This window comes from Schistocerca cancellata, chromosome 7 (genome assembly GCF_023864275.1).
Source record: "Schistocerca cancellata isolate TAMUIC-IGC-003103 chromosome 7, iqSchCanc2.1, whole genome shotgun sequence".
In the NCBI taxonomy this organism is placed as follows: Eukaryota; Metazoa; Arthropoda; class Insecta; order Orthoptera; family Acrididae; genus Schistocerca; species Schistocerca cancellata.
The window spans coordinates 468,358,279-468,934,994 of NC_064632.1; the positions used below are offsets into that span (position 1 = coordinate 468,358,279).

The window sequence follows — 576,716 nt, forward strand, 5'->3', positions numbered from 1 at the left end:
GTCAATGGTGACCGAGCAACTGTCTCGTCACAATACGCCAGTCACTACTCTTGATGAACTGTGGTATCGTGTTGAAGCTGCATGGGCAGCTGTACCTGTACACGCCATCCAAGCTCTGTTTGAGTCGATGCCCAGGCGTATCAAGGCCGTTATTACGGCCAGAGGTGGTTGTTCTGGGTACTGATTTCTCAGGATCTATGCACCCAAACTGCGTGAAAATGTAATCACATGTCAGTTCTAGTATAATATATTTGTCCAATGACTACCTGTTTATCATCTGCATTTCTTCTTAGTAAAGCAATGTTAATGGCCAGTAGTGTATATTACAAAATCTGGCTCCACTTACAAGTGGATCCCTCACAAACTGAAACAATTAATCATAATCTGGTACTTTTCACCGATGATACAAGTATAGCTATCACACCCAACAGTCAAGAATTAACTGGTGAAATTGTAAATGATGTTTTTCAGAAAATCATTAAGTGGTTCTCTGGAAATGGGCTGTCATTAAACTTTGACAAAACACAGTATATACAGTTCCACACAGTAAATGGAATGACACCATTAATAAATATAGACTTCGATCAGAAATCGGTAGCTAAGGTAGAATATTCAAAATTTCTAGGTGTATGCACTGATGAGGGGTTGAACTGGAAAAAAACACACTGAGGATCTGCTGAAACGTTTGAGTTCAGCTACTTACGCTATTAGGGTCATTGCAAATTTTGGCGATATACATCTGAGTAAATTAACTTACCACGCCTATTTTCATTCTCTGCTTTCGCATGGCATCATATTCTGGGGTAACTCATCATTGAGTAAAAGAGTGTTCATTGCACAAAAGCGTGTAATGGGAATAATTGCTGGAGCTCATCCACGACCATCCTGCAGACACTGATTTAAAGAGCTAGAAATCTTCACTGTAGCCTCACAATATATATGTTCACTTATGAAATTTGTTGTTAACAATCCGAACGACTTAAAAAGTGATAGCAGTGTACATGGCTACAACATTAGGAGAAAGGATGATCTTCACTACTCAAGGTTAAATCTAACTTTAGCTCAGAAGGGTGTAAATTTTGCTGTCACAAAAGTCTTTGGTCACTTACCTAATAGCATCAAAAGTCTGACAGATAGCCTTATAGCATTTAAAAGGAAATTGAAATAATTTCTTAATGGCAACCCCTTCTATTGATTAGATGAACTGTTGGATATAGTAAGTGGGTAATTTCCCAACCCCCACAAAAAAAATTAAAAATATTGAGTGGCATGTATTATTTTGTGTAATGTAATATCTTATACAGGGTGTTACAAAAAGGTACGGCCAGACTTTCAGGAAACATTCCTCACACACAAAGAAATAAAATATGTTATGTGGACATGTGTCCGGAAACGCTTACTTTCCATGTTAGAGCTCATTTTATTACTTCTCTTCAAATTACATTAATCATGGAATGGAAAACCACAGCAACAGAACGTACCAGCGTGACTTGAAACACTTTGTTACAGGAAATGTTCAAAATGTCCTCCGTTAGCGAGGATAGATGCATCCACCCTCCGTCGCATGGAATCCCTGATGCGCTGATGCAGCCCTGGAGAATGGCGTGTTGTATCACAGCCGTCCACAATACGACCACAAAGAGTCTCTACATTTGGTACCGGGGTTGTGTAGACAAGAGCTTTCAAATGCCCCCATAAATGAAAGTCAACAGGTTGAGGTCAGGAGAGCGTGGAGGCCACGGAATTGGTCCGTCTCTACCAATCCATCGGTCACCGAATCTGTTGTTGAGAAGCGTACGAACACTTCGACTGAAATGTGCACGAGCTCCATCGTGCATGAACCACATGCTGTGTCGTACTTGTAAAGGCACATGTTCTAGCAGCACAGGTAGAGTATCATGTATCAAATCATGATAACGTGCTCCATTGAGCGTAGGTGGATGAGCTCTAACATGGAAATTAAGCGTTTACGGACACATGTCCACATAACATCTTTTCTTTATTTGTGTGTGAGGAATGTTTCCTGAAAGTTTGGCCGTACCTTTTTGTAACACCCTGTATATATATATATATATATATATATATATATATATATATATATATATATTGAGTGATATCTTCAAACGTCCCCTTAGAACAATTATACAAGACTGTGCTTAAACTGACACACAATATTTTTAGCGCAACGCAATCTGACTATCAAAGATCCCTGCAAAAGAATGGCCCTGAGTAACATTAAACTATACCTTTCAGAAATCACTTACCTCACAAAAATCTTCGTTACTCGAACTACTGCAATACAGCGAGCGCCACTACTGCCAGCTAAATAAAAGATTCAAACTACGGAAGGCACTAACTACTGATAGGGATAGTTAGCAAATGAAAGATATTAATAGAGAACAAACAATGTATTTACCTTAATAGTCGTAATATATATAGCAGTTCATGACAAATTACAAAGCTCCGCCATCTCTCTCCCCACATCCACCACTGCTGGCGGCTCACCTCCAACTGCGCAACGCTACGCGCTGTTCACATCCAGCTGCCGCTGCCCAACACTACAATGGCAGACAACAATGCAAACTAGCCACAGACTGCACACAGCACAGCCAGTGATTTTCATATAGAGCGCTACGTAACGTTGCCAATAAGAAAACATAAACAGCCTACTTACATAAAGAAAACATAAACAGCCTACTTACAATCTTATATAGACACCTTTTATTAACCTGACTCGTTCCACATCATTACGAAGTGTCGTATTCATGACCTATGGAACAAGTATTAATCTAAGCTAATCTAATTATCGGATAATGGAAGCAATATAGGTATGCTTGTAATCGATTGCCGTAAAAAGTAGAATTAATCGATTAATTGCAGTTATTCGCCCAACCCTGTTCCTCGACTGCTACGGAGCCGGTTGGGTCGCGGTCCGCCGGCTGGCGCGCGCGGCTGCCTACCTGCCGGAACCGCCACTGTGCGTTCTGCGCCTGCGCCCGCCAGCCCGCTGTACGTAGCGTCTGCGGCGCCTCTGCGGCCAGCGCGACCTTGGACACGGCGCGGCGCGTGGGGGAGGCCCGCCAGCGGCGCGCCGCCGCAGCCACCGCCAGTGCTCCATCGCCCAGCGAGCCGGACGGCAGCTGACACTCCGCGCCGCCCGCCCGCACAGTGCCGTGTCGTGCCGCGCTGCGTCTTGCTTCCGCGACCCCCGCGCCGACCAGACACTCCGCGACCACCATGAAGACGCACCGCGCCGTCCTGGTCCATCTGCCGCGCAACAAATCCATCGACATAGGCTTCTCCGACATCACCTACAGCGTACGCGTCGGCGTCACCGGCAAAGGTACGCGCGCCCTGCGGGGGATCGATTCTTCGATTCTACACCTCTGGAGTGAGGGACCGAATCTCTCGTGCCACGAGCTCGTAAACTTCGACAGTCGACCGTACTCCCCAACAAAGGTGCACTACCTCTTAACTAACCACGTTCAGGTGTGGCCTATCTAAGATGTCCAATGGCAGTGTTACTACTTTGTAGACGGAGTTAGTGTGTTCGAATCCCAAGTATCGTTGCTCAGCATCTGCACTACAGTGATCGAATTAAATAATACGTGTGTCTAGGTATCGTGCTAGTTCGATCAAAGTAGACATTGTCAGATCGTGGCTTCTTGAAAACAGGTTAATTCCTACAAAAATATAATTACGAAAATTTTTCGCAGAAAAACGGTCAAATACCTCGTGAACTGTTTTGTCTAAAACTAAGAAATAAAACAGATTGGAGAAACATTTGACGCACGATAATATATAAACAAATGAGGTGCCGATTGAGAATTTAAACTTAGAATTTTGAAGAGTACTACAGGATAGGCCGGCCGGTGTGGCCGAGCGGTTCAAGGCGCTTCAGTCCGGAACCGCACGACCGCTAGGTCGCAGGTTCGAATCCTGCCTCGGGCATGGATGTGTGTGATGTCCTTAGGTTAGTTAGGTTTAACTAGTTCTAAGTTCTAGGGGACTGATGACCTCAGATGTTAAGTCCCATAGTGCTCAGAGCCATTTGAACCATTCTACAGGATATTTATTTCTCTGGTGTGTTAGGTAGACCGTGCGCTCTAGTGTTCTGTGGCCTTAGATACTATTGGCATATAAACCTAAGAACTGGCAAATATTTCTCCAATCTGTTTTACCTCGTACTTTTAAGCAAATCATTTCACAAAACATATGACCGTTTTCTTTCTTCAGAATTGTTTCTATTTTCAGCTTTTGTTCAGATGTCATGAAATATATTCAAACTTCGGCCGGTATTCTTTCTTTATTAAGAACATGTAGATCAAGATTTGGTATTTATTTTATTTTTTCCGCGTGAAATAACTCGTCCGCCCAAGTAGGCCCCCTAAAGCAATTTAATCTTTGTATGCAATACTAGACTTTACTCTTAGTTTGGATCTCAAATCGCTATTTAGGTTTTTCTTGATTTCTCTGGATGCTTCCAACCAATTAAGCTTTTCTTTTCTTTTTTGCTAAACTGACCTCAGGCTAGTCGATTTGATACTCCATTTATTTACATTTATTCATTTCTCACTATTCGTTTGCCTATGAAAATTCGGACAAAAATTCATTGTGTAATTTCTTGGGAGTCTTGTTTTCTCTCCGCCAAAATATTTCACAAAAATACGAATAACCTATGCACCCGTGTATCAGTGGATGAACGTATAATCTGACTTCCGAAATCACTAATAAACTGGTCACTTGGCTGACGGAGATGAACTACGGCTGCAGCATGAATACATTTGCTTCATTTGAACCAATGAGTTACCGGTGCAGGCAATGGTCCGTAAAAAATTCTAATACAAATCCTTGTCGTCAGCACTGAAGCGCTTCCAGCCACTTACTCATAGATTTATGGGCAATGAGAAAGAAAACCGGGACCAGTATCTCCTGTTCCTCAACACCGAGACGGTCGATGCAACGTACGATAGCAAACGAGGTGGCATGGTAATTAAGACTCTGTACCTACATGACTGTTTGATGTGTACAAGCATATGTTGAAAGTTTTCTCAGCGCATTTACTTGTCAAATGAAGGTTACAAATCGAAATAGTTGCAACGCTGAAAACCGTCATTTAAATCTGTGTTACTGTTCCGCAACTCGTTGGACATGAAGAGAAAAAAAAGATATTGCAGCTGGACACAGTATATTACTACCAAAACTATCCCTAACTTATTAATATTTGATTTTGCTATACATCATGTAAGATATATACATTTGGGATGGATGGCCTCACTATGCTAAAAATAATTTTCTCCGCTGAATGTTGTTCAAACAAATTCACAAACTTCTCACTTTTCATTGTCGTGAGACAGCCAATATCACCTCCCTTTTCGAAGTTCAAGTGTTTTTACGCTGAATGAGACCGTTAACGATGATAAGGTCAGTGCTGATAAATTTTATCTTTGTTTTCTTGCGATTCACTATCAAACTTCCTTATTGAAAGGCAGATAAGATATCCTCGTAGGCTTTCCCTAACGTGCCTAAAAAATATCGCACTTTTCGCAGATGGCAAACTCATCGCCTTTTGCAGTTTCGACATGTGTGCACCGCCTAGAAATTGTCAGCTTATGAGACTGGCCCTTTAAAGAGTTTACGTGCTTTGTTTAGCTTCACGCCTCTTACGAAATACTTTCCACGTAGGTTGAGACGGTCAAAACAAGCCTCCAGAGACAAATAAACAGGAAAATAAATCCTGGTTGTAATCATAGCACGGGATGACAACGACTCGTGCGAGAGCCAGTTTCTGCATACGTTCATGTAAGCCATCACATACCACCAGTGACGCCGATCGCAGAACACGTGTCAGTACTGTTGTTTATTTACCTTCCCTAATGACCTTACTGGAGCAGCACCGTGCAGCCAACGATATTTGTTCTCTATTGTGAAGCCATCAGTCACATGGAGAGGATACTTTTTCTCTTATTCATTTTGTCATACTAATATTCCTTACTTGAGTTGTGCTGTATATGTGTCACGCTTTACTCATTGTACTTGCGAGGGACGTTGTCGCCTACGCCAAATTTCCAAACTCTAAATCAGCCTGAGTGAAAGTCTAGTTGTAGGGGACAGTAACAATGGGAATAGAAAATCTTTTGAGTCATGTCAGGGACTTCAGATTATTACTTGTGACAAGGACACTAATTCAGCATACAAAAAACATTATTAACGAAATTTTTATCGTGGCGTATTAGTGCTTGATTTCGATTTTGAAATGCGTTAATTTCGTGCAAATCTGTCAAATAAATGGCAGTGACCGAGCTATTTACTATTATGTGTTCTAGCGATCTTGATGTCCACTATGGGGAAAGAGACAATGAGAGAATCTGACGCTTCAAATTTGTGCGTCCAGTTGGTGATAGATACCTTCAAAAGAGGAGCTATACGAGGCGACACGCGTCTACATTTGTCCCTTCAGCTGTTCGAAAAATTTTTGCATCCTGTTTTTCTTGAGATTCCACTGTAGCTCCGTCTCTTTTGCTTTCTGATACTCAGAAGCGAGTCTGTACTACAGTGTTCGCCCAGTGCATCTGAACTGATTGATTGTAATGAAACTTGCCACTGTGTAAGGACACACTTGAAAATCGGAAAACACGCAGGTGTTAATATGCCATGACGGTCAGTTCCCTGGTACAGCCAACATAGTTAATACAAAGACAATGGTGCTGAAGACTGTCTAATTTCTAAATTACACTACTGGCCATTAAATTTGCTTTACTAAGAAGAAATGCAGATGATGAAATTGATTCATTGGACAAATATATTATACTACAACTGACATGCGATTACATTTTTACGCTATTTGGAGAATGTGCTGGCCAGGGCAGTAGTCGAACATTTTCTGTATCCAGAAATGCCCGTACAGGACCTGCAACATGCGGTTGTGCATTATCCTGCTGAAATGTAGGGTTTCGCAGGGATCGAATGAAGGGTAGAACCGCGGGTCGTAACGCATCTGAAATGTAAAGTCCACTGTTCAAAGTGCCGTCAATGTGAACAAGAGGTGACCGAGACGTGTAACCAATGGCACTCCCTACCATTACCCCAGGTGATATGCCAGTATGGCGATGACGAATACACGCTTCCAATGTGCGTTCACCGCGATGTCGCCAAACACGGATGCGACTATCATGACGCTGTAAACAGAGCCTGGATTCATCCGGAAAAATGACGTTTTCCCATACGTGCACCCAGGTTCGTCGTTGAGTACACACCATCTCAGGCGCTCCTGTCTGTGATGCAGTGTCAAGGGTAACCGCAACCACGGTCTCCGAACTGATAGTCCGTGCTGCTGCAAATATCGTCGAACTGTTCGTGCAGATGGTTGTTGTCTTGCAAACGTCCCCATCTGTTGACTCAGGGATCGAGACGTGGCTGCACGATCCGTTACAGCCATGCGGATAAGATGCCTGTCATCTCGACTGATAGTGATACGAGGCCGTTGGGATCCAGCACGGCGTTCCGTATTACCCTCCTGAACCCACCGATTCCATATTCTGCTAACAGTCATTGGATCTCGACCAACGCGAGCAGCAATGTCGCGATACGATAAACCGCAATCGCGATAGGCTACAATCCGACCTTTATCAAAGTCGGAAACGTGATGGTACGCATTTCTCCTCCTTACACGAGGCATCACAACAACTTTTCACCAGGCAACACCGGTCAAGTGCTGTTTATGTATGAGAAATCGGTTGGAAACTTTCCTCGTGTCAGCACGTTGTAGTTGTCGCCACCGGCGCCAACTTTGTGTGAATGCTCTGAAAAGCTATTCATTTGCATATCACAGCATCTTCTCCCTCTCGGTTAAATTCCGCGTCCGTAGGACGTCATCTTCTTCGTGTAGCAATTTCAATGGCCAGTGATGTATGTCATATATCCATAAAAACTAAATCAAGACATACGGAAATGTTGAAAATAATAATGTTATAACAGAAAACGACTATAAAAATAAATTCATTGCTAGTCAAGAGCTTTTCGTATACCTGACGTATGTAATTACTCCAGCTAGCGGGATCAGGGATATCACGTGATACAAAAAAGGTTAGTCTAGTTTTCACATCAACGGCTAGGTGCTTCTCACAAGCTGCTCACCTAGCGGGGTGATGCAGTGGTTAGCACACTGGACTCGCATTCGGGATGACGACGGTTGAAACCCGCGTCCGGCCATCCTGATTAAGGTTTTCCTCGATTTCTCTGAGTCGCTTCAGGCGAATTCCGGGATGGTTCCTTTGAAAGGGCACAGCCGACTTCCTTCCCCCTCCTAACCGAATCCGATGGGACCGATGACCTTGCCGTTTGGTCCCCTCCCACAAATCAACCGACCAACCAATAAACTGCTCGCTGTGAGACTCCGCGACTGAGTCGGTACATCGTATTACTCTGGTGTAGAATTGGAAAGTAGATGCGAAGATTTTTAGCGGTGTTACCAGCCATTCGTCGTGAAGGTCATGGGGGAGGGGGGCGGGGGGAAGATGTCTTTGTGTCGCTGGAAGGAACTTTACGACTCCGTGTCTCATCCTTTGGTTTACTTTTATTTGCATTGTAATATACAACGACAGTGTCATACCCGCATCTCGTGGTGTATTGGTTAGCGTCGTTGCCTATAGATCACAGGGGCCGTGGTTCTGTCCCCGAGCGGGTCAGAGATTTTCTTCGGTCGGGATGGGATGATCGTGTTGTCCTAATGATTTCAGCGCGTTTTCATCGACGACTAAGTTGCCCAAGTGGTGTTAGAAAGATTTTCTCTGGGCCGCTGAACAACCCCTAAAGAGGATCATCATTTCATTTGATTTTTACGAGAATGTAACGAGTAACTCCACTCTCCTTCTTACAGGATTAGTTTGTGCGCTGTAAGAACATTGAGCAAGTCGTGAGTGCCGGAAAATGCAATATTTACACGTAACTAGTTATGTGTCATTTGTGGTTATCACATTTTAGGTACAGAATGTAGCCATGCAAGAACTTATTTACGTAGGCCTTTGCCCTCAGTGAAATAGTTCATAGTGGCATTGCTATAAATGTAACTATATTGCTATTAAGAGGGTACCTTAGAAAATTCCATATATATTATAAAAGTGGATGTATGTATATGTGTCTGTATGCCGTATCACATATTCTCCTAAACCATTTGTCCGATTTCAGTCAGACTTGGTACACATATCCCTTACTGTTAGGTAACAATCGATGAGGAGGTAAGACCCACCTTCTTATCATAGGTAATGACATATGACGTCATAAACAATTATATGCATGGAAAAATGCTGCATCATGCATGACGTTTAAATTTATTACTTCTCTGCTACGAACTCTATTTCCAATCAATTTTGCTGACAGTATCCACATATGCCGCTAAAGATACCTACAACATTATATCATGGTACCAAACATAGTTCAGGAGATATGATGTCATGAACACTGAAGTACTTGAAAAAAATGCTGCATTGTGAATGACGTTTAAATTGATAACTTACTTGCTACAGACTCTATTCCCAACACATTTCGCAGACGGTATCCGCATGTTCCATTGAATCTACCTAGAAAATTATGTCATTGTATAAGATATAGATTAGGAGACGTGAGGACGTAAACATTGAAATGCGTGGAACACCGCCGCATCATGTATAAAGTTTAAATTTATTACTTATTTGATGCTAACTGTATTCTAAACATAGTTCGCGGATAGTATCCACATGTGCCGCTGAATGTACCCGCACAAGTATATCATAGTACGACACAGTTCAAGGGATATGGCATCATATACACAGAGATGTATTAAAAAATACCAATCATGCATAAGTTTTGATACGTTCTTTATTATTAAGACAGTCCTACAGTCGAGTCAACTAAATGAAATCCCTGATAGTTGGCAGCGATTTTGACAGCTTTCACCGACGAAGCGCAAACGGTCTGTAGACGAAAACAACAGCCTTCTAGCCGGCCGTTATGGCCGAGCGGTTCTAGGCGCTTCAGTTTGGAACCGCGCGACCGCTACGGTCGCAGGTTCGAATCCTGCCTCGGACATGGATGTATGTGATGTCCTTAGGTTAGTTAGGTTCAAGTAGTCTAAGTTCTAGGGGACTGATGACCTCAGAAGTTAAGTCCCATAGTGCTCAGAGCTATTTGAACCATTTGAACAGCCTTCTTTAGAGCTATGAAGAGGCGTTTCCGTAGAGATGTTTACGAAATCTTGCTGTAAAGACGCGAAGCAGCTGCGCCCAATTTGGAGGAACTGTCCGGGATCACCTCAAAATTATGGTAAGGTGTTATGGGACCAAACTGCTGAGTTCAGCGACCCCTAAGTTTACGCACTACGTAATCTAACTTAAACTAACCTACGCTAAGGACAACACACACACACACAGCCGCGACCGAGGGAGGACTCGAACCTCCGACGAGGGGAGCCGCGCGGACCGTGACAAGGCGCCCTGGACCGCACTGCTACCCATGGCGGCGATCATCTCACACCGAGTATGCTACAAAATTTCAGATGTGTTTTCACGAATTCATGGAAATGATTTATTTTTCGATATTGCAGTACAAGCACAGTTCATTTCTTGTTTTCGTTTCTAACAGAAAATTGTAAAAATGAATACGCAGACAATGCCGGGTTTGTCAGGCAATAGTGAATAAAAGAGAAAATGATGACTGAAATCGTTCTACAAGATAACAACTTTCCTCAGAGAGTTGTCTGCACTTTTGAACGAGCTCAACTTTTACTAATATCTGACCCGTTTTTTTTCACTTTTCTGTTTGTTTCCATTTGTAGCAGCAGACATTCTTCAATACTTTTATCTCCTTCCTAAAGTTTAGGCTGCGTCAACGAAGAGAGTTACTATTCAGAGTATTAAAAAAAGTGAAGAATACTTTCAGAGGTGGTCGTACTCATAGAAACAGGAAAAATACTTCCAACAGACATTGTTAAAAAAAAATGTTCAAATGTGTGTGAAAGCTTATGGGACTCAACTGCTAAGGTCATCAGTCCCTAAGCTTACACACTACTTAACCTAAATTATCCTAAGGACAAACACACACACCCATGCCCGAGGGAGGACTCGAACCTCCGCCGGGACCAGACGCACAGTCCATGACTGCAGCGCCATAGACCGCTCGGCTAATCCCGCGCGGCCAAACATGTTTCCGAAGATGCATACTTTCTGCGTTAAACACGTGTTCACAGATGGTGTTCAAAAATGGCTCTGAGCACTATGGGACTCAACTGCTGAGGTCATTAGTCCCCTAGAACTTAGAACTAGTTAAACCTAACTAACCTAAGGACATCACAAACATCCATGCCCGAGGCAGGATTCGAACCTGCGACCGGAGCGGTCTTGCGGTTCCAGACTGCAGCGCCTTTAACCACACGGCCACTTCGGCCGGCGAAGGTGTTCAACGTGGCGTCCATTCATGTTAGTGCACCCCTTTTCCCTCTGCCGTAAGGAATTACGCACCTTTTGAAGTATACCCGGTTGTCGTATCTGCTGGCACGCACTGAAGATGCTACCCTGTATTGTCCGCACATCGCTGATTGGCCTGTCATAGACCAATTCCTTCAAGTGTCCCCGTAACCAAAAGTCTAGGAGATTGACATCTGGACAACGAGTAGGCCAAGGTGTGCAGTCTCCCCCCCCCCCCCCCCCCCCCACCACACACCAATCCCCATCAACCCGACCATTCCAGCGGTACTGAAATGTCTGCGTCAGATACTCGCGCACATTATGACGAAAGTGTGTTGGTGCGACATCATGCATGAACTACATTTGTATTCGTTGTTGCTGCAATGGCCCAGCCTCCAGCGACCTTAATGAGAAAGTCCAGATAATGCGTAGCATTAGCACATACGGCCTTATTAGTCTGTCAAGAAGTACGGCTGCCCATATGTTGCTTGAGAATCGGTGTTGATGCACGCTTTCCTGACTTGCTTGCGGTTTACACCTCCCTATACAAGCTGGTTGTGGAAATTCACAACACCATCTCTTTTGAACCTGCTTCATCGGTAAATAAAATCATGAATGTGAAGAATGGATCTGCGGCACATTTCTGCAACAGCCATTGACAAAAACGCCGTCTGCCTTGATGATCCTTGACCTTGGGGCCTGGACGCGCTGTAGATGGTATGGATACAGCAATTGTTCATGAAGTACCCTCCCAGGTAAGAGAGTGCGATACGCAATCTGCTGCTGATAATCGTCGCATACTGGTACCAAGAGTTTCTTCTACGGAACGTAGCAGACGCTCCTCCATGTCGGACGTGCGGACTGTGCGCGGCCTCTACTGTCTCTCTTCCCAGGTGCTAGAGCACCTCCGCATCGCAAGCACTGGAGAAGTCCGTCCAACAGCTTATCAGAGGACACTGCGCTGTGGATATGTTTTAGCGTAGAGGGCACGGGCTCGGAGGCTACGTCTATTTGATAAATCATAGCAGAACGTCATATCCGCCATTTCACTTGTCTAGTAGTAGGCTTCCATTGCTAGCAAGTGGTGGAAGAGATGGTTCAAATGGCTCTGAGCACTATGGGACTTTATATATGAGGTCATCAGTCCCCTAGAACTTAGAACTACTTAAACCTAACTAACCTAAGGACATCACACACATCCATGCCCGAGGCAGGATTCGAACCTGCGACAGTAGCAGTCGCGCGGTTCCGGACTGAAGCACCTAGAACCGCTCGGCCACAACGGCCGGCGGTGGAAGAGAGAAAATGTAAATGTACTACACCATTTGTACATACAAATAGCGCAATAATAGTAAACACATAAATGAATCCACGTTTGGTAGAAGGTAAAACGCCGTGACCAGGATTGACAGGACTGTACAGTAAGTTACACAAGCACGACGAAAACTAAAGTACCCTAAAACACGACTCGAACTACACTACTGACTGCAGACCCCTAATAGTAAGACGAGAACTATGAATAATATATCACAATACCCTGCCAACACGTTTGGTGGAGCGCCGATGCAACCACTGTGCTAAAATCCGCAACCATGCTTGCGGAGCCATTCCTATAAACACGAGTTTATCTCGGAAAGTATGCGTTTCCGGACCAATTTTTATTGGACTTATTTTTCTAGTTTCGATGAATACCACCACCTGTCAGAGTATTCGACGCTTTTTTTGACACCCTGTATACACCCATTCATTGTAGTACGAACGTTTACCACTTCTGTGTTTCAAAAGCACACTAACCCTGGGTTCTGTGTGGGGCAGCGGTGAGGTGGGTGGACTGCTGTAGCCTGTTGTGGGGTTGTGAACCACTGAAGGCGGGGACGAAGCCTCCCCGTCGTTTCTTGGTCCCCAGTTCAATACAATACATCTACATCTACTTTCTACATTTATACTCCGCAAGCCACCCAACGGTGTGTGGCGGAGGGCACTTTACGTGCCACCATCATTACTTCCCTTTCCTGTTCCAGTCGCGTATGGTTCGCGGGAAGAACGACTGCCGGAAAGCCTCCGTGCGCGCTCGAATCTCTCTAATTTTACATTCGTGATCTCCTCGGGAGGTATAAGTAGGGGGAAGCAATATATTTGATATCTCATCCAGAAACGCACCCTCTCAAATTCTGGACATCAAACTACACCGCGATGCAGAGCGCCTCTCTTGCAGAGTCTGCCACTTGAATTTGCTAAACATCTCCATAACGCTATCACGCTTACCAAATAACCTTCTTTGGATCTTTTCTATCTCCTCTGTCAACCCGACCTGGTACGGATCCCACACTGATGAGCAATACTCAAGTATAGGTCGAACGAGTGTTTTGTAAGCCACCTCCTTTGTTGATCGACTACATTTTCTAAAGACTCTCCCAATAAACCTCAACCTGGCACCCGCCTTACCAACAATTAATTTTATATGATCATTACATTTCAAATCGCTCCGTACACATACTCCCAGATATTTTACAGAAGTAGCTGCTACCAGTGTTTGTTCTGCTATCATATAATCATACAATAAAGGATCCTTCTTTCTATGTATTCGCAGTACATTACATTTGTCTATGTTAAGGGTCAGTTGCCACTCCCTGCACCAAGTGTCTATCCGCTGCAGATCTTCCTGTATTTCGCTGTAATTTTCTAATGCTGCAACTTCTCTGTATACTACGGCATCATCCGCGAAAAGCCGCATGGAACTTCCGACACTATCTACTAGGTCAGTTATATATATTGTGAAAGGCAATGGTCCCATAACACTCCCCTGTGGCACGCCAGAAGTTAGTTTAATGTCTGTAGACGTCTCTCCATTAAAGAATAACATGCTGTGTGCTGTTTGCTAAAAACTCTTCAATCGAGCCACACAGCTGGTCTGATATTCCGTAGGTTCTTACTTTATCAGGCGACAGTGCGGAACTGTATCGAACGCCTTCCGGAAGTCAAGGAAAATGGCATCTACCTGGGAGCCTGTATATAATATTTTCTGGGTCTCATGAACAAATAAAACGAGTTGGGTCTCACACGATCGCTGTTTCCGGAATCCATGTTGATTCCTACAGAGCAGATTCTGGGTTTCCAGAAATTACATGATAAGCGAGCAAAAAACATGTTCTAAAATTCTACAACAGATCAATGTCAGAGATATAGGCCTATAGTTTTGCGCATCTGCATGACGACCCTTCTTGAAAATTGGAACTACCTGTGCTCTTTTCCAATCATTTGGAACCTTCTGTTCCTCTGGAGACTTGCGGTACACGGCCGATAGAAGGGGGGCAAGTTCTTTCGCGTCCTCTGTGTAGAATCGAATTGGTATCCCGTCAGGTCCTGTGGACTTTCCTCTGTTGAGTGATCTCAGTTGATTTTCTATTCCTTGGGCACTTATTTCAATGTCAGCCATTTTTTCGTTTGTGGGAGGATTTAGAGAAGGAACTGCAGTGCGGTCTTCCTCTGTGAAACAGCTTTGGAAAAAGGTGTTTAGTATTTCAGCTTTACGCTGAAACTGAAAAAAATTAAACGAATAGAAATGACATTTTTATTCAAAGACAATAATTACACCGAAGCTACCGCGATTTTGGATGGTCCTTTGGGTATTACAGAAAGCGGAACACCACAGACGACAGTGCATTCTCTTCAACGTGCTCTCATTTGGCCACAACGTTGGCGAGGAGATCTTGTGGCAGGAAGTCCCATTCCTGTACAGGTGAGGTTGAGAACTGCTGGATAGTCATTGGCAGATGGATGTGACGCAATAGTCTTCCTAAGGCATCCCAGGCGTGTTCGTTGGGATTTAAGTCGGGGCAACGGGCAGGCCAGTCTATTCGCCGAATATCCTCTCGTTCCAAGAGCTTCGATGCGGTCGCGTAGTGTCACTCGTAAAAACCAACAAGTGCGAGTAGGAGTCACGCTCTGTTTCCGTACAAATTTAATTATGTGTATAGATATTTCATCTATGGGTTACGGTGAGAGATTGCGAGTATCTAGGAATGTGATATAGAACGTCGTATCTTTTCATTCCATTGTCTTAGCAACTTAAAATTTTAAATATTAATATGGCATTTCAGTTTTTTATCACTATTTTTTTTATTTTCAGTAATCGGTTTCAGGCTAGCTGCCCATCTTCAGATCATATATTGCAGTTACAGAGTAACCTGTTAGTCAATACAATACCGACAGGTGATTCCGTAACTGCAATATATGATCTGAAGTTCGGCAGCTAGCCTGAAACCGGTTAGTGAAAATAAAAGAAATAGCGATCAAAGACTGAAATGCCATATTTTTATTCAAAGAACGATCGCAGCTATCCCAGTAAGACAATCATGTCTAGTTTTGTTAAATTTTTTACATCGCCAAGAGGCTGTAGTCCTCAATATGTGACGTAAATTTCAAATTGATACCTCTAAGAGCTCCTGACAAAAAGCGATCTTAATAGACAAAGAGGCAGAGTGAAGGATGGACAACAAAGTGATCTTGTAAGGGTTTTGGTCTTACGAAATGAGATACAGAACTTCAAACGGCAGGGCAAAATGCACCCCTGAAAAGATGCACATGGAGAAAGAGTATTGCGTCATAGTTGTGATGACCGGTGACCATATTCAAAGATTCGGAGGTCAGTCCGTCCATGAAACACCATACCTCCTAGCATCGGACGCTTGGACCACCAAAACGATCACTTTAGGCACTGTTCCTGAAATATCCTCGTCGCCACTGCAGAGTCTTGTATCAAGGAAGAAAGGGAGAGGATGTTGTTATGGGTGGCCGGTATTCTCTTTCTACAACACAAACGCACATGTAGTTTAATACGGTTCTTTACTTACATGAAGCTGCTACTTAACTTGAATAGAGTGTTATTTTACAAGCTCATCAGTAATAGTCCTCTTGCAGACAGTACTGGTTATCTTGCTATTGTCACAAATCTGGTCACTATGTACTGACGTAACCTGCGATGTGAACTGAGGCCGCTCTGTGATTGAACTGACATTTGCCAAACTGCAGTGTGAGTCGAGTGAGGCCCTCCGGTCAGTGGCGGCGGCCTAAATACTTGCTGTCGAGAGGGCGTTGGCGGCTTGTTGCTTGTTGGCGTGTCTCTGGCCTCTCTCGCGATAGGTGTGCTTGATCCAGCACCTAATATCAATCTTGGCGCTACATCTTTGCCGACCGTTGTGCTGGCAACAGCTTATGCCAACACAATTCCTGGGTGCATCGTGTGTTCCCACCTCTCGCCATAAGGGAGTACTTTGAGAATCACTTCAGACTTAGTTTTCTCTCATCTGATACGAGCATGCGACACCACTCCTCGTTGATCCAGTCCCTATGCTCCAGGCACTATCGCAAACGATACCGCTAATGGGCGGGTGTCAACAGAACATCACGTATTGTAGTCAGGCAAAGACAGCACACCCAAGCAATCTCCATTCCACTATTGTGTGGGAGACTGTGTGCCTTTCAGTCCTCTTAAATGTGGTTGCAATTGTTGTGGCGTGGGTTCCTTCTTGCCTGTTGCACACTGTAGCGGTCATCTGCTACCGTAATTGACCGTGAACGACAGCAGTGCCTGTGGTTTGGTACACTCCCCGTGCTCCTGAAATAAAGCTGTGATCAATACCAGACTCCTGGTCTACGTTCGTCACACTTAGTCCTTGTTCCAGTTTCACATGATTCTTCCCCATGCCAGTTCATGAAGATGTTTTAGTCATACCATGTTGCAATGCACTGTAACTATTCCCTGATCGACACACACATTGTCTTTTCCCATTCCTTCAGCTGCCTCGTGTTGTGGGACCACCCCCATTTGGAGGGATAGTCACACTGACGTCAAATAATATGACGTTCAGCGTTCTGTGCATGACTGAGAGACCTGTGGTAAACATATTCCCACAGTTTCATTCATTTCCACAGAGTAGTTAATGCGTTGTTACTTTATGTAGTTCGTCTTAGGTTTTGCGCTGCCATGTATTTAAAAATGAGGTCACTTAGCTTAAACATAATTTCAGACCATTTCGAAACTTTTCTTGCCGACACTCCACACAAAATTATGAAAGGGAATAGTTTATCACTTATTACATTCTTCGCTATCCATGCACTAGACCTCAGCATCACGAATGAAGTTTCAATTTATTACTTCTTTATTACTAGCTATATTTGCAATATATTTTGCAGAAAGCTTCTACATGTAGCACCGCGGAACATTGTTATTGTACGACACAAAGTTAAGCTGATAAGACGTCACAAAGATTGAGATACGTGAAAAACTAGCTGTTCTTATACGTAGAGGTTCGATTGTTTATAGAATCTGGGATGGTATTACCCAATCTGGTAGTTCATGCAGTGACCACACAGACTAAAGCAATCATCACTATTTAAACAGAAGGCCACGGTGCCCTCGTAAGACGTCACGCACTGCGCGCGAGCGTCGGCGAGGCGCTGCGCTGACAGAATCGAGGCGCACGTCTTGCAGTCAGTCTTTCTCAAACGATTTTACAGAAGCTATTCAATAAAAAAATATATTTCAACGTTGCTTATAGCTTTACATGTCAGCTGAAGTGCCCAACATTTCGGTAATCATCATACTCATTGTGATAATTCACATGTAAGTAACATACTGGATGGAATTCGAAAGCATTGCAATGAAAAATATGGTAAGCTACGAATTTTCGTTTGACTTGTATCAGACCAAATATTGTGAAGCTGACGTATAAACTTACACACTGTGCTTTATATCATACGAGGGCACTGCGGCCTTCTCTGTAGGCGATGGTGAAATAACCGCAGAATTGTCCGCCATATAATTTTACCGATATAACTCTTTGCAGGTGATCGCTTGTTTTTACATAAGAAATGAAGCAGTAGTGTTTTTTGAACTGTCAGTCATATCAAAAACACTATCCTTTCCTGCTTGATAGCGTTCATCCAGCGACACAAGCATAATACCATATTTACAGCTTTTCATGACCGCCATTCTCAGTAGACGACAAGCCCACGCAGGACTAGAAACTACTGACGCAAGGACACACCAAGGACGAGGTAGCAAAGAGCTAGCGGTAATGAGCACTATCAGAGGCAGGATTTTTCGAGGGTACGGCAGCCAATTATTGACCGGGCGCTCTGTGTACGCAAAGCCTCGAGGCTAAGGCCATGAGACCACTCCTTCTCCAGCTGCACACACACACACACACACACACTTACAAGCTAGAAGCCCATTAGGACGGGCAGCTCGAAGAATATTTTGCAGACTACCTCCATAGGACCCTATCAGAACTGGAATAACGAAATCATTTCCGGAGTATTAAGCAGTTCTCAGACTCCCGCTACACTTTACCTCTTTGTCTGAAGAGACACGTGCCTCTTCCACTAGACTACAAACAGTACGGAGTTCATTCGGTCGTACTCTCTTTATCAAGGCTACACTATGAAGTACAAACTGCTAATCTTGTGTCTTTTGCTCAATATCTTTCCACACGTTACAAGTGAAGGTGGACTTTTTTTAACATTCTAGACGACAAGCGATGTGTCTCAGTGGTTAAGGAGATGAAATCTCATTCGGAAAGTGCATCACTCAAATCCACGTAAGCTTCTTCATATTTAGCTTTTATATGGTTTCTTCTGTAAAATCTTCCGGCCTAAAACCTCGTTCCATCCTCTTCTGCAGGGGACATCATCAGAGACGGCGAAAACCAGGTTACATCACCGAAAATTGGTCCCACAGGCGTGTACTAAACATTCGTAAATCCGATTAGTGTTTATTCATAGGCCACGGCCTCTAAGCTCAGAAGAGTTAAGAGAAGTAAACATCAAGCCGTGAAAGGCTTCACTCCGTTATTTTAGGAGATTTCCGTAATTGCTTCTAGTGAACGCCAAAATGATTTCTTTGGAAAGGACTCCGGCGATTCCGTTGCCCTTAATAGTTCGATCAGTGCTCTATCTCCAGTTACCTCTTCGTTCGTGGGTCGTTCGCATAATCTTCTGTCCACCCTTAGTTCAACCATACCAGTATGCTCAAATGGTTCATAAAATAGTGACCTGTAGGCACTCATAACTTTACTAACCTCTGACGAAGATAGAACCCCTATTATTGGGAATGACACTCTGCTGTTTTTTTTTTCCTTCCTTTACACCTCCCATTACATTATTTTTCGTATTTCTTTTGTTTGTTAGAAAAACAGTAGGCTTCCCTCCCTAATTAAGAAAATATCTCAGGAGGATCGAAGGAGGTTAGTATTACTCATCATAATTCACGGAAAAACTAATTGCCCCTACATTTTGTTACATGATTAATCACTCACTGTATTACTTTAGAGGTATGCGTGACTAATGATGGTTATAGTTATCTGTTTATGTAGTTAGCAGTGTACTACACAGTTTGGTTTTCCAGCAGAAAATATCGTTTCAACGAGGTTTACGTTTAAGTTTGTTTGGCAAAAATAAGTAATGTCTGGCTCTTGCACCATGATCATTGTTGGACCTGTTTCTGTAACATTTATAAATTTTTTCCTAACGAGGGCAATGGATAAATAGATGTAATCAGACGCTGCATTTAAAATTCCCAGATTGTTCAACAAATTTTTACTTTCAGCCCTCCACTCAATTTTTGTAATTCCAAAACTGTGTTCGAATTCCGTTCATTTGATCTCTAAGAAAGGCTTCCATAGCTATCGTTTTAGTGTAATTAAGAACATTACGAATCTTAGAGACACGTGCTGTTTCACAGAGAACATGTCAGTACTCTATTAATGGCTTGACAGTGGCATCACGCGACGACATTCATTGAGCTGGCAAAACAACAGAAAGTCGCAAATCAAATGCATATTTAGTCCATAATATCTTGTCGGATATATGAAATAGTCGTATTGCTGAATCTGTCTCACTGAGAGCTGCTACGGTGCAGCCATAAACCAAAACATTTTCATTTGAAAAACTGAGTCGATATCTTAATTTAAGCGCTAAACGAGGTTAAAAAAATAAATTGGTCGTTATTTTCGGTCGTACTGCATCAATCTGTGAAAACACATCACCAATATCTTGAATATGTTGAAAGATGTTATAAGCTAACACTCTGCCGTCCGGCGACACCACAGTGGTGTCGTGAGCATGGTATCGCGCAGTGGCCGGCGACAGCACTTCAGTATCTTTTGCATTCTGTGTGTGTTTTGTTTAGGTAATAATAAGTTACACACGTCAACAAGTTTTTTGTTTTTATAAGTACTTGTGCCCTTTCATCATGGCAAACGAAAGAGACAATACGATTATTTACGATAAACACGCGGAACAAATCTTGGAGGTTGCCACTACATCACGTACGTCTCATCATGATCCGATTGACAGACTTTCCGGTCACATAAAACAACACCAATTTATTGGCTTACGTATTTCCGAAACGAATAAACTAAAAGGAAGACACTGCCATGTACGTTCCAAAAAAACAAAAACAAAAAAAGAACAACAAACTTAATGTGCAAGTCTTGTGGAGTTGCGTTACATCTTGGAGACCATTTTGCTGCGTATCATATGAAAGAAAAATACTAAGTACCAAAGACAATGCAGATAAACAAATCTATGAAACAAATAAATTTTGTATTTATTTACGTATGTATATCTTTGAAATTTCATGAAAGTAGGGAAACAGGGTTGAGAACTTATGAGAACGATGAGAGTAATAAAACTAATAATTTATAATCTTCAGATAATGTCAAGAATGGCCGGTGATAAGCCAAGTAATCCGAATTAGCGCTGCCGGCGCCAATCGAATAAATTTGTACGAGACGTGGGGACGGCGATGTGTTAAAATAAGGGGAACTTCATTTATATTGTTTGCATGTATGCTTCTGAAGACAGGTTTCAATCTATATGATGATGCTATTCCTTAAAAGCTAAGACGATTTTACGAGAGCGTGTTGCATTTTTAATATGAAAATCCTTAAAAATATTTCAATAAAACAAACTTTATTAACATTTTACATCTTTGTTCTTCCTGTCTACATATACCTGTAGTCCTCCGCCCCTAGAGAGCTCCGAATTGTGCAGTGTAACATGACGTTGTGTAACGTAACTATGTCGGTGCTCGAGAAACTGCCTGCTGCTATAATCTAATTCCGAATTCGAAACATTCTTCCTCGCGTGGACACCATCTCGTTCAGTATGACAATTCCAGACCACACGTGAACGCTGCGACATCTGCTACAATGAGACGCCTTGGGTTCACCGCCATTGATCATTCTCTATGCAGTCCCGAATTGGTCTCATGCGATTTTCATCTTTTTACAAAACAGACATCATCTTCGACGACTTCACTTCGATAGCGACGAAGCGTTGCAAGCAGATGTATGGCTGTGGCTTCGTCACCAAAGTAAAGCATTCTATAGTGACGCTATCAACAAACTGGTCTCTCGTTGTGTTCGTCACCAGGGTGAATGCGACGGGAAATAAACATGTAAACATGAAGAATAAAGAAGTAGAATTTTAATAAAATTTGTTTTATTTAGAAAATTTTAAGAGTTTTCACCTTAAAAATTCGGAGGCATTACTCTTCAGCACGCCCTCGTATTTTTTCCCGGTAATTAACAAGTGCCGGCCGGGGTGGCCGAGCGCTTAAAGGCGCTACAGTCTGGAACCGCGCGACCGCTACGGTCGCAGGTTCTAATCCTGCCTCGGGCATGGATGTGTGTGTTGTCCTTAGGTTAGTTAGGTTTAAGTAGTTCTAAGTTCTAGGGGACTGATGACCTGAGAAGTTAAGTCCCATAGTGCTCAGAGCCATCTGAACCATTTGAAGTAACAAGTCCTTGCATTTAAAATCATACAACATACGAAAAGCATTGTTCTTCGAAAAGACCTCTTTTTCCTTTTTTCTTAGAAAATTTTTATAATCACACAATGAGAAAGATCAGTCGCTCAAGATGGAGGCTAGAAAGGTTCAATAAAAAAGTGAAACATTCCAATAACCTCCGTAATGTCATTTTCCCTTCAATATCACTACTGCACCAAAAAGTAGCGTTCTCTCTATATTCAGTCTCTTTGTGACTTATTAAAACGATGTAATAGGGTAGCTTAGCAATATGTCATTCTAGTCTTTGTTAGTTACACTATTGTCAACTTCACGGAACTAGTTCGTGTATTTATTATTTATACCACATCACATGAATACTATGTGAAGCAAAGCTTCAGTGCCCTAACGTAATCTCTGCAAGTAAGCCTTGAAAATTCTGTTGCTGCCGATACTTCACTACTATAGCCTCTAAATTATCTTATGCACGTTAGTACCGATATCTAAATTGAATTGAAAATCCTTAAAGAGGAGTGCAATCATTATCACAGTAATTAGGAAGCAGACTTTGAAAATGCTGTAAGGTTGCTCAAAAATAAATTCACAATAAACCTAGCGATTATTTTTGAGCAACCTTACGGCATTTTTAAAGTCCATTTCATAATTGCATTAGTACTTCCACATTAAAATGTTTGTAATAATCATTTCATTAATGTATAAACTGAAATGTATATTGTTTTTACATTTCCACATCTTTAAGGATAATCTCTCTTAGGACCTAAGGTCCTACCTAAGGAAGGAACATTAGCGTATGAGTCCTACCTAAGGAAAGAACATTAGCGTATGAGTTCTTTTGTACATAATGCTTTATTGAGATTTTGTTTTTCTGACGTCTTCCACATTCTCGAGGATCTGTCCATCATGGGTCTATGGAACAAACAGTTTATCTAATCTCATCTAATCTGTGCTGGCTGACACCGTCGGCCTAAGATTATTTCGCCGAATTACTATCTGATCTGATAGCTCGCAGAATAACATATTTTCCTCAGCCCTCTCTTACCAAGTAGCAAAGTCATATGTGTTACGATGATGTGGTCTCATACTACGAGGAGCATAGAGGACGATGCGGGAGAGCCGCACCGCCGTACTAGGCAAGGTCCTAGCCAAGGTGGTTTGCCATTGCCTTCCTCCGACTGTAATGGGGATGAATGATGATGATGAAGTCGACACTACAACACCTAGTCATCTCGAGGCAGGAAAAATCCCTGACCCCGCCGGGAATCGAACTCGGGACCCCGTCCGCCGGAAGAGAGAACGCTACCGCAAGACCACGAGCTGCGGACATGTGTTACGAAACTGTCCTCAGTATCACATACACTTCTGCAGCAGAAACAGAAAAATAGCTTGGTAAGCGAGTGCTGAGAGCTGATTTAGAAAGACGTCATATTCAGTACACATAGGCAGTGTTCTATGCCAAAATGTTAAAAAAAAATGCAGCGATAACATTACGTTCCTTAATCCACTGGCTAAGCCTTTGCAGTTGTGAAGTTAATCTTCGTCTCCTCTTCGACCACAGTACGCGGAACGGCTCTACCGCTTGATAACAACAGAAAACTTGAAAGGCAGCGAGTGGATCGATAGCGGCTTTCGACAGGACGTGCACCTGCTAATTCACTTCAAGCAATGCCTGGCAGATGACGAATATTCTTTGTCTGCAACAACTGCGTTGGCTGTTCTGCCGATCACACGTGACCACTACTTCCGCGACAAATAAATACAAGAAGAACAAAAAATAGTTGAAAGCGTATATCTGACATAAGTGAATTATCACCATCATCATCATCGTCATAATCATCATCATCTTCATTGGCCCAACGGCTCTCTGAGGGCCTTGGCTCTCTGTAGAAGATTATTCCATTGTTCACTGTTTAGTGCCGAAACCCTCGACTTTTGTATTCAAATTTCCTTTACGTACTCTCTGACAGCTTCCTCCCACATTACCTTCTGCCCTCCTACTCTTGTGGTTCCTTCAGGCACTACACTGAATATCGTCTTAATCATTCTGTTGTTTACTCTCAGTACATCTCCTGGCTGTTCCAGCTTTGATGCAGCTCACAATGCCTGGCTCAGTATGCAGATTATGTAATTCATAGTTGGATCTCTTCTCCCAGACACCATTTTCTTCCACTAACCCAAGAGTTTGTCTCAAGATCTTTTTTTCAACACGTCCAGTTGCTTTTCATCAAATTTTGCTTATGTCCATGTTTCAGCACCATCTGTTAACATCGGCCTTACTAAAACTTTATACATTATAAGTTTAGTTTTCCTGAAAGGAAACTTAGATTTCAGATATATTTTGAGGCCACGGGAGCACTTGTTGGAGGACAGTATTCCTTTATGGATTTCAGAGCTGACAATGTTCTTACAGTTTATTTCTGATCCAAGGTAAGTGAAAGTACGCAAACCTCAAACTTACATGAAGTAACTTCTATGGATGGAGCTCATTTGGATAATATTTTCTTGTTACGGGCGTATACTTCATTTATCTGTAGGTTCGTCTTTCTAGCAGTTCTTTCAAGAGATATATAAAGGCTTCTTTAATTGCTGTTGGCGTTCTTGAAATTGTATCAATATCATCTGCATATACCAGCACCTGAACTGATTTATACAAGATAGTCGCTCTTGTACTGATATCCACATCTCTTATAACCTTTTCCAAGGCTATATTAAACAGAAGGCTGGATAATGCTGTCTTACTCCATTTTTGTGACCACTGCACTTGATAAAATACTCTGTATTTTAATTTGACTTCGGGTGTTTTCCATAGCAGCTCCCATAAAGCAATCAACTTATCAGGAACGACTAACTGTTCTATTGCTGTGTACAGCTCCCTTCTGTCACTACTGTCATAGGCTGATCTGAAGTTTATACAGACGCGACGTGTATCAGTCCCAAATTCTTTTCATTTTTATAGATTTGCCGTATTGTGAAGACCTGATCAACAGTAGATTTTCCCTGACGAAATCCACATTCATAGTCACCAACTGGATTTTAAACATAGGGTGTAAGACTATTAAAAAACTGTTGAAGAATATATTGTAAGTTGTAGGTAATAGGTAAATTCCCCTGTAGTTAGAGCACACCAAAGTATCACCTTCCTTGTGTGTTTGTGTGTTAGGCATACGATACCTATGCCGCGTAGGGTAGCCACACAGTCTGAGGCGTCTTGTCACGGTTCGCGCGGCTCCCGCCCCGTCGGAGGTTCGAGTCCTCCCTCTGGCATCGGTGTGTATGTTGTACTTAGTGTAAATTAGTTTCAGTTAGATTACGTAGTGTGTAAGCTTAGGGACCGATGACCTCAGCAGTTTGGTCCCATAGGAATTCACACACATTTGAACATTTTTTGATACCTATGTTCCAATCATCAGGGATACTTTCATCTATCCAAATCTTAACTACAATCTTCTAGAAATGTTTCATAAAGTCCTTTCCTGCATTTTTAATGAGTTCTTCTAGTATTAGATCCATTTTGGAGCCTACTCACCAAACCATGGTAAAGGAGTTCACTGTATTATGAAATTAAAGAAGACGTCAATAAAGTGAGCTTATTACACTAAAGAATGCTTATCTGGATAAAATATTTATGTTTGTGGAAACCATACTGTGACAGCCGAATATTAGCGTACAAAGACAGAAAACACTGAAGAAGAATATGCGTTTGCATCTGTGTCCGGAGATGACAACATGCTGAAACCCTAACTGCAAACTCGTCTTTAAGAATGAAGATTGAAATTACTACAATCGCTAAAGTTGATTCGACTTTCCCAACATTTCAGGTCTCTGTTGCGGCTGGATCTCACCACACTCACAATCTGCAACTGGCGGTTACAGTGGCTGCAAAATCAGTCTTTGGCCCTGTACCCATAACTTGCGTCTATGTTCAGCTCAAACTGAGGAGAGCCCCTCGTCTCTGAAATAAAGTCCGCCTGTGGAGAACCTGCCAGAAAAGTTTATCTATCAAGACGCTGAAATCTGACGTAAATTTCTGCAGTGCTCTTCCGACAAGTAAGACTCGGATCTCTGTATTTTCTGCGGTCACACAATATTGACTGGCCGAGTGATAAACATCGCGCGTGCCGACTAGTAAGAAGTTCGATTACCTCACATAGCCAGCCTTGTAGGAGGCGATCTGTAATTTTAATGGCCGAGCGGTTCTAACCGCTTCAGTCTGGAACCGCGCGACAGTTACGGTCGCAGGTTCGAATCCTGCCTCGTGCATGGATGTGTGTGATGTCCTTAGGTTAGTTACGTTTAAGTAGTTCTAAGTTCTAGGGGACTGATGGCCTCAGATGTTAAGTCTCATAGTGCTCAGAGCCATTTGAACCATTTTTTAATATTAAATGTTGAAGTCTTCTTATACGAACACCTTATTTGCCACGATCGCAATTGTTCGTACACTGACGAATCGTTTCGGCACTTTTCAATTGCCATTCCTACGTTGTGAGTAACATTATTATCGATTAGCACAAAGTGTCTACCTATAATTGTTGATGTAGACGCAACTGCTTGTACTAATGTGACGTGAAAATCGTAATTCACTTTTGCCGAAACTAGTCATCACCGTACAAACAACTGCGATCTTGGCAAATGAAGTGTTCATATGAGAGACTTCAGTTTTTACACTTAGGAGATGCCTTAAAAGATGTTGGTCTTCCTCCCTTACTCTCATTTCAGATGGTTAACCAGTCACAAAATTCGTTATGTTTGGCGCTTCAAAACTGTGTCCTCCTCTCTCCCCCTCCTCCCCCCACACTTCTCTCCCTCTCTCTCACACACTATTTCTCTGTCTGTCTGTCTGTCTATAGCACAGCTCTGCAACCAAAAAATGGTCCAAATGGCTCTGAGCACTATGGGACTTAACTTCCGAGGTCATCAGTCCCCTGGAACTTAGAACTACTTAAACCTAACTAACCTACGGACACCACACACATCCATGTCCGAGGCAGGATTCGAACCTGCGACCGCAACGGTCTCGCGGTTCCAGACTGTAGCGCCTAGAACCGCACGGCCACTCTGGCCGGCCTCTGCAACCACACCAGCGTTTTTTCACTCCTACTTCTGAAGTATATGTGTTAACCAGTACTAGGTATTTTTGCATTTCGTTAAACATTCTTGATTTTAGGGGCCTGAGTGCGTTGTTGGTGTCACTTCCAAAACTTTTTTGTGTATCATTCAAGTAAGGTGTTGTCTTAACAGTCCACGTGATTTCGACGAATTCTGACTTCCTGCAGTTCATGCCACTGTAACTGCTCTTTCAGAATTCTACCAAAACCTCCACGCATCCCCTGACCACACATAGCCTCCATTCTTACACTGATTGGAGACATAATGTGCATTGTGACTTTGGGTCGCTTGTTGCCAAGGCGGCTTCTTTGAAAGCTCTGTCCGGTTTTACCAGCTGGCATGGTCCACTGCAAATGCGAGCGAACCTTCCGCTTATTCAGCTGGAGCTTGTTTCCCTTCCGGTTTATGGCCCACGGCGCGTACCCTCGCCTACAGTCAAGCGCTACTTTCTTTTATAGAGTCTTTCTATTTACGTATACATGCATCTCAGTACAGAAAATTATAATCTACATAGTTAAATACTGGCAACCACTGGTACTGATACATATTTCATTTTCTGGTAGATGTTAATTTATTCCATTTTGATTTGTCTTTGTCTTTCGTGTTTCACATCAGTTACGGGAAATTTCGGAAAAAATTGTTGGGTAACAACGCCCACAACAAATAGTTACAAACACAAACCTTTTTGTGTAAGACATGTCTGTAAGATAAAACAATTCCATAAGTATAGTTTGTAGTATGCGACAAATACATGTTGACTGAATTAATAGATTGGCGATTTTGTACAAAAAAAGAAATACTCCATAGTACCTGTCAGTAGTAATTGCAATATAAGAATGGAATCATCAAAGAATCTAAACGTAAGGAGATTTGTGCATAGTTACCGTAATATAAGTAGTTTGACCATGATGAGATTTTGTTCATCTGTAGAAAGGAGTATCACAGATAAAATAGTGTTTAGAAAGCTCGTACAGTTTTTGAGCTTTGAAAGTTAGAGGACATTAGTTTCTCGTGCGCTGATGGAGCTATACTGGAACACCTTATCGAGAAAACTAAGAGTGATTTTTTGTACGCCCATCTTTTTGAATGGAGGTCTGGGGGACCACGGCCGTTCACTAATTGTAAGGAAATTATTTTATTGCGTAGTCACCAGTTTCGGCGCTTCAGTGTAGCGTCTTCAGGCCTTAGTTGATGCTGAAGGGGCTATCACGACCCATATACACTATGCATCAGTGGCCAACATAACTGGTTTACACAGACTGTCTGTAACTGTGATGTCGTTCTCTCCAACCATCAACTGTTGACTTGAACAGGTGTTTCATTTTCTTCCAATAAAAGTGATTCTGTGGATATACACTGGTACATTATTAGTTAACACCTACCTAGTTTAACTTTTAAATCTAAAGGGAGTGGAAGGGCTGACTCAATAAAGTGAACATTTCTATTCCAATGTGTTTATTAGCTACCAGAAACAATCTCACATAAAAACTGACAGACGCCACTCAGGCAAGATAATTTACGAAACACCCATTACCCAAAATCATAAGCAATTTAATAAATCATTAGCCAACGCTCTCCCATAAACATTGAGAAACGCCACTCAGTCAAAATATTTAAAAAACTCTTATTGAATAAAATCATTAATAAACTAATAAAGCATTAGCAACGATAACATATAAAAACTGTCACAAGCCACTAAAGCTGAAATTGACCATAACTTTAACAAAATAACTCTAGTTAAGACCCGTTATTTAAGACCCTTTCAATTCCAATACTTTAACATTACGTGTAAAATAACAGTGGACACACCGCCTCAATTTTATCACGAATACTTAGAACATATTTATTAAAACGTAACTTGGGCAATCTTGCAAATTACTAGACTAGAGAACCTCGCGGAGTGAACCCCGAAATTATTCAAATGGCCATTGGCTTGTAAGATGGGCTTTTAGGGCATAGAAAGTTACAACTTTGTACAATCATAAATGTGTAACAACACAAGTAAGGCCCAAGCTTGTAAGGTCGAAGTTTAACCACGAACGGTGGAACCGACTGAGGGAAGTAATACTTTCCTTCGAACCAAGACGTGGCTCCGTTTGCAACCCCACGTCGAGTAGGCCACCGAAATGTGAACCAAGCAAACTTTACCGAAAGAGAACACCCGAGCTCAGGCGAAGTCCACCGCCCGTAAGCCAAACTTGTAATTAAAGGGAAGCTCTGCGCTTCGGTTTTTCGCTGCCTCAGCTCACTGAAACACAGACCTCACCCAATAACAGGAGGCCAAAAAACTTTTCGTAACTTTAACATTCAAAATTGATCAGTAAATTAACACTATAAAATCAAGAGTCAACAACAACTAATTTCACTCGCAAGTCCTTTGTTTAAGTGAAACAGTACCTGATAACGAATGCTAAGAGTGGGAAATGAACTGGCTCACGAGAACCGACACTCACTAGAACTTAACGACGCACGTATTGGCCACCTTAAGTGGGCCTGAAAAGCTCAACGCGGTAACCGTTAGGAATAATAACTCAGATTGCCCGCAGAGGACATATTGACATGGATTAACCGATATCGTAAGCAAATTAAACGCCTACTGATAATAGCTAATGAACTAAAATTCTGCAAATACATCAATATTATGCAAAGCAGGGCACAGGCTTAATAAGAGGCATCACATGAAATCGAACACACAAAACATCACACGTCCTGCAACGTCTTACTGTACCAAGAGCAATCACAATCACAGTTAACTCTGCGCTCTTAGTAATTAGAGTACTTAACTGGGTGTCTTGATGCTGGTGCGATTTTGCGAAGACGTCAGACCATCACTTCGCAAGACCTTAACAGCGTGTCCCTGCAAGGAAGCGGGCACATCCACAGCTCACGACTCACGAGGTTGCCAGAGAATGCACAGCGTCGGCCAAATCCCGCCGCCTCCAGTATAACCACGCGATAACCGCCGCCCAGCCTCGGGCACGCCGTCTTCGCTTCTACGTGCCAGCCATTCGCCGACTCGCGCACCGCCGCCTTCCGTTTTCAAAGCGTTGTTCCTGTTACTAGAGGTCGGCAATCACTTATATCCCGAGCCGGCCCGAGCCCCGAGACAAACCTCCGTACTAGGACATCGATCGGTCTCATGTCAGAGATATTACTGGCGCCGGTGCCACCACGGCTCATACACTACAAGTCAGTACTCGTAGTGTGTCTGGCCTGAATCGCAACAAATAAGACGATTTCTGATTTGCCCACTGCGATGTAAATGAATCATTCTCACGAGCTCCGAGATTAATGATTCATTGCTCTCGGAGCTCGTGAGAATGTCGTTGATAAATTCAGAGCTCGAAGGGTACAGTATAGAGAAGGCATGCAGGAGCCAGCAGCTAGTCACAGAATATTATGTTTCAGAGCCTCCACACCCAATGTGTAAGAGTAGCGTCAATGAATTACACTGCCTGACAAAAGAAGGGAAGCATCCATAAGATGTGGTCGAATGTCAATGTCACTTCATAAATGTACACATCATCGGCGGCTGTGTAAGTGATCGGACTTGCATTCCTCTGTGCAGGTAGAACATCCACCAGGGTGCAGTAGTGTTGTTCGTCTTTAGTCTTGTTACCAGGTATACAACGAGCAACAGTAGTGTCAGATGTTGAGTGTTCAGTGTCAAGGACACAGAATTTCCCCATACTCTTGGTAGAAAGCGTTACCAGCACTTCCCAGACACTGAAAGGGGCTTCAGAGTGAGTCTCCATTTATCTAGATTTGTGGCTCCTTTGGATATGACAGTGACAACATGTTGGGCTGTAGGTGAAACGTTCTCGTCGTCAAGGTTCTGGTTCACAAATGTTCAAATGTGTGTGAACTCCTAAGGGACCAAACTGCTTAGGTCATCGGTCCCTAGTCTTACAACCTACTTAAACTAACTTATGCTAAGAACAACACACACACCCGAGGACACGAATCTCCGGCGGAAGGCGCCGCGCAATCCGTGATATGGCGCCTCTAACCGCGCGGCCACTCCGCGCGGCGGTTCTGTTTCACCACGTCTGACAACCACAAGGTAGGACAGCCGTATTGTACGTTAATCACATCATAACCACTTCACATGTGCGCCTGGTGCCTGAGAACAAGTTCCCTCTAACATTGTCATCCCGCGACATTGGTCGAAGTGTAGCAGCAGTCGGACTATGGAATTATCATCTCCCGCCTAGGCTGCTAACACCACGACACAGTTGGGTTTGGGATGATGCCATGGCCGGAACGCATATACGGCTGATGAATGTCGTAACACTGTTTTCAGCGAAGAGTCATCGTTCTGCACTAGCACGGACGACCTTCGTCGGTCAGTATTACAGTGGTCTGGGGGTGATGTCCCTTTCTTCCAAAGTTTTGGAGAGACGCAGCAGTGACTGAGGACAACAACGCTACGTCACCGACATCCTGTTTCTGTATGTGTTACCTCTCATCCGACAGTAACAGGACAATGCTCGTCCAATACATGGAATGTGTCTGTCCGATCCGTCTCCATGATGTTGAGGTTCTCCAGTGGCCAGCAAGATCGCCAAATCTGTATGTGGGACCAGCTCGGACGTCAACTCCAGCCCCCCCCCCCCCCCAGTCTTAGTATGCAGGAAATCAAGGGCCCGTTACGACATTTGTGGACCAGCAACCAGCAACCAGGCCAGAAAAGGTGCGAAGCCATGCTGAAAAGTGAGCTCATACAGCCAAGTTCTTTCTAAATTTGTCTCCTTTTTGTAATCTCCGAAATAAGATCACACACCCTCTCAATTTTTCTTTCGTTTCCTCCTCCAGTTGGGGTGCTTTTTTCTTTTTGTTAGGCCCTTTATATCAATGTCGAGTGAGATCTTGAAATTACAATATTCAGTTACAGAATTTCACTTGTTCATTACGTATCATATAACGGGAGACGAAAGTATTTCGCCTATGTCACGAGTTTTTCTGTTTCCGCTCTGAACTTTGACAGATTAGTTCTGGAAAAAACAATTCGCAACTTCAATTAACCGAACATAATTAATTGTTAGCCTTCAGTAAAACTTAGTCTATATTACTCTTTTCTGCGGGCACAACTGTTTCTTACAGACTCGTCATTAAATTTTCCATACAGTTTCTCTGAGACTGTGAACGCTGAACAGCTTTAAACAACTTCAACACAAGTCTTTTTTAAAATGTTTTACTGAATTACGGGCACATTTCACATGAATCTTCGTTTCGAAGTATAGTAATAGCCCCATCCGAAATTACCAGTCAGCATTTCAAATTTAAGTTACATGACGAGGTTACATCAAGACGCTGTGAAAACAGTCAAAGGTGAAAGAATATAGGTAAGCCAACTCTGAGCAGCCGACGGAGCAAGAAATGATGTAATATATTCAGCGTATTACGAAAATTACCAACCGTGCTCTCGCAGAAAGTAATAACAAGAGAGCATAAAAAATGCTAATGTTGAGAGCGTCGATCTTCAGCTTTTTCAAACTTCAGACATATACTGCGTCGTATTTTTCATCATCGTATACATTGTCGACTCTTCGTGTAGGAAAGCGTATAGCAAAGTAGGGGCGTACAATCAGGATTGTGGTGAGAACATGTATCTATATTTCATATAAGGCGCATATACGCCTCTCATTTTTGTCAACGTAGTGGGAGAGCGGCTGTTTTCATACGCTATACTTCGCCTTCTAGTGCTGGCCAAGTAGTCATTTGTAGCCAGAAGCGCTAATCCGCCCGCAGATAGTACTTAATCGATGAACTGGCTGCGCCTGCACAAGTTACAAGGACTCCAGTTCATGGCTGTCAACTTCCGATGAGTAATCATACAGAATACGGGAAAATACAGCTCCATGTTGCTCACCTGAAGTCGCTTCGAAGATACTTAAAAACACCTGTATTTCAAGAAAATTTACGAAGTTACCTTCTGGATTCCATTCGGTACATGTGCCCTTGCGGTTAACGTCTCTGATTACAACTTTTTTTTCTTTCCTAGTGCGTGTTACTCAAGGTCTCCTTTGAAGATGACGAAACGAGAGGCAACAGAAAAGGAAGTAAACGTTTTGCAGCGTAGTTAATGCTCAGAACTTTTTATCAGCAAGGTTCTATTTTTTTTTTTTCATTTATTCCTGTGAGGGAAGGAACTGACGGCACTGAAAGCTTGCCTTTCTGCTCATGCATTTTATTGATATCCTTTATTGCAGATAACAGTGCTGAGCATAAACATATAAAAAAAGTTTTGCATCACCCCGGTTCCCAGCACTCCTGAAGGTAGCTGTTGACTGTGGATATTGTATCACAGACACAGTCCCTTTGTCTGTACAAAGATGTCACTAAACCCGCCCAAAGATGTAAACAACCAAGCATGAACAGCGCCTATCAGACGGAGGCGGTCAGATAGCCAATCAGTTCCAGTCGTTCCATCAGGAATGAGGCACACGGCTCCTGTTGTCTTAGTTCAGTCATGCTTAGACGGTCAATACCGTGGTTCGATCGCGTCCGCATTGCTACTTTGTGGCAGGAAGGGCTCTCAACAACGGAAGTATCCATGCTCTGAGTGAACCAAAGCAATGTTGTTCGGACATGGAGGAGATACAGAGAGACAGGAACTGTTGATGAAATGCCTCGCTCAGGGCGCCCAAGGGCTACTACTGCAGTTGATGACCACTATTTACGGATTATGGCTTGGAGGAACCCAGACAGCAAAGCCACTACGTAGAATGATGCTTTTCGTGCAGCCACAGGATGTCGTGTTACGACTCAAACTGGGCGCAATAGGCTACATGATCCGCAACTTCACTCCCGACGCCCATGGCGATTCCATCTTTGCAACCACGATACCATGCAGCGCAGTACGGATGGGGAGAACAACATGCCGAATGGACCGCTCAGGATTGGCATCACGTTCGCTTCACCGATGAGTGTCGCATATGTCTTCAACCGGACAATCGTCGGCGACGTGTTTAGAGGCAACCCGGTCAGGCTGAAAGCCTTAGACACACTGTCCAGCGAGTGCAGCAAGCTGGATGTTCCATGCTGTTTTGGTGTGGCATTACGTGGGGCCGACTACGCCGCTGACGGTCATGGAAGGCGCTGTACGATACGTGAATGCCATCCGCCGACCGATAGTGCAACCATATCGACAGCGTATTGGCGAGGCTTTCGTCTTCATGCACGACGATTCGTGCCCCCATCGTGGACATCTTGTAAATGAATGTAGCCAGCATGTTCACCAGACTTGAACCCTATCGAACATTCGTGGGATAGATTGAAAAGGGCTGGTTATGGACGACGTGACCCACCAACCACTCTGAGGGATCTACGCCGAATCGCCGTTGAGGAGTGGAACAATCTGGACCAACAGTGCCTTGATGATCTAGTGGATAGTATGCAACGACGAATACAGGCATGCATCAATGCAAAAAGGACGTGCTACTGGGTATTAGAGGTACCGGTGTGTACAGAAATCTGGACCACCAATTCGGAAGGTCTCGCTGTATGGTGGTACAACATGCAATGTGTGGTTTTCATGAGCAATAAAAAGGGCGGAAATGATGTTTACGTTGATCTCTATTCCAATTTTCTGTACAGGTTACGGAACTCTCGGAACCGAGGTGATGCAAAACTTTATTTGATGTGTGTATATGCAGTATTTACCAAGTAATAATTTAATAAACTGAAAATGACACCACTATATAAACATGAACTCAATGAAGTCATTTTGTCTACTCGCATAAGAGAAATGGGCAGGAAATGCTGGGTAGGTATAGTCTGCCTGTAAACTGAAAAGCGAGCTGTGCTCTTGGTGGGGGTGAAGTAGCCTTCCGCGGAAGAACGCTTCAGTTCCCGTGTAGGAGGACAAAGAATCAAGTTCCTCTCTAGCGGTGTAGGACAGTGTGCAGAGATTTATGTAGATTCTGTCCATATGCGTTCCTTGCGTTAGCTCGTACCTGTTTTTCATTTAGTTCAAAATGGTTCAAATGGCTCTGAGCACTATGGGGCTTAACTTCTGAGGTCATCAGTCCCCTAGAACTTAGAACTACTTAAACCTAACTAACCTAAGGACATCACACACATCCATGCCCGAGGCAGGATTCAAACCTGCGACGGTAGCGGTCGCGCGGTTCCAGACTGTAGCGCCTAGAACCGCTCGGCCATCCCGGCCGGCTTTTCATTTAGTGTTAACGCACTTTGTGGAAAATAAAAACCCCTCGGGCATGTCAGTGCACTGGGGCGCCAGCGATTCGTAAGGCGCACTGCGGAGGGTGGGTATAACTTAGTGAAACATTCTCTAGTTGCTTCTCGTGGCATAGTGGGGTAGACATAGTGGGTAATCGCAGGTTCGAATCCTGCTTCGGGCATGGATGTGTGTGATGTCCTTAGGTTAGTTAGGTTTAAGTAGTTCTAAGTTCTAGGGGACTGATGACCTCAGATGTTAAGTCCCATAGTGCTCAGAACCATTTGAACCATAGTGGGTAATCACCTGCTCTTTTCTCTTCAATTCTCATACCTCTGAAGGAATGAAGTGCATGACCACAATCAGACGAATTGTCTTCCCTCGTACTTCTATACTCCACCCTCCCCCCCTTTCACCCTGTTACGCGCCCAGAACACATTTTTTCTCCTTAATGCAGTTCTTCTGCAATTGGATGTAGTACACGAATTTAATAGTTGTTCTTAACCCACCTCATTTAAAGATGAACATTAATTTTATGTCGTTAAAGCATTATTTTTAACAATGTGTGACTTTTTGATCCGCTGCACAGCGGGAAGTATTAGCCCCAGAGAACATTTTTTGTAAGAATTGTAATGTAGTTAAATTTTGTACTGGGTAGCATTTTCGCCAGAAGCCGCAGTTTTCAAATTATTCAAGAAAACATAAAAAAGTTACTTTTTACCACTATCTCACCGCCCTCACCCTCAAGCTCACAACCCAACGGTCGCAATTTTTAATACGTTTTTCAGGCCGCTCTCCCTGCCATTGTACAAAAATTTGCAGCTACACGAATATTCCCCCTAGTAGACGTTTCTCGGGTGTCATTGACCAGGCCATGCCGCATCGATGGTGTGTCGTTCCTTACACTAATCGAACCGAAGCGACTCACGTGAACGGTCCAACATAGCTGTTATTTTAAGTACAAATTTTCAGTACCACGTTTCTAGCGTAAAAAGTATAACGCATTCAGAAACGAATCCGGAATGTAGTTAACATGTTTACACTCGTTAGCTTGCATTTTTTTAAAAGTTGTAGTGAAGAGAAATTTTTTATCACTTCAGTTTTACTCTGAAGTACACGACCATGTTACACACACTCACACACACACACACACACACACACACACACACTACCGCCACCACCACCAAAGAATACATATTCATATCCCTTATTCCCAGTCAACATTTTCATACGTTTTTATTGAGCTTTCAGGCTTTATATTTTATAATCTTGGTTGTACACACACACACGCAGTGAGTTTCTCCTGTTATTCGTGAATCATCATTAAGCAGAGGTGTAATGTCTGGTATTTCATCGCGATATGCCAGTCACTTCATTAATGTCGGTGAAAATAAAATTTGACTGGCATCTTCTCTTGCGTAAACCGCACAGTAACGTTTTAACCAGCTCAAATTCAACACAGTTAACCTTTACCTTTACGTCATTTACCACATCTTGTGAAACCATGAAGTCCCAAAGAGCAGTTTCAGCGTTCTGCTATCAAACCAAGGCGCTCGTACCTGCCACTTGATCGTTAGCTAGATATTTCTTCTTAAATCGTGTGAGTTTGCGTGCTGCTAAAAGCTTTGATCTGCATAGGGTTCAAAAATCTCCACCTGACTTCCTGATTTATGTTTCCCCGATCACCGACGAATACAATAACGGTTTCTTTCGAATGGCCGCCGCTTCTCGCTCCATTTTGGTCCATCCGAGCCGGTGACCGGTCTCTAAGACATTTCACAGGCGATAAGTGAGAGCTAAACTTTCTTCCTTCCAGCTTCTTCTACGTACGGAGATAAATGCTTACTTTTGTAGTAAATATATGAATTTCACCTTATCTTCAACTTTTTTGCTCACACTTTCTTAGGACACTCCATAACTTGGCTCATTTTAAGATTTGCGGCTGTTGTTTGAGACGAGATGATCAGTTCCTTCAAAATTAGAAGCTGCTGCTCTCAGCAAATTATCCCCTGACTCTTGCTGCCACAGTAAGTGACATACACATCGGTAAAAGACAACTTGTATAGAAACCAGAAGGCAGCTACAAGATTCGACGGGTGTAAATTGAGAAGGAAATGAGCAAAGTTGTAACGTATCCCCGATGTTATCCAATCTGCACATTGATCAAGCATTAAAGGAAACAAAAGAAAAATTTGAAGTAGGAATTAAAGCTTAGGGAGAAGAAACAAAAACCTTGAGGTTTGCCGATGACAATGTAATTCTGCCAGAGAATGCAAAAGACTTGGAAGAGAAGTTGAAAGGAATGGGCGGTGTGCTGAGAGGAGGATATACGACAAACATCAACAAAAAAAAAAAACGATAATGGAATGTAGTCGAATTAAATCAGATGATGCAGAGCGAATTAGAGAAGGACACGAGGCACTTAATGTAGTAATGCTATTTGTGCAGATGGTGGTGGTGGTAAGTGGTGGTAAGTTCCTATGGGTCTAAACAGCGAAGGTCATCGGTCCCTAGGCTTACACACTACTTAATTTAACTTCAACTAACATTCGCTAAGGACAACACACATACCACCGCCCTAGCGAGGAGTCGAACTTCAACGGGTGGAGCCGTGCGATCAGTGGCAAGGGGCCTCAGACGGCTTGGCTACCCCATGCAGCTATTTGTGCAGAAAAATAACTGATGATGGTCTAATGGTCTAAGTAGAGAATATATAAAATATAGGGTGGCAATAGGAAGAAAAGCGTTTCTGACGAAGAACAATTTGTTAACATCGAATATAGGTATGTATCACGAAGTTTTTTCATAAGAGTGTTTGTAAGGAATGTAGCCATATGTGGAAGCGAAACATGGACAGTAAACAGTTTACACGAGAAGAGAATAAATGCTTTTCTAATGTAGTGCTACACAAGAATACTGAGGATTATCTGGGTAGATCGCACAACTAATGACGAAGTACTGAATAGAACTGGCGAGATAAGAAATTTGTGGCACAACTTAACTAAAAGAAGAGATCGGTTGATATGACACATTCTCAGAGATAACGGATCACCAGTTTAGCATTGGCGGGAAGCGTGCGCGTAAAATGTGAAGCGGAAGACCAAGAGATAAATACAGTAAGCAGATTCTGTAAGATGTAGGTTGCAGTAGTTATTTGGAGGTGAAGAGGCTTGCACAGGATAGAGTTGCATGGAGAACTGCGTCAAACCAGTCTTTGGACTGAAAACCACAACAACAATAATATGTTTTATCTAAAATTGAAGTAAAAGATGCTAACTTATGGGATCGCTGTATTGTATGGAAACATTTACATTTCATAATACTTTGAAACAATAGTTTTATTTTTGATTTTGAAAGACTTTATTTATTGTATACATTCCATTTGTTTTATCTGGCCGTAAGTGGCATGTATTTCTAAAGTATACAACATGATTCAGCTGCCCCTACCTGTGAGCTTTACGCAGTCCACAGTGTCTTCTAAAAACACGCGCCACGTTTCACATTTTGTGGCTCGCTACGCGTGAGCTATTAGTCCTACAGGATATTTTTGTAAGAAATTTAAGTTATCTTTTATACTAGGATACGTTTCCGCTGGAGACCATGGTCTTGGAGTTAAAAAAAAGGCGCGTTTAAAGGTCACTTTAGTACGTTTTTCTTGAATAGTTCGGAAACATCACCCAGTACAAAACTGAACTAGATTAAATTTCCTACAAAATTTCACTGCTCATTTTTTCTTTAGGGCTAACATTTGCACTTAGCGACTGAGAGTACTAAAAAGTTGTACGTGGTTTTGAAGATGTTTGGGATGCATAAAACCCATAGGTAGGGCAACTGAATCACTCTGTATATTATGAAATTTCCCAAAACATTTTATTATCTATTAAATCAAGAACTGTTATCATCTTTCGGAAGCAATCTTAGTTTTTCACAAGAAAAACTGTCATATCAAAGAAAACATGAAATGTTTATTACTTTGGCGATGTGGCATACAATGTAATTTTTAAAAAACTCTATTTCAAAACAATGTTCAGTTTATATGTACTTATTTTTATAAATTTTGCTACCTCAAGAGACATGTTTTCTTCATAACTGTGCACTCGTGTATGCAGAAACTATGTACAAAAGTTAATTTGACACGTTGGCGGTTCTAAAACAATCTAGATCTTCTTGCTGTAATATATCGTTTGTCATAAGCGCCAAAAGTACCTAATCTTTGTCACGGGCAGGAGTGATACAGTTTTTGTCTAGACGCGGAGTTGTAAGTTAGTCTCTGTGCTGTAGACAGAATGTGTGTGAAGTAAGACTTAAAAATGTTTTTTTCCCTTTTTTTTAAGGCTGCTGTCTCTTGACCTGTATAACTACGCATTTACATAGATATATGACTAGATTCAAAAAGGCAGTTAATTATTATCAAATTCCGGAACAATGACTTTTAAATGGGCTTATGGAGCACCAGTGGTAGGCAATGGAATTTTCAGTTCAACCAATGATTTTTAATCAATACGGCAGCCATCAGAAGGTAGGCACTACTCTTTTAATCTGGTACTACTGGGACCTTTCTCTCAATTATGGACACTAATTTTCATTTATCTGAATTTAAAAATTGCTGCCTCTCAATGTAAGTATAAACACTTTCTAGGTCTGCATTTCCTTTAATCATCCTCCAATATATTTTACCGTTGACAACCACGTCAACAACAAAAGGGTGCTGCTGACTCTGATAAATCATGTTTACGTGAGCGAGAGTTTCACTCCATAGCGTAGTGTGCGCTGAAATGAGACTTCCTGACCAATGCTCTATGTGCTCTATCAACTGAGAACTAGCCCACCAAAGGCAAACGTCCCAGATTCCAGTCTTGGCCCGGCACACAGTTTTAATGCGCCAGGAAGTTTCGTTTTGTACCTTTTAACCATGGGTCTTTATAACGTTTCCTTATGGCACACGCGGCGTTAGTTTCGCTTTTGTTAATCGTTTGTCGTGTAGTGCAATATACTACGCTGTACCTGTATTCATCGAGCTGTAACTGTGTTCTTCAAGCTAGTCAAGAATTTGTAACGACACCCGCAAGATAGTTTGACCATTCCACTTGACGATGCGGTACAATGTTAAACACTTTTCAGAAATATGGTGAAACGGACTCTACCTGTTCACCCGTGAGGTATCTTACGTGAAAAAAAGGGAGCTGCCTTTCCTTCCTAAGGAACGTACCTTAGAGAAATTGTTCTCCAGTTCTTTTCATCCGTTTATTTCGCATTTTTATAAAGAGCTGTCAGACATACTTGCGTAAATAAGGAGACAGCAAGTGGCTAATTTCACACCGTGTTAAATGTTAAATTTAATATGATCTGCCGCTTTGTTCGCTGTAAGTGATCTCAGTTCCTTTATTAGTGTTCTCTTGTTTCCTCAATGACGTAATTGGTTATGAGAAGTGCTAGTAGAGTGTAATATTGTTTACGTATGTAAACGGAAGCGAAAGAAGTCTTGAGGAAAGAGGGTAGGGACTAAATCGGTGTCGAAGTGGAATTTATTCCTCTTGAATATCACTGCGAGTCGCCATACGACCAAATAATCGTCTATGTTGTCGCCTGCCTGAACTCCACAGACCCCCATCCGACTAGTCAGTTTTTGGTTCAAATGGCTCTGAGCACTATGGGACTTAACATCTGAGGTCATCAGTCCCCTAGAACTTAGAACTACTTAAACCTAACTAACCTAAGGACATCACACACATCCATGCCCGAGGCAGGATTCGAACCTGCGACCGTAGCGGTCGCGCGGTTCCAGACTGAAGCGCCTAGGACCGCTCGGCCACATCGGCCGGCCAGTTTTCGGTTTTCCAGTTCATGCATAAACAATTTCGGACGCGTTAACAAATGATTCCATTGTGAAGGAGAGGCTGGTTTCCCGTCCCATATTTGAATATTCCGAAGTGTCGCTCCACTTCTAATGAAGTCAAGGTTGGCAGCACTTCATACTGTTGCCTGAGAGAGATTTAAGTTTCATGCTAGTATTATAAAAAATCTAGTGATCATATCTGTACTACCTGCAACCTCTCCCAGGTCAAATACTCTTGGAGAAAGTCTCCTGCAGCAGTAGCGTTCGGACCGTCTGCCTAAGGCTGCGACGCCACTTAGTATCGTGTGTCAGCTAACTCAACAGGCAGATTAAGTGCTGCATGTCGCTCTTGAAACAGTGTCTTATCGATCAGCAGTTATCACGAGAACAATAGCGTTAAGATACTAGTCCTAGCAGTGTCTCATTTTACAGAAGAAATGTAAGAAATCTGTTCGACCTTGGCCTGTTAATTCGCTTCTGCCAGGTGACTAAACAGCTGAGTGTTTGCACTTGCAGTAGTAGGTAATGTCCCCGTATTACCGTTGTTTGTAGTACACGTCCGGATAGCCGAGCGTGTTATCGCGCCGCTTCCGGGGACGGGGAGACGAGTCTGACCACCACCACCTAAAGAGAAGGCCGCGGCGCGCTCTTGTGACGTCACCCAGAGCGGGCCAGGGTTGGCTTTGCGCTGCGCTTAAGGATTCGAGACGCACGGCCTGCAAATCTTTGTCAAACGGTTTTACAGAAACTGTTCCGTAGAAAATAATTAATTTCTGAAATACTTCTAGCTTTATATGGCAGCTTCATGATGAAGTGCCAATCATTTCGATAATGGTCATAACTATTGTGGTATTTCACAGATGAGTATCAAATTTGAGAACGTTGCCATCAAAAATAGGGGGCGCTATGAATTTGTGTTTGATGCATATTATATATTCTATTGCTGAGTGTGAAATACAGATGAGGTTTGGAAATTTTCGTAAGACTTTGGGTCAATATCTGCTTCCAATCTAGAAATATTTGAGCATCTGCAGCAACTTCACTTCCGATCGCAACGCGCGGGAATGAAATATTCATAACGCTTCTCATATCTCGTAAACCGCTGGTGATAACGTAACGAGATCTTGGCAAATGATACCACGCAAAGAGGAGAGTACTTTGCCGTATGGTTAAAATACGTAACTTTATCAATCGCGATATAGCAGAAGCTATAGTTTATAATTCTTTTTTACCGGTAATGTAATTGCTTAAGACTTACCAATAGCCAGTGAAAACGTACGAGTGCGGGATGTAAATAATATTGCGATATACATGATAAAACAAGGTACATTTGTGAAAAATGCACTGTGATTTTCTGGACCAGACGACTATTATTTACACTCACTTGAAAAATTCTGCACTAATACAGTGTATAATATTAAATTCCTCTGCCTTCAGTATCCTAAATAAATATTCTGTAACTGTTTATAGAGCGCCCTCAGGAAAGCTGAGTACATTCCCCAAGCAAACAATCCCTAACTCACCTTTTCTCAGAAACAAAAACAATTATGTGTTGTTATTGTAATGTAAATTTTCTTTCCTGTAAAAATATGGCAGATTTTGAGCATGTAATGGGCCGTCTGCAGGTGTTGACTTTCTCACAAGAGTTGCAAAGAACTTTACGAGCCTGATTGACAATACTCTGCAGATAAAAGAATTAGCAACATATGTTTAAGTGAAATGTTAGATGTATTCCTGACCATAATGGTCAGCTGTTCAAAATGCATGCTGTGAGCCCTGCAAACAACAGTAGTTTTATCAACAGGACCTTTATATAAGTCAACAGTGAAAATCTACAAACCTTCAGCAGACATTTGCAGCAGTTGGAATGAGAATGTGTCACGCTAAAAATGTCAATAATAAATTTAACCTACTTCTAGAGTAATTTGTTCCATTGTTTGAAGCTGTATTTCGTAACAGAATTTCATTAAGTGTCTACCTACGTGACTGCAGGAGACAGTGACTCATTAAGGGAATCAAGCGATCCTGAAAGAAAAAAAAAGGGAATTCTGTATACAATACTAAGAATTTTATTAAACTTCAGAACAAGGGACACTACAATTCACATTTGCACTTTAGTAACTCCAGGGATAGATCAGAAATCACTGCTGGTGACTACAGCTCAAGCTAAATTCTTTGTAATATGTAGACAGATTACTGTAACATGAGAAAGGTAGTACTCAGCATGCTTAAAATAATGTAATTATTAATAGTTTATGTTAATGTAGAATTATAAAACACTGGAAGTAATGAACTATAATTTATTTAAGTCAGCTATATGTACATCTACTTCCTGAAAATGCTGATACAACATCCAGGGCACAGCATGGTTCCATTACAGAAATAGATCATGATTTCCATCTTAAAAGACAGCAAGCCTTATCTACTTTCAGAATGATTGATTAGTTGTACACATTTGATATATTGTATTTTGTGAAAAATGACAGTTGCAAAACATGTCAGATGCGTATAACAGGTTACATTACCAGTCTTACTGTCTATAAAATTTAATAATTGTGACTAACAATTACTTATGTTGCTGTCAAAAGTATTAACTCAGAGAGAGTAGTAGAGCAACAAACATTTGTTGGCATGTATGCAACATGATATAAAGGTGTATTGGGATGAGGCACTACTGAAGGACATTCAGTAATACTGAGTACGACAACATATCAGACCAACCTCACATTACAGTTGAATACCTGATACAAAACTGAAAGAACTCTTTTATACTGTTACTGTACAGCTATGCAACATTTGTTGAAAAACCTGCCACAAGCTAGAAGTAGGCCAATTTCCTTGTAATGAACTTAAGTGTAAACAAAATAAATCAGAGGAACTAACTCTGGGATTAACGAAAGATGTACAACATAAATCAAAACTGTAACAATTTTACACTGATTCCAAATTAAACTGAATGGTGTAGGATATAATGTCCTACACATTCAAATAAAATGCAGTATCATGACACTCCTTAATGTTGTAAGGATACTCTCCCTCTATATAGGTGGGAAGAACTTTTCCTTAATTAAGATATAAACACCACCTTTCACATTATTCCTTTTAGAATAAACTATTTCAATTAAACTGACAGTATGGAACATCGAAGCTGTATTTTAATGCTGTGAAGTGGTTTTCTGTAACAGAAGATTCTACAGCTACTGGCACAAACAGTTCAAGAACACACTTTTGACTCAATACCAAAGTGTGTGCTGTTATGAAATTTTCTAGCATATTAAACACATGTGCGGTCCAAGTCTGACACACAGCGTCACACTACCAAGGGAACACAATAAGATTAGTAACAAATTAAGGATCACAGTCTGGATGAGATGCAAATTTCGGAATGGAGACCAACTACTGTGTCTGATATTAAACTATTCCAAGCTGTGAGTGGAATAAGCAACTACTGGAATGTAACTATGTCTCAGTAAAATAATATATGCAAAGCAATAACTAATTGTTACCCATATGCAACAATACTGACAGCTTGTATCAAAATTTAGATGAACAGCTGTTATGAGAAGTAACTATATTAGGAAACACCCTGGTGTCATTCTGATTCAGGAAAATGGGAGAAATCCATTTTTGGCTTTCCCTTTTGTATTATTGTAATATTCTACTGTAAGTTTTATATGTCTGCATGCCAAAATAATAGCCTCTAATTACATACATAGTTATAATGAATTACATGAGGTTTAATACAGAATTATTTTAACAGATTTCTTCTTGTTGGGCAGCACAGGCTCAACAAATTGAAAGGAAGATGTAAATATTTCTGCACAGAATAGCTGAAAGACATAAAAACTTTACTAGGAAAAACTGGCCCAGTTTCAGCTTTAGGCCAGTATCAGGTGCACAGATGGATGTGTACACAAACTGATAAAAGTTTACAATGATGAGATTGAAACTAGCCATTAGTGCTGGACAAAGTATTTACTTCAGCTGAATAGCCTGCATGGAAACAGTTGTGACCATCTGACATTTGAAACTGTTGGAAGCAAATTATCCAAAACTTACAGGCTATATGGACCAAATGACAATTAGTGTGCATTCAGTTGAAGGTACTACACCAATATGGATAATGGAACCTGCCTCTGCTTTCAGTGGACCAAATACAGTGGAACTGAATGTGTGAGACATAATAGAAATTTCCTGTGACACCTGATAAATGTCCTAACATGTAAACTGTATGCAAATTAAAATGTGCTAAGCTTCCATTTCTTAAAAGAAGCAGTAAAGGTGTCATTCTTTTTGTTAATGTAATTATTTAATAATGCGTTGGTGGATGCTTTGACTAACAACTTCAGTATTTTATCTGCCAAATGACCATTACTGCAAATAAAGTCTGTTAAGAAGAAACTTTTCTTCTGAACAGCATTTATGGTTACATTTTGAACAAGCACCCTTTGACTGTTGGATGACAAAAACTTTTTTTCATTAGGGGCAGATATTAACTTCTGTACAGTAATGTAATTGTACATAACAACATTCACAGCATCAGGCTGAGGGAAAAACAGACCACCCCTGTCCAAATTTTTGATTAAACTAAGATGTTGTTCACCATGCAGACACATTTCTTTGTCTAAGAGAAGGTATTTGCTGCACACCTCACACTGCTGTTTCTTCAGTACACTGCGAACACAATACCCTGCTAAATATGTTAATACTGGAAGGTATGTTTCTGCCTGCCTGAAATCTTCCTCCAAATACATAATGTCAACCAGAAACTCAGAGTCTGTTTGTACAGTCTCTTTTGTGTCATCATTACAATTAAAGATGAACCCTTCTGCAACAGGCAGTTTACCAAAAGTACTTGAATTCAACATGAGTGGTAACATGTTCTGCATCCTCATCTTCGCTTCCACTTCAAAAATCTGTCTCACAGATATGAGATACTGAGAGCCAGCCATTGATCGGTAACTGCTAAACCTTGCTTCCAGAGAATCAGTTTGAATTTTTCCAGGCAAAAACTAAGTGAAACCGAGCTCTTTAGTACAGTACCTTGCCATCTCAATCAAACCATAGGTTGTGTGTGTCAGAGCTATATGTGTATCTTTTGAAAGGGTATTATTTTTTAGGCCTAAGTCCTTCCATTTATCGAGCCACACAAGAAACTTTTCCAAAAAAACTAATTTTTCATCATTATTACTTAAAGACAGAGGGCACTGGAAGAGATCATTCAGTCGAACACCTTTGTGAACTGTCTTAACATTTACAATTTTCCACCATGTAAGTATAATTTTAATAAATTCTGCAGTGGTCTGGTAATGTAACAAGTTTTTCTGTTCTCCTACAGTTGAAACGGCTTCAGCTGTATATTCATTGAATACCTGCAAAACAAGGCTCACATTCTGTTTCTCAAGTGAAGATGGATAAAGAGACTTCAAAGGAAGACCATAAGAGTGCTTAAGTAGACCATTACACTCAATCTTATGAAGCTGCCTCAATGCTTCAAAAGATGCCATTAACACCTGACAATCATCACTGCTTCCATCAAATTGTGGATATTTGAGCAAAACTTGAGAGTCCTTTTGATTAACCCAATTATTACGTATACACTTAAGGATGTGGACAGAATCAATTATAAAAAATAGTGGCTGAGTTGGATTAGCTGGATGTGGGTAAACTATACTGAGTTTCGGAGGTGAGCTAAAAAGTGCCATAGATTTCCTATTTATAGCATTGTTGTCACTAACTACACAAATAACTTTGAAACCAATGTCATAAAGGCCACATAATATTTTCTTAACATACAAAAATAACTGTTCAGCTACAAGGTTTCTCACTGGAAGGACATGCACTACTTCTTTAAAAGAAGACAGCAATGATTGTATCATAAAGACATATGCTGTAGTAGCAGCCTCGTCACTATCAAATGCTGCCCCCACAATGTTTCCTCCCTTGTAATCAAAATAAGGTTTAATATGAATTTCATCCATCATTAAAGAAATGGTACAATCACTTTCCTGCAAAGATTTAAATCTTTCCTTAATATACAGCAGCATAGCACCTTCATTTTGTTCATTATGAGGACCATTAGTATATGAGGAACATATTTTCTGTAAAGTTCTTGGATGAGGAAGAATAAGATTGCCAGATGACCTCAAAAATTTATAGGCATGAGGGGAGATAGAATGCAGGATACAACAAAATACAGAAAAGTGAGGATTAAACCTATAGTTTGCCTCACAGCTACATAGCAACTTAACTTGCTCACTTAAGAATTGAATTTTTTTCTGTTTTTCTTCATCTACAGAACTGCACATGTCATTTAAAATGTCCTGTATAAGAAGGCACTGGCTTTTTAGTGTATTTTCTTTGGCACTGACTAATTCTTTCACTTTGTCTAATACTGTAAACAAATCATTCATATTTGAAAGTTTGTGTGATATTTTTCTACTGCCTATCTTTCTTATCTCAGTGTTACTTCGATAGGCAGACAACTGCAAATCATTTGTCACTACAACAGATACAGATACAGATGGAGCAGGCAATACAGTAAGCAATAGAAATAGGACACAGTCACTTCTCCTAACAATGGTCCATTCACTGGGAATAGTTTCTCTTTCTAGGCACTGCAGAAATGCTTCAAAAGTAGAAAATAACTTCCTCGAATCATACTCTGCTTTGGTTACTATACTGTCTTTAATTGCTTGTAGAAGATGTTCATTGTCCAATCTAGCTCTTCTTTCATCTGCACTTTCTCGAGAGCTGGTGGATGGAGTAGACAAATAGCTTGGGCAGCCTGGTAACACTGATGGGACAGCACCCTCTCTAAGCCTTGGTCTTGAAAGCTTGACGGTAAGCTTTGTGCCTTTCACTTCATCATAACATTCCGTATGCCGGCAGATGTCAGATTCAGTGAAGTGAAGTTCACAAACCTAAAACAAAGTAGTGTGAGTCAGTACAACATACAGCAAGATCTAGAGATGTGTGTCTTTATGTGAAAGTAAAAAACACTGGATACTCATTCATTTTCCACCAATATCAGCTTGACAGGTCACACCTTAGTGGACGTACACAAATTATTTAGGTCTAACAGCAATATACCATGTTCTACAACAACATGCATATTCCATTTTAATATTCTTTTATTAATTAGTACTATAAGCACTAGGAGCATACCTCACCAGGCATCAGTATATGATGAATATACCTGTGAACTGCTTGTGTTACAGCAGTACTGTGATATTTATGGAACTATAAGAGTGCAGTTCCTGTTATGGATTAAGTGGCACCAAATTTCAGTAATCTGTTGGATTCTGCATGTTAACATAGCAATTATTTTATAATTTTGACTTTACAGTTTCTTCATTGTCATGGTAGAAGAGATATCAACAGCTGCAGAATACTATTTCACTGTGGGTGTTTTTATGCCAGCACATATTGAAACTGTGTCATTGCAGGTAACACTGAATGAGGGTCTTGATATATGCCTAGCACAAATTTCATGTTTGGATAGAACAACAACTCCAAAGCAAACGCATGCCAAACACAAAATAAAGTTGAACAGATGCCAACATAAATGACACACCTCAGTAAGACAGTCATGAACATCCAACTGGAAGTATGTTAAGAAGATATCAACTAAACATTCCGTGCCAAGCTGTGCTGTATGAACTAAATGACACTTGTCATTTCAATTAACCATCTGAAACATTTAAAATACCGGACAGATTAAGTAACTGGATGCGTTATTAACGAGAATGCCGTTATATGAGGCGGCTCAAGTGATACAGAACGCCATTGAAATCTGTTTGTGAAGACACCTATTCTGCATCGTAACCTGAAGTTAGGTTAGGTTGAAAGATAATTATTTGATCGTGGGTTGACGAATGTCTAACAGGAAAAAGTAACATACATAAAAACAACGCAGATATACTTCATACAGAGAGATCGCTTTTTAAACATGAAAACAGCAGTTTCAACATTCGTTAGTACTCATGCTAACTAATGCGAGAGTGAAAAACATTACCCACTCACAAATAGAGAATAAAACGTATCGGTAATGCGTAACAAAATACGAACTGCAGAGAAATTTAAACACAAATAAAAGGTAACACGAGCCACAAATTTATATTTCGTTTCTCAAAATCAAAATAATGCCACATGAAAACGAATACTAGGCTTATTTACTGCGAACTTTTGCTCACAATTTTAGTCAAATGTATCCAAAATGCAAGATACTCCACCAGAAAAATAATAATTGTACTAGGTATATAGTTTTTACATACCTTCGTGTGCTCAGTGGGTTGAAAATTGTCTCGATGGATCGCTGAAAGCCATTTCCAACGCAGATTCGCATCTTTCGGAAACGAAAACAACATTACTTTCGGTCCAGTTCCGTGATTCCCACGACACCTTGGCACACAACATTTATAAACCATGTTCACAGTAGCTTCACTACACGTAAACTCTGCAATTGCTAGTTTAAAGCACGAATATAGCACTCGATCCAACAAACATGTTAACAAACGCTGCGAAACACAACATGGTGGCCCGCTTGGAGTGACGTCACGACCTGCTATGAATTTCGCGCCGCGGCCTTGTCTCTAGGTGGTGGTGGTCTGACCCGGCTGGATTACGCCTTGCTGATCGCATCCGCCTCGGGGATTATCGCTAGCCGGCCAGCGTGGGATTGGTTTCTGGACGGTTTCCCACGTGCTACTAAGTAAATACCCGGCTGGTACCCATGTCACGTCTCAGATAACATGCTACGCAAACACTTAGAAAACGTCCACTCTTGCATTTGAGATTTACCCTGGAAGCAGGCAGATAGCTTACACAGATTTCATCCTTGAGGGTGTACAGGTGGATGGTGACCACAGATATTTAGTTTCCTTAAACCCATGACAATAATAATAGTAATAATAATCATATTTGAGCGCAGGATTAGCGATTACCAGCTGTGGTCTGGAGACTGAAATAAGTAAGTTACGGTGAAGAAATTTACATGACAAGTCAAGTGCAGTAATAGAAAGATTTAAAAAAAGCGACGCTACCCACATACTCTCCACTGTAAGTTTGACGAAACAGGTTAGTTACAAAGCAGCCATAGGCGGAAGTAATGTGCCTTAGTGTAAATAGTGGAGCCGCATGTTGACGAGGGCAATTCCCAAGCGTAGAGAAAAAAATGGCTCTGAGCACTATGGGACTTAACTTCTGAGGTCATCAGTCCCATAGAAATTTAGAACTACTTAAACCTAACTAACCTAAGGACATCACACACATCCATGCCCGAGGCAGGATTCGAACCTGCGACCGTAGTGGTCGCGCGGTTCCAGACAGTAGCGCCTAGAACCGCTCGGCCACCACGGCCGGCTCCCAAGCGTAGAGAAATCATCCGACTCTGCTTGGTACCTTTCCAATAGAGTTGCGCCTGTGTGAGAGTTACCTGACCTCACTAAGTTTCTGAATATCGTGCTTCACTTGCACTCCCAGGTTGAAAAAATAGATCTTTATGTATGCCACAATCTGGGGAAATGGTGAATATGAGCGTGACACTAGTTCGTTCGTCATCTTAGCTTTTAAACCATGCGACACATTCCGATCTAAAATATTTATTTATAATAAAAAAATGATACCCCTATGTCAAGATGAAAAAGGAAACGAAGCTTTCGACATGAAGCATCACAAAGTAGAAAATTAGGATCCGTGTCTTTTTAATAAGTACGGGTTTGAAAAAAAAATTGACTTTTCTTAGCAGTTTTATTTGCATATCAGAGCCTGTCTTTAATTTACTTTTCTACGTCATTCCCACCAAAATTATGGTACCTATCGCATCGTACGGTTTTGAAATAACATCCTCGTAGAAATCTGCCACCTGATTAGGCAACAATTGCACAAAGCATACTTCTTGACACTTGGAGAAATTCATCGGGTAACGTCGAAATCGAAAAGCGCCTATTCCCCCTCACTTTTCATCAACTTTCCTCACAAAAGCTCCAGTAATGACTGATGATCGCTCTCTCCCTTCCCGATCACGTACGTTTGTACGGCCGTCTTTAAATGCTCTTACTTATTTCCGTACCATCCCACTGCTCATAATGATTCCTCCATAAACTATACTGATCTGACGACGAATTTCAGGCGCTTTCACGCCTTTAGCGCTAAGAAAACGAATCACACAGCGTTTCTGACAGTTGGCGGGATTCTCAGTCGGAGGAGCCATTTTAGGTACTCACAAACAAACATAAGGACTCCAAATACTGTTGGGAATTATGTAGGAAAGTAGATTCAATCAAACGATACTTACTTAAAGAATACGCCTCGTATATGACCAAAAATTTCCGGTTGAATGCTCTTTTTGTTGTAAAAGTATCTAAGCCGCATTAAACCAGTCAGATTGTTGACTAAAAAAAAAAAAAAAAAGAAGTGTCTAAGTCGTTTTCTCTTAGAATTGGTGAACAGAGGGTACTGAGTGAGTTCAATCGCGGTATTGTAGTAAGAACATATGAACTGTGACAATCCGCCAGACACTCTTTACAGAAGTTACATATGACCAAGGTCATTGTTAGGGAAGTGCGAAACGGAAACATCAAGGAGTGCAAGACCCAATAGTCGCTCAGACAGACTTAACGATGTGGCTAATAACACAACATTATACTGTACTACCTGGCCAAGTGTGTGCCAAACTGTTGGGAGACAGTCGTGCGTTGTGCTGTGGTGCGCACTGGAGAGAGAGAGAGAGAGAGAGAGAGAGAGAGGGGGGGGGGGGGGAGACCCGTCCTTTGCTCAGGGCAAGTGAGAAACATATTACAAAGTCAAACAGTTTTCAGGCCGTAGTACTCTGCAGAAAATAAATGAGTGAAGAGGCACAATCTTAAGACGATGGACTCGATTTTGCGAGGACCCAGGTTCAAATATAAGACATTCCAGATTTACACAGATGAGTCAAAACATTATGACGATCAGGTTAACACCACGTTGGTCTATCTTTGGAACTCAATACAGCAATGATTCTCCGTGGCATTGATTCGAAAAGTCCTCGGCAGTCTTTGTCGATCCATTGTCGACGTGGGACAGCGGCTGGCCAAATATTTAACATTGAAATTCGCCAAAGGCGCGTGCAATTCAAATGTTATTTTATTTCATTTTCACTACCAGTTTCACATTTCATTGTGCCATCTTCAGGGCGCATATGCACCTGCACATATGCACAGCTGTTTGGTGAATTTCATTGCTAAAAAGTCCTTGTTAGATTTTCGGAGGCATGTGGCACCATATGTCTAAGCACAGATCATTCAGTTCACTTGTTTACTGGACAGAGTGTTGTAAAACATGGTTCAAATGGCTCTTGAGCACTATGGGACTCGACGTCTGAGGTCATCAGTCCCCTAGAACTTAGAACTACTAGAACCTAACTAACCTAAGGACATCACACACATACATGTCCGAGGCAAGATTCCAACCTGCGACCGTAGCGGTCGCACGGTTCCAGACTGTAGCGCCTAGAACCGCTCGGCCACCCGGCAAGCAGAGTGTTGTAAAGCTGCGCGAAAGGAAAGAGGGTGAGGGTGAGGGTGAGGGAGGCGGTCAAATGTTCACCTTACTAAGTATCGAATAGGATGAGAATAGCCTGTTTCGAAATCCACGCTAAATCCCCACATTAATTTTTCCTTCGCTTACCCTCCTTCCTGTTACCACGAATAACATACAACTCTCTCCATTTGTAGTGAAAAAGCAGGACATGCGTGGGACCTAGTAGCGTTCTTCAGGATTCAAGGTGGAACATAGAAATTCTGCTACAGTTCGCTAACTTGATATCTCGTGTAGGTGACGTTGTCCCAGCGCAAAAAGGGGAGCTCAGGTCGCGAGTTTTTTGTTCTCAGAGAGGGCGTAAAACAGCTAGTGAGGTGCCTAAGGCTCTCGAGTCTATTAAACGATCTGGCAAGTTCTAATTAGGAATGCCAATAGCTCTTCTGTTTTACGAGGTGCATTCAAGTTCTAAGGCCTCCGATTTTTTTTCTCCGGACTGGAAAGAGATAGAAACATGCGCATTGTTTTAAAATGAGGCTGCGTTCATTGTCAATACGTCCCAGAGATGGCAGCACCGTACGGCAGATGGAATTTTACCGCCAGTGGCGAGAATGAGAATTGTTTTAAATACTTAAAATGGCGACGTTTTCCTTACTTGAACAGCGTACAATCATTCGTTTACTGAATTTGCGTGGTGTGAAACCAATTAAAATTCATCGACAGTTGAAGGAGACATGTGGTGATGGAGTTATGGATGTGTCGAAAGTGCGTTCGTGGGTGCGACAGTTTAATGAAGGCAGAACATCGTGTGACAACAAACCGAAACAACCTCGGGCTCGCACAAGCCGGTCTGATGACATGATCGAGAAAGTGGAGAGAATTGTTTTGGGGGATCGCCGAATGACTGTTGAACAGATCGCCTCCAGAGTTGGGCATTTCTGTGGGTTCTGTGCACAAAATCCTGCATGACGACCTGAAAATGCGAAAAGTGTCATCGAGGTGGGTGCCACGAATGCTGACGGACGACCACATGGCTGCCCGTGTGGCAGGTTGCCAAGCAATGTTGACGCGCAACGACAGCATGAATGGGACTTTCTTTTCGTCGGTTGTGACAATGGATGAGACGTGGATGCCATTTTTCAATCCAGAAACAAAGCGCCAGTCAGCTCAATGGAAGCACACAGATTCACTGCCACCAAAAAAATTTCGGGAACCGCCAGTGCTGAAAAAATGATGGTGTCCATGTTCTGGGATAGCGAGGGCGTAATCTTTACCCATCGCGTTCCAAACGGCACTACGGTAACAGGTGCATCCTACAAAAATTCCAAAGGGCACTCCGGTAACAGGTGCATCCTACGAAAATTCCTTCCTGCACTGCAACAAAAACGTCCGGGAAGGGCTGCGCGTGTGCTGTTTCACCAAGACAATGCACCCGCAAATCGAGCTAACGTTACGCAACAATTTCTTCGTGATAACTTTGAAGTGATTCCTCATGCTCCCTGCTCACCTGACCTGGCTCCTAGTGACTTTTGGCTTTTTCCAACAATGAAAGACACTCTCCGTGGCCGCACATTCACCAGCCGTGCTGCTATTGCCTCAGCGATTTTCCAGTGGTCAAAACAGACTCCTAAAGAAGCCTTCGTCGCCGCCATGGAATCATGGCGTCAGCGTTGTGAAAAATGTGTACGTCTGCAGGGCGATTATGTCGAGAAGTAACGCCAGTTTCATCGATTTCGGGTGAGTAGTTAATTAGAAAAAAAATCGGAGGCCTCAGAACTTAATGCACCTCGTATTCACGACACACGGAACAGATAAAGCTATAAACCGCCAACAAGACGCTTTGCTTACGCCCGATTACAAGGTCACACGTTTCACAGTTCGTGTTAGAATCAGTCACTATTCTTCACATTAAGTCACGTAAAAAATATAGTAACAACAGGTATACACTGTTACCCTAGTCGTCTCTGCTTTGCATGCAGAGTCGCGTTATTATGCTCCGCACATCACAGATCTTAATTGTGCGAGTAGTACCGAGAATTACTTCGCTTCCTTTGGGTGCGCTCTTTCGGCGGGTGCCGAAGATGCACAAAGTGCTTCGTCTAAATATCGTTCTTCTGATGTTAATAAAAACTGTAATAAAAATGAGATATGAAGTAAGTGGATTAAAGCCTGCTATTGAGAGCGTTTCACTGTGACAAACAATAAAATCCGAACTATACTTTATCAAGTATTATGAATCTAACAAATTTGGTTCGCTGGCTTCTCTGTCGGTAGCCAATCAGGTTATCCTCCTACTTAACTGGCGCATTCTTTCACGGAACTGGTACTCACTGTACCACCTGTTGTCCTCTTCTCACCCCATCTCTTACGCTATGCCTCAATCTATTGTAATCTCAGGCAAATGACTGAGTGAAACTCGGGAGTGAATCTCATGGCTCCACAGACAGATATGTCACATATTTCCTCCCCTGTGAAATTTTCAAAACTGGATAGTCCTTGTAGACGACAAAAAATTATGGTAAAGTTTATCCTCACAAAACTATGAACAAAATAAACAAAACCGAACAAGGGTTTCTCAGTAGCAGTAGCATCACATTGATATTCTGTTTTGGTACCATCTCCAATCTTAATTTGTACCACTGAGTCTAATAAACAGTATCATAAAATATTAATGAAGTAGATAACGTACCATAATCAGTTTGAACTTTTTTATTTTAATTATTTGTTGAATTGTGCATATGTTATTGCTGAAAGCAATATCTCTTAAAGTTAAACTTTTCTGAGCGTTTGATAAGAATTATATTACTATTTCTGATGCACAACATCTTAATTTTTAATAGAAGAAACTCTGGCGGGTTCACGTCATAAACCAGTTCGTTTATTTTGCAAACTCTCAAACTAAACTTTTTGGTATGTTTTTCTGTTAGAGTAATTCAGTAGCAGTCCCGTTGTTACGTTGCACAAATAACCACAAAGTCATTATTACAACGGGCCGGCCGGTGTGGCTGAGCGGTTCTAGGCGCTTCAGTTCGGAAACGCGCGACCGCTACGGTCGCAGGTTCGAATCCTGCATCGGGCATGGATGTGTGTGATGTCCTTAGGTTAGTTAAGTTTAAGTAGTTCTAAGTTCTAGGGGACTGATGACCTCAGATGTTAAGTCCCATAGTGCTCAGAGCCAGAGCCATTATTAAAAACCACTTTTCTATTAGCACTTGTGTGGCTAAGCCATGTCTTCGCAGTATCCTTTCTTTCAGGAGAGCTTCTGTAAAGTTTGGAAGGTAGGAGGCGAGGTACTGGCGGAAGTAAAGCTGTGAGGACGGGGCGTGAGTCGTGCTTGGGTAGCTCAGTTGGTAGAGCACTTGCCCGCGAAAGGCAAAGGTCCCGAGTTCGAGTCTCGGTCCGGCACACAGTTTTAATCTGCCAGGAAATTTCATATCCGTTTTCGAAATGCCGCCACCCTTGGCGCGAAAGCCAGCCATCATGCCCTTTTGGACGCAAGATAAATCGCTCCGTTTTCGCATTACAACAACGACTGCTCTGATTTTTCCATTCGCTTTCTTCCCCCCCCCCCCCACCCTTTTCCCGCTTTCTATACGCTGAACAGCTAGTGCTGCCATCTATGAGTGATTATTGCACGTTCACGTCGAACATAGGAAGTGATCACATTAATGTGACTCGACCGTGTAAATCGTTACACGGACACATCCAAACGATACAGTCTGCATTTTCATATACTGAAGCAAAACCGAAGTGCTGACCTGTGTGAAGAATATAAGCAACAGAATTGAAGACGACGCAAGCGAAATACAATGCACGACAAAGACGGAGAAAATAAAATTCCTAGACAACATTTTGAAGTTCTGGTGTTTATCGTCTGCATTAACTAAACGCATGGAAGGGTGTCATCAAACGACTAGAGTATTTGCTATACTTCGGCAATTTAAGTTTCTTCACAAGAGAAAAGAACTTGAAAAGAACTCCAATTGCCGTCAGTGCTTACTTAGACGATTTGCAAGAAAGCCTACGTGACGAACTGATGCAGTTTACCGAGCTGCTCAAAACGTATCTGGTGATGCTTTTGAGAGCAAAAACCAGGAACTTCCGGAAGCGTTATTATATAAAGTTTTGTTTAATATTCATTAGAATCGTAAGTGACTTCGAGGATGATACATGGCATCAGTTGTCTGGTCGCTCAAAGAACAATCTATATCAGATTTAAAGGAAACATGCTCGGTCCGTTCCCTGTCTTCAGAGACTGTCCCAGGGTGCAGTTCTAAGCCCCCTCTTGTGTACTCTGTATACTTACGATTTAGAAGGAATAATCACTCTCCCGACAAAAAATTTACAATATGCAGACGATGTTTGTGTTCACTGAACTGCAGACTCATATACTCCGGCTAAAATGAGTTACTCATTGCTGTAGAACACATCGATGAATGGCTGACCAACAATGGGTTGGAGACCTCGGATGAAAAATCGGTGATCGTACCTTTTCATAAATCGAACACTGCTTGCATTGTTGATAACGCCACATGCGGAAAATATACTTTCCATATAAAATTTCATGCTCAATTCCTCGGTATGATATTTGACTTTAGGCTCAGCTGGGCGCCTCACATACAGTCTATTGTTAATAAATACGAGAAATGATTAAGTGTAATTCGCTTTCTCGCTCCAGTATGGTGCTGAGCACATCAAAGTACTCTGTTTATGACCTATTGAGGGATTTTTCGATCTAGACTGGACCATGGTTGTATGCTGAATCACAATGCGCTTAAGATCTAGCTCTCCAAATTCGATACTCTTCAGTTCGGAAACATTCTTACCTGCCTTGGTGCCATACGTTGGACGCCAAAATGCCCTTTTGGTGGAGGCAGTAGATACGCCCTTGAGCACTAGACTTCAAATGCTATCAGATAAATTTTTCATTCAAGGAATGGCCTTCGTGGAAAGTCCTGTCTATAAAGTAGAGACAGCATTTACCAATTACGGAATGCCACCAAGAGAAGAACTAAAATTTCGGCCTTGCTATCCTGTCATACTTTCTATGCGATGTTCTTCACATTTGCCTTTATCTAAATATGATTTTGACACTCCCAGCTGCCATATTCCAGTCTATTATTACAATAGGACAACCTCATCTTTTGAAAATTTATGATTTAATTGTCTCATTGAAACTCAGTGCCCTTGTTATATCTGTATATATACTGATCGATCCAAAACCCCACAAGAGGAGTATACTGGATGTGCTTTTCTATGCCCTCAGATCCAAATTAGTAACGCCTACAACAGTCTAAAGGTGCTTCAACTTTTACGGCGAAGACTGTGGAAATTTTGGAATTAATTAAGTTTGTATCTTCTGCTTGATTTTTGAAAAAACGCGTCAGACTCCCAGAGTGTTATTAAAAGTATTCAACTCCGAAGATGGAATAAAACTACCTACCATTATATTTTGGATGTTTACTGGAATATATTCGCAGCCAATCATTCTCTTGTGGGTGTAGTAACAGGCTGGCAGCCGCTATAAAGTGGAAGTTGACATCTTAGCTAAGCAAGTTACATCTACAGGAACTGTTCTCGATGTGAAATCGACATATACAGACTACTTACTAGAAGTCAAGAGCCACGCAAAACAACAATAGCAAGAGATGAGGTACATCTTCCAAATAAACGAAACGTGGATATTATGCGGCATTACAACCTCAAATTATTACAAGGCCGTGGTTTACGAAAACGCATTTGGACCGACCTGTGATTTCCACCATCTTTCGACTCCGCTTTAACCATGCCTCGTTTCCTTCAGATCTGTATAGACTCAACATTTACGATTCCCCTGCACGTGAGTGTGATGCCGAGTCAGAAGCTGATGTAAACCACATCTTCTTTTTGTTCCAAATTTGACAATGAACGATCGAAACTTCTGAGAACTTTGGTGAGTATGGGCTACCTTCTCCCTCAAAAAGCATCTTCTCTTCTGGTTTGTGTATAAAGTATATGTAAATTTTCTTAAGAATATAGTGAAAATGTTTACAATTCATAGTTTCAAAATGGTTCAAATGGTTCTGAACACTATGGGACTTAACTTCTGCGGTCATCAGTCCCCTAGAACTCAGAGCTACTTAAACCTAACTAACCTAAGGACATCACACACATCCATGCCCGAGGCAGGATTCGAAACTGCGACCGTAGCAGTCGCGCGGTTGCAGACTGAAGCACCTAGAATCGCTCGGCCACACCGGTCGGCTCATATTTTCATTTAACTGTATCACTTATTTAAGAAGTAATGTGAATTGATTAAGTCAGTATGTCTCGATGGTTAAATAGAGTACTAACTCCGGAGGCCAAATACACGGGTGCCTAAAATTAAAGCAACAAAAGTACATTTCCCCGTTCTGTGCTTAATTCGCGATACAATTATACAAATTGTCAACGGATGTCGTTACGAGCGTGTTCTGCACGGAAGATGGCATTCGGATCAACGGACAACCAGGCCAGCAATGACGTCAGGCCACCTATCAGCGGGGTAGTGTTTGCAGGGTAGTCCCACATGCACATTCCTTGTGCAGTACGGCACAGAGAAGACGCCTCCTCAGCTGTGGAGGGCCCTTTGAACAATGGAAGCTGGAGAGTCGCAAACTGATGTCGCCCGATGGCTTAATGTAAATCGTTCTGTTTTTTCTCGGATGAGGCGAAAGTTTATAGAGACTGAAAAAAATGGTTCAAATGGCTCTGAGCACTATGGGACTCATCATCTGAGGTCATCCGTCCCCTAGAACTTAGAACTACTTAAACCTAACTAAGGACATCACACACATCCATGCCCGAGGCAGGATTGGAACCTGCGACCGTAGCGATAGAGACTGAAACTGTAGCCCGGAGACCAGGACAGGCCCGACTACGTGCAACATCAGGAAGGGTGGGCTGTTATTTGGCTGTAAGGGCAAGACGGTACCACCTAATTACTCCACTGCAACTGACATCTGACCTCGCAGCATCCCCTGGACGTGTTGTATCGAGGTAACCGTGTACGGAAGGCTTCATCAGAGTTGTTGGAGACCTGCTGTCTCTTTAACTCTGGCATGTGTTCACAGAAGAGAACGTCTAGAGTGGAGCCGTCAGCTTGCCACCTGGCCGGCCGAATGGAGGACCAATGTTCTTGATCTGGACAGCGATTCTCAAGGGATTGGCATCTTCATGGCACATGGAACACGACTACGGGACAAAAACTGTGGATCCTGCCCACTCGTCTCTTATAGGGTGCCTAAAGGATGCTGCTTTCTCGGATAGCTATACAACAATTCAAGCAAATCACGTTACTGGCTTTTATTACAATAAAGTAGATGGGCAATACTTAACTTTGGTTTACAAGAACGTGCCGCAAGCGATTGGCGAAATGCAAACAGTGTCCTTCGCGATATTCAATATCCATACAAGCAATTAATGCAAGGCACAAGACTCAGCCTAACAGTTAGGATGACGGCTCTTCTTGTATGCTCTTCTAGTCCGGGTCTGCCAGTGCCAGTTTACTGCTGTCCGACCGAGGTTGGCAGGAGCGGCGCTTACATTCTCTTCGGCTAGAGGCCGCTCCTGTCACGGTGCGGTCCTAGTTAGCTTACTATTGGCTGACGTCGTGTCAGAGCCTTCTCTGCTCTTGCGTTCCTCTTCGTGCCGGCGCTTGTCGCTACGCCGGAACACAAACATTGTGAAAGGAGACCGACATCGAGGAGGATTCCAAATGGTGTGGGGGGATTATGTTGACCACTCGAACAGCTCTTCATGAAATTATACGGGAGAATCAGTAAGATTTAACATTTGTCAGGTACCGTGGGGAGATCCTGGGCTCTCAAGCGCGGTTGTTGCGAGGTGCAGTGGGGCAGCAGCGGACGGGAGCACTCTAGTATGGCCTAGTGCTCCCGTCCGGGATAACGCGCTGCTGGCACTGTGAAAATATTCTAACGCGCTGCTGGCACTGTGAAAATATTCTAAGTCCGAGAAATTTTCAAAGTCCCCGCTGCCTATATAAGCGAGTGAGCTCCGCGCAGCGGATCACTCGCGCTGCTGCTGCTGCACAGGCAACTGCATTGAACGCCGCCACGATGCCCTACAGACGATACCGTCGTCGTTCCAAACAAACAATTTATAAAACAATTGAGAACATTGAATTCGCCACAACAGCTGCAGACAAGAAGAACCGCATACCAGTCAAGAGTGTTGCTGCTCAGGCACTTGTCGACGGACCCTGTGTTTTCTGTGGTTGTAGACTTAATTTTAGTATTGACATTAATGATTCTTTTTCACATGGTAATGGTTGGCTTACTGTAGCTATTGTACGTGGAGGTACAGGAGTACCTAGTGTTGGTGGACTTGAAAATTTTGTTGATAGAGACATTATTGCATATCGTATCTATCACATGGCTGAACTTGCAAATAAAGATTTTGGTAAATCAGCTTATGTCTGCTTCAGCATTGTCTTTGTATACTCGTAATAAGAGAAAAATATCTGTTAATGAGTCTGTGTTCATTTGGTTTAAAGGTAAAGGAGTATGTGATGGGTGATAATGCTCGATGCCCGACCTCATAGAGCACGCGTGGTTGATATATATATATATATATATATATATATATATATATATATAGGGTGAGTCACCTAACGTTACCGCTGGATATATTTCGTAAACCACATCAAATAATGACGAACCGATTCCACAGACCGAACGTGAGGAAAGGGGCTAGTGTAATTGGTTAATACCAACCATACAAAAATGCACGGAAGTATGTTTTTTAACACAAACCTACGTTTTTTAAAATGGAACCACGTTAGTTTTTTTTAGCACATCTGAACATATAAACAAATACGTAATCAGTGCCGTTTGGTGCATTGTAAAATGTTAATTACATCCGGAGATATTGTAACCTAAAGTTGACGCTTGAGTACCACTCCTCCGCTGTTCGATCGTGCGTATCGGAGAGCACTGCAACATACATCGCGTTTCTACAGAATGATCTGCCAACGATGCTCGAAAACGTCCCACTCGAAACGCGTCGACGTATGTGGTATCAGCATGATGGTGAACCTGCACATTCCGCAATTAACACTAGGCTGACCCTTGACAGGATGTTCGACGGGCGTTTCATAGGACGTGGAGGACGCATAAATTGGCCAGCCCGTTCTCCTGATCTTACACCTCTGGACTTCTTTCTGTGGGGTACGTTGAAGGAAAATGTGTACCGTGATGTCCCTACAACCCCAGAGGATATGAAACAACGTATTGTGGCAGCCTCCGGCGACATTACACCAGATGTATTGCGGCTTGTACAACATTCATTACGCCAGAGATTGAAATTGTGCAGCAAATGATGGCCACCACATTCAACATCTATTGGCCTGACATGTCGGGACACACTCTATTCCACTCCGTAATTGAAAACGGAAACCACGTGTGTACGTGTACCTCACCCCTCATGGTAATGTACATGTGCGTCAGTGAAAAAAACCAATAAAAAGGTGTTAGCATGTGGACGTAATGTGCTGTTCCAGTCTCTTCTGTACCTAAGGTCCATCACCGTTCCCTTTGGATCCCTACGTAATTCGGTGCTCTCCGATACACACGATCGAACAGTGGAGGAGTAGTACTCAAGCGTCAACTTTAGGTTACAATATCTCCGGATGTAATTAACATTTTACATTGCAACAAATGGCACTGATTACGTATTTGTTCATATGTTCACATGTGCTAACAAAACTAACAGGGTTCCATTTAAAAAAAAACGTAGGTTTGTGTTAAAAAACGTACTTCCGTGCATTTCTTATGGTTTGTATTACAATTACACTAGCCCCTTTCCTCACGTTCGGTCTGTGGAATCGATTCGTCAGTATTTGATGTGGTTTACGAAATATATCCAGAGGTAATGTTAGGTGACTCATCCTGTATATATATATATATATATATATATATATATATATATATATATATATATATATATCAATGAACGGGAGATACTGCACGCGTGGCTTGCATACAGCACGTCTGGGATACACTAGTAACATGGGTTGCACATCACATCATCATCCACTAACCAAGATTCCGAGTAGCTCTGCAGGAAGAATGGGCGTTATTGCGTCAACACGAGATTGATAACGTCATTCACAGCATGCTCAGTCGTTGTCAGGCCTATATTGGTGGCAGAAGTCGTGGCGCCCCATTCTGAGCACATTAACCAGTTATCAGAATGTGTGTGCAAATCCATTAAGTTGGAAAAAACGAAGAGCATTTTTGTCTACTGTTATTCATGTTGCAATTGATTACGTTCTGTAGTCTTTACATTGTTTCTACATCACTATCACCCGTTTATACTGTTTTGTGGCACAATAAATGCAGCCTTGCAAAATTTCCGTTTGCTGCTTTAACTTTGGTCTCCAGTAAAACAAGTGACTGCTACAATGCACTACAGTCATAGACGTAGCACTAAATGTGTATGTCTTACAATAGCATGGATGGTTTTACAAAAAAGTTAATACAATTGTGGTTTTAGGCAGAAACCGTTGGTATTCCGAGGGTTAATCTGGCACTACCCGTGTCCACTTCAATTGTAACTGACGATGTCGTTGCGCCAACAAAGGAAAATGCAGGAGTCGTCCGCCGTGGAGCCGAACATTCAACAATGTGCGCTGAGCAGTGTTCTTACAGCACTGTTTTTTGTCGTCACATCTGCCACATACCGCCGCAAGCAGTGTTTCGACTTTTAGGGATTTCGCCCTTTTTTAGGGCAAAACGAGTTATATGTGGTTTAGAGTTATTTTATTTTGACCGAGATTTAGGGAAATTTGGGGAAAAATCGAACTTAGGTTGTAGACGTAATATATCTAATAGGCGGTACTGGCTGTATTACTTTACTCTATGAGCCCACAGATTTATTAAAGTAGATTCTTTCGAACTCTGGTTAATGCAATCCATATAATTTTAACTTGCTATATTTGTGCTATTCTCATTGAATGGGTGACTTCGGAACTTAGTTGTATTATACCTGTAGTACTCTCACGAAAAGTAGACAGATTAGACCGAGGTGTGTGAGGTACAGAGGAAAATCAGATATTCTTTCGTGTGGTATCGGGACGCGAGAAGGGAATATTTCCGTCTTTGTCATACAGACTGACAACTTACGGCCATTCCTTCCGTAAGCAGTTTTTGAGGATATATCTAATACTAAGGATTCTCTCTCGAACAATCTTAATGAACCATTTAATAAAGCACTGTTACTGTTCACGAGTTTTATCCCCTCTGTAACCAATGATTTTAATACGTTCTATAACTCAAAATCATCACAGTTATACATACTGCCTGAGATGGTTCGGAAGATGGTGCAAACTTTTCTTGACAACGTCGTAATAAAACAGAAGACATGGGCGCCATATCTTATTTAAATAGCCTCATGAAACTGGATGTCACTAAAACAAAAATTCACCTAAATAAGGACGTATTTATGTTGGACTGGAAGAATTAAAGATAAAAGCACCAACAGAAGAAATGCTGAAATGAACAAATTTTATGCAAAATGTCTGGATCTTTATCTGGAAATAACATTACAGATGCAAAAGTGTTTCAGTTTTTATGCGAAACTTTTCTATTTATTGAAATATGTATATCCTCCTCGGATAGCACGAAACGTGGAGAAACAGTCTGTGGAAGATGTGATTGGCCATTTAAATTTTTTGTTGACAAAAAAGCAGCATGCATAAAGCAGACGATAACTCGAGACATCCAACTCTCATCAAAGCCAGACATTTTGGGGTTGAAGGAGAGGAAGAAATTTAAAAATTGCCATCTGAAATTTATTGGTATAAGGTAATGCCCTTGAAAGGTCATCATGCCAATTTTATTTACGAAAACCTCGAAGTGGTCATTTTATCTAGCAGTTTGATTTCAAAATACCGAGGTAGAAAGATTATTCAGCGTTCTCAAAACACAAAAACAGGCAAAAGAAATAGCTTTAACAAACTCGTAACGGGTTGCTTCACACAAAACTGGGAATGCTAGCAAACCCAATTGCTCAATTTTAGAACAAACCGTGCCACGCTAAAAGCAGCGAACAAATAATGCTTGAGCTTCTGATTCTGTAAATCTTTAATGTTTTTTATAGTGAACTGTAGGTATTTTATGTTATTAAATACGTTAAATAATATGTTGTTCTTTATTATAATTATACCCCTAAATATACGCGTTTTTAAGATTTTGTAGGGCATTTTAGGGGTAATTCCGAGAGGAACTAGCACAGAACAAACACTGCCCCCTAGCCTGCTTCACAGCATGGGAAAGCCACCGACCTCAACGTTTCGTGCTGTGGTCCTCCAACACCTTGTCGCTAACTCTTGGTTTATCGTCCTTCACTTTCCATGTATGCTTCGGACAGTAGCAGCTCCACTGTTTCCGAGATGCTCGTTCCCGAGCGCCAGACCGTAATGATTTGCCAAAGTGCTTATATTAGTGGATTTCCCGAATTGCTGCCCGTATCTTCACAAAAACGATTTTCCGTTATATAATTTCGTTACACTCGTATTTGGCTGAATCGCCACCAGGCCATGTTCAGTATCTCGGCGGGCAAAGGTCATCATAATACAGAGTAGTATTTGTTTTGGACTGACAGTCTCGCAGAAATTTTTGAAAGACTTCATATTTGCCACTATCTGTACTTTTATTATAATATCCACTATTGCGATTTCTCCTTTACGACACTTTCAGGTGGTTACAGCTGCTGAGAACATAGCAATGTGTTGACCACTACTGTATTTTCAGCACCTGTAACCACGTGAAAATGACTCGAAGACAGAAACTGCAGCTGTGGATACTTTAGTAGATTTACAGTCAGTGGCGAATATGAAGTACTTTAAATACTGTTTTGTTTTGGCTATTAGTGTAGCTCTGTATGGGAGGGACGGGACGAGCGGAGGAGATGTCAGACAGGATTTGTATGAAAAATGAAAAGTTATGGACTCACGAACTACGTGATACTGTGTAAAGGCCGAGAAACATGGTACTTACTTCGGCATACAACTCGCTTAAAAACCATGGTAAACGTGTAGGACGTCGTGCTTACACTGTGGTGAGAAAAGGCACGAGATAGGGACGTGCACATTTACAGATGGCGGTAGCATCGGGTACACAAGGTATAAAAGGGCAGTGCACCGGCGTAGATGTCATTTGTACTCGGGTGATATATGTGAAAAGGTTTTCAATGTGATTATGGTCGCACGACGCATGGGACATTTCATTTCGGAATTCGTTAGGCAATTTTATATTCGGAGATCCACAGCGTCAAGGGTTTGTCGAGAATAATTTCAGGCATTAACTCTCACCAGGGAAAACGCAGTGTCCGACAGCCTTCGGTTAACAACCGACATGTGTAGAGTTGTCAGACGTAACAGACAAATAAAACGGCGTGAAGTAACCGCAGAAATCAATTTGGGACGTACATGAACGTGTATGTTGGGACAGCGCGGCGAAATTTGACGTTAATGGGCTATGGCAAGTGACGAACGACGCGAGTGCCTTTGCTAACAGCACGACAGCGCCTCTCCGGGTCTCATGACTCTATCGACTGCACCACAGACGACCGAAAAACCGTGGCCTGATCAGATTAGTCCCAGTTTCAGTTGGCAATATCTGATGGTAGGGTCCGAGTGTGGTGCAGATTCCACGAAGCCATGGACATAGGCTGCGAAGAAGGCACTGTGCACACTTGACTCGCATTCGGGATGACGACGGTTCAATCCCGCGTCCGGCCATCCTGATTTAGGTTTTCTGTGATTTCCCTAAATCGCTCCAGGTAAATGCCGGGATGGTTCCTTTGAAAGGGCACGGCTGACTTCCTTCCCCGTCCTTCCTTGATCCGACGAGACCGATGACCTCGCAGTTTGGTCTCTTCCCACAAACAACCCCACCCAAGGCCCTGTGCAAAACTTGTGGAGGCTCCATAACGGTGTGGGGTCTGTTTACATGGAATAGGCTGGGTTCTGTGGTGCAACTGAGCCGATCGTTGACTGGAAATGGTAATGTTCGGATACTTTGCAGCTACTCATGGATGTTCCCAAACAAGGATGGAATTTTTATAGTTGACAACGAGCCGCGTGAATAGGCGTGAACAATTCGAGAGAATGACTTGGTCACCCAGATCGGCCGACGTGAATCCCTTCGAACATTTGTGGGACATGATCCAGAGGTCAGTTCGTGCACAAAATCCTTAGCCGACAACACTTCCGCAATTATAGAATGCTATAGAGGCAGCATTGTTCATTATTTCTGTAGGGGACTTCCGAATTGTTGAGTCCAAGCAATGTGGAGTTGCTGCATTACGCCGGGCAGAAGATGGTCCGACACAATACTGATGTGACACGACTTCCGTCCTCTGTGTATTTAGAGGGGCACGTGCCGTCGTTTCTCAGGTGTTGTATCCCTGAATGGAACAGGAGTGGTGGAAAACAAATGCGATGCGCTAAGCTCACACCTCCGCGTGTGAAACTGTGGTATGCGCAACACAACTGTAGGCGAATGTGTAGACGCGTGGCAACCTGTGTCGTCGGGATAAGGTGGCTGCCAAAAGATAACACTCTGCAGTTCTCTTCCTGGGCGGCTCGCAGCGGCCGGCGAACCTCGCAGATAGCCGAGCGCAAGGCGACTCGTTCACCGCGAGACGCGCGACCTCCGTTATCGACACGTGCAAACAAAAACAAGAAGCCCGCCGGCTGCAGTGGCGGCGGCGGCGGCGGCCTTCCGCCACGCGGCGTTCGAGAGTGTCCCAGTTACCGCAGTCACGTGCATCGGACGCTTGCGACTAGGCCGCCTCGGAAGGTCTGTGTCTACCTGTTACACGGGTCCCCAACCTCACAGCATTAAAATTGCAACCTTTCGCTGAGTACAGTTCGTAAGCTATACGTCTTGTAATAAATGTTTAATTAAAATGAGTTCTTAATATAACACGTTTTTAAATCAGACTAAAAAGTACAAAATAATTTCTTCTAGCCCCACACACATTCGTAACCCATCTACGTCTACGTGATTACTCTGCTATTCACAATAAAGTGCCTGGCAGAGGGTTCAATGAACCACCTTCGTGCTGTCTCTCTACCGTTCCACTCTCGACCGGTACGCGGGAAAAACGAGGACTGAAATTTTTCCGTGCGAGCCCTGATTTCTCTTATTTTATCGTGATGATCATGTTTTCGCAATCGGGGGAGAAAACTGGTGATTGAAATTTCATGAGACGATCCCGTCGCAACGAAAAACGCCTTTGTTTTAATGATTGCCACTCCAGTTCACGTATCATATCCGTGACACTATCTCCCTTATTTCGGTATAATACAAAACGAGCTGCCCTTCTTCGTACTTTTTCGATGTCATCCGTCAGTCCCACCTGATGCGGATCCCACACCGCACAGCAATACTCCAGAATGGTGCGGACAAGCGTAGAGTAAGCAGTCTCTTTGGTAGACCTGTTGCACCTTCTAAGTGTTCTGCCAATGAATCGCAGTCTTTGGTTTGCTCTACGCACAATATTATCTATGTGATCGTTCCAATTTAGGTTATTTGTAATTGTAATCCCTAAGTATTTAGTTGAATTTACAGTCCTCAGATTTGTGTGAGTTATCGCGTAATTGAAGTTTAGCTGATTTGTTTTACTACTCATGTGAATAACTTCGCACTTTTCTTTATTCAGGGTCAATTGCCACTTTTCGCACCATATAGATATCTTATCTAAATCATTTTGCAAGTCGCTTTGATTATCTGATGACATTACAAGACGGTAAATGACAACATCATCTACAAACAATCTAAGAGGGCTACTCAGATTGTCTCCTATGTCGTTAATATAGATCAGGAACAATAGAGGGCCTGCAACACTTCCTCGGGGAACGCCGGATATTACTTCTGTTTTACTCGATGACTTTCCGTCTATTACTACGAACTGTGACCTTTCTGACAGGAAATCACGAATCCAATCGTACAACTGAGACGATACTCCGTAGGCACGCAGTTTGATTAGAAGACGCTTGTGAGGAACGGTGTCGAAAGCCTTCTGGAAATCTAAAAATATGGAATCAATTTGACATCCCCTGTCGATAGTACTTATTACTTCATGAGTATAAAGAGCTAGTTGTGTTTCACAAGAACGATATTTTCTGAATCCGTGCTGACTATGTGTCAATAAATCGTTTTATTCGAGGTACTTTATAATGTTCGAATACAGTATATGTTCTAAAAACCTACTGCAAATCGACGTTAGTGATATAGGCCTGTAATTCAGCGGATTACTCCTACTTCCCTTTTTGGGTATTGGTGTGATTTGAGAAATTTCCCAGTCTTTAGGTGAGCGAGTGGTTGTATATAATTACTAAATATGGAGCTATTTTATCTGCATACTCTGAGAGGAACCTGACTGGTATACAATCTGGACTGGAGGCCTTGGCTTTATTAAGTGATTTAAGCTGCTTTGTTACACCGAGTATATCTACTTCTATGTTTCTCATCTTGGCAGTTTTTCTTGATTGGAATTCAGGAATATTTACTTCGTCTTCTGTGGTGAAGGAGTTTCAGAAAACCGTGTTTAATAACTCTGCTTTAGTGGCACTGTCATCTGTGACATCACCGTTGTTATCCCGCAGTGAAGGTATTGATTGTGTCTTGCCACTGGTGTGCTTTATGTATGACCAGAATCTCTTTGGGTTTTCTGCCAGATTTCGAGACAGAATTTCGTTGTGGAAATTCTTAAAAGCATCTCGTATTGAATTACGCGCCATATTTCGAACTTCTGTAAAACTTTGCCAATCTTGGGGATTTTGCGTTCTTTTAAATTTGGCATGCTTTTCTTCGTTGCTTCTGCAACAACGACCCGTTTTGTGTACCATGGGGGATCAATACCATCACTTATTAATTTATGTGGTGTATATCTCAGTTGCTGTTGATATTACCTCTTTGAAAACATTCCATAACTTTTCTACACTTAAATGATCAGATCGGAAGGACTGAAGATTGTCTCTTAAAAAGGCGTTAAGAGCATTTTTTTTAAATAGATATACTTTGCGTTTCTTTTTGATGGTTGTAGGTGTTACGGTATTCAGCCTATCAGCAACTGCCTTGTGGTCGCTAATCCCTGTATTCGTCACAACACTCACTATTTGTCCAGGATTATTTGTTGCTAAAATGTCAAGTATACTTTTGCAACCATTTACGCTTCGAGTGGGCTCATGAACTATAGTTCTGGAACTTTGTGAATTTGTAATAACTATGAAAATTATGTGTTCTATCTTCTGTGACACAGAGAAACGGGAACATTTCCACAATCCAATAAAACTAGAAGTGATGAAGGAAATAAATTGCATTCATAGAAATTGAAACGTTACAACTTTACCATTTACGAAACATTGATGGCATTTATCCTTTTTTTAAAATTACATCCTTTAAATGGCGTCCTCCTGTACGAATACATTCTTGAAATCTGCTGTTGAGATTCCTCATTAACTGCTGCAACATCTCAGCTGGGACACTGTGAACTGCATCCAGAATTCTTTTTTTTTAACTCATCCAGGGTTCTTGGTCGAGTCGTGTAGACTTGGCTCTTGAGGTAGCCAAACAATAAAAAATCATAAACGGATAATAAACGGGAATGTTACCGAATCGTGAGATCTAACAGTTGCCAAACAATTGTTGCACATACGCCGTTGATTGCCGTGCAGTGTGTGATGTCGCTCTGTCCTGCTGAATCCAGGCTTCTTGAACGTTTATTAAGTTGGTCAATGCAGATGTAACGAAAGTTCGTAACATCTCCAGGTAACGGTCGGCATTGATGGTTATTGTGCTTCCCTGTTCATTTGCGATAAGATACGGTCCGACAATCCTATTTGATGAAACACCACACCATACTGTCACTTTACTAGCGTGTAAAAGGAGCTCATGAACGTCATTAGGATTTGTGTTTGCCCAGTAAAGGTAGTTCTGTTTACTCGCGTAAACTGTGAGATGAAAATGTGCTTCATCTGACATCCACAACTTCTTTAGAAATTCATTATTATTCTTTTCTTATCATTTGTTGACAGAATCCTAATTGTAACCGGTAATCGTTGTCCTTCAATTGTTGCACCATCTGTAGTTTGTACGGATGAAAATTTAAATCAAGGTGAAGAATTCTGCGAACACTCTACTGGGACATTCCAACCACTGCCGGCCGGAGTGGCCGAGCGGTTAAAGGCGCTACAGTCTGGAACCGCACGACCGCTACGGTCGCAGGTTCGAATCCTGCCTCGGGCATGGATGTGTGTGATGTCCTTAGGTTAGTTAGGTTTAAGTAGTTCTAAGTTCTAGGGGACTTATGACCACAGCAGTTGAGTCCCATAGTGCTCAGAGCCATTCCAACCACTGCTGTTGTTTACGAATTGAACGCCGTGGGCTCCGTAAGACAGACTCCCGTACAACATCAATGTTCACTGGAGGAAGCACACCTCTTGGTAGTCCTGTTGGTTTCTTCTTGAGGGCAGATCCAGTCTCTTCAAAGTTATTAATCCAACAGTTTATCACGTGTTTCGACGGAACGGCATCATGGCGTACTAAATTATAAAATCGTCGAAACTACTTCTGCGCCGCTACCAAACTATCACTGTTTTTATAACACATTTTCATGGCTAACGCACACGTTTGTCCGTTCCACTGATCCATGATTACTGAAATGTCGGACTGTTTACTCGCTAACTTTCACGAACTCACAGTGCTGCCACCTGCCCATGGCTGCCACTGCTCGTTTCAAAAATTCCCGTTACTCTGTGTCACTCTGTACTACAGTTGGTTAACCATACGTACACTACTTGGTTACGACAAACATTGATCGATTTGATTGCATCTGGAACCTACGGTATTATTTCGTCCTAATGTCCAGTATTACGAATTTATGCTTTTTGATCAACAATATTGTTATATTTTCGGCGTATTTAAAATAATCTACTGTCTCCAATCGTACCTTTGGACGTAATTTCCTGACATTCTTTTTTTTTTATTACACCGGTGTCCAAAATTAAAGCAACAAACGGAAATTTTGCAAGGTTGCGTTATTTTGCTACAAAACTGTATAATCAGGTGATAGCAAGGTAGAAACAGTGTAAAGGAAACATGATGTAAACAAATGCAACAAGCAGAACAGTAGACGAAAATGTTCTTCGTTTTTTCCAGCTTAACAGATTTGCACACACACACACACGTTCCAACAACTGGTTAATGTGCTCACTATGGAGTGTGACCACCTCTGGCAGCAATACAGGTCTGACAACGACGGAGTATGCTGTGAATAACGTTGAGTGAATAACGCCCATTCTACCTGCAGAGCTGCTCGCAAGTCTTGGAGAGTGCTTTGTGGCTGTTGACGTGATGCAACGTGCTCTATGAGGTGGAGCATAATCGTCCATCAATACGAAGTTGAAACGTCCCCTTAGAACAAATTATACACGACTGTGCTTAAACTGACACAATATTTTTTAGCGCAACGCAATCTGACTTTCAATAATCCCTACAAAACAATGGCCCTGACTAACATTAACCTATACCTTTCACAAATCACTTACCTCACAAAAATCTTCGTTACTCGAACTACTGCAATAGAGCGAGCGCCACTACTGCCAGCTAAATAAAAGATTCAAACTACGGAAGTCACTAACTACTGATAGGGATAGTTAGCAAATGAAAGATTTTGATAGAGAACAAACAATGTATTTACCTTAATAGTGTTGAAAAATCATAATATACATAGCAGTTCAAAATATCCAGTATTACAAATTTCAAACCTCCGCCATCTCTCTCCCCACATCCACCACTGCTGGCGGCTCACCTCCAACTGTGCAACGCTACGCTACATGCAACACTACAATGGCAGACAACAATGCAAACTAGCACACAGACTGCACACAGCACAGCCAGTGATTATCATACAGAGCGCTACGTAACGTTGCCAATAAAAAAACATAAACAGCCTACTTACAAAGTATGGGCGCACCAACCGTACGTGAGATCCCAAGACCTCGTCACGATACCTGGCAGCAGTTAAACCTTTCCGATTCACCCGCAGAATTTCATGAAGAGGTTTCAGAGTGGTCAACATAATTCCTGCCCACACCATTAGCGATCCTCCTCGATATTGGTCTCTTTCCACAACGTTCGCATCTCGAAATGGTGTTCCACATTCCCTTCATATCCGAATCCGTCGACAATAACTCCTCAGACCAAATCAGGGTTCATCTGTGAAAAGGACGTTCCTTTACAGCTAAATAACGGTTCTCTCTTTGGTATCACACGTGGTCGGCCCTGCCCTGGTCTCCGTGGTGCAATTTCGGTCTCTATAAACTATCGCCACATCCGAGAAACAACAGAACGATTCACGTTAAGCCATCGGGCCACATCAATTTGCGGCTGTCTTCGTATAGCCCTCCACCGCAGAGAGTCTGGTAGGTGTCATTTCTATGCCATACTGCACCCTCTGTGTGCACAGCGATTGTGAATGTGGGACTACCCGATAAACACTACTCCGTTTGATAGATGTCCTGACGTCATAGCTGGCGTGGTTTTCCGTTGACCGAAATGCCATCTTCCGCGGAGAACACAATCGTACGGACTACTGTTGACAGTTTGTATGATTGTATCGTAATTAGACACAGAATGGGGAAATACCCGTTTGTCGCTTGAATTTTGGACACCAGTGTATTTAACGGACAGATAAGACTCATTGTTTATCTACTACAAGTGTACTGATATTAATACAATTCCTCGCATTTAATTAATGTAAATTTATAAAAAAATATTATATTAATATCCTTTGTCTTATTAAAGTCATGACCGGCCGGAGTGCCTGAGCGGTTCTCGGCGCTACAGTCGGGAACCGCGCGACAGCTACGGTCGCAGGTTCGAATCCTGCCTCGGGCATGGATGTGTGTGATGTCCTTAGGTGAGTTAGGTTTAAGTAGTTCTAAGTTCTAGGGGACTGATGACCTCGGCAGTTAAGTCCCATAGTGCTCCGAGCCATTTGAACCATTAAAGTCATGAGTGAATTAAATTAGGTGGATGATAGCGCCATCTGGCAGTCAGTGTTTTCGTGTAGCCATAACACTACGTCTCAGCCAGTTGCTTGTCTTGATTTGACTGCCCCTTGTAGAAAATACTTCATTTTTTCCCTGTGTATGCTGTTTAAACAGCATCTAAGACTTGGATATATAAGTAGAAGAAGCAGTGTGTTAAAAGCACGTTGTTAGCGTGAACACGAAACAAGCTTTGGTTAAGAAACAATGAGTGATCCTTCATTAACCCTGTCACGCACTACCATTACACAGTAGACAAGCTTTATTTAATCCAAGGCACGAACGCTACTAGATAGCGCAGATTACCTTTCTCAATAACACTGTCAAAACAAGCGAAAAAACATTGTTTAAAACGTACAACAAGAAGGTGGTTGCAAACTTCCTAAGCGTTGACGGTATACATTCAGCCCTATGCCCTATGGAGGAGAATGTCGAGGAATTGTGAGATAAATTGAAATGTACGTACAGTAAGCCACGTCGCAGTAAGTCTGTGTAGTGGAAGACAGTGTGACGTTGTTGAAAAGATCACTAAAATTGTGGTAGTAGCCACTGCATGATACATAGACTGGCACTTGATGCAAAAACTTATCCGCCAATTATAAGAATTGTCGAGGTGAGTTAATCAAGCCTACCGAATTCATAAAATGTCGGCCACAAAATAGCTTATTGAAAATATCACATGGTGACGTCGAAACCGTAAATACTTCTTTTACATACTGAGCTCGGATGGTTATCTCGAGGAAAGCCATTAATCCGTATTTTTGAGCTGAGGAACGTGCTGCGTGCTTTCTTTTTGGTGATATGTTTGAGCGGAGCGACCACAAGACTCCCTAGAAATTACACAATGGATTTTTGTCGAATTTTCATAGCCATGCAAACAGTGTCAAATGGACATAAGGGACGTAAAACTGACCAGGATGAGCTCCAATTTCGCAAAAAAGCTTCAAATGCCACAAAGCAACAAGTGTAATTAAGAAAATATTAGTTATTTGCGGGAAAATTTAAATTTTCACTAAGAGCTACTGCTAGTTACGTAAATAAAATGTCAAAAAATTTGAAAAGAAAAAAAAATTGAAAAAATACAACCTAATTTTTTGTGAAATGATTTGTCTAAAATTAAGAAACATTTGACACGCTTTTGAATCATTTTAGAAATAAAGTGCAGCAAATAAGGGGTCGACTGAGAATTTTAATTTCAATGTTTAACTTTGTTTTAAATAGTTCTAGAGGATATTTATCTAGTGGATTATGTAGACCGTACAGTCTCAATAATTTTGAGCATTATTGAAAGGCGCGTCAGATGTATTTTGATCTGTTTTACTTCTTATTTTTAGGCAAATGATTTCAAGAAACATTTGACCGTTTCCTTTTCTTCAAAAATCTTAGAGAAAATTTCGAAATGTAAGTTCACTTTTTGTTAGAAATCGGCTGGCTATGGAAGCGACATTTTTACTAAGATCAAAGAATTTATTTTAACCCTTCGAGTCAAACAAATGGACGTACTTACTGCTCACGAAAAATTATTGCTGTATGCGTTCCAGCTTCTCAACAATAAAAGCGTTTTAGAAGAGGAAGACGTTCAGATAGGAGAGACATTTCTTGAAGAAGTTATTCAGGCGCTTTGAATGACGCTTTCAATTGGTGTTTTCCAAATGCTGTTTATTATTGTAAGTAATTGTGGACTGAAAAACTACGTATTCCCAGTGTAGTAGCCTCGAGCAAAAATACAAGACTTTTATTGAACTGCCATATGATTCTTCCTTAGAAGAATATTTTGAATAACTTATGTTAGCGGAATTCTGATGCAGTTTAAAAGATCAATACACTGGATCATCGCAACAGGTCGTGTGGTAATTTTACCATTTGCTACTATATAATATATGTCCGAAACAGGTTTTCGAGTTTTTGTGGCGACGGAAAATACCTCAATTGTCTTAATGCCGAACTCGTCTTCAGAATACAATTTTCATCCATAAATCCCAATATTAATTATATCTGCAAAAATAAGAACCAGTACCACTCATCTAACACAAAATTAAATTTAAAACTCCTTGTTGATCAGGTTCTTTAAATTTCTTCAAGAACTTTTCGGTGAAACTTCTAGTTAATTTTGAAGTAAATAAATATTAGAAAATTGTAAGTAGCCAGTTTATGGAATGTTGCACTAAAAACGTAGAAACAAACGACGGATTCCCAATGGAAGTGGACATTAACAGTGGAAAGATCCGTGCTGCTGCTTTAGAGAAAAAGGGACAAGAGAACATGTACTTCTAGAATGCAGCAATAAAGTTTTCACTGGGTTCAAATGGCTCTGAGCACTATGGGACTTAACATCTATGGTCATCAGTCCCCTAGAACTTAGAACTACTTAAACCTAACTAACCTAAGGACAGCACACAACACCCAGCCATCACGAGGCAGAGAAAATCCCTGAGCCCGCCGGGAATCGAACCCGGGAACCCGGGCGTGGGAAGCGAGAACGCTACCGCACGACCACGAGATGCGGGCTTTTCACTGGGTAATCACTACCACATATTACAGATATATATACACTCCATCACCAGACTGCTATATGAAGTGAAAGAAATATAATCCTCTATAAGATATGGCAAGTAAGTATAGTCTACTGTCAGCGCTGCAGTTGCACTGTGCCAGACACAAATCGCGGATTGTTCTGGCGGGGCTTGTGTTTACGTTGGATTTAACTTACCAGGAATAAAGTACTTAAGTGCCTATATTATATGTGAAGAACACATAGGGATACAAATAAAAATTAAACATTTCCATTGTCGAAAGGAACCCGCGAGGAATGGCAGTGGGTTGTCTTTGTGGTGGAGTGAGAGGCGGCTCAGGGGAATCTTGATGAAAGAAACCCGTGCGTGCCGGGGCGCGACCTCAAGCCGGGACAAGGCCGGCGCCGACGGAGAGGTCACACACAACTCGCGGTCTCAACTGGTGCCATTGTCCAGCCATCAGGTTTCTCGCGGCTGAGTCTGTAGGCGAACTGAAGAGCAACCAGCCGAGATCTAACTACGCCACAAGGAGCACTTACATTCTGTTTCCAAATGTAATAACGATATTTAATCCAGTGGTGGTGCAATGCTCAGGGACGCCTGCTGAGCACCTAAGCACAGAAATGGGAGGAGGGAACGAAATGAAACTTCACGTGTTGAGAGAGAATGTTATGTTATTTTACTGTCACAAAATTTAGTCAACTTTACGAACAACGTGACAGTATGACCCCACTCGATCAGTATGACGTAGCACCGCCTTCTGGCCTGGATCCACGTACTGATACGGTTGACAACGGTGTCATATGGCCGTAGTATCCTCTCAAGAGCCAAGCTTCCCCACAAAAGTAACTTGTTCTGAATGTCCTGAAGCCTGATACTGGGACGGAGTTTACGTCCAAGATGGTCGCATCTCAGCTCCATCAGGAACAGACCTGAGGATTTTGCTGGCCAGCCGGCCGTGATGGCCGAGCGGTTCTAGGCGCTACAGTCTGGAACTGCGCGACCGCTACGGTCGCAGGTTCGAATCCTGCCTCGGGCATGGATGTGTGTGATGTCCTTAGGTTAGTTAGGTTTAAGTAGTTCTAAGTTCTAGGGGACTGATGACCTCAGATGTTAAGTCCCATAGTGCTCAGAGCCATTTGAACTATTTTGAATTCTGCTGGCCACGGAAGTACTTTAACATCATGCAGGCAGTTTATAGAGACATGTGCCGTGCGTAGACGAGCATTGTCCTGTTGAAAACTGGCAGCGCGATGCAGCCTCAGGAGTGGTAAGAGATGAAAACGTAGGATGTCCGTGACGTACCGTTGTGCAGTCAGATTACCTCAGTCACGCTGTGACCTGAAGCTATACTCGATATCTCTCCACGCCATAATACTAGGAGTAACACCGCTGTGGCTTTCCAAAATACTGCCAGCCTTTGTGGCCGAGCGCTTCTAGGTGCTTCAGTCCAGAACCGCGCTGCTGTTGGGGTCTCAGGTTCGAATTCTGCCTCGGGCATGGATGTGTGTGCTGTCTTTAGGTTAGTTAGGTTTAAGTAGTTCTAAGTCCTAGGGGACTAATGACCTCAGATCTTAAGTCACATAGTGCTCAGAGCCATTTGAACCATTTTTTTCCAAAATACTGAAACAAAGGGACCACTCTCCGGTCGCCTTCATACTCGCCGGCAATGGTCATCCGGTATATGCACAACAGCAGTCCACCGCTGAACACAGTGTGATCCCATTCTCAACGTTCCATGCTTCCCGGTCAGGGCACCATTCAAAACGTAGCAGTGTTGTGGTGTTAATGCCAACCTACGCAGGTGACGCTAATTTTCTGTCCCGTTGCTTCTGGTCTCCGATTAGTGGTGGGTTCAAATTCTTAAGCAATAAAACTCAGTGTGTTATATTCGACTTGGAGTGTTCATCGGAGACAGTGGTAACATCAGGAGTGCCCCAGATAAATCTGACACGACCGTTGCTACTTTCTGTTTCTTTCGGATGAGTAGGAGAATAGGCCCCCACGTCGTTTAAATATCTGGACGTAACTGTGTGAAGCGATAGGAAATGTAACGCGCTTATGAGGATTGTAGTAGGGAAGGCGAATGGGCGACTTCGGTTTATTTGGAGGATTTTAGCAAAGTGTGGTTGATCTGTACTGCTGGGGTGTTTGGGGTCTGCACATGGTCGGACTGAAAGAAGACATCGAAGCAATTCGGAGGTGAGCTGCTAGGTTTGTTACCGTTAAGTTCGATCAATATTGAAATGTTACGGATATGCTTTGGTAGCTCACGTGGGAATCCGTGGAGGGAAGAAGACATTCATTTCGAATAACACTACTGAGATAGTTTAGAGAACTAGAACTGACATGTGATTACTTTTTCACGCAATTTGGGTGCATAAATCCTGAGAAATCAGTACCCAGAACAACCACCTCTGGCCGTAATAACGGCCTTGATACGTCTGGGCATTGAGACAAACAGAGCTTGGATGGCGTATACAGGTACAACTGCCCATGCAGCTTCAACACGATACCACAGTTCATCAAGAGTAATGACTGGCGTATTGTGACGAGCCAGTTGCGCGGCCACCATTCACCAGACGTTTTCAATTGGTGAGAGATCTGCAGAATGTGCTGGCCATGGCAGCAGTCGAACATTTTCTGTATCCAGAAAGGCCCGTGCAGGACCTGCAACATGCGGTCGTGCATTATCCTGCTCAAATGTAGGGTTTCGCACTGATCGAATGAAGGGTAGAGCCACGGGTCTTAAACACATCTGAAATGTAACGTCCACTGTTCAAAGTGCCGTCAATGCGAACAATAGGTGACTGAGACGTGTAACCAATGGCACCCCATACCATCACGCCGGGTGATACGCCAGTATGGCTATAACGAATACACACTTCCAATGTGCGTTCCCCGCGATGTCGCCAAACACGGGTGCTACCATCGTGATGCTGTAAACAGAACCTGGATTCATCCGAAAATATGACGCTTTTCCATTCGTGCACCCAGGTTCGTCGTTGAGTACACCATCACAGGTGGCCCTGTTTGTGATTGCATTGTCAAGGGCAACCGCAGCCTTGGTCTCCGAGCTGATAGTCCATGCTGCTGCAAACGTCGTCGAACTGTTCGTGCAGATGGTTGTTGTCTTGCAAACGTCCCCATCTGTTGACTCAGGGATCGAGACGTGGCTGCACGATCCGTTACAGCCATGCGGATAAGATGCCTGTCATCTCGACTGCTAGTGATACGAGGCCGTTGGGATCCAGCACGGCGTTCCGTATTACCCTCCTGAAGCCACCGATTCCATATTCTGCTAACAGTCATTGGATCTCGGCCAACGAGAGCAGCAACGTCGCGATATGATATACCGCAATCGCGATAGGCTACAATCCGACCTTTATCAAAGCCGGAAACGTGATGATACGCATTTCTCCTCCTTACTCGAGACATCACAACAACGTATCACTAGGCAACGCCGGTCAACTGCTGTTTGTGTATGAGACATCGGTTGGAAACTTTCGTCATGTCAGCACGTTGTAGATGTCGCCACCGGCGCCACCCTTGTGTGAATGCTGCGAAAAGCTAATAATTTGCATATCACAGCATGTTCGTTCTGTGGTTAAATTTCGCGTCTGTAACACGTCATCTTCGTGCTGTAGCAATTTTAATGGCCAGTAGTGTATGTAGATGTAAATGTAGTAGCTATTAATTAATAGTTATGACAATATTTGTAAGATTTATTACGGAGAGCCGGGGGGCATGCAACACATAATCGATGCATGAACGGTTCACCACCTAACTACTATCTGTTACATGTGCCCCAAGTTTTTCGTTTTAAATGTTGCAAATATTTTCACAGCTATTACACATTCACATTCACCGATTTTCAGGACCGTCTGTATGGGATTATAAATCTGCCTAAGTCTAAGAGATATTATTTTATATTTCTTAGCCCAATGTAAGAATTTATTGTAGTAAACATTTATTTTCATTTAAATAATGATCCTTCACTTCGTGCCCTTGTGTGTATACTATTTCTCAACTGATTTCTAATATTTCATGAGATTATATTTATTATTTAAATAATTTATATTACATCAGAGCTTTATTCGTCACTGGCATAAGTAATTCATGGCTGCCGTTGTCTATGGAGGGGAAACAGCGTTGTGTGTTCCAGTGAATGTGATGAAGTGGTGCGTCTGGAAATTTATTTTACGTTTACAATTGAAAAATTTACTTCAGCTTGTGAAATAATATCAAATGTCTAAGCCCCACCAACACCACTAAGAAGCTGTACTTTACATTATGTAAAGCCATTATGACTAAAGTTACTGCATAAACCAAACGATGATTAGCGATACAAGTAACTCATGGAAGTGTTCGTGCGCGACATTCAATCACCTAAATCCATCTCGACATGTCCGCTTATCAACGCACTACCGTTGAGTCTCAAGTCCTATGACTGGTGAGGAATATGTCGCGACAAGTGTTCTTTAAGGGTGAGGAGCTATCTGCCGTGATTGGTCAAGGGTTGTAGTCAGTTCCAAGATTCCATGGAGTCGTTTAAACTGAATGTCTACGATCATTATCTTCGAGCGAAACACATTAGATTATATCGGTCAGAATCATGACTTCGCACAAAATAGATTAGATTATGTCGGTGAAAAATATCTCTGATAGAGTTGTGAAGCATCTGCTGGTTTATCACAAAGACGTCTTTGTGACGTCAAGGAGGATGAGAAGTGATAACTGGCGGTACCTTCTAAACTAACATCAAATGTATGCCGAGAAAGTACGATAGCGCATATGCTATTCACTGTGTACATAAATGACTGAGGAGATAATGCCAGTAGCTCCCTAGGACTGTTCGCGATCATGGCATGTACAGGTGAGCCGTATGAGAGCTGTTGAAGTTTTCAAGAGAATTTACAGCACATGGCCATTTGATCCGGCGAACAACAACTCAATCGAAACCTCAGCATATATAGTGTGCATACATCAACGCCTGTCAGCTGTGATGTTTATTGCATCAAATGGTTCGAATGGCTCTGAGCACTGTGGGACTGAACATCTGAGGGGTCATCGTCCCCTAGAACTTGGAACTACTTAAACCTAACTAACCTAAGGACATCACACACATCCATGCTTGAAGCAGGATTCAACCTGCGACCGCAGCGGTCGCGCAGTTCTAGACTGAAGCGCCTAGAACCGGTCGGCCACACTGGCCGGCAGGCATCAATAATAAACCTACAGAATCACCGAGTCCATATAAATACCTCATCGTGACTATGTCGACAGATGTGTAATGGAAAGGTCACATGAATATTTGTAGCGTGAAATGCAAACATCAGAATTCTATTTACTGCGCGCAATCGAGGCTCATCTACTCGTAGGTCCACATATAAGAACCTAGCTTAAAAACATATCCTGCAGGATCCATACTTTATTAATCTGCTGTGGAATACATTTAGTATGGGACTGGAAAGCTTGGCACATCAACTGTGCGACCTGTAACCGGTTTATTAATTAGGTACGAAACAGAGCCTCTGCAGTACAGCATGTGGAGACGGAAGAAGTCACAGAGAAATAGCCACTGCCTACATACCGTATACTGGCGCACTGTCGGGGAAAATAGGACGAATATTGAGGAAACACCGAGTAGGAACTATCTTTTGCCCACCAAATAAAATGCGAGCATTATTGGGAAGTGTCAAAGCCGATCTCGCTTTGCGGAAGGCTGGCATATACCAGATTCCGTGTCAATGTGGGAAGACATATTGGACAGACAGTGCACACCATCGAAGATCGTTGCCGAGAACACCAGAAGCACACTCGACTTGGGTACCCCAACAAGTCGGCGGTCGCAGAGCACTGTTTATCCGAAAAGCACGAAATGGACTACCAACATACCAGGCTCCTGGCACAGACATCTAAATACTGGGACAGCGCCGTTAGAGAGGCTATCGAAATTCGTACCAGGGACGGACTCATTAACCGAAATTGCGGCTACAACCTCAGCAGGGCATGGGAACCAGCACTGTGACAAATTAAAAAGACGCTCAGGAAAGGGGCGACTGGGGCGGACGAGGCAATTACACAGACGCCACCACAGACGCCGACGCCAGCGTCTCACCCACTGCTGACGCGCGGGCGAGGCAGGCAGAGAGAACGCCTCGCGTCTGAAGGGAATTAAAGACTGCTGCCCACTCTCAGGAGCTCAGTTCGTCGGCACACCTGACGATGGTGACATGTCTGATCGCCGAAATATTGTGCCTGTTGGACACCATGGACCGATAGTACACCCGTGGACTCTTCGAGCAAGAAATACGCCGGGAGAAACTGAAGAATCACAGATTTGCTGGTTGGTAGATAGTTTACATTCGCAAAAAAATGTTACTGATATCTGTTGTTACTCTATCGCATTCACAATAAGGATTTTTCAGCGAAGATGGCTCGAGACATTTAAACTATTTATTCGCCTTATTGTGTGGAACCAGGGCTTAGAGTGAATATTCGCCTATATTTCTCCATAATATTTCCCTTTATGATGTGTTGGTGAGTGATATTCGTCTCCCCATTTGTAACTTGTTCTTCTGTATAATGTACTCTTTAGGTCTGATGTCCCGTTTCGAGCGACAGTCTTCGCCAAGTCATCGACTATTTCGTTACATTTAATGTGAGCGTGTCTTTTGATCTACATAAATTCTGCATTCTTCCGGATATTTTCGTTTTGCTTGTTGCTTTCATAATGTATCAGTGTATTAGTACTCTTGAAAAGAGCTGGTGTCTGTGTTCGTTGCTGAAAGCTTCTACAATTCGTTAAAACCAAAATGTTTTTTTTTCTGTTCCCCAGGCAGTTTAAAACTGTGACTATAGCTGTGGCTTCTGCCCGATGGAGTCAGAACAGGAAGATATTAGAAAGCTGTTACTCACTCCAAAGCAGCAATGGGAATTCGTGCTACAATTGGCAAACAGTGCTAGAGGTGTAGAGCCATGGGCTCATGATGCTTAAGGCTATTTAACAGAGAGATAGAATACCATAAAGAGAAAACACCGTGACGACAGTGAAGCAAATTGTCAACCCTCTGCCATGTTTTATGCTGTCCAAACCAATAGACATGGTATAGGATAGTGGCAGATAACGTGTGAAATAACTATGAAATAACGCCCAGTTGTTAATATTTAGCAGTTACAATCAAGCGAAATTACCTTTGGTTACGGCGGACGAATACTTGATGTGCATCGTCTTTCAGCAAAGGCTGTAACACATACACACAAATACTCAAGTCCTAGACGACCACCGGCCGATGTGACCGAGCGGTTCTAGGTGCTTCAGTCTGGAGCCGCGCGACCACTACGGTCGCAAGTTCGAATCCTGCCTCGGGCATGGATGTGTGTGATGTCCCTAGGTTAGTTAGGTTTAAGTAGTTCTCAGTTCTAGGGGATTGATGACCTCAGATGTTAAGTCCCATAGTGCTCAGAGCCATTTGAACCATTTGAAGTTCCCGGGTTCGATTCCCGGCGGGGTCAGGGATTTTCTCTGCCTCGTGATGGCTGGGTGTTGTGTGCTGTCCTTAGGTTAGTTAGGTTTAAGTAGTTCTAAGTTCTAGGGGACTGATGACCATAGATGTTAAGTCCCATAGTGCTCAGAGCCATTTGAACCATTTGAACCTAGACTATCTACTGTGCGACGTTCATAATAAGAAAACGTGGTCTGCGAAATTCAGTTTACGATCTATCTTCGTATGGTTTAATACAACTGAGACACATAACACACCTCAAGTATAGAAACGTTCCAAAATAAATTGTAGATCTGTATAACCCACAAGTTCCGGAGAACGAAGTTAGAAAAAAACGTTCTTGAAATAACTTTCTTCTTCATAAATTGGATGTAACAAATGGATAAATTTGTATTTGAATTTGAAATAAGGGAAATTAAGTGTCTTACGAGGATCAAATATTTAAACCCCAATTCACAGATGGAGTACATTACGACTTAACCCACCTAACCAGTCGAACATACCACGAAGTGTTGGATTTTAGCAAGTTTATGAAATTAATAAGTAAAACACTGCTTTGTACTCAGAGCACTGCCTTGTAAAATTATCTTTCCCCTGAATTAGTTTATCATCTGCTCATTATAGAGATCCCAAACTTGCAAAATCACCACGTGTCTGTAAAAGCGTATTAAGATTGTGTCATAGAGTAATTTACACTTTTAACTTTGTATACAAAGAGCTCCTCTTGTTATCAGAAGTTATGATTTATAACAAGTAACTATTTGTTCACAGGATATTACACGCTCCTTTGACTGCAGTACATATTTTCTAATCTGAAAGCAGACTACATCTAAAATTTCCAAAAAGAAACAAAAACAATAATGGAGAAATGGCTATTGCAACTGTCAAAAAGTAAATCATTTATTTTATAACACGCACACAAAAAAGACGTAATTCACCATCCATTCAACAACGAACTTTCCAGTCACAATAAAAACTTGTGACCTTACGCTACTGAGATTTCGCAAGGGTTACAAAGTATGACACAAGCCTGTGTCAAGATTCTCCGCCGTCACAAAATTCTCGGAATATTATACAGCTAAACGTCTAACCCACGTAGGCGGGCATGGGGGATGGGGGGCTGGCAGCGGTACAAATAACCTGCCCTTCACCCAGTAGAACTTAAGACTAACTTACATGCTAAAAACAAGTAAACACATGTACTGTGAATTTAAAATAAATGTAATGGTGACATGAATGGGAGAGAAGTAATAATATAATGCTGTCTGGACGAATTGTATAAAAACAGTGATAAAAATATAGACAGATACAACACTTGGAAACACTTGAACGGTAATCACTTGAAAAACCACTGGAAAAACTGTACATGAGAGAAGGTATATTGACCATTAAATACGGAGCACTGTGCACTTTCACTGTAACTGGAAAAGGATCTGCCTTTGGTCGGTGGATTTTAGATGAAAAGAAGGGTTGGTGAGCAGGAAGACACGGGAGTCTTGGTGATGAGGATGGCAACACGGAAGATGGCTGTGGGTTACAAACAGAGAGGGGTAACTAGTATTAGAAGCAGTAGACTGGAGAGTAAAACGGGGTGGAGGGTGGCAGGGAAGGGGAAATCTATCCTACCCTATCCACCCTCCACCCCTGGGGAGGGGTGGGGGGGTGGATAGGGTGGGATGGATTTAGAGTTTGTAGGACGGGTATATGTCGGGACGGTGCTCGTGTTCCGGAACAGGGAGACGGTTGAATCGTCTTTGGAGAGGATCTGGAGTGTGTGCAGATGAGGGGTTGGTGCGTTGTAGAGGCAGAGGTGCGGCAGCAGACAAGGATTGGATAGAAGAGGGGACACAATAGGGTTGCTGTAGTCGAGTTTACGGATGCTGTAGGTTGTTCGGAGGTGTTCAGTGTGAGCGAGGAGAATTTGATGAGTTGGTAAGTGATCCTAGTGGGGGAAGGCAAGCGGATGAGGGAAGCGAGGCGGAGAGCATGGCGTTCGAGGTGAAACAAGCTTTATTACACTGGTAAACAAATACATCAATCTACACAAAACGTTGCACAATTACAGAACATACGTAAAAATATTTATACGTCGAGCACACGGCAGGGACGATTGTAAAAAGAAATTCAGCAATAGTGTAGCTTACAGAAACACGCAGGAACTCCCTCGCTTTCAAAACCACCGCAGAATGCTAGAATGAGATTATCACTCTGCAGCGGAGTGTGCGCTGATATGAAGCTTCCTGGCAGATTAAAACTGTGTGCCGGACCGAGACTCGAACTCAGGACATTTGCCTTTCGCGGCATGTGCTCTATCATCTACCCAAGCAAAGGTCCTGCGTTCGAGTATCGGTCCAGCACACAGTTTCAATCTTCCAGGAAGCTTCAACCGCAGAATGACTTACCAAAACATGTTGGCGAATAGTGCCGCGTGGCACCGCAAGGAGCGCTGAATAAAGTGCCATAGTCCCTCTGTATTTTCTATCTCTTTGCTGTGACATGAGGGGGATATGACGTCGGATGGTGCTTACTCCCAGCATGTCATATGTGACCACGTATTACAGCGACAGCCGAACAGAAAAATCAAAGGTTGTTATCGTTACAGAGCGGAAACAGTGTAATAAATATGTTTGAAAAGGTCGCGCGCAGAATCGCCGTTCGCGGGGTCTTGGTGCTCGGTTCCTATTTGAGTTTGAAACTTGGCGATGGACATCAGACGACTGAGCGCACCGCGGCACAACACCAAAATGGCGGGAACCACGGAAACAGACCGTAGAGGAAAACAAGTTCACACCAGCACCATAGATATATAAATCGCCCTATGCTTTTAGATCGTATAAAAATGATAATTTTACTGTTTTTTAATCCTGACAAGTACAGATTTTAACTTTGACATCTACATATTTTAACCAAATACTTTTAATATAAAAAAGATCTACTGAATACAGTATGTACAAATGGAATGTAACAAATGTACCAGACGCCACCTGTCGGTTATAGTGTTATAATTAATATAAATGACGTGCACTCTGCCAACCAATTTTATGTGACGTAGCATGTGAAAGGTGCTGGATTTGGACGGGTTACTCCTGTAACTGAAATATCAGGTACGTTCTGGTACATTTGATGTTGATTAGATAGGATGAAAAACATTTGCTTCCGTGAAATAGTAAATTAGTATAATTATTTTTACAGATCTGAAGATGGTTCTGAATGAACCGAAGCCGGTCATATGAATAATAAAAAAATTTTTGCAATCAAGACGGATTTTAAGTAACATTATAATCGCAATTTCTTGGTGATTGATGGCGCATTATTTAATATTTGCACTGAAAGCAGCATCTCGGATAGCGCCACTGAAAAGAGGTCACAAATTTCTACTATTAAAATTAAAAACGAAACTCCGTCCTAACAGGTCTCGGAAGGCTCAGTGGTGGCGACCGGTCGCCGTGTCATCCACAGCCCACAGGCGTCACCGGATGCGGATACGGAGGGGCATGTGGTCAGCACACCGCTCTTCCGATCTGATGTCAGTTTATGAGACCGAAGCCGCTACTTCTCAATCAGGTAGCTCCTCAGTTTGCCTAATAAGGTGCACCCCGCTGGCCAACAGCGCTAAGCAGACTAGATGGTCACCCATCCAAGTGCTAGCCCAACTCGACAGCGCTTAACTTCAGTGATCTGACGGGAACTGGTGTTACCACTGCGGCGAGGCCGTTGTCCAAAATTTCTATTATTACTCCATTTAAATACTTGCTTTGAGGCTGTTGCTGCATTTCTTAAATAGACGAATAAATAATCCAGAATTCGAAACGAGAACAGCTGTCAACATGCGTAACGTAGAAGTAAATATCCTCGGAGTAGTGAAGCAACTTAAATCACTTATTAAAAGAAAGTCTTCTGGTCCAGACTGTATACCAATTAGGTTCCTTTCGGAGTATGCTGATGCATAAGCTCCATACTTAACAATTATATACAGCCGTTCGCTCGACGAAAGATCCGTACCCAAAGACTGGAAAGATGCACAGGTCACACCAATATTCAAGAAAGGTAGTAGGAGTAATCCACTAAATTACATGCCCATATCCTTAACGTCGATATGCAGCAGGATTTTGGAACATATATTGTGTTCGAACGTTATGAATTACCTCGAAGGAAATGGTCTATTGACACACAGTCAACATGGGTTTACAAAACATCGTTCCTGTGAAACACAACTAGCTGTTTATTCACATGAAGTGTTGAATGCTATTGACAAGGCATTTCAGATAGATTCCGTGTTTCTGGATTTGCGGAAGGCTTTTGACACTGTGCCACACAAGCGGCTCGTAGTGAAGGCGTGCTTATGGAATATCGTCTCAGTTATGTGACTGGAATTGTGATTTCCTGTCAGGGAGGTCACCGTTTGTAGTAATTGACGGAAAGTCATCGAGTAGAACAGAAGTGATTTCTGGCGTTCACCAAGGTAGTGTTACAGGCCCGTTGCTGTTCCTTATCTATATAAACGATTTGGGAGACAATCTGAGCAGCCGTCTTCGGTTGTTTGCAGATGACGCTGTCGTATATCGAGTAATAAAGTCATCAGAAGATCAAAACAAACTGCAAAACGAATTAGAAAAGATACCTGAATGGTGCGAAAAGTGGCAGTTGAGCCTAAATAAAGAAAAGTGTGAGGTCATCCAGGTGAGTGCTGAAAGGAACTCGTTAACCTTCGGTTACACGACAAACCAGTCCAATCTAAAAACCGTAAATTCAACTAAATACCTAGGTATTACAATTACGAACAACTTAAATTGGAAGGAACACACAGAAAATGTTGTGGGGAAGGCTAATCAAAGACTGCGTTTTATTGGCAGGACACTTGGAAAATGTAACAGACCTACTAAAGAGACTGCCTACACTACGCTTGTCCGTCCTCTTTTAGAATACTGCTGCACGGTGTGGGATTCTTGCCAGACGGGACTGACGGAGTACATCGAAAAAGTTCAAAGAAAGGCAGCACGTTTTGTATTATCGCGAAATATGGGAGAGAGTGTCACAGAAATGATGCAGGATTTGTGCTGGTCATCATTAAAAGAAAAGCGTCTTTCATTGCGACGGGATCTTCTCATGAAATTCCAATCACCTACTTTCTCCTCCGAATGCGAAAATATTTTGTTGACACCGACCTACATAGGGAGAAACGATCACCACGATAAAATAAGGGAAAACAGAGCTCGTATGGAAAGATATAAGCGTTCATTCTTTCCGCGCGCTATACGAGATTGGAATAACAGAAAATTGTGAAGGTGGTTCGATGAACCCTCTGCCAGGCACTTAAATGTGATTTGCAGAGTATCCATGTAAATGTAGATGTAGATCCTTTCATCTGTCACTTGGGACTAATTTTTTTCTTTTTTTCTTTCCAGGTACTTCTTTTTCCCATCAACCGTACTTCAGTACTGAAAATATACTACTTGCTAATTTACAGGTAACGTATTACTGCGAGGTATTCTCTGTAGTAGATATACCTGTGTTTTCTGTCATTCATTTCTGCGTTATTACATAAAATATTTGACTCCAGATAATTTCGTTTATTTTTGTTTAGTCATATCATTTCTCCCTGACATCTACACCATTACATACACTAGTACATACATACCTATGTATTCTGTCACTCATTTCTGCATTATTATATAAAATATTTGACTATAGATCACTTTGTTTATTTTTGTTTAGTCATATCATTTCTCTCTGATAAATGCACCGCTACATACAGTAAAGGCGTACATCAAGTTTTCCACAGTGCTTTTGCAAAAATTAATCTTATCTTGCTGAGTCTTAATGAAGCAAAAGATTCGTTTAACCAACACTACGGACGTAAAGAAGAGAAATTTGTTAACGTCGAGTATATATTTATGTGTCAGGAAGTAGCTTTTGAAAGTATTTGTATGGAGTGTAGCCATGTATGGAAGTGAAACATGGACGACAAATAGTTTGGACAAGAAGAGAATAGAAGCTTTCGAAATGTGGTGCTACATAAGGATGCTGAAAATTAGATGGGTAGATCACATAACTAATGAGGAGGTATTGAATAGAATTGGGGAGAACAGGAGTTTGTGGCACAACTTGATAAGAAGAAGGGACCGGTTGGTAGGACATGTTCTGAGGCATCAAGGGATCACAAATTTAGCATTGGAGGGCAGCGTGGGGGGTAAAAATCATAGAGGGAGACCAAGAGATGAATACACTAAGCAGATTCAGAAGGATGTATGTTGCAGTAAGTACTGGGAGATGAAGAAGCTTGCACAGGCTAGAGTAGCATGGAGAGCTGCATCAAACCAATCTCAGGACTGAAGACCACAACAACAACAACGGATGTAAAACACGTGTAATAAGGGTTACAAAAGTGCCTAGAAGGACATGGTATCCCACATACTGTTACAATCTAAACACAAGAGTGATACCCAAACCTCGCACCGCAAACATTTCTGAAACGGAAAGTGCTGTTGATTGCGATTTTCACAGAATGGGTTGGTAGTCAGCGTTCAAATGGTTCAAATGGCTCTGGGCACTATGGGACTTAACTTCTGAGGTCATCAGTCCCCTAGACTCAGAACTACTTAAACCTAACTAACCTAAGGAGATCACACACATCCATGCCCGAGGCAGGATTCGAACCTGCGACCGTAGGGGTCGCGCGGTTCCAGACTGTAGCGCCTAGAACCGCTCGGCCACTCCGGCCGGCGGTAGTCAGGGGCTCGTACTGTTATCCAATCAACAGATTGTAACATAAATTATAAAATGGTTTTGTGCAGAAATACACTTTTTAATTGGAACAATGCCCATTGCCGTTAACAAATTAAAAGAGTGGTAAATTAGAATGTTAGTGGTGTTTGTTGCAGGATACTAGTGTGAGTAGTTTTGCAGATATCGTAGTCTCAAAAGTTCCCACACCGACAATTTTGCAATACCTGTGGTACCACACAACTTAAGAACAACGCAAGTGCATAAGTGCATAAAGCGGCAACACACGCTTCCTGTCTGGTTTGGAATGACTGATGCAGACGTGTTAGCATTTCAACGGAGATGTCCGAGCAAGCTGCAGTAACACTTTGTTGGATATCTTCTGGTGTAGTTGGTATGTCCTTTTAGACAGCTTCTTTCAGCTTGCCCCCCACAAAACAAAACAAAAAACAAAAAATAAAAAAAAATAAAAAAAAACAGACGCCACATGCGGGAACGGGGCGGAAAAGGTACAGGTTCCCTGCGTCTAATCCAACGATTTGGAAACAATTCGTGAAGACATGCTGTAGTACATTGTGCATTGTGGGCTGGACAGTTATCACGCTGGTACCACAGGTTCCTCCTATTCTGCAAAGGAACGTGTTCTAGCAACCGTGGAAGATGGCCCGTTGGGAGGCTGCGATACTTGTGCGCGTTCAGTGTTCCGTCTAAGAAAAACGGATTTATGAGCTGATTGTTCACTGTCCCTCACCACACGTTTACACTCCATGGACGCTGATGTTCCGCCTGACGAGGCAAAAGGGGATTATTAACAGACCAATAGTGCCTGTTTCGGTGGTTTATCTGGCCATGTGACATCACTAAACACGATATATGATACGTCTAGATTATCCTGTCGAAATACCCATGCACAGAAGTTAACGCGATTCTTATAATCATTTTCATGCAGCTCTTGATGGGGAGAGATGTGATAGGGATGGAACCTCTGTCCACGGAGAATGGGTAGGACACTTGCCTGACTCATGTCACTTCCTCATGCGATTGCGCGTAAACTAACGCGCGGACCAACTTCAACAGCAAGAACGTTAGTTGGCACCTCTTCTGTCATCACTTGTTTTCTCCTGTTACGTGTTGATAAATAACTGCCGAGATTTTTGGCGTCTATTGGGATATCTTGCCGCTTATACCATACAAGAACGAAATTGATTCTTTCTACGCACGAACTGGATTCTTTCTACGTTCTCCATACACTATCAACAAGTCGGCTTTTTCTGTGTTGGGAAATCCTATCGTCCAGTCACGACCACCTTTTTGGGACGGTCACACACTAACTGACCAACAAATTGCAAAGCACTCAAGACACACGCACTGACACTGTAAACAATCGCAGCGACATCGTACCTAGCAACGACGCAGGTGTAATAGCACAAACAAGTGTCGGCGAGGAAACGTTGCACAATACACTATCACGTAAACAACCCTTACTAGATGTCTGCAACAAACACATCTGACATTCTAAATTACCCTATTATCAAATTTTTAATGCCAATAGGCATTGTTCCATTTTAAAATAGTGTGTTTGCACAAAGAATACACGTTCTAAGTATTACTTTAGTCTTTTTATTGGCTGACAGTACGAGCCCCTGACAACCAATCCATTAAGTGAAAACCGCACACCAATAGCACTTTCAATTTCAGCAATATTTGAGGTGCACGTTTTAGGTTATTCACCCTACGTATCATGAACTCTCCGAGAGACTATAAATACAGATTTTAACTAGTGATATCTTGGGAAGGTTAAGGGTTTCGGTGTATCTGTACCATTTAGCTCGTAAAATATAGGTGAAACTGTGTTTTTTAACGCATTCCAAGCTCTTGGGAAGAGACGTGCAGTGAAACAAAGTGACCAAAATACACCTAGCCCAAAGAATATTTTAGGTGATATAACCAGCAAGAAAAGACCAGGAACAACTACTGATGTAATTGGCCATGAAAGCAGCTTTCGCAAACGCGTGAACGTGCTGGAACTACAACTGTGACCAACAAGTCGTCTTAGAGCCAATATTATTTTGGCCACACTCTAAAACGCGCACCAGTGATTAGAGCGCAGACTTTTGCCAAAGTAACCAAAAATCAGATAAATATGCGAGGAAAATCTGACAACAATCTGTTTTGTTTCTAGCAATTAGTTTTTCTTCTCATTCGATACGAACCCTGTTACCGGTGTTTAGGTAGTAGTAATGTTGAAACTAATATGCTACGTGAACCCTCTGACGCTGATGGCAGCGATGTTAAGCGCCCACCAGATGCAGCAGCAGCATCTACATCTACATGATTACTCCGCAATTCACATTTAAGTGCTTGGCAGAGGGTTCATCGAACCACAATCATACTATCTCTCTACCATTCCACTCCCGAACAGCGCGCGGGGAAAATGAACACCTAAACCTTTCTGTTCGAGCTCTGATTTCTCTTATTTTATTTTGATGATCATTCCTACCTATGTAGGTCGGGCTGAACAAAATATTTTCGCATTCGGAAGGGAAAGTTGGTGACTGAAATTTCATAAATAGATCTCGCCGCGACGAAAAACGTCTTTGCTTTAATGACTTCCATCCCAGCTCGCGTATCATATCTGCTACACTCTCTCCACTATTACGTGATAATACAAAACGAGCTGCCCTTTTTTGCACCCTTTCGATGTGTTCAGTCAATCCCACCTTGTAAGGTGGGAACAAAAACGTGAACCTTGCTTATCACATTTATCATTTTACCAGACTCCCTTATTTTTCGAAACGGTTTTCCGTAAGCATTAACTAGCATTATACCAGTATTCATCTCCATTAAAGATTGCTTTAATGACATCAGTTAGAAACAGCCGTATTCTCCATTTGCTAGTTATGTATTTGACGACTCGCGGAAGGGTTGGTTTCTAACATATCGAAAGTGACAATTTTACGTTACTGAACGAAATCTATGCATCTAATGAAAGTTACAGTGGGTTTCAGATCCCATGTGAGGAATGGCAAAGGGACCAGGCATCAAATTCAGACTTTCTTGGATAGATCCGCTGTCGAAATCCTGCGTTTTCAAATGCATGACGATCTTGCAACGGTATAAAAGTTTCATGTGTGCACAAACAGGCAAATGGTTGATACTGAAACAAATACCGGTGCCACTGATACTAAAACTAGTTAACAAATCGGCACGCTCTGACACACCTGCTACATGATTTTACGAGTAGATTGAACGCTGCGAACTGTTTCTTTCATCGCTCTTTTCCATTTAGAATTTCTAATGCAGCGAATAATCCCACGTGACTGATAAAGAGCATTGGACACTCCGGAGTATAGCAAGGGGAGAAGTCGTAAATACAGAACTAAAAATCAGTGCCCCGCAAATTCGTTTGCTGCAGGATTACAGAGCTTATTCAAAGCTCCATAAAATAGTGGTCAGCAATGTGATGTTTTGTAATACAACTGTGGTATACACGTATTGTATAAGTGGACTGCCTCAATTCTGTGTGTATATTCTATTTCTACAGTTCCCTGTACTCCACTTGAAAAGGTTAAACTTCAGAAACTGCAATAGTGGGTTTTACGAATAAATTAACAGCCAAGGTCGCAGATGATGCCTTTGAAAACATCAGCTCCCATTATCTACGTACATAAACAACTTACCGGATGGGCTCAGCGATATGCTGTCGACACTATTCGTAATCGCAAGAGTGCTATGGACAAAATCTACTTCATTTACATGTCTAAGTGTGATAATACCTTCCAATGTGACATCGAACTTACACATGGATTCCGCTGTGAGAAAGGCAATTAATGACTTATATTACTTAGGAGGATCCAGGGAAATGGCGGAGCATCTGTAAAGAAAACCGCGTGCGGGACACTAGAGCGACTTATTCCTAAGTACTGGTTCAGTGTTTGGTGTCGGTATCAAGTAGTCCTTACGGAGAAAGCAATTCAGAGACGCGTTGTAAGGACTTAACATACAAATAAAACCTTTCGAAAGTGCAGCATATACGCTCACGGACAAACGGCATCGCTGTGAGAAGTTTGTTTCTCAGTGCCTTTTGAGTGATTTGAGATCTCGTATCTGAGGTACACTTTGAATCGTATCAGAAGTTAACGTATACCACGCGTATGGCTTCTGAAAATAAGGTAGAAATATTACGTTAGGCAGGGGCAACAAAGGTAAATATTCGCTCAATACTCAAGTTCAATAGGACAACCAGTGGCTAATAATGTTAAGAAGTACCTTCCCCCACTAGTGCACAGTGTCTTGTGGAGTATGTCCGTCATGCATGAATAAGAAAACGCAGATATAGGCCAGCATTAGCTTCTTTAACAAGAACGCCATCTCAGCCAGTGGCACAAGCCCAGGCCTTTTTGTGTTATGTCTACCCGCTCTACTGCATTCCATTGCAGCAAAACGTCAGCGGCAGGAAACGTGACCGGATTAAGTGCGGTAAGTCTGTCGCAGAACGTCTGGGGTTTCTAACGACCTTGCCGGCGTACTGGAGAGGTTTCAGCGTTAGCACGTGTCGATAAAACGGAACCAAGCGAAACGTAGGGGTCGCTAGGGCTGCCGCAGCAACATCCACAGCCATCTGTAGCTATCTATACCTATATAAACTGAAGCGTCGAACAAACTGGTCTAGGCACGCATATTCAAACAGAGAGATGTAAACAGGCACAATACGGCGCTGCGGTTGGCAACGCCTATACAACACAAGTGTCTGGCGCAGTTGTTACGTAGTTTACTGCTGGTATAATAGCAAGTTATCAAGATTTAAGTAAGTTTGAACGTGGTGTTACAATTAGCGCACGAGCAATGGGACACAGCATCTCCGAGGTAGCGACGAAGTGGGGATTTCCCGTACGAGTGCACCGTGAATATCAGGAATCCTGTAAGACATCAAATCTCAGACACTGCTGCGGCCGGAAAAAGATCCTGCAAGAATGGGACCAACGACGATTGAAGAGAATCGTTAAACGCGAGAGAAGTGTAACCCTTCCGCAAGTTGCTGCAGATTTCAGTGCTGGGCCATCAAGAAGCATCAGCCCCCGAACCATTCAACGAAACTTCATCAAATGGTTCAAATGGCTCTGAGCACTATGGGACTTAACATCTGAGGTTATCAGTCCCCTAGAACTTAGAACTACTTAAACCTGACCAACTAAGGACATCACACACATCCATGCCCGAGGCAGGATTCGAACCTACGACCGTAGCGGTCGCGCAGTTCCAGACTGAAGCGCCTAGAACCGCTCGGCCACACCGGCCAGCGAAACATCATCGATACGGGCGCTCGGAGCAGAGTCCAACTCGTGTACTCTTGATCCCTGCACGACACAAAGCTTTACGCCTTGCCTGGGCCCGTCGACACCGATATTGGACTGTTGATAACTGAGACATGTTGCCTGGTCGGACGAGTCTCGTTTCAGATTGTATCGAGCGGATGGACATGTATGGTATGGAGACAACCTCATGAATCCATGGACCTGCATGTCAGCAGGGGACTATTTAATCTGGGGGAGGCTCTGTAATGATTTGGGGTGTGTGCAGTTGGAGTGATATGGTATCCCTGATACATCTAGATACGACTCTGACAGGTGACACGTACGTAAGTATCCTGCCAGATCTCCTGCATCCATGCATCCATTCATTTCTATTGAGCATTCCGATGGACTTCGGCAGTTCCAGCAGGACAGTGCTACACTCCATACGTCCAGAATTGCTACAGAGTGGTTTCAGGAGCATTTTTCTGAGTTTAAACTCTTTCGCTGACCACCAGACTCCACAGACATGAACATTATTGAGCATATCTGGGACGCCATACAACCTGCTATTCAGAAGAGATCACCTCCTCGTACTCATACGGATTTATGGATAGCCCTGCAGGATTCATCGTGTCAGTTCCCTCCAGCACTATTTCAGACATTAGTCGAGTCCATGCCACATCGTGTTGCGGCACTTCTGCGTGCTCGCGGGAGCCCTACACTTCATTCGACAGGTGTACCAGTTTGTTTGGCTCTTCAGTGTACTTGGCAGTGCACCATACAACGCACGGCGGAGGCTACCTTTCTCATATTTCCTTTTCTCCGCTATTTCTACTGCTGAGACTGGTTGGAGACTGACATGCCTGACTTTATTTTATTCACAGTAATGATTCAAAGTTTACTCTATTTCGCAACTACTAGGCTTGGGGGAGGGGGGAGGGGGAAGAGACTAGGGACGGGACCCCAGACCGCACGGCTACGCCGAGCAGCACAAACGGGCATGCACTGAGTTGTACAGGTGCTGGTTGTCAATTTGTAGGATGTAGTTCCAAGCCCGTCGCGCTTGATCGGGCGATACAGGAGCGATTAATATGTTTTTGTATGACGTTTCAGTTGTCAGATGATGTCCCAGCAACGCAACATGTCGAGACTCTGTAGAGGATGTTGGGTTACAACATGTGGGACAGTGTTACCCTATTGGAAAACACCTCCTGGAATGCTGTTCATGAATGGCAACACAACAGGTCGAATCACTACACCGCGAACAAATTTGCAGTCAGGGTACGTAGGATAACCGCGAGAGCGCTTCTGCTTCCGTACGAAATCGCACCCCAGACCGTAACACCATGTGTAGGCCGTGTGTGTCTAGCACGCAGACAGGTTGGTTGGAGGCACTCGACTGGTTTCCTTCTAACCAACCAACGGCCATCACTGGCACCAAAGCAGAACCAGCTATCATCAGAAAAAACAACAGACCTCCACCCTGTCCTCCAGTCAGTTCTCGCTTGACAATACTGACGTCGCAATTGGTGGTGATTGGAGTCAGTGGAACGCACACTACAGGGTGTCTGGCTCGGAGCTGTCCTTGAAGTAACAGATTTGAACCAAGTCGTTTCACTGTGGTGCCAAATGCTGCTCAAATTCTTGCTGCAGATGCAATAATATGTGCCACAACCATACACCGAACGTGATGGTCTTTCCTCTCGGTAGTGACACGTGGCCGTCCAAAGCCCGGTCTTCTTGTGACCATGCATTCTCGTGACAACCGCTGCCAGCAATCACGTACAGTAGCTTCACTCCTGCCAAGTATTTCTGCAATACCGCAAAAGGAGCATCCAGCCACTCGTATGCAAAGTATACGACCTCGTTCAAGCTCAGTAAGGTGTTGATAATGGCATCTTCGTCGCCTTAAAGGTATTCTGGAATAACATCAACTCACCACGCCCTATTTACAAGGTAACTAACGCTCACGACCGTAGCAGCGTGTATTTAAAGCAGTTCTGATTTGCATCCTCATAGTGACGTTACTCTTATGTGACAGACGCGAAATTTAAATAAATATAATCTTTCAGATGTAGAAACACGCCTATCAACTTTCTGTTATGTCGCACAACTCCTTCTGAGTGTTGCAATATTTCTCCGTCAGTGTATGTTGGTGGCAGTAGAATCATTTTGCAGTCTGTAAAAAATGCCACCGTTTCCATAATACTCGTATGTTGATCGAACCTACCGGTAAAAAATCTAGCAGCACACTTCTGAATTGCTTGGATATCTTCCATTATTCTGACCTGGTAAGGATCCCTAACACTCGAGCAGTACTCGGAGTGGGTCACAGATGTGGTCTGTAATAAGTCTCTTTATAGAGTAGCCACTTTACTACAATTAGCCGAATAAACCGAAGTCGACCTTTCGCCTTCCATACAAATGACCTGTGTGGCCGTTACATTTGACATCGATCTGCAACGTTACGCGTGGATATTCATTGGACGTGAATGTGTGAATCAGCACGCTAATAATGACGTGTTCCGACACAAGGATTGTTTTTCCTACTTACCTTCATTACCTTACTTTTTCTCACATTTGCAGCAATCTATAGACGCCACATTTTACATATTTTACATTTACTCGCTTTGTTAACTAACGTTTACAGTCTTACAATTTGTTGGATGACGTTATCCACCTTCTAGTGTAAAGCACTGACTATCTTCTATGTTGTTACTGTATATATACCTCCATAGGAGATAATGTAGCTACTATCTGCTCTTTAATTACCTACCCCCAATCATTCGGCTCATATACACTCCTGGAAATGGAAAAAAGAACACATTGACACCGGTGTGTCAGACCCACCATACTTGCTCCGGACACTGCGAGAGGGCTGTACAAGCAATGATCACACGCACGGCACAGCGGACACACCAGGAACCGCGGTGTTGCCCATCGAATGGCGCTAGGGGCGCAGCATTTGTGCACCGCCGCCGTCAGTGTCAGCCAGTTTGCCGTGGCATACGGAGCTCCATCGCAGTCTTTAACACTGGTAGCATGCCGCGACAGCGTGGACGTGAACCGTATGTGCAGTTGACGGACTTTGAGCGAGGGCGTATAGTGGGCATGCGGGAGGCCGGGTGGACGTACCGCCGAATTGCTCAACACGTGGGGCGTGAGGTCTCCACAGTACATCGATGTTGTCGCCAATGGTCGGCGGAAGGTGCACGTGCCCGTCGACCTGGGACCGGACCGCAGCGACGCACGGATGCACGCCAAGACCGTAGGATCCTACGCAGTGCCGTAGGGGACCGCAAGGCCACTTCCCAGCAAATGAGGGACACTGTTGCTCCTGGGGTATCGGCGAGGACCATTCGCAACCGTCTCCATGAAGCTGGGCCACGGTCCCGCACACCGTTAGGCCGTCTTCCGCTCACGCCCCAACATCGTGCAGCCCGCCTCCAGTGGTGTCGCGACAGGCGTGAATGGAGGGACGAATGGAGACGTGTCGTCTTCAGCGATGAGAGTCGCTTCTGCCTTGGTGCCAATGATGGTCGTATGCGTGTTTGGCGCCGTGCAGGTGAGCGCCACAATCAGGACTGCATACGACCGAGGCACACAGGGCCAACACCCGGCATCATGGTGTGGCGAGCGATCTCCTACACTGGCCGTACACCACTGGTGATCGTCGAGGGGACACTGAATAGTGCACGGTACATCCAAACCGTCATCGAACCCATCGTTCTACCATTCCTAGACTGGCAAATGGTTCAAATGGCTCTGAGCACTATGGGACTTAACATCTATGGTCATTAGTCCCCTAGAACTTAGAACTACTTAAACCTAACTAACCTAAGGACAGCACACAACACCCAGCCATCACGAGGCAGAGAAAATCCCTGACCCCGCCGGGAATCGAACCCGGGAACCCGGCCTAGACCGGCAAGGGAACTTGCTGTTCCAACAGGACAATGCACGTCCGCATGTATCCCGTGCCACCCAACGTGCTCTAGAAGGTGTAAGTCAACTACCCTGGCCAGCAAGATCTCCGGATCTGTCCCCCATTGAGCATGTTTGGGACTGGATGAAGCGTCGTCTCACGCGGTCTGCACGTCCAGCACGAACGCTGGTCCAACTGAGGCGCCAGGTGGAAATGGCATGGCAAGCCGTTCCACAGGACTACATCCAGCATCTCTACGATCGTCTCCATCGGAGAATAGCAGCCTGCATTGCTGCGAAAGGTGGATATACACTGTACTAGTGCCGACATTGTGCATGCTCTGTTGCCTGTGTCTATGTGCCTGTGGTTCTGTCAGTGTGATCATGTGATGTATCTGACCCCAGGAATGTGTCAATAAAGTTTCCCCTTCCTGGGACAATGAATTCACGGTGTTCTTATTTCAATTTCCAGGAGTGTAGCTCCACAATCCACATTCGTTATTAAGCGCCCCCTAGAGATTCAACAATATTTCACAGTTTTTGCTGAAGCGCAGTAATATTGAACATCTAGGGATAAGTCGGAGAGGTTGCGCAGTAATATAGAGAACATCAAAAATTTTTGAAATATTTTGCGCGGCCCGTAAATATTGTGCTGTCTGTGAACGGTATTGACAATATTCTTGACAGTGTGTCGCGCGACTGCAAAACAAGAAGAGAGAGCAGTTTTATCACAGTGCATATAACTCTACAAATCGATGCACGCCCTGACTGAATAACATTGTACAATATTATTGCGCAGTCTAAGGAGAACTTCAGTACTATTGCACAATATAACTGTACAATATTATTGCCCGATTAGGGGCTGCTTTAGCGCATCTATGTTGCAGGACACAGAAATACTAATACAGAGTACAGGTTAAGCTCGCCTTTGTGTAGACCTTTCATCTAACCGTTGACAATCGGACTGAAATTACCCAGTGTTAACAGGCTGATTGTGACAATATTTTTAAAGCTCACCCATTTCTCTACTCGTTTTCTGGTTCCTAACGCTTTCCTTCCTAATGTTTACGCTGATGACACTGACCAGCCAGAAAACTATGACCACTTAACTAATCGCCAGTATGTCCACCTTTGGCACGGATGACAGCGGCTACGCGTCGGAGCATGGGACCAACGAGGCCTCGATAAGTCGCTGGAGGGAACTGGCACCACATCTCACACACAAGTCACTTAATTCCCGCAGATACCAGCGAGGAGTGGCGATGAGGTATGACTGATATCTAGATCTGCCAATAAAATTTAAAAAGGACGACTGATAGCTGAAATCTATTATTTAAATCCCAGATGTGTTCGATCGGGTTCAGATCTGGCGAGCTGAAGGACCAGCACATCTACTGGAACTCACCACTGTGTTCTTCGAACCACTCCATCACACTCCTGACGTTATGATATGGTACATTATCTTGTGGAAACATGTAATTGCCGTCGAGAAAAATGATCGTCACGATGGGGTGTACGTGGTCTGCAACCAGTGTACGATGCACTTTGACCGTCATGGTGCCTTTCATGAGCTCCAAATGGACCCATGGGTGCCCATGCGAATATTTCCCAGTGCATAATGAAGTTGCCGCCAGCTTGCCTCCGTCCGTAGTACAGGTATCAAGGAGCTGTTCCCCTGGAAGACGACAGATTCGCGCCCTCCGATCGGCATGAGGAAGAAGGTATCGCGATTGATCAGTCCATGCAATGCTCTGCCACTGCACAAACGACCAGCGCCGATGGTCAAGTGCCCAGGTCAGTAGTAGTTGCCGATGTTAACATCGGCACATGCATGGGTCGTCGGCTGCGGAGGCTCGTCGTTAGGGGTGTCCGGTGCACTGCGTGTTCAGACACACTTACACTGTGCCCAGCATTTAAGTCTGATGTTAGTTCCGCCACAGTTCGTCGCCTGTCCTATTTTACCAGTCTGCCCAGCCTACGACGCCCGACACCTGTAATGAGGGGATGCCGCCAGACTCCACGACGTCTGGAAGTGGTTCCACCTTGGTTTCGCCCTGTGTTGAAGACACTCACCACAGCACTCCTCGAACACCCGACAAGTCGTGCACTTTCCGAAATGCTCGAGCCATCACAGTCTGTCCACGGTCAAACTCAGATGGCGCGGCTTCCAAATTCGACACACGGACAGCAAGCTCACTGATACTACATGCACCGTGTATGTGAATAGCAGTCGTTTCGCGCCAGGTGAAGCTGCTGTCGCCTGGGCGAGTTTATATCGATAGCAGGTCGGTTGTCATAATGTTCTGGCTGGTCAGTGTATGAGTGATATGATTCTCAATAAGGTAGGCGATGCAAGTCTGACATAATCTTAAATTTATTTTGAACTAACTGAGATAGTCTTGCTCCCGCTCGATGTGACTGCTACAGTTGGACAAGACAGCGAGCGTGAGAGAGAGAGATCTAAAGTCATTTTGTAACAAGTGAAAAAAAAAGGCTCTGAGAACTATGGGACTTAACATCTTAGGTCATCAGTGCCCTAGAACTTAGAACTACTTAAACCTAACTAACCTAAGGACATCACACACATCCATGCCCGAGGCAGGATTCGAACCTGCGACCGTAGCAGTCCTGCGGTTCCGGACTGCAGCGCCTAGAACCGCACGGCCACCGCGGCCGGCTAACAAGTGAAGGTAAGTCGACAACAGAGATATATTTTACTCAAGTCAGTGCCTAATCCATTGTAAAACAGACGGAAAAACATTATAAAATATGTTGTTACTATTACACAGATGAAACTGAACGTCCTGCGTTGTTGTTGCCGCTGGAGCTGTGATATTACATTTTCGATGAAAATTATTTTCAAAGAAATTCCTTTCCTAATACCACAGAGATTATAACACAATCATTTGGCAAGAAAAACAAATGATAAATAAGGTTTTTTTTCGCATTTGGTACGCTGGCCACAAATTTGTTGTAATAATGTGTATGATCCAACACGAATGCTGTTAGCGTTGGCGGAACGATATGTGTTCCATGGAAAACGTTAATTGCGAAGAATGTTATGCAGCATAAAGTGGCCAAACGGCCGAAATGGTTCATGTGAAGTCATTTTGTTACCAAAATGAGACACTAAGGTATGTTTGCATAAGATCCAATGACGGCAACTTGGATTGCTGAAACTCGTCATCAAGATAAAGTCGTATTTAACGACCTTGGCTGTTTGAAATTTTTACTTTTGTATTTCATATTATTCTACATCGCCTCCGTGCTTGAATAATGTCAACCATATACAATAGGTATAAAGCAATAAGGTGAAGAACGTTATAAACTGCGTATAAGTGCTGGGATAACGTAACTTGTGGCGCCCAAATTACCCACAAATGCCAACAAACTTTCGATGTAATTTTAAACCTTCAGGCAACATTTTCTCTATGACATCACCACAAAATGAGGAAAGGAGGAAAGTTTGTCGCCTACTACGTTTTTCTTCGCTGTTCACGTAATCAAACTTCAGAATCAGGTATAACGTTTTCATTAATTACTTCTCTTCTGCCGACTGTATACGCAACACATTTTGCGGACGGTATCCACATATACCACTGTACATACCCGCGAAACTCTATCGTTGCACGACACATACCATAAGTACTCAAGCAAATACGACTTCTTAAAGATTAATATGCATGAAAAACTAAAAAAGGGAAATGTTTCAAACATGTCAGTTCGATTCTTTAAAGAAGCGGAGGTAGGGGTAAGAGTTACTGGTATACTGTATTAACTGTTAGTCACATGGCTATTTACGTGCCATTGTGGCTAGGACTATTACTATATGTTCCTGTGAAACCGTATGGTCGACGTGGTCGAAGGACAGGATATTAGTTGCTCGGTAATCCTTGTTTCATCTCGAATAACTATCACACCGAACAAAAAGATGAAAATACTACAGAGAGCAGCTGCTCTTCTAAGCTGAAAATTTTCTCCTACATTCACCACTCTCAATGTACTCTCTGTGTTGTATCTTTAATAGTACAAGTCAACCCATTTTTCCCAGTCATTCAATTTGTATTTTTTTCTAAATGGTTCCGGAATACGTTCCAAGTTTCTTAGACACCTGCATGAGCTCCAAGTCCTTGCATATCAGGCTTCCTGCAGGCCCTGGAATGAATGGCCTTTAGAAGATCGAAACGATATCTTGAGAACTGCCTCCCACTTGAATCAGGTTTTCCGACATTTCGTCCTGTCTTGTCTGGGAGTCTCGCAGGCGTTACGTAAGTCGCCCACATCTTCAGTCATCGTAAAGGGTGTCCCGCTTCTGGAAGTGTTGTCAGTCTCCTTATGCCATCTGTCATAGCCACTCCCTGTAATATGAAATAAGTTTCCCAAAAAAAGTGTTATGATAACTTGTTATCATTTAATGTAAGTATATGAGTAGTACACTAATATCCGCTGCCGCAGCTGCAAACGCACGCTAATGTGGTGTTCGAATCGTGGTGATGTAAGAAACTTTCACTTCCTGTACTTGGCCGGCAAGCGGAAAGGACGTAATATAAAGCTCTTGATCGTTACTGTACTTCTCGCCAGTGTGCTGGATTGCACTAGAAAATTTTCTGCAACGTTTAATGGTGTTAGCACGTATGACATTGCTGACGGCGATCCGTCAGACGAATGGGCCACTCGGTGCTATTCGAGAGCCGTTCGTTAATGTGCCCGCACCGGGTTTTACCCCATCACCCTAATTCAAAACAACGCAGACGCACTTTCGACTGTACACAGACTCGTCGCCACCATCCACACGACACAGATTACGCACCTGACACTTCATAACAGGTCGGAGGAAGGCAACAGCAAACTACCTCCACTAGGTATATGCTCTGGACAACAGTGCAGGATTCACGCATCTGTTCCTGAAGCTCATTTCCTGAGTATGGGAGTGACTTGAATTTAACGTGGTACGAGGAGACTACCATTCGCTAGTTATCAAAACGTACTGTGTCCTGGGTTTGATCACAGCCACTGTTTGAATTCTGAGTAAAACCCATCGGTAACGGCAGCAACAACGAGACATACTCGTTCTGCCAACAACTTTGTCAAAGAGGCGGGGGTAACGAACAGTTTCAAAGCAACTTCTTGCCCTTGAGGTGGTAATCTGCCCCTAAAACGCGGAAGTATTAGCAATCTACATCTACATCTACTCGGATAGTCTGCAAATCACACTTAAGTGTCTGGCAGAGTAATGATCAACGGCATGAGGACGTAGAATGGAATGGAAACTGCATCGAAAACACACAATGCGTATAAGACATGTGACCTGTAACTGAAAAAGAGTCATGATCGTCCATTGGCAAAAGATTTCCCATTCTGATCTCCGGGAGGAGGCTGCCAAGGGGCAGTGACCATGAGGAAAAGACTCAACAACCAATGAAATTATAACATAATACAAGTCAGGGCGTAAAATAGCAGACGTTTTAACGTGTAAGAGTATCCGGTCCAAATGGGAAGGTTCGATCTAGATATAGTGCGGGATTTGTGAAGTGAAATAGGAAGATGGCTCTGAGCACTATGGGACTTAACTTCTGAGGTCATCAGTCCCCTAGAACTTAGAACTACTTAAACCTAACTAAACTAAGGACATTACACACACCCATGCCCGAGGCAGGATTCGAACCTGCGACCGTAGCGGTCGCGCGGCTCCAGACTGTAGCGCCTAGAACCGCTCGGCCACCCCGGCCGGCCGAAATTGGAAGAAGATAAGGATTTGTAGTCAGACGAAAACAGAGTCATAATACCAGCAGCAGAAAGGAATGTAACAGGAGTGGGATTCGTCATGAATAGGTACGGCGGAGATTTACTGTGAACAGTTGAGTGATACGCTTGTTCTTATCGGAACTGACGGCAAACCAAAGGAAACAACGATAGTTAAGTTTGACGTGCCGATGTCCCATGCACAAGATGAGATACAGAAATAACATGAAGACACTGAACAGGTAATAGAGTTTCTAAAGACAGATAAAAGTCTTATGACCGTGGTGCACTGGAACGCTGAAGTAAGAGACGAAATAGAAGAAATAATTACCGAAGAATGTGGGCTCAGAAACAGAAGAAGTACTAATCGAGTTCTGAAAATAAGTTTCAGCTAGATACAGGGAATACACTTTTCAAAAACCACAAGAGGAGGAGGTATACTTACAAACAGCCTGGGGAGACGGGAAGACTCAAACTGGGATACATCATGGGTGGGCAGAAATCCTGAAATCGGACTTTGGGTTGTAAGGCATAACCAGTAGCAGATGTAGATTCAGATCACAAATGAGAAGTGAAGAAGAGTGTACTCAATTTTAAGAGATTCGCCAGGAAGAATTAATGTTCTCCTTAGATAACAATCCTGAAGTTATACATTGCTTGTGGTGTTAAACATTGGCTGTTGTATTTTAATTCCTTGTCTGAAATCTACTTTAGTTCATCGCTTTTTCAACGTGAAAGATAAACAATAGTGACAAGGTGTTCATTAGAGCTCGTTTTTCTTGAACATCCACTTGTTTAATCTCCTTTAGTAATTTTAGGGGTTATAAATTAGTGTTTGAATATGTACTCCATCCTAATTACTGGCTTTTGGACTAAAACGCCTAATACCATCTTACAATGTAGTTTTTCTGCCACTGACGATTACTATGAATCTGTTCTGACTTTCCTTACAATTTCTTTCCCGTAATAATCGCAAAGCTGATTATTTCTCCGATGTTTATTGCATTCCTGAAACGAAATTGATCATTGTCTCGAACCGCTCAGTTCTGTTTCCAAGTATGTTTCCGCAGTTCGAGTCAGCAGCCTAAGATGTCAGCCCAATTGTCCGACCTTTTTCACAGGTATCCGATGGCGCGGTCTTAGAGTGATATTAATATTCTTTTGGACGTATGACTATTCCGATATTTCATTGATTCTTGATCACACATCAACTAACGACCAGTTTTCTACACATCCCATTTATTTCCGTTGCTTTTAAGATAAGGCAAAGGAAAAGGAAGGTATTTTCATGATATAGGTAGTTTCATGATATTTAACTCACTGCGACCATACCTGTTTGAAAGGCAAGGCGCGTCTTCGGCTTGTAGTTACTTGGGTCATAATTATTGTCAGCACAAGATATTGTTGACCTAATTGCAGGAGCTCAGTCGTTGATCGTCTTTAGGATCCAATAGTTGTAGCAGTGTGTGCACTGATCATACAATGTAAGCTTTCACGCCCGGTATTGTCTTCACTTAAAACTTCCGGGCTGATAGGCCGTGGTCGAAATATAAAACTGTCTCCTGACGTTTCGTCTCCGACTGCGGGAGACAGTTTTATACTTCGACCACGGCCTATCAGCCCGGAAGTTTTAAGTGAAGAGTGTGTGCACTGTTTCTGAACAGCTGAGATAACTAATCAAAGTAAGAACAATACCTACATTGTCATTCTCGTAGCCAAGAATGTTGATAAATCCTTATTTAGCGCACTTAGTTTTGTTATTTGGAAAATAGAAGCTACAGCTCAAGTTTTTGATGGAAATTCATAGCTTCTTAACATTTCTAGAGGTGTGGCTTACGCGCAGTCCACTGTTTTGCTCTATAGCTCGGTTCCTTTGTACTGCAAGTAGTGTATTAAAGTTAACTGATTGGCTATATAAAGGTAATTTCGCGATATTTTTTTGTTAACTCACTACGACCACACCTGGTGGAAAGGCAACGCACCACTTCGGCATGCAGTCTCTTGGAGCACCATCGCTGGCAGGTATTGTTGCCCCATCTGCGCTCCACTAACCATCTAACAAACGTCACGAAATTACCTGCCCATATAACGAAATTACCTGCCCATATAACGAAATTACCCGCCCATATAACGAAATTACCCGCCCATATAACGAAATTACCTGCCTATATCACGAAATTACCTGCCCATGTCACGAAATTATCTCCCCACATCACGAAAGTACCCACCAATGTCTGTGGCACCTGATCATCATTTAAAATTCCACTCGTTCTTGTAACATAAAAATTATTATATTTATAATTGTAGTTGACCCTGTTACTATGATGTACATAGAACTGGATGAAATGCTTTCGTATTAAAGAGTGAAAAAATGTTGTAAATTTAAATGTTCACGAATATGTCTCCCTTTACTTTATATTCTGGATAACAACTGATCTGTTTGTGCTTGAATTTTTCAGTGCTCCGTCGAACTCTGATCGCACAATTGGATAACTTGTTACTTCTACGCCAGTCTTTTTCTCGTATTGCACTTCTGGACAGTTCACCTCCACATTTGTAGAGCCCGATGTATTCCTGCGTCCTACTGGCCATTTCTTTTGCATGACAGTTTTCCATCACATGTGGTTGTCTGAAACATTTACTTTTACCTTTCTTCTCCTAAACTGCTTTTGGTCTTGTATGTAAGGCGTGTTCCACCACGTTAACTCGTGGGTGTTACGTAATGCCCGTCGTGCGGTTCTAGAGAAGAAAATATGGTGGTCTCTGCAGAGGTCTTACAGCAGCGAGACGTGTCTTCCATCTGCTGCCCCGGCGACCTAGTGACTCAGAGAGCGTGGCGTGCGAGCACAAGCGAAGTGCCCGGTAGACGGCAAGGCTGTACGTAACGTGTGGACCAGGCAAAGACCGCAGTCGCCGATAAGCGGGTCCGTTAGCAGACGAGAGGCCGCACAAACAGCTGGCGTCTGTCGCAGTCCAAACGCCGTGAGGCGGCTCTGCGCTTACTGAAGCTAGAAGCGGCACTCACAATTTGCTTGAAATTAACGGGAATCTGTCGTCGTTGAGAGACTGTAGAAGGATACAAGACGACTTACCCAATATTTCTAGTTGGTGTGATGGAGGAGGAGGAGGTCAGTTCAAATGGTTAAAATGGCTCTAAGCACTATGGGACTTAACATCTGAGGTCATTAGTCCCCTAGAACTTAGAACTACTTAAACCTAACTAATCTAAGGACATCACACACATCCATGCCCGAGGCAGGAATCGAACCTGCGACCGTAGCAGCAGCGCGGTTCCGGACTGAAGCGCCTAGAACCGCTCGGTCACAGCGGCGGGCAGGAGATCAGTGGTAAACGTCCCGTCAACAACGAGGTCATTAGAGGCGGAGCACAAGCTCGGATTAGGGAAGGATGGGGAAGGGAATCAGCCGTTTCCTTTCAAAGGAACCATCCTGCCGTTTGCATGAAATGAAAGAAAATCTAAATCAGGATGACCGAAGAAGGGTTTGAACCGTCGTCCTCCCGAATGTGACTCCAGACTGCTAACCACTGCGCCACCCTACTTGGTTTGGTGTAATGAATGGCAGCTTTTCTGCGTATAGAAGAATGTACAGAGGGGTCCAAAAAATGTATCCACTGTTTAAAAGTCCATAACTGGCAAACTAATTGACGGAGTTGTCTCATTTTTTGTGAAAGTGTAGCTTAAAGTCCAATTTAAAGATATCACTGTAGGTGTTCGAAATGGTCACCATTAACATCCACACACAAACGATGCCGCCGAACTGCCCACCCCACCCCACACATTTACTCCTGGCAAATTCACGGCTTTGTCTACATGGACGTTCGGATTTTCGGCGGCGTAGTAGATGAAATTGTGGCGATTTACTGTACCATTGAGTTTGAACTGTGCCTCATCAGACCACACAGTCATCTCTGCAAACTCTTCATCGTTGCGCACCATGTTAGGAAACCACTCGCAGTACTCCATTCTACGATCTGGGTCGTCTTCATTCATTGCGTGTAGCAATCGTATGATGTAGCACTTTGCTGTCTTCAAAATTCGCCGACACTTCAGCGACTCACTCCAGTTTCACGGGCACACTGTCTCACATACTTCTGTGGTGAGCGAGTAAATTTTTGTACAACACGACGGGAGTTATCTGGTCTTGTTACTGTTACAGGTCGTCCAGATCGTTGTTTGTGCACATCTTTAACACAACCTTCGGCTTCAAATTTGTCTCGAATGCGACGAATCGTTAAACGTGTCGGTGGCTCTGTTTGATACTCATTGCGCCAGTTGCCGTTGAACCTCATTAATGTTTTCGTACTTAAAATACCACTTCAAAACTGACTTCCTTTCATCGAATGTAAGCCTTGCGCCAGCCATGTTTACTCGAGTAACTACGTGCAACTAAGAACAAAACACTGACTATCTGGCGACTGTCATCTGACAAAACAAAACAACGCAATACAACGCTTGTGTGGCGATTTCCGGAACTATAAACTATTACACTACCAAAGTGAGAAAACTCCGTCAATTGCCAGTTGCCAGTTATGGACTTCTAAACAGTGGATACATTTTTTTGGACCCCTCTGTATATTAAAGGAGATAAGTAGGAAAAACAATCCCCTAATGTTCGAATACAGCATTACTAGTGTTCTCCTTAATAGACACATCGATTAAATATCTAGAGGTATCGTTGCAAAGCGATGTGAGATGGAATGCGCACTAAGGCCAGTAAAAGGGAAGGCGAATGGTCAACTTCGGTTTGTTAGGAGAATTTCAGGAATTTGTAGCTCATCTGTGAAGGAGACCGCATACAGACCACATGTGCGACCCATTCTTGAATACTGATCAGTATCTCCATCAGGCCGGATTAATTTGTCCGCAGCTCGTGGTCGTGCGGTAGCGTTCTCGCTTCCCACGCCCGGGTTCCCGGGTTCGATTCCCGGCGGGGTCAGGGATTTTCTCTGCTTTGTGATGACTGGGTGTTGTGTGCTGTCCTTAGGTTAGTCAGGTTTAAGTAATTCTAAGTTCTAGGGGACTGATGACCATAGATGTTAAGTCCCATAGTGCTCAGAGCCATTTGAACCGGATTAATGGAAGACATCGAAGCAATCCAGAGACGTGTTGCTAGGCCAGTAGCTTCGACTGACATGCGAGTATTACTCAGTTGCTTTCCTGGACGGAAGGCAACGTTCTTTTTGGCGAACGTTACTCAAAAAATTTAGAGAACTGGCATTTGAAATTGACTGCAGAACGATCCTACTGTGACCAACTCACATTTCGCGTAAGGACCACGAAGGTAAGTTAAAAGAAATAGTAGTTTTTCCCTCACCCTGTTTGCGAGTAGAACAGGAAAGGAAATATGCATTAGTGGTACATAGTACCCTACGCCCTGCAGCTTACGGTAGCTTGCGCATTACGTATGCAGTTGTAGATGTAGGAGGAAGCTTCTTAAAAATTCCAGAACGAATGTATCACTATGACTGTTGCATTAGAGAGTAATGTGAGAAGTGAAGACCCCCAAACGTATGATCTGGCATTTTTCGTTGTGCTTTTATAGAAGATGCAATGATTCAATCGCCGTGCTGTGTGTGTTGCAAGGGAGAGTAGTCTAAATGAAACTGCCGTCCACACCAACTTGCTGTGAGCGTGGAGTGTTGCTTCCTGCATCGCGCTGGGTTAGTATCATTCGACAAATCCAACCGTAGTTCCGGCTATGCCAGTCACGCGATTAGGTGCAGCTACTTTCCAGTTGTAAGTAGTGCCCCTTGTTACTTGCGGTGCTAGCATGAAACAAAGTAAAGCGGGCAATGATATATTCGAACGGAATGTGAATTCATACACATTACACAGTGAATAAATGTTGTGAACGTGTGCGAGAAGTGTTACCAGACAAAAGTTATGCTGTATAGGAAAAATACAAACAGAGGAAGATATACCTGGGTTAAGATACAGAGGAACTGCAGACATTGGCTACGAGCGGGCATTGATTGAATTGAATGCAGAATGTTGACAGTTAGTGCCGGACTGGAATTCGAAACCGGGTCTCCTGCTTACTGGGAAGATGCTCCGACCACTGAACCATTCGGACACAGTGGTCACTGCAACAGCATGGACTACCCTAGCACGCTCCCCTCATATCAAAATTCTCAACTTATCCACACACTACTAATGTAGTGCCCCTTGCCAATTATTTTCATTACTTGCGGCTTTTCGCCGGTTTCCGCAAAAATTCGAAATGAGTGGGACGATTATTCCAGTTAATTCCAACCGCACAATGCCTATGCACACACCGCATTATTCACTGGGGTCTTTCCTCAACTCTCCTGATCAGAACGGTAACAGACCGAGGCCTAACGAGACCGCGTCTAATCTGGACACATCGAAATATTGTCAACATCGCTTAATGCTTGAAACAACGTGGAACACTGTATCGAAGTGAAATCCGACACGTCTGCTAACATCTCTATTCAGGATTTTAGAACTGCGAAAGTGCAGATATTGCAATTCTTGCCAAGTATCATCCGTATACCGTATAAGTATACGTGAAATGTCGAGACATTTACAAAGACGCCATGTACTAGCTGCAAACAGAATGTGTTCTTTTTTTTAGGAATATGTTAGTTATGTACTACTGATCTCCTCGTTTATGAATTTTATTGCTTCAAAAGACCAGTCCGCAGCTCGTAGTCTAGTGGCTAGCCGGTTCGATTCCCGGACGGGTTGGTGATTTTCTCTTCCCGGGGACCGGGTGTTTGTGTTGTCCTCGTCATTTCATCACCATTCATGACAGTGGCTAGACAGGACTGTGTACAAATTGATACCTTGTACGGGCACTGATGACAGCGCAGTTGAGCGCCCCACAAACCAATCATCACCATCAAAATAGCAATACCAACACCTTCTGGAGAGTTACCCTTCGTGTCTGAGATACTATTTGGTTGGGGCACAAGAATCGCATTCGCGTGTGCGGCTATTCAAGTTTGTTTATTCCATGGTTTTGTTACATTAAATCTCCGACTCTTTTATTTCAAAAAGATGCAGGTGATTTCTTGCTTTCAGCCCCCCCCCCCCCCGCCCCCCAATAACTACCAAATACGAGCTCAGTTCCGTCCAAAACGGCTAATATCCGGTCCTCTGATAAAAGCATCTTGCACATGGCACACAAAGGCATTGACATACATGCTGTGAGTATAACTCTGTCGACTGTCTGCATTTGGATTTTAGGCAATCTACGGACATTTTTTTTTTTTAGTTTTGTCAATTAAGACAGGACTAAGCCTCTATGTTTTTCATCAATCTTTTGATATAAGACGGCCCAACACGAATATCTTCCCTGTGGGGTCACTACATGTGAGATTGGCACACTTTTCCTCCTCAATTATTTATCGTACTCGGATACTAACTTAGATAGAGCGTTGCCCGGGTATTTATTTGCTGAATTCTTCTGGTCAGCGGTGTAGGGGTAGCGTCTTTGATTCGTAATCAAAACTTCTTCGGTCCCGGGTTTTAATCCCGCCACTGCTTAAATTCTGATTAATAATCAGTATTGGGTGACGAAGACTTCCGGCTTAAGAAGTCACCCCTTATTCTGCCAACGGCTTTGTCAGAGAGGGCGCAGGAGCGGACAGCGGTTCAGGCAACTCTCTTGTCCTAGGGATGGGAAATTTCCCTTAAAGGCGGAACAATCAGCAGTGATCAACGGCATGAGGATGCAGAAGGCAATGGGAACCACTGCAGTAAAGACATGTAACGTGTATCCACAGGATATGTGGCCTGTAACTGAAGAAGTGTCATGATGATCTCTCCATTGGCAAAAGATTCCGGAATAGTCCCCCATTCGGATCTCCGGGAGGGGACTGCCAAGGGAGAGGTTACCATGAGAAAAAGATTGAATAATCAACGGAAGGATAACGTTCTACGAGTCGGGGAGTGAAATTTTAGAAGCTTGAACGTGGTATGGAAACTAGAAAATCTGAAAAGGGAAATGCAAAGGCTCAATCTAGGGATCAGTGAAGTGAAGTGGAAAGAAGTCAAGGATTTCTGGTCAGATGAGTAGAGGGTAATATCAACAGCAGCATAAAATGGTATAACGGGTGTACGATTCGTTATGAATAGGAAGGTAGGGCAGAGTGTGTGTTACTGTAAACGGTTCAGTGATAGGGTTGTTCTTACCAGAATCGACAGCAAACCAACACTGACAACGATAGTTCAGGTATACATGTCTACATCGCAATATGAAGGTGAAGAGATAGAGAAAGTGTATGAGGATATTTAAAGGGCAATGCAGAATGTAAAGGGAGAGGAAAATATAATAGTCATAGGAGACTGGAATGCAGTTGTAGGGGAAGGAGTAGGAGAAAAGGTTACAGGAGAATATGGGCTTGGGACAAGGAATGAGAGAGGAGAAATACTAATTGAGTTATTTAACTAAGTTTCAGCCAGTGTAGCGAATACACTGTTCAAGCATCGCAAAAGGAGGAGGTATACTTGGGAAAGGCCGGGTGATATGGGAAGATTTCAGTTAGATTACTTCATGGTGAGACAGAGATACCGAAATCAGATACTGGATGGTAAGGCATACCCAGGAGGAGACAGACTCAGATGACAATATAATTTTGATGAAGAATAGGCTGAAGTTCAAGACATTAGTCAGGAAGAATCAACACGCAAAGAAGTGGGATACGGAAGTACTAAGGAATAACGAGATACGGTTGAAGTTCTCTAAGGCTATAGATACACCAATAAGTAGTGCAGTTGAAGAGAAATGGACATTTCTAAAAAAGGGCCATCACAGAAGCTGGGAAGGAAAACATAGGTACAAAGAAGGTAACTGCGAAGAAACCATGGGTAACAGAAAAAATACTTCAATTGATCGATCATAGGATGCAGTACAAAAATGTTCCGGGAAACTCAGGAATAGAGAACTACAAGTTGCTGAGGAATGAAATAAATAGAAAGTACAGTGAAGCTAAGACAAAATGGCAGCAAGGAAAATGTGAAGGCATCGAAAAAGAAATGATTGTCGGAACGTCAGACTCAGCGTACAGGAAAGTCAAAACAACCTTCGGTGAGAAAAGAAAGGGTGACAACATTAAGAGTGCAACGGGAATTCCACTGTTAAATGCAGAGGAGAGAGCGGATAGGTGGAAAGAATACATTTAAAGCCTCTATGAGGGGGAAGATTTTTTTTTTTTGATGTGATAGAAGAGGAAACAGGAGTCGATTTAGACGAGATAGGGAATCCAGTATTAGAATCAGAATTTAAAAGAGCTTTGGAGGACTTAAGATCAAATAAGGCATAAGGGATAGATAACATTCCATTTTTGCTTCGAATTATAGTTCTTGTCATCTCTCTGAATACTGTCCATTTCTCTAGGGACACTCAGTTTGTGTATACTGTGTAAAATGTGTTACGAATAGTCTCAACACTAGAGAAGTAATAGAATGTTTTCCTGATGGGTAATTTAGCTGCAGCGAAAATATTTTCATCATCTTGTCGGGGGTGTCAGCGAGAAAAACTTTGATAAATATTTATTTCTAAGCATTTTTAATTTCGTTGCAAGAGACTGAGAGCTCTAATGTTAAAATACCGTGTGATTATAGTATGGGTATTCTCGCACGCTTCGTTACGCTTCTGTTTCAACCCCGTTCCCATTTCTTTCAGAGGTATGATGTTCTTACTACTTCTTTCAAGATATGTGTATCTGGTTTAGTTAAAATCAGTGCAGGTGAGGTCTGGAACATACACACATACATTTCTATAATATATAGAGATATTCGAATCCCTGTCTTCCCCTACACTATTAACCTCTGCAGATCTCTCACTTACCGTGGAAGTTATTCCTTGATATGTTAAACAAATGTTAGCTAGGTCGTTACGTGTTCCATAGGTCATATTCACGATATATATTATGATGTGGAAAGTGGCAAGTGTAGAAACATAGAAGATATTTTGTAATGGAAAAACATTTATTTGGTTACAGCCTGGCTATTTATAGGTTCTTTTGTGTAGGCTAAGTATTTATACTCAACAATTCCTCAATCGTAAAGATGAAGTTTCTAAGGAGAAACACCTGCAGTCTACTTTTGCTGTGCGGCACACATTTTATTTCCATCGGTAAACTGTCAAAGCCTATTATAGCTGCATGTTTCACACGCCTTTATTGTGCCAAAAATGATTTATTGTGCAAAAAAGGATAATGAAGATAATTTTTCCTCCCAGTGCTGTACTTGCAAATATCTCTGTTGCTCTCAATCTGAGATGGATTTTTTTTGTGACAAATTTCATAAGTTAATAAATTTACTGTGTGCTTAATTTTTCCATGTGATTACAGTACTGTAACAGTGTGTCGCTACGTCGAGTTAGTGTTTTCCAAATATTCCTTTCCTAGCCGATTCTGCAGAGAACGTCATTTGAAAATGGTTCAAATGACTCTGAGCACTATGGGATTTAACATCTGAGGTCATCAGTCCCCTAGAACTTAGAACTACTTAAACCTAACCAACCTAAGGACATCACACAGATCCATGCCCGAGGCAGGATTCGAACCTGCGACCGCAGCGGTCGAGCGGTTCCAAACTGAAGTGCCTAGAACCGCTCGAGAACGTCATTTGTTACCTTGCTAGTCTATTTTCTGTTCAGCAACCTTTTGTAACACATCTTAAACACTTCGATACCCTTTATTTTCGGTTTCCTCTGGTGTAAACAATAAATATTGTAGCAGGATTCTTTATGACGACTTCGACTAGATTCACAGCTGGCTGATAAATGAGACACAGGACTACAGTGTTGTAACTGGAACTACAGCTAGTGCTACATAATATAATAGCGCCTATCTCGTCCCTTGACGTAGGGACAGACTTGACGGACGGCGTGCAGCGCTGGCGAGCCGCCGCAGGCTTGAACGGAGTCTGGCGTGGTCTATCGCGCGTCCCAGATAGTTGACCCCCAGGTTATCAGGAGCGAGTACCGGTCAGCTGCACTATCTCCCCGCGAGCCAGCGGCGCTCCACAATCTCCCCAGTGCCTATCCTACAACATATGTACGTATGTCTATATCTGTACGTACGTATGGCTATATCTGTACACAAGGCTACCACAGTGAATATTTTGTAAAACTGGCGAGCAAGAAAAGCAGCACACATAAGGGCCCACAGAAATCTACATCTCTACATCTACGTGATTACTCTGCTATTCACAATAAAGTGCCTGGCAGAGGGTTCAATGAACCACCTTCAAGCTGTCTCTCTACCGTTCCACTCTCGAACTGCATGCGGGAAAAACGAGCACATAATTTTTTTTGGTGCGAGCCCTGATATATCGTTATGATCATTTCTCCCTATGTAGGTGGCTGCCAACAGAATGTTTTCGTAATCGGAGGAGAAAACTGGTGATTGAAATTTCATGAGAAGATCCCGTCGCAACGAAAAACGCCTTTGTTTTAATGATTGCCACTACAATTCACGTATCATGTCTGTGACACTATCTCCGCTATTTCGCGATAATACAAAACGAGCTGCCCTTCTTTGTACTTCTTCGATGTCATCCGTCAGTCCCACCTGATGCGGATCCCACACCACACAGCAATACTCCAGAATAGGGCGGACAAGCGTGGTGTAAGCAGTCTCTTTAGCAGACCTGTTGCACCATCTAAGTGTGCTGCCAATGAATCGCAGTCTTTGGTTTGCTCTACCCACAATATTATCCATGTGAACATTCCAATTTAGGTTATTTGTAATCCCTGAGTGTTTAGTTGAATTTACAGCCTTCAGATTTGTGTGACTTATCGCGTAATCGAAATTTAGCTGATTTCATTTAGTACTCAAGTGAATAACTTCACACTTTTCATTATTCAGAGTCAACTGCCACTTTTCGCACCATACAGATATCTTATCTAAATCATTTTGCAAGTCGCTTTGATCATCTGATGACTTTACAAGACGGTAAATGACAGCATCATCTGCAACAATCTAAGACGGCTACTCAGATTGTCTCCTATGTCGTTAATATAGGTCGGGAACAATAGACGGCCTATAACACTTCCTTGGGGGACGCTGGATGTTACTTCTGTTTTACTCGATGACTTTCCGTCTGTTAGAACAAACTGTGACCTCTCTGACAGGAAGTCACGAATCCAGTCGCACAACTGAGGCGATACTCCTTATGCACGCAGTTTTGTTAGAAGACGCTTGTGAGGAATGGTGTCGAAAGCCTTCTGGAAATCTAAAAATATGGAATCAATTTGACATCACCTGTCGATAGCACTTGTTACTTCATAATGTTCGAATACAGTATATGTTCCCAAACCCTACGGCAAATCCGCGTTAGTGATATAGGCTTGTAATTTAGCGGATTACTCCTACTTCCCTTTTTGGGTATTGGTGTGATTTGAGCAATTTTCCAGTCTTTAGGTGAGCGAGTGGTGTATATAATTGCTAAATATGGAGCTATTTTATCAGCATACTCTGAGAGGAACCTGACTGGTATACAGTCTGGACCGGAGGCCTTGCCTTTATTAAGTGACTTAAGCTGCTTCGTTACTAGCAGGATATCTACTTCTATGTTTCTCATCTTGGCAGTTGTTTTTGATTGGTATTCAGGAATATTTAATTCATCTTCTTTGGTGAAGGAGTTTCGGAAAACCATGTTTAATAACTCTGCTTTAGTGGCACTGTCATCTGTGACATCACCGTTGTTATGGCGCAGTGAAGGTATTGATTGCGTCTTCTTACTGGTGTGCTTTATGTATGACCAGAATCTCTTTGGGTTTTCTGCCAGATTTCGAGACAGAATTTCGTTGTGGAAATTATTAAAAGCATTTCGCATTGAAGTACGAGCCATATTACGAACTTCTGTAAAACTTTGTCAATCGTGGGGATTTTGCGTTCTTTTAAATTTGGCATGCTTTTTTCATTGCTTCTGCAACAACGATCTGACCCGTTATGTGTACCATGGCGGATTAGTACCATCACTTATTAATTTATGTGGTATATATCTCTCAACTGCTGTCGATACTATCTCTTTGAAAACAGTCCACAGCTTTTCTACACTTACATGATCAGATCGGAAGGAGTGAAGACTGTCTCTTAAAAAGAAGTTAAGAGCATTGTTATTAGCTTTTTTTAAATAGATATACTTTGCGTTTCTTTTTGATGGTCGTAGGTGTTACGGTATTCAGCCTAGCAGCAACTGCCTTGTGGTCGCTAATCCCTGTATTCGTCACAACACTCACTATTTGTCCAGGATTATTTGCTGCTAAAAGGTCAAGTATGCTTTCGCGACCATTTACGCTTCGAGTGGGCTCATGAACTATTTGTTCAAAATAATTTTCTGAGAAAGCATTCAGTACAATTTCGGATGACGTTTTATACCTGCCGCCAGCTTTAAATGTATAATTTTCCATCATATCGTAGATTAAAGTCACCACCGACTATAGTTGTATGAGCGGGGTACTTATTTGAAATGAAACTCAAGTTTTCTTTGAATTGTTCAGCAACTATATCTTCTGAGTCTGGGGGTCGGTAAAACGATCTAATTAATAGTTTAGTCCGATTGTCAGGTATAACCTCTACCCATACTATTTCACACGAACTATCTACTTCAATTTCGCTACAAGGCAAACTACCACTGACAGCAATAAATACTCCACCACCAACTGTATTCACTCTATCCTTTCTGAACACTGTTAGATCGTTTGAAAAAATTCCGGCTGAACTTATTTCCTACAACTATTTGAGCTTCAGTGCTTTCTATTAGGGCTTGGAGCTCTAGTTCTTTCCCAACACAGCTACGACAATTTACAACTATAATACTAATCGTTGCTACAACTACCTTACTGTGTTTAACCTGCCCACTTTTAGACGGACGTTCCTTCTGTGGTTCCCCGAGACCCTCTAACCTAAAAAACCACCCAGTCCCTTCCACATAGCCTCCACTACCCGTGTAGCCGCCTCCTGTGTGTAGTGGGCTCCTGACCCATTAAGCGGAACCCGGAAACCCACCACCCGATAGCGCAAGTCAAGGAATCTGCAGCCTACACGGTCACACAACCGCCTGAGCCTCTGAAAAAATGTTCAAATGTGTGTGAAATCTTATGGGACTTGACTGCTAAGGTCATCGGTCCCTAAGCTTACACACTACTTAACCTAAATTATCCTAAGGACAAACACACACCCATGCCCGAGGGAGGACGCGAACCTCCGCCGGGACCAGCCGCACAGTCCATGACTGCAGCGCCTAAGACCGCTCGGCTAATCCCGCGCGGCTGAGCCTCTGATTCAGACCCTCCACTCGGCTCTGCACCAAAGGACCACAGTCGGTTCTGTCGACGATGCTGCAGATTGTGAGCTCCGCCTTAATCTCGGAAGCAAGACTGGCAGTCTTTTACCATTTCCGCTAGCCGCCCGAAACCAGGCAGAATATGCTCCGATCCAAAGCGACACACGTCATTGGTACCGACATGAGCCACCACCTGCAGTTGGCTGCACCCTGTACTCTTCATGGCATCCGGAAGCACCCTTTGGTCCCTCACAGTGACGCCCCTTGGCAGCAGCCTCAAGCTGTGTGACGGAAGCCAAAGCAGCATGGAACGGTGAGCGAAGGGTCGCTAACTCAGCTCGCATCTGTACACAACAATCACAATTCCTATCCATTATTGCAGTCACTCCTGTTTGAAGCTCGTAAAAATGTGCAACAAGCTAACAGTGTACTCGCCTTATTAGTAGCAGGAACTAGCGGTGCTGCTCCCACTGACGGTCTAACCGACACTGAGCTGTTCTAACCAAACAAACAAAAGCCTGTACGACACTTGTACAGTGATTCCATCGTCTGTGGAAAAATTTTCAATAGTGCTTTGTGTACATTTCTAAGAAGAGTGGTGTCTCTTATCAGCAGCGAAATGACGTTTGTTGTAGGATTCTAGTGAAAATAGATCATACTTATGTCGTCATTCCACCATTTTCTAATAAATATCGAGTCTTCAAAACTGACTTGTGACTTGGACTGCATCCCCAACGTGTTTGGGCTTATACTAGACACAATTGGAATCATCTAGTACCAAAATACTTTCTTAATATTATTGGTTGGTTGGTTGGTTTGGGGAAGGAGACCAGACAGCGAGGTCATCGGTCTCATCGGATGAGGGAAGGAAGTCGGCCGTGCCCTTTTGAAAGGAACCATCCCGGCATTTGCCTGGAGCGATTTAGGGAAATCACGGAAAACCTAAATCAGGATGGCCGGACGCGGGATTGAACCGTCGTCCTCCCGAATGCGAGTCCAGTGTCTAACCACTGCGCCATCTCGCTCGGTCGTAATATTATTCATTCTTTATTGTGACTATAAGTAAAGTTGTAACCTTGTGGTAGTGTCTGAATTTTTCGACGCAGTTCGCACTTGGCGGTAACATCCAACGGGAGCTCCATTCTCAACGGCTGCCAAGCCAAGACGGAGCGCCTCAGCGCTGCTTGCGCATGTTTACACACAGTGCGTGAAACCCTCTTCATAACAGTGTGACCAACTGTCACACAAACAGAGTTCTGTACTTATAAAAAAATAGGAGACCTTACTTTTGGGATTACCCTCGTATAAAATTTTTTTACTAAAAAGTGATGGAGTAAGCCATTAATAAATAGGTGCACTGATTCATTCATCATTTGCACCTTATCTGATATTTTTAGGGTACTTTATCTCACTCGGTACAAATGGAACCCTTATAGGATCACTTTTACGTTGTCCGTCCGTCCGTCTGTCTGTCTATTTGTCTGACTGTTAAGAATCCATTTCCTCAGGAAGGGATAGTCGTATCACGTTCAAATTTATGTCGCATACTGAGTTATACGGTAGCTTGGCGGCGTGAAAATTTTAATCTAATTCAGTGAAATCAGAAGATACGGCGAATTCTATCATATATGTTGCTACTCGCAAACTCTCTCGTCAAAACTACAGGGTACTTACCGGAACCGATAGCTCGCCAGTCTCGATATCGATAACAGGCAGAAACCGTCGAGATTCTCGAGTCCAGGGAAGGTTGAACTATTTGTATACATAATTAAGTTTTTATGGAACCCTCAGAGCGCGAGCTGTCCTCACACTTGCCCATTTTTTATGAATAAATGTTGTATTTACCAAATTATGCATCCAAATCAGCTCCACTGGATTAGGTACCTACGAATTATATCATGCCGAAATTAGTTGATGTCTCTGACTGGGGACTCAAGAAATCAGAGCTTCACACATGACGAGGGACTGCTAACCATCTGAATTTTGGCTATACAGAAGTATAAAAATATCTCTAAGTTTCCTTCGTGGAAATGTGATGACAACGTTCTCCAACACCAGCTGTGTAAGATACCGAACGTGTCCTTATCAGAAACGTGTATGTGTGATTTTGAAGTCGTACTTGTGTACAGGGAAGTTGCTGTGCCACTGTACTGTCCTTATATTTCATTCTCTGACCTTGTCGAAGCCAGAAACGAACACCACAGAAAAAGTGATCTGTCTTCTACTCGACTTATAGCGAAGCAGTGAGCTGCCCATGTTCACATCGACTCGTTACATAACTATCAGCGCGGCAGGCGTACGATGTAAACATTTCAGCTGACAAATTAAGAAAGGAGTCTTCCAGACAGCAGTCTGAGTTCCCCTACCTCCCGCCCCCCCCGCCCATCCTGCCTCAACAGTATATGACGACTTCCGCGTCGACTGACGTAATCTCTTCAAACTCTCAACCTCCTTGGTTGGAGACAATGCAAGTAAACAGAGGATCTTTCTGTGAAGTCGACGCGTTCCCCGCCGGACTGTACGGACTCAGATGATAAGAGATCGTTTACCTTTTCACTGAGCTGTCAGTTTAATTACCCAGTAGTAGGATTTAGAAGCTCCGTTATCGAACGTTATTGCCGTTTTAAGGATCACTGAAGCTGAACATCGCCGAGAAACAGCGTCGGAAACACGCCAGAGAGAATTTCGAGTTGCTCTCTGTCGTAGCTATCGAGCGAGGTGGCAAGACACAGGGCTCACATTCCCTGGGGCGTCTATTCAGATCCCCGTTGGACCATTCCGATTAGGGTTTTCCGTGGTTCCCCTAATTCCGTAAAATATGGCAGTTTCAAATGCGGAAGTCAATCCACCTGTCATGTGATTTTTCAGTTTTACAAAGTTCTACGGAGTGTCTCTTCTGTGCCTGCCTTTTATCATATTTTTATCATGCCAGAGGCGGAGATCACGCTGGGAAACGAACCGATTGACTTTTATTTCCATTATTATTACGTTTGATATTCAGCACCCCATGTATCTCTAGCTACCATTTCTAAACACGAATGGTTGTTAGACTTTATGAATGTGGTTGTAACTGCAAACGCATGCACACTGGTAAATTCAGGTGGAGTTTCTTGGTTCAGATTTGTAGCAGGAACTAGGAACGGCCGCTGAGTTTAATTTTTACAAACTGGCTTGGGTGCCAGTTTGAAGGGGCGTCTATCTGTTGTGGCTTTCTTAACACACGGCCTCGCAATCGGTTCCCCAGACTTACACGCGAGGCATGCGCTTGTTCAGATGTTTTGAGTAAAGGCACCAGGCGTCAGGATTTTGAAATCAATTGGGGCAAGTGGCAACAATGCGACTATTCACGTTGGTGTGCAGAATTTATAGGTCTGACGATATACCATCGGACTTTCGAAAAAAACATCATCCAAACAATTCCGAAGACTGCAAGAGTTGACAAACGCGAGAATCATCGCACAATCAAGTTAACAGCTCCTGCATCCAAGTTTCTGAAAAGAGTAATATGTTGAATAATGGAAAAGAAAATTGAAGATGTGTTAGATGGCGATCAGTTTGACTTTTAGGAAAGGTAAAGTCACCAGGGAGACAATTCTGACTTTGCAGTCAATAATGGAAGTAAGACTGAAGAAAAATCAAGACTCGTTCATAGGATTTGTCGACCTGGTAAAAGCTTACGACAATGACAAACGGTGCAAGATTTTCGAAATTCTGAGAAAAATTGGGGTAGTCTGTAGGGAGCCAAGAGAAAATCATAATAATAGTGGAAGACCAAGAACGAAGTACTCGGATTAAAAATGGTGTAAGACAGGAACGTAGTATTTCGCACCTACTGTTCAATCTATACATCGAAAAAGCAATGACGGAAGTAAAAGAAAGGTTCAGGAGTTGAATTAAAATTCAACGTGAAAGGATGTCAGTGATACAATATGCTGATAACACTGCTATCCTCAGTGAAATTGAAGAAAAATTACTTCATCTGCTGAATGGAATGAACAGTCTAATCAGTAGGGAATTTGGATTGAGAGTAAATCGAAGAAAGCTAAAGTAATGAGAAGTAGCAGAAATGAAAACAGCGGGAAACTTGACATCGGAATTGATGGTCATGAAGTAGACAAAGTTAAAGAATCCTGCTTCCTAGGCAGCAAAATAACCAATGACGGACGGAGCAAGGAGGACATCATAAGCAGTCCGTTGGCAAAAAGGGCATTCCTGGCCAAGAGAAGTCTAATAGTACCAACCATAGGTCTTGATTTGAGAAAGAAATTTCAGGAAATGTACATTTGGAGCACAATATTATATGGCAGTGAGATATGGACTGTGTAAAAACCGGAAAAGAAGAGAATCGAAGCGTTTGAGATGTTGTACTACAGACGAATGTTGAAAGTCAGGTGGACTGAGAAAAAAAAGGTGCAAGTATTGTTTCTCCAGTCTTCTGATTGCGGGAGGCTCCTAGTACAATTAAGAAATTCATCTTATCAGTTGATCAATTCGCCCCCTCCAAGTTTCTTTCCCTGTCTACAGCTCGCATTCGGGAGGACGACGGTTCAATCCCGTCTCCGGCCATCCTGATTTAGGTTTTCCGTGATTTCCCTAAAATCGTTTCAGGCAAATCCCGGGATGGTTCCTTTGAAAGGGCACGGCCGATTTCCTTCCACATCCTTCCGTAACCCGAGCTTGCACTCCGTCTGTAATGACCTCGTTGTCGACGGGACGTTAAACACTAACCTCCTCCTCCTCCTGTCTACAGAGGCTAAGCGGTTGGATTTTGTGCAGGGTTAGTCAACCGCTCTTCTCCGGTCTGGAGTTGCTGCAGTGCGCACTTGGAAGGTGATTTTGGATGGGACTTGGCTCTGTTTCTCGTGAGAGGTACTTGCCATAATTTTTATAAAATAATTTGTCAGAAGCATTATCGGATTCTTGCGAGTGTTTGCTATCTTTTGAGAAGATTCAGATGGGGTCGATTTTTTTCTTTACCTGGTTAAGATTCACCTTAGTCATCGTGACCCCGATTAAGTTTCGTGCTTCTTTTTTCACTGTGAGTCATACGCAGGCCCGCACACAGGATTATTTTTCGGGTTGGGGGTGGGGGCAAATCAGAAAGCTAATTTTACCTAGTGTCACTTTTATATTATAATACAAATACAGATTCGATTAAATCTTTTAATGGATCACACAAACGGACAAGAATGGATTTGCTGTTTTCTTTGGCCTTCAATGGTCCATAAACGTTTTAACAGCTCATTTAATCTGTACTGAACTGAACCACCAGTGTGAGGTGAAACTCAACGGTTTGGTATTTTAAGTTAAATTATCCGATTTCTAGTTCTAACATTGTATTTTGATTTGTTTGTATTCAATTGGGCTTTTCAGACTTCATGTAACTATTCGGAGCACTCTTTTAAAAGTAAAATTATTTTTTCTGGTTTAAATGTTATGTTTTTGTGACCAGGCACCTCACCACTCCGAGTTCCTCCCTTGCTATAGTGTTTCACTGCCACCAACCTACTTATTACGGTTATGTATCTCACTCAGAGAAAACGGAACTCATATAGGATCATTTTGTTTTCTGTATGTTTGTCAGTCCGTCTGACTGGAGGTGTAAAAAATTTGAGCTTCTAGGTCAGCGCAATAAAAGATACTGACATTTATGCCACATATTTTTGATAAGTGCAGATTGACTTATCAAAAACTGTAGGATGTTCCTCGTTGATCTAGAATCAAGATATTAGGAAAAAGTAAGTTACAAATAAGGGAAAAATTCCGGAAATTATTAATTTGTAATTATATGAGGGACAATCAAAATGTTTCCATTTGAGGGTATTGCTGCAGCGTATATGCAGCGTAGAGTGACTCCAAGGCGAGTATATAAGCACCGACATGTAGGCACTGTATTAGTGTGATATTCGTGTCTTTGCAAAGAGATGCGGTGAAGTGGAAAAGTGAACTATAGCGTCGTTATAGGACCAACGAATTGTTATCCTTTTCTAGGCTGCCGAAGAACACAGCACCTGTAGACATCCATCGGTGCGTATGGGGCGACATGTTTGTCGAAAACCGTGTGCTGCGACAAGGAACGCTGATGCTTCATGATAACGCACGTCTCCATACCGCAAATGTAATGGAGAAGTAACGCGAAATCAAGTGGGATGTACTAGAGCGCACGCTATGTCCTGACACCTCTCTAAGCGATTATCACGCCTTCAGTCTCTTAAAAAATGGTCGAAAACGATTTCGGACGAGGATGTGCAGCTGACAGTTAGTGATTTCTTCGCGCAGCAGGCCTCAGAGTTTTGCCAAACAGCTGTCTTCAATCTGGCCGGTCTGTGGGATGTTGCATCAGTGCTCACGGCAGTTTTTCCTGACCGGCATTCCGATTCTGGACTGTACGGCATTCGGTCGGAAGCTTTTTGATGAACATTATATTAAACGAAAAAACCATTTTTTTTGTAATTTGTTAGTCGACTGCCTATCTGTCCGTCTGTAAGTTTTCTTTTTTCTCAGGAATTGGAATAAGAATTATCATAGTATAAGATCAGTCGTTTACCACCGAGCCTGCAAGCATCAGTGGCAAACGAACGAAACAGATCACACGTGGATCGCTGTTAATTCGGCGCGGCAAGGCACCTTCGTGAGACGCGAAGCAGGCGGTTGCTTAGCTACAGGCAAAGAGATTCTTTCGCGCTTTCTACTACACCGTGAAAGAGCGCTCGGGTCGGGTCTTACTACTATAGTTGTGTTACGCAACAAGGACGTAGTTTTACTGAGTGTCTCGCAATACAGCAAATTACTTTATTCCGAATGAGGACTTGCATTACCTAGCGATGATGTTACTGTCTGTTCATATGCATTATCCGTGAAGATGACATACAGTGAGTAACGTCAATAAACGTACACCTTGAGATTTTTGCTTTGTAGCATCATAACTTTATTCTTAACATAACACAAATATGGAATAATCAGGTAGTATATTAAGGTAGATGTCCAATAAGTAGTAGTATGAACTTAAAAAAATTGTTAAATAATTTAAAGAAAAAAACTGTTCGATTTTACTTTAATATTCGGTCAGTTGGCATTGTACCACTTGTTCAGATTTGGTTACGTCAAGTTACTCGGTGGTGACAAATATCGTGGCATAACGATACGCACATATACAAATGACGTTAATATCGTGTACACAAGATAAAAAAAGGCAGTGCATTTGTACTCGGGTGATTTATCAGAAAAGGTTTCCTGCATGAAGGAGCTAGACGCATTGGAGAGTCCATTTCGGAAATCGTTAGGGAGTTCAATAATCCGAGATCCGTAGTGCCGCGAGTATGACGAAAATACCAAATTTCTGGTATTACCTCTCACCACGGAGAACAAAGGGGCCGATGGCCTCCACTTAAAGACCGAGAACAGCGCCGTTTGCTTAGAGTTTTCACTCCTAACAGACAAACATCACTGGAGTAAAGTAAACTAGAGATTCATGTGGGACGTGCGACGAACGTATCCCGAAGGACAATGCGGCGAAATTTGATGTTGATAGACTATGGCAGCACACGACCGACGCGAGTGCCTTTGTTAACAGCACCACATCGCTCGCAGCGTCTCTTCTGGGCTCGTCACCATAGCGGCTAAGCTCTAGACGACTGGGAAACCGTGTCATGGTCACATGTGTAGAGATATGAGTTGGGAAGAGTTGATGGCAGGGTTTGGACCGGGCACAGAACCGCACGAAGCCATGGACCAGAGTTGTCAACAAGACACTGTGGAAACTGTTGGTAGTTCCATAATGGTGTGAACTGTGTTTACTGGATCCTCTGATCAAACTAAAACGGTCATTGATTGGAAATGGTTATGTTCGGTTACTTGAACACCATTTGCTGCCAGTCATGAACTTTATGTTCCCAAACAACGATTAAATTTTTATGGATGACAGTGCACGATGTTACTGGGCCATAATTGCTCGCGATCGGTTTGAAAATCATTCCGAGCAATTAGAGCGAATGATTTGGCCACCCAGATCGCCCGACATGAATCGCATCGAACACATGTGGAGCATAATCGAGAGATCAGTTCGTGCACCAAATCCTGCACCGGCAACACATTCGTAATTATGGACGGCTGTACAGGCAGCCTGCCTCAGTGTTTCTGCAGGGGACTTCCAACGACTTCCAGCGACTTGTTGAGTTCTTGCCACGTCGGGTTGCTGCACTACGCCGGCCAAAAGGAGGTCCGACACGATATTAGGGGGTACTCCACTACTTGTTACCTCAGTATTTATCCACATAGGTACCGTGCGGATTAGTGTTCATCGACAGTATTATGAACAAATATGTCTTTCTAAACACATTAATAAACAATTTACGCAGATCTGCAGAAATATGGTGATGTGAAACACATTCAAGCTTTACCAGGACAATGACTCGAAACACAAGGCTCGAGTTGTGCAAGAATATTTGTTGTATAGTTTTCCGAAAGTCTTACAACAACCAAGGCAAACATCAGAGTTCAACCCTGTTGAGACTCTATGGGAAGAATGAGAGCGAAGTATTAGAAAAATGCCCCTGTCTCATAAAGAATCCACGAAGCGTACATCAAAAGCACAATTGGACGATTTGTGTATTACTGGTTAAATAATATCATTAGCAGTATGCCACAGCGTTTGAAAGAAGTGATACAACAAAATGGCTACCCGACAAGATGTTGAAACATACCAGGGTTGGAACTTTAATAGTGGCAACTATTTATTTATAGCTCGTTCAAAATAGATAAGTATTTCAAAGTTTTGCTGACCTTCAGAGTAGTCACCAGCATTGTGTATAACCAATTGGCTCAAATGGCTCTGAGCACTATGGGACTCAACTGCTGAGGTCATTAGTCCCCTAGAACTTAGAACTAGTTAAACCTAACTAACCTAAGGACATCACAAACATCCATGCCCGAGGCAGGATTCGAACCTGCGACCGTAGCGGTCTTGCGGTTCCAGGCTGCAGCGCCTTTAACCGCACGGCCACTTCGGCCGGCTATAACCAATTGCCAGCGATGTGGATGTCGTAGGATACTCTTAGTAATGCCAGTTGTGTTGACAGTTCGAGCGCTGCGGTCTATTGCCCGACGAATTTGTAGCAACGCTGAAGCGAATGCCGTGAAGTGTTTCCTTCAGTTTAGAAATCGAGTTGAACTCACAAGGGCTTAAGTCAGGGGAGTGCAGTAGGTGGTACAGCACTTAGCAGCCCATCAGTCAAACAAATCAGTAACAACTTGTATTGCACATGCTTGAGCATTGTCCTGAAAAATGATGGTCAGGTCCTGCAGAAAGTGTGATCACTCCTGTCTCTATGCTGTTCATTTTTGGCACACAACCTACAACCAGCTTAGAGACAGAAGTGACGACGCTTTCTGCAGGAACTGACCATCATTTTGCAGGACAATGCTCAAGCACGTACAAAAAGTGGTTCAAATGGCTCTGAGCACTATGGGACTTAACTACTGAGGTCATCAGTCCCCTAGAACTTAGAACTACTTAAACCTAACTAACCTAAGGACATCACACACATCCATGCCCGAGGCAGGATTCGAACCTGCGACCGTAGCGGTCACGCGGTTCCAAACTGACGCGCTTAGAACCGCACGGCCACACCGGCCGGCAAGCACGTACAGGGCAACCTGTTATTGATCTGTTTGACTGATGGGACTGTTAAGTGCTATACCACCAACTGCACTCCCCTGGCTTAAGCCCACGTGAGTTCAACTCGATTTCTAAACTGAAGGAAACACTTCACGGCATTCGCTTCAGAACTGCTAAAAATACGTCGGGCAACAGACCCCGCCGCTCGAACTGTCAACACAACTGGCACTGCTAAGAATATCCTACGGCTTCAACATCGCTGGCAACGGGTTATACACAATGCTGGTGACTACTCTGAAGGTCAGTAAAATATTGAAACACGTATCTAATTTGTACGAGCTGTAAATAAATCGCTGCCACTATTAAAGTTCCAACCCTCGTGTATATTTGACAAAAATTTGTTTTGAAATAATTAGCTATGAAAAGTGTCCGAATATTAAAGGAACTTGAAAGGAGGATCGAGTTTTATTTAAATCGTGTTATTAAAGAGCTTTTATGAGCTCTGTTAATAAAGTTCATGCTGTTGTTTACGATACATATAACTTAATACAGTACCTGGTTACGTTTCTTGTCTGTTTTGTTAAGAATGAAGTTACCGTGCTACAAAGTAAAAACACCATGTTGTTGTTGTGGTCTTCAGTCCTGATACTGGTTTGATGCAGCTCTCCATGCTACTCTACTCTGTGCAAGCTTCTTCATCTCCCAGTACTTACTGCAATCTACATCCTTCTGAATCTGCTTAGTGTATTCATCTCTTGGTCTCCCTCTACGATTTTTACCCTCCACGCTGTGCTGACCCTTGACGCCTCAGAACATGTCCTACCAACCGATCCCTTCTTCTCGTTAAGTTGTGCCACAAACTCCTCCCCAATTCTATTCAATACCTCCTCATTAGTTATGTGATCTACCTATCTAATCTTCAGCATTCTTCTGTAGCACCACATTTCGAAAGCTTCTATTCTCTTCTTGTCCAAACTATTTATTGTCCATGTTTCACGTCCATACATGGCTACACTCCATACAAATACTTTCAGAAACGACTTCTTGACACTTAAATCTATACTCGATGTTAACAAATTCCTCTTCTTCAGAAGCGCTTTACTTGCCATTGCCAGTCTACATTTTATATCCTCTCTACTTCGACCATCATCAGTTATTTTGCTCCCCAAATAGCAAAACTCCTTTACTACTTTAAGTGTCTCATTTCCTAATCTAATTCCCGCAGCATCACCCGACTTAATTCGACTACATTCCATTATCCTCGTTTTGCTTTTGTTGATGTTCATCTTATATCCTCCTTTCAAGACACTATCCATTCCGTTCAACTGCTCTGACAAGTCCTTTGCTGTCTCTGACAGAATTACAATGTCATCGGCGAACCTTACAGTTTTTATTTCTTCTTCGTGGATTTTAATACCTACTCCGAATTTTTCATTTGATTCCTTTACTGCTTGCTCAATATACAGATTGAATAACATCGGGGAGAGGCAACAACCCTGTCTCACTCCCTTCCCAACCGCTGCTTCCCTTTCATGTCCCTCGACTCATAACTGCCATCTGGTTTCTGTACAAATTGTAAATAGCCTTTCGCTCCCTGTATTTTACCCCTGCCACCTTTAGAATTTGAAAGAGAGTATTCCAGTCAACATTGTCAAAAGCTTTCTCTAAGTCTACAAATGCTAGAAACGTAGGTTTGTCTTTCCTTAATCTATTTTCTAAGATAAGCGGTAAGGTCAGTATTGCCTCATGTGTTCCAATATTTCTATGGAATCCAAACTGATCTTCCCCGAGGTCGGCTTCTACCAGTTTTTCCATTCGTCTGTAAAGAATTCGCGTTAGTATTTTGCAGCTGTGACTTATTAAACTGATAGTTCGGTGGTTTTCACATCTGTCAACACCTGCTTTCTTTGTGATTGGAATTATTATATTCTTCTTGAAGTCTGAGGGTATTTCGCCTGTCTCATACATCTTGCTCACCAGATGGTAGAGTTTTGTCAGGACTGGCTCTGCCAAGGCCGTCAGTAGTTCCAATGGAATGTTGTCTACTCCTGGGGCCTTGTTTCGACTCAGGTCTTTCAGTGCTCTTTCAAACTCTTCACGCAGTTTCGTATCTTCCATTTCATCTTCATCTACATCCTCTTCCATTTCCATAATATTGTCCTCAAGTGCATCGCCCTTGTATAGACCCTCTATATACTCCTTCCACCTTTCTGCTTTCCCTTCTTTGCTTAGAACTGGGTTTCCATCAGAATTCTTGATATTCATACAAGTGGCTCTCTTTCCTCCAAAGGTTTATTTAATTTTCCTGTAGGCAGTATCTATCTTACCCCTAGTGAGATAAGCCTCTACATCCTTACATTTGTCCTCTAGCCATCCCTGCTTAGCCATTTTGCACTTCCTGTCGATCTCATTTTTGAGACGTTTGTATTCGTTTTTGCCTGCTTCATTTAATGCGTTTTTATATTTTCTCCTTTCATCAGTTAAATATTCCTTCTGTTATCCAAGGATTTCTCCTACCCCCCTCTTTTTACCTACTTGATCCTCTGCTGCCTTCACTATTTCATCCCTCAGAACTACCCATTCTTCTTCTACTGTATTTCTTTCCCCCATTCCTGTAACTTGTTCCCTTACGCTCTCCCTGAAACTCTGTACAATCTCTGGTTTAGTCAGTTTATCCAGGTCCCATCTCCTTAAATCCCCAACTTTTTGCAATTTGTTCAGTTTTAATCTACAATTCATAACCAATAGAGAGTGGTCAGAGTCCACATCTTCCCCTGTAAATGTCTTACAATTTAAAACCTGGCTCCTAAATCTCTGTCTTACCATTATATAATCTATCTGATTCTTTCCAGTTTCTCCAGGATTCTTCCATGTATACAACAAAATGTATAGTGTCGGAATATTAACGTTACTGTATGATTTCGGGCACAATTTGTTCCAGATATTATTTCGTGATGTATGTGTTTCCACATAGTCACTGTGGTGATGACAGTTTCGTGTGGACACACTACTCTTTGACGTCCAAAGGCGTATCTCGTATCATTCTCCACTACCAGCTCGACGACAGTTTGCTGAAAAAGAACCATGAATCTATTAATGGTGGGATCTAAAACAGTTGGATCCGCTCCTTATGGTTGATAATGATAAGTAAAACGAATCACACAATTTTCACAAATCATTCACCAGCTGGTCAGTGTGCAGACAAATAATTAGTGGGTAGCATAAACTATGCATTTGTAACAGTAAGTAACAATGCGCAATAGTGTAACGTGATATAGAATCCCTGTACGTAAGAGGTCCTCAGTCGTTTGCCTTATACTTAGGTCCTGCTGTTCTTCTGTTCTCCTTGCCAGATTATTCAAGGACGCCCCGCAGTTGAGATGGCCACGCTTGAAGGAGTCTTATTACGGTCCTCCTGCAAGAACAGTAGGAACGACTGTAAAAACACCAGTCGGTGCCTTCTACCGACTTGGTAATACTGTGTTCTCCACACTTAACTACAGATATGCTCTGAGAAAAAACTCCGGTTTTGAGTGAATTCACCGGTGCGAAGGAACATGTAAAACCGCCATCGTTCTCCTTCATTCATAGGTCATTATCCCTATACAAATATTATTTATCTCTCTCTTGTAATATGTGTATGTTATGAAAATGGTGAGCGCCACAAGTATGCAGGTCCTGTTTATAGTCGACAATATTGCCGATTTTGCGCATTGTTACACCGTAAAACGACTATATTCATTTCCTTCAATTCTGAGTTAAAAGTTTTACTTCACTAGGAGAAGAATTTTTTACTGCATCCGCAATAAAATAAAACAGGCCGAGTGCGAATAAGACTGGCACACCGAGTGTCCCATACAAACTTAATTATGTATATTTATAGTTCATACAGTCTGGGAATCGAGAATCTCAACGATTTTTGCCTGTTACTGATATCGGTACTGGCAAGATATGTCCCCGAAATTCCAAGACCATATTAAAGTCTCCACGATAGTTCCTCAGATTAACCTAGAATACATAACGAAGCGAGCAGAAGAGTTCAGTTTATACATGTAGAGAGAGGAGATTTAATAAAACATTTTTGTGTTCTTACTGAAACATGACTACCACTTACATTTTATGTTCGTATGCAGTTATGTTCGTCTTTTATGCTTTTGACGGGTGATGAAGGAAACGTATGTTCGATTGGCAAAAAGGTATTTTATGTGATATAATTACAAATTAACAATTTTCGAATTTTTTCCACTACTTGTACTGTGAAATCTTGCTTCTTGACAAATTTCGCGATTCTAGGTCAACGGGAAGTCCCCCAATAGGTTTTGATGAGTGAGCAAGTGTCAAAATACGTGACACAAATGACCGATTGCGTTGACTTACAACCTTAAATTTTTTTGCATCACCAAGGGGACCATAGACTTTACTATGTGATATAAATCTGAACTTGATACGCGAACCTGTTCCAGAGAAAAGGGAGTCTTTAAGACTGACAGACAGACGGATAAAAAACGACACAAATATTTTTTCGGGTTATATAATTACAAATTAACAGTTATCGGATTTTTTTTATTTTATCTGTACTTTGCAAACCTTGTTTTCTGCCAAAATTTGTAATTCATGATTTTAAGTCAACGGGAAGCATCCGACGGCTTTTGTTGAGTGAGTTTGCGACTGTGAAAATATGTGATATAAATGCACTGCATTAATTTAGAAGCTTCCAATTTCAACACCGTCAAGGAGCCATTCATAGAGACTGTAAATGCTAACTTGATACGCCAATCTGTTCGACAGGAAAAGGGTCTTAACAGGCGGACAGACACACAGACGGATAATAAAAGAAAAAAAAGGAACATTTTTAGTGATATATAATATACAGAGTTAACAATTTTCGGATTTATTTCTTTACTTGTATTGCGAAGCCTTGCTAATATCCGATTTTCATGATTCTAAGTCAACCAGAAGCATCCTATTGATTTATCGTTTATTCTGGCAACGGATTATACACAATGCTGGTGACTACTTTGAAGATCAGTAAAACTTTGAAACACATATCTATTTTGTACGAGCTGTAAATAATAAATAAATAGTTGCCACTATTGAAGTTACAACCGTCGTACAATGGCCTGATGGTTCGCATAATGTAAAAATGTGCTTATTAAAAAAATACTGCGTCTCTGAGCGAGACGTTTCCCTTTGTTCAGTTGTAGCTGAAAATTGGTATTCCACGCTCAACAACTGAACTGAAATACAGGCTCAAATGGTTCAAATGGCTCTGAGCACTATGCGACATAACTTCTGAGGTCACCAGTCCCCTAGAACTTAGAACTAATTAAACCTAACTAACCTAAGGACATCACACACATCCATGCCCGAGGCAGGTTTCGAACCTGCGACCGTAGCCGTCACGCGGTTCCAAACTGAAGCGCTAGAACCGCAAGGCCACACCGGCCGGCCTGAAATACAGAATAAAAGAGAATTTCACTGAAGTCAGTCATTAAAAACTTACTCCTTCGACTTAAGCCGGGCGTCAACGCATCAAATCGAAAGACTCGCACCCGGCGAACGGTCTACCCGCTCGGAGGCCCTATTCACACGACATTTACATTTACTAGGGCAGATTTATCCTGGTAGCTCGTAGTAGAGCGCGCCGCATATTCTTGTAAGCGGAATTTCAAGGTGTTGACCATTAAGAACACTATTATTTGTCGCGGTGATTCCTGTTCATTAAAGACGCCCCGCTGCAAACACACGCATTCAGGTTGCTTGCCCGCGTCTCGTGGTCGTGCGGTAGCGTTCTCGCTTCCCACGCCCGGGTTCCCGGGTTCGATTCTCGGCGGGGTCAGGGATTTTCTCTGCCTCGTGATGGCTAGGTGTTGTGTGCTGTCCATAGGTTAGTTAGGTTTAAGTAGTTCTAAGTTCTAGGGGACTGATGACCATAGCTGTTAAGTCCCATAGTGCTCAGAGCCATTTTTGAACCAGGTTGCTTTCTGGTACGTGGCTATTTTACGTGAACTCTTTAGGACACATCAGAGCACTCCGCATCAGTATTTCCTCCCGTGAAGGGTACTCCCCTGTTTGTGACGCTACACCAAGGTTCCCAAGATATTTCAGTTTGAGTGACCCTTGTAAGTGAAGCACATCAACACTTCCTCGTCCCGTGATTTCGTTAACAACTGCTCACACAAATCATTATAACAAAAAAATGGCTCTGAGCACTATGGGACTAAACATCTGTGGTCATCAGTCACCTAGAACTTAGAACTACTTAAACCTAACTAACCAAGGACATCACACACATCCATGCCCGAGGCAGGATTCGAACCTGCGACCGTAGCAGTCGCGCGGTTCCGGACTGAGCGCCTAGAACCGCTAGACCACCGCGGCCGGCAATCATTATAACATTTAATATCAATTGTAACTCACAAACTTACATCACATGTTGATTAATGTGAGTGCACTGTTTGCCTCTGAATTGTATCCAGCGACGGGTGCGACAAGACAGACAATGACAACAACATGAGCAAATTCCTGAACAGCCAAACTGCAGACTCCTATAACAAGGTCTCCGCCACGTGAACCATCGTTGTGAAAAATGTGTCGCATTTAACGCTGGCAGTACCAACGCGTTTTCCATAACGCGCATTACCAAGGTATGGGGGTGGGGGTGGGGGTGGGAGGTGAGGGTACTTCATGTCCATCCTAAAAAACATTAAAAATGCAAATTTCGTTAATTGTTGCTTACTTCTGCTCATGACGTACTATTTCTAAAGAGATATTGATGTGTAAGGGCCTGAGTCTGAAAATACTGAATATGATGTTCAAAAATGGATCAAATGGCTCTGAGCACTATGGGACTTAACTTCTGAGGTCATCAGTCCCCTGGAACGTAGAACTACTTAAACCTAACTAACCTAAGGATATCACACACATCCATGCCAGAGGCAGGATTCGAACCTGCGACCGTAGCGGTCGCACGGTTCCAGGCTGTAGCGCCTAGAACCGCTCGGCCACCAGCGGCCGGCAATATGACGTTCATCGTCGAAAGTAACATCTACCACTAAGAGTTAAATATTTGGATTAAGTTTAACTGAAAACTTTAAAACATTTATGGGATCAGGTAGAAAAATTCATTAAAAATATTAGAAAAGTTTCAGAATTTTAAAATATAAAGTAACTGACGAAATTACAATGTTATTTTAGTAGTGGCTGTAATTGTCAGCAACTGTAGTATGCGTGAGCACTTGTTCAACAATGACGGAGAGAATTTATAGGAGTTAACTTTTGCAGAACATCTCAAAACAAAGAAACACGCACTTGCTGCTCCATCCTTGCTCAACATGGAAATTTTACTTGTAGTTTACAAGGCTATAAAATGAACCGTTTAGAATGATTTTAAATCTATAAACATTCTCACCTACATTCAAGAGATTTGTTGAAAGATCAAATTGCATTAAAAAGCAGACACTGTCTTGATTGCATGTCATCGTTTACAAAATGCGAAAATTAGTCCATTCCTTTTCTATATTAGAAATACGTGTCATGTTCTTTCAGTTGTGTTTTATAAAACTTATTCACATACCTTGGTTATATTTTTATATATTTTCCTTGCTACTAGCACAACAAATACAGAGATGTGACTCAGTTCCTGCATATTGTTCATCAGTGTTTAAATTAATCACACACAGTATGTACATTTCTGGACATACCGTGTCATTATGCATCTATGATGAAGACACTGACGTCTACCGAACCAATAGTAAGTAAGTTTCTGTATTATACTTTTTATACTTCACACAAATGTATAGACAAGGTCTAAAGATTTATTATATCCCTAATTTAGAAGACTTCTGAAGATGACGAATTAATTTGTCGAAACCGGTAAAGCATAATAAAATTTATTTGTAACTGATAACTGATTTTTATCCTGGAAGAATTAGAAAATCATCAAATGTTGGGTATAAAGTACCTCCCCCTTCCGCCACTGATCCTTCGTATTGCGGGGATAAAGGGTAAATACATTGATAAAAATATGAAGCAGCCAGAAGACATGTCCGGATGGCAATGTAACAAAGCGAAGGATACGTAAATGCTAAAAAAGCTATAATCCTCAGTTTCAGGAAAACGGCCACAAGAGTGCATTAATGTTGGAGTTTAGTACTGGTACCAAGACGGATAGTGTACACCGCACTAGGTGTGAACAACCCCATGTGTTGAGTGATCATCGTGAAAGACACGAGACACCGCGTACTCATCTGAGACAGCTTTATGGGCACGTAGCAGTTTGAAAGGGGTCTTATTGTCTATCTCCATTTAGCTGGCAGCTCGAATCGTGCAATATTGAGGTCTGTAAAGCATTCGGAAGTGAAAGTGACCCCCTGATGGACGGCATGCGAACCTGGGGAGAGGTTCCGGTCTGACACATCTGAGTCTGACATTTCGGAACTAGTAACGACCACCCTGCAGCATTCTGTACCTCCCACACAGTTCGTCGGAGACTAGCAAGAGCCGGATTAGATAATTACAGGTCCTGCGTAGGCTACTGTTAACACTGTAACACATACGCCAGCATTTGGAAAGGTAGCGTGACCGGAAAGCATGGACTGACGATAAATTGTGTGGCTTTGCCTTCAGCAACGAAAGGGGTTCTGCACTACGGCGGATGACCATCGGCGACATGGAGAGAGGTCTCATTCTTCCAATGTTTTGAAGAGGCTCAACGGTGTGAAACGTCCCCTTAGAAAAATTTATACATGACTGTGCTTAAACTGACACACAATATTTTTAGCGCAACGCAGTCTGACTTTCAATAATCCCTACAAAACAATGGCCCTGACTAACATTAACCTATACCTTTCACAAATCACTTACCTCACAAAAATCTTCGTTACTCGAACTACTGCAATACAGCGAGCGCCACTACTGCCAGCTAAATAAAAGATTCAAACTACGGAAGGCACTAACTACTGATAGGCATAGTTAGCAAATGAAAGATTTTTATAGAGGACAAACAATGTATTTACCCCAATAGTCATCAAAAGTCATAATATATATAGCAGTTCATGACATCCATTCTGTACTCAAAAATCCGCCATCTCATTTCCCACATCCACCACTGCTGGCGGCTCACCTCCAACTGCGCAACGCTACGCGCTGTTCACGTCCAGCTGCCCAACACTACAATGGTAGACAACAATGCAAACTAGCCACAGACTGCACACAGCACAGCCAGTGATTTTCATACAGAGAGCGCTACGTGGCGGCGGCGTTACCAATATAGGAACCTAAACAGCCTACTTACATAGCCCTCATGCTCCCCACAAAAAATTTTACAAATTGTTTTGGGCAGTGGCCAATAATGATTTGATAAAATTTTTCATAATTACAATAACAAAGATATCAAATGCACACACTTATTGATACAATGTTGGTCAAAAGCTAAAATTTTCTCACAGTCCATAAAGACAGTCCAGATCATTCGTCACAGTAAAATTGCAGTTTTTTTTTCCTCAAAGTCTGAGCAGTAAAAGAAAATGCACATGGAAGTAGTGGATTTCCATGCCGTCTTGAAGGAGTAGTGTTGTCCTTCCAACGGAAAGACTGTGCTGACTCTTCACATGCAGACAGGTAATGGGCCACAACAGAGCAAAACCACAGCAGAGTCATTCGAAGTTTTGAAGAATATTGGTAGGTAGGTCATCACAGAGCAGACCACTGTAGTTCTGGTAGAAATAATGGTATTGGTGGGCCATCAATGATGCAGACCCACTGTAGTCCATGTAGAGATAATGGTATTGGTGGGCCATCAAAGATGCAGTCCTTGTAGAGTCGGCCAGCAGCCATCTATTGCGACTGTGCAGGTGCACAATCACCATCGAAGAGTCTTGCGGAGAATATAGCAAGTCCATGAACCACCACTTGTGCACTCACGAGGTTTTTGGAATTGTCCTTAGAACCAGCAATGCTGTTATCCAGTCCCTTGCTGAATTATTAACACACGTGCAAACACTAACAGTCCCTACGTCTCACATATTGTCCATATACTATGACCAACAGAAATATGTGTAGTGAAATGTAACTTACAAGTTAATAATATGATGAACTGGTGTCAATTACAATTTTATCACGTAAGAATACAATTACAAAGGTACAAAATACATCATTAAAGAACATAACAATACAGATAACTCTGTAGTAGTACAGGCTTTACAAAAGAATAGAAATAAACAGATACATCAGTGTTACAGGAATTATGTCATAATTACATACATAAAAGATCAGAATAACTTTTGAAACATCAACTTTACACATGAGCATTAAAACAAAATAGAATAAATAATGTCTAAGCATATTTACAAGGTAAATAACATATTATTAATGCCAATTGTATTTGAGGATAACAGTATTCCTCATCATAGTGGATGTAGCTTAGTATTACAAGAAGAAAAAATTCTATGGAACTACACAGACACAGGAAGAAAACAAATACACAAGGGTACACAAACACATAGTGGGATAACACAAAAGGAAAGGACAGGGTTTGTTTTCAGTGTAACATTTGGTACTGCAGTCCAACCCAATACTTCATTCCATAGATCGTTGCTCTTATTTCGACATTTGCTCCAGCCAAAAAAAATCCTATCCAAGCATGTTTTCTGTATTCTGTTCACATCCTTTTTCAAAAATAGTTTTTCTCCACTGTACACTACTTTTTTGGCCAAACTCTTTTCTTATAGCTTCTTAATGCATTTCTTCCAATTCATCATAGTTAGTTTCTTATATAGTCTACCCCCTCTTAAGCTAACTTAAATCTACTGAGCTCAGATATATATACCAAGGGACGAGGCAATGCAGCAGCACATAACAAATTAACACAAACAGCAAGGACAAAAAAAATACAAATTGGCAAAGTAAGCAACAATATTACAACTAAAATAAGGCAATAAGCAGCAAACTAGAAAAATAAATCAGTAGTAAACTGGCTTAGCAGAGTAACACAAAGTCAAATTCAGTAACACTATGCCTAGCAAACAGCAGCAGCAAATGAAATAACTTATATCTAAACATGACATAGCTCAAGCAGAGAAAAACATTACACTAAAGACAATAATGCAGACAAGGGAAATGTATATTCACATCTTAATGCCTATGTAATTAAAGTGGTGCACCACAAATTATTCTGCAAAAGAAATTACCAAGTACTTGAAAAGAAAATTCTGTATGCAATTCCTGTGAAATGTTTTTGTGCTCCTTCGTTTTTTTTTAAAGTACATCATACAGTTATTTTTTTACTGTATCTGTAGGCATAAAATATTTATATTAGTACATCTATAAAATTTTATTTTAACCAATGCTGCAGTGCAGCTAGGAACTAGATATTAAACAATACGTAGCATAATCAAATTCCTCATATAGCATCAGCTTATTGATCATAAACATACCTCAACAGCATAATACACATCGTCATCATAACACCTCAGTCAAATCTGAAAAACGTCGTAGCTTTCAGCAATAATGTCAAAACCTAAAAAAATTCTCTGCTCATTTCAATAGTGTCATCTACCTCAATCGTACTTTAAAAATCGTGATCCCATACCAAATACATCATTCAAAGCTCTCATAGTATCACAATGGTTCCAAAACAATATGAACAGTTCACAAAGTACAGACAAAATACAATTTTGTAAGTGTGAAGTTATCCAACTGTGTAATTGCGTAAACATCTGTCACTGATGTAGTAAAAAAAAAGTTTGTCTCTCTCAGTTAAATGATCAGATAGCTGTGTAATTTATGTGTTAGAGAAATATGGTACCGATGTGTAAAGTTGTGTAAGCAAATACCATATTAGCTAGGGCTCCTTGTGCTTGCCAAACACATGATACACAAAGTAAGCGTGTACCCCCCCGCAGATTAATGTAATTATACCCTCAGGTGTTACAGATTACAACAATGGAATGAAATGTATTACGGAAAACCTTTGTATCATTGTACTTCAAATATCTTTAAAAATAAATGATTTAAGTACAAAATTAATCACTCAAATACGTGTCCTGTAGCGCCAAATGTGCGTCTTGCTGTAAGATAATCTCTGTGGAAGTGTCGTAGTTATTGTCCTCCGAAAGCTAAGTTCTGCAGAAGTCAATGTACTTACCTCATGATAAACAAAAGTGAAATGCTTTGCGTATAGATATCTTAGTTATTACGCTTATTGTTGTGATGAAGAAATTACTGTGCTGTAACGTATTGTTGTGCTACGGAAAAGGCTGTCTCATTGTAGCTATACCACAAAAGTTACTACTAAAACATGTCTTATTTTCCAGAATAATTCAGAAGAACTGTGCAGATATAAAACAGAAACACCGTAAAAGAAACATTGTAAATTGTCACTCATTAGTAGCGTCGTGATAAAATCGTGTAGCTGTCACATAAACTAACCACTGTGTCATCTGGTATCTCACAGAAAGTACTTTAAATCCAGAATGTATTTTCAAGTAAACCAAAATGTTGCATTAAAATCTCATTAGCAGTACTGGTAAATGTTCTAAGTATGTGAGCCTTATAGTCGTTATGTAATCGTGCAACTAACAAGCAAGAATGTACACACACAATTACACTGTGTCGTCTGTTCGCAATAACAATGCATTCGGAATTTCTGTTTAAATAAGTTCTCTTGGTTCTTGACTGGATATTTAACTTCAAACATTGTTGCATGTTAACAGATTCTAAGTCTAACAAAGCATATTAGTAATGTAAATTGAAAAGTTATATGGCAAAGACAAAGATAAAAGACAGATTATCTTTCAATAAACGGTTTTACATGTGAAATGTGGTGCAATCCTCTGCCCTTTCTAGTGCGCAGAGTTTCAACTTCAACGCAATTATCATGTGGTATACGTCGGTAAAGAGTACTGGTATTTTTCTCAAGGTTAGCGTCTATGTTATTTTTCCCTGAGCCAGCGGGCGCACGTGGCTGCCTGCGGTGCGAGTCATTGTCTGTTTCTTTTTTGGCGCACGTCGTTACTGGGATTAGGAGACCTAACTTCTACAAATTCACCTTGCCAAGAGGGCCCAGCCTTGTTAGAATCCCGCCAGTTCTGATGGAATTCAGGTCTGTCGTTTTCTCGGTGGTTTACATAGTTTCTTGTTTGTCAGTCATGTGGTGGAGAATTTCTCCCGGAATCGTAAATGCGGGCTGAACTGTTGCATCTGAAGTTATTCTGTCTCCCTTGATAATAATTGTTTTTGTTCCCATATTGTCTGTTTCTATGGTAATCTCTGTCATATTCATTACTACAGAAATGCGACCTTTCTCTGTAACTATTATTACTCTGCTAGTGGTTGTCATATGGGTGGTGTCTGTTTTGGTCACGATTTGCATTGTAAGAATAGACTTGTCGTGTCCAGTTATTATTTCTTTCGTCGCAGAATTGTGACGGATGTGACCTGTAATTGTTGTGCTCCTGTTTTCGCGTTCCTCAATTGTCAGTGTCAATTTCTAATTCTTGTAAGAGTCCCTGAAAAACTTCAATGTCATCTTTGCAACGTCCTGCCAAAATAATATGTCGTAAATGTTCAGGTAATTTGATTAAGCAAATGCGGATGAGTTCTGAGGGGCTGTATGGGTTTGACAGGTACTGATTCTTGTGCAACATGTCTTCAAAATATTTCACAAGACTGGAAAATTCAGATTGTTCAAAATGTGTCATCATTATGATGCCTTGTTTTACTCGGTCTTGTGTAGCTTGAGACCAATACGCTGAGAGGAAGGCATGATAAAATTCTCCTTCACTGTGACAATCGTGAATGACCGATCGCATTCTTACAGCTGGTTCATTCTCTAAGTAGCCACACATAAATTCTAATCTGTGTTCTAATGACCAGTTGGGAGGAAAACAATGAGAGAATTGATGAAGCCATGCTTGTGGATGAATGTCGTTATCAGAATTCTTAAACGTTTTGAATTTACGTGTAGTAATGAACAGCTTATAGTCAAAATCATCGTGTCGGCGAGTAGCATATCGGTCATTGTTACGTCATGTCGGCGGTTCCATCTCAAAATTCGGTGCACATTGCCAATTTCTTTCATAATTTCTGAAATGCCCTGTGTTATTATTTTGTAGCTTTTCCGTATTTCTAAGTTCCTCTTCCCGTGTTGGAGCGCGAGTGTCCTCTGAAATATGAAATTTTTGTATTACTTGTGCCAACTGATCTTGTACTTCCCGGATTTCTCTTCTGTATTGCGTATTAATTTGATTCTGATTTTGTTTGAATTTCCTAATTTGTTCGCACTCTTCTGTGTCATTAAAGACTACTGGTTTTGTGTCATTCAGATTATCATCTACCTTCGTAGATAAATTATTTAGCTGATCCGAAAGTTCAACTACTTTCTCTGATAATGAACTAATTTCCTCCATGTGTCTTTCTACTGTGTCCTTTAAGTTTTCCTGAGTTTTTGCAAGTTGCATAACCGAATCGGTAGATGCAACTGAGTCCATTTTAGCTTGCAAGGTCTCATGATTTTCATGAACAATAGTTTGCAGTTCTTTTATGGCTGCTTCGTGATTCTGTAATGCATTTTCATGACGTGAAAAAATAGGTAGGAAATGCTCACAAATTTGTGTTTTTACGTCATTACAGACTTTTTGACATTTCGATTCAAAGTTATGTAACTCAGTAGTTAAATCTTCACGTGTTTGTTCAAGTGTGGTGTCTAACTTCCGAAGATTTTGTTCCATTGTCTCCAACTGTTGCTGTGTTTGTCTCTGGTGTTGTTCCATTGTGTCTAACTTTTGAAACTTTTGCTGTGTTTGTCTCTGATTTTGTTCCATTGTGTCTAACTTTTGAAGATTTTGTTCCATTGTGTCTAACTTTTGAAGCTTTTGTCCCATTTGTTGCATTAATTGCAATAACAATGCACTGGTGTCTGAAACATGTTCCTCAGTGCTTTTCGGCAGTGAATTTGCACCGGCAACATTCACATTTTGACAAGCGGAAAATGTGTCTTGACTCATTTGAGAAAACGGTGAGAACCCAAAACCTGAGTCTACAGTATTTGCAATATTGTGTTCTGTCATTCCCGATTCCTGAGGCGAGCTGTTGCCGACCGATCGATCGATAATGCTTCCCTGTTCACTACCTGTTTCACTGTCTAAACCATTATTTGACGCCCGCTCCATTTCCCTATGCACAGTTACCAAATTACTACTTTGAATATTAGTTAATTCATTACATGGTGGCGCTAACACGCTGCTTTCGTCCTCACTGTCATTTCTCAGTTTACTTTGGAGCCTAGTATTACGTTTTTCGCACGCCATTATTGTCACAATATTTTACATGATAACACAGAAAAACACAATTTGAAGAGCAAAAATAAGAGAACACATTAACTTAGCACTGAAAATAATATCTCGTTAACTACAAGCACAGCTGCGAAATACTTGGTGCAAATCTACATGCATGCCACAACAACAATGAAAGGCTGCAACTACAAAGGAGATTCTCTCTACAATTACGTGCTAGCAATAAACAGTAGCTACACTAATTACACAAACTACAAGAAAAAAATCAAAAGATTCCAGTGAGGTATCCTGGCAGGGTCGCCATATGAAACGTCCCCTTAGAAAAATTTATACATGACTGTGCTTAAACTGACACACAATATTTTTAGCGCAACGCAATCTTACTTTCAATAATCCCTACAAAACAATGTCCCTGACTAACATTAACCTATACCTTTCACAAATCACTTACCTCACAAAAATCTTCGTTACTCGAACTACTGCAATACAGCGAGCGCCACTACTGCCAGCTAAATAAAAGATTCAAACTACGGAAGGCACTAACTACTGATAGGCATAGTTAGCAAATGAAAGATTTTTATAGAGAACAAACAATGTATTTACCTCAATAGTCATCAAAAGTCATCAGAAATAGTCATCCCACATCCACCACTGCTGGCGGCTCACCTCCAACTGCGCAACGCTATGCGTTGTTCACGTCCAGCTGCCCAACACTACAATGGCAGACAACAATGCAAACTAGCCACAGACTGCACACAGCACAGCCAGTGATTTTCATACAGCGAGTGCTACGTGGCGGCGGCGTTACCAATATAAGAACCTAAACAGCCTACTTACAGGTGTGGAGAACCATCTGGTGTGATGGCTTCAGGTTACTTCTGGTAATGACTGAGGGAGCCCTAACTGTACAGTAGTACGTCATGGACTCATTCGGTCTCATTTGTTACCTCTCATGCTACAGTCCTGTGGTGCCATTTTTCAATAGGACCACGCTCATCCATATATGGCTCGTTTCTCTATGAACTATCTAAAAGATGTTGAGGTATGCCCGTGTGGCTCCAGATCTGTCCGCCACAGAGAATGCGTCGGACGATCTCCGACGTCCATCCCAATGCCAGCGTACACAACATCAAAGAGCAGCTACAACAGTCGTGGACCAACTTGCCCTAGAGGACGATACAACGGCTTTATGACACTCTTCTCCACTGACTCAGTGCAGGTAAGCAAGCCAGAGGGGGTACAACGTTACAAAGTCGACTCATATTGCCAAGTTCTTTGTAAATTTGAGTCGACATTGTAATCACTGCAATAACCCGTGAAGTTTCGTTTACTCTTCCTCTTGTGCGTGCTTCAATTTTTTTTTGTTAGGCTGTGGATGTATTCAAAATGACTCACACCGTCGCAAAGTTACATGGTACGTCTTTGATTTTTTTTGAGGCGATAATTGTATTTTCATGACTAACCCTCGCAAATTCCTACATAAAATAATCGAGAAACACAAATGAAAACCCAGCTGATACTGACAAGCAGAACAGAGCAGACAACCAACCCGACTTCCTACGTTAAGCTGCTGACGTTCCTGCAAAATACACTCGTGTTCAGACGACAACAGAACACCTTGAATGACTAGAGATAGGACGTTCATATTCACAGGGCATCTACGTTAGTATGTTCTGCAGAAATGATTAGAATTTGAGTGGCGCAACACCAACTACATCTATAATGTACGGTACCTGCGGCTCTCGTGACTTGAGCAGAGATGCAGGACGCCTCGCAGACGTTTGCGTGAACTGCACCGTCAAATCAGCGAATTAGAAAGAGGCCGCATTATTGGCGTGAGAGGATATGATGCACCCAACCGGGAAATCGCTGCTCGCGTGGGACGAAGTGTTTCGACAGTGCAACGAGTGTGCGCACAATGGTTCGCGGAAGGCGATAGAACACGACGAGGTGGGTCTGTCCTCTTCAGCCAGGCCACTCCCCGAGACGCTCAACACCTCATCCGAATGGCATTTCAGGACAGATCTGAGTCGTCCTCGGCTCTGGTGCAATAGTGGAACAGTGGAACATATCGTACACTATCAGGGGTGACAGTCCGTGGCCGTTTATTACAGCAAGGCTTACGTCCATGACTCCGCCCACCTTTCACTAATGTGAAGGAACAAGCTAGACGGCAATGGTGTATGGAACGACATCACTGAGGGTAGGAATGTGTAACCTCCCCGCAGAAAATGTAAATGAAAGTGAAAATGAGCCAAGTGTAACCTGCCCACAAAATATAATAATTTATAATTAAATGAATTTTTAAATATTGTAATCTCTGAACAAAACTGATTTTAATGTAACCTCTGAACAAAATTGGCTCCGATTTATAGTCTCTGTGCAAAAAATGCATCCACACTTAATATTCCCACAAAATTCTTTTCTCATTTAATGTCAAGTTCGAAATAGAAAAATTCCTAAACACCAAATAATAAAAAAGTTTTGTAACCTGATGAATCCATAAGGACAGCGGCGCTGACCTTCGGCCCTGTATTCTGAATAAAAAAAGCAAAAATCCTTACCTCAATAAAACTGCAGTTATATCTGCTCTTAATTAGACATTTTTCGACACAGCTTCGTGCAATGCTGGGATATATATATTTTTTGATTCTTGGAAGCAATGATAATGCATTGGAAAATTTTTTTAAATTGAAATGAATGCTTTCCTTTAAAAGAGTTGCTTTATATAATAAAAATTATTATTGGAGCATTTCTTTGAACAAATTAAATTACAATTAACATACATTATTAAATATGCACAAGGCTGCTTCTTTACCTTCTACAACAATACTCATCCACCAGAGTCCTGACCAGAGTCGCGAGCAGAACCCACAGCCAACGCATGCCGACTCCCGCCGACTAGCACGGACTAGCACCGACTGTCGACCGACTACTGACAGACAACTACTACTACTGTCGACTCGCGCAGTCAAGCGCAGACTAGCAACAACTAACGATAAACTACTCTCTGGTCAGAGATTCTGTCAATGCCTCGCCCATCGCTGGCAATGTATACGTCTTTCAAATGGCATCAGATAGTGTTTTCGGAAGGATCCAGGTTCTGCTTGTTTGGAAATGACGGTCGCGTTTTGGTTCGCCGCAGACAGGGGGAGCGGCGTCACAGTGTCTGCTTTCGCACAAAACACACGGCGCCAGCGTGCGTGTCCAGGGCACTGCAACCGGTGTGAGCTGCCTGAATGACATCCTGCGGCCCTTAGCCATACTCTTTCTGTACAACGCCCTAGACGCCATTTTTCAGCAAGACAATGCACGACCACACATTGCTGCACGAATAACGTGCCTTCTTTGTGTCACAAGATATCAGCCTTTTGCTCTGGCCCGCCAGATCACCAGACTTGTAGCCAATCGAAAATGTGTGAAATACGGTGAAACGACGTGTGCAGCGCTGTGACTCAATGCCAACCACCACAGAAGAACTTTAGAATCAACTGAATGCTGCATCGGGCGCCTTACACGCGTCGATGCCATCACGCTTGGAACAAGTTATCAGGGCCCATGGCGGATGCTGATCCTACTAGGCAACAGGACATATGCTGAACCGAGGTGACTCAAATGCTAATCATTTCTGCGGAACATCCTAAATTACATGTCCTGCGAATATAAACGCCCTATATTCGGTCAATAGGTTCTGTTTTTTTTTTCTGAACGTAGAGAAGTATTCCGAGCGGAGAAGTATATTCAACCCTAGAGGGAATCGAACCCGGGCTCTTTCGGTTAGTAATCGACTGCACTGACCACGCAGCCACCGCGGCCGACAGCTGGAGTTTTGTTTGAGGCACAGGTACGAAGGATTCTGAGACGGCAGCTTTACTGGAAGTGGTAGGTGATCAGGAGTTGCGATTTTCAAAGTCGAATGTCCGCTGATTAAGCCAAAACTGTTTTCATCAGTCAGTGATAGGCTTACAGTAAACCTTGGAGGCAACAGCTGAAGGCGATGCTTGATGGAAGAAGTGTCAAGCTCGCGTCGGAATGAACTATTGTTTTCGAGTAATTTGTAGTGTTAGGTTTAAGGACAATTTTGTGCCCGCATGTCTCCGAAGTCAAACCCCGAGACTTTTTAGTTTCGGAGGTTACCGAACAAGTTGTCAGAAACCAGATGAGGGTTAAATGGAGACTATCGGCGCTGCATTTTCGCTGTCCAGTGGTCAGATTTTGGAGTCTACTTGAGTGCAATTGAACTCCTATAAATCGATCATTAGGAGTGTCAGAATTTCCACTGGCTAATCTTCCCTCACCGGACAAAATTATTTATATGACTCTAATTAAATACTATGTTACCAATATACGAGTGCAGAAACTTGATTCGGATCTGCGGGCGTCAGTTCCTTAGCCGACTGTGACGCAATTACGTCGCGTAGTGGGATTACTCATGACGCCAAGGGCTGCAGCGGCTGGAAAAGGCTTCAGCTACTTACAAAGCTTGTCACAGAGAAGTTGTCAGGTATGAATTAAAATTCAAGACGGTGTTTTTTTAGTTTACATGACTTCTTATTCAAAATAGGCTCGCTGTGAGTCAGTTTATAATTAGGAGCGCTGGAAAATTTGTTCGAAACTCTTCGCACACCAAACCTGTGAAACTGTCTACAGTAACGTGGTCCTAGTCACTGGATAGCTGAAATCGTGTCGAAACGCATTTTTTTCATTGCCATTTTCAGTTTTCCCAATAACTAGAAATCGCACTGAGACAAATCAGGAGAATAAGGAAGTATCCAAGCACCACTATACATTTTTGAACCAAGAAACCGCGTTCGATCTTGCTGTTATGTGCCGGTGCATTGTCGTGTAACGAACACTATGTCCCTTAATTTCGGAATTCAGGTCGAATCCGCAGAATACTCGATCATAAGCGATTTAGAACGCCCAAGTAGTATTCTACATTCACCATTTGACCTTTGGAGCGAATTATTAATGTATAATTCCTTTTCAATCAAATAAAATAGTGAGCAAGACTTCTCAGCACGCGCACTTTTTCAGTCTCGGAGATTCTAGATCTCTCCATTCTGAGCTTTGGCGCTTTGTAAGTGTCCTGCAATGAAAACAGCATTTATTTCACCTTTTGCGATGCGAGACATGGGCCTAGCGGCCGATATTTTCGTGTCCCTCTAGTGTTCCACTTTGGAATCTTTTTCTGATCATTGGTGGCTCAGTGGGGCACAAAGCTACAACTAATGTTTTGCTCAGAATTTCAGCTAGAATCAGATGTGCAGTTGTTTCAGGAATTAATTTAACTCCTCCATTAACCTAGTAGATCCACAATGATTTCGAAGAATTTCAGCCATATTTTGAGCATCTGCTGCAACTCGAACTGTCAGTTATGCTCCTGGACGTGGATGATCTTCAGTGCTCTCATTACCATCACGAAACCTTATATACCATTTATAAATGTTTTTACGGCTCACTGCTTCACTGTCAAAAAACATTTACATCATACAGACGTAGGTTTTCGTGGCCATTGTCACACTCAATAAAATTATATATTTACAATGCGGTCACAAGCTCAGAAAAATTTTATTCAATTTGCATCATTTTAAAATTGACTGACGCATTGTTATCCAGTTTAAATCAAAACTTAATATTCGCACGTTGCTTCAATGCTCCTTTCTCTGTCGAAATTCAAAACATACTGTTAAATTTAAAGTATTTAGTCCTTCACAGCATTTAATACCCCTTTAAAAACTGTTGCTGTGAACAGGTGTCTTCCCTGCAGGTAATCTCTCAGGGGTCGCACCGCTATAGAAAAATAATACACCGCCTGTAACCACCTGTTAGCGACATAATTTAAGAGGGGGGAGTTTTACGTGACGCAGCCAAGGTTGTCAGTACATAATTACGGTTTTCGTTCATTAAATCCTGTCGACATTACGGGCCTCAGAGGCATCTCGAAGCTCTAACAAAGCGCGGTAACGTAGGCTATTATCTTATCTGTGAAACAGCAACTAAAACTTAGTGTAACTTCGAAATACGATAGCTCATCCAGCATGTAACTTAGGTTGTGTCTGCGACTAGCGTTTTGTACGTCTAACTACGGGCTGTGTAGTAATGGTAGGAATTAATACGGCTGAATGGAATCGTTCGCTGTGACGTGGCAGAAAGAGGCAATTAGTGACTCGATTGCTGGCAGGTGGCTAAGAACAGTTCAGGACGTAGGAAAATTCTCAATAATGACCGATATGGGGGGCAAGCGTAAGCGCTTGAGGAATTCGTGGCTTGCGTCAGTTAGAGAGGTTAGATGTTTCAGGATGGCGACATCTGCGTTCCAGTGTCGATAACTAAACAGAATGCCAACAGCTTATAATCACAGGTGGAATATTTCGAAGACTCCATACACAAATACTGGTCGGCGGATCTCCGTCATAGTGCTCTCAAGTTCTCTTATGTACCTAACCTAGCCTTCCCCAAAGGCCTATCTCTTCCGAGCTTACACTCCCATCTTCTATGCACCTTGTTCTGCTGAAACATTATCTGCCTCCCTCTAGGTTGCTATTAAATCCATTCTAGATCTGTCCTGTGTTCTAGACAGAATCACCCGTACCAGAGGTCTTTTTTCCCCCGACTACCCTTCTTCCTAGTCTTATAAATAATGCTTCGCAGTCGTCCCCTCTTAATCTCATCACTTCTTTCTCCTAAGACAGCGGTTCCCAACCTGGGGTAATTACCACGCGAGGGGTAAAATGAAATTTTCCAAGGGGTAAAAAATGTTTTACTAGTGTTTGGGTCTCGAAACTGAACTATTTTCAAAAGATCGTTGTTATCATCATCCCTATTCCTAAAACTGTAATACTGATTATATTAGTTAGCAATAATTACATTTTTATTTCGAATACTAGCATTAAAGAGTGAGACAGTGTGGTGGAGGTTCCAGCTTGTTAAACGAACGTGTGAACAACGACTTCCTTGTTCCTCACATAGTCAACCTACGACACATGCATTTTGTACCATCCGTCCGTGACTGTAAAATTGATACATATATGTTTAAACATCTCATGTAAGGGCATTCTCCGAGTTGTTCCCACAGTGCACCAGAAACTGCTTCATTATTCACTTCGCTACAATAAACGACCTAATTGAGATCACAACATACCAGTAATTATGTAATGGCTACTAGAGTGCTGTGAGGCAGTGGTCAGACGCAAAACATTGTCAGCCTAAAATCTTCCAGTCTGTACATTTCAGGGGTAAGGGGCCAGGAATCTAGCGATACATAGGCAGTAGATATACACTCCTGGAAATTGAAATAAGAACACCGTGAATTCATTGTCCCAGGAAGGGGAAACTTTATTGACACATTCCTGGGGTCAGATACATCACATGATCACACTGACAGAACCACAGGCACATAGACACAGGCAACAGAGCATGCACAATGTCGGCACTAGTACAGTGTATATCCACCTTTCGCAGCAATGCAGGCTGCTATTCTCCCATGGAGACGATCGTAGAGATGCTGGATGTAGTCCTGTGGAACGGCTTGCCATGCCATTTCCACCTGGCGCCTCAGTTGGACCAGCGTTCGTGCTGGACGTGCAGACCGCGTGAGACGACGCTTCATCCAGTCCCAAACATGCTCAATGGGGGACAGATCCGGAGATTTGCTGGCCAGGGTAGTTGACTTACACCTTCTAGAGCACGTTGGGTGGCACGGGATACATGCGGACGTGCATTGTCCTGTTGGAACAGCAAGTTCCCTTGCCGGTCTAGGAATGGTAGAACGATGGGTTCGATGACGGTTTGGATGTACCGTGCACTATTCAGTGTCCCCTCGACGATCACCAGTGGTGTACGGCCAGCGTAGGAGATCGCTCCCCACACCATGATGCCGGGTGTTGGCCCTGAGTGCCTCAGTCGTATGCAGTCCTGATTGTGGCGCTCACCTGCACGGCGCCAAACACGCATACGACCATCATTGGCACCAAGGCAGAAGCGACTCTCATCGCTGAAGACGACACGTCTCCATTCGTCCCTCCATTCACGCCTGTCGCGACACCACTGGAGGCGGGCTGCACGATGTTGGGGCGTGAGCGGAAGACGGCCTAATGGTGTGCGGGACCGTCGCCCAGCTTCATGGAGACGGTTGCGAATGGTCCTCGCCGATACCCCAGGAGCAACAGTGTCCCTAATTAGCTGGGAAGTGGCGGTGCGGTCCCCTACGGCACTGCGTAGGATCCTACGGCCTTGGCGTGCATCCGTGCGTCGCTGCGGTCCGGTCCCAGGTCGACGGGCACGTGCACCTTCCGCCGACCACTGGCGACAACATCGATGTACTGTGGAGACCTCACGCCCCACGTGTTGAGCAATTCGGCAGTACGTCCACCCGGCCTCCCGCATGCCCACTATACGCCCTCGCTCAAAGTCCGTCAACTGCTCATACGGTTCACGTCCACGCTGTCGCGGCATGCTACCAGTGTTAAAGACTGCGATGGAGCTCCGTATGCCTCGGCAAACTGGCTGACACTGACGGCAGCGGTGCACAAATGCTGCGCAGCTAGCACCATTCGACGGCCAACACCGCGGTTCCTGGTGTGTCCGCTGTGCCGTGCGTGTGATCATTGCTTGTACAGCCCTGTCGCAGTGTCCGGAGCAAGTATGGTGGGTCTGACACACCGGTGTCAATGTGTTCTTTTTTCCATTTCCAGGAGTGTAGTTTACACCTTTTGACTTCGTTGATTTAAAAATGGGGTTGCAGGATGTGAGAGGAGCAAATATCACCAGGGAGAGGGGTGGTGCAGAGGGAGCACGTTTTCTAATAAGTATTTACCATCAATGTGGATGATTAGCTTTCTATTCTGAGGAGGAGCTGTAAGTAGCACTCGCGATGCACTGAGAATTATCTTTCTACAAATATAAATAATTTTTTTTTAGAATTAAGCAGTACCAATTGTCTCTTCGACATTACTTCGGGGATTAATAAGACTCCTACGAAAACTAAATATCATTTATCTTTCATCATTTAAAAAATAAAAGCGTTCAAGGAAAATTCTTTTTTCATTCTAAAGTTTAGTTAGGCGTTAATGTTGTTCATGGCGGGTAGAAGGGGCGGGTACAACCCAATGTCTGATTGCACTCAGACTATCTATATCTCTCGGTACGAGCCCTAATTTGCTTACGCTAAATGTGTGTTGGCGGCTATAGGATCGTTCTGCAGTCAGCTTCAAATACCGGTTCTCTAAATTTTCGCATTACTGTTCCTTGAAAAGAACGTCACCTACCTTCCAGGGACTCTTATTGGAGTTCTCTAACCATCTCCGTAATACTTGCGTGTTATTCGAACCTACAGGTACAGGGTGTTTCAAAAATGACCGGTATATTTGAAACGGCAATAAAAACTAAACGAGCAGCGATAGAACTACACCATTTGTTGCAATATGCTTGGGACAACAGTACATTTTCAGGCAGACAAACTTTCGAAATTACAGTAGTTACAATTTTCAACAACAGATGGCGCTGCGGTCTGGGAAACTATATAGTACGATATTTTCCACATATCCACCATGCGTAGCAATAATATGGCATAGTCTCGGAATGAAATTACCCGAAACCTTTGACAACGTGTCTGGCGGAATGGCTTTACATGCAGATGAGATGTACTGCTTCAGCTGTTCAATTGTTTCTGGGTTCTGGCGGTACACCTGGTCTTTCAAGTGTCCCCACAGAAAGAAGTTACAGGGGTTCATGTCTGGCGAATAGGGAGGCCAATCCACGCCGCCTCCTGTATGTTTCGGATAGCCCAAAGCAATCACACGATCATCGAAATATTCATTCAGGAAATTAAAGACGTCAGCCGTGCGTTGTGGCCGGGCACCATCTTGCATAAACCACGAGGTGTTCGCAGTGTCGTCTAAGGCAGTTTGTACCGCCACAAATTCACGAAGAATGTCCAGATAGCGTGATGCAGTAATCGTTTCGGATCTGAAAAATGGGCCAATGATTCCTTTGGAAGAAATGCCGGCCCAGACCAGTACTTTTTGAGGATGCAGGGACGATGGGACTGCAACATGGGGCTTTTCGGTTCCCCATATGCGCCAGTTCTGTTTATTGACGAAGCCGTCCAGGTAAAAATAAGCTTCGTCAGTAAACCAAATGCTGCCCACATGCATATCGCCGTCATCAATCCTGTGCACTATATCGTTAGCGAATGTCTCTCGTGCAGCAATGGTAGCGGCGCTGAGGGGTTGCCGCGTTTGAATTTTGTATGGATAGAGGTGTAAACTCTGGCCCATGAGACGATACGTGGACGTTGGCGTCATTTGGACCGCAGCTGCAACACGGCGAACGGAAACCCGAGGCCGCTGTCGGATCACCTGCTGCACTAGCTGCGCGTTGCCCTCTGTGGTTGCCGTACGCGGTCGCCCTACCTTTCCAGCACGTTCATCCGTCACGTTCCCAGTCCGTTGAAATTTTTCAAACAGATCCTTTATTGTATCGCTTTTCGGTCCTTTGGTTACATTAAACCTCCGTTGAAAACTTCGTCTTGTTGCAACAACACTGTGTTCTAGGCGGTGGAATTCCAACACCAGAAAAATCCTCTGTTCTAAGGAATAAACCATGTTGTCTACAGCACACTTGCATGTTGTGAACAGCACACGCTTACAGCAGAAAGACGACGTACAGAATGGCGCACCCACAGACTGCGTTGTCTTCTATATATTTCACATCACTTGCAGCGCCATCTGTTGTTGAAAATTGTAACTACTGTAATTTCGAAAGTTTGTCCGCCTGAAAATGTACTGTTGTCCCAAGCATATTGTAACAAACGGTGTATTTCTATCGCTGCTCGTTTAGTTTTTATTGCCGTTTCAAATATACCAGTCATTTTTGAAACACCCTGTAGCAACTCTAGCTGCCCGCCTCTGAACTGATTTTATGTTTTCCTTTAATCCGACCTGATACGACCCAAAACACCCGAGCAGTACTCAAGAATAGGTCGCACTAGTGTCCTATATGCGGTGTCCTCTACAGATGAACCACACTTTCTTAAAATTCTCCCAATAAACCGAAGTCGACCTTTCCCTACCATAATTCTCACATGTTCGTTCCAGTTTATATCGCTTTGCGACGTTACGCCCACATATTTAAGTGACGTGGCTGTGTCAAGCAGCACATTACTAGTGCTGTGTACGAACATTATGGCTTTGTTTTTCCTATTTATCGGCATTAATTTACGTTTTTCTACATTTAGAGCCAGCCGCCATTCATCACACCCGCAAGAAATTTTGTCTGTCATCTTGTAACATCCTACAGTCGTTCATATTCGACACCTTCCTCTCTACCACAGCAACATCAGCAGACAACTGCAGATTGCTGCCTACCCTGTCGGCCAGATCATTTATTTATGCAGAAAATAACAGCAGTCCTATCACATTTCCCTCGGGCACTGCTCACGATACCCGTGTCTCTGATGAACTGTCACGTTCGAGGACTACATACTGTTTTCTATTGCTTAAGGAGTCTTCTAGCCAGTCACATCATTGGGAGCTTATTCCGTATATTCGTACATTCGTTAACAGTTTGTAGTTTTTCACCGTGTCAAAAATTTTTGGAAATCTAGGATTACGGAATGTGCGTGTCGCCCTTCATCCACAGATCGCAGTATATCATGTGAGAAAAGGACAAGTTGAGTTTCATACGAGCGATGCTTTCTAAAACTCTACTGATTCGTGGACGTAGGCTTTCAGGTCTCTTGGAAATTTATGGTATTCGAAAAAAGGTCGACCAAAAGATTGTCTACCAAACAATGTAGTTCTTCGTGTGGCATATGACGTCCTGTAACATCACGTGTGCCAGAATGTAATGCTGTTAATCAGTCCTAGCCGCCTCTATCCATATCTTGAGAGTCCAGTGGGTGTTATCATGCCTCTATATTTTTCTCTGTGTACATGTATTGTGACATGCGGTAAGCAGAGGTTCATCTAAGGTGGTAGCTTTTCTATTCGATAGTAAGTAGGTAGCTTTCTATGACACAGCCACTGTAGCACTTGTTTGCAGCACTAAAGTCAATCTATTGATTGCCACAAGCCATTAGAATAAAGAACATCACGAAAATGTTGTTGTGCACGCTATTAGAGGAGTTGTTTTTCCCCCAAGTCGAGGTATTCAGAGTACACCGTTGATCTAGACTCGTAGGACAGTACGCGTTGATACGCCAACGAACTGAAATAAAACATACTGAAATAAAACAATTCAGTGATGCACTCTTCTTCAAATTACTAACTCCACACGTAAATACCTCTATCGAGCGAAGAAATAATTGCTAACTTGATTATAGGATTCTTTATCCATATCTATTCTTCATTGTCGCTTCCAGTGAATAATTGTCCAAGAAAAAATTTAATTCATTAAATTCCTCTTGTGCGTATTTAATGTGGAGCACGAGAATCAACTAATAATATGTAGTGACAAGGAAAGTTTCTTTATGGAACAATGTATTACTGTTGCCAGTAATTAAGAACATTCCTAGAACACATTGTTGTTAAACAAAACCGTAGCAGGTGTTGAATATTCCATTATTAGTACCACCGGTTTAGTAACCGAAGTTCATCATCAGGTACACATTCAAATCATTCACAACGAAACGCAGAGATTATTGGACGCCTCCATCACTCTGCCAAGTTGTATTAAAACGTCTTTCAAAGGAAGAATGCATTCTTAAGCTGTGGTTGCCCACAATATAAAATCAATTCCCAGAGCCGGCCGGAGTGGCCGAATGGTTCTAGGCGCTACAGTCTGGAACTGCGCTACCGCTATGGTCGCAGGTTCGAATCCTGCCTCGGGCAGGCTTAAGTAGTTCTAAGTTCTAGGGAACTGATGACCTCAGCAGTTGAGTCCCATAGTGCTCAGAGCCATTTGAACCATTTTTGAATTCCCAGAATAATTCAATAAGATACGGAATATCAGCATGATTTACTTGCGAGCCATTTGGTACATGGTGAAATCAAAATGCGTTCAAATGATGGTGCAGTTGCAAAGTGATCTTTAATTCAATACAGTTAGTGGTGCAGCGACGATCACCTTTAGCGCTTAAAGATGGTCGCTCCAACGTCCAGTCATCGAGCTCTCGCCCCAACATAAGCCCTTACGCTGTATTAATGGGACTCTAATTTTCCTGAGTCGCAAATGCCAAACCATTTACAGCTGCCTCCTTTAAGTGGCAACATCTAAGTTGTGTGCACAATCAGAAGTCAGGATCCTGACAGCTGCTACTCAACCCCTCTACGCGGCTGCGAGCAACTGCAGATTATTTACGCACCCAAATGGCTATTGCCTTTAGGGTGCTCAGAAACAGTCCGAAAAGCTTGTAACGGTGTTACAGGTTATGTTTTTCTGAGAAATAATTATTAAGAAAAAAATTCAATACATTGCACCGTTTGTGAGGTAATTAGCACTGAAATTAGCCAATTAGGCCGTTGCGAGCCAAATTCAATCTGCCCTCCAGAGACGGTCGCCTGACGTGTTCTTCGTTTGGTTTGCTAAAACCGAGCAAGAGGGCGGTAGAAAACCTGGAAATGGAACGGCAGTAATGGTCAAACCCGAGCCAACGTCTGAGCAGTCTCGTGCGCTGTCATCCACGCTGTGAGAACAGATGAGACTAATTGTATCTGGCGGACCGCTTGAATCTGTCCGCGCAATGGTCTGGCTGGCTAACTTCGATTCTAATTAGTTCGGAAACAGTGCATCGAATTTTTTTCAACGACTCTATCTCGGCGCAACCTATCCTGCAACACCCTTACGAACTTGTCAGACCGTTTCTCACCACACTGTATACATGGATGTACGCGGGATATATATATTTTTTCCAAGGTCCGATTAGTTGCTAAATTAAAACCACAGCTAAAATCCGATGAAGTTTTACACAAATATAATGCGGAGTGTCCCTAGTTTGCTCACTGATCGCATCTTGTCGAGCTTTCCAGGAGCCGTTGCACACAGAGAGGAAGGAGGAATGGATATGTGCAACTTTTTAGTCGAAGCTTACGATGGGGAAGCTGCGTGGAAAAGGCTAGTATCATATAGAGACCACCACTGGGGAGCTGCATAAACAAGTCACTGAACTGAAGACCACAACAATAACAACAGTATATTTCTCTGCCCCGAAGGCAAATTACACCACTTCAAATTGAGAGACATTTTAGTATTGTAAGTATTTTATTACATCCGAATCGGCTAAGTACAATTTCAGAAAAATATTTCTTACGCTAACAGCAAGCTACTAGCTTTCTCTACTGATAGCAGCTCCTGCTGGATGATGCATTAAGTGCTATGAAGTAGCATAAGAAGGGATTAACTAGGAGTACTGGTAACGTGAACTTCTAATAATGTAATTTGTGTAAAGACGCAACAAATATAAAATAAGGAGAAAAGTTTGCTAGCAGAAATGAGATGTATTGATCGACCCTCTATGTCTTAATAACGTGCTTTTATGGATTGCCGACTAAGACACCTTGAAAAAATTCATATCAGAGGGTAAAGAATGCAGCGGGGGTCGAGTTGGGGAACAAATAACAGCTCATATTCAGCTATATTTAAGATTTTGGTTACAGTCCAGACAGTGAACGCTACTCATTCCATCTCTATCAGCATCTGAGGGTGACAGTCAGCGAAGTAGGATAGGAAATTGCAGGCCTCAGTGTACCGGGTACCTAATTGCCTACGAACGCTGACATCGTTTAATGCGTCTTGTTGACATTAATACTCGAAATACGTAATAATCATTCTCGGCATTAACCTTCCGCCACGAGACGTTTCGCACGAACTGACTCACACGTCTCTTCCACATACGAAACTACTTCCTTGTCAGCGAATGATGTTTGTACGTCGAATACCCCAGCTCACGCGAACACCTAATAGCGGTGTTAACGCAATCTGGTGTAACGTACGTTCTCTGAGTCTTCCTATGATGTCAACCCAACTGAGATGAGACCTGTTTCCCACAATCGTTAATACACAACGTTGCCCCATTAGTTGCTAACGACTCTGGGAAGCCTGCTTTCTACTTCCTGTTTTGTTAACAGGTGCGCCGGGAAAGTGATTGACGCGTGAATGGGAAGATATGCCTCAGCGATGCGATTTCTGTATTGTAGTGCCTGCGTCATAACGCTTCCATCGTTATTATTAAGGAGTAATTCGTCTCCGAGAAGAGACGTTTGCATGTTAAGTGCGTATTAAGGGAACAATGAGTGAGCGCATGTCTTAACTTCTTTACCTGCCTCCGCTCAGTGTCGTCTTATACGAACAAGATCCTCGTAAATAATTCTAGCTAGAGAGTTTCTGATATGCGAGAATATGTGTATGATCATTTCCTGTGTCAACAAAAAAGAAAACTCGGAGAACGCGATGTAATTTATTGAAATATTTATTAATATTTTCTTGATTGCACTAAATACAATCTAAACTTTCAACTGCTAAGCAATCATCAGAAGAACTCTTAAACATGAAGGACAAAAATACATAACTATATAGAACTGATATGTTCACAAAGAAGAAAACAATATATCCAACCAGCTTGTTAAAAGCTGACGTGTCACAACCAATGAGTGTGCATCTCTGTCACCTGTCAAATAACACGAACTGCTTTACCTGCTTCTATGTCAGGCAAATAGAAATGGTAATAACTCCACCAAAAGCGAGGGCAGAAGCATGTTCCGCTTACACATGTAAGTAGAAACAGATATAAATTCATTGCAGTTCAAAAAGTAAAGACATGTAAATAATTTCTGTGAACTCTGGTAAACAAATAAGGAAAAATTCCTCGTACAGTTTTATATTTAACAAGTTTTATCATTTCATGTTTCCTAGAGTTTTCATGGTGACTGTTCAATAGTTATAACTTTGATGTTATATTTAGTATGATAACGATTCTTCAGATATTCCATTCACTGTTGATCAGTAGGGACATGAAAACTCTGCGAAAACGATAATGCGAAAAATAACGCGAAATCGGCGATTGTTACGAAGTATCGCAAATTCGTCGTTTTACCGTATGAAAAATGTTATAAATATGAGGACGACAGTTAACCAAGTACGTAACTGATAGTTATTGAATGCTGAAATTGTATTTTGCCTTATTTTTTTTTAAGACTATGTTTCGTATATAATTTTAAATTACGTTTATTTCCCGCGTAACATACTATGTAACTTAAAAAATAGCACCGAAATTGGTATAAACAACAAAACTGGAGAAAAATAGCAACGAAATTGGGATCGAAGCACCAAATTTGTCAAAAAAAAGACCGAATTTCGCAAAGAAATAATACAGAAATTTGCAAAAAAACGTCGACATTGACAAAAAAATATACGGAATTTAGCAATAAACACACCGAAATTGGCAAAAACCACTGAATCTAGTGAAACACTGCTTCGAATTTGTCAAAAGAAACATTGAAAAATGCAAAAAATTAAAAACGAATCTGGCATAAAATAAACTAGTCTGGCATAAAGGTAACGTAGAATATGGCATTAAATAATACGAAACCTCACAGAAAAAGTAGCACCAAATTTGGATAAGAATGACACTGAATTTGAAAGAAATAAACACCGAAATGAGAAAGATATAATCCCAAAATTGATTTTAAAAAAATAACAGCGAAAACGGTAAAATAACACCAAATTGGCAAAAAAAGCCCCAAAAAGAACAAAAAATAAGACCGAATCAGACAAAAAATAACATCGAATTCGACACAAAAACCAGTGCCGAATTTGGTATGTATAATCGAGTTTGGCAAAAAATAATACCAAAATTGGCAATAAATAACAGTGTAATTGGTAACAAATTTAACACGGTTAAGGAATTAAATAACATCGAAATTTGCAACAAAAACAGTGAAATCGCGAGAAACGAATTTGGTAACAAAACAGCACTGAATATCGCAAAAGCCGGCCAGGGTGGCCGAGCGGTTCTAGGCGCTACAGTCTCGAACCGCGCGACCGCTACGGTCGCAGGTTCGAATCCTGCCTCGGGCATGGATGTGTGTGATGTCCTTAGGTTAGTTAGGTTTAAGTAGTTCTAAGTTCTAGGGGACTGATGACCTTAGAAGTTGAGTCCCATAGTGCTCAGAGCCATTTTGAATATCGCAAAAATAGCACTAAAACTGACAAAAAATAACTGTGAAATTTGCCAAAAAATAGCACCGAATTTGACAAGAAATGGTGTTGAAGAAAACACAATTATTCAACAGGTATTGACATTTAAATACCGTGATATTGAACCGTCCAGTAATGGAAATGACGTTGGGGAAATAAAGTGGCAGTATGTTCAAATGCAGCCAACGGTCTTGCCGCAGTGGTAACACCGGTTCCCGTCAGATCACCGAAGTTAAGCGCTGTCGAGCTGGGCTAGCACTTGGATGGGTGACCATCCGGTCTGCCGGGCGCTGTTGGCAAGCGGGGTGCTCTCAGCCCTTGTGAGACAAACTGAGGAGCTACGTGATTGAGAGGTAGCGGTTCCGGTCTTGGAAACTGACATACGGCGGGAGAGCGGTGTTCTGTCCACATGCCCCTCCTTATCCGCATCCAGTGACTCCTATGGACTGTGGATGACACAGCGGCCTGCCGATACCGTTGGGCCTTCATGGTCTTTTCGGGAGGAGTTTAGTATGTTCAGATGCAAGAGTATGCAAAACAATAGTGAGATCAAATGTAAGGCCTGAAATATCAAAACCTAGAAGACTTTTGGAAACCACGGAAATGAAAATTCTGAGGAGAAAGGCAGGGAAGAAACTGACAGATACAAACAGAAGCGAAAGTATTAGAAAATAACGTAAATTGCGTTCCATTAATGAGTGGGTGCTTAAGAGAAAACATGAATGATACAAACACAAAGATGGGTGAATGGAAGATTGTGAAAGCTGTAAGAAATAAATCACCAGCTGGTAAAAGAAATACAGTCTGTCCAGGGAAAAGACAGATGGACATCCTAAAGGCAGACTAAGGCGTGGTGTAGGAAACAGTCTTTAGCCCAGAGAGAGAGAAAGCCAAGAACGAATAAGAATGAGAAGAAGAAGAGGAAACGTTACACTTGCTTACCGAGTATGTTGAAATAAACATCCTGGTACATGTTCATGGAAATCTGAATGAGTGGATCTAAGATATGGTGGAGTCGTTAACCGGTAAGTATCTTTCTAGGACCAGTGCTCTTACACTGTGTTATATGGATGCGAGTGGTACAGCATTAATCGTAGACACGCTGGACAGTCCGCAGCTCGTGGTTGTGTGGTAGCGTTTTCGCTTCCCGCGCCCGGGTTCCCGGGTTCGATTCCTGGCAGGGTCAGGGATTTTCTCTGCCTCGTGATAACTGGGTGTTGTGTGATGTCCTTATGTTAGTGAGGTTTAAGTAGTTCTAAGTTCTAGGGGACTGATGACCATAGATGTCAAGTCCCATAGTGCTCAGAGCCATTTGAACCATTTTTGAACACGCTGGACAGTTCGCGTTGATAGACCAGCAAATTGGACAACGTCTTTCATCCTATTGTCAAGGGAGCGTGCAAACACGATAGTTGCTTTCTACCATTCTATTACGCCTCTGCGTCTAAGTTACTGCTCTGATTCCATTCAGTCGAATATACACACCATTTGCCGCCATGACGTATAGGGGCTGAAGAAAAATGAGCAAACAGCATGAAAATTACATGCTTGAATATAAATAGAAATTCTGGTGAAGCAAGGAGCTTGCGCTGTTGTATTTGACGACGAACTGCGTCGGGGCAATGTCCCCAACCCGTTGCAAGTCTCAGTCGTGATCAAAAAATGGCTCTGAGCACTATGGGACATAACTTCTGAGGTCGTCAGTCCCCTAGAACTTGGAACTACTTAAACCTAACTAACCTAAGGACATCACACACATCCATGCCCGAGGCAGGAACGGAACCTGCGACCGTAGCGGTCGCGCGGTTCCCAACTGTAGTGCCTAGAACCGCTCGGCCACCCCGGCCGGCCAGTCGTGATCATAATAATGTCCTGTGTAGTAGTGAGTGCATTATGTCGGAGCTATGTGTACGCGAAAGTGGGCTGATTGTTGGTGTTCGTATGGTGGGTTCTGCCGTAACCAAGGTAGCTGCATTGTTTGGTGTTTCAAGAAGCTCTGTATCGAAGATTTATACAGCATTAAGCGAGAGCGGAAAAATATCATCCGGCAAGCCACAACGCCGACTGAAGTGTGCGTTGAGTGATCGTGAAAGGTGGCCATTGAAGAGAATTGTAACGAAAAAAGAAAGACGACGCTGCCGTAATATTCAATGCAGAATCCCGTCAGCACCAAGACAACACGAGTAGAACTCCAAAAGCAGGGAATTGCGCGCAACAGGAAATCGTGCAGCCGAAGCCATGAAATCTGGTCGGTGCAGCAGTGGAAGAAAGTCATTTTGTAGGATAAGTTTTGCTGTACACTGTTTCCCAGCTTTCGGCCGAATTTACCTGCCATCAGCGAAACGTCGCAGGTGATGCTTTGGGCAGCATTATCGTGGTATTTCACGGGTCTCATGGGTATTCTGAAAGGTCGTGCTGTTGCCAAGGAATGTGACGATTTTGGCCGATCAGGTCCATCCCATGGTAGCTTACAATTTTTGTTCCCAAATGGAGACGTCATGTTCCAAGATCGCAGGACTTCTGTTCACACGGCTCGCACCGTCCAGGACTACCTTAGTGACTGCTACATTCGAAGATAACAGGGTTTCGATTCTCATAGCTCGCACTAGTTTAGTGGCTGCTCACCACAGTCAACAGAACTCAATATCATAAAGCCTTTGCAATCTACTTTGGAGAGAAGGCTGTGTATCCGCTACTCACCTCCATCCTTGTTACCTGTTTTTGAAGGAAAAAATGGTGTAAGATACCTTGGAAATCGATGCAGAGCATGTTTTTATCCCTTCCGAGACGACCGCAAGCTATTTTTAATACTAATGGTTTCCTATGTCGTATGAGCAATGGTAATATGTTTTGTTTTCCGTGTTTCCATATTACTGTCCAATTCCCGTATGTCAGCAGTCGGGGGTGGGGGGAGGGGATGAGCGGCAAATGACCGCCTGGTACATGCTCTATACAGTGCTACAAAATGACCAATGTGCTCTTTGAAGGGGGCTAATATACAGTGTGCTAGCCAACGGTCTTTCGCAGTGGTTTACACTGGTTACTGTCAGATCGCCGAAGTTACGCGCTGCCGTACGCTGAAGAAAAAAATGGTCAAATGTGTGTGAAATCTTATGGGACTTAACTGCTAAGGTCATCAGTCCCTAAGCTTACACACTACTTAACCTAAATTATCTTAAGGACAAACACACACACCCATGCCCGAGGGAGGACTCGAACCTCCGCCGGGACCAGCCGCACAGTCCACGACTGTAGTGCCCGAGACCGCTCGGTTAACCCCGCGCGGCTACGCTGCTACGCTGAAGTCAAGCGAGGTGCAGTCAGCCCTTGTGAGGCAAACTGAGGAGGTACTTGACTGAGAAGCAGCGGCTCCGGTCACAAATCTGTGAACGACCGGGAGGGCAGTATGCTGACAACTTGCCCCTCCATATCTCCATCCAGTGACGCTTATCAGCTGAGGACGACACGACGGTCGGTGAGTAGCGTTGGGCCTTTCGAAGCCTCTTCGGACGGAGTCTGTGATGTTTTTTAAAATTTAGCCCGATGACCTTATTTCAAGCGTTTGCTGTTGACCGAAACAAAAGTCCTTGACCAGTGCTGAATTTGGGCTTCCTGCTCCGCAAAATTCTTACCTTTTTACACTCAATCAGTTTTCTTCTGAACGGTAACGGCGATTTGGTTCTTTGCTGTATCTCAAAACTCGCACATATTTTACTCGTTATTTAATTGCCATTTCTACACTCCTGCATTTGCAATGAGGACCTCTCATAAAGCATGCATTACCTACACACACACACACATCAACTGGACTGTTAGTCGTCTCACAGTCAAACAGCAAACAAAAGAGGTTGAGCCTCACAAGCAGTCCCTCAAAAACGCATTACTCGTCACCTTGACTCGATGTCAAGACCTGTTGAAAATCTCTGTCTGCACGTGGCAGCATCAAAAAGCAGGTTGTTTTTTGTCGTCTTGCCTTGTAATTTACTCTTACGTTTACGACTCTGTCAGGCATTTGCTGCAGCCTTCAGAGCCTGCGTTCTGCCTCTAATAACCTCTTTATCGCCGGGACGGTTACCTTTGATGTGCTCTACACTTTTTTTTGCGGGTACTTCAGAGCACATCGTTCAGCGCACGTTGTTTGTCAACCTAACAGGAAGATCTAGATGTTAAACATTCCACACAATGTTAACTGAATGTTATTTATTTATCTTGAAATGTACCAGGTGATCAAAACGTCAGTATAAATTTGAAAACTTAATAAACCACGGATTAATGTAGATAGAGAGATAAAATTTGACACACATGCTTGGAATGACATGGGGTTTTATTAGAACAAAAAAAAAGTTCACAAAATGTCCGACAAATGGCGCTGGACAGCAAAACTGCTACCGTGACGCGTGAGAGGTACACCGATATGTTACAGAATCGCATCATCCCCAGCCTGGCTGATAAACGCCTGCTGGAACGTACGATGTTTATGCAGGATGGCGCTCCACCCCATATTGCTAGGCGTGAAAGATCTCTAACGCGCGTCGTTTGGTGATGATCGTGTGCTCAGCCGCCACTTCTGCCATGCTTGGCCTCCCAGGTCCCCAGACCTCAGTCCGTGCGATTATTGGCTTTGGGGTTACCTGAAGTCGCAAGTGTATCGTGATCGACCGACATCTCTAGGGATGCTGAAAGACAACATCCAACGCGAATGCCTCACCATAACTCCGGACATACTTTACAGAGCTGTTCACAACATTATTCCTCGACTACAGCTTTTGTTGAGGAATGATGGTGGACATATTGAGCATTTCCTGTAAAGAACATCATCTTTGCTTTGTCTTACTTTGTTAGGCTAATTATTGCTATTCTGATGAGATGAAGCGCCATCTGTCGTACAGTTTTTGAACTTCTGTATTTTTTTGGTTCTAATAAAACCCCATGTCATTCCAAGCATGTGTGTCAATTTGTACCTCTCTATCTACATTATTCGGGGATTTATTCAGTTTTCAAATTTATACTGACTTTTTGATCACCCGGTACTTCAGTAACAAAAATGACATATTTTCACGCACATTAAAGTGCCTTCTCATGAAAGAAACACCGGAAAAGTGTGCGTAGCACCCGCTCTCTCGAGGATTCCATACGAATTTTATTAAATAGTCCAGTCGCGTTATGAGCGGTCCAGTCACATTATGGGACCACGTCTACGTTCGATGTTAACGTGCAAAAACCATTCACAGACGGCAGGGGGAAGCACAAGCAACGGAGTGTATATAAAGGAGTCTGGGGGACGTAGAGAACAGTGCATTTGTTGTAGTAATGCAGGAACGGAATGACATTTCTGACGTCTAAAAGGGCATACTCATTGGCCTTCACGACAAAGGTAGAAGCATTCCCGAAACGGCTACGTTTGTAAATTGTTCGCGAGCCGTTGTGGTTGAAGCACACCGTTCATGCCAAAATGGCGCCATCTAAAATCGGCGCCGAGGCAACAGAAGTGCATCAGGGGCCACAGATCAGATGACAGGGGTGAATGTCGGCTGTGGAGATGTGTTCGCTTGAATAGACGTGCAACTTTTGAGCAACTGATCGCCTAGATGAACCAAGGGGCTGCCAAGAGCGCCTCCTCAACCACTGTTCAGCGAACAGTATAGCTTATGGGGCTCTGCAGCTGGGGCCTGGTTCGAGCACTCGTGCTGACTGCTTTCCTCAGCGACGAAGGCTGGAATTTGCGCATCGCCTTTTCAGATGAATCACGTTTTATGCTCCATCGGACAGCTTAACACACTTTCTGACCAACACAAAGTGAGTCACACTACATCATCTCACCTTAAATGTTACGAATAGCTGATATGATCGATCTGTGTTCCGCACAATGCGGAGCAGAAGACCGATGAATAAAATCGTAGAATAAAATGAATGCCTAATGTCCTGTCAGCAAATTAAAATATTAGCTATATTCACAATCGCCAGTAGCTATATGACATCAAGTGAGTAGTTACGCGCTCTCATATAACTGATCATTCATATAACTGGAGTGCATTAAACTTAGCAATTAGACAAGTCTATGCTACACAACGTCACAAAGTAGAATGTGAATCAATGAAGGTAATATGAAACATACAAACCAACTCCAGAATCAAATTTAACGAGTAGAATAAAAAAAAAGGCACAATAGATGTGCTGACGACATTAAGACACTAAATCACGGTAATTGTGTTTAAAAAATGGATTGAAAAATTTTGTCTCTGTAACAAGTTCGCTAATTAAATCAAGAAAGAAGTCCAAGAACAATTTTATTAAAAGAAAATCACACAGTTTATATCAAACAGTCACCGATAGCTGAAAATTGATGACAATATTACCAGAATGAACACCTGTAGACTTATCAAAGGAATCACCTTTTTTTGCTTTCAGTGAAAACTGAACAAAAAGATACCTAAAATTAAAAGAGACGATTACGAACATTATGCAGAACTGAACTAAATTCATGACTGACAAAAACGTTTATGCAAAAACGAAGCACTAGATCTTCTAGAAGAAAGGGGAAAAAGCTTGTGCAGGTAAAGAAGGAGAAAGCAGGAGCGATAAGAAAAATAGATTTGGAGGAAGCAGACAAAAAAACACATCCGCTAAATAGGTCTGCTCTAAATCTTTGGTTGGACATTAGGACATTATAACGCAAAAATTAAACATAATTATATCTCTTAAACTTTCGTGCTTCTCAAACCACATCTTCGGAAATATATATAAACATTAATCCGGTCATATTAGCTTCTGCCGTTTCAACATTCGAAGCTCGTAACCGTATCTAGAACTGGTTGTCAATAAAGTCTTTCCAAATGCGTGTGAATTTAAATTTCTCGTGCCTTACTTTCGCTTTACTTTTCCTTCTGTTCCATCTGAAACGTGAGAGCCCGTTTCTAATGACCTCATCGACGACTGGCCGTTAAACACCAATTCGAGACTATTTTCTGGAATCTTTTACAAATTTCTCAACATTGGTAAATCTTTGTTTCAAAACAGTATTATGCGAATGACGGTGGCCTTTTCCGAAAGGCCATATTTTTTCTTCTGCATCTTGTTCGGATTTTTAGCCATTATCGAGCAATTAGCTAGGAGCAAAGTTCCAGACGTATGGCAGTATGTGAATACGCTACTAATGTACTTCCGTTGGTTTTAGTGTAAAAATTCTGCTATTCCTAATAGTTTAACAGATATTCGGTGAATTTAAGGTGGGAAAAATGAAGATTAGATCTCTATAAAAGCAACCTAAGCGAAAAAATGTCACCTTCATATAATAAATTCACAGCTGTGATGCACACTGAATTTGTGTGTGTGTGTGTGTGTGTGTGTGTGTGTGTGTGTGTACGATTTAGACGAGCAGTGTTTCTCGTGAGCTTACCCCCAAATGTGTACTAATCAGCGGCGCAATTCTGGTGTATTTGGCCAAATGAGACCATTGCTTGAGATTCATGGTGAGGCTAACAGGCTACGAGCGGGCAAAACAGTAAATTCATTTCAAATGTAGTAGAACCAATCTACAGTATGGGCAGAAGTGTTTCTTTTTTCTTCTGCAGTAATTTTCCGGAAGGTATGTGCACGACCAATAGCAGGGCTTTTATGAGAAACAGATCGTTTCTGTTAATTGCGAGTGTAACTGCCTGCACGTGGTATCTCACAGCTGCCTCTTTGCACCGGTAAACAGCAATAAAAACAGCATTACGCAAGATGTTGCCTGTAGTAGGGACTTTTATGTCAGTTACGCGTCTGAGTCACGCATGACTAGACTAGCGTTTCTCAACCGCCGTATCGCAAAATTAATGTGTCGCTAATACATGTCAGGAACGTCGCAAGATTTCTAATACCTTCCTGAACATAAAAGAATTATCTTGAGGTAATAAATTTGTTAAATATACACTCCTGGAAATTGAAATAAGAACACCGTGAATTCATTGTCCCAGGAAGGGGAAACTTTATTGACACATTCCTGGGGTCAGATACATCACATGATCACACTGACAGAACCACAGGCACATAGACACAGGCAACAGAGCATGCACAATGTCGGCACTAGTACAGTGTATATCCACCTTTCGCAGCAATGCAGGCTGCTATTCTCCCATGGAGACGATCGTAGAGATGCTGGATGTAGTCCTGTGGAACGGCTTGCCATGCCATTTCCACCTGGCGCCTCAGTTGGACCAGCGTTCGTGCTGGACGTGCAGACCGCGTGAGACGACGCTTCATCCAGTCCCAAACATGCCCAATGGGGGACAGATCCGGAGATCTTGCTGGCCAGGGTAGTTGACTTACACCTTCTAGAGCACGTTGGGTGGCACGGGATACATGCGGACGTGCATTGCCCTGTTGGAACAGCAAGTTCCCTTGCCGGTCTAGGAATGGTAGAACGATGGGTTCGATGACGGTTTGGATGTACCGTGCACTATTCAGTGTCCCCTCGACGATCACCAGTGGTGTACGGCCAGTGTAGCAGATCGCTCCCCACACCACGATGCCGGGTGTTGGCCCTGTGTGCCTCGGTCGTATGCAGTCCTAATTGTGGCGCTCACCTGCACGGCGCCAAACACGCATACGACCATCATTGGCACCAAGGCAGAAGCGACTCTCATCGCTGAAGACGACACGTCTCCATTCGTCCCTCCATTCACGCCTGTCGCGACACCACTGGAGGCGGGCTGCACGATGTTGGGGCGTGAGCGGAAGACGGCCTAACGGTGTGCGGGACCGTAGCCCAGCTTCATGGAGACGGTTGCGGATGGTCCTCGCCGATACCCCAGGAGCAACAGTGTCCCTAATTTGCTGGGAAGTGGCGGTGCGGTCCCCTACGGCACTGCGTAGGATCCTACGGTCTTGGCGTGCATCCGTGCGTCGCTGCGGTCCGGTCCCAGGTCGACGGGCACGTGCACCTTCCGCCGACCACTGGCGACAACATCGATGTACTGTGGAGACCTCACGCCCCACGTGTTGAGCAATTCGGCGGTACGTCCACCCGGCCTCCCGCATGCCCACTATACGCCCTCGCTCAAAGTCCGTCAACTGCACATACGGTTCACGTCCACGCTGTCGCGGCATGCTACCAGTGTTAAAGACTGCGATGGAGCTCCGTATGCCACGGCAAACTGGCTGACACTGACGGCGGCGGTGCACAAATGCTGCGCAGCTAGCGCCATTCGACGGCCAACACCGCGGTTTCTGGTGTGTCCGCTGTGCCGTGCGTGTGATCATTGCTTGTACAGCCCTCTCGCAGTGTCCGGAGCAAGTATGGTGGATCTGACACACCGGTGTCAATGTGTTCTTTTTTCCATTTCCAGGAGTGTATATCTCGTAGTAGTTCCATAATTAAAAAAGTCTATGTACGTATGTACTTTATTTGTTTGCTTTTTTTCGTCTAGGAAAAAATCACAAGCCGGCGTGTAATGAAAATTTGAAACGCACTTTTATGTGCCCCAAAGGGAAAAAAGGTTGAGACACGTGGGATTAGATAGTGTTACACTCTGCACACAATAATAAGAAAGTGTTATGTCCGCTGTACGGTAGTTCCCTTCATATGCCTGGTCAGTAATAGTGTTTGTACTGTTCGCTTTATTATAGCTCAATCAGTAATTCTCCTTTCTTCGAATTAATGCAGCTACCGTTTCATTTGGCACGTATTGCTTGGTGGTGTATCTGAATATTATGTGCTGAAGTAATGCACTTTCAAAAGAAAGCATCATGTGATTTTTTAATCCTAGAAGCTGTACTTTGAACTATAATGTTACGTTACAGATGCGTCTCAAGTTATGCTCAGTACCAGATTCGACCATGATGGCAGAAGCGGTTGTTTGTGGAAACAGCTTCCTGTGGCAGAAAGTACTGGAAAGTCATCCAGACATATCACCGTTAAATAACCGTCGAAACTCACAGGTACTGGAGTAATATCTAATCATCGCACACCATTGTCTACAATCCGTATCATCCTAGGCTATTTCAGTGGAAACTTGAAAATTTGTATGTAATCCATGGTATGAGGTTTTATCTCCTGCATTTTCAGGCCAGCTAGAAGTGTGTTAAGAATGGAACCCGCAGAATAGTGCACACCATTCAGTACAATGATTAGGGAAATGTTAGCCACGTACAAATAGATATTCTATCTCCTGCCCACAAAATGAATATGGCAGTTTCTTTTCAAATGGTTCAAATGGCTCTGAGCACTATGGGACTTAACATCTGTGGTCATCAGTCCCCTAGAACTTAGAACTACTTAAACTTAGCTAACCTAAGGACATCACACACATCCATGCCCGAGGCAGGATTCGAACCTGCGACCGTAGCAGTCGCGCGGTTCCGGACTGAGCGCCTAGAACCGCTAGACCACCGCGGCCGGCACAGTTTCTTTTGAATGACGGCGTATTATTAACCATAAGTCCGAATGAAGAGTGTATGTACATGGATGACGGAAAATTCCGAAGCGCTTGATAAATGACGTACACAAAGTTCTTGAGCTGACGCCGTATATCTTTCTGGTAACATCTTTCACCGACATGACTCCCACCCCTTCCTCTCCGGCCGTCTAGGGGACAATAGACTGAACACAACCATAGTAAACAAAATTATCCATTTTATTCTTGTACTGAAGATAGCAGCATACACATCCTGCATAAAATCTTGAATATGATACAGTACTTCTAAGAACAGTGTTTGTCTACTTTTGTTCAAACAATTTAGAACCGTCGGCCTCACTAATAACTGAATCGTCTTGTAGCATTGAAATTTCAGTTTCACGGGAGTTCTGTGTGAACATGCTGTGTACACTGTGATGTACTCCACCTAAAAGATAATCTCCCTGTGTTAGCCGAGGACCGATAGAAACCATTATGTGCCACTGCGCACATGTACCGAACCGTTCCTGTCAGTGTGGAGACAGATACCACTCACGTTGATCCATTTCATAAAGGGTGACCTTCCGCAATTCGAAGATGTCACTTTCCTTACGTTGTACTCTTCTCCTGCCTTCGGCGTGTAGCAATGAGTTTAGGGAGATCCTTAGTCCAGGTGGCTTTTCTGGTGCTTCTAGCATCCAGTCTTGCTGTAACCCGAGCTAAAGGACAGCGGAGCGTTTCGTTCACATTTGTTGACCTTGACAGTTTATCATTGGGAGGTCGATTTCATCGGAGTCGAGGAATTTTGGGCAATGCAGTACATGTGCGACATCTGGTCCTGATGTTTTATCCGTGTTCAAATGTGTTAAAATCATTTGTCTTTCCCATTCCTCTTGCTGCTTGATTTCAGATGACTGTTATATAGTTTCAGCAATGGTGGCAGTGTTCGACAACAAGCCGCCCTACAAGAGCTGCATCTCTTGAGCGTGACAAAATATTTACATTTCACTTGTTCATTCGTCTACCGCATGCAGATGGAAATCCTGGCGTCTGTGCAACTGCTTTCAATGCAACAGGAAGATGACTAGATTAAAATCAAATTAGTCGTTCCTTTCTTGGGGTATTTTCAACTGCCCCTGCACTTCACCTTAAGCTGTAGTGTCTGTACGGAGCAGAAATCAAATCTGAACAGTTGTGACATATCCAAGACAAATGCATCTCACTTTAACTGAAACTATTGTTGCACTAATGAATGTACAGGTAGCTGAATTCGAACATGTAGGGTGTAGGTATTGATGCTTAGTTCGTCCTAAGACAGTTGTAACACTTTTTCATGACTTCAACCTCTGGCAATATGTTGTGTAAGTGAAAAATTCCTAGTTAAAGTGTGAGTTGTACGATTATTAGCAGGGTGACATTGTTAAGCAATCCAGTTGAGGCAAGAGCACACCACATCCAATGCAACCATTCTTTAAAGCAATATAAATAAGCATCACCATTTGAGGTTATGGGCGTTTCTCTATCACGTGAAGAATTACCTCGAAACCTCTTGTTTCGAAGATGCATAATTACTTAATTTTATCCATTGTTATCTTTTTCTCGTTGTTTCGGGCTAATGTAAAGCTGTGATATCGTACTCAGTTTGGGTGCAAAATGTTTGATATTTCCCTGAACTATTTGTGTTTTCGTGACTCTTTTCCTAATTTATAACGACAAGGATGGTGATAAAATACTCTCGGTTTCTCAGATGATTAATAGTGTAGCAGAGAAAAAACATTTCGATAGATTTCTTCCAAGAGGAATTGAATAGGGCACTTGTCGAAACGTTGCCCCAAGACAATTATTACCGTCTGACAGGCTAACAATATTTTCTGGAAAAATTAGCAAGAAAACCTGTGTACATAATTTAATTTTGTTGCTCTTATGTCTTCCCAGAATTAAATACTCTGGAATTCTGTGATTGTGATTGTAATTTGGTTGTTTCGTGATTTATTCATTTGAAACTGTATCTATAGCTCCTACGTTATCCATCCTGTGACAAACGATGGCCAATACATAGATGATGCATCCTCCCGCATGAGTATCGCCTGTGTGAAGTTCTTTAATCTCATTTGATGTTATACGACTGCAAGTGCCGCAAGGTGCTATCATAGATAGTGGTCGTGATCCTATCCTTTTGGTTCAAATATCAAATGTTGGTCACCCGTTACACGTCGCCTCATTCAACCATCTTTGAAATTTATATATGAGAAAACCTGTGTACGCTTACTGTTGTCATCGTCCATGAACAAAGGGCCAAAGTTTTACCTCCATCCTAGCTCTCTCCAAGTTCGGCCTTTTGCTGTCGCAGCAACGTTAGCGAACAATAGATAGTTACATGCTCTATAGATCATTTGACTCGTTCCATATCATTTCGACAAAAGAGTCGTTCAGTTTACAGGATATGTATACAGATTACAGTTAACATTACTGAGCACATTACCATTTTATTCCTACTCATGCAGCTACAAGCCGGCCACGGTGGACGAGCGGTTCTAGGCGCTACAGTCCGGAACTTCGAGATTGCTATGATCGTAGGTTCGAATCCTGCCTCGGACTTGGATGTGTGTGATGTCCTTAGGTTGGTTAGGTTTAGGTAGTTCTAAGTTCTAGGGGACTGATGACCTCAGGTGTTAAGTCCCATAGTGCTCAGAGCCATTTCAACCTTTTTTTTTTTTTTTTTGCAGTTACATATAAAAGCAAGGTTTTGCTCTGGGTGCCGAATTTTTAGCAGAAATTCGTCAATGGAATAAAAGAAGCTGTCCAGAATAAATGATTTTAAATTAGATTTAAACCGTGCTTTGCTGTCTGTCAGACATTTTGTGCTGTCGGGCAAATGATCAAACATTTTTATTGCTGCATATTGAACTCCTCTCTGAGGCAATGACAGCTTTAACAAGGATAATAAAGGTCCTTTTTGTCCTCTAGTGTTGTAGATATGTACATCACTGTTCTTCTCAAATTGTGATGGATTATTTATGACGAATTTCATTAGTGAAAATATGTATTGTGATGGCGCAGTTAAAATTCTTTGCTCCTTGAACAGGTGCCTACATGAGGTCCGTGGGTGAACATCACAATACTTTGTCGCTATTGCAACAAACTAATAAACTCAGTACCTTCGTCTCAATTTCATAGTCTCAGCTACCCAACACCACAATACCTTGTCGCCATTGCAACAAAGTAACAAACTCAGTTGTCTTGTCTCACAGTGTCAACTGGTCAACTCTCAGACGTACCGTTGTCTTATATTTTCATTGGAATTCACTGCTTCGGGCGTTTATGTGGTATTCTTAGTGCATCTCTAGTCTGTTAACAACGTACTTCACTTCCTTATCAACGCTTATGCGATACTATCTCAGATTTTTTGCTGTGGTTAACAATAACTACACTCAATACTCAAAAACCATTCAAACTATCATAAAAATTGCAACAATTAAAAAGCCAATAATGATTATGTGATTCCAAAAGCCGCATAGCTGTACAAAGGCACTTTATTCGAAACTACCAGTTTCACGTCAATATAGACGCATCTTCAGGTTTATAACGGTTACATTTCCAAACTGAAGATGGACAATTACGAGTCCTAGCTTTCGGGAAGCTGTCCACGTTGAGAGTCAAACCACAGTAGTGGGTTGTTCCAATAAAATTGAGTACACCCAAAAGATTCTTTTCAAAATGTAAAATCGTGACTGTTGAATAAGCCAGGCCAGATAACTCCCAGAAGGATATATTATAAGATCTACTTGTGTAAAATGAAATAAGTAAAACAGTGTGTTGCTAGCCTCACGGTCTGCTTACACCACATCGAACTGCTAGCAAGACGGCTTAAGTACAAACATCACAGGGACTTTAAAGTGTGTTTATATTGTTTGGTACAGCTGGTGTATATTGGAACTTACATCGTTCGGATGTTGTTCCGCCTGACTCATTCAACAGTCATGCTTTGTACATTTTCAGAAGAATCTTTTCGTTGTACTCAATGTGGTTTGACTCTTAACGTGGGTAACTTCCTGAAAGCTGCTACTCGTAACTCTCCATCTACAGTACGGATATGTAACCATTATAAATCTGAAGACTAGTCTATACTGACGTGAAACCGGAAGCTGCGAGTAATGCACCTTATACACTTAGGCGACTTTTAGAAACACCGCATCATATTTGACTTTTAATTGTTATAATTTTTATGATAATTTGAGTGGCGATTGGGTGTTGAGTGATGTTATTTTTATTCATAATGTCTCTGAGCTGTGGTTGCCCGCCACAGGAAGTTGTTTGATCTCGATCTTAGGTTTTACTGGTGTTTGTTGATAATGGTCTGGAATATTTTCATGAGTGACGTCTATTGACGCCAAAAACGCCTGCAGAAATATTGCATCATCTGGACGGCGCCACCCGTATGAATACTCGAGATTTTTCTTCATTTACGGACGTCACTGTAAGAGGTACAATGACGGTCTCGAACAGACAGCTTACGTCAGAGGCGTGTTTGTTGTGGTGGGACACCAGTAATAATCTCCGACCGGCAGTGAGCGATTTAGGCTAGCCTAGCCATTAGCAGCGGTGTGCGTGTGACGAAGGTTCGACCCGGTGAAGGCAAAGGGTGGATCGTTTTCCCGAGGCACGCGTAGATGCTGGATTCCCTGTCTTGTTTGCGTCCGTCAGGAGTCCTTCTGGAAAAGCACCGACGCGGAGCCGTCCGGGCGACCTCACGGCGCCGCCTCAACATCCAGCCCACCGGAAGCTTCTGGACGTAGCCAAGGTCAGCACCCGCGCACCTTAGCAGCCGCCTTCGGAGGCTGTGGCCGCTTCGCACGGCGCCAGCAACGATCGAGTAACTCTGGTGCAGGGACTTCTTAGCGTACCGTGTTGTCGCCAAATACGCGTCCCTGCGTGGTCGATTCACGCGAAATAGATTTAATAATAGTTACCTATAGCTCTGTCCGTTAATCGAGGAGAGGTACCCAGCGGTGGAATAGACTTTTTGCAACCATCTGTACGGTGATGTAGGTTAAGATCGCAGGTATCACGTACTGCAGCCTTTCACCCTAGTGGGGCCTTATTTGCGAGTAATCGACGAAATAAATTGGAATTTTACATGGCGCACAATAAAGTAGAAAACGTACCTTTTTATACACTGATCACGTGGTGTAACGTGTGGGTTTAGGCCATCACGATCAAAAATGCGCGGGTTCGAATATTGTCAGGTACTTAATAAATATTTCTTTTTATTTTTACTTTCTTATCGAAATGACACTGATCATTATTTTTATTCAATTAATTGCTGGACCGGTGACCATCGCAGTCTGGTCCCTTTAATCCCACACAATTAATTGCTTTAAATGTACTTGTTTTAAATTTATATTCCATTGTCATACGTTTTTTAACCTTCGTATCAATTTCTTCATTTGTTCTCATTTTTTTCTTTATACCACTAGTTTCCCAGTCGGAATTTTTGTGAATGTGAATTAAATTATAATTATCTATTATAATTTTTGAAAATGCCGATATATCGGTTAAAAACATAAGACGAACTAATATATTTGTAACGACTGGGCAGTGGTGTCAAAAAGTTGCTTTTGTTACAAGATGTGCTTTTTTTGTAGTCGTAATACAACAATTTTAAACATAACTTGAATTCATATTGAACTATGGACAAATTAACGCAGATAAAGATTAAAACGCAAGAAGATATAAGTAAAACGAAATTAAAACAAAATTAGGAATAAAAATAATGAATGGATGGTAAAAATAGGATGTTAAAATGAAAGAAATTAAATCGAAATTAATACATAAAATTAAATTCACATAATTTCAAGCGGAAAAAGAGTGATAGGAAGAAAAATGAAAGCAAATGAAGAAGTTGATATGATGATCAAAATGATGTGATAAAGGAACATAATTAAAAAATTATATTTAAACCAATTAATTGAATAAAAATTATGCTGAAAGTAATTTCGATAAAAATTTAAAAACTGAGATACTTGTTGAGATTCGAACCCGCCTCCATTTGCACACAAATACCTTACGCTATCCACTACACGACGCAACCATTCTCCAAACCAGAACATTTTTAACTGTATTAAGAGCCACAAAAAATTAAATTTCGAAATTTATTTCGTCAGTTGCTCGCACATGAAGGTCCACCAGGGTAAAAGGGTGCAGGGTGTGACACCTGGGATCTTAATATACATCGCCCTTTAGATGGTTACATAAGGTCGATCTCACTGCTGCGGACATCTCCTTCTAAGACTGCTATCTTAGGGCAAGAGCACTTTAACACACATTTATTGGGTGCACCTACAGGAAGTGCACGGAAATATTTAAAAACCAAAAGCACAACACACTCTTGCCTAACAAGGCGTAGAAAATCCGTTGGCATTCAAAGCAGGAAAAAAAAAATGGTTCAAATGGCTCTGAGCACTATGGGACTTAACATCTGAGGTCATCAGTCTCCTAGAACTTAGAACTACTTAAACCTAACTAACCTAAGGACATCACACACATCCATGCCCGAGGCAGGATTCGAACCTGCGACCGTAGCGGTCGCGCGGTTCCAGACTGACGCTCCTAGAACCGCTCGGCCACATTCAAAGCAGCTTCCAGTGTCTAGTAATGACTTATACAAGTCCCTTATGGAGGGGGATCAGATGTCATTGTTTCTAAAACATATTTTCATATTCAGGTAATGATGATGGAAGTGGATAAAGATCACACACCATTCTCTCCAAACTAAACCACAAAAGCTCAGTAATACTGAGCCCTTGTTACTGTGGTAGCCAGGACAGAAGCGACAATTCACACTGTGCTCATAAAACCAGTCCTGCATTATGCGAGCTGAGAGAACAGGGGAACTATCGTCTTGGAACACAGCATGCAATTGGGGAACAAACATTGTTCCATAGGATGTATCAGATCAGCCAAAATGGTCTCACAATATTCGACATGACGCAGACTTGCAGAGTACCCAAGGGGCCCGTGGAATTTCATAGTATGACGGCTCAAATCACCATCAATCTCCGCCACGTTCCACTCTCGGAATGTAAACTCGGCTAGTAGTTGGGAACCGTGTGCAACACGATTCGTCCGGTCAAACGACTTCCATTCCTCCGTTGTCCAGGTTTTATGACTTCGCCACCACGTTTTCCTGTTGGGGGCATTTCCATTACCGTTGTGTGGTTTTGTAATTCTAGCTCGCCCAGCAATTATCTGCTTCTGGTTCTCTTCGTGTTGTTTTGGTGCTGACACGGTTCGAGAGTACGACATCCAGTTCTGCGGTGACTTTTGCAGCTGACGGCCTTGCTATTTTTCGTCACAGTCCTTTTGAATGACGGTCCTTGGCGATATGGTGCCTCTTAAAACACGAAACACTTCGGCGACCTTTGCGGCGGAAGCAACCACAATACAAACACCAACAATTTTCCAACGTTCGAATTCAATTAGCTACGACGTAATGCGCACACTACCACACAGAACACTGTTCTGGGCACTATTGACACTTGCAACTTATTGAGGACAATGCACTGGCGCCGTCTATGATCAAAGACAACAGCACAACCTGAAGGCTTGGTGGCATCTGCATTTCTCTTCAAGCATACTTTTCCCAAGGTACTTCCATGTTCATGTCCAACATCTGTACAAACCACTGTTACTCTTCTCCATAGCCCCCCCCCCCCTCTCTTAGTCTATCAAACACCTGATCTTGTAGCTCGCTGTGACATCAGTACCTGTTGTGTTCATTGTGCTTGTGTTCCACCAGCATTTCATCTTCCTTCTGAGTCATAGTAACTATTTAAAGAAACACTACATATCGCTGACTTTCCACCTAGTTCACACATTCGTCTTTATTCTCTCCAAATGTTTCAAAACTTCCGATGTTTAGCTGCTGAAGAATGTTCGTGTTTTTCATTCACTCTCTTATTACGACAAGCAAAACCTGCCTCAAAAATATTTTTCCCGCCTGGATTCAGCTTTTATCCATCAATACTACTTACACATTGTTCTATTTCAACCTCTGTTCGTCTATTCTATTCCTTCTTCCCGTGACCCCATGAACTAAAGCATACCACTTTCTTCTTTCCTGCACTATCTCCTGAAGACTTTCCAAGTTCGAAAGCGTTACTTCCGTGGTTCCATCAATTCTTTGAGGGCCTTTCCTCCTCATGCCTTCGATCTTCCCCAGTATCAAGTTCTTTTCCAGCACGTCATGTCTTCTCATAAAGCGCCCGAAGTAAGTCAGTTATTGTTTCTGTATCAGACCTTCCAAGGAGCAATTTGGTTTTGTTTGCTACAATGACAACCTTTTCGTTCTCTTTGCAGTCCATGGAACTCTAAGAAACTTCCTCCAACACCACATTTCAAATGATTCTATTTGCGACGTTCAGGCTTTGTTATGGTCCAGGTCTCACATCCGTGGTCTACATCACAGCTGGAAACACCATACGTCTTACTGTGCGGATATTTGTTCCTCTCTTTAAAGCATTGTCAAGGTTGGGTAACGTCTTTCTATCAAATAACAAGCGCCTCTTGATTTCATGCCAGTAGTCACCATCAACAAAAATCTGGGAGCTGAGAAAATGCCTCCATCGTCCTACATGTCATGAACTGAGAGGTGTAGTAGCTGTAGTCTTCGTTTTCTTGACTTTGAACTTTAGTCCAGCCTTTGCACTTCCTTCTTTCACCTTTAGTAAGAGTATTTTAAGTCTTCTTCAGTTTCTGTCATCAGAACGGTATCATACGCATATGTAAGTTATTTATATTTATACCAGCTATTTTAATTCCAATTTCGCCTTGATCTAACATTGTTCACAGCAATGCAAGTAGTACCTTACATTAGTTGTTTTGTAAAAGTTATTCGCTTTACTCCCAATTTTGGTTTTATGTAATCGCCTCAATTCGTGTCAGGCAATGTAGAATATTTTATTTCAAAGAGCTGTTAACGAATTCCTGGTTCATCGTGGTCGAATCTGAGTTTAACGAGACCTAGTACAGTAATTATCTTCCTCATCCTTTACGATTGCTTAACTCGAGAACCAGTGGCCCGAATCTTCATTAGGTCAGCGAGTTTCACAGAGGGCAGTAGTTTTTATTCAGGATAACAGTATACATTATAAGAGATACAGTGTGTATCAATGATAGTACTATCAACACTTGGTTCTCAGAAAGTGATTCAGCATTACAATGATAGATCACTGCTAAACTTACACTTCTGTAAAGCCTTTGTGTCAGAAACACATTTCTTACTCAATATTCCAGACTTCTGTTGCCCTTGCAATATCGACTCGTCCTAACACAGTGGAAAAATTGGAATGCCTCACACGTTCATTACACGTAACAAACCGCCTATAACTTACGGAAGCCTATCATCAACGAACTCGAGGCACACTCAGTCATCTTGACAACGTCCACGAAATATGCAGTAGTCATGACGGGTAAATTTGGAGTTTTGGAGCCAAGTTATGGTATTCATCTCATTGATAGGTTTTCTGTATGCAGAGATTGTACTCAGGAGCGATGAAGTGCCTGAATTTTCTTATTGTATACACTGGTCTGCACCAGACGACAAAACACACGGGTCTGCAGCAGACGACAAAATAGATTTTAGCAAAACTTTTATCGTCCGCATATGAGGGAAGAGAGTTGATATTCCACAGCTTCCATTCTTTTCGAGAAGCTTCCACCATCCCACACGATCACAGACTTCTGGCAAATGCGAGCTGTTGGCTACGTGCTGCCACTCAGCTTCAACCAGTGCGCTGACTGAATGTAGGTCGACGCTGCCTTTTTCTCATACTTGGATCCGTTTGTGTTCTTTCCACTTGCTAATGATGGTCCGTAGCGAGGACAAGGTTCTTGATTACATGTTTCTGCGTACAGCAGTGAATTATCGAGCGATTTTTTCCCTTCTTTTCTTGTGCCCTGAGGCGTGTATATCAAGTGTTCCAACTGTAACTGCGTAACAGAGATACCTGTCAATCACTATAACTGAAATGGCACAATTTTTCTCTAATCAAAATACCAGGGCCAGAAATTCCACGTATGTATTTACATTGTCTTGCAGCTGGTACACGATAAGTCGACGTCACGATTAACACAAAACTATTTCATTTGCCAATATGATAATAGCAGCATCTTCCTCTGATCAGATATACATCGATGAAATGCGCCACAAGTCATAGACAGTCATAAAAGTGTGCTTTGCTATCCTCCGCAGCTACAAAAGAGACGTACAGACAGTGAAATCCTTCAATCTTTCGCTTGGATGCGAAATATTACATGGGCAAGCTGATCACAGCGAAAGATTTTGGAATTGCGAAAACACAATTTCAGTTGAAATGACAAACAAGCTAACCGTTCCTTCCCCACATTATCTCCAAAAGACTGCAGGGAGAACATAACTTTAGTAAACGTAGGATACGTTGTGTCTTCACCTAAAAGGAAAGATCAGTGTGTAGTGAAAGTGTCTTCAGTCCTATTATGTGCAGACTGTGTACACTCTTATAACATGTGGACGGAGAGAGAGAAGGTATGCAACGTATTGTAGTGTCGTGGATGGAACACAGATGATGAGTGGAAACAGCAAACGATTTAAGTGACATTTTTCCCTAGATTTGTTCCGAACGGCAAGTCATCAAGAAAATGTTTAAAACATTCATTGTTAGATGGGGCATGGGTTACATGTGTCGAGCGATTGTTTCCTCTGGAGTTCCAAGGGCCATGCGTCAAAGCCACCTCCATCTAATTGATGTACAGTTTGTGGTAACCGGCGTGCACGTAAACTGGTGTTTTCTCAATAAAACGTCTTTGTAAAGGAAGGAGATAATTTAGGTTTCATAAATAATCGACAAGTTGAAGTGAACAGGCAAAACGACATTTGTCTGAGATATTTAGTGAAAGCCATTTCTTCCTGAACAGCACATGTTATTTTACAGTCAATTTATAATATTTGATCTCAAGAAAGGAGTCGTGTAAAAACATAGATGTCAGTACTGAAGGATTTTTTCTTGGATTTAATATTGTACTTCTCTTGTAAAAATTGTAATAAATACGAGAAATAGTTTTTGTCGACTAGTTCCACTCGTTAAAATATTACTGCTTTATTTCTGTACTTGTGTTATCACAGATAAGACATTGTGCTTCAGTATTACTAGTATCTGAAAATAAAGCTTTATTGTTGGTACTTAGAACTATTCAGTTCCCTGGTTGGCACCTAGAACGTTCTCATTTTCTAATCTGCCTCGTTATTTTTTTCAGAGATAATTTTATGGTATCAGAATGACTTCTCTTATTTTGGATATAAATAAGTTACGTACAAAAAGAAATACATTGTTTATTTGATTCTACTGAAAAACCAGAGATTTGGCTCTTACAACGTTTGATATTTCCACTCTTTAGATGTCAGCGCTCTGCACCGTACGTAGGGGTGTCAGTGGAAGGAGTTACGAGACGGTGGGGTAGCAGGTTTTCCGCCGACCGTAGTTTGTGATCCGTCACTTCAGCCACGAGTTGTCTCGTTTATCTATAATCACCCCATGACCCTACAGCGAGGATATTAGAAAGCAGCTTCATTTGTTTTAATCGACAGTTGCACCTTTGTCAAATGACTATCGGTTGTGCCAGAAATAAAAAAAAAATTTCTTTCCGTTTCTGGTTTGGTTGATAGTAAAAGAACTCTATAAGCTGTTTTGAGAGAAAGAAATTTTATTATAAAGACAAGACTATGAAACAAAAAGCTAAAACTATCGGCGTCGCTGTTTTTCGCGGGTTGTCGTTAATAGGGTGATGGTAGATATGAATTACTAATAAAGGTTTGAATCGCCAATGCTGGCGTGCATAAAAATGCATTCAAGGAATCGTAATCGGACTACGTAAATCATGAAAAGATAATGAAGAGAGGTTCTTCGACTGGTCATGCAAAAATTTGCATGTAGACTGCTATAACGGCGGTCGATCAATCGCATCACCATATGAAGACTTCCACGTTGTCTCGTCTCATGCTAAAGCTGAAACAGAAAAAGGTTTGGACAAGGTAGTTGCAAACATATATATTGAGAGGCACCTACATGCCTTGCTCATACTGTGGCATCAAGCAGTCAGGCCTGCAATATGAGTGGTCTGCCAAGTGAGTGGATTCATTCTTATTTATCGAGTAACATGAGCTCTAGTACTCACAATTAAGCTACAAATTATTCGCCTGTGTGAATATTACGCAACGGAAACGGATAACGCACATCTGACTATTAAAAATGTACACAACTCTGATTGTTCACTACGCACTGGCAATACCACATTTTCTTTCTTATTCAACGGCTTTGATCAACACGTGGGCATCCCACTGAATATGAATGGCGCACACATTATAAATTCTGGATATCATGGCTACACACTATTCGAAGAACAAGGCCACCAATCTTTTTTCTTTTCACTATCTTTTTTATTCCGATAAAATCTGTAACCTAAACACACCATTGCATTTTCTACAACAATAACACATAAGAAACTCCGCCCAGTGGGCATGGCTTCACATTGGTGATTCTCTATCTTATGGTCTCGTAATTATCTAACACTACAGAGCACTTTCTGGATAGGATGGTGGATCTTTTGCTGTATCTCACACTTCGACTCTCACACCCACCATCACGAAAATTTCCTCCAGACCGAGCGGTACAAAAATGAACATGCATAACCCACTGTCTCTGAACCTATCTTGCTACTCTCCCATGCAAACCACACATACTTAAATTACATGAAATACATCGCACTGGCAACATGGAATACAACACAAGGAATAGTCAAAACGTTATAATTACATCACTTTCAGCTTTCCCACTTCAGTTAGTATTCATCCCAGTTTCACACGACACTGCTCCACTTCGTAACTTTTCTTTCCTACTATGAACTCTGGAGGATATATGCACGTCTTCCTGTGCAATGCAAGCCAAGTGGCGTTGCTGGATAGACGGCTGACTCACCTTGCTTCACTCTCAGAGTATTATAGTTTGAATCAACCGTCACACGGAAACGTAACACGCAATGTAATATTAAGAACATATTCGTCACACACGCGAGTCCTCAACTGATACCATGGACGAGTACATCTCTTTATCCTTTGTCTCATACACAGATTGAGACTCACACAGTACTCACCACGTGGAAGTACTAGTCTCTAATTTCAAGTCCTGCACACGCCATTTCTTAAATATTTCCAACTTATAATATACACGCCAGTAATTCAGCTTAACTCAAGCACTCGGAAGTATTTCAACTTATTGCTACACGTGGTTTCATTGTGACCGTTGGTCACTTCCGAAGATTACTACGATCCTCTTAATATTACCTGCCTGACATTTAATTCTCCTCACAAAAGTTCCTGAAATAGAGAAATTATTATTCCAAAACTACTCTTAAGTATTCCACATGCATACCATTCTCTCCACTCTTTTGTCTTTACGGAGCACACCTAAGAAAGGTCTTACCAACACAAGATCCAGCGGCAGAGTCGCTGAAAACATGGCCGTTCTTCAGGTCAGCTCGCACCTCTGTCGAAGTGGGGGAACACCTTGCTACCGCATTGGTCAGTCACATTTCAGGCGCTCAAAGCTCAGGTAAATTTCATCTTTTTGGTTCCACCAAAGGTGACCAAAGGACCGTCTCAAAGATGATCATATATCGCATATTCACTATCTGCAGTTAGCAGACGACCATACATTCATTCATTTCGCAGATCTCACCAAACTGGATGTAGGGGTTTATTTTGTGGAAGTGCACATGTGATCAATTAAGTAAATAAATTGTCCTTCTTTCCTACACTGGTATACGGCTTCGGCGTATTAAGTGAAGTTGAGTTATGTACCTATTTTCAATGTTGGGCGGTACTGTACCCTTTCAATATGCCATAAAATGTGCAAACATGAACAAAATACCGCACCTCCTAATCACAGAGTGCGTCTTACACAAGACAGGAGAAGAGAGAAAGAGAGAGAGAGAGAGAGAGAGATAGAGAGAGGGAGAGAGAGAGCGAAAGAGAAGGAGACAAGAGCCTTCGCTAAAAAAGCTAGTCTCATTTGGTTCAAAGGTTATGTCAAAGTTTCACAACGCCGCGTCATTCTATCTAAGGAACAGTCGGTAGAGCAACTGACTTTTGAAAAAAGGGCGTCATATAGCAGATACCATCATCAAACCGTCGTTAGACGTTGCTATTGTCATGAAATTATAAAGTGGCAAATTACTTCTGCGGTTGCCTTCTTTTCCGTCTGTATGGGATATACCAGTTTCGATAGCAGTCTATCGCCTATAAATGGACGGATTATTTCCTCGCACTTGTAAAACTGTTCTCAACGAGTGGCTTGTTTCGAGTGCAACTTGTCCAGAGTCGGAAGCGCAACCTGGTACGCCGCGCCTACATGTCTTCTGGGATGAGGTCACAGTTGGGCATTCGCGGTTTCAAGTAAGAAGCGAAGGATGGTGGGAGGCCGAAGCCGCAGTGCGTGCCAGACGGCAATTACGCCGCGTCCCTGGACGCGGGAGTCCGCCTCTAATTACTTCTGAGGCAACAGCTCCGCGGCGTGTTTGCGGTGGTTACCTGCGGTCGACCACTTGCGGCCTAGGCTGTTCCACGGCCCTCGTGGCGAAACGAGGGGCCTACGCGACGCCAGTCCCGTAGTAGCAGAAATTACGTTCGCATTCAGTAGTGAGAGTTCAATCACATTCGTGGCTAGCCAAAATTACCCAACTCTTATTTTATTTGTGCGGCATCAGAGGAGGCACTACTGAACAGCGCAGGCACTATGGGGAGAGGCATACGTAGCCAGAGTGCCGGTTTGGGCGCCAAACGGCACAGGCAGCTGATCGGGGTTAAAATATTGATTGTCTTTCTTGAAACTTTCTTCCTCACAAAGGTATGAGCAGCAACACGTCTTTTTTTTAATAGCACCCTGTATTTTGTAATCGGTGATCGAATTCCGGCCGGCCGCGGTGGCCGAGCGGTTCTAGGCGCTTCAGTCCGGAACCGCGCGACTGCTACGGTCGCAGGTTCGAATCCTGCCTCGGGCATGGATGTGTGCGATGTTAGGTTTAAGTTAGGTTTAAGTAGTTCTAAGTTCTAGGGGACTGATGACCTCCGACGTTAAGTCTCATAGTGCTCAGAGCCATTTGAACCATTTGATCTACTTCCTCTCTTCAAAACCTGTTGACACATATATCACAGTTCGTATCATGTTCCGTGGATCATTTGTACGATTTATCTTAATGATGTTGAACGATTCATTTTACTTTCAAGGAGATAATAAATTTATACAACCAGTTACGCTGCAACGAGTATTAACTTTTTTTGTAACTATAGACCTATTTCAGTTACACAGCCATCATCGCGTTATCTATAAAAGAATATTTTGCAAATTTTGGTACATTCGTTGCATTACAAGTGAGTAACTTATCAATAATATGATTTTACTTGAAGTACCGATTTCCATGCAATGTCGACTGCTGCCGCTAATGTCAATTACAGACAGATTTGTTTCCAACCACTACCGATACTAAACGAAAAGTCGCAGCACACTACAGGACTGTTTTATATTACCACATTAACGTAAAATACAGTCAGTATCAAGTAGACAGCAACAGAAAGAATGATACTGCATGGAAGCCAGGACTTGAAAATGTGTGTAAAATCGTATTTTTTATAAATAACTCACACGTAATATAACTAATTTAGCAAAATTTATAATATGTTCTAATACAGATAACTTGATGATGGCTGTATTGCTGAAAAAGGCCTATAGTTCAAATAAAAATAACATTCACAGCTGCGAGAATGGTAATACAAATTTGTTATGTCCTTGAACATTTATTACACACCAGGCCCAAAGAATTATAGATTCATTTTACATTCCTATGTAAATGTAGCTACATGCTTTTTTTAAGTACTGTTGTGACTTAATAATTACTACCCATCTCATTTTACACATTACAAAATTAGAAATTGTTCTACGTAATAGAATGAGTTGCCAAGTAGATGTTCAGTTTGTTTTCAAATTCTATCTTGCTGTCTGTCAGACATTTTATATCATTGTGTAAGTTATTAAAAATTTTAGTTGCAGCATTGTGTGCCCATTTTTGTACTAAGGACAACCTGAATGAGGAGTAATGAATGTCATTTTTTCTTCTAGTATTGTAATTATTTACGTCATTGTTCCTTTTGAACTCCAGTGGATTATTTACCACAGACTCCATGAGGGAATAAATATAATGTGAAGCAGTAGTGTTCACATCAGCCTTGGCATGAATAGTCCAACTGAGACCACGCCCTTACATACGGTTTTAAAGTTTTAACTTACATTTACTGTATACTGAAGGTAGCACTCAGCGACCAAAATCTTGATTGCGATGAACATTATTAGCGACTGATCCTTTACTGCTTGATCTCCGGAACTGCCTTAAATAGAAATGATTTCTTTCTTCTTCTAATATTTAGCTGCGGAATCAGATACAGAAGTTTAATTTCTGTTACAGACGAATGTCTATGTAGTACTTATTTTAAAATGCGATATTTAGATTTAGATATAATTTTTAAGGTATTAGGAGAGGAAGTAGGAGGACGGGGGTGCCAAATTATATCTCGCTTATTTATAAAATGTTCTCGAACCGACCCAGTATGTAATATGATATAATACTCAAAAATATTATAAATACAACACAAATTTCCATCATTTATTCAGCTGTTGCCTCTAAATGAGAACATTGGTGTTTCAGAACGTGGTATGTTCCTCAGCAATACGGTTAATGCAACACAAAATTTTCATCCCTCATTCTATAATATCTGAAAGCATTTGTCGGTGCTTGAGATCTTCACCGAATTTGCACGCAGTGCAGCAAGGATTCATTTCTATGTTATACATCGACGTCTCATGACTCATGTAGTTCAGTCTCCAAGTGCATGCCTCCCACTCTTTCTGTTTAAGTGAAATCAACTGTGATATTCTTCGTTACGTTTCTTACGCAAAAACCGTAGTTTGCACCCGATTGACATCTGCTTCATTACGGATTTTACTTGGGTCTGGTAAAACGAATGCAATGAATAAACCACGACTTGTTTATTAAACATTCTGCGACACCACACAGAAAAAAAACGACGCGTACTCAAAATCTAAATGGCCGAGCAGGAAATCGAACAATCGTCCTCTGCTTCTCAGTGCGTACATCCACTGTAAAAATAAAAAATAATAATAATCAGTCAGTAAATATGATTTATATAGTTTAATATTAATTCCATAGTTCGCAACCCTATCCCTGAAATTACAGACGAGATGTAAACATTTAGGAAGAAACGAAGGAACATTTTTCCATCACCAGTGAACAACTCCTTCGATTCTGTAAAAGTAGAAGTGGCTCGTCTTACAACAGGTAACATGGGCTGCCTCCGCTCGTTACGTATAATTCTGTTCGTGTGTGTGTGTGTGTGTGTGTGTGTGTGTGTGTGTGTGTGTGTGTGTGTGTCTGTCTGTCTGTCTGTCTGTGGATCTGTCCTTCGAACTAGTTGCAGTAATTTTCTACGGAATGTTCCACAGTCCGTGGTCATTTACTAGACTAGCAACAGAATGCTTCATCGTCCATGTTCATTTACTAGACTAGCAACATTTCTTTCCCTTGTGACAGGTCTGTCAAGGCGACAGGCGGTTTCCCACTGATGAATAACAGTAATTACTCCAACATGCGTTACATTTTGAAAACAATAGTTTCTCCACAACAACGTTTTCTGATGGAACGTCTGATGACAACACATGACGCAATAACTGAATACGCACGTTTCTAACACAGTTCCATACTCAGAGACCGTAGGCCGTCTGGCAGTTAACAAGTGGATAATCGGATATCCCACCGCATACACTGTACTACAGACACAGGTCTTAGTGAAATACAGCGAATGATATTATTGTAGTTCATAAATCAATTCTATAAACAGTGAAATACATGTGCCCTCACCCTTCCTCGGCGTGCATTCTTTTCTGAGATGTTGTCTAGTGAGGCCTAACAAGAGTAGATCATATCATGCTTTGATAGTCCACGTTTCACTAATTAGCGAAGCTAGACGAACCTTACAAACCTTAAAACAATTACAGTCACCCTCCACATAGAAAACTTCGACAAAATATCACGAACAGCTCTTGTAGTGGCGTCATCTCGTTCTACCCCCGGTACACACACACACACACACACACACACACACACACACACACAGCGAGAGAGAGAGAGAGAGAGAGAGAGAGGGACAGAGGCAGAGGGGGAGGAGATTAATAATAATAATAATAATAATAATAATAATAAGGGGGAGAGAGAGGCAGTATGAATCATGTGTGATAAAAGGAGTTCGAATCTGCATTTCACTATCCAGACGTAGTGATTTCGAAGTAACTACGACTTTACGAACCCTACAAAAATCATTTAGTGTTGGAGTTGTTGAATCGAAATTGTAAAAGGTATCCTCAAGTGGAATTTTAATCATCGAATTAATTACATGATTAACAACAGGGGCTGAGCCTATTTATCACTCCATCGTTCACAAATGTTTGTGAGAAAAATCTCTTGTAAAAGAACTGCTGCTATAAGAATACGATACGCGTCTCACGATGTAGTCATAATGTGGAGCGCCTCCACACTAAAAACTGCAACCTAACTGTTGTAATACGTAGACGAAGTTTAACAGTATTCATATATTTCTCAGTTATCTATTTTTTCTGTTAACGGCAGTAACGTAAGATGGATTTGTTATTTGCCGCCAGTTTTAAACCAGCCATTGAAGCTCTCATAAACTACTGCTATCGTTAATGACTAAGATACCTGATGACGACGAGCTGAAGATGGAAATGAGTTGCGAATAAGAAATGATTTTTCATCAGCTCTAGGCGATTGAAATGTGTCGGTCTTACAATAGGTAGCAGATGTGTTGCACGACCTTCACAAAATATATTGCGATACCACCTAGATGCTACTGTAGTGATATATGACAAAAACAATTTTGTTCGTGAAGTTACATACATATTCGAGAGGAAGTCTCAACAAGAATAAGTTGTGAACAACCGAATTTTTGTTCAGGTAAAGTGGGTGACGATTTGCAAAGAGATGTCCAGGAATGATCGTTGATCAAAGCTAACGGTAACCGAAGTTCTAAGGAGTTCATTTTGTTTGCCGACTTGCAGGCCATTTATTAGTCGTGAAACGCCTCCTTTGATTGAAAAGAAAGATGAAACTTCCCCCTTTCAATGTACAGAATGACAGTGCTAGAAAAACTCTTACGTTATTTGATTTTCAAACAGCTGAGCAAAACTGAACGTACTCAGACAGTTCTCTCTTTACCTATTCTGATCATCACTAAACTGACACACAATATTTTCAGCGCAACGCAATCTGACTTTCAATAATCCCTGCAAAAGAATGGCCCTGACTAACAATAACCTATGCTCTTCATGAATTACTTACCTCACAAAAATCTTCGTTACTCGAACTACTGCAATACAGCGAGAGCCAATACTGCCAGCTAAATAAAAGATTCTAACTACTTAAGGCACTAACTACTGATAGGCATATAGTTAGCAAATTTACCTTAATAGTGTTCAAAAGTCAATGTATATCGTGGCATCCAAGTTGACAAATTTCCTTTTTCTGACGGACACACGTCCTGATCGTTCGCCCATAGTAACATCTCAGTACTCTGGCATCTCTCTTCCTACACCCACCACTGCTGGCGGCTCACCTCCAATTGCCCAACGCTACACTAGCGAATATTCCAACAATAAGTCCAACCAGCCACAGACTGCACACAGCGCAGTCAGCGACTTTCATACAGAGCACTACGTGGCGTTGCCAACATAAAAACCTAAACAGCCAACTTAGAGTCGCAGGCGTTGGAAGGGAATTTTTTCCTCGTGGAACATAAATATTCTGCAGTCCACATGTGTGCAACTTAGGAGAACTGTTAGGCGAAATTTAGGCTTTTATTGTACATAACGAAGTAAATGACGGAAAGTTCAGTTCAAATGAGAGACAACAATTAGAGCTCGGCATTAACTACACTTTCATTGTGCACTTATTAAAATTTGTTGTAAGTCATTCATCCCACTTCAGACTGGAAAATCCTTAATCACGGCTACAATACATACTCGAAGAAAGAAAAAATGGCCATCATTAATGTTCACTATTCTTTGACAGTAGGGGATTATTGTGAGAAAAAAATCTTCGACCATGTATTCACTGGGGTGAAATACATGACAAATTACCGTTAAAATGAACTAAAACTTTTTCTTATTGCTGGCTGTCCGCATTACAAGCATACATTTTAATTCAGGAAATTCTCTGACGTCTAATAAAGTATTTTCTATTACTGGGTTTGCTATTTTTCGTCACTCTCCACATATAAAAATTAATTACGCTAACAACATATAATACACTCCTGGAAATTGAAATAAGAACACCGTGAATTCATTGTCCCAGGAAGGGGAAACTTTATTGACACATTCCTGGGGTCAGATACATCACATGATCACACTGACAGAACCACAGGCACATAGACACAGGCAACAGAGCATGCACAATGTCGGCACTAGTACAGTGTATATCCACCTTTCGCAGCAATGCAGGCTCCTATTCTCCCATGGAGACGATCGTAGAGATGCTGGATGTAGTCCTGTGGAACGGCTTGCCATGCCATTTCCACCTGGCGCCTCAGATGGACCAGCGTTCGTGCTGGACGTGCAGACCGCGTGAGACGACGCTTCATCCAGTCCCAAACATGCTCAATGGGGGACAGGTCCGGAGATCTTGCTGGCCAGGGTAGTTGACTTACACCTTCTAGAGCACGTTGGGTGGCACGGGATACATGCGGACGTGCATTGTCCTGTTGGAACAGCAAGTTCCCTTGCCGGTCTAGGAATGGTAGAACTATGGGTTCGATGACGGTTTGGATGTACCGTGCACTATTCAGTGTCCCCTCGACGATCACCAGTGGTGTACGGCCAGTGTAGGAGATCGCTCCCCACACCATGATGCCGGGTGTTGGCCCTGTGTGCCTCGGTCGTATGCAGTCCTGATTGTGGCGCTCACCTGCACGGCGCCAAACACGCATACGACCATCATTGGCACCAAGGCAGAAGCGACTCTCATCGCTGAAGACGACACGTCTCCATTCGTCCCTCCATTCACGCCTGTCGCGACACCACTGGAGGCGGGCTGCATGATGTTGGGGCGTGAGCGGAAGACGGCCTAACGGTGTGCGGGACCGTAGCCCAGCTTCATGGAGACGGTTGCGAATGGTCCTCGCCGATACCCCAGGACCAACAGTGTCCCTAATTTGCTGGGAAGTGGCGGTGCGGTCCCCTACGGCACTGCGTAGGATCCTACGGTCTTGGCGTGCATCCGTGCGTCGCTGCGGTCCGGTCCCAGGTCGACGGGCACGTGCACCTTCCGCCGACCACTGGCGACAACATCGATGTACTGTGGAGACCTCACGCCCCACGTGTTGAGCAATTCGGCGGTACGTCCACCCGGCCTCCCGCATGCCCACTATACGCCCTCGCTCAAAGTCCGTCAACTGCACATACGGTTCACGTCCACGCTGTCGCGGCATGCTACCAGTGTTAAAGACTGCGATGGAGCTCCGTATGCCACGGCAAACTGGCTGACACTGACGGCGGCGGTGCACAAATGCTGCGCAGCTAGCGCCATTCGACGGCCAACACCGCGGTTCCTGGTGTGTCCGCTGTGCCGTGCGTGTGATCATTGCTTGTACAGCCCTCTCGCAGTGTCCGGAGCAAGTATGGTGGGTCTGACACACCGGTGTCAATGTGTTCTTTTTTCCATTTCCAGGAGTGTATAAATGATTCGTGGAACATGTGTATCTATCCACTGAGATACGATCAGCATTGTCTCCTGTTGACCAAGCATCAATTAAGACTCGCTTTATAGCTCTCACTCGAACCGGTTCACATTTTGTCAGGCCATTTAACGACCTCGACCTTAATAATGTGCTTAATAAGCTGGCATAAAACTAAATCTGTAACGAAATTTGTTGTTGTTCATTTTCCTGGAGACAACTACAGATCCTCTTATGGCTATTGCAATTTAACGACATTCACACACAGTGCTGTGCTCAGTGACAAAGAAACATTCCGGAAGAGTGACCACCTAATGAAATAGGAACAAGTGAGTGGAACGATAGAAAGGAGAGTGAAAAAGCGCGGTTAGGTAAGCCACATGGCGAATGAGGCAGTCAGGTGTGCAGGTTAGATACTTTTTAAAGACAGCGGCATCTGCTCCGCTATTACGGTTCCTTTCGAAATAAGAACTATGGAAGGTATAAAACAACGTGCAGCGATGCATTTGCTGTCAAGTATTAATCCGAAGGATTTTCGCATTTAATAGTCGATTATGACATGTAATCATTTTATCAGTTATTCTCGAGGCAGTGCTCATAATAAACTCATTGACGGTATTGTTGTCCACAGGAAAGGACATTAAGGACGTAATCAGCAGTGTAGTTTTACCGAAGAGCAACTTCCTTAAAAGTAAAAGATGTACATTAACGAAGAGACAACCCGAAAGCAGCAAATAACAGCATTATTGTAAATAGCTGTACTTCCAATGGCTCTGAGCACTATGGGACTTAACTTCTCAGGTCATCAGTCCCCTAGAACTTAGAACTACTCAAACCTAACCAACCTAAGGACATCACACACATCTATACCCGAGGCATGATTCGAACCTGCAACCGTAGCGGTCGCGCGGTTGCAGACTGCAGCACATAGAACCGCTCGGCCACTCTGGCCGGCTAATAGCTGTAGTCTCCCGTTTAAAAAGCTATGAGCAGTAATATGAGGTGAAATGAAACAGAACGAATTATAAATGCAACGGGAAAACGATACAACGAAGTTGTGCTGATTGTTCTCTCAGCCACGGCAACCATATCACACTATAGTGTGTTTATATATTAATCGTACAAAACAAACATTTAATTGTGAAAAAGGCATACAACTTACAGAAATATGAGATACAGCACTGAGTGCAGTATGTCTTCAAGTTTTATTTCAATATATTCAATTTGGCTACCTTTTGGTACACGACTAATGTCCTGTCTGTAATCAGTTTCTTGCCAAATCGTTTGAAGGAAGTCTTGATGTATGGTGGCATCTGCTTGAGCTATCACTTGTCGGGGCTCGTCGACGTTTCCCGGAAACGGAGAAACAAACATTGTCTTTAATGTGGTCCAATACACAGAATGCTATTGGGGTTAAATCAGGTGATCGTGGTAGCCTGGATAATGTTTCATTCAGGTCCAATCCAAGTCGGCATACTCTTGCAGAGATACGCTACAATTTTACAATAATAATACGGTGGCGCGCCATCTTGCTAGAAAATAAATTCTGTGCCCACATCGTGTTGTAACTGAGGCATTAGATAACGTTTAAACACGTGCAGGTACTATATGGCAGTTACAGTTGACTCGGCAAAAAAGAGTGGACCGTAAATGTTGTTACAGCTTACAGCGGAAAAAAAGAAGAAAAAAAACACTTCAGGCGAGTCCCTACGTGTTCTGTTACATCATGTGGTTCCTACTGACCACATCCGAACATCACGCCGATTCACTTTACAGCAGGAATGGAAGGTGACCTCGTCGCTGAACACAATTTTGTAAAAAAAAATCATCTTCAGTCTGCATTTTGTTAAACATTTCTACACAAAATGTAGCTCGTTTTCCTTTGTCACTTTCTCTTAGAGCTTGGACCTGTTCCAGTTTGTTGGGCCTGAATGACAGGCGTTTCCGTAATTCCTTCCACACTGTAAGGCTGAGCAATTAAATTCTAAGCTGGGACGTCTCGTTGATTTACCCGGCCCACGAATGTAAGACTGCCGAAACTTGTTCAGCTGCTGCGTCAGAGATTGCTGACCGACCCTGACCTGGCGTCCTGTGTGATACACAGCAAGTTTCGGTGGAACTATTGTAACATAAATAACAGCTTTTCTTTGAGGAGGTGGCTTCGGATATTTTGATTCATAAAACCATAAAGAACACTGCGCACGCTCTGCACCGTTACAAGACTGCATGATGACTGTTAGAATAACTCATTCGCACATGCCACCTAGCGGGAACGCCGGGAACTAACAGTGTCAGGAACCTAGGGATCTAACAGTGTTAGACGGGAATAAAAATTGAAGAACTACTGCATTCGGCGCTGTATAAAACATTTCTATAAGTTATTTACCCTTCTCACAATTAAAGGTTACTTTTGTGTGGCTTATAATGGTTCAAATGGCTGTGAGCACTATGGGACTTAACATATGAGGTCTTCAGTCCCCTAGAACTTAGAACTACTTAAACCTAACTAACCTAAGTACATCATACACATCCATGCCCGAGGCAGGATCTGAACCTGCGACCGTAGCGGTCGCGCGGCTCCAGACTGAAGCGCCTAGAACCGCTCGGCCATTCCGGCCGGCAAAAGTTACACGCATACAACTATTAATTCAGTCACCCGATCGCAGTATTTTTGTCTGTGTTTGTCTGTGTCAGATAAGCAGTTAACCCCATACAGGTCAGATTTAACAGTAACACGTACGTTTCAGTATTGTTCCCACCATATCAGGAAAATTTATTCCTGAGAAGATAAGAATAATGCAAGCCAGTAATTGCGTCTCTGTGTAATGAACAATGATTTCCATGGACGTACCAATTCAACATGGTCACTGTGTTCATGTATGTCCATGATCGGATAACGCTAGACTGAAGTACGCTTTGCGTTGCACATAACCTTATTGCAGTAATCATTACAAGTGGTTATATTTTTCACTTCTCTATATTCATAAAATTTATTTCCCATTAAAAGCTATATTGTTGATCGATTTTGTAGTTGCTAAACGCCTTAATTAGGAGCCTAGGCTTTGGATAAGGAGCCTGATGAATGAGATAAGCGACGCCGAAATGGCTGGCGTTGGAATATAGTAATCAAGAACACAGGTGTTGGAACACGGCAGAATAATCTACTCGTGTCTGCAGACACTGTTCCCGGACGTCGGCCTCTGGTGGCGATGACGGTCTCTCGGCATGTGTGATGCTGCAGCAGGGCAGGAATGGATTTCATGGCGTCCAGAATTGGTTCTTCCAAGTTGAATACATGGTAGTCGTCGTCGATGGTAGGGATTCTTATCTGAAGTTCAAACAGAAGTGATTTTTCCTTTCATCAGTGTCTAGTTAATCTTTTTCAATTTTTCCCCAATTAGATTGGACATCTTGTACCTGCCAGGGTAGCCGAGAGCGCTAACGCGCTGCTGCCTGGACTCGGATAGGCGCGCCGGCCCCAGATCGAATCCGCCCGGCGGATTAACGACGACGGCCGGTGTGCTGGACAGCCTGGATGTGGTTTTTAGGCGGTTTTCCACATCCTACTAGGTGAATACCGGGCTGGTCCCCACGTCCCGCCTCAGTTACACGACTCGCCGATATTTGAAACACATTCACACTATTTCACGATTTACACTAGCTGCAGACAACTGGGGTACACTAATTCCGTCCCAGTGGGTATGGGGTGGCGGCAGGAAGGGCATTTGGCCACCCCTTAAAATGAACCATGCCACGTCCGTACTTAACCCTGCCGACCCTGCGCACAATGCGGGCTAACGGCAGTAGCGAAAAAAAGAAAGAAAGAAGGGCCCTACACAAGCACCGACCAACCGTCCGGCAGCAATTTCGTGAGCAGCCTACGCACGTGCCGACTGACTTTACTCAGCCATTGCAGCACCGCACTGACAAAATTCGAACATCATCTGGCGGTTGTCACGATAGGTCTACACACGACACTGTTGGGCGAAGTTCTAGCGGGGTCGGGTGAATGGGTGCGACAAGAGAAGTTGCTCGGTCGGTTGGCGCCTTCACTCGTTCAATTTGTCGGTCGGTCGCTTCGTACGCGCCAGAACTTCAGTCCACAGTGTCCAGCGGCTCAGTCCTCTGTTTGGCCCTCTGGCCGCACTTGTTCGACGATACTGGCCCAATTAGTCACCACGGGCCGCAGTTCGGAGGAGAGCTTGTTCGTCGGCAGCCAGCGAGATGGGAACAGGAGCAGTCTGAAACGTGGAGAGTCGCTTCAGTCAATGGGTGCATGGCCAAACTGCCTGAGGACATCGTGCTCTTGGAAAGTGGATTGTCTTTTCCCCACAGCCACAGCCAGACGGCAGCCACAGCCAGAAACGAGGAATTCTGCAGATAAGTTACTGTTGTACTGAGCACTTAGTTTTGTGTTTTTATGACCCACATCTACTAATAGGCAGCTGTCAAGCGTTGCCAGGGAGAAGTTACTCTGCGGCGGGTAGTGGGAACAGTGCAGGCAGCCGGAGGCTGCTGTTGTTACCGAACGTGGTACGTGGTGCAACCGTTACATGTTGTGAAACGCACACTTCACAGCGGGGCCGCGAGGGTATGAGAGAGTGATTTCTGTATTGTGTTTTATATTCACGCAGATGTTTAGTTTCAGTCGCTGTACAGAGCCATAAGTTTCTCTGTATTATGCTACTGTCCGTTTCATTATATCAGAAAACTCATTGTAGTCATATTGTCCATAGTATTAGTTGAGCTGTGGAAGTTTACAGTGGTAGAGTGTAGCTCTTGTTGTGGCATTTGTTCATTTAGGATACAGAGTTATTCTGATTGCCTGCTTACAAAATTACTACAAGCGATATTGTGAAGCCAGCCGGAGTGGCCAAGCGGTTCTAGGCGCTACAGTCTGGAACCGCGCGACCGCTACGGTCGCAGGTTCGAATCCTGCCTTGGGCATGGGTGTGTGTGATGTCCTTAGGTTAGTTAGGTTTAAGTAGTTCTAGGAGACTGATGACCTCAGAAGTTTAAGTCCCATAGTGCTCAGAGCCATTTGAACCATTTTTGATATTGTCAATAAAGCGATTTCTCTTCATTGCTTAGGGTCAATGCTGGCTTATATGTCAAAGGGGGCTGAATAACATCAGTGTTTAAAAATATTCTATCTGTCTGGAGAAAGATTTTTGTTCTTATTTAGGCTGCGCCCATTTTTAGGTAAGAATTATTTCTTGGGAGAATTTCTATTGACGTCCTTCGAGCTTTATGTAGTGTGTTTAACAAATGGTGTAAAATAAGTGAATACTTGCACAACCCCAGGCCAAGCCCCACTGCCCCACCCCCGATCCTACGCTACAGTCTACGAGTACTCTTTATACACAAGGCTCTCTTCGAGAAGAAGGAACAATTTCAAACATGTATTGCTTTCAAATTGCAAAATATAGAAGCACAATTCCAACGTTCCTGGAAAGGTTCAAATTTTTATGCATTCAATGTGAGTAGCATGTGTTACGCGACAAATATCAAAACGGTGCCTGATTTCCTGCAACACGCGATGCAGCTGGTCTCTCGTTGTTGAATTCGCAGCTTCAACAATGCGATGTCGCAGACCTTCAAGAGTGTCAGGTATAGGAATAATAAAAACACGGTCTTTCACGTAACCCCACGGACACACAAGGTGTGAGACCTGGGAGGCCACCGTCGATGAAGTTCATCTACTGCTCCTCTTCCAGTCCAACGTCATGGAATGGTGTCATTGAGGTGACGTCAGACGTGCTTAGATAAAGTATGTAAAATCCGATATTTCTACGTCTTCTGTTTCGAAATAAGACGAACTATGTCCGCAGCTCGTGGTCGTGTGGTAGCGTTCTCGCTTCCCGCGCCCGGGTTCCTGGGTTCGATTCCCGTGGGGTCACGGGTTTTCTCTGCCTCGTGATGACTGGGTGTTGTGTGCTATCTTTAGGTTGGTTAGGTTTAAGTAGTTCTAAGTTCTAGGGGACTGATGACCATAGATGTCAAGTCCCATAGTGCTCAGAGATAGTTGAACCATTTTTTGAAGACGAACTAAGTAAAATAAGAAAGACTGGACTGCAATCAGGAGCCAGTATCCTTTTCACAAAATAGCATTCAACCCGAGGGTTATACATTTTCTCTAAAACACTTTCAAAAGTGAGAAAATAACAATTTTCATTAATTCTCGCTACACATCTGTCATTGAAGATGGATTACATCCACTGAACAAAATCGTCGCGAGTGTCAACATTTACTTATTGCTAACACATCGATGTTTTCTTCTCACCCTGCATTCTTAAAGACAAAAAGGCTTATGTTTGATATTCTACCGTGAAACAGTGTTCTTGCGTCGCACTAATCAGCTTTTGATCTCACATCCAATACGCAGCAATGATAAAGGAATCATATCAGGCAGCAAAAAAGTCACTATTAGACATATAACATTCACAAATGTTCGCAGATTTTTGACTAAATACTTCACTGCTAATTCGGTGCCAACATATGTGAACTGATTTTTAGCTTTGTATTTGGGTGACAAAATGTCCTAGTAAACACCTAGTAACCTTACAGTGTATTACTTCCGCAGCAGTACCAATCATTACATGAAATGCAAATAACATACGGCAGAGACTATTTGTTAAATAATTGATTATTTATTTGTTTTAGCTTTATGCTGATACAGTCCACACACACACACACACACACGTTGGGTGTTCAAAACAAAGGTGTCGAATACGTTGAGAGATGGTAGTACTCATCCAAACTGGAAAAATATGTCCACTAAACAGGGGTCCGGAGATGCATATTTTGGTTTAAATGGCTCTGAGCACTATGGGACTTAACTTCTAAGGTCATCAGACCCCTAGAACTTAGAACTACTTAAACCTAACTAACCTAACGACAGCACACATATCCATGCCCGAGGCAGGATTCGAACCTGCGACCGTAGCGGTCGCGCGGTTCCAGACTGTAGCGCCTTTAACCGCTTGGCCACCACGGCCGGCTGCATATTTTCTGCGGTTCTAGGCGCTATAGTCTGGAACTGCGCGACCGCTACGGTCGCAGGTTAGAATCCTGCCTCGGGCATGGATGTGTGTCACGTCCTTACGTTAGTTAGGTTTAAGTAGTTCTAAGTTCTAGGGGACTGATGACCTCAGCAGTTAAGTCCCATAGTGAACCATTACATCTACCGCAGAGCCTATCCTGAGCTCGTGACCATATCGGTTGGACCCTGGACGACGGGAAAACCGTGGCGTAGACAGAAGAATCCGTATTTAAGTTGGTAAGAGCTGACAGTAAGGTTAGTGTTGCACAGACCACATGAATCCATAGACCTAATTTGTCAACAAGGCACTGTGCAAACTGTTGGTGGGTCCATAATAGTGTCGGTTGTGTTTACGTGGAAGTCACTGGGTCTTCTGGCCCAAGTGAATCGATCATTGATTGGTAATGTTTATGTTCGGCTACTTGAAGACCATTTGCAGCCACTTATGCACTTTCTTTCGAACCAATGATGGAATTTTCATGGATGACATTGCGGTATATCACCGGGCCGTAATTGTTCACAATTTGTTTGAAGAACATTCTGGACAGTTTGAGCGAATGAGTTGGCCACCCAGATCGCCCTACATGACTCCCATCGAACATTTATGTTGACGTAAGCTATAGATCATTTCGTGCAGAAAATCGTGCACCGCCAACTCTTTCGGAGTTACGGAGGCAGGATGGCTTAATACTTCTGCACGGGGCTTCTATGACATGTCGTGTTGCTGCACTGCGCCGGGTCGATACGATATTTGAAGGTATCCCCTGACTTTTGAACGAAACGATTTTTTTTCGTACTAAAGGCGTTTCAACTTTATTTTTTGTCAAATTTTCGAGCGGAGCGTAGACAAAAAGCCCTATAAATTACACAACCTATTTTTACCAAATTTTCATCGCCAAACGAAGAGTGGAAAATGGGTAGTCGAATATCAGATTGACCAGCGTGTGGTCTAGTTCAGCAAAACAAAATTCTTTTTAAGTAATCAGGGTGATTAAGAAAAACCTAATTAGTGACTTGAGGGGAAATTGAAAGATTTCACGAACAGCTGCTTTCTCTCAATCATAATAATAACAAAATACCGATCGATATTTAAATGTACCATATTTAGTCCATTCTGAACAAAATGTGAAAATTGAAAAAATCTGTCAGACGTTATTTGAAACGATTTGTCTAAGCAGTAAGGGTTAAAAATAACATAGGTTGGAAAAAACATGTGAAGCGCTTTTGTATCAAGCTAGAAATCATGTACAGTAAATGAAGTGCCGATTCAGAAGTTAAAGTTCAATGTCTAACTTACCAGCTCAAAATTTTAAACAATACTTGAAGATATTTGCCTGACGGGTTATGTAGACTGTGCAGTACCATTTGTTCTACATGATTTCGAACATCATTCAAAGGTGTGCCAATATTTTCTCTAACGTATATTTCTTACTTTTAGAGAAATCATTTCACAAAACATTTTACCTTTTTTTTCAAAAATTTTTATGAAAGCCCACATCAGTGCGAAGGATTGTAGATGTTCCTCTACCCGTGTTGTTGTTCTTGCTCTAGTTTTACAGTTGCTCTCATGCGTACTGTTAGTGGAATTTGAATTAGCATAGAAAGGTACACGTTTACTTTATCTAAAAAGTTTTGTAGGTAATCTATGGCCTTGCTTTACTCCTTTACGGTGTTGGAACTCTTCTGTCTTTTGGCTTGTTGGTTTCAGTTTGGTGTACCGTAATTGTTATTAAACCAAGTACTTTACGTAGCGCTTCAAATTGTTTTCAGGCTTGTGGAAGCTTTCCCCGGTTAATACTATCGAATAACTGTCTATAATTCAGGAACTTTGTGTGGAGATCGATGACGAAGTGGCGACTTCCATTAACCTATCAACAAAAGTTGGTAAATATTAACATAAGGTATATTACTGTTGCATTATTGGAAGAGAAAAAATCAAAACGAAGAAAGACTAGTCCTATTCTCTTCTGTTTAATCGAGTTTTTATTAGTTTTAGCGGAAATCACTCATAGTAAACATATGTAGCATTTCACTAGTTTTGTATAACCTATTTTTTCTACATTTCAATCACCTGATGAATCGAAAAATTGAAGAATGAAGTCACCTTCTGCAGAAGTGGCTAGGTTGACTGCTGCTTGTAGCTACTTCTACAGGATATAGGGCAGTCGGAAACAGAAGATTTATGAAAGGCAACCGTCCATGGATGACTTGATATACACGAATGCGCCGTGCCGTAAACCCAATCTCAATTAAAATGGAGATGTTGGCATTTCACGATTACCCTCTAACGACGAAGAAAGCAATTAGGTCTCTTTGAAAAAAGCTGTCTTTGTGCCAACCTTAAAAATCAATGCGATTGACATTATTAATATATAATAGTTTCTGTAAAAGCTGTAAGGAATTTTAAGGGCCTTTATCCACAGAAAGATCTGAAACGTCTTGGAGCTGTCCAGTTTCTGATTATATAAATACCATGAAGATTTATTCAGGTAAACTGAGGTTAGTACGACAGTGCAGCCGTAGTCGTTCTACAACCCTGTAAAGGTGGAGAAGAATTAACGGCAGTTTAGTGTACTTTATTGTAAGTGCTTCAGAGTGAATTTAGAAGTAAACAAGAGCAAACACCCAAGAATGTTTTGTCATTAGTCCGCAATCGCACCTAATACACGGACGCATACTACTTGTGAGAAGCTCCAGAGAGCCGCGCTAGCTACATGGTTCAACCACACGAAGACTTGTACGAGTAGCTCTCCTCCTCCGTGTATCTGAAACGGTGACAGCAGATGTCAACAAGGCCAAGTCCTCTTGACGGCGTCGACTTTTAGATTATATGGCCTATTGCTGGAAATATGTGACCAGCAGTGATGCTTGCCTTGTGAGGGTCAATTCATTCCGGGCAAAAAGTATGTAAGGCCTACTGTACCTAAGTTTTGAGAAACTGATACACGCCCAAAAAACATTCTGGATAATAATTACTATTAAAAACAGTCTTGATCACAATTTATTTAACAAGGTGACCGGTTTCGACCACTACTGTGGTCATCTTCAGACCATTGAGTAGGAACATCTTTCTGTTGGAGAATCACTACTAGTGATTCTCCAACAGAAAGAGGTTCCTACTCAATGGTCTGAAGATGACCACAGTAGTGGTCGAAACCGGTCACCTTGTTAAATAAATTGTTATCAAGACTGTTTTTAATAGTAATTATTTAAAAGACATTGATCACTGCTATTCCCGTAATGCATTCAAAAGTAATTCTGGATAATAAATTATAAAGAATGTGAAAAATCAGTTAAGTCTAGAAAATAACACCACTCAGGCGCGATACAAAACTCTCCGAACACATTGTTCGATTGATATTCCTGAACAGCTTTTTCCGACATGAAACAACATCGCCAGACTCCTCAACACATGTAATTTGAAGTCAAATAACACGCAGATGAAAGGAGAAACAAGGTTTGTAGTCATCGACCGTTCCGACATACGAATAAAAGCGACTGAAGTTGCTGTTATCAAATGTAAATTGTCGTAGATAATGTAAGAACGGAAATTTCACTTAAAAGTTTTGAATACTTTTTATTACGATTTTCACAAAGGCGGAAATCAACAAGCGGCGAATCACTTCGGTCAACTGTTGGTAGTAAGTCACCTTCAAAAACGACTACTTTTTCTGTACTTCTTTTTAAGTAATTATACCACTCTGTGAAAATCTGTAAAAACTCTGTCACTATACTTTCGGAATTTGTATGTTCCATTTTTAGTATTTTGTACGGTATGCCTGATATAAGGACTGCACCAGCCTTACACAATAATAAACCAGAGATTTATATCATCGATATGATTCCCGCAACTGCCGTACGAGCTGGATACGCAGCTGCACTTTCGTCCAAGGTCGCCTTGCTTCCGCTTCTTTAACAAAGTCAATCTAATAATCAGTAAGCAGTGAGGTATATTGGAGTGTTGCGCATTACATTATCGCTGTTTCGTTGTAGTGCTACACAAAATAAGGATGAGAGGGGACATAGAGGGAAGACTGCACGGGAAAAAACTAATTTTCGGCGAAATTCTAACAATCTTCGCTTCACCCACACCAAGCAAAATCGTGGCCAACGGTGGATGTCACAGGAAGATACTCAGAGGGTTGAAGTGCATAAAGAAGTTGAACTTTAGTTGGGAAGACCTTGGTTGAAATCCTTGTCGATTAAGATCTCCCCGCGACGGACGTAAGCAAGACTGTCAGGATCGTTACTTAAAAAATACGGTGCCGAACGTTCTACCCTATACTTGCCCAACTGAACAAACACTCCGTCTCTAATGACCTTGACGTCAATTGGTCATTCAATTCTAATTTCTTCTTCTATGGCTCCAGAAACGAAAAGATATTCGAAAAGATAAGGATAATAAGGATAGTATACGGGAAAATGGTAATCAGAACTGTATCAGTATCTAAGTCAAATGCCAAAGGAAGCCAGCCAACCATCACAACGTCTGTATGCGACACAATTTCCGAAAGACGAAAACGAAATTTCAGAAACTGTTTTTTGCTTCAAGTTTACATGGACTGAAACGATCTTGCTAGACCGCTCAAATATCGATTTTGTTTAATACAAATGGCGTCTGTAAATCAACTGTTGCTGTTTCTGATTTAGTCATCACAGTGACCGTTTTTCTTTAGTTGAATATTAGAAGTAGACAGATTCATTCTTCAGTCTAGCATATTTACTTTCCTTCACTGCCTCAAAATCGCCGAAAATGTTTTAAAACTAGACTTAACAAGACAACCGAAGCACGTTTCAAAAATGGCTGTGCGTTTACATGGGAGCGGAAATTGTTTCTATAAGTGGAAATCGAGCCACATTTCGAGACTCGAAATTGGAGTGTTTCCATGACCAACCAGAAGCAGTACTTGCAAGTCGGTTTACGACAACCAGTTTGGGAGCCCCAAGCAAACATAGTGTATAATTACATTAAATTTATTCACAGTTGCGAATATGGAGAACCTTTAGCTGTATAGTGGAATGACGACAGTGAAAATTCGTGCCGGGTGGGACTTGAACCGGGCTCCCCGCTTATCATCAGCGGTCGCTTTACCAATTGGCTATCCGAGCACGAATCACGGCCATACCCAAACTTCCATATGTCGTCAACTATGAATCTACAACAACCTGTACTCGTACATCCGTTATGTATATTCCCGTACAGGGGAGACATTTTACTTGCAAGACGCTTGCCCGGTATTGGCGAATAAATACGATATTGCAGTGATTGTGTTATTCTCCATTATGATGCGAAGTTCCTTCGGACATGCTTGCATGTCGTGTGCCAGTATCACGTTACACCTGCTCTCTTGTAGTTGTTCGTCTCATTTTATATCTTCAATGCCCATGATTATTTTGTGACGGTTTGTTTTTTACAAAAATAAAAAAGCGGGATGTAGTAGTGGTGCTTTCAGTAACAGTATTTCGGATCTCTCTTTAATATAAACTCTATAGTGACATTAATGCACTTTGGTATTACAAAGTCAAGTGAGTGTATTTTCAGTTCCATCAAAGAAAAAGTATTTAACAGTTCTTGCGATTTTGCCTCGCTGCTCGGCAACAGTATTTTAGTGTAGTGGGTAGTCATCATCTCAAACCCGTTTCTCGTGTATGCATCAACTCATTTCACGATCAGAAATAAAACTAAGAATTATTTATTTTTCAGCGTGGAGGTATAAATTGGCAAGAGGTGGTTCGCCATTTACGGTAAACGTGCCGACGGCAGTCAGCATTCCACGTGTCTGGTTCGGTCCTTCATACCCGACGGCCTCGGGCTCAATGGTTTCGTAAGACACTTATCTCCTCGCACAAGTGTAAATCAAATCTGAGACATATTTCTTGCCACCTGTCCACGAAGTCTTGCTTACTATTATACCTCGCAGTGCCTAATAGCTGCGTTATGTCAAGAGAAAGCCTTTGTACCTCCATTTCGCAAGATAAGTGTCATGTGCAAATTCATGATTGAATCTCAGTTATTGTTTACGTTGCCGTTTTACCGTACTTGCACTGAAGAAAACGTCACGAAGTATCAACGTAGAGTTATGTAACATAGTTAACCGTTCGATTATACACACACACACACACACACACACACACACACACACACATATATATATATATATATATATATATATATATATATATTCACGCCGGGTGCCAGTAACGTAGTGACGTAGTGGCGTGTTGTGATGACTTCATGCGGAACGCCAAGTATGTTGTCAACTCCACTTTTATCTTCTTCGTCTCTTTTCCTCTCTTACGCAGGGTCGTCGTTTCTGGCAAGTTTCTTCTACTTTTTCCGGACCTGTTTGTCGTGCTTCTTCAGTTGTTTTTCCCTCTACTCCTCCCGAATGCAGATTACCCAGCTCTTTCTAGACCTTCCTCTTTTCCTGGCGCCTTCTATCATCACTCACTCTATTTGGTTGTAGTTTCTTCTCATGATATGTCAATACCGATCGGAGTCCTCTCTCCTGCCGTTTCTTGGGCACTTCAACAACTTAGAGTTCCTCGGAGTTTCTCATTTGGAATCCGTTCCGCTCTGGTGAGTCCACGTATCCACCTCAACATCTTCATCACAGTTACATCTAGCCTGTTGTACTGTCCTTTGTTGTTGCCTGTGTTTCTGCTAGTTAATAAAATGCTGGCCTAAGACTGGCTTATATGACTTCAGTCTGACATTTCCATTTTTGCCACAGAGGTTTCCAGACGTCCTTTCCAAATTTCTCCATCCAGCTTGCACTCGGTGATCTGTCTCAGAACCATATTTCCATTATTTTCCACAGGTGATCCGAGGTATCTGAAGCGACGTACCGTCTTCAGGTTCTCCCCGTATAACTGTGTCGTCTTCCTCGTTCCCAGGACATACAAACTCAATTTTCCATCTGCTGATTTTAAACCCTGTCTCTCGCCTCCAGTCTTCCAGTTTGCATTCCACGCATCTTTGCCGGAGCTGCACAAAACAATATCGTTTCGGTAGCAGCTGTATCTTTCATCTTTTTTAGTCTATTAATAGGTTACAAGTGTAACAATTGTCAGAATTACGACTTATCTGTAACTGGATGCTAACCAGAGCAATTTAAGCAAGTGTTAGCATGCGGAAATGCCGGAGAGTATTCCTTTAACATAGCCAGAATTACCCCAAGAAGACGCTTTCATTTGGAAAGTAATAATGCGCTGTCACTGAGCGTGGAAACTTCTTTAAACGTGAAACTTCCTGGCAGATTAAAACTGTGTGCCCGACCGAGACTCGAACTCGGGACCTTTGCCTTTCGCGGGCAAGTGCTCTACCATCTGAGCTACCGAAGCACGACTCACGCACAGTCCTCACAGCTTTACTTCCGCCAGTACCTCGTCTCCTACTTTCCAAACTTTACAGAAGCTCTCCTGCGAACCTTACCGAACTAGCACTCCTGAAAGAAAGGATATTTCATATCAGCGCACACTCCGCTGCAGAGTGAAAATGTCATTCTGGAAACATCCCCCAGGCTGTGGCTAAGCCATGTCTCCGCAGTATCCTTTCTTTCAGGAGTGCTAGTTCTGCAAGGTTCGCAGAAGAGCTTCTGTAAAGTTTGGAAAGTAGGAGACGAGGTACTGGCGGAAGTAAAGCTGTGAGGACCGGGCGTGAGTCGTGCTTCGGTAGCTCAGATGGTAAAGCACTTGCCCGCGAAAGGCAAAGGTCCCGAGTACGAGTCTCGGTCGGGCACACAGTTTTAATATGCCAGGAAGTTTCATATCAGCGCACACTCCGCTGCAGGGTGAAAATCTCATTCTTTAAACGTATTCCACTGTGAGTTATCACTAATAGCTGTACTTCAGAAATATAACCTTTAAAAAGGAATGTTACGCAGAGAGCATTTTTTATGTTTCTTGTTTAGTTGTTGTTTAATTTGTCTTCCAATGGAAGACATTTCGACTTAGTCATGTAATTATCAGAAGAAAATAAACGTTTTTCACTCAATCACTCATTTAACAATAGTGAACCGCTTTATCCTTACAGAAGGAGTCATCTAGTAAGAAGCTACGTAGGCGGTTTATCTTTACGACCCTAGTTACGATGGCGTTAATAGTGGTGAACCATTTTTACTAAGTTTTTATTGGATCGCTTTCTTGTCTGTCTTTCTGTCTTCAATACAAATTTTGCAACTGGCCTTAAACTAAGTTACAGATATGCTTCAAAGTAGATAAAAATGCAATATCAACTCCCTTTGCAACACACAAATCGAACATTAATAGTTAGCGTCCTTACAATTAGAGTATTTATTAATTGATGCACGAATTGTTTACCTGATTATTGTTATCTATTGTTTATTTTTTTTAAAGGAACATGCCGTCATTTAACTGTTTCATTGTTTATTTAAGTACAATCGAGGTTTCGGCCTTTCATGCCGTTCTCAAGTATTTGATTTTATGTCTTTAATATATATTGCAGGAGACTTAAAATGTTAAAGACATAAAATCAAATACTTCAAAATGGCTTGAAGGGTCGAAACCTGGGTTGTATTCTATGGAACTGGGGACCTAGAAACGACGGAGAGGCTTCGTCTCCGCACCCGCAGTAGCCCTCAGTGGCACACAACCCCACAACAGGCTACAGCAGTCCACTCACACCACCGCCGCCCCACACAGAACCCAGGGCTATTATGCGGTTCGGGCCCCCATGGACCACCCCCTCTCACCCCCCCCCCCCCCCCTTCCCCTGGGAACGTCTCACACCAGACGAGTGTAACCCCAATGTTTGCGTGGTAGAGTAATTATGGTGTACGCTTACGTGGAGAAAGGGTTTGCGCAGCAGTCGCCGACATAGCGTAACTGAGGAGGAATAAGGGGAACCAGCCCGCATTCGCCGAGGCAGATGGAAAACCGCCTTAAAAACAGTCCACAGGCTGACCGGCACACCGGACCTCGACACTAATCCGCCGGGCGGATTCGTGCCGGGGACCGGCACGCCTTCCCGCTCGGGAAGCAGCGCGTTAGACGGCGCGGCTAACCGGGCGCGCAACCTGGGTTGTACTTACATAAACAATAAAACGGTCAGATGGCGGCCTGTTCCTTTAAATAAATGCTGCGTGACTGTTACTCAGCAACATCAAAAACTGTTATCTGTTGCATGCAACTCACGCTTTTTACCTTAAACCTTATTAAAAATTCAGAATCACACACTTACAGGATTGTGTGTACGAGATAAAGAAAGTAAACGAGGCTTGGTGAAAGTATTTTATACTTTTTAGTCCGATTTAAAAACGTGCTGTATTAAAAATTTTATTTTACTGAAACAATTATTGTCTAGTGACGATAGGGAAGCGAAAATTAACTTTGTACGAGACGTAACTGCTGTGATGACTGGTGAACAAATGTGGAGATACGGTCCAGACAATGTCCTGTGTGCGGTTAATGTGATCAGTGACTGGTGCTTCAGTAGGCAATGCGGCTGCTGCCAAGACCGTTATCTTAAGTTTTCGAGAGTATCTGTATCGGAATGGTCGCATTCCGCACAGAACACGATAGGCTGTCAGCACAGAGACTTCCTGTGAAACTGGTTCTCTACAGGTCCAGACGCTACCACCAGCAAGAGGAAAACAGTCAACTACGACCACGGAATGGGTGTTCAGCCGTCGAGTGACGTTTAGGCCACCACCTGATTTTAATTTAGTTGTAAGAGAAGCCAACGGTCTCGCCTCAGTGGTAACACTAGTTCCCGTCAGATCACCGATGTTAAACGCTGTCGGGCTGTGGATAGATTTTGGATGGGTGACCGCGTAGATCTGACGACCGCTGTTTGCAAGCGGGGTGCATTCAGCCCTTGTAAAGTCAATGAAGGAGCTACCTGATTGAGAAGTGGCGGCTCCTGCCACGAAAACTGACAACGGCCGAGAGACCGGTGCCCTGACTATACGTTCCTCCATATTCGCATCCTGTGATGTCTAACGGTGAGGACGATACGGCTGTCGGTGGGTACCGTTGGGCCTTCCTAGACCTGTTTCGTTGGAGTCTAGTTAGAGATAACTGAGAGAGATATACGCAACACAATTTCCGGCACTGGAGACACGTGTTCTGTAGGAGCGGGTCTGAGGGCCACTTACAGACATCCCTGTTCTGGCTTTTCGTGAGTTCTTCAATCAGTTCATGTGAACGCCGGGAGCTGACACTCTTCTCAGTCCTTCTTCAATCGGATGTAAAGTTCCAGATGTAATGATGTCAGATGTTGGCCGTACGTTAAAGTGAAAAAATTTATCATTCTGGTGTTGAGTTCGCCTTCTCTGCATTGAAGCGTTGTAACATCTTGTGGTATCACAATTTTTTTATCTGTGTTGAAAATTTTTCTCACTGTGCTCTTTTTTTTTACATTTACAGTAACAGTTCCTGTGCCTTTGGAAGTATGCTCTATACCCAAACGTCTAATAATGCACAGAACTCGCCTATGTACTGTGACATGGCCTGAGCAACAGGGAACGAAAATAAAATAAATTATACTTGATTAAGGGGTGTCAAAATACTTGGGTGAATGTACTGATATCTTCGTGTTTTAAACGTGGGAGAGAGGGAGCTAAATGAAATGTCTGCTGCCATCAGTCAAACGAAAAAGACTCAGTCCACAGCACGATAAAGTATAAACATCACTTTGAACAAGCACTCACTCAATGAAATAAAGACATGTCACAATAACATATTAACAGGTCAAGATAACCTTGCCATTACCCTAAAATGTGTGTGTATGATATTTGTTTTAAATACAGATTAGCACTTCGTGACAAAGGTTCTGCCGTTATCTTTCTCGTATTTACACGAGTGATAGTTGTCTCAGTGCAAGCGATAGCATTTTGTTCCTTTTCCTAACGAATGTAACAGCATTGCAGCCAAACCTAATAATTGCAATTGAGAATCTCTGACTTGAAAGGCATCATAACTGAAATACTGATGAATAAGATATTATGGTTGTGACTGTTGTATGAGATGCAATTTTGAATCATAACGTAATGGACAATCCATTGTAGCTCGGAAGATGGTGTTGTACGTTTAGGTGTGGTCGTTCACAAATTGTCAAATACCTAATTTTCTTTTCCTCTTGTTTCAGGTAAACGACCATGGATGTTGAAGACAGACCTTACCAAACTTGTGTAACACAGCAACATCGATTCATGGTAAGCTGCATCCGGGCTACAAAGACATTACAATGAGATGACGAAAAGTCTTGGGATAGCGATATATGCACACACACAGATGGCGGTAGTATCGCGTACACGAACTGTAAAAGGGCAGTGCATTGGCGGAGCTGTCATTTGTACTCAGGTGAGTCATATGAAAAGGTTTCCGATGTGATTATAGCCACGCGACAGGAATTAAGACTTTGGATTTGGAATGATAGTTGGAGCTAGACACATGCGACATTTCAGTTCGGAAATAGGTAGGGAAGTCAGTATTTCCAGATCTACGAGGGCAGTTCAATAAGTAATGCAACACATTTTTTTTCTCGGCCAATTTTGGTTGAAAAAACCGGAAATTTCTTGTGGAATATTTTCAAACATTCCCGCTTCGTCTCGTATAGTTTCATTGACTTCCGACAGGTGGCAGCGCTGTACGGAGCTATTAAAATGGCGTCTGTAACGGATGTGCGTTGCAAACAACGGGCAGTGATCGAGTTTCTTTTGGCGGAAAACCAGGGCATCTCAGATATTCATAGGCGCTTGCAGAATGTCTACGGTGATCTGGCAGTGGACAAAAGTACGGTGAGTCGTTGGGGAAAGCGTGTGTCATCATAGCCGCAAGGTCAAGCAAGACTGTCTGATCTCCCGCGTGCGGGCCGGCCGTGCACAACTGTGACTCCTGCAATGGCGGAGCGTGCGAACACACTCGTTCGAGATGATCGACGGATCACCATCAAACAACTCAGTGCTCAACTTCACATCTCTGTTGGTAGTGCTGTCACAATTGTTCACCAGTTGGGATATTCAAAGGTTTGTTCCCGCTGGGTCCCTCGTTGTCTAACCGAACACCATAAAGAGCAAAGCAGAACCATCTGTGCGGAATTGCTTGCTCGTCATGTGGCTGAGGGTGACAATTTCTTGTCAAAGATTGTTACAGGCGATGAAACATGGGTTCATCACTTCGAACCTGAGACAAAACGGCAATCAATGGAGTGGCGCCACACCCACTCCCCTACCAAGAAAAAGTTTAAAGCCATACCCTCAGCCGGTAAAGTCATGGTTACAGTCTTCTGGGACGCTGAAGGGGTTATTCTGTTCGATGTCCTTCCCCATAGTGAAACGATCAACTCTGAAGTGTATTGTGCTACTCTTCAGAAATTGAAGAAACGACTTCAGCGTGTTCGTAGGCACAAAAATCTGAACGAACTTCTCCTTCTTCATGACAACGCAAGACCTCACCCAAGTCTTCGCACCCGAGAGGAGCTCACAAAACTTCAGTGGACTGTTCTTTCTCATGCACCCTACAGCCCCGATCTCGCACCGTCGGATTTCCATATGTTTGGCCCAATGAAGGACGCAATCCGTGGGAGGCACTACGCGGATGATGAAGTAGTTATTGATCCAGTACGACGTTGGCTCCGACATCGACCAGTCGAATGGTACCGTGCAGGCATACAGGCCCTCATTTCAAGGTGGCGTAAGGCAGTAGCATTGAATGGAGATTACGTTGAAAAATAGTGTTGTGTAGCTAAAAGATTCGGGAATAACCTGGTGTATTTCAATGCTGAATAAAACAACCCCTGTTTCAGAAAAAAAATGTGTTGCATTACTTATTGAACTGCGCTCGTACAATGTCAACAATGTCCTGAGAATACCATATTTCAGGCATTACCTCTCACCACGGGCAACGCAGTGGCCGACAGCCTTCACTTAGAGTGAGAGCAGTGGTGTTTGTGTATAGTTGTCAGTACTACTGTAACCGACAGGCAACACTGCGTGAAAAAACCGCAGAAATCACCATGGGACGTGCGGCGAACGTATCCGTTAGGACAGTGTAGCGAAATTTGGCGTTAAAGGGCTATGGCAGCAGACGACCGACCCAAGTGCCTTTGCTACCAGCATAGCCTACAACGCCTCTCCGGGTGATCGTAGCCGGCCGCTGTGGCCGAGCGGTTCTAGGCGCTTCAGTTCGGAACCGCGCTGCTGCTACGATCGCAGGTTGGCATGCTGTCTCGGTCACGCAAGTGTGTGATGACCTTTGGTTAGTTAGGTTTAAGTAGTTTTAAGTCTAGGGGACTGATGACCTCAGATGTTAAGTACCATAGTGTCTAGAGCCATTTCTTTGAACCAGTGATCGTGACCATGTCAGTTGGACGCTAGACTGGAAAACAGTGACCTGGTTAGACGGTAAGAACTGACGATAGCATTCGTGGCGTCAGTCAGACGGTAAGAGCTGACGACAGCATTCGTGTGTGATGAAGGTCACATGCAGCCATTGTTCAATGTAGCGAAGATCCCGCGAGACCTTGGACCCAATATGTCAACAAAGCACTGTGCAAGCTAGTGGTGGCTCCATATAATGTTTAAATGGAATGGACTCGATCCTCTGGTCCAACTGAACTGATCACTGACTGGAAATGGTTATGTTCGTCTACTTTGAGACCATTTGGAGCCAAACAACGATGGAAATTTTATGGATGGCAATGCGCCATGTCACCGGGCCACAACTGTTCGCGATTGTTTCGAAGAGCATTCTGGACAGTTCATACGAATGATTTTTCGCCCACATCACCAAGCATAAACCCCATCGAACGTTTACGGGACATAATCGAGAGGTCATATCGTGCAAAAAATCTGACACCGTCTACGATTTCGCTGTTATGGACGATTATAGAGGCATCAGGGCTCAGTATTCCTATAGGGGACTTGCAATGACTTCTGAGTCCATGCCACTTGGCACTGCTGCACTAAGCTGGGAAAAAGGATGTCCTACACAATATTAGGAGGTATCCCTCGACTTTCCTCGCCTCAGTGTATATTAAAGATGCCACGTAAGGGTGTACAGCTGGCTGGGGTGGCCGAGCGGTTCTAGGCGCTGCAGTCTGGAACCGCGCGACCGCGACGGTCGCAGGTTCGAATCCTGTCTCGGGCATGGATGTGTGTGATGTCCTTAGGTTAGTTAGGTTTAAGTAGTTCTAAGTTCTAGGGGACTGATGACCTCAGAAGTTAAGTACCACAGTGCTCAGAGCCAATTCAACCATTTTTTTAGGGTGTACAGCAGGAGGATTTCGGATACCACTATCGTTTCCCTACTATTTTAATCGTTGATTTTGTATCAGAACTCGGCTGTCGATGAACAATCGTGTAAGATATAATTTTTCTAGTTTTGGTATCACGCGTTTTCCGCTGGAGATATTTCGGAGGCAGTAATACCTCTTGTGCAACCGTACTCTCTAAAAATTTTAACAGCAAACATCTCTGTGATGAATTTTCGTGCTTCCTAGACGAACTCGTGACAAAATGTGTAGCTCTTTTGTGGATCTTCTGTATCTTCTGTCAATCAAACCTGACGATGTTTCCAGACGGTTGAGCAGAGCTGAAGATTCGGCCGAACGACGTCTTTATAATATTGTCCTTTCTTAAGTGCATTACGTTTCCTTACGATGCTTCCCATGAGTCTGTCTGGCATCAAATTTTATGTGGTCGTTCCATGACGTATACTCCTAAACAGCTGTAGTGACTGATGAATTGCAGACTAAAAATGGGAAACTATGAAAGTACTGAACGTCAAAGTACAAGAAAACAGGAAAAAACTACGACAGATTGACAGTTCAAATAATTGTATTCAATGGTGTGCAAATTATGTAACTTTCGCATCATTTGTAATGCCTACAGGAAAAACTGTTGCCAAAGTTTAATATATTTGTCATTCTGAAAAATATAAAAATGAATATTTAGGTAACGATGTAAGTGTTATGCTTCACTGAACGTGCACAGCGCCACCTCACTTACTCTGGTAGTAACGAAGAAAGCAGTACTGATATCACTGTCACAACGAAAATAAAATTACTTGTATTTCACTTCAAAAAAATCGACCTCGGCTGATAGATCTTTCTTTCGACGCTTTAATGCTGCAGTACTTCCTGGGATGAGAACATTATCCCGTTTGAACCCCAGAATTACAGGATATTTTGTTTTATTTCATTATGCAGCACAATACACAGTAAAATTTTAATGATTTCTACTTGTGGTGGTCCTTTCTGAACAGAATCTATCCTTTTGTTTGTTATTAGGGCTTTTCTTGATTTCTGAGCTCAGTATTCTTCTTTAAATTTTTAATCTTGTCTTTCTTTCCCTCATAAAGCAGTGGACGTGAAGGTTTCATGTAGAAAATAACTAGAATGAAGTAGAATGTACTGTTGCTTATTGTTTGTAGGAAAGCGAGCGAGAAATAGGTTATAACATGTTTGCCACTGCAGGCAGGCACACTCGGGCCATTCAGTGTTTCTCATATCGTGAACAAAGTAATTCTTCTCCTTTAGTATACCTGTTTTCCGATGAAATCAATTGGAGACTCTCCATCGCTTCCATTTCTGAGCAACTTTCTCCTTCTGTTCGTTAGTTCGTTTTCTTCTAGGCCTAATGTCGTACATCATCCCAATTCTCTTTCTACTTCTTCCTCTTATTACTTCTACTTTTCGCTCTATAATTCCTGATTGCAGACAATTCCTAAACAGCCCATGTCCGAGCTAAGGTTTTTTCCTTTCGTCTCACTTCCAACACTCACCTTTCTTCCCATATTTTCTCATTTATTTCTTCATACTTAAATCGGTAGGCCCCTCTTTATTGTAGGTATTTCAAAACTTTCTAAATATATTTATTTCTTTTTAACTCTCCACGATTCATTGCTGTATAACGGTACACCGCGGACATACCATTTAGCAGATCTGTTCTTCAGCTCCACTGTAGTTCTTCTAGATGCTAATAGCTGCTTCTAATGTGCTTTTTTCATAGATATCACTCTTCTCATTTCTTCTGCACTGCTTCCGTTCCATGTCATTAAACTTCCCCGATACAGAAAGGATATTACTTGTTCTGTCTTTTCCGTCTAACAAATGTTAACCCCAGCTTTCTTCTTGTTTGTTCTCATCACCTTTGTCTTTCTTATAGTTATCTTCATTCCATGCCCTTCTTGCAATTGCCTTCAACATTTTCTGGAGCTCCACTTTTGATTCTGCCAGTACCACTTGATCATCTGCGTATTTTATAGTCTTCATCTTTTCTCCTGCAATAACAATTAGTCTTGCGGCCTGTGGCTTTACTTACCTGTTCTTCTCCATATACGCTCAAGAGCTTTCGTGATGATGACCATCCTTGACCTACACCCCTTCCAGTGCTCATTGTTTTAGTCTCTGCATTCCCTTCTGTCACTTTTTGCTCTCTGTAAGTCTTTTATTAATCATCAATCTTTTCTGTCTATACTAACATCTTTTAAAATTCTCAGCAGTATACTTCACTTGACTCTATCGAAAGCCTTCTCAGTCGATAAACCATTTGTCATTCTTCATCCGGTCGCCCTCAAACAAACTACAGCATCTCTTGTTCCTTTACCCTTTCTGAGACCGCATTGGTCTTCCTCAGTATCTTCCGCAGTTTTCTTTCCAATTCTTCTTAGTATGACTCTCGTTATAGTCTTTGTTTTGTAACTGATTCCACTAAATGTCGTCAAGTCGTTGCATTGTTTTGCTTTTCTATTTTTAAGTACATGTACTAGAATGGTCTTAAGTAGATCTTGATGCCAAATTCCTGCGTCATAAACTTTGTTTACTACCTCAGTCAAACTGGCTATTGAATTTAGGTCGAAGACTTTGTCCTGTAGATGGTACTCCATCACAGGCCAGGCTTTTATTTTCCTGGAGCTCCTGAATGCCTTTCTCAAATCCCCATTTCAGTATCTTAGGATCTCAGTCTTCTTTGTTCTGTTTCCCTTCATTTTCCGATACCAGTCTGGTGTAATCTACCTGTGCACTGCATAACTCTTCATATAACCCGTCCGGATTTTCTCCTCTTCTATACGTACTGCCTTCTTCCAATGTTCGTTGAACAACCCTTGTTTACTCATTTTTCCTTACTTTTCTTGTCAAGGCTTTCACTGCTCTGTATATTTCTTCCAATTTTCTTTTCTTTTCCAGTACTTCTATTTCCTCACATTGTTTCCTCATCCTATCCTCTATCCTGCTCAGTTAACTTTCTTAGTTCATTTTTCAGTTTTCATATGCTGATTCATTTTATACAAAATACTTCCTGTATCCACTCTTTTATATTTCTTTCTCTTTTCACCTCTCCAGTTAGTACCTTTCATCTGTTCAATATTGTAATTATAATGCTATTCTACTCTTAAACAACTTCTGCACTTCTCCTTATATGTTTCAATTTTTTTAACATAGTGACTGTACTCTTTCTTATAGTTCTCATTGTTCAATTTTCCAACATCCCATTTCTTTGTCTATTGCCTTCTCTTAATATGCTTTAATGTTGTCCTAACATCTGTTACGACTAAATTATCGTTTGTATCGGCATTTGAACTGGAAAGATTTTTGCCATTACTGTCTGGAGCTTTAATGTATATAATCTTCGTTGATGGTGCTTAAAGCACATATTACCTATCCAAAGATGAAATCGTTCACGGAGGAGTCCCCCCCCCCCCCCCTTGCGGGTCCGGGTGTTAGAATAGGCCCGAGGCGTAAGAGGCGACTAAAAGGAGTCCCTCCCCTTCAAGGGGGTAGTTTGCACCTGCGTCCGGAGACGGTTTTTCACTTGTTCTGGTTTCTTCCTTCCTTTGTTTGGTTCCTTTCTTTGTCCTTCTCCCTCTCACTGTCTTCCTTACTTTTTACCTTGCCTTCTACTCCTTGCTTTCTTCTCCTTGCCTTCTCCTTGCCTTCTTCTCCTTGCCTTCTTCTCCTTGCCTTCTACTCCTTGCCTTCTTCTCCTTGCCTTCTTCTCCTTGCCTTCTACTCCTTGCCTTCTACTCCTTGCCTTCTACTCCTTGCCTTCTACTCCTTGCCTTCTACTCCTTGCCTTCTACTCCTTGCCTTCTTCTCCTTGCCTTCTACTCCTTGCCTTCTTCTCCTTGCCTTCTTCTCCTTGCCTTCTTCTCCTTGCCTTCTTCTCCTTGCCTTCTTCTCCTTGCCTTCTTCTCCTTGCCTTCTTCTCCTTGCCTTCTTCTCCTTGCCTTCTTCTCCTTGCCTTCTTCTCCTTGCCTTCTTCTCCTTGCCTTCTTCTCCTTGCCTTCTTCTCCTTGCCTTCTTCTCCTTGCCTTCTACTCCTTGCCTTCTACTCCTTGCCTTTTTCTCCTTGCCTTCTACTCCTTGCCTTCTACTCCTTGCCTTCTACTCCTTGCCTTCTTCTCCTTGCCTTCTACTCCTTGCCTTCTTCTCCTTGCCTTCTTCTCCTTGCCTTCTTCTCCTTGCCTTCTTCTCCTTGCCTTCTTCTCCTTGCCTTCTTCTCCTTGCCTTCTTCTCCTTGCCTTCTTCTCCTTGCCTTCTTCTCCTTGCCTTCTTGTCCCCCTCTAGTCTCCGCCTCGGCGTTTGAGACAGTCTGTCCTTTCTCTCCCCCTCTCCCTTTTTTTCTCTTCTTCTTTCCTCCCTGTGCGTGCCTGAAGGCCGACCCACGCGTTTGCAAGCGTAGCCAGTGACGGGGTAGCACGTAATTCCCCGTCCTGGGTAGACAAGTAAGGCACGCACGTACCCCCTGGTAAAGGCCAGGCCCAGGGAGGGTTGATTGCCTGAGCTGATACCTTCTGACCATGCCAATTGGTCCCTCCGTCTGTTTCTCGGGAGGTGTGACCTGAGGTGTAAACATTCACCTAAGGCGGGAGTGCCCTCTGAGAGGGTCCCCACAAGGAACAATGAGATCTGGTGACTGTAGTGGTCAGGGGAGATGCGACAATTCATGTTCGTGCTCACGAAAGAAGTCTTGAACGTTTCGAGCTGTGTGAACGGGGGCGTAGTCGTCTTGAAACACAGCGTCGCCATCGGGGAACAAACATTCCTTGCAAACATTCCTAGATCGCATTGTTGTGCAAGTGGGAATTGTCGTGCTTTTATTTTTTCGGACACGTGTACGAGGTAGCTAATATCTCCATTAGTTAGCGAATTAACTACTGGGATGAAAATCAGACATTCTTGCGTTGCACCATCGGAGACGCTGGTAATCATGGGGGATTCCTCCGCAATGGATTTCTCTTCTTCTTCTTCTTCTTCTTCTTCTTCTCTCTCGACTTCTTCTTCTCTTTCGACTTCTGCCCAAAAACGGAAACTTGACCAGCCAACAGTGACAAAAGTACTACCGCCTGCCCCAAAGTTCCTCGTAGTTTCTAGATCTGAGGACGGAAAGGATTTTTCATCTGTCGACCCTTTCGCCCCAGAAGGGCGTAGTTGCCGGAGCCGGATCTGTCAAGTCTTGTACCGGGATGCGTAACGGTACCTTGTTGTTAGAAACTGAAAGCGCCTTTCAGGCACAAAAACTGCCTCGGGCCACACTACTGTACACGTTTCGTGTCCAGGTGGAGACTCACCGCACTTTGAATTCGTCGCTTGGTGTGGTATATACTAGATCACTCGACGGATTGACTGACGAGGAGATTCACTCTTTCCTCGCTGAGCAGGCGTGACGGCTGTCCATAGGGTCATGAAAAGGTCAACAATAACCTTGTACCGACCCAGACACTTTTCTTGACCTTTGACAGTGTTCAGCTGCCGTCGCGCATCAAAGCGGGCTACGAGGTTATTTCTGTTCCCCCCTATGTCCCGACACCTACGCGCTGCTACCAGTGTCAACGTTTTAATCACACTCGCCGGTCTTGTTCTAATGCGGTTAAATGTGTCACTTGTGGCAGGGACGCCCATGAGGGTGACTGTCCACCTCCGTCTCCTCGTTGCGTGAACTGTCAGGGTGACCATGCAGCGTCCTCCCGCGACTGTCCCATCTACAAGGATGAACGCTGTATACAGGAAATTCGGGTCAAAGAGAAAGTGTCCACCTCGACTGCTCGCAAGCTATTTGTTAGTAGGAAGCCCACGCTGCTCCCAGCAGGGAAATACAGTACTGTCCTCGCCTCTCCTCGGACTACCAGGGAGGTGTCGACGCAGACATGCGATCTGACCTTTAGCACTACGGTCGTCCGTTCGGCCAGTGCTAAGATCGCCCGGTCAACGTCTCCTCTTCCTCCCGTCACCCCTAAGACACACCTTCCTCAGCTTCTGCCAAGACTAAGACCCAGAAGTCAGATGCACAGGCCTTCAAGAAGAAACCATCCCGTGCACACTTCCTACGTACCTCGAACTCCCAGCCATTGACCAGTACTTCCACTAAACGACCTTCCAAGAAGGCTCATAGAAAGCAAAGTTCCCCATCTCCTCCACAGCGCGTTTCTTCTCCTGCGCCACCCAGCGGTTGCCGCCCCAGGCCGTCATCCGTTTCGCCTGGCCGCGACCGCTGGTAGTCGAACATCTGGCCGTTCACCAGCGGAGGAAGCTCCCTCTCCCGGCCATCTTAACAAGATGGCCGACGAACCTATTGAACGTATGGACGATGACTCTCCGCCTATTGATAGTGTCAACAGTGCTCGCTCGAAGCCAGGCCCTCAACGTCCTTCGAGGTGACCCCTTCTTGCTTCTCCTTTTTCTTTTTCTTCTCACGATGGCACTTCTTCATTGGAATATTCGCGGCATTCGCTCCAACCGAGACGACTTGAAGTTGCTGCTACGCTTGCACTGTCCGCTCGTCGTAGCTCTCCAGGAAACGAAGCTACCGCCCATGCGATCAAATTGACTTGGCACACTATGCCTCTGTGCGTTTTGACCTACCCTCTGTGGTAGGTTTTCCGGCTCATGGAGAGGTTATGTTGCTGGTCCGGGACGATATTTACTACGATCCCATCACATTGCACACCGGCCTGCAGGTAGTTGCCGTCCGATTTACTCTCCCCACTTTTACATTTTCCATTTGTACCGTTTACACTCCATCGTCGTCTGCCGTTACCAGGGCAGACATGATGCAAATTATTGCTCAGCTACCTGCACCATTTTTGTTGACTGGAGACTTCAATGCCCATCATCCCCTTCGGGCTCTCCAGCATCCTGCCCGAGAGGCTCCCTGTTAGCAGACCTTTTCAACCACCTCAATATTGTCTGCCTCAATACTGGCGCCCCTACTTTTCTTTCGGACACAACTCACACCTATTCCCATTTAGACCTCTCTATATGTACTACCCAACTTGCACGCCGATTTGAGTGGTACGCACTTTCTGATACGTATTCGAGCGACCACTTCCCTTGTGTTATCCATCTCCTGCATCTTACCCCCTCTCCGTGCTCAACTAGTTGGAACATCTCCAAAGAAGACTGGGGGCTCTTCTCTTCCAGGGCGATGTTTCAGGATCAAACCTTCGCAGGCTGCGATAGTCAGGTCGCACACCTCACGGAAATCATTCTCACTGCTGCCGAATATTCCATCTCTCACACTACTTCTTCTCCACGTCGCGTACCGGTCCCCTGGTGGCCCGCAGCATGTAGAGACGCTTTAAGTGCTCGTCGACGTGCTTTACGAACCTTTAAACGCCACCCTACGGTGGCGAATTGTATCAATTATAAACGCATACGTGCGCAGTGTCGTCGTGTTATTAAAGAAAGCAAGAAAGCCAGCTGGGCTGCTTTCACAAGCACCTTCAACAGTTTTACTCCTTCTGTTGTCTGGGGTAGCCTGCGCCGGCTATCTGGCACTAAGGTCCACTCACCAGTTTTTGGCTTGACGGTCGCGAATGACATCCTTGTGGCTCCTGAGGGTTTCTCCAATGCCTTCGGCTGCTTTTTCGCAGAGCTCCGCTCATTACCACCCTGCCTTCCTCCCCCGAAAACAGGCAGAGGAGGCAAGGCCACCTAACTTCCGCTCCTCGAATCGTGAAAGTTATAATGTCCCATTCACCATGCGGGAACTCGAAAATGCACTTGCCCGGTCACGGTCCTCCGCTCCAGGGCCTGATTTTATTCATATTCAGATGCTGAAGAACCTTTCTCCTGCGGGTAAAGGTTTTCTTCTTCGTACTTATAATCGCATCTGGATTGAGGGTCATGTTCCCACATGCTGGCGCGAATCTGTTGTTGTCCCGATTCCTAAGCCGGGAAATGTCAAGCACTTGCCTTCCAGTTATCGACCGATCTCCCTTACCAGCTGTGTCTGTAAGATGATGGAACGAATGGTTAACTCTCGTTTGGTTTGGCTGCTCGAATCTCGACGCCTACTTACCAATGTACAATGTGAATTTCGTAGGCGCCGCTCTGCTGTTGACCATCGGGTTACCTTGTCGACTTTCACTATGAATAACTTCTTGCGGAAGCGCCCGACCGCGGCTGTGTTCTTTGATTTGGAGAAGGCTTACGACACCTGTTGGAGGGCGGGCATTCTTCGCACCATGCGCACATGGGGCCTTCGCGGTCGCCTCCCTCTTTTCATTCGTGCCTTTTTAATGGATCGACAGTTCAGGATACGTGTCGGTTGTGTCCTGTCCGACGCCTTTCGCCAGGAGAACGGGGTGCCACAGGGCTCAGTTTTGAGCGTCGCTCTCTTCGCCATAGCGATCAATCCAATAATGGATTGCCTCCCAGCTGATGTATCAGGCTCCCTTTTCATGGACGATTTTACCATCTATTGCAGCGCGCAGCGTACATGTTTCTTGGAGCGCTGTCTTCAGCGTTGTCTTGACCGTCTTTACTCCTGGAGTGTCTCCAATGGCTTCCGTTTTTCTGCCGAGAAGATGGTCTGTATTAACTTCTGGCGCTACAAAGAGTTTCTCCCACCGTTCTTACGACTCGGTCCCGTTGCTCTCCCATTCGTGGAGATAACAAAATTTTTAGGTCTTACATTTGACAGGAAACTTAGCTGGTCTCCACATGTGTCATATTTGGCTGCCCGTTGTACCCGTTCTCTAAATATCCTCCGTGTTCTGAGCGGTATGTCGTGGAGAGCGGATCGAACCGTCCTACTTCGCCTATATCGGTCGATCGTCCGCTCAAAGCTGGATTATGGGAGCTTCGTATACACCTCTGCACGGCCGTCCATCCAACGCCGCCTCAACTCTATACAACATCGGGGTTTACGTCTTGCGATCGGATCGTTCTATACTAGTCCCGTCGAGAGTCTTCATGCTGAAGCCGGTGAATTGCCATTAACCTACCGGCGCGATATACTGCTTTGTCGGTATGCCTGTCGGCTATTGTCAATGCCCGACCACCCGTCTTATCGTTCCTTTTTTGACGGCTCTGTTGACCGTCAATACGGGTTGTATGTCTCTGCCCTGCTACCCTCTGGAGTTTGCTTTCGTCGCCTCCTTCAGCACCTTGATTTTTCACTCCCTGCAACCTTTCGAGTGGGCGAGAGCCAAACGCCACCTTGGCTCCAGGCTCAGGTTGGCGTTCACCTTGACCTCAGCTCGCTCCCAAAGGAGGTTACCCCAGCTTCGGTATGCCGCTCCCGGTTTGTCTCGAACTTCGTTCGAAGTTCATTAATATGATCTTCATTTATACAGATGGCTCTAAGACCAATGACGGTGTCCGGTGTTCTTTTATTGTCGTGGTACACAGTTTCAAATACCGGCTCCATGGCCATTGTTCGGTCTTCACAGCTGAGCTATTTCCCCTCTACCAGGCTGTTCTTTACATCTGCCGCCACCGACATTCTGCTTATGTCATGTGCTCTGATTCGCTGAGCGCCATCCAGAGCCTCAGTGATCCGTATCCAATTCACCCTTTCGTGCACCGGATTCAACGCTCTCTTCAGCAGCTGGCGGACGACGGTTCTCCGGTTACCTTTATGTGGGTTCCTGGCCATGTCAGTATCCCTGGGAACGAAGCTGTAGATGCCGCGCCCAAGGCTGCGGTCCTCCAGCCTCGGACAGCTTCTTGTTGTGTCCCTTCATCTGATTGTAGCAGGGTCATTTGTCAGCGCATTTTATCGCTGTGGCATGCCGATTGGGCTACACAAGCTTCGGGCCTTGAAACCTCTCCCCACGGCTTGGTCGACCTCTTCACGCCCTTCTCGGCGGGAGGAGGTCGTTTTGGCCCGGTTACGAATTGGACACTGCCTGTTCAGCCATCGCCATCTGTTGACAGCTACGCCGGCGCCGTTCTGCCCCTGTGGGCATTTGCTGACGGTACGCCACATTTTAACGTCCTGTCCGAATTTTAATACACTGCGCGTTGATCTTGGCCTGTCATGTACTCTGGATGCCATTTTAGCGGATGACCCAGGAGCAGATGCTCGCGCTCTTCGTTTTATCCACTTCACAAACATGTCTAAGGACATTTGATTATGCTGTTTTTTTTTTAATCCTATGCCTGTTAATATGTCTTTTATAGTGTTGTTCCTTTTAGGTGCTGTTTTAACCTTGTGCCTCGCAGTGCATTTCTAACTTAGTCTGGGCGCTAATGACCATTGTAGTTGTGCGCCCTAAAACCACAAAACAAAAAACAAAGAAAACGGAAAACTCTCTCATTCATTGGACTTTCCTAGCCCATAGTCTCCAACTAAATTGTTTCTTCTTCCGTTTGCCTCTACACTGTACGAGTTTCTCATCTTTACAGTTCTTACAAGCCACTAAATCTAGTGGAGTCATTTTACTGCACGAGGAGACTTCTCTGGTACTTTCAACGTTAGTTATTAGCCATGACACATTCAGCGGTTTACAGGGGAAGAAACGAAAACATCCAGCTTCCGCACTTTAAACATTTCCCAGTTCCAGTGTCCAATTGTGTAATCGAACAATGAAGGGTCTTTCCACTTGTACTGTACAATAGGTTATATGTGTCATTGTTTAAGGTTTGGTGTCAGATGTGCGCCAAGCATCTGTCGTTTCCAGGTCTTCCTGCATTTCGTTACATTTTTCTGTCGTTGCGACTTCCCAAACGACACGTTCTACAACCGTGAGGGTAATCTTATTGAAATGGATGGCTGCGAAAGACTACGCTCATACATACAAGTGCAGGACAAACATACGGGAACACTAGAAACACAACACATACCATGCCTAATACGGTGTAGGAACACCACTGGCTTTCAAAGCAGCTTCTAGTCCTCCCGGAATGAATAAATAACGGCGTAGGAACACCATTGGCTTTCAAAGCAGCTTCTAGTCCTCTCGAAATGAATAAATAAGGGCCCTGTACACGTTTGAAGAGGATCGTGTACCGTTATTCGTCAAAAATAGTGGGAATTCAAATAACGGTGGTGGAGGTAGATAACAAAGGCTTAATGACAATGAGATCTGGTGACTGTATTGGTCAGGGGAGATGCGACAATTCATGCTCGTGCTCACGAAAGAAGTCTTGAACGTTTCGAGCTGTGTGAACGGGGGCGTAGTCGTCTTGAAACACAGCGTCGCCATGGGGGAACAAACATTCCTTGCAAACATTCCTAGATCGCATTGTTGTGCAAGTGGGAATTGCCGTGCTTTTATTTTTTCGGACACGTGTACGAGGTAGCTAATATCTCCATTAGTGAGCGAATTAACTACTGGGCTGAAAATCAGACATTCTTGCGTTGCACCCACACAACAACTTACGCTTATTACAGACTTCTTTGTTAAATGTTCGCTTGTAGTCACGCTTATTTGATTTCGTCACTTTCTGAGATAACGGATCTGTTCTGGGAGGCCCTAGTTCCTATCCGACTAACATTTCCTGGTAATTTTTTTCTTTTAGCACTTAAAACAGATTCAACAGAGTTCGCGTTGACGCTGCACAGGAAAGCCGATTTCCACACAGTAAACAGTCAACTCCAAACACAGACTACCGCTTTGTAGTTCTATCTACAAACAAGAATACAAATGAGGCGCCGAGAGCCATAAGGGCGAATAGCACACCATTTCGACCCCACATTTAAGTGAATCTCGGACAAACCAGTGAGACAGCTTTTCGTGATTGTTCCCATATACAAAGTGGGCCTAAAACACCGATGCACCTGACCTTCCATAAGGTCAACAAACGTCAGAAGCATCCCCTTACGGGGCAGGTCCGGCCGCCTTGGTGCAGATCTTACTACATTCGACGCCACATTGGGCGACCTGCGCGCCGGATGGGGATGAAATGAAAATGAAGACAACACGACACTGAGCGGAGAAAATCCCCGACCCAGCCGGGAATCGAACCCGGGCCCGTAGGACGGCAATCCGTCACGCTGACCACTCAGCTATCGGGGCGGACAGAAGCATCAATAAATGCTTGTCTCACTGTTCACCATGATGTGTTTTATGGTTTTCAGCGCCTCGAATGCATTGCTGTATGATAAAATCCAAAACTTACATATTGTATCTCATTCATAGTTCACAAAATATGTTTTTCTATTAGTATAACAGTAACATACGCTGATGTCCGATATAATTTTACCATATAGTGACTGAATTAGCCGGCCGCGGTGGCCGAGCGGTTCTAGGCGCTTCAGTCCGGAACCGCGCGACTCCTAGGGTCGCAGGTTCGAATCCTGCCTCGGGAATGGATGTGTGTGATGTCCTTAGGTTAGTTAGGTTTAAGTAGTTCTAAGTTGTAGGGGACTAATGACCTCAGATTTTAAGTCCCATAGTGCTCAGAACCATTTTTGACTGAATTAGCATATCTAAGGGATTTGCTATCATCTAGCGGGATATCTGGCGAGCTGCGATAAGTCTGCTGCAGTTGGCTACCACCCAGTAAACTTGTAGGTAAGTGGAAAGCACCAACTGCGGACGCCGTGAAACGTGTATGTTGTTCATCAAAACCGCATGTATTTGACAGTAAGGCAATTACGTCGCAAAAGCTCCTTAAAACGTGCACAACTGAAGGCGTGTTTGCGAGCCTGTTGCCAAGTTTCACAGAGTCTAGAGGAGCAATGTAGAATAGCGCGATGTATTTCGTGCCGTGTATTTCAGATTAATGCATCTACACTACGTTTAAGAGCATTCGAAGAAAAATAACCAGTAAATCCGCGACGTGTCAAAAGTTGGGGTGTTGATGCGCTGTTGTGCTCTTACAGAACAGCCGCCACGGCCTCCAGATATTGTGTTGGACCTACTCTTGCCCGGCGTAGTGCAGCAGTTAGACGTGGCACGGACTCAACAACTCTTTGGAAGTCCCCTGCAGAAATATCGATCCACCCTGCGTCTATAGTGGTCCACAACTGCGAAAGTGTTGCCGGTGCAGGATTTTCTACACGAATTGACATCTCGAATCTGTCCAATACGTATTCGATGGAACTGCCCAGAACAGTTGTAGCCCGGTGACAGTGCCTGCTGTCATCCATAACAATCCTATCGTTGTTTGGGATCATGAGTCAATGAATGCTTGTAAATGGTCTCAAAGTAGCCGAACATAACCATAATGATCGGTTCAGACTTCCACCAGAGGACCCAGTGCATTCCATGTAAACACAGCATTATGCAGCCACCACCAGCTTGCAGCACGTTTGCCTTGTTGACAACTTGGGTCCATGGCTTCGCGGGGTCTCCGCTACAATCGAACCCGACCATCCGCTCTTACCAACTGAAATCAGTCGTCCAGGGTCCAACCGAGAGACACGCTGCAGGTGACGCCATGCTGTTAGCAAAGACACTCGCGTCTGCTGTCATAGCCCTTTAACGCCAAATTTCCTGATGGATACGTTCGTCGTACGCCCCATATTGATTTCTGCAATTACTTCACGCAGTGTGAACCCTTAGAACATTTATACACGACTGTGCTTAAACTAACACACAATATTTTTTAGCGCAACGCAATCTGACTATCAAAAATCCCTACAAAAGAATGGCCCAGACAAACATTAAACTATACCTTTCACAAATCACTTACCTCACAAAAATCTTCGTTACTCGAACTACTGCAATACAGCGAGCGCCACTACTGCCAGCTAAATAAAAGATTCAAACTACGGAAGTCACTAACTACTGATAGGGATAGTTAGTAACTGAAAGATTTTAATAGAGAACAAGCAATGTATTTACCTTAATAGTCATAATATATATAGCAGTTCATAATATCCAGTATAACAAATTTCAAAACTCCGCCATTTCTCTCACCACATCCACCACTGCTGGCGGCTCACCTCCAACTGCGCTGTTCACATCCAGCTGCCGCTGCCAAACACTACAATGGCAGACAACAATGCAAACTAGCCAGCCAGTGATTTTCATATAGAGCGCTACGTAACGTTGCCAATAAGAAAACATAAACAGCCTACTTACATAAAGAAAACATAAACAGCCTACTTACAAGTGTTATTTGTCTGTTAGCATTGACAATTCTATGCAAACGCCGTTGCGAGAGGTAATGCCCGAAGTTTGGTATTCTCAGCACACTCTTGAGGATACTGAATTCGCTAACGTTTTCCGAAGTGAAATGTCCCACGCGCCTAGCTCCAACTACCGTTCCACATTCACCGTCTGTTAATTCTTGTCGTGCGGCCATAAATACGTCAGAAACCGTTTCACGTGAATCACCTGAGAACAAATGACAGCTCCGGCAGTGCACGCCATACTACCACCTTCTGTATTCGATATCCCACGACTGATGACCACAGATGTTAAGTCCCATAGTGCTCAGAGCCATTTGAACCATTTGATTTGATATCCCACGACATGGGTCACCTCGTTGCACGTGCGACTTTATTTTAACAATTAATAAGTTAAATGACGCGGCTTCGGGAGAACGTCAATTTGCTGATGCTCTCAACACTTTTTACTCATACTACATACTTACTGATAGAGAAAACCCACCAAATACATAGTTTAACTCATTACAGTTGTAATGTCCCCTTTGAAAATTTATGAATGACTGTGCTGGTAAACTTCTACATTATTTGATTTTCAAACAGCTGAGCAAAACTCAACGTACTCAAACAGTTTCCTCTTTACTTATTCTGTGTATCACTAAACTGACACACAATATTTTTAGCGCAACGCAATCTGACTTTCAATAATCCCTACAAAAGAATGGCCCTGACCAAGACTTATACCTTTCATGAATCACCTCACAAAAATCTTCGTTACTCAAACTACTGCAATGCAGCGAGCTCCAATACTGCCAGCTAAATAAAATACTCTAACTACTGAAGGCACTAACTACTGATAGGCGCAGTTAGCAAATGAAAGATTTTGATAGAGAACAATCAAAGGTATTTGTCTTAATAGTGTTCAAAAGTCTTAATCTACTGGGTGATCAAAAAGTCAGTATACATTTGAAAACTGAATCAATCACGTAATAATGTAGGTAGAGAGGTACAAATTAACACTCATGCTTGGAATGACATGGGGTTTTATTAGAACCAAAAAAATACAAAAGTTAAAAAAATGTCCGATTGATGGCGCTTCATCTGATCAGAATAGCAATAATTAGCATAACAAAGCAAGACAAAGCAAAGATGATGTTCTTTACAGGAAATGTTCAATATGTCCACCATCATTCCTCAACAATGGCTGTAGTCGAGGAATAATGTTGTGAACAGCACTGTAAAGCATGCCCGGGGTTATGGTGAGGCATTGGCGTCGGATGTTGTTTTTCAGCATCCCTAGAGATTTCGGTCGATCACGATACACTTGCCACTTCAGGTAACCCCAAAGCCAATAATCGCACGGACTGAGGTCTGGGGACCTGGGAGGCCAAGCATGACGAAAGTGGCGGCTGAGCACACGATCATCACCAAACGAGGCCACCTGCCGGACATTTTGTGATTTTTTTTCGTTCTAATAAAAACCCATGTCATTCCAAGCATGTGTGTCAATTTTTACCTCTATCTACATTATTCCGTGGTTTATTAAGTTTTCAAATTTTTACTGACTTTTTGATCTCCCTGTATATATGCCAGTTCATGACATCTAGTATTACAAATTTCCTTTTTGACACACGTCCAGATCGTCCACTCTCAATACTCTGCCATCTCTCGTCCCACATCCACCACTGCTGGCGGCTCACCTCCAACTGCGCAACGCTACTCGCTGTTTACATCCAACTGCCCAACACTACAATAGTGAATATTGCAACAATGCCAACTAGGCACAGACTGCACACAGCTCAGTCTGATTTTCATACAGAGCGCTACGTGGCGTTACCAGCATAAAAACCTAAACAGCCTACTTACACATAATGGCGGCTCCTCAGTTGTCCTTCTGTGGTGAAAAAAAAAGTTGCATCTTATTGGCCACGTTCCTCTAGAGGGGACAAAAATGTCATACCAGAATTTTCAATTAACCCTTCCCTCCGCGCGGGATTAGACGAGCGGTCTCAGGCGCTGCAGTCATGGACTGTGCGGCTGGTCCCGGCGGAGGTTCAGGTCCCCCACGGGCATCCGTGTGTGTGTTGGTCCTTAGGTTAATTTAGGTTAAGTAGTGTGTAAGCTTAGGGACTGATGACCTTAGCAGTTAAGTCCCATAAGATTTCACACACATCTGAACATTTTTGAATTTACCCTCCCCAATGTAGAGGAAGTGGAATTCCACGCTGTGACTATACCATCTCCTCATCCGCATGCCCATTGGTATCCCGTGGGAGGACGGTTTTAGCGAAGTAGCACGGTGCTCGAAGCTCCGGCTCGCTTGCTTTCAGCACAGTGGGCCCGCACGGCCGCTTAAAATCTGCGCTCCGGCAAGTCTGCAAACACGGCTGGTGGGACACTGCCCACAGCCGGCCTACCGGTTGGACAGGTTGGCGGCAGCACCTCGCGTCCCACACAGGTTTCGCCTGCAGAGCCCAGCCGCGCAGCGCCGAGGTCAAGTTCGCCTCTCCGCCGACCACGGGCATCCGGTACTTCCTCCTCCTGCCCCTCTGAGCAAATACACGCAATCTCGCGTCATCTGTCCGCTCCAGCGCGCAGCTGACTGCGGACGGAGACGTCCTATAATTTAGCAATCTGCATTGCAAATGATGTTAATGTAATGGCCGCACGTCCTGGATTCTCATCTCACGTAACAGTTCGAGTCTTGTTGTTGTTGTTGTCTTCAGTCCAGAGACTGGTTTGATACAGCTCTCTATGCTATTAGCCCTCGTCTTTTTACCTACTTGATCCTCTGATACCTTCACTATTTCGTCTCTCAAAGCTACCCATTCTTCTTCTACTGTATTTCTTTCCCTCATTCTTGTCAATCGTTCGCTAATGCTCTCCCTGAAGCTCTCTACAATCTCTGGTTCTTTCAGTTTATCCAGGTCCCATCTCCTCAATTTCCCACTTTTTTTGCAGTTTCTTCAGTTTTAATCTACAGTGGTCAGAGTCCACATGTGCCCCTGGAAATGTCTTACAATTTAAAACCTGGTACCTAAATCTCTCTTACCATTATATAATCTGTCTGACACCTTCCAGTATCTCCAGGCTTCTTCCATGTATACATCCTTATTTTATTATTCTTGAAGCAAGTGTTAGCTATGATTAAGTTATGCTCTGTGCAAAATTCTACCAGGCGGCTTCCTCTTTCATTTCTTCCCTCCCAGGCCATATTCATCTACATTTCCTTCTCTCCCTTTTCCTACTATCAAATTCCAGTCACCCATGACTATTAAATTTTCGTCTTGCTTGACTATCTGAATAATTTCTTTTATCTCATCATACATTTCATGAAGCTCTTCGTCATCTGCCGAGCTAGTTGGTATAAACTTGTACACTGTGGTAGGCGTGGACTTCGTATCTATCTTGGTCACTATAATGCGTTCACTATGCTGTTTTAGTAGCTTACCCGCATTCCTATTTTCCTATTCATTATTAAACCTACTCCATCATTACCTATAGTTGATTTTGTATTTATAACCCTGTATTCACCTGACCAGAAGTCTTGTTCCTCCTGCCACCGAACTTGACTACTTCCCACTATATCTAACTTTAACCTATCCATTTCCCTTTCTAAATTTTCTAACCTATCTGCCCGATTAAGGGATCTGGCATTCCACTCTCCGTTCCGTAGAACACCAGTTTTCTTTCTCCTGATAAGAACGTCCTCCTGAGTAGTCCCCGCCCAGAGATCCGAATGGGGGACTATTTTACCTCCGGAATATTTTACCCAAGAGGACGCCATCACCATTTAACCATATAGTAAAGCTGCATGCCCTCGGGAAAAATTACGGCTGTAGTTTCCCCTTGCTTTCAGCCGTACGCAGTACCAGCGCAGAAAGGCCGTTTTGGTTAGTGTTACAAGGACAGATCAGTCAATCATCCAGACTGTTGCCCCTGCAACAACTGAAAAGGCTGCTGCCCATCTTCAGGAACCACACGTTTGTCTGGCCTCTCAAAAGATACCCCTCCGTTGTGGTTGCACCTACGGTACGGCTATCTGTATCGCTGAGGCACGCAAGCCTCCCCACCAACGGCAAGGTCCATGGTTCCTTGGGGGGATTGCACAATCCATGGTAAACATGATGTAGGATGTACAGAACGTGAGTAATCTTACTTTATGGATAATAATGGTGGTGAGCTCAGTGGCTGGGGTTTGAAATACTGTAATTTTTAAAAAATGATGGCTAGTTGCAGGATTTTATAAAGTATTTCGTGGGTAATCTGCCGCGCGAGAGAATTTCAGCACACACAAATGGTCATGGAGGGGAAAAAAATAAATAATCCTGACGTGGTCGGATGTCATAATTTCGTACACTGACACACCATCGGCAGGTATGTAAATTAGTAGAGCTGAAATTCTCCGTGACTGGTCGGCCAGCGGAGTGCATTACTTTAGTTTCTGTTTAGTATTGTTACCAAAATGGTTCAAATGGCTCTGAGCACTATGGGACTTAACATCTGAGGTCATCTGTCCCCTAGAACTTGGAACTACTTAAACCTAACTAACCTAAGGACATCACTCACATCCATGCCCGAGGCAGGATTCGAACCTGCGACCGGTGCGGTCGCGCGGCTCCAGACTGGAGCGCCTAGAACCGCTCGGCCACACTGGCCGGCAGTATTGTTACCAGGTGTGGTATATAAGCGGCGTCAAGAGCGTCAGGTGTTGAGCGATCACTGTCAAGGAAAGGGAGGTGCCAGGTACTCGTATGAGACAGAGAAATCAGCATCTGACGGAGTTTTGAAACAGGCCTCGTTGTGGGTCTTCACTTTGTTGGCTGGTAGAATCATACAGTATCCAGATTTGATGAGCAGTCACATGTGTCAGTGGTCTGATGACGGACTCCATGGGAACTCGAGGAAGGCATACTCGTCGTCAAAGTTCCGGTCGACAACATCTAACCATTACAAGGTAACCGCTTCACGCCTGTACCTGCCATACGAGAACAAGTAACAGATTCCCTGAAACGCTGCGGATCATGCCTCACCATTGGTCAGAGTCTAGCAGCAGCCGTGCTAGGGAATTACTTTCCCTTTCATAGGCTGCTGTTAACAACGCAACAGAAACGGATGGGTTTGGAAGGTGTCGTGAAGCATCGACAGTTGACTGGCATCGCATTGTGTTCAGCGATGAATGCAGAAGACCACAGTCAGCGAGGATCGTGGCGACCTGGTGAGAGATCAGTCCTCCAAAACTTTGCAGAGCCACAGTAGTCATGTTGAGTGGATGCATCCAGTATATCAGATCGCAGCTGCCAGCATTAGAGGTAGCTCTAATGATACGACGGTCCGACACAGACTTGCAACGTCCTCATGTGTTACTTCTCATTCGGTAGTATCTTGGTGGCCCTGTGTTAATTAGGAATCGCAGTTCTGCACAACCCCAGATGTTCATCGGAAAGTATGGCAGCAATTTGGGTAGACGTCTCACTCTTCCAGTGTTTTCGACAAGCCTAGCGGTTTAACTCCAAACATAGAGCCATCGGGTACTACTTCAGGCCAGGCTGCTCGTGGATGACGGCACAACACTGTCACCAACATCCTGCTTCCGCATGTGTTACCTCTCGTGCGACAGTATCTTTGCGCCAGTTTTCAACACAACAATGCTCATCCACAAATGGTGCATGTTTCTCTGAACCGTATGCTTGTTGTTGCCGTGCTCCTGTGGCCAACAAGATCAGCAGATCTGTCCCCGATAGAACATGTATGGGAACAGCTCACAGATTTCCACCGTCCCAGCGACAGTGTCAAGGATTTCAAGGAGCAGTTACAAAAATTGTGAGCCACCTTTCTTCAGAAGAAGATACAGTGGCTTAACAGCACCCCTCCGAACCGAAGTAGTCAGTGCATGCATCCAGGTCAGAGGGGCTGCAACGTCATACTGATAAATGGAATATATTGCCACGTTCTTCGGAACTTTGACTCGATATTTTAATCACCGAAATAGGATTACATACTTTATTAATGCGTTAAGTTTCATTTCGTTCCTCCTCCCCTTCTGCGTGCTCTGTCCTTTTTTTTCAGACAGTAGTTGTAAAATGTTTCTGACAAGGGAACCTCCCCATCGCACCCCCCTCAGATTTAGTTATAAGTTAGCACAGTGGATAGGCCCTGAAAAACTGAACACAGATCAATCGAGAAAACAGGAAGAAGTTGTGTGGAACTATGAAAAAAATAAGCAAAATATACAAACTGAGTAGTCCATGCGCAAGATAGGCAACATCAAGAACAACATGAGCTGAGGGGCGCAATGGTCCCGTGGTTTGCGTGAGCAGCTGCGGAACGCGAGGTCCTTGGTTCAAGTCTTCCCTCAAGTGAAAATTTTAATTTTTTTCTTTTCGCAAAGTTATGATCTGTCCGTTCTTTCATTGACGTCTCTGTTCACTGTAAAAAGTTTAGTGTCTGTTTTTTGCGACCGCACCGCAAAACCGTGCGATTAGTAGACGAAAGGACGTGCCTCTCCAATGGGAACCGAAAATATTTGATCGCAAGGTCATAGGTCAAACGATTCCTCCACAGGAAAATCCGTCTGGTATTTTCTATACAACACTGGTGACGACTTGTGCGTCACATGACAGGAATATGTCGTCGACCCACCTAACTTGTACACTTGGCGAATGAGTAAAAAGATTCTTCTACCTTGCCCGATTTAGGTTTTCTTGAGGATGTGATAATCACTCCCAAAAAAGTGATGAAAACGTAAGAGTTTGTCACATAAACTGCAACAAATGAATGCAACAGTTTCACAGTCGCACAGTTTTCCCTGTGCTCTGCAAAATCATATGTTTTTAACGTTTTCATATTTTTCCTTGTGTAGACCGTCAAATCCTGTACATGTCCAAGCAAATGTGAACATGTTCTGGAATTTTGGAGAGCGAAGTTAATTATGTGTGATTGCCTGATCTTTGATAATTGTCGGAAAATAAAAAATTAAACTTTTTACTCGAGGGAAGACTTGAACCAAGGACCTCTCGTTCCGCAGATGCTCACGGTAACCACGGGACCACGGCGCTCTTGAGCTCACACTCTCCTTGATGTTGCCTATTTTACGCATGGACTACTCAGTTTGTATATTTTGCTTATTTTTTTCATAGTTCCACACAACTTCTTCCTGTTTTCTCGATTGATCTGTGTTCAGTTTTTCAGGGCCTATCCACTGTGCTAACTTACAACTAAATCTGAGGGGGGTGCGATGGGGAGGTTCCCTTGTGAATATTATATGTTAAATTGAATATGTCTTTGCAGTGTGGCAGCTACTAATGCCACGTAATATTTGTGAAGGTGATCTTTTTGAGATGTGGAGAAATTAAGCTTTCCGACCACGTTGCAGCTATTAGACAGCCGTAGGCCTCGTGCAGGTCTCTTACTATCCTTCCTCTCTCATCGTTAACGGTACGGTAAGGGGTTCTACTATCGTCAGTTTATTACGCAGTGAATCGTACCCTTTATGCGCTACTGGTTCTCTGAAACTTTGGGAGTGAGCGCACCTTTTCGATCGGCGGCATTGTCTTTGTTTTCGTTCAACGACGCCCAAGAGCTACCGGTTACACACCACAATGAGACGACAGAGTCGTTGTTCAGGTTTCGAGCGGAACGGTCGTGTGCAGTTGAACAGTTTGCTAGTGTGGTGAACTATAAGCCCGGGAATTTTCCGTCGATTCATAGTACTCTTGTGAGTAAGTATCCTGTTTATGCGTGGAGGATGCACGTAATCATACACGAAATTATTCTTAGTCTGTGGCATACCTTAGCTGAACATATGATCTGAACAGTTACAAAGGCTACCACAGATAGCTATAGCGTCATGGATTAATTTGGATAAACAACACAACGATGGCAAAGTCCAGTGTGGAAGTGGGTCTATAGTTCGACGTACGAAACCACTCTCGGGCTTCCAGCAGCGTCAGGTGGCTAAACATCCCACGAGCTTTCGACCGAGCTCTCGCCGGTCGTTGTCAAGAGGTAAATGACTCCCGTGGTGCAGTGGCCAAGCCGTTGTATATTCGCAGTGCTGACTGACGTCACTGGTGTTCGCTTTCTCATCAAATATGGTAAAGCTTGAATCACGTGTCCGCCGCGCCTGCTTCAAACTCTCGATGACCTGGTCCCAGGCCGCGCTGAGCTGCCAGCTGCCGTCCTCGTTGATTCTGTCTTCAGATATTTTTACTTTTATAACGCCATCCCAAAATTAGTTCGTCCAGATAATGAAAGATGTCACGTCGAAGATAATACGATGCCGATCTGATTGTCAAGTAGAGCGTGGTTTGGTGTATACATTGTTAGGAAGTGTGTTTCTTACGAATTTAATAGACACAGTAAAGATGTAAACACGTTCAGAGTACTATTTTTCCATTTATTAACCACCCTTTACCCATGTTCGACCGCCGTAAACTAAGGTGCTGAAAGAAAGCAGGAGCGAAAAACCTAGGGGAAGGAAGGTCCCAATACAAATAACCCATTAATCTCAATATGCAGTTACCATGAAAAAGATGCACTTACGTAACAGCATTACACTTTCAGAAGCTAATACATCGCTGTACGTGATAAGACAAAAAAATTTCGGTTAGGCGTCTGAAATAATCCCTCTTGCCCAATAGCAATCAGTGCCATAAAATAGCAAGATTTTTTTGGCATTCTCTTTCCGTTATTAACAACGCACTTCACATGCTAATGTCAAAGTAATAGAAATAAAAGAGATTCACTTAAGACAGTATTTACACATCTCGGATCAAAGGAATCAAAGTGCAACGGAAGAAACATTGCAATTTAAAGACCGAACAATATATCGGCGTTTTTACTACAACGAGAGGAATTACTCTAAGATTTTTTCCGTTCATTTCCAGCCATTACGTCTTTAAAGGGAGGTTCTGGTTGACATAGTTGTTCACACAGACTGAAGCCACAGTGCTAAAACACAGGTGAACAAGCATTGGGGAAAGAAATTTTGCTCTTGCTCTAATACAGGGATCTCCATGCGATAATCGAAACAGGCCTGTGTAGAATATATGAAAACATAACACAGCTTCTCGGGGATGCGAAAATTTATAGAATCGTTGTTCGAGGAACATAGTGCTATAGATCTCTTGCAATGATCGTTTATCCTGAAAGAATCAGAACGACACAGAGAGGCAACACGACGACGACAATGAAACAAGTTGAAAACGCTCCGCCATGTCTTATGTCGCCAAAACAAGAGCATCTGTCTCAGTTGGAAGTCATCCCTTAATTCCTTAATGTGGTGCTTCTAGCTGTTCTTCCAAGTTGTTGTTTCCATTTTATGCACAATTTCTCGATGATCGATATACTCGTCTTCTTCTGAGGCTACGAGCTGTGCTGCAATATTTACTCGCTGTCTGGGCTCCAACAAGCCTGTAGTGGGCGTCGGAAGTCAATCTGGGCTTCAAAGAGCGGGGAGAGACCAAGAGTAGTTCACAATAATAATCAACAACACCAAGAACATCTGAAATATCACGGTCCTTCATTCTTATCTTTTCCAGTTTATTGGATTTCGGGTCGTAACCATTCAGATACCTCAGTAACGGAAAGACGATACGACAGTGTATTGGAGGACGATTTTCTTTGAAACTTTCGACGGCACGGACGTCAGGACAATACTACACACAGTCTCCGAGCGGAGAAAATCTCAGACCCGACCGAGAATCGAATAGGAGCCTCTTCGGTTAGCAGTCTCCCGCGCTGACCCCCGCAGCTTAAGGCGAACGGCTCATCGTCTTGTAGACACCTGAGACCTCTTCACGAGGGGACGTTCATTAAACTGAGCGAAAGTGCGAATTTTCAGTTTATTTTTTATTTATTGGTGGCACTTGTTGACAATAAGTTTCCAAAGTTTCAAAGATAAAATCGCATCAAAAGTGCCTGAAAAATAATTAAATGTATGAAGCGAAATCCCAGCGACGCACTCTTTTTGAAACAACACTTCAATACTAGTTCGGTGAACAACGATTTCGTGAATTACTTTCAAGCAAACTTGCACGAGATACATGTAGAAGGCTGTGATATATACTATCTGATTTTATAGATCAAATGGTTCAAATGGCTCTGAGCACTATGGGACTCAACATCTTAGGTCATAAGTCCCCTAGAAATGAGAACTACTTAAACCTAACTAACCTAAGGACATCACACACATCCATTCCCGAGGCAGGATTCGAACCTGCGACCGTAGCAGTCCCGCGGTTCCGGACTGCAGCGCCAGAACCGCACGGCCACCGCGGCCGGCTTTTATAGATCAACTGTGAGTGTTCCATATCTTAGGAAAAATAAGAAATCAGCTGCTTTATTTATGAAGAAGCAATTGTCGTTTTACCCTTTGTTACTCGCGGAGTATTATGAGTGTATTGTGGGAAGGCTATGAGACAGACGTGTGACATCAAAAGTGCAGTATGGCCTAAATATTTCCACATGGTGTCAACGGATGAACATTCAATTCATGTGTGGCATATTATCTGTGTAAATATCTACAGGCTCAGAGGGATAACAACTCGCACATTGACGACGAGAGGCTTGCAAAGTTTGCTCCCAAGCCCACTTACACGTTCCTGTCCTCTCCTGAACTTCTCAAAGAGTGTGTTCATGGCAAAACCCAGACTCCAAATTAGTCGCTAAATTCACTCGCATATAAACGATGCCCCAAAACCAAATTTTCATCTGCTACATATGTCAGAATTTAAACTTATGATGCAGTTCTTGTACAATGAAAAGCCAAAGGAATTGGTATATCTCCCTAATATCGTGTAGGCCCCGACGAGCACGAAGCAGTGCCGCAACACGACGTGGCATGGACTCGACTAATCGACTAATGTCTGCAGTATTGGCTGGGGGGGAATGACACGGTGAATCCTTCAGAGCTGTCCATAAATCCGTAAAGAGAACGACGGGGTGGAGATCCCTTCTGAACAGCACGTTGCAAGGCATCTCAGATATGTTCAGTAATGTTCATTTCTGTGGAGTTTTGTGGCCAGCGGAAGTGCTTAAACTCGGAAGAGCGTTCCTGGAGCCACTGTGTAGCAATCCTGGATATATGGGGCGTCGCATTGTTCTGCTGGAACTGCCCAAGTCCGTCGGAATGCACAATGGACATGAATGGATGCAGGCGATCAGACACGATGCTTATGTACGTGTCACCTGTCAGAGTCGTATCTAAATGTATTAAGGATCCCATATCACTCCAACTGCACGCCCAACCCCACCCCATTACAGAGCGTCCACCTGCTTGAACAGTTATCCGCTGACATGCTGTATACATGGATTCATGAGGTTGTCTCCATTACAGTACACATCCATCCGCTCGATACAATGTGAAACGAGACTCGACCGACCAGGCAACATGTTTCCAGTCATCAACAGTTCAGTGGCGGTGTTGACGGGCCCAGGCGAGGCGTAAATCATTGTGTTGTACAGTCATCAAGGGTACACGAGTCGGCATTCGGCTCAGAAAGGCCATATCGATGATGGTTCGTTGAATGGTTCGCACGCTGACGCATGTTGATGGCCTAGCATTGAAATCTGCAGCATTTTGCAGGAGGGTTGCGCTTCGATCACGTTGAACGATTCTCTTCTGTCGTCGTCGGTTCCTTTCCGGCAGCAGTGATGTCGCAGATTTGATGTTTTACAGGAATCCTGATATTAATGGTACACTCGTGAAATGGTCGTACGGGAAAATTCCCACTTCATCGCTTCCTCGGAGATGCTGTGCCCAATCCCTTGTGCGTCGACTATAACACCACATTCAAACTCACTTAAATCTTGACAACCTGCCATTGTAGCAGCAGTAACCGATCTAACAACTGCGCCAGACACTTGTCGCCTTTGCCGACCGCAGCGCCGTATTCTCCCTGTTTACATATATCTATATTTGAATATGCGTGCCTATACTAGTTTCTTTAGCACGACAGTGTATTTAATTATGGAAATATAAGGAGGATGAAAGTATTAGAGGGAATGGGCTTTAACGCAGGAAATGGCACTCGAGACATCTTGACAAAGATTTACAGCGCCTCTGTCCAGTTGAAAAATGAGTTGAAGACCAGGTGACGGAAAGAAAGCAGAAAATGAGAAAGTAGAAGAAGAATCTTGAAGGGAAAGATGACCCGAATACAAATATGGGGCCTTCTGAAGAGGTAAAGTAAGAAAAAACGTTAGGTTGAACTTCAAATTGCACTTTCTGAAAATTGTTTTTTAAAGTTTTTGTATTTTCTCTCAGAATCTATGAAGGCTATAATTACCCAATAAATGTTGTCTCAAGAGAAAATTTTGATATTATGAGGGTAAGCTGAGATGTGGGGCAAAGTGCTTGAAATTTTGCATGAATTTTATATTATACTTCAAGAATTATAACTAAAACGTTTTTAAAATCGTCTTATTCGTTATATTCAAAACACTTCATGGCAGTATCTCGCTATGTGGAAAGAGATCAAACAGATAAAATTTTGTAGAAATCGTTTGACTGCTTTCTAATAAAAAGGTACATATTATTTTCTTGAAAATATTTTTTAATTCCGTGAAAACGTTACATAAATTCCAAGAAACTTAACAGTGAATGTGTTAATTTTATAAGCACGGTAAAAAATTTCATTGCTATATTTTCGAAACTGTGCTTTGGTGCATATTTTATATACTGTGTGTTTTTCATGAACGTTTCCCCTTTGGTAAGACTGCCACGCCACTGTCGGTAACAGGGCACTCTAATTGCCATCGGGTTACCTTCCATTCGGAAAGTGGGTGCACTCAGCGACTGTTACGTGACTTATAGAGTGCAGCAGTCAGTCGTTCTTTTTTAGATTTTGTTACCCAAATCCAGATTTCAGCTAGTAGATAGCCATTCTCAATGCACTATTTTCTATCCTCAATGCATGTTAAGTCCCTGTTGTTCGGGTGTCGGTCACAGTTCTTTGAATACTCACATGCATACTTACATGCATTGAGAATAGAAAATAGTGCATTGAGAATGGCTAGCTACTAGCCGAAATCTGGATTTGCGTAATAAAATCTAAAAAAAAAAGAAAAGAAAAAGACGACTGATTGCTGCACTCTATAATTTATGTCACTCGAATTACGTCTGACGCTGGTGTACCTCACTGTTTTTGCAAGCCAAGCCACCGCTCTATACAAGCCTAAGAGTTCAACTACATCCGCCCCAAAGAAGTATCCCGCATCTACCGTTGCGCAAGCTCGACCGTTGAAAAGAGGATTGTCCCGCGGCACGTATCTCGTCCGTGCACGTAAACTGCCCTGTGTTGTGCTAAGGGTGTGTGCGCTATCAGCATGTGTTCGACCTGAGTTACGAGGCATTCCGCTTTTGTTTACGAGCCTCCTTGGGCTGTCTTGAGCGCTCATCTCAGTGCCGGATGAAGGGATTGTACTGGCGGCCATATTGAATAACAATGCCAGTTCAGTATTTAAATAGGGCTTTGCCACATACTAGCGTTAGCGCATGAAAAATAATAATCATATTGAGTCCAAACCGAAAACAGATTATCGAAAGCTATTCTGGGGCCAGAAAAACACAGTAAGAACATGTTTCTATATGTTCTCCCTAATTTAAATGCAAATATACATTTTTTTCGTTCTTGTCCTAGAATCGGAAGCCAGAAGTTACCAGTGCATTCAAATTTCTGCACCTGATGTGTTCATTTATATGCTCGACGAGAAACGAACGGTTACTGCAATGGAGTGTTAGTTGTTTTGAAATTAGGTGGCATTAAAACTGTCTACCGAAAGTGTGTGATCACATGCCTCATTATCTTAACCGGAGACTGTTTTCAAAAACTGTATAAGCACACCAAATCCAAGGATTGAGTGCTGATTCTGCAATTCTGGAAACGAACCTTGTCGGTGGAATTGTCATTCTCTTATCTATAGGACGATACGAAACAAGATATCAAAGTGGGCATATGCAGAATTCAGTTGGCTAAGGCAAGACATGACATGGCAGACATGACCCAATCTGACACAGTTTATTCCATCAAAAACTTTCTCGCTTGATAAGGCGGTCATCTTTTTCTTGGGATCCTGTCATAATTCAGTTAAGTCGCCAATTAATATCTTGGAATATTTTGTGCTACAGTTTGTCACAGTGATCAATACTGTTCATGTTCTTAACTAGCTCAGTGCCCGCTGCTTCGCTCTCGTGAATTTCATGGTCTGCACAGGCTTTTATGTAGTACAGTTTTTATGTTGTTCACAAACTGCAACATCATCTAAACTTTCACGCAAATCAAGCTATAGAGGCATTTCTGTAGCTGGAGTCGGATGTCTTCGTTAAGACTGCCTTTTGAGTTGTTGTGTTGATATTTCCATAAAAAATTTCATCTTCCAACCCATATATCTTTAGAAGTCAAATACAAGTTACCACAATTTAGTTTTCAGTATGTTTTAATATAACGAACTATTCTCATAAAAAATTTTCATCCCCTATTTCACCCCCTTAGGTATTCAGTTTCCAAAAACACTGGAACGCTGTTCTTTTGTTTGCAACCGAGAAGTTAAATACCAATTTTCATAGATGTAGCTTCACAAACGCTTTAGTAGTTCTTTAATGATTTTCTTAAACAAAAACTCACATATTATTTCAGTTTCCAAACATTTTGAAACACGTATTTCCGCTTTACTGGCCGAGAATCGAAATACCAATTTTCATCGTTATAGCTTCATACTTGGATTAATAGCGACATTTTTCAAAAAACCTTCCATCCCCTATTTCACTCTCTTAGGGGTGGAATTTCGAAATATCTCTTCTTAAATGGAGCCTACAGCATTAGATTTCAAGTTTCTATCCTTAGCGGTTTGGCCTGGGCGATGATGAATCAGTCGGTCAGGATATTGCCTTTGAGATATAAAGAGATATATTCAGATCTAATGTACTTGCAGAGCAGCTGAAATTACAACAAAACTTAAAGCATTCGGAACATAAACGAAACCAGTTACCGTTGGAAAGGAAAATTTCTCTGGTTGTGCTAAAAGATATAATAATTCTGTTGTTGCGGATTTACTTCCACTTGAGATGATGTCACTCTTTAATAATAACAAGAAACATTTTAAACGCGGTCCCAATCTTCAGCAACATATCTGAATGTCGCTACGTGCCTTAAGTGCCGACATCCAAAAGTTTATTCTCACCAGTACGCTAGCTCATTAACATTAACGTCGCTCACTTAAAAGTATGACCACGTTCCTCTATAAAATAGTCTAGCAATCTAGATGCTTTTACAAACCACCCTGCTACAACTGACTTCATGGTTTCTGAGCAGATGACAATACGACTTAGAAGAAACAACATAATTACTGGCTTTAGTACCTTCCAAAATACTCAGTAAAATGCTGCGTCTTGTACTGACATCGACTATGCCATTCACAGGGACTGCAAAGAAGATAAAAGCGTAGTCCGCGACTTTCACGTAGCAGCTCTACAGTTAAAGATTCGAAAGAGCTGACTGCAGTGGTACTGAAATTAGATAGCGTCAGTTATAAATTCTTCTCTACATGTCGACAGCATCTCGACGATTCTTGCCATAAGCTGTTATGTAAACTGAGCTTGTTGCTTATTTTGTATTCCAACTTCCACAACAGCACTCGGCTTTAAATACTTAATTCTGTTCAATAACGCCGCTGTCAAAATTTCACCTGTAGATCTTCGTATATAATTTTATTTACATCATTCCTCACCTTGTTTGCCTTCATTGCCTATCTCACACTGAGGTACACCGAAAGAGTGAAGAGTGCAAATTTATCGCCTATACCTTATGAAATAGCTTCTGCTTATTTGTCTCTCTTCCGTTGAGGAATCCGTAATATGGGTTACTACCGTTGTGTTTGCTGCTGGACTGCGACTGGAACAGGGAAGGGGGGATGATTTAGTGGCACTAGAAAAAACCACTTCCAAATACCGTTAGGTTACTTCAGAAGTATGATGTTGATATAGGTACAGAAACATAAAGTACGAAATTTTGTTTGAATGCAGTATAAATGACAAGTTTTCAAGTTTTCGTAGGTATCGTTCAACAGTTTTTAACAAGACTTTCTAGGTTGCTAGAACTGCTTGTTTGATTTAGGCTCTAAACTGCCCTTTACAACCTTCCCTCACTTCCATAGACTCCTGGCTGCTGTCGTATACTGTGCGACGATAAGTTTATTTCGTTGAACTTCAAGCACAGTCTCGTATTATGTCTTGCTTGTCAACATCATATTCACGGTGCAAATATTATCTGATTACCCAGTACTTACCATTCATTTGTGCTCGTCCTAGTGCTGTTACGGTAATGCTGAACATAATTCCCTAAGTGTACACAGATTCTCTCTTTATCTCTCTGCTTCATCACACACTACTTCTTCATGTACTTACTTCTGCGAAACCTAGCCTCCCACAACATATTTATTTGTAGGTCATAAGAAATAATTTAAAGCAACTGACATATTTTTCTTCATGAAGTAGTTAGTCTGGAAATAATTTGACAAACGATTAATACCATTTGACGTATTACTCCCAGGCTTTGACCAGTTAAATATACCTTGTGGGCAGTATTGAAGTACAGTTACTCAAAGAGGGCCAGTGTGTGCTGTAATTATCGTATGGCAGTGAAGCTTAATAGATATGCTAATGCGTTAATGCGGAACCGATTTACAGTGGAATAAATTAGTACCAATTATGGCTCACAGGTGCAAATTTCGATCTGTGAATGCAAGTAAAACTGTACAGTAGTTTCCATATCTAATGGATTCGGAACGGGACGTGGGCAGAAAAGATCAAACAAGTGAAAAAGGCAAAATGATTTTGTTACTAACCGCCGCTTATACAATTTGTCCAATACGAGCAACAGAGATGTCGACGAAATGTTGCACCTCGGCAGATTTGTACCTGGTCGCCAACATGGGAACTAATACTTTTTCCAGCGAAATCGCATCCGCGTTAAAACTTTAGCGTATCTATCAAGTTTCGCAGCCATACTGTAATTACAGCTCACATTGGACCTCTGTGGACAGCTGCACCACCCGGTACCGTTACATAAGCCATTTCTCAATTTTTCACCACCATTTAGTTCTGAAACGGGATGCGTATAAGAAAAAGAACCACAGCGTTCATAATGTGATATATATGTGACGTGTGAACAATGTATGTTTCGTTAACATTTTAGCCAAGGGATTTTAGTTCGCTACAAATTTAATAATTACCCAACGGAAGCAGAACGACGTTTCACAAGATTGTAAGAATAATTTAGAAATGGAGTGATGCTCCACGAAGGTTTGTAAAAAAAACGTGAGATATTTGGTGATACTCTAGAGGTTTGTAAAGGGTTTTTAGCGGTGCGGCGACGTCCTGCGGGTCAGTAACAGGAATTTACGAGGTGCATTCAAGATCTAAGCCCTCCGATTTTTTTCTAATTAACTACTCACCCGAAATCGCAGAAACTGGCGTTACTTCTCGACGTAATCGCCCTGCAGACGTACACATTTTTCACAACGCTGACGCCATGATTCCATGGCAGCAGCGAAGGCTTCTTTAGGAGTCTGTTTTGACCACTGGAAAATCGCTGAGGCAATAGCAGCGCGGCTGGTGAATGTGCGGCCACGGAGAGTGTCTATCATTGTTGGAAAAAGCCAAAAGTCACTAGGAGCCGGGTCAGGTGAGTAGGGAGCATGAGGGATCACTTCAAAGTTGTTATCACGAAGAAACTGTTGCGTAACGTTAGCTCGATGTGCGGGTGCGTTGTCTTGGTGAAACAGCACACGCGCAGCCCATCGCGGACGTTTTTGTTGCAGTGCAGGAAGGAATTTGTTCTTCAAAACATTTTCGTAGGATGCACCTGTTACCATAGGAACCATAGGTTACCTTTGGAACGCAATGGGTAAGGATTATGCCCTCGCTGTCCCAGAACATGGACACCATCATTTTTTCAGCACTGGCGGTTACCCGAAATTTTATTGGTGGCGGTGAATCTGTGTGCTTCCATTGAGCTGACTGGCGCTTTGTTTCTGGATTGAAAAATGGCATCCACGTCTCATCTATTGTCACAACCGACGAAAAGAAAGTCCCATTCATGCTGTCGTTGCGCGTCAACATTGCTTGGCAACATGCCACACGAGCAGCCATGTGGTCGTCTGTCAGCATTCGTGGCACCCACCTGGATGACACTTTCCGCATTTTCAGGTCGTCATGCAGGATTGTGTGCACAGAACCCACAGAAATGCCAACTCTGGAGGCGATCTGTTCAACAGTCATTCGGCGATCCCCCAAAACAATTCTCTCCACTTTCTCGATCACACGAGCAGCCATGTGGTCGTCTGTCAGCATTCGTGGCACCCACCTGGATGACACTTTCCGCATTTTCAGGTCGTCATGCAGGATTGTGTGCACAGAACCCACAGAAATGCCAACTCTGGAGGCAATCTGTTCAACAGTCATTCGGCGATCCCCCAAAACAATTCTCTCCACTTTCTCGATCATGTCGTCAGACTGGCTTGTGCGAGCCCGAGGTTGTTTCGGTTTGTTGTCACACGATGTTCCGCCTTCATTAAACTGTCGCACCCACGAACACACTTTCGACGCATCCATAACTCCATCACCACATGTCTCCTTCAACTGTCGATGAATTTCAGTTGGTTTCACACCACGCAAATTCAGAAAACGAATGATTGCACGCTGTTCAAGTAAGGAAAACGTCGCCATTAAAAGTATTTAAAACAGTTCTCATTCTCGCCACTGGCGGTAAAATTCCATCTGCCGTACGGTGCTGCCATCTCTGGGACGTATTGACAATGAACGCGGCCTCATTTTAAAACAATGCGCATGTTTCTATCTCTTTCCAGTCCAAAGAAAAAAATTCGGAGGCCTTAGAACTTGAATGCACCTCGTAGAAACAAGTAGATGCCGTAAAGGGTATGTAGGGGATTTTGAGAGCGCAGTTTGTACGTGCACTTCGAAATGATGTACTGTACACCTTCAGTATTTGATAAATGATTCACAATATCGTGGCAGGCTCTCAATAAACGGCAGTAAATAAAGAATTAGGCATTTTATTGTAGAAATAATGGTCGTAATACATCAGATATAGTGACGTTGAAGCAGATTTTTAAATAAAACTAAGTGAGCCTCAGCGGCTCAGTGGTAAAGTGGCAGACTACAAATGTAAAGGTCACGGGTTAGCGCCTAGGGTTTTACTCTATCAATTAACATTTCTTTCTCCTCTGGCAGTATTTGTTCATGCGAGAAATGCCAAGCTGCATCGTGGTTCGGAACCCTAGTCAAACTGTGGATCCCCCTATAACTGGCTGGTAAGTAATTTCATAGGTCGAAAGAAGGCAACTCATCAGCACCTCCAATAGGACCATGCCTAGTGGAGCATAGTTTTGTTCAAACCAGCCTTCGGGTGGATGACAGCTTTACCTTACGCGTTTTTCAACGGAATCACTGAGCTTGAAAACAAAGAAATACACACTTATTTGATCAATTGAAGACACAAAGTCTGAAAATGACTCCATGATCATATTTTTGGCACTTTATTTTACAGGTCCACCTTGATTATGTATATAATTTCACTATGACCGGTTTCGGCTACTGCCATCTTCAGATCATAAAATATTCTGATGTAGTATCAACGTCAGACTAAACATGTAGGTACATAGTGAACTTAGTATGTATCTGCATGTTTAGTTTGACGTCGATACTGCATCAGAATATTTTATGGTCTGAAGTTGGCAGTAGCCGAAAACGGTCATAGTGAAATGAAAACATTTGTGTGTTCAAGACGGACATGTAAAATAAAGTACACTTATTTGAGTTTGAAACATTTTGCAAAACGCAGGAGAAAGTGTATAGACGTAGTGACCGTCGCAGCACAGGTTCCGCATGGTAATGCTAAGTGCACGTACCAGGGCCTGCTAGCGTAAGGTAAGTGGAACACGAGGGCACGACTCGATGGTTATTACGATAGTGAAGTGACAAATTCTAATTTCTTCAGTTTTCGTGTTTTCTGTCATGTTTCCCTCCCAATGGTAGTAAGTTTCTTCCTTCCAGAGTTGAGTAGTACCTATTTTGCTTTTTGCTCTGAAGTATCCTGTCCCTCTCTTGCATTATTTAGTCGTGCAGGGCCTGTAGCTGCCACTAAATAAGTTATCTTATTCCTAAATAAACAGGATAAAATGTGGCCTCTGCAGGTTATATGTGCAGCAATAAATACGTGAAAGAAAATTTAAAAAATCCTAGCGCTCCATAATGCGCATAATCGTAGTGCTATTTTAATTTCCTTTTCTACCCTGACTCTAGGCTAATATAAGAAGAAAAGCAAGGAAAATTCCGGTTTGTCTCATTGCCAATAGACACGAAAGGCAGAGCACGGTCTTGCATAGGTTAAAATTGCGGGGAAACTTATTCGTAAGAACCTTCCAGATATTGTCCTTAATCGAGTTAGTTGAACTAAGTAAGACTAAATTCTTTCTTTTTTAATAATTAAGTCATCAGTCTTCTGATTGGTTTGATGCGGCCCGCAACGAAATCCTCTCCTGTGCTGAGGCAACTCTTCCATCTCAGAGTAGCTGTTGCAACCTACGTCCTTAATTATTTGCTGGATGTATCCTAATCTCTGTCGTCCTCTACAGTTTCTACCCTCTAACAGTTCCCTCTAGTACCATGAAACTTGTTCCCTGATATCTTAACAGATATTCTGTCATCCTGTACTTTCTTCTTGTCAGTGTTTTGCATATATTCCTTTAATGAGAGATTCTGCTGAGAACCTTGCCTTATTCGACCACTTAGTTTTCAACATTCTTCTGTAGCACCACATCTCAAATGCATCTACTCTGTTCTCTTCCAGATTTCCCACAGTCCATGTCAGAATGTCTGGACCGAAACCTGAACTCCACTCCTTCAGTCTGCGACTTGAATGTGCTAACCGCAGCGCCAAGCTGTTTGGTCGTCGACAGCATAATCTTTCCTTCTAAGTTTTAAGAGAGTGAAAGTGGGAAATTCTCATAATTGATGCCCGATCATAGCAATGGTGATCTCTTCTGATACAATAAACATATAAACAGCATCTGAATCAGAACATTCTACTCCTAAACCGTTTCCGCGCCTTCAGTGAAAATAAGAACGAATTTTATGAACTACGAGGGTGAGTCAATTTTAAAACCTTAAATATTTTATTTAAATATTATTTATTGTGCAGGAGTGGTACAAAGCTGTATCACTTTTCAACATAATCTCGCCCACGCTCAATAAAAGTCCTCCAGCGCTTACAAAGTGCATAAATTCCTTTAGAAAAAAATTCTTTTTGTAGCCCGTTCAACCACTCATGCACCGCGTGGCGTACCTCTTCAGCAGAGCGGAACGTCCAAACATACGGAAATCACTTGGAGCAAGGTCTGGTGAGTACGGTGGATAAGGAAGACACTCAAAATGCAGGTCTGTGATTGTTGCAACGGTTCTACGGGCAGTGTGGGGCCTTGCATTGTCAAGTTCCAAAAGGACGCCTGCTGACAGAAAACCACGTCGGTTTGGTTTGATTGCAGGCAGCAGATGATTTTTTAGGAGATCTGTGTATGATGCACTGGTGACAGTGGTCCCTCTAGACATGTAATGCTCCAAAATGACGCCTTTTTCGTCTCGAAAGAGAGTCAGCATAACCTTCCTAGCTGATGGTTCTGTTCGAAACTTCTTTGGTTTTGGTGATGAGGAATGGCGTCATTCCTTGCTCGCTCTCTTCGTTTGCGGAAGGTGGAAGTGAACCCAGATTTCGTCTCCAGTAACGATTCTTCCAACGAAACGATCACCTTCTCGTTCAAAGCGCCGAAGAAGTTCTTCATAAGCATCAACACGTCGTTCTCTCATTTCAGGAGTCAGCTGCTATGGCACTCATCTTGCAGACACTTTGTGAAACTGGAGCGCATCATGGACAATGTGGTGTGCTGACCCATGACTAATCTGTAAACATGCTACAATGTCATTCAGTGTTACTCGGCGGTTTTCCTTCACTATGGCTCCAACTGCTGCAATGTTCTGTGGAGTCACAACTCGTTGTGCGTGACCTGGACGAGGAGCATCTTCCAATGAAGTCACACCATTTGCGAACTTCCTACTCCATTCGTAGAGTTGCTGATGTGTCAAACATGCATCACCGTACTGAACCTTCATTCGTCGATGAATTTGAATAGGTTTCATACCTTCACTACGCAAAAACCGAATAACGGAACGCCGTTCTTCTCTGGTGCAAATCGCAAGTGGGGCGGCCATCTTTATACTGATACTGCGACGGTATGTGTCCATCAGCACTATGCTGCCAGCTACAGGCCATTCTGCACGCTGTTTGTAGCACGCTTACCAACTTACAGGATAACTGCGCGAAATTTCGATTTGTTATTACAAATTTAAGGTTTTCATTTGACTCACCCTCGTACATTTATCTTCACTTTAAACCATCGTATCTCGACAACGGATAAAGATTACTGGATAAAAAAATTCGTTTTGACTATCCATTTATCTACCTTCATGCAAAGTTTGAATCGTTTCATACAAATATAGAAGCGGCGATCTTCAAAAACCTCCCAGAAAAACGTGTTTTTGCACGTAAAATCTAAACGAAGCAAGAATATTTTAATCGGTTAAAACGTCCTTAGACCAAGGTCCGATACACCGGTGGACCAAATTTGAACCGTCAGTCTCGTTGCAGTCCGGGGTTCTTTATCGATGACTGTTTTTGCACGTAAAATCCTAATGGTGCGCGTACAAGTGCTGCCATTAGTTGATAATTAATTTCATACCAACCAACATATTTTGCAAAGCTAGATAATTAACAGCCACAATTTGTCTCGTCGCCAGCTCCGATTCGTAGTTCAAACCTTACTTAATATATTGTAAGATAACTACATTAAGACAGATGTTCGAATGGCTATACAAATGTCCGCTGGTTTGCGACAAATCAAAAACTTTTCACCCCACGTTCCTAGCTCAAAGACGAGCCGAGCACGGAGGCTCTCCCAAACAGCGAATCCGCGCGCAGACATTTCTTACATATTTGTTATAGCTCTTCCGCGCTCTAACGTTTTCGCGTGGGTCAATGAGCTGTTGAGAGTCTTCCGACTGGACGCCACTTCGAATACTTGTGTGCCCCTATCGTAAGTGTGTTATCCAACCGCGGAGGGGGTCCCACAGTTCAACGTGGAATCCTAACCACGTGTCGTTGCTGGCTATTGTTCGCATCGTTGTGAGGCGAAGGCTATACAGGGTGTTACAAAAAGGTACGGCCAAACTTTCAGGAAACATTCCTCACACACAAATAAAGAAAATATGTTATGTGGACATGTGTCCGTAAACGCCTAATTTCCATGTTAGAGCTCATTTTAGTTTCGTCATTATGTACTGTACTTCCTCGATTCACCGCCAGTTGGCCCAATTGAAGGAAGGTAATGTTGACTTCGGTGCTTGTGTTGACATGCGACTCATTGCTGTACAGTACTAGCATCAAGCACATCAGTACGTAGCATCAACAGGTTAGTGTTCATCACGAACGTGGTTTTGCAGTCAGTGCAATGTTTACAAATGCGGAGTTGGCAGATGCCCATTTGATCTATGGTTTAGCACGGGGTAATAGCCGTGGCGCGGTACGTTTGTGTCGAAACAGATTTCCAGAACGACGGTATCCCGACAGGAAGACGTTCGAAGCAATTGATCGGCGTCTTAGGGAGCACGGAACATTCCAGCCCATGACTCGCGACTGGGGAAGACCTAGAACGACGAGGACACCTGCAATGGACGAGGCAATTCTTCGTGCAGTTGAAACTGAAACTTCCTGGCAGATTAAAACTGTGTGCCCGACCGAGACTCGAACTCGGGACCTTTGCCTTTCGCGGGCAAGCGCTCTACCATCTGAGCTACCGAAGCACGACTCACGCCCGGTCTCACAGCTTTACTTCTGCCAGTATCTCGTCTCCTACCTTCCAAACTTCGTGCAGTTGACGATAACCCTAATGTCAGCGTCAGAGAAGTTGCTGTTGTAGAAGGTAACGTTGACCACGTCACTGTATGGAGGGTGCTACGGGAGAACCTAACGTTGACCACGTCACTGTATGGAGGGTGCTACGGGAGAACCAGTTGTTTCCGTACCATGTACAGCGTGTGCAGCCACTATCAGCAGCTGATTGGCCTCCACGGGTACACTTCTGCGAATGGTTCATCCAACAATGTGTCAATCCTCGTTTCAGTGCAAATGTTCTCTTTACGGATCAGGCTTCATTCCAACGTGATCAAATCGTAAATTTTCACAATCAACATGTGTGGGCTGACGAGAATCCGCACGCAATTGCGCAATCACGTCATCAACACAGATTTTCTGTGAACGTTTGGGCAGGCATTGTTGGTGATGTCTTGATTGGGCCCCATGTCCTTCCACCTACGCTCAATGGAGCACGTTATCATGATTTCATACGGGATACTCTACCTGTGCTGCTAGAACATGTGCCTTTACGAGTACGACACAACATGTGGTTCATGCACGATGGAGCTCCTGCACATTTCAGTCGAAGTGTTCGTACGCCTCTCAACAACAGATTCGGTGACCGATGGATTGGTGGAGGCGGACCAATTCCATGGCCTCCACGCTCTCCTGACCTCAACCTTCTTGACTTTCATTTATGGGGGCATTTGAAAGCTCTTGTCTACGCAACCCCGGTACCAAATGTAGAGAATCTTCGTGCTCGTATTGTGGACGGCTGTGATACAATACGCCATTCTCCAGGGCTGCATCAGCGCATCAGGGATTCCATGCGACGGAGGGTGGATGCATCTATCCTCGCTAACGGAGGACATTTTGAACATTTCCTGTAACAAAGTGTTTGAAGTCACGCTGGTACGTTCTGTTGCTGTGTGTTTCCATTCCATGATTAATGTGATTTGAAGAGAAGAAATAAAATGAGCTCTAACATGGAAAGTAAGCGTTTCCGGACACATGTTCACATAACATATTTTCTTTCTCTGTGTGTGAGGAGTGTTTCCTGAAAGTTTGGCCGTACCTTTTTGTAACACCCTGTATAAAGGGTAGAACGAAAATTTCCGTGGCCCGACCGGGATGGGGACGCGAGCAGTACTATGCTTTCGCAGGTTGAAGCCATTCGGTGATCCCCAGAGGGCTGTTACAACACAGTCGCCGCCGATCACCTTCCGAGAAGCGGCAGTTGCGGCCTCGCGCACATTGCTCCGGTCGTGTGTCGGTCACGGGCTTCGAGGCCGCTGCGGCCAAGGTAAAGAGAAAGTTGTGTTCACAGCGGCGGTCTCCTGAACCCTAGCGGTGTGGCGTACGACGAGCTGCGTCACTACAGAGACAAGCAAACTGTGGCACCACGAACAAAAGGCCTCCACCCGAACAGCGGACCGCTGCGAGTTGCGTAACGGCGTTCACGGTCGCTCGTCCCACGTGCGCCGCGGCATTCCGCCCGCGTGAGTAAACGCCACCACCACGCTCCGCTCCGTGTATCAGCAGCCGCTTACCGCCGCAGTATGACGACGCGTATTTGAAGATAGTGGAAAGCAGACAGTGGCGTCACCGCATCTGAATCGCTGTTTGCGACAGGTATACGTGGTAATGCATTCCGCATCCAAGTACCCACTTCACTGACACATCACCTCTTTTGCATACATAATCCAGTCACTTAAGCTACGTATTTCTCTCATCATCCGTAATGTTGTGGTGTCGCCTGCCGACTCATATGCAACCGGAGGCGGAATAGAGAACGACGGCCTGAGAGTCAAACGGCGCAACACGCATTTTAAACGACTGGTAAGTAAAGGAAACTGTTAATCCACGGAAACGGAACACAACTGAGCTCTACGACTTTCTACTTTCATCGACAAAAAAGAAATTTCAGTATCGGACAACTTGACCGGAAACACTCATCAGTTAAGTCCTTGCAACCTCAGAAAATAACAAATGTGTCATGTCGATAGTTCAAAGATATGAAGTCAACAAGAGCAAAATCAAACACTTGGTTTCCCTCGTAAATTTCGGTTACTTCCGCACTAGCTAACTACCTGGCGTAGCTTAGAGGTGATGGACAAGGACTGAGATAAGAGGTGGAGAAGAGGGAGAAGGAGATAGACAGGGATGGCGAAATGGACAGAGAAAGGGAAAAACTCCTTCTCACCCCTCTCTCTGTCCACCTCCCCCACCTCCCACGCTATGCCCATCTGCTCCTGACACTCCCTCTGTCCAACTGCTACTGGCCCCTCTCTCTGTCCATCTCCTATACCCACTGTGAATCTGCTCCTCCTCCCCCCGCCCTCTCTCTCTCTCTCTCTCTCTCTCTCTCTCTCTCTCTCTCTGTCCATCTGCTCCCTCCTCCTCCTCCTCCTCTCTCTCTAAATCCATCTTCTTTCCCCCATTCTCTCTGCCCATTTCCTCCTCCTCCCTCTAAATCCAGCTCTTTCTGCCCACCCTCTCTTTCCATCTCTTCGTTTTTCTTTTTACTGTCCTGCTACTCCTCTATCGTGTCTCCTTTCATCTCCTCCTCTAACCTATCTCAGTCCATCTCATACTCCCTCCTCTCGAACTCCTCTTCCTTTCCTTTCTCAGTCTTTTTCCTCCTCCCCCTCCTCCTCCTCCTCCTCCACCTCCTCCTCCTCCTCCACCTCCTCCTCCTCCTCCACCTCCTCCTCCTCCTCTTCCCCGAGCACGGGGTCCCGGGCTCGATTCCCGGTGGGGTCAGAGATTTTCACCTGCCTCAAGATGACTGGGTGTTTGTGCTGTCCTCATCATTTCATCATTGTTCCTTAAAGTGGCGAGATTGGGCTGAGCAAAGGTTGGGAGTTTGTACGGGCGCTGATGACTGCGCAGTTGAGCATTCCACAAACCAAACATAATCATCATTATCATCATCCTCTTCTGTAGAGCTCCATTTCACCCTCTCCATATCTCTCTCCCTGTCCTCCATATGTGTGTCTATTTCCTCCTTCTGCCTCTCTGTCTGTTCATGTCTTTCTCCCTCCCCTTTCCCTCTCCACGTTTTCACCCCCATCCCAATAGGAGGTTGCTGGTTCTTACCCCTTCCGTCTTTCCTGGGATATATATTTCACACATATGTGTACACACATTTCACCTGAAGCTAGCGAATTTCGCGGTGCAATTTCTTTTTCATGCAGCTCAACATTTACAACATCGTATCTCTTGAACTGTGTGGGCCGTATAGTGATATAATTTCGTAGGTACACCCAGTGGTATATGTGGACAACGTGTTCGAAATGTGTTGGGAACGGAGTTGGTACTAAAGCAGTAATAAACTGAAACGCCATGCATGATACGACATTTATCACGCATCTCAGTGTTTGACGTCATATCTCGGCAACTATGTGTCGCACACTGATATATTTTTAAATATACATTAAGTGACATATGTGAAACCCGTCTGAAAAATGTGTTGTGGATAGAGTTATTAGTAAAGAAGAAATAAATTAAAATGTCATGTCTGATACGGCACTTCTAGTGGATGAACTGCGAAAATATAGTAACCGATAAACTATTTCTCCTTTCGTCATTTTGTTTGGGGATGTCAGCGGGAAAAGTCTCGTGCAGGTTTGAAATTATGTGTAAAGTTTATTGCAAGTCATCAAGTGTTCTCATTCTCAAATACTCGATGAATATAGTCTTGTTATTTCCACGTTCTTAGCTGCGCCTCTTTTTCATCCCCATCCCTGTAAGATACAGGTTGTTTTTGCTCTCCCCCTCTACCCCTCCCCTCCACCCTCTATCAGTAGTTTTTTTCCAGACGGTAAGTGGCATATCTACCAAGCTTGCTGGAAATCGATACAGTGGTCCAGGAGGAGATGAAGAACATTCATTCATTCATAAATACATACATCCACTTTTATAATATACGAGGGTTGGAACTTAAATCACAACCGATACAAAAGACTTACATGTTTGCACCTGTTACTGTCCTTCAAGGTAGTCACCAGCGTTGTGTAGAACCCGTTACCAGCGATATGATGTGGAAGGTGTAGTATACCGTTAGCAGAGCCTGTTATGTCGATGGTGCGAATGGAGCGGTCTACTACCTGTAGAATCTCTGGAACAGTTCTGAAGCGAATGCCACGAAGTGGTCCCTTCATCTTCGGAATCAAATCAATGTCACAAGGACTTAATTCCGGGAAGTATGGTGGATGGTACAGTACTTCCCAGTCCCATCGACCGAACAGAGCAGCCATAGCTTGCGCTGTATGCACCTGCGCATTGTCGTGCAAAATGATGGATGGGTTGCGCAAAAAGTGTCGCCGCTTCTTCCGCAAAGCTGATCGCAGGTGATGCTCCAAAAACGAACAATAATACTGTGCATTGACGGTCTGCCGTGGAGGAACGTAATGCATTAGGATCACACCATCACAGTCTACACGAGAATTACCATAACTTTAGACCGCTCCATTCGCACCATCAACAGAACAGGTTCTGCTAACGGTATACTACGCCTTCTGCATCGCTGGTAACGGGTTCTACACAACGCTGGTGACTACTTTGAAGGACATTAACAGTTGCAAATATGTAACTCTTTTGTATTGGTTGTGAATAAATAGTTGACACTATTTAAGTTCCAACCCGCGTATATGGATTAACAATCGTCGCTAGTCAGTTTGTTTGTCCAATTTACCCTCAGTATTAGCTGTCACGTCTAACGTATGTCTGCCGCTGAATAACTACAATCATTTAACCATTTTGGCTAAACTACATATCAACGTTTGTGTACTGCAACGCGGAACTTCCGATAACATTCTGCGTCCTAATTAGAGAAAACAGTACGGTGCAGGTTCGAATCCTGCCTCGGGCATGGATGTGTGTGATGTCCTCAGGTTAGCTAGGCTTAATTAGTTCTAAGTTCTAGGCGACTGATGACCTCAGAAGTCAAGCCGCATAGTGCTCAGAGCCATTTGTACCGTTTTTAGAGAAAACAGTAAACATAAAATATAAACTGTTTCTTCACGTTATGTCATACTCTCGACAATTTTATATCGTAGGGGTCTGTATTAAACGCCCGTCGACGGCGAAAAACGTGACGGCGTGAACAAATGAAAACCTCTGTTCGCTCATCGATCGAACTTCCTTGTGTAACAAAATACTGCCAATACAGAATTGCTAATAACTACGATACTAACAATCCGTAAACAGTTGTCGAGCACACAAGGAATAGGTCATGTCTGTACGTGTTTGCCGTGCAGTGTTTTGCCTGTGACGTCATCGCACCAGTTTATGTGCACTCGCGTGTCTGCCACGATTTAGTTGTGTGTAAAGTTATGGATTGGGCCTAGAAACGCGTATAGCTAGGACACTGGTTCGGCTGCCGTTGCGAAGAACTGAGAACTGCTAGGATCCGATGTGAGACAACAGAAAGATATTCGCGGGAAAATAAGTGAAAATCGGTATTACATGGAAATTTACAAAATGAAATTTGTCGCCTCGTATAACTTGTAAATATCCTATGAATTCTGGAACAGTCGCAGGTTCGAATCCTGCCTCGGGCATGGGTGTGTGTGATGTCGTTAGGTTAGTTAGGTTTAAGTAGTTCTAAGTTCTAGGCGACTGATGACCTCAGAAGTTAAGTCGCATAGTGCTCAGAACCTTCCCAGAATGTGTGAGCCACGGCGGATGTCACGTCAGACTTCATCCTGTGCCCGTTCTCTAAAGCATGCTCAGCTAAGTCATATTTCTCCCGATAGCATAGACGATAAAACCTCTCATGCTCCTTCCTTCATTCTTCTACAGTGCGTACTGTTTGTCTGATGTAAGAGTTGCCACACTCGGAAAATATCTTTTAGACCCTAGGTGTTGTGAGAGCAGTAAGCCATTGAAATAAAAATCACTATTAAGACGCTAAACAGAGACGGTGTCCTGCAGCTCAGCACGGCGTGAGATCCAGCTGAAGCAGGCGCATTGATCGCAGATGCGATGTATGCCTGTGCAAGGCGGTGCCGTGCGCACCAGTGACGTCACAGCCGGTGGCTAGTGTATATAACGAGTGTAGCAGCAGCCCACTGGCAGTCATACTACTTGTCAGCAGCCAATGAGTACTTGGCCAAAAGCTCGTGTAATTTTAATCACTCGACCATGTTGGAAAGTGGAGAACTTTTTACTCATAGGTCTTTTATCATCCACAGAGATGAATTTCTCTTATGAGCGGTACCAAGCTCTTCATCTCAGAGCAGCTCTTGCATCGTACGTCTTCAAATATTTGTTGGGTGTATTCCAATCCCTTTCCTCCGCTGCAGTTTTACCCTCCACACACTCCTCTACTGCCATGGAAGTTATTTCCTATCATCTTAACACATGTCCTACCATCCTGTACCTCCTTTCAGTGTTTTCCGTATGCTCCTTTCTTTTCTGATTCTTCGGAGAACCTCTCCACTGCTTCTCTGGCCACCAAATTTTCACCATCCTCCAGTAGTACCGTCTCTCAAACACTTGTAGTCTCTTTTCTTCCACAGTCCACGGTTCACTGCAATACAGTCCTGTGCTCCAAACGTACATTCTTGGAAGTTTCTTCCTCAGATTGAAGCCTACATTTGATGACGGCAGACTCCTTTTGAACAAGATTGATCTCTTCGCCTGTGCTTATCTTTAAATTCTCCTTACTCCGTGAAACACGTATGTATTCATTACCAGCGATGGCGAGGCATGACAGAATCTCTGCCCAGAGAGTTACTTATCGTTGCTAGTCTGCGCTTGACCGCGCGAGACGACAGTAGTAGCGTGATGCGAGTCGGCAAGAATAGTAGCGTGTTGCGAGTCGGTAAGAGCAGTAGCGAGTAGTGAGTCGGCAGGAACAGTAGCACGTAGCGAGTCGGCAGGAACAGTTGTTATATATAGCGAGTCGGGAGAGGTAGTAGTCAGTCGACAGTAGTAGCGAGTGGACGATTGTACTGAGCGGGCGTCGGCATGCGTCGGCGGCGTGCTCTTCTCGCGACTCTGGTCACGGTTCGGGACGATGTATATTGTTATAGAAGGTAATGAAGCAGCATTGCGCAAATCTAATAATGTATGTTAATTGTAATTAATTTGTCCAGAAAATGCCCCAATAATAATTTTCTATAAAGTAACTCTTTTAAAGAAAAACATTCATTGCAATTTAAAGAATATTTCCTATGCATTTCCTCCAAAAATCAAAATTAAATATAAGCCAGCATTGCACGAAGCTGTGTAGTAGAATCTACAATTAAGAGCAGATATAGATGCAGTTTTTTTTTATTGAGGTAAGAATCTTTTGCTTTTTTTTAAATTCTGAATACAGGGCTGAAGGTCAGCGTTGCTGCCCTTATAAAATTTATCAGGTTTAATTATTTCTGTTCAGATGTTACATTCAGTTCATGATTCATTATTTAATTAATATTATTGTGGGTTTACAATCAATCTTCATCCCTTAACGATATTTTGTGGGGAGCTAACATTTGGCTCATTTTTATTATCATAGATATTTTTTACTATTTCTGAGGGGAGGTTACACTTGGCTTCATTTCCATTTACATTATTATTATCACATTTTGCTGGGAGGTTACATCCGTTATGAGTTATTGTTCATCGATGGTCGCAGAATTTCTTAACAAGCAAGAGGAATAAATCGGTCGTCGCCTGCTAAAGAAACCATCCTCGTGTCTTCCCAGAGGTATTCACGGAAGTCATGGAAAAACTTTAATCGCCAAAGTTAAACGCGGATGTAAGCACCGCAATTCCGAAACAATACAGTGCCTAAATAGCTGCACCTTCTCCTATTGGAATTAGTGGAACATAATCATTAACTGAACCAGTACGGTCTTTCCTTGTAATCGACCACTTATGATGCTTCCAGTTAGTGACGGTTTTCGTACAAAGTTACCCCCATCTGTTACATTTTGTACACATTTCCAGGCAACTGTTTCTGCTGAAATAAACGCTCGCCATCACTAGTGAACACTATTTGCTGCTACGGTCACCATATTTCACGGAAAATAACAGTATCTGGAGTATGGTGATAGCTAAATAAACTGCATTCTTGATCAAATTTTGCTTTGTTGAAACAGATAGCCGGTTTCGGCTTTACAGCCATCATGGATCACACAAAAAAAAGCGACGCACAGGCCACACGCCGTCTTAAATTAAGTATTCTATGAGATGTTTTTTTAAGACCTGTTAGTGGCTATAAAGTCGAAATAGTTTTTTTGTGCAAAGAAATAAAGACGCGACCAAGACTGGGAATTCCACGATTTATTTAGGTATCAAGGCCACTGATGGCCTCTATAGGTGGAAGCGACCTCATTTTATATTCTCATGACAACTGTGCGCAGTGTTAATACCACCGATGCTGTAGCGTACATCATGTATTAGTTACTGGGTTGACTTTTTCAGCGTGATGACGTTGTGATAAGACACTGGGATCGTTTTCGGGAGGACGAAAGCTCATATCTCCATGCGGTCAAAACAAATTTAGGTCTTCCGTGATTTTTCTAATTCGTGTAAGGCGAATGCTTTGAAACGACATCACCGACTTCTTTTTTTAATCCGAGCTACTGCTTTTTCGCTCAAGACAGTCGTCAACGGGACACTACGTACTAATCTTCCGTCGTCTTGTGGATTGCCTTTGTGGAGCAGTAGAGTCAAAATTCCTACTGGCCTTTCTTATATCATTACATCTGCCATCGTGCCAAACAGCAACTGGTTATTCGATGCAGATTTACCATGGTTTCATCGTGTAAGTCGAATGCCAGAGAGAACTGTTTCTTAAAACAACACGGACGACTACCTTCTCTGTCTTTAAAAAGTTCTGATCTACGGCGTGGTTATAATTAAGCTTTCGCTACTTCAGAGGGCGCCCATGTAAAACGAGTGATCGTAGGACAATGAAACTCTGTGTAAACAGTTTTAAGAACACGCGGAAGAGAATTAACGAATAAACCAATGAAAGAAACAGATTTCAATTTTCACATGACAGGGCAAAATTTGTAAATTGCTTACCATGTTTAGGTTCCAGGTTACAGACGTTGCTCATTGTGATGAATATCTGCGTCCACGACAGCCTGGAATCGCACTAGAGATTCCATTTCACAAATTTTCGCAGTACTTTCCGAACGGTGGAGCATGGAATGTTCAGCTGCCTTGAAACAGATCGTGCACTACTCGAAGATCCCATACTGCGTGCAGCATTCTCAGCCATGGCAACAGTAACATCTTCAAAAATTTGTGGCGCAACTGGTCCAAATGGGCAGTTAATCCGAACATCCGAATCACGTTCTTCACTCCTGATGCCGAAAGAGGTCATCTCCGTATTCCTTAAATGTTTCGATACTCGAGAAGAGCAGCAGCGCTATTGTCATTGTTTTGATAAGACATGTTTACGAGTAAAGCCCCGCTCACCTTGTACAGAACCTTACTGACTTTCTGCAACTGTAATGCACAGTGATGCTTGAGTTTCAGCTCTGCGTCACCGTACCAGTATCGGCTCCTACCGGCAAGTCATGACACTAACACCACCGTCAACGAAAATCCTGCAGCGCACAGTCTGAATATCATCACTATGCGGCTGGATGCCCACACAGCAGATAGTTATCCGTCTACACTGACTCAAGTAACCGGCCGGAGTGGCCGAGCTGTTCTAGGCGCTACAGTCTGGAACCGCGCGACCGCTACGGTCGCAGGTTCGAATCCTGCCTCGGGCATGGATGTGTGTGATGTCCTTAGGTTGGTTAGGTTTAAGAAGGTCTAAGTTCTAGGGGACTGATGACCTCAGAAGTTAAGTCCCATAGTGCTCAGAGCCATTTGAACCAATTGACTCAAGCAACCACCCTGTTTACACCCAGTTTCTGCTGAATGATTTATCCCCAGGGTACTAAATTCACAGCTGTCCAGTGTTGTTATTGTGTGGTATACCCACTTCCGGAGCCGAAGTGGCACTCGATTCAGAGGGGAGTTCATTCGAACCCTTGTGGCGGGTGAAATTTTCTCTGCCAGTACTTGGCCAGAAAAGGGAGAAGAGGCAGTGGCGTAAAGTTCCAAATCACAAGATATTGCGCCAATGTTTTCGAATGAATTCCAAATCTTTCCGCGGTTATTCGTGAAGTGTGGCCAAGTGACGCCGTTAATGGTGATGCGTCCATTGGATGGGAACGTTAAGGCATCATCATCATCATCATCATCATCATCATCATCATCATCATCATCATCATCATCATCATCACACCACACCACACCATACACGTATGCATTACATTTAGCTACACTACATAGATACATATAAGACACTCTTATATCCGTAAGGAAAGGGGCCATTGTGAGCGACGGAACGAAATTAGTTCCGACTAGGTGGCTGAACCTAAACCTAAGGCCGGTTTTACACTATCAAATTTCTTTGTCAAAGAAATTTGATGGTGTAAGAGGGAACTTCGTCAAATGTCGTCAAATATTTTATCAAATCTAGGGCCTCACTGAAGATTTGATCAAAGAAGTCGCTTGTCTTCTGTTCACTGCAATGTGACATATTACCACGTGGAGCGCTGACATCGCTCCGCATTCTGTCATTGTAGTGTTTTTATAAACATTAACAGTAAATACAATTGGTGAGTACCGACAACTACAAAATTAAGATGTATGAAGCTGATGAGGCGCTTGACAACGCGAGGCACCCTGAATACAAAAATAGATTAAGAAGATTGGAGACCTGGCCTGACCTAACCTAACCTAACCCTTTCCTGTAGCAAGGGATCGGAGTGTTACAGTGAGCCTGTCCTCTGCAGATATAGCAGTTATTAAGTGAATATTGTGTTTTGTGATATGAGGATACACTTCACTGAGCACATATACAAATGTATGCTCATCCATTCTTAAGTAATTGATGTACGACTTGACGTCCTCCACTATAAGCTCACGTAACAAGTTTTGTTGAATCCTTTTATCGTGTCGTCGTAAAACCCACGGCTTCATCCAGGTACGTTTCCCTTTTTTAGCCCCGATTCTCTTCTGCATGTGCACACAGTACAATTGTGGTACATGCAACTGCTGCGATTAATAATAAGTTGTTGTTGTCAGCCATCTTGAACTTTGACGAAAAATATGATGACAGTGTAATACCCATTTTCAGCGCCACGTCAGAGATCTTTCTCAAATATATTAGACAAATATTTGATCACATCTTTGATCAAATCTTTGACAAAGAAATTTGATAGTGTAATACCGGCCTCAGGTCCTCCCAGCCAACAATGCCTTACGACTTTGTGTCGTGTGGTCTTATTCGAGAGTCAGTGGCAAAGGATAACAACGTGCCCGCAGCAAAACCAAAGGAAAACTTTTTTCGTGGCATGACTTACAGAAAAATTTATTAAGAATACAGTTATTTACTCTTAACTCTTCGTTCGTGCCTTTTATACATATATGTTTACGTTCTTTATCCACGGTATGGACTTCTGTGTGTGGGATAATCATTGAAGGCGGTAGAAGCTCGTGATGGTCTCGAACTATAGCCGAGACAGGTGGTGCGGTGGTTAATGCAACTTACTCGGATTCACGAGGGGGTAAGGAACCCGATCTGCCAGTATTGGCGTAACTGCAGTAATTGGGTAAATGGTCAAACTCAGACTTTCCGTCCCTCCCGCTCTGCCTACATATCCCCGTTTTCTCTTTAGTTTTCATCCCCGATTAACCCGCTTATTCGTTTATAGATACCATCACAACTTCCCAATTAAGTGAAACGTATACGTTTCAGTAATTCTTTTTTGTATCATAAAATTTAAAACAATGAACAAGATAAAGTTCAGAGTAGCACTGCTTTAAAAAATATCATTTTTATTGTTTCATTGCTGATTAATGCCAAGCCGTAACAGATAAAAAACGAAAAATACACTCTCTACGATTTCGTTTGCATTGCCTTACTTGGCGTAAAGATAATAACGCCATATAGCAACCGAAAACAAGAAACAAGCGTCTCTCCATACCAGGGAAAGGTAGGTATTATGAGACTATTGCTCAACACAGTCTGAATCTCATAATTCGAATCGTATATCTCTGCCCACTTACCATTTTGGTGCCCTCCACACTTACCCTTCTTCTTATTATTCCTGTTCTTCTGGTACTATGGCTGACGATTTTTCTCCTCCTCTCTCCTAGTTCGTTCTTCCTCACTCTCGGCCGGCCGCGGTGGTCTAGCGGTTCTGGAGCTGCAGTCCGGAACCGCGGGACTGCTACGGTCGCATGTTCGAATCCTGCCTCGGGCATGGGTGTGTGTGATGTCCTTAGGTTAGTTAGTTTTAAGTAGTTCTAAGTTCTAGGGGACTTATGACCTAAGATGTTGAGTGCCATAGTGCTCAGAGCCATTTTGAACCTCACTCTCGTTTTCTTTTGCCATTCTTCGCTTTTTTTTCGACGTCACGAAACTACGAACCTTCGGAAACAGCGCCCCGGTATAACGGTACTTTGCGGGCAGGCGTGTCAATTAGCATCATATTAATTAAAATCGGGGATCAATAGACTTTATTTTGGAAGAATTAAAAAGGGGAAAGTAATACGAAACTATAATAACTGCACAGTATTACTAAGAAGCAACATAATGAAAAGTAATAAAAAGCAAAGTAGCAAAGACCAAGCTGGACAGAAAGATATACATACAAAAGAACATGTAACACATTATTGAGCTCTCTACCTCCAGTTATCGTGATCGGGCTAGTCGATGAAAAAGTGGTACGCGACTACGAAATTCGTTAAGGAGATTATTTAAAGACTCTTCAAGCACGTTTAAAATATATTACGTGTGACGGAGTGATCAGAGACGTTTATTGTCGGGTGAAGTGAAAATGATTCCGACAACATAATTCGAACTTTGTGTTAGCTGGGAAAAATACTCTTGGGAAACTATTATGGTTGTGGAACCCACGAAAGTTGTACGCAACGGAAAGCTATAGTTTACGTAATTCTGCATTTTATGAAATTGCGAAACGCGTGTGCGCGGAACATTAAGAGAATGTTATCCTTGGACGGTTGCGGGGGTAACTGATACAAAAACAACGCGCCAGCATAAAAATAGTTTCCTTATTAACTACCAGATATTAATTAACAGGGACCTAAAATACTAAAAACAGTAAATACACCGTTAAATTGAACCCTGCGTGTGAAAGACAATCACATCGAACATTTTGAGAGCGAAAAATAGACATTTAAGCGCCGAATTGAGAGCCTGGGTCGTGTCGATATTTGGACATCATATGACACGCGTTATTCAGAACACGATATCGACCATTCTAATAATGAAAAGGATAGGATCATCACCTCTAATCCCGATTCATATTTAGTTAGTGGAAAGATAAGTGTTAATAAACAAATTACATTTCAATTTTATCCGCGATTTTGGCTTCATTACGTAGTCTTGACTACATTATAAACAATATCTGTGGAAGTTGCATACAACGTATCGTCTCATAATATTTAGCCAACCAATATCGTGGGACCCCAAAAATGTAAATGCATGAAATTATTCTTACAGCGGATGTATAATGAGTGAGTGCGACGAACTATATTGAGAAACTGAACATCCATTACGTACTTGCATGTTTGTCTGCGAAAGTGGTCCTTGTCGGTGCATCAGCATAGAGTTCGAATAGAATCGCTGGAAGATTACAAACCATTCAGATTAATCGAACATCTAAATACGCGTAATGCTGGTATCACCAGGATGTGTTCTTTCTCCTCACCCCCGTGGCAGTAATTGAATTAAGAGTCAGCCGGGAATAACATTTAAATCAATTGACGGCCACTGAGCTAGCGTCACGAATTTTCAAACTCCACTGCCATGTCTGAAGGGGAGTGACACCACGAGTGCTAACGTCGATCGAGGGGTGTCGTTGTGATCGTATTGAATGACATTGAGCGGTCACACCGGGCACGTGCCTCGGCTGCCATACCTTACACGAGATCTTGCAGCCGACAGCACAGCCTGAAGTTTTCCACGGCCTCCCGAAATCATGTAAGTGGCTCTGAGCACTATGGGACTTAACAGCTATGGTCATCAGTCCCCTAGAACTTAGAACTACTTAAACCTAACTAACCTAAGGACAGCACACAACACCCAGCCATCACGAGGCAGAGAAAATCCCTGACCCCGCCGGGAATCGAACCCGGGAACCCGGGCGTAGGAAGCGAGAACGCTACCGCACGACCACGAGATGCGGGCTCATGTAAGTCTACAGGTGTTTGCAGCCGTTCTCCCTAAAGATAAAATAGTTCAGTTTCAGTCCGCATCATGTTCAATTTCTTGTTAAACAATCTGCGTTTCGTCTCTGCTGCTCGGTGCTCTTCAGGTTCTTACCAGTTAGCTGACCACAGGGAACGGCAGATGATCATGTTAAAGATCCTATAGCTGAGGGATCAAACGCCATTGTAGAGGACGTTTACACGGCCTAAAAACCTAGAAGGTTTTACCTTAAGCTCCCCAAATAACTTCAGGAGAACGCCTGCACGGACCTTTCAGTAAGACAGGGCCGATCTGCTTGGCCATCCTTGTGCGACTCAGCGTACGCTTCGACACGCAAGACCTTCGCGTCGACGGGACGTTAAATTCGCACCTGACTCCGTATTCCTTTTCACAGTGCGGCCCACTTCTCGGCCAGTCCTCCTTGAAGCACCATCCGTGTTCCCAGTGGCAGGTGCAAGAGCCGTTACTTTGCGCGGCCTTCCCCTCCTCGGGTTATTAAAGATCCGTTGCAGGTCGTATCATCGTACTCTTCTGTTTCTCCTCTGACGAAGACATGCTGGGTGAATAGGTTAAATGCGTTCCGCGGCAGCGGACAGAATGCAGCATAAGTGAAAGACACAATAATTTATCTTGTCTATTGTGTTTGATACTGAAAGAGTGGTAAAGTACCTCAGTTGATTAAGTCATCAGTAACGCTGTTCGCAAACAGTCAGCGAGACAACAGAGATAAGAGACCGTCGACAGCAGACACGAGTCATGGCAGTGAAATGATGTCTACGTGCCAATCGCAATGTAAGGTTAATCATTAACTATTAATTATCTCCTCAAAACATGCAGCTGTGTGTTCAATTTATCGTTAGCCTGCAGGAAGATGTTTACAACCGTGGTACGCAATAAAATCCCTGAGTTATAGTTCCGCACCACGCCGCTAGGAGTGATGACGCAGCCCACTCATAAAGCGGAAATACGCTACACCACCTTGTGTGCCGGGCGGAGTGGCCGTGCGGTTCTACGCGCTACAGTGTGGAGCCGAGCGACCGCTACGGTCGCAGGTTCGAATCCTGCCTCGGGCATGGATGTGTGTGATGTCCTTAGGTTAGTTAGGTTTAAGTGGTTCTAAGTCTAGGGGACTGATGACCTCAGATGTTAAGTCCCATAGTGCTCAGAGCCAATTGAACCACCTTGTGTTGGGTCTTCCAACAACGTGATGTGGAACTATGGCGCGGGGTTTTTACTGGGTATCACGGTTTAGGTCATCTCCCTACTGGCAAACAATAAATTAACTACGTAACTTTATGGTCTAAATCAATATTATATAACAAAACTTCTGAGAACAACTTGACATCCTCCAAAGAAGGCTGCTTTATAATATTTCGGTGATGTTGATATTGAAAAATGGATTGAGAGATTCAGTTTTACGTGTACCACCATCAAGAGCTCTCAAGGGAATAGTACGAAAGGACACAATGTTAAAATTTTGTGAAGTTACGGCAGTTTCCTCTGAACTATATAGAGGTGAAAAGTAGGGTATGATTTCTATAACACACAGTAGAATCGAAGAATACGAGAAGAAATTTTTTAGAACAGTCCAGAGACTAACAGAATGAGACAGATTAAAAGAAGGAGTCTATACGGAAGAATGTAGGAAATTACAGCTTAAATGCAAAAATTAAGGAATACCAAAAATAATGGAAGGAACATATTGAAAGAATGACTGATGAACGTATTTCAGTACTACTACAGTACATCCCTAAAGGAAAAAGGAACACTGGTAGGCCCAGGAGAAGATGCGTGGATCAAGAAATCACAATGGATCAGCAGGTATATCGCTTGAGGAAGAAAAATAAGAATAACTTCATAATTTTGAGATGATAATTAAAACATTACGATTCCCTTTTGTATCCTGGGTCGACGTGGAGACGGTACAGAATGACAAAAAGATGTCGTGTTTGAACGTGCTGATGACCATACCGTGAATGAAGTTGCCGTTTTGTAGGCGTATCAACGCGGACAGTTCAACATTTCTACAAGGAATGGTTTACCAACCCTAAAGCATGTAACACGACCTAACCACAGTGGTCGTAAAAACTTCCTAACCGATAATGGAACGCCTCGTCAACAGCAATTGTTTCAAACCCTGTGCGAACTGTCACTGTCACTCAACTAAGATCCAGCTCAACCACTTTATGACCGAGCATTGGGAAGAGAACAGCCTGCAATAGACGTTTGGAGTCAGGTTCATCAGAGAAGCTGCACATCCTCTGTGTCAGAAACAACACAGAAGCCGTACGGCAGCTGACTGGTGGACTGTAGTGTTGTCTCACGGGTCGCTATTTTGCTTCTTTTCAAACGATGCAAGGTTGCTAGTTCATCGATGTCTCAATTAAACTTTCAAACCATAGAACGTGGAGGGTGTAGTGCAGATGGGAGGTGCGTATGTGACCCTTATGGGTGTTTTTCGTACCATCACTTCGGACACTTATTCAGCTAATCGTGAACAGAGATCAGAATGTTTATTTCACCAACCTCAGTGAGCAAGTGTTTCCGATTCTCCTGCATTCTGAATCGTGATTACAGTTTCAGCAAGTGTACGATGGGGCGTGCATGCTTCTGAGGAAGTCAGGAAGGCGGAATCAGAAGGGGATTTGTCCTGTTATTATTGCCTGGATTTTGTCGGGATTGATTGCTATGTGCCACACGTTGCACCACGAACAGAGCTTATAAAAGTGGATTTAGAGGGGTTTTTGGAAAGAAAAGAGGGCGGTGTTGTCGGTGGAGTAGGTGGATAGTAGGAGGTCTCCTGAGCATCTCACCTGCGCAAAGAAGACATAATACTGCGACTTAGGCATATCCCTAGCAATGGGCTGCAGATTTTGATACGTATCCCAATAATACAGGGTGTCCCATTTATCTTGACCATCCTAAATAACTGCTGGTCCAGATGCAAATTACAAAATGTTCTTTAGCCGTCATGGGGGACATCAATCGGCAGGATTGCCTTCGTTGTAGCTTTGTATTTTACGAAGATATGAACAGCGGTATGACTCTTTTAAATGGCACACTGTGTCTTTTATACGTTAATTCATTTCCTCTCCTAAAGACCTATTCAAAAATGTATAACAGTGTACCATTCACTGAAACACTATGTTATTAATTACATAACACAACATTGACCTTGACGCTCCCAGCTCTTAGTGCAGGTACTGTGGGTAACGGAACACATCCACATCCTGACGCACACAGAGGACAAATGTAAACATAAGTAGAATGCAGACCCGTCATTCCGTCAACCATCGTCAGTTCAAGAGTTGTGTGAGTAGAATGTACACAGACGAAAAGAAGGTAGAAATGCTACTCATCTATCGGGAATGTAATTTAGCGGAACAGTAATTGCAATACTGTTTTCTCATGTACGGGTACATTTAGTACAGCGGTTTAGTCCTTTTAAGTACTGTTGTGTAGAGTAGGCATACAGGAAAGGCTGTCCTTCCTACAAACTGCATCGACATAATGTTTCTTTTATTGTTGTTGTTGAAGGTAGGCCAAATGCTACGCAGGCAGCGGAACTGTACAGAGAGCGGTAGCCTGAAAAGAACCCACCTTCCTGGCGGGTGTTTCCTCGTCTTGTAGCGACACTTCAGGAAACGGGAAGTTTCAATCCACGACAACGCAATCGTCGTAGCGCTCGCACAGACGAAGCTGCCGAAGTTACTGTTCTCGCTTCCGTTGCTATGAATCCACATCTGAGCACACGACAGCTTGAACACGAGATTGGCATTCCTAAAACCAGTGTACATCGTATTCTTACACGTCACCGGTTCCATCCTTACCATGTACACCTACATCAAGAATTGCATGGGAATGATTTCCAGAATCGTGTACAGTTCTGTCAGTGGGCACAGCAGCAAATCCTCGCCAACCCGAACTTCTTCTCCAGTGTTCTGTTTACCAATGAATGTTCCTTCTCAAACAAAGGACAGGTAAATACAAGGAACACGCTTTATTGGTCCAGCGACAACCGACGATGGCTTAGACAGGTGGAACATCAGCGTCAATAGAGTGTTAACGTCTGGTGTGGGACGCTTGGTACTACAATTATTTGCCCTTGTTTCATCAGTGGTAGTCTAAGCCGCACGGCGTATGCCAACTTCCTCAGACGAATTCTTCCTTTCTTTTCGTGATGAAGTGCCGCTAAGAATGAGAATGCTTATGTGGTATCAACACGATGGATGTTCAGCACATAATGCCTTGCGTGCAACTCCGGAAGACAGGCAGGAACGTATCGCGCTTGCTTGTAATTCTCTTCAGCAGGCAACACTGGAAGCAGTAAACAATTCTTTCATTCAACGAATGCACCAGTGTATCGGTGTCCAGGATCACCGCTTTGAGCACTTTTAAATGTTCTACTCCTGGACAATGGTACAGGAGAGTCAAAGTCAGTTTTGTGTTATGTTTTTACTTGGTTTTCATTTGTTTTCTGACAACTCCAGCAAGTGGACGAGTTTGTGATCCCGGTCACAAAGTCATTGTTGTGTTATGTAATTAATAACGTTGTGTTTCAGTGAATGTTACACTCTCATACATTTTTGAACAGGTCTTTAGGAGAGGAAATGAATTACCGAATAAAAAAGTCATACCGCTGTTCATATCTTCGTAAAAAAACGGCTACAACGAAGGTAATCATGGTGATTGATGTCCCCCTGACGGCTAAAGAACATTTGCTTGAAACATTCTGTAATTTTCATCTGGACAAACAGTTATTTAGGGTGGTAAAGATAAATGGGAAACCCTGTATAGGAAGGACGATCAGATAGACAATAACGTGGACAGTATTGACTGAAAGAGTACGGTGTTGGTGAAAAACAGGAAAGGCTGATGCTATACGTGCACAAAGGCGCCTTTTAAGTCCAGGTTAACAATGACGGTAAAGTGATGTTTGTTCAGTTGCTGGGAGAGGGAACAGGTGATGTTGAGGAGCCGGCGAAATTTTTAGGAGGAAGGCTGCGTCGGATGTTGAAAGCAGTAGGAGCCACTGAAGGTGTTAATGGATTCATTGCTGAGAGTAAAGACCGTCACCGAAGATGGATATTATATTGATGGGTCCGTGGGTGAGGTTTCATTGGAAAGTTTGTTGCATTTCTGTCATCATTAGATTCTGAGATTTTCCACAGCTCAAGACGAAAGGGAGTACTGCTGTACGACTAGGAGAAGACTTGCACAAAGGACGAACAGCGTCGTCTTAAGTATCGATAAGTGATCCTGTGACTTGCTACGACAGTACTAACGTCAAGCTCGCCGGTGCAAGAGGTTCGTTCCAGAGTACTCAGCTGCACATGCTCCCACCAGCACGACGATAATCGACCGTACGTCTAACCTCGCTAATGTTATCTACAGTTTCTTCATTGATGTCGGTGTCCGCCGGGATTTCAGACTTCGTCATTCTACATCGCTGAATTGCGAGGATGCAGCAAAATCATTCTTAATAGTTTTAAAAAGACTGAAACATGGCTGAGAAATCCTTTTCAGCATATGCTTCAAAAGAGTATTTAAAAAAAGGCACCCACCTAGCACAAAGCTTTCTGTTAATTCATGTAACATATAACATCCACTACAGAATTTTACAAGGCTACGACGCCAACCTTTTTAATAGTCATTTAATCCCCGATGGTCTAAACGCATCTCTTTATTTGTTTGCACTTTAGGCTGATTCTCGAATCTGTTCTTTCCAGAATTACAGCCACGTTTGGATTTAGCAAACAGTCGAATATGTAGGAACAGATTTCATATAAGCTTTCAAAAACTTTGGATGAATTAGCGTTGACGACGAAACGTCCTTGAAAGCAGAATTATTATGACAGCACAGTACCCTAGTTTATCCAATTCAGCAAAAGAAATCTGAAAAGCTGTATAAAAAAAAAAACAATTTTGCACGTCCATATGACACAGTACCTCAAATTCTTTTATATGCCAATCCGAAACTTCCTGTGGTGTCCTTACATGTCCCTGTCTGCTTTTGTTTTGTTTATTCTTAAGTAACAACTTGCCTACAGAAATTTGAACCAGTAATTGCTACTCAAGTAAGAAATGTACGTCACTGAGACGGTATTAAGTTCTACAGTCCTGAAACACCTTCAGCAATACGGCAAGACTACCTAAAGACATCCTTGAAATGTAAAGACTGAAGTTCAAAGAAAAGCAGAGGATGTTCTTCTGTGTCATTGTCCGGCTACCGGTCAACAGGTAGCCCACGCTTCGCTAACACAGCATCCATTAATATCGAGCCAAACACTTCTGAAAAGGAAAACACTTTGCAAGGCACCGCACACTTACGCTCTTCTGTTGTGGAGTTTGCTAAGTCCTTGTCGCTGTCCCAAGTTATTTACTGTAATCTCGTAGCACTCTGTAAACTCTCGTATAGCTAGTTATTTTCCAAATCAAAAATAGGACCTTGTGCTGCGTGCGCGTGGGCCCTTGTGAAACTGAGTAAAGACTAAAACTGGAAAACAAGTAGTTCATACGATGCCGTCCAGAAAACAAATCCGTCGGCTTAAAATTTCTGTAAGCGTTGACGGCATTCTAGAAAATTGATTATTTTTTCCCGACACAACATTTCATCTCCAGCTACAACTTAGCAAGGGCTCTGCTGTAATTGTTTCATATCTGTGATTCATGTTCACGTTATTTTCTGACTTTTGGATGCAGTAGTCTTTTTGTCTCTCGTGCCTAGACAGAAGTCACATAGCTGCGTAAATGACTGCAAATACTAATTGTTCATTTGCAATGCTTGTCACATATTTTTTTCTTCCGATTTCGTTACAAATGGAGAACAATACACGAAAATAATCGAAATAGATATTGGGACAAGCATATCTTTCTTTAACATGAACTATTTTTCAGCTCTGGACGATTAATATCATGTGTTTAGGAAGCTCTCTCCCGTTACAAAAGTCCATGTAAGAATCTTAAGCATAACCTTGCGTTGCATAACGCAAAAGCTCTTCCCTTCCTGCTGAACGAAACCCATGGTGAATATTTTCGGACTTATTTTCTGTACGAAGAAAACTGAAAAACAAATAACTAAGAGAAAATGATAAAACTGTACCTTTCAACATCTACAGTCATCTACTTTTAAATTTGTTGTTGTTGTTGTTGTTGTGGTCTTCAGTCCTGAGACTGGTTTGATGCAGCTCTCCATGCTACTCTATACTGTGCAAGCTTCTTCATCTCCCAGTACTTACTGCTACCTACATCCTTCTGAATATGCTTAGTGTATTCATCTCTTGGTCTCCCTCTATGATTTTTACCCACCACGCTGCCCTCCAATGTTAAATTTGTGATCCCTTGATGCCTCAGAAGATGTCCTAGCAACCGGTCTTTTAAATTTAATACAAATAATTTTTATTTTATCGTCGAAGGAACGCCTTCAGCTTACTTCTGATGCAACAGAGAGCACTGCAAAGAAGATTCATTAGATAAACGAAGCACAAAATTATTTTAGTTGTGCTGCGAATTATTTTTCGCCGTTTTATGGCTTTCAGCGAAGACTGATTCTTATTCGAAGTGACTGTGTTGATATTAATGATCCACATTGTCGGATCACTGAAGATAATTTACGTAAACATTTGTTTAGTATTGAGAGTTTTCTAAAACCAGGTTTAACTTATGTTAGCAATAACAATTGAAAGAGTGCCAAGATACATTTTACTGTAGTTACTTCAGACGCTCGCACACACTCCTTCCAAGAGTACTGGTCTCGTAAGTTTTGCGGGAGACCAACTGTGAAGTTTGGAAGCTAGGAGATGAGAGACTGGCGGAAGTATGTGTGAACTGTATGGGCGGGTCGTGAGTCGTGCTTCGGTAGGTCAGTAGGTAGAGCAGTTGGCCACGAGTTATATGACTATTACCATATGGACTTTGGACGAGGAGCAGAAATCTAGTAGTTAACACGCGTTGAGATTTAAGGAATACTTCATTTTTCGGCCTCGGAAATCATTTGAAAACGAGATTATTGGGAATTGGACGTTATTTGTGACCGAATTTGTCTTTGAAACACTTTGTTTCTGAGGATACTTCAGACAAATACGCAGCTAAAATTATTTCTTATTTTGTCTTAAGGTAATTATTTTGTTAAACATTCTAGTAGGCTTCATATGTTACCCAAACCGACCACGTAACCAGTAAACGTGTGGTCCATTGTTAATGTTTACGTGTCAAGTCACATTTATATATTGGTAGAGAATGGGGCATTAACGGAGAGGCAGGGACTGATTGGAAGCACGTATTTATTAGGATCTATAACAGCAAATGTTATAAAATCAAATACGCAAATTATCTACCCGATGAGAAATGGTTTACTCACTCATTTTACCTAGTCTACAAGATTTTACACTGCGTACATGTAGTGACCAATCAAACCACCGATAACGTCTGTGCGTCACTGAAGCCTTTGATGAAATCGATTCATTTCTTTGTTTGAGGTTAACAGTATAATAAATATGAGTAACATCAAGCTATCGTAGAAGTGTGCAACATGTACACAACGTCAACATGGGACAAAGGACAGTATTTCTTTGCTTTTATTACTTGGTTCAAATGGCTCTGAGCACTATGGGACTAGACATCTGAGGTCATTAGTCTCCTAGAACTTAGAACTACCTAAACCTAACTAACCTAAGGACATCACACACATCCATGCCCGAGGCAGGATTCGAACCAGCGACCGTAGCGGTCGCGCGGTTCCAGACTAAGGCGCCTAGAACCGCTCGGCCACAACGGCCGGCTGCTTCTATTACTTTTAATTGATGTTCTTACTTTGGAGATCCTATTCAGTATTAAAGGTTGTTAAATTCACTATCAACGAACGACGCATAAAATAGGCTTCCTAACAGTAGAAATTCGTGATGGCAAGTGTGAAGTACCATCCAGCAACCCTTTCGCTCGGAAATATGAGTCGCAGACGATTACAGTTTAACGTAAACCAGAAATACCGAAAACCTTCGGAGATCCATTTGACATCGTAGTTAATTCTCATCTATGTATCCATTTACCTACTCCACAGAAAGAGACGTGCGCTACACTTCAGAGAGTGGATTAAGATTCAGACATGAGTCTAATCATGAATTATAGACGGTTACGTAACTACTCGGCGACCGTGAGCCAGAACGCATTCGTCGGTACTAACGAAGCTGAGCGCATGGTTCAGATAGACTGCTGCTTGAACTACATACGGCATGCCTCGAGCTAACAGTCAGTTGCAATTTGCGCACGGGGAAGTACGAACGCAAGCTCTCCGTTATACACAAGTGTTCAAAAATGTTCAAATGTGTTTGAATTCCTAAGGGACTAAACTGCTGAGGTGGTCGGTCCCTAGACTTACACACTACTTAAACTAACTTAGGCGAAGAACGAAAACACACACACACACACACACACACACACACACACACACACAAGAACGCGCGCGCGCGCTCCCGAGGGAGGACTCGAACCTTCGGCGGGAGGGGCCGCGTAATCTGTGACATGACGCCTCAAACGGCGTGGCTACACCTGTGTCCTAAGAAGTTCCGTGCATAGAAACCAAAATCCTTGTGCCAAAAAGGGGTAATAATTACTTTTTCATGCTGTAGTCAATTTGTAATGACTACTTGTAACTAATCATTCAGCTTCATGCACCGATATTTCTTAAAAACTCCGGATCAGTTACACGTCTAAAACATTCTCTACATTCGTTACAGATAAGAGGCCGATTTTCAATAACGTCTTTTGATTTTTACGTGTACCTAGGAAGAAAAGTTTTGCTAACAAATTTCTCTTCTTCGTAAATGCTTTTCTTCGCATTGCCAGTCTGCAATTTATATCGTCTCTACTTCGGCCATCATCAGTTACTTTGCTGCGCGAACAGCATAATTCATCTGCCGCTTTAATTGTCTCGTTTCCTAATCTAATTTCCACAGCATCACTTCATTTAATTCGACTAATTCCCCTATCCTTGTTTTGCTTTTGTTAATGTTCTTCGTATATCCCGCTTTCAAGACTCTGTCCATTCCGTTCGACTGCTCTTCCAAGTATTCTGCTGTCAGACAGAATTACAATATCATTGGCGAGTCTCAGAGTTTTACTTCGTCTCCCTGAATTTTAACCCCTACTCCAGATTTTTCTTTGCTTTCCTTTACTGCTTGCCCAGAGTACAGATTGAATAACAGACGATAGGCTACAACCCTGTCTCACTCTCATCTCAGTCGCTGTTTCGCTTGCATGCCTCTCGACTCATACACTGAAGAGCCAAAGAACCTGATACACCTGCCAATATCGTGTAGCGCCTCCACGAGTTCGCAGAAGTGCCGCAGCACGACGTGGCATAGACTCGACTAATGTCTGAAGTAGTGCTGGAGGGAATTGACACCATAAATCCTCCAGAGCTGTCCATAAATCCGTAACAGTACGAGGGGTTGGAGATCTCTTCTGAACAGCACGTCGTAAGGCATCCCAGATAAGCTCAGTGATGTTCGTGTCTGGAGAGTCTGGTAGCCAGCGAATGTGTTTAAACTCTGTTGCTGGAGCCACTCGGTAGCAGTTATGGACGTGTGAGGTGTCGCATTGTCCCGCTGGAATTGTTCAAATTCGTCGGAATACAAAACGGTCATGAATGGATGCAGGTGATCGACAAGATGCTTACGTGCGTCTCACTTGTCGGAGTCGTATCTGTACGTATCAGGGGTTCCATGCCACTCCAACTGCTCACGCCCCACACCATTACAGAGCCTACATCAGCTTGAACAGTCACCTGCTGACATGCACGCTTCAATGGATTCGTGAGGTTGTCTCCATACCGTACACGTCCAACGGCTCGATACGATTTGGAATGACAGTCGTCCGACCAGGCAACATGTTTCCAGTTACGCATAGTCCAATGTCGGTGTTGACAAGCCCAGGCGAGGCGTAAAGCTTCATGTCGAGCAGTCATCAAGGGTACACGAGCGAGTCTTCGGCTCAGAAGGCCCATATCGATGGTGTTTCGTTCAACGGTTCGCACGCTGACACTTGTTAATGGCCCAGCGTTGAAATCAGCAGCAGTTTGTCTAAGAGTTGCACTTCTGTAGCGTTGAACGATTCCTTTCAGTCGTCGTTGCAGGATCTTTTTCCTGCCGCAGCTATGTCGGAGATTTGATGTTTTACCCGATTCCTGATATTCGCGGTACACTCGTGAAATGGTCTTAATGGAAAGTCCCCACTTCATAACTACCTCGGAGATGCTGTCCCATCGCTCGTGTGCTGACTATAACACCACTTTGAAACTCTTGATAACCAGCTATTGCAGCAGCAGTAACCGATCTAACAACTGCGCCAGACACTTGTTGTCTGGTATAGGCATTGCCGACCGCAGCGCCGTATTCTGCCTGTTTACATCTCTCTGTATTTGAATATGCAGTTTCTTTGGCACTTCAATGTAACTGCCGCCTGCTTGCTGTGCAAGTTGTAAATAGCCTTTCGCTCCCTGTGTTTTACTAATGCGACCTTCAGAATTTCAAAGAGAGTATTACAGTAAACATTTTCAAAAGCTTTCTGTAAGTCTAGAAATTTTATAAATATGGGTTTGCCTTTCCTTAGCCTGTATTCTTTCTTATGAAGCTCAAAACGAGTACATTAATTTACAGCTGTGATAATTCTCCGTGAAATTTAGATAAATCATTGTACTCAGAATTCAGTGTCTGTGATATATGGCCATGAGCAAATTAAAAGTAGCCATTTCTGAAATGTACAACATGATGCGAACGGATTGAGCTATAGCATTAAAACTGGAAATTATACGTTTTCGATGCGCTTGAAAGCTGTATACCTACATCGCGTGTTTGTGATTTCTGATTCGTTCTAACTGGGTTCTCACAAATGAGCTCCCTTGTGAAATGAAGTCATATTTCGTGTACAGATTTCATTATCTTCATTAGTTTCAAGGAAATGAAATTTACGCACGGAAGAATTAAGTTACAAAAATCTTCGTTCTATATGTTCCTGAATATTCATGATTACCACTTACAACTATTGGAGGTGACAGAAGATATCAGAAGGAGGAATATCGTGAAGTATTTCACTCACAAGTTCACGCAGACGCTTCTCGTAACACAAAAGTTCTTAACTCTAGATGGCTACAGCAGTCTTTCAGACAATGAGGCCACAGTTTCAAGAAGTTCTATAGCTAGAAGCGTTACTCCCCAATGACGAATGTAAGCAGAGAATTATGTGAACGTTTTTATGGAAAAGTATATTGTTTACTCAGAGAAACGCTACAGTTTTTCAGGATGCCGTTCCTATTTCACTCTACTTCTTTCAGATATGATTTCAAAAGCGTCGAGATAAAATTTAGCACTTCCACCGCCCTCCGAATCACTTGAAGAGAACATCACCGAGTGTGTGCAGTCATATTGGAAGAAAAAAAAATCTAATGTAGGTTCACTTAGTCAACTGCTAAATAGGATATTTATACATCGGATATTTAGAAAAAGATAGTGCCCGATTAGGCAATAAATAAAATTAAAATTAAAACATTGTGGAGCAGATAAAATCTATGGAGTGTGCAGAAGAGCTATCACTGACGATGCAGTGACTGATACACTTCCAACGTGGAATGTGGGTTTCGTCGTTATTGATATGGGGATGTGCAACTTCACAGGATTTTACAAATGTTCAGTTCATTGGCGTTTTTATCAATATACACGTTTATAGCAACGTGTTAGTGAATAAAATGGAGTATTCAAATGCGAATGTGCACAATAATTTACATGTTCTAGCTCAAAAGATCACCACAGTCACCGTAATTTCCACTGCAGGACATCGGTCGATAATTTCAGACGGGGTGTGCATGAATCGAACAATTTTTGTAAGATCGTACTTGAATTAGAAAATACGAACTACAGTATTAGGTATGAAAAGAATGAATGTGAAAGGTGCTGGTACTAGGTATAAAACACCATAGTTTAATCAAGATACTGAAGAATTAGCTACTCAGAAGAAGAACTCATTCCTAAAACATAAAGATAGTCAAAGTGGAGACGATTGTAAGGAGTTAAGATCATTCGTAATAAGGTGAACTCTGACATTCGGAAAATAGAGGACCGCTGGGAGCGATGTACGAAAAGGTACGGAACGAGACCTTCATGGATCGCAAAAGAAAGTATGGTGGATGCTTCAAAAGAAAAGGAAGGATGTTAATGGACACATTCATATACTCAATATAGGCAAAATTCAGTGGGGAAATTAAATTACGGTATAAGGAAGTAGCAAAGGTGTAAATTGAAACTTGTCATCACAGCACGGAAAATGTCACCCAAATAGACTTTTCATTGGAGGAAATATGTACTGCAATAAAAAGACTTAAAAATAGAATCTCCAGGGCCACATGCCATATATAATAAATTAATAAAATACGGGGGCAGGCACTGTTTTAACATTTTAGTATTTTGCTTAATGGTATCATTAAGGAAAGTGGAATACCTAGAGAATGGAAAGAATCACAGTTACAATATGTAAAAAAGGAGATAAGCAAGTACTAGATAATTACTGGGGAATTATCATGCTTGATACCACCTTAAAACTGTTAACATCAGTAAGCAGAAACAGAATGCAGAATTATGTAGAAATAGCGGAAGAACAGCAAAGATGCAGAAAAAAATAGGAGCACAGTAGATACTATTTTCGCTGTAAGACGGATTGTGGAGAAACTCAGAGTTTAATAACTCAGCCTGTTTGTGCTTCATTGACTTGTCAAAAGCTTGTGATAGGATTAGAAAACAAGATATAATTCAAGCCTTAAGCGACAAAACGGAACAAATGGGTTTAGTGAGAATCATATAAGGTATATACTGGTAACAAAAAAAGAATTAAAATACACGAAAGATTCACAGATGAAACTGTATTAGATAAAAGAATTAGACAAGGAGACTCATTAAGGCCAATCCTGTTGAAGTTAATAAGGGCCACATCATTGATGGCGTAAGAAAGATCCTGGACTGCAAAATGAGAAATAAAATGGTAAATATATGTTAAGCTGATGATACTGTACTGATAGCATGTAATGAGGGTAATTTACAAAGGTTACGTCACAAATTTAATAAAACTGCTAAGCAATATAATAATATATAAAACCTAAATATCAAAAGAACTGTACGATATTAATTAGGAGTAGATGGTGTGTCGATTACACAATTGATGATCTTAAATTATCTAGGGCCTGTTATCGCCAGCTGTCAAGACTCACGCGTGGAAGTGAACAATCAAGTGACCAATGCAGTAAGGGTAGCAGGGTGCTAGCAAAATATTGTATGGAGAAACAAATTGATGACAACTGAAGGGATAATAAAAATATATAAAACAATGGTGCGTCCTGGTTTGACATATGCACCAGGAACTAGAGCAGAACCGAAAAAGATAAAAAAAATTAACAGTAATGGAAATGAAGGTACTAAGACAAAGCCAAGGAGTAACCAAGTGGGTTCGAAGCACAAATGCGTCGATAAGAAAACAGTGTAGAATACAGAATATAAATAAATAGATAAATGAATGTTGATAAGGAAAAGAAATTTGAAGTACCATATGGAAAGAATGGTCCCTTCAAGACTAGCCAAAACTTGCAAACATGGACGACCGCGTTGGGAACGATTAGCCGGACGACCACCCAAGAGATGACACAGCAGTGGGTCCAATGCATCCACGGAATGAGGCAGATAAACAGGGGGAACGCTAGTCAGCATCAACAGTAGTAGTACAGCGGAAAGTCTCGCTCCACACATGCGGGCACCTCATTCTGCCACTGTGGTAGTGAAAGCGTCTTCATCACGCCATCTACACATGGATCTACACTCTGCAAGTCAACTTGCGGTGTGTAGCGGAAGGTACTGCGTGTGCCAGTATCGCCTCTGCCCTTTCCTTTTTCAGTCGCGAATGGTTCGCGGGGTCTGACACTGGAGTTCGTTGAACAACTCCTTGATGATTTTGTGCATACTAAATTAACCTGCAGCGAAAGGCGCTGTTCTCCTCTGCATCTTCTCTATTTCCATTACCAGCCACACGCCTATGCTTCTACTAAGAATTAAGTGTTGTACTGTAAGTTAGTTATTACTGAAACATTGCGTTGAAGTGTATACCCATCAGAAACACACTTTCCGTCTTGTTTTTGTTCTTTCTGTGGTCTGATATTTTGCATTTTTGATCTAAAATATATAAATGACGGTTAAAGTTACAAATTTCGTGAAACACCACGAATGATGAAGGTGGTACATAATGTAAATGCTGCACTTCATGATCCATCTTGAAAAATTACATCTACTTCACCATGAATCGCAGGTCTCTCTCTCTCTCTCTCTCTCTCTCTCTCTCTCTCTGTGTGTGTGTGTGTGTGTGTGTGTGTGTGTGTGTGTGTGTGTGTGTGTGTGTGTGAGCGAGGTTAAAATGACGCTCCGAGCAATCGTTGATCGAAAGTAATGAGAAACATCATTCAGTAATGTTATTTTGAACTACATGCTTTGAGTGAATGTCGATGTAACTGAGTTCTTGGAAACACTGCTCAAATGCTATTACTTAAGGATAAATAATAAATGTCGTATGACTAGGGCCTCCCGTCGGGTATACCGTTCGCCGGGTGCAAGTCTTTCGATTTGACGCCACTTCGGCGACTTGCACGTGGACGAGGATGAAATGATGATGATGATTAGGACATCACAACACGCAGTCCCTGAGCGGAGAAAATCTACGACCCAGCCGGGAATCGAACCCGGGCCCTTAGGATTGACATTCTGTCTCACCTCTCAGCTACTGGGGGCGGACATTACTTAAGGATGAAGACAGCGCTTTTGCGGCAGAGACTCAGCTGTTGGGTTCTGATGTCTTCAGCGCCGTAAAAAGTAAAATATTCTACGTTCATACAGGCGCGTCTGACATCACTGTTCACATTGGCGTCGCACAAACAGACGCTAACTCAAAGTGTTTGGAAACAGTGGGTATCACCAGTTTACATCTGAGAACGAACTTAAAAGCTGCCTGCAGAATAGACTTTTGCAGTTACCGGCAGACCAGAGTGCTTGCAAGAATTAGCATAATGCTCTAAAGTAATTTATCTCAGTGGCCAGGGACAGGATTCGTGTTGCGAATTCCCTCCACAGCTACAGAGCTTCTCACTGAACTTTAACAATACTGTTTCTCTCGGTATCTCCTCTAGGTGTTGCAAACAACTACTTTAGCCAAGGGGTATAGCAATCATGCACCTGTCCTACTGCTGAGCCACTGTTCCCTTTTAATATCACCGGCTACAGGCACTCCAGCTAATGTCTTTAGTCAAGTGTTTTGTGTACACGGACCACGGTGTATTCGAGGTACATAAATTGATGGCTGTGAGGAAGGAAATACTGTCGGCTACTCGGCTGTTTTCCGTTCAGTGTTTTAGGCAGCGGCTATAGAAGAAATCTAGAGTAGTCGTTGCACTGATCTATACTATAATGAAACTAGTGGAGTCGGTTAAGACGTGATCAACGAAACAATTTCTTCATTTTCTCAGATTCGCAAGTTGCCTTCAGGTAATTGAACACCCACGGAAGGAAAAAGTGCCGAAGGGTAAAATTTTCTTGGTGAAGTCACAACGGAGGAACTCATCGTTTTGCCATTAGGGCACGCGGGAATCCATGAGAATTACGTCCTCTCACACAGAGCTTGTGAAATAGCTAGGAAGGGAAACGAGAGCCAGTAACGAGGCTTAACGGCAATAGTTTTCGCCAAGCACCATTCAGAAACCGAACAGGAAAGACGAGTAAGTAACAGAGGTACCAGAATCCCTCTCCACACACACCTTATGGTAGCTTGCGTAATAAGCATGTAAATGTAGACGTTTTTCAGAGTCAAATGGAGCGAGATACGAAAGTGAGGAACACACTGAGATGTAGTGTCATGACATAGCATGCCATTTACTCGAGCCGGCCGTTGTGACCGAGCGGTTCTAGGCGCTTCAGTCCGGATCCGCGCTGCTGCTACGGTCGCAGGTTCGAATCCTGCCTCGGGCATGGATGTGTGTGATGTCCTTAGGTTAGTTAGGTTTAAGTAGTTCTAAGCCTAGGGGACTAATGACCGCAGATGTTAAGTCCCATAGTACCTAGAGCCATTTGAACCATTCACTCGAAGCTGCAAATGTGCTAGATCGAAACTTTTAATATACTCACCCACAAATTGCGGGAAACACTAAGTGGGAACTAAGTGGGAACTATTGTAATGATTACCAACTGCGCCCATGCGATAGTACAACATTTTACTTTCTTGAACCACAGTACCGGTATTAACAAGCTGTTACTCAATTACGTTTTACACTTCTGCTGGTTGTAGAAAGGACTTAGTTGATAAAGTTTTGATGAGGAACACGTGTCCGGAAATACATAGTTTATATAAAACAGGTCTGAAGATCGGATCATTTTCTAATATCTCGCTTAAGGCACGCACACGAACCACAAACTGTGATGAGTTCCCTGCGTGAAGTCCTCTCTGTTTACTCTCACTATTGGCGTTATGCTCACTTGTCTGCGTCATGGAGTAGTAAGAGCGACAGACACAGGACGGGATGGCGGAATAAGAGTCTGAAGGTTACAAGGAATTTGATAATCAACGATGAAGCTGGACGCAATGTTAAAGCCGCCCAACACGCTTATCAAGAACATTTTTCGGATCACAATTAATAAAATATTATGGACTGTTATGCCGTGATCTAAGGGATTTCGCTTCAAAACCCGACGTTTCGTTCACACCTGCGGAGGACATTTTCAAGGGGGATCGTCCGACTCACGCTCTGGTTCGCTACTCCGGATTTTGAACTGAAATCCCTTAAACCACGACGAAATAGCCCGAAATATTTTATTAATTGTGACAATTCCTGCCGTGAAAGTTTACTTTTTACATTTTTAGGATAGCCTCCGTCCGGCTGCAACGACAGCTGCGAGAAACTGGCACGTTCGCAACTACAAAGTCTGTTCAAAAAATTCCTGAACATTCGTAATTTCGCGTGGTGTATTGGATCGAAATACGCATGGTATACCTACAAAAGCCTGTGTTCAATGTGTAACTGCCGGGAGTTTCATTGTTGCATGTCTGTCAGTTATTGTTCAATAGTATATTGAGTAGAACAATGTGCGCCGCGCGGGATTAGCCGAGCTGTCTCGGGCGCTGCAGTCATGGACTGTGCGGCTGGTCCCGGCGGAGGTTCGAGTCCTCCCTCGGGCACGGATGTGTGTGTTTGTCCTTAGGATAATTTAGGTTAAGTAGTGTGTAAGCTTATGGACTTATGACCTTAGCAGTTAAGTCCCATAAGATTTCACCCACATTTTCAGAACGTTGTCTGAGTCGCACAGTTTGCGAATTTCGAGATGGCGGAGTTAGAGGAGCGACGTGTGTGGTGCATTGAATTTTGCTTGAAACCCAGGAAAAGCTTTACAGCTGGCAGGACGAATGTTAAAGATGACCGTTATTCAGGACGCCCTTCTACCGACGAAGCTCATGTCAAGAACGGCAACGAAATTGTGCGTGCCAATCGAAGACTGACTGTCAGAGAGATTGCAGAAGAATGAAACATTTCACTTGGGACATGTCATGAAATCCTGACACAGCATCATGAAATGTGTCTTGTTGCCGCCAAGTTCATTCCGCCGCTCATGAGTCGAGACCAGAAAGATCTTCGTATCGCAGTCTGTGAAGAGCTTTTCGATAGCACAAGTGAGAACTAGATGTTCCTTAAGAGAACCATAACTAATGATGAGACTTAGGTCTAAGGTTATGGTGCTGAGACCAAGGTTCAATCTTCACAATGGGTCGGGAAAGGTTTTCCAAGACCAAAAAAAGTACGTCAGATCAGGTCAAATGTCAAAGCCATGCTAATAGTTTTCGTTGACTTTCAAGGATTACTTCATTATGAATTCGTGCCCACAGGGCAGCGTGAAACAGCGAGAGCGGTCTGAAAGGCGGCGAGACAATTCATGGCTCTTGCATTATGAAACCACACCCGCAGACTCATCTGTGTTGGTGCGTAACTATTGCTGCTTTATCCTCCGTATTCTCCAGACCTGGCCCCTGCAGACTTTTTTTTTTATTTCCAAAGGTGGAAACGCCGTTGAAAAAGACGAAGATTTGTAACGGTAGACGAGGTAAAAAAAAATTGGCAGACGGCGCTTCACGCGAAGCAGCAAGAGGCGCACCAAGACTGCTTACGGAAGTGTAAACGGCGTTGTGAGCGGTGCCTCAGTTGTACGAGGTGGAGGGGAGTACGAGGTGCATTCAAGTTCTAAGGCCTCCGATTTTTTTTTCTCCAGACTGGAAAGAGATAGAAACATGCGCATTGTTTTAAAATGAGGCCGCGTTCATTGTCAATTCATCCCAGAGATGGCAGCACCGTACGGCAGATGGAATTTTACCGCCAGAGGCGAGAATGAGAACTGTTTTAAATACTTAAAATGGCGATGTTTTCCTTACTTGAACAGCGTGCTATCATTCGTTTTCTGAATTTGAGTGGTGTGAAACCAATTGAAATTCATCGACAGTTGAAGGAGACATGTGGTGATGGAGTTATGGATGTGTCGAAAGTGCGTTCGTGGGTGCGACAGTTTAATGAAGGCAGAACATCCTGTGATGACAAACCAAAACAACCTCGGGCTCGCACAAGCCGGTCTGACGACATGATCGAGAAAGTGGAGAGAATTGTTTTGGGGGATCGCCGAATGACTGTTGAACAGATCGCCTCCAGAGTTGGCATTTCTGTGGTTTCTGTGTGCACAATCCTTCATGACGACCTGAAAATGCGAAAAGTGTCATCCAGGTGGGTGCCACGAATGCTGACGTACGACCACACGGCTGCCCATGTGGCATGTTGCCAAGCAATGTTGACGTGCAACGACAGCATGAATGGGACTTTCTTTTCGTCGGTTGTGACAATGGATGAGACGTGGATGCCATTTTTCAATCCAGAAACAAGCGCCAGTCAGCTCAATGAAAGCACACAGATTCACCGCCACCAAAAAAATTTCGGGTATCCGCCAGTGTTGAAAAAATGATGGTGTCCATGTTCTGGGACAGCGAGGGCGTAATCCTTACCCATTGCGTTCCAAAGGGCACTACGGTAACAGGTGCATCCTACGAAAATGTTTTGAAGAACAAATTCCTTCCTGCACTGCACCAAAAACGTCTGGGAAGGGCTGCGCGTGTGCTGTTTCACCAAGACAACGTACCCGCACATCGAGCTAACGTTACGCAACAGTTTCTTCGTGATAACAACTTTGAAGTGATTCCTCATGCTCCCTACTCACCTGACCTGGCTCCTAGTGACTTTTGGCTTTTTCCAACAATGAAAGACCCTCTCCGTGGCCGCACATTCACCAGCCGTGCTGCTATTGCCTCAGCGATTTTCCAGTGGTCAAAACAGACGCCTAAAGAAGCCTTCGCCGCTGCCATGCAATCATGGCGTCAGTGTTGTGAAAAATGTGTACCTCTGCAGGGCAATTACGTCGAGAAGTAACGCCAGTTTCATCGATTTCGGGTGAGTAGTTAATTAGAAAAAAAATCGGAGGCCTTAGAACTTGAATGCACCTCGTATTTGAAGGATACCATCCACAAAAGTAAAAGGCAGGCGTAGAAAAAGTTTGTTTACAAAGTTCCGGAATTTTTTGAACAGAGCTCGTAGCTGGGTTTACTGTGGTGCTTCGCAGACGCGCAGCACTCTCGACTTTGAAAAGGACGTCCATCGTCACGTAGAAGAGAAACCGACGAAGATTTCTCGAAACATTGCCCACGCCGTGGACCTAACCCAAATGAGAGTCTGATGTTCTGCATGACCAGCAACTCCACGCTTATCACCGACAGAATGTGTGTGCATACTTTCACTCCAGCAGATTTTCCACGACGTGTCGATTTCTGTACGTTGCTGAAGTGTGTCGACAAGTCCAGATTTCCCCGCCGCGTTCTTTTTACGGATGAAACATAACCAGGGAGAATTTTCTGTACGGCTGTAACAGCGACATTCGGTATTTCAGGACGACAAAAATCCTCAAGCCATACATTCACGTGGAATTCAGCAACCGTTCGGGATCGGTGCGTGGGCTGGTATCACCGATGGTCGTCCTACTGCGCCGTACGTTTATCCGTGCCACTTGACGGGTCTCAGATACTTGAAATTCCTGCAACAAGTGCTGGTAGAGTTATTAGAAGAGTTGCCACTGTTAGTCCGTCAGCAAAGACACTACCGCACATTTTGCATGTACAAATGAGATGTTTCTCAAATTTTCTTTTATTAAGTTTAATACAGAGTTAGTGTTGATATGTATCTGGACGTCAACACGTGTTTGTTGTCAGAAATGGCTTTCTGAACACGGCTCTTTTCTTGCATATGAGTAAGGCATTGGTTGTGGTTGTTTATTCTGATTATTGTCGTATCCTGTTCCACGTTTGTAGACTGTTGGTTATGGTGGTTTACGTGGTCTACAAATGTGGAATAGTTTATTTTATACTACCAACACTTTATGTGTTCTTTACACATTGCATTAAAATTCTACGTCTAATGCAATTTTGGCATTCAAGTTTGTATATTCCTCGTCCCTAGAATTTATCCCTCTTGTTTGTTGGTTGGGTTAAGTTTGTTCGGAGAGTTGTACAGTGTTGCACGCTATATGGAAGCCCTGTATCTTTAGTATATCTACAACTCTGTGTGTTAATTTATGTGTGTAATTCATCTGCTTCTTTCTCTTGTCATTGTGTATGGTGTTATGTGCATTTGTGGACTTAGGGGCTTACGAGTTTCCCTGCGTTCTGGATATATTGGATGTGTTACGTTTATTTTGTATTAGTGTTTTGATTGAGTCTGTGTTTTCGTAACACCATGACATGAGGGTTCAAATGCATTTATTCAAAAAGCAGTCTGTCACTTTAGTCACTCACCCAAGCAGAGGGGTAAATAGTATAGCACTCTCATTGAGGGTAGTTGTATCCTATTGCAGTTAACCGTTGTTTAAAGGTATTTTTCCCCACTCGGTGGATGCCAAGTGTAACACTATCACGGCAGACAGGGGAATGAATGTTAGAAATACCGTCTGCCACAATATGTACAGGGGAACCCACTGCGATGCTACGTGTGGTTCACAGATGAAAGTATAGTGCGTTCGCCCCCTACTGCCCTAAACTGAATTGTCAACTTGCTTACCTCGCGTTTCGTAGATGTTGCTCCAGTTGGTTCCTTCTCCGGTGGTCGCGAGCTCTAAGGCTAGTGTATAAATAGTGCGTAATAACGTGACAAGTGGGCAGGTTCAAAAGCTCAGCATTAACAAGAGACGTAAAAAGTTAGGATGCCAACGAATTTTATTTCACCTATTGCAAATATTAGTATAACGATTCTAGAGCCAGACTATCGTTCTTATTTATAATAAGATTCCCGATCATTAGTTATTAGTTCCGGAGCGACGAAAAAGTCGCAAAAATGCTTCACACACTCTTAGAATCAACATCAGATCGTACAGTTGTGTTTTTCGACGCAACTTTAACAATTAATTCCGACTTTACGCAGATCTGCACTTCATACATTAGTTTGTCTGTTGCCACCTAGAAAACTGATCATAGACTGCCTTGGATTAACACAACATCGCACAAATTCGTCATCCTCATCCGAGGCAGTTTTTTTAACACACTGTTCCTTTTTTATATGAGATCGTATTTTATACACGGATCACATAATACCTCCTCGAAAACAGATCGTAGACGAGTAGTGGGCTACCTTAGCACTCTGTTTGGTCCATCCTTTCCACTAATAAGCTCCGACGGCAATTAAAATTTACAATTATTATTTCCTGATGAATTGAGTGATATTGAAATTACCGTTAACAAGTTCTCAGCGCAAGAAACATCACCAGCATGGTTGGAGCGTATATTAGTATTTAAACAGTAAATATAACTAATAAAAGTTGTGCTTCTTGGCGCCCAACGTGTACGGTGTATTGCCACTGTCAGTCTCTGTGCCAGAACGATACTGCTATTGCTCGCCCGGCCGTTCCCACGTCATGCGACCATCTGGCGCGTCGTTCGATGACCCTTATTTGTGATCCCACCTACTCGTTAGCATCCCGTAACAGAATCTTCCTATACTGTGCCTTAAAACATACCAACAAAATGTCATGAACGTGGCCAGGGTGTGGCATAATACTCATTGTTCGAAGCTGTTTGCCGGCCGCGGTCCCCGAGCGGTTCTAGGCGCTACAGTCTGGAACCGCGCGACTGCTACGGTCGCATGTTCGAATCCTGCCTCGGGCATGGATGTGTGTGATGTCCTTAGGTTAGTTAGGTTTAAGTAGTTCTAAGTTCTAGGGGACTGATGACCTCAGATGTTAAGTCCCATAGTGCTCAGAGCCATTTGAGCCATCCTAGTTGTTTGTCTGATTGTACTCGTTTCTTTTTTACAGTTCCCCTTGTTGAGCGGTTTCCTGTTTATTATATATAATATGCGTCTCAGTGCCCAAAGCTTCTTGTTATGGAAAAGGTGTATGGCACAAAAATCGTGTTTTATTCCATTGCGATTAGACGGCCTCGAAGTAATAATTATCAGCATATCATAAAAGGTCGTTCAGCTTCCTGACAGTTCACTACTTGACAACGCAGAATGGAAAGAACGGCAGTCAGTGGCGAAGAAGTTGTTGAAGACAGTCCACGAACTACTCTTCTTTTTCCTGGCCTTTTACCACATCTTCACCCTGTTCGGCATGCCAGTCTGAATTTGGCAACGTTAATAGTGGAGGGTAGACAGATGCCCCCTCCCCCCCCCCCCCCCCACCACCACCACCAATCCCACGCTGTGGTAGAGTTTTTGTACCCCATCTTTCTGTGTCTAGTGCTGTCCCACGTTAAAGTCTGAGAACGATTTAGAAATATTTGTTAATCTTGAAACTGAGGCGGGACTAGGTACCAGCCCTGTATCCCTGTATTAACTTAGTCGTATGTGGGGAAACAACCTGAAAACCACATCCAGGCCTGCCGGCACACAGATCCTCGTTGTTAATCCGCCAGGTGAATTCGATGCCGACTGGGTACGACTCCCTAAATCCATAAGCGGCGTGCTAATGCGCGCAGTTGTCAGGGCGGGTCAGTCGACTAGCTGTCCGCCCCCGGTAGCTGAGTGGTCAGCGCGACAGAATGTCAATCCTAAAGCCCGTCTCACACGGAGCAAGGTTCGCCGCAAGTTGGCGAGATGGCGTGCATGCCTGCCGGCTTGCAGGGAAGGAGCCGGCTATCTTCCATGCCGAAGCTCTCCCACGGTGCTAGATCGGCAGCTAGTTGTGTTGTGATCGGCTGCATGTTGTATCGAACGAAGATGGCTGCTTCAGGTACAAATGTTCAGAGCAAACTGGCGTTATTAGCTGTTTTGGTGCTAAACGATGCAGAAATGCATGCTAATGAGAGAAGAAGAAAGAAAGAATGGACGAAAAACTGTATTAAGAGAAGAAACGCTGGAAAAAAGTGTGCTCTCCATGCTTCATGAAGAGTTGAGGTTAATTCGCGCAACACCTACTTTTGTTTGAAAAGTATCACCATTTCATTACCGTTTGATTTTATAAATATACCAATAATGACTGTTATATACGACTTTATTTTATAGGATAGAACATCGTACATCCCTTGCAAATTTCATACGAATGGATGTATTAGTATTTGCAACTCTTTCGAGTGCTTCTGCCCGCAAGTGTTTATTATAATAGTTTGCGCTTTTCACGACGTACAGACTCTGTTCTTCCCTATAAGTACATATCAATGTTTCAATCGCTTCCTTGGTCCACTGCGGTGCCATTACTTAATAATTATAAGAACTTCCTACCGCACCTCACAACAGCAGAAAAGCAACTATCAACAAAGGCTTCCCGCCCAAGCTTTCCGCGTCTGACGTCACAAACGAAACGCCTCACGACTGGCCAACGCAGGTAGCACGCAGGGAATCTTGCAAGAAAAATAGCACCGGACCTATCCTGGAAATCTTACAAGGTTCCCAGCAAGTTAGCCCGCTAGCAGACGACGGAGCCCGCAAGGTAGCCGCCGCGCGAGCCAGCAAGGAAACTTACAGCGAATCTTGCTCCGTGTGAGACGGGCTTAAGGAGTAGGCGACACGGTAGCTCAGCGTGTTCGGTCAGAGGGTTAGCTACCCTCTGGAACAAAAAAAAACTGAGTGAATGGATCAACGTAGAACCTAAACGAGTGTCAGCGGTCGTCCGCCCCGAACAAATTCAACGAACAATATAGATCAAACTGAGATTTAAAAAAAGGCACGGGTTCGAATCCCTGGTGGGTCAGAGATTTTTCTCCGCTCAGGGACTGGGTGGTGTTGTCCTAATCGTCATCATCATCATCATTTCATCCCCATCGACGCGCAAGACGCCAAACTGGCGTCAAATCGAAAGATTTACACCCGGCGAACGGTCTACCCGACGGAAGGCCCTAGTCACACGACATTTAAATTTTAGTCCACAAGCTATTGCGGACAGTTTAAGAATACGTCTTGGCTCTCGGCCGCAGTGATTTCAGAAATTTACACAACAGTCCCATTGGATACGATCCTGCTGCATTATATCAACCACATACGTATTCGTACATGCCAATTTTCTTATGATGGAAGAACCGACTGCTAGTGTAGCGATCTGAACATGAATGACAAAAGCAACACATGCTTTGAATGAGTAACTTCTCATGGTCAGTGTTCAGTCATGCAGAATTTTTAACGGACGTCATATTCACCATTAATTGTAGAAATTATTTATTTCACTATTGACATTTTCTAAGTGATACTGAAAAAGATTTTGATTCAGTACATGTCAGACTTTAACATTCTCCGACATGTATATAGTTCATCGCCAAAAATAGGCCTTTTCACTGTAGAAATACAGCAACGTCAGACGAGTGCGAAGCTCTGTACTTCGGGAGATGATATCAATTAGGCGAATTTCTAACAAACATCATTTAAGTGATAACTTTGGTAAGAATTCGAGTCATTGCACGACGTACAGAGCTTCGCATTCATCTGATGTAGCTGCATTTCTGCAGTGAAAAGGCCTATTTTTGACGATGACATATACACATGTCAGAGGATTTTAATGTCTGACATTTGCTGAAGCCAAATGTTTTGCAGTACCACTTAGAAATGGCCCAAACGCCGAAACTGTAATAGTGAAATAAACAATTTCTGCAGTCGAGGGTGAATATGATGCCCTTTTAAAAAAAACATATTTTAATGACCTTAGTGTCAAAGAAGAACTCCCGCACAATATAAGCATCTCGATATGATGTGCTGTTAGTTCCGCCTGACGTCAGTCGCTTTTCCATGAAAAAGGTAATTGGCCCATCAGTCTTGCTAGCACGTAATCCGTTCTCTAGCCAGCGTACTAATGACTATTTCCTTTCTCCAAGAATCAAATATAGCTTCTTGTTGGAAAACAAGTTTAATTTTCTTCGTTTTAAGTAAATTTCACTCAGTTATTATAAAATCATCTATATTGAGAGCATCCTTAGACAAAGTTTTAGTTTACGTTAAAGTCACAGGAAGTCTATTCGAATTATTGTGGTCGAATTTAAGAGAATACTGCCAGCAGAATGAAGTGAAGTGATGGAACACACACCTTCATTACTACACCAACGTCACCTTATAATCCTTAAACAACCTAGCCGCAATTCTACAGTCCAGCTATTTGACACAACCGATGGTGACTCATAGTTACGTGAGGTGAGGTTGGTAAAACTTTGCGTCCCCACTGGTGACACTCAAGAGCAGCTAGCCGAGTACGGGAAACAGTTTTCAGTCTCTACGTCCCTTTCATATATATTCCCCTACAATGATCGGTAACAAATACTGTATAACACTAAACAGCACAGTCACACCACAGCCATACACACAGTGCGCTTGTGTACATGACACACGCCGTCAGAAAAGAAGAATGGTTGTAAGTCAGTGTTTACGTATGTGCCACGAAACTTCATTAAGATGAGTTAGTTTGCTCAGTTGCGAAATAATGTATAAACAATATGGTTTGTAACGCCGCCACATCTCAGGAACGGCTCTGAATTTGTAACCTGCGTCTGATACTCAATGCCTACAGGCACCCGTTTTTTAACATTTGATAATATTTAATTATTCGAGGGTCTAACATCAGTTTAAAGGTTTGCCAGTAGCCCAACAAGCTCTATCGTGTCAGTGAAATGCAGACTCCCTTATTTGTTAAAGCTTATTGTGTTGGCGTGTCCTGAGTTTTCCTTCATTCCCCTCAGTCACTGCAATTGAACACGGATCTAATTTCTCGTAAATGATCACACCATCGTACATTACTTAAAAATGGAAATAATTGGCATTTTCGAATGATAAACATTCATCACAGATCTCTGCTTCATAATGCGGATACTAAGGGCGATCTGCGGTTGAAATCCCAGTAGGACCGTTATTTGGTGGTCGAAATCATATAAGAGGCAGAGGATCCTAGATTATGTATTTTCAGATAAAAAGCCAATGGTCGCAAATAAATTTTTCTGTCTGAAAAGACAGTCCCTTTGAGGAATATTCAGGTATTTATCAACCGCTAATGTTTGATAAAAAAAAAAAAACTGTCTACTGTGACGGCGGCTGTGACGTTGCTTTGGTGGTGGTGGTGGTGGTTAGTGTTTAACGTCCCATCGACAACGAGGTCATTAGAGACGGAGCGCAAGCTCGGGTTAGGGAAGGATTGGGAAGGAAATCGGCCGTGCCCTTTCAAAGGAACCATCACGGCATTTGCCTGAAACGATTTAGGGAAATCACGGAAAACCTAAATCAGGATGTCTGGAGACGGGATACGTTACTTTGGTAAACAATACACAGTCGTCTGTGTTATGTCCTCATGGACGCTTCTTCCCCTGCCGCGTTGCACGAAATTGTTAATATATGAAGTAAGACAGATATTTAGTCAGGCAGAAATGTGAGCTCCGTTGTAATACACGATTTTAAAAAGTGGCGATCCCTACTTTGAACATTTGTTGTGTACGTAGGGTGTCGCTGTAATATGTAAGTTGTTTGTGTCAATAAAAAAATAAACTTTAATTACTGGGCTGTAGTTCCTTATCTCAAAGTACCTACATCAGGATTCTATATCATTCGTAAAATTACAACAGTAAAGATATGGCGCAACCGAAAGTTTGCTGTGAGTTTCTTCTGGGGTGAATTCGCGAATGGTTTCTTCTGCTGCCACAGCCGTTTCCTTGCTCTTCGTTTTCCAGTTCTGTTCGATGGCGATGAGTCAATAAAATGTAACTTTCTTTCTTCTTTACTTTACTCTTTTTGTTGCGCCGACAGCCCCTCTGCTAATAGGTGTTACAGATCGTGAGCCATGCCGCAATACGTGTAGAAGTAACGATAACAAAAGAAGTGAAAGTGCTGTAAGAAACTAAAAGCATTAGATCAAGCAGCACACTGTCAGCGGTGATTACGAGAGTTGCAGGCAAGACGCTTGGCCGTCTAAGAGCTCTGCGTCACTGTAAGAGTTCGGTTAGTAGGCGGGACGAATATTTTGTCACAGGAAAGTGTGCTAGTCAGAATATCGCAATCAGTGTCTGGAGCGGAACTGTTAATAAATGCTAATGTGAAACGCCTGCCTGATAACGACCTAATGTCTTCTTGATCAGTATCTTAGGCAGATAGATTTATTAGCTTCTTAAGTCAGAAATGCACAATTTTCGATAAAGCCTTATGTTAGCTTCGTGTACTTCGCTCAGCGGTTTTCCAATGAGTGGATGTCATAGCAAGTGCGTTTCTGGGTCTGCTAAATACCTTCCAACAGCTGCCATAACTTCTGTGTAGAGAGAAACCGCTTTACAGCCTCAAATGTGGGGAACAGCTGGAAATCAGTGTTCTAAATTTGGTATGCAAGGTAAAAACAACAGTAGGTACTTGAAATCTTTGATTCCCTGTTACCTGAGCACAATTTATAGTTCTGATGAAGGTGGTGACTTATATGTCTTCCGCTATATAGACCAGAATAACTGCGTAGTAATCTCAGTTGTTGTTCGCCCTTTTCAAGATAATCAACGATAATACATCCACATGCATGCGAAAATACACTGTACATACGCTTTCCAACAGGTGAAAGCAACTTCTTCTTCCGTAGTACATGGCCAAAGGCTTCCAAATTATGCTCTGATTGCTCTTTCGTTTCTTAGGTGACATGGTGGATACAATATTTCATCCACAGGTAACCAATCAGCGCACAAACAAGTCAGGTTCCTTTTAGACTGCTGCGGAATTAATATACTCTTTGGCATTTTACTAGCACAAAGACATTTCACTAATAATTCTTTGCGTAAAACGCACCGTATGCTATTTACGACGCCCCTACACCTTCATCTTTCTCACGCACTATTATTCACTAATAATTCACTTGTAGTTGGAGCTTCAAGACAAGTAAGACACTTTCCAGAAACAAAATGAGGATCTTCCAAGTTCTCGCTACCCTTGGATTAATTTCCGGTGGCGATAAACAGTTCCAAACAATGAATTTTCCGACAATGTATTTCATTTGAACTAAACATGAACTATGTGATTAGCATGAAAATAAGTTGACACCTTACATGAGATACTTGCACAACAAGAGTTTATTATCAACCCATTCTTTCTGTCATGTCGAGAACTTTCCACACTGGTCTTGTCAGACAGATATACGCTGGCCAGAAAGAGAAATTACAGGGTGAAATAAATTTCAGTCACATATAGAGTTAAAACGACACAGTAGGTGCTTTAGTCCTCACCCAGAAACGAAAAAGTGTAGACTGCCGGAGCCGGCGTACCTGAACCAATCGATACATCGCTTATTTCTTCTGGTTACATTCACCCTGTTTACATAGGGCTCCAAAACCGGATTTCAAAAAACGGAGTTCCCAACACCGCTTCTGGATGGTCATCTGAACACTTTAAAATCGATTCTGAAAATCCAATTCTAGTTGCCGGTTTTGAAATTGCGCACTCAATTTTCGCTCCCATGTAAACGCAGTACTTTGGCTGTCGGGTCTCGTCTCGTTCTTAAAAATTTTCGGCTAATATGGATGGAGTGGCTTTCTGTACAGTGAAGGAAAAGTAGAAATATTAGACTGAAGTTGTTTACGCCTAGTCTAGATGAAGAATGGTTCAAATGGCTCTGAGCACTATGGGACTTAACTTCTGAGGTCATCAGTCCCCTCGAACTTAGGAATACTTAAACCTAACTAACCTAAGGACATCACACACACCCATGCCCGAGGCAGGATTCGAACATGCGACCGTAGCGTTCGTGCAGTTCCAGACTGTAGCGCCTAGAACCGCTCGGCCGGTCGACCCTAGTTGAAGAGAGATAGTGATTGTGTTGACTAAATCAGAAACTGTAACAGCTGTTTTCCAGGCGCCATTTTTTACTGACCTAGCAAATCCGCTTCAGACCGTAGCAAGTAAACATGACAGCGATAAACGGTTTTCGAAACTCGGCTTTCGTCTTTCGGAAGATGTGGCTATTTAAACGTAGTGATTGTTGCTGACACAACAAATTTTGAATACATGGACTGCGTCCTGCATATATCTTAGCAAACATCGTTGTCAATATCTTAAGAACGTTGGGTGGTGGCTCTCTAAAATAAAAGTAAATAGAATATAATAACCGAAAGTATTTAGAAGCCAGTTATTGGTCTTGACCATCAAGGACACCAATATGGACAACAGAAAAAGTTTTCTTAAAAAAAATGTATTAATATAAAATAGCGTTGAGGCCACGAGAAGTCTAATTTAAAATACATAAAAGACAACAGTAGGTAGTTCCTCTTGTCCAATTTGAAGAGTCCTCACACAGTGTCCTGTTAAAACAAAATGAACCAAAAAGAGTCAAAACGGCATCGAAGGCGAGTAATTTCCTTGTGCCTCTAAGCTAAGTACTTCAAAATAAGAAAGCAGTAGATTACTGTGTAGATTATATAGCGCAGTCCAAAACACATTTGCATGGACGGCAGACTATGTATTCAATACCTGTCGTGTCAGTAAGTTGGTTACAATATTTTCCATTATAGTCAAACGTTTTACTAAATCGTGATCATGCTATTTTTAAGAAAAGTTTCTGTTTTCTGTGTAGGGTAATCTGAAGATGCATTAAACAAGGCGAAATTCGTTATTAGCTAAATATAAAACAATAAGCCTGTTTTGCATCCAAGACTGTACAGCTCTTTAAACATGCATCCTGTAATTGTTTATATGCGCTCTCAATTAAATGTAATAGTGTCTATCGATTTAAGGTTTTTAACCTAACGGTGCGGTATGTTATCTCCTACATTTCAAAGTAACAGTACGTTGTGTACGTCCAATACGGGTTTAAACGAGAGACGCGGGAAGTCGTCACACGCTGCGAGAAGTTTCCTTCACGCATCACAGCAGGCACGTGCGTCGACTGCTCCTGCTCCGTACGAGTGAACGTCACGATCAGCTGATGATTACAGCCCATGGCGTGTCGGTCGACGTCCGCAAGATGCATCTACCGCACGTGCTCAGATTCGCCACGCCATCTTTGTCGGTGTCTTGGAGACGGACGAACTGCCGCCAGCGCACTAACGTCTGGGACTAAGAAGTGTGCTCATCGTGTTATCATGTAACGGTTCCAGATGGTCCCTCGTGATTAAAGTACGTGTGGAGTACTTCATTAAGCGCCTACGATCTCTGAAAAAATTCACTTCACCGAATAACATATTACTCATCCCCAAAATAAGAATACATGGTCACTTTGGACTGCTATAAATGGTCGCACAATCTGTATTACACGGGCGTGTGACTCTCCACCGGTGACGTGTGGGAAATGCGTGAAATCTGTTGAGTCGACGTGGAGATGCAACAGGATGGAGCTATTGTCCTTGGACATGTCCATGACGGTGAATGAAGTTGCCCGATTTTTTGGTGTCGGTCCAGTACGTCTTCAAGGAATGGTGTTCCACCTGCAGCCAGGTATCACGGAGTAAGAGAAGTGGTCGTAAAAATATCCTAACCGACAGGGACTGGAGATGCGTATCACACCTTCCTAGTGACAATCGATTTCAAGCTGAACGGAATTGCTGCTGCCAGTGAATGTGTTTACTTCAGAATCAGTTCCAGAGCGAGTACTGCGAAGCGGTCTGCATGCAGTGCAGTCGGGTATCTCGCAAGAGGGCTTAATCAATGTTGCATGGTCTGATGATTCCCGATATGTTCATGTCTATGGGAGGGCGCGAATCCGTCGCTTTCCAGGGCAACGACTCCTCGACACCCGTCCTGCGGGATGGAGACAAGCTGGTGGCGGCTCCATTAAGCTTTGGGGACCATTCACAAGGCATCCATGGGCCTAGCGGAGCTCTTGCAGGGCACCATGATAGCCAAGGAGTATCGCTCACTTGCTGCAGACCACGTTCACCCCTCCATGACGATCGTGTTTCCCGAGAGAAGTGCCATTTTTCAACACGGTAATGCTCTATGTCGCAAGACCACGAATGTGATGGAGTGAGTCGAGGAACACAGTGGCGATCCAGTTGATGTGCTGGCACCCAAACTCTCCAGACCTGAATCCTATCGAACACATCTGGTACGTGATTGAACGTGGCGTCAGACGTCGTAGACCCTCTCCCTGGATTTTACGGGAGTTAGGTGACTTTCGTGTGCAGAGATTGTGCCAACTCCCTCCAAAGACCTACCAAGGGCACATTTCTTCCATGCCACGACGCGTCGCCGCTGTTATCCTTGCCAGAGGTGAACATACAAGCTATTAGATGGTCATTTTAATGTTCTGGTTGATCAGTGTATATTGCTTTGAACGGCCTGTAGGTTTGATAGAAATTTCTTGGTTTCTTCATACAGCACATCGCACGGTCTGTGATGTTATACAGCTCACATGAGGGCGGTCCATATCAGACGGGATTGACAGAGGTCATCATTTATTTGACAAAAGGGAGAGTTAGTCCAAAGTGGAACTAAAATCCAAGTAGTGGCTGCGCTGCGACCACTGTAGCACTTTCATACGATATACAGTATATCTGTCTTTATCATCATCATCTTTGACAGTTTCCAGCCACTGGCTGGGTCTGTCGGGAACACAAGCCTCTCCATCGTGTTCTGTCTTTCCACCATTCCCCCTCTTCCACCTTCGTCCAGTTCTCTCCTCTTCTCATCACACATTCCTTCACTCCCTTCACCCATCTATCCCTTGGTCTTCCTCTGGGCCTCTTCCCCACCAGTTGCAGATCAAACATCCTCTTTGGAATTCTTCCCACATCCATTCTCTTCATGTGTCCATACCACTGCAGTCTTGATTTTTCTATCCTGTCCTGTACTGGTTCCTCCTTTAGTCTTTCCCTCACATACTCATTTCGCAATCTGTCTCGTCTTGTTACTCCCAACCTGCTCCTCTAGAACTTCATTTCACTAGCCTGTATTCTACTTTTGTCGCTTTTGTGCATTACCCATGTCTCACTTCCGTACGCCAATATGGGGACAAAGTAGGTTCGGTATATAATTCCCTTGGATTTCTGTGGCACCTCCTTGCTCCAAATGAGCCCCCTAATGCATTTGTAGAACTGCCCTGCTTTTCTGCACCTTTCGTTTATTTCCATTGCGTTTCCCCCCTTACTTTCAATCACGCTTCCCAGGTACTTGAAGTTCTCTACCACCTGTAGATTTCCCCTCCACAAGTTATATCCACATTTGGCCTATTCTTCTTCCTTGTTGTGACGATTATTTCACTTTTCTTTGCAGAGAAATGCATTCCATATTGTGCTGTCTTTATACGATATTAAAACTGCCTTTTGGCCTAACTCATCGACAGAACTCTGAATACCGTATGACTGCTTGTCTTTATTCTAATTTCTGAAACTTTATGTGGCTACAAACGTTGTACACATCAGAAAGTATGTTGTGTTAGAAGTACAATATAAACGTGGGACTTAAGCATATTATTCTCTGATCGTGAAGGCAGAAATCTACGTAGCGATGTAAGTAGCTGTTGTCTCCGTGTCTCATACTCAGCGGTGCGGGAATATACTACAATATAATTTGCAGAAACCTCTGCCACGCAATTCACATTTTCTCGCTTAGTATGCATGGAACCGTGTTTCGTTTCCGTGACTCTCAAACTGGTCGTGATATTGTCTCTCGCTTTCTCTCATTTGACATTAGGATCTGCAGAATAAGATACATTGAGAGAACTGGGGTAGTCAACTGGTTATGTCATCTTTAATCTCAGCTGACATCATTATAGTAGATCAGTGCGTTTAAGACAGTGTGTACGATACAGAATTTCTCCATGAGTTTGAAAGATATTTAGCGTGAACGAAGCAGTGTCCTGGGTACGCTAATATTCCCCTAAATTAAGTTAGATGTGTGCATCATAATCACTGAACCATTACCTGAGACAGCGACTCATGACTCATTCACGAAGTAAGTAAAACTTTCCGCATTACACAATCACACAACAGTATCTGTTAAGCCGGCACTGGTTCTTAATTACACTGAGTACTGAGGTGAGAATTCTTGTAGCACCGTATACATATTTTATGCCAACAGATTAATAATAATAATCATCATCATCATCTCGTCGTCATTGTCTCCTTCAAATGATTTGACGTTATAATCACCTGCTCCAGTCTTTTTCATCCATCCATGCATCCATCTCATACGAAGTATACGTAGTTCTCTCTTTCCAGTCGGCCAATAAGTCATTATCTTTTCTGAAAATCAATTCTTTGTCATTCCCTAAACGTGATCCATCCATTTCATTGTATTCTCTTCTGAGTTTATAGCATTAGCGATATTTTGTAGTCTTTAATAATTTTCGCATAAATTTCATATCTTGCATTTAGTAAACATATTCCTTTATAATTTACTGTGTCATGGCTATTGCCCTTCTTAAAGTAGAAATAACTTGAAATAACAATTATTTCAAAACATATTTAATAAAATAGATGAAGCAAAATTCTAGAATGGTTCCTATATTTGATTAATTCAGCATTAATGCCTCTGGGCCAGTAGCTTTTCTGTTTGTTGTTACATTTAAGACAGCTTTTAATTCTTTTATATCTCTTTGATCTACAAAGTTATTATCAGTTTTTATAGTATAGCTTTCTTCACTATCTTCATCATATCATAAATTTGTGTAATGGTGTATCCATTGATTTTCTGTTATTATATTAATATTTGGAGTAACTTTCTCCTTTCTAATGATATGCTTGATAAGTTTAAACCTCACGTCCTGTCTTCCGTGAATGTCATGTTCAACATTATACATGATTCTTTCCTGGATTCACTATGACATTTCTTTATTAACTTCTTTGTTTTATTTCTTTTCTGTATACATTTTCTCCCAGCTTCATCTGCTTGTGTTTCTAAATAGGTATTAAAAGCATTTTAAATTACTTTTGAATGCATTACGGGAATACCAGTGATCAATGTCTTATAAATAATTACTATTAAAAACAGTCTTGATCACAATTTATTTATCAAGGTGACCGGTTTCGACCACTACTGTGGTCATCTTCAGACCATTGAGCAGGAACCTCTTTCTATTGGAGAATCACTACTCATTGTGATTCTCCTATAGAAAGAGGTTCCTACTCAATGGTCTGAAGATGACCACAGTAGTGGTCGAAACCGGTCACCTTGTTAAATAAATTGTGATCAAGACTGTTTTTAATAGTAATTATTTAGAAGCATTTTGTTTTTCTTCAGTATTGTCAGCTATTTCTGTATTCCATATTTTCAGATCCCTTTCCCGATTCGATACTTTACTTTTCCCTGCTAGCTCATTAGCTATTTTCAGCATCGCTGTTCTTTATCTTTCCTGTTCTTCTTCAATATTGTTTTCAGTTTCAACCATTAGCAATTCCTGTGTGCATCGTTGTTGATATAAGTTCCTTGTTCTTTCTTCAGAAAATGAAATTTATATTTAAAAATTTCAAGTTTTCTTTAGATATATTTGTTTCCTCTATGTTGTCCATATTTCAGTCTCTCAAGTAACTACGGAGTGGTCAGAGCCTTTATCATTACCTCCAAACACATGAGTGTCTCGCATTAGAGAGCTTATTTTTTATTAACTATTACATAGCCAATTATTGATCGTGGGTCTCTTGCGTTTCAGGTGCATTTATTTACGTCTTTCTTTCTTGAGAAGGTATTTGTAATTCTTTAGCTGGTTAAATGTTTCAGAATCTCTTAATGTCTTGGCATTTTCATTTAAAGTTACACAGAATACTCGAGTTATCAAAACCAGATCTCTTACAGTCTCGACTTTTCTAAATCTAACAGCATATCTCACACAACAGCAGTCAGTTTCGCGCATATCGAGCAGATCATGAGCATGATTTCCATCGAAATAGCATTGAAAGAGTGTGTTTACACAGTGGATGTTGTTGCATGCTGGCTACTTACAGAATACTAAATGGCGCAGTAGTTCAATGAAAATGAACATATTTGTCTTTGTCACTATTCATGTTACAAGTGAAACACAGATTTGACAATAAAGTGTGTTTTTTTTTCCTTTCTACTACACTATGTACTAGTGTGTAGTTAAATATACATAGGAAATAAAGAGTTGTCAAAAAGAAAATATTTCGATTATTTTTTGAAAATTTCTCTGCCAACTATCAGAAAATGTATACTAATGAGCAAATGGTCAAAGATGTTTGTGCTTCATTTTGAAATACTTTCTCAGTCTTTACTGCTTTAGTGAGGCTTCAGGGACACAGAATAACGAACTTCGTTTTGTTGTCGTTAGTTGCAGTTGTTAAAGTTACTGTTCGACGAATTTCATTAGTGGGTACATATACATTGTGAAGTTGCAGATTAACGTCCTGAAGAGGTGTTACTAGATGACTGTGGTTAATCATGATGACAGGGAACGCCCGAAAATTGTGCTGTAAGACACTGTGTGTAAATATGGCAGATAGAATAAGATTTTGATACACTTGTGCCGGCCGTGGTGGCCAAGCGGTTCTAGGCACTTCAGTCCCAAACCGCGCGACTGCTACGGTCGCAGGTTCGAATCCTGCCTCGGGCATGGATGTGTGTGATGTCCTTAGGTTAGTTAGGTTTAAGTAGTTCTAAGTTCTAGGGGACTGATGACCTCTGATGTTCAGTCGCATAGTGCTCAGAGCCATTTGAACCATTTGATACACTTGTTTCCAAAAGCAGTAGTTATGTGAAGAGCAAATGTTGATGTACTAATCTGCTCAGGATGTCCAATAAGATGATTATTTCAATTAAAATTTCTATTAGTACCTGCTTCCAAGCATTTTTATAATTCTATAGTGCTGCACGTATTCGCAATGTCATAGAAAATTAACTGGGAGACATTTATGATATTCAGAAAAGTCAAATATTTTTCCATGGAAATGAGAAAAATGCCTGTACGTCTGTTGTATTATATGTTCACTTAATTATTTCTTAACCACTTAACAATAATATTGATATACATTGTTATACGAATGTGATATCAAAGCTATGTTGTATCTTTTCGGAAAAGTCTTTGTTTCTCTCTCTCTCTCTCTCTCTCTCTCTCTCTCTCTCTGAGCACAGTTTCAGCTCTGTATCCGTTTTTCTACCGCGTGATCAGAGATCTGTGGACTGAGTATTACTTGCCTTGTACTAATAAGGGGCCCAGGGAAGATTGCTGGAACCCTCGCTGTTCATGTTGCACATTAATGAGCTTGCAGGCAATATTAATAGTAACCTCTGACTTCTCGGAGATGATGCAGTGATCTGTAATGAACTAATGTACTGTCTGAAAGATGCTGCATAAATATTGAGCCAGATCTTGATAAGCTTTCAAAGTGGTGAAAAGATTGGCAACCTACTTTAAATGCTCAAAAATGTAAGACTGTGCACTTCACAAAACGAAAAAAAACCAACATAGTATCCTATGTATATAATATCAGTGAGGCACTGTTGGAATCTGCCAACTCGTACAAATATCTGGGTGTAACACTTCGTGGAGATAAGAAATGGAATGACTGCATGGGCTCTTTTGAGGGTAGAGCATGCGGTAGTCTTCGGTTTATTGGTAGAATACTGAGAAAGTGCAGTTAGGCTACAAGGGAGATTGCTTACAAATCACTTGTGCGACTTTTTATAGAATATAGTAGGGTTAATAGAGATTATTGAACATGTCCATAGAAGGGCAACACTTTTGGTCACTGGTTTGTATGATCCATGGGAGAGCGTCACAGAGATACTGAAGAAACTCAACTGGCAGACTCTTGAAGACACATGTGAGCTACCCCGAGAAAGTTCGACTAACAAATTTTCAACAAACGGCTTTAAATGGTGACTTTAGGAATGTACTACAACACCCTAAGTATGACTCCTAAGGGGAGGATAGGATTATAATAATTACAGCATGCACAGAGGTATTCAATCAATCATTCTTCCTGCGCTCCGTACGTGCATGGAACGGGAGAAACCCTAATAACTGGTACAATGTGACGCACCCTCTGTCGTGCACTTCACGGCGGTTTGCTGAGTATACATGCAGATGTAGATAAGTTTCAGCAGTGCTGATGAAGGGAGGACTACGCTTCAAATCCCAGTCCGCCCGACCAGATGTACAGTGTCTGATCGAAAGTATCCGGACACCTATTAGTGGCCATTAGTACGGGGTGCTTCACCCATCGCTTTTATGACGGTTTCGGCTCGCCTGGCTACACTTTCAGCGAAGTGTGTCAATGCCTGTGGAGGATTGGCAGCTTATTCTTTCTCAAGAGTAGAAACCAGATAAGGTAGTGATTTTGGACCCTGGGGTCTGGAATGAGGTCGACATTCTAACTCACCCCAAAGGCGTCTCATTGGGTTCATGTCGGAACTACGGGCAGGCCAGTCCATTTCAGGAATATTATTATCCACGAACCACTGCCTCAGAGATACAGATTTATGACAAGGCTCAATGTCATGCTGATGTAAACAACCATTGATCTGAACTGTTCCTCTGCTGTACGCGGTACAGAATGCTTCCGCATTTAGCATTTTCGTTTACAATAAAGGTGCCACGCTCTAACACTGAAAAACTCCCTCATATTGTAACCACACCACCTCCCCCATAGCCACTGTTGGGATTATCCATGTTGGCAAGTATATTCTCCAGGCGTGTGCCCCACCCAGTTCCTTCAGTCAGATTGGGACGACGTAAAGGCTGATTTATTACTCCTCATCACTCGTTCTCAGTCAGAGACTGTCCAGTGACGTCATTCTTCAGTCCGTCTCACCACTGACTGAGGAACTGCCCCACCGTTGTATAGCGTTCCTTGTAACTCCCTACGCACAGTCAGTGAGCTACCTAGACATGCTGGTAGCATGTTGAAACTCACGAGTGACTCCTCCTGCTGATTTCATGCGATTTTTACAGCCACACGTCAACAGTACTCTGCGGTCCCCGTCCGTTAATACACGACGTCTTTCTCGTCTTGCTTTAGCTATGATTGTTCCTTCGCTTTTCCACTTCACTCTCACATCACCAACATTTGGCTTGGGAGCTGTAGATGGCTAGAAATGTCGCTGATAGATTTGTTAGGTGATACTCAATGACTTGTCCACGTTCGCAGCCACTGAGGCCTCCTGACCGACCCATTCTGGTATTACTGCCTCTCTGCTGACAACACAATACTGACTTCTCCTTTTATACTGATGCGTCCGCCTGACATCTAGTGGTCAGTTCTGTATTACATATGGGTTTTGGGACACTTTCGAAGGGATAGGTTTTTCGAGAGTTTTCTTAATCACTCAAGCCAAATGCATCTCCTTTCCCAGTCTGAGCCCGCAGCTCGTGGTCCAGTGGTTTGCGTTGCTAGCTCTGAATCACGGGGTACCGGATTCGATTCCCGGCCATGTCAGGGATTTTCTTCACCTAGGGACTGGATGTATGTGTTGTCCTCACCATTGCATCATCATTCGGGAAAGATGTGAGTCTGGACACTGAAAAGATTGTGGATTTGCATGGGCGCTGACCACGGAGCGGTTGAATGCCCCAAGAACTAAATACTTCAGTATTTCACTTCCCCAATACGAACTTGCGCTTCGTCTCTAATGTACACGCAGCCATTGGGGCGTAGAGCCTTTTGTTTACAAAACAATAAACTGGTAGCCAAGATCGCAGGAATTCTTTTTATTCCATGATTACCGGTTCCGGCGAAACTAAAGCCGCCATCATCGGATCTTCGGACACATACAGGTTACAGCATCAAGGTAAACAATGATGATGTTAACAGTTGCCTGCGTGTTATAAGAAACCATTAATAGCATCATTGTTTGCCTTGATGTTGTAACTTGTATGTGTCCTAAGATCCGATGATGGCGGCTTTAGTTTCGCCGAAACTGGTAATCATGGAATAAAAAGAATTCCTGCGATCTTGGCTATCAGTTAATTGTGTTACAAGCATCTAGATCGCTCCCACAAGAGCACAATGTGCTCCCTGCAAGATAGTATGCCTTTTGTTTACGTCTGATGATGATCCTGCACAAGTAAGGAATTTCCTGTATGTTGGGCATCAAACTTACGCTTTAACATAAAGGAAGGAAACAAGTGCCACTGATTTAAAGTTCTACATGCGTGGATTTTCCTCTCGTCTCGTAGCGGAGTGTATGCAGTATCCAGACGTAAAACACTGTTACCCTCGGCTGTCACTCTGATAACGACTGCTGACATCCATAACAGAGCAGACAGTTACGTTACGTCATCACTGGCGGCCGCCCAATATTCTGGACGCCGGTTCTCTGGTAATGGCTCTGATGACATTGAGGCACCGCTACTGGTCGTTAGAGGGCTGGAAACAGTACCTGTGTAGCTGTTGAGTCGAATCTCGAACCTGTCCACTTAAGAGAGTCCTTTTTTGTTTTGCAGAGACGAAGATGGTGCTACAAGGCATCTCTGGCCTCTTCAAGTCCGGAGAGCTCACCGCCATCATGGGGCCATCTGGAGCGGGAAAGACTTCGCTACTCAACATTCTCACCGGCTTTCAGTACGTATGCTTACTTTCAGTAACCGAATTTTCAGTAAACGAACGTGCTTTCCTTTTGGAAATCTGTCATAAGAATAAGCATCACCAGATGCAGTACTGGTGTTGATTAGTTTTTCGTTTAGTGTTGTTTGCGTGATACATCAAGATACATTCGTGTTACTCAGCCTTCTAATGTACAGGGTGATTCTAATTAAATTTTCAAACCGCTGTAGAAATAACACCACTGGTTAGAATGACTAAACGGAATATTATCGGAGAAACGGGAAAACGTACGGCAGAAGAAAAATAAGTAGTTACAAAATGTAGCAATAGATGGCGCTGTAAGCATCATAATAGTGGTAGACTACAAATGACAATTGAATCATAGAACAATGCCTAAGGTCTACGTTTGATGTTAAACAAACTGTATTCAGCCGGCCGTGGTGGCCGAGCGGTTCTAGGCGCTTCAGTCTGGAACCGCGCGACCGCTACGGTCGCAGGTTTGAATCCTGCCTCGGGCATGGATGTGTATGATGTCCTTAGGTTAGTTAGGTTTAAGTAGTTCTAGTTCTAGGGGACTGATGACGTCAGATGTTAAGTCCCATAGTGCTCAGAGCCATTTGAACCATTTTTGAAACTGTGCTCAGTGTGTGTGGATGTACAGGTGTGATACTGTTACGTAAGCCCATCCACCACGACAAGACCATATCAGATGGGATGGGAAAAATCGGTTTTCAATTGTCCTGAGGCCGAAAATCGCATAAAAAGCATCACTCACATCGGTTTTTAATTGTCCAGAGGGCAAAAACTACAAGAAAAGCATCAATCAAAATCAAATAGGATTATTAATTTCCTTGTGACTGGCGCAAAACATGTTCAACACGCTGTCCACCGTTTTGTGCAACAAGTTGAAATCGTGAAACAGCATGTTCCACAACTGATCGAAGTGTTTCGGGAGTCACGTTCAGAATATGTTGCGCAATGTGTTCCTTCAATGCAGCTAAGTTTGCAATCCGAAAACTGAACACATCTTGCAGATAGCCCCACAGCCAGAAGTCACACGGATTAAGATCAGGTGAGCGGGACGGCCAGGCGCCAGGGAAATGGCGGCTGATAATTCTAGAATTTCCGAAACGGCAGCTGCAGCAGCTGCTTAACTGGATTGGTAATGTGCGGATGTGCGCCATCTTGGATAAAAATGATCCCATCAACAGATGCACGCTGTTGGAGAGCTGGAATGACGTGGTTGCTCAAAAGACGCTCATAGCGCTTGCCAGTGACGGTACAGGTAACAGGACATGAAGCACCTGCCTCTTCGAAAAAAATATGGCCCTATGGCAAATGATGCTGTAAACCCGCACCACACAGTGATCTTTACAGGACGAAGTGGTACTGGTTGATTTACATGTGGATTTTCCGTTGCTCATATTCGACAATTCTGTGTATTGATGTAGCCTTTCAGACGGAAGTGGGCTTCGTGTGTCCACGAAATCTTCCACGGCCAATTATTGTCCACTTCCATGTGAGCAAGAAACTCTGAAATGTATGCTGGCAGGTAACAGGAAGCCACTCGTGCACGTGGGTAATTTTGAATTTTTTTGTTACAGTAAAACTCACACCCTAAGATAAAAATATTAAGAACAAGTTGTAACCACATCAATTGGCGACGGGACGTTTTCGTCCAGACGGCGGTTTTAGTCGCTTCGAAAATTCTAGCTTTTCTAATGTTAACGTCTACGTGAATGGGTCTAAAACTTATTTCAGTCTAAATCAGATAATGGCACTCAAGAATCTGTCAATTAAGACCAAACTTAAAGCATACAACGCCGTGATAGTGCCACGTACGGGACAGAAACCCCAAGAACAGCAAAGCAGGATGAAGAAAACTTGTGGGGCTTCGAAAGAAAAATTGAGAAAGGATCTTTGGGCCTGTCCAGGGAGGGAGCTCATGGAGACGTAGGAAAAAACCAAGAACTGTATGAGATGATGAGGCAACCGAACATCGTTCAAAAACTGAAAGCGCGGAGAATATGCTTGGCAGGCCACATTGCTAGGATACCAGACACCTCTCGGGCAAAAGCCGTACTTATGTGACGACCTAATGGTACCCGTCCAATCGGAAGACCCAGAAAGCGATGGGAGGGTGAGCTACAGAAAGATCTTTGCCAGCTAGGAGTTCGTGACAGCTGGATCCAAAGTGGACAAGATCGCCATGTGTGGAGAAGCATTGTGAGGTCGACGCATGAACTACAGGGCCCTCGATCGCCGATTTGATTGATGATGACTATCTTAATAGTGGGCCAACGAGTTAAATGTATTTCTGCATTTTTAGTGGACAGTCTTCTTTGAACTGTGAGGCATTGCCACATGGTAGACAAATGCTGTGCATTAATGTACAGTATTATGGAAATTATGCTACAAAAAGTTTAGAAATTGTATGAACTTACACTTAAAGTTTGCTGGAAGTCGCTAATCTCATTCTCAAATACTGGATGAATAAAGTCCTGGTATTTGCACACCGTCAGTTACGCTGGCCCGAGACAAACACAGATGCTAACTGTAATATTTGTCTTGTTGTGTTAAAGATGTAATAAATGAAGACGTCATTTCTGATGCTGAAGTCTTGCTACATCATCGTTCGGTGGACGTAAATTTTGTTTTATATAGAAATCTGTCCTTCAAGTCTGAGTAACTTCGTACCAGGTTACGAGTTAATGTATACTCCGCATTGTCAAAACCAACTGTAGATTGATGTCTCCAGTGCAGATATGGCTGTGCACGTACCGTGCTAATGCACGCCCGGCGCGCTCTCTCAAGCCGTCGGCACACGGACCGTGCTGTCGAATATCAAAGTTGAGCGTGCTCAGTTTAACGTACTGCTCAACGCTCAGGAACGATGCGACTTGTGCATACGGTACGTGGGCCCCAACGTGGTATACGCGATCGCAACGCTCTTCAGCGGCAGTTGTGGGATGTTTCTAGTTCGTAAATCACACTGTTTACTCAACGGGCGCGCGTAAAATTTCCACGTTTGCTCTGTTAAAACACACATTTCCTGCACTGTCATATCCTAGTGACGTTGCCCTATATTTAACATACACAAATAAAAACTTCAATATCCATGTACATGTTTTAAGACAAATAAAACCCTAAGGTCATTCTTACTTGATCACTGTTCCTAGCCAGTAGCAGAATCTTTACATGTGAATTCAAAAAATGGTTCAAATGGCTCTGAGCACTATGGGACTCAACATCTTAGGTCATAAGTCCCCTAGAACTTAGAATTACTTAAACCTAACTAACCTAAGGACATCACACACACCCATGCCCGAGGCAGGATTCGAACCTGCGACCGTAGCAGTCCCGCGGTTCCGGACTGCAGCGCCAGAACCGCTAGACCACCGCGGCCGGCTACATGTGAATTACGAAACTTAAAAGAAAAAGGAACAAAATATCTTTATGAAAGTAACGCAAGTTGTCCTGTAGATTAAGCCAATCGAACAAACTCACTCCGCAAAAAATGGTGAACTTACATTTACATAACAACAAATATTGTAGTACATACTTACATTTAGTCCGCCCCGATAGCTGAGTGGTCAGCGCGGCGGTCTGTCACGCCAAGGGGCCCGGGTTTGATTCCCGGCTGGGTCGGAGATTTTCTCAGCTCAGGGACTGGGTGTTGTGTTGTCCTCATTATCATTTCACCATCATCAGTGGAAGGCAACGAGAAACCACCACTGGAATCACTTCCCTAGACGCCCATGCGGTGGACCTCTCTGACGAGGATTCCCCCATGACTAGACCTGCCGTAAGGCAGAAAACAAAGTTAGTTAGTTATACTTACATTTAAATGGCGCGCGGTGTAGCCGCACGGTCTAGGGCGTCTCGCCTAGTCGGAGGTTCGAATCCTCCCTTGGGCATGGGTGTGTGTGTCGTCCTTAGCGTAAGTTAGTTTAAGTTAGATTAAAATAGTGTGTAAGCTTAGGGACCGATGACCTCAGCAGTTTGGTCCCAGAAGACCTTATCACAAATTTCCAAATTACATTTAACTAATAATAAAGCATTGGAACCTATTAGAAAGGCGAATGTTAGGGAAAACAATATTTAGATGTGGCGAGACGCCAACCATCATCATATCACGCGTGGAGTTGGGGATCATGAACTCTACTCACTACACTAAACAGACAAGTCATTAATTGCCAATCATAACATGTCACCACTTGCTAAAAGCTTTAATCGTAGCTATGTTACTAACTGAAATTTAATTGTAACAAATTGTACCAAGGACAATGTGTTTTTGGTGGATCCTCAGTGTTCCGCTGCCTTCAAATGGCATGCTCTCATAATACGCAAGTACAATAATTCTTTTGGCACGAATGTGATGTTTGTCGTTATTTTATTGCAACGAATCACTCAATTGACAACGGGTTTTCGAGTGATTCTCAATTTTCTGGTGTTCAGAAACGGCATACATACTTATAGCTTGAACTGAATGCCAATATGGCGCCTCAGAGCTCTGTGCTGAAGGGAGATGGCGTGCGTGTGACGTAGGTGGCGTTGTGCCATCTGGTTGGTCAATGCTCAGACGCACGCTCAGAGTATCTGACATGCTAGATATTGCTCTGCATGTTCGTAAAGACTCCCGAATGTGCTATGATAGAAAGTGCACAGGCCTACTAACAATTTGTTACGGCTGTACAATTTGTTATGGGGTACAATAAAATTAAAAATCATGTCAAAATCATAATCAGTTGCATAAGGCATCACACCTTGCATGAAATGAGCATTGTTACGCAGAAGAGACTAAATCCTACAAACAAGCTGTTATACCATCTCTGTCGTGAACTGATCTTAAATTTAGTTGTACGATTAGTAATCAGTAAGACTTCATAATACCAGATTCCAATAGAAGATGCAATTCTCATTGGTACGTACACGCCCAGTTGTGAGTTCAAAGGCTTAGAAAAGCATTTTGTCTGCTGAACTGAGCGAAGGAGCGAGTTCAGGCCTACCTTCGTGTCGTGAGCGCTGCGGCCAGTCTTTATCGTCGGCCTCGTATTCCACGCTATGACGTCAGAAACTCGGCACGCTCAACGTTCGGATGCACGGTCCGTGTGCCGACGCCTTTACGGAAATCGGCGAAATGCCGCGAGTACTCAGCATAATGAGCAAGGGGCACTACATTTGTAGTGTGTGGCCAAGTTAAGAATTTGCGTCTGACGGAAAGCATGCTAGGGCAGTTGGTGCAGTTGCAGTGACCTTTGTGTCTGGGTGGGTCAGCGGTCATAGCATCTGCCTATTAAGCAGAAGGCCCGGGTTTGGATCACGGCCCGGCACAAATTTTCAACATTCCCCAATGATTTCAATCAATGCCCGCTTGTAATTCCTTTGTGTCTTCTGTTTGTGGTAGTTGTCATAAATAAATACACTGTTGGTCTGCTTGTGTCTTTCACCCCGAATCTATCTCCTGCTTCAAAACGTACTTAACGAACTTCTTCGCCAAACAGGTGACGTTACACATGTGCTAGGGAACTGATCTTGACGAGAAGTTCAGCGAAAACATCGTACAGATGTCCGATATTGCCAGGAAAGATGTCAACGGTGTCCGTTGACAGCTTACACCAGACATAAGTCAACCGACACAAGTGCCAACATCTTCGCGTTGTTTGGTTTATTTGGGGAAGGGGACCAAACAGTGAGGTCAAAGGTCCCATCGGATTAGGGAAGGATGTGGATGGAAATCAACCGTGCCCTTTGAAAGGAACCATCCCGGCATTTGCCTCCAGCGATTTCGGGAAGTCACGGGAACCCTAAAACAGCATGGCCGGACGCGGGTTTGATCCGTGTAAGATGTCTATTTTTTGATGATAATATTGGATGTGTAATAGTCGGGCACACAGTATAGCCCGCATCTCGTGGTCGTGCGGTAGCGTTCTCGCTTCCCACGTCCGGGTTCCCGGGTTCGATTCCCGGCGGGGTCAGGGATTTTCTCTGCCTCGTGATGGCTGGGTGTTGTGTGCTGTCCTTAGGTTAGTTAGGTTTAAGTAGTTCTAAGTTCTAGGGGACTGATGACCATAGATGTTAAGTCCCATAGTGCTCAGAGCCATTTTTGATGTGTAATATTTGTAAAAGAAAATGATATGTTTGAATAAATGCGGTCAGAGAGAGTGAGTATCTGTGTCTGCGTTGGCTACACTGTGGAGTCGTAGAATCTTAAGTAAGTAGTGCATAGCTGCGGTATGCAGCACGCGGGGATACGTTGAGTGTACAGTGTAATGCATGGACGCACTTTAGGAACTATCTGGATTGCAGATTTACTACGAGGTGGAATGATCACTCAGAACAATGGTTGGGTAGCATACGGACATAAAAAAGGTTATAAAATTAAGAACAAGGTATTATCTGATGAGTTAAAAAGTTTATTTTTATTTTTGTAGACTTGTATTGTTGGTCCACTTCACCCTCGTCACAGTCGAGTTTTTCGTAATTGTTATATTGATTGATCTTCTGAGTTAATTTACTGTACCAAGTTACTAGATTAAATGAATTTTCGTATTAGAGTCTACAATTGTTTCTTTACCCACCACGTTAGCCGAGAGCGCTGCTTCGTGGACTCGTGTAGGTGCACCGGCCCCGGATCGAATCCGCCAGGCGGATTCACGACCACGTTCGGTGTGCCGGCCAGCCTGAATGTGGTTTTTAGGCGGTTTTCCACATCCCCCTAGGTGAATACCGGGCTGGTCCCCATGGCCCGCCTCAGTTACACGGCTCGCAGAAACCTGAATACTTTCCGCATTATTCCATGGATTACACTAGTTGCAGAAAGTTGGGGTACACTAATTCCATCCAGAGGGGTACGGGGTGGTGGCAGGAAGGGCATCCGGCCACCCATTAATCTAACATTGCCAAATCCGATTAACCATGCCGACCCTGCGTCCCTGCGGGAAAACGGCGCAAGCGAAAGAAAGAGTCTATAATTGTTTCTTTGATAAGTTCCTTGATAACTGAAATTTCAGTAATAAGGTTGTGTCATGTGTTTCACTGACATTCTTTGTCAAGATTATGAACCCAATTTTCCTAAACCAATTGTAATTAGTTTTTAGCAGTATGTTTTTAGCTGTTGCGGAGTCTTACTGGGTTGCTGTTTCTGCCAGTACTTCATTCTGTAGCTGACATTCACAAAGACGCTGATTGTTTCGTTTCATTTGCGCAATGTTGGTTCTACCAGTTTCTTTATTTTACCAGGGCCATATGTCAGTGTAGAAATTTCTGTGTGTTTCATGTTTCATTCTTATACAGGTCGAAATTACAGTTTTTTTCTATACATACAGATACGTTCTTTCAAACAGTTCGCACTGACCACGTTACTGAGCGTGAACTTGTTGGTTTGCTTATTTATATGTTTATGAATGAGACGGTTTTTCACGCACACAGGATCCCTTTCAATTTCTTGTAAGTGATGTGCCTTTGAGCTCAGTAGCACACTTAGGGTTTCAGTCCACATTCCCAGCCGGTCGGAAAGGCCGTGCGGTTCTACGCGCTACAGTCTGGAACCGAGCGACCGCTACGGTCGCAGGTTCGAATCCTGCCTCGGGCATGGATGTATGTGATGTCCTTAGGTTAGTTAGGTTTAATTACTTCTAAGTTCTAGGCGACTGATGACCACAGAAGTTAAGTAGCATAGTGCTCAGAGCCATTTGATCCATTTTTGAACCACATTCCCAGGTTTGTATTTACGATAAAACACACACACACACACACACACACACACACACACACACACACACACAGGCAACTCACTTCACCGTCGTCTTCACGAATGCGAGTCCAGTGTGCTAACCGCTGCGACACCTTGCTCGCTCACGTTCACGACAGAAGACAATGACTGCAGGACCCAGGGCCGTAAAACACTGCACTTTACGTGTATGACCTTGTCTTGTGCACACGGCGACTTTGTCACCATGAGAATAATATTTGCAAATTTTCTTTCAGAATACTTTAGAAGTTACCTTCTTCGTTTTCCAACATTTTTTATTCATCACGCAACGCCATGCTGCCACTCAGCAGTCAGCACGCCGCTTCCCATGCCTAAAGTAGGATACTGTACTAATGCCATGACTAAAACGTGAAACAGAAGACTCGTAGTAGAAGGAAGATTTATTTCAGCAATGTCGTTCTTATCTCAAGATCCCGTATTTTTCCAAACGAGTCTGAACTCTTTCTCCTTTCCGCTGGTATACTTCGCTGTGTAAATTAATGCTTTTTTTCCCGACAAAGCTGGTCTCGGCTTCTGCAGCTGCAGTACTTGGTGCCTTGTGAGAAACCAAGCCTTAAATATTACGCCGATGTCGGCAATGGCCTAGGTTTTGCCTCGACACCTTTTCAATGTAGGGCTGTATCCCAGACGCTGGAAGGTCAGAAGGTAATAAAAGTCTTGTGCAGTATTTTTATGGCACGCAGCTTGCTCTTTTTTGCCTCATAAAGTAATTACAGCAGAACCAGCGCAGTCGCTACGACATTTGCGTAGCGAGGGGATTAGTAAAAAATGGCTCCGAGCACTATGGGACTTAACAGCTATGGTCATCAGTCCCCTAGAACTTAGAACTACTTAAACCTAACTAACCTAAGGACAGCACACAACACCCAGCCATCACGAGGCAGAGAAAATCCCTGACCCCGCCGGGAATCGAACCCGAGAACCCGGGCGTGGGAAGCGAGAACGCTACCGCACGACCACGAGATGCGGGCGAGGGGATTAGTATTAAAGGTCGTTGTACGTAAGGTCGACTGTAGTTAATAGAATCAACAGCTGCATGAGTGGTACAGGAAAAGTATTTTACGGCGTCCTTTCATTTCTGTGGGTTTTTTTTTTCACTGAGAGAAAAAACAAAGAGAAAAATGAAATTATACAGGATGGGTGAGAGGCCACTCCCTAGTTTAGTTTTAGATGTCCATAACTTTTTTATTAATAAATATTTGCACTCGGAACAAGTTTTAGTCCGTTCTGAGTACATGTGTACGCCACTACCGTTTCACATGTGCTCCTGTGTTGTCGACCGAACGACGTAAACGGATAGGAATGCCATCAACTGACTTCTGCAGGAGAGTCGCAGGTACATTTCCGAGAACAGTTGTGATCCTCGCCCCTAATTCGTCCAGAGTGCGTGGGTTTGTTCGGTACAGCTCTTCTTTGGCCCAGCCTCACAAGAAGAAGTCACAAGCTCCAGCATTGCACTGGCATTCTATACTCTGTGTACGCAATATTAACATTGTCTGTATTTGTGCATATCGCTGTGCCATGACTTCTGTCACTTGAGTATATTGACCCAACGAAATCGTCATTTGGGATTCCGTGGACACGGCATAATCGATACTGCACAGTTGATCGATGGAAACACTTCGGGTGCTTCAAATACTCGTGTGCTTTGCTAACCAAGCTGACGGTCGCGTCCGTACACGCCTCCATCTAGCCAAACCGTTGCTCGAAATACGCACCGCACCACGGACTTGGGCTGGTTGTGGCAGTGTTGCGCCTAGGGGGACAATCAGCTGGGCTCCGTGGGACCTGTGGTGGTAATCGATGATATCATGATAGCTGGAAACTACGTGAGTATGTCCTCATGCCTGATGTCTTTCTTGACAACGATGGCACCTTCCTGCAGGATTACTGTCCTTGTCACAAGTCCAAAACGGTGCTACATTGATACGTACGAGGAGCATGGCAGTGAAATCAAGCGCGCTGTTCGAGAGTGGAACGGTAGAGAAGTAGCTTACAGGTGGCTCGATGAACCCTCTGCCAGGCATAAAGAACCCACCAGTAATGTATAGAAATTGTGTGACCTGTGCAAAGGCATCTGATGTCATCTCCGGAAACCTACCAAGGACTCGTCGAATCCATGCCATGCAGAAATACTGCAGTATTGGCTTGCAAAGGAGGATCAACACGCTGTTAAGCAAGTGGTAATAATGTCTTGGCACATCAGTGTACGCGCGCGCGTATATATATATATATATATATATATATATATATATATATATATATATTATTGGTGTTTCGCCCTTAAAGAGCGCATTTGGACTAAACTACATGGCCAGTTCCTTTTGCTGCCTTCCTTGCTGCCCAAACTTCCCTCATTCGCTCGCTGTGTTTCTGTTTCCGGTCCTCTGTCCATGCTTCTTGTCGGCTTTGTGTCTTCGGCTTCATCTTGATTGCCTTTTTGGTTGCCCATATTTCTTTCATCTTCTGGCTGTGATCTTGGTTGCGTTCTTCGGTCCATTTTATGCCTGTTCGTTTGTCACATTGTATCTGATGTAGTTTACTTTTCTTAATGATGTTTCTGAACTTTATTGTGTCGTTTATTGTGTCTGCTGTTATGTTGAGCTGGTTCAGGTCGTTTTCTACCTCTGCCACCCATTTGTTGTTTCTAGTGGTTACCCAGTCAAAGATCTGTTTGTTCAGCCTGTGTGATGGCATTCTGTATAGGTGTCCATAGAGTTGTAGTCTGCGTTTTCTAATCTTTTCTGTGATTGTCTCCGTATGTTTGTACAATTCCTCTGTAGGTTTCTTGATCCATATTCCATTGTTGTTAGTTGCGCCAAATATTTTCCTAAGTATTTTCCGTTCTACTTTTTCTAATTGTCTGATACGTGTATGCCCTAGGATTAGTGTGGTCTCTGCTGCATATAGTGCCTCGGGGAGCACCACCGTGTCGTAATGGCGTAATTTGGCTTTTTGTGAGATAGACTTCTTGTTGTAATGATTCCACACTACTTTGTATGCCTTGTCCAGTTTAGTCCTTCTTTCTTCGTTTGAGTCTCTGTTATGTCCACTCATTTGTAGTCTTTCACCAAGGTATTTGAAGTTTGCCGTTTTGTAAATCGTGCCATACTTTGTTTTCAGAGATGAGAGTTTCTTTGTGCTCATAAACTGTGTCTTTTCGTAAGAGATCTGTAGTCCAGTTTTGGAAGCTATTTCGTGCAGTTTTTCAATAGCGTCTTTTGTTTTCTTTATACCTTTCGTTACAATCGCCAAATCGTCTGCAAAAGCCAGGCATTTAATCTGTAGGTTTCCTAAGGTTATCCCCTGTTGTGGTTATGTTTCCCATTCTTTTATGACCTTATCTAACACCAGATTGAAAAGGAGAGGTGAGAGGCCATCGCCTTGTCCGACACCTGTGCGAATTTCAAAGGGCTCTGATAGTTCGCCACAGAACTTTACTTTGGAGGTCGTGTTGGTTAAAGTTTGCTCTATGATAGCCCGTGTTTTGTTGTCTACTTTGTATTGTGCTAGAATTTTGAAGAGAGTTTTCCGGTCGATAGAGTCGTACGCCTTTTTGAAGTCAACAATGGTAATGATCAGGTTCTGTTTGTGTTGTAAAATCATTTTCAGGTTCCAAATTTGTTCCGCACAAGACCGCCCTTTACGGAAGCCTGCTTGGTATTCCCCAATCAAGTGGTTGGTCTGGCATTCTAGTCTGTTCAGTAAAGCTTTAGAGAGGATCTTGTATGTGACCGGTAGTAGGGATATTCCTCTGTAGTTGTTCGGGTCAGTCTTGTCACCTTTTTTGTGTAGTGGGTGTATCAGGGCAGTTTTCCAGTCGTCAGGAATTTTCATGGTCTTCCAATATATATATATATATATATATATATATATATATATATATATATATATATATATATGTGTGTGTGTGTAACACATATGCATACTAATCTGACAGTGTTCCACAGGGAAAATTTATGCCTCTACAAATGGCTGATAGGCAGAAGCACACGATTTTACTTATGTTTGAACGGCTTTCGCAAAATGAGAGACAAGGCTAGCAAGTGCAATAAGGGACAAGAAACCTAGCCAAGCAGATTAATGAGGCCTGTTCATGGTCTGCTAGTTGGACTAGCGTCAAGTCGTCATCCCAAATGGGTACTGCAACAGGTTTCCAAGTCCGCCTACGTTATTTATAAAGTGGTTACGTACTTCAGCTTGAAAGGTTGAATAGAGTAAGCAGCCCAACGGAAAGTACAATACCAATCTTCAGGAAGAATAGCGTTATAGTACCAATCAGCTGATGTCCAGTTTTCCAGGGCTTTCTCTAAATCGTGTCAAGCGAAATCCAGCAGTTTCATAGTCGATTACTTAAACTATAGGAGCAATTGAAAAGTAAGTTTGATGACCATAATCGTCAACTATGACGGGTGTTACTGAAGGCATATACCTCGATGTTTAAATCAGCAATTTGAAATGTCTTAACATAAAGAAATTTTGGCCACCCAGATCTTCCAACATGAACTTCATAGAAAGTTTATGTGGCATAATCGAGAGATCAGTTCGTACACAACACCCTGCATCAGCAACAGTTTCGTAACTATGGGCAGCTACAGAGGCAATGGCATTAATTCCTTGGAGCAGACAGTTTCATTACTAATCTTTTGTCTATCTCGTATGCAGATTTAAGGAAACAATGCGTGAACGGAAGGCACTCTACTTGACATGGCTTGCCCCAATTTGCGTTAGCGCAGGCTGCAGCACTTCTAGCCCAAGCTTTCCATTCCTAGATGTCACAGTATCAACTACAAACACACTTTTGAGATCTACAGGAAACCAACCAGTACAGAGAGAATAAATAACCATACATCTTCACGTCCAAAATCTCCCAGCTATGCATTCCTTCATTCCATGATTAACAGAATCCTGAATCTGCCATTGCAACAGAAGGCCTTACATAAAAAAGCAATGCACTAAAATGCATCGCTTACAAGAACAATCATGACTCTAACGTGGTTCAACAGCTATAAAACAAAAAAAACACACCACAATAAGACCCCGTAAATCATAAAATAACACTAATGACAAAAACTGCATACCAGTAAACTATATGGGAAAACTGACCCATAAAATAAACGCCCTTACAAATAATACAAACGTGAACTTAGCCATCAGAATGACAAATAATATTAGCAGAAAACTACGTTCAGGGAAAGCCATACTCCCAAAACACTTGAACTCTAGAATCTGCAAAATTAACTGCACTAACTGCACAAAATTTCATGTAGGACAGATGGTAAGAAATTTCGTCGTTAGATTCAGAGAACACACGACAGAAACAAGTAACAACAAATCCACCTTCTTTACACCCCTATGTAATGAAAAACATGAAGCTGACAACATTGAAAACGCTCTACAAATCCTGAAAAAATCCCACAAGGTCCAGTCATGAGCATTTGGGAGGAATTTGAAACATACCGGATAGTAACATAAACAGTTTCTAATACTTTTTATTGCAATTTTGTATAGGGATAACGGATAACCAGAACACCAGAGTCACAAACACATCAATAACAATTCCATAGATACATGACCCGCAACAATATAAATATCTTTGAGTAAACAACTAGGTGTCAAACTTGAATTTCTGCATCTGTCAGATAGTAAAAAACGTATTGTAATGTACCTGCAACAGCAAATTATCGAACAATTTAAAACTTTGCTAAAAAATGTTACATCCAACAACTACAGACGACAACGATGGTATACTCAAAGTTGAAGTATGGCTATCTACAATGTCAGGACGTGAGTACAACATCAAATGTAAAAAACCTTTATAAAATCATATGTTAAATAAATTATAGATAAATACGATTGTTTGGAGATGTACTGATGAAGGCAATAAAGCCGAAATAAGCTAATATCCTAGAATAAAATATCAAGCAGCAAACTGTCTTCCAATTCTCTGCATAATACTGTGATATTACCCATTGGGGGTTATACGGCCGTAATGACACGGCTGAGCAGGATCCATCTTCCACAGCTAATTTGAAACCGGTTTCTATAGACCGGGGAACACCATACAGATGACGCAATACTTAAAATGGTGTTAATTTGCGGAGGCTGAGCGGGGTCTGTTTGTCCGCGGTGGCGTAGCACTAGGTGCGACCAGACGTACTGTCGTCGGAAATGCGAGGTCCTGCCGCCTACAAACAACAGCAAGGTCACACACAGCGGCCTCTGTTTGTATTAAGCGCGTACTGTAACTTGACAGGTAAGCTGAGAGCGAATGTAAGCTACTCTCCTTATTCCTCCATTACCAGCAACCCTCACAGGAAACGTCAAGCTACAATGCGCATATATTACATAAATACGCCTTCCTGAAGCAGAGATATTAGTGCCACTACGTGTAGGTAAACATGCGAGCAACTAAATACGTCTTTCATTGGTGAAGTAGATGAAGACCACTGTTTGACGAAGGGATACTAAAAATAACTCCGTTCGAACAGGTCTCGGAAGGTTAACATCACCGACCGACCGCCGTGTCATCCTCACCACGACAGGCGGCACTGGATGCGGATGTGGAGGGGCATGTGGTCTGCACACCGCTCAAGCGGCTGTTTTCAGCTTTCGTGACCGGAGGCATAACTTCTCAGTCAAGTAGCTCGTCAATTGGCTTCATAAGGAATGAGTGCTCCCCGCTTGCCAACAGCGCTCGGCAGACCCCGACGGTCACCCATCCAAGTGCTAGCCAAGCCCGACAACGCTTATCTTCGGTGATCTGCGGCAGTGTCACTGGCCAAATAAAACGTAAGCTACTGAACAATTATGATGCGGAACAATAAGCTAGATCAAAAATAAGCTCAGAAAATATGTCACTGTTAAATAGAATTTCCTCACGTAGAGAAACGAATCGATACGAAACTAAAAATATTTAAAGTTCGAAGCATTACTACAGATGATTCAGGAATTTAGGCCATGAAATGACAGCTAAAATCAAAATTACCAGATAGTGTGGTGGATTCCTGGAATCGTTCGAAAATAGAACGTAATAAATGAAATCATCCGGGTCATCTAGCTTTTCAAAATCAGTTTTTTATTTAATTTTACAACAAAAGAAGTGTCTCCAAACAGAATGCTGAACAGGGTAGCCAGTGGAAGAAAAAAAAGAGGGTGATCACCTGATACTTTAACACAGGATCTGTTCGTTATTGAAGGAAAATATTTTTGAACGTTCAAGAACTGTTATCTGATACTACAGATCTTAAGAGAGGGAACATTTTACATAGACTTTCTAAGCAGGCTTTCTCATGATAGTTAATTTTTAAGCGTCTGCCAGTTCACTTTCTTCACCATCTCTGTGACACTCTCCCACGAGTCAAACAAACCCGTAACAATTCGCAATGCCTGTGTTTCTAAACGGTCGGTATCCCCTGTTAGTCATATTTGGTACTGCTTCCGCACATTTGGGCAGTATTCTAGAATATGTGTTCCACGAGTGTTTCGTAAGCTCTTTGTAGACTGGTAGCATTTCCGTAGTATTCTGTCCACGAATCGAAGTCTGGCGCCTGTTTTTCTTATGACTGAATCTAAGTGGTCATTCCATCTGATATCCACACCCACTGTCAGACAGAGGTATTCGTACCAGTTGACTGGTTTTTATTTTGATTTCTTGACCTTATAATCGCTGGATGCTGCGTTTTTTTTTTCGTTTTGTGAAGCACGTAGCCTTGCATTCATGAGCATTTAAAGCAACTTGCCACTGTTGCTTAACAGATCCAGATTTCTCTCTCGTCTGCAATATGTTACAAATAAGAAAGACTACTCACATGAACACTGGGTTCATTTGACCAAGTGTGACACAGATCTGTCGTGTTTGCAAGTGCTTGCGACTGACTGATATAACAGATCAGTGAATTTAACCAGGTTTGTAACACCTGAGACATTAATTAATTAATAAAGCAATGCGTTTGAGTGTCAATAGAACGCGTCTTTTCTCCAGTGTTACCTGGGTCCAGTATATCCTGCCAGGGAATGTGATTACCATTACTAAGAAGTTAACACAGGGGTCCTCCTGTACAGACGGAGGAATTAACTTGGTACCTTTTGTTAAGCAGTTGTTGAATGGAGTACTCTCATTGAAAGTCTGTAGTTATCAGGGTTAAAACACAGATAGCGAATAGCTATTTTATGTAATCCATACTGCAGTTCTAAGGATCGAAGGACATGGAAGGGCGATAGTAACTGAGAAGGGACTGAGACAGTGGTGAAACCTATCCCCGAAGTTTTGCTTACGTGTATAGATCAAACGTCAAAAATTAAATCTCAGGGAGAAGAAATAATATCTTTAAGTTTTGCAGGTGAATGACAGAATACTTGAAAAATAAATTGATCGGAATGGATAGTGTCCTGAAAACATGCAAGTGAAAAGGAATAATAGAACTATTCGAATTAAATCAGTGATTGCAGTGCAATTAGATTAAGAAATGATACACAAAAAGCAAGAGACGACTTTTTCTATTTGAGCAGCAATATAACCGATGAAAGCAGAAGTAAAAACGGTGTAAAATGGAAACTTGCACTTAATCTGTAACGACGTTTGTGTCTCGAAAGTTAAAATGTAGGCACAGCCACGCACACTGCATAAGTACTAATTTGACACATTTCTAAGGTACTTACATTCATCACCTAAAAATCTTCTCACAAAATTCTTCATTCCTTGGAAAATATTTCCAACGTCCATCCGTACAAATTTCTCAGAGTAATGTCATTATTGTGTAAAGGTAAAAGAAAAACGTAAGCACACACAAAAGTCAACCAAAATTTCGTGGTGACCATGTCTTCTTAAAACGTAGCCCGTCAACAACCGCACCTGAGCAAAAGTAAATCAGTATTCAGTCAACGTATACTCATTTATTTCTTCTTAGGCACATGTGCTGATGCGCTACGTTTTAAGAAGAGGGCTTGGTGAAAGGTGGCACGCCTGTCGTTTAACCTCTTACCATTTATTCGCCTTTACAGTTTACAGTGTGGTGCCCTAGACGGACTTAGTTTTGTTGACATTGTATTCAGTTACGCACGCGTTGACAGACCACTGTTTAGATGTATCTGTCCGCAAGCACACCCAGCAAGTTGCTGTACAACTTTAGTCAACTATCGCAGTGCAATACAGTGTATAGTTCTGTGTCACTAATTTGCTTGAGCTGCCACAGTTCCTCTGTCCACCTCGGAGCACCTAAACTTAATACGACGTGTGCGAGCCATTCCACCCAGACGACGTGTGCGCACTTCAGAACGTATTTCTGACCAAAACGCGATTCTGGTTGCAGGTTTTTGTTAATCATGCCTTTTGCGTTCTTCTTGTGATATTTCCATAGAAACTTTCGTCCCTAACACATTTTTATATCTCGCGAGAAGTGAAGTACTAGTTTTCATTGCTTTAAAATATTTTAATATAATGAAATATTTTCTTACAAATTTTCATCTCCTATTTCGTCTCCTTTGGGCCTGAACTTCCTAAAACAATGAAACAGGTATTTTTTGAATTTCTAACAAAGAAACAGAATACAAATTTTCACAGATTTAGCTCTGAAAATATTTCCATAACTAAATAATTGCATAAAACTTTTCATCTCTTATTTAACTTACTTAAGGGGTTGAATTTCCGGGAACACTGAAAACGAATTTTTTTTCTAACCGAAAAGTCAAACGCCAGTATTAAGAGATGCAGCTCTGAAAATGCTTTAGTTTTTCTGTAGTAATGGTATATTTTCAAAAACAACTTTCATCCACTATTTTACCCTCTTAGACGCTGAATTTCCGAAAACGTTGAAACACGTATTCTTTCTTTATTTCTGACTGAGAAACCAAATACCAGTTTACATACTTCCAGTTTAGACATTGTTTTAACAGTGATACTTCACAAAAAGCCTTTCGTCCCCCATTTCACCCCCGTAGTAGTGGCATTTGGAACAATCCCTTCTTAAACACACTGGACTCGCATTCGGGAGGACGACTTGTTCAATCCCGCGTGCGGCCATCCTGATTTATGTTTTCAGTGATTTCCCTAAATCGCTCCAGGCAAATGCCGGGATGGTTCCTTTGAAAGGGCACGGCCGACTTCCTTCCCCGTCCTTTCCTAATCCGATGAGACCGATGACCTCGCTGTCTGGTCTCCTCTCCCAAACAACTCCAACACTTCTTAAACAATGCTTACAGTATAAGATCAAAAACCTCTCCAAATTTCAAGTTTATGTCCTCAGCGGAAAAACGGTGAAGTGCGTATTTTTTTTTATTTCCAGTCAGGAAGCCAGATGCAATTTTTCGTAGACTTAACTCTAAAACTGCTTTCATAATGAAATATTTTCATAAAACATCTATCCCCTTTGGCATCTCTTTAGAGGCTGAATTGCCAAAAACACTGAAATATATTTTTTTACTTGTAAGCGAAAAGTGAAACACCAGCTTTCATAGATGTAGCTTTAAAAATGCTTCAGTAGTTCTTTCATAATGTTTGTATTAAAAAAACTTTCACCTACTATTTCACTTCCGTAAGAGTTAAATTTCCAAAAATACTGACACGTTGATTTCTTTATTTCCAATCGAAAAACCAAATACCAATCTTTGTAGGGCTAGCTTCAAAACTGCCTTAGCAGCCACTAATTCTCAGAAAATCTTTCATCCCCTGTTTCACACCCTTAGGGGCGGAAATTCGAAAAATCCCATCTTAAACGACGCCTGCAATATAAGACCAAAACCTCTCCAATTTTAAAATTTCTGTACTTAGTGGTTTGAACTTGAGTCAGTGAGTGAGTGAATGAGAGTCACTCAATCGGGACATTGCCTTTTATACATTTAGATTTAGCGATTAGCTGATGTCGCCTCCTTGAGCATTAACAAGCTACATGAAAATAAAAACGAAAATTGTGATCCATATATCCGTGTGGAGGAAGTAATTTGTGGTGGTATCCCTAGAAAAGGGTTTCGTACAATCACAGCAGGTAAAAAACAGGAATAAAAAAGCTACCATAATAGGAGGTTTGTCACTCTGACAGCATACAGAAAATTAAAATACGTTAGTCTATGAAAGTGCAAGCGCACATGACATGATCAGTGTCTTATCATATGTTCCTTTTTTTAGGGAAATACCAGAGTAAAAGTAATAGTAGTCTCAGTGTGGCACAAAAGGTGTCTGGAGATCGTGATATCTTCAACTCTGCCTGTTCGTTTAAAATAATTGCCGTATTTTTACTGAAGTAACTACAAATTTCGATCTCTGCCGACCGAAACATTCATGAAACGTACATTGTTTTGAGTAAAACGTGCTTAATCAATATCTTTTATGACGTGGCTTTCACTATACACACGACTTAAAAGACGAAGCGTTGCTCTCGCTCTTTCGGAGGTGGACCCTGAATCTCATGTTAAATGATCTGCCCCTCTGTCCAGTGTGGAAGTTATCAAATGTGCCAAAACTGATTTTGTAAATCCCCAACTGGTGAACGATTTACGTTCACGTGTAGCGTGCTGGATTACCTTACCTACAGAGCTGTGGGAGAGAAAGCAAATACGCTCTGTCGTGTTGTGGACCAAACACATTATTCTCTCAGATATTTTTCCACAGTAGGGGAGAAGAGCGTATTTCGGTTTTTCTTTGCTCTCTGATTTATTACAAAGAGTAATTTGATTTTAAGATGCTAAGTACGTAATGTGTTTTTTGTAATATAGTTCACCTGACTACAGGGCCAACAAGGTGTGCCACTTCTCGCCTTAAAAATGAATACTCAGCTTTCAAATTGTTCCTTTCTCCATCAACTGAAAACACTATAATCACCCATTCTATTCCTGAAGGAATGCGTTTGTATGGATATATGTAGAATAAATTATATTCCTGAGCTAGATGCTTATTAGCAGGAATTCATGAGTCGCATAATTAGTCCACCGAAAGTTTATGGGATGAGTACAAAGATGACCCTGCTTTTCACAGCTACACTGTCACTAGAAAGGTTCAGAAAGATACCAAAGATTATTCGATTTGATGTCCGTGAGACTAGACTACAAAGATGTGAGCAAGACAAGTTAGTATCTATAAGGTATTTGTGGGAGAAATAGTGATATTACCAAATTATACAATCCCAGTATGTTTGTTACAGTAGACGATCAAGTTGTTGAATTCAGGGGAAACTGAACTTTCAGCCAGTATATGCCTAATAAACAGGCAAAGTAAGGCACCATGCTTTTAGTGCTTTGTGACAATGAAACAATTAAATTTTTCACCTGCTACAAGCTAGGACAAATGACAGTGATTAATATCACAGTGGAACTGTGCGAAAAAGACAAGCCTTCCAGTCCACCAAATCTACTGCAGACCAGATGGATTCCTAATTACACATTAACATCTGCTTTCACGAAGGACACAACGTTAGTGTCATATGTCAAAAGAAAAACATGTGTGTTATTGTGCAAAGCGCTCTGCATCACGACGCAAAAGTCAGTGATGCCACCAAAAGAAAATCTGAAATTATTTTAAAATACAACGCTATGAAAGGAGCTGTGGACACACTAGAAAAGATGGTGGTGAAATATACAGTAAACAGGAAGACAAACAGATGACCTATTGTCGCGTTCTCAAATAACGTCGACGTGTCTGCACATAAATTACGTGCTATACAAGGTAACCTACCCCAATGGAAAACAAACAACCTACAGCGAAACTCTTGGCAAGCAGCTAATTGATTGGGATATGAAGCGATGAGGACATCTTCCAAGAGGAAACGCTTGCAAGAGAAGCTGTAGAGAGAACAACATCGTCCGAATCTGCACCCCTACACCGGAAGAAAGTGATCCTAGGAGTAAGAAGAGAGGCAGATGTCATCTATGAGGAAAAACTGATAAGTATAGTTAATACACTTAAAAATGTACTTGGAGGAAACGCCTTAGATACACAAGTAAAAACTGTTAGTAATAGTTAGTAATAGTACAGTAAAAATCAACACACAAATAAATGTAATATTCGATTATTGTATTGTTGTGCTATTCTATCATGCATTCTGAATGATTAATATATTAAATTATCCAAATTATAAAGTCACTTATGATTTCAATACTCAAATGCGTAAATGCATATCTACAGGAAACAGAAAAAACCGGGTCTTTTTTGAGCTAAACATTCTAACTGCATGTGCAAAATAAACAGCGTAGTAGGATTAAGCGCAATAAGGGGACCCACACACCAATCACCTTCTCTGTACTTCGCTGTTGGCGTCATACATGGTGGGAGGTAACGCTGTCCGGGCTTTCGTCAAACCCACACCCTTCTATCGGGCCACTGCGTGCTTCAACAAATCAGTCGTTTCCATCTGTCCGTTGCCTAGTGGCATCGCTTTTTACGTCACTTGAAACGTCACTTAGCACTGACTTGTACCCCATTCTTTTTTAACTACCTACACACAGTCGTTGTGCTAGCTGGACTCGAGTGACATCCAGTGAATATTCTACGTTTGACATCACTGAGTTGGCCTTACCTATTCGTCCTGATGCTACTACTATTCTATTGACAACGCAACACTTCGCCAACTCTTTTTATACCGGTGGGTCTATCTCTCGTGACATTTACAGGTAGTGCTTAACTCCGCAATGCAAAGAGCTGTCCGGATACTTTTGATCAGATAATGTACACTACTGGCGATTAAAATTGCTACACCAAGAAGAAATGCAGGTGATAACCGGGTATTTATTGGACAAATATATTATACTAGAACTGACATGTGATTGCATTTTCACGCAATTTGGGTGCATAGGTCTTGAGAAATCAGTACCCAGAACAACCACCTCTGGCCGGGCCTTGATACGCCTGGGCATTTAGTCAAACAGAGCTTGGATGGCGTGTACAGGTGCAGCTGCCCATGCAGCTTCAACACGATACCACAGTTCACCGAGAGTAGTGACTGGCGTATTGTGACGAGCCACTTGCTCGGCCACCATTGACCAGACGTTTTCAATTGGTGAGAGATCTGGAGAATATGCTGGCCAGGGCAGCAATCGGACATTTTCTGTATACAGAAAGGCCCGTACAGGACCTACAACATGCGGTCGTGCATTATCCTGCTGAAATGTTGGGTTTCGCAGGGATCGAAAGAAGGGTACAGCCACGGGTCGTAACACATCTGAAATGTAACGTCCACTGTTGTGCCGACAATGCGAACAAGAGGTGGCCGAGACGTGTAACCAATGGCACCCCATGCCATCACGCCGGGTGATACGCCAGTACGGCGATGACGAATACGCGCTTCCAATGTGCGTTCTCCGCGATGTCTCCAAACACGGATACGACCATCATGATGCTGTAAACAAAACCTGGATTCATCCGAAAAAATTATGTTTTGCCATTAGTGCGCTCAGGTTCGTTGTTGAGTACACCATCGTAGACGCTCCTGTCTGTGATGCAGCGTCAAGGGTAACCGCAGCCATGGTCTCCGAGCTGATAGTCCATGCTGCTGCAAACGTCGTCGAACTGTTCTTGTAGGTGGTTGTTGACGTTGCAAACGTCCCCATCTGTTGACACAGTGATCGAGACGTGGTTGCACGATCCGTTACAGCCATGTGGATAAGATGCCTGTCATCTCGACTGCTAGTGGTACGAGGCCGTTGGGATCCAGCACGGGTTCCGTATTACCCTCCTGAACCGACCGATTCCATATTCTGCTAACAGTCATTGGATCTCTACCAGCGCGAGCTGCAATGTCGCAACACGGTAGACCTCAATCGCGATATACTACAGTCCGAACTTTATCAAAGTCGGAAACGTGATGGTACTCATTTTTCCTCTTTACATGGGGTATTACAACAACGTTTCACCAGGCAACGCCGGTCAACTGCAGTTTGCGTATGAGAAATCGGTTGGAAACTTTCCTCATGTGAGCACGTTGTAGGTGTCGCCACCGGCGCCAACCTTGTGTGGATGCTCTGAAATGGTAATCATTTGCCAGCACAGCATCTCCTTCCTGTCGGTTAAATTTCGCATTTGTAGCACGTCATCTTTGTGGTGTAGCAATTTTAATGGCCAGTAGTGTACTATTATTGTGGGAAACCGTTATTAGCGACGCCTTGACATGTTACTTCCTCCACATGGGTATGTGGATTATACCGTGCTGCATGCATTACAGTTTGTACTTTCATGCAGCCTCATAATGCCCGAGAGGCAGAAATTAGCTATAGTTGGAGTCACAAACGACGGCGGTCGAGTTTAGGTTTGTTCGGTGCAACTACGTCACGTATATCCGACAGCCAATAAGCATTCAGTACCGTTCTGGGCGCTGTGCTATGAATGTCGTAACCAAATCAAATATTATACTCGTCTATGGTCGTGGCGAGTCATTTATTGAATATTTATCCCATCTGTTCTGTGTTGTCGTGATGGAGGGCAATGGTAACCGACAAATTCTACACAAACAAGTGAGTGACACACTTTGAAGAACGCACGCTTTCATCAGGCGCAAAATCCGCGTTCTGCAATTATCGCTTGGAAACGGCAACAACGCAACCCCGTCCGTCTGTCGACCCGCGTGGACCACCATCGTTCCTGGATCGGACTATAGTAGCTTAACTATGAAATAAAGTGATTATTTCTGTGGTGTGCGTACTGTAAGACCTTCGGTACACACACCATCAGATTATTTGACTTGTCGCTCTAGCGAAGTAGGAGAGTGTCAGCAATATGTGTCGTGGTCTTATCATGGCGTGTTTATCTTGTGCCGTTAGGTCAGACGATAGAAATGCCACTTGCACGCTTAGAGTAGCAGATTGATGGTGACCAATTTTAAACAGAACTTGATTAATTTTCACACACATTTATTAAAATAATAAAAATCATAGATATTACGTAACTTGGTTCTGGATGCTGTTTACAATTGACAATCTGTTCCTTTGGTCTTGGTACGTTAATCTTATTCTCACATATCTCTGATACTCGACAAAGTGTCTATTCATTTATCTTCATGGCTATGTACAGGAATATGGTAATCTTATTTGGCGCAGACTGAAACTTGACTACAGACTAATGCAGGCTAATGCGAACTGACTGATCGGAGGTCTGTACACTCGTTATAATACCTCACGCGTTCAGGTATCACTGTGCGAGTGTGATCCGCGAGGAGAAAAGGTTCTACGTTAGCAGCAATCTCATTGTTGCGTTACATATTAATACGCGGATCGGCGGAAGCAGAATTTGGTCCGCCTCTAAGGCAGTGCCATCTCGTAGTGCGGAGACGGACGAGCGCTGCACCTGCGCTGTTGTGCTTAGCGGGGAGCGCTCTAGTGGGAAAGTTGTGTACGCGCTGACTACGCGGAACTATGTACACAACAATTTCTAAATACAGGAACTCGTACTTCACTTGTAATTTTGCGCTGTGTGTGTGGCTGAGCTTAGTACATTTCAGCTTTCAAGTCACTACCTCATATTCTGCCACCGATAAATCTGAGGTTTATTTCAGCTGTGAGCCCTTGCCCACTGTCCTGACCTTCAGATTTGCTGCGTCCTCCTGTACGGTAGGCGCACCTCGGCCGCCGCCGCCATCGTCCCTTCTGGGAGTGAAAGCGCTCTCTATAAGGCGACACAGAGGGGAGTCAGTTTCTCGCACAGCATGCCATGTGTCGATAACTGGAAAACCCGAGTGCGGAAGTAACCACCTCTTAGCCTTAAACAGGCTACACTGTTCCTCACCAACACGTCTCCGCATTGCCTGAGAAATACCTTCTATTCGACGACTTTCTGTTCTGGACCAGTCGAACAACGGAGCAGGGTACTCGCAGTTTGGCTATAAGCACCTTGTTAGGTCGTCAGTTTCCTCATGCGGTGTTTACACTAAAGTAACCAAAGTTACGGGAATGACCTGTGCATACTTACTAGTTGGTACTACTTGTCTAGTGTACAGGTCAAATCTCAAGTGTTAAGAATGCGGATGTCTGGGGGTCATAAACGACTAATCCAACACTCAGGAGAAAAATTTGACAAATTTATTTCACACAAACAATTTACATGAGGCACTCGCTGGTAACTTCGGCACATTTATATATTAAGTTAAGCACACATAATATAATTATCGGATTGTATGAAAGGGACAATAAATGAAACAAAAAATTAAGGGCGACGATGATCAAATCCAGTCATACAATATAGCATCAAAAAATTAGTTAAAATCTCATTATTAGATCAGGCGTAGCAAACATTAAGGTAGTTTAAGACCTCAATAAGATAACATCAAAGATTTAATAACTGACAGTCCAAATAAGGAGAGTTAAATTACAATCCACAATAACAAAAGTCATGCCAGAATCCGACTAAAAACTTAGACCCCATCTTGCAAAACCTCATTCACAAGCTGGAATGAACATATTAACATTCGGCACTGGTCGTAACAGGGCGTTCCACCAAATTTAAACTGTTATAATACACTGAAGAGCCAAAGATACTGGTACACCTGTCTAATATTGTGTAGTGCCGCAACACGTCGTAGCATGGGCTCAACGAATGTCTGAAGTAATGCTCGAGGGAACTGATACCATAAATCCTGCAGGGCTGTCCACAAATCCGTAAGAGTACGAGGGGGTGGAGATCTCTTCTCAATAGCATGTTGCAAGTCATCCCAGATGTCCTCAATAATGTTCATTTCTGGGGAGTTTGGTGGCGAGCAGAAGTGTTTACTGCACGTGTGACGTGTCGCAAGTCCGTCGCAATGCACGATGGACGTGAATGGATGCAGGTGGTCAGACAGGATGCTTACGTACGTGTCACCTGTCAGAGTCGTGTCTAGACATATCAGAGGTCCCATTTCACTCCAACTCCACACGCCCCCCATCATAAGAGAGCTTCCACCAGCTTGAACACTCCCCTACTCACATGCAGGGTCCATGGATTCACGATACGTGTCTATACCCATACACCTGCATCCGCAATTTGAAACGAGACTCATTCGACCAGACAAAATGTTTCCAGTTATCAACAGTCCAATGTCGGCTTTGACGGGCCCAAGCAAGGCGTAAAGCTTTGTGTCGTGCAGTCATCAAGGGTACACGATTGGGCCTTCGACTCCGAAAGCCCATATCGCTGATGTTTCGCTGAATGGTGCGCACGCTGACACTTTTTGTTGGCCCAGCATTGAAATCTGCAGAAGTTTGCGGAAGGGTTGCACTTCTGTCACGTTGAACGATTCTCTTCAGTCGTCGTTAGTCCCGTTCATGCAGGATCTTTTTCCGGCCGCAGCGATGTCGGAGATTTGATGTTTTACCAGATTCCTGACATTCACGGTACACTCGTGAAATGGTAGTACGGGAAAATCCTCACTTCACCACTACCTCTGAGATGATGTTTCCCATCTCTCGAGCGCTGACTATAGCACCATGTTGAAACTCACTTAAATCTTGATAACCTGCCATTGTAGCAGCAACAACCGATCAAACAACTGCGCCAGACACTTTTTGTCTTATATAGGCGTTGTCGAAAAGAGCGCTGTATTCCGCCTGTTTACATATCTCTATATTTGAATACGCATGCTTGTAGCGGTTTCTATGGCGCTTCAGGGTAGAACAATTAGGCTTTAGATCTCTAAAACAGAAAAAAAACTATAATATTACCACTAATGACATGACACTGACTTCTAATGTGAACTAGTCGTGGGATGTCACTGCCATAATACACCCATAAAGGTGTCGCGGACACGTGATGCGGTAACAAAAGTATGTAGGCGGAGCAGACAGCGGCGTATCACCCTAGCGAATACATGGGCTGGAAATGGGGAAATCCACTGAGAAAAGAGACTTCAACAAAGAGCAGATTATTATTACGCAGAGCCTGTAAGCGAGTATCTCGTAAACGCCGAAACTGATGGAATGTTCATGTGCTACTGTCGTGAGTATTTACGGAAAGAGATAGGAAGACAATGAAACTACCACCAAGCGCTAAATGGTTGGACGGCCACGCCTCTTCACAGAACGTTATGTTCGGAGGCTTGACGGCTCTGTAAAGCAGGGTAGATGATGAGCCGCGCGGGGTAGCCACGCGGTTTGCGGCGTCTTGTCACGGTACGGGCGGCTGCCCCCGTCGAAGGTTCGAGTCCTCCCTTGGGCATGTGTGTGTGTGTGTGTGTGTGTGTGTGTGTGTGTGTGTGTGTGTGTGTGTGTGTGTGTGTGTATGTGTGTGTGTGTTTATGTGTTGTCCTTAGCGTAAGTTAGTATAAGTTAGATTAAATAGTGTGTAAGCTTAGAGACGGATGACCTCAGCAGGTCCCATAAGACCTTACCACAAAATAGATGATAAATATCCTGGCAGGTAAAACCAGGTGCCAGACCGAGACTCAAACTGGGGACGTTTGCCTTTCGCGGGCAAGTGCTCTAACGACTGAACTACCCAAGTAGGACTCAATGCCCGTCCTCACAGCTTCAGTTCCGCAGTACCTCGTCTCCTATCTTCCAAACTTCAAAGAAGCTCTCCAGCAAATCTAGCAGAACCAGCTCTCCTGGAAGAAAGGATATTGCGGAGATATGGCTCAGCCACAGCCTGGGGGATGTTTTCAGGGTGAAACTTCCACACTGCAGCGGAATGTGCGCTAATATGAAATTTCCTGGAAGATGAAATCTGTATGCCTCACCGAGACCCTAACTCGGGACCTTGTCCCGAGTTCGTGTCTCGGCCAGGCACACGCTGCAGAGTGAAAATGATCTGTGGCATCTCTGCCGAAAGAGCTCAATGCTAAGGCTCGCACAAGTATTTCCGGACCCACCGTTCATCGCACGTTGTTGAACATGCAGACCACTCCCAAAGTGTTCACACGTTGACCCTACGACATCGTCAACTAAGATTGCAAAGAGCACAGGACCATCGGGATTCGACCGTCGATCTTCGGGCGAATCAAATTTTTGGTACACTAGGTCGCTGGTTGTCTCCACAAACGCCATCGTAGAGGTGAACGGCGGCTCGAAACGTTCAGCGCACCACGGACGTACGCTATTGCAGGCAATATTATGCTATTGGAGACATTCTGCGCTTGCATGGGATCTGCAATAGTAATCTAAGACACGCTGACAGCTGCGAGCCACCGTATCCCTTCACGCTTGTTGTCTTCCCGACGACCATGTCTCCTTTCAGCAGTATAACTGTCTGTGTCTCGGAGCCAGACCCGTGCTACATTGGTTTGAGGAGCATTATAATGAACTCACCCTGATGTCTCGGCGACGAAATTCGCCTGATGGAAATCCAGTGGAACCCACCTGAGTCGCTGTCTAACGCCGTCACCGCGTACGGAAATCAGCGGCCCGTTATTTACGCGAATTACATGACCTGAGCGTAGACAACTAATACTACATATCTCCACAAACCTACCAACAAACTGTCTGATCTCTGATACGCAGAATCAGTGTTGCATTTCGTTCCAAAGACGGACAAACAACCTATTAAGCTTTTGGCTCCTCAGCGTATGAAGAACGATGCCATTGCACAGTGGATAATTGATAACGAGAGATATGCAGTGTTGAATCACGCTATACCCTGTGACAATCAGAGGGATGTTTATGGGTTTGGTGAATGCCTGTGGAATGTTACCTGCCATCATAGGTAACTCTTTCGTGGTTAGTGTGTGGTTCCCTTATTGTGCAGAAGGATATGAAAAAATTTTACAGGATTATGTTCAGCATCCAGAATAGGAACGGTTCAGAGACGATGGTTTTATAAGAATGTCAGTGTACCCTACCAAAGCGACTTGCGTTAAGACGTTTGTGGACAATAACTTCCTGAAATGGATTGGCCAGTCCAATTTTGCGACCTGAACCTAATGTAAAACATCAGGATGAGCTACAACGTCCACTTTGCTCCAGACCTCAGCGCCCAATATCTGCTACTTTCTCTGGTTTCGACTTTTGAGAAAAAATGAGTTGGCATTGATCCACAGTCATTCGGACGCTTCACTGAAAGTGTCTTCCATTCTAAAACCGTCATAAAAGCGAGGGGTGGACACATTCCACATTAATGTGTACTAATAAGCGTTCAGACACTTCTGATCAGATAATGCAGCTGATATAGGGTCAACATCGACTACCTTCAGATCCATCTGGCTATCTCTCAGCCATTGTACTTACCTTTTTCTGGACCCGTTTGTGATTTGGAAGATTTTCCTGGTTAATTCGTCCGTTATAGCCACCGAAGTTGTGTTGTATTTTACATGCAGTGCAAATCAAAATAGTAAATTCCACCAGGGAGTAAAATTCTTCTGAAATGTTGCACACCTAGACACCGTCTCGGATCTTGGGCCCGTATATTTTTCTCTATCAACTGAGCGAAGTAAGTGTGGTGTCACCGCCAGACACCACACTTGCTAGGTGGTAGCCTTTAAATCGGCCACGGTCCGTTAGTATACGTCGGACCCGCGTGTCGCCACTATCAGTGATCGCAGACCGAGCGCCGCCACACGGCAGGTCTAGAGAGACTTTCTAGCACTCGCCCCAGTTGTACAGCCGACTTTGCTAGCGATGGTTCACTGACAAACTAGGCTCTCATTTGCCGAGACGATAGTTAGCATAGCCTTCAGCTACGTCATTTGCTACGACCTAGCAAGGCGCCATTATCAGTTACTATTGATGCTGTAAAACATGTACCGTCAATAGCGATGTTCACCAATTATGGATTAAAGTTAAGTATTCCAACAGCTACGACCTTTTTTGCTAAATTCTAACTTCCTTGTCTAGTTCCAGACCTCACGCCAGCCTGCGTGAGCTTAAACGCGTGCCTTTCGCCTTCCTTTCATAGTGGGTTGGCTGTCTTGCCAATCCACAACAGTAAGCACTGCTCACGATCCTCCCCCAAATCTTCATTTCCGCTGGAACCTCTCTCCCAATTTCCGAAATTCACAAAAGTACTCCTGGAAGAAAAGACATTGCGTTGGGGAGAAATGGCTTAGCCAAGGCCCGTAATGTTGTTTATAGAATGAATTTTCGCTCTGTAGTGGAGTGCCGGCTGATTCGAAATTTCCTAGCAGAATAAAACTGTTCGGCAGACGGTAAATTGAACCTAAGACCTGTGCCTTTCGTGGGGAACTGCTCTAGCTGCCCTCCCCCCCCCCCCCAGTCTCCCCCCACCCCCTCTCTCTTCCACTGTCCACCACAACTTCACTTCCGCCAGTAGCAGCTCAGTGCTTCCTTCCAAACCCTGTAATGTAATACGCTGGTGCACATGCTCTAGGACAGGCACTGGCAAACACGATAGCCTACGCTCGTCCTCGACACGCAGACTGGGTCCCGCCCGGCACTGACCTTAAGCTGCTGACGGGAACAGCTCGCGACTGGTTCCGCTAGCTGCGTCGGTCGCTGAACTCGTCCTGTCTCACTTCTCCTTTTGCCAAAGTACAACTCACGCAAGTCGACAGGCAACAATTTTCCGAGATCACGTTTAGCCAAAGTCGTTATACCGTCCCCAAAAAATTGTGCGCCGCGCTAGAAGTGTTATGCTGTAACAGAACGGCACCCTACGTCAGCAACGATACATACAACTCTTGGGCACATGCAAACACGCGCGTACGTGCGCCTACACCTACCCAGAGGCCTCACCTTAAAATCGAGGGGGCACAATACACATAAACTCCCGTAATGGCTGCATTATTTGCTATTAATTTGTCTGCGTTACCACATAATCAAATCAACATAATGAAATCGGAACTAAAGAGAAATAACATTCGTACATAAAAACGGAGAAAAAATATTTGAGAGACAAGAGTACTTGGCACAGCTTATAAATTTCATACAGGAATTTTAAACACAACACTAAAAATAACAGCAGATTATTAATTAATGAAACAACAGGTCGAAATTAGAAAGGAGCGATCGACAAAAGGTGCAGTTTCTGTTGTACGACAGATTACCGAAAAGCGAGGAAGTTTAACAAAGAGGCACACTCTGCTGATAAACATTTCGCGACGGTTAGTGGTTGGAGGAATGTTACGGAGTATGGAGCACAGAGATCACACATAACATCTCATATCAATTATCAAAATCTGTATAAAGAAAGAGTAGTAATTTTAAATACAAATGCGTATTAACAGAATGGCTACAACTAAATGAGACAAGGCTGTAGTTTATCCCTTACGCTTTCACTATTTACACTGAGGATGCAGTTCTCGAATAGAATTCTTTGATAAACAGTGCTAAAATCACACCTATATGCTGAAGATTATGCAATCATTTTTCGAGAGAACGATTTAAAAAAGGAATTAGTGGACGAAATAGAATTTGTACAGAATATAATATGAAAACACCTTCTAGTAAATCTAAGTCAATGACATTTCCCGTAAACTATTCATTGATAAATAAGATAACAGTTGATGAAAAAACTATTCAGTAGGCAAAATATTTTAAACCTCAAATATAAAATACTGTGTGAAAACGATGAGAACATACAGACTTGGAAGTATCTGTGGAACAAGTAATAGAACTTTAAAATGTAAAATGTGAAAATAAACCCTACTGAAATTTTGCAAAACAGATTGCCAACCCTGTAACATAGGAGCGAATTTTGAGTATTGAATACAAGATTGAAAAGGAAGAAAAAATACAAGGAATAGAAATGACTTTTATAAGAGTTGCGTAGAGATGCAAAAGAATAGATAAAATACGAAAAGAAGAAATTCGAAAGATGTTGAAAATTTGGAATCTGTAGGAAAAATAGATGTAAACAAAAAGAAAGGAAATGACCTACAAAAAATGGATACAGGGAGACTAAGACATCAGGGAAAGGACTTCGAATCAAATGGGAGAACAGATCCTGGCTCACCAAAAAAAATGTACGAACCGTAAAAGGCCACATTTGTGCTAATAGGGAAGTGCAGAAGAAGAAGATTATTTCATAATAAACCGTAAGAGACCACTCTTGTCATCATTTTTGTTGGAAATCTTCTTTGCCGCCTTCAATCTCAACACTATTTGCCTGGCTGTGTAACATAACGGTTCGGATATTAAATATTAATATAAGCGACGCAGTCTAATATCATAGCTGAAGTCACTGCCACATGTGAGACCTTATCATTGCATTTCCGGTTACAACTTTTAATCATCAAAGCATAAGCACAAGTCCAGAACTTTTAAAAACGCCAATTTTTTGTATTTGAATCTACCGGCTAATCCCCAGAGCCGAATTTCACCTTTCAGAAGACAGCGCTCATTAATTTACATTGCTTTCAACAATCACTGAGCCCCAAGTTACTTAGCTGAGAAAGACTCCAAGAACAGAATTTTACTCCGTAAAAAATTACCTTACCTTACCCCATTGTCATCTAACGATAGCAGAATTTAGCATTACAGAGATTTCATGTAATTTCAGCTGCAGCTATGACACCAGTTACAACGTTAGCTCATAGGAACTATGAGAGGCATAAATAACATACACGGAAACTAAAATAAAATCACATTCATTAACATATTCGTATCGGTACTACATTACGATCATTATACTCAGTGCGAAAATAACACACTTGATAGAAGCATTTCTCAAATATGACACCATGAGCTGCCCTTCAGAAGCATTTATTTACCAGACCGGTAATCTGGAAATCAGTGCGTCATCAATGGCACAAACAGAGCCGTTTACATTCAATATCGCGCCTATCAGATGTAAGATCTTTGTAATTATAAATCATGTCGATCTCTGCGGTATACAGTTCGCTGAGTTCCAATACGACCTGAAAATGTGGACAAGCGATATCGTATTTCAAACAACTGTCAAAAGAAACTAGTTTTTCAAAACACAATATCTCGTAAACGACTCTCACTAGAATCCTGAAACAAACACCACTGATATTCTGATTTACACTACTATTAGTTTGTTTATGACAGTAGACACTGCTACATTAAAAAAGTGTATATTTGCACAAAAAATACACTTTCGGAGTATTATTACAGTCTGGTTATTGACATAGAATACGAGACCTTGGCTATCTATCCATTCCGTGAAATCCGCATTTCAATAGCACTTTCCATTTCCGCAATATTTGCGGTGCAAGTTTTAGATGCTTCATCCTATGTAGAATTACCTATCATTTACGTACTGCCAAACATATTTTTTTTTCTTTTTTAAACGGGCTGGTTTGACATTTGTCATGGTATTGATATTTTTTTCAGGATAAACCTAAGTCCAGGATTTCTTGCCTGTTCTTTTCATAGCTTATTTTTCTCTCTTGCTGTTTGTTTCTGGAGAGAATTGTCACACCTCCAGCGAAAGCAAGTTTTCGCGCTACGAGGATGGATGTAGTTTCAAAAACCCTCTCCTGCAAGATTTCCATTCTCGGCTTTATATTGTTAATTCTTCACAGGCTTCTCCCATTAATCTCAGTTTTGAAGCTTAGAACGAGAGTTGGTTTAAGGTTCAATTATTTCTTTGTTCTTCAAATTTTCACTCCAATTTCCACCAAAAAAGCAAGCAAACCATTTGATCAACTGAATTGAAGGCTTTCTTGGAATCCATCAATCGCTGGACAAAATCCTCAGTGAAGTAATTTTTGAATATTGTTCACACAGACAAGATCTGAACCTACGAAAGACTTTAGTTTTCTTCGCCTCTTTAGTAGTAAGAAGCAAGATTTACAAAAGTAAAGCCAAACATATCGAATGTACCAGCGATTATTGTCCGACGGAACCGACTAGGAAGTCTTTCTGATTGGCATCTCGGAAAACTCTTCAATCTTGGGTCTTTCCAAGAACTCTTCCTTGTTTGAAAGTTTCGAAAGAATTCTATTCAGCCCTGAGAGAGGCTGAAGGAAGACCTCAGGGAGAAATAATCGAATCGCTTTTGGAAGCCGACATTACTGGAAAGATTTCTGGTGTGATGATTTAGACACCCTACATCTACATCTACATCTACATTTATACTCCGCAAGCCACCCAACGGTGTGTGGCGGAGGGCACTTTACGTGCCACTGTCATTACCTCCCTTTCCTGTTCCAGTCGCGTATGGTTCGCGGGAAGAACGACTGTCTGAAAGCCTCTGTGCGCGCTCTAATCTCTCTAATTTTACATTCGTGATCTCCTCGGGAGGTATAAGTAGGGGGAAGCAATATATTAGATACCTCATCCAGAAACGCACCCTCTCGAAACCTGGCGAGCAAGCTACACCGCGATGCAGAGCGCCTCTCTTGCAGAGTCCGCCACTTGAGTTTGTTAAACATCTCCGTAACGCTATCACGGTTACCAAATAACCCTGTGACGAAACGCGCCGCTCTTCTTTGAATCTTCTCTATCTCCTCCGTCAACCCGATCTGGTACGGATCCCACACTGATGAGCAATACTCAAGTATAGGTCGAACGAGTGTTTTGTAAGCCACCTCCTTTGTTGATGGACTACATTTTCTAAGGACTCTACCAATGAATCTCAACCTGGTACCCGCCTTACCAACAATTAATTTTATATGATCATTCCACTTCAAATCGTTCCGCACGCATACTCCCAGATATTTTACAGAAGTAACTGCTACCAGTGTTTGTTCCGCTATCATATAATCATACAATAAAGGATCCTTCTTTCTATGTATTCGCAATACATTACATTTGTCTATGTTAAGGGTCAGTTGCCACTCCCTGCACCAAGTGCCTATCCGCTGCAGATCTTCCTGCATTTCGCTACAATTTTCTAATGCTGCAACTTCTCTGTATACTACAGCATCATCCGCGAAAAGCCGCATGGAACTTCCGACACTATCTACTAGGTCATTTATATATATTGTGAAAAGCAATGGTCCCATAACACTCCCCTGTGGCACACCAGAGGTTACTTTAACGTCTGTAGACGTCTCTCCGTTGATACCAACATGCTGTGTTCTGTTTGCTAAAAACTCTTCAATCCAGCCACACAGCTGGTCTGATATTCCGTAGGCTCTTACTTTGTTTATCAGGCGACAGTGCGGAACTGTATCGAACGCCTTCCGGAAGTCAAGAAAAATAGCATCTACCTGGGAGCCTGTATCTAATATTTTCTGGGTCTCATGAACAAATAAAGCGAGTTGGGACTCACACGATCGCTGTTTCCGGAATCCATGTTGATTCCTACATAGTAGATTCTGAGTTTCCAAAAACGACATGATATTCGAGCAAAAAACATGTTCTAAAATTCTACAACAGATCGACGTCAGAGATATAGGTCTATAGTTCTGCGCATCTGCTCGACGACCCTTCTTGAAGACTGGGACTACCTGTGCTCTTTTCCAATCATTTGGAACCTTCCGTTCCTCTAGAGACTTGCGGTACACGGCTGTTAGAAGGGGGGCAAGTTCTTTCGCGTACTCTGTGTAGAATCGAATTGGTATCCCGTCAGGTCCAGTGGACTTTCCTCTGTTGAGTGATTCCAGTTGCTTTTCTATTCCTTGGACACTTATTTCGATGTCAGCCATTTTTTCGTTTGTGCGAGGATTTAGAGAAGGAACTGCAGTGCGGTCTTCCTCTGTGAAACAGCTTTGGAAAAAGGTGTTTAGTATTTCAGCTTTACGCTTGTCATCCTCTGTTTCAATGCCATCATCATCCCGGAGTGTCTGGATATGCTGTTTCGAGCCACTTACTGATTTAACGTAAGACCAGAACTTCCTAGGATTTTCTGTCAAGTCGGTACATAGAATTTTACTTTCGAATTCACTGAACGCTTCACGCATAGCCCTCCTTACGCTAACTTTGACATCGTTTAGCTTCTGTTTGTCTGAGAGGTTTTGGCTGCGTTTCAACTTGCAGTGAAGCTCTCTTTGCTTTCGCAGTAGTTTCCTAACTTTGTTGTTGTACCACGGTGGGTTTTTCCCGTCCCTCACAGTTTTACTCGGCACGTACCTGTCTAAAACGCATTTTACGATTGCCTTGAAGTTTTTCCATAAACACTCAACATTGTCAGTGTCGGAACAGAAATTTTCGTTTTGATCTGTTAGGTAGTCTGAAATCTGCCTTCTATTACTCTTGCTAAACAGATAAACCTTCCGCCCTTTTTTTATATTCCTATTAACTTCCAAATTCAGGGATGCTGCAACGGCCTTATGATCACTGATTCCCTGTTCTGCACTTACAGAGTCGAAAAGTTCGGGTCTGTTTGTTACCAGTAGGTCCAAGATGTTATCTCCACGAGTCGGTTCTCTGTTTAATTGCTCGAGGTAATTTTCGGATAGTGCACTCAGTATAATGTCACTCGATGCTCTGTCCCTACCACCCGTCCTAAACATCTGAGTGTCCCAGTCTATATCTGGTAAATTGAAATCTCCACCTAAGACTATAACATGCTGAGAAAATTTATGTGAAATGTATTCCAAATTTTCTCTCAGTTGTTCTGCCACTAATGCTGCTGAGTCGGGGGGTCGGTAAAAGGAGCCAATTATTAACCTAGCTCGGTTGTTGAGTGTAACCTCCACCCATAATAATTCACAGGAACTATCCACTTCTACTTCACTACAGGATAAACTACTACTAACAGCGACGAACACTCCACCACCGGTTGCATGCAATCTATCCTTTCTAAACACCGTCTGTACCTTTGTAAAAATTTAGGCAGAATTTATCTCTGGCTTCAGCCAGCTTTCTATACCTATAACGATTTCAGCTTCAGTGCTTTCTATCAGCGCTTGAAGTTCCGGTACTTTACCAACGCAGCTTCGACAGTTTACAATTACAATACCGATTGCTGCTTGGTCCCCGCATGTTCTGACTTTGCCCCGCACCCGTTGAGGCTGTTGCCCTTTCTGTACTTGCCCGAGGCCATCTAACCTAAAAAACCGCCCAGTCCACGCCACACAACCCCTGCTACCCGTGTAGCCGCTTGTTGCGTATAGTGGACTCCTGACCTATCCAGCGGAACCCGAAACCCCACCACCCTATGGCGCAAGTCGAGGAATCTGCAGCCCACAAGGTCGCAGAACCGTCTCAGCCTCTGATTCAGACCCTCCACTCGGCTCTGTACCAAAGGTCCGCAGTCAGTCCTGTCGACGATGCTGCAGATGGTGAGCTCTGCTTTCATCCCGCTAGCGAGACTGGCAGTCTTCACCAAATCAGATAGCCGCCGGAAGCCAGAGAGGATTTCCTCCGATCCATAGCGACACACATCATTGGTGCCGACATGAGCGACCACCTGCAGATGGGTGCACCCTATACCCTTCATGGCATCCGGAAGGACCCTTTCCACATCTGGAATGACTCCCCCCGGTATGCACACGGAGTGCACTTTGGTCTTCTTCCCCTCCCTTGCTGCCATATCCCTAAGGGGCCCCATTACGCGCCTGACGTTGGAGCTCCCAACTACCAGTAAGCCCACCCTCTGCGACCGCCCGGATCTTGCAGACTGAGGGGCAACCTCTGGAACAGGACAGGCAGCCATGTCAGGCCGAAGACCAGTATCAGCCTGAGACAGAGCCTGAAACCGGTTCGTCAAACTGGAGAGGCCTTCCGTTCAGCCCTCCGGAATGTCTTTCGCCCCCTGCCACACCTTGAGACGACCTCCCACTCTACCACAGGTGAGGGATCAGCCTCAATGCGGGCAGTATCCCGGGCAACCACAGTTGTAGCCCGATCGGGGGATGCGTGGGACGAGCTGGCCGTCCCCGACAAACCCCCATCCGGACCCTCACAGTGATGCCCATTGGCAACAGCCTCAAGCTGTGTGACCGAAGCCAACACTGCCTGAAGCTGGGAGCGAAGGGATGCCAACTCAGCCTGCATCCGAACACAGCAGTTGCAGTCCCTATCCATGCTAAAAACTGTTGTGCAAAGAACGTCTGAACTAATCTACAGAGAGCGCAAACAAATCGACACAAAACTTAAACGGTTATTAAAATACGAGATTGCCTAGTAAATGCAGTAATGCTGCCACTTGTGCACTGCTGACACACTGCTCGGCGGCGGAAGGAGACTACGCGATTTTACACTATTCGGGTACTAAAACGCGATGCTACAACTCTCAAATACTATAATACGCCCGAAATTTATGAATTTAACAATGCAAGTACCAATAACACGCAAAGAAATTAAGAATTAAACTATGTAACAAATGAGTGAGCTAGGAGTATACGACTTGCTGCTGCAGCTGCTTATCCAGCGGCGGCAGGGAGCACACTGACTGTGACCAACCGACACTGGCCGTTCAAAACAATAACAGAAGACAGACGACTACGCGAATTTACACTATTCAGGTACTAAAACGCGATGCTACAACTCTCAAATACTATAATATGCCCGAAATTTATGAATTAAACAATGCAAGTAACAAAAACACGCAAAGAAATTAAGAATTAAACTATGTAACAAATGAGTGAGCTAGGAGTATACGACTTGCTGCTGCAGCTGCTTATCCAACGGCGGCAGGGAGCACACTCCCGGTATTACCATTTAAGAATGCTTACGTATAGGGCTATTATCCATTGGATCACCAGACCGAAGTCCCATTGGACAATAGCGTTAAAAATCTCAGCGGAGCTTAATATACTATTTTTAGAAATATTACAAGCGGCAGTGAACTGACTTACCAGTCTTTTACATCTTTTACAGAGGTCAGCGTTCATCTTCAATACTGCCATGTCTTGACTTACACGTTCTGCTACAACCAGCCTACCACAAGGATTCAAAGCGAAACGATGACGTATAGTTAAAATTTGTGTTGCTTTTCCACCGACATTTCATCTGTAGTCGCAGTACATATCGCATGTCAGAAATTGCCTTAATTCCCGCAGAGACCTACTTAATCTCCTCGTTATCTCCAAGTATTACCAGTTATAATACTGACACAGTTTTTGTGACCAAATATGTACGAAAAACCTGTTTTAATTAATGATGTAAGCCCCGAGACAAGTGCTGCCTGCAGTTTGATAGACATATTATGCAATACTTCTGAAGGTTACGAATTATTTTTCACAAGTACGCTCCAGAACCAGTATCTCCTGTAGTAATAACTTCGGAAGTATGTAGACAAAAGAAACTCGTTTATAGAATTACACACTAGTAAGTGCACAGAATCTTATATAGGCTATTCAGTCACTGCTTTTTGTGCTGTGAATAATCACAGATAATGAGTGTCGATCAATAAAGTATCCGTATATGAAGCGAAACGAAAACTGCTGCCTACCACTACTTTTCTAAATGACCTTCAGTGATTTCACCTTACTAATATTGTCTCGTCTCTTGTATAGGATCTCCTGGAAGCTTCTAGGTTGTCAGTTGACTGATTACCGCAAAATGACCGCCACATAGAAATTAAGTGATAAGGCGAACAGCACCTCGAAGACACTTTTGAGCTTCAGAGTGACTAATTAAAAAGGTAATTTCCCTGATAACAATTTACGGTCTGCGTGTGCTGGCACGTTTTCGTGGATAAATATAAAAGTTGAAACCTTTTCAGTGCTTCCCTGTCATATAGTTAGTTTCATGTTCCGTGGATCATTAGCCCGATAAATCGTAACGATGTGGAACAAGTCGTTTTATATTCACGTCGCAAATTATTTTGTAAATATTGTCTACAAGCTATTCATTTACATGTGTCTTTTTTGTTTGTTAAGAAAACATACAGATACGAGTTAGTAATTCCTAAACATCACCTTTTACACACAACAATAATAGAAATTCTTCTGCAAAATAGGACTTGTCAGGGAGAAAGTGCTTCAGTTCCTCTCCAAATTTTACATTCCTCTCTGCCAGACATTTTACATCAGAGCGTAAATGATAAAAATTTTTAGTTGCAGTATTGTACACCCCTTTTAGTGCTAAAGTCAACCCTAATGTGACTTAATGAATGTCATTTTTTCTTCTAGTGTTGCATTTGTATACACTGTTGTTCCTTTTCAATTGCGGCGGATTAATTACAAAAAGACTTCTTGAGGGAATAAATATACTGTACTGTAGTGTTCAAAATGCTGTCTCCTTGAACAGACGTCTACAAGATGATCGTAGGTGAGCACGTCATATTATTCTTACAGCACGTTTCAGAGCAATGTAAACTTTTTTCCTTGAAGGTAAGTTATCCCCAGATAATTATTCTACATGACTTTATTGAATAAAAATATCAAACGTGCCTGAACTGTTTTAGGAATTCCAAAATGTACTTTTTTCAGTTTAAATGCTCGTCAGTATGGGCATCTAAGAATTTTGAAATGTGCGCTCTATGAATTATTTCCTCGCCATGTGTTGCAGTTGCCACTGCTGTAGTACCACTAGATGTGCAGAACTGAATAAGTTGTATCGTTTTAAAACTGAGAGGAAGACCAATCACGGAAAACAAGTCAATGTTACGTATAATAATTTTGGTTACTATTTCTTCTGTTGCTGCCTGTCAGTTAGGATTGAGTAGAATACTAGTGTCATCGGCAAAAGCAACTAATGTTGAATGTTGGCTATTAGACAGAAGAATACCGTTTACGTGTGTGAAGAGCAATAGCGGACCTAAGATTGAGCCCACACATGTTTTCTCCCAGTCAAGGTAATCTCCCCTGACTACACTTGTTGAATTACTAACTACAAAATTCAGCATTCTTTTGGTTAGGTATGAAATTACCCAGAGGTTGGCTATAACATCAATCCCATGAAAGAGAATATTATACTTCACACAGTCAGATGCCTTAAAATGGTTCTGAGCACTATGGGACTTAACTTCTGAGGTCATCAGTCCCTTAGAACTTAGAACTACTTAAACCTAACGAATCTCACACACACCCATGCCCGAGGCAGGATTCGAACCTGCGACTGTAGCGGTCGCGCGGTTCCAGACTGTAGCGCCTAGAACCGCTCGGCCACCCCGGCCGGCTCAGATGCCTTAGCTAGGTCGCATAAAATAATAACCGGAGCTATTTTTTATTTAATTTTTCTAAAATTTGGTGAGTGAACATGTGACAGGTATTCTCAGTAGAGCAACTCTTTATAAATTAGAACTGTGATTCGCTGAGGACATTATTGATGCTCAGGAGGGATACCATACTAGAATATATCACCTTCTCAAAAATTTTGGAAAATGATGTCGGTAATGAAACTTGTCAGTAATTACTGACATCTCTCCTATGACCTTTCTTATTGAGGAGCTTAACAATGGCATATTTCAATCTCTCTGGAAAAATGCGTTGAGGTACTGATGTTTTACATGTTTCATATAAGACGGGACTTATTATATGGGAACAAATCTTTAGCACTCTGTTGTAAACTCCATAAAATTCAGATGAGCTTTTATTTTTGAGGGAACATATAATTTTCTTAACGTCTTAAATTCAACGTTATTTAGGGCAGTTTTAGGAGTCATAGATGGTTCTAGGGTTGATTTGGCTTCACGACGAAACTTCTGCAGATCAACTGAGTGTCAAAAAAATCTTAATCTTTCTACCTGTATTTTCGTAGCCATGGATCTGTTGCTTTACGATTTAATGAATTCTCATTTTGTTCCACGATCAAGGTTTTAATTTGTGTAATAAATGTTACCTATGTTTTCTCCGTGAGTATCTGAACCATTTGACAATACTGTCAGTGACATCTTCGAGGACAAAGATACAGTGTACGGTATAAGATGTGTCTTATCATAATGTATTACATTAATCTAAATGTGACATTCTTGAAAATATTGGTTGGAATTTTTCGCATAATCCTTATCACTATAGCCACTCTGACCCCGTTAATCGTCAGTAGACCTCAACCAACACACTGCACTATTTAAGTTAGCTAAAATCACTTTCTTTTTGCATGGAGCATTCATCTCATCTGTTTACATTCCTGTGTCAGAGTCTTTGTTATACGAAGACGCTGCAAATATTCTGTTTTATATTCAGTTGTCGCCTTGTTGCCGCTTCGCTTTGAATGCTTCTCTAAGATTAGTTTTTAGCAGAATTAGCAGAATACTTTCTTCGTGTTCTATATGTACGATACAGAAAGATAATCTTCAGACATGCGGTACAAGACAATGTATCATTAACGAAAGACTAGAATATAACAGAAACGTAAGTTGTATACTCCATTAACAAGAAAACTTCCACTACATTGCTATGATACTGTTCAAGCTAAATCTGATCGAGAAGATCAGGAAGAAAACTGGTTCTCTGAAAAAATCTGCTATCTTCTCAGTTATACTGCTACTCATCTGCTTTTCGCAGCTTCATATTTACTTTATTACAACGGTATTTAAAAAAATCATCTTTAAGGAATGAATCCTCTTTTGAGTACATTACTATTAGTGACGCTGCTTTATAACGAACACTGCTACTTGCGGTGTAGCTAACAGAACTTTACAATACCTTGGTCTAGATATTAGATAATTTGTAGAAAGAGTGGCTATTGGAGTATGTTTCTACATTTATTTTGAGTTATCAGGGATTATGCTTTCTTGTTTCCTGTTATACTGTAGTTTGTTGAATATTTTACCACCAGAGTACATAACTCCAGGCTGAGCCATACAGAAGAAGGCTAATTCAATATGCGAATTATTGAAATTATTTTCTTTAATAGGTACTACTAAAATTGCAGTTCAGATGAAAATGACTCATATTATGGAGAAAAAAAGCCATTAAGGATGAACTATTGGGAAGCGATGTAAAAATTCCCAGGTCTTCAAAAGGGCTTCAGCAAGATGCACAGTTATCTAATTTACTGTTATTACTGCTCGCTTCTGTTAAATAAACAGCAGTTTGTTTACTTTATAACATTATTCGACGAGACAACAGGGAGTGAAAGTAAGCCTATACTATTGTCTTCAGAGCAACACAATGAAGATAATTCGAAGCATGTAACGGTTCAAAATGGCTCTGAGCATTATGGGACTTAACACCTGAGGTCATCAATCCCCTAGACTTAGAACTAATTAAACCTGGCTAACCTAAGGACATCACACACATCCATGTCCGAGGCAGGATTCGAAGCTCCGACCGTAACAGAAGCCAGTTCCGAACTGAAGCGCCCAGAACCGCTCGGGCACAGCGGCCGGAAAGCATGTAACGCGCTGAACCGTCCTTCTTGATTAATTTATCTAAACTTGTTATGCAAATTGACCCCAAGGAACTTTACATAGGTGGTTTCGTGCAGCGTATAACCATTAACGTCTAAATGTAAATAAGTAGTGGGGTCGAATTTAGAACAACATTTGAAAATACTGGGATATGTTACAGCCTAAGGGCCATTTGATAGTAAAGAGAAGATATCACAATATTCTCCTGTTCATATACTACATTTTCAGGAAAGTTACCAGTGTTTTCCCATGTACTTCCTCAGCTATCTGATGTACATCGAGTTGACAAAAGTCATAGGATTCCTCCTTTCTCCCGTCGTAGTGCAGCGGTTCGTCGTGGCATGGACTCAACAATTCGTTGGAAGTCCCCTGCAGATATACTGAGCCATGCTGCCTCTTATAGTCGGCCATAACTGCGAAACTGTTCTGCGCAGGATGTTGTGCGCGGACTGGCCAATCGATTATATAATGGGCAAAACATTCGCTCGAAATAACCAACATGTTCTTCACCCACATGGTGGACAATTGTGGCCCAGTAACACCGTGGACTATCATTCATAAAAATTCCATCATTGTTTGGGCTGCAGATGATCAGTGTTCGGATCAGCTGGACCAGAGGACCCACTCCATTCAGTGTAAACACAGGCCACCACTGAGCCACCACCAGCTTCTACAGTGCCTCATTCACAACTTGGGTCCAGTGTCTGTGTCACAAGTGAACACTACCGTCAGCTCTTACCAACTGAACTCGGGACTCAAGTGACCAGACCATGGTTTTCCAGGCCTTCAGGGTCCAACCAACATGGAACTGGAGCAACGTCGTACTGTTAGCAGAAGCTTCTACAGTGCCTCATTCACAACTTGGGTCCAGTGTCTGTGTCACAATTGAACACTACCGTCAGCTCTTACCAACTGAACTCGGGACTCAAGTGACCAGACCATCGTTTTCCAGGCCTTCAGGGTCCAACCAACATGGCACTGGAGCAATGTCGTACTGTTAGCAGAAGCTTCTACAGTGCCTCATTCACACCTTGGGTCCAGTGTCTGTGTCACAATTGAACACTACCGTCAGCTCTTACCAACTGAACTTGGGACTCAAGTGACCAGACCATGGTTTTCCAGGCCTTCAGGGTCCAACCAACATGGCACTGGAGCAACGTCGAACTGTTAGCAGAAGCTTCTACAGTGCCTCATTCACAACTTGGGTCCAGTGTCTGTGTCACAATTGAACACTACCGTCAGCTCTTACCAACTGAACTCGGGACTCAAGTGACCAGACCATGGTTTTCCAGGCCTTCAGGGTCCAACCAACATGGCACTGGAGCAATGTCATACTGTTAGCAGAAGCTTCTACAGTGCCTCATTCAGAACTTGGGTCCAGTGTCTGTGTCACAATTGAACACTACCGTCAGCTCTTACCAACTGAACTCGGGACTCAAGTGACCAGACCATGGTTTTCCAGGCCTTCAGGGTCCAACCAACATGCCACTGGAGCAACGTCGAACTGTTAGCAGAAGCTTCTACAGTGCCTCATTCACAACTTGGGTCCAGTGTCTGTGTCACAATTGAACACTACCGTCAGCCCTTGGCAACTGAACTCGAGACTCAAGTGACCAGACCATGGTTTTCCAGGCCTTCAGGGTCCAACCAACATGGCACTGGAGCAATGTCTTACTGTTTGCAGAAGCTTCTACAGTGCCTCATTCACAACTTGGGTCCAGTGTCTCTGTCACAATTGAACACTACCGTCAGCTATTGGCAACTGAACTCGAGACTCAAGTGACCAGACCATGGTTTTCCAGGCCTTCAGGGTCCAACCAACATGGCTCTGGAGCAATGTCGTACTGTTAGCAGAAGCTTCTACAGTGCCTCATTCACAACTTGGGTCCAGTGTCTGTGTCACAATTGAACACTACCGTCAGCTCTTACCAACTGAACTCGGGACTCAAGTGACCAGACCATGGTTTTTCAGGCCTTCAGGGTCCAACCAATGGCACTGGAGCAACTTCGAACTGTTAGCAGAAGCTTCTACAGTGCCTCATTCACAACTTGGGTCCAGTGTCTGTGTCACAATTGAACACTACAGTCAGCTCTTGGCAACTGAACTCGAGACTCAAGTGACCAGACCATGGTTTTCCAGGCCTTCAGGGTCCAACCAACATGGCACTGGAGCAATGTCGTACTGTTAGCAGAAGCTTCTACAGTGCCTCATTCACAACTTGGGTCCAGTGTCTGTGTCACAATTGAACACTGCCGTCAGCTCTTACCAACTGGACTTGGGACTCAAGTGACCAGACCATGGTTTTCCAGGCCTTCAGGGTCCAACCAACATGCCACTGGAGCAACGTCGAACTGTTAGCAGAAGCTTCTACAGTGCCTCATTCACAACTTGGGTCCAGTGTCTGTGTCACAATTGAACACTACCGTCAGCCCTTGGCAACTGAACTCGAGACTCAAGTGACCAGACCATGGTTTTCCAGGCCTTCAGGGTCCAACCAACATGGCACTGGAGCAATGTCTTACTGTTTGCAGAAGCTTCTACAGTGCCTCATTCACAACTTGGGTCCAGTGTCTCTGTCACAATTGAACACTACCGTCAGCTATTGGCAACTGAACTCGAGACTCAAGTGACCAGACCATGGTTTTCCAGGCCTTCAGGGTCCAACCAACATGGCTCTGGAGCAATGTCGTACTGTTTGCAGAAGCTTCTACAGTGCCTCATTCACAACTTGGGTCCAGTGTCTCTGTCACAATTGAACACTACCGTCAGCTCTTAGCAACTGAACTCGGGACTCAAATGACCAGACCATGGTTTTCCAGGCCTTCAGCTTCAGGGTCCAACCACCATGGCACTGGAGCAATGTCGTACTGTTAGCAGAAGCTTCTACAGTGCCTCATTCACAACTTGGGTCCAGTGTCTGTGTCACAATTGAACACTACCGTCAGCTCTTACCAACTGAACTCGGGACTCAAGTGGCCAGACCATGGTTTTCCAGGCATTCAGGGTCCAACCAACATGGCACTGGAGCAATGTCGTACTGTTAGCAGAAGCTTCTACAGTGCCTCATTCACAACTTGGGTCCAGTGTCTGTGTCACAATTGAACACTACCATCAGCTCTTAGCAACTGAACTCGGGACTCAAGTGACCAGACCATGGTTTTCCAGGCCTTCAGGGTCCAACCAACATGGCACTGGAGCAACGTCGAACTGTTAGCAGAAGCTTCTACAGTGCCTCATTCACAACTTGGGTCCAGTGTCTGTTCACAATTGAACACTACGGTCAGCTCTTACTAACTGAAATCGGGACTCAAGTGACGAGACCATGGTTTTCCAGGCCTTCAGGGTCCAACCACCATGGCACTGGAGCAATGTCGTACTGTTAGCAGAAGCTTCAACAGTGCCTCATTCACAACTTGGGTCCAGTGTCTGTGTCACAATTGAACACTACGGTCAGCTCTTACTAACTGAAATCGGGACTCAAGTGACGAGACCATGGTTTTCCAGGCCTTCAGGGTCCAACCAACATGGCACTGGAGCAATTTTGTACTGTTAGCGGAAGCTCTCGCATCCGTCGCCTACTGAAATAGCCCATTAACGCCAAATTCCGCCGCTATGTCCTAGCGGATACGTTTCTTGTACGTTCCATGTTGATTTCTGCGGTTATTTCATGCAATGTTGCTCGTCTGTTAGCATTATCACCTCTAGGCAGACGCCATTGCTCTCGGTCGTTAAATGATAGCCGTTGGCCACTGCGTTGTCCGTAGTGAGAGGTAATGCCCGAAATTCGGGATTCTCAGCACACTCTTGATACTATGGGTCTCGAATGCTGAATTCCCTAACGATTTTCGAAACTGTGTGTCCCATGCGTCTAACTGCAACTACTGTTCGGTGTTCAACTGTTTTTAAAACTCATCGTGCCGCCATAATCACATCGGAAACCTTTTCACATTAACCACCTGTGCAAAAATGACAATTACACTAATGCATTGCCCTTTTATACCTTGTGTACGCGATACTACGGCCATCTGTATGTATTTGTGCAGATCGAAATCCCATGACTTTTGCCACCTCGGTGTATTTCAGCAGGTGCATATTCTAGATGGTACCGTAAATTTATCCTGAGATCAAGATAAAGAAAACAGCAAATTATTGTACTTTTCCCAAAATACCAAATTATATCAAGAATATCTACATCAAAATACAGAGCATCCAGAGTAAAGGGGGGAAAACATTACCTTTTGAACTCAAAATAACATCATAAAATTCCCTCCTTCCACAAGACACTGTACTTGTCTGAATCCCGTCTCTGTTACAGGAAGACTAAATTTGTATAATACAGTTTCAAGTTTTCAAGAAATCTCCCATGCTAGGCTACGAAAATAGGGCCTCTGATACATTTATGCCAATGTTACCTCACTAAAGATTGTATATTTCAGTCACATGCGCCCGTATTTAATACCTCCAGTTTATGTACTCATTAGGCTTTTGGGAGGAGCGTCGGTTTCCAGCTTCTTGCCGATATCCTGTTTGAAGTGTTTACACACTAATTCTGACTCACGGTCGTATTTATCTGCCAAAATTATTTAGAAATCATAGCTCGTGCGAAACTCATCCTGCTACTTTTCACTTTATCGTGCGAAGCATGGTTGAGTATCAACAGGCACATTCCATATTGTTAGCTTTCCGGAAAGCGTTTGACATAGTGGTACACTGCAAACTGATAACAAAGGTCAGAGCGTACGGAGTAGGTTTTCAGATATGCGAGTGACTCGAAGACTTTTTAAGTAATAAAATCCAGCACTTTGTTCTGGATGACGACTGTTCATCAGACACAAAGGTATCATTAGGTGTGCCTCAGGGAAGTATGATAGGACCACACGGGTTCTTCATGTACACACCTCAACAAAAGTTTGGAGTATCAAAGAGTTAGTACCATGACTTCTTATAGTACACAAACTAAAGTTTATAGAATATTTTATCAAAATAAACATACTCGTAATTCCTTCTGAAAACAAGAACGATTTTGGCTAGTTAAAGGAAATCGTTAAAAAACAAAGCAGGCTTTCTCCTAAGTGTACATCTTGAAAACAAAAACAATAAAAAGCTTTACCTCATGATGATTATTATCAGTCTTTAGTAGTCCTCCCCGCACACGGATGAATTCTTCCACTTTGCGAGCAGGCCACTGTGGCCGAGCGGTTCTACGCGCTTCAGTCTGGAAGCTCGTGACCGCTACGGTCGCAGGTTCGAATCCTCCTTCTGGCATGGATGTGTGTGTGATGTCCTTAGGTTAGTTAGGTTTAAGTAGTTCTAAGTTCTAGGGGACTGATGACCTCAGATGTTAAGCCCCATAGTCATCAGAGCCATTTGAACCATTTTGAACCACTTAGCGATGCACGCTCTGGATGAGACAATCAAGTTCATCTTGGGGTATGAGGTCCCACTCCTCAATGACAGCTTTAGTGGGGTCCTGGAGATAGTTAAGTCGATTCGGACGTTGTGTAATGTCCATCTTCAACAGGTCCAATGCATGCTATATAGCATTCATATCTGGGGACTGTGCTGGTCAATGCATTCGGTTGGTGCTGCATCTTTGAAGATACCGAGACACTGCTAAAGTACAGAGCAGTGTTGCATTGTCATCAACTAGGGTGACGTTGTCTCCGACATCACGTCTGTAGGGCCTTACAATCGTTTGTAGGACCTCTTGGAGGTATCGGGGACCAGTCAGATTGCCGTAGATGGGAATCAGAGGGTCCGCCGTCCCGCCATTATTGCCGCCCAGAACATTACACTTCCAGCTGCAAACGGATGGACTTGGTGAACGTATCGGCGTTCCTGGTGTCGTGTAGCGCTTCTCCATACCCTAAGACGCTCAGTGTTCCTCCGCAAACCAATCCTGGTCTGGTCAGCAAACCTGAAGTTACTCCATTCTTCTTGGTCCTGTGCTGACGTGCAAAAGCCCAGGTCCCTCGATTGCTTCGGTTCCGTTGGTTGAGCGCAAAGCTTTTCATTCTTCTGGAATGAAGACTATCTTGATGAAATCTTCTTTGGACTGTTTGTTATGCGAAACGAATGTCTGTCGCCGATATTTCTAGCAGTTGATGTTGGGCGCGTGCCAGCCGACAATTGGCGGAATCTATCACGCATCGGTGTTGTCATACGAGGACGACCGCTGCGAGGTCTATCGTTCACACTTCCCGACCCTCCGCACTTCTTCCACACCATAGACACACGACTTTGAGTGACATGTAACCGATCGGCAACATCTTGCTGTGCATGACATGCTGAAAGTAAAGCCACTATCCTGACCATATGAAAGTGTTGTATGCCTCTACTTGGCACGTTAGTGCTGTGCAGAACACAAACTGAATGAAGCTTTTGTTGATACTGTACTGCTAGCGGTATGCCGCAGCGGCAGCAATATTTATATGGCCGGGAAACGGCCACGAAACATGCCAGTAGTAAACAACGTTCAGTATTTGGCTCTAACTGGATAATGCATGACGTTCCTAGATCAGTGAGGCCTGCAGTAACGTAGGCTATATTTTACGATAGTATTCGACACAGTCACTTCGGTTACATATCTATGGGGTAACGTTGCAGAGCGACATGAAATAGAACGAGCGCGTAAGGTTGGTCGTGGGGTAGGCGACTGGTCGACTTTTTATCGGGACAATTCTAGGAAAGTGTAGCTCATCTGTAATGAAGACCACATCCAGGACAGTTGTATGACCCATTCCTGAGTACTGTTCCAGTGTTCGGGACCCCCACCCAATCAGTCCAAAGGAAGACATGAAAGCAATTCAGAGGCGGGCTGCTAGACTTGTTACAAGAGGATAGATCAAAATACGAGTGTTACTGAAATACTCTAGGGAAGGAGACATTATTTTTGTGAAACTTTATTGACAAAGTTAAGAGAACCGGTATCAGACTGCAAAACGATCCTAGTCCCCCAACATACATCTCGTATAAGGGCTCAGAAGACAAGTGAAAAAAAGGCTCGTGCGGAAGCAGACAGTCGGTTTTCCATGATTCTGAGTCACAGCCACTGTCACTAAATATGGTGCACTGGAGCACTGGTGTAGACTTCTGTATTGTAGGTGTGTCATGTAATACCAACTTAACGGTGCTGATGTCTGTCGCATCTCCATTCTCCTTCTTCAGAGTTTCATAAATGTGGTCAGGCGTTTCACCTTTAGTCACTGAAAATCTTCTTGTATGTACATCAACGCAGGTTATTTTCTAAATTTATACAGTGCTGTGTTACGATTACTCTGTCATCAGCTTAATGAAGGAGGAAAAAAATAGGAGACATTACTTTCTGATTGGTACTCGCAGAAGCATTTTGACAGAGTGCTCAGTCAAGACGTTGAGTTCCGGTAGCTCGGCTCCCCGATCGTCCTCGACACGCGACTGTGTTGAGGCTGTTGGTATTTTTTAATAATATTGGGTATCCGGTATGAATATTTTAAGAAAATATTATTATCGACCCTCGTTGCAACGAAAAAAATTACCGGTAGATCGGTATATCGACGGAAAGATTATCGACGTACCGACCAAAAAAATCGGTTCCTCATTGTAAATATACTGCCAGTTTTAGACCTGTATATTTAAGTACTGATTTATTTCCAGAATGAGATTTTCGCTCTGCAGCCTAGTGTGCGCTGATATGAAACTTCCTGGCAGATTAAAACTGTGTGCCGGACCGGGACTCGAACTCGGGACCTTTGCCTTTCGCGGTCACTTGATTTATTCAGTGTTACTTATAATCCGCCTTGATTGCAAAATATTTATTCAAATGGCCGGTTTCGGTTCCTCTAGAACCATCTTCAGATCTGCAAAAATCGGTTACAGGAGTAACCCGTCCGCACTAAGCAACCTTCACATGCTGCGTGACTGCGGTATCCCTGCAGACATTATGTCTATTTTTTCAAAACACATGATTTATTATTAGATGTTCTGTACATCAACGAGCTAGCTGCCTGCTTATCGCCCTTAGAGCAAGACTTGAAAGGAAAACGATGCACGTTCACGTTTGGCGGTAACCACTTTGCTAACAGTAACTGCATGTAAGTGGGACAATAACAGGTGTCCCCTGGGTCCGTCGTTTGTTTTCGTCACATATCGGATTTGTCCAGAAGACTCCATGTCGCCTTCCGTGTTTTTCCATTTCTGCACGAGGCAGCCAACTAGCAGTCGAAGTGTGAGAGTTGCTTGCTGCAGTTAAAAGCTGCTGTTACTGTTGGCAGTGCCGAGCGCCGATTACGTCAGCATTTCCCCTCACACGTCTCTGCCCACCGCAAAGACCGATCTTCTCATTTAGATTTTTGTTCATCATTTTCACCAACTATTTTTTAAAGAATGCCGATGTGAAGAAAGTTGCGTTAAGAATTGTTTTTAAACGCAACTGGTGTGTTATTTTCTCACGTCGGAAATCCTGTTGTTTCATTCAGTCCCCACCCCCACCCTCACCACTCTCCCCCCCCCCCCCCCACCACCACCCTTCGCTGATGCAATCGGAATACTTCTTTGTGCCTTCTATACCTACTTCACACAGTCAAGGAGAGAGACTGGACATAATGAAAGCTCAAAAAGTAGTATGCTTCCCTCACATGGTGAAAGTAAAATTATGTGCTACTGTAATTTCAAAAGAATAATTTCAAATATATACCGAAAATTGCAATATATATATACTGTGGACAGTTGGAAATGTGGGTCTCACGGGAAGCGTGCAAGGGATAAGGCCCTGCAGTCATCTGTGTCCTCGGTGGCTCAGATGGACAGAGCGTCTGCCATGCAAGTAGGAGATCCCAGGTTCGAGTCCCATTCGGGGCACACATTTTCAGTTGTCCCCATCGAGGTATATCAACAACACCTGTCGGCAGCTGAGGGTTTCAATTAATTATCGTTTATTCTAGAGAAGCTGCACGGTCGTCAATGGTATCTGTTCTTTCGAGAACAGTTACTATCTTCATATATACAGGGTGTTACAAAGAGGTACGGCCAAACTTTCAGGAAACATTCCTCACACACAAATAAAGAAAAGATGTTATGTGGACGTGTGTCAGGAAACGCTTAATTTCCATGTTGTAGCTCATTTTAGTTTCGTCCACCTACGCTCAATGGAGCACGTTATCATGATTTCATACGGGATACTCTACCTGTGCTGCTATAACATGTGCCTTTACAAGTACGGCTCAACATGTGGTTCATGCGCGATTGAGCTCCTGCACATTTCAGTCGAAGTGTTCGTACGCTTCTCAACAACAGATTCGGTGACCGATGGATTGGTAGAGGCGGGCCAATTCCATGGCCTCCACGTTCTCCTGACCTCAACCCTCTTGACTTTCATTGATGGGGGCATGTGAAAGCTCTTGTCTACGCAATCCCGGTACCAAATGTAGAGACTCTTCGTGCTCGTATTGTGGAAGGCTGTGATACAATACGCCATTCTCCAGGGCTGCATCTTCGCATCAGGGATTCCATGCGACGGAGGGTGGATGCATGTATCGTCGCTAACGGAGGACATTTTGAACATTTCCTGTAACAAAGTGTTTGAAGTCACGCTGGTACGTTCTGTTGCTGTGTGTTTCCATTCCATGATTAATGTGAATTGAAGAGAAGTAATCAAATGAGCTCTAACATGGAAAGTAAGCGTTTCCGGACACATGTCCACATAACATATTTTCTTTCTTTGTGTGTAAGGAATGTTTCCTGAAAGTTTGGCCGTACCTTTTTGTAACACCCTGTATATAAAACAAAAATATCGGCACTCGATATTGCCCTTTCGATATCGATATAACGGTGAAAGGAATTATAGCCGATACGTATATCAACGCTGCCTGGAAAAATATCGAAATATCGATATGTCGATACTTTGCAACGGCGCCAGTTGAGACCGTGTGCTTGGTGTGGGTGCAGGACGCGCGGCATGGGCGGCGAGCTGCGGCTGGACGAGGTGCCGCTGCAGCCGGGCGACAGCCGCCTGCGCCGCCAGGCCAGCTACATCCAGCAGGCCGACCACCTGCCGGGCCTGTTCAGCGTCTCCGAGCTCATGTGGATGGCCGCCCACCTCAAGCTCGGCTCCTCGCTCTCCGACAAGGCCAAGAAGCTGCTGGTGAGTCGGCCGCTCTGCTCTCTGCGCCAGCTCTCCGCCCTTTGAAACCTCACGACTTCGCAGACAGTCCTGTCGGAGGAACATCCGCAGCTGAGCGTTATAGCAGAGGTTGAAAATACCGCTTCAGTTGCGAGGCTCTTTTTATTTAGAACACGACCGGTTTCGGGCTCTTATACGCCCATCATCTGGTTGTTACAACTTCGTGCCCGAGCTCCGCGGGGTGCTCTGCGTTCGCTGGTGTACTCGTCAACCGCGGCGCTTGAGAGGTCACAGCACCAAGTTATAACACCTGATGATGGGCGTATAAGAGCCCGAAACTGGTCGTGTTCTAAATAAAAAGAACCATACAACTGAAGCGGTATTTTCAACCTCTGTTCACGATTTTGGCTAATGCGATGTCGCATTAACGAGTAGCGCCGTCTTTTCAGTCTTCCCCTGTTGCTGCAATTTAGACTACCCTTCTGGCATTCAACCAGTTTCTTCTTATTTTGAATTAAAAAAAAGTCTCGGCTGTGGAACTTACTGTTTAAATGATGCGTTTCGTCGTTCAGCCCATCATCGGATTTTCTACAAAAAAAAGAAGAAAAGAAAATATCAATAGACACAGGTATGGTCCTATCACGGACGGCTCGAGATAAAAATATCAAAAAAGTGTCTGCAAACCACTAGAAAGGAAACTTATTACCTTTGCGTATATGTTGCGAAATAAGCATAGTGAATATATGCGATTTCAGTCTTTCTCGGCGTATTCCACTGACGAATTCTTCTCGGGTTATCAGCCGAGTGGTGGCGTCGTCTTGTCGCAACGTTTCAATGAGTTTCGTACCCATCATCTTCGGCTGATAACCCGAGAAGAATTCATCAGTCACAAGCATAGTGAAGACCACCAAGATCACGCCAAACAGGGCTTGTACCTGTACAATAAATATGAAGTAATAATAAAATCATTAAATAATAAAATCATTAGTATTGTAACATTCGGGAGGACGACGGTCCAATCCCGTCTCCGGCCATCCTGATTTAGGTTTTCCGTGATTTTCCTAAATCGCTTCAGGCAAATGCCGGGATGGTTCCTTTCAAAGGGCACGGCCGATTTCCTTCCCCATCCTTCCCTCACCCGAGCTTGCGCTCCGTCTCTAATGACCTCGTTGTCGACGGGACGTTAAACACTAATCTCCTCCAGTATTGTAACATAACCAGAATTGAAAAGTCCAAATGTTACCTCCCATACACACACAGTGGCATGTGCGGTGGAGCAGCGATAGAGCCACATTCATCGTATGGCTTCATTTAAACACAGTGTAGTGAAATTGACAAATACCTCTGTACTTTTATACTTTTACACTTGACTGCATTTCATTGAGGCTCACATCATTTACCACTACAACATGCGCTGAGTATTGCTGCTCTATGCAATATTATTCCACCAATGCCCGGCCGTTGTGGCCGAGCGGTTCTAGGCTCTTCAGTCTGCAATCGCACTGCTGCTACGGTCGCAGGTTTGAATCCTGCCCCGGGCGTAGATGTGTGTGATGTCCTTAGGTTAGTTAGGTTTGAGTAGTTCTAAGACTAGGGGACTGATGACCTCAGATGTTAAGTCCCATAATGCTTAGAGCCATCTTCCAATTTTCATATAGATAACCCCATTATGTTTATTTATTATTTTAATATATTCGATCTTCACAATATTTTGTTCAGTAGCCTAATTTTTAATCCCCATTATATGCTCTTCATTAATTTTTTATTCCAGAATCATTCATGCACGCCGTCTATGTGAATTTTCGCTGCTAAGCCCCATGAGGCGCTAAGTCCAGTCCTTAACTGTACACTTGTGTGGACATCTTCATCTGTGTCGGTCAGTTTCACTACACTGTGTTCAAATGAAGCCACATGTCTGCAGTCCCGTAAGTGTGGTCCTGTCGCCACACAGCCCCTCTCTGTACATAAGTATCGAAGGTAACGCTTGCACTTTTCAGTTTGGCCTCTGCTACTGTATTTCTTTTCAGTTTTTTTTTTAATTTTTTACAGCTTCTTATATATTGGGTAGGTACACAACCTATTTAGTGCGATGTTGATGTATGCTTGTTTCAAAGTATAACGGGAAAAGTAAGTTTTCTTTCTAATGGTTCGTAGACGCTTCGTTGATATTTTCACTTCGAGCTGTGCGTGATAGGACCATGCATCTGGCTGTTTGTATCTTTCTTAGTTCTTCTTTCTAGAAAATCTCATGATGCCCTAAACCGTCGAAACGTGACATTAAAACAATTTTCCGAACCAATACTGTTATCCTTCAAAGTGACCTTTATATGGTTGTTGTACGAACCAACCCGATGGAGTGGAAAAAGTTATTAGTGTCTTCTTACTTTCAATTCAGCAGCTTGTCCTTCTCTATCCCTTCTGCATCCACTAAAACAGGAACCCTTTCCTCTTCTGCGACAATATCAACCACTACTGTTACTGCCGGCCGGGGTGCCCGAGCGGTTCTAGGCGCTATAGTCTGGAACCGCGCGACCTCTACGGTCGCAGGTTCGAATCCTGCCTCGGGCATGGGTGTGTGTGATGTCCTTAGGTTAGTTAGGTTTAAGTAGTTATAAGTTCTAGGGGACTGATGACCTCAGAAATTAAGTCCCATAGTGCTCAGAGCCATTTGAACCATTTGAACTACTATTACTAATACTGTAGACCTTGGTGATAAAACTTTTACTCTTAGAGTAACAACTGGTTAGTTGTCGCATGCACAGTTACGCCACGCAACGGTACGGCCGACTTACCACCGTGTTTATCTTGACATACTTTCAGCTGAGAGAAAATTCTTCCTGGTCTCCTTTGTTGTTGGTCATACATACGCAAAAACGTCTGATACTATAGTTGCCATGTGGATCCTTCCGTTCACATAGGAGGGACCTGCACAAAAATACGGAAACCCCAAAAGTAATACACATCATTATCCCTAACACGGTGCAGGAAAATCGTTGGCGTTCAAAATAGCTTCCAGTCGTCCCGGAGTGGCTACATACAAATCGTTAATACCAGAATGAGATTTTCACACTGCAGCGGAGTGTGCGCTAATTTGAAACTTCTTGGCAGATTAAAACCGATTCGCGAACTCGGGACCTTTGCCTTTCGCGAGCAATTGCTATAACATCTGAGCTACCCAAGCACGACGGGGCCGTCCTCACAGCTTCACATCTGCCAGTACCTCGTCTCCTACTTTCCAAACTTGGAAACATCCCCCAGGCTGTGGCTAAGCCATGTCTTTGCAACATCCTTTCTTCCAGGAGTGCTAGTTCTGCAGGTTCGCAGGAGAGCTTCTGTGAAGTTTGGAAGGTAGGAGACGAGGTACTGGCACCTGTGAACGCCGTGAGGACGGGACGTGAGTCGTGCTTGGGTAGCTCAGATTGTAGAGCACTTGCCCGCGAAAGGCAAAGGCCCCGAGTTCTAGTCTCGGTCCGGCATACAGTTTTAATCTGCCAGGAAGTTTCAAATGCTGAATAGTTTTCAAGGGAACCTTACACCAAGTTTACGTAACGGCGATGGAGATGTGTAGCCATCATGTATCCTTCTCTCCAAAGAAGACCACAGAAGGACAATTATTTTGTGACCTGGAGACTGTGGTGTAAATAAGAGGTGCGACAGTTCATTCTCATGATCACAAAACCAATCCTGGATGTCGGTAACCGTGTGAACAGGGACCCTGTCTTCTTGGAACACAGCATCACCACTGGGGAGTAAACATCGTACCAAGAGGTGGACCTGATCAGCCAGACTTGTCACATTATCCTAGGCAGTTATGTGACCATCCAGAGTGCCCCTGGGGCCCATGGAAACACCACGATACCGCCTCCCAAATCTTCACCGAACACTCCCTACGTTTCACACTAGAGGCGTGAGCCCGGCCTTAAGTTGGCAACAGTGTGCAGTAGCGCTTATCCGACCAAATTACATTCTTTCATTATTCCATAGTCCAGGTCTTAGCCACCACGTTTTTCAGTTACAAGTATTTGCAATACTGATCTGTGGTTTTGGAATTCCAGCCCGCCCTGCACTTCGCAAATTATGGAAGTCCCTTCGTATTGTTTTCGTGCTGACCTCGTTCTCAGTTGCGAGGAGGGGGAGGAGGAGGAGGAAGAGGAGGAGGATATGATTAGTTATTAACGTCTCGTCGACAACGAAGTGCCGGCCGGTGTGGCCGTGCGGTTAAAGGCGCTTCAGTCTGGAACCGCGTGACCGCTACGGTCGCAGGTTCGAATCCTGCCTCGGGCATGGATGTGTGTGATGTCCTTAGGTTAGTTAGGTTTACTTAGTTCTAAGTTCTAGGCGACTGATGACCTCAGAAGTTAAGTCGCATAGTGCTCAGAGCCATTTGAACCATTTTTTTGACAACGAAGTCATTAGAGACGGAGCACAAAGTCGGATTAGGGAAGGATGGAGCCGGAAGTTAGCCGTGCCCTTTCGAAGGAACAATCCCGCCACTTGCCTTACACGATTTGGGGAAACCACGGAAAACCTAAATTTGGAAGGCCGGACTGGGGTTTGAACCGTCGTTCTCCCGAATGCGAGTCCAGTGTTCGCAGCTGCGACATCCAGTTTTGCAGTGACTTTTGCAGCTCTCGTCCTATTGGTTTTTTCCTCTTCAGTGACCGTCCGTCACGAACGCTCAGTATACTTTCATCCGGTTTGTGGCTCGGCGATGATATTTTTCCGCTTTTCATGTATACGCAATAAGTCTTCGATATTGTGCCTATTGAAACACCAAGTACTTTTACTGTCTTCGTTATGGAAGCACCCTCCATAAGAGCAGCAGCAATATGCCCACGTTCGAATTTACTTACAAGGGGACCCTCCATACTGTAAATCACGGATTTTGATGTGCTTCAAGTATGTTGTAGAGGCACTTTTCTGATTATCCGGTTTTTAGAGACGGGCCTTGGTTTTTGAGAAAATGGATTTTGAATTTCATTGTGTGGTTTGTATACCCGTAACGTTACAAACAGTGTAAGGTGTGCGAAATTATAAAGATATATTTTTTATTAATTTTTTCTGTCATACAATATTACAAAATCTTATTTTTCATCGTCCACATTGCTTGATGTGCCAGAACAACATTGTGGGTGATACTTACCATAGAAACAAACAAAGCACAAATTTTCGCAGCACCACGCGCATTTTATGAAAGCAACCGTCTTGCAGGGGTACGGTTTCATCTTGAGCGATACCGGGAAACACAATTCTTTTGCGTTCAAAAAGATTTCTTTTTCAACCACTAATTTCGATGCGAACTATGCGCATCTAATCATGCTTTCAAAATTAGGTGCCCTGAATTGATGTAGGATTAGCGAATGTAATTTTATCGAATCTTCCCCAGAAGCGATTTCCCTATTGTCTTCCATCAAGTCGGGACCATTCTGAATAATTTTCGTGAAAATTTTCACCTGTCGGTAAAAATAAGCATCGCAGGACTGGCAATAAGGAGTGTGTTTTGGTGGGACCACTTTTAGGGTGCAGGTGCTCGCTTTCCTTTCATCAGTGAATAGATGATCGTATAAAGATTAATCGGTTTGCCCTCGCTACGAATCGATAATGTACAAAAAAAATGTCTGTCCCACGTACGGAAGAATTACAGAACGCAAAAATTCTTCGTATACCAGTTTCGTGAACTTCCCGCATTTCGCGCTGGACACGACTACATTTCTGTATTTCCCAGTTGATTCGTCTGCTCGTTTTTGAACGTTAGGATCATATTTTCTGGACGGTCTTGTATACATAACATAAACATATGGCAGCAGGATTCGAACACGGTACCTCCAGCGCGGTAGCCGTGCACCTTAACCACTGCGCTACGCTTACTTACTCGGGATACACGTAATGTTACGGGTACAGACAAAGAACTTCAAAATCAATTTTCTCAAAAAAACTAAGGCCCGTCGCTGAAAAACAGGATAGTCAGATACTCAGGGTAAGCGCCTCTACAACGTATTCGAAGCGCATCAAAATCCGCGATGGAGGGTCTCCTTGTTCGCTCCGACCTGATGCACTATCACAATAACACAGACCACTATTTTGACCACGTCTGACCCTTGAAAACTATCGAAGACATCGCACAGGTGCTGTTCGTTGTCAAATACAATAACGCAACCTGCAGGCTTGGCTTGTATCTGCATTTATGTTCAAGTGTTCCTTTACAGCGGTGCTTTTTGCCCAGCCTCTGTAGTTCTCCAGCTTTTCACCTGTCTCAAATGTCAGAATATCATGTCTTTTCTTATATTTATAAAGAACATTTGTGACAACTTCGTAATACATGAGTTTCCTTTTTGAACCAAATTTGTGAGTCAGATATCGTATGAATGTGACGCCTGGTACAGCTATAGCACGTCCTGCAGTTTTAGACAAACTCATCGTTCGCACTTGTTTCTGAACACTGTTACTTTATCCTGAAGGATTCCAGGCCTCTTCCTAGTCCACCTACAACGTAAATCAGCAGGTACGACGTAAATCATCAATCACCCATAGCTCTTCTCCATCCACCATCGCCGGCCGGAGTGGCCGAGCGGTTCTAGGCGCTACAGTCTGGAACCGCGTGACCGCTACGGTCGCAGGTTGGAATCCTACCTCGGGCATGGATGTTTGTGATGTCCTTAGGTTAGTTAGGTTTAAGTAGTTCTAAGTTCTAGGGGACTGATGACCTCAGATGTTAAGTCCCATAGTGCTCAGTCCTTTAGAACCATCCACCACCATCCTTGCTTTCCTGTTAAAGGTTATACTTAAAAGTGGAAGTAATTCCCTTACTGATCAAACCATTTTTAACTTCCCTGATTTTCTCGTGATTAAGGTTCCTAATCATCTCAAAATTTTAAAATAAAGCACCATGGTGACCAATGTCTGTAAAAATTATTTACTTGCGCTATTGCAATTTCGGCCTATTGGCCATTGTTAAGTGGTATAATTGTACTTTAGCACATGTCAAAATCTAAAAACGTCTCTGACATGCATACAAGTCTTCATGTATCTGTATGTCGAGTCTTGAATGATGTTAACGTCAGCATGAATCACTCCAATGAACGGTTTTAAAAACCATTATTAATTTGTTCCGTTTTATATTCAGTGGCATTAATTATGAGTTATTTGAGTCTAATTATAATTAATTGTCTGCTCTAATTTCAAACTGATTCTTTTATTCGCTTCTGAAGTTATCAGACATGGAGAAAAAAACGTACTTCAACAATAGCTTGGTCTAAAAGTCTGCTAGTACAGATTCTGTTGAAACTGGATCAAAAGTTGGTAATGATGAATTGTGGTCGATCTACAGTGTTTTTATTCCTTATATGTACCCTGTGAAGTAGCTATGCTGTTTGGAAAAATTATCCTCTTATGTACACATTTTTTTTCGATCATCAGGCTTGTGAATACTCCGATGCGGCTCACCATGACTTTTTCTCTAAATCTCTGAGTAGCATTTTCTTTATTTGTTGGATGTGTTCCAATCTCTGTCTTTACCTACAGTGTTTCCTCTCTACGACTTCCTCTAGTATCATAAAAGTTATGAAGTTATTCCCCGATCTCTTAACAAATGCCCTATCATTCTGTCTCTTCTTCTGTTCGGCATTTGCCACGATTCCGCTGAGAAAATCTCCACTTATTGCCCCATCAGTCCACATAAATTACACCATCATTGTGTTATACCGCATGTCGAAGGCTTAGATTCTTTTTTTCCAGTTTTCTCACAATCTATGATTATCATGCATCCAGTGTTGTGTTTCGCGTTCATTCTCAGAAATTTCTGTCTCCGATTATGCCCTATGCTTGATGCTAATAGGCTTCTGTCAGCGAGAAATACCCTCTTTGTGTCGGTCAGCTTCTTACCTCCTCCTCGCTTCGTCCGTTATCTGTTTTTTCGCTTCCAAGATGACCCAGTTTTTCTTCGTCTTCTATGTGATTCTCACTTTTGCTGTTAATTTCATCGCTTCTCTCATTTCTGCTAATCCTCATTACTTCCGTCTTTCTTTAGTTTACTTTTAGTCTGTATCCTGTGTTCAGACTGTTCATTCCGTCACCAGGTCCTGATATTCTGCTTCACCTTCACCATGTATACATATGGACTGAAAACGACGCTAGTTCTATTGCAGAGCGTGAAGTTCCTGCCGGTGAAATAAGTATACGTCTCAATGTTTCTTCCCTCTGTGAGGTGCGAATGTACGTTGCAATGTAGGACTGCCTGAGATGCCGTGAGACAGTTCATGCAATTTGGCGGGTACACGGCTAAATGGAAAACAAAGCCATAAAGGTACTTAGTGACAGAGTTTCCACAACAAATTCAAAACATGAATGAATGCTGTAATTTTTAGTTTCCCACGTCCTGATATCATAGACTCAGTTCAAAATGGAGGGCTTCGCCCCACGCAGCGTCGTCAGCTGAGTCAGTCCTGTGTTGCGTAGAACCGGAAGTTCTCGCGTGCAGAACTTCAGAAATCACTCCCACGATATCACCAGAGCGGAAGTCTGCATTGTGTCGTACGTCCAAGTGTGACAGGCGGTATCCGTTCGCATGGCCCTGCCGGTAGCAGACTGCTGCTAGTTTTCTCAATACAGCTCTTTCCCACTCAGTCGGGTTCATTATACTAGGTCGAGAAACGAACCACTCAGTGCCGTGTCCCTTAGATTCATGTTTGATTTCTTTGGCACTCTTAAAGTTCTGTCACAGTCTACCATACCAGTCGCGATACTCTCTGAGCCGAAGTTGTTACCGTTTGACAGATGGAGCGACACTAGCGCTCCAAACGGTTAGAAAGGTGACTGTTGACTGCGTCGTAACGACAAAGTTCGTTTTTAAATATTTTTCTACTTAAGTAACGAAATAGCTGTTATGTTTTGCGTTCCATGCGTTATTAAACCACCAGGAGACATAAATTGACGTAAAATAAACGTAAAAACAGCCAAATCTCACTGAATCAATGACATAAACAACAAATTAATCCCGAAGAAATATTTCCAAACATCTGCATAAATTCAGCTTACTCTACTGAAAGCAAGAGAATATAAACAAGTATTTCACACATGAACAGCATATATCTCTGTTGTTGCCTATTTCTATTATTATTAGAAATTTCACTGACTCGTAAAATTTTTTGTGGGGTCTATTGATTTGCCCATTTCTACGCTTCACTAGGCTTTCCAATATAAGAATATCTCTGTAAATTCTGCTTCAGAAACGAATATTTCGAAGATTCGTGCCGTTTGTGGTTCAGATGTAACAATTATTGTGAAATTCTTCAGTAAACATGTGCACGTTACAAGAGAATCAGAAATAAGCTGTCCTATGAGGTGCCGTTTCATACCCCCGATGGCCTTAGGAAACTAAAGAATGACAAATGTGTTTTCACTTTTTAGTCATTGTTGATTTTTATTGCACTACTTACGCTGCCCATTGTATAAACGTGCTAAAATCAATATACACGATAGTATTCGCACTCATGCGATATATATGCAGTAGAGTGGCTTTTTGCCCGCTTGGCCAGCTATTATCGCAGAGGGCTACAAAACATATATGGAATACAGCGACTGTTATCATGCTTTGTGGTTCTGTTGGATTAATTGGTACAAGTAACAACCGAGAGGAGTGGTGCATTGGTTACGCTGCTGGACTTGCATTCGTGGAGTGCTGAAATTATTTGGCCATCGACGTTATGGTTTTCGATGGTTTCCCTGAATCGATTAAGGCAAACTGGGTGGAGCTAGTGTTCTGTCTCGTACGAACTCATCGTCGACAGGACGTTAAATCCTAACCTTCTGCCCCTCCTTTCTTCACACAACACGATCAGAAGACCAAAACAAACTGCAAAACGATTTAGAAAAGATATCTGAATGGTGCGAAAAGTGGCAGTTGACTCTAAATAACGAAAGGCGTGAGGTCATCCACATGAGTGCTAAAAGGAACTCGTTAAACTTCGGTTACACGATAAATCAGTCTAATCTAAAAGCCGCAAATTCAACTAAATACCTAGGTATTACAATTACGAACAACTTAAATTGGAACGAACACATAGAAAATGTTGTTGGGAAGGCTAACCAAAGACTGCGTTTTATTTGCAGGACACTTAGAAAATGTAACAGATCTACTAAGGAGACTGGCTGCATTACGCTTGTCCGTCCTCTTTTAGAATACTGCTACACGGTGTGGGATCCTTACCAGGTAGGACTGACGGAGTACATCGAAAGAGTTCAAAGAAAGGCAGCACGTGTTGTATTATCACGAAATTTGGGAGAGAGTGTCGCAGAAATGATACAGGATTTGGTCTGGACATCATTAAAATAAAGGTGTTTTTCGTTGCGACGGAGTCTTCTCACGAAATTCCAATCACCAACTTGCTCCTCCGAATGCGGAAATATTTTGTTGACACCGACCTTACATAGGGAGGAACGATCACCAAGATAAAATAAGGGAAATCAGAGCTCGTATGGAAAGATATAGGTGTTCATTCTTCCCACGTGCTATACGAGATTGGAATAACAGAGAATTGTGAAGGTGGTTCGATGAACCCTCTGCCAGGCACTTAAATGTGATTTGCAGAGTTTCCATGTAATTGTAGACACATTCTTCAGATGCACAAAACCTTCAAACGACTCCTCCTTCAGACCCAGAATCTATTAAACAGCTCAGACACATAAGTGCCATACAAGGTTAACTACTAAAGTTTCCGTGGGCACTTGTTGACAAATGGCTTCTATCTCGGGTTCCATTACCATCTGTGGTGGGTGAAGATTTCAGAATGCCAGCCACTCGCGCTAACGAAACGTCAGAAAAATCATGAAACAAACGTCGCCCGAAGAACCCGAGATAGATGCCAACAGGCAGTTTCTCAAGGTTAAAATCAATACATAAACCTATTCAAGAGGATAGAACCTGGTTCTAATATAAATACTACGCTGCGCAATAAAATTAAAGGGTGACAAAAAAAGTGATTTTCTACCATTACCATGCAGAAGCTCGGATTTTGGCTCGAAAGTGCCTGCCACATTCCTCTGTAATGGTGCAAAAAGCATGGTGCCCTGCTACCCCACCCGCGGGATCAGTCACCCATGAGAAAAGTGCTTGATTCCAACACTGGGTGTCGTGGTTCTGATACGGGCCGGCCGGTGTGGTCGAGCGATTCTAGGCGCTTCAGTCTGGAACCGCGCGACCGCTGCGGTCGCAGGTTCGAATCCTGCCTTGGGCATGGATGTGTGTGATGTCTTTAGGTTAGTTAGGTTTAAGTATTTCTGAGTTCTAGGGGACTGATGACCTCAGATGTTAAGTCCCATAGTGCTCAGAGCCATTTGAACCATTTGATACGCGGCAGAGAGGCATCAATCAAAGTATGTCGGTAGACCAAGGGCAGATGTGATAGTCTACCCATGACGTGACATGTCCAAGGTGGCGTTGGGCAGATCTGTGGTGAAATTTGGCGCCAGTGTGCTATCATCAGTCCAGATTACACCTCACATGTACTTCTGAGCTCCGACATTTGGTTTTGCACTTATCGACCCTCTGTTCTGTTTGAACCACCGTCGAGCCCTTGAGTGACTCGCAGGGCGCCACGCTATTTCACCAATATAGAGAAAGCTTGTAGGGACATTCAGGCTGAATTTAGAACACCTGCGCCGCAGTGCGAGAAAATGACTAGGTTTTTTAAAAAGGGGCCCTTTAATTTTATTGTGAACAGCGAATACTACAATATTTCCTGTTATATACACTACTGGCCATTAAAATTGCTACGCCACGACGTGCTACAGACGCGAAATTTAACCGACAGGAAGAAGATGCTGTGATATGCAAATGATTAGCTTTTCAGCTAATGTTGGCGCCGGTGACGACACCTACAACGTGCTGACATGACGAAAGTTTCCAACCGATTTCTCATACACAAACAACAGTTGACCGGCGTTGCCTGGTGAAACGTTGTTGTGATGCCTCGTGTAAGGAGGTCCGATTGTAACCTATCGCGATTGTGGTTTATCGTATCGCGACATTGTTGCTCGCGTTGGTCGAGGTCCAATGACTGATAGCAGAATATGGAATCGCTGGGTTCAGGAGGGTGATACGGAACGCCGTGCTGGTTCTCAACAGTCTCGTATCACTAGCAGTCGAGATGACAGGCATCTTATCCGCATGGCTGTAACGGATCGTGCAGCCACGTCTCGATCCCTGAGTCAACAGATGGGGACGTATGCAAGGCAACAGCCATCTGCACGACAAGTTCGACGACGTTTGCAGCAGCATGGACTATCAACTCGGATAACATGGCTGCAGTTACCCTTGACGCTGCATCACAGACAGGAGCGCCTGCGATGGTGTACTCAACGACGTACCTGGGTGCACGAATGGCAAAACGTCATTTTTTCGGGTGAATCCAGGTTCTGTTAACAGCATCATGAAGGTCGCATCCGTGTTTGGTGACATCGCGGTGAACGCACATTGGAAGCGTGTATTCGTCATCGCCATACTCGCGTATCACCCGGCGTGATGGTATGGGGTGCTATTGGTTACACGTCTCGGTCACCTCTTGTTCGCATTGACGGCACTTTGAACAGTGGACGTTACATTTCAGATGTGTTACGACCCGTAGCTCTAACCTTCATTCGATCCCTGCGAAACCCTACATTTCAGCAGAATAATGCACGACCACATGTACGGGCCTTTCTGGATACAGATAATGTTCGACTGCTGCCCTGGCCAGCACATTCCCCAGATCTCTCACCAATTGGAAATGTCTGGTCTATGGTGGCCGAGCAACTGGCTCGTCACTATACTCCAGTCAACACTCTTGATGAACTGTGGCATCGTGCTGAAGCTGCATGGGCATCTGTACCTGTACACGCCAACCAAGCTCTGTTTGACTCAATGCCCAGGCGTATCAAGGCCTTTATTACGGCCAGAGGTGGTTGTTCTGGGTGCTGATTTCTCAGGATCTAGGCACCCAAATTGCGTGAAAATGTAAGCACATCGGTTCTAGTATAATATATTTGTCCAAGGAATACCCGTTTATCATCTGCATTTCTTCTTGGTGTAGCAAGTTTAATGGCCAGTAGTGTATTTCACTCCTGAAGATGCTTTTGTTAAGAATGCACCTTATGCTGAGGTACTATTAGTCGATTCAGCGTAACGAATCGAATGTGGAAACGAAGCTTTGCTTGGCCTCTGTTTATTTTAACGTAATACTGTAGTCACGTACAGCAGCATCAGACGTTTAGTACTGCTCTCTAACCAGAAGTACTAAGTATATACCTTGAGTGCCGGAAGTATCGTTGTCTTCCACACTGATCAGATGTGACTGAAATTATCTCTTGGTATAACTACAGTCCTCATATTAGTATGGTGTGATTATTGGTACACTATAGACGAATTTTACGAAATTTTTATGTTCTTCTCATAAGCCATACATTTTCCAAAGTTACATGAGATGATTTATGACATGTTTGTGCTTGGGTAGCATAAGTAGCATACATGAACGATAAAAGAAGTTGTACTGTCAGCACGAACGAGCTGACCACGCTATGGTCAATTGACAAGTGATTGTTAGCAGTTCTGTTATGACTTACGTAAGTGACATGCTGCCCACGCGCAGACATACCAGAAATACAGGGTGATTCAAAAAGAATACCACAACTTTAGGAATTTAAAACTCTGCAACGACAAAAGGCAGAACTAAGCACTATCTGTCGGCGAATTAAGGGAGCTATAAAGTTTCATTTAGTTGTACATTTGTTCGCTTGAGGCGCTGTTGACTAGGCGTCAGCGTCAGTTGATGCTAAGATGGCGACCGCTCAACAGAAAGCTTTTTGTGTTATTGTGTACGGCAGAAGTGAATCGACGAGAATCCGCGGGAAACAACTCAGTATGAACGTGACTCGCCTAAGGTGAACGTTTTCTGTGCCATTTCAGCCAATAAAGTTTTTGGCCCCTTTTTCTTCGAAGGTGCTACTGTAACTGGACTACAGTATCTGGAAATGTTAGAGAATTGGCTGTTCCCTCAGCTCGAAGAAGAAGCACAACAATTCATATTTCAGCAGGATGGAGCGCCACCACATTGGCACTTATCTGTCCGTAACTACCTGAATGTCAACTACCCGAGGCGATGGATCGGCCGCCAGGCAGCCCGTGACAGAGCACTTCATCACTGGCCTCCAAAAAGCCCTGATCTTACCCCCTGCGATTTTTTCTTATGGGGGTATGTTAAGGATATGGTGTTTCGGCCACCTCTCCCAGTCACCATTGATGATTTGAAACGAGAAATAACTGCAGCTATCCAAACTGTTACGCCTGATATGCTACAGAGAGTGTGGAACGAGTTGGAGTATCGGGTTGATATTGCTCGAGTGTCTGGAGGGGGCCATATTGAACATCTCTGAACTTGTTTTTGAGTGAAAAAAAACTTTTTTAAATACTCTTTGTAATGATGTATAACAGAAGGTTATATTATGTTTCTTTCATTAAATACACATTTTTAAAATTGTGGTATTCTTTTTGAATCACCCTGTATGATGCAGCTTTTGAAAATAGATAACTTATGCCAACCGAAATAGCCAAAGATTCATTCCCTTCGAACGTAACTGGTGGCTTTGCTTTTCAGTCTGAATTATATCACAGTACCTGCAGCGAAGGCAATCGTACATACAATATTGATAAATCTTGTTAAAAATTATCAATCTACCCTATACATTTACGTTGTTTTTTTAAATATGTAACACACTCAATCCGAAAGAAAGCAAGTGTTGAGAGGTGTGAAAATTAGCGAACTATCAGTTTAATAAGTCATGGCTGCAAAATGCTAACATGAATTCCTTACAGACGAATGAAAAAAATTAATAGAAGCCGACCTCGGGGAAGATCGTTTCTGATTCCGTAGAAATGTTGGAACACGTGAGGTAACACTGACCCTACGACTTACCTTAGAAGACAGATTAAGGAAAGACAAACCTACGTTTCTAGCATTTTTAGACTTAGAGCTTTTGACAATGTTGACTGGAATACTCTCAAGTTCTGAACGTGGCAGGGGTCAAATATGGGCAGCGAAAGGCTATTTACAATTTGTACAGAAACCACATGGCAGTTTATAAGATTTGAGGGGCATGAAAGAGAAGCTGCGATTCAGAAGAGGGAAGCGGTGGTGGGGAAAGGAGTAAGACAGGGTTGTCGCCTATCTACAATGTTATTCAATCTGTATATTGAGCAAGCAGTGAAGGAAACAAAAGAAAAATTTGGAGTAGGAATTAAAATCCACGGAGAAGAAATAAAAACTTTGAGGTTTGCCGACGACACTGTAATTATGTCAGAGACAGCAAAAGACGTGGAAGAGCAGTTGAACGGAATGGACAGTGTCTTGAAAGATGGATACATGCAGTAGAAAATGCCAGAAACGGCTTTTTGCGGTTTCTGCTGCGCATTTCTTCATATGATTCTACATTCACTAGACTGAAGCATCGACAGGAAACATCATGGGTATGCTAGGTACAGCATCCTCCATCAGTTTCCCCCACTCTAAACTTCACCATGTTCTTGTTGTCTCTGAATCTAACCTAGCAAGATCTAAAGACATATTCTGACAAAGTAGCTGCTTGTAGTCATGATCATATAACGACTTAAATTGACAACCTGCCCGGATACTTACAAAATGTACACTTCCCTGCCGTGGAAATATTATGCCACAAACTTAACCTTCGTCGAGGAAATATGCACAACGGGTATCTGTGCGAAAGTGTAAACTGAAAAGCGTACTCAGCTGAGTATACATGGTGAATTACCCTGCTATTAACTTTTTCGCTGAGACAACTTACCGGTCGATTGACAGCAAGGACAACCACCGGCAACTTGAGGGGAAAAAACTGACATCTTTCGTGAGAGCGCTATAAGTTTCGTCATTTGCAGTTATCGCCTGCAGAAAAGTACCTACCGCTGTCAATAACTGAGACTCACGTTCTTATCTCGCACCCGCTCCGATGTGGGTTACTGTGCCAGGGAATTATGTCAGCGCGCAACGTGATCAGTGGATCGTAGCTCCGTGTGTAGCGAGTGTGCCCTCTGACACAGCCTCTGGTGTCCAGCGACATCAGGTTAGTTCGTCAATAACCGTCTTTTTTACGGTATGCAACATCGGAATGTTCAAGAATAGACGAGGTGCTCCAGTGTCGTCTGACGCTATCTTAAACCAAAAAAGGAAGCTCTCAAAGTACTTTATCGCGTGGATTTATGTCTCCTTTCCGCATTGGGAATTACCTGCCATTGTCATGTATGGAGTGGTACATACTAGTATTTTTGACGGTTCCCTGCCTCGGTCTGTAAACACGGAACCCTGACAAGATCGCTTTATTGTCCGTTTGTCTGCTGCCTATCTATATGTCCGACTGTTAAGAACCCATCACGTTCAAAATTATGTCACACACTGAGGTCTTTGGTCCCGTGTAGACTTACAATTTTTAAGCTCCTAAGTCACCTCAGTCAAAATTTACGGCCATTTATGTCACATACTTTGATACTCGGAAATTCACTCCTAAAAACCTATGGAATGCTTCCCGTTGACACAGAATCAAGAAGAAAAGCTTAACGATACACGTAAAGGAAAAAATTCGACAAATGCTGATTTGTAATTACATCACACAAAAAAATATTTTTTGTCATTTTTATTCGTCCATCTGACCGTCTTTTAAGACCTCTTTTTCTCTGTAATAGGTTGGCGTATAAATTTCAGATTTGTATCATATACTTAAGTCTACGATACCCGTAGCGGTCTAAGAAATTTAAACATCTAAGTCAGATTTGGTCATTTACGTCATACTTCTTGATACTCGGAAACTCATTCATCAAAACCTATAGGGTACTTCCCGTCGACCTAGAATCATGTAATTCTGCAAAAACCAAGGTTTCGTAGTACAAGTAAAGTAAAAAAAGCTGGAACTTTTTAAACTGTAGTTACACCACACGAATATATTTTGCCATTTCAACCCAACATTGCAACAATCATCCATCGAAAGCATAATAGACGAAAATTGCTCCATGCAGACGTAAAATGTAAGTTGTAGCCATGTTTTAGTAATTAAATAAAAATATTTTATTAAATCTTCTGTCTTAACGTATGTAAATTGAAGTCTCCCTTCTCGCTTCCTTTTGCATGTCCGGGCTAGTCTGAGGGACTACTATAGAGATTTCCGTATGATCTTGGAATTCTGCGGCCAATATCTTGCCAGTATTCATATCGATAACAAGCAAAAATAGTTGAGGTTCTCCATTTCCATGATGGAAGAACTATATGTATACATAATTAACATCTACATCTACATGGACACTCTGCAAATCACGTTTAAGTGCCTGGCAGAGGGTTCATCGAACCACCTTCACAATTCTCTATTATACAATCTCGTAGAGCGCGCGGAAAGAATGAACAGCTATATCTTTCCGTACGAGCTCTGATTTCCCTTATTTTATCGTGGTGATGGTTCCTCCCTATGTAGGTCGGTGTCAACAAAATATTTTCGCATTCGGAGGAGAAAGTTGGTGATTGGAATTTCGTGAAGAAGGTTCCGTCACAACGAAAAACGCCTTTCTTTTAACGATTTACTGCCCAAATTCTGTATCACTTCAGTGACATTCTCTCCCACATTTCGCGATAATACAAAACGTGCTGGACTTTCTTTGAACTTTTTCGATGTACTCCGTCAGTCCTATCTGGTAAAGATCCCACACCACACAGAGTATTCTAAAAGAGGATGGACAAGCGTAGTGTAGGCAGTCTCATTAGCAGGTCTGTTACATTTTCCAAGTATCCTGCCAATAAAACGCAGTCTTTGGTTAGCCTTCCCAACAACATTTTCTCTGTGTCCTATCTTTTCGGAACATCGTTAGGTTCTTCGCATAAATTTCGGCCGAGCTTATATCCGGCTTTAGCCAGCTTTCAGTGCCTATAACGATTTGAGCATGAGTGCTTTCTATTAGCGCTTGCAGCTTTGGTACTTTATCAACACAGCTACGACAATTTACAACTGTTATACCAATGGTTCCTGTACCTAAGTTCTTCCTGTGTTCAGCCTGCTTCCTTTGTGACTGAAGCCCTTCTTGTGTTTTCCCGAGACCCTCTAACCTAAAAAACCGCCCAGTCCACTCCACACAGCCCCTGCTACCCGTGTAGCCGCCTCCTGCATATAGTGGACACCTGACCTATTCAGCGGAACCCGAAACCCAACCACTCTTTGGCGCAGGTCGAGGAATCTGCAGCCTACACGGTCGCAGAACCGTCTGAGCCTCTGATTCAGACCCTCCACTCGGATCTGTACCAGAGGTCCGCAATCGGTCCTGTCGACTATGCTGCAAATGGTCAGCTCTGCTTTCATCTTGCAAGCAAGACTGGCAGCCTTTACCACTTCTGTTGGAGTAGCGTAGCCCTCAGTGCGCGAATCCTACTCCCATTTGGCCAATTTTTTTACCTCCTTGTTTTACATGGGCAACATACACTGATGGAAAAAAATCTCAACACCAAGAAGGAGTGATGCCACAGAAACAAAAGTTGGTAGACGTGTTTCTACACCTGAAAGATGATATCTATTCACATATCAGGCCAGTCGCATAGGAGTGGCGCGAGTAGCGCTTCTATGAGGATTCAAATCAGGTATGTTTTAAATACACGCTGTAATGGTCGTGAAGGTTAGTTGCCCTTGAGACTGGACACGGTGAGTTGATGGTAGTGAAGAGTGCCTTTAAGGCGATAAGACCATTATCGACACCTCACTGAATTTGAACGAGGTCTTGGAATAGGGCTACGAGAAGCAGTAATTGACAGGAAAGTAGCCACTGTACGTGACTGCTGGCCGCGATTGTCACGAGAGAGTACGGTCACAAGAAGACCGGGCTCCGGACGGCCACGTGGTACTACCGAGAGGGAGAACCATCATGTTCGGCGTATGGTTGTGGCGCAACGTATTTCATCTGCAGCAGCAATTTGAGCAGCAGTTGGCACCACAGTGACACAAAGAGCCTGTCAAAAATCATTTACTTCAAGGACAGTTCCGAACCACGTAGCGTGCATACCACTGATCCTAAACCACTGTCATTTGCGCCTTGAGTAGCGTCAAGCGAGAGTTCATTGGATGGGAGGGGGGGGGGGGGCAGAGTGGAAGTGTGTTTTGTTTTCTGATGAAAGCTGGTGCTACCTCAGTTCCAGTGACGGCCATGTGTTGGTTAAAGGAGGCCATTAGGGGCCTGCAACTAACCTGTCTGCTTGCTAGACACGTTGGATTCCTACCTGTAGTCATCGTATAGGGTGCGATTTCGTACTACTGCATCCCAGAGGGCGTTTTCCAAGAGGATAACGCTCGCCCACATACCGCTGTTGTAACCCAACTTGCTCTGCAGAGTGTCGACATGCCGCCTTGGCCTGTTCGATCACCAGATCTGTCTCCAGACGAGCACATCTGGGACAAATCGGATGACAATATCAGCGTCATCCACAAACATCAATAACCGTCACACTATTGACCGACCAAGTGCCACAGGCACTCCATCCCACAAACTGACATCCGGCACCTGTACAGCACAATGCATGCTTGTCTGCGTGCAGGCATTCGACACTCTTGCAATTACACCTGTTACTAATGTACCAGCATTTCACATGTGCTATGGCTTATCTTGCACTTACATTAACCTGTGATCTTGAAATGTTAAACACCTAAATATGCTACTCAGACATTACTCTACATTAGTTATTTTTTGGTGCTGCGATTTTTTTTCTGTCAGTGTATTTTCGAAAAAAAAAATTACTCTGGATTGATGGTTTCTTTTTTAAATAATTAGCCTTAACTTACTTTACCAACGCTTTTCCGGCATCTGGTAATTATATCAACTATAAATTCTTTGAGTACCCAAAACCCTTAATAATTCGTTCTACACGTTATCTCTGCTCGGGTCTCCGGGATGGCGCTGCGAAAGCTGCGGCGACCATCGGGAAAAACATTCAATAACCAAAAAATGGTAACTATATATCAGTCGGAGCATGGAATGTCAGAAACCTGAAAGTGGTAGGAGAGCTAGAAAATCTGAAAGGAGAAACGCAGAGGATCGGTGTAGATACAGTGAGGGGGGGGGGGGGGGCAGTGAAGTGAAATGGAAAGAAGATAAGGATTTCTGGTCATATAAATATAGGATAATATCAACAGGAGTAGAAAATGTTGCCACAGGGGTTGGATTCATAACGAATCAAAATGATATAACGGGGGAAGGCTTCCTTAGGATCAGGAATGTAGGGCAGAGAATGAATTACTGCGATTAGTTCAGTGATAGGATTGTTTGCACCAGAAGCAACAGCAAACCAACGCCGCCGACAGAAGCAAAAGACGACGATGTAGAGAAAATATTTGGGGATATTGCGTGGGTAATTCAGTATCGAAAGGGAAATAGTAATCTAATGCTCGTGGCAAGGGATCAGAATCAAGAAGTAGCGGAGAACATCGCCTTGGAAGTAGGAATGAAAGGAACGGAAGACTAGTCAACTTCAGCAATTAATTTCAACTAGTAATAGGGACGCACTCTTCGAAAATCACAGAAGGAAAAATTCTTGGATCTGTCGACCTGGAAAAAGTGTACGACAATGTAAAATGATGGAAGGTGTTCGAAATTCTGCAAATAGAGGTAACCTATAAGGAGAGACGAATAATACACTCTGTGTACAAAAACCAAGACGGTACATTATCAATAGATGAACATGAACTAAGTGCTCCGATTAAAAAAGCGTAAAACAGGGATTCAGTCCTTTTCTGCTACTGTTCAGTTAATACACTGAAGAAGCAACGACAGATAAAACAGAAGATTCAGGAGTGGGATTAAAATTCGGGGTTGAAGGGCACCAACGCTGAAATTTGCTTGCAACACTGTTCAGTGACAGTGTGGTAGAATTGCAGGAGCTGTTGAACGAGACGAAGGGCCTACTGAACATTCTTGGCCATTCCTGGTCCATTAATATCAAACGAAGGCCTCAGTTTGCGGAAGAAATTCTGAGATCTTACGTTTGGGGCACAGCATTGATGTTATTGATTCACTGATTGAGAACCAATGCGTTTAGTATGTGATGCTATAAAAGGAATGTTAAAAATCAGGTGAACTAATAACATGAGGAATGAGATGGTTCCTTGCAAAGTAGGAGAAGGAAGGAATGTATGGAAAACACTGTCATTGAAGGACAGGATGGTAGGGTATCTATTAAGACATCAAGGAATAACTTTCATAGTACTGGAAGGAGATGTAGGGGGTAAAAACTGTAGAAAAAGACCTAGATTTGCGTACATCTAATAAATTATTGAGGACGTAGGATGCAAATGGTACTCTGAGTTGAAGTTCGTATAATAGATGAATTCGTGGTGGGCCACATCAAACAGTCAGATAACTGGTGTCTCCAAAAAAATCTATCAGTCCTCGCATACACCAAGAAGACGAAGGGTTTCAGTTGTGCTATACCGAGAACGTTCATCTTCAGTATCACTCATAACTAGCTGCGAAGCAGAACGTGGTCGCGGAAATTCATGAAACAAACCACTTCCAGTACCAAATAAGTCGATGCGTCAGCATGTATCGCTAAAAACTCCCGCTCCTTCTATTAAGGGCTTTAGATGAACTTTCTAGCGAGCCTGTTAGCTTTAGTACATTTCCATTTTCTACCTTATTTCAGACGCTCTTCCGCAGCTTGTCAAATACTTTCATTTTGTCTGTCTCTAGCTTTCCGACAGTAGCAAGTGGTTCTGTTTCATTGTATCCCAATAAATTTTCTGCATTTGAACTGTGGACTTTTTAATAATAAAAGGAGCGTATATACCCCCTCTTCCTGAACGCACATTCTTCGGTTTCCAGCAATCGGCAAGAAATTCTCGTCATTATACCTAATTAATGTAAATCCCTGTTTCCAAGCTAGTTCTGCGTATTTAACATATTTATAAAAGATGGTTTCAAATTTCTCTAAGTCTACCCAAATTTAGACTTTCTGTAGTTTTGCTACATTATTTCATGGGAACGAGGGATTGGTTCCTTTGACAAGACCAGGGGAATGTTCGGTGCTCCAACTCGTACCACTCCCAGCTTGAAGTAACATTTCTTCCTTCGCTTGAGTTGTTCAGTCTAAAGCTTCTCGTTGAACTTTAGAACGCTAATTTTTTTGTTTTGTTTTGCTGTATAAGATGCTTGTTTTCAATCCTATAATTTTTTCAAAGAATGTAATCAAATTGTTTAACCCCGTTTTTCCTTTTTCCTACTGTAGAGCTGTTAGTTTCGGTGATTTGTATCGTAGCTCATTGGTGTAAGAATGGAAAACGTAACAACTTCCATGCCGAAGTAAATCCTTGGAAGATTACCACAGATATAGATCAAAGCATCATATATAAATTTAAGGCTCAGGTAAGGTTCTATAGTTAACGAAGCCAGTGTGTCCACCAGCACCAAAGTAGAAAATAATCTGAACACGACGTGGAAATACTACGGCCCTAACATAACGAAGTCGAGGAAAATTTATAGATGGCACATAGGCAGTACGGAGTATTAGCTATAAGATATATCCCGCTAAGCCCAAGAGTCAGATGACTTGCAGGTTACCTCTCATAAACGAGGTGATACTAATCACAACTTTAGGTTTAAATACCTCATTGTCTTCCGATCCTGAAATAGACTCTAGATGAAAAATATTTTGTTCAACCGAAAGGTAACTGAGTTCCGTTAAGATTGCTGCGATGAACGTCCAAGGGAATTTGCTGATTGTGATGATGATAATGCTGGTGATGATGACGATGATGACTACGAGGTTCTTTACGTTTCCTGATTTGCTAACTGTAAGTGTGCCCATGTACATTCGTTTCTGTGTTTGTGGCGCGTGTGTGGGTGTGAGTGGGAGGATGTGATGGGGGCCGGTTTGTTGTACACTAAGGTGATAAAAATCATGGGATAATGACATACACAGCAGTAGTATCGCACACACAATATAGAAAAGGGCAGTGAAATGGTGGAGCTGTCATTTGCTCGTGGAGATTCATACGAAAAGGTTTTTGGCGTGATTGTGGCCACACGACGGGAATTAATAGACTTCGAACGCGGGATGGTAGATGGAACAGACACAAGTAATATTCCATTTCGGAAGCGTTAGGGAATTCATTATTTTGAGGTCCACAGTGTGAAGAGTGTGCTGAGAACAACAAATGTCGGGCATTACCACTCAGCACGGACAGCGCAGCGGCCGACGGCCTTCACTTAACAACCGAGAGTGGCGGCTTTTGCGTAGAGTTGTCAGTGCTAACAAACAAGCAGCGCTGCGTGAAATAGCCGCAGAAATCGATGTGGGACTTACGACGAATGCACACGTTAGGACAGTGCGGAGAAATTTGGCTTTAATGGGCTGTGGCAACAGATGGCCGTCGCGAGTGCCTTTGGTAACAGCACGACATACCCTGCAGAGCCTCTCCTGGACTCGTGACCGAATCAATTGGACCTAGACGACTGGAAAACCGTGGCCTGGTCAAATGAGTCCCGATTTCAGTTGGTAACAGCTGATGGTAGGGTTCCAGTGAGGCGCAAACCCCACGAAACCATCTACCCAAATTGCCAAAAAGGCCCTGTGCAAGCTGGTGGTGGTTCCATAATAGTGTGGGATGAGTTTATTTGAAGTGGAGTGGGATCACTGACTGGAAATGGCTATATTCGACTACTTGGAGACCATTTGCAGCCATTCATGGACTTCATGTTCCCAAACAACGATGGAATTTTTATGGATGACAATGCGCCATGTCACTGAGCTACAGGTGTTCACGACAGGTATGAAGAACATTCAGGACATTTTAAGCGAGTGATTTAGCCACCCAGCTCGCCCAACATGAATCCCAGCGAAAATTTAAGGGAGTGCTCAGTTCGTGCTCAAACTCATGTACCGGCAACACATTCACAGTCATGGGTGGCCATAGAGGCAGTATGGCTCAATACTTCCGCAGGAGACTTCCAACGGCTTGTTGACTCCATGGCACGTTAAATTGCTGCAATACGTCGTGCAAAAGGAGGCCAGACACGATATTAGTAGGTATCTACTGGCTATTGTCACCTCAGAGTTTGTTTTCTTAAGTGTTAGGAATTTCTTTTGAACGTAATTTTACTTCCAGTTTTTCACTAAAGCATCACAGTTCACTTATATTTACCTCTGTCATTACACTCCTGGAAACTGAAATAAGAACACCGTGAATTCATTGTCCCAGGAAGGGGAAACTTTATTGACACATTCCTGGGGTCAGATACAAAACATGATCACACTGACAGAACCACAGGCACATAGACACAGGCAACAGAGCATGCACAATGTCGGCACTAGTACAGTGTATATCCACCTTTCGCAGCAATGCAGGCTGCTATTCTCCCATGGAGACGATCGTAGAGATGCTGGATGTAGTCCTGTGGAACGGCTTGCCATGCCATTTCCACCTGGCGCCTCAGTTGGACCAGCGTTCGTGCTGGACGTGCAGACCGCGTGAGACGACGCTTCATCCAGTCCCAAACATGCTCAATGGGGGACAGATCCGGAGATCTTGCTGGCCAGGGTAGTTGACTTTTACCTTCTAGAGCACGTTGGGTGGCACGGGATACATACGGACGTGCATTGTCCTGTTGGAACAGCAAGTTCCTTGCCGGTCTAGGAATGGTAGAACGATGGGTTCGATGGCGGTTTGGATGTACCGTGCACTATTCAGTGTCCCCTCGACGATCACCAGTGGTGTACGGCCAGTGTAGGAGATCGCTCCCCACACCATGATGCCGGGTGTTGGCCCTGTGTGCCTCGGTCGTATGCAGTCCTGATTGTGGCGCTCACCTGCACGGCGCCAAACACGCATACGACCATCATTGGCACCAAGGCAGAAGCGACTCTCATCGCTGAAGACAACACGTCTCCATTCGTCCCTCCATTCACGCCTGTCGCGACACCACTGGAGGCCGGCAGCACGATGTTGGGGCGTGAGCGGAAGACGGCCTAACGGTGTGCGGGACCGTAGCCCAGCTTCATGGAGACGGTTGTGAAAGGTCCTCGCCGATACCCCAGGAGCAACAGTGTCCCTAATTTGCTGGGAAGTGGCGGTGCGGTCCCCTACGGCACTGCGTAGGATCCTACGGTCTTGGCGTGCATCCGTGCGTCGCTGCGGTCCGGTCCCAGGTCGACGGGCACGTGCACCTTCCGCCGACCACTGGCGACAACATCGATGTACTGTGGAGACCTCACGCCCCACGTGTTGAGCAATTCGGCGGTACGTCCACCCGGCCTCCCGCATGCCCACTATACGCCCTCGCTCAAAGTCCGTCAACTGCACATACGGTTCACGTCCACGCTGGCGCGGCATGCTACCAGTGTTAAAGACTGCGATGGAGCTCCGTATGCCACGGCAAACTGGCTGACACTGACGGCGGCGGTGCACAAATTCTGCGCAGCTAGCGCCATTCGACGGCCAACACCGCGGTTCCTGGTGTGTCCGCTGTGCCGTGCGTGTGACCATTGCTTGTACAGCCCTCTCGCAGTGTCCGGAGCAAGTATGGTGGGTCTGACACACCGGTGTCAATGTGTTCTTTTTTCCATTTCCAGGAGTGTATTATTATTATTATAATCGTTTTTGCTTACAATAAATCACCCAAGAAGTTGGAGCGCTTTCGTCTCAGCCCAATATTCGTTCATCGTAGCATTATGAACGTTTCTTCCTTGCTGCATCTATTTCAGTCCGACTTCAGGCCACAGTGCTTTAACTAATAATCAGTGAAGAGAGTCAATTGTTAAGGTCGAAACTGTGAACTGACCTCAGTTGCAATTCTCAGTGGAATCGCTGTTCTATTACTCTAGGTCATAGCCTACGAATATCTTCCTCTCTACAGACACTGTTCATTCCACTTGCCGTGAATGCTACACGACGTCCACACTAAGTTACAATAGAACTGTTTCTCTTCCCACGGTCTTCATTTGTAGAGTTCCTTAGAATGCCAAATTCTTGACACTTTAAAATGTAGAATTTCTATTCATTAATTCATACAAAATTTTACGTTTCTTAAAAAAAAACAGAAATACGATCTTGTGAGATTATTAGGAAATGTTTCCTCACCCATCGCCACTACCACTTTAGCTGATGCCGTAACACCTTTCCTGCAGAAACGAAGGTACGAGTATAGAATAAAATCCGTAAAGCTATGTTCCCCGACTGGAGTGCACCCCCTTTTTTTTACTTTTTTTCTGTGTAAAAGCCTGGCAAAGGCGAGTAAACAAATCCAGCTTTTAGTCGGAATCTTTCATCACTAGACGAACTTCGCCATTCGTTATCCACGGTCCTCTGTCTTCTTCTTACCACGTCTTTGTGTTATTTATAGACACACTATGAGTAGTAGCTGACTTCTTACGCAGCCAGCTTACGATTACACAATACGGTTAATCACTGTATTCGAGGTAATGTAGGTTTACATAAAGGGCTATTTCATTCTACCTTGAATAATTCAATATATAATATTTGTTTTCTAGAAGTTGTTTTACCTAGACAGTAGTGCTTCCTCGATTTAAACTCTGTATTTTGTATGGACTAACTGTTATATTTAAACCTCTGGTGGTTTGTTAAATTCAGCTCCAGCCACAGGCGTCTTCTCAGTATTTTTTCCTGCGGGTACTGCACCTGAGCGGTCTACACTGTTTGTCGAACGGCATTTTCACTGTGTTTTAACACAGACGTTTAAAGTAGATCAACAGAGCTACTTCCGCTAAAATTAAATCAACGAAGATGGAGCACCATGAAACGTTATCATTGAAAACCTTCAGAAATGCAGAACCCAAATTGTAATGAACTTGTCGCGGCTAATGATAAATTTTGTGCCAGCTGACGCAAGAGCTAGAAGTTGTTCTCTCGTGATTTAGACCTGAAAGTGACCAAATTCGGCCGGAACCGGTTACCAAAATTAAATAAATAACTTGATCTAAACTGTGTTGTTCACATAATCATAAAACTATTTCACTGACGTCTCCATACCAGTCTTCAAAGTAGGGTAATAAGTAATTTTGGTCGTTACGATCAATTCACTTTTGGTTCAAAATAGATAACTCTGGTGGAAACAATAATAATTATGAATCAAAATAAATTATCTCTGCTAGCCGCTGTGACTTACACAGATAATTGTTTTAACTTCTCTGTTATATAATAAACAGTTGCGTTATCTAAATCATTATCCAACATGGACGTAATTCATTAATTTCAAATGCTGCACTCCTGATGAATTACTTTAATTAGTCTGTGAAATTGCAAACTGCAGTACTTACCTGCGTTATCTGTATTTTAAAAATGTAAATAATGAAAATTAGCTCCCACAGCTTTAAAAAATCTATCACCACATAATTTTTTACCTACGTCGCCTAACAAAATACGCTACATAAATTAGATTCTCAGATTTCAACTAATAACTTGCCCACTACAACAGTTATTGAAGCTATGATCCACGATACATAATGTGGCGGTTAGATGGCCACTGCGAACCTGCTGCTTGTCAGAAGAGCGGAATTCGGATGTGTCTGTTGTGGCGGCAACGAAATTCGGTGTAGGTTGTATAATGGTATGCGGCTCTTCTCTCTGATTTGCCACTAATCACTAGTTACGATCAACTGGAAAGCGATTTCAGGTGTCTGTGGGTGCGTTTTAGAAATTGGTTGCTTTCCATACTGTCAGCAGTTTTGTATGTCCGCCCCGATGGACGAGTGGTCAGCGTGACGGATTGCCGTCCTACGGGCCCGGGTTCGATTCCCGGCTGGGTCGGGGATTTTCTCCGCTCAAGGACTGAGTGTTGTGCTGTCTTTATCATCATTTCATCCCCAGCCTGCGAGCAGGTCGCCCAATGTGGCGTCGAATGTAATAAGACCTGCACCAAGGCGGCCGGACCTGCCCCGCAAGGGGCCTCCCGGCCAATGACGCCAAACGCTCATTTCCATACCAATTTTGTATCAGGACCTATTTCTGTCAGTAAGATATTGCTTCTTTCCATAAGAAAAGCACAACTGGGTAATGATTTGAAGAAAATCAAGTGAATTTGTTGAACTTGTGTACTCTAAACCCCAAAACTATTCTACTCTACGTATTTTGAATGAGACAGAGTGTCGAGTGCGTGACGATTCCATTTGTCCCAAAAATCTAGCATTATAGCTTCCCCGCGATAGAGGAAGATCAAAGAGAAACTCTACCTTCAGCATATCAAAAACAGTTGAAAAGTCTCCGACGAAGATAAACGCAGCAGCTGTAGATTCGCTCTTATGGAACGTCAGAACCTGTACTTATAATCCGTTGAAATACAGAAGTAGGAAAAGTAATTAGTATTTAGGTCTTTGGAGTAAAATATCATAAACTGAACTCGAGAAACCACACCAAACATTTAAGGAATTATTATTAGTATGCAAGATTAAGCCTCCAAACGACTTAAAACTGGAGTAATTATTTCATTCTGTATTCATTCACCAGTACTTTGCAAAAAAAAAGTATGGAGAAACTCTACAGATATTTTCAGAAATCAGGTAGGTGCTCTAGAAATTACATTTCTCGTACGTCCTCCCTCGGGCATGGGTGTGTGTATTGTCCATAGCGTAAGTTAGTTTAAGTTAGATTAAGTAGTGTGTAAGCTTAGGGACCGATGACCTAAGCAGTTTGGTCCCATAAGATCTTACCACAAACTTACAAATTTTTTTCTATATTTTCCCAAAATCGATTCAGTATGTCATCTTTAATTATTTGATCTACGCACTGTATCTTAACCGTGATTCTGTATCGCCACATTTCTAAAGCTTCTACTCTTTTCTTGTCTGAAGTGCTTTCGATCACGTTTCATTTTCGTACAAAACTACACTCTAAAATAAATAAATCTCCATTTTGAGAAATGATTTTCTTGCAGTTGTCAGTCTTCATTCAGTACCCTCTCTAATTCGGCTATCGGCTATCATCAGTTATGTTGTTGCTCAAATTCCAGAATTGATTTATATTTATTGTCTTATTCCTAATCTAATTCCCTTTGCATCGTCTGATTTAATTCGACTGCATTCTGTCGCCCTTGTTTCACTTTTACTAATGTTTATCTTCTAACATCTTTTCAAGACACTGTCCATTTCGTTCAACTATTCCTACAAGACCTTTCTGTGTCTTACAGAAATGCAGTGGAGCCGGCCGGTGTGGCCGAGCGGTTCTAGGCGCTTCAGTCTGGAACCGCGCTACCGCTACGGTCGCAGGCTCGAATCCTGCCTCGGGCATGGATGTGTGTGATGTCCTTAGGTTAGTTAGGTTTACGTAGTTCTAAGTTCTAGGGGACTGATGACCTCAGATATTAAGTCCCATAGTGCTCAGAGCCATTTAGAAATGCAGTGGCATCGATAAAACTTGTAGTTTTTATTTCTTCTCCCGGTAATTTTATATCCTTTCCATTTTACCTTTGGTTTCCGTTACTGCTTGATTACTGTGCAGACTGTGATATTCGGGATATGCTACAACACTGTCTTATTCCCTTCTCAACCATTGCTTCCGTGTTATGTCTTCCGACTCAAGACAGCAGTCTTGTTTCCGTACAAAATGTAAATAGCCTTTCTCTCCCTGTTTTATATGCTTGCTACCTTCAGAATTTCAAAGAGTGTAGTCAGATCAAAATTTTCAAAAGCTTTCTGTAAATCTACGAATGCTGTAAAATTACTTTTCCTTTCTTCAAGCTTGACTTCCTTCCAACCTACGTTCAAAAATGGTTCAAATGGCTCTGAGCACTATGGGACTTTACTTCTGAGATCATCAGTTCCTTAGAACTTAGAACTACTTAAATCTAACCAACCTAAGGACATCACACACATCCATGCCCGAGGCACGATTCGAACCTGCGACCGTAGCGGCCGCGCGGTTCCAGACTGTAGCGCCTAGAACCGCTCAGCCACTCCGGCCGGCACAACCTATGTGGTAGGTCAGAATTCCCTCTCGTGTTCTATGTAACCCAAGATGATCTTCTCTACAGATCGGCAACTGCCAGTTTCTTACATTCTTCTGTAAACACTTCGTGTCAGTATTTTTGAAACCATGACTTATTGAACTGACGGTTCCTTAATAAACAGATCTGTCATCCCTAGCCTTCTTTTCAATAGAAATTATTACATTCTTCTTGAAGCCTGAGGGTATTTCGGCTGTTTCATATATCTTGCGCACCATGTGGCATAGTTTCGTCATTTCTGGAAGGGTGATGAAGCTGAAATGTTCTAAAGGAGGTCCTTGAAAGTAGTGTAGGATCAAGAAATATTATCACGTGTACATGTCCTAATGGTGTGGAATACAACACGTTACAACTCCAGCGAGATTAGAAAGTCTGTGCAGAAGACGTGTAGCGGCTTGTGCACAGTGAGTGACCTCGTCATTTGTGGTATACTACAAATAGTTACTGGCATATCTTTACAACACATTCTCTGCTCGTCTGTGAAGCAAATATAAAACTGCATAGTGTAGGAAATATGTTTTCTATCTCCTCACGGTGGTTCCCCCAGAAACGGAGACCAACCCACGCTCCAAGCAAGTGCTGTAAAACCTGCCACCTGGCTTGTCAGTCCAGTAACAGGTTCTACCAGCTCTTGACCTTCGTTGCTCCTTGCCAGCAGTCGCACGTGGAACCGCAAGACTTGGCAGTAGCCTTTGATCAAAAGAACAGAACGAACAAGAAGTAAGGAGAGTTGATCAAAGAAAAAAATGCCAAGCGCATGACGTTTTCTGACTGCAGCCATTTGTAACAGGTTTGTTTCGCTAGGTGCTTTGCATTAATTCTCCTTCCCAAAACCAAATTAGCGTAAAGAACGTTTCTAAAGCACCACTACAGACTTTCAGAATATATTGTGACAATCTAAAAAATGGTTCAAATGGCTCTGAGCACTATGCGACTTAACTTCTGAGGTTATCAGTCGCCTAGAACTTAGAACTAATTAAACCTAACTAACCTCAGGACATCACAGACATCCATGCCCGAGGCAGGATTCGAACCTGCGACCGTAGCGGTCGCTCGGCTCCAGACTGTAGCGCCTAGAACCGCATGGCCACTCCGGCCGGCGACGATCTAACAGGTCACGAAAATTTCCTGGAGGATTGAAACTGTCTCTCGGACCGGAACCTGGGACATCAACCTTTCGCGGTCAAATGCTCTATCTACTGAGCTACCCAAACACGACTCACGACCCACCCTTCTAGATTTACCTCATCCCCTAACTTCCAAACTTCACAGAAGTTCTCCCGTGAAACTTGCAAGACTAGCTCAAGGATATTGCGAAGATAAGGTTTAGCCACAGTCTGGGGTATTCTCTCCAGAATGAATTTTCACTTTGCAGCAGTGTGTGCGCTGACGCTAAACAACCTGGCAACGTGTCTTCCCCCCCCCCCCCCCCCTCAGGAATGGAGGTACTTCCAGGCATGGAGAACTGTGAAGTTTGGAAGGTAGGAGATGAGGTAGTGGCGGGAGTAAAGGTGTGAGGGCGGATCGTCAGTCGTGCTTGGATAGCTCAGTAGGTAGAGCATTTGCCTCTAAAGGCAAAGGTCTAGCATACAGTTTTAGTCTCCAGGAATTTTTATGTCAGCACACACTCCGTTGCAGAATGGAAGTTCATGCAGGAAACAAGTGACGCGACGAAGACGTCAGTTCCAAAGAAGGTTATTCTAGTGTGTTTTCTGTACAGAAATAATGCTTAGCCAGTGAATTTTCCTGAAATATCATAAAACGCTCACGGCCTTGAAATGATGATTCAGTTATTCTGTTTTTCCTCTCCATTACCACCAATGAGATACAAACATTCTTTCAATGCTTGTGAATCTATTGGTGATAAACACCATATGTAATCATATATCATCTTACGATTTACTTCCTGTAATTACTTTCTTATGAATTTGATTTATTATTTGATATTTATAATTAGCAAATCTGTTCGTACTTTTTGTAGACTGATAACGAAGAAAGTAATAATTTCTGTACTGAAGGACGTCTTTTCTGTAAGATCTTAACACCAGAGTCTAAAAATCGATTGTAGAGAGCTACAAGAGAGAGAAGAATTTGCTAATGTGATGTAGCAACATGCGTAGCTTCATTCAGCGTGATGCCCTATCGTAAATGGGAACGGATAAGTGGAAATCGATGCAAGTACAAACTCCAGTGTATGTAAATGCACCTGTCATCTGATGAAAATTCTGCTTGTGAACTGAAATATAAGGTGGAGTGAGTACAGGCGCCAGCTATTGGTACAATACACATTATCATCCTGAAGAACGAACTGTAGCTACGAGATAAAATACAGCCTGGTGTAAGGAATTCACGGTGACCATTCAAGCCCTCATGCGTGCATGTCACGTGAAATTTTTGTTGGGGTGGATCTACGTGACTAGTCTGCAGTTCACAAGAGGGTTCATCGAAGCGCCTTCAAGCCATTTCTCTATCGTTCCAATCTGGAACAGCGCGTGGGAGAAACGAACTTTTAAATTTTTCCTTGCGACCTTTGATTTCTCTTATTTTACTGCTATGATTACTTATCCGTATGTAGGTGGGCGCCAACAAAATCTTTTCATAGTCTGAGGAAAAAGTTAATGACTGAAATTTCACGAGAAGATACTGCAACAGCTAAAAACATCTTTTTTTTATGATTATATCCGTGACACGCTTCACCCTATTTCGCTATAATACAAAACGAGCTTCCCTTCTCTGAACTTTTTAAAAATCCCTTTCAATACTATCGGAAGTGGATCCCACCCAATGCAGCAATAGTTCAGAAGAGGAAGGATAAGCGTAGTGTAGACAGTTTCCTTAGTAGACCTGCTGCATCTTCTAAGTGATCTGGCAATAAAATGCAATCTTTGGTTAACTTTCCCCACATCATTATCTAAGCCCTCGTTCCAGGTTAAGTCATTCGTAATTGTAATCTCTAACTGTTTCTCTGAATTTACAGCCTTCAGAAGTGTGTGATTTACCGTGTAACTGAAATTTAGCAGATTCCGCTTAGCACTTATGTTAATGACTTCACATTTTTCATTATTTAGAGTAAACTGCCACTTTTCGCATCATAAAGGTAACTTGTGTAATTCATTCTGCAATTGATTTTAATCTTCTGTTGACTTTACGTGACGCTAAATGACAACATCATTTGCAAACAATCTGAGAGGGCTGTTTGTTTGTCTGCCAACTCGTTTACATAGATTAGCATTAGTGAGGACCTATAATACTTCTTCGGAGACTGCCAAATATCACTTTTATTTCACTCGATGACTTCCCGTCAGTTGCTACGGCCTGTGGCCTTAATGAAAGGAAATTACGAATCCAGTAGTACTACTGGGAAGACATCCCACAAGCATGCAGTTTCATTACAGGCCACTTGTGAGGAACGGTGTCAAAAGTATCTTGGAGTCTGGAAACATGGAATCAATTTGAGACATCCTGTCGTTAGCATTCATTACTTCGTGAGAATAAAGAGCTAGTTATATTTCACAAGAACGATATTTCTTCAGTCCTTGCTGACTGTGTGTCAACAGATCGTTTTCCTCGAGGTAATCCTACTGCAAATCGACTTCAGTGATATGTGTCTGTAATTCATCAGACCATTTCCACTTCCTTTCTGATTAGTGGTGTGACCTATGCAACTTTCCAGTCTTTAGGTACGGATCTTTCGTCGAGCGAGTGGTTGGATATGATGGCTGGCACGGACCTATTTGGTATACAATCAGGACCCAAAGAACTTCCTCTACAAAGTGCACCGAATTTACCCTGCAGCGCCAAAGAAACTTGTATAGGCATGCATATTCAAATACAGAGATATGTCAACAAGAAGAATACCGCGCAGCAGTCGGCATCGCCTATATAAGACAACAAGTGTCTGCACAGTTGTTAGATCGGTTACTGTTGCAACAATGGCAGGTTATCAAGGTTTAAGTGAGTATGGACTTGGAGTTATAGGCGCCGCACGTGGGATGGGACACAGCCTCTCCGAGATAGCGATCAAGTAGGGATTTTCCCGTACATCATGAGTGTACATGCATATCAGGAACCCGGTAAAACATAAGATCTCGGACGTGGCTGCGGCCGGAAAAAGATCCTTCAAGAACGGGACTAACGACGACTGAAGAGAATCTTTCAGCGTGTCAGAAATGTAACCCTTGTGACAGAAATGCAACCCTTCCGCAAATTGATGCAGATATCAATGTTAGGCCATCAACAAGTGTCATCTTCAACGAATATCATCGACATGGGCTTTCGGAGCCGAAGGCCCACTCGTGTACCCTTGATGACTGTACGACACAAAGCTTTACGCCTCGTCTGGGCCCGTCAACACCGACATTGAACTGTTGATGAGTGGAAACATGTTACCTGGTGAGACAAGTCTCGTTTCAAATTGTATAGAGCTGAGGACGTGTACGGTACGGAAATAGCCTCATGAATCCTCGACCCTGCATATCAGCATGGGACTGTTCGAGCTGGTGGAGGCTCTGTAATGGTGTGGGGCGTGTGCATTGAGAGTGATATGGGACTCCTGACACGTCTAGATACGACTCTGGAAGGTGACACTTACGTAAGTATCCTGTCTGATCACCTGCATCCATTCATGTCCATTGTGCATTCCGACGGACTTGGGACACACCACACGTCCAGAATTGCTACAGAGTGTCTACAGGAACACTCTTCTGAGTTTAAGCACTCCTGCTGGCCACCAAACTCCCCAGACGTGAACATTATTGAGCATATCAGGGATGCCTTGCAACGTGCTTGTCAGAAGAGAACTCCACTCCCTCGTACTCTTATGGATTTATGAACATCCCAGCAGGATTCATGGTATCACTTCCCTCCAGCACTACTTCAGACGTTATTTGAGTCCATGCCACGTCGTGTTGCGGTTCTTCTGCGTTCTCGCGGGAGCCCTACACAGTATTAGGCAAGTGCACCAGTTTCTATGGCTCTTCAGTGTATATACTTCTGAGTTACTCATGTTGGCAGCTATTCTTGATTCTAATTCTAAAATATTTACTTGGCTTTGTTTTCATTCTCATCGTCCATTGTGTAACGAATTTATTGTTCATCAGTGTAAATTTACTTCCATCCCAGTTATTACTTTTAATTTTCAAGGCTTTGTATTACATCTTTCCTTCTTAGTAACTGCATGTTCGAATGACGTGTACGATGTGAGCGCCAATTCGGCGAGCAACCTTCTGTGCTGTCAAGCCTTGCCATAAAGTGACCATGTGTGCTGGTCTAAGCTTTAAGTAATCCTTCGAGGCATGTAGAAAGACATCGGCCAAAATAGTACTGAAAAAGAGGTTCCCGCTGAAATAAATACTATGCAAGGACAAGTCACGAGGATGGTGCAGAACGTTTTTATAGCAGTTTGGACGGTTTCAGAGCCACAGCGTAATAACCGAAGCCTGTAAATGCATGCTACCCGCCGCACAGTGCAGCAAAGTGAGTTGCATACTGTGAGGTAGTTTCTCGTTACATGGGGTTAACCTTGTTCCTATTGCGAACTTTTTACGTTGAGAGTCACTTAAGTTACGTAAGACGATTTTTGCATCAGCCAGCAATTTCAGCAATGACGTTAATTGGCGTTAATAATTGGAGAGCATGTATTTTTTACTTGGAATGATTTCGCATCTGCACATACTCATTTCCTCGACAAAATGTCCAACAGTATCACACCATAGTTAATTTCAAAGCTTCGAGCGATGTTAAGTCCTTCAGACAAGGAGAATTTCAAAACTTCGTCGTGTGCGTCGTGCACACAAGCACACCGGACGAACAGTGACTTCGTATGTGCGACTTTCTCTATAAAAACTTTTTCAATAAGAAATATTCTCTTTCAATAACTTTTTCACGTAGAAATGTTGTTGTTATCGATGTCCTAAACCAAAAGTACTTCATCCGTTACGTAGGGATCTTATTTCGTGATACAATTAAAGCAACGGAAAGAGGTTTTCATCTCTCAGTAGCAACTGAGCTAAATGCTATTTCACAAATAGCAAACGTATGTTTTTTCAAATAAAAAAATAATCAGCAGTATGTTTTTCGTAGGTTAAGTCTCTCCTTCCTTAATGGGAGGCAACTGCCTCATTTTCTTCATTTACTACACTAGCGGGCCTGTTTCAGAGGACAAGGGTAACACCTTCAAAGCAATTTCCAAACACTAAATTATAGTTCGGAATGTATATATACTGTCCATTCATATTAATGTGACCGTTTGTCAAAAGCCTGGATAACCGCGTTTTGCAGTGCAAACCGCTGCGAGAGGTGCAGGAAGTGAGTCGATGAGCTTCTGGAAGGTACCAACAGGAAAGTGGAGTTTCGCTGAATCCCGTACCGTAGTCAACTGCACCGGGTTTCTCGGTTGAGAATCCATGAAGCGAACAGCCGATCGAGGTGATCCCACAGATTCTCGGTTGAGTTGAAATCCGGGGAGCTTGGTGGCCAGGGGAGTGCTGTAAGCTCATCCAGGTGGTCCCCGAACCATGCACGCACACTGCAAGCTGTTCGACGCGTTGCATTGTCCTGATGGTAGATGCCATCGTGGCGATGAAAAAGAAACTGGAAGTAGAGGTGGACGTGGTCTACAAAGATAGTTATATATTTCTATTGATCCACTGTGCCTTGCAGAATGACAGGATCGCATAGGAAATTCCTCTTACATTCTAACCCAGTGGATGTCCAGTTGTGGTACTGGCGTGCAAATTCCTGCCTTCGTCGCTGATGACAGCAGTCAGCGTGGGTGCATCTTCTGTGGAGGACCATATGCAGCAACGTTCGCTGAACAGACCTTGAGGATACTCTGTTGGTAGCCCTTGGTTCATCTGGGCTGGTAGTTACTCAGTAGTTGCACGTCTATTCCCCAGAACATATATCTGAAACCGTCGTTCACCTCTGTCATCTACGACCTGTGGTGCAACGCGGTTGGCCCGAAGCCGGTTTAGGACAAATCCAGTTTCCCATGCACAGTATTCTTTAACCACAGAGACTCGCGAACGTTAGCCGTTTGGGAAATGCATCCACCCTTGGCCAGAAAGCCAATGATCATGCCCTTTTGACATCAGATAAATCGCAACGTTTTCGCACTATGACAACGACCGAACTGTTTCCCACGTCCCCTCATCACGCTTTTTATATCCTCCGCTGCTAGTTCTGCCACGTGCCGAGAGTGAGTGGTTATCACACATTGACGTCGAACATAGGCGGTAATCACATTAATGTGACTGGACAGTGCAAATGGTTCAAACATGTGCTGAGAAGGAAACTTCCTGGCAGATTAAAACTGTGTGCCGGACCTAGACTCGAACTCGGGACCTTTGCCTTTCGTGGGAAAGTGCTCTACCAACTGAGCTACCCAAGCACGACTCACGCCCCGTCCTCACAGCTTTACTTCCACCAGTACCTCGTCTCGTACCTCCTTTCTTCCAGGAGCGCTAGTCCTGCAAGGTTCGCAGGAGAGCTTCTGTAAAGTTTGGAAGGTAGGAGACGAGGTACTGGCGGAAGTAAAGCTGTGAGAACGGGGTGTGAGTCGTGCTTGGGTAGCTCAGTTAGTAGAGCACTTGTCCGCGAAAGGCAAAGGTCCCGAGTTCGAGTCCCGGTCCGGCACACAGTTCTAATGTGCCAGGAAGTTTCATATCAGCACACACTTCGCTGCAGAATGAAAATCTCATCCATGTGCGGAGATTGTATTACAATCGCTTATCACTATTATATGACGATGCACCTCCAGGTGGTTCATCCTGGTAGTGTCAATGATTACAAGGAATATTACAACCAGTGAATGGTCACGTCTAAAACACTCATTTTCTGACTCGACTGGACCCTTAACCCAAAATACAGGGTGTAAATTTTAAGCTGACAAACCAGAATAACTCAAAAAATAAACGTGTAGAATCAAAAGTTGATTATTTTCGAGGGGGACATCTGCTGGTGCTAAAATTAGCCCGCCACCCCAGTTGCCTGGGGGTGGGACGGGAGGCAACTTTAAAATTTCAAATGGGAACCCTTATTTTTTATTGCAGAATCAAATTCAACATAAAAACTACGTACATTTTGTCTTAAACATTTGATTTGATTCTTGATAGTTGGCGCTGTAATTCAAGAAAATCCATGTTCTCGCGTGGAAAATTGTTACGGATAAATAAAAAATATTTACTTCGTACATTTTGATTCTCGAAAACTAAAACTCTCCCTCTCTCCCCTTAGGGTGGGGTTTGAGAGAGAGGAATTAGAGTTTTAAAAAAGTTGATCACGAAACAAACAAAACTTATCCGAATCTGCGGAAAAAATTAATATTTGGGTCAACATTTGTAAAACACCAATTCCTCTCTCTCAAACCCCACCCTATGGGGAGAGTTTTAGTTTCAAAGAATCAAAATTTACGAAGTAAATAAGAATTTTTTGTTTATCTGTAACCATTTTCCACTCAAAAATGAGAACATGGATTTTCTTGAATTACAGCGCCAAGTACCAAGAATCAAAACAAATGTTTAAGACAAAATGTACGTAGATTTTTATGTAGGATAGGATTCTGCAATCAAAAAGGGGGATTCCCATTTGAAATTTTAAAGTTGCCTCCCACCCCACCCCCAGGGGGCTGGGGTGGCGGGCTGATTTTAGCACCAGCAGATGTCCCCCTCGAAAATAATCAGCTTTGGATTCTACACATTTTTTTGTGTGAAGCTTATTTTTCGAGTTATTCTGGTTTGTCAACTTAAAATTTACACCCTATACATTGAGTCTATTCTTTCTGACATGTCCGAAAGAACAGACACAGTTTTGATCCTGCAGCCACTCACTATGAATCAAGACACAAAGGAACGAAAGACAATGGCTGCCAGTGGACATTTATTTAAAATAATGGGACAAGTTGAAAGTTTGTGTCGGTCTCCTGATAACTAGTCACATGCGCTGACTACAATGTCATCTGGACACAGTCGTCACCACAACTGCATGGTCTACCCTAGCAAGCCTCTTGTCAGACCCAAATACCTTTGCGTCTTGATTGAAAATGGCTGCAGATGAAAATGGTGACACCACATATATAATTAAGGCGATGATGGCCAATGGTCTCTTCAATGGAGATGCACACCAAGCCGTAACTGTAATGGCAACAGGCGAGATGCCGCGAGTAATTAGGCTAATGAGCAGGGGCACTAAATCGGTAGTGTGTAGCAGGAGGCTTTGTGTCTGATGCAAAGCGTGCTAGGATAGTCCCTGCAGTTGCGATGAGCTCTGTGTCCAGATGGCGCGGCGGTGAGCTCACCTGCCAAGTAAGCAGAAGACCCTGGTTCGAGTCCCGGTGCGGCACAAATTTAGAGCTTTCCCCGTTGATTTAGATCGGTGTCCACTGGCAACAAGTGTCACGAATTCCTTTGTGTCTCACTGTTCATGTCGATTCCCAGCAGAAGCTGTAACGAAGTCATTTTCCTGTCTTGCAGATTGACGACATCCTGGAGACGTTGAGTCTCTCAGAGTGCCTCAAGACCCGCTGCGAAAAGCTCTCGGGCGGCCAGAGGAAGCGGCTCTCGATCGCGCTAGAGCTGATCGACAACCCTCCCGTTCTCTTCCTCGATGAACCCACCACGTAAGTATTCCGCACTATGGCACCCCCGTACTTGTTTCTAGTAGAATAAAGTCGCCTTTAACTTCAAAAGCCGCAGACAAACCCAGGAGCAAAGGATGTTAATCGCTTGTTAGCAGCGGTTGTTCTCGCAGTTGTACAAATTCTTGATTACCTAGAAACGCGTATTTCGCTCTTGTGCGCCACCTTTTTAATCCAAAAAGCCAATATGTAGAGGACAGTGCAAAAAGTCGTGTTCTCTGCCTATTTAACCCAGAGGAGGGCACAGGTTCCAAACTCCTGATAACCCCAATAACCTTAAAACCCGGGTGTCTCAGCTGAATTAGACCAAAGTATAGAGCACCTTTTGGCTGTAGACAGAAGCATCCATAGACGAATGACTAAGTGCAGAAAAATTGTCAGTATTTGTTTATGGTTATTCGTGTACTTAGAAAAGCACACTTCAAACGATAAGGGCACCGTGACAAATTCTCTGTTGCACCACCAATCCAGTTTCCAAACATAGGCACTCTCCTCTCATCTACCGTGGTGTTTCATCCGTTTTACACTACTTCACACCTGATAGTAGCACAAGAAAAGAAAATGGTAACTTTTCGTTGTTCCACACGGTAGCTCTCTTTTAGGATTCTATACATCGTTGTTGTTGTTGTGGTCTTCAGTCCTGAGACTGGTTTGATGCAGCTCTTCATGCTACTCTATCCTCTGCAAGCTGCTTCATCTCCCAGTACGTACTGCAGCCTACGTCCTTCTGAATCTGCTTAGTGTATTCATCTCTTGGTCACCCTCTAAGATTTTTACCCTCCTCGCTGCCCTCCGATACTAAATTGCGCATCCCTTGATGCCTCAGAACATGTCCCACCAACCGATCCCTTCTTCTAGTAAAGTTGTGCCACAAACTCCTCTTCTCCCCAATTCAATACCTCCGCATTAGTTATGTGATCTACCCATCTAATCTTCAGCATTCTTCTGTAGCACCACATTTCGAAAGCTTCTATTCTCTTCTTGTCCAAACTACTTATCGTCCATGTTTCACTTCCATACATGGCTACAATACATACAAATACTTTCAGAAACGACTTCCTGACTCTTAAATCTTAAATGTTAACAAATTTCTCTTCTTCAGAAACGCTTTCCTTGCCATTGCCAGTCTACATTTTATATCCTCTCTACCTCGACCATCATCAGTTATTTTGCTTCCCAAATAGCAAAACTCCTTCACTACTTTAAGTGTCTCATTTCCTAATCCAATTCCCTCAGCATCACCCGAGGTAACTCGACTACATTCCATTATCCTCGTTTTGCTTTTGTTGATGCTCATCTCATATCCTCCTTTCAAGACACTGTCCATTCCGTCCTGTCTGACAGAATCATAATGTCATCGACGAGTAAAAAAAAAAAATCGAAAAATTCTCCTCACAGAACTGTAGGATTTAAACAGCCAGTGAACAATTCATATGATACACGTACGAAACCCGCTGAGAAAAACTAGCTACTATATTCAGCAAAAAATTTCAGCTTAGACTCTCATTCCCCAGATATGTTATTTTAATATCATTTTTTTCTCCGAGCTGACTTAGAGTGACATCCAAAGTGAAAACAATTTGCGAAACTTAAAATTGTTGAGACTTTCGTGGCCACTTGGCGTAGTGTCTGTCGGGAGCTTCGGACGACGTTTGTTTATGATTTTTCTGACGTTTCGCGAGCACGAGTGGCTGGAATACGTCAAAGATTCGCCCTCCATTGCTGGTAGCGGATACCAGCCAGTCGTGCTCTCGGAACGTCAAAAAAATCTTTGTACAAACGTCGGCCGAAGATCCAGCAACTAAAATCAGCAGCTAATGTGTCAAGTTGCGACAGCGACGGAGTTCCTCTACACTACACACATACCATCAACGGAAACCAAATACAGTCGCTCATTTAGTCCGCAGTGTCAAATCTGCTTACGGAAAGAGCTTGCAGCCGTTGTTGTCAATGCCTTTAATATTTCATTTCGCGTCACACGACAGGTCCGAGTTAGCAGGTCCTCTAGACGTCACAGGCCTTGACCCTCATAATGCTTCTGTGCATTAACGGTATGAGGCATCTGGTATGTCGTCACACAGGGTCAACTGGCGGCTGACCCAAGCAACCGATGAAGTTCCCACGCCTCATTCTCCGATCAGCATCCTGTTCACTTCTCAATGAATACGCTCGGCTCCCTTCAAAGCCCTCACTTCGAGATATTGTGAACCCCTAAAATTTGAGTGTGTGTCTTGTATTGATCACCAAAGTGCACTATAACCGGTACTTACAGCTGTTCGCAAATTCAGTGTTTCATTCTTCATCGTACACATGTACGTAAAGAAATGTGAAATACTACACTAATATTATAGGGTAAATTTTTAATTTCTTTCCATAACACTGGTAAGCAAAATAAATTTTTGATTTCTCTATTTAATTCAGTTTTGCTGCTTTGTATTACTATCGTGTTAATTTCAAGAGCACTGCAATCTCGCAGAATCCCAGGTTTCTCATTATAGAGACAGTTTGTGTAACATCCCTGTCTTTGGCCCGGCGATGGCGTCAGCATTAATGAAAAAAGTAGCTCGCTACCGAGAAAGACGTGAATATTATTGTCCTGCACATCATCTTGCCATTACTTTGCATTATAAATCATCTCTAAAGATAAAATGTTTGTAAGGAGAACACGTCAGTCATCAGAGATGTTGATTTTACTGAAATAATTTTACTCTTTAATGAGTGATCCTTGTAAATTAGCATTTTATCTCAGAAATCTCGAAAAATATCTGCAGTATTGTGGAGTACTTTTCTTTAATGAAGCAGTCGTCGACGGAACCTTAAGTCCCAGTCACCCTCCTCCTCTCTGGACCGCTTGAGTTCAGAGGGCGTGGTATACATTGACACATTGACACTTCCCTAATTTGTCGCCACGCGAAAGTACTCTCGCCGGTGCAACGGTGGGTTCTTTGTTTTGTTCCGGAAGGAGAGAGAGTAGAACTATAACATGTAAAGTAGTTCACTTCATTACAATGTAAATATGAAGATTTACTTAACTTTGTATAATCAGTTTCCACGGGAATGCTCTGAGTATTTACGACTGTCTCTAAATTTTAAAGTATATTCAATAGAGACAAATTTACAAGACTCTTCACTTGAAGAGTGGCTGACGTAATATTCACATTATGTTCACACAGGAGTCTTCCTAAGACATTTAGTACACTGCTAGGCTGAGGCAATGCTGTCAACTTCATCGTAGACTGCCACCTGAGTTGTAAGGAGACCATCAATTGTGGCGGCGTAGCGAAGCTCTAGCAAGTGTGGTTAAGCTGGCGTTTCTCATACGTCGTTGCGGCATGCAGCGACTGTACTTCTCTGCAGTTTCATTGCGAGGTGCCAACCTTACTATGGCAACCCGCTCTTCGGACGACACCACTCTTAGAGACAGTTATCTAGACTCTGGAGGAAACACCGTAAGACACGTCAAAGGATAGAACGGATCTCCGGCGACACCTGCAATGAAATTAACTGCAGGAAAGAACTAAAACAAAAGTTAATCTTTGTAATCCAAGAGCACTGAAGACTGAAGCGCATAAAGACTCCACGGAGGCGAAAATAGGGATAATGCGAGATAAAACAAAATAGCTAGCTCAGCGTACACAGTTAGCAGAAGAGGCGGCAAGACGGGGGAATGTAAAGGAGCTCTACAGCTCTAGAATGTCACTAAACGGCTGCCAATGACGAACTTTAGACATCAAGGACCAATCAAGAACAAGGCTGGGTTGATGATAACGACCCAGTAGCCTCTGCTACAGAGATGAGAGAAGCATCTCAAGGGGCTGGTAAATTATGAAGACAATCAAGAGGAACAGGAGAGAGATGTTCTAGAGGAAGTCGAAACGGACCAAAATGTAAATCTGCAGTGTTACACAATGAACGAAATTAGGATTGCTTTGAGAAGCCTAAAACATGCAACATGCAAAGGCTCCAGGCCTAGATAGCATAGCTTCGAAGCTCTTAAAAGTCGACATCGAAACTAGTGTTAAAATGCTTCACCTCTTGCTGTAAAATATTTGGCTCAAAGAGAAACCCCCAACCGACTGCGTACAAAATCAGCCTGCTTTCCGGGCACGACACAGTTGTGCTGATCTTATTAATATTCCTAGCATCGTATTAGGAAAAAGTACAGAACTCCACGCAACAAAGTACCTAGAATTCATTGATTTTGAAAAGACCTTCGATTCTGTGAACGTAAAGTGCTGTGGCAGGTGTTATGAAAGTATGGTATACCACAGTAGATTCCAAACATCATCAAAGATCTGTATGATGATTACAAATGTTGTGTCCTCCACAAGGGGAATCTCACAGAGCCAACAGAGTTAACACCTGAAGTCCAGCAAGGATATGTTATATCACTAGCGCTTTTTCTACTTTCCTTGGTTCAGTTAAGAGAAGATTAACAGCAGGCAGCAATGGAGAAATCCATTGGAGAAACCATGAACGTCTGGAGCTTATGGATTTCTCACACGACATACCATTATCATCTCAAAGGCTGATGAAAACTAAATTAAACTCACTGAACAATAAAGCAAAGATTGCTGGCCTCAAGGTAAATGTGGGTAAAACAAGGAAAATGAGAATAACTTCTGGGAACATTGAAGTGCCTTGGTTCATAATCGGGCAGCAAACGGAGATTCTCAGTTCATTCTTACATCTGCGTAATGTGGTAAAAGATGATGGTGGAACTGCAGCAAATATGAAGAACCGCATAAAGAAGACAAATGCTGTCTTCATATAATCGTATCAAAATATGGCGAAACAGAAATATCCCATGCAGAAAACTGTATTTTTAATACACATGTAGAGGCTGTCCTATATAGTAGTGGAAGTTGGAAAGTAGACAGGATGATAATTTGACAGTGACGGAGCTTCGTAAATGGGCGTTTCCCGCGCGTCATGAATATCTGGTGACCAGAAAGACAAGTAGTGAAGAGCTCTGTGGGAAAATAATCCATATACTTATAGAAGACCAGAGAGGTGAGAGAAGGTGAAGATGGGTACGGTACACATTGAGAAAGTCACACACAGCAATCGCGAAGAAGATACTGGATCTGAGTCCCCACGGAACAAGGAAAAGAGGCAGGCCCAGATGTACACGGAAGAGTACCGGGAAAGGGGAAGCAAAGAGAGTTGGTATATACTAAGATGACCATCGGTGACCATGCAGCTTGTTAGAACGAAATTACAATGAAATGAACACCCTTAGCTACTTACAGGCGTTGACAGATGAAATGTGTGTCCCGACCGGGACTCGAACCCGGGATCTCCTGCTTACATGGCAGACGCTCTATCCATCTGAGCCACCGACGACACAGAAGATAGCGCGACTGTAGGGATTTATCTCTGGCACGCCTCCAGCGAAACCCACATTCTCAACGTATTATCCCGCACTACATTCGTAGTGCCCCCGCCCATTATACTCATTACTCGCGGCGCGTTGGCGATTCCCGTAAGAGTTCGGGCACTGTTTGTGCATTCGCACAGAAGAAGAAGAAGATGGTCAAGTGGCCGGTGAGCCTTAACTATATATATACTAAGATGGCATCTGTTCTTTCGGACATGTTCTAGGAGCTACAGTCTGGAACCGCGGGTCCGCTACGGTCGCAGGTTCGAATCCTGCCTCGGGCATGGATGTGTGTGATGTCCTTAGGTTAGTTGGGTTTAAGTAGTTCTAAGTTCTAGGGGACTGATGACCGCAGCAGTTAAGTCCCATAGTGCTCAGAGCCATTTGGTAAGTCTCAAACAGAAGTTCTGAGATTTGTCCCTGGTTTCCTGCGTGCTGCTGTATAATTCGCTACGCTGCGGCTGGGCGTTTCAGGGGCCTGGACAGCCTATCGTCGCTGCAGTGCGTCTCGATGCTCAAGTCCCTGGCACGGGGCGGCCGCACCATCGTCTGCACCATCCACCAGCCCAGCGCGACCATCTTCCACATGCTGGACCACGTGTACGTGCTGGCGCAGGGCCACTGCGTCTACCAGGGCTCCAGCCTCAACGTCGTGCCCTACCTCAACTCCGTGGGGCTCGAGTGCCCCCAGTACCACAACCCCGCTGACTACAGTAAGTTTAAAACCACAACAATAGTAAAAAAAGCAGCGCATCAATATTTATAGCCATTTGTCCTCCGTTGCTGCTTGAATGTTGTTGATATAAAAATAACTTTTACTGGTCTTTCTCAACTGTGTTTTTAGCATGGTTGTTACCCAAACGCGTTTCATCTAACTGCAATAGCCTTACAATATATATACAGGGTGGTCCATTGATAGTGACGGGGCCAAATATCTCATGAAATAAGCATCAAACGGAAAAAACTACAAAGAACGAAACTCGTCTAGCTTGAAGGGGGAAACCAGATGGCGCTATGGTTGGCCCGGTAGATGGCGCTGCCATAGGTCAAACGGATATCAACAGCGCTTTTTTAAAAATAGGAACCCCCATTTTTTATTACATATTCGTCTAGTACGTGAAGAAATATGAATGTTTTAGTTGGAACACTTTTTTCCCTTTGTGACAGATGGCGGTGTAATAGTCACAAACGTATAAGTTCGTGGTATCACGTAACATTCCGCCAATGCGGGCTGTATTTTCTTCGTGATACATTACCCGTGTTGAAATGGACGGTGTAGCAGTTGCGGAAAAAGTCGATATCGTGTTGATGTATGACTACTGTGATCAAAATGCCCAACGGGCGTGTGCTATGTATACTGCTCGGTATCCTGGACGGCATCATCCAAGTGTCCGGACCGTTCGCCGGATAGTTACGTTATTTAAGGAAACAGGAAGTGTTCAGCCACATGTTAAACTCCAACCACGACCTGCAGCAAATGATGATTCCCAATCAGGTGTTTTAGCTGCTGTCGCGGCTAATCCGCACATAAGTAGCACACAAATTGCGCGAGAATCGGGAATCTCAGAAACGTCGGTGTTGAGAATGCTGCATCAACATCGATTGCACCCGTACCATATTTCTATGCACCAGGAATTGCATGGCGACGACTTTGAACGTCGTGTACAGTTCTGCCACTAGGCACAAGAAAAATTACGGGACGATGACAGATTTTTAGCGCGCCTTCCACCTAGCGACGAAGCGTCATTCACTAACAGTGGTAACGTAAACCGGCATAACATGCACTATTAGGCAACGGAAAATCCACGATGGCTGCGACAAGTGGAACATCAGCGACCTTGGCGGGTTAATGTATGGTGCGGCATTATTGGAGGAAGGATAATTGGCCCTCATTTTATCGATGGCAATGTAAATGGTACAGTGTATGCTGATTTCCTACCTAATGTTCTACCGATGTTACTACAAGATGTTGCACTGCATGACAGAATGGCGATATACTTCCAACATGATGGATGCCCGGCACATAGCTCGCGTGCGGTTGAAGCGGTATTGAATAGCATATTTCATGATAGGTGGATTGGCCCGTACGTTCACCGGATCTGACGTCCCCGATTTCTTTCTGTGGGGAAAGTTGAAGGATGTTTGCTATCGTAATCCACCGACAACGCCTGACAACATGCGTCAGCACATTGTGAATGCATGTGCGAATATTACGGAAGGCGAACTACGCGCTGTTGAGAGGAATGTCGTTACACGTATTGCCAAATGCATTGAGGTTGACGGATATCATTTTGAGGATTTATTGCATAAATGTGATATTTACAGGTAATCATGCTGTAACAGCATGCGTTCTCAGAAATGATAAGTTCACAAAGGTAAGTGAATCACATTTGAACAACCGAAACAAAATGTTCAAACGTACCTACGTTCTGTATTTTAATTTAAAAAACCTACGTGTTATCAACTGTTGGTCTAAAATTGTGAGCCATATGTTTGTGACTGTTACAGCGCCATCTATCTCAAGGCGAAAAAAGTGGTCCAACTAAAACATTCATATTTCTTTACGTACTACATGAATATGTAATAAAAAATGGGGGGTTCCTATTTAAAAAAAACGCAGTTGATATCCGTTTGACCTACGGCAGCGCCATCTAGCGGGCCAGCCATAGCGCTATCTGGTTTCCCCCTTCAAGCTAGCCAAGTTTCGTTGTTTGTAGTTTTTTCGTTTGACGCTTATTTCGTGAGATATTTGGCCCAGCCACGATCAATGGACCACCCTGTAGATATGGACCGTATATATGCTTACCTCTGCCGTGTAGAGGTTTGAAACCTACATGTAAGTCAGATAACAGGTGGTATAAGGTTGAGTATCTGTGAATGTGGACCTGAGAGTTGCAGTTTCTCTCATTTATGTCTGAAATCAAGCACGAGTTTTAACAATTGGGTGACTTCCTGAATTAGTATGCTGCCAGAGGGATAAGACCCTTATGGAAAAACGTCATTTTTATTGACAAGTGAGTTGACAGGCAAGGCATCATTGTCGGAGTATATGGTAACGAATTCAGACCAAATAAAGCATTCATGTCACAGTAAAGGATGCCCAACAGCACACCTGTATTTTTGCATGCAAGCGATTACAAATACAAGGGTGCCGAATGGAATCCTGTGATGGACTGTACTTACCATCTTGTACCTTCAGCTGCTATTCAGCAACGGTCCTTGCTGGCCCTGGAGAACGAGAAGGTTCCCACTTCATCATGTCCCACATGTGGTGATCTGGCTGGCCAATTGTTGTACATCACATATCACCACAGCAGCTGTATGTGGCCATGTGTTGTCCTGTTGGAAAAGCACATCACCTTCCTAGCGAAAACATGGAAGTAGCACAGGTTTAGCAATCTGAGCAATGAAGCAAGCCAAGCACTGGTTACTTTACTCTGCAGAAACACCAAATGTAACCCCATGTGGTAACTGATGGTCTCCCACACCATGAAGCCAGCGATGGAACCTGTGTGTCATGGGCGAATGCTCTCTGGAATCGGCAGCTCGCCAGGTCTACACTATACATATCTCCGTCAATCACTCATATACAAACAGGAACCGCTCTCGTCACTGAAGACAAAAGAGCGCCATTTGACTCTTCAGTCAACCCTTTCACAACACCGGAGTAGCCATGCTTTGTGGTGTCAGGTGTATGTAGTAGCCTGAACAGAGACACACATTATCTTAATCCTGCTGCAAGCAGGCAGTTCCTAAAGGTCCCTGATGAAACGAAAGGGCAGCATGTACCTGGACTTCATACCTGAATGATGTTCGATCAGCGAGCTGCTCACACAGTGCACTGATCTTACATCTGCCTGTACTATGCAGATGTCCGGAAGCTGGTCTACACACTACTATTGTAAGCAGCAACACATCACCGATACATTGTGCCCAATGTGTGCAGCTGCCCGTTGATACGTCCATCCAGCTTCCCGTGGGCTCACAATTGGATCCTGTTCATATAGCTGAAGCTGTTCAGTAGGAGTTCGTACTTGTCATTGGGGCATGACTGTACCATAGAATGAATGTTGCAACACTATTCACCTCCAATCTCAACAGAGTTACTGTCTGCAGAATCAAAGCAGAGAGTGCATAGAGAGGCCTCCTGTGCACCATCTGGTCACCTGAGCATGACAAATGAATCACTAACACTACAGCTACTCAGTATGCACATATTACCTTGTGTTTCTTTTGAAGACAGTCCTCGACGGAGCTGCATATTTTTTTTCTGACTGTGTATTACAGATGCAGTACCTGCAAATTTAGTTTCTGCAAAATTCACATTATTAATGCAATGACTGTTGTTTTAACATTTAGCCAGGTGAAAGGGTAAAAAAAATGAATATTCGTCTTTTGGATTTGCAGCTCTTGTATCTGCAGTTTGCAGTTAAAATTGTTGGATGTAAGGTACGTCAGTTATGCAAAACTCCGCTTTCCGAAGTTCCCAAACATGTTTCAGCACCTCTGTGCCATCATCAGTTGGTTTCTGTTTTATTTAAACTGTAATGTGAATATTTTTACTAAATAATTACAAAATTACGGAAATATTTAATTCAAACAACTATTTGTTTCTGTTTAATACCTTTACATTCGATTTACATGGTTTTGCAGGACCATTTCCGTATTGTTTCGTACAGGTAGCTCGTCATCTGCAACCAAACGATGTTCATGAGAAATTTTGTTGGGAGTTAACGTATCATTTTATACTTTAAACGTAATTTAGTTTGTCACGATATTTCGCGCATATATTCGTTTTTACTTACGTTTTTGTGTTTGAAGCCCTTTTTGTTCAGCATCCTGACGAGGTGTTGGGAAGCACACGTAAGTATAACACATATGTTCTGAAATTTGGTCGTAAAACGCACTTTACACTTCACCAAAACACACTGTAATCGTGGTTGTTGTGTGTCCCACCCCAGTCATTGTTCATCTGTTCACCAGCGAGTTTGCCTCAATGGTCGGTTTGCTGTATAGGCTGTGACTGGGTTTTAGTACTATCCTGTATCCTATTTGGTGTCCCTGATTGTGTAATAATTTGCCTATTCTGTGTACAATTTCGTTATTGCATCTGAGTATATGCCACATCGTTTTGTATGTATGTTTGTTGTTGCCCTGCTATGTCTTGCATGTGGTCTTTGTATTTTGTGTTGTTCTGTGTTGGGTGAGGACTTGTGTGTGTGGGATGTTCATTTCTGTATTGTTCACTTATTTTTTGATTTAATTTATCTACTATGTGGGTATCATAGCCATTTTCTACTGCTGTTTCTTTATTGTGTTTAGTTCTTGTATGTAGTTCTGTTTGCTTATATGTGCTCTGTTTAATCTATGGAACATGAATCTGAAGTTTGCTTGCTTACGTGTCATTGAGTGGTTTGACAGGTTGTGAATGATGGTGCTTGTGGTTCTCCATTTCCTGAATATTGTGGAGTCATGTGTGTTATTTGTTTTGTGAGGTGAGATCTAGAAAATGTAATGTGTTGTTTGTTTTCGTTTCTAATGTGAAGTTAATTTTTGAGGTAAGTTGTTTTTTTCATTGTGTAGCTGTTCTATGTGTGTATGTGTTCTATCAGTCAGGCATATTACGTCATCAACGTAACGGTACCAGCATATAACTTCGTAGTATTTTTGTTTTATTATGTGTCTGAATATCATGTTCTCCAGGTTGTTCATAAATATGTTGGCTAGGATGCCACTAATTGGTGATCCCATTGGCAGTCTTTCATGATGAGAATAAAATTCTTTGTTGAACACAAAATAATTTTGTGATATTATGGTTTTGAGTGTGGTTGTTAGTTAATTAACGTGTATGTCTAGTGTGTTTCCTTGGTGTTTTAATCTTTGTGTGATGATGTTGATTGCTTAGAGTATACATACAAAACTAAATGGCACATACTCAACTGCAATAGCAAAATTGTTCACAGAATATGGAACATATTAAAGATACAACACTGAAAAAGATCAGAACACAAGAAACACCCACAGATAAATTTAACAGATCACGAATATATGTTGATTGCTTGGAGTATACATACAAAACTAAATGGCACATACTCAACTGCAATAGCAAAATTGTTCACAGAATATGGAACATATTAAAGACATAACACTGAAAAAGATCAGAACACAAGAAACACCCACAGATAAATTTAACAGATCACGAATATATGAACTCACATGCAACACTTGCAGTCAGTATACATAGGACAGAAATGCAGAAACTTCAAAACCAGTTATTCAGAACATCTCAGAGCTTTTAAAAAAGCAACAGCTCCCATAGCACATTTGCTGACCACCTAATAGCCCACAATCACCACCCAACTACAACAGAAACAGACTTCAGAATACCAGAATGCAGCCACAGCCCATACAGCAAATTGACCATTGAGGAAAACTTCCACGTACAAAAGGCAATAACAGAAAAAAACAGGTCATAAATCAATACTGTGCTCTGCAAGGGCACACTATTCAGAACATTAAAGGAACTTTACAGAAAAGACAACACAAACAGTTGCCACACACACACACACACACACACACACACACACACACAGAGAGAGAGAGAGAGAGAGAGAGAGAGAGAGAGAGAGAGAGAGGGATAAAATGTAAACAAAATTCAAATTTGGCACCAAACTCACTGGTGAACAAATGAACACTGACTGGGCTGGGACACACTACTGCCACGATTACAGTGTGTCTTGGTGAAGTGTAAAGTGCTTTTTATGACCAAATTTCAGAAAATATGTGTTATATTGACGTGCGCTTCGCAACACTTCATCAGAATGCTGAGAAAAAAGGGCTTTCCATACAAAAACGTAAATAAAAAAGAATATATGCGTGAAACATCGCGACAAACCAAATTACGTTTAAAATATAAAATGATAGGTTAACTCCCAACAAAATTTGTCATCAACATCGTTTGGTTCCTGATGACGAAGCTACCTGTACGAAACGATACGGAAATGGTCCTGCTTAACCATGCAAACAGAATGTAACTAACAGAAACAAATAGTTGTTTGAACTAAATATTTCTGTAATTTTGTAAGTAAAAATATTCTCATTCCAGATTAAATAAAATAGTAACCCATTGATGATAGCAAAGAGGTGCTGAAACATGTTTGGGAATTTTGAAAAAAAAAAAGTGTTTTGCATAACTGGCGGACCTTACATCTAACAATTTTTAAAAAATGAAGTTAGGGGAAAGTAGCCTATATAGCATCAACTCTCAAATCGCACCACCACTTTTTTAGATTTACCGGTCCTACTTACACACCACCTAGTGGGAGTAGTTTGAACTAGGGAACACTCCCATGATGCTACAATAGTTTGGTTTCCGTGGCTGCGGTAATAATGTTTTGTATTTGGTTTACAAGAAAAGTGACTATTTGCATGTAAGATTTGTGTACTTTTCGTAAGGATAGAAAATAATTTCATTCATATCTATTACATATAATTAAGATATATTTAAGTACCCTTTGACATCTTTATAAGTTTCGTTCAGTCAATTGTTTAGCTTACAGAATGACAAACTCAGAAAATGGCGTGGTTGCCGAAATCGCAACACTGCGTAATTCCCTAAATAGCACTAGCGCGATTTAGGAATCTTTACTGGTGCGATTTAAGAACCTTAGTATTGAAAGTCATTTAGGCTAAATCTTTTAATCCATTTATGGAGTGTAATATTCCCAAGCTAAGATAAATAATTTCGCGGTGGTCGTGAAAGTTGAAGTTTCATAACAAATATTATTTTTTCCCATTCCCCATTGCAGATTTCCATTATGATGGCTGGGAGGACATACGGGAAGTGGTCTCCAGAAAGTATGACATATTTGTTGGGGGATTTTAAAGAAGGGTAAATAAAAATGAATGAATGTTGCAGAAAATATGGAAAACCAAAGAAAACGTTTCTAAGACATATTCGAGGTGAAGTTATAGGGGGACTCAACCGTGGAAACAATGGGGCAGTGAATAGAGGACAAACAGCATTACCACTTTCAGCAGAAAAAGAACTTATTAATGTCATTTTAGAGTTCGAAGAGAACCTGTTCAGTCTTACGATAACTGACGTAAGGAAGTTAGCTTTTCAAATACTTGAGCCTAATCCCCATCTTGACAATCCATTCAGTAAAGAGAAAAAATGGCTGGTAAGATATGGTTCAACACTTTTGTGAAACGTCATCTGACACTAACTTTATGACAGCCTGAAAATGTATCTATTGCTAGGGTTAGAGGTTTTAATAAAGAAAATGTTAACAAGATTTTTGATATTCCAGAAAAAAAATGGAGACGAGCATAAACTAAATGCACTGACCATTTTCAGTGTTGACGAATCGGGTTTCTCAACTGTACAAAAGAAATCTCCCAAGATACGAGGTGCATTCAAGTTCTAAGGCCTCCAATTTTTTTTCTAATTAACTACTCACCCGAAATCGATGAAACTGGCGTTACTTCTCGACGTAATCGCCCTGCAGACGTACACATTTTTCACAACGCGGACGCCATGATTCCATGGCAGCGGCGAAGGCTTCTTTAGGAGTCTGTTTTGACCACTGGAAAATCGCTGAGGTAATAGCAGCACAGCTGGTGAATGTGCGGCCACGGAGAGTGTCTTTTATTGTTGGAAAAAGCCAAAAGTCACTAGGAGCCAGGTCAGGTGAGTAGGGAGCATGAGGAATCACTTCAAAGTTGTTATCACGAAGAAACTGCTGCGTAACGTTAGCTCAATGTGCGGGTGCGTTGTCTTGGTGAAACAGCACACGCGCATCCCTTCCCGGACGTTTTTGTTGCAGTGCAGGAAGGAATTTGTTCTTCAAAACATTTTCGTACGATGCACCTGTTACCGTAGTGCCCTTTGGAATGCAATGGGTAAGGATTACGCCCTCGCTGTCCCAGAACATGGACACCATCATTTTTTCAGCACTGGCGGTTACCCGAAATTTTTTTGGTGGCGGTGAATCTGTGTGCTTCCATTGAGCTGACTGGCGCTTTGTTTATGGATTGAAACACGGCATCCACGTCTCATCCATTGTCACAACCGTTGGAAACAAAGTCCCATTCATTCTGTCGTTGCGCGTCAACATTGCTTGGCAACATGCCACACGGGCAGCCATGTGGTCGTCCGTCAGCAGTCATGGCACCCACCTGGACTTTTCACATTTTCAGGTCGTCATGCAGGATTGTGTGCACAGAACCCACAGAAATGCCAACTCTGGAGGCGATCTGTTCAACAGTCATTCTGCGATCCCCCAAAGCAATTCTCTCCACTTTCTCAATCATGTCGTCAGACTGGCTTGTGCAAGCCTGAGGTTGTTTCGGTTTGTTGTCACACGATGTTCTGCCTTCATTAAACTGTCGCACCCACGAACACACTTTCGACACATCCATAACACCATCACCACATGTCTCCTTCAACTGTCGATGAATTTCAATTGGTTTCACACCATGCAAATTCAGAAAACGAATGATTGCATGCTGTTCAAGTAAGGAAAACGTCGCCATTTTAAGTATTTAAAACAGTTCTCATTCTCGCCACTGGCGGTAAAATTCCATCTTCCATATGGTGCTGCCATCTCTGGGACATATTGACAATGAACGCGACCTCATTTTAAAACAGTGCCCATGTTTCTATCTCTTTCCAGTCCGTAGAAAAAAAATCGGAGGCCTTGGAATTGAATGCACCTCCTATTGTCGCAGAAGGGAAAACTTCAAGTGGATAGTGTTTCTAGTGTCGAAGGAGGAACTAACACTACAATTGTCAGCTGTACGAGTGCTATTGGTAATTATGTGCCCCCCCCCCCATGATAATATTTAAGAGGCTTAGGATGCATCCTTCCCTGAAAACTGGTGCTCCACCAGGAGCTCTTGTGGAAATTTCAGACACTGGTGAGGTCCTCATTAAATGGCTGAAGCATTTTATTGCTTATGTCAAACCATCGGCAGAGAGAAAAGTTCTTCTTGTGTTGGATGGACACTCAACACACTCCAAGAATCTTGAAGCTATTAAACTTGCAAACTCACATGTTGTTCTACTCTTACAACTTCCGTGGCACACTACACACCGTTTGCAGCCCCTAGATGTGGCAATACTCAAGCCGTTGCAAACCTACTATGATGAAGCACTGTGCAAATTGCTGAGAGCTAATTAGCCTCCTGTGACTCAATTCGGTGTTTGTTCTCTGTTTCCGAAGTGTACAGCTGAAAAACGATCTTCAGCAATGTAATGAATGGTTTCAGAGCCACTGGAATCTGGCCCATAGACAGAAGTGTCTTTTCCAATGCTGACTTTGTTCCAGCCATTACCCATTCACAGAAAAGCAACATAAATCAACCTGAGGACACGCCAATGTGCCTAACTCTTCCCAATGACAGTGCTGAGAATGGGCACCAAGAAGCTGAAGAAGGCCTCTCCAATGCAGGAAATACAAAGGTATCGCAACCACTTCAAATTAGTCCTTCCAGAAGTCTTGTTGTGACCGTCCATAAAATTAGTCCTTTACTGGTTACCATACAAGGAAAAAGGCTAAAGAAAGGTGCTCAGAAAGTTGAACTGTTGACTTCAAGCCCATATAAGAATACACTGCAAGATAATAGGGACAAAAGGCCACTTCATGTTGCAAAGAAAGTGTTGAAATCAACTTATGGACTTGGACCCTCAAAAGGAAGAAGCAGAAGGAAGCAGAGCAGCAAAAAAAAATACCACTTGTTCATCATCATCACCTCCGAAAATGTCCAGATTGAAATTGATGTAGATGACTGGTTCTTCTTCATTTGTGAAGAAAGTGTGGTAAAAGATATGGTGCAATGCTCAATCTGCATAAAATAGGCTCCTGAAATATGTGCTGATGTTTTAAAACATGAAATGGCCTTTCAGTGTGAGTTTTTTACATAAGTTGAACTGTACCTGAACAATGATAATTTTTTTTCCAATAATAGAAAAGCATAATTACGAATATTTTAAGGGCTATTTGTGTGATATATTCAGTGAAATAAATAATTAATTATATGGAGTGTACCCTTAAATTTAAAACAAATTTACAACCAAAAACCGCATAATAGTAGGAACAGGTGTGATTTTGGCACCCTGTTGTGCAATTTAGGAAACCAGTAGCCTAAATAGCACCATTTGCAAAGTTTTACAAAATGGTCAAAAATAAATAGTATATATTATGGCAAAAATTTCTTTTAAATGCTTTTTGTACCCAAAACACATATGTTCATTTTTATTCATTTATATAAGTGGAATAGAACATTTTAAGGCTTCTACAGCCTTAAAATTATTTCTTTACAATGGAAGTGCCCCGTTTATTCCTTGATAGGCCTACGTTATTAGAGGAAAAACAGTTACTAGTGTTGAGATTATGTAAAAATAAGCTATGAAGTTCATTCCATAATCAGAAAGAAAACAAAGTCCTTACCATTAAGACTTCGAAATTTTCAGCACCTACTTCTATGAAACAAATACCACAGAGTGGGTTGAAGCAGGACATGTGGGGGTGAAGTGGGGCATCGATTATCTCTGCTGACATCTAGTGCCCCACTCTGCAGTTAGTCGCTGCACTTAGTTTTGTCTATCAAGTTTTCATAAAGGACTTTATGTTAATTTTGTAGTCAAGTAATTGGCAGAATATTTTTGTCTTTCAGGCAGGAAAAGGAAAACTATGTGATAGCTTCAAAACTCTCCTCCATAGCTTTGAAGAACATTAATATTGTTCCCAGACTAACCATCAGACCTGGTTTTGAAGTTATATACACATAAATTTTCATGATATTTATGCCATTAATTTATGCATGAGACTGATTTGTTTACATAATTGATGTTTTCTGGGTTGAAGTGATACATGGTCAGAAAGTAGGAAAAGGTTGCTGGAAACACTGTGCTCTTCAAATATAACGAAAATGCAATGAAAATAACCATTGTAGAATACAGGAAGAGTGACAGAAGCTTAAGAACAATACTTGAGAAATATGGGAAACAGAAATAGGGTAAATGAAAAATTTAAGAGGAAACATGAAAGTTGGCTACTAAGGCATACTAGAAACACTATTGGATGATTTGGGACTTGGTTATACATGAATCATTTTATTCTATAGAGCATACAGAACTTTTGCACAATTACCATGTCCAAGAATGCACAACCTGTCTCTCTTTTTCTCATCCAAAGTTAGTTTCCCTGGGACGTCAGAGTTTTGACCTCTTGAAGCTCTCAATGTTCCCACACAGTCAACCAATGTAATATTTACTGTATCTGGGACTGGAAAACTGTTGCCTTTTAGATTGAGGGTACAAGTTTCCACCCATCTCAGACTGAAGGTGGTGTTGAGCACTCACACCCGGCAGTAAGCAAATTCGGTTGGTCCGACATGCTATTATTTGAAGAATGGTTTGTGGAAATAGCTCTGCTGTGCTTAAGAACAGTTGATGGAAGAAAAGATTTTATGGGGCAGAAACTTTAAGCCATCTCTCCCAGAAAGTTATATGGCTGTGTCATGATCACAATACTACTATTATAATGTTACCTCCAAATTACACACTTATTACCCAGCTCCTGGATTTTGCAGTATTGAGACCCACTAAAGCAGCTTGGAGGGCTGCTTTCATTCACTGGAAAAAGAACTGTAATAGGCCTGCCTTCCAAAGGTTCAGTTTCCAAGAAAACCATTACAGAATGTTGAAAACATACCAAGGATTGTCACCTCTGGCTGTAAAGCAAAAAGTGACAAGGTAAAGTTTAACACTCAGGTTCGGAGAAGATGTGTACAGATGTTTTATCTTAAAAGTTTGTCATAGCTAGAGCACATGGTTCACCAAGAAGCAGAGATAGAAAGCCAACTGTTCAACTTGGTACAAGCATTTCTCCTGCTACCCACACCAATATTTCTAAGCATCAGTCCTCTACTTAGTGTCTAACCAGTTGGAATGTTGATGGATGGGAACATAAGACAATCGTAGTATTTTCTCAGAAAAAAGGAAGGGAAAAAATGACATTGTTCCATTTTCCTCAAGTTTCTAACATCCAAGATATTCCATACAGTGATGTTGTACAAAGAATTGATGTGTAGGCTATCAGTACACCAAGAGACGGAGAGCTCTCTTCCTGACATTTTCCGATGACATAACAGAACTACGATAGGCAAAGTTAACAAGGTTATTTTTATGTTATGGTGCATTAAAATAGTCTTATTTTTAGAAAATTTCCTGTTGTTAATGTAAACCAGTATAACTTTGTATATGACAGCCTACAATAAACAATTTTCTACTTGTCATGCTCTATAATGTCACTTGCCTGTGAGAATCAAATATGGGGAGGGAGGTCAGTGGACCTGACTGTATGTGATTATTTCTTTTAGGGGGTTTATAAAAGACACTTTCTATGTGCCTCCATTATCAGCAGTTACAATGAATGAACTGAGCTGTAAAAGATGTAACTCAAGACATGTTCGCCGCAGCGTGGGAACAATTTGAATACCACGTTAACTTATGTCATGCAACTCACGGGGGTCATATTGAACACCTATTGAAAGGTATGAAAAAAAAAACTTTTTGAGTTTCCCATCCATAAAAAAAACGTGCGAATGGATGTGTGTGTGTGTGTGTGTGTGTGTGTGTGTGTGTGTGTGCGTGTGTGTGTGTGTGTGTGTGTGTGTGTGTGTGTGTGCAAGTGTATACCTGTCCATTTTTCCCCCTAAGGTAAGTCTTTCCGCTCCCAGGATTGGAATGACTCCTTACCCTCTCCCTTAAAACCCACATCCTTTCGTCTTTCCCTCTCCTTCCCTCTTTCCTGATGAAGCAACCATTGGTTGCAAAAGCTTGATATTTGTGTGTGTGTTTGTGGTTTGTGTGTTTTTTATTGTCTATCTACCAGCGCTTTCCTGTTTGGTAAGTCACAGCATCTTTTTTAATAAATTCATTGTATAAATTTATTAGTTGTAGAAATATAAATTTTCCAAATTGGATGATTCTTTCTGATACATCTGTTTCTTAAAGAACAGCTACCTGCTCTGTAAATGAAGTGCCAAAAGTTTTCTCTTCAAAGTCTGGCCATATATAGAACATAAAATGTTACATTGGTGTGTTACCTAAATGTCAACAAAGGTTTCAGCAGAGAGAAACCAAGACACTCTTGAATTATACAACAGAATTTTGTCTTAATGTTCATACCCAAATGAACAATGGAAAAGGACAAATGGAGCATCAAATTGGCCAGTGTGAAGTCCCTTTTGCAAAAGAAAAAATTATTGCTATGAAGTAATGAGATTAATTAAGAACAAAACTTGAAAACAAAAAAAAAACTGAAAACAAGGCTATGTGTCTTGTGAAATGATTTGTCCACAAGTAAGAAATAAAACAGATTAGAGAAGCATTTTACACACTTTTGGACATTTCTCAAAATCATGTGCAGCAATAGTATCTCAACAGACAGATATCCTCAAGTAGTCATTAAAATTGAGTGAAACATATAATTTTAAATTCTCAATGCGCACCTTATTTGATTTATAAGTTAAAGTCTTTGTTGTTATGGCATAAGATTATTATATCCATTTTTATCCTCGTGTAGTGGTGGTGATATTTTTGCCTTAAATTGCCTTCATATGAGCACTGGGTACACTAACTCTCCAATGTTTGTATGTATTATTTGTATCTAATTCTGATGTTCAGTCACAAACAGGCACAATGAAAAGACTGCTGTACAGCTTTCAGCCAAAAGACATTATTCTAACATAATCTATCCTTTCATAACATTATTGTTATTTCATCCTGAATTTTCCATTGTTTAATTCTGATGTTTCTTGTAGTCATACCAGTGTATTTGGAGTTGCAGCTATTTCATTTTAATTCATACATCTATGAACTATCGAACTATCGTTATTTTTAGCCCTTGTGTTTAGTTTGTTTTGAAACATCCTGTTTGTTTGAAGGCTAATTTGATTATGTGATCTTTTTTAAAGATGTTACATTTTTGTGTGTGAAGTTGTGCCATTTTCTCTTTGTGTTGTTCAATGAACTTTCTAATTTGAGAGTGCTTTGTGTAGTATGTATTAGCGTATCCAAATTGTTCTTATTTTGGCTGATTTCTATTTGTATATTCCTTTAAATGATGTTTTGTAGCTTGTATAATATGTTGCTATTGTAGCCATCATTGTGCGCCATAGTGAAGACTTTGTTTAGCTCTTCAAAAAAAATGGTTCAAATGGCTCTGAGCACTATGGGACTTAACATCTATGGTCATCAGTCCCCTAGAACTTAGAACTACTTAAACCTAACTAACCTAAGGACAGCACACAACACCCAGCCATCACGAGGCATAGAAAATCTCTGACCCCGCCGGGAATCGAACCCGGGAACCCGGGCGTGGGAAGCGAGAACGCTACCGCACGACCACGAGATGCGGGCTGTTTAGCTCTTCTTGTCAGTTATTTTTGTTTGAAGGTGTTCTGCAAAGTCTATATAGCACATGATTAATTGCTCCTATTTGTATGGGTAATGTTACTATTTGCTCTGTTCAAAAGAATTGACACCTCACTGCTGTTTGATGGGCTAGTTAGTGTATAATTGTTTTTCTATCTTGCTCTTATGTTCTGACAAGTTCCACCTAAGTCAGTCAACACATTGGCAGTGAAGGTACCATTTACTGCAGGTGCGTACTTTTCCTCCACCAGAAACTGTTTCACATGAAGACGTAACCAAAAGAAATGAGACTGATACCACAGGCTATGCAGTTGCCAAATGTGGAGCTCAGTGCCAAAGGGAGATGTTTCACACATATGGAAAAAAATTAGGTTTTGTGTGTTTGGACAGCTCATACCATAAGTTAAAATATGTTGACATCCCAATTCCAGGTGAAGTTATCCCACATTGAAAGAGGTTGGCCTTGAACCTTTGATGCTTTCAAGAAATTGAAAATTTTAGCACTCAATTATACAACATAGACTTAGCCTTTATAAGTAAATGGCCAAAAAGTTATACAGCCAGCAACAACATTGGAACTGCGAGTCTGCCTTGATGCAAAACACCTTGTATTTCTTTACAAGGACTTATTTATTCCCTGAACTAGTTTCAGCAACAAATATCACTATCATCTGTGGGTTGTTTGAATCTTATTTATTGTGTGTTATGGCATGCTTTTAAGAATTATTGTCACTGTTTGCAGCATATTTTCTGTGCTTCTTTTCTGTTGCTGTTTTTTCACAGTGTACAGCATGTCATCTGTAAGTTCATTGGATGGCATTTAGCTGATTCTACATACAGCAAAACAAAACTTTCACACTTTGCATATGATCTAGAACATTACGCCACCTTGCTGTTTGCTGTCCCATTCTGTGTATAGAATCAGCTACATGCCAACCAACAAACTTGTAGATGACATGATGTACACTGAGGAAAAAAAAACAGCAACAGAAAAAAGGACAGAAAATATGCAGTAAACAGTGACAATAATTCTCAAAAACATGCCATAAGACACAATAAATAATATTTAAAGAACCCACTGATGATCATGATATATGTTGCCGAAAATAGCTTGGGTAATAAATAAGTAAACAAACAATAAGGTGTTTTGCATCAAGGTGTACTCACAATTCTGATATTGTTATTTTTCTATGCAAGCACAAAAAAAAAAAAAAAATTGGTTCAAGTGGCTCTGAGTACTATGGGACTTAATATCTGAGGTCATCAGTCCCCTAGAACTTAGAACTACTTAAACCTAACTAACCTAAAGACATCACACACATCCATGCCCGAGGCAGGATTCGAACCTGCGACCGTAGCGGTCGCACGGTTCCAGACTGAAGCACCTAGAACTGCTCGGCCACACTGGCTGGCTACGCAAACACAGATCAAATGGAAGAGTACCAAGATAAAGTTATAATTATATAGCCAAAAAGTACATTATCTATATGATCTTCAGAAGTGGCATCCTGCATGTATTCCATATTAAAGTAGCATAAAATAAGCATGATGAAAAGATGGTGGTTCTATCTTCAAATTCAGGAAACAATAAATATAACACAAGCTTCAAAATATTTTAATTGCTTCAGCCTGGATAGTGATATCAAGCATTATTGTCTCATACCAGAGCACACCTATATGCCTAGGGAAAGGGTCTTTGAAGTGACAGAGAAAAAAATAAGTTTAAAAAATGCTTAAGTCATATTTACCCACCAGACCAATAAAATTAATTACAGAATCAGACACTCCAGAATCGTTACATGTTATGGAAAAGAGGAAGGGAGAGTTCTTGAACTATCAGATCATGAGCACAAAAACACTGGAGTATAAATATAATGATGATGCTGAGCTAGCATCATTGTTCACTAAATAACAAAACATTCATTCAGTGCAACTAGATTTGGGGTCTGTGGGATCTTTCATTCAATCATTTTACCATTCATTTCATTGTGGTTGAACATCATCAAGCAGTGCAGATTCCTGCGAACATGTTGAAGAAATGTAATATTGAGCTTGTTACTTGTTTTTAGAAACTTAAAAAATATACAATGAATGACAATTGTGAAGCTAAAATTCTAAAGGTACATGATAAACCCCTTGTTCAGTCTAAATATTTGTTCAGTGACTTCTGGATTCTAAGTTTTATCATGGATCTCAGTCCAGTTTAAACTGTAGATTGACTGTAACTAACTGGACAAGTGAGAGCGCAAGTCAGAGGAAGGCAAGGAAGCAGTAACTTCAATAGAATCATGATTAGTAATGTGCTATGATGATGAAACCAATATTCCAGTGAAGGACAGCTTTATTAATGAAGAGCAGTGATAAAAAAACTTGTTTGCCAGTAAAGCAAATGGAAGTTTTGATTTATTAGTAGGATATCAGTGCTTGGAAACTACAATGAAATCTGGTACTGTAGCATAGCTTATCAATATCACCAGAAGGCAGACCGAGCATAGGGTTCCCAACCAAGTGACAAATCACAGCTAATAAGAGCCTCTGCTATGATACTGCTGATAGGTTTTGAATTTTAACTGAAGAAACTTGTGCACAAATTTCTACATCAGAAGTGCTGCATCTCTCATCTTGTAGGTTAGACTTGTGCACAGCAGATTCTGTATGGAAATAATTATAAACACTTATAAATATTAATTGTGAAGTGAAATTTATTAATGTATGCAGAAACTCAATACAAATTGTGTTGAGTGATTTCATAGGAGAGGACGCAAAAATAATAGAAACAATGTTATTTTCAGTGCTTGAAGTCGTCAGTGGAGAATATGGAGACTGTATTGATGCCCTAGTGACAGCAGTTAAAGAAAACAGTTGGCGAAGTCCACCTGTCCAAACAAATGGTGAGTATTCCTGCGTGTTTATTTACATCGATTTATGTTAATAGTTAGGTTTCTTAATCACTCTATACAAGGAAAGTTCAGTCTATATCACAGATCATCTATGAATTATCAATTTTTCTATGCTGGGTGCACTTGGTGGAAAACTGCCATTGGCTAGTCGTCATAGCTGTGCATAATAACACAAAGAGCAGACATTTTCTGTTACTCCTGTGTTCTTTGTTTGTATTATGATAAGTAAGTACTTTTGTTGGGATCGAAAGTAACTTGTAATTCAAGGAGTTTTTCCTGCCATTGCAGTTTAATATATTGCCTTAGGTGTGAAGTCTATATGGTATTTCTTCCTGTGCATGTGGTCTGTCTGTCATCTATTGGGCTCCAACAACACATTTCTGAACTTGTATATTTAGAGGCAAGCATACTTACCACTGTAGTGGTTAATTCAGAAGTGCCTATAATCAGAGAGCAACACTATAGAAGGTGGCAAAAGCATTTGAAGTGTCAGGGAGGTGCCCGTATAGTTGTAATGTATATTTGGCAATGTTTCCTTATTGTTTTTGTGTAACGCTAGGAAAAAAAAAACACGCTTTAAGTCTTCAAGTGTAATAAAATGACTGGAGACAGTAGTCCAGCAAAGGATATCCAGACAGAAAAAAATATTAAATAGCAGTGCCTGTCTTATTAAGAAGTGTGAGGCACTGCAGTGGCTACAGCCATCAAGAAATACAGGAGATGTATCTACATTTGTGAATATGAACAACCTTCAGCTGTATATTGGAATGAGAACAATGAAAATTTGTGCTAGTCCAGGACTTAAACCCAGATTTTCTGCTTTACATGAGCTGTCATTGTAACTGCCTTGGCCATCTGAGCATGAACACAATGATAACACTCAAACTTCCATACATCATTTACCATGCATTACAACCTACTCTCGCAGGTTAAGCATATTGCATCCAGAAAGGATACATTTATTGAGAGTTGAAGACCTCATATTGGTAAATAAATACAAAATAGCAGTGCCTGTGTTATTAAGAAGCATGATGCAGATTTCCTTCAGACACTCATGCACATATGAGTGCAGGTTGTGACACATGGATAATGACATACGGAAGTTAGGGTCTGGCCATGATTTGTGCATGGATAGCCACAGCAAAGGTGAATGCTCATGTAAAGCAGGAAATGTTGGTTTGGGTCCCCATCCAGAACAAATTTTAACTGTCACCTTTCTGATACACAGCCAAAGGAGATTCATATTTGCAACGATGAATACATTTTCAGCCAGACAGAAAGTTCTATGGGAGTACTCAATTGTGCAGATTCATATGCCCATTTCTGATGTGCCCTCTGCTAAAACTGACATCAGTTGACAAAAGGAAACAAAGAGTTCAAAATTTGTGAAGCCTCTCGTAACTGGAGAATAGTGCTCTCCATCAGAAACAGAAGAATATGAAGGAGAAGGAAAACTGAAGGAAAGACAGGAAAAGAAAAAACACTCTTCTGAAATAGAAACAAATTATTGTTCAGAAAGGAAGTTGTTCAGAGCTCCTCACAAAATTTGTTCTACAAAACAATATGCAGTTGCTCTATATGCAGATGTGATTTTGATGATGACTCAGTACATAGTAATAAATGTAAAGAATGGTGGCAAAGGGTAATGAAGGTATTGGATGTTATCTGTGTGAAAACTGCTGAGAAATTTCTCATGGACTGAGGGTCTGCTCTCGTCTGCCCATGTGAGTAAGAGTACACAGTTAATGGTTTAATTTTCTCACTATAATTGTGTCTATCATAAGAGTAAAAATGCACATAGTTTTACACTGAGTACTATGAAGGACCTTAAGTGTCAGATTGTTATATAAATTGCTAGATCAAAATAAAATATGAAGTAGATATCCACTTTTTTCCTTAACTGTGAGTTCTTATCCAAATCTTATGCAATGATGTAACATTCAATAATGTCTTCCTATATTACTACAGAAGCAGTATTCCCATGAGTATTTTCATTAGAGAGAGCTGCTATGTTTGAGGATAGCTTTCTAGTTTCCATGGCCAATGGACTATTTCAGTGTGTGTCATATATCCAGTAGTGCTCATAGACGTAACAACCAAGCACAGATTGGGTAAGACACATGATGTCAATGTATTTTATTGTGTCCATATTGTGGTTTATGGCCAAAGGAAAAATACCATCTCTGAGGTCATGCACACACTTGCCTTCCGAAGTGCCACTGAGTCAAGGAAGCATTATGAATACCTCTACTACAGAAAAATTGCTGCCAGCTGAGTCAGCTGCTTAGGGTAAAAAATTTTGATGATGAGGGTTAGCAACTAATGTCTTGGATCACAACAATGGATAGTCAGCCAACACTGCAGAAAATCACATGGCAGTTCAGTGCTGAGCAATGACAACAAGCGAGCAGCCACATTTTCATTCAGTGACTTGTTTGCTATGGGATACAGAAGCCACTGGATCACATGCATTCCTCCAGTTACTGTATATTGCATGGGACAAGGATTTATTAGGCATGAGACTCTTACACTGGATGCTAAAAAATGATAAGAAAGGCTATCTGGACCAGAGTGCCCCCATGCACATCAGCAAACACTGATGGTGGAAATGAGTAAGTGGAAAACCAAATGAGATGATTCAGCCCATTTGTCAACCGGACGATACAAATTAGTGACATGACAGTATACAAATGATTAGGGTTACAGACCAGTACAAGATTTCTAACTGTAAACACTAAGTAGAGCATTAAGTCTCCAACCTGGGCATCCAAATGTCTGAAGATGGAATCAGTGTTTTGCAAGTCCATGAGACATAAACAGGGATTGTGGGAGTACCAACACAAACAAATTGTCAACCAGGTGCAGGCTAGACCCATTCAGTAGCCATCTCACAATCTCATGGAGCACTCTTTGAAGTTGAGAAGACATCCTGGTACTTACATTCACATTTTCACTTTGTTTTGGGGCCTGAACCACTGAAGTCTGATGTAACACTGACCTTTCCAATCACCCAACATAGGTTACTATGGGTCATGCATGCATACAATCTTTCCATAGTCTTAATCACTCTTTTCTGCTAAACTGTTCTTCACACCTTTGGAAATGAGAAACGCAAGGAGACATAATTCTATTGAGAGAGGACAAGGTACAAGAATCTAGCACACATTCCTTCAAAATCGCCTTTTTTTGGGACTAGAAAGGATTCAATGTTTAAATGAAATATTAATAATTGTGAACAATGGGGCCAGTTTCTTATTCAGATAAAACATTAACTATGAAACTTTGTGCAAACTGTGAATTAGCAAGAAAAATATCTTTATTTCTTGTTAAAGTGCAGAAAAAATATTACACACTGGACTATCCATCAAATGATGAAATGGAGTTTCCATAAAGTACATTTTCATTTGTGAAAATTACAACTCCATATGGAAACACGACTGAAATAAATAATGCACTACAAGTTAGCTACATGCCAATACAAAAATGATTAAAATTACAGGACTGACAATAACATTTTTTTATATTTTTTGCCATTTTTCATGCTCCATCACTTAGCTAAGGAAGTGTGTATTTATTTACATTACATTTTTGTACAAGTTCTACAAAAAACATATAATGAAATAGCTTATAGGTGAACTATTTCATCATGATTACACTGGAAGAGTCACAAACCAGGATATATGAGGGCTGTTCAAAAAATTCTGGAACATTCATAATTTCGCACTGATGGCATGTTGTAATGAAATGCAGTTGGCATCCCTGCACATGTCTGTGTTAAACATGTAACTGCCAGAAGTTTCACTGTTGTATGTCTGTTAGTTATTGTTCAGAGATGTATTGAGTAGAACACTGTCACACAATTTTACAAATTTTGAAATGTCAGAGTTAGAGAAGCTCAGCATCTGCATTAAATCTTGTGTGAAACTCAACAAAACCTTTACAGAGATGCACAAAATCATGCAGGAAGCCTACAGTGATGAATACTTGAGCCATCCTTGGTGATATGAATGGTTCACATGGTTTAAAAATGGCTGGACAGAAGTTAAAGATGACCCTCATTCAGGACTCCCTTCAACATCTACCAATGATGCTCATGTTGGGAACTCAGTGGAATTGTGAATGCCAATTCAAGACTGACTATCCCAGATATTGCAGAAGAATGTAACATTTCAGTTGGATCATGTCATGAAATCCTGATAAAGCATCTTGGAATGTTTGTGTTGCTGCCAAGTTCTTCTCATGGCTCATGAGTAAAGACAAGAAATACCTTTGCCTCGCAATTGTGAAGAGCTTTTGGACTGCACAAATGAGTACAAGATGTTGCTTGAGAGAATCGTAACTGGTGATGAGATGTGGGTCTATGGTTATAATGTTGAAACCAGGGTTCAATCTTCATGATGGGTTGTAGAAAGTTCTCAAAGACCAGAAAAAGCTCATCAGGTCAGGTCAAATGTAACAGCCATGCTGGCAGTTTCCTTTCACTTTGAAGGGTTAATTCATCATAAACTTGTGCCACAGAGACAAACGGTTAATTTTTGCTATTATTAGGACATGTTGGGAAGCCTGCAAGAAAATGTGAGAAGGAAACAGCCTGGAAAATGGAAGACAAATCACAACTCTTTCACCATGATGACACACCCACATTTTCATCCATGTTGTTGTGTGACTATTGCACAAAAAACGAAATCACATTGGTGCCTCACCCGCCATACTCTCCAGACATGATCCCTGTGGACTTCTTTTTCATTTCCAAAGTTGAAAACCCTATTGAAAGAACAAATATTTACAACAATAGATGGGATAAAAGAAAATTTGCAGATAGCACTTTGTGTGATCCAGAAAGAGGCACACCAAGACTGCTTCCAGAAGCAGAAATGGCATTGGGAGTGGTATATCGATTGTGGAGGAGAGTATTCAGAAGGAGACCATGCACAATAAGTAAAAGGTAAGCACAGAAAAAATTGTGGACAATGGTCTGGACTTTTCTGAACAGACCTCATACACTATTGTTGTTTTTTAAAAGTAAATGATATATAGTGGTGACCTCATTAACTGGCAATGGACAACTGTTCCAGCCATGTTGATTCAACTGCACTGCACTAACTATTAGTACTTTATCCATTAAGACCAGCCATGGGAACTACTGTCCACTTAATATTATGAAAGAATAATAATAATAATAATAATAATAATAATAATAATAAGAGATAGAGGGAGGTAGGGAATGGAAAGAGGAACAGAAAGCAGCAAAGATGTAATAAATGCTTCACTATTACAAAAATGTGTATGGAGGAAGCAACAAGTACTGTGACAGTTTATGAGTTACCTTAAGTAATTTCAGGGATTAAGTAACTCTAGATCCTGTTTCATTTTTGTGCTACCTTTAGGAACCTCGTGGATCCAATAGTAAGCCAACAGTATTTTTGTATATCCCATTTCACCATCCATGTTGTGTGGTAGATGAAAAGGGGGGGGGCGGTACTGAATACCCAGTCTCCTTTTCAGAATTGACTTGATCCAACAACAACTCAGCTGCAGAAATCAAGAGCAACTGATGGCTTACTAAACCTATTTCCAACCATTCCTGTCCAGGTGTCAAATTATTCCTCTCTTCCAAAACATGTCACATCCTTTTGCACTGGACACACATAAGTCAGTCAAAACCATCTTTTGATCAGTCAAGAGAAGACAGAAGCTATTTCATTCAAGATGCCATATCTCAGCTCATTATATGCTGTCTTACTAACAGGATTGACTCGAAGCTGCTGTCTCTTCTCTACCATCAGGGTACTCATAAACTGGACATTCTAGAAGGATAAGGTCAGTTTTACCTATGGCTCTACAGTTATAGCTGTGATCCTGTTTTCTCTGGATTCTGTACAGGTAATATGGATCAGTGCACTGAACCAGTGGTTGGCTGAATGTGAGCATTTGAATTCTTTCCCTGAAATTTGGCAAGAATCATATTTCCACCTTACAGTGGCAGGAGAGCAGCATCTCTCTTGCCAAAAATCCATAATGTGGTCTCTGATGTGATTATCATCAAAAGTCACAAGCACTTCATTTACTTTGAGGCCTGGTTTCCTCCATCCAGTAGATAGCAACTCATTCTCTGATATGCTACACAAATCTACACACTACTTCCAATGCATTAGTTGATGATGTGTTAAATGCATCTGATGTACTGCCAAATGCAATTGAGGAATGCAGTAGAACTGCATACTGCATCCGCACCAACACACCAGCTATGTAACACAGTAGAACTCCATCCACACCATAAACAATTTTTGTACCCACATGCTAGCATCATAGCCGACTATGGTGGCTTGTATTGCCTCTTGGTAAAGATGAAAAATATTAGAGGTCAAATCTATGTCGAAAAATGTGAACCATTTTGTTCATAATTACAAATCTTTCAGTAGGCTGCATTTATATATGAAAATCAGATTTCTCATCTAGGTGAGTCCCAAGATAGTTAAGGTGGGACATTTTTGTATGGGCGCATCATTTGATTACAATATTTCACCTGTGACTTGCCTTTTACCATTATATGTGGTGTCCAAGGATGACATGTCAATATTCAGGAATATGACAGGAATGACTGTTCAAATCAGAAAAGTATAATAAGCATTGGCTGTAACATTCATAGCTTAAGTACTATGAACATTTCTTCTACTTCACTACCATGAAATACACCTCTTCCACTGAACAGGTGGAAGCTCTTACAGTATGCATTTTAGAGCCTGCATTTGCTGGACACGTTTTTCTTGGTTTCGTCCATAATATCACCTCTCAAAATATGGAAATCAAAGAGCTTGCAATAGAAGAGTTTTTGTTTACAGTACTGAAAATGAAGAAGTGCCAGAAGTTCCTAAGGTAGGCATTTCAGACCCCAAATTTACTACATCTGTTTGCTTCAAATGATGGTTCCTTTTATATCCATGAATATTGACCATTGCTTCTGTGACACCCTTTGTGAGTTGACTTTTGAGGAGAGAAGAAAAGTCTATTTACTCTACACTACTCACGAATGGTGTCCATCAGAACTTCCATGTCCATTTCCAACTGTAGTCTGCTGTTACCTTGGCTTAATAGTAGGAGATTGTCAGCATATGTAGTTACAGTCAAAGCTTCAGGTTTTTGTTGGAGATATTTCAGAATGGGTTCAAGATTAACATCTCAAAATTTAGGCCCAAGGGCTGAGCACTGAGGGCAACCTTTAGTGATTATTTTGCCAAATTATTGTTGGGATTCAACAAAGCAGCCCTTCCATCTGCACATGAGCCTAGGAGATGTCTGTAAAGCCAACATAGCCAGGTAACATGATTCAGCTATGTAAATGAAAATAGCTGCCAATAGTTTGTCAAAGGCACTATATATATATCAATATTACAGCAATTGCTTACTGGAACTCTGAAACCCTGAACAGCTGAAGCATTTGGTTAATAGCATTTTCAGCAGATTTCCCCACTAACAGTGAGATCTGTTTATGAGAATTCAACATCATCTGAAACCCATGTGCACTGCAATAAAATTCTTTATGTGTCTTGGCGTGGAATCAAACAGGGCTAGGATATGTTCTCAGAGAATAGCCTTCAGCACTGTGATAAAAGAGTACAAATCGTAAGCAGTGATTAATCAAGAGTGTTGCCAAAAATGTTGCCAAACAATTGTACCTCTGACAGAGTGATCTCATGTCTGCAAGATTGGTACTGAATGTCTGGCTATGGAACTCTATTGATGCATATGATTTACTCCCCTGCAGGCAAGTACATTGTCCTGTTCATACAAGATCTCATGCAAGCTTCCTTTAGGTGAATTCTTCCAAAGACCTAAGGAAACATAAAACAGCACACCCAGCTTGTCATTCAAGTTTGATTGTGACACTGTGTCCAGGTGCAACAAAGGATCATTATTTCACTGATTTGTGTGTGTGTGTGTGTGTGTGTGTGTGTGTGTGTGTGTGTGTGTGTGTGTGTGAACAGATGATATATATATATTGCATGCTCTTAAGAAAGGGGGACTCAAATGTGTCACTGTAACATTGTCTGTGGACATACTAATAAACATCATTAACACATTAAGATATCCTCCCATATAATTTGTTCAGGAGCCCAGGCATATTGTTATTATCACATATTTGCGTTAGAAACAATACTGTGAAAAGGAAAGTTGCTACTCACCATACAGTGAGGTGCTGAGTCACGGATGCCCAACAGCGACTCAGCATCTGTGCTATATGGTGAGTAGCAACTTTCCTTTTCGTAACATTGTTATATTTGTCATTGTCAAACACGAGATACTGTTCCTTCTAAAGAGAGCATGTATCAGTTAGTCTTATGTATTCTAAATCATTTTGAAACAGGCAGTGGAATGCACTCCCTAGCTGACCAACAATGCTGATATACAAAAGGATGTTGGACATTCCACAAACAACTATGTGGCAAAGATAGGAATATCATTAGTCACTCCTTTTGCTGTTCCATCCAGAAATAAAATCTCAATACTCTATTGCTGTACCTGATCTTTTGATTACTGAGGCATATGTTAGATTGGTTAAGAGCATCTGATGGATCTTGTGATACCATGTCTTATACTGAAGGGTTTGTAAAGAGTCATATTACATAAATTTAAGTTCATCAGCCTTGATAAACCATAATGCTTACATATTTCTGTGCACTACCAATACTTTGCAGTACATAACATCTCAACATATTGCAGTAAGTGGAAGCCAAAAATTCAAGAAAACTGATCAACATATTTTCTAATGTATCAGCTAAACTTGGAGCATTCTTATCCCTGAACTGCATGAGTCTTTAAAGTCTGATAGCTACACCTTTTAAGTACTGTAATTCATCTGATTCTAGGTAATGCAATTGTGGTAGAGACTAGGAAAGATGGCACTGTACCACACAAAACTCTAGTTCTTGTAGCTAAGCCTTCAGAGTTTACAAGATTCTGGACTCTATTGCAAAGGTTTTACGTGCAGCTCTACAGAGACTGGGTAAGTCAGACTCATTTCAATATGTATGACACAGCATGTTTATGAACTATGAAAAAAATAAAATAAAATAGCGTGTTTCCTTAATAATCCTGCAAAATCATTTTTCTGTGTCAGTGTTTTAAGCTATTAATAACTTGTGGTTATTAAAATGTGTTGACAATGTAAGCACATTCATTGAGCTTTAAATACTTGCAATATTTGTTTTCCAACAGACTGTCACACATCTCAAATTGGTGCTTCATGTTCTTGTTGGAGTTGTGTTTGGGCTTAATTTTACTGGAGCTGGAAATGATGCTTCAAAAACATTCAACAATGTCAGCTTTCTATTCTGTACCAATCTATACCTAGCTTATACAGCTGTTATGCCAGCTGTTTTGAGGTGTAAGTATAAGCCCAATCATTCTTACATTATCTTCAGAAAACATGAAACCTGTATTTATTTTTTTCTAGCATAATAATGGCTGGATAAATATTTGTTCCATGACTTGTAGTAAAATATACCTTAGATGTTTCTCTTGTTTATTGAAATTATTTTCAATTTGTTCAGAAATTGATGTCCTAGAACTTATTTCTCAGAAACTGGAACATAAAATTTCAGAGATTCTCTAATTACTCATTGTGGCAACCAAGCTGTATTGTTTAGTGACTCAGACAGATGGTAGTGTGGTGATACTACGTCTAGGCTGTATGGAAGGTGAGGAAAGAGTCTCCACTCAAACTGTACGTCTCAACTCTAGTCTGCATAAATATATGTGCTCTTGCATTAACATGGAAAAATCAGTAAATGTTGTGAAGAGTGAACTGTATGTAAATGAGCATAATGTTTTCTCAGGTTACTGAGATACTGAACCAAACTGATTAATTTCTCCTCCTGTCTAAAACTCACCAGGTTTTTTTAATCTCATTACCAAAGCTTTTTGCCATCATCATCTCAGTGGTTTGCAGAGTTCTGAACAATAATAAATAAGTAAAATTCCGATTTAATGGAAAGTTGATGATGGGATTATTAGAAATATAGTGACAATTCTAACTTGTTTCTTTATTTCTTTGGCAATTTAACGGAATGCCAGTGACCACTACTTCTCAAATCCAAAGAAGTGATGCTATGTCTCATACATAGTCACAGTGCTTGCTTCAGACTTCTCCCATTTGAATGGGTTCACCAAGCTGATGCTACTGCTTTCCACTCACTACTGGTTAATCATTCATGTACCCAAGGTTCACAAACTTTTGAATGACTTAATTTATCAATAACAGTATGGTATTCTGCATTTAGCAATAGAAAATTTCCAATGCAATTCATCACCTGTTAACCAGCGAATGGCGCAAATTGTGTTACCAGTGTGTTAGATGTTTGGTGAAGTCACTATAGAGGCACACAGTCTCCCCCACTTTTGACTAGGCAGTTGCATATGCCCTGCAGCTTCTATTAACTGACAAATACTTCATCTTCTTAGCTGATGTCAAATATAGCATCCCCCAAAAAAGATTATTCTGAGTTTCACATGCAGCATTCAAAACTTATGCAACAGCCTATTATCTAATATGCATATCAATGTTAGTCTTTTTATAAATGCTACTATGCTGTCATCTGTTGATGGAACTTGTTGATATGTCTAAAAAGAATACAGTAAGATAAGAACATAGTTCTAGATTCACATTTCCCACATTATTGCAATATTTTTGAGATTATTTTTTAAAAAAAGAAAACGAAAAAAAGAAAAAAAAAACATGGTTCATTACTTTCCAACAACTGTTCTGTAGTATCAGATTCTGATATTTTACAAATGTATGGAATAAGCAATAATTAACAGCATAGTATATGTAAACTTGTTTAAATTTTTAATTTTTCATGTACACTGATTGAATTCTGTTAAAAATAAAATGAATAATCAAAGAGGTGCACGCACAATTAAGGCAAAACTGGAATCTTACGTTTACAATTAAGGTATGGCTCAAAGAAATAAGATTTTAATCCATAAATTGTAAAAATGGTAGAATGTACAAAACTTAAGAAAAAATTCTACTTCAAAAGGAAAGGAAAAATAATGCTTCTTAATAATATTCTGTTTTTCACTGCAAAATCATTAGTACCTTCTGTCTCCTATTTGTTGAATCTGGCAATATGCCTTAGGGGAAGTGGTGGTAATGTGAAACAGAGTTGTAATATGAAACACCATAGCATTTGAAGACTAGTAATGTCATTTGGTGTCAGTTTCAGTTATCACAAGCACAATGTTCTGTTTCTGCCACTAGAGGCAGCAGAGGTCAGTATCTCATTGTCTGTAGCCATGAGTAGACACACATTGTTTTCCAACCTCCAAAAGTTTTTGCAATATGAGATTCCAATATTTTTCCTGCTACCTTTATTTAGAAGTTAGCATACTGTTTCTACATTATGATTTAGTAATGGGATTAAGCCTACAAATGATGATTGTAGTTACTTGAAATTGTTAACCAAAAGTGTAGTCTGTTTGGTTAGTTTTGAAAATCAATTTGGGCAGAAATATGAAACAGGCTGTTCCATATTACAACACCTTTTATGTTTTGTAGGTGTCACCATGCCAAGAAGCAGGTTATGTCCTGAAAAAATGGGAATGTGACAGAAATCACACCCTGAAGATGTGGTTCAAGCAATAATGGCTGTTAGGGATGAAACTAAAACTCTAAATGAAGCAGCAAGATGTTTCAATATACCAAAAGCTACTCTGTTTAGAAAGGTGGCTAGAAAGGATATAGATTCAAATACTTTAACACATGAAAAATTAGGTAAAAAACCTATTCTTCCCAAGAAATCGAAAAGGAGCTTGTTGAGTATTGCCTATTGATGGAAAAGAAATTTTTTGGACTCACTCATAATGATGTGAGGCGAATGGCTTATCAGCTGGCAGTAAGAAATGGAGTCAGGAATCCATTCACTGATGATATGGCTGGAAGGGCATGGTTTGATCACTTCACGAACAGACACAAGAATCAGCATTCAGTACAAAAGCCTGAAGGAACATCATTTGTTCGAGCCACTGGCCTTAACTGAGAGAGTGTCATGAAATTTTTTGATCTTCTGGAAGCCGAATACACTAAACATCGCTATCCTCCTGACCAGATCCTCATTGTTGATGAGTCTGATCTTAGTGTAGTGCAAACAAAACTTCCACGTGTAATTGACATGAAGGGAAGAAAACAGACAGCAGCCCTCACTGCTGCAGAGAGGGGAAGTCTGGTGATGATCATTGCATGCATGAGTGCAGGTGGCAGCTTTGTGCCTCCAATGATGATTTTTCCAGGCACCAATTGGACAAACAGATTAATGAAAGGTGCACCTTCTGGAGATATTGGAAAATGTCATCCGTCAGGCTGGGTACAGTCGTATCTATTCACTGAATGGTTTATCCACTTCTTTGAACATACGAAACCTACAGCTGAATCCCCAGTCTTGCTCATACTGTATGGACATTATTCTCACACCAGGAATATAGATGTCATAATAAAAGCAAAAGATAATCATGTGACCATTCTCTGCTTGCCACCTCATACTACACATAGACTACAGCCCCTTGATAGGACTTTCATGGGCCCCCTAAAAACATACTACAGTGAAGAGATTAGGCAGGCACTAAGAACAGGCAGTATGGACACCTATGATATTGCAGAGAAGTTTGTAAAAGTGTACCACAGAGTCCAAAGTAGTGCAGTAGCAGTCATTGGACTAAAATGTACCAACATTTATCCACTAAACAGATGTATTTTTACAGAAGCAGATTTCATTGCAGGTGAACATGAAGCATAAAAGGCTGCTGACAGTGGTGAAGCACTTTGTGACAATGGAGGTGTCGGAGGTGATACGAAGCATGGTGAGGGGGGGTGAAGGGAAGAGCAGATAGTGGGTCCATCAACATCTGTAGGGTATGTAAAGCCACAACACATCTCTCCAGTCCCAAGTTCAAAAAAGAAGATATCAAACAGAGGTCAGAAAGTACTTTCAGCTACTGTCCAAACCGGTTCACCCTATAAAAACACTTTGAAGTGTTTCATGAACAAGAAACAAAATACTGAACTGAATCTACAGAAGAAAAAGGCATAAATTCTGGTATCTTCCTTTCATAGCCCTATAAATCAACCAGGAACTGCCAAAATGTCAGACAGACCTACAAGAGCGAAGACTGTTGACACCGGGAAATGAACACTGTTCTCAACTACAAAAAGAAGTAAGGATGAAAGTTGTAGCAAGGAAGAGGAAATAGAACTATCTTCTGGTAGTTCAAACCTGATAGAATCTCTTGGGAAAGATGTTTCTGAAAACAATGATCCAGACTGTTTGTGTTGCAGTGAGGCATTTAAATAGTCAAATTCTGAAGAACTTTGGGTTCAATGTGTCATGTGTCAGGAATGGTCTCATATGTTGTGCATGGGTGTGATACTCAGTGTTCATTTGCAACTTTTGTTCGTGAAGAACTTTAAATTGTGAACCAGAATTGTTATCTATAGCTCATAAAAACTATTTTACTACAGATTTACATTGTAATTTGTGATTTTTTCCATGTGAAGCCAAAATATCATTTTATAATTTCATTAATAAAAATCTAAACTGCGAATGTATATTTTAAATCTGTTTCATATTACCACCCCACTTGTCTGCAGCTCGTGGTCGTGCGGTAGCGTTCTCGCTTCCCGCGCCCGGGTTATCGGGTTCGATTCCCGGCGGGGTCAGGGATTTTCTCTGCCTCGTGATGACTGGGTGTTGTGTGATGTCCTTAGGTTAGTTAGGTTTAAGTAGTTCTAAGTTCTAGGGGACTGATGACCATAGATATTAAGTCCCATAGTGCTCAGAGCCATTTGAACCATTTTTGAACCACCCGACTTCAAAATGCTCATTCATAATTTACAACAAGAAAAAAATCTTATGTAATTATTATATCTAAAAACAAAGATGATGTAACTTACCAAACGAAAGTGCTGGCATGTTGATAGACACACAAACAAACACAAACATACACACAAAATTCAAGCTTTTGCAACCAACGGTTGCTTCATCAGGAAAGAGGGAAGGAGGGGGAAAGATGAAAGAATGTGGGTTTTAAGGGAGAGGGTAAGGGGTCATTCCAATCCCGGGAGCAGAAAGACTTACCTTAGGGGGAAAAAAGGACAGTTATACACTCGAGAACACACACATATCCATCCGCATGTACACAGACACAAGCAGACATTTGTTGCTTGTGTCTGTGTATGTGCGGATGGATGGATATGTGTGTGTGTGCGAGTGTATACCTGTCCTTTTTTCCCCCTAAGGTAAGTCTTTCCGCTCCCAAGATTGGAATGACTCCTTACCCTCTCCCTAAAAACCCACATCCTTTCGTCTTTCCCTCTCCTTCCCTCTTTCCTGATGAAGCAACCGTTGGTTGCAAAAGCTTGAATTTTGTGTGTATGTTTGTGTTTGTTTGTGTGTCTATCAACATGCCAGTGCTTTCGTTTGGTAAGTTACATCATCTTTGTTTTTAGATATATTTTTCCCACGTGGAATGTTTCCCTCTATTATATTAATGTAATTATTATGTTCATTTTTCATCAAAATTATTATTCATCCATAGTAATAGATATATAAACTAACACAGGTGACATTTTTGACAAAATAGCCACATTCTAAATTCAGTATTTTGCCTTAAACAAAAAAGTGTTCCACATTACCACCACTTCCTCCACTATAAGCTAGCTCATTTCATTCAACAAGTGTGGATTCTCTCAAGAGGTACTCCAGCTTCAACAGTTGTTCTAAATTTTCCTGCATAAGTATTTGGCTCAAACAAGAAATTGAATCTTTGAGAAGCTATTTTGCTCTGCATGATTAAAAATCTGGAAACTCAGTTCAACTCATATGCATATTACTTGCTTTACCTCAGAAGCATTCACTAAAGCATAGTTTAAGTCTCCTCTTCATTCACTTTCTTGTTTCCTTCATTTGTGCTGCTTTCATTTACTGCAGACATTTGCTTCATATGTCTTTTTTGTTATTTCTTCTAAAGTTTCCTTCAGTCTTTCAATTTTGTCACTATACATATTCATTTCAACAGATGAATTAGAAACACTCAGAATGCATTTTCTCTGTGGTTGTTAGCCTCAGTTCATTTCTTTCATCACTTCACCTTCATTACATTCTTGACTTACCAAGATAGATGGACCAGAAGATTAATCACCTGTGTCATAATCATCATTTCTTCTTCTTCTTCTTCTTCATCTTCCTTTTATTCTTTTTTTGAGTGTTCATGTGTTGGGGACTACAACACACCTTAGGGTTTTCTCTCCATTCTGGCTTCTATTCTGATCCTCGAATTCTCCCTCCCTTCAAACATGTATAAATATTCTTTCATGCTGTTTATTGTTCTGTTCCTTGGTCTTCACACAAGTATTCTGCCATCAGGCATCACATCCATAAGAGTCTCTGCCAATTGTTAATTTTTCATTCTAGCAAACTCTCCAGCCCATTATAGAAACATTCACTTAAGCTACATTACAATATTTGGATTCTTGTGCAGATCCTCTTGTTCTTCATTTTGAAGAACTCTCACTCTCTAGATTATCTGTCAGTTGGCCTATAGGCTATTCAGAGGACCTTTCTGTTAAAATAAAAAGTTGTTTCAGTTTTCAGTTTCTTGTGCTACAAGCCTGACATTCTTAAAGGTCAAAAGGAAGTTTTAGAGTCTTGTTGAATCTTAAGATGAGCTCTCTTGACATGCTCCAAGGTCTCATTAATTTTCTGAAGATATAGATGCATCTTTCTGACCTGTAGAATCTGTTACTCTTGCTGAAGTTTTTGTGAGAATGGTTTCCAGGTCTCTGAATTCCATGACCCACTTACATTTGTTGCTGTCTACTTCTAGAAGTTCCATTACCTGTTCTTGTCTCCCTGTCATCATGTACTCTGTTTCTGAAGTATTTGCTTTTAGCCCAAATTTATCTGATGCTCTTCTCAGAATTTTCATGATATTTTTTATTTCAGTTCATGTGTGAAAATATTTTGTAATACATTCATTTGATAATTTAAGTTGAATAGGTGATTAATTCTACAAATTGCAGAAATTAAAATAGTGGTAAATCCTGCATGCCAGTCAAATTTTTTATTGTCAAATATGTTGTGACACCGAAACTGCTTTCTTCCCCACAGAAATATAGTGACATCAGTAATCTCTATCATGGCTTTTTAGCTTGTAATATTTCTTGCTTATGAATTTCACAATATTAGGTGAAGTTGAAAACTTATCTATTTAATGAACTAATGATCTTCAAATAATTGTTCATTCTTTTACACTGTTAATAATCTAGTCTTCCTCTTGTCAGATCCCTCAGAACTGTCTGTTATGAAAAAGGAGTGGTTCAATAATTGGTACAATCTTCGAACCTACTACATCACCTCAATGGTTGCCACTCTGCCTACACAGGTGAGAGAAACTGCAGATATTAATTCTCTTTTGGATAATTAAACAAGTAGTAAAGTATTAATAAGAGTGTTCCTATCTTCTGTAAGATAAGTGTTTCTAGTCTCTGGCTAGGTGTATTTCACTAACAAGGAAACTATTTGGTCCAGAACAACACTAACACTAAGTGAAAGAGCGGTTCTTGTCCAGAGCCACATTGTTCTTTGCCCACAGAATTCTGCAGATGACCACTCATAACTAAGGAAGAGGACTTTCAAATCACCAGTGTAATGGCAGATGACTTCAAAGTGGTGCATGTAAATTCATCACCAAGTGGCAAGACTAGTTTCTTCCTGAAATAACTTGCAAACTTATTGTGAAGTAACATGAAGATAAACATCCTTACATGTCAGACTTCTATATTGAAATGGGAAAATGATAATGATAATAATAATAATAATAATAATAATAATAATAATAATAATAATAATAATAACCTTAAGGATCATATATCAGAAATCCCAGAAAACAATGCAAAAATACTTCTAGGAGATTTTAACACTCAGATTGGAAAAGAAAAGGAATTCCGCGATATTGTCGGCAACTTTCCCGCACACAAACGAACCAACAAAAATGGTCTGTAAGCAGTTTAAACTCAAGCTAATGTCAACACGTTTTAAACATCTTCCCAGAAAACAAAAAACCTGGGTATCTCCGATAAAGAGTATCGGAGAATTTCAAATAGATCATGTTGCCATCTCCTCCAAATGTGAAAAAGAAATATTGAACACACGTGTCCGAAAATCTCTAAACCTCGACTCCGATCACTATCTCACGAAAATAAAAACTAAACTGATCCCACAAAACAAACAGAAAAGCAGAAACGGTGAATATAAAAACAGAAATAAAATAAATTTTGATCTTACAACCCTGAGAAATTACAACCTTAAGTCCAACTCTAACCTCAAGGATTTTCAGAAAAAACTAAAGACATTCTCCCCTTCACAAAACCTCCAAGAATTTCAGAACAACTTGATTGAGGCAACAGAAACAATCTTTCCAAAAAAGAGTAAACCGAGACACCCGTGGTGGGACAGCAACTGTAATGAAGTTCTGCATGAAAGACTTAAAGCCTGGAAAAAGTGGAACTCACATAAAACTGAAAACAACTTTGATGAATTTAAGGAAGCCAGAAAGAATGCCTCGAAAACTATTCGCAACACCAAGAGACAATATGAAAAACAACAACTGGACTCAATCGAAGAGAATTTCAAGAAATGCAACACGGCAGCTTGGTACAAAACATTCAACCAGAAACTCCGAGGATACCAGTCCCCTTGCCTAAACCTTATGAGAAATAATAAGACTCTCGCCACCAACAATACTGAAAACTGTGAAATCCTGGCTGAATATTTTGAGACACTCCTAAACTGCCAAACATCCATCCAGACTCTCAGTTTTACGCAACCAGAAACATTACCAACACATTCAACACCTCCGACATGAGAGGAAATCACAAACATAATCAAAAATCTCAAAAACAGGAAAGCATGTGGAGAAGACACAATTACAGCAGAAGTGCTCAAGCTTGGGGGAGAAACATCAGTAGAAGCACTACACAAAGGACTTGAACAAGTATGGGAAACCAAGAAAATCCCAAGTCACTGGAAAACTGCCCTAATTCACCCTTTGTTTAAAAAAGGTGACAAAAGGGATGTTAACAACTATCGTGGAATATCGCTTCTCCCAGTCCCATACAAAATTCTATCAAAAGCCCTGCTCAATCGTGTATCACCAATTATAGAGGGAAAACTTGGAGAATATCAAGCTGGCTTCAGACCAGGAAGATCCTGCGTCGAACAAATTTTTAACCTCAAAACAACAATGAACTATTTACCTACAAGGAGCAAGAAATATTTCATAACATTCATTGATTTCAAAAAAGCTTATGACTCAATCGATAGGGACACACTCATCAAAACACTTCGAGAATATGAAATAGATGAAACAAAAATCACCATAATCAAAGAAACATTAACAAATACAACATCAAAAGTAAAATTCCAAGGAGAAATTTCACGGCATTTCGAGGTCAAAACCGGCGTCAGACAAGGAGATGCGCTGTCCCCGGTACTCTTCAACTGTGTTCTGGATAAAGTCATAGCAGAATGGAGAAAACTCACGCGAAAACATGGAGTTGAGAAAGTCCAAATTGGAGGGAAGTGCTACAAAGCCATTGAAACCAACTGTTTTGCCTTCACTGACGATCTCGCCTGTTTAGCTTACACACAAAAAGACACAATAAAACAAATAGAATTACTTAAAGAAACTGCTGAAAAAGCAGGCTTGCAAATTTCATTTGAAAAGACAGAAATCATTACAAATATAAAAAATCCACCAAAGAAAATAACTACGAAATACGGGAAAATACAGGTATCTAAACATTTTAAATATCTTGGTGAACTAATTCAGCCTGTGGCAAAAGGTCATCCAGCCTGCAGGGCTAGAATACAAAAACTAGAGACAGCAACTCACTACTGCAGACAAATGTATTCAAAAAAATGTATATCCAAAAACATTAAACTCAGACACTACCAAACTGTCATTAGACCGCAGATACTATATGCATCAGAAACAATGGCAAATTTTACATATGCAGAACAGATAGAAAATCGTGAAAGAAGAATTGTGAGGACAATTCTTGGACACAGGAAAATAACAGATGATCAAGGCAAGCCTGTATACAGACTAAAAAGCAACAAAGAAGTGTATACCAAGTGCAGCAAAATTACAGACGAAATTAGAAAAAGAAGATGCTCCTTTTATGCTCACATCATGAGGATGAACCTGAATAGGCTTACAAAACTAATATTTTTGTACATCGCAAATCTAAAAAATAAAAATTTATGGTTTATCAACACAGAAAGAGATCTAAAAGAAATGGACATAGATCAGGAAACAATATTTAACAGAAACCTTTTTAGAAAAAAACTGAATTCATTCATGGGTTTTGGTGTGAAAATTAAGAAGACTTGAGGAACTAAATGGTCTGAAGAGAGAAAAGCTGCCTTCAGCGCAAGAATGAATGAAGTGTGGACTGTGAGAAAGAAGACTTCCCAGAAGCGCAAGAAATAACTGTTTTCCCGGTCTTTAACGGCCAAATTTGTATAATAATAATAATAATAATAACAATAATAATAATAATAATAAGACACCATTTTGAAGAACTGAATTATGTGAAGCAACAATATCTACACAAACAAGAGTGACTCCTCTTAAGTCACACAGTTATGCACGTCTTTATCAACATTAGTAGATGTTGCTATGTGCCATAAGTAGTTCAGACAGAAATACCTCATCATTATGGATAGCTGATCTGCTTTTGCAGAAGTAATGACCTAATGCTAGAAATGAAGAAGACAGTTAAAGAAGTCAGGATAATCAGTGAGAAAATTATGAACATCTTCAAAAGTAAAAAAGAAAAGCTGCAGGCTCAAATACTGGAATCCTATTGAAGTATTACAACATTGCAGGAAGCTACATGGATTGAAAGATACAGCTGAAGTGGATAACTATAAAGTTTTATGAAAGACGTACATGAAAATTTTTGTAATTCTTTCAACAGTTGAGATCGTGAAGCTGGTGACTTAGTGGAATGGGCAATGGCTGCCAAAGTCAATCTAATTGATCAAATTTTTAAGGTCCAGTTTTTCACCCTGTGTTTTATGTCAGTGTTAGGAATAATTAATTGAGTTCAGTGGCTAATGATTTGAGTTATGCAGCAGACTCAAGAAAGGACTATAGTTTTATCATTGTGTTTTTTGTTAAAAAATTTTGTGTGCCTTTTGTGAATCCTTATCCTTACCAATCCACAATATAAAAATTGTAGTCCTCAGTGAACATAAAATGGTACTCGATGTTTGGGCAGCACACTAATATTATCCCATTCTAACATATATTGACCAATTATCAGACATAGATCTATTAGTAGGGGGGAGTGTTTTACTCTGGAACACTTTTCAGATTGTCACCTCTAGTCTCTAACATATTTTCTTATTCCATTTTGAAATGATAGCATTCACTTTTTGTGTGCTGCAATCTATTTTGGAAATTACAAAAATTGCTGCAGAAAAATAATGGTTTTCAAAAGTGAAAAACATTCTAAGGTACACCATGATCATGTACCTAGAAACAAATGTTCTCTTCAAATCTTATTGTAGTGTAATAAAAAAATCTTGTTAGAGCTGTATTTAATAATATATGTTTTACATTATTACTCTACTACACACCAATAATCGGCAAATGAAATCAGATTAAGAAGTAGTATCATCAGAAATTAATTGAAGGTAAAAATATTTTGAAGTAGATGATGCTGTCAGCTAACACAAATTTCCACTTTCAGTTCTGAGAAAATTGTTCAGACAATGACAGAATTTTATATATAATATTTATATATAATATATTATATGCCACTTAAATATGTAGAACTCATAATACAGTAAAACTCCATTGTTACATTCCTGTGTTCCACATTTTCCCACTTTTTACATTCATTTTTGTCAGTCGCAGCAAAAGTCATATTCTCTCAATACAATGCTTTGCTGTTATTAACAATTCTATGTTGCAGCATTTCCACACATTTTAAGTTTACTTTGACATTATCATGACCTGTAACATTGATTTTCAAACAGATTTCAGCAGAATGTGCGTCATATTCCTGCTCAAAGTCAGAACAAAGCAGAAAACATAGACTATACACAAAGAAATTTATCGTGTAATGCAGCATTAGTGCAGTAAGCAATATTTTCATTGTCGGCATGTTGGATCACACCTACCCGTATTGTAAGTTCATAGTGTTTGGAAGGGTGGAAATTATTCTGAATCACTGTCTTAATGATAATCATGATCTGATGCTATTGACTCTAATAGCAACCTTCCTTCTGCTCATTGTATTGTATTATCATAGCTTTAATTTAATTTCATAGTCACTTATATAAATAAATACTGCTTTTGTAGCTGTAATTGGCTTTCACAAATCATTGTTACTTCTGCTTGAAATACATTAATCTTTACCAGGCATGCAGTCCTAGGTTGGTACAACATGATGTGATACATAAACATTCCTCCTCAAAGTCCTGTGTAACATGATGCTAGTTTTGGCCCTCTTTTTCACTTAGGACATCCCTGGACTAACCTCCCTGTCAGCAACAAGCTGCAGATTTTGTGCCCATTGTCCTGTTTACAAAGACTGCCAGCTTTAGTGTTTTCACCAATATAGAGTTAAAGGTTTTGTTTACTATTACTTTATAATGGATATCAGTACTGAATCTCACATTGGAACACAAATCTCTTTTTAATGTAGTTTCATGAAAGATTTTTGTTTCTGCATTTTATTTACACCACTGGACATAATCAGAATGAAGAGGAAAACCTGTGCACATGTTTGTTTGTGTCAGCACTTAGCCATTGCCTTTGTGATCATGGAAGCAGTGGCTCACTGCTAACACACACAAATGCATATTTCCTTATTTGTTCCAATCATGCATAATGTGTAAATAAAACACAGAAGCAAAAGCCTTTTATGAAACCACATTAAAAAGATATTTGGTCTCAATGTGAGACTCATTATGATAATCATTATAAAATTATGGTAAATAAAACTTTCAATACAATATTGGTTAAAATACTAAAGTTGTCAGTCTTTGTAAACAAAGGACAGTGGGCATGAAATCTGCAGCTTTTTGTGTTTCCTTTGTTTACCTGTATTTTACACTTTCATGCATTTTACACTTTTTGGGACAGTCCTTCGAAATGTGTAAAACAGGGGTTTTCCTGTTGTTAAAAATGCTGCATAAAACACAACTTCATGCCTCTTAGCAACAAAAAGAGTAGAAAATGTTGGAAACTGCTTATTGAAGTTTCTAGTGTGCAATCCTTTGAGTGATTTTAAAATCACTGGCCAGGAAACATCATGTACTCCTGAAACTTTTTGGCGGATTAAGACCCTTTGCCAGCCATAGAGCCAAGTGTGGGACCTTTGCCTTTTGCAGGCAAGTGCTCTACCAAGTGTACTACCCAAGCAGGACTCACAACAACTCATCCTCACAGGTGTACTTCCACCAGTACATTTCCCACCTTCATATCAGCACACACTCTGCTGCAAAATGAAAAATTCATTTTGCATTCCCAGGTGTGTTCTCCCCTACAGTTGAGAATAGGGGCCAGAGTCTAGTATGCAAAATGCATAAACTAGGAGGAGACATCTCATTTTCATGGTATCTTTTCACGTGCTTTGCATAATTAAAACATAGCATAATACTGGATTTCAATTTCCATTGTTTCATTTATGCATGCTAGATGTGAAATGAGATACTCACTTGAAATTAATCACTTTCTTCATTCATTTATGTGGTGTGCTACCTGTGTCAAATATTTCATTTTGTTGTTTTTGTTTTTTATATTTAGATGATGTTTGCAGCAGCACATTCAACAGTTTCATATTTCCTAACTGGTCAACCTCAGGAACCTTCACGCTATGTGATGTTTGTCTGCATTTGCATGTTGGTTGCAGCTGTTGCAGAAAGTTTTGGCATTTTTATTGGCATTGTTTGCCCAGTTGTTGTTGTAAGTAGTTCTTTTCACATGGAAAATAAGATTTTGAACATACATGATATTAATTGAAAGTAAAACATTTGTGCTGTGTTCTCGCAGTCCTTTAATATTTTTTTATTTTTTATTTTACAGAATGGAACATTTTTTGCATCAGTGTACACAGCATATCTAATACTGTTCTCTGGATTCATGGCCTTATTGAATGACATCCCTTCTTGGATGTTATGGATGGCAGATATTTCTTTCTTGCGTTATGGTGTTGAAGGACTAGTTTGTGCACTCTTTGGTAATAATCGCAAGCCAATACCCTGTCCACCAGAACATATGTACTGTCACCTTAGAACACCAAAAAAGTTGCTTCAGGAGCTTGGAATGGTTGACGTACAATACTGGGTTGATGCCACTGCTCTTGTTGGCTTCTTTCTATTATTTAGGATCATTGGATATTTTTTCCTTCGAAGACAAATGATGAAAAGTAGTTGAGAAGAGTACAGTATTTAATTTTTTTTTCTTTGACTGGGAAATATTGGATACTCCAGCAACATAGGTTCTGTGAACTAAGGTGTTGCTATTCAGTATTTTTACTGGCTACCTGGTAGCATTTGGAAGGATGAGTAACTGACATATGGGGATATGTAAATAAGCACCCCCTCCCCCAGCTGAAAAAAAAAACAGTTTTTTTTATCACAGAATACTGAAGTGGCAAAAGGTGTGCAAGTGTAATTTTAATCAGATTTGGTGAGACAGTAAGTATTTGCTAAGCTGTCTGATTACATGTATGTTGTATGTTCTAATGCAACAAGTACCTGTTGTCAACATAGTTTGTTTGCTTACTTTTGTTAGGCTTATATGAATACTTATGGAAGTACATTTTCAATAGTACAAAAATACACAAGGGATGTAAAAACTTCTTTGCAAAACATGTCTGATTCTTGTGTATTAGAATACTATACATGATCTGTGGGTTACCTCTGGAACCACCATTGTAGTTTATCTGTTCTCCTAAAGACCAGTGATATCATTTAAACTGTCTGATATTTCTGCCTGGATTTTATCAGAAAGAGGCAAAACGTATCAAAAATCACTAAATTCATGATGAAGCTCAGTATGTATGATATGTGATGTCTAAATATGGGTAATTGTTTTGCTAGTAACAGATAACAGACTGCAAAATAAATCCAGTACTGCAACTATAAGCGGTATTCCACAAGCTGTGTATACAGTGCTGTGTTTCAGTGTATTATCAGTGTATCAAAAACAATTTATAATGTAAAATCCTGAAGATTGGAAATGTTTAATTCTATACAAATGTGAACTGTTGAGCTGAAATATTTATATGTCATATAATCCTCTTAAGATTATTTTAGCTTTTATCACAAAGCTGAGTAAATATGTATCAATGGCCTTTTGCTAAGGAATGCAGGTTACTTTTTGTGATGCACACAAAGTATTTTTTTCAGTACTCCACATTTCTATAACTTTGGGATGTGCGCTAAACTTGTGTTGGTGATATGAGTTGCATGTCTATGACTGAAAAAATTTTAAATTTTCTGCACTGAACAATAAAGAAGTTATTGCAACAATAAAGAAATCTCATGTTTGACAGGAGTAAGAGAATGACTTTTGTGGTGTTATTTAACAATCTTCACAAATTATTAAAATGATAGTTTGCTAGCCACCATACAGCAGAGATACTGAGTCACAAATAGGCTTTTTGGCCAAAAGCTTACATATTTGACAGTCTTTTTGTTGTGTCTATCTGCAACTCATCATCTCATCTATATGGTGAGAAGCAGGTTATCCTTGTCACAATACTATCATTATTCTATCCTGAATTTTCCGTAGGTTTATTTAATCATATAAGGAGATAACTACAGTAGAGACTATTTATTTCTTCCTGTTTTGAGAAACACTATAGCTATGACATTAATGAAGTGATAAAAATATGTGATCTTTTATGTTAATTCAATTTCAAACTGACTGCTACTCACCGACTTTAAGAAATTATAAAAAGATGTGGGAATTATAGTAAGCATAACAGCTGCCAATGGATATCACCAGTCTTTCACTACTTGTCTTGCCTAGCTTCAAGGAATAAAAGAAAAAAATGATGTTCATGGCTTATCTATCCATTAAGGTAATGTATTTGCATTTGTGAATATGGACAACCATCAGTTTTAGAAGGGAATGATGACAATGAAAATTTGTGCTGGCCCAGGACTCAAACCTGGATTTCCCACTTCCCGCAAGCAGTCGCCTTTCCATTTGGCTATCCATGCACAACTCATGGCCAGAACCAAACTTGCATCATAATTCAGTATAATACAGACACTATAATATCATATTCTGGTAATATATTAAAAATACATCATGCTTCAAACCTAGTATTTGATCACAAAAGGGAGATATTGTATAATAGAATCATAACCAATGCCTTCATCACTATGTTTATAAAAAAAATGCTGTAGGAAGAACATTGGGAAGAAATTTGAGAAGCAGGTAATATTGGTAAAAATACAAATTTTCCTTGAACTTACCCCTACAGAACTTCAAATGCTATTCTCTCCTAAAACAAATGAGGTAAACTTTAAGCCAAAGGAGAGCTGTGCAATGGAAAACATCCTGAATTAATGCATTCTGTGCCAGAAAGAGAGAACTCTTTCTAATTTAGAGAACAGAGTATAATGGAGAGACAGAACTGTATTACCAACAGTTTTCTGAATCCTCTTGTGTGTTATCCAAAAATCAAAACGTCTGTACTACATAAAAAGGAGCCCTTCATAAATGAAACAAAATAAAAGCATTCCAGGTCTTGCTAAAGTTTCTAGATAACAGCTGAGACAGAGATGCCAGTGCCTTATTACATTGAGAGCATATATAAAACTCAGAAATATATAAAACTCAGAAATATAAAAAATTCAGAAATATATAAAACTCGGAAATCGGAAACAATCAAATACAGTCACATTAGATTTGGTCTTTGAGAAACACAGCTAGTGAGGATATATTGATCATCTCATCTACTTTATTCTAAGAGTTTATTGAACATTAAAATTGTATTGCCATGCCTTGAGAATGGGGCATCACAAGCTATGAGTCTGTGGGTGACTGCCATCAAGAAAACTTAGGTAACTGGCATGCATATCTTCAGTGCTGCCTCACTGGTTGCAATTCATGTTTGATGGGTTGGGCGGTCTTTAACATCAATCTGCTGCGCTACTCTTGGACATATTCTTGGCTCAAATGTAATGAGATTCTTATAGAAAGAAAATCTTACGTCCAAACATCAGTGTGAGCATAGAAAGTATCATCTCAAGTGATACAGAGCTCCCCTTACTTTTACACACTATGTCCTATGAGATCTGATGCTGGCCAACAGGCATATTCTATATCAGAATGAAATTTTAACTCTGTAGTGGAGAGTGCACTAATATGAAACTTCCTGGCAGATTACAATTGTGTGCTAGGCCAAGACATCAGCTCGGGATCTTTGCCTTTCAGGGGCAAGTGTACTACCAACTGAGCTACCCAAGTGTGACCCACGACCCATCCTCACAGCTGGAAACATTCTTCATGCTATATGTAAGCCATGTCTCTGCAATATCCTTTCTTCCAGGAATGTTAGTCTTGCAAGTTTCTCTGAAGTTTGGAAGGTAGGAGACGAGGTGTTGGCAGAAGTAAAGCTGTGAGGATGGGTTGTGAGTCGTGCTTGGGTAGCTCAGTCAGTAGAGCACTTGCCTGCAAAAGACATAGGTCCTCAGTTTGAGTCTCAGTCTGGCACACAGTTTTAACTTGCCAGCTAGTTTAAAATTCTACATTCCTTGATTTACAAAAAGCATTACACAGAATAACATACCGCAGACTGTTAATGGAGGTCACATTATGCATAATTTGTTTCCAGGTAAGTGACTAGTTTTAAGACTTTTTGAATGATAAAACCTATCCTGTTGTCCTGAATGATGACTGTCATCAGGGACAAATGTAGTCTGGGAGTACCTTGGGCTGTCTGATAAGTCCACTCCTATTCCCTACATACATACAGGATTACAATTATTGCACAACATGGACGAAAAACATATATTAGTTATAAACTACAGTGTGCACACACTTTATTCAACTTGTAAACATCACTATGGATATTCAGATTTAGGTTATGACTTGTTCAATGTGCCTTCCATCATTATTGACAATGTGGGGCAGATGTATAGTGAAATTCTGCATGACCTGTTGAAGTATTGGAACATTGATGCTGTCGATGACCTCCTGAATGGCTGTTTTCAGTTCAGGATTGTTTTTGGGTTATTGCTGCACACCTTGTCTTTAAAATAGCCCCACAAAAAGGAGTCAGATGTGTTCAGATGTGAAGAGTATGGTGGCCAATCGAGGCCCATGCCAGTGGCCTCTGGGTACCCCAGAGCTGGAATCGGTCCCCAGAGTGCTTCTCCAGGACATCAAACAATCTCCTTTTTCGATGGGATTGAGTTCCATCTTACATGAACCACATCTTGTTGAAATCAGGGTCATAATGTATAAAAGGGATACAGTCATCTTCCAAAACCTTCATATATCATTCAGTAGTCACCATGCCATCAAGGAATATCACACCGATTATTCCTTGACTGGTCATTGCATACCACACAGTCACCTGTTGAACATAGATACTTCCCGATCATGAAGTGCGGGTTCTCAGCCCCCAAACACATCAATTTTGCTTATTGATGAACCCATCCAAATGAAAATGGTTGACAACAGAAAGGCATGTGCACATGCACATACTAATTACCAACATGTCCTGCAGCCAACTGTCCAGTTTGAACACCCTAATGCAAATCATTCAGAAGTTATGATGATTTTATTTCATATAGTTAAGTAATAGTCACCATGTACATAATTTTTCGGGTATGGTGTGTAGAAATATGAGGCTCTTCAGTGATGAAGCTGTTGTGTATGGGAAATTGTCATCATTGACTGACTGTACAGCGATTTAGGATGACTTTGGCAGAATTTCTGTTTGGTACAATGAATAGCAGTCTCCTTTTAATGTGGATAAATGTAATTTAATATATACAGTTAGAACAAACATTCCCACAAGGTTTTAATATACTATTAATAATATGCTGAGAGCTTCAGTCATATTGATTAAATATCCAGATGAAGCACTGCAAAATGGCGCAGAGTGGAAAAAGCTCATAAGGTCAGTTGTATGGAACATGAATGGGTGCCTAAGGTTTATTTGGAGAGTTTTGGGAACGTATATTACACCCATGGCAGAGGGCCTGGGTAGTTGGTCTCTGTAGTGGCAGGATTAAGTTGAGGCACCATGTTGTTATCAGGAGGCTGACTTACGACGGCTCAAGGAAAGATCATTTACAGTCACACATTTTATTAGAAAACAAGCTACAGTACTTGTAGCATCATTCCATAATGGCAGTCCTCTCTTGGCATGTGACAACAGAAGTATACATGGCAGTCCTGATGCAACACAGCATTAGTTTGCATGCAGAAGTACAGGTAGTGGAATGACTGCACCATCTCAGTCATGAATAGCTGTCCTCCAGGACAGAAGACTGGTGTTGGCTGAAGTGAACCCAAAGGTGGCCCACCAGTGGATGGAATCTAGTCCGAAGGAGTGGACTTAGAACCAGCAGTAGGCTTATTGGTGTGGAGCCCAAGTCTTGTAGAGGCTTCTTGCAGGGCCATTTTACCTGTTGCCTGGCATATTCCTCCCTTGATAGATGGTACTGTCAGACTGAAATGACTTTAGCTAAACATGATGGGTGTTTATACAAGTTCAGTGTGTACTTATTAACCTGAAGCACTGTTTCCAACAATGTTTACCAAAATAAGGTAGGGGACATAAGATGTAGCAACTGCCCTGCTGTTACTGTGGTCACCCTGACTTTCTACTATGTTGTCAGTATTGTGGGTACTAGCAATCCACTGTACACATACACACTGGTGGTATTGCTGCTTCTGACATAAGTGTTTTGGTCAGCTCTGGTCACACTGAGATCCATGGCCCTTTTGCAACTTCATACTGCAGTACTGAAAAATAGTGGTGGCACTACATACTTCCCTCAAATGGTAGATCCATTCGCTATCTCTGAGCTTAGCCTAATCACTTTGTGCCACAAGGTTGTTGACTGTGTATTAAACCTATGACATTTGCCCACTGGCTTTCCATTTACACATGATCAGCAGTTTTCTTAAATGACTACTTCTCAACTAATAGGGAAATTTTACCAAACTTTTCTCTCCCATTGGACATCCCTTCATATCTACTTAAAACAAATTGGTTCAACAGATCCCTTAAAAATTACACAAAATAAAGTACAACAGTTACAATGACTTCCACCAACCCACATACTCCTGTCAACTCCTCAACATGCTGTTAACTGTGCATCCCTTGATACCACTGTACAAAAAAATGCTTCAAGTGCCATATCATCAATCTCATCAGTGTATTAAAGCTCAAGGTCCAGTCCCTCAGAGCATTTAAGGGAAATGCATCACCTGTAAAATATCATTAATCATAGATATACATATTCCTACCACAAAATTACAATAAATATAGAAAAAAAACAAATGTAACACTGGAAAAGTCTTTCCCCTGAACAAATTCTCATGAAACCTCATTTCTTACTTAACTGTATTCTGCACTCAACAGGTAGTCCAATCTGCTGTTATCTGATGTACTGAATGGTCACATGGGTGGGTGATTCTCCACCTAAGGTAGATGAAATCTGCACAGAACAGACTCAGAGCTATTAAGGTGCTGGATATTGTGATGCTCTTGGTCATGACTGTATGACATTGCTTATTCTGGTATTGCTGTACATGTTTCAGCATCAGTTCAGCAGAAATACGTCCCCTCTGTATTATTATGAGTTAGTTCAGGGAGAGGATGAAGTTGGATTGTAGAGTACTATTGAGATAAGTTAGGTTTAATGCTGGAAGTAGTCCCAACAGTTTATCTGCTCTGTAGAACTGTGGCTGAGTTGTGTTCATGTTGGTGATTCCTGTAACAGTCACCGGGAGGTGAAACGTCAACCCCACTATGTCACAAGTTGTTCCACTAATTAGCAGCCCACTGCTAGGCAGTTCCAGTGACATTACTACTCAGTCTCACTGACTTGAAGTAACTGACTACTACTACTATGAGATTGTACACAGAGTAGATACAAAGCAGTGCTGCTTACTGAAAATAGTGCTGTGGCTCCAGACAGTCTGTGAGTTTCCATGACCATCCATATTGCCTCAGAAAACTGAATCTTGCATGTATCCTTGCCAGTCTGGACCACACAGGCTGAACATATGGCTATTTGCTCCCTCTGATAGTTATGTAGTACTGGCACTGATATTACCATGTCCCTTCTCTCATCCTCTGAGATTACCATTTCATCCCTGGTCTGTGCCTGCAGATCCATCCCTAGGACTCCTACTCCACCCTTAGTGAGAAGGTGTAGCACCATCATGATTGCAATGTCCCTGACCTGCTTTGGTGTGCAGCAACCTGGAAAAATGAAGCCATGATTTCTCTCCCTCCTCCTTTTGAAAGTACTGACAGTCCCCCACATAACTTCTTGCATGAACTAATGACAAACAAAAATCCCTTTGAAGGTGACTACACACCCAAAGTACAACAACAGTATTTAGTGTCTCCCCTGCCCCCCCCCCCCCATATTTCTTTTAGCAATGGGATCACACTGCACAGAAATTAAATACACTCCCCCCCCCCCCCCCCCCCCCACCTCTTCAATAAGAACACCTTAGTTAAAGTTACAACACCAAAATAATATTACACACTTCTTACACTAAACAAAATTGCCTAAGACTCTTCATCCTTCTTTCATATTTCTGAGATCTCAACCCATATCTTATATTGTGTGTAGAGGGTGCAAGATTCTTTTGGTTGTCATTCTATCTTACCTTGCTCTTTTCTTAGCATCTAGTGCTGACAATTGCACAATGAATCTGGAGCACCTTAAAATGGTTGTAGGCATCCATCACAAACTGTAATCATTCAAGTTGACAACTATAGCTTGACATTTACTGGTGACATCATCTCGAACACCTGGTATGGCCCCTGGTATTGTGTAATAAACTTCTTGATCTTACTCTTTGTGGTATATGGACTTGGCAGCAATAACCATTGCCCTACTCTATACTCTGATATGTTTCTATAGTTCCCTTAATGTCTTTGTGAAATTCTGAACTGGCTAAACATTCCTCCAAATCTTTCACTTAATTGCATCAAATGGTAAAGCCATTTTCCCCCCATACACTGTCTCATACAGAGAAACTGCAGTGTTGGTGTTCAATTTGGAATTATATACTGGAATGGCAAATGGCAAGTAAACATCCCAATCAGTATGGTGGCTGATTTGACATTCTAACTAAACATCTTACTAATAGTGCAATGTATGCACTCTGTTCTACCACTAGCTTATGGTTGCAAACAGCTAACTCTTAGATTTAACACCTCTAAGTAGTGACGTAACTGCTTCATCAAACCTGACATGAAGTTGGTATCTTGGCCCATGATTGTCATTTCAGGGACACCAAACTTCAGCAACCAGTTATTCACAATGGCCTGCACCAATTGTTGGTTTGCTGATCTGGAATAGTGATCATTGCTACATATCGTAAGAAGAATTCAGTAATGGAATGTTATGATTCCCAACTGATGGCTAAAAGGTCCTAAATTGTCCATTCCTGTCATTTCTAAAGGCTCTATAGTAGTGCTCACTGATGGTACGGTGCACATGGTACATAATTCTTTGTGTACTGTTCTATGCCCCTTTTCCTTGTTCTTCACCTGTAATGTTCTGCCACTCCTTGACCCCTCTGCCCCACAATCTTCATGCCCAGATAGCATGTGATGAAGCATTTCATTCAGTACTTCTTCCTTTATCTTAGCAGGTACTACTAGAGTAGTTTTGTTGTCCTACATAGCAATCCATCATTCAAAACGTGCAGCAGGTGCATTGTAAACAGCTTGCAGTCAGCATCAGCAGCCTTCACTGTCTGTAACTCCACAAGGCGGTGATGCAGTGTGTCCATACCATTGTAAACTTTCAGCTAAACCTGTCCACATTTTCATGCTACCTGCCTCAAAATCAAAGTCACTCAGTCACATTGCTGCTCACCCTGTGACTCTGCTTGAAGGATGCTTGAACCCTAACAACCACTTTAACATTGGGTGACTGCTTACTACTTGAATATTTTACCATACAGATAAATCTCAAATATGTAACCCCATATATCAGTTTTAACATCTCCTTCTCCATCGTGGAGTAATTTCTCTTGACCTTTTTCATTGGTGTGAGGTGTAAGCTACTGGATCTTCCTAATCATATATTACCTGACTGAAAACACAACCTAATGCCTGGTTTGAAGTGTCACATGATAGTAGAAACTGCTTTTCATAATCCAGAAACATCAATGTCAGACTCTATGCGAAACATTCTTCAAGCTTCTCAATTGTGACTTGATGCTCTGTTGCCCACTGAAATTTTACACTAAACTTTGGCAAGTGGCTGTGCAATATCTGCAAACCATTTCATGATTTTCTGTAGTAATTGCTCAACCCCAAGAATGATTTTAACTCCTTACTTGTCCAAGGAGTCAGAAAATCCTGCGCCACCTGTATTAATTTCAAGTCCACCTTTATCCCTTCCTGACCAAAAACATGACCCAAATAACTCACTTCTTCCAAACAAAATGACACTTTTATATACAGAATGTAAGATGTGCAACATGTAATCTCTTAAACACTTCTCTCAGCTGCCATACAAGATATTTCATATCCCTTGAAAACACAATTATATCACCAAGGTGCACAATATATTACTGAGGTTTCAATCCCCTTCATACCCTGTCCATCAGTGGCTGAAACATGGCTGGTTTTCAATGCAAGTGTCATTCATGGATACTTATGACTTGAGAGTACCAAAAACTCAGGTTTTGGCAGGTCCTCCAGAAACACCTTCAACTGATGATAGGTGCACTTTAGATCTGTTGTAGAGAAGTATTGGCACTCCTTCAAGTTGTCAAGGGTTCCCATAATATTGGGTTTTGGATATTCATTAGTTATTGTTTTATTATCAAACTGCCAATAGTCACAAAAAATTATACTTTTCTCATTCCATCCATTGGCTCTTTGAATACTGCTCCCCAAGGGATAGTACACCTCTCTATTATGCCACTGCTGTGTTGCTGGTAAATGAAGGCCTCGATAACTGGCTGTAAATGTTGAGGCATGCAATATGTTTTCTGATATAGAGATGCTTTGTTCACTGTTGGACATTGTTGGTAATGGGCTCTGGGAATTAAATAAATCCTTGAATTCCACTAAAAGTTACTTTATTTCCACTCTCTCTGTTCCTTTACATGTGCTAGCTTTCTCATGCAATGCATTTGGAATGGCTTGTATATGATTATGGCCCAGACACGATGTACTCAAATCATCTCCACCCAAATTGTCCAGACACTACCAATAATCCTTTGGTTAGCTTCACCTCATTGGCATCAAAGTTATCTAAACTGGCCAGTACCACTCTCTCCCCATCTGTCTCTTGTATGCATACAATACTTCTCTGTATAAAACATTGTGATGCATCATTCTCTTGTAGTAGCTCTTTCATATACCTGTACAATAGGCACTTCTGATCTCATGCTCACACAAAGTAGATTTCCTTTGCCTTTTGCAAATTAATCCCTAGTGAATTTCTCCACAGGTTAACTGGTTTAACCCACAAACATTTTAGCATGGTGGGTTTCACTGTTTCCTACCTACAAAAACAACAAAAGTATAAGTTTCTTACCCCTTAAAACTCCTAATATACTACACTCCACCTTTGAACATCATTCAGCAGCACTGAAATTAAATGGGAATGGTACCATGCGGACTTGGGATTCCTGTTTACGTTTAATGCCTGCATATTCTGCCTCTGTCCATTATTCCACTTGATTCTACAATCCTGCCACTGGTGCCCAAACACAGCATACTTCTCACATTGTGGCTAATGGCACTGTCTCTGGACGTGTGCTATATGTCCCCACTTATAGCACCTAATGTCAGTTTTACCTGTTGTGAACACCTGTTGCTCTATGTCCTCCTCCTCCACAGCTCTCCAAAAGGTAGTGTTCAGGTCCTTTGGGATACCTGCGAAAACCTTCCTAGTGGTATTGGGCGGCAGGTCCATGGGTAAAGCATCTAGTACCCATCCTCTTCCAGGAAGCAGAGCCTAGCTCTGGCACATTGCCTATGCATCCCTGCCTCATCCAATATACACTCCTGGAAATGGAAAAAAGAACACATTGACACCGGTGTGTCAGACCCACCATACTTGCTCCGGACACTGCGAGAGGGCTGTACAAGCAATGATCACACGCACGGCACAGCGGACACACCAGGAACCGCGGTGTTGGCCGTCGAATGGCGCTAGCTGTGCAGCATTTGTGCACCGCCGCCGTCAGTGTCAGCCAGTTTGCCGTGGCATACGGAGCTCCATCGCAGTCTTTAACACTGGTAGCATGCCGCGATAGCGTGGACGAGAACCGTATGTGCAATTGACGGACTTTGAGCGAGGGCGTATAGTGGGCATGCGGGAGGCCGGGTGGACGTACCGCCGAATTGCTCAACACGTGGGGCGTGAGGTCTCCACAGTACATCGATGTTGTCGCCAGTGGTCGGCGGAAGGTGCACGTGCCCGTCGACCTGGGACCGGACCACAGCAACGCACGGATGCACGCCAAGACCGTAGGATCCTACGCAGTGCCGTAGGGGACCGCACCGCCACTTCCCAGCAAATTAGGGACACTGTTGCTCCTGGGGTATCGGCGAGGACCATTCGCAACCGTCTCCATGAAGCTGGGCTACGGTCCCGCACACCGTTAGGCCGTCTTCCGCTCACGCCCCAACATCGTGCAGCCCGCCTCCAGTGGTGTCACGACAGGCGTGAATGGAGGGACGAATGGAGACATGTCGTCTTCAGCGATGAGAGTCGCTTCTGTCTTGGTGCCAATGATGGTCGTATGCGTGTTTGGCGCCGTGCAGGTGAGCGCCACAATCAGGACTGCATATGACCGAGGCACACAGGGCCAACACCCGGCATCATGGTGTGGGGAGCGATCTCCTACACTGGCCGTACACCACTGGTGATCATCGAGGGGACACTGAATAGTGCACGGTACATCCAAACCGTCATCGAACCCATCGTTCTACCATTCCTAGACTGGCAAGGGAACTTGCTGTTCCAACAGGACAATGCACGTCCGCATGTATCCCGTGCCACCCAACGTGCTCTAGAAGGTGTAAGTCAACTACCCTGGCCAGCAAGATCTCCGGATCTGTCCCCCATTGAGCATGTTTGGGACTGGATGAAGCGTCGTCTCACGCGGTCTGCACGTCCAGCACGAACGCTGGTCCAACTGAGGTGCCAGGTGGAAATGGCATGGCAAGCCGTTCCACAGGACTACATCTAGCATCTCTACGATCGTCTCCATGGGAGAATAGCAGCCTGCATTGCTGCGAAAGGAGGATATACACTGTACTAGTGCCGACATTGTGCATGCTCTGTTGCCTGTGTCTATGTGCCTGTGGTTCTGTCAGTGTGATCATGTGATGTATCTGACCCCAGGAATGTGTCAATAAAGTTTCCCCTTCCTGGGACAATGAATTCACGGTGTTCTTATTTCAATTTCCAGGGGTGTAATTGTGCTACTTGATTTACTAACAACTGAATTATATAATGTCCAGAAATTTCCTGCTTCCTGGACTTGGTTGTTGTGGATGTTTTATCCCCAGTACACAACCAAGTGCACTGAAACAACAATGCCAGTACAATAAACACACAGAATCATAGAATACTACCTATACCTTGAGTCCAATCATGAGCCTAGCTCTGCTACCTGGAGGATAACCTTATTCACTTTGCCACTTTCTGTTAATTTGTATGTATGACCATTGAATTTTCATATTCTATCACTGAAAGTCTTTGTCAACTCACTCAAATGCTCACAGAGAAACCTCATGCTATTGTGTTTATTATAGTATTGTTGGAGCCCTTTTTCCAGTTGATCAAATGTTAGTGCATTCCTCAATTCCTCATTTTGTGTCAGAAATGCTTTTATCTCCACCGTCGATTACATCTTAGCCAGTTGCAATAGCTGGTCATTGGATCCAAACCCAATCTTTGCTGCTGCTTTGAGATATCCAGGAAGGACAATACACACATAGCTGGTTTGTCAGAAAATGGAGTAATCAAACTAGTGGTGGCTGAAGCCACCAATTGAGTAGACAAACTGGATTAAGCCCAATCTTCCTTCATAGCAATCATTTGCCTATGCATCCCTGTCTCATCCGGTATAATTGTGCTACTTGATTTACTAACAACTGAATTATATCATGTCCAGAAATTTCTTGCTTCCTGGACTTGGTTGTTGTGGATGTTTTATCCCCATTACACAACCAAGTGCACTGAAACAACAATGCCGGTACAATAAACACACAGAATTATATAATACTACCTATACCTGGAGTCCAATCATGAGCCACTTTGAATTGCTACACTGTCATGCACTACAGCCATAATGTGGCACAGAAGACATTCCTGTGATACTGTCTCAGCACATGATGCATTGTGCCCTAATAGGTTGCACTGCAAGCACCTTATTGGTTGCAGATAATGCTCCCTAGCATTGCCATAGAATTGTGACAACTCAGACAGTTCCTCTTGCTTCATAAATGTTGTTCTCAAGTTGTCTTGAATCCACCTTCCTTGCACAAAAAAGTAGGAGAATAAAAGCTAAGTAGTTCATTCAGTTACCCCATTGTAACTCTCGGTGTTAAACACTGCAGCTGTGACATGATGCTAGGTCTAACTGTAATGTCCATATCGGAGATGATAGTGACACCAAAATGTAGAGGCCTGCAGTGAGTAACCTCTACAGTGGCAGAGTTGTGTTGTTGTAATGTGTTGTTAGGTTGTTGACTGATGGTGGTTTGAGAAAACATTATTAACAGTTACACATTTCATTAGAAAATAAACTACAGCACTCATAGCATTACTTCAGTGGGGTAACATCCAATTGATGTGTGCATGTTAGCACTAGCTACGCCAGAATGCTGATGTGTGACTTCCATAGCATCAGGTCCAATGTCTTGGTACAACTTTGCAACTCAGGGAAAGGCACACCAGCAAACATGGAAGCTCACCATGACTTTTTTAGCTGAAGATGGCCCCCAGTGGTGATGCTTGCCCTTGAAAGTGGAGGCATACAGCATCAGTTTGCCTTCACAAGTTCAGGCAGTGGAATGGGTGCCCCACCCTGATCATGAATGGCTGCCATCCAGGGCAGAAGGCTGGCTATGGCTGATGTAAGCCCAAAGGTGGCCACCAACTCTAAGGTGCAAAGTCCATCAGAGTGTACTCAGAATCAACAGTAAGCTCATCAGTGGAACAGCCCAGGTCTTGTTGATAATGCTGCATCTGATATAATGGTGTTTTGATGAGCTCTGTACTTGCTGGCTTCCATGCTCCTTTTGCAACATCCACGGCAGCACTGCTGTTTCACTCTGTAAGCACTGAAAAATATTGGCAGCACTTCACTAGATAAGACACAATTCACAGAATTCTTGTGCAACCCATACTTGAGACCTGCTCTAATATTTGTGATCCCCACCAGATCTGATTAAAAAAAAAAAGGCCTAGAAATGGTTCAAGGCACACTGTTATGTCTATTACCATATTATCCTATTAGTTCCGATGTATTATAGAAATGGTCCATGAACTTAGATGGGTATCACTGAAGGAAAGGAGATGATCATTTACTGAAATGCTGTTGAGGAAGTAAAGAGAACCTTCATTTTCAACAAACTGTTGAACTGTGTTCAAAATCCATCTTGCATAAGGACAAAATAAGGAAGGTCAGGGCTCATGCAGAGGCATGCAATGTGTTGTTTTTCCATGCTATTTGCAATTGGATGACTAGCAGTGGTACAATATACCCTTAGCCTTCCAATGGACAGTGGCTTACAGAGTATATATGTAGATTTAGATGTAGAAGGAGCTGGCATAAAGTTTACATCAGTAAAGCTGTTAATTATTCTGGCAATAATAGCGATACTTGAAAATTATTAAAATGTTGTTCTGGTTAAATATGACCATTCTTGAGCTGCCATTTCATCTGTCAACAGTTTTGCCTGTATCCTCATAAATACACATGTGTATTGGTGATGCCAGTCTCTAAAATTGGAAATAAACAAATAATATCCTGAGTAAGTTTAGAGAACCAGTATTTTCAACAGACTGCACAGCTATTCTACTGTCCCCAACTGTTCATCTCACATGAGCAGCATAAGGAAAGAATAAGGGAAATGAGAACTGATACAAAGACCTACAGGCAATTGTTTCTCCTGCACCCTGTTTGCAAGTGCAACACTTACTTCAAAATTTTCCAGATGTCATACTGACTGAAAATTAAAGTAGAACTTATTAACTACCTCTGTATTTGCCTTTTGTTCATTTGTTAATTCATTCCTTCATTATATTTCATACTTTTGATTATGCAAAACAAACTTCAGGAATTTAGAAATAATCAAAGTGCGCAAACACAGCCCTGCATACAAAATGTTATAGCCCTATGCCACATTGTAAATCTGAATGTGACAGAGGCCAACAAAATCTCACACTTAATAAAGGGATCACAGAAGACATGTTTCACACTCTTCTCACGAAGTATCTCTCAACAATGGAGGAATTCATCACATGGTGTCAGTGCATCCAGGAAAAACAACAGAAAAAAATCTGATGAAAGAAGTATGACTGACTCCCAAATGTGGCCCCTATGGCAGTCTTGGTAGAACCCATGATCTTGCCTCTCTTACACACCACAGAGTGAGAGAAGAGACACATCATTTTAAGGCAACCATAATTTTTGGATCGACTAAGAAAGGGATAACAGACATCAGTGCCACCCTCACACCTCAGGAGGTAACAGAGAATGTTGAAGAAGAGGTATAGAACAGTAATCTCCATCACCAGCCAAATGTGCGATAGAGGCGATTTCTGCCAGTGAAGCGATTTTTGTTGTGGCAGGCTCTAGTTATAAAATTCAAATCACCAGCTTTGTCCTCAGACTGTGAAAATATTTTTTGTTGGTGCCCACATATACAGGGAGGAATATGAGCGATCAGAGCTTGCATGGAGAGATATAAGTTTTCATACTTCCCACATACTGTTAGAGCGTGGAACGGTAAAGAGATAACTTGAAGGTGGTTCAATGAACTCTCTGCCAGGCACTTATTTGTGGACTGCAGAATAATCATGTAGATGTAGAAGGAGAATGGACTCAGCTGGTTTGGGCTTATGTTGCAACCATCAAACAACAGCCCAACACCTCACCAATGCAGGTACAACCACCTCCTCCATCTAGAATAAATACTTGCAGAAAGATTGACACTTGGAAGACAGAGATACTCCTGAGAGTGTCTTTTCACTGTGGTTGGCCTGGGCACATTGCTTGTTGTTGTAGAGAGTGAAGATGAAACTTCAAAGGCTTCTACATTTCCAGATGTCAACCATCACAAAAGTTCTGTTGTGAGCATTCATAGTACATGTGTTTTCAGTGCTAAGTGCTGTACTTCACAAGTTTTGTGCTTCACTGAGGACCCTTCTTTTGTATTCAGACTTCAGTGTGGTTACAGTGTGGCAATATTAAGAAGTGAGCTGCTGTTGGAAATTGCATTAACAAATAATTACTATTGAATTGCTATGAACTACTTGTGCTTATTAAAGTGTTAATAGTAAATGTATTACTTTGAAGAAAAAACAAGGCTGCTGCTTCCACTGAAATATAAAATAGCTGCTACCTGTCATCTGCTGTTAGCTTACTATCCATATTACCACAATGATACCCATCACAGAACAATAGTTATATGCGTGCTCTAAGAACAGTTCTGTTCTATCATCCCCTCTCAGTTCACTCTTCCACATCATTATCATGATATGCTGCAATGACCTTCCACAGAAGTGTTGCATTCTTACCCCTCCCACTATCCTGTATACCTGCTGCCTCCTGCCCAATGATCAGCCACACTTCCCCAGTCCTTCATCCTACTCCCCACCTCCTTACTCCCCTTACCCACTACACCCAATGCAACTCATTAGGACAATCAAAATGTAGAACTGTAGTCCTAGCACAGTGTATACAGTTGGCACAACATAGCCAGACAGAGGTGTGTTTGTGTTTGGGGGTGTGGGTGGTGGGTTTGTAGCTCAAAAATGTATATGTTGAAAAATTGATGAAGTTTTCAGTCTTGTTTACGTACCTGTTGATGATTCAGTGCCTCTATTATTGGCTGAGTTGTTACATTCACTCCTAAATTATTTACATTGTGTAGTAGACAATGTTAGTCATCATTCAAAATATAAAAACATTTCAGCAACATATTTTAAGAAGCAGGAATTGTGTTATATAGTTTCCCAAATAACACAAAAAATGTAAAATAATGTTCCAGAATGTTGAGTACATCATTAATAAAATAGAACAAGTTTGTGCATTTCTAGGAAGCAACAAACCACACTTATGTTCTATGAATGAACTTTGGTGCAAGACTGAATAGATACACAGTTTTAAATTAAACAGTTAAAAAATTGTGAGTGCATATTGAAGAAAGATATGTAATGATGTTGATTTAGGCATTTATGTTAGAAATAACATCCAGTGTGAAAACATTGACAAATTTTGTGAACTCACTTTGGGGATGTCACTTGAATCAGTAGCAGTAAAAATAAAGCAAGGCAAAAACAGCTAAATAATTGTAGGCCTATACACATCACCAAATAGTTTTGTGGATGATTTTCTCTGCTATTTAGAAAAACTTCCTGAAAAACTATCAACAAACAAAAGGTTATAGTACTAGAAATGTGAAGATGGACGCCTTGAGCTATAATGTGAAGTAGCTTACATATCTGACTTGTTACACTGCTCCAGCCATGTTAATATACATTTGTTACCACCCAGAAGGACACCTGAGTCACAATCTTGCATTGACCATGTAGTTAAAAATTTAAATAGTGAAGAATTAGTGGTCAGAACTACTGAAACCTATCTGTCAGACCACAGAGTTCTATCTACAGAAATTATTAAGAAAGACCACAAAAAGTTTCTGCATAATGACTTAATCATTTATAAATGAAAAACTGACCATAATAAACTTAAGGAGGACACTGCTCACAGAGACTGACAGAAGATACACAAATCAGATGGTATTAATGAAAGGTGGGGGTAATTTCTATGAAATATTTAACCAAAATTTTAATCAGGCATGTCCAACTAAAAAATAAATAAATAAATAAATAAGTAAATGAAAAATAAGGAAATCAGAGCATACAAATTATCTCAAAATTCCTCCAGAAATCCACAAACTAAAGGAAAATATGAAAGATTTGTATGTTGCGTTCAGAAATATAAAATACAGTACTTTGTAACCAAGTACAAAGACAACAGAAAAACAAACAGGGAATTCCTGAAGTCCCTAAAAGCACACTATTAAGGGGCTCTGGAACGCCCTATACTTGCAATGTTAAAATAACGCTTATAAATTATGTCTTTCCTCACAAAGTATTTGAGGTAGGAACTTGAACTTTTTACAGATTATTTATTGGAATATGGGCTACAACTTAACACAGGGATTTTACAAAATTTTGGTTCAGTTATTAAAGATGATTTCTTTTTTCAATTGTATTGAAAATTCACAACATTTTTTTGCAATTTTTTATTTATATATTGAAAAATATACAGTTTCTTGGAAAAAGGCTGTGTTAAATTATGCAGAAGGTACTGTGTAACATTTACTGAAAGTTTGAAACAAATATGTTTGGAAGATCCTTAGAAAACATGTAACTAGTATGAGAAAATAAAAGTTTTGGGAATCGAGCGACAAAGATTGGATTAACTTTTTAGTGCATTCCAGGTCCATAGGATGGATTATCTTCATCCTCTGCAAACTCCTCCTCCAGCTTCCTCTTGTTCCTCCTCCTGTTTACTCTTGCTTGTATTTCTAGACTCTTTACAGCCCTGTCTGCAGCCTGAAGGCGTTCCTTGTCTAAAGCAAGCATCGCTCGTACCATGTTAGAACCTATCTTCATTCCCATATTTCTAAATACCTTGCACCTTACAATGGTGCCATCATTGAAAGTCGCAACAGCATCATACACACCAAAGTGAAGTGTTTCTATTCCAACAAATACAGTCTTGGGGATTCTCGACCATATAACACTATTTATACTTTCATTGGGGTTTTGAGTTTTTCCGTGAATACACTTTTTCAACAGTTCAGGTGCTGCTAAGTCTCTGAAAATAGGTTAGCCACAACACATACTTTATCACACATCACTAAAATGTACCTGATGAACACGGACGTTAATAATAACACCATTTGACAGCAGTTTAACAGCGCCGCAGAGGGTCACGCCCATGTAGAACACATTTCAAAAAAAATTTAAAAATAGTTGTAGTCTTCGGAATTGAATAAATTATATATCTATTAAAAGGTAATAGTCTGCAGATTCAGAAAATGCAAAAAAGTAAAAATTGAACTTTTCATGATTTTGAGCCTTTCCGGAGCCCCTTAAGCTGAATCCAGTAATGTTAGTAAAACTACTTGGAATAGAGTAAACAAAGATTATGAAAGTAAAGAGAATCCAAGATGAAATAATAGAGCACTAGAAGAAAGCTGAATTTTGGTGAGCAAGCCAAAGACAGTATGTAAGGCCTTCATAAAACATTTTAGTGTGGAATACAAAAAACAAATGAAACCAACACTACAGATGAATTCATTCAAAATGAGTAATTCATTTTTCCTAAAGAGTGTAAAAGGAAAAAATGTAAAAAAAAGAAGCTTAGTGCATGGGATGATGTATTATCTAGGCTATATTACTACAGGAATGCAAAATGAGTTTATAAACCAATAACAATAAATAGTTCAACTGGCCTAGGAACCTTTCCTGAATTTTTGAAAATGACTGAGATATGACCAGTATATGACCAGTATAAGGTCCATTGATCATGGGTGAGCCAAATATCTCACGAAATAAGCGTGAAACAAAAACACTACAAAGAGCAAAACTTGACGAGCTTGAAGGGGGAAACCAGATGGCATTATGGTTGGCCCACTAAATGGCACTGCCATAGATCAAATGGATATCTACTGCATTTTTAAAAATAGGAACCCCCATTTTTTATTACATATTCATGTAGTACATAAAGAAATATGAATGTTTTAGTTGGACCACTATTTTTGCTTTGTGACAGATGGTGCTGTAATAATCACAAATGTATAAGTACGTGGTATCACATAACATTCCGCCATTGCGGACAGTATTTGCTTCGTGATACGTTACCCGTGTTAAAATGGACCATTTACCAATTGTGGAAAAGGTCAATGTCATGTTGATGTATGGCTGTTGTGATCAAAATGCCCAACAGGCATGTGATATGTATGCTGCTCAGTATCCTGGACAACATCATCCAAGTGTCCAGACCGTTCACCGGATAGTTACATTATTTGAGGAAACAGGAAGTGTTCAGCCACATGTGAAATGTCAACCATGACCTGCAACAAATGATGATGCCCAAGTAGATGTTTTAGCTGCTGTCATGGCTAATCCACACATCAGTAGCAGACAAACTGCATGAGAATCGGGAATGTCAAAAACGTCGATTACACCCGTACCATATTTCTATGCACCACGACTTTGAACGTCGTGTACAGTTCTGCCACTGGGCACAAGAGAGATTATGGGCCGATGAAAGATTTTTTGCATGCGTTCTATTTAGTGACGAAGCATCATTCATCATCAGCAGTAATGTAAACTGGCATAATATGCACTATTGGGCAATGGAAAATCCATGATGGCTGCAACAAGTGGAACATCAGCGACCTTGGTGGATTAATGTATGGTGCAGCATTATGGGAGGAAGGATAATTGGCCCCCATTTTATCGAAGGCAATCTAAATGGTGATTTCCTACGTAATGTTCTACCGATGTTACTACAAGATGTTTCACTGCATGACAGAATGGCGATGTACTTGCAACGTGATGGATGTCCGATACATAGCTCGCATGTGGTTGTAGCGGTATTGAATAGCATATTTCATGACAGGTGGATTGGACATCAAAGCACCATACCATGGTCCGCACATTCACCAGATCTGACGCCCCGGATTTCTTTCTGTGAGGAAAGTTGAAGGCTATTTGCTATTGTGATCCACTGACAACACCTGGCAACATGCGTCAGCACATTGTCAATGCATGTGCAAATATTACGGAAGGGGAACTACTCGCTGTTGAGAGGAATGTCGTTACACGTATTGCCAAATGCATTGAGGTTGATGGACATCATTTTGAGCATTTATTGCATAATGTGGTATTTACAGGTAGTCACGCTGTAACAGCATGCATTCTCAGAAATGATAAGTTCACAAAGGTACATGTATCACATTGGAACAACTGAAATAAAATGTTCAAACGTACCTATGTTCTGTATTTTAATTTAAAAAACCAACCTGCTACCAACTGTTAGTCTAAAATTGTGAGCCATATGTATGTGACTATTACAGCGCCATCTATCACAAAGCAAAAAGGTGGTCCAACTAAAACATTCTTATTTCTTTACGTACTACATGAATATGTAATAAAAAATGGGGGCTCCTATTTAAAAAAATGCAGTTGATATCCGCTTGACCTATGGCAGTCCATCTAGCGGGCCAACCATAGCGCCATCTGGTTTCGTCCTTCGAGCTAGGCAAGTTTCGTTCTTTGTAGTTTTTCCATTTGGCACTTATTTCATGAGATATTTGGCCTGGTCATGATCAATGGACCACCCTGTATAAAAAGGGAGTGACCACTGACATGAAATAAGTTATTGCATGCCAGTTTCATTGACTTCTACATTTGGAAAGTTGCTTAAAAGAATAATTCTAGACAAAATGGAATTTTTCTTCTGAAAATACAACCTACTAAACAACTTGCTGCACTGTTTCTGAAAAGGGAAATCCACAATAACAACAGAAGTAACTTGTTTCCCTGAACTGCTAAACTGACCGGATAAATGAAACAAAGTAATTAGAACTTTGCATTCTGGTCAAAGTGTCCAGGGACAGCAGTTATATGTGCAAGTAGTGTGCTTGCTTGTGTAAAGGTGTGTATGTTTTCTTTTCTGAGAAAGTGTGTGGACAAAAGCTGAGTGTGTAATAGTCTTTTTGTTGTGTCTTTCTGCAGCTCACAATTCAATGTGTCATTTCTGTAGTGAGTGGCAATCTATATCCTTTTCATAATATTGTTCAATGAGACTTCTCTAGATTCATCTAAGGCCACTGATTCTGTAAATCATGCTGTACTACTATCCATATTAACAGCTTACAATATAAAATGAGTAACACTAAAGTTTTTAAGTCTGTTTCTCTGAGGTAGAAGTCAGTTTACTGAACTGTGTTATAAGAATGGAAGTAAAATCTTAACAGTAAAGTCAGCATACAAAACTCTCAGCTGTGGAGTCCCCCAGGGAAGTATTCTTGGGCTATTTTTGTTTCTTGTCTATATTAACCCTCAAGCAGGCACACCCATATATAAAGTGCACCAATCACAAATAGCATCATCTCGTACTGTTCCACTTTGGTTTTACAGTTTCAAGCATGGACATATTCCTTAATTATTGCCTCAGCTAACACAGTGAAGAGTTCTGTCGTCATACATGCTAAAGTTATCAGCAGTAATATAAAATAAGCAGTGAACTAGGTGAGAGAAAATTTATGATCAACGCACCATCTTTACTGTGGGGTAACATCTGCATGCAGCAACAGAGTGATATAATGAAAAATTTATTCTATTATTATTTTATTAAACTGTGATTTATCTCATACAGTGTAAGATTATTTAGTCATTGTTTAATTAAACTAAAATTAAACTTGAATTTTGCACATACATGTTTACCTTGATAACATCAAAACAGCTATTCTTTACATGTGTACAAAGTGCATCACATGGCCACTCAGGTTGCGAAAAGCAGTGCAACCCCTTGAGGGTTAATGACATTACACATCTACAAAACACAAAAGTAGAGAACTTTGTTGATGGTACATCATTTATTAGCTGGGGCTATCCCAATCAGCTAGCATTACAAAGCAATAAAGGAGACTCTGAACTGATCATAGAACATCTAACAATGAACAAACTTACATGGAATAAGTGCAAGACTGCTGCAATGAAGGTCTTGTTCAACTATAACCAATCTCATAGCTGAATCACTGTCTACAGTTGAAACATCCAATAAAATCAAGTTTTTAGGCATTGTATCTGATGAACATCCTACATGGAAAAGACATATCAGCCATAAATGTGATATTTTTTTACTAAATTGTCTCTCAAATATAATAAACCCTTCTGTCCTTAAACAGGTGTACTATGCCTTAACTCACTAGCATTTGTAATAAGGGATTGAAATTCAGTGTGGGACACCTACAGTAAACATGGATGAGACATTCATTCTTCGAAGGAGAGCAGTTAGGATAATTTCCAGTATAAATAAATGCCAGTCCTGCAGGGATTACTTGAAAAATTATGATTTATTGATTGTGCGTTCATTGTTTGTCCTCAAGACTATTACGTTTGTAAAAGAGAATGATAAACTGAACATAATGAATAGATACACTCACAATTACAATGCATGGGCCAGATGTGATTATCATATGGCATGACCCAAGGGCATTCATATGATACTTTGTTGAGGGAGTCTCAGATCTGGAGTTATGGAGTATTTTTAATACTTCGGAAGATGAATGGCAACTTGTGCGTAGCCATAAAAATTCTATTTCCAATGCTTAAAAGCTGCCATAATACTAACTTTTAAATAATTTTTTTGAAAGATAAATGCCTGACTACACTATATTTTTCCCTTTACCTGAGAGTTGGGGGGGGGGGGGGGGGGGGGGCGTCTGCTCCCGTGCCCCCAGGTATGGGCCCTTGTACTGACTAATAAAAGAGTTACAGATCCATGTCCATCTGAACATGGAAGACAGTTCTATAACAGGTTGCCAAATAATATAAAGCAACTCTGTGAAAATTGTTTTAAAGGCAAACTGAAAGAGTTGTTACTTTAAAAATGTTTGTACCCTCTAGACTTCTGAGGTTCATCATACACAATTCTAGTTTTGTATACCTCAGTATATTAATGGTGGTGTATGTTTATATAACAGTGCATAATGTGCTACTTGTTGTATATACCTGTATGGCATGATATGTTTATAAATGTACAAAAACTGACAACGGCCAAGACTGTAAAGTTATTGTGGACAAATTATTACCATTATTATTATTATTATTATCATCATTATTATTATTATCTGTCAGAGACAGCAAAGGACCTGGAAGAGCAGCTGAATGGAATGGACAGTGTCTTGAAAGGACGATATAAGATGAACATCAGCAAAAGCAAAACAAGGATAGTGGAATGTAGTCCAATTAAATCAGATGATGCTGAGGGTATTAGATTAGGAAATGAGACACTTAAAGTAGTAAATGAGTTTTGTTATTTGGGGAGCAAAATAACTGCTGATGGTTGGGGTAGAGAGGATATAAAATGTAGACTGGCTATGGAGAGAAATTTGTTAGCATCGAGTATAGATTTAAGTGTCAGGAAGTCTTTTCTGGAAGTATTTGTATGGAGTGTAGCCATGCATGGAAGTGAAACATGGATGATAAACAGTTAAGACAAGAGGAGAATAGAAGCTTTCAAAATGTGCTGCTACTGAGGAATGCTGAAGATTATATGGGAAGATCATGTAATTTGTGAGGAGGTGCTCAATAGAATTGGGGAGAAGAGGAATTTGTGGCACAACTTGACAAGAAGAAGGGATCTGTTGGTAGGATGCTTTCTGAGGCAGCAGGGTCACCATTTTGGTACTGGAGGGAAGCTTAGAGGGCAAAAATTGTAAAGGGAGACCAAGAGATAAATACAATAAGCAGATTCAGTAGGATGTATGTTTCAGTAAGTATTCAGAGATGAAGAGGCTTGTACAGGATAGAGTAGTTTAGAGAGCTTCATCAAAGTAGTCTCTGGACTGAAGACCACAATGATAACACCATCATTATTATTATTATTCTTATTACTATTATTATTATTATTTCTTTCTATTCTCAGACGTTATGTCTGGTCAAAAATGGACAGTGACGCGGACCTTGATCAAGCGTGACTTCCTTTTAACTGTACGGTACATGTTATATTGCATTTAGGAACTTTCAGGTCATTGAACATGTATCAATAATTACAGATTTTTGTAGTTGTATAGATATGTTTGGATGTAGCTGTATTGCATTGATGTACTGGTGGATATTGTGAGGTATGACTCCTGTAGTTGATAGTATAATTGGTATAATGTCGACTTTATCCTGATGCCACATGTCCTTGACTTCCTCACCCAGTTGGATGTATTTTTCAATTTTTTCTCCTGTTTTCTTCTGTAAATTTGTTGTGTTGGGTATGGATATTTCAATTAGTTGTGTTAATTTCTTCTTTTTATTGGTGAGTATGATGTCAGGTTTGTTATGTGGTGTTGTTTTATCTGTTATAATGGTTCTGTTCCAGTATAATTTGTATTCATCGTTCTCCAGTACATTTTGTGGTGTGTACTTGTATGTGGGAAAGTGTTGTTTTATTAGTTTATGTTTTATGGCAAGTTGTTGATGTATTATTTTTGCTACATTGTCATGTCTTCTGGGGTATTCTGTATTTGCTAGTATTGTACATCTGCTTGTGATGTGATCTACTGTTTTTATTTGTTGTTTGCAAAGTCTGCATTTATCTGTTGTGGTATTGGGATCTTTAATAATATGCTTGCTGTAATATCTGGTGTTTATTGTTTGATCCTGTATTTCAATCATGAATCCTTCCGTCTCACTGTGTATATTGCCTTTTCTTAGTCATGTGTTGGATGCGTCTTGATCTATGTGTGGCTGTGTTAGATGATACGGGTGCTTGCCATGTAGTGTTTTCTTTTTCCAATTTACTTTCTTCGTATCTGTTGATGTTATGTGATCTAAAGGGTTGTAGAAGTGGTTATGAAATTGCAATGGTGTAGCTGATGTATTTATATGTGTGATTGCTTTGTGTATTTTGCTAGTTTCTGCTCGTTCTAGAAAGAATTTTCTTAAATTGTCTACCTGTCCATAATGTAGGTTTTTTATATCTATAAATCCCCTACCACCTTCCTTTCTGCTTAATGTGAATCTTTCTGTTGCTGAATGTATGTGATGTATTCTATATTTGTGGCATTGTGATCGTGTAAGTGTATTGAGTGCTTCTAGGTCTGTGTCACTCCATTTCACTACTCCAAATGAGTAGGTCAATACTGGTATAGCATACGTATTTTATTATTATTATTATTATTATTATTATTATTTGCTTCTGCATATTATACATAGTAATATGAATAAATCAAATTACTGGTCTGCTGCTGCCCCTTTTAATGTTTTTCCCATTATTATTTCATATCAGTAACATATTTACTTGTTCAACACCACATGTGTGGCTACTTGAGGTACATCATTTTTACAAAGCACACACATAAAAATTAAGTGTCCCTTTTCCAACCTGAACAAAGAAGACAATACTAAGGTGATACATTTTTATACAATAGGTCTGATTTTGGTGGCTGATTGTATTGCTATAGTCACCACATTATGCCCTGCCCCCCCCCCCCCTCCCTCCCCCCATTTTTGTGAATCAAAGGGTGCGGCACTGCAACTTACACACAAATCACTGTAATATATGTCACTACAACCTGGAGTCCCATTAATATTAGGAAACTTGCACTTAATCTATCAACTGGATCATGAAAATGTGACCATTTGGTGGAAGGGGGAGGAAGACACTGACAAAGGTACTGAAACAGTTGGAGATACCTGTGGTCATTGAGGGCTCAAGTTAGTATTTGGTAACCCATTGACGTAAGCTAGCTTTAAGCAGTCAGTGGTAACATTATCATTGTGTCAATTCAGTTCAAGGGTGAAGGTTTTGTCTGAGTGAATCAAAACTTTAAAGGGGCCTTTGTACAAAGGAGAGAGTGGAGGTTTAATTGACTGTTTGTGAAGTAGCAGGAAAGCAAATCTTTGTGACAGAAGATGGCTTTGGAAGTATGATGCACAGGTTGCGAAGGTGTAGGTGCATTCATATGTAACTGCAAATTGTGTTGCAAGAATTTAAAATCATCAAGGTGCATGTCAGGGACAAAGGAAATAGTAAAAAATCACCTAGAATCATCAGAGGTTCATTATGCCCAAGCTGGGTGGGGGAACAGCCAATATCATCTTTCAAGGCTGTGTACAGGCCAAACACTATCGAAGGAGGGCATCCAACCATGAGACATATTGACATTTTAAGGTGCAGCATAGGCGCTCCACCACCCCATTTCTTGCAGGATGGTAGGAGGTAGTGTGAATGTGATCACACACACACAAAAGTAATACCTCTGCAAATATTGGTTCTCAAACCGTTTACCCCTATTCATAGTAACACTGTGGGGGGTGCCAAAACTTGCAAACCACATAGTTATCAAACCCTGGGCAGTAGAAATATCCATAATAGGGACAGTTTTTGACTGCCATGTAAAAGTGTCAACTACAATTACAATGAAATGGAGCCTTGTGAAACATGAAGAGGGCCAATGATATTCATGAGGATATGAGTGAATCATCCTGAAGGGACATGTAAAGAAGATATTGCCATGGATACATGCTGGGAAATCTTTGTAGACTGGCAGTGTTATCAACATCTCACCCACTGGTGACAATCACACTGTAAATTGGGTCAGACCACTTTAACAGTAAGCAGTTTTGTGATAGCCCTGATTCCCAGGTGAGCCAGGTCATGGTAAACATTGAAAATAGAGTGGTGCCAGTGAACAGGGGTGAGGGGTGTATCTTATTGCAAAGTGCATCACACCAAACTTTTTGTTGAGAACTTTGCATAGGGAGGAGCTTGAGATGTAATCCCGTGGATGGCAGATCCTGAAGACACTGCCAGAGAAAAGGGTTGGGTACCTGATCGGTGGCCACATCACACCAGACTATGGTGGTGAGTGATGCACAATCCTGTGAGAGGCAGTCAACCATGACAGTGGCACGGCTGGTGACATGGCGGATGTCTATGGTGAACTGCACTATGAAGTCCACTTGGCAGCATTGGCGAGGAGAGATGAGCTCAGTTACTTGTTGCAACAGGAATGTTAGACGCTTAATGTCTGTAAGTACTGTGAAATCACGTCCTTCAAGTCATGGCCTAAAATCCTTGATGGCCAGAAAAATTTCAAGTAGCTCTCTGTCAAAGGCACACCTGTGCTGTTTTGCTGTGAGATATTTTTGGAAAAGATTGCCAGAGATTGCCAAGATGATGATGCATGTTGTTGTAATACAGCTCCCACTGTAGTTTGGCTAGCATCAACCATCCAAGCCAGTGGTGCCCCTTGGATAGAATGTCCCAATAAGGAGGCATTAACAAGTGCCAGTTTCATAGAATTAAAGGCAGAAATTCCTTCAGATGTTCATGGTACACACAGGTTTCTGGAGGTGTGTTTACCCAACAGCAAAAGGTTGAGTGGTGGAGCATCCCTATGAAATGGTGTAGGCCTCAAATGTTTGAGGTGGAGGTAGTTATTGGATGTCATATACACTATCAAGTAGAGATGCAAATCTGAGCTTCGTGATCTTGTTACCCAGGAATTGTACCTCTTGCTTGGCTAAATTACATTTATCTACATTGATCATAATGCCAAAACTTCGGAGTCTGCTGAAAACTTGTTGTAAATGATAGCACTGGTGTTTGAGACTGGAAAAAAATCAGAATATCATCCATGTAACAAAATATGAATGGAAACTCTTGCATGACTTCATGCATAAAATGCTGTCACATTTGTACTGTGTTGCAAAGGCTAAATGGCATTATGTGGTCTTCAAAGAGTCCAAATGGCATTATTATGACAGGTTTATGCTTATTTATTTTTGCCATCAGTATCTGTGTAAAAGCTTTGGCACAGTCAACAACACTAAAAGTATAGGCAGCTGCCATATTAACGTCCATGACATTCAGAAATGGATCAGGCATTGAGGGCCTGATAGTCACAACACCAGCCTCATGACCCATTTTTCTTCTTGACCATGTTCAAAGCAGAAGCCCATGATCTATGAGATCTAGTCACTGATCCATTTGATAGCATTTTACTCAACTCAGACTTAGCTACTTACAACTTATCACAGTTTCATGGCCACCTGATGCCTGGGAGTAGTGGGGATGAATTAGGGGTCAGTAAGTGCACGATACTCTCGCAGTAGCTGACTGCCAAGGTCACCATCCTCTGATACACCATCAGGTGAAAGAGACAAGATTTCCCTGTACTGGCCATATGCTGACAGTCATGAAGAGTGGCATACATGGTCACTTATTCTGCAAAAACAGCAGACACTTTTTCATGCAGTGCTGCATCGCTTTTGCACAGGCTATTAATGGCATCCTGTTTGGCACTGTAGTGAGCTTGTAGAGAATGATTCAGTATCTTTTCATACGACACACATGTGTGTGTTCTGCATGGGTAAAGAAATGATAACAAGTCCTGGAACGGTTGTCCCTGATATTTTTTGGTGATGGAGCCCAATGGCCTCACTCACAATGCAGACTGGCATGGTAGAGATAGTAGGAGAGAGTGGTGCCTTATGAAGACATTGATGCTCTAAATCTGGCATAACAGAAAAATGATGCAAAAAATCAGTGCTGATAATTGCACCTTCGACACTAGCAACAAAGACGGTCTAAGTGAATTGCAGCTCATTGTTGAAATCCAAAGTCAACTGCATCATTCCAAATGTGGCAGGGTCAGAGCCACTAGCCGTAATGAGAATAGGCACCTGCTCACCAGAGTAGCATCTATTATACAAATTAGGATAAACACTAATCTTAGATCCTGAGTTCACTAGCAAATTGTCCCAGTATGTTTGTCCTTTACTGAAAGTCTCGGTGAACCTGTCACTATAGATAAAGTTCCACTGTGTATGGTTTGTTGACACTTTAACTGATGTTGATGAGTATGCACACCTAGTGATACTCGTCTTGGAAGTTTGGATAAAAACATGGCTCTGTACAGTATTGAGCAACTTTGGTGAAGTTTTTACAAAACCAGCAACACTTGTACACTCAGCTGTCATTTGAAGGCTGGTGTGTGGCCTCTTCTTGTCGCTGCAGCCTGGAGCTAAGGTTGTAAAAGAACACCCTCCTCTAGCATTACTCTTCCTCAACAGAATTAATCAGTACCAGAAATAACTTCGAATTTTGAATATTGTCTCAACTGTCTCTCTACTGTTTATTTCTGGATTCATTTGTAGATTAATAGAAATACAATTGTCAAGAGAACCATTTGGAATATTGTTAGTACTGCAGTGTGAGTTAGCAGTGGTCATGCCTCTGATGTGATTGAACCTGTTTTTATATTTTGGAATAACAATGTAATTTCAGCTTTGTTAATGTGAAAATTCAAAAGATAGTGTGATATAGAAAAATGTGAGAGAATAAAATTAACGTGAAAACAAAAAATACACTGCAGGCTTACTTCAAACTTATTATCTCAATTGGAGCCATGAGAACCTATAATGTCAAAAATGTCAGCTTCAAGAATCAGCCCCTAGACATGAAGAACTGGAGCCAACTATCAGAAAAGAAGATAAGTAAAATGTTTATTGTAAATCTTACTCCTCTCAAAACATACTAAAAGAGTTAACTATAAAGGCAATGACAATCACAACAAATGATTTGAGGGAGGGTAGATTACAAAGTGGGTCAGCTTACTTTCTAGCATAATAGCATCACCAGTCTTAAGACAAATCTGTTTTGGTATTATACACTCCCACCTACAATACAGTATTGAGATTTTGGGCGGGGCACCAACAGTATACATGGATAGGGCTTTTTGAGCCCAGAAGAGAGCAATTAGGAAAATAGCGAATATTAGTAAACGTCAATCCTGTAGAGAATACTTCATTAAGTATAATATACTAACAGTGTATTCATTATATGTTCTAAGGACTATACTGTTTGTAAAAGAAAATATGGAGCACAGTATAATAAATAGTGATATCCATAGTTATAATGCAAGAAAAAAAGACGATTACCACATGAAATTCAGAAATAAAAAAGCAACCAATCACAATCCATTTTCTGCTGGAAGATTTTTTTACAACAGACTGCCAAATACCATAAAAATGTTAAAAGGAAACATATTTAAAATAAAATTAAAGCAGCTGTTAATTGCTAAATGTTTGTACTCCATCAAGAATTTTTAATGTTGTATATACTTTATTTCTACTACTAAACTATTATCATTGTTCATGTATGTACTGGCTGACTATGTCCACGACTGTAAAAGTTATTATTGACAAATAAACCATTATTATTATTATTATTATTATTACTGATGATGGCTGGCAGACCAGGAGGGGAAAAATGCATGGTGAGGAGTTTCCAGAAGCTGCTGAGGGTGTAATGCCAGGTTCAGAGCCATCCATTATATCCTCAGATTTCAGTTCACACAAATCTAAATCACCATACCATTAGCAATAGCAACAGTCTGCTTTTCATGCCAATTCATCAATGGGAAGCTCTATCACAGGTAGATTTAAATTTAAGTCAGTGAGAAATGCACCAAAGATTGGAGGAAAGTTTCTTAAATAAATTTTGATTGGAAGCTGAGCAGGAGAGAATTAAAAGTGAATTTTTGAATGGTCCTAATTATAGGAATAGGGACGGTACTTTGAAAGAGTTTTGTAAGACTCAACTTCAAAAATTAACACTCCTTGACAAACCTTTTAACGAAATGATCTTGATTGATGCACTTAAATGGAGATTATTTTATTTAATTTTATTTGTTTATTTAATTGTCATTATCCAACATAAGTTGAAATAGACAATTAAATATTTAAAAATTGATCACATTTGATAGTTTACATGTTTATATGTGTTGTCAGCATATACTATTGGCTTGTCAGGCCATAAAGTAGGCAAGTCATTCATGTATATTCAGAAAAGGAATGCCCCAAGCACTGAGCCTTGTGGCACACCTCTAACAACTGGCAGGACATTTGATTGACAGTTATTTACCATGACCACTTGAGTTCTGTTAGTCAAATATGATCCGATTAGTGTTACCAGAAAGGTTGCAGTGGGATTTAGTACACAGACCTGACGATTCTCTTGAACCATTTTTACAATATGTTGACAGGCTGGATAGGGCAATAGAAAGAACAATGTCCTACAATAATTGGAATGATAGAAATCACAATGGGAACAATTACAGAAACAGCGATAATGGTAACTTCTATCAGCATCAAAGTGTCAATAGAGAGAGTGATTTTGAACATCAGCAGGATAGCAACAATGAGGTAACCATGACGATTTCAACCGAAGAAACAATCTTAGAAGTAACTACTCAGGAAACACCAGTTTGCCTGAATGAAGGTCCACAATTTTAGGGTTAGAAAACACAACAAGTGGATGATCCCCAAGTTACACTTGCAATTAGATAATAATAACAGTGTTAATGATATGGCACTTATATCTGAAACTGAACAGAAGGAATCTCAGATTTCTCATTTATGTTTTGATCAAAAGTTCTGGGATACTAATTTTAATTATGGTGACATAGGTTCTAATCACAAACCAGAATGTGAGAGTAGTGAGATTTCTGATGTAGTATGTACTAATGTCTTCTCTTAGTCAGAGAACAATGTTATTGATGTATGTAAATCAGGTGATAACTTATTGGATCTGAAATAGGTGTAGATGTGAATGAGAGCTGTGAAACAACTGAGGTTGGTAGGTCTGGGACTGGTAGCTTATTGCAAATGAATGTAGGTGAGGTAAGTCACTTTGATGGAGATGAGACTTGTGTTGTTAATGATATTGTTGGTGAGGTAAGTTTAGAGGACTATGACAACAATGAGAACCAAGTATTTGCGGAGTTTAAAAATAATGAAGTTGCAGAGTTATTTGTGAATTATGTTGACAATACAGGTAAGGTAAGTCATGTATGTGATGTTACGGGTGAGAGCCATGGAATACCAGTCAAGTCAAAACAGCTTTTCATTAATGTCATGCAGAGTAAGGATCCAAACAGTAAAGGTGTATTATCTGTGAGCCTAGAGAATAAAGGTAAAAACCCTTTGAAGTTTGTTTGGGACCAGATTGATGATAACATAGCTAAATGTGCATTCTGGAATAAGTCAGCTGTGGTTAGTCCAAATTTGAATCCAAGTTGGTGGAATGAAGTGAAATAAGACCTAAACAGGAAGTTTAATTTTGACAGTAATATATTTTGTTTCCCATCTGTAATAAGTGATGTTAGTTGTGCCACACAATCCATTCATTTTGCTCAGTCTTTAACTGACAATATGAGTAACCAAAGTAATGCTATGATACCAGTAAAGTTGATAAAACCCTGTAAAGACAGTGTGGATGTGGCATTTGATGAAATTGAAAGTGATCTTTTATGTGAAGCGTCTAACAACAGAGAAGGTGATTCAGATTTTGGGTGACCTTCCACTAAGATCAGGATTGATCAGTGGGAAGGGAACTGTTTGCTCAATACACGTAGCCTGATTTATGGTATATCTGAACAATTTACAGCTAATTGATTACATCATCATTCAAAGCTATTTACACTCTGATTACCTGTATTTATCCTGAGTACTGCAGTATTGTATTTGATTGTACCTTGACTTGTGGACAGACTCAAGCTTAACTCTGTTTTGCGTACCCCTGGTCATTGTGACTGTGTGTGTATACTCAAGGAGAGCATGCAACTATTGATTGGGGCTAGATGCTTCCTATAATTACTCTTTACTTATGACTGAACTTACTGAGATATGATTATGAACTTTATTCATTTTGTTGTGTCAAAACACTTTTGCTGATCTGTACCCGGTGTGGTTTGGATTCATGGATCGGTCCCCACATCATAAGCTTAGGCCATAATATGTTTTCATCATTTTGTCTTTCATGAGTCAACATATCCTTAAATACTTTGGTTTATATGGCTGACTGATTTTGTGCTATATTCCTACTCATGATTGAGTATATTCTTGTGGTCTGTACCCATCGTTCTGAGTTTTTTGAGTTGGCTGACTTGTCGTACATTTAGGCTTTGAATTTTTTTCTCTTCTGTTTTGAAGATTTTGGAGGTGTGACTATCTAGATGTAAACTTGCAATTTGTAATTCAAGTAATTTAAATCATCTCTGAATTTATTTCTATCGTTTAGCATTGCAATGTAGTACTGACTTTGTACCATTTGCTTTGTGACAGAATATTTCATGGTCCTGAAAACCTGAATTCAATGTCCTGATATATGTATGAATTGTGACTTGTATAGTAGATATTTTTCTTATGTTTTCTGTAATATGTTATGTATCAGATACTTCTATACATCTGTCTTCCATCTTTTGGCATAATTTTGTATATCGTTTGGCAAACTTTATAGTAAGTCACAAAATATAGTAAGAACATTGTTTCCAAATTTTTTGATGGGGGTACTGTAAAGGGACACCCTCCTCTACCATTACTCTTCCTCAACAGAAGTAGTCCATACCAGAAATATCTTCGAATTTTGAAAAGATCAGTATTGTCTCACCTGTTTTTCTAAAAAAAAATGCATATGGTTTTGTACACAATGTATTATATTTCAGACTAAAATATCTAAAAAGAAATTATTTTATTTTCATTGTTACAATCAATACATAATAGTTCTGTATGTACAGTTCAATTTTTTTTAGAAACATTTGAATTTACAAAATATTTGGCACACTTAAAATTTTATGTTACTAATTACGCAATTTAGTACTGTTTATTCCTGGATTCATTTGTAGATTAATAAAAATACATTTGTCAAGAGAACCCTCTGGAATATTGTTAGAACTGCAGAGTGAGGTAGCAGTGGGCATGCCTCTAATGTGATTGAACCTGTTTTTATATTTTGGAATAACAATGTAATTTCAGCTTTATTAATGTGAAAATTCAAAAGATAGTGTGATATAGAAAAATGTGAGAGAATAAAATTAACGTGAAAACAAAAAATACACTGCAGGCTTACTTCAAACTTATTATCTCAATTGGAGCCATGAGAACCTATAATGTCAAAAATGTCAGCTTCAAGAATCAGCCCCTAGACATAAAGAACTGGAGCCAACTATCAGAAAAGAAGATAAGTAAAATGTTTATTGTAAATCTTACTCCTCTCAAAACTTACTAAAAGAGTTAACTATAAAGGCAGTGACAATCACAACAAATGATGTGAGGGAGGGTAGATTACAAGGTGGGTCAGCTTACTAATGATGGCTGGCAGGCCAGGATGGGAAAAGAAATGCATGATGAGGAGTTTCCAGAAGCTGCTGAGGGTGAAATGCTAGGTTCAGGGCCATCCGGTATAGCCTCAGATTTTAGTTCACACAAATCTAAATCACCAAAAGCAATAGCAACAGTCTGCTTCTTGTGCCAATTCATCAATGAAAAGTTATGGAACAGCTAATAATATTTGCCTGAACATGTGGAAACAAACACTGGAACCCAAAAAGCTTTAGTGATCGATCCAATAGAAAATTTTGCCAAACCAAGGTGTTTAGAATGTGGAGCACTTGAAAGGGGCAAATGCCAGTCACTGCCTCACTATGCATGATCTTCTGTAGGTGTGATTCCAGGGGGGTGGAACAAAACATTCTGAGATGGCATCCTGAAGACCAGTGAAAGACTGTTTTTCAAACACACCTGCCAATTGTTCACTAATTCTAAGGTCCAGTTCCAAAATGACGATAGTAAATTTTTCCATGTTGGACTCTTCACTCTGGAAACAAAAAATTGTAGTGACTTTTGTTAACCACAATTATACATTCGTTGGCCGTAAATGTTGAATTTTTATATTCTTGTTTCCCATGACAATGGTCGATGGGAGCGGTAGACCCTGGAGATGAATTCTGTCATGAGGTACAAGGTTCATCCTTAACTGCAGTGGCAGAATCCATCGTAGTGCCACAAGTGATATTGAGGAGTACATATAACTACTGAGAGTTGTCTGGGAACTTTGGGTAAAAATATGGCTTCGTACAACATTGAGCTACTGTGCTGAAACATTTATGAAACAAGCACCATCTGTACATTTGACTGTCATTTGTCATATGTATCAGAACATATGTAGAAAATAAACTGTCCAGCTGGGATCTCCACTTGTGGGTACTTCAGGTAGTGTGAGTCCGTTCTTTTCTCCTTCTTATATACAGGAGTAATCCATTTTTTTTTTTCAGATGCTTGGGCAAGTGACAGACTTGCAATAAATGCAAGATAAGTAAGGGACCAGTGCCATAGCATGCTCTTTGTAAAACTGAATAGGAATTCCATCTGGACCTAGTGACTTCTACATCTACATCTACATGGATACTATGCAAATCACATTTAAGTGCCTGGCGGAGGGTTCATTGAGCCACCTTCACATTCCTCTATTATTCCAATCTCATATAGTGAGGGGAAAAAAGAAACACCTATAGCTTTCTGTACAAGCTCTGATTTCCCTTATTTTATTGTGGTGATCATTTCTCCCTATATAGGTCAGTATCAATAAAATATTTTCACATTCGGAGGAGAAAGTTGGTGATTGGAATTTTGTGAGAAGATTCCGTCACAATGAAAAACGCCTTTCTTTTAATGATGTCCAGCCCAAATCCTCTTTCATTTCAGTGACACTCTCTCCTATATTTCGCAATAATACAAAATGTGCTGCCCTTCTTTGAACTTTTTTGATGTACTCCCTCAGTTCTATCTGGTAAGGATACCACACCATACAGAGTATTCTAAAAGAGGATGGACAAGCATAGTGTAGGCAGTCCCTTAGTAGATCTGTTACATTTTCTAAGTGTGCTACCAATAAAATGCAGTCTTTGATTAGCCTTTCCCACAACATTTTCTATGTGTTCCTTCCAATTTAAATTGTTCGTAATTGTAATTCCTAGGTATATAGTTGAATTTATGGCCTTTAGATTTGACTGATTTGTTGTGTAACTGAAGTTTAGCAGTTCCTTTTAGCACTCATGTGGATGATCTCACACTTTTCGCTATTGAGGGTCAACTGCCAATTTTTGCACCGTTCGAATTAGACAGACTTATTTGGTTTCAACTCTTTCAGCTGTTTTTCTATGCCAGGGATGCTTATCATGATGTCATCCATGCAGGGCTCTGAACTTTTGGACAAAATATCCCTCTTCAGATATTGAAAACACACACACACACACACACACACACCTATTCACAACTCATATTCATGTAAACTGAAAAACTATATCTGTTATACTTTTAAAGTTATAATATTTACATATCTAATGAAATGCAGTTACATGAAACAAAATTTTTACAGAATCAAGCTGCATTTGATGCTTTGTAAGTATAAATGAGAATAGCAAAATAAAAGTGAGAACCATGCTGGAGTACAGAGAAGGAATTTGCAGTATCCTGGAAGGACAATAATAGGAACAAAACTAGGAAGGCATAAGAAGCACAACAGCTCAGGCAAAGAGCTCATTCATTGCAAAAGAAGTCTATGAGACCAATCACAGACCTAAACTGGTAAAAGAAAGTTTGGAGAATGTAGATCTGGAGGACAGCATTGGATGGAAGTGAATCATGGATTCAGTGAAAATTGGAAAAGAAGAGAACTGAAAAGCTTGATGTGCTATATTAAAGAAGGATCCCGAAAATAAAGTTAAATAATAATGTACCTACTGCAACAATATTATGAAAAAGGTTAGTTGCTACACACCATACAGCAGAGATGCAAAGTCACAGACAGGCAAAACAAAAAGACTGTCAGAAAGTGAGCTTTCAGCCAACAAGGCCATCTCCAAAAAAAAGACAACACTCACAAAACACACAAATACACACACACACACACACACACACACACACACACACACACACACACACACATATGACCACAGTCCTTGGCCGCTGAAGCCAGATTTTGAGCAGCAGCACATGATGGGAGAGGCAACTGGGTGGTGGGGGTAAGGAGGAGACTGGGGCATGGAGGGGGAGGGATGGCAGAGTAGGGGTGGGAGACAGTGAGGTGCTGCTTGTGGAAGTGTACAGCGATGAGGTGGAGGGAGAGCAAGGCACCTAGGTGCATTCAGGAGATTAGACAGAGGGGAAGCAGAAAAGGAGAGAAACAAAGAGACTGAGAGCACATTGGTGGAATAGAGGGCTGTGTAGCACTGGAATGGGAACCAGGAAGGAACTGACAGATAAGAACAATGACTAATGAAGGTTGAGACCAGGAGGGTTACAGGAACATAGGACATATTGCAGGGAGAGTTCCCACTTGTGTAATTAAGGAAAGCTGCTGTTGGTGGGAAGGATCCAGATGGCACAGGCTGTGAACCAGTGACTGAAATGAAAAAAAAAAAAAAAAAAAAATTATGTTGGGCATTGTGCTCAGCAACCTTGCACAAAAACACATCTTCCATGCCATATCTCTTCAGGTACCCATAATCTCCCAAAGTCCCACCATCCAGCCACAGAGGAGCATTCCCCTCATGACTCAGTACTACCCAGGACAGAAGCACCTGAATCAAATTCTCTGCCAGTGTTTCAACTACATCTCGTCATGCACTGAAATGAGGAATGTTCTACTCATTATCCTTCTGACCCTTCCCTTCCTTTACTGTCCACTGAATCTATACATAACCCTCATCCATGCCTAGACAACCCCTGCTCCCAACAAACCCTTGCCTCATGTCTCCTATCCCTGTAACAGACCTAAATGCAAGACCTGTCCCATACACCTTCCCACCACCACCTACTCCAGTCTGGTCACAGTCATCACCTATCCCATCAAAGACAGGGCTGCCTGTGACACCAGTCATGTGATCTTCAAGGAGAGCTGCAACAACTGAGCTGCATTCTATGTGGGCACAACAACCAATGAACTGTCTGTCTGCATGAATGGTCACCGAAAAACTGTGGCCAAGAAACAGCTGGACCACCCTGTTGCTGAGGATGCCACCCAACATGTGGTTCTTCATTTCAATGGCTATTTCACAGCCTGTGCCATCTGGATCCCTCCCATCGATGCCAGCTTTCCTGAATTATGAAGGTGGGAACTCTCCCTGCAATATATCCTGCATTCCCATGAACCTCCTGGCCTTAACCTTCATTAGCCATTGTCCTTATACATCAGCCCCTTTCCTGTTCCCAGTCCAGCACTACACAGCACTCTATTCCACCAATGCAGCCTCAGTCTCTTTACTTCTCTCATTTTATGCTTCCCCTCCTTCCCCCCCCCCCCCCCCCCCCACTCTCCATCTAACCTCATGACTGCACCTAGCTGCCTGCCCTCCCTCCACCTCATCCATGTATTCTCCCCCAAGCAGCACTTCACTGTCCCTCATCACTATCATGACATCCTTTCCCCTCCACACCCCAGTCTCCTCCTAACCCCCCCTCTCCCCCCCCCCCCCAGCTGGTTGCCACTCCCATCATGAACTTCTGCTCACAGTCTGGCTTCAGTGGCCAGAGACTGGTCATATGTGTGGGAGTTGCATTTGCATGAGTGTGTGTGTGCGTGTGTATGTATGTAAGTTGTCTATTTTTGAAGAAGGACTTGTTGGCCAAAAGCTCACTTTTTGACAGCCTTTATCTTGTGTCTATCTGTGACTCAGCGTCTCCACTATATAGTGAGCAGCAACTATCCTTTTCTTAATATTGTTACATTCCATCCTGAATTTTCCATTGTTTAATGTACTGTACTGTAATAAATAAGGAGGTTCTCTGCAGATTCAGTGATGAAATGAATATAGAGAAAACAACTAGAAGAAGTGACAAGGTGATTGGACATCTACTGAGGCAACAGAGAATAACTTTTATGGCTCTATGGAGGGTTATAGAGAGCAAAAACTGTAGCAAAAGACAGAGGCTGGAATATATGTTGCATATTACTGAGGACTTTTGGCATAGGGTCTATTTTGATATGAAATGTTGGTGAAGCAGAGGAAATTGTGGTGTGAGACATCAAACAGTAAGAAGACTGATGATCTAGAAATTAAAATAAAAGGTTCTTCTTTTTCCTTAGCTTTTTCAGGACAAAACAGTAGCTGATGAATACTATGCAAATAATCTAAATCCATTGAATAAAAAAACACATGAGAATAGTTCCAGGTGGTTACAGGAAAATGAAATGTTCTGCTGATACAACACCTATACAAATAAAGGTATTTTGGCAAAGACAGGGTGAGGGATTTGAGGTACAAATTGTTGGAATGTATACACTATCGGCCAGGTCTGTAAACAACTGACCTTTATTAATTCTCACTATTAGATTTGACTTGAATACTTTAGGAGTCCAATGAAGAACATATGGCAATGGTACAGAGGTGTTCCATGCCCTCCAGATGAAATTTGTGGAAGAAATCTATTCAGATGTTTGAAAAATTTCTGTTATTTAATTATGGTTACATAGAAAGGGGGATGCATTTTTTACTACAAAAAATACAGTCTTTCAATGCCAAGATACAGATTTGATGGTCTACACTACAAGAATGAGAAAGGATTTGTTAATCAAACAACAGTGGTTGTCTGAAAAACAAATCTTACACAGAGAAATGGATGTAAATTACTGATTGATTTCATGAGTAACGGCAGGTGATAACCACAGTCTGTGTCCTGTAGCATGCTAGCAGCATGGTATGCCACAGTACTTAATGAACCACTTCTCATCTCTATCATTCTGGGAGTAACGTCTTTCAAGTAGAGCTCATCCTCTCCTTCATCACATTCCATGTGATGCATTTGAGTGAAGCAGTCCCAGCAGTTTCCCAGCTGGGATGTAAAATTGTTTCCAATATGTTACCAGAATCTGTGCAACAGGGGAGTAGTTGTGTCATGTGGTAGTTATTTGCATATGGGATATAATCTAGCAATTTTCTCTAAAGCAACTACCTCCTGTCTACTATGCACAATCCTAAAGAGCAATTACCACAACATGCAGGAACTTCAGTCTGTTATCAAATTATGGAATACATTTTATGCCCATGCACTGTGACCTCTTAGTTATTCCAATGGGAAAAAATGTAATTGATCAACATGTACTCATATGAACATACTTTTAATTTTTGGATTATTTCTCTGTGAATATTATCTATGGATGAAGTAAATAAGTAACTGCTTGATTTGGAGGATGAAATTCTCCTACATGGAAGTCAACATGGATTACACAAACAGAGATCTTGCAGAACTTGGCTCACACTTTCCCCATTGAGGCCCAGAAGATGGTAGACAAAGGCATCTACAATGATGCTCTTTCCATTTACTTCAGTACAGTGCTGCACTGTCATTCTGTAACAGTAATGGATCTCTTAGCCTGTTTATACAAGTCCTTCAAACAAATGGCTTACATAGCCATAGAACAAACACAGAGCTGATGATGATGATGATGATGTTTGGTTTTTGGGGCGCTCAACTGCGTGGTTATCATCACCCGTACAATGACCCAATCTTTGCTCAGTCCAATTTCGCCACTTTCCTGGATGATGATGAAATGATGAGGACAACACAAACACCCTGTCATCTCGAGGCAGGTGAAAATCCCTGACCCCGCCGGGAATCGAACCCGGGACCCCGTGCTCGGGAAGCGAGAACGCTACCGCGAGACCACGAGCGGCGGACAAACACAGAGCTGATGAGGTACAACTGCAGCCCTGATCTCACACTTACCACAGATATCAAGATCGATAATATCACACATCCAACTGTTAGAAATTTTAAATATCTGAGATCAGTAACATCATTAAATGGATCAAATGATACATACATAACTCCACTGGTTGAAATAAGTGGTGTATGCTTTCAGCAAGTGTGATGCAAAAATGCCCATAAAAACCAAAGGCCAAATTTATAAAATGGTTGTAAGACCAGCACTATTTTATTGAAGTGATGTCTGGGCATCAAAAAAGAATCATGAACACAAGTTCTTACAGCAGAAATGTGCATGTTACAATTGGTCAAATGATTAACATTGAAAGACAAAGTGCACAATGAATTCATAATTTATAATAAAGATAATAAATAATAATAATAATAATTAACAGAAATTTAGTTTTGAGCAATTCCTTCAATTCCTGTAGGGAATTAGCAATTTTTTTGCTCAACAGATAAAAAATAATCAGTGGGCTCTATTTAAAGATTTTTGTTCACTGCCTTTTAATACATCACACCAGCAAACTGCAGCCCCACTGTGAATGCTGTTCTCGGACAAGGGATGAGTTGGTTGACATTCATAAGCAGCTGGAAATTGCCCTGACTACTGTCAAATGAAGGGCAGCTACAATTTATTGGTGTATTGGAATAGCTCCCAAGAGTCATGTACCTGTGATACCAGTACCTCTGGTATGTCAATTACTATACTCTCCTGTGGATCTAGTCTCCTCTGCAGAATGTACAGGATCCATCATTACTTGTCCACTTGACTGAAAATGACATGTCAGTGGTTGACCTACATGTTCTGTACAGGGTGGGTGGGGACGAGGGGGGGCTCAGGCTTTGTATCAGTCCCCCTAAGCCTGAGGTGCTGTCTTTCATTGACAATGAAACCAAGCCAGCAGGAGTCACTTCACCTGCTTTGGGGAAACCTGTTTTGCAGAGTGTCAAGGGAAAACAAATGCAAAAGGATAGGGGTCTATTAATTTATTTATTTTACTTATTAACACATAAAGTTCCATAGGATCAAACTGAGAAGCAAATCTCCAAAGTCATGAAACATGTCAGTACATGAAATTACAACATAAAAGTAGTAACAGATAAAAACAAAATGTTTATGAACCCAAAAAAAGGCAAGGCATAAGTTTAAGCAAATGCAATCAGAAAGAACCAGCTTAGTTTTTCTAGAAACTGCTTGACAGAATGGAAAGATTGATCCATGAGGAAACTCTTCAGTTACAATTTGAAAGTGCATGCATTACTGCTAAGATTTTTGAATTCTAGTGGTACCTTACTGAAAATGGATGCAGCAGTATACTGCACACCTTTCTGCAGAAAAGGAAGTCTGATCCAAATTCAGGTTGGATTTCAGTCGAGTGTTGACTGTGTGAAAGCTACTTATTCTTGGGAATAAGCTAATATTGTTAACAAGGAATTTCAGTAAGGAATACATGTATTGAGAGGCCAATGCCAGAATACCCAGATTCGTAAACAGGGGTCGACAAGAGGTTTGTGAACTTACAATAGTTATTTCCTGAACTGCTGGTTTCTGAGCCATAAATATCCTTTTATAATGGGAAGAGTTACTCCAAAATATAATACCATATGACATAAGTGCATGAAAATAAGCAAAGTAGACTAATTTTTGTGTCAAACAATCACTCACTTCAGATACCATACAAATAGTAAAAATGGCAGCATTAAGTCTTTGAACAAGCTCCTGAATGTGAGCTTTACACGACAATTTACTATCTATCTGAACATCTAGAAATCTGAACTGTTCAGTTTCACTAATCATATGCCCATTCTGTGAAATAAAACATCATGTTTTGTTGAATTGTGTGTTAGAAACTGTAAAAAATGAGTCTTACTGTGATTTAGCATTAGTTTATTTTATACAAGCCATGAACTTATGTCATGAACTGCACTATTTGAAACTGAGCCACTGTTGCACACAACGTCCATTACCACCAAGGTAGTGTTATCAGCAATTTTTTAATGTTACGCTTAATACTAGAGGGCATATCATTTACATAAATAAGAAACAGGAGTAGCCCCAACACTGATTCCTGGGGCATCCCCCCCCCTCCCACACACACACATTTGACAGTACCCCACTCAGACCCCACATCACAGCCATTCTCAACACTGTGAATAATGACCTTTTGCTATCTGCTGCTAAAGTAAAAGGTGAACCAACTGTGCGCTACTCCCCATATTCCGTAATGGTCCAACTTGTGGAGCAATGTTTTGTGATCAACACAATCAAATGCTTTAGTTAAATCAAAAAATATGCCTAGCATTTGAAACCTTTTGCTCAACCCATCCAGTACCTCACAGAGAAAAGAGAATACAGCATTTTCAGTTTTTAAACAACTTGTAAAGCCGAACTGTACATTTGGTAGCAAATCATGTGATATAAAATAATCAATTATCCTTACATACGTAACCTTTTCAATAACTGTAGCAAACACTAATGGCATAGAAATAGGTCTAAAATTGTCTACATCATCCCTTTCTCCCTTTTTATAAAGTGGCTTTACTACTGAATACTTTAATCATTCATGAAACTGACCATTCCTAAAGGAAAAATTACAACTATGGCTAAATACAGCGCTAACATGTGCAGCACATACTTTAATATTCTGCTAGGCACTCCATCGTATCCGTGAAAGTTCTTAGTCTTCAGTGATTTAATTATTGACTGAATCTCCCCATTGTCTGTACCACAGAGGAGTATTTGAGACGTCAATCGAAATCTTGTAGTCAAGGAAGGCAGGATTTGGTTACAATTGTGGACAGGGCTGTAATCAGTTACTATTGGTTCCCTTTTACAATTACACACATTTATTTTAAAATGGTAATTCCAGATGCAGCAATAAATAAAGATTTCAGATGTTATTAATGAAAGAATAAACAAGTGTGTAATTAATAGTGCCTTCAGTGTGTTACAGTTTACCAAATGAACATAAAATACAGACACAGCAAATAATGTTTTAAAAACAAGCCAGTGTGATCCCAATTAGAATTTTAAGGCAAATAACCACACTCACGGCTGAAGGCCAAGAATGGCAATTATAACAAATTTAAGAAACACACTGTAAAACAGCAATGCTACAGCAAATGTTAATTTAAAAAGACCGGCAACTGATCACCAAACGGGTGAGACAAAATGATGGTAAACATAGTAGCACAACCATTTAAACCCGCTGTAACATCAATAATGGCAATTATATAAAAATTTAAAAAACATACAGGGCTGGGTATACAAACTAAATGCCCTGTTTGACCACACCTGAAACAATGCTGTGATTCCCCTTTAGCAGACTCAGCTGATGTTGGTAATCCAGAATTCCCCTCGGTGACACCCATGGGCTGAATCTTAACCTCATGGTGTCTATCGTCCAAGAGCAGCAACGTGGATATCACTACAACAGTGGCACGATGTACTTCCCAAGTGGAGGGACGACGACAAACAACAAAATGTGACTTATCATCCACTCGCATTCCCCTCAGGGCAATTGAAACTAACTCCTGTTCTGGCAAGTAGGGCTGTCTTAACCACTTCCATGTATTGATGCAATTCCTCCCTATCTTGCTGCATCTGCCCAATTTAGCTGTTTACGAACTCTCATGGTCAATTTTTTGCTGTACACAAGCTCCCTCAACTGCTGGAATGAAAACTCTTCTGTCGTAGCTCTGCATACCAAGGTCTTAATTCACCTCTAGTTAAAGGATGCAATAGAGACAAAATTACCTGATGCGAAACACCAAATGCATCAGCATGTTGCTCAAGGAGAACCAACAACCATAACAACCTTTCAGTTTGCTTGAATCGATCTATAGCTAATTCTGTGATGTCTTGAAACAGATGCACCAGGGGATTAGGAAATTTAGCAGATGCCCCGACTAACCCCTTGGAGGACATAGGGGCATTATTCATGGGCTCACTAGTGCTCCACCCAGAAGGTAACAAATCCTGCACCCCAGTCCTCTTCCCAACAAGCTCTAATCATGTGACCTTAAACTGCAATTTGTTAACCAAGGACCCTGATTCAGCAGTTGATCCCTTATCACAATCCACTAATTTTAATGGCTGTAAGTCAGATATCCAGTTGACTAAAGGTATCAACTGCACCCGCACCCTGTCTAACTGCCTGCCACTAGGTTGAGTGTCCTCTAAAAAGCCGATATTGTCCTCAAGACTCCTAACAGCTTTAAACAATAACTCAATGGCTGCCTTTGTCTCACCCACAACATCTGGTGTGATGTCAATGGTAACACGCAAGTGTGCTGCTAAGTCCGGAACACTACCCTCAATAGGCTGGCGTCTTATCGTCAGCTCATAAATGAGGTGGTCCTTCCTCAATAGGCTGATCCTCAGGCACTGCCTGACCGCCATTACACAGTCGATCACCTAAAACAGCACAAAACACCAAAGGCAGAAATCGTACAACAGTAACAGAGTTTACGAAATCAAGCAACATTAACTGAAATGGCATTACTACAATCGTAACCACACTCTCTAATACCAGCTGAATCCTAGTAGTCAAGAAAGGCAGGATTCGGTTATGATTGTTGACAGGGCCGTAATCAGTTACTACTGGTTCCCTTTTGCAATTACACACATTTATTTCAAAACAGTAATTCCAGACTCAGCAATAAATAAAGATATCACATGTTATTAATGAAAGAATGAACAACTGTGTAATTAATAGTGCCTTCAGCACGTTACAATTTACCAAATGAACATAAAATACAGGCACAGTAAATGTTTTAAAAACAAGCCAGTGCGATCTGAATTAGAATTTTAAGGGGAGTAACCACAGATACGGTTGAAGGCCTTTAACGCCAAGAATGGCAATTATAAAAAATTTAAGAAACCCACTGTAAAACAGCAATGCAACAGCAAAGGTTAGTTTAAAAAGACAGGCAACTGATCACCAAACAGGTGAGACAAAATGATGGTAAACTAGGTAGCACAATCATTTAAACCTGCTGTAATGCCAAGAATGACAATTATATAAAAATTTTTAGAAACTTACAATAAAGCAGCAAATGCAATAATAAAACACAAGGGCCAGTCACAGACGGTGCCCCAAGAATTGGCCTCTGAGTAGGTCCGGCAAAAAACACTTTTACGAGCAATGAGATAGGCAGCCAAGAGTTGCATTCACTTCACAAGATGGTATCTCAGACCAGAGGCAGTCTAACGAATGACTAATGATAATCTTGCTGAGGCTATCTGATGTCCAATAAACCAAATGCAAAGATGTAAAAATACGCCAAAGCCAGAACCGGTGGCCTGGACTCTGTCCCTAGAATACTGTTCTTAGAGCGCCCAGAATGAGAAAAGAATCACTACCACCAGAGTGGAAGAATCGTCAGTCAACCTACAATCAAGAAAGCTGTCAAAACTACACACCCCACCAGACAGCAGCAGCAAGGCAAGGAAATGGACACTGCTGTTACATACACTAACCCCCAAGGCAGGTAACTGGGGTGCTAGCGGCCATGAGGCAGGAAGAATACCGCTGGTTGAACTTAACAAATAGTAACAAACTGAACGCAATACATAGTAATTAGAGGTCCAGGAAAACTTATCAGATCCAACTTCCCCAAGCACTCCACTCACTGCTCTTCGCCTCAGCAACACTATGAGCAGCAACATGAACACTTAGTCATGGGAGAATCGCAAGATCTCACAATGGTGAAGGTTTCTCTACTTGAATCCAAATGCACTCAACTTAAAGCTTGCAGGATGTGGTTTATGATGAGGTTGAGCACCTCGTACCACAGGCCTTCAATGCAGCAGTCCATGTGCGCCACCAGCGGTCCTGGCATGTTCTCGCATTGCGCGGACCTGCCTCCTCCTGAGTCCCCAACCAAACTGCACACTGACACCACCCAGAAGAACCATGATGACGCCCCAAAGATAGAGCCACAGTTACTACATATCGATAACTACCGCTGCTGCCACTAGTGGACAGGCAACGCTTGTGAAACCAAGTGGCACCAGTCAACATGAGAAGATAAACAACCTCAACTGTGCAACAATATGATTCCCTTGGAAACTAAATTTTTATATAATTCACCAGCAACGCTCAGAAAATTTTATTTTATTTTATTTTATTTTTTATTTGGTATGCACATTCCATGGATCCGTACATGCAAGTGATTCGCCTGGATGTGGAACGTGTCAATACAATTGTACAAATACAATTAATGCTACAGAATAGTAATATAATACAATGATATAGATATTAATAAATATCACTTTTTCTCATTTACAAGCTGTCATTTAAGTAGTATAGCAGTTCACAATATAACATTATAACTATAACATTAACACTATAACATTAACATAATATTGTATCATCCATCTAATAACTAAGAGACTAAATACATCTATTATTAAGGGAGGGCATTACTTATGGAAAAGAATTCATCTAAGGAGTACAGTGAATGGTCAAGCAGGTATTTTTTTAACGTACCCTTGAACAGTGTTTCATTTTCTCTTGTACATTTAATATGATTAGGCAATACATTAAAAGTCTTTATAGCAGCATACTTTACTCCCTTCTGTACAAGTGATAAATTTTTTAGTTCAACATGTAGATCAATCTTACCTCTAGTATTGTAGTTATGGTATGAAAAATTTGTTTCATACTGAGCATAGTCTTTATTAACTACATTCATCAGAGTATATGTACTGACATGTTGTAGTCAGAATACCTAACTGTGTGAAAAATTTTCTACTTGAGGTTCGTGGAGGAACCCCACACATGATTCTGACTGCTCTCTTCTGAGCAGTTAAGATTTTTTTGAGGCTGATGAATTACCCCAGAATATTATTCCCTAATTCATTAATGAGTGAAAGTACCAAAAGTAAGATGATTTTAAAATGTTGATGTCCCCAAAATGAGTAAGGATTCTTAGAGCAAAAGTTGCTGATGAAAGCCTTTTTAGAGTAAGGGACACATGCTGTTCCCAGTTGAGCCTACTGTCAATGTGAACCCCCAGGAATTTAGTGGATTATACCTGTTCTAGTTCCTGGTTGTCATGAGCAATTACTATATTTTCTAGAGTTTTATTTTTTGTATGGAACTGTATAAAATTAGTTTTTTTTTAATATTAACTGAAAGAGAATTAATTGAAAACCAAGCTGTAACTTCTCTGAGTATACCATTAGCTTCAGTCTCCAGATCAGCAGTACACTTACCATCTACAACAATGCTTGTATCATCAGCAAACATTGTGAATTCACAATTTTTACTAATGGACCGGGGGTAAATCATTAACATATATTAAAAACAGCAAGCGTCCAAGGACAGATCACTGGTGAACTCCATGCTGAATTTTGCCCCATTCAGAATCCACTAGATTAGAAGAACCTTTGTTGCAGCCATTTAGAACCACCTTTTGTTTCCTGTCTTCAAGATATGATTTTAGCCAGTTACCTATAGGCCCTTTGATTCCATAATGATAGGCCTTCTCCAAGAGTATCTTGTGATTTACACAATCAAAGGCTTTGGAAATATCACAGAAGACACCAACTGGTGACTTCTTACTATTAATAGACTCCAAGACATCATTTGTGAGTGTACATATGGCACGCTTTCTGGAAACCCCTTTTTGAAAATCAAACTGTCTGTGGTTAATAATATTAAGTTTATCAAGATGTGCCACAATCCTGTTATACACTGCCTTTTCAACAACCTTTGAAAATGTTGTTAAGAGAGAGACAGGATGATAATTTTTGACATCTGTAGCATAACCAGACTTGGAAAGAGGTCTCACAATGGCATATTTCATTCTCTCTGGAACAACTCCCTCATAAAGAGACGTGTTGCAAATGTGAGCAAGTACTACTCTTACATCATTACTGCAGGCTTTCAACAGTTTACTAGAGATGTTATCTATACCTGAAGATCCTTTACTTTTCAATGAGTGAATTATTTTTTTTATTTCATTAACAGTTATGAGTGTTACATTTATATTATTAAAACATTGCAGGAGGTTAAGTTTCAGAATAACTGCAGCTTCCCTTAGGTCACCACTGCAACCTATTTGGGAGGTGACACTTAGAAAGTGGTTGTTAGATGTGTCTGCTATCTGTTTACTATCAGTTATTTCCAAATCATTAATTTTTAGGACAGCAGTTTTTTCATTGTCTGATGGTGCAGTAACTGTTTCCTTCTTTATTACATTCCAAATCCTTCTGATTTTATTATTTGAACAATTAATTTCACATTGTATGGACATACTTTCTTAGATTTTTTAGTGACTTTAGTTAAGATTTTGCAGTATGTCCTATAATATTTCATCTGGAGGGGATTATTGGATTGTCTGGATGTTATATATAGTTCTCTTTTTCTCTGGCATGATATTTTTATGCCCTTGGTGAGCCATAGTTTTTTGCTTGATTGCCTGTTCTGTAGTCTACAGACTTTTTTTGGAAAGACACTTTCAAATATACCTGATAATTCATCAGTAAATAATTATATTTTGTATTAACATCATTTGCAAGATAAACATACCTCCAGTCAGTCTCCCAAACACATAATTTGAATTTTTGGATATTTTCCTCATTCATGTTTCTAATGGTTTTTCACTGTGAACTAGCTTTGTTCTGATTTCTATTAAAGTTGTGAATTGTGAGTATTTGCCCATCATGATCAGAGAGACCATTTACAACTTTTTCAACTTTGATGTGATGAGTTTTACTCATATCTATGAAGATATTGTCTATTAGAGTGCTGGAAGTGGCAGTAGTTCTTGTGGGAAAACTGACAGTGGAGACAAGGTTGTAGGTATGTATTAAATTTGCAAACTCTGTCTTAGAAGATGAGCTTTCTAGGAAATCTATATTAAAATCTCCAGTCACTATAATGTCCCTATTTTTTCTTGTGAGATACAATATCTCAGAATCTAATTGTTTCATGAATACTTTAAAATTACCAGATGGAGCCCTGTATACTGCTACGATTACCAGTTTCTTGTTAGCTTCTACTATTTCTGTGACACATGCCTCAAAGTCTTTCTCTACACAATATTTCTCTACATCTATTGTATTAAAGGACAGGCTGTTTTTCACATAAATAACTGCCCCACCTTTGCACATATGCTTTCTACAAAATGAGGTAGCTAAAACATAGTTTGGAATATTGAGCATTTCGATGCCAAAAGTGACATGGTGTTCTGTCAGACAGAGAATATGAGCACAATTTGCACCTGTTGGTTCATCAATATTTACAATAAACTGGCCTAACTTACAGAGCAGGCTTTGAATATTTTGGTGAAAAATTTTGAGCTTATTTTTAATTACATGATTGGTTGTGGTGCTGCCACTGTTGGGATTGAGTTTTATTTCTTTTGACATACCAGTATTACAGGGACAGTTTTCTGCAGGGAAGGGGGAGCTGTTGTGCTGGTAACACCCACATTTGTTGTTATTAACTTGTTAAGTACTGTGCATGTATCTGATTGATCAGTAACAGAAATATTTCTACTATGAACTGACTTTATATCATCGACTTATCAAAAAAAATTTCTACTATGCCTTGACTTTGTATCTTCAACTTGGTGCTGCTGACCAGACCTTCATTGACAACTGACAATATGGTTTTAATTTTACACTGTGAATTACAAATTTTATTTGCATATCACATACTCTTTGCCTTCCTAATAACATTTTTAAGCACCTTACAGTACTGTTTTTAATGGGCTACTGTAGCTTGACTGTGAATACTTCTAACATTTTGATATAATTCTTGCTTTGTTCTACATGCACTAGTCAGCCACTCAGGAAGCGTTTTACTGTTAGTACCCCATTTAGAATGTTCTAATGGAAAGTATCTCTCAAAGAGCATGAGAAATGTGTTAAGGAAAGCATTGTATTTGTCATCTATGTGATCGGGACTATGAACATCCTGTCACTCTTGTTCTTTGATGAGGTTTAAGAAACTCTGTTGCTGTTGGGTTAACTTTCCTACATAGTTTGTAATAATATTTGACAGTTGTTTGAGTACAAAAGCCTTTAAGTGTTAAAATTTGTGTGTCAAGGTCTGAAAAATCATTTACCCATTTACACATTTACAAACAGAATGCCCATATAGTAATAAACAATGAATAAAAATATTGTCTATGGCTGTGCTACTGTTCCCTTGCATCCTAGTTGGAAAAAACACAGTCTGCATCAGATCATATGAATTTATGAGAGTTACCAAAATCCTTTTTCTTGCACCATCATATACAAAATTAAAATTGAAGTAACCACATACAACTAATTTCTGGTACTTCTTATAAAGTGAATCAAGAACCACTCTAGCTTGAGCAGAAATGCTCTGAATTCTGAGTTAGGGGACCTATAAACAACAACAACTATAAGTTTAGTTTCACTAAATTCAATTGCCCTTGCACAACATTCAAATATATGTTCAGTGCAATGCTGTGATACATCTATGGACTCAAATGGAGTACCGTTTTTTATGTACATGGCCACTCCCCCACCCTGCAAGGAACTCCTTGAAAAACAGCCAGTTAATCTGTATCCTGGTAAAGGAAGCCTCTGAATTGTCAAATTATTTAAGTGGTACTCCAATATACCAATAATTTCAGAGTCAACATCTATAAGCAGTTCACTAACTTTATCTCTAAAACCTCTTATATTTTGATGAAATATGCTAAATCCTTCTCCAATTGGAAACATGATATCCTCTGAAGGTGAGCCCTTAGAGGGACTTCCTCTAAGCAGGTATACCTACCAGCTGACTTCAATCTAAAAAAGGTGCAGCTCTAACACCAACTACTACAGGTATTTTCCATGAATGATCCCACCACCATCACCCACTACACTTATAAGCTTTGCCAGCCTCCCCTTCCCATATCTATTGAGGTGCAGGCCATTCCTAGTGAAACCCAATCTACTGATAGGCTCAAGTGATACCACTGAAATGTGACCCATGCCCTCTGCCATCAGTGCACTCTCCAGTCGCATGTTAACGCACTTAACAGCTGCATTAAGATGAGGCCAATCATGACAATGAAACAGTTGCATGAAACGCACATTGGTGCCACCAGTTTGAGTAGCTTTCTTTACCAGGTCATATTCCCTGACCTTATCAAGACTGTTCCCTGCTCCACCCACTCCCCTATGCTGTCAGTCACCTGAACCAACCCTGCACTAGGCTTCACAATACTGGTGACCCGGTACTCACTCCCCAACACTTCCTGCAACTGCTGACCTGCACCTCTACCATGCAAACTACTTAGCAGCAGAACCTTCTTCTTTCTGTTAGACTTTGCATCTGACCTAGGCCTCCTAACTGCTGAGGACTGCTGCATGTTCCCTGTACCTGCAACTACAAGAGCCTCCTCTCCACTCAACTCTGACAGTTGGTCAAATCTATTGCATATACACAAAGTATACCTGTCTGAATACCTTCTCCTCCTAGCTGCCTTCTTGCCAACTGCCAGTTCCCATTCCCCAGCACCCTCCACCCTCCTCAACCTATCTAGTTCCTCCTTTGTGTGTTGTAACTGCACATGAAGGCCACATATCTTATGCTCCTACTCCTCTATCAACTTATTTATACTACAAGTTCTGCAGTCCCAGGAGAGGATGCCCACTGGCTTCCCCACTGCATTCTCCACAATGAAAATACTTTGAACAAATCCCACACCATAAACCACTATTCACAAACCTATGACAGAGCCCACACTTCTCATTCATGGAAAAATTTTACAGTTACTGAAAAAAAAAGTATACGTCTACGTTACCTAAGTGATGGGCAAATCAAAAGTATGGCAATTTATGGTACCCCTTAGGGAAATGGCAGCAAGAGACTAGAAAAGACACTATATTCACTCAGTGTGTATGCCTGGGAGCCTCATTCAACATTGAAGAGGCTAATCCAGTAGCCCTTGACAGAACAGGGTGCAACCTACTGCAGATCGTGGTGCATGTTGGAACAAATGATGCCTCTCATCTGGGCTCCAAGGTCATACTTGGGTCATTCCAGCAACTGGCAGAAATGGTTGGGAAGACCAGTCTTGAGCATGGAGTTTTAACAAAGCTCACAATTTGCAGCATTGTCCCCAGAAATGATCATAGCCTTTTGGTTTTAAGTCAAGTGGAAGAACTGAGCCACAGACTTTGAAGGCTCTGTGAAAAGCTAGGCTGTGACTTCCTGGACTTGTGCTATGGGACTGAGAACTGTATGGCACCCCTAAATGGGTCAGGTGTGCATTACACATCAGAGGCTGCTACTCAAGTAGTTGATGGTGTGTGGGTTGCACACAAGAGTTTTTTAGATTAGGTGTCTCACCGTCCGCCGCTCGTGGTCTCGCGGTAGCGTTCTCGCTTCCCGAGAACGGGGTCCCGGGTTCGATTCCCGGCGGGGTCAGGGACTTTCACCTGCCTCGAGATGACTGGGTGTTTGTGTTGTCCTCATCATTTCATCATCATCCAGGAAAGTGGCGAAATTGAACTGAGCAAAGATTGGGTAATTGTACGGGTGCTGATAACCACGCAGTTGAGCGCCCCACAAACCAAACATCATCATCATCAGGTGTCTCGCCATACAATCCAGATAACGACAGCTGTAGAAAACCCAAAAGTATCAGTGTAAGATCGAAAGAAATTCCTGCCACTGGTAAAAGTATTGAAAACCTAACACTAAACTGATGAAGCATTCACAACAAAGTCCCCGAGTTTGAAGCCTTCATTAAATGCAATGAAGCTCCTGTAATAGTAGGTATGGAAATCTGGTTGAAACCTGGAATTGATAGCAGTGAGAATTTTCAGGAGAATTTAAACGTATATCAAAAGGACAGGCAAATGGGAAATGGAGGTTTTGTATTGTGTGCACCAGACAAGAAACTCAGATACACTGAGATAGAAATTGAAGCTGCATGTGAGATTGTTTGGGCAAGACTCAGTGTCAGAGATAGGCATAAAATGATAACTGGATCTTACTATCACCCACTAAACGCATCTCCTGATGTAAACAGAAACCTTAGAGAAAACCTCAGTTCACTTGTACGTAAGTACCCCAATCACACTGTAATAATCAGTGGAGAATTTAATCATTCAACAATCAGTTGGGATAATTACAGTTTTTTTAGTGTTGGGAGCAATAAGACACCCTAAGAAACATTCCTAAGTGAATTCTCTGAAAACAATCTAGAACAGATAGTAAGGAACTCCACCTATGATGGAAATGTATTGGATCTAATGGCAACAAACAGACCTGACCTCCTTGAGAGTGTCCACTTAAAAACTGGTAAAAGTGACCATGACACAGTTGTGACAACATTGATTAACAAAGTACAAAGGATGACTAAAACAAGCAGGAAGATACATATGTTCAGTAAACCAGACAAAAGATCAATAGTGTTATATCTCTGTGAGGAACTTGAAACTTTCAGTGCAAGGAAGGAGCATAGAGATGAACTATGGCTCAAGTCCAAAATAACAGTTGACTATGCACTGGATAGATTTGTACCCAGTAGAACAGTTCATAATGGAAGGGAACCTCCATGGATAGAGTGATTGTAAAGGAACTTCTAAGGAAAAAAAGATTACTATGTAACAGGTGTAAAAGAACATGTAGGGCTATAGATGGAGAGATGCTGAATGAAACATGTTTGGCTGTCAAGGGAGCAATGCATGATGCCTTCAGTGACTACTGTAGCAGAATATTGTCAAATGATATTTCACAAAATCCAAGGAAATTCTGGTCATAGGTAAAGGCTGTTAGTGGCACCGAAGTTAGTGTCCTGTCCCTAGCGAGTGATACAGGAAATAAAATTGAGCACAAGCTGAAATGGTTAACTCCATTTTCAAATGTTCCTTAATGTTTGAAAACTGAGAACAATTGCCCCAGTTTAATTTTCCTACCACTGAGAAGATGAGTGTAGTACGTATTAGTGGCAATGGTATTGAGAAACAGCTGAAATTGTTAAAATTGTACAAAAGTCTACAGCCCAATGAAATTCCTGTCAGATTCTATATTGAGTTTGCATTTGAGTTAGCCCCTCTTCTAACTATAATCTATCATAGATCCCTCAAACATGCCCAGTTCTTGGAAAAAAGTGCAGGTCACACCCATTTACAAGAAGGGTAGTAGCAGTGATCCAGAAAACTACTCTCCAATATCCTTGACATCAATTTGTTGTAGAATCTTATAACATATTTTGAACTGAAACATAATGAGGTATCTTGATTAGAATGACATCCTCAAAGCCAACCATCATGGATTCTGAAAACATCAGTCATGTGAAACCCAACTTGCACTTTTCTCACATGATGTACTGAAAGCTTTTGGTCAGATCAGTCAGGTAGAGCCAGTATTTTTCGATTTCCAAGAAGCATTTGACTCAGTACCATACCAATACTTATTGTCAAAAGTATGATCATATGAGGTATCAAGTGAAATTTGTGATTGGACAGAGGACTTTATGGTAAGGAGGACACAGCATGTTACCTTGGATGGAGAGTCATCATCATATGTAGAAGTGACTTCAGGTGTGTCCCAGGGAAGTGTGTTAGGACCCTTGCTGTTCATGTTATATATTAATGACCTTGCCAAAAATATTAATAGTAAAATTGGGCTTTTTGCAGATGATGCAGTTATCTGTAATGATGTACTATCTGAGAGAAGCTGCATAAATATTCAGTCAGACCTTGATAAGACTTCAACATGGTGCAGAGATTGGCAACTTGCTATAAATGTTAAGAAATGTAAAATTGTGTACTTCACAAAATGAAAAAAAAACAAAACAAAAAAGGACATAGTATCCCACAACTATAATGTCAATGACTTTTTGTTGGAATTGGCCAACTCATACAAGTAGCTGGGTGTAACACTTTGTCGGGATATGAAATGGAATGATCACATAGGTCCGGTCACGGGTAAAGAAATTGCTTACAAATCACTTGTGTGACCCATCCAAGAATATTGCTCAATTGTGTGGGGCCTGTACCAAATAGGAATAGCAGCAGATATTGAACATATACAGAGAAGGGCAACATGAATGGTCACAGATTTATTTGATCCATGGGAGAGTGACACAGAGATACTGAAGGAGTTGAACTGGAAGACTCTTGCAGATAGACATAAAATGTCCTGAGAAAATCTACTAACAGCGTTTCAAGATTGTAAAATGTAAACTTTCACAGCTGGAACTGTCACAATTAATAAAATATTCCAGGCTATTATGCAGTGGTGGAAGGGATTTCACTTTAAAACCCAACATTTCATCCCCATCTGCAGAGGACATTTTCAAGGGGGATCGTATCTGGTTGTGGCTGCCAGTACTTCAGTCCTAACAAAATGAATGTGGTGGTCTCCTTGCTGTAAAGCATGTTCTGCAACAGCTGATCTGTCAGTCTCCCCTCTTCTGCAATTGCCCTTGTGCTCTTTGAGTCATTTTTTGAGAGTCCTTTTTGTAGTATCCTTGTACACCTCCCCACAACTACACGGAACACTATAAATTCCAGTTTTATCCAGCAGTTGGCGAGCGTCCTTGGCTGATTTTAGGTGATCTTGTATCTTCTGTATGGGTGTGTAAATTACCATCAAGTTCTGCTTTTTCAAGATTTTTCCTATGCAATCAGTCACATCCTTAATGAATGGCAGGAAAACTCTCAATTTCACTAGCACTTGAACATCACTATGATTTCTACATGCTGGTCTTAACACTCTTTTCACATCAGTGAATGAATAATCATTCTTGAGCAATGCATTGTTGAGATGTTTTAATTCTGTGTGAAGCAGCCCTGGTTCACAGTTTTTCCTCACTCTGTTCGTCAACATTTTTATGATGCATCACTTTTGTTGTAGTCGGTGGTTCAAATCCTGGTATATGTAACAGTCAGTGTGTGTGGGTTTTCAGTATACCCTGTGGACCAAGCTATCATCTTCTTTCTTGAAAACTAGCACATCAAGAAAATTTAATCTTCTGCCTGCCTTCTCCTACTTGGTAAACTGAATATTCAAACTGATCCCATTCAGGTGTTCATGAAAAGGATCCAGTGACTCCCTGTCATGCTGCCACAAAACAAACATATCATCCACGTAACAGACCCAAATATTTGGTTTCTTGCTCACAGTTCCCGATGTCTGCTCCTTGAATTTTTCCATAAGAAGTTCGCAATAATCAGGCTTAATTGGCACCCCATAGCAACACCATCCATCTGTGCATAGAACTCTTTGTTCCATTTGAAATATGTGGTTGTGAGGCAATATTTAAACAGTTCTGAAACATCGGGAGGAAAATCTGATTCAGCTGTTGCAACACTTCGTTGAGTGGAAGCATAAAGAATAGCAACACCACATCAAAACTAACTAATATGTCCTCTCACTGTACCACTATGACATTTAATTTACTGATAAAATATGCCAAATTCTTGATATATGAATCCAATCAACCCACATACAATTGTAATAATGTTGTCAAGAACTTGGTAATCGAATAGGTGTGTGAACCAATAGCACTCACTATAGGTCTTAGAGGAACATGTTATTTGTACACCTTCAGTAATCCATAAAGTCTCAGTGCCAGTGCAACTGAATTGAACAGACCTTTCTGAATGTTCTATTCAATAGAGGACTTCTTTGTCAACCACATAACATTATTAAAATGTTGGCAGACAGAACAAGGAAAATCTGTGAACCAGAGCTCCTTGATTCAGAATTAAAAAATCTCAACAATGCATTGCTTAAGAATGGTTATTTGTTTACTGAGGCGAAAAGAGTGTTAAGACCACCATGTAGAAATCATAGTGATGCTCAAGTGCCAGTGAAATCAAAAGTTTTCCTGCCATTCATTAAGGACGTGACTGACTGCATGGGAAAAATCTTGAAAAAGCGGAACATTGCGGTAATTTACACACACACACACACACACACACACACACACACACAAGGAACATATGAGATCACCTAAAAATGGGCAAAGGATGTTCACCAGCTGCTGGAAAAAAACTGGAATACATATTCAAGATTCAAGATTCAAGATTCTTTATTAGCCATTGATCATGCAAGATGAAATAGGCTTCGTCAGTACATAAAATAATATTAATATTCCAGACACTATATATAAGGCATAGATATAATTAGCATATGAGTAACTTACAAATAACATAAACCTTAAGCAGGTGACTACAATGCTTAATACATATTCTTGTTTCAGATACATACAAAGGTACCAAAAATGAGTTACATTGTAGTAGCAAACACAGTAGTTACGTAACACATCATAACACTGGCAAATAAAGTAGTTACCTAACACAGTTGAAATACAAAGGTATTAAATATGAAATATTTTGTAACAGTATATATAGTAGTTAATTAAGTTAATTATGCAATTACAGGTTTATCTCTGTGCTACTCAGATCATAATATTCTTGCATAGAATAAAATGGATTGTCAGATAACCAATTGTACAAATTTTGTTTAAGAATTTTTGTGGGCATGTCCCGAGCAGATTGCGGTAGTTTGTTGAATATTTTTAAGGTATTCACTTTGTGTGAGTTACTACTTTTTGTTAGTCTGTGTCTTGGTATATCATAATCTGCCTTCCTTCTAGTGTTGTAGTTATGAATTTCTTCCCTGACAACACCTTCCATACCATTGTTTTTAATGTGTAACACACAGATATAAATATACAAGTTTACAATGGTCAACAGTCTTAGCCTTATAAAGAGAGGACGACAGTGCTCCGTGGGACCGACTTTACACATTATGCGCAGCATTCTTTTCTGCATCAACAAAATTTTGTTACTGTGAGAGCTGTGCCCCCATATGAGAAGGCCATATGTAATATGTGACTGGAAGAGTCCACAGTACATTGTTCTCAGAAAGTTCATGCTAATCATGTCCCTAAGTTTCCAAAGGAGATAGGAGACTCTTGAAAGCTTTTTGCAAACCTGATTTACGTGTTCTTCCCAGTTAAGTTTGGAATCAATATGCATTCCTAATAGTTTTACAGTTTTGTTTTCTATGGTGGGTAACCCTAAGAGAAGCTGTTGTGTTTTCTCTGAGTTACACAGTAATTTATTGGATGTGAACCAGTGGATGGCTGATTTGAGTGATTCCTGTGTCTTATTGTCCAAAGCTGAGATGTTCTGATGTGAGGTGAGGAGGGTTGTGTCATCTGCATAGCATATGGTAGTACTATTTATGTGATGAGGTAGGTCATTGATGGCTATGATGAAGAAGAAGGGTCCCAGAACCGAGCCCTGTGGTACACCAGTACTAACTGCTGCTACAGGGGTGTAATTATTTTTAACTGAGACAAACTGTCTTCTATTATGAAGATATGACTCTATTACTGCTAATGCTGGGTTACATACACCATAAAATTCTAGTTTTGCAACCAGGGTGCCAAAGGGAATGCAGTCAAAAGCTTTGCTCAGATCACACAAGACAAGTGACACCATATTCCGGTCTTCAAAGGCTGTTAATGTCTGGTCAACAATTTCCAGGATGGCCGCAGTGGTATTTCTGCCCTGTCGGAATCCGAACTGACTATTGCTCAAAAGGTTGTGTGTCTCAAAATAGCTACTTAATTGAGTGTACATAAGTGACTCAAATACTTTAGAAAATATTGGCACAATTGAGATTGGGCGATAACTTTTAGGAAGATGTTTGTCACCCTTTTTAAACACTGGAATAACTTTGGAAATTTTGAGGGAGTCGGGAAACACTCCTGACTGTAAACATTTATTAAATATGAATGCCAATGGTTTAGCGATCGAGTCTACAGTTTTTTTTACTATGTAATTGGAGAGCCAGTAGCAGTCCATACTTTTAGAATTTGAAAATTTTGTGACTGTTCTTTTAATCTGAGCAGGTGTGATACTATACCAGTTAAAGACATGATCTACTGGTGGAAGGGCATTAAGTAAATCGCTTGCAGATGTATCTGTTTTTTCTATCTTACTTTTAATTTCTTTAATTGAGCTAATGAAGTAGTCATTTAGTTCCCTTGGAGTGAGCTGAGTTTCATGTGTGTGACGTGTGGGATTTTCTTGTGCTACAATCTGCCATGCTGCCTTGCACTTGTTTGTTGCACCTTCTATGTACCCTTCATAAGCAGCCTTTTTTGTCTGTATCAGCTTAAGTTTGTAGAATTTTTTACATTTTTGGTATGCTGCATAAAAGGTGCCCTCCTGCTCTGATCTTTGTTTACATGCATTTTTATATGCTGTGTATAGTACGAGCATGTTTTTTCTTATCTGGACCAGTTCGTCTGTGTACCATTCCAGCTTTTTATTTTTATATGTTCCAGAAGAGTTGGTTTTAATTAGTGGTGAGCATGAATACCATAATTCTGTATAATTTTTAAGGAAGTTTTCAAAGGTAGTTTCAACATCAGACTTCTCAGATGAACACTTATAGACAAAGTCCCAACTTGCATCCTCTAGTATACGAATAAATGACATAATGTATTCTTCTTTTTGTCTTCTTACCCATGTCATATTGTGCACACTAGTGGAATTTGGTTGCTTACTAAAGAGATTGAGAAGCAATGGGTCGTGGTCTGCAAAGCACCCATTTGCAAGGCTAACAGTGTAGCTGCCACGGGGAAAATTCACAATAATATTGTCTATGCATGAATTTTTACGTGTTGGACACTGGATGGTACAGTACAGATTAAGGGACCTTAATAAATTAAGAAAAGTTCTTGAGGGCTCATTACTTGTGTTTACCATTTCTATATTAAGATCACCACATATGGCAATCTTTGTTTTATGCATTAGTATTTTTCTAACCAGTAGTTCAAATCTTTCAAAAAATGTATCAATGTTGCCATTGGGAGATCTGTATAGGCTTACAATTATTAGATTTTCATCAGTCATTTTTATACAACTAAATTCTGCATCTAACTCTGTACAGTAAGATGATACATCTATTTTTGTAAAGTTGAAATTATCTCTGATAAAGATCCCAGCCCCACCATTTCGCCTCTGCTTTCTGCACATTATGTCTGCAGTGACGTATCCTTGAGGTACAAACATATCTACCTCATTTGCAACTAACCAATGCTCACATACACATATTACATCAACATTCTTAATCTTACAGAAATGTTCCAATTCTAACATCTTATTTCTAATACAACAAATATTAACTTGAAGTAATGTCAGCATATTATCTCCCTTTTTGTTTATCTGGATACAGTTTGACTTTGAATCACAGTTTATATTTTTTACATTACCTACGAGTGGTGTGCTTGTCAGATTGTTGATCCCCATGTCTGTTATGGTGTGCTGTTGCTGATCTGGGGCCAACAAAAATCCTGACTTCTCGCAGGTGGTTGCCTCTTGTGAATTGGTCGGCTGCTGCTGGCTTCATTGTATACAAAATCCTGGTCCTTTAGCTGTTTCTTTCTTCTCTCTCCTCTCCCATATCTTGGCTGCAGGATCTCTGAAGGTGGTGCTTCTTCTTCAGCTGGTGGTGTCACAACTTCTTCTTCTGGAGGTGACAACACTGGTTCTTCTGCTGGTAATAACACTGATTTTTCCTTTATAGGGCAAAGTGGTGACTCTTCCTTTTCTTCCTTCACTGGCAGTGTTATGGGTGGATGTATCTGTTCTTGTGGTTTGTCAATTTTTTCTAATATTTCTTTGCACAGAATTGTTTTACCAAAATTGTTTCTGTGCAACCCATGCTTTGTAAAATGATCTCTCTGAGAGCTTGTTGCATCAATAAATGTTACATTGGCGAAACTGCTACAGATCTTTCTAAATTTTCTATTTGTTCGAATAATTTCTTTATTTACGCATGAAGCTTCCATCAAGTCGTGTCTTTGTGGAATGCTTACAACATATACATCTGAATGTGTAATTTTCCCTAAGGTTTCACGTAGAGCCCTTGTTGCATTGACACTTTCGTTTCTATAAACGTCGTTACCTCCTCCAATAATGACACATTTCGAACCTTTTGTTACTGATGTTTCACAGTTTTTTAGCACTTCTCGTAGAGGAGCCCCAGGCTTGGTGGTTCCACTTACTTTTCGTTTATTTTGCATAGTGGCCATTTTACCTGCTAAGCCTCTTCCGTGGCTAGCTGAAAAAATGTAAACATCGCCCTTACTCTCACTTCGTGAACCATTTTGCGAAAATTTAGTGTTTTCTTCACTCTTCAAAGTATGCCCTAGAGACGTGTATTCATTTCTCTTATGTCCCTGGTTGTTCGTCTCTTCATACGTGTCTAGCAGCTCATATTTATTCCTTGTTTTTAGTTCGAAACGATTTCCACTTTTTTTCACACGCCTGTTTATTTTAGGCCTAAGAAAAGGCTCGTTTTCCACTTTTTGTTTTTGTTTGAGATCACTAATCACTGTTTCCAAATTATGTATATACTCTTTAGCGTACAATAAATCCTGTTCTAATGTGGAAACAACGTTTTCTTCTCGCACAGTATCTTGTTTTGATAAGCACATCGATCGCAAACAACAGCCAATTACACCACAGTCACATTTTGCACTTACCGCGGCAGAACTCGAGATGCATTTTGAATGAATCCATTTTTGACTCGCTGAACATGGTCTGAAACCATTAAAAAGTCTTTCATTGCATAAGATGCACTTTATATCGGCAGTATACATGTTTTTCACGGAGCCACTTACTAAAACTTCTATACGAGCCGCCATCTTGGGATACCATATGATTCCATATAGTTGTGGGGAGGTGTATGTGGGGTACTACAAAAAGAACTGTCAAAAAACAACTTGAAGAGCACAAGGGCAATTGCAGAAGAGGGGAGACTGACAGATCAGCTGTTGCAGAACATGCTCTACAGCCCGGAGACCACCACATTCATTTTGATAAGACTCAAGTACTGGCAGCCACAAGCGGATACCATGAAAGCCTATACAGAGAGGCCATAGAGATTGTGAAACACCACAGGAATTTCAATAGGAAGGAGGAGGGCGTGAAATTGATCAAAATTTGGATTCTGATGCTGAAGAAGATGTGTACCAGTCTTCCACCATGTGATAATAGTAACAGCAGACAACAGCAGTCAACGGCCAATTGCACTCATGTATTCAAAACATGTGATGTCATGCCACTGTGTGGCAGTTTGCAGACGCATAATTTTGCTGAAGTCAGTAGTGACCAGGGTGTGAATTGGACATTCACCAAAGCTATGATCCCCCCTTGAAAATGTCCTCTGTAGATGGGGACAAAACATTGGGTTTTAAAGTGAAATCCCTTCAACCATGGCATAATAGCTGAGAATATTTTATTAACTGCAAGTTTTCAAGAACCATCTTTACATGATTATTCTAGGAATATACTACAATCCTCAATGTATCACTCACATAGGGATTTTGATGATTAGAATAATTAGTGCACACACAGAGGAATTCACACAATCATACTTCCCATGCTCCATAAGTGAAAGGAACAATAAGAAACTGTAATAACTGGTAGAGATGGATGTACCCTCTGTCATGCATCCAAAGGTGATTTGCAGAGTATACATGTAGATGTAGATGAAGGTAATTTAAAGTAGTCCCCACAAATGAAAAACTCACAGACCTGGCTGAGATTATATGCTCACATAACACAAAGACCTGGTGACCATGCTGCAAAAAGATGCCTTTCTCTGGTTACAAACAGGAGAGGAAGAGGCAGATCTCAAACCATCTAGTTGAATAACATCCAAGTGATATAAAGAAGCTAAACCTTAGTGAAGATGATCACTACCAGAGAGATAAATGGGACTGGATGACTAGGAAAGCCATCCCCGAGTAACAGAAAAAGGTCATGACAAAGAAGTAGAAGAAGTGATTTTTGCTATTACATGAATGAGTCAGTAGAAGTCTTGAATAATGTAGATTACAATGCTGAGATAATAGTTTAAAATCATTGTGCCTAATACCCGTTTGTGATTAAAATTAATAGATAAAATTTTGTTATATATTAGTTTCTCAAATTATGTAGAAGAAAAATTATAAATATAGAAAAAACATGAGTACATATTGCTGATATGGGCCATGTAGTTCTTAACTGGATCTGGCAGTAAGTCATCTAGCAAAGAAGCGACATTAGAGTACAACATATTAAAGCTTGATTTGATGAGTAATGGCAGATGAAGACTCCTAGTACTCCAGTGGTGTGATTTACCACATCAGTTAATGAGCCACTCCTCACCTGACGTATTCCATGAGAAACTTCTCCCACACTGAGGTCTTCTTATGTGGCCTCTGCCACTAATGGCTCGAACTGCACTACAGCTGGAACTGGCAGAGACGTTTCATCGCTCATAGAAACATCTAAAACAAACGTTTTCCTATTATGATGCATAGTTTATTCATGTCCAAAATTCATATACAAACCATGGCATATGGGTAGAGCCCCCAGTGAATCATGTAAGGAAGCTAATTAGGCCAAAGGCATGTCCCCCGTCTCATCACTACACAGTCAGACAGGAAAACCATATGTCATGAGAAAGAATATCAGAGACACACAAAAATAAAGTATTAATCAAAACTGAAGTAAAAGTAAAATTATCTTTATTATCTCACCATATCATTAAAATATTAATAGAAAAAATCCTGGGTTTTGTGAAATTAGGCCATGTTCCTGTCTAGGCATACTGTGGCTAGAAACATGACAGTAGCTATTGTTTTCAGCAGTGTGCATGTTACACTGTACTGCTATGATGACCAGCTGTTCATTAAACACATAAAGTCACTGTAGGTGTGCAAAAATCAGTTACAGTAGTGTGACTGTCAACTGTCTAGTGCACTTTGTTCATAGATGAACATGTTTTAATTTTTTTACATTTATGATGTCACAAGCCATCCCTCTGATGACATCTAATGAGATAAGTGACCATAAACACATGACATTAATGTCCATATCACATGTACATATGACATCATCAATGAGTTTAAACACCTGACATCATCAAGATGGTGGGAGATAGGGAATTTATAAATTAAAAATTGCAAGATGATGTTGGTTGGAAATATTTTTCAAATAACCACAATACACTAGTAACAGCACAGTATTTTTTGAATTACATTCAATGTGTTGACTGTGCGGCCACTGGCAACCACAGCAGTACCACACACCTGATACTGGGTGGCCAGCAGCAATCACAGCAGAGTCTCACACATAACTCCTCCTGCATGCGCAGCCCTGGTGATGGAACATCCATCACTGACTGAGCTGCAGTCAGTGTGTCAATTATATTCCATTATTTAAACAATAAAAAACACATAAACATCTCCACCTGAATTAGCATCGTGTTAAGAAAAAGCATTGCCAATACTACAGTATCTCCAAAAAACATTATTAGGTCTACAGCTTTGCTTCTGCTTTTTTGCAATAGAAGGCAGTTATGGTAAGTGGTAGTGCAGGTTGTAGGTAATAGGTGTCATACAGTAAGCTTAGGCATTTTAAACACAAGGCCATCAAAATGTCAATTTGTGACTGCATCATAAAGTTATTCTTGACTGACTGTCAACTTACAAGCCCAGTTATTGTCATTTGTGGGATGTTTTAATTTTCTGCTTTAACATGAAGAATTCTGTAGCTGAGGCTTAGAAATTCCTGAGTAAGACTGTTGGTGAGGCACCTACTAGTGGAATAATGTGAAGGAAATGATTTCAGCCCTTCAAGAATGGTGATTTTGTCACTGAAGACCAGTGCAGCAGTGGAAGAGGGAAGTTTTTTGAAGCTACTGAAGCCAATGGAAACAATCACAGGAGATTGTTATCAAAAGTAGTTGATGTGTTTGAGCAGAGTACAGAAAGACAAACAGCCACAATACAGCAATAGAAATGAAAAGGTTATTTTACAGCATGACAGTGCTCAACCCTATGTCACAAAACTTATCAAATATACTTTGAAACATTGAAGTGGAAGTATTATGCCTGAGTTTTCCAGACATTGATCCCTCTGATTACCAGTTTTTACAGTCAATGGCACTTGACCTGGCTGATCAACACTTCTGGTCATATGAAAAAGTAAAAATCGGATCAATTCATGAATCTCCTCAAAAGATGACCAGTTATTCAGCCACAGGATTCATTTGCTGCCCAAAAGAGGGGAGAAAATAGTGGCCAGTAATGGCCCATACTTCGAATCATTTTTTAGAATAAAGCCTCAAATTTCAAGAAAAAATTCCAGAAGCAAAGTTGTAGACCTAGTACAAAAGCTTCTTCAACTTAATTGTACAATGTAATATCTCTGGCAGATGCACGTCCATGAAGCTCTCACTATGTTAAGTGATTAATATTGAAATAAGAGCTAATTTAGTTAATATTACATTTTAGACTAGTGCATTTACTTCTCCACTAGGCTAGATATTGAAGGTTTTGCTTTTCTGAGAGAATTTAGATTGAAAAGAAAGTATTTTGTAAAGCCTGGTAATCAATAGTTTTGTGTGCATTCTAGGTGTAAATTTCAAGTGATTGTAGATCTTCATTTTTTGAATAGACTTTGTGATTAAAAGGCAAATTAATTTGTGTCTGTCATATAGAGTTTAGCTAGTTACTTGAAACTTTCAAAAGTGAATTTAAAAGTTTGTTTACATTAGCATTTAGTTACATATTAGTACAGGTTACAAAACCTCAGTGCTCTTGTGCCAAGTTATTCTCTACTTTTGTGTAAATTTTTCACTCAAACAATGTATGACAAATGTGGTGGTTGTCGTAGAAGTCTGAAGGAGGTGGTGTTCTGTGAAGATTGCAGTTTATGGTTTCATTGGGGCGAATGTACTGGTGAGGAAATGGGGGCAGATAATCAGGCTCTTCCATGGCAATGTAGGTTACATAGAAAGAACAGAAAATTGCTGAACAGGAGGAAAAAATTTGTGCTCTTAAGGCTGAATTAGATAAACACAAATTTGGAATCATGTAAGCTAAGGGAGGAAAAGGAGACTGGGTGCTGGGAAAAAGTAGCAAGCAAAGGGCAAAAAAGGGAAACTATTGAAAAAACTTTCGAAATTCAGTTAGGAAATAAGTTTGACTTGCTATCTGAAGTACTGGAGGAAGGGCCTCATCCAGATTTAGTTGAATTTAGGTTGAAGCAGAATATTAGCTTAAAGAAAGAAGGCAGGTCATGATCAAACCTGAATAGGAAAACAAGAATTCTACCTCAAAGTAGCAATCATGGGAGGGGTGTGGACCAGCAGCTTAAGGAGAAATTAGGTGCAGGATGAAACCAAGTGCTAGCCAGGTGACAAAAAGCTTAGGTCAGCTATGTAGGTACTTTGAGAAGGAAGATCAGGTAATTATAGTTGGGGGAGCAGGAAACGGCCTGGCTATGAATCCAAGATATAGCATTAGGAGTAACCTGGACAAAATAGTAGCAGAAACTGGGCAGACAAATGTGGGGTTTGTGGAGGTCTTTCAAGCACCATGATTGCCCTTGGGTAAACACTGCTGTAAGGCATGTTAACACTGAGCTGAACAGAATGCTCCAGACACTGGCCAAATCTCACATAAGCGTTGTTACAGTTGATGCTATTGGTAGCTGGGGATACACTACACATGGCCTGAACCTAAATAGAAAGGGGAAGATAAGTTAGCTTTACTATTAACAGTCACTGTAAGGGAGGCCACAGTCACACAAGGAATGATCCCCGTGGTTAACGGGATGAGGCAGGCAGGTTTTTTAGGTCAAAGCCAAAGTCCAGACAGATAACAATTGAGAAAAATAGAATAAAAGAAACTTCATGTGCAATAAATAGGGATAAATCTAAGGATAGTATTAATTTACTTCATCAAAATATCATGGGAATAAAAAATAAAGTAGATGAACTGTTAGTGTGTTTCGTGATCTCAAAAATAAGACTGAGGTGGATACACTTTGTCAGTCTGAACACCATGTAACTGTGGAAATGGAAAGTATGCTGTGAGTCAAAGGCAAAGAAGAATTTATTAATCTGTGGTGATTTAGATGTAAACTTTCTAAGCACTTCTGATAGGAAAAGTGAACCAGAAATGTTATTAATGACATATAACTTAGAATCAGTGTTCAATTTCCCTACATTTATAGCTCAAGACAGTAGCACTCTAATAGATAATGTATTTGTACAGCAAGAGGAAGTAAAACTAACACATACTTTCCCTGTAATAAATGAATTAGTAGTAGTAGTAGTTTATTCATCCAGCAACAATGTACATTGTATGGACTTTGTCAAAGAACATAGTATAACAAAAATAAGATAAGGGTGTACAGTTTCCTGCATAATACAATGTTTCATTGTACCCAACAGAATATTTTTGGTCAATACAACTTTGATTACTGTAATAATATAAAAGTATGAGAAGGATTTTTTATATGAACTTTGATTACTGTAATAATATAAAAGTATGAGAGGGATCTTTTACATGAAATGCATTACACATAAATATTTGATTTAACACTTTTGTTCAGAAAAATTAACAAAGAGGCTGTGGGAGGCATCTGATTTATGGTACTATTAACATATAGTAAATGAATGTAATTATGTGCAACAAGGTTACTACAGATATTCATTTATACTATACAAGCAGTTGGTCATTAACAATCTAAATATTGCTTCCTTGAATGAAGACAATATTTTTATTTCTTTTAGCTGAGTTGGAAGTTTGTTGTACAAAATATTATCCTTAATGTTGGTATGTTTTTGAATTAAAGCCTTGTTTACTCTTTTTATGTGGATGTCATTGCACATTCTTGTATTGTAGGAATGAAGATCTAGTTGGTTTTATAGTTATCCACGTGCATTTTTATATTAACAGCACTTTTTTACATAGAGGCATGGTAATGGCAGAATATTTAAGTGTTGAAATAACTGTTTGGAAGATGTTTGCCTTGTACTGTTAGAAATTATTCTAACAGCTTGTTTTTGTAAGGTGAAGATGCTCTTCATGTTTGCCTTATTATGACCCCAGAAGGTTAGACCATAGGTGACAGCAGAATGGATGAAAGCAAAGTAGACAGTTCTGCTACACTCTCTACTACATACAGTACTAATTATGTGTAATGCAAAGCAATCAGAGCTTAACTTGTTAGTGAGGTAGAGGATGTGGGCTTTCCAGTCTGGAGGACCTCCTCACTACGGATCAATTGGAATGAAAGTAAATCTAATCTAATCTAATCTAAATTTTCATCAACCTGCACACCTAATAATTTTGTGGCAGCTACCATTTCAATTTGTTTATTTTGAATTTTGAGGTCCATATCATGAAAAGACTTTGTTTTCCTGTAATGTATATAATTAGTTTTTGAAATATTTAAGGTTAGCCTGTTTGGTTCAAACCAGTTTTGTATGTATTTCAAAACTCTGGCTGCAGATGTTGGCAATACCCTATTTATGTCTGTGAGAACAATATTTGTGTCATCAGCAAACAAAGTTATGTGCATACCACGGATTGGGAACTTGATATCATTAATATATATAAGAAATAAGAGAGGTCCTAGAATGCTAAATTGAGGTACTCCGGTTGGTACAGTCAGCATGTCCTCGTACACCTATGGCTTCTAGATTGTCTAGTCAGATATCATGATCACCAGTATCGAATGCCTTCAATTTCAAGAATTTCAAGAATTTTATTCACCATAGATCATTTTACAATGATATTGGCTTCGTCATACAAGATGTACTAGTACATACAGAATAACAAAATAAACTTCTGTCAATACATTATAAATACATTTGAAGCATGGCAGTGTACCAAATTACAACGGATGCTTTTAAAAGCTAACGCAACAAGCTATCTTATAATCTAATATAATATGGTATTTTATTGTTTATAGTATAAACTTTGTAATTACACACGATTAACCACAGCACAAAATAATATGTTGAACTACAGACAACTTTTAAATGCTTATATTCTCCTCAGGCATCTCAAATAATTCTTCAATGTGATAGAATGGGTGATCTGACAGCCAGCTGTACCACTTAATTTTAAAAGAATTTGTATCCATAGACTGAACATGAATTGGCAGTTTATTGAACATTTTGAGTCGGTTAACTTTGTGGGAATTTCCTGTTCTCACTAATCTGTGGCGCGGTATGTCTAAATTACCGTTCGCCCTGGTGTTGTGTTCGTGTATTTCCTTTCTGGCTATAAATTCTGAAACATTATTTTTAATATAGAGTACAGACACATAGATGTATAAATTTATAGTTGTAAGTATTCTGAGTCTGGAGAAAAGAGGACAAGAGTGCTCCCTATGACCTCTTTTACATATTATACGTATGACATTTTTTTTGTAATTTCAATATGTTTTTGATGTGAGGGGAGTGCCCCCATATAATAAAACCATATGAAATATGTGACTGGAATAGCCCAAAGTATGTCACCCTGAGGTACTCCAAGCTCACTACCTCCCTTAGTTTCAAGAGAAGGTATGCCACCCGAGATATTTTTTCACATACATGACTGACATGTTCCTCCCAATATAGTTTTGAGTCAATGTGAATACCTAAGAGTTTTACTGACTTATTGCCTACTTCATTTGATGTTCCCATTAAAAGTTGTTGTGTTTTGTCAGGGTTGCATAGGAGCTTATTGGCTGCAAACCAGTCCAGGGCCTTATCTAGTGTTTCTTTTGTTAGGTTATTCAGATCTGTAATGTTCTGATGCGTGGTAAGTAATGTTGTATCGTCAGCATAACACACAACAGGGTGAGCTATATTTTTAGGTAAATCATTAATAGCAACTCCGCCATTGCCGGTCCCAAGCCCGGATGAGAAAGGAGGAGGGTTAGAGGATGGGCCAACCCCCCATCCTCTGTAAAAAAAGATTCTGGTTAAAGAAAAAGACAAAAGGAAAAACTGGACGGATCAAAATGGTGACGAAACTGGATACGTAAATGGATTTTCTGGATTTAGAATTGGAACATGGAATGTAAGGTCAATCATGACGGGGGGAATGAAACAACTTGGAGGAGAACTGAGTAAATATCAATGCATAGTGGCAGCAATTCAAGAAACAAGACTTCCTCAGGGTGTTATGAAGATTGGAGATACTCACACGCTCTTTAACAGCAATGAGCTAAGCCCAGCCTGGACTTCTGGAGTTGGTTTTGCTGTACACAATAAAATGATATCGGCTGTCAACAAATGGTCTCCTGTAAACGACCGAATCTGTTGGATGATTTTACACGCTAAACCATATAAGATCTGCCTAGTCAACTGTCATGCCCCATCAGAGGATGCCGATGAAGAAACAAAGAATAACTTCTATCTAGAACTAGAGAATGTAGTAGACAAACTCCCAAGACACTCAATTCAGTTGATAATGGGAGACTTCAATGCCCAAGTGGGAAGAGAAGTGCAGTATCGTCCAACGATAGGGCCTGATAGTATCCATGAAACAAGCAACGAGAATGGTATCAAATTAATTAACCTTGCCGATACAAGGAGAATGATCGTTAGAAGCACATACTTCCCCCGCAAAGCAGTGCATAAAGTAACCTGGATATCCCCAGATGGAAGTACGATGAACCAGATCGATCACGTTCTTGTTGACCGAAGACATCATTGTAGTGTCGAGCATGTAAGATCCTTTCGCGGGGCAGATATGAATTCAGACCATTTCTTAGTGGTAGTCAAACTACGTCTGAAACTTTCAACCATGTGGAGAAGAAATTCTGAAATGATGGTCCGCTTCGACAAGAATAAGTTGAAAGATGTAGAAGTGAGACAGCGCTATCAAGAAAAAATTGCAGAACATCTCACAATAACAGAGAACCCTACCAGTGTGGAGAACGCATGGATGCTGCTGAGGAATGCAGTGTTAGAAAGTGCAAATGAAGAACTAGTTTGCGATGCAAAACGAAAAAGTAAACCTTGGTTCGATGAACAATGTCGAGAATCTGTTGAGATTAGATCAGCGAAGAGGATAAAATGGCTACAGCAACTCTCGGAAGAAGCAAGGGTAGCTTACTACGAAGCGAGGCGTAACACGGACCAACTCATGAGAAAGAAGAAACGGGACCACCACAAAAGTCTGTTGATTGCAGTCGAAGAAGCAAAGTCGTCACGCTCGTTTTTCCAGGCCTCAAGATTCGCCAGAGGCGCATACAGACAACGTACATTGGTCCTAACGAATGAGACGGGTGAAGTTGTACCGCCAGAAGAGCAAGCAACCCTATTTAAAAAACATTTTGAAAACCTATTGAATCCCGACAACCCACCAGTAGGGATAACACAGACGGATGCCCGTTTTGACAGAGTTTAAGTCCCTGAACCATCTGAGGAAGAAATCAGTGTTGCCCTAAAAGCACTCAAGAACAACAAGGCTCCAGGAGGTAGTGGTATCACAGCTGAGATGCTTCGCTTGGGAGGGGAAACACTGGTGGGTGCTTTGAAACGATTAATTTCTACCATCTGGGAAGCAGAAGTTATTCCTGAGGAATGGAAGGGAGCAATCATATGTCCCATATTCAAGAAGGGAGATGCTACTCATGTATCCAACTACCGAGGGATTTCGTTACTTGAAATTGGCTACAAAGTTTTTACAACACTGCTACTAAACCGCATGAAACCACTGGCTGAAGGAATTGTAGGGACCTATCAATGTGGGTTCGTTGCTGGACGATCGACAATTGATCACATATTTACTCTGAGGCAGTTGATAGAAAAATTCTACGAATTCAATAAGGATCTACACCTCATCTTCATCGATTTTCGACAAGCTTATGACAGCATTGACCGCGCCACGTTATGGGAAACGTTAGAGGAACTTGGCATCCCATCAAAATACATCCGCTTAATTGCTGCTTGCTACTCTCAGTCTACGGCCCAAGTGCGGTTTGGTAATCAACTATCACCATCATTCAGTATACAAAATGGATTGAGACAAGGAGATCCATTGGCGCCAATATTATTCAATTTGGCCCTGGAAAAAGTAAGCCGTGACACTTGTCGAACCAGAGAGATGGAGATGGTGGGAGCAGACACAATCTTGGCATTTGCTGATGATGTTGTGATCCTTGGCGACACTCTAGAGCAAGTACGCAGGGATACTTCCCGATTCCTCCACAATGCAGAGAAAATTGGGCTGGTGGTGAACGAGGAAAAAACTAAATATCTTGTTGTATCACGCCGCCGAGATCTCCCTCCTTCCATTGATGTCGACAGGCATACCTTCGAACGAGTTGAAGAGTTCAAGTACCTGGGCTCCATACTAACAAATAGAAGTGAAGTAACGAAAGAAGTACAGCAACGTATAACAAATGCTAATCGCATGTTCTTTAGCCTGAACAATCTTTTCAGATCTCGGCTGATATCGCAGAAGAACAAGATCCACCTATACACGACACTGGTGAGACCAGTACTTTTATACGGCTGTGAAACTTGGGCAACATCAGCAACAGCAGAAGAAGCAATATGTGCATTTGAAAGGAAGGTACTTCGGAAGATATATGGACCCATCTACAATGCCATGGAAGGTAAATGGGAACGAAGAAAAAAAGAAGATTTATACCAGCGGTATGGAAAGCCACACATTGGACGAATATTGGCACAGAAGAGACTCCAATGGTTTGGCCACATCCTACGGGCAGACGGATCCCTTCCAAACAGAGTCCTCCACTCTCAACCCACAGGAAAACGCCCTAGAGGACGCCCAAGAACTCGATGGAAGGATAGGATAACAACGATCCTGAAAGAAGTGGAACCAGCAGCCGTGGAGGAGGACGCCAACGACCGGATGAAATGGACTGCCATCTGCAACAGCTCCCTCCTCTCGTGTAATTGACAGACACTGCGTGTGTGTTTTTTTTTTGTTTTTCGTTTCTGTAATGTATCCCTCTTGCCTTTTAAACCTTTGATTGAATGCCCTGTTTATTTTTCGTTTCTTCTTTAAGCTGTAATGTACATATGTAACTTTTACTACTGTATAGAGTACTTTTGTAAGTCTTTTTGTCTTTACTTTTCCTTTTGTTCTTCTTGCTGTAGGCCTTAAAGGCCCGATAAGGCAATAAATGATGATGAAATCATTAATAGCGACAATGAAGAAGAAGGGTCCAAGGATAGACCCTTGTGGTACACCTGTGCTGATTTCCGTGATGGAAGAATTTAAATTTCCGACTGAAACGAATTGTTTTCCGTTACTTAAATAAGAATTTATCACAGATAAAGTGCTCCCTCTCACCCCATAAAACTCTAGTTTCCCCAGTAGTATGTCAACAGGACTGCAATCGAAACCTTTGCTTAGGTCACATAATACCAATGATACCATGTTATTATTTTCAAAAGCTGTTAAGGTTTGGTCAATGATTTCCAAGATGGCCCCTGTTGCGTTCTTCCCCTTTCGAAAGCCAAACTGATTGTTACATAGGATATTGTGTTTTTCAAAGAAGTTGCTTATTTGTGTTTATCAGCGCCTCAAATACCTTTGAGAATATTGGAACAATGGGGACTGGTCTGTAGCTTTGGGGGAGATGTTTGTCTCCTTTTTTGAAAACTGGGACAACTTTTGATACCTTGAGTGCATCCGGAAAAACTCCAAATTCTACACATTTATTAAAAATATAAGCTAATAGTTTGGCGATTGAGTGTATTGTATCTTTAATTATGTTATTTGATAACCAATAACAGTCCATACTTTTAGAACCTGAAAATTTGCATACAGCTTTTATAACATCAGCAGGTGTGACAGCCCTCCATTGAAATGCCAGGTTAACAGGCAGTGGTGTTCCAACAAGGTTCATTGCAGATGAATTTGTTGCTTTGATACTGTTACTTATTTCTTTAACTGAGTTTAAAAAGTACTCGTTTAATTCTTCAGGGTTAAGCAGAGCTGTTTCTGTGTATTTCGGTATATTCTCTTGTTTTATTATTTGCCAGGCTGCCTTGCATTTATTGGGAGCTCATTCTATATAGTTCTCCACTGTTTGCTTTTTTGCCAGAAGAAGTTTAGCTTTATAGTATTTTTTGCATTTCAAATATGACCTATGAATGTTCACACTCTGTTCTGCCCCTTGGTCAGAGGCTTGTTTATGCATCTGGTACAGCATATGCAAGTTTCCTCTAATTTCTACTAGCTCTTGTGTGAACCAGTTCAGACTTTTATTTTTCATTTCATTTGGATATCTAATTTTTTTTACTGGTGAGCAAGAATACCATAAATCTGTGTACTTTTTAAAGAAGTTACCAAAGCTAATTTCAGCTTCCCTTTTTCCAGGTTGACAATTATATATAAAGTCCCAATCTGCACTTCCTAATCTATCAACAAACATATTTATGTACTCTTCCTTCTGTCTTCGTACCACTACTACTTTAGATTCTTCAGTTTGAACTGGCTGCCTCTTACAGAGGGTTAGGAGTAAGGCTCATGATCTGCAAGTCCACTTCCTGCAAGTCTAACTGTAAAATCCTCCCTATGGAAATTCACAATAATATTGTCTGTACAGGCATTCTTACGTGTGGCACAGTTATTTGTACAATAGAGGTCTAATGATCTCAGCATATTCAAAAATGTCCTAGAAACTGGTCTCTGTGTGTTTACCATTTCTATGTTGAAATCACCACATATAGCAATTTACTCTTCAATATTTTTTTTATTATTAATTCACATTTTTCAATAAACAAATTTACATCACCATCTGGTGACCTATATAGACTAGCTACCACTATATTTTCATTCATTAGTTTTACACAACTAAACTTCCCATCTAGCTCTGAGGAGTATGTAGATACATCAATTCTGGAAAACATTATTCCTTCTTTGACAAAAATTCCCGCCCCACCATTTTTTCTCTGTTTTCTACATATAATGTCTCCCACAACATACCCTTGGGGAATGAACATATTTACTTGTTCTTGTGTTAACCAGTGCTCAGATACACATATAACATCTACATGCTCAGTGTTACATAAATGTTCTAATTCTAAAATTTTATTTCAAATACAACATATGTTAACTTGTAGAAAAGTAAGTAGTTTGTTCTCTGTCTGTATTCCTCTGAGAGCAATTTGACTTTATATTTAAAGTTGTAGGTTCCGTTAATGTCTTTAATCTTTATGCACTGTGATCATGTGTGTCATAATAGTCACATACCTGTTCATCCACTTGATGACTCACTTTGTTAACCACTTTCGTCTGTGAAACCACTGCTGATCCCACCAAAAATCCAGGTCCCTCGGTTGTGGTTTCTTTTTTCAGGTTGACTGCCGTACTCCATGTGTTGGTATTCTCATCCCTTGAGCTTGATTTGCTGTTCTTCATTTTGCAAGTAGGTCTCTCTTCTTATATGGTGCCTTCTTTCCTGCCACCTTATTGCTGCTTCTTCAAACTTTTGCACTGTCCTCTTGGGTAAGTTTATTGCTTGAGTAATTGTCCTCTCCCCACAAACAGAGTTCACTTTTAATGATTCTGTTGTTATTTGTGCTGGACTTGTGTCAATAACAATTCTCACTGATTCTTTATCTGAGACTTCAGTATCCTTCCATTTAAGTTCTATTGCTGTTTTGTACACTTTCCTGTTTCTTTCCACTGATTCATAAATCCTTGTGGCAATTAGTTCTTTACCAGTTGCATTAAGGTGTTGTCCATGTGCTGTATAAAGCTCCTTGTTACTAGGAGTATCAATAAAACAAGTGTTATGGAAGCCTTTCACTGTTTTTTTTAGTTTTCTGTTTGCAGATTGAATTTCTTGGTTTACACAAGACCATTCAGGCAGGTCATGTCTATGTGGTACACCAACTACAATCACTTTTGTATTTGTATTTTGTAATGCTGACAAGGCTTTATGTAGTGAACGAATTGCCAACTTGGTTCCATTCTTTGCTACATCGTTAGCCCCTGCCCAGATAACTGCAAAATCTTTGACTTTTCTGGAGACTAGAAATCTACTCTGTAGGAATCAGCATGGGTTTCGAAAAAGACGGTCATGTGAAACCCAGCTCGCGCTATTCGTCCACGAGACTCAGAGGGCCATAGACACGGGTTCACAGGTAGATGCCGTGTTTCTTGACTTCCGCAAGGCGTTCGATACAGTTCCCCACAGTCGTTTATTGAACAAAGTAAGAGCATATGGACTATCAGACCAATTGTGTGTTTGGATTGAGGAGTTCCTAGATAACAGGACGCAGCATGTTATTCTCAATGGAGAGAAGTCTTCCGAAGTAAGAGTAATTTCAGGTGTGCCGCAGGGGAGTGTCATAGGACCGTTGCTATTCACAGTATACATAAATGACCTGGTGGATGACATCGGAAGTTCACTGAGGCTTTTTGCAGATGATGCTGTGGTGTATCGAGAGGTTGTAACAATGGAAAATTGTACTGAAATGCAGGAGGATCTGCAGCGAATTGACGCATGGTGCAGGGAATGGCAACTGAATCTCAATGTAGACAAGTGTAATGTGCTGCGAATACACAGAAAGATAGATCCTTTATCATTTAGCTACAAAATAGCAGGTCAGCAACTGGAAGCAGTTAATACCATAAATTATCTGGGAGTACGCATTAGGAGTGATTTAAAATGGAATGATCATATAATGTTGATTGTCGGTAAAGCAGATGCCAGACTGAGATTCATTGGAAGAATCCTAAGGAAATGCAATCCGAAAACAAAGGAAGTAGGTTACAGTACGCTTGTTCGCCCACTGCTTGAATACTGCTCAGCAGTGTGGGATCCGTACCAGATAGGGTTGATACAAGACATAGAGAAGATCCAACGGAGAGCAGCGCGCTTCGTTACAGGATCATTTAGTAATCGTGAAAGCATTACGGAGATGATAGATAAACTCCAGTGGAAGACTCTGCAGGAGAGATGCTCAGTAGCTCGGTACGGGCTTTTGTCAAAGTTTCGAGAACATACCTTCACCGAAGAGTCAAGCAGTATATTGCTCCCTCCTACGTATATCTCGCGAAGAGACAATGAGGATAAAATCAGAGAGATTAGAGCCCACACAGAGGCATACCGACAATCCTTCTTTCCACGAACAATACGAGACTGGAATAGAAGGGAGAACCGATAGAGGTACTGAAGGTACCCTCCGCCACACACCGTCAGGTGGCTTGCGGAGTATGGATGTAGATGTAGATGTAGATCTTCACTTGTCAACTTATGGAGGTCATTGCATTTTTTTAGTATTACACTAGTGGGGGCACCTGGTATCACCTTCCCTTCAACATCATATTTATTTGAAGCAAAGTTTAAAATGTTTCTTGCACAGTCTCTGCCATGGCTATCTGAGGCAACGAATATTTTGGGTCTCCTATTCACTGACTGACTCTCAGGAGCAAAGGTTTGCATTTTCATTGCTGCACCCATAGATTGATTTCCTTTTTAAACTGCGTTTTGTGTTGTGGTATGCACACTGTGTTGTGAATCATGATTTATGTTGGGTGCATAAAATCTGTAGTTTTTGCACATTTCTATCTTGCCTGATTCTCACTTCTGTAGTTCGGTTGTTAGCAAACATATAATTGTTTTCGAATACTTAAGTTCCTTTCTTACTATTCTGAGTTCATTCTGTAACTTTTCGCACACACACGTTTTTAACGGGTCTGTTTTGATTTCGTCCATATCGTCACCGTCAGTACGAAAACAATCACTGCATTTCCAGCTTTTCACTCTATTCGTTGAATTTACACACAAGTAATGGAATTTCCTGTTACACTTCACACAACACACGCCTTTTCTTGCTGTTTTGTTACAGGAACACGGTTTATTCCACGCTTCCTCACTTATTTCGTAAATAGAATTCAAATTAACCGAACTGGTCGCGGCCATTGTGCACTAGTTAGTTTTTATTCTTACTGTACTGTTTGATTGATTGATTGATTTTTATTGTTGTAGAGACCTCAGAGACCATCTGAGGCATTACAAAAGTCAATATTACACAGTATAAATGTTACACAAATAATTACAAAAACAAGAAAAATATTACACAATACAAATATTACACAAATAATTATGGTACCTTCACACAAATACAAAACAGAGAAACTTCTGGTACAAATTGATATTGCATAGTAAATTTGGCCAATTACAGACTTAACTCATATATAGAAGCATATAAAAACTTATCACAAAGTGTAGTCATACCATATTCTTTGCCTCCCTTAAAAATTCATCAGTTTCATAAATGCTGAGCTCAAGAAGAAATTCTTTTACTTTTTTTTGAATTGTTGAATTGGAAGATCCCTGATATGTTGGGGTATGGCAATAAAATTTTTTATGGACTCGTATAAGAAGCACTTTTCATAGTTACATTGGAAAGAAACTAGATCCTGCTTATTTCTTGTGTTATAATTATGTCACATGTCATACTGTTGATAACTCGGATAGTTTTCCTTAATATGAATTACACACTGTAGTATAAATATTGATGGCAGGGTCATAATCTGTAATTTTTTAAAGCTTGGCCTACAGTGAGCTCTTGGTGCCAAGCTACATATCAGTCTTATTGCCTTCTTTTGTAGTTTGAAGACATTAGCTGCCTTGCTTTGATGTCCCTACAGTATTGTACCATAGGAAATGTGACTGTGTATTAAAGCAAAATAAACCACTTTTAAGTACTGGCATGTTTAGACAAAGACGCAGCTTCCTTAGAGCAAATATTCCTTTGCTAATGCTGCTTCCCACATTTTCTATATGGCTACCCCAGGATAATTTTGAATCAATTGAGATTCCAAGGAAATTAACAGCATTTGAGCTCTGCTCAAGTTCAGTGTTATTATTCCACATTACATACACGTCTTGTATTTTTTTCGGTTGACACAAAGGGAATTAGTTGTACACAAATTTTCAACTTTGACAGTGCACTGGTCTGCTTCATATTTCACCTTCTGTGCTGTTTCTGCAGTTATACAGACTGCAAGATCATGTGCAAATAAGTAAGTCCTAGCTGACGGCCCAGCTATGTTACATGGTAAGTCATTTATATAAATGATAAATAGAATTGGGCCAAGTACAGAACCTTGTGGGAAACCCATGTCCACAGGTAAGTAATCTGATTCTGCACCATTAAAAACCACCTTCTGCACTTTATTACGTAGATAAGATTTTATCAATTCCAGAGCACTTCCTGTAAAGCCAGTTGCAGTTTGTCCAATAAGATTTCATGAGACACAGTGTCAAAAGCTTTTGATAAATCAAAGAGTTTATTCTGAACCACTAGCTTGCTTTCTAGTTGCTTCACATACTGTGGTAACAGTTCCTAACCCTGCTCTGAAGCCAAATTAACTATCAGTGAAGATTTTGTTTTCTTAAAAGTATTTTACTATTTGATTATTTAATATAGCTTCTATCACTTTAGACAAGATTGGCACAATTGAAACAGGCCTAAAATTATCACAACTTGAGTGGCTGCCTTTTTTGTGTATTGGAGGCAGCCTCTCAAGTTGTGATAATTATTTCTATCAAGTCCCATTAACAATGTTTTCGATGAATGGGTAATTGCTGACTCTGTAATCAAGCCTTTGCGGAAACCATGTTGGTTTACAGACAAAAGATTGAATTTTTTGAGGTAATTTGTAATAATATTTTTCATAACAGTCTCTATTAGTTTTGAATATACAGATAACAATGCTATTCGTCAATAATTACCCACTTCATTTATATAACCCTTTTTATAGAATGGTTTTATTTTTGAAATTTTTAATCTTTTTGGGAACACCCCTTCTGTTTATGATTTGTTTATGAAATGTGACTGTGGTTTTGCTATTACACTAGCACATTTAATTATGACTGAACCTGGTACCTTGTCAATTCTAGAGGACATTTCATTCTTGATTGTTTTTATTTATCTTAAGAACTTCTAATTTATTTGTGGGACATAGCAGTATTAAATTACCACTTTGCTGTGGTACTTCTATTACTAGCAAAATTTTTACTCTGATTGACTGGAGTATTTACAAAATAATCATTTTTGTAACTCGCTAGAGTATCATTTCTGAGTAACACACCATAATCATCTTTTAATACAATGTCATCTTGCTTTTTAATATTTTTGTTTCTTTCCTTTTTTACTATATTCCATATTGCTTCCAACTTGTTTGCTGTCCCTATGATTACTTTGTCATTGATCATTGTCTTGGCTGTTATAATTACTTTCTCATAAATTTTCTTATATGTCTTAATATATTCTGCAAAGTGTTCATCTTGGTTGACTTTTCTCAGCTGATTGAGAAGTTTTAGCTTTTGACTGGATACTCTGATAGCAGGTGTTATCCACCGGCTACTGTTCCTTGGCATGGCATTAAACCTTGTCAGTTTTTTTTGGAAGACACATCTCAAACACGGACATGTTTGTATTATAAAATGCATTGAATGATTAATGATTTTGAGTATATATCTTCCCAGGTTGCTTTTGTTAAGATTGAATAAACATATTAGCCTTTTCTGTCTAGAAGTGCCTTTTACATTCCCACATGTACTTAAGCACCTCAGGTACAGAAGAATTTATGCATGTTACTAGTTTGTTGTGGCCTGAAAGACCTAAGTTTACATTTTGTGCCTCAGTAACATAATTTTCAATATTTGTAAAGATATTATCTAGTAGGAATGAAGATGACTCTCTTGTTCTAGTGGGGTCCGTGAAGAGTGGTTTAATGTGAAAGCTGTTTAGGATACACAAAAGCTGTCTTTTCTCTTCATTTTCATTTTCAATTAACAGGTTGATGTTAAAATCCTGACACAGTAATAAGTTCACTTCATTGTTATACTAAATGTTTAGCACTGCTTCCAAATTTATAAAAAATATGTTTTGGTCACCTAGTAGTGATCTGTATATTGATATGACAATTAGTTTATTACACTTCTCAGATTTTAGCACTATGGCTCATGATTCAAAATGTTTCTTGATATTTAGATGATATGTTTCAGGTCTAACTTTATACTGCAGCCCAGACCTAGTGTGTATGCATACTCCAATATTTTTACAAACACTGCAGCAATAATGAGATGCTAATTCAAAATTGCTTATATTTATGAGACTTAATTCACAGACTCTGCACCAATGTTTTGATAGACAAATACAAGAGATATTCACAAAGTTGTTTATGGTGACTTCTAATTCTAACACTTTATTCTTGAGACACCGAATGTTTTGCAAGTATTTGTTATTTTGTCAGTATCTGGTAAAGTGCTGCTTTGTTGCAGATTTTTGACACTTATCTGCAATTTTTCAGGCTGATTTGTCACAATCTCTTCCTTTTCTTCATTTGGTGCCATAAATAATCATCACTAAGTGAAGCAGCTGTACCTGGACTTTAGCTCCTCCTCAGGCAGTGTTGATCAGCTGCTACTGTTGTTGGATGTTCAGTGGCTGTTGCTGTAGGTGCTGTCGGTGACATGGTTTCTCATACAGTGACTGTTTGCTTTTTTTACTGACACTGTTTCTGCTGGAGGTGGGGCTGCAGTTGCAACTGATGGTTTTTCCTCAGCTACTGATGGTTCTTCTGCTGTTGATGTAGGTTAGTTGTTATTGCTGTTTTTCTGTTGTTGTTGTTGTTGTCATTCTTTCTGTTGGCGTTTTTGTTGATGGTGGAGGGGGGGGGGGTAGGCCTACTACTGCTGCTGTCATTTGTGTTGCAGTTGCTACAACTGGCTTTGGTGATTTTACTGATACTGCTGTTTTTGTCACAGATATCTGCAGATGCCTCTCGATTTTTTCCAGTAATTTCTGGGTTACAATTTCCTTCCCTAGACTGTTTAAGTGAAGGACATGTGAAGTTTAAAACCTGTGCCCAATTACACTAATATCAACAACACCAACGTTTTTGAATTACTTGCATATATCAGAAAGAAGATCGTTTGCAGCTCTGATCTCATTGTTTACACAAGACTAATGTGGCAAGTCGTTGCGGTGGGGAATGGTCACAAAGAGAACTTTTGTGTGCGACATGTGAATCAGTTGTTTCCTTAATTCTGAGCAAGCTGTTGATGTTTTGTTTCTGTATATATCGTTTGAGCCGCCAAACAGAGCTATAAAGTCGCCTGAAGATAACTCCACAATTTCTTTCTAATGGATAGCATTCATTATTTCTGAGAGGGGCGCTCCTGGTTTGACAAAGCCCGTGGCTTTCATAACTGCTGTCTCATTAACACGTGAGGCAATTCGCGTCCATGGCTATTGACTAGAATATAAAGTTTCATCAAGCGATCACGAGTTTTTCGCTGCGACATGGGTACATGTTGTCGTAGTTTGTGAGTCTTCAGGGGTGCAGAACGGCTGGTTGAGGTATCTGAATGCTTGCAGTAGCATTTTATGATACAGAGTCGTCACTTAGGGCCTACTGTACTTTGGGCGTCATACCGGATTTTAAAAGGAATTGGTGAATTTGGTAACACTCTGCAGTTACCGGTATCACATTTCCATTCCGATTTTAATTTTTTTCATTTTTTTGCGACGGACTAAGTTTTTCGTACCTTAAATGGAGCTCTCTTTCGCATACAATGCATATGACGCCATTTTTGCCACCTCTCTCGTACTTTTTAAATGCGTTGTAACTTGTTTTAGTGTTGATCCAAGAATTTGTTAACATCGAGTATAGATTTAAGTGTCAGGAAGTCGTTTTTGAAAGTATTTGTATGGAGCGTAGCCATGTATGGAAGTGAAACATGGACGATAAATAGTTTGGACAAGAAGGGAATAGAAACTTTCGAAATGTGGTGCTACAGAAGAATGCTGAAGATTAGATGGGTAGATCACATAACTAATGAGGAGGTATTGAATAGAATAGGGGAGAACAGGAGTTTGTGGCACAACTTGACAAGAAGAAGGGACCGGTTGGTAGGGCATGTCCTGAGGCATCAAGGAATCACAAATTTAGCATTGGAGGGCAGCGTGGAGGGTAAAAATCGTACAGGGAGACGAAGAGATGAATACACTAAACAGATTCTGAAGGATGTAGGTTGCAGTAAGTACTGGGAGATGAAGCAGCTTGCACAGAATAGAGTAACATGGAGACCTGCATCAAACCAGTCTCAAGACTGAAGACCACAACAACAACAACCAACTTCTTGCACCTGAGTGAAATTTATCTTACTAGTTACTTGCGTTCTGTTGTGTGCCTTTGTTGTAGCCGTGTTTTAAAACTTTTATCTCCTCCCATAACACTGAGACAATTTTGTTTGAACAGTCTTTTCCGTTAAGATTGTGATCTAAATCATCTATGAGACATTTTGAATAGAACCATTTCTTACTTTTTGGATCTGTATTTACAAGTTTATGATGGAACACAGTTTTACATACCACGCACATTTCAACTTTTGTTGCACGTTTCTCGCAGATGCAGTGGTCCGAACGTATTATTTCACTTGATTCGTCGATGACGATGTGGACGCTACATGTGTGAAGTTTTCTTCATACCTTCTTCTGGCTTCATTGTTCTTTTCCGTTACTTTTCTGATGATACAGCAAGAAAAACACAAAAACTCGCGATGTACGTAGATACTATTACACACTGAACACTTTTCCTCGTTCTTTTTGTACTTTTGTTTGGAGCCAGTATTCTGCCAATCTACACAATATTTTCAGACTCTTATCAGACCATGATGTGCAATTAATTAACTTACAAAACCTAGCAGGGTGTACAGTTCGGATACATTAAGTAAAAGTGTAAGGTTGCTCAACTGAGTATCTGTAGAGCACTTCAGAGAAAGTTTATGAAATGTTAATTGGGGATAGGTATACAATGAACCAAATGCTAATGATAAATGCAACCTATTTCTTGATAACTTTATGCCCTTTCCTGAACACTGTTGGAAAAAAAATTACCAAATGTAGCACCAAACAGTTTTCAAAGAAACCTTGGATTACAACAAGAATTAAAGTGTCATCCAAAAGGAAAAGAAAACTGTATGAGAAAGCAAGAATTAGTAAAGACCCAGAAGTAATTTTACAATATAAACGTTATTGTTACATACTGAGAAAAGTTGTCATAAAATCAAGAAATATGTATATTAGTGATGAAATTAACAACTAGGGCAATTTAATCAAATCAGTGTGGAATATCAGATTAATTTTCGTCCAACAACCTCTTGTGAAATAAAGAAAATCATTAAATCTTTAAACAATAAATGTTATATTGGATTAGATGACATCTCTAATTGGATATTAAAACAATGTGGAGCAAGTACAGCTGATGTTCTGAGTCACATATGTAATGCATCACTATGTCAAGGTATTATCCCACAAAGGTTAAAATATGTCAAGGTCAAGACTCTCTTGCAAAAAAGAGACATCACTGATGTCAATTTACCAGCCAGTATCCTTACTTACGGCATTTTCAAAAATCTCTGAGAAAGTAATGTACTCAAGTGGTTAGCTATCTCAACAGTAATGGGATACTTAGTAAATCACAGTTGGGATTTCAAGAATGCTGTTCCACTGAGACAGCAATATACATTTTCACTGCCCACATAATAGGGTCTTTAAGTAGTAAAATGCCACTAACAGAAATTTTTTGTGACTTATCCAAAGCATTTGATTGCGTTAACCATGTCATATTACGGAAGTTACAACTCTATGGTATAAATGGAACTGCGTATGAGCGGTTTAAGTCATATCTGCAGAACAGAAAGCAAAAAGTTTCATACATGGTTACAGTGATTGAAGGTAGTTTCCCACTTCATTAACTGGGGTGAAATTACATTAGGTGTTCCACAGGGTTCCATCATGGGTCCCCTTCTGTTTTTGATATATGTGAATGACCTCCTGTCTCATGTGAAACAAGAAGCTAAACTGAGATTGTTTGCTGATGATACAATTATTATCATTAATCCAGTAAAGGAAACTCTATTAGAAAATGATACAAATAATGTCTTTGGGAAAGTTATTGACTGTTTTCTGTGAATGGGCTTGCTCCGAAGTTTGAAAAAACACAGTAAATCAAATTTTCTCCTGCAAGGATTACAGTTCCTTCAATAAATATAACATATCAAGCAGAAGTCAGTAGCCATGGTAGAGCATACTAAGGTTTTGGATACACATATAGATGAGATTCTTAACTGGAAAGTTCATAATTTGGAGCTCCTAAAGTGGCTAAGTTCAATTACTTTTGCAATCAGAATAAATGCCAATTTTGAGGATATAGAAATTAGTAAGCTAAAATAAGTTGATACTTTCACTCTCTGATGTCATGTCTTAAAGACAGAAAAATAACACATTTGAAAACCAGTGGTGCTACAAATACTTAAAAATAGCATAATACATAGGTTCTAGCATTCTCTCTGGAAAACTGAGTAGCAGAATCTGTTAAATCTACAGCACTGTTCCCATAATTTGTCTACTTGAAGTACCAATGGTGAGTAATTTTTTCTTATGGTAATTTGCAGAAGACTGTTCATACACCAGCAGGTTTTTTCAATAATTTTGCCCTGAATTCACTTTGTTTCCATTTGTGCAATACCTTAAAATGTTTAGACTGTGTGATGTAATGCAACATACAAATAATCTCCCTTTTGCTATGTAAGTGAGATACAAAAAAATAGAAAGGAATGACTTGTTATGAGCCAGATCAGACAACAGCTCTTATTTAATCAGTAAACAAATTATGTAAGGTATTTAAGAATGTTCTGCACTGTCAGGCTGGAATATAAATGTTGTCAAATTCTGTCATCAAGTGAACATGGAATAATTTTCATTAGAACATCACAAACTATTAGACTGTGTGGAGACATGAGAGAGAGTGTAACTGGCACTGGCTTTTGTAAGCTTCACGTCAATGAGAAGTTACTAACCATATGTCATGTTAACTCCTCCCACACAGGCCATGAAGGCCCAATGGTACTAACCAGCCACTGTGTCATCCTCAGCCCAAAGGCATCACTGGATGCGGATATGGAGGGGCATGTGGTTAGCAACCCGCTCTCCCAGCTGTATGTCAGTTTCCGAAACCGGAGCAGCTACTTCTCAATCAAGTAGCTCCTCAGTTTGCCTCACAAGGGCTGAGTGCACCCTACTTGCCAACAGTGCTTGGCAGAAAGGATGGTCACCCATCCAAGTGCTAGCCCAGCCCAATAGTGCTAAACTTTGGTGATCTGACGGAAACCGGTGTTACCACTGTGGCAAGGCTGTTGGATGTCATGTTAAAGTGTAGACAATAAATGTCATTTGTAACATATGTGCATAACTACTTCTACTACAACAGGTTTTTAAAATGTTCACAGGTAACTCATGCATCATATGCTAATTTCGAATGACCAAACTTGTTATTTTATGGGGGAAAGCTGCTGATGTCCTAGATTTTAAATGGTGGAACAGATACAGATTATGAAGGACATAGAACCTGCCATATTAGAGCATAAAACAACAGTACTAGGTTAAGAAATGTTAAACTGCAGTGTATGAGTGTTTAATAATTCATGAGGTACTTCAAAATTCATTTGCTTGGTATTTATTATTGGAAGTTTCACATAGCAGTAGAGAGTTCCTCAACAAGTCTCCAAATCTCTTAATGAAGATATGTGGTGCAGTTTTGTGAGGCATCAGAGTACATGATTCCCACAAGTGGTATTGATAAAGTGACAGTAAAAATTTTCTGTCAGACTAATCTACTATATATGTACAATATCCCAAATGAAGACTGGATCAGTTACAGTCAACTGACTTTGGGCAACAAATATGAAACATGAGGTAATGATGGTCACCATGCTTGGGGCAAACTGAGCCTCATTACATCCCAATTGTATCCACAATGAGTTTAGGGAAATGGTGATCACCATGATTGGGTTAATATTATGATAATTACCATGACTGGGGTAATGGCAGTCACCATGTCAACTGGCCATCATTACCACACCAACAGTGTTCAGTATAGCAGTCACCATGATTGGGGCGATGGTGATCACCCAATAAACTGAGCATCATTGCCTCCTACCATATAATATACAGAGTAATGGAGGTCATGCTGTAAACTGAACATCATTTGCAATGGTGGATCTTGTGAATTCAAGAGACATAGTGCAGACCTTCTAGAAAATTTTTGTTTGGATGTTGAGTGAGATAGGTTGTTTTTCTGCTGTAAAGAAGCCATACTGCAGGTGACAATTAATTGCCACTTCTACTGGCTGAATAATGATTAAATGGCATTGCGTAAGGCCTACTTTTGTATAATGTAGTTGTTTTTAAGGATTTTAGGTATATTATTTTTTGTTTAAATTGTTGATTAAAACCACAGACAATCACCCTGTAAACTGACAATCATTGCCATCATACATTTATACTTATATTTTCTATGTCTGAAATAAGTAGAAAATATATAAGGAAGACAGAGAAAATAAAATGGAATACAGAAGATTTAAAAAATTAAACACCAGATTTATTTATTAGAAGGACTGCTAAAATTTTAAAATACCTTTTAGTAAACTGAAAACCAGAGTAGATAGTTGAAATGAATTGAATCTGAACTTAGAAAAGTAGTGCACACACCATATTAAACCATCTGAAGGTACAACAACATAGGCTGGAGGTGCTGGAGTTGGTGGTCATTTGTGCTTGAGGTGTGCTTGCTTGTGAGTATGAACGGTGTGTATCTCTCTTTCACTGATGAAGGCTGTGGCGAAAAACTTTATGTAACTGTCTTTTAATTGTGCCTGCCTGCAACTTAATGTGTCCTCTTTATAGTGAGTAGCAATCTTTCTTTTCATACATTGTTGATATTCCTACCTGGAGTCTCTATTGTTTCATCTGAAGCTGCAGTGTGTTTGGATAAGAAAATCGGATCCATTTCCTAAGGCTGTTAGTTATTACACAAAAGAACAATATTTATGTGCTCTTTTACCATTAATTAATAGAGATATTAATGACATATTATATTATCTTCAATTTCAGTCCCTAATCCAGCTGTATTTGATACTGGAAACAACAAATCTCGCTAAGTTTTGTTGAAATCTCGATAACAATTATCAAGGAACTGTCATTGCCACAAAGAAGCAAGTGGAAGTCGACTGTGTTGGAAAATGTATTTAAACCTATTTTCCAGCTGTTACAGAGATTGGGACAGCTGTTCTGAAAGAAGACAGACCAACACAAAGAAGATGATACCAAAGAAAACGATGCAGGAGGTGGAGATATAGGAGGAGAATAGGATGGATGAAGAGGATGATGATGAAGAGGAAGCGGTTGATTACAATGATGATGATAAAGAAGAAAAGAAGAAGATGAAGGAAAGAAGAAGAATATTATGCTGATTATCATCGTTGGAAGATGACATCTAATAAATTGGTGGCAGATGTCAGTAAAGATGAACTAGTAAAATGATTAATTTTTCTAAATAACTTTGAAAGCAATAAGCAATAATTCACATGATAATAGATAGATATCTGTCAAACAGGTACTTCAAGATGCATTGATTATCACTTGAAGTTTACAATGTGTGTCACAAATAATAAAGTGAAAGACTCAACTGCAGTATGGAAAGCTGCATATGAAAACATTCCATCAATTGAAGAAATCTACAACAGGTGCATCTTGTAAATATCAAAAGATTTGGAAAAATACCTTACAATTACAATGTACCAAACAATATGCATCTGATCTTGGGGACAGATGGCTATGGATCATATTCAGTTTCAGTGGAAAACTGAATATGTGGTTGGAAATATTAAAAGCCGGATACACAGAAGATGAGAGCTTAGCACATGCATGTGTCTTCATGTAACAGCCTCCTGTTTGCCACAGATTATATTCTAAAAAGTGTTGAAGAAAAATAAGAATATGACAGCATAAGATGTCAAACAATTTGTGCTGCAGAACAGAATTAACTGTGATTGCCGTGTGCATGTGAAAATGAAAACAAACTCTGAAGGTGATTCATTGTGTGTCACACAAAAGCAATTGAAACAAGTTTGACATAATATACCACACATGCTGAATAGGCATCAGCAAGCATGAACTCACTGATTATGCATTTTGCAAGCCTCAAGTTATCCTGACTTGAAATAATCTGATATGTTTGGTGATTGCAAAAATATTGACTTGCTTATCAGAACTTGGCAATTGCTGGCTCTGCATGAAATTACAAATGAATATATGACAACTAGTAGGAGAAGTAAGTCTTTGGCACTGTTGCTACTGGCACTGCTGCTGCTGCTGCTGCTGTCCTCTGTGTGTACTTCACTGAATTACAAAAAAAATGTGTCTGATATGGAGTAATTATAATTAAAAAATGGAGATTATTCTGTTTCCATGTTACAGAACTTCAAGCATCTGGGTGATGGTGTTAGTGCAATATGCATCAAAATACTTTTTTCATTCGAGTAGCCCACAATCTTAAGAGCAACATGTGTCAACACCAGATTTTGAACAGCGGTTTTGGTCTATCTGAATGACTACAAAATATATCTACCATCAAGTTCTTGGCTATTAGCGAAGATGAACTTGGTATTCTCAACAGCAAGATATATCACAGACATAGTTGATGGAAAAAATAGTGATACATACTACTGTATTATTTAATGATCTGTGATCTGAAAGAAGGTTATTGTGGCTCTGTGATTAGATTGTTGCTGTGTTTAGTTTTTACATATAAAGTCGCTGGATATGGTTTTGATCCAAACACTTTTTCAGAACTGAATGTGAAAATAATATGCTCAAGAAGGATTGTTTTACAGATTCTGACCACTTTGTTACTTTTGAAGTTTATGATAAGTATGAATGTATTTATTACATTAAAGTGATTCTGTTTCAGTATATCAAAGTGGTTGATCATTACATTAAGGATGATTTATTCATACTGTATACATTTTGCCCATAAAATGCAGTTAATTGTCATTTCAGTTTTACTAAGGCAGATGAAGCTTAAAAATTTGGCAAGCTAATCGAAGTATGTCAAATATTTACTGAGATTGTGACAATCAATTGCTTACAGTAACAGGAATTGATGAAGATGAAATATAATGTTTATTAAATCTGATCTGTATATTTCCACTGCATAAAAAGTGATTATGTTACAGTATAAGAAAATGATTGGCTGTTATATTAAGGAAACCAGAGTATTTTCACAGTGTGAAAATTACATATTAAAATATGTAAAAAACTAAAAATATTCAATTTGAACTCTGAATATCCCTTGTTGTATGTAAATGTGTCAACCAAGGTTATATCTAATTTACACTGTAATTTAAAATTCTTTAGAACAAAGTTTATGTTTAGAATTTTTCTGTTTGAATCACCTTCCTTCCTCAGTCCCTTTACAGTATATTACAAAGACAGAGAGGAACTCTACTTATGGCTAGGCAGTACAGTACATGACAACAATGGGGACATTAAATACACTGGTTATGAGGTAGCATAGTATTTTGACATAAACATTAGAAGACTATGAAAACAGAGAGAGAGGGATATGAAGTTTACTTACAAGACAGTATGGTATTTGACATAAACATTAAGTATGAAAATGAATAAAGCACAAAAGCAAAAAAAAAAAAAATTACTGATGAGGCAACACTATTTGACATAGTTCCAATGTATATAACTTTTAGAATATATGAGGCGAGTTTTTTAAGTAAGTACAGAGAGAGAGAGAGAGATGAAGTTTACTTACAAGACAGTATGGTATTTGACATAAACATTAAGTATGAAAATGAGTAAAGCACAAAAGCAATGAAATTTACTGATGAGGCAACGATATTTGACATAGTTCCAATGTATATATCTTTTAGAATATACGAGGTGTGTTTTTTAAGTAAGTACAGAGAGAGAGAGGTGAAGTTTACTTACAAGACAGTATAGTATTTGACATAAACATTAAGTATGAAAATGAATAAAGCACAAAAGCAATAAAATTTAAAATTTACTGATGAGGCAACGATATTTGACATAGTTCCAATGTATATAACTTTTAGAATATACGAGGCGTGTTTTTTTAAGTAAGTACGGTTTTGAAATTAAAAAATGACGTGCTAAGATATCTCAACAATTTTATTTTTACATGAAAGCCTGTACCTTAATCTGATTTTCTACATAATTTCCATCAATATTGAGGCACTTGTCATTACGTTGTAGCAGTTTTTGCATACCCTCCTCATAGAAGTCTGCCGCCTGACTTGTTAACCACTGCATCACCACTGTTTTGACTTAGTCATCATCTTGAAGACCCTGACTGCCCAGCTGTTTCTTCAAGTGCAGGAACAGATACTAGTCACTAGGTGCAAGATTGGGGTTGTACGGAGGATGATCTACAGTTTCCCATCGAAAAGATGTGATGAGATCTTTTGTCTGATTTGCCACATGTGGTCGGGCATTGTCTTGCAGCAAAATGATGCCCTTGCTCAACTTCCATGGACTGTTGCTTTGATTCTGGTGTGACTTAGGCCACCCATGTTTCATCGCCCTTAATAATTTGGCTTAAGAAATCATCACCGTTGTTGTGGTACCGCTCAAGGAAAGTCAATGCACTGTCTAAAGGTTTGGTTTTGTGTACATCTGTCAACATTTTCAGTACTCAACGTGAGCACAATTTTCGGTAATTCAAATGCTCGGTCACAGTGCCATACAAAACACTACAAGAAACATTAGGAAAGTCATCCTGCAAGGAGGAAATCATTAAAGAGTCTGTTTTCTCTCACCTTATTGTCCACTTACTGCACCATACTTTCATTAACGACTGGAGGATGCCCACTCTGTTGTTCATCATGCACATTTGTGCGGTCATCTTTAAATGCTCTCACCCACTTTCTTACCATTCCATCTCTCATAATGTTTTCTCCGTAAACTGCACAGATCTCAAGATAAATATCAATCGGTTTTAGGCCTTTAGCACTAAGAAATCTTATAACAGCCCAAACGTCACAGTCAGGGGGACTCACGATTATTGGAGGCATCTTAAACATTCAGTACACAATGTAAACAAGAAAGAATCAGACTGTAAAGGCGTCAGTGCATATATTAAGTTACAGGCTTTCATGTAAAAATAAGATTATTGAGATATCTTAGCACGTCTTTTTTTAATTTCAAAATGGTACTTACTTAATAAACACACCTCGTACTATAGTACTTGTACTGGAACTGTGATTGGATGAAAAATATTTCCCACCACCACCATGTTGCACATTTTTAGATTTCCTGCCATCTGCCATCATTAATCTTTAAATTTACCCCCATTTTTTGCCATCCACAATTTTCTATTTAAAAACCTCCTGCTATCTGTCACTTTGACAATGTCACATGTTTTTGATGATACAATATGTGCATGTGTCACAGTAATTGATGACATTATGTTTTCGAGGTCAGTGACCTTACGTAACATCACTGAGACTGTGGCTTGGGACATCACAAGTGTAAACAAATTAAAACTTTTTGACTTGTGAAGTAAGTGTTTTGTGTGGTTTATAGCCATAATACTAGGTTCAACTGTGAGGAGAATACCTGAATATCATGGACCAGCTCATATGTTAAGGACTGAGGGTAATCAGTGTGGGAAACAGAGTCACAGTTGTGTTGTAGAAGTCACACTAGTGCCTTCATCAAGAGACTCCATGGATGAAATAGCTAATATTTGACCTCAAATTAACCTTGTAAATGAATCATGTAAGCCCTAGAGTTTCATGGAGACTTAAAGACAAAAAAAATGTGGTTTTTCAGCAAGTGATACACTGTTGAGCCAAAAATGCCTGCCACACAACTGAATGCCACCTGGTGGTGTTATGGGCATGTGATCCATCAAGCAAAGTATATGTGAGGAGTAGAGATGCATGGGGAATCATTCTAGTGATAATATGAGCAGGAAAGAGGGAAATCCTGTGACCTAAAAGTCTTTGACAAAGGATAGTCTGTTATGGCCTGACTCCTGGAAATGATTATATCAAAACAGTAAAGCAGATTGGCTGTTAGTTGCTACTGTTGTGATTATCTATGGAAATAGGTAGAAGGGCAGCTAGAATAATCTAGGTGACAAGAGTGTTCAATATCAGTGGCTCATCACAGAATACAGAGATTTGAGACCTCTCTGCTCCATAAAACAGTATGTGATGACAAAGTACAATTCTGAAGGAGGCCTAAGTTTTTTTTGGAGCACACTGCATTTTCCCATGTTGAAGAAGTAAAATTGGTTGTTATGATCAGAGTGAGTACTGGAACATAAAGACTGAACAGTGAATCAATGGAAATGTATTGGCTGGTCAGATGAATCATGTCTATATCAGGTTGGGGGCTGTGTCAGGATAAGCCATCAGCCACACGAACAATTACTCGAAACATGCACTACTCCATGGATATAGATTGGTGGGGGCATTATTGTGCTACAGGGGACGTTTGTCATAGTTTTCATGCTGTCTATGATAGCAATCCCTGAGAGATGTCTCTCACAAATGGAATCCATTTTTATAGTTTTATTTTGTTGTGTACATACATACTTCGAATTACACTCATTAGATGCTGGGGTATACCATTTTTTTCTTTAATTTCCTATAATTTAACTTTGTTAACTTTATCAACAACTTTTGCATAGTCTATAAAGGCTATGTATGTGGTATGATTGTATTCTCTTGAGTTTTTTAAGAATTTGGTAGACTGGAAAAACACTATCTCAGCAAGATCTTCTCATCCAAAACCCACTCTGTTCTTTGGTAAGAAATGTTTCTAAAAGGATATTTACTGTATTTCTTATTAGATTCACATATATCTTGTATCCAAATTTCAAATGACTAATGTCCCAAAATTACCACTTATTCTGTGATCCACCAAAAGGCACTTTCCAAAGTCATTTATAGTAGACATACACATAATCAGTAAATTCACTAACAGGTATCAGCATCTTGGATAGCATATTACTGTTAAAAATATGGTAGAAGCTACAGCCATTCGAACATTTGTTACACTGGCTCAGTATTCTCACATGCATTCTGTAAGTTACTGAGATCACCAACTCTTGCTAACTTTGGGAACAATGTGTCCTGAAACAATAGGCAACTGTTATCAGAGACTTATGTACTGATCCTACCTTTAACTAAAGTACACTGTCCTGCCACATTAATGTGAGCACCCATCAATCGTGTAAATAACCACTTTTTGCAGTGTGGATTACTGCGAGACATGCAGGAAGAGAGTCAACGAGGTCCTTGAAGGTACAAACAGTACAAAGGTACTCCAGTGTCATGAACAGCAGAGCTATAATTCTCAGTAGAGGATTCGTGGCATGAATAGTCTGATTGAGATGGTCCCATAGTTTCTTCACTGGGTTTTTAAATCTGGTGAGTTTGGTCACCAGAGGAGTACAGAAAACTCATCATGGTACTCTTTCTATCACACAGGTACAGAGCAAGCTATGTGACACATTGCAATGTCCTACTGGCAAATGCTGTAATGCCTAGGAAAAACAAACTGCATGTAGGCCTGTTGATCCACTGTGCCTCCTAGAATGACCTTATTACACAGGGAGTGCTATAAGAACATTCCCCTGACCATAATGCTTCCTCCTCTGGTCTGGTCCCTTCCAACACTTATTGCACGGCGTTTGTTTCTGTCTGACAGAAGTTGCATGTCTATTCGCCTTTAAACACCTCAATAGCCGGCATTCAATTTTCTCATCTATGGCCATTGTGCACCTCAGTTGCCTTGGTGCTGATTTTCGATAGTGCCATTTTGCCATGCATGGTATACTTTAGCCATGGTGACAAGTGAACAATATATAAACTTTACCATGTCAGAAATGCTTCCATCTTTGGCCTTAAAGCCAATGATCATGCCCTTTTGGTCAACAGATAAATTGCTCCACTTCCACGGTACGATAGTAACTTCACTGTTTTCTGTGTCCCCCTTACAGCTTTGTACACCCTCCACTGTTAGTGATGGTACCTGCCATCTTTGAGTGGTTATTGCAGGTTCACATTAAAAATAGGCAGTGGTTGCGTTAAAGTGACTGAACTGTGTAGATCCTGTTGTTATAGTCTTCAGTCTGCAGTCCTCCACACTAGCCTGTCCTGAGTACACATCCTGTGTAACTACTGCAATTGACTTCTTCTTGAACTTACTTACCATAGTCAAACCTTTCCCTTCTGCTACAGTTTACCCTCCCACACTTTCCTGCATAACTAAACAGATGCTGATGTTATTGGCTTTATTATCCTCAGTGGCATAGTTATCAGTGCTCTTGCAGAATATATATAAAATGCTTGGAAGAATTTCTTTACTTATAAAGAATCTTCTCAGGACGATGGCTCGTGGACACACATTACAGACTTGAAAGAATGTCTGGCAGGGATGACACAGACATCGGTTACTCATTAGTAAATTAAAATGGACAGTGGAAATCACTCATGGAAGCATGCATGTCTACATGCGTATGTGCGTACATATGCATGTATATGTACATATGTACATGTTACATAATATGTAACAATACAAAAAAATTTTTAACCTATTAAGCATTTTTACTAAGCATACATCGAAACTGCTATTGACATTTGAGTTCAGTGGCAGATTCACTTTCTCTTCACAGTCAAAAAATTCTTGGGTGACGTAGAGTGGATATAGTATTTAGTCTCTTGAAATTTTATTCTTGTCCCTCATGACCCTCTCTTCCAAGGGTAGTGATCAGAACATTCTCAGATCGATACAAGTATGTTGAAAGTTCTTAAATAAAAGGCTGAATCTTGTTTTAAAATATGTACTGTATTAAAACAGAAATAAACATGTTGTTAAAACTGAAAACTTATCCAGATAAACATGATTAAAAGATCAATTAATGGAAGAAGCAAGAATGTACCGGCTTCTCTGAGGTAAATTAAAATAATTTGCAGAATGAGATTTTCACTCTGCAGCGGAGTGTGCGCTGATATGAAACTTCCTGGCAGATTAAAACTGTGTGCCCGACCGAGACTCGAACTCGGGACCTTTGCCTTTCGCGGGCAAGTGCTCTACCAACTGAGCTACCGAAGCACGACTCACGCCCGGTACTCACAGCCTTACTTCTGCCAGTACCTCGTCTCCTACCTTCCAAACTTTACAGAAGCTCTCCTGCGAACCTTGCAGAACTAGCACTCCTGAAAGAAAGGATATTGTGGAGACATGGCTTAGCCACAGCCTGGGGGATGTTTCCAGAATGAGATTTTCACTCTGCAGCGGAGTGTGCGCTGATATGAAACTTCCTGGCGGATTAAAACTGTGTGCCCGACCGAGACTCGAACTCGGGACCTTTGCCTTTCGCGGGCAAGTGCTCTACCAACTGAGCTACCGAAGCACGACTCACGCCCGGTACTCACAGCCTTACTTCTGCTTTTTAAAATAATTTGCTTAGGAGGAAGGTAGGCAGAGTGAACGTTTTACATTGCATGGACAATGAGGTAAGTTTGTGTTAGATGAAGAGGGGGAGGGAAATCAGGTGTGCCCTTTTACAGGTACAAGCCTGTCATTTGTCTTAAGTCATTTAGGGAAATCTATATGCAGTGGATGGAGATTTGAATCATTGCGCCCCCCCCCCCCTCCCAAATGCAAATACAGTGAGCTAAGCATTGTGCCACCTCACTTTGCATTACTTTGGTTAGGAGTTCCAGCAACACACAATAACTTAAAAATTTTTCCACAGTGAGTTTCATTCTTTTAGAACAGAGGATAAACTGTTATCAGAAAAAACTTTCTTGGTGTAACATAAAATGGATTCAAGTAAAATGTGGTACACTGATGCTGCTGTACAACAAGCACCGAATGCTGGCAAGTCCTCCAGCTGGAGGAGGTGACTGTGTCAGAGGACAGTGCACTATTCTCAGCTGTGTAAATAACCACTTCTTTCTATCTGTGTGACTGATGTTTTCTCTGCTGTAACTGAAGACATCGCATGACTTAATTTGTTATTTTGTACCTCCAGCAACACGTTCTCCCACTGATGCATAACTCCCCTTGTCAGCAACAAGGTAATAGCTCTCAAAGGAATGGCACAGGGAAGTAAATTACTTTATTTGTATGTGTCCCTTGCTGTCATTATCAGCTTGCTCATTTCCAGGATTTCCATAGGACCTGTTACCTAATAGAATGATACTTTGTTCTCTTGACATTGTTGTGTGTACAGTGTTTTAGATCTCTTTATTTACAGGATACATTAGCTGAATGGTCTGTAGGGAACTTTGCAAATCAGGGTACAGGAGAAAATTATTCAGTGGATTGTACCTGAAATTCTCCATTTCATCTAGGGTTGTACAGCAGTCTATGTCAAAAACTAAATATGTGTGAAAGTAAATACTCAGTTAGCATTACTTTGGTTAAGAGCTCCAACAACACACAAAAACTGAATATCTACTTATGAGATGACAGTATGGCCCTGCTTAAGCACATCAGTGTAAATCACTGTTAAATTTCGATGTTCATCAAAAAAACTCATAAAAGGGCAGTGCATTGGTTTTGCTCATACCTCTTCATCTCAGAGTAGCACTTGCAACCTATGTCCTCAATTATTTCCTGGATGTATTCTGGTCTCTGTATTCCTCTACAACTTCTGCTCTCTACAGCTCCATTTGGCACCATGGAAATCATTCTCTCATCCCTTAACAGATGCCCTATCATCCCACCCCTTCTCCATGTCGGTGTTTTCCACATATTTCTTTCCTCTCCGATTCTGCACAGAACTTACTCATTCCTTACCCTACCATATCTTAATTTTCATCATTCTTCATTGGCACCACATCTCAAATGTTTCACTACCATACAATGCTGTGCTCCAATCATACATTATCAGAACTTTCTTCCTCAAATTAAGGCCTATGTTTGATAGTAGCAGACTCCTCATGACCAGAAATGCCCTTTTTGCCAGTGCTTGTCTGCTCCTTGCTCTGTCCGTCATTGGTTATTTTGCTGCCTAGGGAGCAGAATTCCTTCACTTTATCTACTTTGTAACCATCAATCCTGAAGTTAAGTTTCTTGATGTTCTCATTTCTGCTACTTCTCACTACTTTCATCTTTCTTCAACTTACCCTCAGTCCATATTCTCTACTCAATAGAGTGTTCATTTCATTCATCAGAATATGTAATTCTTCTTCACTTTCACCCAGGAATTATATCATTGATATCCTTTCAACTTGAATTTTAATCCCTCTCCTGAACTTTTCTTTTATTTCCATCATTGCTTTTTTTATGTACAGACTGAACAGTAGGGGTGAAAGACTACATCCTTGTCATATACCTGTTTTAATCCAAGTGGTTTGTTCCTGGACATCTACTCCTGCATGGGTCTTGTACATATTGCATATTACCTGTATCTCCCTATAGCTTACCCCTATTTTTCTCAGAATTTCGAACACCTGGCACCTTTTTACACTGTCAAATACTTTTCCCAAGTCAATAAATCCTATGAATGTGTCTTGAGTTTTCTTTAGTCTTGCCTCCATTATCAACTGCAATGTCAGAGTTGCCTTTCTGGTCCCTTTACCTTCCCTGAAGCCAAACTAATCATCATATAGCACATCCTCAATTTTCTTTTCCATTCTTCTGTATATTATTCTTGTCAGCAACTTGGATACATAAGGTATTAAGCTGATTGTCTGACAGTTCTTGCACTTGTCAGCTCTTCCAGTCTTTTGAATTGTGAGGATGAAGTTTTTTTTAAAGTCAGATAGTATGTCACCAAGCTCATACATTCTACATACCAACATGAATAGTTGTTTTGTTGTCTCTTCCCCCAATGATTTTAGAAATTCTGATGGAATGTTATCTATCCCTTCTGCTTTATTTCATCTTAAGTCCTCCAAAGTACTCTTAAATTCTGACCTCCCATCTCTTCTAAATCGAATCCTGTTTCTTCTTCTACCTCATCAGACAAATCTTACCCCCCCCCCCCCCATAGAGGCCTTCAATGTACTCTTTCCACCTGTCTGCTCTCTCCTCTGCATTTAAGAGCAGAATTTCATTGTACTCTTAATGTTACCATGCATGCTTTTAATTTCATGGAAGGTTATTTTGGCTTTAATAAATACTGAGTAAGTCCTTTCAATTTCTTCACATTTTTCATGAAGTCATTTTGTCATAGTTTCCCTGTACTTCCTATTTTTTTCATTCCTCAGCGACTTGCATTTCTGTATTCCTCCATCTCCTTTAACATTTTTGTACTTACTTCTTTCATCAATCAACTGAAGTATTTCTTTTTTGCAGTTACCTTCTTTGTACCTATGTTTTTCTTTCCAGCTTCTGTGATTGCCCTTTTTAGAGATGTCCATTCCTCTTCAGGTGTACTGCCTACTAGGTATTCTTTACTGCTGTATTTATATCCTTAGAGAACTTCAAGCATGTCTTGTCATTCCTTGGTACTTTCGTATCCCACTTCTTGTGTATTTATACTTCCTGACTAATCTCTTAAATGTCAGTCTACTCCTCATCACTGCTACACTGTGACCTGAGTCTATATCCGGTCCTGGGTAAGCCTTACAAACCAGTATCTGATTTTGGATTCTCTATCTGACCATGATGTAATCTAAATGAAATAATCCTCTATTACCTGACCTTTTCCAAGTATACCTACTCCTCTTATAATTCATGGACAGAGTATTAATTATTACTAGCTGAAATTTATAGCGGAACTCAATGCGTCTTTCTCCTCTCTCATTCCTTGTCCCAAGCCCACATTCTCCTGTAACCTATCTTCTACTCCTTCCCCTACAACTGCATTCCTGCCCCTCCATGACTATTAGATTTTCATCTCCCTTTATGCATTGTAGTACTCTTTCAATATCCTCCTATATTTTATCTATCTCTTCATCTTCAGCTTGCTATGGTGGCTTGTATACCTGAACTATCATTGTCGGTGCTTGTTTGCTGTTGGTTCTGATAAGAACAACACTATCACTGAACTCTTCACAGTGACATACTGATTATTAGTCAAAATACAGGTGAAAATAATAAATCCTCAACTTGGAAGACATTTAAGGACATACCTACTAACGCAACAATAATTATTATCACTGTGCCTGTTCCACTCATTACCCCTGTTCGCACAATTTTCCAGCTGGATCTTCCTCAGTTTGCAGTATTCTGAGCTGGGGCAGTCTCCTTAAATTTCCTTTTTTATATCTGACACTATCAATATTGTTATTATTGTCATTATTATTATTGGTATTATTATTATTATTATTACTGTTATCACTATTTGTGGTAGCTGTAGCAGTAGTACAAGTAGTATCAGCATTAAAATTATTTGTTCATAGTCAGTACAATTTACTCACACCACCATTTCAGACACTCAAAACATTTTAATACTGTTTTTCATTTTAAAATTGTTATTTATTAGGTAAATATGAAGTAAATATGAAGTACCCTCTGCCACACACTGTCAGGTGGCTTGCGGAGTATGGATGTAGATGTAGATGTAGAAAAGGTCTGGTGTAAGAGAGGACCTGGTGCCCCTAATCAAATCAGGCTAAATGAATAAATAAAAGGGCAGGTGATGCCTTGATGCCTCAGGATCTGTCAAGTCAATTGATCCTTCCCTTAGCCAAATTGTGCAATAAATTTTTTATGTAATTAAAAATAAACAGACTTAACTTTATATGTAAGCTGTCAATGAGTTCCATGACTTACAGCAAATAGAATAAGTATTTACCTGTGCATTCAGTGATAGTTAATCTGAACAAGAGGTCCTGAGAGCCTGACTGACTTCTGTTAGCCAGGACCTCCCCTAATGTGCCTGATGGCTCCTTACACCAACACAGCACCAGTTCATTAACATTTCAGCAAAAGATTGGCCAAATGTGTCCTTGTTATAGTTTGCTGGGGGGGGGGGGGGGCTGCTCTTGGGGTATGGAGCATTTTTAGAATTTTGGAAGACAAATGACGACTTTTAAGTAGGCATGAAAAGGTTTCAGTTCCCTGTTAAAAACCTGCGTAATATTGACTTTTAAATCATTTTATTGAAAGAAAATCACATGACCACACCATATTTTTTCCGTATCCTGAGAGGAAGGAGATTGGGCAGGGGTTGGGCAGGCCCCACCTTGCCCCCAGATATGAGTGCCCTTGTGGTCTGCTATCTCCATGGTTGTCTGGGTGCTCCAAGTGGAAAGCTGAGAAGTGCAGTTGCTAAATATCTGAGGCATCATAACAGAATTTCTTAAAGTCATAGGTATTTTGTCCAGTTAGGCACTGTACTCCAGTTGTTTCTAATCTCTGCCAAAATTTTCGTCTCTAGACAACTATTATACATTGCTTCCTATATAATATTATTTGCTTATTTTAATCTAGGTCTCCCTTCACTACTATTCCTCAGTGCTGTTCCTTCCAGCACTTGATCCTGGATACTGCAAAAGGTGTTCCACCAACCTTCTTCTGCTATGAATTTTCTACAAACTTCCATTCACACCTATGTTTTTCAATACTTCATTTCATACTATTTTTGCACATCTAATTTTAACATTTGTAGATGGCACCCCATTTCAAATGCTTCCTTCCCCTGATCTCTGGTGGTGTACATTTCACTTCCATATGGTGCCATGGTCGAGGTGTTTGCTTTCAGGAACTTCTCTCCCCATGCTATACCAATATCTAACACTGGAAGAGCTCTTTGCCAATCAGCTTCTGATTTCCTCTTTACTTTTTTTCCTTGTGGACTGTAGTCCACTTTTACATTTTTCACTATTATTTTGTTGCCAAATTTTGATGGTAAGCACCTCATTAATTTCCATTCTGTTAGTCTTAATCACCTTCATCTTCGCTATGTTTACACATAATCTGTATGGAGGTGACAAAAGTCACAGGACAGTGATATGTACATGTGCAAATGACGGTAGTATTGCATACACTAGGTATGAGAGAGTGGTGCATTTTTAGAGCTGTCATTTATACTCAGCTGATTCGTGTGAAAGAGGTTTCCAATGTGATTATGGCTGTGCAATGGGAATTAACAGATTTTCAACATGAAATGGTATTTGGAGCTAGACCCATGGGACAGTGCATTACAGAAATCATTAGGGAATCGAATATTCTGACATCCTGAGATCCACAGTGTCAAATGTGCTGTAAATACCAAATTACAGGCATTACCTCTCACCATGGACATTGCAATGGCTGACTGTCCTCGTTTAACAACCGTAAGCAGTGCTGTGTATGTACAGTTGTCAGTGTTAACATAAAAGCAAGACTGTGTGAAATAAGAGTAGAAATCAATGTGGGATGTATGAAAAATGTATCCACTAGAACAGTGTGCCAAAATTTGGCGTTAATGGACTACGGCAGTAGATGATCAATGCTATTGTCTTTGCTAAAAGTACGACTTCACCTGCAGTGCCTCTCTTGAACCACATTGGTTGGACCCTCGACAACTAGAAAAACGTGGCCTGGTCACATGATTCCCAATTTCAGTTGGTAAAAGCTGATAGGAAGGTTTGGGTGTAGCACAAATCCCCAGAAGATGTGGATGCAAGTTGTCAATAAGGCACTGTGAAAACAGGTAGTCATTCCATAATGGTATGGGCTGTGTTTACATGAAATGGACTAGGTCCTCTGGTCCAACTGAACCAATCATTGTCAGAAAATGGTTATGTTCAGCTACTTGGACTTGGAGACCATTTGCAGCCATTCATGGACTTCATGTTCCCAAACATGTCACTGGGCCTCAGTTGTTCGTGACTGATTTACAGACCATGCTGAACAAATTGAGTGAATTATCTGGCTGCCCAGATTGCCTGACATTAACCCCATTGAACATTGATGGGACTCAATCATGGAGTCAGCTTGTGCACATAATCCTGCACCTGCAACACTTTTGCAATTGTGGATGGTTATACAGGGTGCTACAAAAAGGTACAGCCAAATTTTCAGGAAACATTCATCACATACAAATAAAGAAAAGATGTTATGTTGACATGTGTTCAGAAATGCTTAATTTCCATGTTAGAGCTCATTTTAGTTTCGTCAGTATGTACTGTACTTACTTGATTCACCGCCAGTTGGCCCAATTGAAGGAAGGTAATGTTGACTTTGGTGCTTGTGTTGACATGCGACTCATTGCTCTACAGTACTAGCATCAAGCACATCAGTACATAGCATCAACAGGTTAGTGTTCATCACGAACGTGGTTTTGCAGTCAGTGCAATGTTTGCAAATGCGGAGTTGGCAGATGCCCATTTGATGTATGGATTAGCATGGAGCAATAGCGGTGGCACGGTACATTTGTATCGAGACAGATTTCCAGAACAAAGGTGTCCCGACAGGAAGACGTTCAAAGCAATTGATCGGCGTCTTAGGGAGCACGTGACTTTCCAGTCTGTGACTCGTGACTGGGGAAGACCTAGAACGATGAGGACACCTGCAATGGACGAGGCAATTCTTCGTGCAGTTGACGATAACCCTAATGTCAGCGTCAGAGAAGTTGCTCCTGTACAAGGTAACGTTGACCACGTCACTGTATGAAGAGTGCTATGTGAGAACCAGTTGTTTCTGTACCATGTACAGCGTGTGCAGGCACTATCAGCAGCTGATTGGTCTCCACCCGTACACTTCTGCGAATGGTTCATCCAACAATGTGTCAATCCTCATTTCAGTGCAAATGTTCTCTTTACGGATGATTAATGTGATTTGAAGAGAAGTAATAAAATGAGCTCTAACCTGGAAAGTAATTGTTTTCGGACACATGTCCACATAACATATTTTCTTTCTTTGTGTGTGAGGAATGTTTCCTGTAAGTTTCGCCATACCTTGTTGTAACACCCTGTACAGACAGCATGGTACAACATTTCTGCAGGGACTATGAACAACTTGTTGAGTCCATGCCACATCGAGTTGCTGCACTACACAGGGAAAAAGGCAGCCAGACATAATATCAGGAGGTATCCCATGACTTTTATCACCTCACTGTATATTTAGTACCAAATGTGTCATTCACTCCATTTCCCTGAATCTTTCTAGATGTGTAAAGTCATCTGCAAACCTAATCACTGGTATGCCTTAGGACCTTTTTAACACTAACTTATCTCATTTGCCTTCTCATGTTTATAACTACCACATGGGTTTTGTACACAATGTGGGTATTTGCCTCTCTCTGTACTTTAAGTACAATCTGCTAACCATTGTGAATAAGTTACTCCACCTTAACACTGTCAGAGGCTTTCTCTAGGTCCACAGATGTTAAGAAGATTTCCTGATTTTTCTTCAATCTGCCATACATTACCAAGCAGAATGTTGGAATATATTCTATGGGACTTTTCACTTCTTGATGCCAAACTGATCTTCCTCCACTACATCTTCAGTTTCCCCTTGTGTTCTTCAGTATATTACTTGTTCAGCAGCTGGCAAGCATCAGACTAATTTTTTTGTAATTGTTTCTTTGGTAATGTGATGAAAATGCTTTCCTGGAAATCTGATAGTATGTCACCCATTTCATAGATTTTTGACACAAACTCAGGTAACTATTACCCATTTCAAATTAAAGTTTGGAGTGTCACTGAAAATTCACTCCCAGACTGTTCTTATACTTTCTCTCAGTCTTTCTATAAATGACACAACTGTTAACTGTGATATTATCATCATATGACGTAAGTACGCTGTAATTTTCAAGCATGTCATCAAATTTACTTTGTGTGCACATAAACCAAACTCTTAAATTTTTTGTATGATATGTAGCATCCCAGAACAAGGTTGAGAATGAAACTTCCTCTATGCCAAACCTAGATTCAAACTCAGGGCTTTTGCAAAGGTCCTGAGTTTGAGTCTCAGTCCAGCACACAGGTTTAATCTGCCAGGAAATTTCATATCAGTCCACACACTGCTGCAGAGTGAAAATTTCATTTTGGAAACATCCCCCAGGCTGTGGATAAGCCATGTCTCCACAGTTTCCTCTCTTCCAGGATTGATAGATCTGCGAGGTTCACAGGAGAGCTTCTGTGAAGTTTGGAAGGGAGGAGACAAGGTACTGGCAGAAGTAAGGCTGTGAGGATGGGGCGTGAGTTGAGCTTGGGTGGCTCAAATGGTGGACCACTTTCCCACAAAAAGCAAAGGTCCCGAGTTTTAGTCTCAGTATGGCACACAGTTTTAATCTGCCAGGAAGTTTCATATCAGCACACATTCTGCAGCAAAATGAAAATTTCATTCTGGAAAGTTGAAAATCTCTGGCAATCCATTGCAATACAGGACTTCAGTAGTTCAATATAAAATGTCAAATCAGAAACATCTTCAGCTGTCTTTAAGTCCAATTTTATTTTATTTTTGCAACCAGTTTTGGCTTTTCACCATACCATCTCCAGGCACCCTGATCAAAGTGTAGGAAGAATCCAGACTCAAGTACAACCCAAGTTGTGGCCACCATACAGTCATTGGTATCTGTAAACTTCTTTTTACCAATGTGATCCCTTCATGCATCAGTCACAGCAAGAATGGATCATGCTGGGTGTCAGTAGGGTGAACTGTGTGGCCAAGTCATTTGCTCCAACTGTCCACAATGTTCTTCGAACATCAAGAACAGTTGGGACCCAGTGATATGATGCATTATCATCCATAAAAATTCCGTCATGTGTGGCCAAGTCATTTGCTCCAACTGTCCACAATGTTCTTCGAACATCACGAACAGTTGGGACCCAGTGATATGATGCATTGTCATCCATAAAAATTCCATCATTGTTTGGGAACATAAAATCCGTGGATGACTGCAGATGCTGTCCAAGTAGCCAAACACAACCATTTCCACTCAATGATCACTTCAGGTGGAACAGAGGACCCAGTCCACTCCATGTAAACACAGCCCACATCATTATGGAACCACCACCAGCTTGCACAGTTTATTGTTGACAGCAGTAGTCAATGGCTTCAGGGGGTCTGTGCCACACTTGAACCCTACCATCAGCTCTTATGAACTGAAATTGGGCCCATATGGCTAGGACACAATTTACCAGTGGTCCAAGGTCCAACTGTTATGGTCACAAGTCCAGGAGAGATAACGCAGGTGATGTCGTGTTGTTAGTAAAGGTATTCATGTCGGTTGTCTGCTGCCTTAGCCCATTAACAAGAAATTTCACTGCACTATCCTAATGGCTACATTCATCATACTTCCCACATTGATTTCTGCTCTTATTTCATGCACTGTTGTTTTTCTGTTAGCACTAACAACTCTACATAAATGCAGCTGCTCTCAGTTGTCAAGTGAAGGCCGTCACCCACTGCATTGTCTATGGTGAGAGGTAATTTGGTATTCTCAACACTCTTGATAGTGTGGATCTCAGAATGCTAGAATGTTGAATTCCTAACAATTTCTGAAATAGAGTGTCCCACATGTCTAGCTCCAACTACCATTTCACATTCAAAGTCTGTTAGTTTCCGTCATGCAGCCACAATCATGTCGGAGACCTTCTCACACGGATCACTTGACTACAAATGACAGCTCTGCCAATGCACTGTCCCTTTATTCCTTGTGTATGTGCTACTTTCACCATCCATATATGAGCATATTGCTATTGCATGACTTTTATCACCTCAATGCACTGCAACAGATCTAGGTATGACCCTAATTTCATGGAGCTGTGTTCTTGGCAGTGACACATCATGTGGAAGTTGCTTTCACTTAAAGTTTTGCACACTAGTGTGGACTGGGACTTTCTCCAACTCACTGCTAGATCACCTTCTATTTAGCTGAACAGCCCCTGATTCTCTAATGCATTATTGCTTGAACATACTTCTCTATCTATAGAATGAAAAGTACAAAAAAATAAAAAAAGTCTCCCACTCTATTCATGTATTTTAATTTTTGGCTGGGACAATAAATAAATTAAAACTGTTATGATCCACAATTTTTCTGGAGGTTTTCCATGCTTACCAGATGAATGCTCAGGTAGTCTCAATTGGGATTCCTTCTGCCCCACTTCGAGTCTAGTGTGATATCTGTCCAAAAAATGAATGCTATGCACACCCTAATATCAAGAGAATGAAAGAATTAAATAATGAAGAGCTGAGACAATGCCATGAGTAAGATGTTTCTGAAGGTTCTGGGTCACTTTTTCCAAATCATCAACAGATTCTTCAAATTTATATGCTCCATTTTTTGGGTTGTTAATAAGTACACAGGCGAGGATGTTGGTTGTTTTAGCCAAACGGCAGCACTCTCTGCACATCGCCTTATAGCAGCCTCCAGTAATGCATATGTAGTAGAGTTTGGCTGAAGTAAAGAGTCTCGAATGTTGTTTACATACTTAGTGACAGCAATTTGAACTTCATTCTAAAATGTGGTATTTTCAACAGTTTATTTTGAATATAAATGTAGGATACTCCTCACATTATTTAATTTTATTTGAAGAGGCGAAATTCAAACAGCTTGTAATGCCAATTACAGTACTGAAATTAACATTAAAAAGAAAATAATTTATGTTTAAGACAAAGAACATTCTCACAGTAATTTAAAAAGAGGTTACATCAGTGCCATGATTTTCACACTACAGCTCAGCCAAAGATTCCTCATGTAAGTTGGGTTTCTAACATTCAGGTGCATGAAATTTGTTTTTATTATAACTTTTTTTTTATTTTTTGAGATAATTGAATTCTGATTGCATTTTTGGAGAGGGTCGAAAACTGCTAACCCGAAATACATGGAAGTAAGTTGGGTTGCATAATTCGCAGGGGCAAAGGACGAAATATTTTTGTTAGTTTCTCAGTCAAATAGTCATCAATTTTAAAAACTAAACATGCTAGCACAAAATAAATAAAAAGAGACATCCACATAAATAATAATGAATAAATACAATTTCGTTCACACTTACTAAAAGGTACACGAATTTCCAGATTCTATAACAGTTTTACCTTCTTTTGGAAGAGTACTTTTTATTTCTATTTCAATTCCAGAATCACTGCAATCAGGCCATCTAAGAGCATCTCCACCACTGGAACTCCAATTAAAAATTACAGGAAGATCATCTTTGAACAAAATTTATTTATAATCTTTGAAAAATACAACAAGCATATCTAGTGGATAAAGCATCACACTTTTCTTACACTTGACTTCACCATTATTAAGTATATGTCCTTCCATACTTATTTTATCATTAAGATATGAAGTCAAATACAACAAAACTGAAGAAGAAACAAAAGAATGCTCTTTTATAGACATAAACTTACTTTCTTTGTTCATGGTTATAAAATCAAATAGCTTTGCCACATAATTATCAATTAATTTTTATCTAATTTTTCATCATATGTTGGATAACCTGATACATCAGCTGCAACAATTATAAAGGTGATGTACAATTGAGCATGATGCGGATGAAGCCATCCATCTCCTATATATATGTTAATTTCAGTGGCCTTATTATGAGCATGTAGGCTATATTTACTTTTCTCATTCACAGGGAATGAGTAAAACTGATAGTTCTTGATCTTGTTCATTATTTAATAAGGACAAAATTTACTTAACCATTTCAAAAGTAAATGTTAGAGCACCACCATTGAAGTTAATTAAATTATTATTTTCATCAATTATACTTATTTCTGAATCCCATATAGTATCAGAAACTGGAATATATACAGGACAATGTGACTCATGAGTTAGCAATCCACTAAACTCAGCAACATGCTTGAATGAAGCAATAATACTAATTTCTTGATGAAAATGACCAGTATGCTTCACAAACATGCCATCAGCCAAATTACAATTTATATTTCTTAATCTGAATGGAATAATTTTAGGAACATAATTGGCAACAGCTTTTTCATTTGTCTCAACAATTTGGTTACTAAATCCTAATACACTTTCAATACTATCTTTTTTTATCCATATATGATGTGACATCACTATTTAAAGTTTTATTGTTATACTTTTCTGATTTAATAAATTTTTACAAGCTATATTGAACAACAAGAATTTCAATTGTGTCTCCATCAGAATACAGTTTATTATTTTTCGATGTAATATTTGGAGCTAGTATGTTTTATAAAAGCCATCTACCGCAACATTGCTATAACGTTTTGTATAGGTACAGTCAATCTTCTTTTCTTTGAACAGATGACTTACCACTCAACTTCATAAGATGAATCATTTAATACTAATAACAATTACTTAATTAAATGACAGATGGGAACCAAAACTAAGAATTCCAGAGAAGACATCTAAAAAGAAACATGAAAGCCTTTCCTGAATTCTATTTGATGTGCAATAATAGGACCAGTGTGGAAAAATGACATTAATGGTTGATAATTGTATTTTAGCTTCAGGATGGTTAAATTATAACAAAAGCAATCATTTGTATGTTTATTCTGAAAGTTTAGATCAACCAAAACGTCAAGAATCTATAAAAAGGCATAAAAATTGAATATAGAAATAATGAGAAGATCACTTCATTTATTGAAAATAACAATGAAATTATATCACTAGATCAATGCAAAGTATCTAATGATTCATCGTTGAAAATCAGGATGCAGTTACAGAATATTTTACTAGAGACAGACATAAAGGAATTTTGTTTCAGCTCAGACTTATTCTAAATTCCTAAACAAGTAATCAGGGATAATCTAAGTTTTAAAAAATTTTTGGCAACATGACCCAAATTTAGATCATATTATCATGAGTTTGTTGGTGGTGATTTACTTTTCATAATTTTAAGGAATATTGTTGTATATTTTGGAATGAGGATCAGATTGGATTTTTTATGGAAGACATGAGTAGGAAAGCTAATAACAGCAAGTTAAGTGAAAAGAATTCAAACATTTTTATGACCATAAAAAACATGTTAAACAAAAACATAAGATGCTACAAATATTTTATTAATGATCTTCTTTAGTTAATGTTTGCAAATATGACAAAGATGTTGTTAAAAAGCGAAAAGGAACAGAAAAAACTGAAGAATTGAAAGAAAGATTCAAGTTTGGAAAAAAAACAAAAACAGAATATGACAAACATAAAAAAGAAGATCGGCCTGTACTTGATGCAGTTGAGCAGGTCAAGCAAGGAACTGAAGGACTAGATGACAATTTTCTGAAAGCAACTGAATAAAATAGAGGGGGTTGAAAAACAAATGGCTCCATATCATCATAAACAGTTAGAAGAATTTAGAGATGTACCAGGGTATGTAAGCCCAAAGTATGAATGGTCTGATGATCATCCTAATAAGTACTACTATACATTAATTGAATCAAACTACAAGAAGCATTCAGGAAGTATGGAGAAGTGTTTAAAGATAGAAAGAGATAGCTCAAGCTTAGTGTGATGTTAAAAAAGTAAAGGAGGATGATGCTGTAAAAATAAATATAAGAAAAATAATGTTACAGTATATCAACAATACTGAAAACACTGCTTTTGGATTGAGATCTGTCCACATATTTAAATTTGCAGGTAAATTACCAGCAATATTTGATGGAGATAAGTTAATGATCGATGGTAGGGAATATGAAGGTACAGACGGACGAATCTTTCAACTGAAAAACAAATTACCATGGATGATACGGGCACAAAATTCGATTCAGTTGATTTATCAAATTATGCAGATGCATTATTTTATTCAGGATCATTATATTCTGAAAATACTCAAAATAAAATAAAATCAAGTAGAGGCTAATAACACAATATATTGTTAAAAGGAATTGTTGATGTCTATTTCCCAAGCCTAAGACAATCACAATTAAATACAGATAATTTATCAGATTATTCTGTAAATGAAATTCTTAATATTGATAACCCAAAATTAACATATTTACATTCTTCAGATGAAAAAGTGGGTGAACGTTTAATAAAGAAACATAGAGAAAAACCAACTGAATATGTTTGGATGAATGATGTGAGAGAACTAATCGATAGATTAATGGTAATCAACAGAGAAGAATTAGCTGGAAACAAAAATTATCATAATGAATAAGGTTGGCACAAGACAGATATTGACATATAAATTTAGTAATTTCATTGTCGATAATTCAAAAGGAATACCATACTTGATTATATTTTTGAATAACTTGCTGCACACATTTTGCAAATCTGATAGGCATGTAAAAGGATTAGTAAATTGCACTTTAAATAATATGCCAATGTCTGATGCATCTACCATGATACCCATACCATTCACTGAACTAGGTGAAAGACTAGCACAAAGTGATATCGTTATAAGCCTTTTACATGAAGCTTACAAAAACATGATATTGTCTACAGAGGTAATAAAGCTTTAGAAGAAAGATAAAGAACTTCAGTTAGCTACAAAAGAAAGAATGCATGATTATGATGCTTAATTATGCAAAAAATTGGCAGCTGATGAAAATGGTTGGAGTTTATGAAAATTTGAGCAGCGCCATTTCAGTGCTATCTATAAATATTCATCCTTGTAATTTTTTATCTATTTGAATGAATAATTTAAGCATTGATTGTGCTTTGTTATCTAGTGGCAAAGCTAAAGTTAAAACCATTAAAATTAAGCTCAATAGTGATCAATTAGACAGCATCTATAATTGTTTAACTAGCGCACAAAAAGGAAAGAGAAACAAGACAGGTGGAAATTTGCTTATAACATTATGTTCACCTATTGTGAAAAAAGTATTTTTGAATATTTAACACAAAAGAAGAATGGTAAAGGGCTTACAACTTGTGATGGGAGAAGGGGTGAGGGAAGGGAGGGATTTTTCCATTTCTGTTAGCAGCATTAGGTGCAGTTAGTTCACTAGCTGGTGGAGCAGCAGCTATTGTAAAATCAGTTCATGATCCAGAGTACCAGAGCAAAAAGACAAAATCTACCAAAGGAGAAGAAAGATTTGCAATCAAAACGATTAAAAAAATTGTTTTTTGATGATTGGGCTTGCAAGGAAATATATAACTTGAAAGGACATTGTAAGGGTCCAGTATCACTCCTTAAAACATTTACTGCAGGTGGTTTGGAAGATTTGCTTTTTCAAGTACATCTGCATTATCCTGATGTATATATAACATTTGGTGTTACTGTACCTGGTGACTGTTCTTGTTATATTTCACATGAAATTCTAAAATATTGATTTCCTGTCGATTGTGTGCTGTTTTATGAAGTGTGTTGTAATATTTTGATATAATATTGTAGATATTTCCCTCTTTTTTCTTTTACAGTTCACACCATACATGTTCTATATTTACATATAAAACATCTATGGTGCCAACTATCAAAGAAAATTACAGGAAATGTTTGAGAATTTTACAAAAATTTCATAAAAGCATTTAACCTGGATCCATGTTGGTAATTTACAGCTCTAGGTTTGTCTTGGAATGCAATGATAAAAACGACTGAAAAACCATTAGAATTATTGCATGATTGTGATATGGTTCATCAGGTTGAAAAATGAAAAATGAAAAAAAGTGTTGTAAAATATATGTAACAGCAAATAATAAATTTATGAAGATTATGATGTAAAAAGTATATCAAATTATTTACCATATTTAGATGCAAACAATCTGTATGGTTATGCTGTGAGTCAGTATTTACCACATAGTAGTTTTAAATGGGATGAATAAGAATCTTTCAATTCTACAAGTGAGATTTCAGACACTTCTAAAATTGGATGTATATTTCAAGGAGATCTAGAACATACTAGAAAATTATATGATCTAGACAAAGATATACCATTAGCTCCCAAAAATAAGCAAGTTGTTGACTACTGTGGATGATAAACATAATTGTGTAGTTCACTACAGAAATTTGTCTCTAGGAATGAAGATAACAAAAAAATACAGTTTTACAATTTAAGCAAACAGGCTGACTAAACAAATTATGAACTTGAACACAGAAATGAGGATGAAAGAAAAGAATGATTCTGAAAAAGATTTCTCTAAGTTAATGAATAATTCTGCATTTGGCAAAATGATGGAGAACATGAGAAACAGAATAGATATAAGATTAGTTGCAGATGGAAAAAAGTGTGATGAATTTGTGGCAAAACCAACCTTTAAAGGAAAATCTGTATTTAATAATAATTTTGTTGCCATCCTTATGAATAAGACAAAAATTACATTTAGTAAACCCATCTATGTGAATGCGAGTATACTTGATTTATCTAGAGAACTGATATATGATTTTCACTATAGAATTATGAAACCAAAATATGGTGAAAATAGTGAAATGTGTTATCAAAATACAGACAGATATATTTTCGAATTGCACACTGAAGATTTTTATGAAGATATGAAATCAATGATTAATCACATCAACACAGGTGACTATCCATCAGTAATATATACAATATTTCACAAGTCAAAAATAAAGTTTTAGGAAAAATGAAAGAAAATGTAATGGAAAAATGATGGAAGAATTTTATGGTTTGAAAGCAAAATGTATTCTTATAAATTTGGTGAAAAGGAGGAGAAAAATCTGAAAGAGTGAAGAATTCTGTTGTTAAAAATAAAATAAATAGAGAAGACTATACAGATTTTTTGTTCAAGAATATAGAGCAATACAGAATGATAAATATGATTTGAATTGTCATCACGAAATTTACACATTTGAGGTAAACAAGAGAGCATTTAGTCCTTATGATGATGAAAGATATGTTCTGGAAAATAGGATGGATACATTACCATATGGGAATTATTTATTATTATCATCAGCAGTATACTCTTCACATTCATAATCTTCTTTTAAAAATAAAGACTTTAATTCAGGCATATTATATATCATTACTACTATCTCTTATCCGTTTATGTAGAATGAAAAATAAAATATTAAAAATGGATTGTATATTAATGGAGGCTCTACTCAAGAAGCTCAACAATGCTAGCAATTCGAGTTTGTTCAAAAAAATTAGTCAGCTAGAAGTAAATGAAACATATTACATAACAGGATGTGAATATTTGAAAACTAGCTATGAAGAGAAAATTTGTATGGAGCTCAGTGACAAATCCAAAATTATTTTGTCAAACAGATATAAATTAAATACTGGCTGGAATTTTCAATATTTTGAAGATGGAAGCATAAACCTGAAATATAAAGGAATGAAAAAACTTGAAAATAACGATAATGAAATTCATGATCTGAAATTTTTAGTTTAATTAAGAAAATTATGTTCAATTTTTATTATTACTTGCTATTTTTATTATTACTCACCACTGCACTAGCGTCCTCAAAAGTAGGGACATTATTTTATCTTGAGTGTGCTCAACGTACCCACTTACTACTTGTATGAAATGTGATGTGGAATTTTTTGTTTCAAAATAATTTTTGGTTTAAAACTAATATTTACATCATTTAAATGAACAACAACTTTCAGATAAAGAAGTGTAGTCAGTGACAGATAAAAGCAATATTGAAGAATTTCATGTAAGTATGCATGAAAAAGATGTGTATTGAGATGCCATAAAATTAAAGTTACATGTGAATGTCGAAGAAATGCAGTTAAGCATTCTCTCAAACAACATGAAAAATCATTAATTCGTAATAAACTCATGTCTGCTAAAGAAGAAAAGAATAGGAAAATTTTAGGTAAAGAAAAATTATTTTTATAAAAAGAGGATTCATTTCCCTTTTTAAGTAAACTCAATTTTCGTATAGGGTAATGTAAGAAAAAATAGAACGGAAAAAATGTAAATTTAGTTAATTTTAGATAAGTATAGTAGGCTGTTTCTGTAGGTTCTGGTTAACTTTTCTTGAGAGGAATTTTATATGATTTCTTTTTTTTCTTGAGAAGCGATCCAAAATCTGCAGAAACATCCAACTGCCATGACATGCTCCTAGTTTTAGGTGCCGTGTCAGAAAACACGCTTTCTTTCAACGTTTCACATCACAAACAGTTGTTAGATTTATGTGGGGGCACATATGCCCATCTTACAAATGCAGTCCATGTAGGCATGGGGGCAAACCTATATAGGAAATGAAGGTGAATGTCAGCAGAGTTGTAGTCTCCCGTTGCAATGCTGGTGTGAATGCCTCCACTGCTGTGCAGTTTCCCAGACTGTCAACAGTGCGAATGGTGCCTACGCAGATAATGACAGGGCATTACTGATACACACATCTTTGGAAGGCCATTATCAGAAAAGTGTCTTTATCCATGACATCCGCCTTTTATTTTTTCAGCTTTCATTTTGTCCTGTAGCACTATTCTTGCAGAAAAATGTAAGAGCTAGAGGTATGAGGTTGTAACACCAATATCGATTGTAAGTAGGTTGTAGTGTGTAACTAAGTGTATGTGACTATGAAGTGTTTTTTTTTTTTTTTACTAATTAAGGTCATTAATTTGTGAGAGGAAATTTAAAGTCTGTTATGTATGTATTGTAAAAGCTAAAGGATGTTTAAAATTAATGAAATTTTATAATATATGCCTATTCACAAAGGAAAATCTATATACTGGAAGCTGTTTCATGCTTAGGAAATTTGTATTGTAAAGTATAAAAGCTGTAGAGAACCCCCTCTGCTACAGAAGTGGCTTGGCAGATGGTAAAAGGTGGTTTCGGCGGGCGATCTGGGCAGTTACTTGGTGAAATGCTACGCTATCAGTGGCTAGGCATTGTACGGTAAACATCGAGGGTGCCAAGTGAGGCATTTGGAAGCCTTTATATGGAAATTTGCCTCAGATGTGGTTTTGGCTGTTACATGGTGCTCTTGGTATTACAGAATGGTTCTAAAACAATAAATATTCGTCGCCAAGGAGAAATTGTAAAGATCATTCAACATCAAGAGTGTGAGACCAGTTAGCCACCACATTGCCTGCCACCACTATTGTGCCACTGCTCGACCAACTTCAGAAACACAGATATGAATTATAGCATGGACCAGTGTATTTGTGTGAGTGTTTCTCAATAATAATTCAAGTGTTATAAACCTGTGTTTGAACTTTAAAGTTATCCTAATCATGAAAAAATGCAGGATCCCATCCCAAATGTGCAGAAACCGAGTATCCTGTTCCTAACTAAATGGTGACTTGTTTCTGTATTAAATATGCTAAAGTTCAGTGCCAGTGTGTGAATGTTGCTATCTAAAATCTCTCTTCACAGGTGGTGAAAAAGCACACAAATTTAACTATTATGAAACCTAATTTAGCACTGATTGTTACCATGAACTATTTGTTGAGGTTAATTGAGCTCTGTGTTTGAGTAATTTGATTTAAAGGATGAAAATATAAACTATTTTAAGTGTGTTTAGGAATCAATATTAGTGAATTGCACTCTGGTTTTGTAATAATCACAGAGATGCCTGGAGAGACAGATAACTGGGATATTTGTTGTTACTAAAGAAATCTGATGCATTCCCATAAATGAGGGTATAAAAAGTGTCTATGTAGTATTATTCAATTTCAGTTGTGGTATTTATATGTTGGTTAAGTCATAACTCTTTTCATGCCCAACTTTATTCCAGTGTTTCATATAGTAACATTGTAGTGCTGTGTTGATTAATGATGGCAATAGTAACTATTATTATTATGAGGGAAGTATCATTTATCTTCCTCTAATTGCTGATTTGTGCAAATGGTAACTATTGCTATCTACAACATAGTTCGCCCTGTAGTCGTGTGTATCCGGTGCACTATTCAAAGCGAGTGTTAATGAATGTCACTTTAGCTACTCATATTCAATTTCCGTGAACATAATGTTTCAAATTATTATGCCTAATTAGGGCGGCGACCGTTTGTTATTTCATTTGCATGCACTTCCCTACTTTCATTACCCCCAAAATAAAGCTTGTTAAGTTTTTCTATTAATTGCCATATATACGAAATTACTGTTCGATACTCTCTGTCCATTAGGTAGGCATAAACACAAGGTCAAAACATCAAAAATCCTCCCAGAGGGTAATGGTAGTTTGTGTTAGTGTTATATTTGACGCAAACTTGCAATAGAGCGTTATAGGGTGATTAATATCTACGAAGCAAACTCATGTATGCTAAAACCAAACAATATCCGCTAAAGGAAAAAATTAAAAACGCACTGACACCTCTGTTTGGATGGCATTTTTTCGCGCTTTTATGACGGTAACATACTTGTCAGCAATTTCTATTGCGCACAGTTACTTGCTATGACACATTTGTACTTAAAATATTACATCAACACAACCAGTGATGGCATAACGTGTTCAGAAGACAAGTAATCTCGTTTTTCTGCGTTACTAGTCACTGATGGCAAGAAGCAATATAAATAAGTTTTTGATGAGCAATCGGAATGTAGAAGATCATAAGATGTCAATTTAAAAACCATCCATTCGAGGAGCTTTACAAAGTCGCAAGACCATGGTGATCTTGAGATGGATCCTAACTGCTCATAAAAGTAAATCACGCGCATTAGGAAGCTGAAGACGATTTTTTTGTGTGTTTTTACACCAAGAAAGCAAAGTGTATTGTAGATAAACTGACTAAATTATGTATAATGATTTTGCACAAAATTCCTTAACATTCTCAGAGTTTGTAAACTGAGACTCGATTTGATTGCACTGTAACTCGAATATGTGATTTGATCTGGAATACAAGAACATAACTTGCAAGACGGTGATTCGAACTCGACTTTTAGGAATGGTCAGACGGAAGATTCAGCGGACTCTTGTATCAAAAGCGTAAGTGCAGCAGTAATGAATATAAGGGGAATGGAGTAACATAACAGATTTCTAATGTTCGACTCTGTATAGAGGTAGGTGTGCGGTGTTGCTTTATGTCTCGAGCTCCTGTATCAGAGCGTTGCATATTGTTGACAAGCTTTTTGTCACAAAAAAAAATCAAAAGCTCTTTCTTTTGCAACTTAATGAGACGATGCTTACGCTTTGCATCACCAGTACCATTTTTTACTGCAGTCTGTCAACCGATACACTAGCAACTCATTTTTCTGTTGTCTAATAAGGGAAATATCTGTTCGTGGACATGGGTGACTGCTACTGTTACTGAATAAGTGAGCCCTAAATAGACCCTGTACTAGTATTGCAACCGATTCCTCCTTGTTATTCAAAATTGTGTTGGATTACAAGAATTCTGGAAAATGTTGTTTGGATTCTATCATGAGTTTATATAGCTGCAGAAGTCAGCATCTACTTTGTCCCTACATACTGTTGAGTTATGTGTGGCGGTGAAAGCAGATACTACGCTTCCCGCGCCCGGGTTCCCGGGTTCGATTCCCGGCGGGGTCAGGGATTTTCTCTGCATCGTGATGACTGGGTGTTGTGTGATGTCCTTAGGTTAGTTAGGTTTAAGTAGTTCTAAGTTCTAGGGGACTGATGACCATAGATGTTAAGTTCCATAGTGCTCAGAGCCATTTGGACCATTTTTTTTTCTCCGTAACGGAGAAAAGCTCGTGTGTCGAAACGAATCCCATTGGAGTCGCTCCGTATTCATTTTCGGCTTCGTTAAAACATTTGGACGCACGATACACATGGAATGGTTGTAAATGAAGTAGTAGGATGGGAGACCAACGTCCTTACCTTTCGATGTGCAAGAGAGCGAAAACCCAAGCTTTTGATACCTTCTGAGAGAGTGCTAACGAAATCACAATCTTGTCACCAGAAGAGGCGAGTAGAGTGACCATGGTTTCAAACAGACATTGTTACCAGTGATCCAAATTCTTGAAGAAGTAGCAGTATAGGGACAGTTGCAGCATGGACACAACGCTCTTTTTAACATGACAGATGGCAAAAACAAATGACAAAGGGAGCTGTCTACATGTGTGACAATTTTTGTGAACGTTCCACTTCTCATGATGAGGAATGATGCAGTAGGGTGAATGAAATTTGGTATTGTGCAGTTACCTTACCACTACAGCAGAATTAAATTATCTATTGGAAACTTCTTTCCTGTGTATGCTTCAAGTTTATCTACAATTACGAACAGTACCAATAATAAGAATAGTGTAATACGTTTAGAAAATTAGCTCGCATATGTGGTTACTCAATAAATTAAAGCAATTTTTATTATTTTGCTCTAATACAACAATACGTGTTGTTGACAGCACTGCCATTCCAATCAAAACGTAATATAGCTGAAGTGTGGAATTACTGTTTCCTCTTCTTTAGTAATTACATATGACGAATTAAACAGTTGAAGAACGTTCCTTAAATGCCCATTCACATTAGCCTAATCTAAAGTATTAGGTGGCTAGTGTGTACTAAATGAGCTTCGTATTTGCAAGTGAATATTGCATTCAGTATCCCAAGTCGAATGAGTGGAATTCAAACAAATTATTTTAAAATACGGAGACACGCCTGTTCTACAAACCACTATTGTCATTTAACTGCGAATATCCTCATTTGTGTATTACTGATGTTTAAAGGTTAACAAGGTTCGCAAGAGTCATGACATTATTTGGCAAATATCTAATTTGAAAGCCATAGTGATCAAATTACTCAGATTTCTACCACGAACTGTTCCATTAGCTGTTTTATAATAATTTAAATGAGACTCCATACCCGAACTTCGATAACAGATAAGGGAAGAACATACAAACCAGTAACTTCTATTTTGCGGTATATGACTCTTTAACTACTGCATTTGCTAGCGTGCATTGATTCAAACAAATGTTTACACTTTTGCCAAATAATACCACATTTATAACTCTTTTGAAAGTGGTGATTATAATTACGTGAACGGATTGTGCTGCTGTGTCTGTAGATTCATTATTTTCAGACCGAGCGAGATGGCGCAGTGGTTAGCACACTGGACTCGCATTCGGGAGGACGACGGTTCAATCCCGCGTCCGGCCATCCTGATTTAGGTTTTCGTGATTTCCCTAAATCGCTCCAGGCAAATGCCGTGGTGGTTCCTTCGAAAGGGCACGGCCGACTTCGTTCCCTAATCCGATGAGACCGATGACCTCGTAGTTTGGTCTCTTCCCCCAAAACAACCTAACCCATTATTTTCAAACATCCACAGCGCAGCCGGCCGGAGTGGCCGAGCGGTTCTAGGCTCTTCAGTCTGGATTCGCGCGACCACTACGGTCGCAGGTTCGAATCCTGCCTCGGGCATGGCTGTCTGTGATGTCCTTAGGTTAGTTAGGTTTACGTAGTTCTAAGTTCTAGGGGACTGTTGACCTCAGATGTTAAGTCCCATAGTACTCAGAGCCATTTGAGCCAGCCATCCACAGCGCACAAATGCAGAGTTTTACTCGTAATAACCCACACATTTCTCTATTTTAAAGTAACTGAGAGCAAATCGAAGACGAGAGTAATGAAAAATAGCAAAAATGAGAATGGTGAGAAACTTAACATCATAATTGGTGATCACAAAATAGATGAAGTTAAGGAATTCCGTTACTTAGACAGCAAAGTAACCAATGAGCAAGGAAAACATGAAAAGAAGACTAACACTGGCAAAAAACCGTTTCTGTGCAAGGGAAGTCTGCTTGTATCAAACATAGGTCTCAATTGGAGAAAGAATTTTCTGGTAATGTACGTCTGGCCACAGCATTGTAAGATAGTGAAGCACAGACCTTGCAAAAATCGGAACAGAAGAGAGTCAAAGCATATGAGATGAGGTGCTACAGACGAATGTTGAAAATTAGGCGGACTGATGAGGTAAGGAATGAGGAGGATCTCCAAAGAATCGGAGAGGAAAGGAATACATAGAAAACACTGATAAGAAGAAGGGACAGAATGGTAGTACATCTATTAAGATATCAGATAATAACTTTCATGGTACTACAGGGAGCTGTAAAGGGGTAAAAATTGTAGAGTAAGACAGAGATTGGGATACGTCCACGAAATAATTGAGCATGAAGTTTGCAGGTGCTACACAGTGATGGAAAGGTTGGCACAGGAGAGGAATTCACTATACAAGACAAGCAGGACATCTAGGTTTATGAATTTGCAAATATCCTTATTCATAAAAGCTTGTAAAGCGATGTTAGCTAGTTCATAATTGGGTAGTAAAGTGAGGTAATCTCGCAGTACAGTTAATTTGCAGTATTTTGTTAGAGGACTGCAGCAGTTATCGCATCCAGTACAGTGTTTCCTATTTCTCGCAGTAAATTGCATGATAATATCTCCTCGACTTGTGCTGCAGCTGCCGTGTACTGCGGTCAGTGAAATTCACTGACAAAACAAATTGATGTTGTGTGACGCCTCTCATGGTGAAAGTAGGGTGGTTTGTTCCTTCGTAGCTGTAAGTCCGTTTCAGAGCTGCAAGAAGCAAATAATATGCACTGGGGTGACAAAAGTCACATCCTTTTGCCTGGCGTAGTACAGTAACTTGAGTGGCTTGGACTCAACATTTGTTGGAAGTCCCCTGCAGAAATACTGAGCCATGTTGTCTCTATAGTCTCCCGTAATTGCGACAGTGATGTCGGTGCAGGATTTTGCGTGACAAGTGACCTCTTGATTATGTCCCATAAGTGTCTGACGGGATACATGTCGGGTCATGTGGGTGGCCAAATCATTCGCTCGACGAATTGTCCAGAATGTAACGGTCATCCACTGGGCGGCCTGAGTGAGGCATGTCATCGACAGTTCCTGTCTCTCTGTATCTCCTCAAAGTCCGCACAACATCGGTTTGGTTCACTCCGAGACGCCAGGACACTTCCGTTGTTGAGAGCCCTTCCTGGCACAAAGTAACAATGCGGAAGCGATCGAACCGTAGTAATGACCGTCTAGGCATGGTTGAACTAAGACAACACGAGCCGTGTACCTCATTCTTGGTGGAATGACTGGAACTGATCGGCTGTCGGACCCCCTCCGTCTAATAGGCGTTGCTCATGGATGGTTGTTTACACCTTTGGGCGGGTTTAGTGACATCTCTGAACAGTCAAAGTGACTGTCTTTGTGATACAATATCCACAGTCAACGTCCAGCTTCAGGAGTTCTGGGAACTGGGGTGATGCAAAACGTTTTTTGATGTGTTTATTAACTTGTTCTCTGATGTACTTGTTCATTTCAATCTTAACTCGCATGGGCCGGTGTCCTAAAATCGCCGTTGATTTTGTCTTAGTAATGGAGGCATTCAGATTGCAATTTCTGACTAATTTCCTTAAATTAAAACAACTTCTTGTAGGTTATTTTCCCTTTAGTTGTAAGTAGGCTGTACAGATTTTCTTATTGGTAACGCCACGTAGCGCTCTGTATGAAAATCACTGGCTGTGCTGCGTGCAGTCTGTGGCTGGTTTGCATTGTTGTTGGCTATTGTAGTCTTGGGCAGTTGGCTGTTTAACAGGGCGTAGCGTTGCGCAGTTAGGTGAGCCGCCAGCAGTGGGAGATGTGGGGAAGTGAGATGGCGCAGTTTTGAGAGCGGATGATCTGGACGAGTGTCCATCAGAAACAGTACATTTGTAAGAATGGATGTCATGAACTGCTATATATATTATGACTTTTGAACACTATTAAGCTGGCAGTAGTGGCGCTCGCTGTATTGCAGTAGTTCGAGTAACGAAGATTTTTGTGAGGTAAGTGATTTGTGAAATGTATAGGTTAATTTAGTCAGGGCCATTCTCTTGTAGGGATTATTGAAAGTCAGATTGTGTTGCGCTAAAAAATATTGTGTGTCAGTTTAAGCACAGTCATGTATAATTTTTCTAAGGGGCCGTTTCATATGTCGACCCTTAGCCGAGGATACCTCACTGGAATCTTCTGATTTTTTCTCGTAGTTAGTGTAATTAGTGTAGCTTTTGTTTATTACTAGCACGTAATTGTAGAGAGAATCTCCTTTGTAGTTGCAGTCTTTCATTGTTGTACAGTAAAACAGTTGTGGCTTGCATGTAGATTTGCACCAAGTATTTCGCAGCTGCACTTGCAATTAACTAGATATTATTTTCAGTGCTATGTTAATGTGTTCTCTTATTTTTGCTCTTCAAATTGTGCTTTTCTGTGTTATCGTGTGAAATATTGTGACAATAATGGCGTGTGAAAAACGTAACACTAGGCTCCAAAGTAAACTGAGAAATAATAGTGACGACGAACGTCGCTTATCAGCACCACTGTGTAATGATTTAACAGACATTCGAAGTAGTAATTTGGTAACTGTGCATAGGGAAATGGAGCGGGCGGCAAATAATGGTGTAGACAGTGAAACAAATAGTGAACAGGGAAGCATTATCGATCGATCGGTCGGCAACAGATCGCCTCAGGAATCCGAAATGACAGAACACAATATTGCAAATACTGTAGACTCAGGTTTTGGGTCCTCACCGTTTTCTCAAATGAGTCAAGACACGTTTTCTACTTGTCAAAATGTGAATGTTGCCGGTGAAAATGCACTGCCAAAAAGCATAAAGAAACAGATTCCAGACACTAATACCTTATTATTGCAATTAATGTAACAAATGGAACAAAATTAGAGACAAACACAGCAAAAGTTTTAAAAGTTAGACACAATGGAACAAAATCAGAGACAAACACAGCAACAGTTAGACACCACACTTGAACAAACACGTGGTAATTTAACTACTGAGTTACATAAAATCGGATCGAAATGTCAAAAAGTCTGTAATGACGTAAAATCACAAATTTGTGAGCATTTCCAACCTATTTTTTCGCGGCATGAAAATGGATTACAGAATCACGAAGCAGCCATAAAAGAACTGCAAACTATTGTTCATGAAAATCATGAGACCTTGCAAGCTAAAATTGACTCAGTTGCATCTACCGATTCGGTTATGCAACTTGCAAAAACTCAGGAAAACTTAAAGGACACAGTAGATACTCTGAAAATTGGTTCAGAAAGACACATGGAGGAAATTAGTTCATTATCAGAGAAAGTAGTTGAACTTTCGGACCAGCGAAATAATTTATCTACGAAGGTAGATGATAATCTGAATGACACAAAACCGGTAGTCTTTAATGACACAGAAGAGTGCAAACAAATTAGGAAATTCAAACAAAATCAGAATCAAATTAATACGCAACACCAAAGAGAAATTCGGGAAGTACAAGATCAGCTGACACAGGTAATACAAGAGTTACGTATTTCAGAGGACACTCGCGCTCCAATATGGGAAGAGGGACATAGAAATACGGAACAGCCACAAAAAATAACACAGGGTACTTCGGAAATTATGAAAGAAATTGGCAAGGTACAGCGAATTTTGAGATGGAACCACCGAAACGAAGTAACAATGACCGATATGCGACTCGCCGACATGATGATTTTGACTATGAGCTGTTTATTACTACACGTAAATTCAAAACATTTAAGAATTCCGGCAACGACATTCATCCACAAGCGTGGCTTCATCAATTCTATCATTGTTTTCCTCCCAACTGGTCATTAGAGCACAGATTAGAATTTATGTGCGGCTATTTAGAGAATGAACCAGCTGTAAGAATGCTATCGGTCATTCACGATTGCCACAGTGAAGGAGAATTTGTCCGCAGCTCGTGGTCGTGCGGTAGCGTTCTCGCTTCCCACGCCTGGGTTCCTGGGTTCGATTATCGGCGGGGTCAGGGATTTTCTCTGCCTCGTGATGACTGGGTGTTCTGTGATGTCCTTGGGTTAGTTAGGTTTAAGTAGTTCTAAGTTCTAGGGGACTGATGACCTTAGATGTTAAGTCCCATAGTGCTCAGAGCGATTTGAAGCATTTATTTGAAGGAGAATTTTATCATGCCTTCCTCCCAGCATATTGGTCTCAAGCTACACAAGACCGAGTAAAACATTGCATCATAATGATGAAACATTTCGAACAACATGAATTTTCCAGTCTTGTGAACTATTTTGAAGACATGTTGCACAAGAATCAGTACCTGTCAAACCCATACAGTCCCTCAGAACTAATCTGCATTTGCTTAATCAAATTACCTGAACATTTACGACGTATTATTTTGGCAGGACGTTGCAAAGACGACATTGAAGCTTTTCAGGGACTCTTACAAGAATTAGAAATTGACACTGACAATTGAGGAATGCGAAAACAGGAACACAACAATTACAGTTCGCATCTGTCACAATTCCGCGAGGAAAGAAATAATAACTGGACACGACAAGGTTATTCTTGCAGCGCAAATCGTGAACAAAACAGACACCACCTGTATGACAACCGTTGGCAGAATAATAATTACAGAGAAAGATCGCATTTCCATAGTAATGAATGTGACAGAGACAACCATAGAAACAGGCAATATGGGAACCAAAACAATTATTATCAAGGGAGACCGAATACCTTCCCTTCAGACACAACAGTCCTCTGCACAGTTACGACTCAGGGAGAAGTTCTCCACCACGTGACGGACAAGACATTAATTATAGAAATTACCGACATGACAACAGACAATATAATCATAAGACCTAAATTGCACCAGAACTGGCGGGATTCAAACAGGGCTGGGCCTTCTCGACAAGGTGAATTTGTAGAAGTTAGGTCTCCTAATCCCAATAACGATGTACGCCAACAAAGAGACAGACAATGACTTGCATCGCAGGCAGCCACGTGCGCCGGCTGGCTCAGCAAAAATAACATAGACGCCAACCTTGAGAAAAGATTTTGCATTTCTTACCGACGTATACAACATGATAATTACTTTGAAGCTGAAACTTTGCGCATTAGAAAAGGTGAAGGATTGCACCACATTTCCATGTAAAACCGTTTATTGAGAGATAATCTGCTTTTTAACTTAGTCTTTGCCATAAAATTTTTCACTTCACACTACTAGTACAATTTGTCACACTGAGAAACTGTTAACATGCAACAATGTTTGAAGTTAAATATCCAGTCAAGAACCAAGAGAACTTATTTGAACAGAAATTACGAATGCATTGTTATAGTGAACAGGTGTCACAGTGTTATTGTGTGTGTACATTCTTGCTTGTTAGTTGCACGATTATGTAACGACTATAAGGCTTACATACTTAGAACATATACTGTTAATGAGATTTCAGTGCAACAATTTGGTTTACTTGAAAAGACATTCTTTATTTGAAGTACTTTGTGAGAGATTAAAGATGACTTAGTATTCAGTTTCTTTGACAGCTACACGATTATATCACGACGCTACTAATGTGTGACACAATTTACATTGTTGCTTTTGCGGTGTATCTGTTTTATATCTGCACAGTTTTTATGTATTATTCTGGAAAGTAAAACATGTTTTAGTAATAACTTTTGTGGTATAGTTACAATGAGACAGCCTTTTCTGTAGCATAACAATACGTTACAGTACAGTACTTACTTCATCATGGCAATAAGCGTAACAGCTACAATATCTATATGCATAGCAATTCACTTCGTTTATTACGAGGTAAGTACATTGATTTCTACAGAGCTTTGCTTACGGACGACGATAGTTACGACACTTGGCACATTTTTTAGCCTTAAATGATGACAGAGATTATGTTACAACAAGACACACAATTAAGCGTGGCAGTAAACATATTGAGTGATTAATTTTGTACTTAAAACATCTATTTTTAAAGAATTTTGAATTACAAAGAAAGTTTTCCGTGATACATTTCATTCCATTGCTGTAATGTGTAACACCTGAGGGTATAATTACATTAATCCTCAGGGGGTACATGCTTACTTTGTGTATCATGTGTTTGGCAAACACAAGGAGCCCTAGCTAATATGGTATTTGCTTATACAACTTTACACATCGGTACCATATTTCTCTAAGACTGAATTACACAGCTATCTGATCATTTAACTGAGAGAGACAAACATTTTTTTTACTATGTCAGTGACAGATGTTTACGCAATTACACAGTTGGATAACTTCACACCTATAAAATTGTATTTTGTCTGTACTTTGTCAACTGTTCATATTTTTTCGGAACCATTGTGATACTATGAGAGCTTTGAATGATGTATTTGGTATGGGATCATGATTTTTAAAGTACGTTTGAGGTAGATGACACTATTGAAATGAGCAGAGAATTTTTTTAGGTTTTAAAATTATTGCAGAAAGCTACGATGGTTTTGAGATTTGGCTGAGTTTTTATGATATTGTTATTATGACGACGATGTGTATTATGCTGTTGAGGTATGTTTATCATCAATAAGCTGATGCTATACGATGAATCTGATTATGCTACGTATTTATTATGGTGAAATAATAAAGTGTCGACGCAAGATTGACGTGTTGACAAATATGTATATGTGTCATAAGGTAAGGAGCAATGAATAGTGGTTAGGGACTCTGGTTTGTGAAAAAGAATGTTGGAAACCAAGAATCGTACTTTAAGAGTTATGAAATGTGTGTTTATGCGTGAATGTATCAGAATGCCGGCGAAAATTT

The 576,716-nt window shown here is 41.5% G+C and overlaps 1 protein-coding gene, 1 non-coding gene and 1 pseudogene across 2 annotated transcripts; 2 read left to right on the plus strand and 1 right to left on the minus strand.

Annotated features, from left to right (window-relative positions):
- Positions 1 to 3,115: 3,115 nt before the first annotated feature.
- LOC126092093 (ATP-binding cassette sub-family G member 1) lies at positions 3,116 to 448,708 on the plus strand. Its single transcript, XM_049907516.1, has 11 exons — positions 3,116 to 3,343; positions 308,722 to 308,839; positions 361,454 to 361,649; positions 401,106 to 401,251; positions 407,124 to 407,362; positions 424,887 to 424,985; positions 433,862 to 433,998; positions 434,211 to 434,379; positions 441,328 to 441,428; positions 447,870 to 448,028; positions 448,149 to 448,708. Exons 1-11 carry the CDS (start codon positions 3,238 to 3,240, stop codon positions 448,497 to 448,499), a joined length of 1,821 nt encoding a protein of 606 aa, XP_049763473.1. The 5' UTR covers positions 3,116 to 3,237; the 3' UTR covers positions 448,500 to 448,708.
- On the plus strand, positions 162,210 to 162,327 carry LOC126093093 (5S ribosomal RNA; annotated as a pseudogene).
- Trnat-ugu (transfer RNA threonine (anticodon UGU)) lies at positions 406,542 to 406,616 on the minus strand. The gene has a single exon. It is a non-coding gene; the product is annotated as a tRNA-Thr (tRNA).
- Positions 448,709 to 576,716: the final 128,008 nt, after the last annotated feature.

What these genes read in the sequence shown, in the direction of transcription:
- LOC126092093 (XM_049907516.1), top strand. Translation starts at nt 3,238, where the DNA reads ATGAAGACGCACCGCGCCGTCCTGGTCCATCTGCCGCGCAACAAATCC. An exon ending in CGTCGGCGTCACCGGCAAAG is followed by an intron (nt 3,344 to 308,721) that starts GTACGCGCGCCC and finishes TTTGTTTTGCAG; the next exon opens with AGACGAAGATGGTGCTACAA. An exon ending in TTCCTCGATGAACCCACCAC is followed by an intron (nt 401,252 to 407,123) that starts GTAAGTATTCCG and finishes TGGGCGTTTCAG; the next exon opens with GGGCCTGGACAGCCTATCGT.